Source organism: Stenella coeruleoalba (assembly GCF_951394435.1).
Source record: "Stenella coeruleoalba genome assembly, chromosome: 10".
NCBI classification, from domain to species: Eukaryota; Metazoa; Chordata; class Mammalia; order Artiodactyla; family Delphinidae; genus Stenella; species Stenella coeruleoalba.
In genome coordinates this window covers 73,259,609-73,818,802 of record NC_137156.1, presented here as the reverse complement: position 1 = coordinate 73,818,802, position 559,194 = coordinate 73,259,609, and the positions used below count along the sequence as shown (strand labels likewise).

General features: G+C 38.1%; 5 protein-coding genes and 1 pseudogene across 31 annotated transcripts; 3 read left to right on the top strand and 3 right to left on the bottom strand.

Annotated features, from left to right (window-relative positions):
• Window positions 1–34,343: 34,343 nt before the first annotated feature.
• SLMAP (sarcolemma associated protein) lies at window positions 34,344–185,690 on the bottom strand. Of its 24 annotated transcripts, none has more exons than XM_079935804.1 (24): window positions 184,888–185,690; window positions 122,210–122,363; window positions 105,429–105,501; window positions 101,144–101,180; window positions 99,427–99,489; window positions 94,953–95,048; window positions 94,622–94,693; window positions 93,137–93,277; window positions 91,709–91,846; window positions 89,981–90,149; window positions 89,844–89,894; window positions 89,303–89,353; window positions 84,006–84,068; window positions 70,267–70,392; window positions 64,909–64,989; window positions 64,567–64,626; window positions 52,649–52,771; window positions 51,143–51,217; window positions 48,570–48,890; window positions 48,053–48,170; window positions 44,705–44,876; window positions 40,738–40,872; window positions 38,571–38,660; window positions 34,344–37,194 (listed from the first exon to the last, which is right to left on the bottom strand). In XM_079935804.1, the coding sequence occupies exons 1-23, from the start codon at window positions 185,083–185,085 to the stop codon at window positions 38,577–38,579; spliced, it is 2,601 nt and encodes an 866-aa protein (XP_079791930.1). In that variant the 5' UTR covers window positions 185,086–185,690; the 3' UTR covers window positions 34,344–37,194; window positions 38,571–38,576. The 24 variants fall into 24 exon arrangements, with proteins under 24 accessions (XP_079791930.1, XP_079791913.1, XP_079791933.1 ...); XM_079935809.1 differs by having other exon boundaries at window positions 34,345–37,194; window positions 70,333–70,392; XM_079935810.1 differs by having other exon boundaries at window positions 34,345–37,194; window positions 70,333–70,392; window positions 122,216–122,363.
• Window positions 185,691–226,688: 40,998 nt separating this feature from the next.
• On the top strand, window positions 226,689–278,952 carry DENND6A (DENN domain containing 6A). 3 transcript variants are annotated; one of them, XM_079932814.1, is made up of 20 exons: window positions 226,689–227,349; window positions 241,770–241,808; window positions 241,907–241,949; window positions 249,830–249,942; window positions 252,021–252,101; window positions 253,605–253,710; window positions 254,315–254,394; window positions 255,492–255,554; window positions 256,349–256,404; window positions 262,120–262,215; window positions 262,701–262,796; window positions 264,846–264,940; window positions 270,842–270,907; window positions 270,996–271,060; window positions 271,645–271,734; window positions 273,529–273,582; window positions 273,689–273,798; window positions 274,363–274,465; window positions 275,689–275,763; window positions 276,236–278,952. In XM_079932814.1, the coding sequence occupies exons 1-20, from the start codon at window positions 226,783–226,785 to the stop codon at window positions 276,365–276,367; spliced, it is 2,130 nt and encodes a 709-aa protein (XP_079788940.1). In that variant the 5' UTR covers window positions 226,689–226,782; the 3' UTR covers window positions 276,368–278,952. The 3 variants fall into 3 exon arrangements, with proteins under 3 accessions (XP_079788940.1, XP_079788939.1, XP_079788941.1); XM_079932813.1 differs by having other exon boundaries at window positions 262,093–262,215; window positions 276,236–278,950; XM_079932815.1 differs by lacking the exon at window positions 241,770–241,808 and having other exon boundaries at window positions 227,275–227,306; window positions 262,093–262,215; window positions 276,236–278,907.
• Window positions 278,953–279,714: 762 nt separating this feature from the next.
• Window positions 279,715–299,793, bottom strand: LOC307192176 (ATP synthase F(0) complex subunit C2, mitochondrial-like; annotated as a pseudogene). Its single transcript has one exon. The product of its transcript is annotated as an ATP synthase F(0) complex subunit C2, mitochondrial-like (transcript).
• Window positions 299,794–301,324: 1,531 nt separating this feature from the next.
• On the top strand, window positions 301,325–322,094 carry ARF4 (ARF GTPase 4). The gene is made up of 6 exons (XM_079933155.1): window positions 301,325–301,673; window positions 309,236–309,316; window positions 309,768–309,877; window positions 316,031–316,102; window positions 317,626–317,751; window positions 319,577–322,094. The coding sequence occupies exons 1-6, from the start codon at window positions 301,607–301,609 to the stop codon at window positions 319,661–319,663; spliced, it is 543 nt and encodes a 180-aa protein (XP_079789281.1). The 5' UTR covers window positions 301,325–301,606; the 3' UTR covers window positions 319,664–322,094.
• A 1,790-nt stretch (window positions 322,095–323,884) lies between these two features.
• PDE12 (phosphodiesterase 12) lies at window positions 323,885–329,704 on the bottom strand. The gene is made up of 3 exons (XM_079934644.1): window positions 328,228–329,704; window positions 327,162–327,240; window positions 323,885–326,645 (listed from the first exon to the last, which is right to left on the bottom strand). Exons 1-3 carry the CDS (start codon window positions 329,533–329,535, stop codon window positions 326,203–326,205), a joined length of 1,830 nt encoding a protein of 609 aa, XP_079790770.1. The 5' UTR covers window positions 329,536–329,704; the 3' UTR covers window positions 323,885–326,202.
• Window positions 329,705–329,896: 192 nt separating this feature from the next.
• On the top strand, window positions 329,897–558,913 carry DNAH12 (dynein axonemal heavy chain 12; the record flags this gene model as incomplete). The annotated part of the gene is made up of 75 exons (XM_079935786.1): window positions 329,897–330,312; window positions 346,334–346,462; window positions 347,129–347,307; window positions 363,814–363,895; window positions 364,097–364,123; window positions 377,926–378,115; window positions 378,762–378,834; window positions 379,444–379,602; window positions 379,810–380,005; window positions 382,094–382,282; window positions 383,138–383,294; window positions 383,947–384,038; window positions 400,835–401,013; window positions 404,247–404,382; window positions 409,919–410,044; window positions 411,206–411,340; window positions 411,675–411,868; window positions 412,852–413,095; window positions 427,418–427,603; window positions 428,228–428,428; window positions 431,366–431,560; window positions 436,045–436,166; window positions 436,261–436,543; window positions 438,850–438,969; window positions 439,281–439,437; window positions 439,669–439,841; window positions 443,704–443,856; window positions 444,336–444,575; window positions 444,912–445,157; window positions 445,495–445,614; window positions 457,145–457,254; window positions 459,810–459,993; window positions 460,126–460,266; window positions 463,629–463,712; window positions 464,258–464,446; window positions 472,274–472,393; window positions 473,717–473,905; window positions 475,610–475,761; window positions 478,804–478,942; window positions 479,961–480,127; window positions 482,224–482,479; window positions 484,209–484,508; window positions 485,186–485,364; window positions 489,245–489,437; window positions 490,776–490,937; window positions 494,365–494,559; window positions 499,038–499,171; window positions 500,426–500,588; window positions 501,300–501,380; window positions 501,717–501,897; window positions 504,128–504,255; window positions 506,036–506,125; window positions 506,765–506,905; window positions 509,671–509,912; window positions 510,906–511,053; window positions 511,361–511,506; window positions 517,342–517,556; window positions 518,261–518,453; window positions 519,750–519,942; window positions 524,034–524,206; window positions 528,891–529,031; window positions 534,105–534,263; window positions 534,434–534,578; window positions 541,210–541,360; window positions 541,570–541,823; window positions 542,027–542,167; window positions 543,724–543,861; window positions 545,161–545,394; window positions 545,676–545,864; window positions 547,918–548,021; window positions 549,577–549,781; window positions 555,457–555,594; window positions 556,050–556,141; window positions 557,435–557,502; window positions 558,723–558,913. The coding sequence occupies exons 3-75, from the start codon at window positions 347,138–347,140 to the stop codon at window positions 558,911–558,913; spliced, it is 11,883 nt and encodes a 3,960-aa protein (XP_079791912.1). The 5' UTR covers window positions 329,897–330,312; window positions 346,334–346,462; window positions 347,129–347,137.
• Between the last annotated feature and the right edge of the window lie 281 nt (window positions 558,914–559,194).

Sequence of the window (559,194 nt, the reverse complement as noted above, 5' to 3'; positions counted from 1 at the left end):
CTGGGGGCTTTACCATCAGTTATTGGTGGAGGGCTACTGGGAGAGGGGGTGCTGTTCATCCGAGGCCCTTTTGGACTAAGATGTACAGGCAGAGTGTGGACTTACGATGACTAAATAAGTTAGTTTATGAAAAGCACTCACCCAGTGAGCAGGTGACCAGAAAGTCATCAGGCAGAAGGGCTTGGCTGCCAGCAGCTGGAAGTAACTGGTGTAAGCTGAAGGGGGTCTGGGTGTGTGCTGAGCGTGTGCTATAGTCGTACCAGAGACCATCCCGCCCGGGGGGCCTGGACTCTGGGGACTACACACACAGTGGCATCCCCCGAAGAGTGTGGCTCCCCCTGTCTTGGAAAGGGGCAGGGCCAGGACTGAGGTCCGAGCCTCTGGGCCCCTCAGAGCAGGTGGGAGAGGCTCTTACGCAATGTCATGTACTTTCTCCAGGACAGGCTGAAGTGGAAATGTTAGCAGATCCCCACAGGTACCTGACAGACCAGCTCGGCAGCCCAGGGCCCCAGAGGCCGATAGGAAGGTGGTGTCTGTGGTCAAAGTCCTGATGGGGGACGGAATGACAGGCATGCGCCTGTGCAGTGAAACAGTGAGGTGTGAAGGGCCCAGGGGTGAGGGGTCCATCGGTAAAGGCAGGGAGGAAGATGACCTTTTAAAGAACAGAGGCCATGAGGCTGTGTGGATTTGGGTGAAGGGCAGGGCTGTTGTGGCTTTCTGAGATATTTCAGGCATGAATAATGCTCAGATTGCTGGGGTGGACACGGAAAGAAAAGTGGGGAGTAGTCCTGAAAGATGGAGAAAGGCCAGCTACTCTGCAGTCACTGCAACTTGGGGCCTCAAAGGCACTTCCCCGCAGCAGTGAGGGATGAAGGCTGTTCCAATTTCAGGGCCCCGGCAGGTACCTCATGGCAAGGCCTGAAGCCCAAGGAACAAGGCTGGTTTGTACATCAGGCCAGAGCTCTGGGACGCTGCAACCCAACATCTTCCCAGTCCTCTCTCTGCTCTAAACCCTCGAGCAGTCCAGCTGACAGAATGTGGCCCGCTGCTCAGAACGTGGGATTCGGGACAGGCCTTGACCTCATTTGAGGTTCCAAAAATAGACCTTTTTTTTTTTTGAGGTACTACTCTAATCCTGGGGCCCCCTGGCTCCATGATCTGTAGATATGAACTTATCTATCTTCTGAGAGACAGAAGAGGAAAATTCAGTGTTACCTGCTAGTCTCCTTGATCCAGGAGAGTCTGTGGTCAAGGACCAGACAGCCTGGGCTCTGATTCCAGCTCTGCCATTCACCAGCTGTGTGACCTTGGGCAAGTTACCTGACCTCTCTGAGCCTCCACTAACTTCCTCTTAGTACATGTGTTGACCATAATCATACCGACCTGGTAGAATTGTAATGACTAAACAAGTTAGTTCATGTAAGACACTCAGCACAGTGCCAAGCACATAGGAAGCCACTAACTTCTCTAGTTAGTGTGTATTATCTCATTAATTCTGATAGCAACTCAAGCTGTGCTCACCCAGTGCCTGTAATGTCCCCCTCAGAGCAAATCATCTTGCTGTGGTGGATTATAACTTCCTGCTAACTTTTCAGCTCCTTCCACAGAAGTTCCTGGAGCCAGGAACTCTGCGTTGTTTACTGCTTTTCCCAGCACAGCACACAAGTGCTCTAAAGATGTTGATTTTGAAAGTATCCCTGCTTTACAGACCAGGAAGCTATGGGCAGAGGGTTTCAGGGACATATTCATGGTTCCCTAGTAATGGGGTCATCCAATATACAGTCTCCAGCCCATGCCATTCTGCCAATCTGCAATTCTTGAGCACATTTTGTATGTCAGGCCTTGGACTGGGCACCAGGGAGAGACACAGAAAAGAAGGTAAACCGCAGCCCCGTCCTTCAGCATCCTTATCTTTAAAAGGGAGATCATACACTTTTCAAAAAAAAGATATCCAAATGGCCAATAGGTACATGAAAAGATGCTCACCATCACTAATCATCAGAGAAATGCAAATCAAAACCACAATGAGATATCACCTCACACCTATTAGAATGGCTATCGTCAAAGAGATGACAAGTATTGGCAAAGATGTGGAGAAAAGGGAACTCTGGTGCACTGTTGGTGGGAAGGTAAACTGGTGCAGCCACTCTGGAGAAAAGTATGGACTCTCGTCAAAAAATTAAAATAAGAACTACCATATGATCCAGCAATCCCACTTCCGGGTATATGTCCTGAAGAAATGCAATCACTCTCTAGGAGAGATATCTGTACCCACATGTTCACTGCAGCATTATTCACAGTAGTCAAGACATGGAAACAATCTAAGTGCCATCAGTGGACGACTGGATTAAGATATTATTCAGCCATAAAACAAAAGGAAATCCTGCCTTTTGCAACAATATGGATGGACCTTGAAGGCATTATAATAAGTGAAATAAGGCAGACAGAGACAAATACTGTATGTTCTCACTTGCATGTGGAATGTAAAAAGCTGAACTCATTGAAATAGAAAGTAGATTGGTGGTTGCTAGGGCTGGAGAGTGAGGGAAATGGGGAGATGTTGGTCAAAGGGGACACGTTTCCAGCCTTATGGTGAGTAAGTTCTGGGGACCTAATGCACAGCATGGTGGCTGTAATTAACAATACTGTATTAGATACTTGAAAGTTAAGAGAGTAGATCTTAAATGTTATAACCACAAGAAAGTGGTAATTATGTGAGAGGATGGGGGTGTTAACTGACCTTCCTGTAGTAATCCTTCATTACACTGGACACCTTAAACTTACATGTTGTATGTCAATAACATCTCAATGAAGCTAGAAAAAATGGAGATCATACTATCTCCATCAAACGGCTCCTGTGGGCTGAAGTGAAGTTCTGACTGCTAAGAGCCTGGCACAGGGTCCAGACTGAGGCAAGGGCTTGGTTACTGGGTGCTAGTACCGGTCTGTGGGCCTTTTCTTGTTCCTTCATCTGAAATTTCCCTTTTCTCCCTTCAGGCCTCCCAAGCCTGACTAGCACCCACTGAGCCAAGTTGTCACCTCCTCCACGAAGCAGCTCTGCCCCACAGGCCGGCTTAGTTCCTTCTTCTGTGATTTTTTTTTTTTTTTTTTTTTGGCTGCACCACGCAGCAGGCAGGATCCTAGTTCTCCGACCAGGGATCGAACCAGTGCCCCCTGCAGCGGAAGTGCGGAGTCCCAACAACTGGAACCCCAGGGAAGTCCCCTGTGATCCTAAAATGCCCAAGATTTTGATGCACTCCCCAAACTGGGTTAGTTCTGGACCAGACTGTACACTCTACGAGAAGGGGCCTGGGTCCATCTCAGCCACAGCTGTATCCCTGTATCTGGCAAACGATCAGCCACATAATAAATGCTGAGTGAATAAAGGAAACAAACGAGTAGGAAGGAGAATGGATGAATGGATGGATGGATGAATGATAGATAGATGGATGGGTGGATGGGTGGATGGATGGGAGAATGGATAAATGATTGAATGGGTAAATGGATGAATGAATGAATGAATGAATGAACAGGCGCCAGGCTGAAAGGCAGCACTTCATCCTGCAGGCTGTGGATATTGCTGGGCTGTGGGGCATCCACACATGTGTGGCCTGGAGCCTGACAGTTCAGGCCTGAGGAATCTACATCCCGTCCCCACCCTGGGTGGGGTGTTTGCTCTACTCTTATTTCCACAAGGCAATTAACTGCAACCACCCTCCATCCAGGCAGACAGATTCTAGAAAGTCAAACAGCCCTTCCCTCCCTGACTAGGAAAAGAGTGACAAGGTCTTGCCATCCACCAGTGGCTGGCTTCGGGATCCTCGAGTTGGCATTCCCCCAAAGCTCACAGCCCCATCTTTTTATTTTCCTTTTATATAGAGCAAAACATTATACTCACTAGCCTTCTGTTTTATCTCAGGCATTTGGTCTCCTGTGACCTCTTCTGAAATTTATCCTCCTGAAAGATAGCATTCACCAATAGAAATCAGATGTACTCTGCGCTTGATTTTATTTTCATTTGACCTATTACCTTTTCATGAGAACAGATACTATTTACCTGTGTAACTGCTGGTAGCTGTGGCCAGGCCCTTGCTCTGCAGTAACGTAATTTATTTAATCATCCATCATGTCAGACAACTTGTGTGCTTTACAAGGTCTCACTATGCTTGGGTGTAGAATAGTGTGGCCAGCGTGTTACCTTTGTGTAAAAAGGGTGGAGCAAAGTACGTATATTTACCTGTCTGCATATAAAATACCTCTGGAATGATTCGTGAGGAAATGGTAACATTGCTCCTTTCAGGGATAGAGATGGGGAGAAAATTTTTGCCTTGGATCCTTTGGTATCTTTTGCACTTTAAACCAGGATTTTAAAAAAAAAGATAATTAAATTAACATGAAAAATATCAAGGTTTCCTGCCCTGTCCCACTTGAGGGTGGTTTAGACTTACAGACTCACTTCCAAAGAGTAGAGTTTGGAAAGTGAAAAAAATAGTAACTTCACAGTAGAGAAGCCTGACAGACACCACCTTAACCACAAGCTCAAGGTGAATCTCACCAGCGGCGTCATGTCGCTGCCATGGACTCCTGATAGGATGTGATGAGAAGGGCACTTCACCTCTATGGTGTTCTCTCTAAAAGCTTATAACCCAGGTCTACTGGGGAGAAAACCACACAGACTGGTGGGCATTGGACAGGAGACCTGCCATTCCTCCTCAAGACCATCCATGTCTTTTTTTGGCAGTGCAGCTTGCGGGATCTCAGTTCCCCAACCAGGGATTGAACCCGGGCCCTCAGCAGTGGAAGCGTGGAGTCCTAACCACTGGACCACCAGGGAATTCCCAAGACTGTCCATGTCTTGAAAAACAGGGAGAAACTGTCACAGACTAAAGGGGAGCCATGATAAGTAAATGCCATGTGCTTCCCTGGATTGAGTCTTGGAACAGAAAGAGGACATTAGTGGAAAACTCCAGGTGAAACCCAAATCAAGTCTGGAGTTTAGTTAATAGCTGAGTGCCAGCGTCCGTTTCTTGGCTGTGACAAATTCACACGGTAATAAAACGTTAATAATGGGGAACTGGATGAAGGAACTCTCCACATTATCATTACACCTTTTATGTAAATCTAAAATGATTCCAAAATTAAAAGTTCACTTAAAAAAATAAAGATTTCTCAAGTTTTAATGAGGAGTAAAACAAAACAAATAGCCCTACTATACCCTTTTGGAATAGGAGCTTGGGTCCCCGTTTTCCTTCTTCGGTCTGTGGTTGCAGGAGCACTGCGTGTTATGAGTCGGAAGGATGGGGCCATTTCCCACATTTCCATCAGCACTTCTGCTGATGGAGGTCTGATTCAGGCCTGGTGTTTGTCTGGGGTTGGCTGAGGCTGTTTCAACACGAGCAATTGCGGTTACCATATAAATAAAATTAATTCCCTTGGTGTTGAGGTTTGCATTTGTTCATTCACCTTAGATGGCGTCCAGATGTTTTCTCCGGGGGAAATGGCTTCAGGCTGAGGGGGTCTGGAGCCTATTGTTTTGGTGCCACATATGCTACTGGCCAGCAAGATGCCAGCTCTCGAGTGCAGAGTTTCTGAATCTCAGTTTGCCTAACCATAAAATGAGATGATAACTTCTCTCTCGTAAAGAACATATGAAAGCACTTTGCAAAAGGTATCATCAGTTCGAATATAAGACCTCAAACTTTTCTACTGGGGGAATAAACGCAGCCTGGAAAGTGAGCAGTTGAGAGTTGAGGGTGGGCTGGGTATAGCCCAGAGCAGCCGTCTTCGAAATATGATTTTCTTTTGGTGGGGGTGGTGGTGGTGGTGGAATCTCAGATTTTAGCTTTATTTTTACTTATTTATTTTTTAAAATAAATTCATTGGTTTAGTTCTGGCTGCATTGGGTCTTTGTTGCTGCGCCTGGGCTTCTCATTGCGGTGTCTTCTCTTGTTGCGGAGCACGGGCTCTAGGCGCGCAGTGTTTGGGAGTTGTGGCTCACTGGCTTCAGTAGTTGTGGCTCGCAGGCTTCAGAGTGCAGGCTCAGTAGTTGTGGTGCATGGGCTTAGTTGCTCTGTGGCATGTGGGATCTTCCCGGACCAGGGCTCGAACCTGTGTCCCCTGCATTGGCAGGCAGATTCTTAACCACAGTGCCACCAGGGAAGCCCCTGATTTTAGCTTTGAAATTCATGAAACTTGACGTTCTAGTCCATGCAGGGCACACACTAAAGGCCAGGGTCAGCTCCATGGGCGTGTTGCCCTTGCAGTCGACAGGGTTGTGTGCTTGGAAGGGCCAGGCACTTAATTTAATACTCTGCTGTCACCATCTTGAAATTCTCCATACTCTCTGAACCCTACATTTTCATTTTACACCAGGCCCTGCCAAACGATGTAGCCTGTCCTGCTAATGGCACTCGGTGTACATGTGCGAAGGCTACAGGCCAACTGGGATTTTGAGGGCAAGGAGAGGAGTGGCTGGAGTTGCAGAGGAGAGGAGATGTGAAGCTGTGGTCTCAGGAAAACAGCTCCTAGAGAAGGAGCTACAATGGGAGGTAGGATTTTCAGGAAGTCTTGCTCTACTAGGAAACTTGCCTTTTAAATTCCTAAGAAACTGCCAATAAATTCTTCGTTGCTGATGGTGGGTTGGATTTGTTTTTGGAGGGAGTCCTGTGTCAGGACTGGGTTCCACTCCATCTCCTGCGCCAGGGAGGAAGGCAGGGAGCATGCGCTGGGTGTGCCCTGGGTGCCAGTTGCCATGTTGGGTGTGTTCACGCCGAGAGAACAAACCCAGAAAGCAGGGCTGAGGCGCCCTGGCCATTCTCCTTGATCCCTGTTCTAGTCTGAGTCTGAGCAGGGCATCTGTTATGTCCTTGCGTCTCCAGTGCTGGGATTTTGAGGGGCAGGGACAGTAGGGCTTTTGAGGCTGCCCTGGGCCTCAGCCTTTTGCTTTGTGCTGGAACTCCACTTGGAGGCTGGCCAGCCCCCTCCCCTGCCTCTGACTTTATCCCCAGCCACGCCTCTTGCTGTGGCCCCACCTGTGCCCTGCCTGGCCCCTCCTCCACACCTTTGCTCCCACCTGAAACCACAGCCCTCCTAATGCTCCACTCCAAGTCCTACCTGGTCCTCGGGGCCAAGGCTACATCTGGACCCTCTCTCTAAACACTCACAGCACCCGGACAATAGTACAGTCAGTGTTTGCTGGGCCACTGCCTCAAGGTCTATTTGTTTATGAGGGTTGATGAGTTGGGTGTCCAGCCCCCTGCAGTTCCCATAAAAGTGCAGCTTAGTAAATGGCTAAGTGTGTGGGCTCTGGAGTCAGAGACCTGAGTTCAAATCCTGTCTCTACCAGTGTGATCTTGGGCACCTTACCCAGACTTCCTGAGCCTCACTGTGCCCACCTAGAAGGTGAGAATGGTGTCGTGGGTTTGTTGAGAGAATGTATAAACGAGAGGACAATTAACTGTGGCTGTTGAAGTTATTATTATGACTGGGGATGGATGAGGACGACTCTGGACAGACTCAAATAATATAGACAATAATGGTCAGACATAGTGTGTTCCAGGCAGTGTTCTAAGTGCTTTATGTAGGAGTTATTTAATTCTTATGATAACCTGGAAAGCTGGTATTATTTCCCCCATTTTACAGAGGGGGAAACTGAGATCCACAGAAGTGGTTATTAAGTGGTTGGCCCAACATTACAGTAACAGGTGGAGCTGGGATTTGAATCCAGACAGTCTGGCTACAAAGCCTGTACCCTCACCCACTGGCTCTGCTAGCCCTCAGACAGCACCATGCTGCTCCCTGTCTCCAGAGCCTGCGCTGGGCCACTACCTGCCTCTCCCGACTCTTCTGGTGCTGGGTGCCCCCACTGCCAAAGGAAGGAACCCTTGGTCTTTAAATACTTTAGCTTTCCGGGTAGCTAATATTTACTGAGCAAAAAGAATGCCCCAGGAACTATGCAAAAGATTAAAATATCTCATTTAATCCTCAAGGCAACCCTAGGAATTAGGTATCATTGTTATCTCCATTTCATAGATGGGAACTGAGCTCAGATAGCTTAGATAACAAGGCAGAGTGGGGACTTGAATTGAGGTTTGTGCTACTCTCCTTCCCAAATGGAAGCAGACAGTGGGTCCTTGGGGCCCTTCTCCTGTCTGGAAGCCCACCCGCAAGCCACAGCAGCAGACTCTGGGAGGCTGGAAGAGGGATGGCCCACCCCCTCCCTGGCTCCAAGAATGTGATGAGGTCAGGGCGCGCTGGTCCCATGCCAGCTCCTGTTACCACCACCCCTACCCACCACTCCCCTACCCACTCCTCCCACTCCACCCTCAGGCTAGAAGAGGCGAGCTCGGCCCGGGGTTCTGCGTTTCCTGGAAGGCAGGATGAGGAGGGAGCAGCTTAAAAATCCATATAATGGCCACAGATGATTTCAGTGCAAGCTGGGTACTTTAAGTGACAGTAGGAGCAGAATGGAGGGGCTTGGCCCATAGGACAGTCCAGGAGGGCTTCACAGAGGTGGTAACAAACCCATAAACCTCTTCCAGGGCTTCAACCAGGATCTAACGGCGCAGCTGCCTTCCAGAGACAGCAGGAGGCAGATTTCGCAGGGAGGTGGTGCCCTTGCCCACAGTCTGCTTTGCCCCTTCCTGGCTGGCCCAGCTGGCACTTCAGGTCAGACCTTGGCCCCAGCCTCTCTCCTGAGCCTGAGTCAGGGGAACACAAAGCCTGGAGCCTCCCGGAGTGCAGACACCCAGCCCAGCTGCTGGGTGTTCTCTGGGCAAGGACAGCCACCAAGTCTCAGATCCTGACAGAGAGGGTGTCTCCTCCATGCTGAGACCACTGGCTCCTCCTTAGCTGGCCTGGATCCAGGACTGGTCCATTCATGCTGCCTGATTACTTGTGTAGCACTGAGTTCAAGCCCTAGATCTGTCATTCACAAGCATGATGTCAGCTCACCCTGTTGAGCCTCAGTTTCCCCTTTTCTAGAATGGGGGTGTTAATAGTACTGACTCTGCAGTATTTCTGGGAGGATTCGGAGACAAGGCCTGCGGACTTGTCTGGGCTGTGAAGCTCCCATCACTCACATGTCTGTACACTGACAGGCTGGGCCAGCCGGGGAGGGACTATCTCTATGCATTGGATGTACACAAATTTTTCAGTCTATGAGACAACTTATGAAAGTTCAGTGACTAGTATTTAATGCTGACCTACTACTATAAAGTATTCTATATTTATATGACTTCAGAGACTCTTCTGCACTAGGACACCCTCCCTCCAGTGTCCAACAACCAGTGCTAGCCCCAGGGCGTGGGGCAGATTTGCGTATTTATTTGTCTGTTCCGTAGGCTTAGATGTCCAGGATCCAGTTTAAAGTTTTAGGATGCCTTCAATACATAAGTTTTTTTTTTTGAATTTTTATTTATTTATTTTTGGCTGCATTGGGTCTTTATTGCTGCACGCGGGCTTTCTCTAGTTGCGGTGAGCGGGGCTACTCTTTGTTGCGGTGCGCGGGCTTCTCATTGCAGTGGCTTCTCTTGTTGTGGCGCATGGGCTCTAGGCATGCGGGCTTCAGTAGTTGTGGCGCACAGGCTTAGTTGCTCCACGGCATGTCGGATCTTCCCGGACCAGGGCTCGAACCTGTGTCTCCTGCATTGGCAGGCGGATTCTTAACCACTGCGCCACCAGGGAAGCCAATACATAACTTTTTGAAATGAAAATATTTCATTAAAAAAAAAAAGTGCCTGACAGCTAGTGAGCACTCAGGAATGGGAGCTGGTTGATGGGACCAGGTACTGTGCTGGGCGGGGTGGGCGATGCCTCAGGGTACAGAGAGTGGACTCTCAAGTGCCTGGGAGGAGCCGGACAGTGTACCTCTTCTGAGCCTCGGTTGAGGCCTCTGCAGAATGGGGATAAGAGATTCATGATTCAGTCACATAAACATGCATACAGCAGGGACTTAATAAGTGTTAGATTTTGTGATGATCTCATTCAGCTTTGGCCATGTTATCTCCATTTTTCAGAAAGGAAAAAGCACAGAGAGGTGGAGGAGCTGTCCCAGGTCATACAGTGGGAAGCCTGACAAAGGGCCCTCAGGCTGCACCGTCAGCTTCCCCAGGGCTCAGATGAGGAATCAGTGGGTGCGGACCACAACACTCGGGCTGGGACAACTGCCTCAGGTGCTGTAATCAGCCAACAGCTATACACAGGGCTCCTGACTCCCTGTCTAGCATGTCCGCTGAATCAGTCTTCCTCTGAATGGCCACCCTGCCCTGAGCAGTGCTTGCCAGCCCTGCTTTCATTCAGTACCTTTGGGGAAGCTTACACCCAGATTCCTCATGGGAGGAGGGACAGTGATGTTAGCTGCGTGTCTATCACATTATTCTTTTCAGTTTCATAACCCTGAAAGCATGTATCAGATGTCATTAGCCCCATTTTATATGAGTAATCCAAGCCCAGAAAGCTTAAGAAATCTGCCTGAGGTCACACAGCTTGGACATAGCAGGATCAGGATTCTAACTGACCGATGGGGCTGGAGCAGTAGGAAAGACAATACTAAGCATGGGGACCTGGGCGTAAAGAAGCTCCCAGAAGAGGTCTGAAGGCATGGCCGGCCCACAGACCCTCCTCAGAAGCAGATCCTGGCCTGGTTATGTCAGCTAGAAGAGGAAAAACAAGGCAAGAAGGAACAGGAAACTCTGTCCAGGGTTACTGAGTGTGCTCCCATATCCGCTTGTCCCTCACCACTGCCCAACTTTCAACTGGCAGCACCTGCTTTCTCTGAGTTGTTAGGGGCCACCCTGTGTCACACAGCAGGCCTGACATGCCCTGGAACTAACACCTGCTCCATCCCAGTGTCCTCAAGGGCACTGACGGCAGATGCCTAAATACTCCAGCTCCCTGGTTCCTGAGTCGCCTGTTCCATACCATTTCCCAGTGTTCCCCTGTAGGGCTGTAACCAGACCACACTCAGGTCTGCTCACCCAACATGCAGCAAACAAAGGACCCGAACTCCCTGATGGCTTTCAGGGAAGGGTTTTTAAAGGCAACGTTAGGGGTGAGGGCTGCAGGGTGTGTGATCAGCTCACAGACTTTCTTCTATTTGGTGGTGAGGTAACAGGTGATGCTTCAGGAATCCCAATCGTCAAGCTTCTGGTTCCAACCTGTCTGGGGTCTGAGTGCTTGTGCTCAGCATGTAGTCACCATCCTCCACCTGCGAGGGGGGTCTTAGTTTCTGCAGAACAACTCAGATACGTGTCAGATTGCTATGTGTAGCCCCTGAGGAGGAACTAGGACTCTGTTTTATCACTGAGCTATCATTTAAGCTAGCATTACTTTTCTTTCTTTTTTTTTTTTTTTAACATTTATTTGGCTGCATCAGGTTTTTGTTGCAGCACGTGGGCTTCTTTCTAGTTGTGGCGTGTGGGTTTTCACTCTCTAGTTGTGGCATGTGGCTTTTCTCTCTCTAGTTGTGGCATGTGGACTCTGTAGTTTGTGGCGCGTGGGCTCTAGTTGACGTGCCTGAGCTCAGTAGTTGTGGCGCACAGGCTTAGTTGCTCCGTGGCATGTGGGATCTTAGTTCCCCGACCAGGGATCGAACCCGCATCCCCTGCATTGGAAGGCGGATTCTTAAGCACTGGACCACCAGGGAAGTCCCTAGCATTACTTTTGTTGATTGACTGTTTTTCCTTTGTTCCTCTAGTCCCTCACTTCCCTAATTGTTAACTTCTTGTGCCTGCCATTTGGAACTCAGGGAAGGTCTAGAGACTAAAGCTTTCTCTATAAACAAGAAACAGGGGACACGGAGGGGCTTGTGTATCTGGAAGGCCCTGCAGAGTCCTACTTGGTCTCAGTCCCCCCTTTTCTTTGATATGCCTCAATTCTGAGGAGAATGGGGGCAGGACAAATAAAGAGAATAAAGTTTTGGATAGAGAGGTTAATCATAAACTCAGCAGAGGAACTCCGTTTTAGGGGGACTCAGTTTCAGGACTAAGCCCCACAGTGATAACCTGCTCTTTAACACACTCAGCATCAACGTCTTCTCCCCGTCCACTTCCCAGCTTCCCGAGGTCCTCACCTCAAGATCTCCTTTGGGATCATCTAAGTCAGTAGTTCCCAACCAGGGGCAATTCCCCCAGGGACATTCGGCAAGGTCAGGAGGCGTTTTTGATTGTCCAAGTGACAGATGGGAAAGATGCTAATGATTCTAGCAGGTAGAGAGGCTGCTAAACATCCTAGAGTGCACAGAACAGTCCCCAGCAACAAAGAATTATCTGGCCTCAAATCTCAATAGTGGGACTTCCCTGGCCGCCCAGTGGTTAAGACTCCATGCTCCCAACATGCTCCCGATGCAGGAGGCATGGGTTTGATCTGTGGTCGGGGAACTAAGTTCCCGCATGCCACACAGTGAGGCAATAAAAAATAAAAAATAAAAAAGTCAGTGGTACTGAGGTTGAACATCTCTGACTTAACTAAGACACTCAGTGGCCCCTCCCTGTTGATAACCCTCTAGCATCCTTGGCCAGACAGGCATGGCCCGGAAGAGCCCCTGTGTGGAAAGGGTAGATGGGTGGGCAGCTAGCCGCTGGGGTCGCCTGGCTTTTGCCTGCCTCCATCTCCCCTTCTACCTCCCACCCACTCTGTATGGTTCTGCTGCTGTTGTGGCCCCACAGGAAGACCCAGGGTGAGGATGGGCATGGGAGACAAGGCTTGGCCAATCATAAAACCCCAGCCCAGACCACTGGGATGTTGTTCAGGGAGGCACGTGACTCCAGCTAAGCCAGTCAGAATTTGCTCTGGGACTTTTCCGCCAGAGACTCTCCTTCCACCAGGGCCAGAGAGCTGGCAGGACATGAGCCTGAGGCGTCCAGCACGCAAGCAGAGCTCAACGTCAAACCTGACTAAGAAATGCTGAGGGGCAGAGGCCTGACACATAGACAGTGACACAGATCAGAACCTTCCCTTTTTTGGAATTGCTTTTCTGTCTTGACTAATAGGGCCTTGTCTCTCCCACTGGGCTGGGAATTTCCTGTTCTTTTATCTCATCTCCAAGCACCCCGCCTCCTCCCACTTCTAAGAGTCTGGAAGACAGGCCTGCCCCACAGCAGAGTCACCCAACTGCTCATTTATGACCTAGGGCTGCTCACCTCCCCGTCTAGCTTGTGGCAAACACCTGAGCCAGTCTCTCACCACATCACACAGACGAACAGACTGGGCTGGGGAAGAACCCTGTCCACCTTGCTAGGAAGGACCCCCCGGGGCAGATGTCTTCTGTGGCTCCTTTGAGGACTGGATGTAAGCTATGGATGGCTCCCGGGGGTTCACAAAACTCCTGATGCCCATTCCCTGCCCGACCTATTTTGGTTTTTCAAGAGAGCTGTCTCTGAATTTTGGACCCAGCTTGAATCCCGAATCTGCGGCTTCCTGGCTGCATAAATCTGAGCAATTCACTTCCTCTCTCTGAACCTCAGTTTCCTCATCTGCAAAACGTGGAGAGTGGAAACACCAACCGCCCAGGGGTTTTATTGGAGTAAAGATTAAAGGAAACAGTACAGGCAAAGCCCTTAGTCTAGTGTCTGGCACTTAGCAAATAGTCAACACCTTGGGGGAATAATAATATTCTGGAAATATTTTCTGCTTGAAAAATAGAGGAGACGCCCTGGGCCACCCCTCCCATGCTAAGCTAGCAGGGCAAGGACTCCTCCGTCTGTGGCCAGCTGTCAGGAGGTGGGTGTGAAGGCCGGACCCTCTCCCACCAGGGAAGGGCCTGGCGTGTTCGCACCGGCCTCCCACCCCGTGGACCCGACACACCCAGACCCCCACCCTTGTGAGTCAGCCCCACTCCTTAAGGCGCAGCAAAACCCACAGGTCACTTCCTGGCCACCCCCAACAAAGGCCTAGAACCCGCAGTCCAGGAACTGGCCCCTTATCGCTCCTCAGGCCTGATAAGAAGGGCAGGAGGGTCTGAGTCAGCCAGGAGTAGCCGTTTCACAGCTCTCCCTTGGTCTACGGACTGTTCCCAGCCCCACCTGGGAGCTCAGAGCCCCTCCACTTCCCCTTCTCTTCATGCTGCCCCGAGGGTCTGCCATTCAGCCCTTCGGCATCATTTCCAGAAGGAACCAGCCCAAAACTCTGGTAGGAGCAGCAGGGCACTCAGTGGAGTACTCCCTGGAGTTTATCAGATAAGCATGCACTTCTGGGGCCCAGGGAATGGGACAGGGGACGGGAACAGGGTGAAGAAGGAGGACAAAGGTGAAGGGAGGGGCGGGGCCACGCCCTCCCACTGGAGCACGCCTCTGGGAGGGGCTCAGGCTGCAGCCTCCTCAGCGGCCCCCAGCCTCCCACCTGGCTCCACTCTGATCCAACTATCCTCCACCCAGCAGCTAGAACCACCCTCTTTTAAGCCACATCTGCTTGTCCCACCCCTGCTGTAGCTCCCACTGCCCTTTGGGGAGAGGCCAGGTTTTCTTCCGACTGCCAAGGCCTCGTTCTTGTCATGCTCCAGATGGAGCTACTCACAGTTTCTGGAAAGGAACTTGTCGTGCTTCTGGCTCTTGGCTGCTGGCACTCAGAGGAAGTGGGTATCATAACTTTCTGGGTGAGTGGGTAGAGGTTTGAGGGAAGGCTTCCTAGAGGAGGTGGCACTTGAGCCATCCTGGCATTCTGACGAGAATGATGGAGGCACAGGAGAGGGACACAGGCAATTACCAAACAAGCTGACAACACCAATTCATTCAGCTTCCACCTGAGCAAGCAGCCTGGACTCCTTCCAGGAAGTGGCTTCTAGTGGAAGGAGCAGAAAACTCAGCACTTAGCGGCTCTGTGACCTTAGGCAAGTGTCTCTGTATCTCTGATCTCATGTAAGGCCACCTGTCAGGACTGCCAGGAGAGAGGAAAGCCTGCAAAGTATATAAATGCCCAGTAGGTGCTTAAGCCATTCGATCTGTGAGGGGGTTTTCTCTGGGTTGCATCTCTGGTCCAAGTCAAGGGAAAGGGCCAGGCTTAGGGGGAAATGAGGCCAGCCTAACCCAGATTTTCCGATTGTTCCTGACCGCGTGTTTGCTCCTTGGGGCTGGAGGGAGGAAATTCCCTGCACAAAGACAGGAAGGCAGAGGTGCTCTGTGGCAAAGGCAAAGCTTACAGTGGCGCCTGGTACGATGGGAGAGCCCACAGCACCAAGAGAGCCAGGCAAGGGAGTCACAGCAGAGGCTCCAACACCCTGGCACCTCTCACCATCTAAGCACGTCAACTCAGGATGTCACGGGGGGGGACCGAGGCCCAGACAGACTGTGGACCTGCCCTAGGTCACATAAAGACCCGGCCTCCAATTCTGCTCCCCCTCCACTTGTTTTCAAATTCACAGCCATTGACTGAGGACATTCTGTACAGTTAACGAGAAGGTGGTAATCCCACACCAACTGTGGTTTTAAAAGAATTCATTATATACACACACACACACACACACATATATATGTATATATACTTTTTTTTTTCTTTTTGCGGTACACGGGCCTCTCACTGTCGTGGCCTCTCCCGTTGCGGAGCACAGGCTCTGGACACGCAGGCTCAGCGGCCATGGCTCACGGGCCCAGCCGCTCCGCGGCATGTGGGATCTTCCCAGACCGGGGCACAAACCCGTGTCCCCTGCATCGGCAGGCAGACTCTCAACCACTGCGCCACCAGGGAAGCCCTATACACATTTTAAACAGCTTTATCAAAGAGTAATTTATATGGCATACAATTCACCCATAGGAAGAATACTGTTTGATGAGTGAATTTATACAGGGGTTCAACCACCGACACAAGCCAGTTTTCAAACACTTCCATTACCCAATTTGCTCATCTGCAGTCAATTCCGCTCCCAGCCCCAGGCAATTACGGGTCTGCTTTCTGTCTCTATAATGTTGCCTTTTCTAGAAATCCCCAACCTCTTTAAAAAAAAAAAAGTTAGAAGCCCAGGAACGACCCTGCTCTTTCCCAGGCCTAAAAAGGGGAACACTTGCAAAAAGGTATGTCTGCGAGGGGACCTAGAGAGTGTGGGGCCTGATTCCTCTTGGTTGAACTCAGAGAACTCCCAGATGAACTTAGGGTCAGAGAGGCCTGGGTGGGGAGGGGCCTCTGTGGTCCTACCAGCCCATGCCTTCATCTCACAGACAATAATCAAAGTAGCAGCAGCGAGGGACTTCCCTGGTGGTCCAGTGGTTAAGAATCTGCCTTCCAGTGCAGGGAATGAAGGTTCGATCCCTGTTCAGGGAACTAAGATCCCACATGCCCCTGGGCAACTAAGCCCACGTGCTCTGGAGCCCACGTGCCACAAATGAAGAGAAGCCCGTGCACCGCAACGAAAGATCCTGCATGCCGCAACTAAGACCCAGTGCAGCCAAATAAATAAATTAATTAAAAAAAAACAAAAACAGAAACAAAAAAACAGGACTTCCCTGGTGGTGCAGTGGTTAAGAGGCTGCCTACCAATGCAGGGGACACGGGTTCGATCACTGGTTGGGGAAGATCCCACCTGCTGTGGAGCAACTAAGCCCGTGCGTCACAACTACTGAGCCTGCACTCTAGAGCCCGCGAGCCACAACCACTGAAGCCCGCGTGCCTAGAGCCCGTGCTCCGCAACAAGAGAAGCCACTGCAATGAGAAGCCTGCCCATTGCAACGAAGAGTAGCCCCTGCTCGCCATAACTAGAGAAAGCCTGCACGCAGCAACGAAGACCCAACGCAGACAAAAATAAATAGACTCATAAAAAAACCAAAAAACAACAACAAAAGAAACAAAGTAGCAGCAATGGCTACTACTCAGGGCCTGGAGTGGCCATGTGCTGGCTACCCCTGGGGGCCACCCGAGGAGGGAGTATGGATCTGGGTGCAGAGGGCAGGAGTTCCTCTCTTCCCAGGACCAGTGTGTGAGGTGCTCGCTAAATGCAGAGAGGTCTTCCCCCACCCACCGCAGCCTGGATAGCAAGGGCCAGGCCTCTAACCTGCTCTCTCAGGCCCAGCCAGTTCTAGTTCTAGCTGGAAAGGCTCTTGTTTCCAACCTCTTGGAAAGCTTCTGGGCCCCAAACCCCCCTGCTAAACTCACCGTGGTTCACCAGCATCTGAAAAGGAAATTGCCGCTGCACCAACTTAAAAGTGACCAGGGAAATCAGCTTCCACGCTAGACCCAGAGCAACCACCCAGAGAAGAGCTCAGTCCCAGAAGCAGGGCAAGTTTGGAAGCAAGGCTGGGGGCTGGGCTGGCCTTTGCCTACAAATCACCTGGGCAGGTGAAAAGCAGACAGGCCTCCTTCATTCTAATCAGCAACTTGCTGTGTTTTCTGGAGACTGGAGGCAGACCATAAATTTCTTTTTTCTGCAATGACCAGGCCTAGGAGGGAAGGGGAACTTTCCAGTATATTCAGTAGGACAGCCTTTCTCACCCCAAAAGGAGCAAAGTTGTGAGTCTGTGAGTGCGAGTGACTAGAATTAATAATAACAATAGTGAACATTTATTCAGAGCTTCATAAGTACCAAATACTATCTTATGAAGCAGGTACCATTATCACCCCCATTTCACAGATGAGAAAACTGAGGCCCAGAGAGGTGAGGAATGTTCAGAGCCCCACGCAGTGAGGCGTGGGGCTGGGAGCTGACCTCTGGAAGTTAGCTCCCCTTATGTCCCCTGCAGTACTGACTTCTGCCAAGGAGATGCCTTGCTCTCCCCTGAGGCTTGTTAATAGGCCTACACTCAATCCAGGAACACCTGAGACCAATCAAAGCTGACACCAAAGTTACCCATGCCTCTGCTCTTTCTAGCACCCCAAACTGCCCCAAGAAGCCAGGGGTCTGTGATGCTGAGTAATGGAAAATGAGTTAGGTAACTTTGTTGTTACAAGTTGAACTGTGTCCCCCAAAAGGAGATGTTCAAGTCCTAACATCTGGTACCTATGAATGTGACTTTATTTGGAAATATGTTCTCTGCAGTTGTAATCAAGTTAAAATGAGGTCATACTGGATTAGGATGGCTCTAAATCCAAAGACTGGTGTCCTTATAAGGAGAGGGAGATTTGTAAACTACAGATAAACACAGGAGGAGGCCATGAGATTACAGAGGCAGATATTGGAGTGATGTGTCTACAAGCCAAGGAACCCCAAGGATTGACAGCAACTACCAGCAGCTGGGAGAGAGGCATGGAAGAGAGTCTCCCTCAGAGCCTCCAGAAGAAACCAATCCTGCTAACAACCTTGATTTTGGACTTTTGGCCTCATGAGCTGTGAGAGAATAAATTTCTATTGTTTTAAACCACACAGCTGGTGGGAATTTGCTATGGCGGCCCCAGCAAACTAATACAGTCACTTTCTCAAATCTCTTCAACCAGCCCTGTCATTTTGCTGGTTCCCACATTAATGACTTAAGTAAATCTTTGACATGTGGTCACTACCTAGTAGTATGCAAACCTTTCTGAAAATGACACTTTGCCATGGCATAGACACAGAACTATTACTTCAGTTCACTCTGCCCATGGTCTGCTAAGCCACGGGCCCCCACTGCCCATCCCTCTGTCCCAGGCAACGGGATGCCAGGACACGGGGACCGCCCAGGCCGAGCACCCCTGTGGATGGCACTCCACCCAGATGGTGGCAGCAGGGAAACAGCCCTCTCAGTCTTGGTCTTTTTTAGCAGCTGGAGGGCAGAGGCAGCCTGGCAACAGAAAGCTGAGAGGTGGAGGGCTAGGGGAGAGGGGACCTTTCCAATCCTGGCCACATCTGAGGAGCTGGGCAAAGAAAATACTAGTAACCTCGTGCCAGAGGTGATGGGGGCTGGGGCTTCGTGACACGAAGCAGACGGCCAAACAGCCCACTGAGGACAGTGAGGTCATCTGGAGGCTGACTCACTGAGGCTGGCAGTGAAGAGTGTGCATGGCAGAAGTCAGCTCCCCCTGAACCCTGAGCAGGGTGCACAGGGTGGGCCTGGGAGTCGGGCGCCTTGTCCTTCATCCTGGGGCTTGGTACCAAGGCTCATCTCATTTCTCATGACACCTTCAGGGCTGAGGCAGGTGGTGAGATGCGAGCGGGGCAGCGGGCTGGGTTTGAGGTCATGTCCTTCATTTACTCACTGTGTGATCAGGAATAAGAATCTGACCATCAGCTTCCTTATTAGGAAAATTACCACCTTTCCCACTAGTTCCCAGGAAGCCTCGATGGACTCAGGGCCGAGAAAGCACCTCACAAAGGGCCTGGTGTAAAACTGGCACATAAATGCTAAAAAAAAAATTAAGTCATCCTCAAATGCAACTCCCTTGGCTTTTTTGAGGAAATCACTCTGAGCAAGGAGGGTGAGAGGTGAAAGCAATTAAGTAATTTTTTTCCCAAAAATGGAAAATATCTTTTAATTTACAAAACTTACTGCATTTCATGAATTCTAAGATGCACATTCCCCCCACCACCATATTTTAACATCTCAAAAACCCAGATATTGGTGATGTAATTTGGTAGTGGTTTTTCTTCATGGTAGTATATAAAATAATGGTGTCTTTCAAGCAATGGCATCTTAGACTTATGGAACTTGGTCTAAAATTGATACATGCTCATTGTATAAAGTTTAGACCACAGAAGTATACATAATAAAGGTTCCCCAAATTCCATCCCCCAGAGACCACCGCCACCCTGAAGACAGCCCACTTTGTGTGGAAGTGCACGTTTCTGTTTTTGTTCTCTTTAATCGCCCAGCAAATCTCCACAGACCAGTCACCCACACCTCCTCCAGTGCACCAGAACCAAATTAATGCTTACCTAAAGAGGGCAACACATTACATATTTGGATTTTGTGATCAGACACCTTCCCAAGCCCCACCCCACGGGGCTGGCGCCTCCCCGCTGCCCAGCCCTGTCTGGAGCGCAGTGCCCTGTGCCGACCAGAAGGTGTGGCGCTGAGGGACTCCATGACTTAAGCCTTTTAAAAAATGTACGTGCAGTGCAGTTTGTTGTTTTACCAGTTGCAAGTGACTAAAACAGGGAGGGACGGGGCCTGGTCTGGAAAGAGAGAAAGCGGTGGGAAATCAGAAATGTGTGTCTTACACAAGGACAGGCTTTTTAACCCATGATATGATTTCGCAGAGCCATCAGGAGCCCTCACGCGCAGCTCTGTGCCAACTTAACCAAACGGGGAAGAAGGAAGCACACGGCATCAACGTTCATGAACAGGTAGCGGCTGTCAGGAACACTGGACTGTGAAAGAGTCTGAGAACCACGTTTTTCAAAGGAGGGGAAAGTGACTTGTCCAAGGTCATTTCACTAGTGATCGGCGGAACCCGCCTGGAATCCGCTCCAGTCCATCGGCAAAAGCAAATCTGGGGCTTTTTCTACCATGTCACGTGGCCTCCAAGAGGATGATGCCTTCTGCTCCCATCAGGCTACATGCAGAATCTGCTCGGCCTGAGTCTGCCTGCATGGCCCTCTGTGGATCACAACTTCAACAGAAGACTGAAATGAGAGGCAAGGGGAAGGAGGCAGGGAACATAGCAGCCTGGGGGCCCGCTGGTTATGAATGAGACTTCTGTTTGCCTGCCCCGTGCGTCTGGAATTTTGTATGAAAACAATGAACTGAAAGGAGGTGAAAGTGTGCTCCCCAAAGCAAGGCCACCACACTCCCCTGCCCCACACTCCCACCTCGCCTTATAAAAGACCTGCTTTGTTTCAAGCAAAGCAAAGGAGAAGCTGGGGAATACGCTGAGATTTGGGGGAGTTCAGGTGTTTGGGGCTGACATTGCCAACGTCTGGGACGAGGCAGCCATCAGAAAAATTGGGAGCCAAACTAGAACCTGGGATTTCAAACAACAATCATCTTCATGACAGCCCTCATGTTTACGTCATGCTTTACACAAACTTGCAAAATGTTTCCTCAGGCCTTTTCTCAACAGAGCAAGAGCTTGGGGAGGGAGCATCAATTCCTTCAGCCTTCTCGCTTGCTGTCCGGGCGGCACTGCTTTGTCCGTGACCGTCCCCATCCCTGCAAGTTGGGCAGGCAAGTTGGGCAGGCTGGGCTTCCTCGCCTGCTGGTTTCAAGACCTTGTGCGGGTTAATGGGTCGTGATGCCAGCTGCGTGAGGGCATTTGAGAGTGGCTGCCCGGCAGGATGGCTGTGAGGGCTGAACAAGCTCCTAGGTAAGGGCCTGGCTCATGGCAAGACCTCAGTCGATGCTGGCCACTGGTTGTTCCAGCTAGTAAGAGGCTTACAGTAAGGCTGGGGGTATGGCCTAGCCTGGAAGCACCTGGGTAGGTCTCCGGATGTAACTCCTGCCCAGATCTGGGGTGTGTGGGGGTGTCTGGGTGGAGGGGGGAGCGTCATGTGAGGCAGGCTATGGATTGAGTGATGCTGCAGGGAGGGTGGGGTCCACAGGGTTGGGGTCACTAGTTGACAGAGTCTGGCTTTCACTAAAGTGTACAACTTTTCACTAAAGTGAAAAAAAAAAGTGACACACCAGTACTGAGATCTAATGAGGGCCAGATTACATCACTCCTCTTCCTCAACCCTCCCCGGGGTCCTCATCTCAGTCAGAGAAATAGTTACAATCCTTTCAGTGGCCCATAGGGCTTGGGTCCCCACTACCTGTCTGACCTCCCTTCCACACTTGCCTCCTCACTTGCACTCAGACATGACAAGCATGCTCCTGCCTCAGGGCTCTTGCACAAGCTGCTCTGTCTGCCAGATTATGTTCTTTCCCCTAGATATTCACGCAGCTCCCTCATTTCCTTCAGACCTCTGCTCAAACACCACTTTTTCAAAGAGGGCTTCTTTGACAACTTTTTTTTTTGGCTGTGCCGCTCAGCTTGTGGGATCTTAGTTCCCCAATGTGCGGAGTCCTAACCACAGGACCACCAGAGAATTCCCTGCAGATCGTTCATCAGATCATGACACATTTTATCACATAAACAAGTTTGCTCTTTCTCTCTCTCCACTAGAATCTAAGTTCCATGAAGATAAGGATTTTGTTTAGTTAACTTGCTAGTGCTTAGCAGTATGCCTAGCATGCAATTGGCGCTCAAAAAATATTTGTTGAAATGAACAAACCACCGTGGTCTGCCATGAGTCATTTTTCATTGCCTAGAACTGATATTTCTTGGCAATTGCTTTATGCCAGGCATTGGACTAAGCCCTTGCCATGCGTTAGGTTATTTAACCAAGTACTATTATTACCCCATTTTATAGATGAGAAAACTGTACCTCAAAGGTTGGTTTCCTTACCCAGGTAATAATGGCAGAGCCAGAACTATATCTAGTTCTGACGACCCCAGAGTGTGGGTTCCTAGCAACACGATACTCATTCCTGATGCACCAGGAGTCTGAAAAGATAAACACCAGAACTATAGTAGGCTTACAGCCGATCTGTATCCCTTCTTCATATTTTTCTAAATTTGTTTTCCCCAGTAAGCAGGTATTAATTTTATAATGAGAGAAAAAAAGAAGTTGATCTGCTTGTCCATCCGTCCACCAGGCCTGACCACAACGGTGGGACCCTAAAGAGGAAGGTTACCCACTGCTCTTCTGGGAGCCTCTGAATTCCAGAATCTCTGGGAACCTGATGAAGAGCAGGAGGGATCTAAGGACCCCTGCACAGATGATGGTGGCAGAAAGACAACTTTCAGGTCAGCTGTGAGGATTGCAACTATTACCAGAAGCAGCAAGTGCTAAGATGGAAGAGAAATTTCTCTACAAGTGCAACTGTGCAACTTCTTTTCCGATTCTGGCACCACACAGACAGGAAAAATGCTTCAAGGTCTGATACCAGCTTAAATCTATGCCACCTTCCCCAAGTTGTGCTTGGCTTTGAAGCTGTGACAAGGCTTGCATTTTTCACCCAGAACCAGCAGGTCAACTTTTCCAAGAAGGCAACCCAGTTCCCCGCCTTGGTGTGGGTTTCTGTCCCTGCAGGGTCTGGTCAGGAGGAAAAGGATGCTGTGACAACTCTGTGACTAAATCCTCCAATAGTCAGTGAGCACCGCGGTAGGGTCAAGAAACCAGCACTTCTGGTACAAAAGTTAAAAGCTAAGAGCATGTCCTGTTCTTAGGGAATACAAACTAAGGAAAAGGAACACAATGGAAGAGTTGACATTCTCCGACAGTTTAGGGAAAAAGTGTGTGTTAGTGTACACATACACAGAGAGTGATAAAGCAAATGGGGCAAAGTGTAAACAGTCAGTGAATCTGGGTGAACGGTAAATGTTGAGCTGCTTGTGCTATTCTTATGTCTTTATTATTTTTTTATTTTTTGTGGTACGCGGGCCTCTCACTGTTGTGGCCTCTCCCGTTGTAGAGCATAGGCTCCGGACACGCAGGCTCAGCGGCCATGGCTCACGGGCCTAGCTGCTCCGCGGCATGTGGGATCTTCCCGGACCGGGGCACGAACCCGTGTCCCCTGCATCGGCAGGCGGACTCTCAACCACTGCGCCACCAGGGAAGCCCTCCTTGTGCTATTCTTGCAATGTTTCTGAGTTTGAAATCACATCAGAATAAAAAGTTACAAAGAAAAAGAAGGGTATGTGTGCTGAATTAACTAACGCGTTCAGCTTAGTGTTTAGAGAAGCTGAACTAAGGGTCTAATTCCTTTTCTTGTGCTGAACTCACCCAGGAAATGGAGAAAGCTGTATTCATCTCATTCCTCCTCTTCCCATTGGTCACACTGGACCCTCGTAAGCTTCCTGGTATGGGAAACATCCTGCTTGGACAAGAGCTTTGATCATAAAAATGCAGTAAATGCCGGGAGCCTGAGATTGGAATCTTTGGAAGGGACTGTAGGAGGCGGAAGGGGAAACTTGGTACCTCCCCACAGGGAGGTCAAGGCGGGGTCAACATGGAGAAAAACTGAAAACTCACAGGGCAAAGTGTGATGGTGCTGGAGGGCGGCAAAGGCGAGTGAGGCACAGCCCTGCCATTAGGAGCTCACAGTTTAATGGGGGGTTGAAGCTACACACAGGTGACCCCTGGGGTGGAAAGTGCTGGGGGAGGAGAAAGGTCACAGAAAAAGTCCTCCAGGGGCTGAGGGCAGGGAGGCTGCTTGGGGTATTTTTGAAGGACACTGGGAGAGACGGAGAGAGAAACTCCCTGCATAGAATGCGGCCTCGTGATAACTTCCCTTTCTGCTGAAGCCAGTTCTGCACAACCAGAAGTGTGAATCCTCCCCTGCAATGGGGCAGCCTTTGCACACCCAGCTCCCTCTGTCTCAACCACTTCTGCCACCTTAAATCCCCTCTTCCTGGTGTCCCCCCAAACCCGGCTCTTCCTCCAGGCCTAGCTCCAGTGTGTGTGAAACCACTCACACACCTGCCACTTTCCTATCTTCCCCCTGCAATGCCTTCCTGTAATGTCCGCAATAAGTTCAAATCTTTCCTGCCCTTCAAGGCCTGTCTGAGCCTTGCCCCCTGCAAATTTCTCAAGCTGCTCCCTGGAGAAGTCATTTGATTCTGAAAGGAGAGGCATCGGTATGACTCAGTGGTTCAAACATTTAATGCTTCCTCAGGAGGCATGGGGGAAGCTCTTTTGAACTGACCAATCCTACCACACTCTTTGCTCTGCTGATCCTTCTGGGAGCAACTTTTGAAAATCCCGACAAAGCACTGCTGCACTCCGCCTTGTCACATGGCACGGACAGCTGGGGGAGTCAGCTCACTGGGCCTTAGGCCAGCCTGGGCAGGTGCATTCCTTAGCAGAAGAGAAGTCCTGAAAGGAGGAGGTGAGTTCTGGGTGGCAAAGAGATCAGAACTAGGACGGGTGCAGTTAGAGAAACAGGGACTTAGGACTCTGATGGCAAGGGACACTTTCTGTTATGAAATGCTGCCACATGTGGTCGTGTGCTCCCTGTTGCACAAGGGAGCCAAGTGAAAGTGGGGAAGCGTATAAAGATTTGTTTCGGCCCACAGCAGAAACTCCCAAATGTGCAACCCTCAGGGCAGTCTCCAGTGGTCTAGGGGGACCTGAGAAAAATAAGGGCAGCATGCAGAGGGCTTCATAAAGTTAGCCCATTGAAAGGACTGTTCCTTTGCAGGCCTCTCACTGTTGTGGCCTCTCCCGCTGCAGAGCACAGGCTCCGGACGTGCAGGCTCAGTGGTCATGGCTCACGGGCCCAGCCGCTCCGTGGCATGTGAGATCTTCCCGGACTGGGGCACGAACCCGCGTCCCCCGCATCGGCAGGCGCACTCTCAAGCACTGCGCCACCAGGGAAGCCCGGACTGTTCCTTTTTTGATACAGGTCCCAGAGTCCGAAAAGCTCTGAGAACCAAGTCTTTGGTTTGGCACCAAAACTCAACTGGCAGATAATCCTGTCCTGAACCGACACATGGTTATTTATAGCTTTTACTTATTCCACTTAGTTGAATATTCATGTGGTTCACTGCAGAAATTTTACATATTATGAAGTATTGTATGTACCACATTACCTTTTTTAAAAAATTATTTCATTTCTTTTATTGCACTGGGTCTTAGCTGTGGCCTGCATGTGGGATCTAATTCTCTGACCAGGGATCGAACCCGGGCCCCCTGCACTGGGAGCACAGAGTCTTAACCACTGTGCCACCAGGGAAATCCCCACATTACCTTTCAAAATGTAAAAACTTTCAATTCCAAAACAAATCTGGCTTCCAGGGTTTCATAAGGAACTGTGGAACACTACTATTACATGCATTCTATTTTTTAGAGTGAAAGTAAATAGTAGCTGTGGCTTGTTACGTTTTTAATAAAAATTGAAAATGTTATTGCTTGGCAAAAGAAAAAAGTTGGCAACCCTATGTCTAGTTCCAAATTTCTGGAACATTTTATTGTTCTAAGTCCAACCCTGGCATAAGGCATTTCTGATGCTTTACAAATCTAGGCTTGATTAGAACAGAGCTTGCCAGCTAGTTAGTCACACTGGCCAAAAAGAGCCTGCAGACATGTTTCATTTGCTTCACACACTGCATTCTCCCCTCCCATCTGGAAAATGAACATGAAGTCCAGTTTCCAGTTCCTCTTGAAAATTCAGAAGCTGTTAACAACAGTCCTGCATGGCATATAATCAGCTGGAGTCAAGCGGCAGGTGGCCTCCGCTGCTTTCTAGTCAATCCCTCTCTGCAGACTGTAACACCCAGTTTGTATTTTTTGTTGTGCTCTGTTTTTTAATATTTTATTTACTTATTTATTTGGTTGCGCCGGATCTTAATTGAGGCTGGCGGGCTCCTTAGTTGCAGCTCACCAGCTCATTAGTTGTGGCATACAAACTCTTAGTTGTGGCATGCATGTGGGATCTAGTTCTCTGACCAGGGATCGAACCCAGGCCCCCTGCATTGGGAGTGCGGATTCTTAACCACTGTGCCACCAGGGAAGTCCCTAGAACACCCAGTTTGGTCCACTGTCACTGGACAGACATACTAGAAGAGACTACGTTAAGACTGCTGGTCAGGCTTCCCTGGTGGCGCAGTGGTTAAGAATCTGCCTGCTAGGGCTTCCCTGGTGGCGCAGTGGTTGAGAGTTCGCCTGCTGATGCAGGGGACGCCGGTTCGCGCCCCGGTCCGGGAAGACACCACATGCCGCGGAGTGGCTGGCCCCGTGAGCCATGGCCGCTGAGCCTGTGCGTCCGGAGGCTGTGCTCCGCAACGGGAGAGGCTACAGCAGCGAGAGGCCCGCATACCGCAAAAAAAAAAAGAAAAAAAAAAAAAAGAATCTGCCTGCCAATGCAGGGGACAGGGGTTTGAGCCCTGGTCTGGGAAGATCCCACATGCCACAGAGCAACTAAGCCCGTGTGCCACAACTACCGAGCCTGTGCTCTAGAGCCCACGAGCCACAACTACTGAAGCCCGCGTGCCTAGAGCCCGCAACAAGAGAAGCCACCACAATGAGAAGCCTGCGCACCGCAACAACATGTAGCCCCCGCTAGCCGCAACTAGAGAAAAAGCCCGCATGCAGCAACGAAGACCCAACCCAGCCAAAAATTAAAAAAAAAAAAAAAAGACTGCTGGTCACCAGCTCCATATAGGAACTGCCCTAGCCAATACCTCCACAAAACTAGGAGGCTGCTGCTCTAGGGAAGGCCAGGAGCAGAGAATTCTGGGAGGCTAGGAGGCCAAGAGCAACTTGCTTGGCTCAATGATCTCCTTAGCTGATGACACAAAAGAACTTGCTTGATTAGGAATTCCTTCTCACTTTCACAGCAACTCCGGCCAAAGCTGCAATTATCAGGAATATTGTCAGCCTGCCTGAGGCTCAGCTGCTGAAAGCCTGTAACATGGTCCTTAGTCCACAAGAATGACAGCATTTCAAAATACGGTATTAATGAATTTAAAACATCTATTTTAAAAAAAGGCACAATACAAAGCAAAATAAAGATTGTGATTTTTGGTTACTCAACTGGTGATTTTTGGTTACTCAACTGACACCTGTCCAACCAGAGTCAACACTTTGGTCACAGTGGAGTTTGCATAGGTAAACTATGCCACTCTTATAGAGATGGTCTATTTAATCAGAACTCTTTTCTTCAAATACAAGGCATGGAAGACAACATATGAAACACCCATGTACCTGTCATCCCAAATGAACGCGTGCCTCTTAAAAAATTAATTAATTTGTGGCTGCGTTGGGTCTTCACTGCTGCGCATGGGCCTTTCTCTGGTGTGGCGAGCAGGAGCTACTCTTCCTTGCAGTGCGTGGGTTTCTCATTGCAGTGGCTTCTCTTGTTGCAGAGTATGGGCTCTAGGAGTTCAGGCTTCAGTAGTTGTGGCTCGCGGGCTCTGAGCGCAGGCTCAGTAGTTGTGGCACACGGGCTTAGCTGTTCCGTGGCATGTGGGATCTTCCCGGACCAGGGCTTGAACCAGTGTCCCCTGCATTGGCAGGCGGATTCTTAACCACTGCGCCACCAGGGAAGCCCTACCCTTCCCACTTTTGACAAATGATATTAATCTTTTTCATCTACTTTGAATACTTTTGAAAAGAAGATACGCAGGACTCCCTATATCATATAGAATGCATTAAAAAAAACTTTAGGGCAATTTTAGGTTCACAGAAAAACTGAGTGGAACACAGCATGTGTTTTTAAAAAAATTAATTAATTTATTTTTGGCTGCGTTGGGTCTTTGTTGCTGCGCACACACTTTCTCTTTAGTTGCGGCGAGCGGGGTCTATATTCTTCGTTGAGGTGTGCGGGCTTCTCATTGTGGTGGCTTCTCCTCCTGTGGAGCACGGGCTCTAGGCGCGTGGACTTCAGTAGTTGTGTCTTGCGGGCCCTAGAGCGCACGTTCTGTAATTGTGGCGCACGGGCTTAGTTGCTCTGCAGCATGTGGGATCTTCCCAGACCAGGGCTCGAACCCATGTCCCCTGCATTGGCAGGCGGATTCTCAACGAATAAGCCACCAGGGAAGCCCAGTATGCATTTTTTTAAAAAGCCCTGAGGGAAATTCCTATTTACTTTTCACACTTCGAAATAATTTATTATTAATATTATGGACACTGACCAGGAGTTTTGGTTTGGTTATTAGAAAGCTTAGAGCCACATGTGCTGGGTGGCATGAAGTAATCTTTTCCCCTCTCAGCCTTGGCTCAATTTTATATCCTCACTCTTCTCTTACTGTCTTCTTTCCTCTTCCCCTGCTCATTTTAAGCACGCTATTCCATGCTCTAGGTATCTGTGTAGATCACCATAGACCTTATTGAAACAGGCAGGGCATAAACAAATGCTTATTCAGTACCTTTCTACTTGGTAATTGGTAAAAACTAGGTGCAGCTCTTCTCACTGTTATTTAAGCGTATACCTTAAATAAGGCTTAAAGTCTGTACAAAACAAGGTCCTCCCAGTCAAATTTACATTCACGGTAATAGAATGTTCGCTGCCACTCATTGGTTTTATTCCAGACCAGCGGGAGCCACCATCATACGATCTACCAGTGGCTGCCACTAACAACCAGAAAGCAGTGATTCAAGTCCATCTTCAGACTTGGATTTGACTTCCTATATCCAAAAACTTTTTATTGAGTACCTAATATATGCTGTACACTATACTAGGCTCTAGCTATACCAAAACAAGTAAAGCCCCAGCTGCAGCCCTCAAGGAGTTTATAGTCTAGTGGGGAAGACAGAGAAGGAACTGGCAATTATAAACTATAGCCCAGGGAAAGAGGGGTAAGCTGTGAAGAGAGGTCCATCTGTCCAGAGTGTCCAGTAAAAACTGTCCCTGTAGCTTTTCATACAGTGGTGGAAGATAAAGGGCATAGTTTTAAGAGAACAATCTACTTTGGAAACTCTTGATAAAAACTTCTAAATTTAAATTGTAGGTATAACAGTTATCTTGAGGAAGCACAAGCTTGATTATTTGTCATCCAAAGAAATGAATTTCCTAAGTACTCTCTTGCTTTGGAATTTCTACAACTTGTCTGTCATACATCAATTATACAAGGGAAGAATGTAATCCTTACAGAAGTCTCTTTGTTTGCTTTGATACATTTTATAAAATCAAGTCTTCCAACAATTCAGAAGTCTCCCAATGGGAAATCAGGTGAGAAACCAGTCTCCAAACTGGCTCCCAACAATTCCTGCTGCCTCTTGGTGTCCATGCCCTTGACAACCCTGCCAAATTGTACCTGGGTTAATCTGTGTGAGCAACAGAATGTGGCACAGTGATGGTACATCCCTTCAGAGATTCAAAGACTTCCATCCTTTGTGCTCTTCTCTCTTCAATCCCTTGCTCTGGGGGAAGCCAGCTGCTGTTCGAAGCAGCCCTATGGAGAGGCCGCCTTGGTGAGAAAATGAATGGAGCCTTAAGCTAACAACCATCCGAATGAGCTTAGAAAGGCATCCTCTAGTCCCAGCCAACAGCTTGACTGCAACTTCAAGAGAGATCATGGTCTAGATCCACCCAGTTAAGCTGCTCTTGGATCCTTAGAAACTGTGTGAGATAATAAATGTTTGCTATTTTAAGCCGATAAATTTGGGGATAAATTGTTATATAGAAATGGATAACTAAAACAAATTTTGAGGACTTTGCTATAAAATGAGACCAGAAAAAGTATTCAAAGACAGATGATTTAAGCGGGTCGAAGGTTCTATTTACTCCAGGTACTATCACGGTACGTACTCATCTTCACTGATAACAAGGGCTTTATGTGGACACAGCACATATATGTAATTCACCACCTAATTTTTGGCTTAAGTATTTAAAATACAAAGCTTTTTTTTTTTTGGTCTAAAGTTACATAACTAAATAAACTCTTCTCATGGATTTTTGTGTGTCTGATTTTACTAGCTACATACATGAAGTACTAAATTAGAAAGTCCCACTTTAAAACTACCAAATTTCGTTTGTGGAAGAAAATGTGATTAGCTCTATATACACTGAGGAAAATAAAAATCTGGTTAAAAATACCCAAAACAGGGCTTCCCTGGTGGCGCAGTGGTTGAGAGTCCGACTGCCGATGCAGGGGACACCGGTTCGTGCCCCGGTCCGGGAGGATCCCACATGCCGCGGAGCAGCTGGGCCCGTGAGCCATGGCCGCTGAGACTGCGCGTCTGGAGCCTGTGCTCCGCAGCGGGAGAGGCCACAACGGTGAGAGGCCCGCGTACGGCAAAAAAAAAAAAAAAAAAAAAAGTTGTAAAAAAATATCCAAAACACATTAACTCTCTGAAAGTTAGTTATGGAGTATATGGGGTGGAGGGTATGGGGGAAGGTTAAATAAGCATAGGCTAATTATCTCAGAACAAGTTTTCAACCAAAACCAGAATGGCATAACTATGAAAAGATTTACGAACAGCGAAGTAATTTACAGTGGAAACCTGTGATTCCAGAAGTGGAAATGGTTGAGGTTTTTCAAGTGCCTTTGGTGCTCCTTCCTTATTGGTGTTCTTTCATCTGCTTAAACAGCCTGCCATGAGGAAGCGTTCTCAGCCCAGCAGGAATGGATCCCTGCCATTTAAGAGGGAAAAAAATGCTGTCCAAACACACATGCCTGCTTCAAATTCTACGTGGAACAAGATCAGACAAATAAATAAAAATTTAGGATTAAAAAACCCCTCTAGGATGTAATTTCATAGAAGTTTGAATCTCTGCTAAATGAAATCGGGCTACCTAGATGTACTCTGGCCAATTCAAGAGGTCAAAATGAAAAGATGAAGTGAACAGCAACTGTGGACAGGTGGGAGCATAACCAGAAAATGTTCCTTTACTCCTCCATCAACCACCCACCCCCCCAGTCCCTTTTGCTTTTATTCTCAATGCTCTTGTCTTTTTCACTTTTTCATAGGCTTTATCTCAGTGTCCTTGTAAAACAGGGTAACAAATCGTATAAGCTCTGGGTTGAAATCTTTAGGAAAATATATAGCTGCTTAATCTGCTGAATGAGCAGCACTGTAAACACACGCAACAAGATATGGTGAACACTTGCCTTCATGTGCCAGGAGTTATTGGCTCCATCCAATCCACACCCTGGTCTAAGACACTTTCCCCTGTTTAAGAAAAGAAATCCTCCACAAAAACAACAAAAAAAACCCCATATACCCCGATTAAAAAATGGGCAGAGGATCTGAACAGACATTTTTCCAAAGAAGATACACAGATGATCAACAGGAACATGAAAAGATGTTCAACATTACTAATTAGGGAAATGCAAATCAAAACCACGAGATACTTCACACCTGTTAGAATGGCTATTATTGAAAAGAAGAAATAACAAATGCTGGAGAGGATGCGGGTAAAAGGGACCCCTTGTACACTGTTGGTAGTACTGTAAATTGGTACAGCCACTATGAAAACCGTAATGGAGTGTCTTCAAAAAATTAAGACTAGGGCTTCCCTGGTGGCACAGTGGTTGAGAGTCCGCCTGCCGATGCAGGGGACACGGGTTCGTGCCCCGGTCTGGGAAGATCCCACATGCCGCGGAGCGGCTGGGCCCGTGAGCCATGGCCGCTGAGCCTGCGCGTCCGGAGCCTGTGCTCCGCAACGGGAGAGGCCACAGCAGTGAGAGGCCCGCGAACTGCAAAAAAAAAAACCCAAAAACAAACACTAATTCAAAAAGACATATGCACCCTTATGTTCACTGCAACACTGTTTACAACAGCCAAGATATGAAAACAACCTAAGTGTCCACTGATGGATGAATGGACAAAGAAGATATTGTGTATATACGCAACGGAATAATACTCAGCCGTAACAAAAAATGCTACAATGTGGAGCAGCACTTACAACAACATGGATGGACCTTTAAGGTATTATGCTAAAGTGAAATAAGTCAGACAAAGTATGATATCACTCATATGTGGAATCTAAAAAAATAAACAAATGAACAAACAAAATAAAACAAAAACAAACTTATAGATACAGAGAATAGATCAGTTGTTACCAGAGGGTAAGGCTGTTGGTGGATGGGCAAAATGGGTGAAGGGGGTTAAATGTATGGTGATGGATGGTAACTAGACTTGTGGTGGCGATCACTTTGTAGTGTATATAGATGTTGAATTATAATGCTGTACACCTGAAAATTATATCTCTGTATAAATCCTTCACTAGTTGCAAGGTGCAGTTCAAACCATTTTACAGGGCAAAACTCCAGGACAGTACATAAAACCTTAAAAATGTTTTCCAATTCTAGGAAAATCAATCTCAGATGTTAGTGGTTTGTAAATTCAGGTACTTCTAGAGAAACCAGTCCTGTTCCCCAGACTACCTAGAAGGAAAACTCACCTTTGGCTCTGCAGCCAGATGTCTCTGGGTAGGATGGTTGAAGGTGAGAGGAAATGCACTCCTTTTCTATGGTTCCACAGGTTGCTATGTCTTCCTCTAGTATCCTGTACTGTGACTGGCCCGCTTCCTTGCCTGTATTTCTCCTCTACACCAAAAGCTCTATGACAGCAGGAACTGAATATTGCCAGAACCTGGCACAATGTCTCACATCAGACACTCAAAAAGTATCTGTTAAATGAATGGATGTAAAGCCATCAAAGCCTGGAGACACAACATGGAGTAGCAAAAAAATAATCATCCTCATCCTCAACTTTATAACTTACTGTAATTCTGACCATGAGTCAAAAATTCTCTGGGTTTTCTCCCTGATAGGCAAATCGGTGAGAACGAATTGCTAAGACCTCTTCCAGTATTCTGATTCTACGTATGTATGTACAAAGCATGTTTAAAATTGTAAGACTGATGTTTAAATGAACACACCAGAATTCATAAGTGCAAATGAACATTAACTCCTTTAAACGTAGGTACTTCGACAAGGTATTCATTCAATTACGAAAAGCAACTTAGAATTCTGCTTGTTTCTAATTTAAAGCAAAACCAAATAGCTTTTTAATTTACAAAAGCAACATATATTTACCACTAAAAATAAATCAGAAATCATAAAAAGGGAACAGAATTGACCCTCAATCATACAGATAGAAGCACTAGTGTAGCCTGGATAAAAAATCGTTCTGAGTCCTCCTGCTATAAACATATCCTGTATGTCTACATTTTTTTCTTTATAAAACCAAGGTTATTCTACACTGGTAACCTCTTTCTTAATATAGTATGAATATATCCCCACATACTCTGCAAGCACAGCAATCTGTAGCGTGGCAATATTAATTTATTTAACCGATGACCCACTGCTGGATAGTTAGGTTGTTTACCCATCACTATTACAGAAAAATGCTACACTAAATGTCCTGGTAATTAAAATTTTGAACACACAATTATGCCCTCAGAATAAACTTTCAGACGTGAATTTTTTGGGAGGAAGGCTGTACAGTTTTAACACAGTTGACTTGTATGCAGTTTTTTCCTCTTTGGTAACAGATTTCCATCCTTTTGATAGTAGATGTAATCACTGGAAGCAGCCAAAAGTCACTGGGGGTCAAGTCTGGTGATTGAAGTGAGATCAAGCTAGGCAATACTATTTTTAGTTGAAAGCCTCTGATTATGCAGCAGTGTGACTGGTTTTCATATGTGACTCGGAATTGCTCTTGAAGGCAGTCACAACAGGAATTCCAAACTGTTGTAAGCAATTGGCTCATTTTCAAACTAAGCATATTACTTCCTAAAGACGCAACTATAAAAGGGATGAACAGAGCTGGATGCTTTCTTAGGAGTCATTCCCACTGCAGTTCTATCTCATTCACACAGAAAGTCTCAACAGTTGAGTCAATCAATTCACTTTAAATAGCTGTACTTGTTCACCTAAAACTTAAATATTTGCAGTATTTATTGACCACTTGACACTTCACATACATTATTTTTAAAATTTTCATACTACCACTAAAAATAGAGATATTATTCTCTCCATTTTATAAATGAGGAAGTAGAGACTCAGAGAAGACAAATGATTTGCCTAAGGCAGAGCCAGTATGCCAATACGGATGTTTTAGCTTTAAACACCACGTTCTCTTCATTTTCTGACCCAGCCACGTAGCACCTTAATATAATTTTTAAATGTGTTATAGGGTTGTTCAATTCTTTTTTTTTTTTTGCGGTACGCGGGCCTCTCACTGTTGTGGCCTCTCCCATTGCGGAGCATAGGCTCCGGACGCGCAGGCTCAGCGGCCATGGCTCACGGGGCCAGCCGCTCCGCGGCATGTGCGATCTTCCCAGATCGGGGCACAAACCCGTGTCCCCTGCATTGGCAGGCGGACCCTCAACCACTGCGCCACCAGGGAAGCCCGGGTTGTTCAATTCTTAACTGCTAGGATTAAAACTTCTTAATAACTATCACTACAAGTGAATAATCCTACTCTTTATTTTATTTATTTTTTATTTATTTTTTTTGGGGGGTACGCGGGCCTTTCACTGCTGTGGCCTCTCCCGTTGCGGAGCACGGGCTCTGGACGCGCAGGCTCAGTGGCCATGGCTCACCGGCATGTGGGATCTTCCCGGACCGGGGCACAAACCCATGTCCCCTGCATTGGCAGGCGGACTCTCAACCACTGCGCCACCAGGGAAGCCCCCTACTCTTTATTTAACCTGAAAGTAAACTGAACAAAACTGGGGGTACTGCTTATGAATAGGCTCGTTTATATTCTTAAGAAAAACTGGCAGTTCACTACAAAAACCCATTTATTCAATTTGAATAAAGTAAATATTGATGCTAGACTTTACATTTAAAGAGACTTGTCTGGCAAGTGAGTCACGTTTTAACAATAACCATAGTGAAAGGGAAAAAAATTAGAGCAGTAAGTTAAATAAAAGGCTAATAAAACCTGGAGGAAACAGCTCAGTGTTTTCTTTTAAACCCTGAAGAACACCCAACGTACATTATGTTGCATAAAGAGTCATTTCATGAAAAGACTATTAACAATACAATAGTAGACTCAGTACGAAGAATTTCAATGATATCCAACTCAAAAATGCATAGGGAGAGTAAAGTTATTTTATTAAATCATGCACATCACGTGTGTTAGTGCAAATAGTTTAATCTGTACTCCAGAAATTCTATTGTACTTTATATCTTTACAAAATAGATTTAAAACAATTATTTACTTTAAAAAATGTAATTCTGAAGTTAAGCATTTCAGAACAATATTTGCAATAACCTATATACAGGAGGTACTGGGTACCACTGGCATATTAGCATTCTGTGGTGGAGTGGCTTCCTGCAACAGAAAATGATGAAATGAACTATATGACAGTATTTTCTACAAGTCATTTGTGACTAATTCCTCCACAAATCTAGTGATCCTCCCAACAGCAAACCCCAAATGGCTTAAAATATAACCTTTAAAGTATAAACAATGACTGCCAAACATTACAAGGCAAATTATATCCTAAACTTCTATTTCAATATTCGGCTAGGCCTGTGGATTGCCACAGAACATTCAAGCCAATTCACTGACATTCCCTCTCAGTTTTCACTGACTGAAAAATTTAACTATGTGATACTTCAGGATATTCTATGACCTATATAAACTTCATTGACATAACTGTGGTGCCGCACAAAAACCATAGCTAAACCTTCACTTCCGTGTTTTAAATTTGTAACATCAAGCAGTGTTTAGGTGCTTTACTGTGCATGGAACACTATTAATCTTGGGAATAGTGCTTCTCATTAACAGAACGTCCCAATTAACAACAATAAAAAGAAAATAACCATTTGCCTCCCCAACCAGGAAATCTGTTGGTAGGTAACAACAGCTCACCTCGAACATGAATTAGCTTTGAAATATCATTAACCAAATTAAGTCAGTAAAAGCTTATCTAAAGAGATATTAATTCTTTCTTCAATTAAACATGCTTGGAGGAAGAGATGATAGGAAAAAAAAAGTCATGCTTCCTAAAATGCTGTATATGAGAAAGTAACTTGGCTTTTAAAGAAAATATCTCTTTAAATACATGAGGTTTAATAAATTACATTCCAATTGACTCAACAGTTTGGTTTACTGCACTGAAACTGTATAATTACTATGTTTTTGCTCCCAGAAATACTTCAGTTTGCTCAAGAAAATACACACTCTCATGGAAAGTTTTTCAAAGTTGATGTCCTCCACATCATCAAGTCACATTAAGGCTGAACAAACGTGCATATATTCCCCAAATTATCACTAGAACAGAGTATTTTCCAAGTGTATTTCTCCTTAAAAAAAAAAAAAAAAATCCACGCAAATAGTTGTCTCTAAGTCTTGTTCCCAATAGCTCAGTGGTTTTATAACAAGTAAAAATGGCGTAAATATGTAAAAAATATATATATATATGTGTATATATTCAAACTGATAGGCACTGAGCACACAGGGCCTCTCTTCCCATGTATGTATCAGTTGTTTGGTTTGGGTAGTTATCGAATCAAAAAAAATGAGTTATCTGGCCATTAGAATTCAGAGTAAAATACCCATAAATTTAATGTTATAAATAATTTGGTGTACCAAGAAGCCTACTTTAGGCCACCATAATATTCAGAATTTCAACATACTAATTTAAAAATTACATGAAAAATTGCAAGCAAATTATTGCTTACAGTAGAATAAAGTCACAATTTTATATCCTCTTTATAGACAGATACATTTTATATAATTTAAAGCAATGACCCTACAGCTGTATTCTTGCACTTCTGCTGTTTTAAGAGGTAAAAAGGAAGAAAATGGTTCTGGTTTGTCCCCAGCATGAGTGTGGTGCCAGCTTCTAGAGGGAGGACGGTGTACGGACTCAAGAAACGCTCTCATGGAGAAGCTCTGGCCAGACCTGGCACGTACAGCACGATGGCTGTCACCGCAACCAGGGCAGCCAACATGGGCATCCAGGGCCAGGGTTTCTGTGTGGAAAGAAACCAAGAGTCAAAATCACATTCTCCCTTCTTTTTTCATACCTATTAACCCCTTGGTTCCAGAGAGTCCTGAATACTTGACAGAATATTAGAAAAACCTTATCTTTGCATAAGAATACATTTTAAAAAAAGAAAAAAAGGTGAGGGAGTGCAGGTGTGAGGAGAGCCATAATAGCAGGAGCTGTTTTAGAGGACCATTGTGTGGAAGCCGAATACATTGCAGGAAACTCTTGGGCAGTTTTCAGTTTTCTTTGACGCCTAATAGTGACTTCTCTAAGAAACTCTTTGAGCTCAGCCTGTTTTATTTACTCGGGTATCCACATATTACAGCTAACTGATGTCCATAAAGGCCTGGAGTATGTTCCTGCCTAAAATGTTTATTTCTTGATAAAAACCAGACTCACATGTTGGCATAGTTTTATATAAGGGGCTGGTGGGCAAGGTGATAGAAAGAAAATGGTCTAAGCTTTGATCCTCTAATCTTAAACCACAGAAGACAAAATCAGAAGGGGTTCAAGATGGCAAAGTGATGTTAGGGACCCTGCTTATCTGATGCTTTTGGTAAAGACCATGTCCAGGGTAATAATGCCACGTGATTATCTCATATGCTCTACTAACCGGTATGCTTGTTGGAGGTGAGCATGGATGGGCTGTTCTCTGTTAACTATCAGAGGGCTTTAAAATATCAATTTGCTTTGTTTGAAAACTTTATTTTCACTAGTGTTCTGAGTTGTATTGAGAAAGCTAGCTTTTAAAGAAATATTGTGATGTTGTAGATCAGGGCTCAAAAAGACATGGGACAGGCTGATACTCTCACAAGTAAATGCATATTGAGGTTGAGATTGTGAGCCAATGGTCCATTATGCCACTCTCATCCTTTTTCATCTTCTTAGCCACAGTGTAATATAGGCAAAGGGTTGAAACAACGAAACTCTACACCATGGAAAAGAAGAGGGAAGGGAGGAGGGGGAAGAAAGCTTGCTGAAAACTTCAAAGAGGCAAACTCTTCATTTCTCATTCAGAGCTGATTAAACATAGAATTGGGAAGGGGGTACTAAGCTGCAGCAATTCACAGTTTACTCCGGTTTGCTAGAGACAAAGACTCAGTTAAAGGCAGCATATTAACATCTGGTTAGGTTGGAATTAATTCATGGTTAGCTTTACTACAAAAGAAACAAGACAATATGTTATATGATTAGTTGATCATTCATTTCATTTGTATGACACAATACATAGCATACTAAATGAAGGGTTTGCTTCAGGTAACAAAATACCTGTGTGGTTTTGCCATGCACTATATTACAAATATGGCACAAACAGGTGACGGGAACAAACAGACAAGGACTCAACAGTAGTGCTTGTACCTTTCTCTACCACAATGGACCGAAACACCAAAACAGGAAAGCCAGGAATAGGCCGATGAATACGGCTGGGACGGGTTGTAATATGGAAGGCTAAAGAAGGGAAGGGATATTAAAATCATTTTATGCTATAAAAAAATCATATAAGATGATTTAGAACCCAGGGGGGTGGGAGGGAGGGTAGAAAGACATTTTAAAGACATCTAATACAATCCAGAATGATGGACTGTGGTATGTAAGCTGGCAAACTACCAGTTTAAAAGGAACAGCTGGAGGCAATGTGGGTGTCCCCAACTCCCTAATGAAATGTAGCGCGTTAAGACAGAGCAATGAAAATACCTCACCAGCTGATGCTCTGCTTGACAGTACGTTATTTTTGTTCCATACTCAGAAACCATTATTTGACAATGTACTCCTTTGGAAATGGCTAAGGTTTATTTTATCCCTCTATCAAAAACTTTTTTTTTTTAAACCAAAACTCTTTTGCTTGAGATAGTATTGCTTTCAAGCTTAAAAATAAACGCCCTGTGATGCATGGCATTTATTTTTCTAAATCAAGCAAGAGATCTGACACAACATATGAGAAACATTTAGTATATAAAGACAGGCAGCTGAATCTCAGGGCTTTCAGTGATGTTACAAGAATATAAGTAATTTTTAATTTAATTTTATTATTATTATATTTTTGGCTGCACCACGTAGCATGTGGATATTACTTCCCCAGCCAGGGATCGAACCTGTGCCCCCTGCAGTGGAAGTGTGGAATCCTAACCACTGGACTGTCAGGGAATTCCCAGTAATTTTTTAAATTGGACGGGAATTACTACAATGAGTGTTATTACAGAGTAATACGTCATTACCATAAGTCTAATGTCATAAAAATAGGAAATCTACCCTTAAAGTAAATTATTTGTATAACTATAAATAATAATAGCAACGTTACTTTCAAATAGGCTCTAAATCATAAAGAGGGATCCATTCTGATTATCCTAGATGTCTTCATAGGTTAATTTAGTAGAAGGTAGACTGAAATTCCATCATCAGAGAGGTATGAATTAACACAAAAGAGAGAAGTAACCAAACCATTATGATCTGATTTCAGAAGAGTTCTGTAATTGACATTTTTGAAATAAATGCAATCCATTTTTGCTTATCATAAAGCCTCCATACCCAATTCATAAATTTCTGAACGGCTTCTACCTAAGCAACAAGTCTTTATTAAAAAAAAACAAACAAACTAGGACTTTCTTTAGCAAAGAACAGTTGGACACAACTCATAAGCATTCTGAGTGTGACTGTGTAACTGGATGGCCATGCAACATTACTCTTTTGTACTTGTGCTGCAAGTTAAGCAGAGTGCCTTTCTCCATAGGAAGTATGCGGCTCATGCCCACTGCAGTGTCCAAGCCATGACAGGGGTTTGGAATAAGTCAGAGCACAATCAACCACACTGAACATCCATCAATTAGGGCCCACAAAGGCAATGATCATTAAAACGTATAACACAACATTTATTTAGTATAACATCTTTTAAAAGACCATCTGCCTCTCTAGCAAATAAGATACAAATTAATATTATTAAACTCAATTTATACCAAAATGTTCCAATTTCACACACACACACCCCTAGAGAAACTCACCAAATACTTCCTAATATTTATAGGAGGCCCAGAAGACACTAAGCTTTTTAGAAATGCGCCTTAGTGAGAACATTATTAGTACAAAATGAAAACCATCAAGTCTCCATTTTCTGATACAGCCAAATGCTAAGGAATTGTCACGTATCACTCTTTCTTCAGTGGGTCCCTGGTGGTATAGTGCTTTGTTTCCCAGAGGGGGGAAAACAAGAGCCAGATGAAGGCTTGGTGACAGAACTTCAGATTCATTTGGGAAAAGCTGACAGTTCTTAGGTAAATTATCTTTTTGCAGACAAGGCTCTTCCTCCAGGTAGTCCTTAGGCTCTTCTAGGTGTACAGGTTAAAGGGGCAAATTCTTACTCAAAAATCTGACAGCCCAATGATTCCATCATGGAATTTCATAATGAAAAGCTTAGTTCACGTGTACTACAGGTCTTAGTTTCTCAAATCAGTAATAAAGTCCTCTGAAGAATCAGTTTCAGGGCTCTCACCTGCCTCTCAATCAAAGCTAAGCCAAGTTTGCAAAGACTTACATTATTTCCTTTCTCTCGGAGCAGCTTCAGGTTGTCTTTACATTGTTTGAGCTCATCTGTGATTGATTGTTTTTCCTGCTCAGTCATTTCAAACTTCAACTTCAGTTCTGAGAGTACAGTCTGTGTCTTTTCATACTAAAGGCAAAGAAAAAAGAGTGTGCAGACTCAACTTAAAATGGGTAGGAAGTTATGCGTCTAGTCAGGCTTATATACCAGACCCTGTTTAGTCACCTGCAACACCACAGTCAAGCTTTTTGTTATAAGGAGAATAAGAATCACTTGCACTAATAATAAGAAGCCTTTAATGTTTACTTGATTCTATGTAAGAATTTTGTGGCCCTGGTGTTAAAAAAAATTGAGAAGTCACCACTGTGTCATTTGTTTCTAATATAAGGGGTCGCTTTTTCCACTAAGAGAATTAGAGGAGAAAAGTAAAATTCCAAACTGAGCAAAAGAAAAGCAAGTGAAGAAAAACTCCATAGCCTAATTAAATGGCAAGGTTAGGAAGTCTGAGTTTATATCCTGGTAAGTAATGTCAGCCAAGCTATTTTAGTCTTGAAGTAAAAAGTATTAACTCTCATTAGGCCTCCCTTTACCCAGCATCATTGGGTATTAAACTGTTCTGGATAAGGAATTTCTAGGCAAATGAAGCAAAGAAATATATCTAAGGCACCAATCACTATGATTGGGACATATCTATCTCTCTATTTAAGACTTACAAGCATCAATTACAAATAATTTTTAAAAATCTGTTTCTGATATTTTTCCATAGTGACACATGCCACTTCCTGCTCTGGAAAACAGTTCACTATATATAATTATGACTTTCAGGCACACTACCTAGCCCTTGAACATAGGTCAGATTAATGCAAAACATGGTATGGTTTGCCCCTACTTTAAATGCCCCAGAAGGCAGGAATGCTAGACTGGTTTCACTTCTAGATATTGCATCTTACATGCAAGCTGGGCTCTCAGTCAAAGAGCAAAGACTGTTCTGCTGCTGGCTGTGCCTTTGTCTCGGCCTCCACTGCCCCACTTTGCCATTTCTGAAGGTTTTAGAAGGACGAAAGACAGACAAGGGCTGATTATAAAGTAAATATACCACAGGTCTGGCATACCAGAAAGATTCCTCCTCTTCCCTAAACACAGCCCACGAGGCTGGAAAGTCTATAGTTCCTTTCCGCCTGTATCCTAGAAATTTTTCAATAAAGGACACATTTATATGGTGCTTCTGAATAATCCAAACACCTTGGAGTGATTAATCAGGAGCTCATCATTATGCACTCCAAAGATAAATATTACAGATGCAAATGTATAAAAACATTAATCAGAAGTGGTGGAGGCAGGGGGTTAGGGTCAGCAGCGAGTTCACCATAAAGTGGGAAGAAAGACACGGGTACAGAGAGGGAGGTAAAATATGAAAGGAACTCTCTGTTACCTAACAACGTTCCCAGAACAAGTCTGGGTAGTATGCCAGAGAATGAACTAAGGAGTAAGATTCATGGACTTCATGACAGCTTTTTTTGTGGGGTCTGTGGACTTCCTTCCAGAGGCAAAAGGTTACTGGCAGGTTGCCAAAGCAAACTCAGTGTACCTAGACTAGTCTCTGCACTAAGTCTCTTAGAACACAATCAATTCTCAATGATATGATTCTTAACAGTAACTAATAAAGAATAAGTGAAATGTGATTTGCTGACCAAAATTTTCCCTTATTTTCCTTTTCCACCATTCTTACATCCAGCCTGCCCTTTATACCAAAGCACTTAATCGTTTCTCTGTTCCAGGAGTTGTGGAGAATGACAGGAAGGCAGCTTAGTCCTGAAGATCCTGCTGTTTACCTTCAGCTTGTGAGTGGGTGGGAAGGACTCTGGCCCCAGGGCAAGATGGTGAAGCCAAGCAACTTTCCTGAGTCAGTCTTTGCAGGGTGGACTTGTGTGCTCAATGTTTTATGAATTCTTAAATTACAGATATTCCTACTAAATCAAAATATATAGATGCTTTCTTAAGTCAAATATAAAGATGGTATACCATTATTTTTCTCTTAACACTGAGGATTAAATTTTACTTTTCTCAGGTACTTTTTCTTTTTTAAATGTTCAAACAAAAGCTGCCACATATATAAAATCTAATTGTCAGAACAAAGGTCACCTTCTGTAGCCTTAGTGTCACACCTCCCTTGGATATCATTTTGCTCCATCTTGCTTTCTATCTCAGAGATGAGAAATGCACTCAGTTCTGATTAAGAGGGAAATACCACACAATATTACCAGCACCTTTGATTCTTCTTCACAAAAATAATCATATCTGGGCTTGCTTAGTTTGTAATATTTTAACCTGTGACAGTGCTGAAGATACATAATCATTATATTGTGCGCATTATGATTCTATGAGAGAAAGGAGAAAAAGGGGAAATGTTGAAAGGGAATATATGTGCATTAATAAAAGGTAGTAATTCATTTGCAGTGGATTACACAGATATAAGAATCTCATTAAAGAAGGTTTTAGTTACAGACTAGTATCCAATAGTTGACATCAGGACAAACGGAAAGAAAAGCAATTTCACATCATAAAGGAGCATGGTATGGTGACTACACTTCATTTCACAATGAAAACATTGAACAAGAAAATAGAAAAGAAACATACTGACAAGATCAGACATATTTTTAAATGTGCTGCATTTAATGCAATCCAAAGGCTACCAACAATTTAGATGCTGTGACAACATGCCACTGCCATTTGTGGTAACAGTTAAAGCATTTCGCACTGATTGCTCAGTGACCAAAAACAGGCAAACAAATAATGCAACAAAATGGCTAACGCATTCAGAGTAACATACAACAGAATTATCTTCCAACCACAGCATTCTTCCCAGATTTTGAAAGAATTATGGCATGTGGACTGGAAGGACACAAAGTGCTTACAGTATTAAATACTAGTATATTTACTTTGGCACAAAATTTGTGTTCCAACCAAATAAAATGAGATTTCTCCCAAAATACATATCCTTAGCAAGAAGATAAAAAATGAACATATTACAAAATCAATATGGCCACATGTGAATAAAAACTGTTACAGTTTTTTTCTTTAGGAACAAACATGAAGACAGAAGAACAACAATCATTTCCAAGTTCCGGATACTACAGGGAAAGAAAAGTGCAAAGGAAAACTACATTGATTAAACAGATCTTCTAAAAACAACTTTGGGAAAATTTGTTATTTAAGACAAAGAGTTGTCTTCAACTTCCTTCTGTTTAAAACAAATCCTTCATTTAAGAGGGTCTACAACTGGGGTGAGCCCTGCCGGGTAGATGAAAATGCATCAGCCTTCTCCATCCCCTAAGCTGGCCAGAAGTCAATGCAGGGAATAGTATAAGGCCAGTAGGACTGATCGCAGCTCTTATTGCCCCACTCTCAACTTCAAGGCTCTGCTCAGGAAAAGCCTGGGTGGGGTCTCTGCTCCAACATCAACCCTCACCATTTTAAACATGGTTTTCTTTTTTAAAGCCACCAAAAAAACGGTCACAGAACATGTTTGGCTGGCTGGGTATGAGCTGAGTTTTCTCATCAGCAAACTTTTCAGGCCAGTGTCACCTGAGGGGTTTAGACAGCATTATGGTGTGGCCCCAGTTAGCTTTCCAAAAGTATTCTAAATTAAATATGATACTGTCTTTGAAAGATAAACAGTGAATTAAGTAATCTGGTACAAAGGACTTCTCATATAGATCAACTAACTGGTAGAGAAAAACTTTTAACGCAATTTTGTATATTTATATTTTTGAGACCAAACCTTACTGATGAATTCTCTACATACGGATCATGATACACAGCTAGAAATCACCAGAGATGCTCCCAGTATCAACTCTGTGACAGGTAATGCTTCCCTTTAGTTCTAACTAGCATGAATATCTGATTTGCTTTTGGCTTTAAGTCCAACCATAATTGGGCTCATAATGTCTTTTCGCTTTACCTCTTTCTGTACATCCTTTGCTTGGTTTTCAGCCTTACTGAGAAGAGTTTTTAAATCAGCTGAATCCCGAAGATGCTGTTCTTTCAAGGATCCCACTTGATTCTCAAGCTCTTTCCTAGTCATCTGCAGGATGCTGAGATCACTGGTAAGCTCTAAACTCTGCTTCTGAGAACTGCAACATAAATATTGACAGTTATTCATGTAGAAATCAGACACAGCAGGAAGTCCAATTTCTTATACATTTTACTAGGAGGGATGGAGTGGATTTCAGATGAGGAAAGAAAAGTGTAAAAAAGAATGATATTTTCAATAAGTAAAAGCATTAAAACACTAAAACTGTGAAAGTTTAAAGCTGTGTCCTATTTTCAGATAATCAAGTACACACAAAGTTTGAAATTGTAAAAATAGAAGGTGACTAATTGTATATTTTGTCATATCACATTATATTAACTGTATCATAAAAAGATTCAGTGTAGGTCTTCTACAGGAAAAGAAAGCACATATTCCAACTATTTTCTTTAAGTACTTGACAAATAGGATGGCAGACAGAAACTTAAACCTTAGGAGCCACTTCCAACTTAAGTAAAGATAAACCTACTGAAATGAGAAGACACCAAACTGGGGAGGAAAGCACAAGACAAAGAACCAGGAGTCTGGCTTCTAGACCCCAGATCTGCCACTATTTAGTTGTGGGATGTTGAGCAAGTCACTTAACTGGTGCCATTTCATTCTCTGAGTAAAGCATTTCCTGAGCTCTGAGATCTGTGCCAGGCACCATTCGCACAGACACAAACAACACAAGGAGAGTCTCAGTGCCCTCTACTGTCAAACAAGAAGACAGAACTCAATAATTTCTGAGGCTGTTTTCCAGCTTAAATTCTATGATTGCTGTTACAACCTGATGTAAAAAAAAAAAGTCCCATTTACACACTAGGAAAACACCTTGATAAGCAGGAATAGAAATTCTTTGTTCAATTCCTTCTACACCATGGACAACAAAGAACAAAAGACCCGTATATTGAAGCTGTGTTAAAGAATTTGGCTCCCATCTGCAACAGAAATAGCTAAAGGAGGGTAAGGTTTTCGAGACATCCTCTCAGGATGGATCGTAAGACTCAGACTCAATATTGTAACTGAAGTACTATAGAGTATAAATCCCATGCTGATTAGATGCTAGGCAGATCGTAGGGTGTACGTGTGATGTTGTCAGGGCAATATAGCTAGGAACTATATGGCATGTAAGACACTGTAAAGGGAGACTAGTTTCTAAATACTACTTACATGCTGGGGAGGCTTAACAAATTAACTTAGAGAACTATTAAATCAGAAAAGTTTAAAAAACAGAATTAATGTCTTAAATAGTTTTTGTGAGTTTAGACAGATAACTTGACCAGAATATATTCCACGCTTCTGGGGCCTAATATTATTAAACCATATGCTTCTAACTCATGAGGAGTTTGTAGGATTGCTTTTCAACATTTAAACAAAATTTGAAGTCATTAAAAAAAAAACATTTAACAATCGGCCAGATTCCAATTAATCATATCTCAAAAATAAGGGATCAAGTCTGAATCTTTAAAGTATCAAAAATTCCAAAACAAGAATAATTTAAGATAATCAGTACTGGAAACCAAATATCAGTATTTCTTGCTTGAGAGAATACGAAACTAAATGGATTCACCAAGATCCAAATGTATTCCAAATATGAAGAACTTGAGTGTCGGTATCATCTTACACACACTTTATACCAAACAATTTGCCCACATGTTCTGTTACACAGATGAGCAGTTGGTACATACATATACACAAACGTATGCGTGTGTGTCTGCGTGACAGCATCCATTTATTTATTTGTTTGTGTTTTGGGCCTTTATTTTGTCCTTTTCATATTTTGAAATTGTTTTCACAAACTTTTACATAAAAAACAAGCATTTGTTTTGTTCTTTATTATTAGTTATCTTTAAACATTCAGAAAGTAATACACATAGAAAAGACTATGGAAAGATATGACACTGGAAGAGAAAAAAATGCTTTAAAGATACTGATATTGACCATATGATGTTGTAAGGCGTTTTAGAGAATAAGTCAGCACATCTTGCTCCTTCAACTAGTTCTTGATTTTTAAAATGTAAAACCGATATTAAAGTTGCCTTTGTTTTTTTTTTAATTGAGGTCCTGTGAGGTTATATAACATTTTTTTTAAGATTTTTTTTTTTTTTGATGTGGACCATTTTTTAAAGTCTTTATTGAATTTGTTACAATATTGCTTCTGCGTTATGTTTTGGTTTTCTGGCCGAGAAGCATGTGGGATCCCTGATCAGGGATCAAACTCGCACCCCCTGCGTTGGAAGGTGAAGTCTTAACCACTGGACCACCAGGGAAGTCCCGCCTTTTTAAAATAAGAGATAACAAGGAATACTATTTTCTGATATCTCTAGTCCTTTCGTTATCATTTTTCCCTAAAGCTTGTTTTCTATGGGAACTGACCTTGGTCACTGAGTTTTTGTTAATCTTAATGCTTTTCAGGAGTATAAATACAAGGCTAACAAGAGAGCAATGACTCCCATTTTTGGTGTACTCTGGGGAGGGAGATGGATTAAAGAATGGCTTCAATAATAAACACGTACTACTTTCATATCTGAATTAGAATGTAAACATTGTATAAATAAAAAACATGGAATGGATCAAATTTTTAAGGAAGCAATAAATTTTAAACTATGCAACAAGTGTTGATGAGAAAATAGGACTCCACTAAATTTGCTGGAATAAATCTATTACATTCATTGGTTTGCCTGTAAGGTAATGGATGTTAGAAAGATTTAATTGTTTTTAGCAAATTTTTGATCTCACACATTGTTACTTTTTATATAACCCTGTTTGAAATTCAAAAGCTGGATTTGTATCTTTCAACAGTATCAATTCTTTATCATAGCCATCTCCTGATCACCCTTATAAACAGAAGGGATCATTGGCAAGAAAGAAAAACAAACTTGTATTTGAAATTTATTATGATTTAGTTTAAAGGGCAAGTTCAATCATAGATCTTTTGCTGTCTGTTTGTTTAGATCCGTTTGTTTAGATCTTTTGTCTATCTTTTGGTGCGGAGAAGGGGCATTTAGTGAATCTATATTCCATGAGTACACCAAAAGGAAAGGACATGCAAGTGATGGCAGGAAAAAAAGTGCTGAAGTACTCATTTAGCGTGGTTAACCTGCCAGATAGCCAAAAAGAGTCTGGATGAATATTTTGCTCCAAAAAGGTATTTAAGTATCAAAATTAAACTTAAAATTTAGATGAAAATCTAAAGATAAAGAAACATTTTGAACCTAAAAAAGAGTTCTTGCATACTTGTGCAATTCTTTTTCTTGCCGCTGCAGTTCTGATGATAGCAAAACGTTTTCCTTTTTTAGAGAACGGCATTCGGCTTCCAATACATTCCATTCCTTTCTCAACTTCTCTAGTTCACCTAAAACAGTCCCAAAACACATTTGTTAATATAGGAACATAACTATTTTTCCCCTTAAACACTTACATTTTACATGGCTATTCTTTGATTCCTGTTACTTCGCAGTGGCGCCTCAGGGAAGTTCCCATCACCCTGAACTTCAGTAATATTTTTTTCTCACTTCACTTTTATAAGACAAATAATTTTTAACAGTATTTAAATAAAATGTAAAATTGAAAAGATTTTCAATTTATTGTAGAGCTTACAGACCTGAAGAATGCTTATAGCCCCAATATAAAAACACTGCTTTATACAACCAATCGTTGTCAAAGACAAAACTAGCCTGAATGGTTATTTTCCACAAGTTATAAAGTTATCGTTATCAAGAGTTAAGAGCTTTATGTAAAATACATTTCTTACCTTGTAGCCTCGTTGCTTCTTCTCTCTGCTGGTCCTCACATTGCTGACATCGAAGCTGAAAAGTATTTTGCAAACTCATGATTTCTTTCTCATATTCAGATGCTGCTTTCCGCCACCGCTCAAGCTCGGCTCGCACTTTCTTAAGCTCTTCTTGTAGAGAAGCAATGTCAGTGTCCCGCTCAGAGGCAGCCTTTTCTGCTGCTTGATGAAGGAGTAAAATTTCATCTCGGGCACTAAGCAATTCATCTCGAGTGCCGGTGATTTCACTATCCTTCTCCTCCCGGAGATTCTCAATATTGATGTGTAACCTCTGCAGTTGGGCTACAAAAGTATATTTACTCATCATTTTCTTAGTCCATAGTAATCAGGAATAAAAGAACGGCCCATATGGGACTGTAGTTACTACATGGCCCAGGCTGTCAGAGCTGTTTGTTGCTTTTGATTAAACTGTACAAGCAATCCATGTTTAATGCAGAAAATGTCAAAATACAGAAATACAAAGAGAAAAAACCCCCAAAGCGACCTTTATTTCTCCCACACAGAGAAAACTGTTTCTAACATTTGGTACTTCCTCTCCTAGATTTTTTCTATGCATTTATACACATATAAAAACAAAAATAGGGAGGGATCATAATAAATACAATGTTCTCTATGCGGCTGCTGATGAATATTTTTCAATAACAAAAACCAGCTATACTAACTTTTTTGACTAATCCTTTATTTTAGACACTTGAGGCTGTTCAGATTTTAATTACTATAGACAATACACCTTATAAAGCAATCTTGATTTTTTTTTTCCTTAGGGTGAATTTGTAGACATAGAATTGCTTGGTCAAAGGGTAAGCATTAGTAAAACCTTTGATGCTCTTGACTCAATTTTCTGTTCAAATGTCAATTCCTTAAAGAAGCTTTTTCTGATGGCTTATCTAAAAATAGCCCTCTGTCATTCTCTAGCCCTTTACTCTGCCCTTATTGGACATCACACTATATACTTATTTGCTTATTCATCTTTTCCACTAGACTGTACATCTCATGTGTGCTATCCCCAATACTAGAAGAGTAAACAATCAAGAATTATTGGTTGAATTAATGAATTAATAAAGTTAATGAATATTGCCTAATGAAAGAGGTATATATTTTAAGGATCTGGTCTTGTCCTCAATAACTTGAACTGGAAACAATTTGTATAATATCATACTTGGTTCAGAACTAGAATACTGGTCTTGATTATAATAACACAAGAAAATTATAGGTATAAAAAGTTCCGTAGGTAGAAAAGAAGAATAATTAAAATAATTAAGAGGATTTAAGCCTTGTGTAGGAAGAAGTTGCCTAACAAATAAACATTAAAGAAAATATTAGACCTTTTAAGTCTGTGGGAAACGTTAAGAGGTAACAGGTTCAAAAATCTGAAAAGACACAATGGCCATGGATAACATGACCATGGACTTGTGGATAAAATCCTGAAATATACATGTTGGCACTAGAGAGCACTCAATGATGCCCACGTTAGACAGCTTTAAGACAAAAGGAAGCACTACATCATAGAACCTTCAGGGATAATTGCCCATACACAATACAGGATGGAAGTATAGATTCAAATCAGATTTATATAAACTAATGGATAATAGCATTAAACTATAAGAGTGTAAAGAGCTTTCAATTTAAAAAGATATACAATCTACCCTAGAAATTCTTGTTTGACCATAATACAATTTTTTAAAATAACTCACATGTCCCACTCAAAAATAAGAAAACCCAAAAGACTGGTTTTTCTTTGGGATATTTTAGGGCAAATATCATAGGCCTTATACAATGACTCCCCATTTCGTGTCAACAGAGATTACTTGTCTATTTAACTTCTTCTTACTGTACCTCTCAAACTAAAATTTTAAAATAACATTGGTTCCTTCTTTGACAATGAAGGCTAATTAATTTTACTTTAGGAATTTTACTGTGGCACAGGAAAGACATCTCCTGGAGTATCTCACAATTATAACCTCAAAGTACCAGGAGCTCTGGGTCGAAGAAAACCCTTGACAGGCAGGGGTCTTTCGGGTCATTTCTGTAATGACCCTGTGATAGCCCATACAAAGAGATAGCAAAATGGTGGATACGAAGAGCAGCCTTTACCAATGAAGGGAGTGCAGGGACCACTGTTCTATTCCATTTGGTAAATAATTTTTGTTGCAGTGCAAGTGTGCTATGAGCATTAGAAATAATATCACCAACAAGCTAAAAGTGCTGATGCACAGAGCTACTCAAACTGATTTCCTGTCTGAAGGTCTCCTTTGTAGTAAGTCACTACATAACCCAGAAAATGACAGTCTTACCAAATCCATATCTTCAATCTTCCTCTTCCCACTCCAAGTGGGAGGTACTACTGGAGTACTAGGGAATCTTCCCTTAAAAAAAAAAAGGGGCCACAAAGAGCCCAGTTACAGTCTCAGATTCTAGGGAAGAACCAAAGCCTTGAAAAATGGGAACCCTTTGCATTCTTACTTTCCATTTCTTTTGAATTGCTACAAACAAACAAACAGTAACAATCCCAAATAGCCTCCGGTGTTCCATACCTTGAAGAACCTGTATTTGTTTACTGGATTCCTCAACTTGATTTCGATAGGCTTTTCTTTCTTCTTCCAAAAGAGCTGAAAGTAAAGCACAGTATTTCTAATTTAATGAAAATATTCAGAATCGAGCAGCTGGAAAGTTCTAAGAAATTCTCTCCTAAACCTCACTGAAAGAAACAAAAGTTAGGCAGTGTTATCAGTGTTAGCAGTTAGGTAGTTTAAAGATTTTTTAAGGAGCACAAAACAGTAGTAAGTAATAAATGTATTCAACCTAGTAGTAGTTGTCTATACCTCGTATTGCCAAGATAACATGTGCTGTTCTTTACTTGAGAAGCATTCTTTTTTTTTTTCTTTTTTTTGCAGTACGCGGGCCTCTCACTGTTGTGGCCTCTCCTGTTGAGGAGCACAGGCTCTGGACGCGCAGGCTCAGTGGCTATGGCTCATGGGCCCAGCCGCTCCGCGGCCTGTGGGATCTTCCCAGACCGGGGCACGAGCCCATGTCCCCTGCATCGGCAGGCGGACTCTCAACCACTGCGCCACCAGGGAAGCCCCGAGAAGCATTCTTAATAGTTGTTAATCAGGATTTTGAGCTTAAATGTGAAAAACAGACTTAAAATCCTCATGTTCATTGCCAAGTACATAGTAAGTACTTACTGACAGGAAGTTCATAGTTCCCCGTGGGATGCAAATCTTCGTCCTGGTCAGGAAGGCCATTTTAGAGAACATGAGGATTCTAAGACTTTGTAAGGTACTAATTGACTGCAACTAGGTAACTGCTGTGAACGCTATAGAAATGTAAGCTCTAGGGAATAGCACAGACTCCAACTGGCCTATGACTCTTATCGGTTGGGACATTAGAAAATTCTATACCTTAACCTTGCCTGGTTCCTCTCACTTACTGAAGAATCCACTGTAAAACTGCAGGGAATATAAATTTCCCTTATCTTATACTGAGTAGCTAATATTAGGTATAACTAAAACGTAGAAATTTATATTTCTAAGTTTTTTCCTTTTGCTGTACTTAATGTGTAATTAACTTTTAAGATATTTCATTGGTACAGGCCTTTTTTTTTTTTTTTTTTTGCGGTACGCGGGCCTCTCACTGTTGTGGCCTCTCCCGTTGCGGAGCACAGGCTCCGGACGTGCAGGCTCAGTGGCCATGGCTCACGGGCCCAGCCGCTCCGCGGCATGTGGGATCTTCCCGGACCGGGGCACGAACCCGTGTCCCCTGCATCGGCAGGCGGACTCTCAACCACTGAGCCACCAGGGAAGCCCTCAGGCCTTTATTAAGGCCTGTACTGTATTATTAGTACAACTGTAATTCTCCTCACTTTACTGATCTGAAACATAAGCTCAGAGAGCATAAGTGATGTCCCAAGATCACATATCTAATAAAGTTGTAGATTTGGAAGAAGGTAACCATGCCTCTGGACTTGGAAGTTTGGGGCCATTCAGTTATATCTTGTTGCTTTCACATCCCCTAAAGAATCAAAGTAATCTTGATCTCACCTTGAAGTTCAAAGCATTTTTGTTTACTTGCTCTAGCTAGTTCCTGGGCTTCAATCAATTCCTTCCGAAGATGCTGAATTTCTTGTTTTGCCTCAATTTCTGACTGTGCACCCTGCAAGTCATCTGACAAAAATATGTTTATTTTAAAAGCAAGAGTTAGTATCATACCATAATCTCTATAACCAAAGATTAGCAATCTTTCTCATGTTTGAACATGCATAGTTAACAACAAAGCACAACTAAGTCTAATAAAATTTAGAAGCAAATTGTATTAAGCATTTTAGTCATTTTACCTTGGAGAAAGAACACAAATATGATTAAATTATTTTAGTAATTCATGGCAATGGTACTGTAACATACATACTAATATATACTAAATTATATATTTCACTTATATAAGGCTTATGTAGAGCTTATGCAAGGTTTGAAATTTAGTAGTATGATCATAATGCTATTCTTCTTTATCAATTTTGAAATTTCTTCATAACAAGTCAGAAAATTTTCACTTGGAACTTAACTGGAAATGCAAAAATAGAAAGAAACTTTTCTTCAAGAAAAAATATTTTAGTATGATTTCCCCAGCTGTGGAATACAAAATAAAAACTAAGCTGAAAGCTCCACTGTGCTCCCTTCATCATCACTGTTTCCTCAACACTACATACATAACAAGTAAATATTTGCTTAATTATCATTATTATTTACAATTAATTAATTTATTTATTTTTGGCTGTGTTGGGTCTTTGTTGCTGCACATGGGCTTTTCTCTAGTTGTGGCGAGCGGGGGCTACTCTTCGTTGCGGGGCACGGGCTTCTCGTTGCGGTGGCTTCTCTTGTGAAGCATGGGCTCTAGGCGCGCAGGCTCTAGAGTACAGGCTCAGTAGTTGTGGCTCACGGGCTCTAGAGTGTAGGCTCAGTAGTTGTGGTGCACGGGCTTAGCTGCTCCGTGGCATGTGGGATCTTCCCAGACCAGGGCTCGGACCCGTGTCCCCTGCATTGGCAGGCGGATTCTTAACCTCTGCGCCATCAGGGAAGCCAAGCCCTGCTTAATTAGTAAATGATGTAACCTAAGTGATTTTATCAAAATAAATTAGAGCCACCATTACACCTCAAATAAGCTCCCTCCCCTAATTCTTTTCTCTCTAGTCACTCTGCTCATCATCTTTCATTGTATTAGAACTTTCTACTACTGAACACTGCCTGAAATAAATGTATCATCAGGTAGGCCATATTCTTCTAGTACATTCTATTTGACTACTACTTTGGTTTACAAACAACTCAGGCATAACTTCAATCTATCAAAAAAGAATTAAGAATAAAATTTCACAGTGTAATCACTGCAGGTCTTAGATATTACACACACATGTTTTCATCCTCATACCTTACTTCTCCCTGTCAAAAATCTGACTCTAGGTTCATCTATTTTAGCCATTCTATCAACTCTTCCTTCAAACAGTCATGGTAAGGGTGGAGGCAAAGAGAGAGATTGAGAGAGATTTTCCAGTGGCAGGTGCATTGTCACAGCAACTACAAAACTTCTATTTCAATATCACACATTGGGGGCTGCAAAGGTTCTAGCTGCCCATCTCTGGAATTGTCATTATGTAGGACAACGTCCTTATTCTTAGGAGTATTAAAGCAGGAAGTATCATGATGCCTTTATCTTTTTTTTAAAAAAAAGTTGATTTACAATGTTGTGTTAATTTCTGCTGTACAGCAAAGTGACTCAGTTATACATACATTTATTCTTTTTCTTATTCTTTTCCATTATGGTTTATCACAGGATATTGATTATAGTTCCATGTGCTATATGGCAGGACCTTGTTGTTTATCCATCCTATATATAATAGCTTGCATCTGCTAATCCCAAACTCCCAGTCCTTCCCTCCTCAACCCCACCTCATCCATGGCAACCACAAGTCTGTTCTCCATGTCTCGTAGATATGTTCATTTATGTCATATTTTAGATTCCCACATACAAGTGATATCATATGGTATTTGTCTTTCTCTTTCTGACTTACTTTGCTTAGTATGATAATCTCTAGTTCCATCTATATTGTTGCAAATGGCATTATTTCATTCTTTTTTTATGGCTGAGTAATATTCCATTGTATATATATACCACATCTTCTTTATCCATTCATCTGTTGATGGACATTTAGATTGCTTCCATGTCTTGGCTATTGTAAACAGTGCTGCTATGAACACTAGGGTGCATGTCTCTTTTCGAACTGGGTATATGCCCAGGAGTGGGACTGCTGGATCACATGGCAGATCTATTTTTAGTTTTTTGAGAAACCTCCATACTGTTTTTCACTGTGGCTGCACCGATTTACATTCCCACCAACAGTGTAAGAGGGTTCTCTTTTCTCCACACCCTCTCCAGTATTTATTATTTGTAGACTTTTTAATGATGGCCATTCTGATGGGTGTGAGGTATAGTTTTGATTTGTATTTCTCTAATAATTAGTGATGATGAGCATCTTTTCATGTGTATGTCTTCTTTGGAGAAATGTCTATTTAAGTCTTCTGCCCATTTTTTGATTGGGTTGTTTGCTTTTCTGTTATTGAATTGTATGAGCTATTTGTATATTTTGGAAATTAAGCCCTTGTTGGTTGCATCATTTGCAAAGTATATGTAAATATCATTTGCAAGTATCATGATGCCTTTATCTTACTTTCAAGTGGTTTGGCAAAAAATATCTACATAATATCCTTCAGTAGATATTTTCCTACTTGTATGTTAGGGTTTTTTTCTAAGCACTTTTGACATTTGGGCTACATAATTCTTTGTTTTGGGGCTGACCTGTGGATCGCGGGGTGTTTAGTAGGTTCATTGGTTTCAACCCACTAGATGCTAATAGCACTGCCTCTCAGTTGTAACAACCAAAAATGTTTCCATATATTGCCCAATGTCCCTGGGGGTATAAAATTGCCCAACCTTGAGAACTACTGTTCCATGTTAATAACTTTATAACCAAGAGAAAACAAATCTACACATAGGCTTCTTTCCCACAGAAGCACTGGTTAGTAATTCTGAAACTATTTTCTGTATATTCTAAAAATGTTTTAAAAAATTCATAAATTGTAGATAATGGCATCCAGGTTTCTCACTATTGGGAAAGACAATGACAGATATGGAAATACGAAAGACAATTAATTCTGTGGTGTAAGGTATGAATTAGAAGATCTGAATGTATAAAATAGACTCTAATAGATCTGAATGCATAAAAATAAATAGATATAGAAATAAATATGGACATGTGAAGCAGTAAAGATAGACATACATGTATGTATGGATATGAATATACATACATCTATTTCTTAACTCTGTCCACTCAAGTGGGCCTAGAAGTAATGAACACACCATATACTCAGATCTTGGTTTGTAAATACCATTCTCTAGTTTAAAAAACTAGGGCTCTGTGGAGAAACGGCTGATTTCAGGACTAAATCTAAGTACAAGATGAATGTAGAACATCTTTTTTGTGTCAGAAAATAAGAAAGGACTCAAAGAATGATTGGGTCCAAAAAGACATAAGGGGCTCCCACTGGCCAAACATAAGACAATTTGAGTATCAAAATAAATAATGACAGTGACAGATGATAATCCACTGAATAAAACATGAATCCATAAATTCACACTGATACAGAAAAAGAAAGGAAGGAAGGAAAGAAGAAAGGGAAGGGAAGAGAAAACTCTTCCATGTTGTAGAAAGCTTGCTAATAAACGTAGAAGGATGACAGAATTATGAAATCACTACTTGGCAACTATGATTATAATAAATGATTCAGGCAATCATCATGAGGAGACATTAAAGCTAAGAAGATAAATGTTTGAGGAGTAACAGGATATTTAAAGTTAACATCACCAGCGATAGAACAATTCAACATCAGGTGCCTCCTGATACGATGCCCAAAATTATTTCTGTTATATTACTGCCAAAGATGCACAACTTTAATCTAATCATGAGGAAACATCAGATACAACCAAACTGAGGGACATTTTAGAAAATGACCATGGTTCTTCAAAAATGTCAATGTCATGGAACACAAAGAAAAACTGAGGAGCTCTTCCAGATTAAAGGAGACTAAAGAGACATGACAGATGAATGCAACGCATGACTCAGGATTTTCTGAGGACATTATTGAGACAACTGACAACATGTGAATAAGGTCTGTGTATTTGATAATAGTAATATATCAGCTTGTAGTTAATTTCCTGATTTTGAGAATTATACGGTAGTTATGGAAGAGAAACAGAAAACACACATGAAAATATTTAGGAGCAAGGTTATCACACCTGCAATTTACTCTCAATGGTTCAGGGAGACAGAGGGAGGAGGAAGGAAGAGGGAAAGGGAGATGGATAAATCAAATTTGGTAAAACGTTAACAGCAAATAGGGTGAAATGTTAACAGCTGGAAAATCTGGATGAAGAGTATATGAGGTTCTTTGTTCTATTCTTGCAACTTTTCTGTAAGTCTGAAATTATATCAAAATAAAAAGTCAAAAGAATAATTTCTACATATATACGTAAACAAATAAAGAAAATACGGCAAAATACTAACAATTGCTGAATCTAGGTGATGGGCACATATGGAAGTTTTTGGCATTCTTTAATTTTTCTTGTGTTTGAAAGTTTTCGTAGGTCTCTTGAAATTACCAATCCTAATGCTACAATCTTGGAGCAATCATTTCTCCCTATATTCTTATCCTTAACCTATCTTCCCCTTCTGCATTCTATATTGCATTGTGACACTAGAGCAATTTTCTTACTGAGATCAAGAACTTACACTGCCAGGGCTTCCCTGGTGGCGAAGTGGTTAAGAATCTGCCCGCCAATGCAGGGGACACGGGTTCGAGCCCTGGCCTGGGAAGATCCCACATGCCACGCAGCAACTAAGCCCGAGCACCACAACTACTGAGCCTGTGCTCTAGAGCCCGAGAGCCACAACTACTGAGCCCGCACGCCTAGAGCCTGTGCTCCACAACAAGAGAAGCCACTGCAATGAGAAGCCCATGCACCGTAACGAAGAGTAGCCCCCGCTCGCCACAACTAGAGAGGAAAGCCCGCGCGCAGCAACGAAGACCCAAGGCAGCCAAAAAATAAATAAATTATTTTTTAAAAAAGGAAGATAAATGAAAGCCTTACTGAGCTAAATAAAAACTCATTTTATTTAGATGTGCAAGTCAAATGGAAATAAATGTTTTTTAGAAACTATGATGAGGTGAAAAGATTAACGGAATCTGTTTTCCTTTTAACACAAATCATGTCTTTAGAAGTGCTTGGTGTATAGTCTGGGCCAGGAACCAGCTTTTCTCAGACTAAGGCTAAATCCTATAAAAAGGTCTACACCACAAATAACCCACCAAACAACCAGCTGTGGCACACAGAATACGTGATACTCTAGATTAAATTTGTTGTCACTATTTCTTCAGAAGAGTGACTGGAGATTTAACTTAAAACCTGACCTTTGCTTTAAATGTGGGTGAGATACTCTGAACCACGGGGTAAAGGGCCAAATCAAAACATTTCTGCCTGAGTTCTATTTTGCACGTGCATGTTTGTGGAAGGCTAATGTAGCCATAACATCTGTTACCTCAGCAACTGACAGAAGTGACCTAGCAGAAGCAGCTGGCCAGGTGGGTGCCACCCTCTTTCTACTACTATCACCCATTCCTTTGGAAAGTCTGGTAGTTTAGTTGCAGGCTTGGCTGGCGAGAACCTTCACAGTGGAGGAAGACCACTTTCTTGCTGGGTATGTGTAGTCGTGTGAGATAGCCCCAGGTGGTAGCCTATGAATTTAACTTTGGCAGCAGCCTCTTACTGTTGATTCTCACCCCTTTGCCATTCCTTCTGACCAGCCGGGTTCCTTCTTGACAACTGGATCTTTTGTTGGCTCCTTTGTCCTTCCCATTGTTCTTCTCTTTCTCTATAAATTCCCCCTGCTATCGCAGTCCATCCCTATGCAGAGAATTCCCAAACACTGTTACTGACTTCTTTCTGACCCAGTCTTATCTTTCTCCACATCTGCCCCACACAGCCTGTGTTGCACCACACTTTCCTACTGGTAAATGTTATTCCTACGTTAAACATTAATCCTATTTGTAAATGTCAGTACTATTTTAAGGAAAGGCATGGCTCCCTTTTCCCTCTTGGTGTACCCTGACTTATCTTTAACCAACACATTTGGGAAGCCCGTTCTGACTACTGCTCCACCCCTGCCCTGCCCCTAGCCAGGAAATTAGCTCTGCTCTCCAAAGTTTTCACCACACCTATTAAAACACTCATTACACTATCAACATGTCTCCTTACTCCATAGGACTGTAGCCTCCTCATGTGTCTTATCTCTGTATCTCCTGGGCCAATAAATGTCACAGAATTAAATGAAAATGGCTTTCCAGTCCTAGTTTCTGTATCACACTTCCAACTGCATTTCTGGTTCCGAGGGTGACAATACAAAACTTCTGAACGTGAAAGGAAGAACTTTTAATAATTATGCTGGGACAATGGGTATAAATGGTTTCAGGCAAAAAAAAAAAAAGGCAAACCAGAACCTATGGAAAACCTTCCTGTTCAACATGTGCCAAACTAAAAACATCACATTGTCTTTCCACCACATCATTTAGACTATGTCCCTAGTTATTTATATGTCCTGCAAGTTGGCAGTTGGATCTAGAATCTTGATCAGATTCAGGTTCAGTTTTTTTGTCACTGAAAAAATACATCACATGTGGTATGACACACTTTCAGGGTCATCTCAAATGATACTTCTTCCATGAATCGCCTTTCCTCCCCATCTTCTAAGATAAACAGAAAGGAACAAATATAAAATCTGGACATTCTTTCTCCTTTCTTTGACTCCTAATGGCAACAACCACCAAGAAACAGCTTATCATCTATACCTCTTCTATAGCCAATTTGTCTAGAAACTCCTCAAGTCCCAAAGAGAGTCTCATTAGACTTTGAAACCACTGGAGTCTCTGGCACAGTTCCCTAAATAGAGCAAACTTGCATTAGACACTGCTTGGACTGAATTCCAGTCTTCTTTTTGTCTTTTTTTTTGGGGAAATGATTTCAAGCATATAAAAACCTGTGGATCAAGCCACAGCTTTATTTCTCTCAAAAGTGGCATAAATTGGTTGAAAATAATATTTCAGGAAAAATTACTACTGCTATCATCATTTCATTAATATCTCATGGTGAATGTTTAATCTACTTTAGATTCTTCTCCTAACCCTAGATGACTAACATGACAGGTAGCACATTATAATTCTAAAAAAAGATTGGCTGTTTTTTAAAAAGGAAATAATAAAATTTGAAAATAATGGTTCAAGAAGCCAGGCATAGGGTTTCAATGAATAAAATAAAGGGGCTACTTTCTACAACTCTCAAGGTTAATAACACTGTGGTCTAATAATTTATATTCTTCATTTAAGAGAAAAATTGTGTCAGTCTAGCGAATCTAATTACACAGACAACAAAACATAACCACATACACTCAAGCATAACCCAAGTGTTTCTCATAAATGTCAGTAAATACATTATTTTAAAGAATTTAAGACTTCCCTGGTGGCACAGTGGTTAACAATCTCTGCCTGGTAATGCAGGGAACACGGGTTCGAGCCCTGGTCCAGGAAGATCTCACATGCCGTGGAGCAACTAAGCCCGAGTGCCACAACTACTGAGCCTGTGCTCTAGAGCCAGCAAGCCACAACTACTGAGCATGCAAGCTGCAACTACTGAAGCCTGCACGCCTAGAGCCCGTGTTCCACAAGAGAAGCCACCGCAATGAGAAGCCCGCACACCGCAACAAAGAGTAGCCCCTACTTGCGGCAACTAGAGAAAAATCCGCGCGCAGCAACGAAGACCCAATGCGGCCAAAAATAAATTTATTTTAAAAAAAAAGAATTTACACAACTCTTACAAAGAAAAACAACGGATGAAACAACCATTTAGGGCTATTATGACTGTTTCTTGGAGACTCTTCTAAAATTTCCCGCTTCTAATGGGTGATTTTTCTTTATCTAATTACTGATGGATTTAACAATTCTATTCTTTTTTTTTTTTTTTTTGCGGTACGCGGGCCTCTCACTGTTGTGGCCTGTCCCGCTGCGGAGCACAGGCTCTGGACGCACAGGCTCGGTGGCCATGGCTCATGGGCCCAGCCGCTCCGCGGCATGTGGGATCTTCCCGGACCGGGGCACGAACCTGTGTCCCCTGCATCGGCAGGCGGACTCTCAACCACTGCGCCACCAGGGAAGCCCAACAATTCTATTCTTAAAATCAAGCTGCAAAATCTTTCAAGAGGTGTTGATAAAAATACCACTTCATTAAACAAAAGTTGGCAATCATACAGAAATGTAAGGAAAGTTTTTGGGTTCTGTTTTTGTCACCTTAACTGAAAGCAAGGTTAGGGAAACTAACCCATTTTCATCAATGGCACTCCAAACAATTACCAGGAGCATTCGTACACCCACCCTCCTTCCACATACACCTTGTGTTTTCCAGTCTCTATCTCCTACAACTTCCCCTTTTATACCCTCTTCCTTGAGTCTGATTCTCTAGCCTATATCATGGGCACTTTTACAGATATAATTTAGCCTTCCCGTTGTACTCAAGGATTAAAAAAAATTTTGCCCTGACATCTGGCAAAGTAAACAAATTAATACATTATTAACTAGAAAAGATCCACAACCAACAACTGCTTTTCCCTAAAAGATAAAGTAGGAAATATTTTTTTAAATCCCACAATCTTATTTAATTAATGAAAAGTTACCCTTTAACTGATAGGTTTGCCTTTTTTTAAAGAATAAATTTATTTATTTAATTTATTTTTTTGGGTCTTTGTTGCTGCACATGGGCTTTCTCTAGTTGCGGTGAGCAGGGGCTACTCTTCGTTGCAATGTGCAGGCTTCTCATTGCGGTGGCTTCTCCTGTTGCAGAGCATGAGCTCTAGGCATGCGGGCTTCAGTAGTTGTGGCACACAGGCTCAGCAGTTGTGGCTCGCGGGCTCTAGAGGGCAGGCTCAGTAATTGTGGTGCATGGGCTTAGTTGCTCCACAGCATGTGGGATCTTCCCGGATCAGGGATTGAACCTGTGTCCCCTGCATTGGCAGGTGGATTCTTTTTTTTTTTTTTTTTTTTTTTTTGCTGTACGTGGGCCTCTCACTGTTGTAGCCTCTCCTGCTGCAAAGCACAGGTTCCGGACGTGCAGGCTCAGCAGCCATGGCTCACGGACCCAGCCACTCCGTGGCATGTGGGATCTTCCCGGACCAGGGCACGAACCCGTGTCCCCTGCATTGGCAGGCGGACTCTCAACCACTGCGCCACCAGGGAAGCCCAGCAGGTGGATTCTTAACGACTGCACCACGAGGGAAGTCCCCAGATAGGTTTGCCTTTCTTAATCACCATCATTATTATTATTATTATCAGTATCTTCATTATGGGGCTTAACATGTTATGTTCCCAACAACATATTAAGCGATCTACTTGTACTGTTTCATTTAATCCTCACAATAATCCTATGAAGTTGGTTTTCCCCAAACCAACAAACGAAAAAATACTGAAGCACAGAGGGGTTACGCAATTTGCCCAAGGATATATTACAAATAAACGGCAGGGGCTTCCCTCGTGGTGCAATAGATTCCACGCTCCCAATGCAGGGGGCCCAGGTTTGAATCCTGCTCAAGGAACTAGATCCCACATGCATGCTGCAACTAGGAGTTCACATGCCACAACTGAGACCCAGCACAACCAAATAAATAAATAAATAAGTGAATTAAAAAAAACAACCCACAAATCAATGGCAGAGCTGAGTCAGAACTCAGAGATCTTTGGCTCTTAGCCTCTTGGCTAGAGCCTGTCACTTTCCTAATGCTCTTGTGGTTTTATAACTTTGATGTAAGAGGTCTATTATTAATTCATTCAACAAACATCTGAGTTTTTCCAAATATCTGGCATTGTGGTAGGGAAGAGGATAAAAATAAAATCTAAAGCAGATGGACACATAAAATTACAAAAGCACTAAAGCAGTTGAATATAATTAACACAATCATAAACACTATTTACAGGAGTTACTCAGTTTTCCTGGGTATCTCCCTTGTATACAGGAGGTATACATGTTATTAAACTCCTGTTGATGTTGTTTTTTTCTAAAAAAAAAAAATTACTACTTATAAATCAATCTGGATTTGGCTGCTGAAAAGCTTTCTGGGGAATTTCTACAGTAAAAAAAGATCATAAGAACAGCTACTTCTTTACGACGGGTGTCCCTTCCTCATTCACCTCCTTTCTTGTTTCTGTGTGTCCCCCAAAGGCCCAAGGTTCCCAAACTTTTTCAGGATCAGCAAAAACATTCTATGCATTAATGGTCTTACGTTTCTGAGAAGAATCAGAAATGCTCCAAGATGAGATTTCTGGCCTGTACACACATTAACTTAGATTTATTATTACCACACTAGAAAAAAGGCATGTCTCGTAAACACCAAAGGTCACCTGAGAAGAGTGTGGATCGATAAGAATACTGGAAACTATTATCATACTTAAAAACAGGTTGGCAATTGGTTGCCCGGGCCAGTAATCCTCAGGGCTTCCCTTGGTACGGGAATTCAGTCAAAGGTGCCTCAAAGAGCCATGTCAGCTTCAGTGTCCATGGGGGAGAAAAGAGAAGGCCATGATGCCCAGACTAAGGAATTCGAGAGAATCTGGGTAATCTCTTGGTTAACCAACCCCAATCCCAATCATTATACAACTAGGAGAGCAGCAGGATCATGCAGGGTGAAACTAAGGCTTCCTTATATAATCCAAAACTTAGGGTCTGTACTGGGAGATCCCTTAATAGCCCAGCCAGAAGCAAAGGCATTTCTATACAAAGAAACCTCCACAGGCTGCTTTTGCTGCTAATTTCCGAGAGTTGCCTGGTATTGGTCCACTGCTACTAAAATGCGTAACCTAGTGAGCTGAACTTATATGTCAACTTTTCTTGTGTACAGTAAGGCAATTATAAAAGAGACTAAATGCTGGGTGGGAGAGGGAGGGGATATGGGGGTATATGTATACACATATAGCTGACTCACTTTGTTGTACAGCAGAAATTAACACAACATTGTAAAGCAATTATACTCCAATAAAGATGTAAAAAATAATAATTTTCTCTAAATGAGAAATGGATCAAAACACTTAAAAGTGAATCTTCGGTGTAGCAGCTCTTGTCATGATTGCAAAAAAAAAGGAAGATTAAATGCTGACAATCACAGATTTATCAATAAGCCACCCCCAGGCACTTTATTTTAAAAACACTTTTATAAATGCTAATTTAATTCCTACCCATTTCATTCTAAACAAGTAAATATCAAATAAATGTACTTCTTATTTAGAAGTGACACAAGTGAAAGAATTTATTATATGCACTGCTCATCTTAGCCCCACCCAAAATTTCTAGAAGAGTCCTAAGAACCTGGGGATATTTACTGGAGAATGAGGAGGGCCAGAAAATGAGGAAATTTACAACTGCTACCATATGATAACAGAGCAAACAGGTAGTTCTTTCAAGAAAGTTAATATTTTTAATCTATTTTTAGTTTACATTAAAAGTGGTAATGAGTTTCTATCAGAGACATCAAGGTAAACACAAAAAAACCACAGCTACATTTCACATTCTACCACTTATTGCCTTGCCTTCATATAACTTTGATTGATACAAACTATTTTACAACTTAAATGTTTTTCTTTAAAGCACTGGAACCAACATCAACATTTTAAATTTTAGTTCCTGATACTTTAGAGAATCTATCTTAATCTTTTAAGTTAAAACTTAGTTTTAACTAAAGCTTAAAACATCATATAATACATGATTTTATGGCAAAGGGTGAATCTGATGCCCTGGTTTAAAATGTCTTAAAAACAAGTTAAAATACCTTTTAATAGGGACACTTTAGCAAAGGGTTCATTTAGGTCTTGCTCATCCATTTGGGCGTCTACAGAGGGGGGAAAAAAGATAATTATAAACAGTAAACTCTATTAGCAAGCTATCATTACCAAAATAAAAAACTGAAATTTATACAGCTATTGTATTTGGATCATTGAAAGTAGTTTTTAAATTTATCCAAGATTCAAGGGAGTGACTTGATAAACAGAAGTATTGCTTTTTCCCCCAAACACAAACTTTGAGATCTCCACCCACACTAACCTGCATACCTGAACTGCTTGGTAGGTAACAATAACATCTACAGATTTATAAATATTAGGTTAAAACTCACCTGTAGTGTCGTCACTACTTTTCTCCTTGCTTGGACTCAGGGTATCTGATAAATCAGATTCCTTTGCTCTTGCCTGGTTCTCTAAGAAATAAATAAATAAATAAATAAATAAAAGTAGAATCTCTTTACAATTAAATAGCTTATATCAATAAAACTGCTTCAGGCTATGAGTGCTCTAAATCTACTGGTATGCGAAATACTTTTAAAATTAACTGAGGTCACTGAATCTCTTACTTCTTCACCACTCTAGTCCAAAATGGAATGCTGGTTATTACACGTAGCTCATATTAAATTATAATGTGGATCATGATTGCTGTGTAGAGGAGGGCTGGGGCTTTTGTTCAAGGCTGTCCACTGGCCAACTGGAAACAAAAATGAAGCAAGCTTTGCTAAAGTATTCAGAGACCTGCAACAAATATAGCAAAATTCCCAGGACAATGTGGATACTGTATGAAGATGATGAAAGAAAAGGATTCTATTATATAAAAACACTAGTTAGGTTGCCTTAGTAATATTTATACTCATGATAAAAACTCTTTTTAAAAAAATCACCATTGTCTTTTATAAAAGTAACATTTAAAACAAGAAAATTAACAGCCTTTTATATCTAAAGAAAGTATTACTGTCCCTGAACCACAGGCCTGAAATTCTTTGCTTGAGTTGATATTTCCTTAAACTCAAAGGACCATTCTCACTACTTGGCCTATTCAGGCTATATTAAGACATAGCTTAAGCTCCATTACCTCTAAGCAAGTCTTCATTTCTCCAGCATGTTGCTCCTTTTTATTATCTTCTCTGGGACATAGGGTTTTATAATTAATCATGTTCTATTTTATATCATTCTCTGTGTATACATATATCTTGTTTCCTCAGTGAGATTATAAATTCACTAAACATATAATTACTTTTTATAATGTTACGCACTTAACTATACTGTTTGCGGTAATCTGTATCAAAAATTTAAATGTGTACATCCACTTCTAGTACTTTTCCTAAGGAAATAATAGGCAACATATAGTATATATACATAAGGACGTTCATTGCAGCATTGTTCATTATGGAATGCAAAATGTCCAAGATATATTCACTACTACTAAGTAAAACTAAAGTCTGTTAAGCCATGTATAAGATGACCCCCTTTAGACTGAAAATGGCTATACACTTAGCTATGAATTTTTTGTTGTATATATTCATTCAAGTCTAGAAGGATCTACAACAGAGATACCATGGTCATTTCTGAAGGTAGGGATGAACATTTATTTTCTAACTTCACATTGTTTTATACATTGTTTGAAAAATTATAGCGAACATATAATTGTTTTCATAATCAACTTAATCAAGAGATATTTTTCATTTTAGAAACAGTCAGAAACATATCTAAAACCAATACTGTCAAAATAATTAATATTAAAATATAACTTGTTCCATTAAGAACTATTCCATATAAGAATAAGAACTAAGCTATTCCATATAAGAATACATTAGAACTTATGGCTTCATTTGTGAAATGAGTGATGGATTACAAGAAGCCTTTTGCTTCCTTTCTCACTGCCATTTCTAGTCAAAGGCCAACTGGGGAGAGACAGTGAGTTTTTTTTTTGGTTTGTTTTTTGTGGTTTTTTTGCGGTACGCGGGCCTCTCACTGCTGTGGCCTCTCCCGTTGCGGAGCACAGGCTCCGGATGCGCAGGCTCAGCGGCCATGGCTCATGGGCCCAGCCGCTCCGCGGCATGTGGGATCTTCCCGGACCGGGGCACGAACCCGTGTCCCCTGCATCGGCAGGCGGACTCTCAACCACTGCGCCATCAGGGAAGCCCCGACAGTGAGTTTAGATTACAAGTGAAGTCACTGATTACTGAGGTCCATGGGAATCTAATCTGTGACCTCTGGTGCATTCACAGTGTACTATAGTCAGACATTTCTGAATGTACTAGTTTTGATCACTAAGTTACAGTCTCAAATAAGGCAGGCTAACACATCTTGTCTATATATAGACAGAAAAGAAACCACTGTGGGAACAAAAAGGAAAAGACAAAAATGACTCTTTCCTAATTTTAATATTCTTGGCAATTTGATGATCAAGATACAGAGGTAAACCAAGAGGAACGCATTTTCAAAAGTATTCTTCTGTCTTAGAAGGAACTTTTATTTCCTATTTGGAGTAGTAGCCAGGAAGGTAAAATTGCCTTAGAGGTGGGACTATCTTCCATTAAGATCTTACTAGAATATAAGCTCCATGAGTGCAGGAATTTTTGTTTTGTTAACTGCTATAATCCCATTGCATAGAACAGTGCACGGTACATAGTAGGTGCGCTAAAAAGAGGACCATTAGAAACACAATTTTACTTTGAGTAAGAAGGCAAGCTTTTAGCAAGTCAAGTCATGGTTCACCATTGTTGTGTCCTGATACTAGAGTTATTATACGGAGAGGCAAACAAAATCTATTCAAGATGAAACACAGGACACAACAAATGAGTGGTAGAGTCTCTACTGTTCAAAACATCTACTTTTCAGCTATGAAGCAGCACCCAACTTTCCAGTATTAAAAGTCTTTACTAGCTGATTTTCTGTGCAGTATTTAATCATTAAAATGCATACCAATAGTATATAGAAGTAAATGGAGGAATGGCTACCAACATCAATACCAAAACTGTTCCCAAACTGGCAAGTCTAAAATAAGGTGAATATTTTCACTATCTTCAAGCAGACATAACGACGGATGGGCAAGACAAACACAGACCACTTCCTACACCACTGGAACCATTATTTGCAAAGAAAGCAAGGTCAAGGATCAAGGGGAAAAAAAAAGGAGAACTAACATTTGTTGGACAACGGACCAGTGCTTCCTGCTTTATAAGCAATATTTCATTAAATTCCCACAAAATCCTCTAAGTTATATACTGTCAATCCCATTTTACAAATGAGGAAACTGAGGTTTAAAGAGCTAAAGTAAGTTGCCTGAGGGCACATAGCTAGTTACTAGTAGAACCTGGAATTAAAAGCTACTGTTTGACCTACCCTGTATTCTTTCTACTTCCACCTTGAAATCTACTGTAAACTGCAAGTTGAGTTAGGACTTAAATAGAAGGCATACGCAACTTATGATTACATTTTTCATTAGGTGCAATACCTGAAGGAAATACTACCAAGACTTGTAACAGCTGGTAATTGGCAATTTCCAACAACTGATATTTAAAATCAGTTTTAAATATCATTCCATTAAAAACATCAGCAATGAAAGCATTTAAAAAATAAAACAATCCAGCCAAACCCAAAAGAAAATACTGTATAGCCAGATATAAAGCATTTAAAATGTAATTTATTTCAGCCAAGTAGTTTGTCACAAGGATTAGTGTACCTCTGCATGCTGTCTGTGGGAAGTACCAGTAAAATGTTGACTGCTGATAGAAATATCTCTGGGTATATAAAACATCTGTTTTATCATTCTTTTTTTGGCCACGCTGCACAGCTTGCAGGATCTTAGTTCCCTGCCCAGGGATTGAACCCGGGCCCGGTCAGTGAAAGCTCTGAGTCCTTACCACTGGACCACCAGGGAATTCCCTGTATTATCATTCTTTTTTGGGGGGCTGTGTTGGGTCTTCGTTGCTGTGTGCAGGCTTTCTCTAGTTGTGGCAAGTGGGGGCTACTCTTCCTTGAGGCGCGCAGGCTTCTCATTATGGTGGCTTCTCTTGTTGCGGCACGGGCTCTAGGCGCGCGGGCTTAGCAGTTGCAGCACGTGGGCTCAGTAGTTTCGGCATATGGGGCCTAGGGCACGCAGGCTTCAGTAGTTGTGGTGCACTGGCTTAGTTGCTCCGCAGCATGTGGGAATCTTGCCGGACAGGGCTCGAACCTGTGTCCCCTGCGTTAGCAGGCAGATTCCCAACCACTGCGCCACGAGGTAAGTCCCCGTATTATCATTCTTAAAGGATGTATTCTATTCACTTGCATGGAGTTAGTTGCCATAATTTATTTAATAAATGCCCTTTTTATTGGACACTTATGTTTTCCTTTCTTTGCCTTTAAAACAACACAAACAAATGCACTTGCACATTTGTCCAATTTGTTCCTTAAGATAAAAACTTGGAAGTGAAATTGCTAGGTCAAAAAGCATGTTCTTTAAAACTTTAAATACATATTTTATAGCCAGATTTCAAAAGGAAATCATAAGATTTTCTTTTTCAATAATGACATCACATAATTTGAAGGAAATATATTCTAATTCAGAATGCATTAAATAGAAGCACTTGGGTAGCAAGATACTTTTCTTTAATTATAAGAAGCACTGATTTTTTTCTAAGGCTCTACTTCTACATCAAAGTATTGGCTATTTAACCAACTAATCTGAATAGGTATTTAGGTGGTGAAGTAAAAGCTATTTTAAAATCTGTTCTCATCTCACTTTAATAAGATGAAATAAATTGCCATATGTACTAAAAATAGTTCACTGTTCTGAAACTCAATGCCTGTTTGCCAGAACAATATTAGTGATGCATATTTTATGCATTCTTTCTCCAAATATGGCATCTGCCATGCACAAAATTCCAAATGGAAGCCACCAGATATATGAAATAACACTATCCTTTTAAATATTTTTAAAAGCCAAATGGATCCAGTTACTTTCATAAAACAAAACATAATGAAGTGGAGTATTGCAAACTTTTATCACTCATTGTTTTAGCTAACCAAAATGATTGTCAATTTAGTTTTAAATTTTATACTGGTATGTTCTTCTGATGAAAGTCCTAGAATGAATAATGAGCATATCCCACTAAATTTATTTGCACAATTTCCCTATACATAAAAGTGACTTGACAATACGATGCTTTAAAACTCACTTTTCTTCTCTAAGCCTGACAATTGTAACAGAAAAGAATCAACAGAATAAATTACTTCAAGCAATTACAGGACTGTTCATTAAAAAATATAAGGTTCTACATAATCACTTTTGTTTAAGTCAAATTGAAATGCTAACAATTAAGATAATATTAAATATCATAAGGACTATTAAACGTATGATAACCAACAAAATGGAACTGCAAGCATTTTTCACCTGTTTCAAAAAAGATTTACATTGCGTTTGATTAAAATTTTGAGATCAAAGCTGAAAATAATGCTGGAAGTGAGACAGAGAGATTGCAACAAATCTTTAATACCTAACGAAACCTATTCTAAGCATTAAAAAAAAAACCCACACATATATACCCATTTAAAAAGAAACTTTCTGATGAACATATCCTTCTTAAAACAGAACTCCAACTATTTTATATTATTATCTGATATTGTTACTAGATTGCCATTTTGTGAGCTGTAAGACATAAATTGATGGTTAAAGTACTATGAACTTGGAAATGTGTACTAACCTTCATTATCCAAAAGAGTTGTCAAAACCCACAGAAAAATGCCACAGAAACCCACAGAAAACGAACCTTTTGAAAGCTTTGTTTCTTCTACCACTTTGGTTAGATGCCCCTCGACGATCAGCTTCTCTGCCAAAGAAAATAAACGTTACTATCGAAGCCCAAACTGAGTAGCATGCACTTCCCTGAGCTGGGCAGTGTAACACATTCCATGACCAAATTTAAAGATGATAACATTACTCCCATGACTAGGCTTGAACAAAAACTTGAACCTGGAAGGGGAACTAAGAGAACTGGAATGATACTAGATGAGTCAGGTTAATGCAGAAATCCGAGGGTAAGGGAACTGAACTGCTTTCAGTTTTCATTAGCTTTCACCTTATTTTAAAAGCCTTGAACTTTTAAAAAAGGACTCAGAACAAACAAAGCAACCTTCTTTAAATCAAGGATATTAAGTTGAAATAAAGGAATTCTGAGAAGGTATTTCATTTAAATAAAGAAGTAATACAAATTATATTATATCAACAGTTTACTTTTCCCTATTGACACAATTTAGCAGAGATGCCTGTATGACATGTTTCAGTAAAATGAATAATTTTAGAAGAGCTAATTACTGAAAGAAATTTAAAAAAACTTTTGCTTTTGTTTTATGGGGGAGTCTCTGCAAATGTATAATGTAGTTTCTTTATAATTTATTTAAGGTCAGGTTTTCATATTCTGCCTTTCAGTCAGGAGGATAATATATCTATTCTGTATACACCATTATCTGATTCTATATGTCAGTTGGTCTCCTTCATTTTACACTTTGAAGTATGTGAAATTTCTCTATTCTTCTATCCCTCAACTCACTGCAACTTGGTCTACACCCATTACTCAACCACTGATACGGCCCCAAGATCACTATAACCTATCTGCCAAAGCCCATGGTTCCTTTTCTTAATTTTCATTTAACATAGGCTCTTTGCAGCATGTGGCACTGTTTGCTCCTGCCTCCTTGAAAAATAGGAAGTCGAAGTAATAAATTTAGATAATTTTAAAAGGCATTAACCCTACAAGATATGTAACATAAGCTGTCTTACCCATCCTCTGTCCTACTCCATTCCATTCTTGAAAAATCACTTCCTACAAACAACAACTTTTAACTTTTAGCCATTTCTTCTGGTATTTACATTTATATTTCTAAATAATACATTGCTATTTCTTAATTTTTCCATTTTAGGCATTATTTACTGACAATCTCTTACAGATGATTATGCTCTCATATCCTATTATCATCCTCATAAGAGTTAGATTTTGTCCATCTGTCATCAGTATTTATATTATGACTATTATCTATACCTGAGTTATATAATATGCGATAATTATATTGCTTTCCTTGTACAACATTTACTATTTTGGGAACTTACAATGCCCTCTTTTGTTTTGCTAATTTTTAAAAATATATCTCAAACACAGCCCAAGTTCTTATAGAACCATAAAACTCTCAATATCCTCAAACATATCAGGCAGTCTATCACATTATATATCCCTGTCTCTCCCTTCTCCCGGCCCTTTAATCTTCCTGCTCCAGTCTGAGGTGTATCCTGTACAAGATCCCCTGCCCCCAGATCCCAAATTTTCCTCTTCCTGTTTTATTCCCTTGTTTTAGTGTAATATATCCTCTGATAATTTCCTGATAAGGGGTGGGTAGAAGGTAAATGTTTTGTAACTTTGTTCCTCTGAAAATGTTAGTGTTCTACCCTCACATTTGACTGGTTTGACAGATAACATAATTCTACACGACATAATTTTCCTTCAGAATTTTTTTTTTTTTTGCGGTACACAGGCCTCTCGCTGTTGTGGCCTCTCCCGTTGCGGAGCATAGGCTCCGGACGCGCAGGCTCAGCGTCCATGGCTCATGGGCCCAGCTGCTCCGTGGCATGTGGGATCTTCCCGGACTGGGGCACGAACCCGTGTCCCCTGCATCGGCAGGCGGACTCTCAACCACTGCGCCACCAGGGAAGCCCCCTTCAGAATTTTTAAAGCATTGTTCCACTATCTTCTAGCTTCATGCTGGAAGGTGAGTCTAATGCCAGTCTGACTCTTGTTCCTCATTATGCACTGTAGAAGCTTCTTGTGCTCAGCAATGCCTGGTTTGCCTGTCCTTTCTGGGCACCTGAGAAGACTGCACATTCCAAGTCCCTAGCACTCAGGAAGGTCCATGTGACTGGTTCTAGCCAGGGCCGAAGCATTTAAAAGAGTACAGTAGGATTTTTCTACACTTGTTCTCCCCCCACTCTAGAAACTATGTGTTCAGATTAGCCTAGATTCCTGAGTAACAATATAGAACAGAGTGTTCTCCTTCACCATGGACATGTAGCATAAATGAAAAGTAATGTCTGTTGAATTAAGCCATTATGATTTCAGGATTTATTTGTTGCTATATTATAATTTAGTTTATTATGATTAATAATACAGTATGAGATCCTTTGTTTCTCTCTGGCAATTTTCAGAATCTTTTCTTTATCCCTGGTGTTCTTAAATTTCATATACCTCAGTATATGGTCTTGTTTTTAAAAACTGAGGTTAAATTCACATAGTGTATTAATTTTAAAGTGAACAATTCAGTGGCATTTAGTATATTCACAATAATATGGAAGCACCAACTTCATCTAGCTCCAAAACATTTTCATTATCTCAAAAGAAAACCTCTTATTCATTAAGAATTTACTTCCCATCCTCCAAAATCTCTTACCACTCAATTGATCATTTTATATTTCTAAAATTAGTCTCTACTCTCATTCTCTTTGTCCTTGTGTCCTATGTGTTTTATAATATTTTACTATGAATGGATCCATTCACCATATTTAATCAAAAGTTTACTGCCTCCCTTTTAAAACTCTTTTCCTTTGACTTCTAGGATACTACTCATTCCTACTTCTTTTATGTGCCTGCTCATTCCTTCCTTCTCAGCTTTTCACTGACTTTCTTTTATTCTATGATCTAAATCTGTATATACAACTCAACAGCAAGAAAAAAAAAAAGACCAAAAAAATCTGATTAAAAATTGGGCAGAAGATCTGAACAGATATTTTTCCAAAGAAGAAATACAGATGGCCAATAGGTACATGAAAAGATGCTCAACATCACTAATCATCAGGGAAATGCAAAGCAAAACCACAATGAGATATCACCTCACACTTGTTAGAATGGCTATTATCAAAAAGACAAGAAATAACAAGAATGTGGAGAAAAGGGAACCCTGGTACACTGTTGGTAGGAATGTAAACTGATGCAGCCACTGTGGAAAACAGTATGCGGGTTCTTCAAAAAATTAAAAATAGAACTATATGATCCGGCAATTCCACTTTTAGGTATTTATCTGAAGAAAACAAAAACACTTACTTGAAAAGATACATGCACACCCATGTTCACTGCAGCATTGTTTACAACAGCCAAGGTAAAGAAACAACTGAAGTGTTCATCAATGGATGAATAAAGAAATTATGGTTGGTATATATAATGGAATATTATTCAGCCATAAAAAAGAATAAAATTTGTGACAATAAAATTTGTGACATCCATATTGCCATTTGTGACAATATGGATGGACCTCAAGAGCAATGTGCTAAGTGAATTATGTCAGACATAGAAAGACAAAGACCATATGACCTCTCTTATATGTGGAATCTTAAAAAAAAAAAAAAAAAACAAGCTCATAGATACAGACAGCAGACTGATGGCTGGCCAGAGGAAGAGAGTGGGAGGTGGGAGAAGTGAATGAAGGGAACACAGTGTTTAAAAAGGGGGAGGGGAGGTAGGCAAAATGTAGACTTCAAAAGCCTCATGTGAAAAAAGTGATAGACTTGACATCATATAAATTAAAACTTTCTATATGATCAAGCTCACCATAAACAAAGGAAAAGGGCAAGTGCAAACATGGAAAATATATTTGAAAAACAAATAACAGATAAAAGGTTATTACTCGGGCTTCCCTGGTGGTACAGTGGTTAAGAATCTGCCTGCCAGTGCAGAGAACACGGGTTCAAGCCCTGGCCCGGGAAGATCCCACATGCCATGGAGCAACTAAGCCCGTGCGCCACAACTATTGAGTCTGTGCTCTAGAGCCCATGCGCCACAACTACTGAAGCCTGCATGCCTAGAGCCCGTGCACCACAACGAAGAGTAGCCCCTGCTCACCGCAAATAAAGTCCACATGCAGCAACGAAGACCCAATGCAGCCAAAAATAAATAAATAATAAATAAATAAATTTATTAAAAAAAGGTTATTATTCACTCCATTAATTCATTCATTGAACAATTAATTAGGGAGTGCCTACTATATGCCAGACACTGTCCTAGGTGCTGGAAACACTAGAATAAACAAACGACAAAATCCCCGCCCTCCTGATTCTTACATTCTAATGGTGCGGGGAGGGACAGGCAATAAAAAAATAAACAAATAGTATGTCAGATGGCAGTTACAGAGAAAAATAAAACAAGAAATGAGGAAAGAGCCTGTGGAGAAGGCAAAGATATGACGCCTTCCAAAAGTGAGTAAGAAAAAATCAAACACAAGAGTAAAAAGGCCAAAGGACAAGAACACAGAATTCACAGGCCAAGAAATGCAAATGTCCAGTAAACATGAAAAATTCTTGGTCTAGCCACTAACGCAACGCCACGGCATTATTTGCCCATCAGGTTGGCAGACATTCAGTACTGGGAGGAGTGGGTAAATGAGTAATCTTGTGCCCCTTCACAGTGGAAGAGTAAATTAGTATCATTTTTTTTTTTTTTTGAGGGCAATTTGGCAGGAACTATCTAAATCTTGAAAGCACGTGCCCGTTGACCCCACAACCCCTCTTCTGTATATCACACTGGAAAGAGAGAGGCCTGTACAAAGATTTCCAATGCAGCACTTGTCTGTACTGGGGGAAAGCAGAATACAAATTTTTGAAGTTCTGCCAAGCAAGAAAAAATTAGTCTTTGAGATTTCAAAAATTCTTTTCTAATAGCATTAACTACCTGCTACACTTGAATAATTTCTAAATGTTGATGCCTAGTCTAGCTCTCTCTCTCTCACATCTCAGAACCCTAATGCCTAACTGCTTCTCAAACATCTTCACCCAGAAATCCCACAGGAACTTAATCTCACCCCTCAAAACTGAATTTATCTTCTCTTCCTTTCTCCTATATGGATTTGGTAACTCTCCTCTTCCATAGCTCTTCATTTGTATCTCTATTAAGCTATACTACAACTATTTATTTATGTCCACCTTTCCCAACATACTACAAACTCTTTGAGGAATATACTCATTCCTTCAAGTACTTACTATGCACCAGATACAGTACTAGGTACTCTTCATGGATTACCAAGATAAATGTGATAAATCTAGGAATTTAGGGTCTAGTGAAAGCAGGGAGGCATCTTATTAATAATTTAATTCTCAACACAATTATCTCACATAATACAGGTTCCACAAAAGCTTGCTATATGAATATAGCAAATAATGAAATAGTATAAACACAGGTTCTGAAAGCCATTCCAATCTTTCTCTAGGATGTTGAAGATTGAAGTACCACCTTTAAAAAATTATAAACACACATTAGGAGTAATTTATTGCTCAAAACTCTCACCTTTAGAACAAAATCTTAAGTCCCTACCATGATCTACAAGGTCTATAAGCCAACTATGGCCCCACAGAGCCAAATCCAGCCTTCTGCCGCCTCAGTAAATAAAGTTTTATAGGAACATAGACAGGTCCATTCATTTACATATTGTCCATGGCTGCTTTTCACAACAATGGCAGAGTCTGGTAGCTATAACAGAGACCTTTTAACACGCAAAGCCTAAAATATTTACTATCTGGCGTTTATTTATTTTTTAAAGGCATTTTTATTCTAAAACTCCAATTTCAGACCTGCCTTGGGTTTTCATATGGTTTCTCTCCATCTCACACACTCTTTCTGCAGACACATGTACAACTCACTCAGCTTAGTCCCAAATCTGTTCAAGTCCTACATAATACTTTTATCACTCCCTATTGTCTTATAACCTTCCATTTTTTCTTCAGCAGATTTATCACTACCTGACATATTATTAGTTTATTAGTTTTCATCTCCTCAAGAGAATGTAAATTCCATGAAGGCAAAGCTATCTTTGTCTTGTTCATTTCTATACCTCCCAAATAATGCCTGGTATATACATAGTAGATGCTTAATAAATATTTGCTGAATGAATGAATTAGGCATTTATGTTTAAAGAGTTCAAACTTGGAAAAATTATTTGAATATTTTCCTCATTGTAAAAAACTAAGGATTAAATACATATAAAAAGTTTTGAACAGTACCAGTATTAAGCTCTAGATAATAATTACCTGCTGTTATTATCACTATTGAAATTATTAAGGTTATATTACCAATCTAGTGAATCATTAGTGGCCTGTGATTAAAGTATTAAGGAAAAGAATATTGTTTTTAAAAAAGTTTCTAACCGCTAGTTCTCAAACTTGGGGTGGAGACCTCAACTCTTTTAAGAAGTACTGAAAATCAGAGACCCCTCAGAGACAAAAAAGAACTTCCATATAATAATAACTGCAGGTCTTGAAAGAACTATTTGCCTTGGCACAAATGAAAGATAGATTTTCTTTCTTTCTTTCTTTCTTTTTTTTTTTTTGATGTGGACCATTTTTAAAGTCTTTATTGAATTTGTTACAATACTGCTTCTGCTTCATGTTTTGCTTTTTTTGGCCGCAAGGCATGTGGGACCTTAATCCTCAACCAGGGATAGAACCCGCACCCCCTACATTGGAAGGCAAAGTCTTAACCACTGGACTGCCAGGGAAGTCCCCAAGATTTTCTTTCTTTTTTAAAACTCCCTCTTTTTGAGGGTTACTCTGGAGAGATTATTATTCATTTTCTCCTGTTTTAAAACCATATTTATTATGAAACAACACTTCGAAAGGGGCATAAAATACAAAGGTACGGGTTAATAACATTTTTTTTAAAGTTAATGTCTGTATGACTACTGCCCAAATTAAGAAACAGAACCTAACCACCACCTCCAAAGCCTTCCACATTGCCTTTTCCAATCAAAGTCCCATGAGGTAAGCATTATCCTGACTTCTGTGGTATTTAATTTCTTGCATTTCTTTATAGTCATACTACTCAAGTATGTGTGACTAAATAATGTAATTTTAGTGGTTTTGAACTTTATTCATCCTATATACCTCAGTGTTTTTTATCCATTTAACTACTGATGGTCTTTCAGGTTATTTCCAGTTTTGAATTACTGTGAATAATACTGCTGCTGCGAACATTCTTGAATTGCGCCTGATATACGTGTTTAGGCATTCTGTAGGGAACCTACCAAGGAAAAGAACTGATGGGTATAAGTTTGACAACATTTGAGAACCACCACCAAAGCACTTTGTTTAGTCAGAAAACATATCACAGAATTGCAAAAACTGCCTAATATTGTCAAAAGACTGAATAGAAGAGAACCAAATGTATTTCTTGGCTGATAAAAATATATTATATACTATCTGTATTACTGTGTGGTGCAAAATGAAAGTGAGAAACAAGGCAAACAAAAGAAGTTCAAAGGGAGCACAGGTGTGCCTAGTTCTTAGCCATTTTCCTCACATGACAGCTACAACCAATTGAAAGCAGAAAATAAACTCAAACAGTACTATCATATACGCATGTCAGCTCCCTAGGGATCTTAAACAGACAGAAAAGTAGAAGAATAAAAAAGAACTGCATAATTTGCTGTTGTAAATGCCAACCTGGAGAATATTTCTAAATCTCAAAGTTAGATTTCATTAAAAAGAAAATGTTATGACTAGGGCATCAAAATAATGTGCTTGAGACCAAATTTTTAAAATGGCATGCATATTGGTAATTTAAAAGTTAGACAATCCCTAGATTGTTGGAAACATATTACTTTAACAAGAGCAATAAAGCTAGATCAATTAGCTTTCACTGTCTTGAAAATGGGAATAAAAAGGAGGAAAACAAGTTACTTCAACATGAAAGCTCCCATTAACACCCTCTCCAAACTCTGCCCCACGTCCCTGCAAAAGTTTTCTACCTTCTAGTTAACACGTATTCCTGTGTGCCAGGAATTACTTAGAGCACTTAGTAAACATTATCTCATTTAATTCTCATAATCCTATAAAGTAGGTACTACCATCCCATTTTACAAATGAGGAAATTGAGGTTTGAAGAGATCATACCACCCAGAGTCATACTGCCAATGAGGGACCAAATCAGAATTCACATAAAGGTTCCTCTGATCCACCTCTAAACATCATAAATGAAAATGAGTTACTTAGAAGGTCATTAAGGGAAATACAGCTAAGAAACTGAGATTAGAATTAACATCAAGGGGCTGGTAGCGCAGTGGTTAAGAATCTGCCTGCCAATGCTGGGAACACGGGTTCCAGCCCTGGTCTGGGAAGATCCCACAAACCGTGGAGCAACTAAGCCCGCGAACCACAACTACTGAAGCCCGTGTACCACAACTACTGAAGCCCACACGCCTATAGCCCGTGCTCCGCAACAAGAGAAGCCACCGCGATGAGAAGCCCTTGCACTGCAACGAAGAGTAGCTGCCGCTTGCCCCAACTAGAGAAAGCCCGTGCACAGTAACGAAGACCCAACGCAGCCAAAAATACATAAATAAGATAAATAAGTTTATAAAAAAAAAAAGAATTAACATCAAGATACAACCAAAGTAAAAATTAACAATCAGCATTAACATCAAGCCAACAATTTATTTCCCTTCAGAGAACAGCAGCTCACATAGTAGAAAGAAAGCTTTAGAACTGCACAGGGTGACTCTTGAGAGGTTGCTAATGTGAATAATAGAGACTTTTTCACAAGGTTATTTGTTTCTGCAGCAAAATACTTAAAGCAATTCTTATTACAGAAGATAATCTGCCTTTCCCTAAAAACAGTTCCAGAGGCTGTTTGCCTTAAAATCTAAGAATAAGGAAGAACAAAAGAAAAACAAATTAGAACTCAATGACAGATTTAAAATTCAACGAAATGAACCAATTTCCAGAATACAGAAATGGATTTTTTTTTTTAAAGGAACAGTCTATATACCAAAACACTACTGGCATGAATTTAAGACTATCTTCTGTGCAATTATACTGGAAGAAAATCTGGCAGAAATATTGGAAAGCTAGCTGACTGGGGAGATGGTTGGTACAAATAAACAACAAACAAAACCCCTCCAATATATCTTACATTGGACAACTACTCTAAGAACAAAGAAATAAAAAATTAGCAACATCTAGTTAAAACTCAAGAGTTTTCCTGTAATGGGGACATTAACTACTAAGAGAAGGGAACCACACCAAGTGTTTTCTATTCTTTGGCATAAATAAACTGCTTTGGCTTAGAGAAATAAAAGTTTAAAAGATGAAAATTTAAAACTCTGTTTCAAGTACAATATGTAATCAGAATAAGTCTGAAATTGTTTAGAGAGGCTGATCTCATAGAGTGATGAAAAGTAAACAGTCACAAGAGCAACACTGATTCAATGCATTACTCCAAATAAGGCAATTTCTATGTGAGAGCAAAGCCCTAAGAGCACGGAGGATGGAATGAGAGAATCATACACAGATAGTGACTGTAATTTCAAAATGGGGGTGGGAGGCAGGGAGAGAATTTTTTTTTTTAATCAGGAAAAAAAATAAGACATGAAATATTAAGAGAATTAGACTTTTGCCTAATATGATAGTAAAAATGATTAAGTCGCATAGTAAGCATGGATTAAGAATACAAAGACATGAGGTTTATTTCATAGGACTCTTAACTCCATCATCAAAAGGCAGATGCCCTTGGGGGAGTGGGCAGTTTGTCTCTACAAAGCAGACCTCAGAGGAAAGTTTCTCTGGCACCCAGACACCTCGACAAACAGTAGCAAGAGAAATCAAAGGGGCAGGAAGCAGTCCAGAGAAGGCTGTTTTTCACTCCATGCCCACCAAGTGATGGCAGGTCTCTACATCCTTAGCTTCTCTACCTTTTACACCCTTCATCCTTTCACTCAGCATACAAGTTAATCAAGTGGCAGAATTCACAAAATATGTATGAAACAGATTCAGAGATGTACAACTTTTAACTCAGAAAGCATCTTTAGCAAGCATACAAAAGTCTCAATGTATTCATTAAAGTTTATATGGTAAACCTTGAGTGACTAAAATTTGCAGGGAACACGGTATGTGGAGTTCTGCTTAAACCAAACTTCATGCCTGAATCTCTGAAGAAGAAAATTTGTGAAAACTTTTTAGTAAGTTTTATTAAAGTTACTTGTTAATTCTAGATTTTATATGATGTATTTTTATATAGAAAATTTATTCACAGTTCTGGAATTATGCAAAAGGTTATATTTAAATCTGTTCAAAATCCAATCTCTATGCCAGAGAATAAAAGCTTTTCTCCTAGTGACTTCCCCGGCAGTCCAGTGGTTAAGAACCTGCCTTCCAATGCAGGGGACACGGGTTCCATCCCTGGTCGGGGAACTAAGATCCCACATGCTGTGGGGCGACTAAGACTGCGCGCCACAACTACTGAGCTCCGGTGCGTCAACTAGAGAGCCTGCGTGCTGCAAACTACAGAGCCCACATGCTCTGGAGCCTGAGCGCCACAACTAGAGAGAAGCCTGCCCGGTGCAGCAAGGAGCCCACGCGCGCAACGGAAGAGACCATGTGCCGCAACTAAGACTTGATGCTGCCATAAATGAATGAATGAATAAATAAATAAATATTTTTTAAAAAAAGCTTTTCTCCTAAAAGAGAATTAAAAGGAACAGTCTGTTTTACCATAAAAGGAAAACGAAATGTGTTCCGACCCATTTAATTTCTTCAAAATCACCTTATAAATGGAGAGAGCCAACAACCAAATTGTTCTCTTACGGAGTCATACACATAAACTGAAAAAAAAAATCTGTCAATATATTTAAAATAGGCATGATGAGACGTCCCTGGTGGTGCAGTGGTTAAGAATCCGCCTGCCAATGCAGAGGACACGGGTTTGAGCCATGGTCCAGGAAGATCGCACATGCTGCGGAGCAACTAAGCCCATGCGCCACAACTACTGAGTCTGTGCTCCAGAGCCCACATGCCTGGGGCCCATGCTCCGTAACAAGAGAAGCCACCGCAATGAGAAGCCCTCACACCACAATGAAGAAAGAGTAGCCCCCGCTCTCCACAACTAGAGAAAGCCCGTGCACAACAAGGGAGACCCAACGTGGCCAAAAATAAATAAATAAATTAAAAAAATAAAAATATAATAAAATAGGCATGATGACTCCTATGGAAGTGAACTACTTGCTATCTAATTTTTAAAACACCAAGTGAATTTACACTATACAAGCATAGTAAATAATGAGAACTAGATACTTAATATTTGCTTTTTAAAAGACGAAACAAAAATATGAAGTATTACTGCTCACAGAATATACACTTCATTGTCAAGATCATAAATCAGTTCAAGATGCCTATCAATGAAAATAATGGCAAAAAAGTTTATGTGTGCTTGTCAAAAAATAATCCAAAATTGTTTCAAAAGTTCACTTGAGTAAGATTTTTGCTGAATTTGCCTAGCTTGCCATAATACTTATTAAGCACGACAATTTCAATAATGGCACCTTGTCATCAAACAATAAAAATGTCATAAAATAATGAAAATGAGAACAAATCAAACCAGAGGTAACCCTTACGACGCCAGCTCCAGCTATCCAAATTTAAGGAGCCAAACAGATTTGGAAAATTTGAGATACAGCTCTTGCTACTTGCCACCAAAACCCAGGAACCAAACAGATTCAGATAACAAGCTATATCCCTAGCTACCTGAATTTACAACCCAAACTTCCACTATTTATACTTAAGAACCCAGTGGATTCAGACATCTAGGAATGCTTATACTTTATTTTTTCTGTTCTTTGGTTCACTCTTTGTCCAAGAAAACAGGGTTTTATATTCTCATTTCCCCTCTGTGTATCACATTTAGCATTTACCCGTGCCATTACATAGTCCTTGTAAACATTATTTTATTGGCTAATATCCTCACTGAGGGGATTGCTGTAATTTATATAACTTCTGCTCAATCTCTGAATGTTTATTTGCCCCCATAACTATGACCCAATAAAAATCTCCAAACATCTTTTTCTTTATTTAAACAAACATTGCTCTGTGTTAAAACTACAGCTAAATATTTTAAACATTTCATAATAATACTTTAAATGATTTTTGCAAACAGTAACTTAGTAAAACATTATTTTGATAGTTCTCTGTTCTTATTTCTTTAGGCTCAAAACATAAATCCCAAAAGCTCAAAATAAAAATAACTTATTTTAAAATGGTCACATAACTAAGCATAAAACCCTTCTCTTAAAGATATATATTTTAGGTTACACATCCTACTTTTAGTTGGTTTCAGTGGGTACCAATTATTTTGCCCCAATCCCTGTGTCTGCTGACTGTAAAAATGAGATTTAGTAACCAGAAGGTAACAAAAAGATGCACTAATCTTTGCTTTATGAAAAAACAAAGAACAAAGAAATGTGCCATATTTATTAAACAATTTGGCTCAAAGTAATATTAAACTTACATTCAACATTATAGTCTCTAAAATGGACAAAAACAGAAGTTCTTCCAAAACCACTAAATGAAATTCCATGTTTTCTTAAAGCATCTCTAAGGAGTATAACATGTGATCTGTTGAGTTTGTGCCTGCTATAACTACCAGGTGTGACCCTTACGATCCACGAATGCTCTTGAGATTGGCAGGGTGGGAGCAAAGGGTGGAACAGTAACCACACATGCATGCACACCCATAAAATGAATTCATGAGCATAAATACTTGGAAAACCACTCATTTCAAAGAGAGAGCAAACAGGAAGAAAAAAATGCCTGACAAAATGTGTGTCTGATAGGAAAAAGTATAGGTTTTATCAATGAATCTTTACTACACAGCGTGACCTTTAATTGTTACTAAGAAACTAAGAGAATAACACAACCTTGTGATTGTTACAGATTTAAGCAGTCACATGATTTTCAAGTAAGATGGAATACACAATTCTTTTGTTCAGAATTCAGCATTCAGAATTCTTTTGTTCTAAATCACCTCAAAAGCCAACCTGTCTATCTTTTAAATATTATTAAAATTAGCCTTGTACAACTCCCCCAGAGTAGGTAGTAGATGTCACACTGTAGGACAATCTATTACTACTTCTCCTCCAGAAAGCTCTTGCTACCCTAAGGGCTATCTCCAGAACTGAGTGTCCAAATGAAATCACTATTTTTGTGGCTTCATTTAATCATTTAAGATATTTATCTAAGAATCTCAAAATCCAAATCTGTGATAGAACTAGAACTTAAGTAAAACAGGTTAATGTTATTACTATCTCCTAAGTATCCAGACAGAGGTTTTGTTGCTTGCCATTCTATTTTATTCCCTACTCAGAAATGCTTTTTACTTAAAAAGCTTGAAACTGCCTCTTTTTCGTGGGCAATATGAAATGCTCACCTCCATCGTGAAGGCAAATACAAGAGAAACATTTTTCTCAAAACATACAAGAGAAACATTTTTCTCAAAAGAGAGAAACAGTATGAAAAGAACCACTGCTGTCTGAAGATGGCCTTTGTGCACTTCTACCATAACAAACACGTTGAGATGTTAATTATTCCTCTCATTTTTCAATTTAGACCCTGACTTCATTAAAATCAATGTGAAAAATACTCTGTACTCACTCTGGCATTCTATGAATTGATGAATAAAAGTGCAGTCCCCGCCACTCTTTGAAAGCAAGTGCTCTAATAAAGAAAGAAACACCTTTAAGGATACAGTTTTTGTTGCCGTTTTTGAAAACCAACAGCAAAGGTAGGAAAACCAAAATGTATTAACATGGGTAACTGAATAAGATTAATAAAAGTTTAATATATTTTAATACTAACAGCAGACATATTTTGGAGTTAAAGTTAAATGACTGAAAATTATAATTATATAATCTTAATCTGTACCCCAAATGGTTAGCTTTTAAAGGTGCAGTTTCTATCCAAATAGCTCAAGAAAACCATAGAAATATATTGCTTTAAAAAGCTTCTCCCACTTTTAAAATACATCTTTTTCTTGAGAGCTTAACAAACACCCTTAAATAATTTAAAAATTTTATATTTGTTCTTACTGAATTAATTTTCAAATGACTGTTCTCCAACAGTCGCCCTTCAAAGATATTCATCTTAGTTAAGAGGCAAACAGTAAATATTTTAAGAATACCATAAAATGCCTTAAAATTTTTAAGAAACTGATATAATATTTTAATTTTTACACTTTCATTTCACTAGTAGTCTTTCCCCTTGAGTCACTTAATCTATACTTCATACACTATCAAATCATTACATTGTTATCTCTGCCTAAATGATTAAAATCAATGCCCGTACATTTTAAAATAAGAGCTTGGTAAATGGTTTCGCTCAGGTCAAACAGATTTTTTTTTTCCAATAAGTAAAGAGAATCAAAACCTAACACAGTAGTTTAATAAATGTTTCATCCCTTTTCTTACAATAAGCTTTATTTACTTTGATTCAAAGAGTTAACTTCTAAATCTGGACAACATCCTTCAAGTACATATTTGTATCTTTCAAAACTACCAAACAGACATTGGAAGTTCAAGTGTTAAAAATATATTCCAACATGATGACTATCTAGAAGGTGTAAACACACAAAAACCTGTCAAAGAGGATGAGTCAGTACCACGCTGACTGTAAAAGCTTCTTTTATCTTCCACCTGGCCTCACCCCTAATCATTTCAACTTTGCTTAAGAGGCAGGCATCTCCTACTCTGATGGCTGGACAACCTCTCTTGACACCCTTACTGATGGCCTTCTTCTTTACCTTCATATTCAAATCCCTCATTATCCTTTATCTACTTACATGGTATGCCGATATATATTTCTATATAAACACACATACACAGTTATATACAGTTGTAACTACATATAACACACACATATATATAACTACATACAGTTATACAGAAATACAATGAAAAAGAGAAAAAAAGGCTAACTGCAATAGAAATTAGAAATTAAAAAAAAAATCTAATAAATAGCATTTGCCAATTGCAGCCAAGAAATCCAAAACAGGAGTCTTCAGTTGAATAGTAATTACCAAAATAAAAAGTTGTTTACATAAATCCTATGTAAGCTATAGAACATTTTCAAAACTCAAAACTGTACAATATCACTGTTAAATATGAAAACTCAGTAAAACCAAATTTTAGCCTAACTAAAGGACTTTATAAAACATACTTAAAAATATATATATTTGAAACCAAATTTCAGAGAAGCATCACAAGACTTCAGATGAAATTTATTAATGCAGGACATCCCACCAACACATACCAAGCCAAAAATCAAAATTTTACCTACTCTGATTTTACTATGGACTCTACATTAAAATATCTACTACACTAGTTTGGATAAAATGCAAGATTAATATAAAAATAAAAAAAAAAAAAGATAAATATACATGTGACTTTCACAAAGGTTATTTCCTAAGATACATGAGAGGAAAGTCTTTCAGGTAGTACATGTAAAGGATTTGGATCATGACACTGTTAACACTTCATTACTTGAATTCAGGACCTTGGGAATTTCACTTTGCAAAAAACTACAAAAGATGTCACTGATAATCCAAACCAAGAATCAAGAATCAGATACTGAAAGTGCTGGGGCAGGGGAGGGGGTGTGTCCTGTGCTACTAAATAGAGCTGTAGGAATGTAAAGAAAAAGCAGATACAGAAACATAATAGAGAATCATGACACTTAAAATGTGTTTTATTTATACATGAGTTACCTATGGGTTTTGATTTTTTATACCTGTGTTGTCCAGTACAGTAGCCATTAGCCACATGTGGTCACTGAGCCCTTAAAAAGTTGCTAGTTTGAACTGAAATGTGTTGTCAGTGTAAATTAAATATATACTGATTTCAAAGACTTACTAAGGAAAAAAGAATGTGAAATCCTCATTTGCAATCTTTTAATATTGATTACATATTGAAATAATATTTTGGATATAGTGGGTTAAAGTAAATATATTATTAAATACATTATTAAAAATTTACCTATTTCTTTTTATAATTTTAATGTGGCTACCAGAAAATTTTAAATTATGTATGTGGCTCTCAGAATAGTTCTATTAGACAGAGCTTTTCTATACCTTCTAAGATATATTTAAAATATGCTTATAACATTTTAAAAATTACAGTACAAAACTGTGCTTATAGCAGCTACTTTAGATTTAAGTAATCTCAAAAATGGGATTTAGTGGAGAAGTATTATTAATCTTAATTTCTCCAGACATTTTTGAAATATTCTCTTATAACCATACTTGGTTCTCGCTCTATTTAAAGAGTAATTTTAGTTAAAATCATATCTGATAGCACATTATGATTGTGGACTTGGGCAATATTTGAATACTTGATAATTGGTTTCTTACTATATCATAAATAATTCAGAATAGACCCATCTTATTCCAAAATCCACTTTGTAACTAAATCCAGTGTATGAATCTTTTGTGCATATCCAGATATTTACTACTGAGTTTCTTTAAAGACATTCTATTGTTCACTCTCATACTACTCAATTTAGCACTACCAGAAAAACAAATACCAGCAAGGGAAAAATAATCATAGCAAGGAGCACCCTAAAGTGTCCGAAATATCTTATTCAGTGTTTTTTTTTTTGGGGGGGGCTGCATTGGGTCTTTGTTGCTGCCCTCGGGTTTTCTCTAGTTGCAGTGAGCAGGAGCTACTCTTCATTGCAGTGCACGGGTTTCTCATCGCAGTGGCTTCTCTTGTGGAGCATGGGCTCTAGGCATGGCCTTCAGTAGTTGCAGCACGTGGGCTCAGTAGTTGTGGCGCACGTGTTTAGCTGCTCCGTGGCATGTGGGATCTTCCAGGACCAGGGATCTAATCCGTGTCCCCTGTATTGGCAGGCAGATTTTTAACCACTGCACCACCAGGGAAGTACCCTTATTCAGTTTTAAATCAAGGAGCTGTCTACAACTATTCTCCTCTAAATCAACTGGAATTGGCAAAAAATTTTAAGCAGTAATTTGACAATTCTAAATAGTATAAAGATGGTTCAATGTATATAAAAAGATTCTTTTTTAAAAAATAAATATAGTTATTATTCATTTTTGGCTGCACTGGGTCTTTGTTGCCGCGCAGGCTTTCTCTAGTTGCCACAAGCGGGGGCTACTCTTCATTGTGGTGCGCAGGCTTCTCATTGTGGTGCCTTCTCTTGTTGCGGAGCACAGGCTCTAGGAGCACGGGCTTAGTTGCTCCGCAGCATGTGGGATCTTCCTGGGTCAGGGCTCGAGCCCGTGTCTCCTGCATTGGCAGGCGGATTCTTAACCACTGCACCACCACGGAAGGCCCCTTATTCAGTTTTTTTTTTTTTTTTTTCCTTATTCAGTTTTAAATCAAGGAGCTGTCTACAACTATTCTCATCTAAATCAACTGGAATTGGCAAAAAATTTTAAGCAGTAATTTGACAATTCTAAATAGTATAAAGATGGGTCAGTGTATATAGAAAGATTCTTAACTGAAGGAATAGAATGTTCCCAGCTCGAGTTAACACTAACATTATCCATGAATACATGCTCAAGTCAAAAGGGTGATGGATTTGAATAAGAAGTGTACATGCCAGAAAGAGAAAAAAGGGCAAAATAACGACAACAGAAAATATAAATTCATTTAAGAATGAGAAGCTTTTAGAAGATGAGGATTAAGTCTTTTTACATGTTTGCTAAATATACTTTAGTAATAGTGGTGCAATGAATATAAACTACACCTTTAAAAAGTCTCAAAGTGAAACTCAAACTGAAATTTTTAAATGTCAATGTATTTTCACAAAACATACATAAAATAGTCAAATAACAATGATTAATGAAACATTTTTAAAATTTAGAGTTTCAAGATTTGTTATATACAGAGTATTTAGCTCTCGACCTTGCGGCTCACATATACATGATTACCTGAGCCTATTATGCCAGTTCTTGATTAAAATCCAACCAACCAAACCGAATCAAAACAAACCAAAAGAGCACCTCCTAACTTTAGCAGAGTTTGGTTGCTGCCCAAGAACTATAAAGATATCCCCGATACATGGAAAAAGTATTTAGTAAGAAATTCTTGGGTATCGACCTTGATGTCTTCCACCAACTTCTGTATAAAAACTGAGTTGAGAGGCACATAGATTTGTAAACACAGAAAACAGTTTTATTCATTTTGTACTCTAAGCAACCAATACAGGATTTGGCATACAGTTGGTGCTCAATTAATGTTGGGTGAATGGGGTGGGTAGGAGGAATCTTAATGACTGAAGGAATATAGAAACCATTGAGTAGAAACCCCATGTTGCACTAAGAAAACCAACAGAGGCTGTACATTTTTGGCAAGAGATAACCCAAGCTATCCAGAAAGAAGGGTCATGTATCAAGAACAAATAAAGAATTTTTCAGATGGCAGAAATGACTGACCCTGTTATCTCTGATTGATGAAACAGACGGATAAAGAGAGCAATTTCTATGACACGTTCAAAGGCTCACTGGCCTCTGAAGTAAACTCCTGGCCAGGAAGGGGGCAGGGGGCAGGGGGTGCACAAACATTAAAAACTGGTGGCCAATTATCCCCAGGAAGCGGTATTTGATGGAAGAAAATGGTAGTATCGTCTTTGAAAATATAGTGGGGGAAAAAAGCTATACTATGTTATATAAGCCAGTACTAAAGTTGAACATTATCATTTTCTTGTTATTTGAATAATTGAAATTTCCATATAACAAGGGATATCTAACCATAGATCACAGAATTAAGAATTACAAAATAAAGGGAAGCTTGATTTTTACAAGATGGGATTTAATAGTCAATGAGCAGCATGCTTTTCATTCCAAACACTTAAAACCTAAAAACCCTGACTTCTCTATCCTGCTTAAAAAGTAAAAGGATATCATGAAAGAAAAATATTTAAGTTTTTTACACTACCTTTTTCTGTGCTCCCATTTATTTTAGGTAAGAAGTCATCAACTTGTGTCCCTAGGATTAAGACAGTGTATCATTGCCTGATCAAAGAAAGTATTATTTAAAACTGGTCTCAAGTGTAACCATGGCATTTTGTATCCCTACTTACATTAAGACTGACAGAACACTTTAAATTTATTTTTACAAGAAGGATTCAACTTCCCATTTTCTATCATCTCAGAGAAAACCTACAACTGCTTAGTAAGCTGCCAGTGAACCTCAAAAGAAAAAGGATTCTGCTGTTGATGTGTTTTTCTTATTTAAATATCTCTAAGCAGACCGTCTCAGAGGCAGAAATTTCATTCATCTCGAGGACTAAACGATGGTGCCCACTGGTGGCAATCAAGCATATTTTTAAAGGAAATTTTCGGAAAGAGGGTAGATACTCTACACCTAATACGTAAAACATCCTTCTTAAAGAAATAAGTACCCAATGTGAGATAGTAAACATCAAAAATTTAATAATAAAAATTCAGCTTTAAATAAGAAATTTGGTGACACCTACCTAAGCTGCTGCATTCTTTAAGAGTTTTCTCTTGAAGATGTTCTAACCGTACTGTAAATAAAAGTCCAAGAAAAAGATATTTCACAGATAAAAAGAAAAAATCAAATCAAATCTATTTCTGGATTAGCTTAACTTACCTTGTAAAGCTGTTAGCCTTTCATTGGTGAAGTCATTATCAGCTTGCAAAGCTTCTATTTTTGCCTGAAGCTCCTGTTCTTTTTCTTCCATTTCATCTATTTTATGTTGTAATTCTTTTTTCTCAGCTTGTCCCTTCTGTTGGATTTCCTCTTGTTTTCCCTCTGCTACCTGTTGAAAAAGAGAAAGAAAATTCAGCTGTTTTAATAAAATCGAAGCTTGATTTAAGAGGTCCAAAGCAGGACTGCTTTTATTCACATAAACTTCTAAGGAGAATATTCTATATTATAGAACATATCTGTAAATGTCAAAATGATGTCAAAAGTGATATGCACTGTGTCATGCCTCCATATCACCTAGGAGAGAAAAACTTGTAGCAAGCAAGCAAACTCAATACATACGGAGATTATAGGGGTCAAAATGAAAAACACATTTTTCAAGAGGGAAATAACGGTTTCCCCTGAAATTACTATTGTTCCAATTAGTTTGTAAATTCTAAAATGTAACTTATTCTGAAATTTTAAACAAAATTACGTTTAGCTAAATGAATGATGATTACAAGAACTTTTTAAGATGACCTCTTTTTAACAAGTCCAATATTTAAAGCTATTATAGGTTAACCAATCACACAAAGGGGAGGTATGCTCTGGTCTTCTCTAACAAATGTGTATCTTCTAGCCACTCAGTCCATGGTTTGAATTATATAAAGATGCGTCTTCACAAACTCAGTTCTAACATTTTACAGCAGTGGTCCCCAACCGCTTTTTTAAAAAAAAAAACATTTTAAAACATTTATTTATTTTTATTATTAATTAATTTATTTATTTTTGGTTGCACCGGGTCTTAGTTGCAGCACGTGTGCTCCTTAGTTGCGGCCACGGGCTCCTTAGTTGTGGCATGCAAACTCTTAGTTGTGGCATGCATGTGGGATCTAGTTCCCTGACCAGGGATTGAACCTGCGTCCCCTGCATTGGAAGGTGGATTCTTAACCACTGTGCCACCAGGGAAGTCCCAGTCCCCAACCTTTTTGGCACCAGGGACCAGTTGTGTGGAAGACCATTTTTCAACAGATGGGGTGGGTAGGGATGGTTCAGGTGGTAATGTGAGCAATAGGGAGCGGCAGATGAAGTTTCGCTCGCTCGCTCGCCCACCGCTCATCTCCTGCTGTGCCGCCCAGTTCCTAACAGGCCGCAGATCATTAGTGGTCTGTGGTCCACGGGTTGGGGACCCCTGTTTTACAGGACCAACCTGGCATTACCTATGGTCTGGTCTGTCCTCAGCCTAAATGTCCTATAGCTACAAGGAGATGCAGCTGAAGTGAAGCCAATGGCCTCCCTGGAAGGAATCACTCCAAGGTTCCCTCTGGGCTTGTGCTAGCACTAAAATAGCTGGGCCCTGATTTTGGGACACCCGAAAGATAAGCAGATTCCAGTTTTTCAAAAGTCTAAATATCTTGGGTTTTGCTGACTCTCATCTATTTCCTGTTACATATTTTAAAATGCCTATTATGAAGTACTATTTGTTTCCACCCAAAGGAAATATGTCAGCTTTTACAAACTTTCAGTTATCTGTGGTAAGGGGGTTTGGGCTAAATGGCACCTGATTTTTACTATGAATTTAAACCATTACCAAATTTTACATCAACAACTATTCAGCAACAACTAACTCTTAAGCTATCCAGTGTATTAGGGACGATTAATTTACACACTTCTAGGTTGAGAAATACCTACCTTTAATTTATCAGATAAATCTTTAATCTCATTAACTGCTCCATTATATTTATTGGCTAATTCTCTTAATTCTTCCTGAGTCCGTTCATTCATTTCTTTCAGGTGGGTACATTCATCTTCAGTATTACTCAGACTTCGCTGTAATTCAAATTTACAGGCAATTGATTTAGCATAAATGCACATTCTAAATTCAATTTATAAAAAGTGTAACTCTATGGGCTGTTCTAAATCAGCATCTACCCTGGACTTTATATAAAGCTGAGTTAAGTAACATAAGAATTTCAATTTACTTTAGGTACATGCTAAAACAGAAAATACCAAGAATTTGGAAAAACAAAAAACAGGGGGAGGCAGAAAAGGACAATACTTTATATAATTACACTTTTTTTTTTTTTGTGGTACGCAGGCGTCTCACTGTTGTGGCCTCTCCTGTTACGGAGCACAGGCTCCGGACGCGCAGGCTCAGTGGCCATGGCTCACGGGCCCAGCCGCTCCACGGCATGTGGGATCCTCCTGGACCGGGGCACGAACCCGTGTCCCCCGCATCGGCAGGCGGACTCAACCAGTGCGCCACCAGGGAAGCCCATAATTACACTTTTTAAAGGCCATTGGTTATGAGTTTTAGCCTTGAAAATATTTTAAGCCTATCAATTCTTGAAAACAAGTTTAATAATGTGCACAGAATCAATTTAATAAAATTAGAAGACAATTAGCAATTTTCTTTCCTTGCATGTCATATTAATGACATGACAGTGAATCAGTCACTTTGGGATGGGGCTATTATAGAAACTATCCTTATATTAAAATATGTTTACTATTTAGTTTACAATGGACATTTTAACTAAATCCAGTAACACGTAACTTCTGTGGTAATTTTCCAGTAGTTCAAAAGAATAACCCATATTATCAATTATGTTGTTTTAAAGCAATGAGAATCACATTTTGATTATTCCTAAAAGACCTAGAAAGGACCTCAGAGATAATTTCCCCTGTGAACCTCCAAACAGGCACAATTTTCCTCTCTGGAGGATGGGTAAAGTAAGAATAGTGGTGTTGCTCTCTACCTTACACTGACTATCCTCACCTGGAAGAAAAACAAAACTATGTGAAATGAGATCAATTCCCTGGCACATATCGTGGTCCACTGTGTGGAGGCTGAATCCTAACCAAAGTGCAAATAGTAAAATTCCCTGGTTAGGCTTTTATTTCCTCAACCACTGACTAGAGACCATAAGCACCAGAACTCACAGGGTTATGTTGAGAATTCCTGACAATGAAAACAGCATACTGCTCCTTCCCACCAGATAGACAGGAAAAATTTTCTAGCTATATAATAATACCCAAGTTTGAAATGTCCTGAAAGGCTAGCACTTTTAGGCTAAAATTTTAAAATCATAGTCCTATTTAGTATTTGTTAAATTTAAATACCTCAACTTCTGAAAGTTTTCTAACCACTTCAATTTTCTCCTGAAGAACCCGCCTCAGGGACTCTTTGGCTGTCGTCTCATAGTTGTGTTTATCCTCCTGTAATGCTATAAGTTCCTTCCGTAAACTATCTTCTGTTTGATTCTAGGATTAAAAAATATTTATAATTATAGCCAAGTTATTTTTTTAAGTATTTTCCATTTAAAAAAACAACACATTGCAATGCTCTTTGAGTTCTATATTGAGGTATCTCCAAACACAAATTATGTTCACTCTGTATTAATTGAAGCTGTTATTTAAAAGCTGCATTAATAAATTATGCCTTCACAAATATATTAATTCACACTTCCAACAGAAAAAAAAGGTCGAAATAAACTGAAAATTTCTCTCAAGTATACAAAATGAATGAACTCTTCTACTTGCCATATTCTCTGAAAGCCACAACATTTACATTTATGGGCAAAAATAATCTCTTACCTCTAAAGGGGTCAAGCATTTTAAAATAATAACTAAACCAAATGGAATAACAGCACCCTGTGGAAAAAGCTGATTCCACGTCTAAGGCAGGAAATGTAAAAGATGAGTATGGACTATCTTGTCTGATATGACAGCAGGAAGCTATTAAAGTCTACCAGGGTTCTACCAAAAGAACTCAGGTGCCAACCTGAAGAAGTTCCTATAGACCAAAGGTGGGATAACTGGGAATCAATAAGGAAAACAAATGAAATAGGTTTATACACATGAAATATATTTAAATCTAAGTTGGGGGGAAAAAATACTTCATTGGTCATTCTTTGGTGGATGAAAAGGAACCAAACCATTATTTTGAAATCCAGTAAATAAAGGGAGAAAATCATTTATCCTGCCTTGCCTAAAGAAGATATATCTCAGGATAACAAAATGGTTTATACGGGGAAGTTTCTCTTTATAGAAGTAACTCAGCTAGTAAATGAAGGAAAGATAGAATTACAACATCACGATTTTTGCAACCCTTAATAAAAGAATGGATCTAGGAAAGGATAATCAAAGACTGCTAATATCTCAAAAAGAAAGACAACTAGACACTATGGTGCTTCCTGGTGAAAGTACACAATATTATCTACGAAGTGTTGAAAGAAAAAAAAAGTTGAGCCTACATCAGAGTTGATCTAAATCTGTAGATCAAACTACGAATTTACGGTGTGGAAGGAGGAGCTAGAAGAATGTTTAAATATCAATCCAGACTGAGGAAAATTATACAGAACAAATGACCCAGTTTCTCCAAAAATATCAACTATGATGGAACAAAGAGAGAGCTGTACATGGGTATTCACTATACAGTTCTTTCTATTTACATGTATGTTTGAAATTTCCCATAATGATAGAAGATTAAAAAGAATGGTGAACATGTATAAACGTTTTTGCATGTATTCAAAATGACAGTCAAAGACATGAAGCCACATAAAAAAACTATGCATTCTTCTTTATGTACTTGAGATTAATACTCACTTTGGAGCAAGCCTGTAATTGGTTTCCCATAACTTCTAACCGTGATAAGAGTCTATCTTCATCTATTAAAGCCTGTTGAAGAAAAATTAAATATCAGTAAAATCCCAGAGGAATAAAAAAAAATATATCAAAAAGGTTGCTACTGCCAGAAAAGATCTAAAATCATAATGCTGACCAACATCCACTGAAAAATGCTAAATTTTCATTATTTGTTCATTAGGAAATAACTTTGCCTTTGCTTGTCACAAAATTTTAGTTTTAGCTTAATCAACAGCTAAGGGATATTAAACTGTGCTTAAATGCTTCTTGAATATAAAGGCAACTGGAATACCTGCCAACTGGTATCTGAAGCCTCCTGGGTGATGGCTAGTAGCCGCTGAAGCGTGGCTAACTTCTGTTCCAACATCTGTTCCCGATGTAAGGCCTCCTAATATTATAAATCACAAAAGAAATTCTAATAAACTCAGCATGATACCTTTGAAGAGTAATCAATTTTTAGCACATTCTGAAAATATTCTCATATTACAACCCACAGTGTATCTCACTTTCAAATCTGATAAATCTACTTTGTAAAATATATTTAGGCCACATCATTATAGCCTCATTTGTTGAGCTGTGATTAGTGCTATTAGGGGTGCTCTAGTTGCAACTTCCCCTATAACAGAAAACAGGTCATCTGTTTTTGTTTTTTTACTTGTAATTAACAAGAGTCTAAAAAACCAAAAACCTAGGGCTTCCCTGGTGGCGCAGTGGTTGAGAGTCCGCCTGCCGATGCAGGGAACACGGGTTTGTGCCCCGGTCTGGGAAGATCCCACATGCCGCGGAGCGGCTGGGCTCGTGAGCCATGGCCGCTGAGCCTGCGCATCCGGAGGCTGTGCTCCGCAACGGGAGAGGCCACAACCGTGAGAGGCCCGCGTCCCGCAAAAAAAAAAACAAAAAACAAACCTAGAGTAGAAAATCTGACAAATTCTTTAACCCCTGCATTTTATATATACACATTTAAAAGGTGTGTGTGTGTGTGTGTGTGTGTGTATGGCGAGAGAGAGAGAGGGCGAGGTGAGAACAAACTCATTCCAAACTAAATCCAAACAATCTGGTTAGCAGCAAAGATACTTCATAATGGCTTAGCTACATCAGTAGACATCTACAAAAGAAATAACTTTTAATTTTTCCTTTTAAAAGTGTTATATAAACACAGTGTTTTATATATATATATAAAGAGAGAGACTGCTTTATTCTCACAGTCTACTCCATTTTCAGGTGTTCTAATTCTCTCTGTGACTGTAAAACGCTTAGCCATAGTCGAATATGCCAAATATAAGTAAGAGTCCACCAAGTGTTAGTTCAATGTAATTAAGGGGTCAAGGAGTTATATAACTATTTGGCAGCTCCAAAGGAATATTTTTACAGAGAAAGACACTGGCAAGCAAAGCCTTATTTCTAGGTCACTTGTTAACATTTGATAGCTGTTAAGAGGGTCTCCATCACTGGAAGTCAAGGTGAAAATGCTCACACAGCATTCAGTTGCGGTTTTGGCACATCTTTAAATTCACTTTCTTCTATTTCTGTCATTATCCCAAGAAGAACATTTACTACCATAATATCTCTGAGCCACCTCAACTGAGAAATATATACTTCAAACATAGTATTTGAGGTTTAAAGCATTCATTTGTTGCTCTCCACATCCTTGATAAATAATGATTAGGGAAAATTTGGTCTGATTAGAGTCAGAGGTACTGCTTTTTTTTAAAAAAAAATAAATTTATTTATTTTATTTATTATTTTTGGCACTGGGTCTTAGTTGCTGTGCACGGGCTTGCCATTCTTCGTTACGGTGTGCGGGCTTCTCAATGCGGTGGCTTCTCTTGTTGCGGAGCACAAGCTCTAGGCGCGCGGGCTTCAGTAGTTGTGGCTCGCGGGCTCTAGAGCGCAGGCTCAGTAGTTGTGGTGCACAGGTTTAGTTGCTCCATGGCATGTGGGATCTTCCTGGACCAGGGCTCGAACCCGTGTCCCCTGCATTGGCAGGCGGATTCTTAACCACTGTGCCACCAGGGAAGCCCCAGAGGTACTGCTTTTTAATATAACTCTAAAAGTACAGATTAAGGAATCTAATAAAAGTCATTCCGCCTCAGAACACACATTAAAACACAGCTTACACTTAAAAGGGACTAGGTGCCAAGTTTATTTTAAACTTCTAAAACATTCCTAATATCCAGGAAGTTACACTAATGCTGCAAAAAGTTTTACTTAAAAACAAAGCCACCAAACAACCACTACTTCCACTAGATGGTGTAATTTCTCCTTTTTTACTCAATTCCATTTAGAGTTTCATAACTCCATGAACCACATCCTAACAGAAACCTAACACTTCCAGGAACAGCTTTTAGTTCTAAGGCATGAAATGCATCTATTTCAGTTTTTATTCAAAAGGTTTACAACTTATATTAGAACTTCAGCAATTCAAAAAGCCGTATACAGAAAAGACAATCCAGTATAATTTTCCCTCAAAGAATCAGAAAAAGAACAGTGGAAGATTATGCCATTATGAATATTCAAAGAACTGACAAGAAAGATGGAAAGAGTACTGGAGTGAGTCAGAACATTAGATTCACAGTCCATGTTAACTAGTAACTGTAGTATATAGCCCTGGGAAATCATTTTACCATATTTCTCATATGAAAAGTGAAGGTTAGACCAGATTAATCTCAAAGTTTTCTTCTACCTCTAAAAATAAGAGAGATTGGGCTTCCCTGGTGGCGCAGTGGTTGAGAATCCACCTGCCAATGCAGGGGACACGGGTTCGAGCCCTGGTCCGGGAAGATCCCACATGCCACGGAGCAACTAAGCTTGTGTTCCACAACGACTGAGTCCACACGCCACAACTACTGAGCCTGCACGCCACAACTACTGAAGCCCGTGAGCCTAGAGCCTGTGCTCCGCAACAAGAGAAGCCACCGCAATGAGAAGCCTGCGCACCACAATGAAGAGCAGCCCCCGCTCACCGCAACCAGAGAAAGCCTGCGCGCAGCAATGAAGACTCAATGCGGCCAAAAATAAATAAATAAAATAAATAAATAAATAAAAAAATAAGAGCGATCTAGGTCAATTAATGTGACTTCCTACTGAATGGTAAACAACTACTAACATTTACAGCATACGTTCTATGTGCCAGGCACTGTTCTAAGTGCTTTACATGTATTAATTCTTTTTTGTTTGTTTGTTTTGTTTTGAATATTTATTTATTTTTCTGCGCTGGGTCTTAGTTGTGGCACACAGGATCTTCGTTGCGGCATGTGGGATCTAGTTCCCTGAACAGGGATCGAACCTGAGCCTCCTGCATTGGGAGCTCGGAGACTTAACCACTGGACCACCAGGGAAGTCCCTTGCAGCTTGTGGGATCTCAGTTCCCCAAGCAGGGATCAAACCCGGGCCCTCGGCAGTGAAATCACCGAGTGCTAACCACTGGATTGCCAGGGAATTCCCTGCATTAATTCATTTATTCTTTACAATTATGTGAAGTAAGTGCTATTATTATACACATATCATAGATGAGGAAAATGAGGCACAAACAACTTTCCCAACAGGTCAGAAGTTAAAGCCAAAGATCAAATCCAGGGAATTCTGGCTAGAGTCTACCTACGTTTGTAAATACTAAACTGCAAATGTGTAAAACCACTTTTCAATCCACCATTGCATTATGCCCAGTGGAAAGTAAGATCTGATTAATGATAATTGATAATTTGATAATTTTCATTGATAATTTTCACAGATGTGTACATTCTTAACTGAGGTAGAACTGCTCTTAGTGACTGACCTATAAAAGAATGTAGGGACACAGGATCACTGGTTTGGTCCTATCATTTTAAACAAAAGGCAACTGAAGACCCACATATGTAAACTGACTCACCCAAGGTCACAGAACTCATTGAGTAGGAGCCAAGATAAAAACCTCAATCTCTAAACTCCTGATTCAGGGTTTTCCTTAATCATGCTCCCTCACTAGAATAATAAGAACCATAATCCGGTCTAAATCTACCAAACTCAGAAAAAAAAAAAAAAAAGAAAGAAAGAACAACCACTTGTTTTCTTTTTAGAGATCTGTATGGCTCTTTAAATATGGCATTAACTTCTTCAGGAGCCCATTCTAAGTATCTGCCCTACCGAGAGATCTTTCTACAGATTGAGCAGCACAGAACAGTAGTTAAGAGAGAGACTCTGAGGTCTGACTTGTCTGGGTTCAAATCCCAGCTCAACCACAGAACTCGGTGTGTGATATTGTGCAAACTATTTAAACTTCCGTGTCCCTCAGTTACTCCATCTATAAAAATGGGAATAAAATATGTACCTTACAGGAATTTTGTGAGGATTAAATGAATTAATATAGGTAAAGTGCTAAAGTCTGCTAGAGTCTGGCATATAGTAAGTACTACATAATTATTTGCTATTAATAGTTAATATTTTAACAGTTCATATTATTTGCTATTATAGCTATTAATAACAACGAAAATCTGTCCGGATTTAATTTTATTTAAAAGTCACCTTTGGATAAAGAACAACTGTGGAACTTCTTCATATGTGAAGAAAAAAACTTCTCTTGTACAGAACCTTATCTTCTCTAGACTTAACAATCGGATTTTTTAAATCCTTTTTTTATAAGACCTATTTTTAATTTTTTTTGTACTTTAAAAAGGTATTTCTTTTGTACTTGTATCCAGCCAGTATTTCTTTAGCCTATATTTGTGAACTAGCAAAATCAAATCTAAGTTCTGCTTTTAAAGACTAAGAATTCTCAAGATATATTTTACCTGAAGATACTGAGAAAGCTGGAATAGTTCCTGAGAGTACATACTTGGAGTGTTAGCAGCAACCTAGAAACAAAATGATACACCATTGACAGTCACACAGAATATTTGCAGAAGACATTAAAGCCAAATCAAGTCCTTGCAATGCCTATTTACTGAAATATGCAAAATAAAAATTATTTTTCAAATGAACAATTTTCTTTAGTTTTCAAAATATTTCTGCTCCATGTCTAGAATTTATAAACGGTATTGTATTATGCTGATCAGTTTGGGATTTACAAGCAGGATGGTGCAACAAGTGCTACCCACGAAAACATTCCTTGATAAACCAAATCACAAACTTACGGCACAAAGGCAATACAGCCTTTTCTTTACCCAGAAATAATACCTGCTAAATCAACAGATCTACATTTTTCCCCTTTAAAATTCATTGTCAAATAGTTCTTCAACATGTCAACAAGTCACAATTCGTTCAGAAGTAGCCATCTTCAAAATGATATTTGTATGTGGGCACGTGGGGAGAAGCAGGGCACGAAATACAATACTTTGTCCAATGGCCAGAGGCAATGAAAAAAGGTCTTTTTTTTTTTTCCTTTAAACTGTAGGTAGGTTTTAAGAAGAAAAAGATGGGAAATAATAGTGTTTAAACATTAAAGTCACAGCCAAAATGCTTAGAACTCAAGAGTATTGGAAGAAATAACTTCTATAAGGGTTTCTCCTGGGTGTGGAATATAGAACCACAGAATTATTTTTTTTAAAAAAAGGCACTAACAGGTTGCTGTATCATTCATTTATCCATATTCTCAACACTACCCAAGCCTTATATGTTAACTTATTAGCGTTAACTTGTAAGTGTTAACTTATTAGTCTATTTTTACTAATATGCTAAGTAGAAGACAGAGAGGTGGCATTATTTTTTTAAAAGTTAGTCCTAAATCAGCAAGGCCATTATTTACTTCTGAAATGACTCTTGGTATTGCTGAAGTTGATGTTTAACCACTTTTACTTCTAAAAAAGGAATCTAACAGAGAACTTCAGTTTCAGGTAGGCTTTCATTCTTTATCCAAATGGAAGGAAAAAAAAAGTAAAATGTTTTTCCCAATCGTTTAGTTACTTTACTAAGAAAACTCAACATACACTTTAATGCCAAAAGATACAAGAGATCTTTTTTTTTTTTTGCTACTTAGCAGTAATATCTACAGTTTAATACACCATTATTTCTGAACAAAAGAAAAATATTTTCTAACAAGTAATTACTGCAAAGTTTCTGTCCAAATCAAGTTAAAACTGATCTTCAAGAACAATTAAAGAGAAATTTCTGTAAGCCCATATTTGTGTTATTTCCATGTGTAGGTATATTTTGAGTAAATTATCTGGGTGCAAAGCTTTAATAAATATTTCTAGACAGAAATGCATTATAGAATAAAAAGTAGTAACTAACACTTCTTACCTTTGGCTAGGCGCAAAACAAATGCTTCTAGTCTAGAGTCAGCCACTGACTTGAGATAACAAAGGCTTTGTCCTAAGAAACATCCATCCTAAATTCTCCAGTTTTTGAAGATCAGACTAGAATAACTATACAGCTATATGCATTCTTGTATTTTTGTTACAAAAGAGAAGTAAGTTTCTAGGTAAAGCATATTAAAAACGAACAAACAGAAACATTTTCAAAAGCAATATAGCTGAATCAGTTTGGAAAAAATAATCATTAGCAACTTACTTTGTCAACAGGACTTGGTAATGGAGCATGGATGACACTGAAAAGTAAAATTTAGAATTTTTATCTAATTTCCTGACAATAGAGGAAATAGAGTATGACAGTACAAGAATATCTTAAACCCCAAAGTTGGCACACTTGTTTTCATATAATTAAAAGAATGTGAATTATTTTTAATCCTTCATAAACATATAGAATTGTTAGAAAACAAGGTAATAAATACACAAACCTTTTACACATTAATGTATTTCTAAACACAAATTCAAAATCCAAAACGTATTAAATGCCCTTGCTGGATCTACTATTAATGAGGGCTATGGTGAATTCCTTGGTTATAAGAACTTCTAAACAGAAAGGAAGCACTCCTTAAATTATCCATTTAAAATTTTAGAATGTGTAAATTAAGTTCTCTTAAAATTAAATACTTCTATACAGAAAGCCTTAAAAAGCAAAGTTCTACTGTAAAGAAGGCTATAATTTGAAAATACATTCTAGTGGAGAACAACTTCAGCTAACCAAAACATTAGTACTACTCTTCTCTACCCAGCCACCTCACACACTGAAAGCTTCCATGTAGTTATGAATCTAACTCAATATATCGCTTTAAAACTAAACAGTAACACAGTATTAATTGGTATTAATTGCCTTTGGGGCCTTATAAAGTACATAAGAGGCAGTACAGTGTAGCAGTTAAGCATGCAGGCTCAGAAGCTATACTGACTGGGTCCAAATTTTGGCTCTACTTACCAGGTATATAATCTTGGGCAAGTTATCTAACCACTATAGGCCTCAGTTTCCTCATCCATAAAATGGGGATAATCATAAAACTAACCACATAGGGTTACTGTGAGTATTAAATGTGTGAATAGAAGTAAAGAGCTTAAAAAAGTACCTTGACATAGTAGCACTTGATCACTACTACCACTCCCATGAGAACAGAGCCGCTAAGGAAGCCAGGGTTCCTGTCTTAACAAGCACTGTAAGATACTGTAATGTGGGTTGGTAGGGTGAGTAGACGGAGCACAGAGCAAGACTGCCACCCATGGTCCCTACCAGTTGCTCCTCACTCCATATCCTAGAGGCCAATCTGGTAATGGTCTGCTTGATGGTTGATTAGGTAAAGTTCCTAGATTCAACAGGTTAATCACGTGTAAGTTGCTGACAAACTGATCTTGCAGGACTTAAAAATAGGGATGACAATTCTGATTCCATTGTAGTAACTGCAAACATCCTAAGAATATTTCAATTTAATTAGTCACAAATACACTAAGATGCTGAATAAAATGGAATATTAAGTATTAGCCCCACTTCCCTTCTGAGCTCCCATGATATCCTGTAGAGACTCCCACTGAGACCATATAATCCCCTGCTCTACTCCTTTGATTTCACATCTGTGTTCTCAGCACTTTGAACAATTCACCTCTGCATCCCCAGAACCTATACAAGGCCCTAACAAATCTGGTGCCTAATGAAGGTTTAAAAAATTACATACAGCTTTAGTGTTTTTTCCTCTGCCTCATAAAAATGCAATAGACGTTTTAAACATAAGTTTCTTTTTCTTGATTTTATACAAGTAATACATATTGACTAGGGAAAATGTGTGAAGTAAAGCATGAGGAAATAAATAAAAACTACCCAATGCCAGCACCCAGATATAGCCAAGGGGTATATACCTTTTCTCTGTAGATATGCACATACAGGGAAATGAATTTGAGAAAGTCTAAATAGAAGCAAATGGTATTAATGGAAGCTTTTTGTTTTTTATTTTGGCTGTGCTGGGTCTTCATCACAGTGCCTGGGCTCTTTGTTGTGGCGCACGAGCTTCTCTAGTTGCGGCACATGGGCTTAGCTGCAATATATGGGACCTTAGTTCCCTGACCAGGGATTGAACCTGGGCCCCCTGCACTGGGAGCACGGAATCTTAATCACTGGACCACCAGGGAAGTCCCAGGAGGTTTTGTTTTTGTTTTTTTTTAAACGAGTTTTCTCAGTGACCCAAGTACAAAATTTTCCGTTCTCATGAAAATCTGGTTGATAAACAAAAGGCTAAAAATCTAGCAAAACATTCCATAATTGATATATATTTGTACTTTACAGAAACTATTGTGGATACAGGTGTATTTTGTTTGAGTTATGGAAAAAAGTTCATACACAACAAGGAACTGTAGAAGGAAAACTTATTTAGTGTTAGGGTGGTGGGATTATAGGCAATTTTTCTATGTTTCTTATTATTTGAAAATTATTTGTGCAATAAAAATCAAGGAAGAAAAAAGAATCAGCTTTTTGAGAATGGTATACCTACTGAAGACCTTAAAAATATTAAATGGTATTCTGGCATACTTAAAAGCATCTTGATTGCTAGAAAATATTAGATTACAGTAAGAGAAACAGTATTCATCGTGTGCTCATTATGCACCAGGTACTACACTAAACTCTTTAAGTGTACAGTCTTGCTTAATCCTCCTCATAAAATTCCTGCTCAATAGGTACTATTATTAACTTCATTTTACAAATGAGAAAAGAGAGGCCTGATCAAGTCACAGAACAGGTGGAGTTGGGCTTTGAACCAGACTATCTACCTCTAAAGACCGTTCTGATCTTCCTCCAGCTTGAGGATTGCCTGTTCAAACTTCATCTTCTCCAGAAAGTCAACCAGATTACACACAGTGAAACTGGCAGCGAAATTTTAAATGATGCTAACATTTAACCACATAAGAAAAACCAAACAAAGAGAAGGAAAAAGGGACAAAGATGAAAAGCACTGGGGGAACAAGAGGGATAGGAACACAACTCACTGATGTAGACTTTGAAAAAATTCATATGCCCTATCGGATGGAAGCTGAGAACAGACATGACCCTTTATGCAGCTGCTCAAAACTTTTGAATCCATGAAAGAAAAATCTCATTATCAAATACAAACATCCAGGTCTTTAAGAAGCCATTTGTTATTAGTTGATTAATAGTTACTCTTATTTTTAAAACCTTAACTCTTGACTAACTCATATTAAAAGCTAAGTCACATTAATGTTCCCAAAGTTAACTATATTTTTAATAATTAAACTATAATTTAGAATAGGGAACAGTTTAACGTTTTAAATTTAAAATGTTTAAGGGCTTCCCTGGTGGCACAGTGGTTGAGAGTCCCCCTGCCGATGCAGGGGACACGGGTTCGTGCCCCAGTCCGGGAAGATCCCACATGCCGCGGAGCGGCTGGGCCCGTGAGCCATGGCCGCTGAGCCTGTGCGTTCGGAGCCTGTGCTCCGCAACAGGAAAGGCCACAACAGTGAGAGGCTCACGTACCGCAAAAAAAAACCCCAAAAACATAAAATGTTTAAAATTTTCTGTTTTATTCAGATATCCTGAAAGGTTTTAAAAAAAAACAAATTGGTAGCCTCCAACTGAAGCATAATATACAATAATTCTAATGAAAGCACTATCATAGTAATAAGAGGATCTCTCTCTGCTTCCTTTTTCCCTCTCTCTTTCCTACTCACTATTCTACTTCACCTTCAACTTACTGCTGCTCTCAACCTCCCACCCTCAGATATTTGTTTCTGCTTTTGTAGGACAGAAAATATTATGCTGGGTGTAGAAACAAGCCTCTACCATATCCAATATTCATATTTATTTATTCAAAATAAAAAATGCTTAAGTTTAAAGACTGTTTAGCTCCCTCTAACACTTCATAATAATAATCTGTGAAAAGTACAAGATCAAAATGTATTTATGCTTACATTTTAACATTTGCATTTTATGAGCAATTTTTCCCTCTCAAGTTTGTCCTCGTGTAAGTGACCTTTCCACTGCTTCATTTTAAAAAAGAAAAAACTACAGAATTGGAAAATTCCTCCAAAAACTCCCACCAATATAGACTACCAACTGTGTCAACATCCTTAAAGTCCTTTAAGATTATGACACTGGCATTAGCTTCAGAGGCAACCATAGTTTAAGAAGTCGTATATGAAATGCAGATCAAAATGAATACAATTATCACGCATCAATAACTTACATACTCCAAATATTCTAAAAAACTAATTTTCCAGCAAATATAAGTTATAAAGTCAATTTTGGAAACAAAATAACTGTGCCTCCTTACACATTATTATTTAGTACAATTGTAACTAATGTGAAAAGCAATTATACTGTAGTACATTATATTCCAAAAGTACTACATCAATTTTCTAACATTATTAGAATAATCCTGAAGTATAAACAGTATACTATCATCTAGAGTATTACTAACCAATGTAATTAATACAAAAAGTTCATAGCTCTATATTATACTCACTCTGAGCGGAGCCGGGCTTCCATACCATCTGGTAGAAAAAGTTTTATTGTGGAAACAATACACCCATGGGTAACTGGTTAAAACAAACAAATAAGATGGATAAAATAATTGTATAAAAATATATACCTTCATACCTCTCATGTCTAAACATATATTTTATTCTTAAATATAATAACTTCCAGGAACGAAAATAATTTTGGTGGTTTAACAATATTCATTCCCCTGGAGAAATGCATTCCTATCTATAATGAATCACAACTGCAAGGCAGAATCACAGATAAAATTGCTTTGAAAAGTGTCCTAACGTCCAATGCTATAGCAACAATGAACCAAAGGTCATTGGAGTATATGGAAATACAATTGAGGGTCGGGGTTGGGGTGAGGGGGAGACGCACTTTCTCCTCTATATGCTAGCATCAAAATCTAAGCACAACTAGTGGGGCTTCCCTGGTGGCGCAGTGGTTGAGAGTCCGCCTGCCGATGCAGGGCACATGGGTTCGTGCCCCGGTCCGGGAGGATCCCACATGCCGCGGAGCGGCTAGGCCCGTGAGCCATGGCCGGTGAGCCTGCGCGTCCGGAGCCTGTGCTCCGCAACGGGAGAGGCCACAGCAGTGAGAGGCCCACGTACCGCAAAAAAAAACAAAAAACAAAACAAAACAAAACCCTAAGCACAACTAGTACCCAGTTTAAAATTTAGCCCTTAGTCCTCAGTCTCTTGTCCCCAACCTATAACTCCTATCCATACCTCACAAAACTCTAAAGTTCCGTATAATAACAGCTTGGAATATGCCATTCAATACCCCATTTTATGAGCAAGAAAACCAAGACCTCAGACTAGTGAAACTGCTTCTACAACTCTCTGCTATTAAGTATCACAGCTGTTGGCTAGAACTCAAGTCTGAAGTTCCCAGTTCAGTATTTAAAATTATGGTTTTGTGGGGCTTCCCTGGTGGTGCAGTGGTTGAGAGTCCGCCTGCTGATGCAGGGAACGCGGGTTCGTGCCCCAGTCCGGGAGGATCCCACATGCCGCAGAGCGGCTGGACCCATGAGCCATGGCCTATGAGCCTGCGCGTCTGGAGCCTGTGCTCCGCAACGGGAGAGGCCACAACAGTGAGAGGCCCGCGTACCACAAAATAAATAAATAAATAAAATAAAATTATGGTTTTGTTTTTTCGGTGGTTGTTTCCTCCTCCACCTCCAAACATCTTTATATAACATTATATCAGTCACTTTGTAGATAGCTTCTTCTTCTTTTTTAAGGCTTTTTATTTATTTATTTACTTTTGGCTGCATTGGGTCTTCATTGCCACACACGGGCTTTCTCTGGTTGAGGCGAGCAGGGGCTACTCTTTGTTGCGGTGCGTGGGCTTCTCACTGTGGTGGCTTCTCTTATTACAGAGCATGGGCTCTAGGTTCACGGGCTTCCGTAGTTGCAACATACAGGCTCAGTAGCTGTGGCCTGCGGGCTCTAGAGCGCAGGCTCAGTAGTTGTGGCGCATGGGCTGAGTTGCTCTGCAGTATGTGGGATCTCCCCGGACCAGGGCTCGAACTCACGTCCCCTGCATTGGCAGGCGGATTCTTAACTACTGCGCCACCAGGGAAGTCCTAAAGATAGCTTCTTACCATTGCTTCTTACTTCCTCCTTCTTCTGAAGATTTCAAGAGACAAAACCTCTCAAAAGCAGTACTTGTACAGAGCTTCTCTTTCTTTTACAGAAAAAAATTATTTTCATAGTTTAAAAGTTGATGGTTTTGGGGAATTCCCTGGTGGTGCAATGTACCAATGTGAGATGAACCAAGGGCTAATACTACCTGGGCAGTTCGAGGTTGCTGTACTATTGAAAGCAGTTAAATATCAGTTAAAGATCATGTCTGACTAAGCTGATAATCTAGTCTAGTCATGCCTGCCTTTGGAAAGGTTCTTGTGACAACTAGGTAAACAGATGCATAGAAATGTTAGTAATCTTTTCAATTCGCAAAAGGCAAGTATTTAAAGCAACCTGACAAAAATGTTTCGTTCTAATACTTTTATTAATGACTCTACCTAGCAGCATTTCCTAAAATGGAGTGCTAGCAGGTATTAACAAAAAAGGATTTTGGGGTCAGAAGAGTTTGGAAAATACTTGGTTAAAAGACATTTAAAGAGTTTTTACTTATTTAAATCACAGGCTTTCTCAGAGCTTAATGGGCTTTTTGTCCATAATGAAACTCTAAAGGTTATATGTGTTTTCCAAACTTATTTGACCATTGAGAATCCCCGCTCCCCTTTTTAGGAACACTGGAACTGGCACTATGGTATAACATACACGGTATACATGGTATTATGAAGAAACTACTTTGGAAAATACTGCTCTAAAGCATTTTTTTTTTTTTTTTTTTTTTTTGCGGTACACAGGCCTCTCACTGCTGTGGCCTCTCCCGTTGCGGAGCACAGGCTCCGGACGCACAGGCTCAGTGGCCATGGTTCACGGGCCCAGCCGCTCCGCGGCACGTGGGATCCTCCCGGACCGGGGCACGAACCCGTGTCCCCCGCATCGGCAGGCGGACTCCCAACCACTGCGCCACCGGGGAAGCCCCTAAAGCATGTTTGAAGCACTTTTAAAACAAACTTTGCTCTAGAAATTCATCCAGAAACATTATTACTGTCATACTGCCAAGATTCAAAAACAAAATTAATTGTAAAACACAATTTTAAAGTTTTTTGGGTGGGGTAAGGAGGCTGTAGGAACACTGCCACGTTAAGTGTACACATGTATTGTAAGCTAAATGCAAATTTCAGAAACGTTAAAACATGAAAAACATGTGTCGAGGGAAAACAAGGTATATCTGCAGAGAAAAATCTGCAATTATCTGCTGTATTTATGGCACTTCATTAAAAATCAGAATTAAGACTATACACGCTGACTGCCATTTAAATGAGTTCTTTCCCTATTATCTTATACAGATTATTTATTTTGCTTTGGAGTTAATATATTTACTTTATGATATACAGTCAGCCTTTCCTATTACCTCTTTACACATACACCACTTAAAGAACCAATGTTCACTGTGATAAGTTTAAAAACTGTTTAAGACCCTGGACTGGGAGACTGAAACTACTAGAATGTTGGACTCTGGTTCTGTCTCCTTCCCTCCATTGAGTAGGAAGGTCAATACTACAATCTACTTGAGTAGGTTGAAGGGTCTCTTGAGATGACCGGCAGTAACGGGAAGTAAAACTCCAGAAATATTAAAAAAAAACAAGACCCAAATGAGAGGTTTTAACATTTCCAGGATGGGAAATTATTCATATGATTGCCTTTTTAAAAAATAATTAATTTGTTTATTTTTGGCTGCTTTGTGTCTCCATTGCTGTGCTCTGTCTTTTTCTAGCTGCAGAGAGTGGGGCCTACTCTTCGTTGCAGTGTGAGGGCTTCTCATTGCGGTGGCTTCTCTTGTTGCGGAGCACTGGCTCTAGGCGCATGGGCTTCAGAAGTTGTGGCTCGCGGGCTCTAGAGCGCAGGCTCAGTAGTTGCGGTGCATGGGCTTAGGTGCTCCGAGGCATGTGGGATCTTCCCAGACTGGGGCTCGAATGCTTGTCTCCTGCATTGGCAGGTGGATTCTTAACCACTTTGCCACCAGGGAAGTCCCTCTAATTGCCTTTTGACTGCAATCTAAAACGAAAGTTACCAAACCTTCATTCTGGTATTTTTTGCTACATAAAGCTTCTGATTCTAAGACTGCTTTTTTTTTTTAAGGTTAGAAAAGAGACAGGGCAAGTTAGCTGGATAGACAAGTACTCTTCAAATTAAGAAAAAAAATTTTTTTAACTTGAAGTATAGTCGATTTACAATGTTTTGTTAGTTTCTGGTATACAGCAAAGTGATTCAGTTATACATATACATACATATTCTTTTTCATATTCTTTTCCATTATGATTTATTTTAGGATATTGAATATAGTTCCCTGTGCTATACAGTAGGACTTTGTTGTCCATTTTATATATAGTAGTCTGTATCTGCTAATCCCAAACTCCTAATTTATCCCTCCCCCACCCCCTTTCCCCTTTGGTAACCATAAGTCTTTTTTCTATGTCTGTAAGTCTGTTTCTGTTTTGTAACAGAAAATTTGTGTCATATTTTAGATTCCCACATACAAGTGATATCATATGATATTTGTCTTTCTCTATCTGACTAACTTCACTTAGTATGATAATCTCTAGTCCATCCATGTTACTGCAAATGGCATGATTTCATTCTTTTTTATGGCTGAGTAGTATTCCATTGTGTATATATACTACATCTTCTTTATCCATTCATCTATTGATGGACGTTTATGTTGCTTCCGTTTACAGTACACGGGTTACTGTAAACAGTGCTACGATAAACACTGGGGTGCATGTATCTTTTCAAATTATGGGTTTTCTGGAGTTTTCTCCAGATACATGCCCAGGAGTGGGATTGCTAGATCCATATGGCAACTCGTTTTTTAAGGAACCTCCATACTGTTTTTCCATAGTAGCTGCACTAATTTATATTCCCAACAACAGTGTAGGAGAGTTCCCTTTTCTCCGTACCCTCTCCAGCATTTGTTACATGTAGGCTTTTTAATGATGGCCATTCTGACCAGTGTGAGGTGGTACCTCACTGTTGGTTTTGATTTGCATTTCTCTAATAATTTGCAATGCTGAGCAGCTTTTCATGTGCCCCTTGGCCATCTGTATGTCTTCTTTGAAGAAATGTGTATTTAGGTCTTCTACCCATTTTTTTTTTTTTTTTTTTTTCTACCCATTTTTTGATTGGGTTTTTTTTTGTTATTGAGTTGTATGAGCTGTTTGTATATTTTGGAAATTAAGCCCTGTTGGTGGCATCGTTTGTAAATATTTTCTCCCAGTCTGTAGGCGGTCTCTTCATTTTCTTTATGGTTTCCTTTGCTGTGCAAAAGCTTATAAGTTTGATTAGGTCCCATTTGTTTATTTTTGCTTTTGCTATTGCCTTAAGAGACTGACCTAAGAAAACGATGGTACGATTTATGTCAGAGAATGTTTTGCCTATGTTCTCTTCCAGGAGTTTTATGGTGTCACGTCTTATATTTAAGTCTTCAAGCCATTTTGAGTTTATTTTTGTGTATGGTGTGAAGGTGTGTTCTAACTTCATTATTTACATGTGGCTGTCCAGCTTTCCCAATACCACTTGCTGAAGAGACTGTCTTAGAAAAACTTTTTTTGAATTGATATTCTATCATCCTGTCTTCATTTGTGAGCTGGAGTTCAGTGATTAAAAGAAACATTTTCTTCAACTACTTGTTTATCTCAGGTATAATTCCTACAAGAAAGGCAACACAAATGCTTTATTCTTCTGTTTTCAGAATGAGAAATGGGTTTCCTAGGTTCTTCCAGAGGAGATCAAATCTTTTTTTCTTTTTTAGTTTCATTGTAACTTTATGGATTTGAACATATTTGATATATTTCAATCCAATGCTCTTATTATTGCTTGATACTCAAATTGTCTAACATTTAATCAGCCAAAATTCCACGTTAATTCCTGAGTTCTTCTAACAGAACCTCAGCAGTCTTAGATAATTCCATTGCTTCCTGATATAACAAAAATCTTATAAATTCAATTTATACATTTCCTGCCCTAGATTCAGAGTCAGCTATTTCCCAGAGAAGTCCTCTTTCGACCTATTTATTTGATGGGAGGAATCCTTTCTCTAGGTATGTGGATTAATTTGCTACTTTATTTCTCTTGGAGTGATATTGCTTGTTGGTTTATCTTTTGACTTGGTTGGTTCTTTGGCTTTACCTGTTGGCTCAATATTCACTGAAAACATGCTGGCTACAAAGGAGCATGCTGGGAATGACAGGAAAAACCAAGAGGACTACAACCAGCTCCTTGTCCTTGAGATTTCAATTCAGTTTGTAGACAGAACTAGAAATATCTAACATAACAACAAAGGGGGGAAAATGCTATAAAGCACTGTGGGAATTTGAAATGGACAAGGGCAGGGGCATTTATGAAGAGGGTAAAGAAAAAAAAAGAATAGGATTTCAAAAGCTATAAATGGAAAGGCAGAGAGAGTGGCATGAGCAAAGAGAAAGAAAACGAGAAGGATGTGAGAGAGCTGCACATCTAATGAGGGCAGCTGGAGGAGATTGGAGGGAGGGGGTAAAGAATATATTTCAAGGCCCTTTAGGTGCCAGTAGTTAACATGTATAGGTGCTAAGCACACTATACATGTTAACTACTTATGACAAACCACGTAAATAGTTATTTTTATGTTCTATTTTTACAGATGAGGCAACTAAAGTCAAAGAAGCTAAACTTGCTTCAGATCCCATTTTGGCAAGTGGCAGCGCTAGTATTCAAAACGAGTTTCTTCTCCTTCTTGCCTCTAAATAACGTTGCTTAACATACGTTAAGGGAAGTAATGGGAAATAAAATCAAAAGGTTGAATTGGATCCACATTTTTGAGGGTCTCAAGTGTACAGGTAAGCATTTCAGACTTTATTCTACAGTATGACACAGCAACTTAAGGCTTCTAAAAGCAGGAGAATGACATGAATAAAGCTGTAACAGAAGAATATTCTGGAGGCAGTGGGTTGGCAAAATATGGTGGCCAGAAGTGGAGAGCTACTGTAACATTCTAGGTTGGCATCAGGAAAAACAAGTAGTAGCAGGGAAGGGAGGCAAATGGTGTAGGTGACAACTGCTAAAGGTAAAGAAGAGACAGGATTCAGAAAAGATACCAATATTCTGAGCTAGAGTGTTTACAGAATGTTGGAGCAATAAATGAAATTGGTAAGTTAGTGGATTGCTCTAGTTTGAAGGTGGGAATTAGGCTTTGTACAGAGTAATTATAAGGTGAAAGTAGGACATTCAAGAGGAAACAATCAAGCAAGCAGCTGGAAATACAGGTACAGAGCCAGGAAGTAGGGATTCACAGCAGACAACATGAGAAGGGAAATTTGGGACTTGAGGATAAGGGAAAGCCCATAAAACAGTTGCCAGAAACTTAACAGAGCAGAGTTCTTAAACCTAGTTGTCCAAAAGAACAACCCAAGGCTTTTTAAAAATAGGTATGCCTAATAGAGGGAACCTACGTCAACATAATAAAGGCCATATATGACAAACCCACAGCCAACATCGCCCTCAATGGTGAAAAACTGAAACCATTTCCTCAAAGAACAGGAACAAGACAAGGTTGCCCACTCTCACCACTATTATTCAACATAGTTTTGGAAGTTTTAGCCACAGCAATCAAAGAAGAAAAAGAAATAAAAGGAATCCAAATCGGAAAAGAAGAAGTAAAACCGTCACTGCTTGCAGATGACATGATACTATACATAGAGAGTCCTAAAGATGTTACCAGAAAACTACTAGAGCTAATAAATGAATCTGGCAAAGTAGCAGGATACAAAATTAATGCAAAGAAATCTCTTGCATTCCTATATACGAATGACAAAAAATCTGAAAGAGAAATTAAAGAAACACTCCCATTTACCACTGCAACAAAGAGAATAAAATACCTAGGAATAAGCCTACCTAAGGAGACAAAAGACCTGTATGCAGAAAACTATAAGACACTGATGAAAGAAATTAAAGATGATACAAACAGATGGAGAGATATACCATGTTCTTGGATTAGAAGAATCAACATTGTGAAAAAGATTATACTACCCAAAGCAATCTACAGATTCAGTGTAATCCCTACCAAACTACCAATGGCATTTTTCACAGAACTAGAACAGGGCTTCCCTGGTGGCGCAGTGGTTAAAAATCCGCCTGTCAGTGCAGGGGACACGGGTTTGAGCCCTGGTCTGGGAAGATCCCCACATGCCACAGAGCAACTAAGCCCATGCACCACAACTACTGAGCCTGCGTGCCACAACTACTGAAGCCCACACACCTACAGCCTGTGCTCTGCAACAAGAAAAAGCACCAATGAGAAGCCCATGCACTGCAACAAAGAGTAGCACCTGCTCACCACAACTAGAGATAGAAAGCTTGCGTGCAGCAATGAAGACCCAACACAGCCAAAAATTTAAAAATAAATAAACAAAGAACTAGAACAAAAAAATTCACAATTTGCATGGAAACACAAAAGACCCCGAATAGCCAAAGCAATCTTGAGAAAAAAAAATAGAGCTGGAAGAATCAGGCTCCCTGACTTCAGACTATATTACAAAGCTACAGTAATCAAGACAGAATGGTACTGGCATAAAAACAGAAATATAGATCAATAGAACAGAATAGAAAGCCCAGAGAGAAACCCATGCACATATGGTCACCTTATCTTTGAAAAAGGAGATAAGAATATACAATGGAGAAAAGACAGCCTCTTCAATAAGTGGTGCTGGGAAAACTGGACAGTTACATGTAAAAGAATGAAATTAGAACACTCCCTAACGCCATACACAAAAATAAACTCAAAATGGATTAAAGACCTAAATGTAAGGTCAGACACTATAAAACAGAGAAAAACATAGGCAGAACACTCTATGAAATGAATCACAGCAAGATCCTTTTTGACCCACCTCCTAGAGAAATGGAAATAAAAACAAAAATAGGACTTCCCTGGTGGCGCAGTGGTTAAGAATCCACCTGCCAATGCAGGGGACACAGGTTTGAGCCCTGGTCCGGGAAGATCGCACATGCCGTGGAGCAACTAAGCCCATGCGCCACAACTACTGAGCCTGTACTCTAGATCCCACAAGCCACAACTAGTGAGCCCTGATGTCACAACTACTGAAGCCCGCACACCTAGAGCCCATGCTCTGCAACAAGAGAAGCCACCTCAATGAGGAGCCCGCGCACCACAACAGTAGACCCCACTCACCACAACTAGAGAAAGTCCGCATGCAGCAACAAAGACCCAACGCAGCCAAAATTAAATAAATTTGCATATTAATAAAATAAAAACAAAAATAAACAAATGGGACCTAATGAAACTTAAAAGCTTTTGCAAAGCAAAGGAAACCATAAACAAGACCAAAAGACAACCCTCAGAATGGGAGAAAATATTTGCAAACTGACAAAGATTAACCTCCAAAATCAACAAGCAGCTCATGCAGCTCAGTATCAAAAAAAACAAACAACCCAATCCAAAAATGGGCAGAAGACCTAAATAGACATTTCTCCAAAGAAGATACAGATTGCCAACAAACACATGAGAGGATGCTCAACATCACTAGTCATTAGAGAAATGCAAATCAAAACTACAGTGAGGTATCACCTCACACTGGTCAGGATGGCCATCATCAAAAAATCTACAAACAATAAATGCTGGAGAGGGTGTGGAGAAAAGGGAACCCTCTTGCACTGTTGATGGGAACGTAAATTTATAGAGCCACTACGGAGAACAGTATGGAGGTTCCTTAAAAAACTAAAAATAAAACTACCACATGACCCAGCAATCCCATTACTGGGCATACACCCAGAGAAAACCATAATTCAGAAAGAGTCAGGTACCACAATGTTCACTGCAGCACTATTTACAATAGCCGGGACATGGAAGCAACCTAAGTGTCCATCGACAGATGAATGGGTAAAGAAGATGTGGCACATATATACAATGGAATATTACTCAGCCATAAAAAGAAACGAAATTGAGTTATTTGTAGTGGGGTAGATGGACCTAGAGTCTGTCATACAGAGTGAAGGAAGTCAGAAAGAGAAAAACAAATACCGTATGCTAACACATATATATGGAATCTAAAAAAAAAAAAAAAAGGTTCTGATGAACCTAGGGGCAGGACAGAAATAAAGACGTAGACGTAGAGAATGGACTTGAGGACATGGGGAGGGGGAAGGGCAAGCTGGGACAAAGTGAGAGAGTAGCACTGACATGTATACACTACCAAATGTGAAATAGATAGCTAGTGGGAAGCAGCTGCATAGCACAGGGAGATCAGCTCAGTGCTTTGTGACCACCTAGAGGGGTGGGATAGGGAGGGTGGGAGGGAGACACAAGAAGGAGGGGATATGGGGATATATGTATACATATAGCTGATTCACGTTGTTATACAGCAGAAACTACCACAACATTGTGAAGCAATTATACTCCAATAAAGATGTAAATAAATAAATACATACATACATACATACAAAGGGAAACAAACAACAAGAAAAAAATAGGTATGCCTAGGTCCCACACCTAAGAAGTCTCCTTCTTAGGGCTGAAGGGTGGGATCCACACGTGTAGCTTTACAAAGCTCTGCAGGTTAATTCTGGTGCATATCCTGGGTTGAGAAGCCATCTTTTATTTATTTATTTTATATTTATTTATTTATTTATTTATTTTTGGCTGTGTTGCGTCTTCATTTCTGTGCGAGGGCTTTCTCCAGTTGCGGCAAGCGGGGGCCACTCTTTATCGCGTTGCGCGGGTCTCTCACTATCGCGGCCACTCTGGCTGCGGAGCACAGGCTCCAGACGCGCAGGCTCAGTAGTTGTGGCTCACGGGCCTAGTTGCTCCGCGGCATGTGGGATCTTCCCAGACCAGGGCTCAAACCCGTGTCCCCTGCATTGACAGGCAGATTCTCAACCACTGCGCCACCAGGGAAGCCCGAGAAGCCATCTTTTAAATGAACAAAAGAAGACTGCCATGCCATCAGACAGATTCTCTCAATCTGGCAAATTTGGCACATTCTGTGTTGAATCAGCTTTGTGATTTCCGTTAGTAGCAGGAAAGTGGAAGTATGTAAAGCTTATGGTGAAGGTTTCCAAGAGCTAGAAATAAGCAAAACAGCATGGCCAAAAATCACGGAGTAGTCAAGGAGTTGGTGAGAGTACCTCTGAAATGCGAATGATGGGTTCCAAAGGACAGATGGGTAAAGAATTCTGGGGCTGAAGCTACTGAGAAAGATGGGCAAACTTGATGGCAAAAAAAGATGGTGCAAATGACTGGCAAGGGTTTCAGTAATAATTAAAGCACCTGATCCTGAGCTAAGCACTTTATGTTCACTCTTTCAGTGTTCACATTGAACACTGTGCCACAATGTGAACACTCAATATTATACCACAAACCTTGAGATAGTTAGTAGTATCATGAGTCCCCTTTTACAAGATGAGGAAATTAAAGCTGAGACAGGTTAAGGAGAGGTAACTGAGTAGTCACAGCAGAATAAAAAGGGCAGTGGGTAACAAGAAGGTTGCCAATACCCAATCCTCATATAAGCCTCCAGATTAGGAGGAAGGTTGTCAAAATCTTAGTTGAGATGATGTGGTAGAAGGAACTTTTGTAAAATGGCAGATAAAGATTTATGAGACGTTTGAAAATGTATTCAACCAATATGTGCCAGGTTAAGTGTGGAGAGTCTACAATGAAGACAGACACACTGCCTGTTCTTGAACAGCTTACAGGTTAGTGAGGGAGGCAACCATACAAAGAGGACGAGTACAGTGTGCAACAGGGACATGGAAGGGCATTTTGTTCAGCCTAGAAAGCTTTCTAGGTGAAGGAAAGATCATGTGCAAGGGCTTGAAGGCCAGAAGGCGCAAGACCTACTGCAGGAAGTAAAAGCAATTCAGTGCAGTTGTAGCACAAAGCAAAAGGAAGATACCATTTGCCTTACTCATAACAGGCCCTTTGTTCATAGAGGCTTAACCTAGGAACAGAGTGGGTAAAGTGGGACCTGGACTGATCAGCTAATTGGAGTTATATGTGAAGTTTATAGAACTAAATGGTCCCAAGATTTGCAACAGAGGGTTACTGTAATTTATGACCCAGAAAACTCATGCCATCTGAGCAGTTTGTGGGTTTGTGAACAGAGGAGTGGCCAGCAATCGGGTTGTTAAGGCTCCCATTCCAGGAGGATCTGATAGGTTGGCTTTCTCTCTTTCTCCCTTCCTTTTTCGTTTTCTTTCTTTCTTTTTTTTTTTACTCTATTAGAGGGCTTCCCTGGGGGCGTAGTGGTTGAGAGTCCACCTGCCAATGCAGGGGACACGGGTTCGTGCCCCAGTCTGGGAAGATCCCACATGCTGCAGAGCGGCTAGGCCCGTGAGCCGTGGCCGCTGACCTGCGTGTCCGGAGCCTGTGCTCCGCAACGGGAGAGGCCACAGCAGGGAGAGGCCCGCATACCACAAAAAAAAAAAAAAAAAAAAAAAAAAAAAATATATATATATATATATATATATATATATATAAAAGACAGTCATCCTATTTGTTTACAATAACATTTTATATCTATAGGGCAGGGTATCACTAAAGTGCTAACCAATGAGTCTTTTCCCTGAAGCCACACTGTGTGGAAAGCCAAACATCAAAATCAGCTTGTTTTGGAGAGCTCGGAAAAGAAGACACACTAATATGAACTGATATGTTCAATGACCTCAGACTCATCACATTTTTAACAAAAATCCTGATTTATACATACATACACACAAATATAAAAACACTTTTATATATTATATATATATTTTTAAAATTTCCTTTTACACATATATTATCTTATACAAATACATAAATGTCATATATCCTAGAGGGGTTTTATTTCAGTTTTGCTACTCTTGCCCTTTTTAATTTGGCTCCCACTTCTCCTTTACTCCTCCTCTCCAATCAAACTCCAGGAAGACTCACATTAATGACTAGTATGTATGCATTCTTCCATGTTTTCCCATGTTCATAAAATCATACAAAAACACATGCATATAAATGTACATTTATAGAGATTGATGATACTTTTTAAAAATAATGAAATTACTAAAGTAATTCTTTCCTCACTCAACAATATATCTTACAGAAATCCCTGCAATTCATATAATACTAATGTATTCTTTTTAATACCTGCATGAAGGGAAACATAAAAATTATCCTTCCATTGTTTTTTGTACTATGCACAATGATGCAAAAAAATCCTTTCACAGATCCCGACAAACTAGTTTTTATCATTTCAAGTATCTAATTTGATATTCTTATTATAAATGTATTCAAAAGCACTATAGAGCATCTGTCTCCTAGAGTTATGGAAATATAAACAAAAATAAACAAATGAGGCCTAATTAAATTTATAAGCTTTTGCACAGCAAAGGAAACCATAAACAAAATGAAAAGACAACCTACTGACTGGGAGAAAATATTTGCTAATGATGCTACCAACAAGGGCTTAATTTCCAAAATATCCAAACAGCTCATACAATTCAATAACAGAAAAAAAACAACCCAATCAAAAAAATGGGCCCAAGACCTAAACAGACATTTCTCCAAAGAAGACATACAGATGGCCAATAGTCACATGAAAAGATCTCAACATCGCTAATTATTAGAGAAGTGCAAATCAAAACTACAATGAGATACCACCTCCCGTGGGTCAGAATGGTCATCATTATAAAGTCTACAAATAATAATTGGTGGAGAGGGTGTAGAGAAAAGGGAGCCCTCCTATACTGTTGGTGGGAATGTAAATTGGTGCAGCTACTATGGAGAACAGTACGGAGGTTCCTTAAAAAACTAAAAATGGAGTTACCATATGACCCTGCAATCCCACTCCTGAGCATGTATCCAGAGAAAAACATAATTCAAAAAGATACGTGCACCCCAGTGTTCATAGAAGCACTATTTACGACAGCTAACACATGGAAGCAACCTAAATGTCCACAGACAGATAGACATAGACAGATGAATGGATAAAGAAGATGTGTTTTATATAGATGATGTAATACTACTCAGCCATAAAAAAGAATGAAATCATGCTATTTGCAGCAACATGGATGGACCTAGAGATTATTATACTAAGTGAAGTAAGTCAGATAGAGAAAGACAAATATCATATGATATCACTTATTTGTGGAATCTTAAAAAAATGATGTAAATGAACGTATTTACAAAACAAAAATAGACTCACATAGTTTCATTTCTGAATTTAATTTATTAATACCCTAATCAGGATTTTTTTATCTACTGTCACAAATGAAATTAGTTACAATTTTCTTCTTTGTACTTTATCTGTATCAGACTTTGGCACTAATGACAGGCTGCTGGCTTCTTCAAAGGATTTTGAGAGCTTCCCACCTTCACCTATGTTGGAGTATTTAAACAACATTGGATTTATGTTCTTTAGTAAGACCAAATTCGGCTGTGAATGCCCATTTCTGGTCAATCTTTAATAACATTTTTTAGTCTCTTTTAAAGAAATCAACTTAAAAGTTTCCTACATCTTGGGATAATTTTGCCAGGAAAACATTAATTTACTCTAGTTTTTTTTTTTTTCTTTGCCATAGTTTGGCATGTAACAGTCTCTAATAATTCTTTTGGTATATCCCATATCTGTGTTTATATCTCCTTTTTCATTCCTTATATTTTTTAACCTAATAAAGGAATCAAGGCTTATTAATTACCTATTTTATTTTACTGTTTTGTTTTAAAGATCCAGCCTTTGGGTTTGTTTAATCCCTTTCAGAGTTTTTTGTTCACTTCATTAATTTCTGCTTTTTTATTTCTTCTTCCCAACTTCTTTTTCTTGTTGTTCTTTTTCTAATTTCTTCTAAGTGCCAAGTTCCTTCATTGTTTGTCTTTCTTCTTTAACACGGAAAATATTTAAGATTATAAATTTTTATCTGAGTAAAGGATTTACTGTATTTTGGTATGAAAGTCTCCTTTCCTTTCCACATAGTTTGAAATTCCCTTTTTGATGTCTTCTTTGATCCAGGGGTTATCCAGTAGTGTTGTACAATTTCAGTAGGATTTTCCAAGTGATATAAAGCTTATCATAATACTGTTTAGCATAGAGCATCTTTTTTTTATTTTTTAAAGCATATGTTTAAACAGTAACACTCAACTCGTGACACAGCTGTATCCCAAGAGGCCATGCATACTATAAGTCAACTTTTTGAAGGCAATAAATACCAAAAGAAACAACATTTTAAATGATGAAGAAATTTTTCTTTACTTTCCTTAAAGTTGGCATAAAAGATAAATTTTCAAAGAAGCCTGCAAGAATCTATGTTGTCAAAATAATATTGTACTAATAGTAACCCTGAATCTCAGAGTTGTCCTCTTAGCTTTCTACAGCATTTTCTAAAGTGGCCCCCACAGCTAGATGGGGAAGAAGAGAGGGAAGGAGTTTGGAACTTACCTACATCTTATAACAGTCACCCCCTTGAAGATCTGCATATATGTTAGCATGTTATAAGGTCGGAGAAGTCCTGACTATCTTTAGTTAACTAAGCATTCCTAAATGTATTTGATTACTTCATTCTTCTATCAATTAACACCTTTTAATTCTCTTTGAGAAATGCAAGCCAAGAAAATAGATATTCCTTGGAGAGAAAGACAGCGTAATCAAATTCTGTCTTCTCTGTGGGCTTCTCACAGCTGGGGTTCTGTAAATGTTTGCTGAATGACTTGCTAGCAGAGGAGGTGTGATGTGGCAACAGCAGATATCAGAGTGTCCACTGCAGCTGTTCTCAGTATGTTTATACATAAGTTGAGCTCCTAGTAAGGAGCACTCAATATTTTGCATCAAAATACAAACTGTCCCTTCTATTTTAAATTGTAAATGAAAATTCCTAAGACGTTGGCCCTACACACATCCAAATTTCAAAACCTAACACCTTAAAAAAACAAACAAGCAAACAAACAAAAAACCTAACACTCTGAGGAGGCCAACAAAACCCAGCAAAAACAATACTGCAGTTGCAGTATGTAAACGTATATGCACGTGTACACACACACACTATCATCACCAGTACCCCCTGGATTCCCATATCTACTGTGCAAAATGCCAGAGACTAATGACTTAGGGTATTATCAGATCAGAGTGTGCTCAGAGAAACAAAAGCAGAAACTTGCCAATCGGTTCCACTGTCTATACTAAACTGAGACAGTGGGACTGCATACTTTTGGTTCCTATTTATTTAGTTTTATGATTCAGCCATATAATTTTGGGGTCATAAAGTAAACAGTGAACTAGGTAGGGCCAAAAAGCCTCAGAATTGTAAAATTAATCTAAATTTATTTAGCTAGAGAAAGCCTAGTTTCAAATACTTGAGACATGAAATTTTATATTCGTGGTAGCTGCCTACAGAATTCTGATTTTGTTTGGGGCAACAATGAAGACACAACCAAAAGGGACAAATCATAATTGATCTATGCCAGTCACGGATCTCCTGCTTCCCTTTGCCAAGTAACTTCCTTCCCAGGCTCCTTTGTAGCTACAGTTAAAGGTATGTATGTGACCTACCCATGCAGCCAGTGACACAAAAGAAAGAATCTGCTGGAAGGAGTCTATGAAAGATTATTCTTTCAAACATGAAAAGAGAGCCACACAAAAAGGCATTTTGCCCCCACCTTATCTTTTTTGCCTAGGACACTGGTGTGAGGAAAATAAAGCCTAGGGCTGCAGCCATCACCCTTAGACCATGAGGCAACAAGCAAAAGCGTAAAAAACCAACACGTAAGGGATAACAGAATGGGAGGACGGTAAGACCCTCTGGATTCCTGATAACATCACTGAGCCAAGTGAACAGTCTGGACCTACCTACCTCCAGGCTTGTTGTTAATAAGTTAACAAGAAATATCCTTATGGTTTAAGCTCCTATTGGTTGAGTATAGCATCACCACAGCCAACTGTTTTCTAACTGACACAGCAGTGCCCTGTGTTTTCATACTGTGATAAAGAATATAAATTATATAACATTTTATAATTTAAAATTTTAGAAAAACGATAGGGAAAGTGAGACTCAACTTTTCACTGCATAAAATGTTGTACTTAAATTGCTTTTGCAAGCATGAAATGTTTTGTAACATTAAACAATAGAATAAAAAATTAAACAAACAAGACAAATAATAGGAAAAATCGATCCATACCCGTACCTTTCCGTGTGTTCTCCGTCACATCTACCCCAAACTGGATAATGTCACCGGAAAGGATTTCACATGGTGGACTTTCTTCAGAGCCTCGACTCAATCTCTGACTATTTATAAAGGTACCATTACTACTTTTAGTGTCTTGGAGATAAAACTGCAAAAATAAAATTTAAAAAAAGAGCCAAAGATTAGTAGTAATAATTCCAAACCTACTTTTAAAAAATAGTTATCAATACTTCCAACTTTGCAAACTACTGCAGGTAGATTTTTTTCCCCTATCAATTCAAACCACTTATTTCAGCTAAGATTCTCCTTCATTACATATGAAATTAGAACCCTGAAACTGGGTGATTTAAAATCCAGCTGGACAAAATGATATATCACTTCAGAAAACAGTTTACAAGGTCCTCAAAATGTTAAACAAAAAGTTAGCATATGACCCTGCAATTCTACTCTGAGGTATATACTGAAGAGAACTGAAAACATATGTCTTCACTAAAACTTGTACACGAATGTTCATAGCAGCATTATTCCTTATAGCCAAAAAATGGAAACAACCCAAATGCCCATCATCTGATGAACGGGTTAACAAAACATAGTATATCCACATGAATTATATTATTTTGCAATAAAAAGGAATGAAGTACTGATTCAAGCTATAACATGGATGAACTTTTAAAACCTGATGCTAAGTAAAAGAAGTCAGTCACAAAAGACATATATTATGTAATTCCATTTATATGAAATATCCAGAATAAGCAAATCCATAGAGATAAAAAGCACATTAGTGGTTGCAAGGGGCTGAGGTGCTGGGACAGACGGTGGGATGGGGTGAATAAGTGCTAATGGGTATAAGATTTCCTTTTGGGGTGATTAAAAGGTTCTAAAATTAGATAGTGGTGATGGTTGCATAACTCTGTGAATATACTAAAAACCAATGAATTGTTCATTTTAAAAGACTGAATTTTATGGTATAAATTATATCTCAATAAAGCTGTTATTTTCTTTTTTTTAAGCCAGCTACACAAAACTCTAATTTTATCTTTCCATCTCACTCTGACTTTGTAACTTTGCTCCTAGGATTTCTGGGTTAAGTCAAAGGAAGTGCTGTTTATTCCAAAGGCAAGGACAATTGGTATTAGGTAACACCTATATTAATTGCTATCAGTTAACTAACATACGTGGTACCAGGCCCAACACTTCAGTAAACTCTTTGTGATAAACATTTTGGAGACACTAGAAACTAAAATACTGGAATCAACTATGAAGGTACCACTTCCTGGCCCCCCCAAACTTGCCTTTCATCACTTGGGTAATCTTCCTTCTTTAACAAGGGAAGGGACAGCAGGAGGCACAGGAAGCCTACCTATTTATCACCTACCTATTCCAAGAGAAATTAGGAACAACTGGGATCACACACAATAGACTTACTAGGAAGGGAACAACCAATAAAAAAAGATGTACCTTTCTTTTTGCATCTTTCTACACTCTCCAGCCCTGCTTATTCTAGCAACACATTTTCACTGAATGCCTTCCTAAGGAAGAAAGGAAAGAAGAAAACTAATATTTATTAAAATACATGTTGCACCACCAGGCCCTTATTTAACCTTAACATTAAAGCTATGTTATAGATATTATTTCCATTTATAAGTGAGAAAAGTGGGGCACAGGCAAGTATCTTTCCAAAGTCACAGAGCTATGGAATACAGAAGCAGGGATTTATATCATAGAATTAAAAGGGACATTTTTCCCCCATTACTTCACACTGACCTTTATGTTTCATTTATCCTTCACTCCTTCCAAAAACCCTCTTCCAAAATGAAACACAACAGAAGAATAAGCAATTTGCAGAAGATACGAAAATGACATTTCTTTTCATTAATTCCTAGGTGACAATTTAAAGGCCACCAAGCTGTCTATAAATGACTTAGTCTCTGTTTATAATTCAAAAAGAGACCAACTGTTACTTTCGCTAGCAGTTTATATAGTTAATTACAGACCATTAATAAAGAAAATTGTGTTGATATTTTACAAGTCCATTTGAAACTTAGAGGCCTTAATATTTCACACCAGGGAGATAAGCACAGGCAATATGCTCAAGTAGGAACAATTATCCTCAAGATTTTTTCTACACTGGAACCTACTGTTGCACTGTATAAACGAGTTTGTTTTTTAATTTTAATATATTCTTGGGAAATGTGGCAATATCTGAATTCTGCTTTGGTCATTTTCAGTTATATGTGCCTTGGCAAGCCAAATAAAGGGATTATAGATTTACAGGGGTTTCCAAACTTCAAATTCTGATCCATTAGTGTGTTAGTAAGTCAATTTAGTGGGCTGTTACTAGTGGTTTAAAAAAAAAAAAATTAAGAGAACAAAAGTAAGAACATATGAAACGAGGTTCAGTACTGTTTAGAAAACTTTGTTTGAAAAACAAAAATGTGTGTGTGCTTTTCTATGTGTATACACACACACACACATATATCTCAACACCTCATGTTTGTAGCTCTTAACTCTAAAACCATATATTTTCAAATTAAAAAAATTTTTAATCAATATTAACCCATGTTCTTTTCATTCTAACATGTCTATATTATGTCCAAAGCACACCATGGTATCTTTGACCTTCATTTAGCTTGAACATACCATTTACGTTAGTTGCTGCTCATTGATCCTCTGCTCTCAACCAGCTAATGGCTTCCAAACACCTTGGAAGAAAGTCCAAAGTTCTTACCATTACAGCCAATAAAGCCCCACATGATATGGCTCCTGGTTCCCTCTCCAAACTCATTAACTCACACTATTTTCCTCCCTTATCCCTCTCAGCCACACTAACCTCCACTCATGCCCCTGAGCCGCCACACTTGAGTATAGCTAGACTGCAATTGTTTACTTCCCTGCAGAAATATTTTCACTGATTTAACCTTCTGCTCTTGGTGTTTTGAAAAACTGTTATTAAAAATAATGTTTCTGCACCTTCTATGAAACAATCTGCCACTATTCAGTCTACATTGTACAGAAGCTATTCTATTTACTATCAGGTTAGATAGGTATAATAAATAAGTCAACTTATTTGCAAGGCACTGGGAAGTGACTGTGCTTACAGTCCCTGGATGCATTTCCCGTAGCAGGTATGTCAGTTGGTCCTTTGTCACTTTCAAACCAGAAATATCTTTCTCCTCTATGCTGATACACCTTTTTCTATCAGGCTTATTTATTTATTTATTTATTTTTGGCTGCATTGGGTCTTCATTGCTGCGCGTGGGCTTTCTCTAGTTGCTGCGAGCGGGGGCTACTCTTCGTTGCGGTGCGTGGGATTCTCATTGCTGTGGTTTCTCTTGTTGTGAAGCATGGGCTCTAGGTGCATGGCTTCACTAGTTGTGGCACATGGGCTCAGTAGTTGTGGCTCTCGGGCTCTAGAGCGCAGGCTCAGTAGTTGTGGCGTACGGGCATAGTTGCTCCGTGGCATGTGGGATCTTCCCGGACCAGGGATCAAACCTGTGTCCCCTGCACTGGCTGGCGGATTCTTAACCACTGTGCCACCAGGGAAGTCCCAAAAGAGAAAATTTTTAACTACTCTAAAAAACAAATCTTGTTGAAGCTTTAACTATCTTTATTTCCTAGTAGCCTAAGGAATGCCCAAGCATCTCTGGTGTTTGTATTAGCCAATGGGCATTCACTTTGATGTTGAGCAGATGTGTAAGGAGCCCGGAATTTATAAAATCCCCTGGAGCTCGTGGCCAAAGTTCAACTTTCACTGTTTTCAGGCTTTATCTTCAATTAACTCCCTGCCTTCCCCTGACTGAAGGTTAAGCTCCCCCAAATCAAGCACTGATGGTGATCCTTGAACTGAAAGGTTGTCCTTACCCCATCAGTCACTTTTCCTTGTTTCTTGCTTATTACGATTACCTTCAAAGACGCAGGCACAGCACTTTACAGGTTGCATAATTTGCTCTTTGGCCTTCAGAAAGTTTTCTGCTCTTTCACTCCATAAACAAATACATTTTGCATCACTTTCAGCTTCGCTACAATTTGTAAATGCTTTCATTTCCACTATAATGATAGACTGCTTCTTTCTAGCTTTTCTACGTTGACACGTTTTTGCAATATCCAACCACCAATAGGGATTTCCCTGGTGGTCCAGTGGTAAAGAATCCGCCTCCCAATGCAGGGGACGCGGGTTCGATCCCTGGTCGGGGAACTAAGATCCCACATGCTGTGGGGCAACTAAGCCCGTGTGCCACAACTACTGAGCTTGCACCCTCAATGAGAGAGCCCGTGCTGCAAAGTACAGAGCCCACACACTCTGGAGCCTGTGCACCACAACTAGAGAGAGAAGAAAAAAAGAAACCCACACGTCACAACTAGAGGGAAGCCCGTGAGCCGCAACAAAAGATCCCACATGCCTCAGTGAAGATCCCACACGCCTCAACTAAGACCCGATGCAGCCAATAAATAAATACATACACACATACACACACACAAACACACAGATATGATGATAGTAATTATTAAAAAAATCCAACCACCAATAGATTAATAACATTTGAATTAAAGCTTCAGAACAAAACACAAACCCAGGACATGTGCCACAGGCCAGAGGCCAGAAATTCTAAGTCCATACAGGGGGGTTTTAAAAATGTGAATGCAGAGTAGATTCTGGATTCTAGATGGCAGATACTACATCATAGATTTTTTTTTTTTTTCTTTTTCTTGGCCTGCACCACACAGCATGCAGAATCTTAGTTCCCTGACCAGGGATCAAACCTCTGTCCCCTGCAGTGGAAGTGTGGAGTCTTAACCACTGGACCACCAGGCAAGACTCCATACATCATAGATTTTTAACTTACTTGAATCACCACCTAAAATCAAAAAAAGTGACTAAGACAGCAAAACCAAAATCCCATGGGCAACGTTTGCAACAAAAATTGGTGACAAATTATCCATGAACCTCAAAATCCAAGCAGGGAAAACCATCAACAGTCACAAGACCTTCATGAAATCAGCATCTGTGCAGGAGGATGTGTATATGGAAACAATGCAGGATTTGAGGGACTTGAGAACCTCAGAATAGTCACTAGATATTTACTGGACAATATGATAGCTAATTTGAGAAGAGAAGATGAAAATGGGAAAGGTTCAGCCCAATTCACTAACAAATGAGTATGAGGTAGATCCTGAAAAAGGCTGGAGCAGTCTGAGTCTTATAAATTCTTAAAACCAACCTACCAACCAAAGCTGCCTTCAAGGATAGGGCTCCACACTGTGGGAAAGCTGTTGGGTGTGGAACCAAAATTGATCAGGGCAGGGACAATAGAGACAAGGAAAGAAAAACACCCAGATAAAAGGAGAAAAGGGGAAAGGAAGCCATCGTATTTTTAAACATTTTACAAAAACAACAGAAGAGGGAGCTCTGTGACATCAGAAAATTTATCCTGAATCATGACCCCCTTCTGTAAGTTCAGGAAAACAAATTACACATAAAAATGAGCAACAGAAAAATATCAGTGTCCCATGCCATACAGTTATTTAAAAAAAAAAATAATAAAGAGCAAAATAACATTCCCTACACATAATGACAGACAAACCTCGGGAACAGATCAAAATTATACTATTTCAGAACAAGTTAAAAGACATTAAGAAAATAACTCAAGGCACGAAAAAGAAATATAAATCACAATTACAAAACTCAGGGAAAGGTGAAAGAACTCAAAAAGAAATAGAAAAAAAAGGGAAATCATTTCAGGAATGAGTATAAAATTAAAAGGACACAAGTAACTAAATATAACAAAAAATGTCTTAAGAGAAATAAGAAATAAAGAAGGAATTTTTTTTTGAATCAAAACAAATGAAGAAAGTGAAATTAGCAAAATGACAGAGTAGGCGGCTCCAAGCTCTTATCCCCACACAAAGGCTGAAAAAAACAAGCAGAAACTGTCAGAACCAACTTCATCAGAGCCTTGGAAAGCAAAGTTTTACAGCAACCATGTGAACACTGAATCAAGAATAAGGCAACTTATTCTGAGATAAGTTCCAAGATTTCTGGTAGGAAATCTTGGAACTTCCCTGGTAGCGTAGTGGTTAAGAATCAGCCTGCCAGTGCAGGGGACATGGGTTCAATCCCTGGGCCAGGAAGATCCCACATGCCACGGAGCAACTAAGCCCATGTGCCACAACTACTGAGCCTGTGCTCTAGAGCCCACGAGCCACAACTACTGAGCCCGCACACCACAACTACTGAAGCCCATGAGCCTAGAGCCCCTGCTCTGCAACAAGAAGCCACTGCAGTGAGAAGCCCGTGCACTGAACGAAGAGTAGCCCCTGCTTGCCGCAACCAGAGAAAGCCTGCGCACAGCAACGAAGACCCAACACAGCCAAAAAAAAAAACAAAAAAAAAGTGGGCAATCTTCGTGGCATTCCTCACCCTTGTCCCCTCCCTTCCCCCTGTAAAACAGAAGCCTTGAAGACATCAGCCTGAATTCCCACTGTGGGACCCTGTTACCTAGTTCCAGAGAGAGCAGACCTAAATTGCAAATTATTGTGTCCGTCTACTCTAACGTGTCTGGGGGCTACCTGAAGGTCTGACTAGAGGCTCTCACCTCTGTTTAGCCTAACTCAGAACTCACCCATGATGGAAAAGCAGTGGCTTGGCTTGCTGAAAAAGTGGGATTTATCCAAAGTGGTTCAACATAAGTCAATCAATATAATATACCACATTAAAAGAAAAAAGGAAAAAACCAAAATGAAACCACAAGATCATTTCAATTGATGTAGAAAAGGCATTTGACAAAATCCCATACCCTTTCATGATATTTAAAAACAAACAAACAAACAAACAAAAAACAACCCAGAAAGCTAGGACTGAAAGGAACTTCCTTAACATGATAGAGGACATTTATGAAAAACCCACAGCTAACATAATACTCAATGGTGAAAGACTGAAAGCTTTCTTCCTAAGATCAGGAACATGGCAAGAAAGCCTACTTTTCACCATTGCTACACAATACTGTACTGAAGTTCTAGCCAGACACAAGAAAAAGAAATAAAAGGCATCCATATTGGAAAGGAAGAAGTATACTATGTCTATTCACAGATGACAAGATTCTCTATATGGAAAATCCCATAGAACCCATAAAAAAGCTACTAGAGCTAACAAGCAAATTCAGCAAAGTTGCAGTTTACAAGAAAAACAGAAAAATCAGTCGTGTGTATACATCAGCAATGAACAATCCAAAATGGAAATTAAGAAAGCAATTCAATTTATAATAGCATCTAAATAAAATACCTAGGAATAAATTTAACCAAAGAAGTAAAAAACTCGTACAATGAAAACTACGAAATACTGCTGAAACAAATTAAAGACAAATACAGGCATAGCTCGTTTTATTGCACTTAACTTTACTGTGCTTCACAGACATTTCATTTCTTACAAATTGAAGGCTGTGGCAACCCTGGGTCAAACAAATCTATTGGCGCCATTTTTCCAACAGCATTTCTTTTAATTAAGGTATGTACATTGTTTTTTTTAGACATAATGCTATTGCACACTTAATAGACTACAGTATAGTGTAAACATAACTTTTATATGCACTGGGAAACCAAAAAATTCATGTGACTTGCTTTATTGCGATATTTGCTTTATTGTGGTGGTCTGGAACTGAACCCACAATATCTCTAAGGTACGCCTGTAAACAGGACATCCTGTGTTCATGGATTGGAAGACTAAATATTAAGGTGTCAATACTACCCAAACTGGTCCACAGAGTCAATGCAATCCCTACCAGAATCCTAATCGCCTTTTTTGTAGGAATGTAAAAATCAATCCGCAAAGGTATATGGAATTGCAAGGGACCCTGAATAGGCAAAACAATCTTGAAAAAGAAGAACAGGGTCCATCCAATAGGAAAAGAACAGTTTCCTCAACAAATGGTGACGGGACAACTGGATAACCACTTGCAAAAGTTGGACCCCTTCCTCCCCCTATATACAAAAATTAACTCAAAGTGGATCAGAGACGTAAATGTAAGAACTATAACTGTGAAGTTCTCCTCAGCCATTATTTCTTCAAATAATTTTTTTCTGCCCCTTTCTTACTCTCTTCTGGGATTTCCAAAATGCATATGTTGGTACACTTGATGGTGTCTCATAGGTCCCTTAGGTACTGTTCATTTTTCTTCATCTTTTTTCTTTCTAGTCCTCAGACAGAGTAATTTCAATTGCCCTAACTTCAAGTTTGACTCCTTCCTCCTGCTCAAATCTGTCACTGAATCTTCCACTGAATTTTTATTTCAGCTATTGTATTAATACTTTTACAATTTCTATCTCTCTACTGATCTTCCACACTTATTCACACATTGTTCTCCTGTTTTTCTTTAATTTGTCCATGGTTTCCTTCAGCATTATGAGCATATTAAAAATGGTTAATTTAAAAAGTCTTTTTCTAGTAAGTCCAATGTCTGGGCTTCCTCAGGGATGCCTTTTATCAATTTCTTTTTCTTTTCCTGTGAATGGGCCATAATTTTCTATTTCTTTATATGCTTTGGAATTTTTTTTGAGAATTGGACATCTTGAATATTGTAATGTGGTAACTACAGATATCAGGTTCTCTCCTCACCCTAGGAATTGCTGTTGTTACTTGATGAAGGCTGCAGTCACCAGTTTATTTACTGACTTTTCCAAACGATTTTTTGCAAAGACTATAATCTTTGTCGTGTATCATCACTGAAGTCTCTGTTTTGTCATCTCCATGGTCATCCAGTGACCTAACAGAGATTCCCTTAAATGTCAGGATCCAATAAGAAAAGGCAGGAAGGGTGTGTTTTGTCTCCTTAATCCCCTTGGCAGATGTCAGAGAAGCTGTTCTAGTCTGTGGGGCTTGAAACAATGGCCAGCCTCTGTGCCAGGCCCTCAGCAATGAAAAGCAGTGACAAAGGGCTTCCCTGGTGCCGCAGTGGTTGAGAGTCCGCCTGTCGATGTAGGGGATACGGGTTCGTGCCCCGGTCCGGGAAGATCCCACATGCCGCAGAGCGGCTGGGCCCGTGAGCCATGGCCGCTGAGCCTGCGCGTCCGGAGCCTGTGATCCGCAACGGGAGAGGCCACAACAGTGAGAGGCCCGTGTACCGCAAAAAAAAAAAAAAAGCAGTGACAAAAACATACAACCCCAATTTTTGAAAGACAAGCAAAGTCACACCAGGAATCATGGGCCACCATACCCACAGTTACCCACCACAGGGCTAGGGGATGGAAATGGTAGCCACTGTGCAAAACACTGAAATTCTCAGAAATTTATCACCCTCTGCTTCACTAAGCACTCCCCTGGATGCTGCAAGTGTTTGCTTAGACTCCAGAGTTCCAAAATAATTGCTTCAGACAGTTCATGCTAGCTTAACAGTCATCCTGGTGAAGAAAACCAATTTTTGGAGCTTCCTCCTCCATTATTTTTTATGGCATCACTCCACAAGTCCCTAATCTATAATAACAGCTACCATTTATTGACTGCCTGCTATGTGCAAGCACTTCTGATCTTCACAACAATCCTACCAAGTAGCTATTACCATGTCCATTTTCTAGATTAAGAAACTGAGGCTCAGGTATATTAAGTAGATTGCCATGGTCTCACAGATAGCATAGATTTGACACTGTTATTCCTTCAAAACCTCCACAACGCCTTCCTTCTCTCCTACTTAAACTAAACAGTCTCTGGTCTTTGAGTCCAAAGTTATGAAATCCCACTTTGTTTATGAAGTTTTCCTGAAGCAATCAGAATAGGAAGAGCCAATTTCAACTCTAACTCCACTATTACGGCAAATCATTTTAATCTATAACATTTACTTGGCACCTGTCTGGAGAGATTGCACATCCATAAAATCAAACACGGAGCAACTGTACACTGAGAATAAATTAAGAGAGTATGCATTAAGTACCAAAATCCTGAGAGGCAGGATTAGGATTAATAACGTTAGGCACAGTCAGTTGCTAACAAGACACTTAAGAATAAGAGAGGTGACCTGAATGAAAGGCAAGGAGAAGGAGGAGATGGAGGAGGAACAGGTATTACAGTATATTTATATACAGTTAAGGCCCAGCCCTAGAGGGTAACCAAAAACAAACAAGGGAAGAAGTGGGTAAATATAAAATAGAGTGAAGCTATAAAGAGAGGGCCTGAGCACTGCACTTAGGTGTTGAGATTTCTTAAGACAGAAGCTACTACTAAAGGATTTGATGAAAATACTGTTTTAGGGAGATTATTCCAACAGCTCTGATAATCTAGCAGCTGTGTGTAGGATGAATTACAGTGGGAGTCACTAGAAATAGGGAGATCCATAACTTGTACGTTTTTGCCACCAACAATTTAGTTATTTCTTAGACTACACAAACTTAGTTTATATGCATGTTCAATATGGATTTGTTTATATAACCTTCCTGGCTTCCTGACTAGCAAAGCACCACATATTTCAGAGGCTGGAATTTGTAAGTTGTGCCACTGAAGGGGGAAATAAAAGTTTTATTCACATGCCATAGGGAAACACATAGAAAAGTGGTAAAATATTCTCACCAAAATAAAATCTCACAAGTAAACTAGAATGAACTTGTCAATATACACCCAAAGGTCTTACAAATGTTATGAAATTGCCAGGACTTTTTCCATCTCCAAGTGACATCCCAGACACATTTGTTGTAAAGTAACTCTTTCTTGTGGAGCCAGTCCATAATAGAAAGAGAAAGCAAAAGTATTTCTATCTCTCTACATAGGAACAGAGATACGATTATGTAGAACAGAAGTAGAGAAGATGGGGAGGAGAAATTTTTTTAATTTAATGAAAACATTACAAAACATATAAAACACAGCTAGAATGATTACACCCTTCTAAAATATGCAAACAAAATTGTGACAACCCTTCACTGAGAACTCAAGACAAAGTAAATTAGATTTCTGAATCTTAGCAAGATGCAAAATAAACATATAATCAGAACACTACAGTTCTGAGAGGTGAGGCTACTGAAAGCCTGTACCAAATTCCAATTTGGAAGAGATTAACCTATTTCCTATAACCCAAAACTGATGGGTTGACAGGCAAATCCTGATTATTTTCTCCTCTCACAGTGTGTTAATCACAGCAAGATGCATTCTTCTTTGTCTTTGAAGCTCCTACTGAGGTAATTAAAGAACAGATACTGATCTCAAACTCAATCTTTTAGACCCCAAGAGGTCTTAACCTCAAACGTTAAAATTTTAACATCAATACCTAAAATAAACATGTCTTTATTAAAATACCACATATTTTAGCATATTAAGGATAGAGCAAAGGGATACTGTGATATTTTAAATACATAATACTCTGACAATAATTTATAGATCATTATTTTCCTCACAAAATGTTAGCTTAAACCATCCTGAGGTCAGCTGAAATAACAATAAAATAATTGCACCTCCATTCTTTATCTCTGATAGTTAAAAAACCTCACCCATAGAGTAACAGTCTTGTTTGCCACAAAAGGAAATCATTGTGATCACATTTGTGGGAAATACAGAACAAGGTCACTATATTTAAAGGATGTAGCCCTACATATTGTTTAATAATGCACACTATGGGCTAAATCTAAGGACAGTTGATATTGATTTATACAGTCACTAGGTGGTAGTGGAGAAGGAGAAATTAATTTTTTTCCATTAAAGATTAGCAAAATTGGCAAAACAGGAATCTAGATCTTATTTAGGAAAACAAAAACAAAAAACTGCCCACACATGAAACAGTCTATTTGGCAAACAAACCAAATGGAAATGTTAAAAGACACAAATAGTACATCTGCCCCCCAAAAGAACATTCATAGCTTTTTAAAATGCTTAATAAAGTAATCAAAATGATTATGATGGCCTTTTCTATTCTTTAAGCATAACCACTCAGGTTGGCATATAATTTTAATGTTGAAGACAACTTGTTCTTTACTCACGTCTCCCTGTTTTTAGTGACAGTTAATTCTTCAAGAGATTTATCTCCTCAAGGCTTTGACAATTCACACATCCATAGGGGAGTTCTTTAAAAATTATAATACTTCTACTTTGAAAGAGAAGAGAAAACAGTTACTGAGGACTATAAGTGAATATATAGAAATAATAATGATGAAATTTATGAAACAATGGGAAATGACTATTGGGACCAAAGAAAATAAACCCCTTACGGGGTTGAGTATAGTGCAGAGGCTCCCATTTTTCTGCCCCCTACATGATTCAGATATTCAAAACATAGTCTATTCCCAATATCTCTCATGACATTTCCCAATATCTCTCAGGACATCCACTGTTTCTCAGGATGAGTAGGTAATGCCCCCAATTAAGAGTCACTAATTCTTTTTTTACTTTTGAACTGAAATTTAGTAACAGAAAGTATCACATTCAAATTCCACCTCTACCTACGGCTTTAACACAAGGCCTTAAACATTTTCCCAAGGTTTTAAGGGCCAAAGGTGAAGCTGCTGGGAAGTTTTTCTTTTAGAAGGGTTGTTGATTTCTTTCACTACCATGAAAGGCAACATCACTTATATCCAGAATTCACCTATGTATACAGAAATTTTAAACACAGAGCAAAGCCAAAGAAGAGTTAATTGTTCAACAGTGTCAAAAAGATACCACATAATTTACAATAATCACAAGTTTTTTTGAGTTCTTACCATATGCTTGGATAAACTACTTTCCATGCAGTCTTCCACTTATTCTTTAAAACAGTCCTATGAGGTAGATGTTTTATTATCCCTATACCACAGATAAAGAAATTAGGACTAAAATAGGTTAACTAACCTGCCAAAGGTAGTAATGGGGAGAGATGTACATTTTAAAGTTTTTAATCTCAACTATTCTGCTATGCTACTCATGTTTGTCTGGTCATTTCACAACCACAATCTCTAATGTTTCTACCAACCATCACATGAATTAGGAATGATTTTGTTCATTTGATGGATCCGCAGGTTGAGGCTGAAACACAAGCAACCCATCTAAGTAACCTCTCTACGGTCACAATAAAATCATAAAACAGCAATCAGGCCTTATGATGCCAAATTATCAGGAAAAGTGAACTTTCAAAATTTCTTTCAGAAACGCATTCACTACCTTCTACCACCTATTTGACATACAATCCTAATAAATTTGAGTTTCCCAGCTTCCATGTCCACGGCAGATTAAAAGGGAACAAGCATATGCCAGGGACTATGCTAGGCACTTTATACACATAACCTTATCTAAACTTCAGAACACTATGAAATAAGTAGTATCCCACATGAACATACAGGGTAAGAAGTTAAATTATATGCCCAAAGATTACACAGAAAGTAAGAATGGCAAATAAGGTCTATTAGACACCTCATGACCATGGTAAATCCCTTGAAGATCAAGATAAGTGATATCCCTAGCCCTTAATAAAATGCCTGCTGAACAGGCAACAAACAAGTATTTTATTTTTTTTAATAAATTTATTTATTTATTTTTGGCTACGTTGAGTCTGCGTTGCTGCGCGTGGGCTTTCTCTAGTTGCAGTGAGCGGGGGCTACTCTTTGTTGCGGTGCGCAGGCTTCTCATTGTGGTGGCTTCTCTTGATGCAGCAGAGCACGGGCTCCAGGTGCACTGGCTTCAGTAGTTCTGGCGCACGGGTGTAGTTATTCCGCAGCATGTGGGATCTTCCCGGACCAGGGCTCGAACCCGTGTCCCCTGCATTAGCAGGTGGATTCTTAACCACTGCGCCACCAGGGAAGCCCCAAACAAGTATTTTAAATAAATATTTCGTGAGTGTGATATTTATAGCCCCGACTCATTCCATCATTTACCCACCATTTCCTGAGCATCTGTGAATAGGAATTCAGCCATCAGCTGCTAAAAATAGAATATGTGACTTTCCAAAGTCACTTAGAGCAAGTGCAAAACAGTAATAACAACAAATACTATCAGTAGTAATAATGTCAATAACCCCATAGGGCATTCAATATGTCACCAATTCCTAGGAATTCTGATTCAGAATAATCTCTCAATTCCACACTGCCTTTCCCTCCCCATTACTGTTCCTCTAACTCAGGCCCGTAACATTTGCAAAGACGATGGCTATGATTCCACACTCTTCACCCTCTACACTGATGCTAGATTTATTTCCTAAAATACAAACCTGACCATTTTGTTTCCCTTTGTAAAATGGCTGTTGACCCTTTGCCTTCAAAATTAAATCTGAGAGCTCTGATAACTTTCAAAATCTTTCATAATGACCTCAATCACCCTATCAAACTGGATTTTCCACTTTTCCTAAAAGTACCATCCATTCCATCCTTGCGTAACTACTAGCAATTCCCTACACAAGCCCCAGGTACGATGCTTGCTTATGTTGTGCTTGGACCCGAAAAGCCCTTGCTTCCACCCACCCACACTCTTTACTTGTTAAGAGCCTCCTTTTCTTTCTGAAGCCCCAGTTTAAATATCTTAACAAATAAGATTTCTTGTTCAAATAACATTTCTCACTAAATAATATTACACCTGAACCAGAGACTCAAGGCTTTATTTATTCCAGGTTAAGCCTCTAACTCCCAACCCTCTATGTCCAAATCATAGTCTGAACAGCATTACAATTCCATCTTTTTAAAATTATAACATTTATTCCCTGTCAGAAAGTTCCAATAGACACAAGTAACAAATGATGTTTTAAAATACATTTCAAATAAATGAAATAATTCATACTTTAGAATGGAAGCTATAAAGTTTTGATTTACCATAGGATAGGCCAAACTGTATTACATCCAAATAGCAATATGCTATATGGAACAGAACATACGTTAAAGGTTTGAATTCCAGCCCCATCACCTTCTAACATACTGTGTGACCTTGAGCATGTTATTTAACCTCTCTGAGCATCCCTTTAGTTATAAAGGGTTATTTATAAATCCCTATTTATAAATTGGGGATAATATCAGTATGTACCTCTGAGTGTTTGTTGTAAAGGTTAAATGATGTTAAGCATGTAAGGTATTTAGTACAGCATTTGTACACAGTAACTGCTAAACAAATGGCAGCTATTATTACTAAAGTCACAGAATATGCATAAACGTGTAATCACTGAAACTTTCTTCAGAGAACTGATGCAAGACTTTCCTTTATGCCTTTTCCTTATAACCTTTCTTAAGCTAAAGTTCTTAAAAATAATTTACCAGTTAATTACTTAAACAGTAAACAGCTGATAGAGATATAAATAAATCAGTAACAGCTGAACTCTAACAAATACAGATGTTAAAAATAGCATGTCATTGCCCCATTACACATGAATATTACCATAAATAACCACAACCTGTGCAAAGAAGCAGCTAAATCTCTGTCTCACAGCACAGACTGAAAACCATTTATAAAAAATATGAAACACATCACAATATGGATCAGGGAATTCCCTAATCATAGTTATATCAAAAGGAAATTACTACCCTCAGATATATGTAAATACACTCAGAATATATAGCACAGATTAGCAATCTACAGCTGACCTGACAGTGTGAACTAGCTTCTGAATAAATTAAGCAAGTGATATTTAACAGATGTCATATAATTCCATTTCTAAACCAGAGCCCTACTATACTCCTGGCCCTGAGTGAGTGACAGGGTTGGAAATCCAGTGAAGTCATGGAATAATGCTCCAGAAGCATTAACTCACTCAGTTCAAAACTAAAAATGCTCCTTAGGACACCTAAGTAGCATATAAATTACTAGGGCAGGGCAGAAGTTTTCCCATTACACCCTCCTATACTATTTGAATTTTCTGTTTAAAAAAAAAAGAGAGAGAGAAAGAGACATGTATGGGAAGGGGCAAACAAGCATCTAACTCCAAAACTTTCAAGAGACCAAAAAGCTCAGGAAGATGGGCAATTATCAAAGTGGTCAATATCAGTTTGGCAAAGATTAAGAATAGTGATACCTGGCTCTGGCAATATAAAAATGTGGAGAAACAGCTCTCTCACATACTGGGAAATATACTGGGCATATATACACTGGGCATAAGAGTGTAAACTGCTACAATCATTTTGGAAAATGATTCAGCAACACCTATTAAAATTTTAAATGCTTATATTCTTTGGCTGAGCAATTCCACATCCAGGAATCTAACCTATAGAAACAATGAAATGCACACATGTACAATGACAAATGCGTTAAGTATGTACCGAAGCCACGTTAATAGAAGTTAAAAACTGGAAACTACTAATGCCCAGCCAAACTGTCTGATTAAATATCAGACATCATAATCATCAAAAATAATATAACGGTATAGGTACTGAAATTAAAATATATCAAGACATACAGTGATCCCTTTTTTTTTTTTTTTTTCCGGTACACAGGCCTCTCACTGTCGTGGCCTCTCCCATTGTGGAGCACAGGCTCCGGACGCACAGGCTCAGCGGCCATGGCTCACAGGCCCAGCTGCCCCGCGGCATGTGGGATCCTCCCAGACCGGGCACGAACCTGTGTCCCCTGCATCAGCAGGCGGACTCTCAACCACTGCGCCACCAGGGAAGCCCCAGTGATCCCTTTTATAAAAAGAATGATAGGGACTTCCCTGGTGGTCCAGTGGTAAAGAATCCGCCTTACAATGCAGGGGATGCAGGTTCGATCCCTGGTTGGGGAACTAAGATCCCACATGCCACGGGGCAACTAAGCCCATGCGCCACAGCTACTGAGCTCGCGCACCTCAAGTAGAGAGCCCATGTGCTATAAACTACAGAGCCCAGGCGCCCTGGAGCCCGTGTGCCACAAGTAGAGAGAGAAAACCCGCACGCCACAACTAGAGAGAAGCCCAAGCAGTGCAACAACAGATCCCGCGTGCCTCGGCGAAGATCCCATGTGCCACAACTAAGACCCAACACAGCCAAAAAAATAAAATAATAAAATAAAATATCCTGAAATTGAGATTCATCTTAAAAAAAAAAAGATATACGCTTATACGCCATTAGAAAACAAAAATCTGAAAGAATGTATACAAACTATTCACAGTGCTTATCTCCACAAAAAAGAAATCTTAAAGAGTTAAACTTTCATAATATTAAAAGAGATATAAAACTTTATTCAATAAGGCTAACAAATCTTCAATTCTGCATTATCATCATTTGATGGAAGAAAGTGGAAAGAAGATGAAAAGAAACAAACAAAACAAACCCCCAAACAAATAGAAAAATATAACTATGCAAAGAGAGAAAAACACAGAAAAACAGAATTTGCCAGGAAAAAAAAAGAGTTAAACATCAAGGGAGATCAAAGTGCAATAAATTCAAAAGGGTTAATAAACTAGTCATCTCCTTGACACAAGAACACACTTCAGAAGTAAAATCACTGACTTATGAAAGGTACTTAAGAGGGTTAACAGCTCACTTGCTCTTTGTTCTTTCAGATTACAGGACTCAGTTCTGAATGGAAGAGCTTCAGCAACCCACCAGAGTTCTTTATGGGGCGGGGAGGGGGAGAGGGGGGAATCAAATTAAGGCATCTGGTATAAATATGGTCTTCAGGATCCCTGCCCTTAAAATAAAACAGTGCTATAAAACTGGAAAAGCATAACGTTAACCTTTTATACAACACACACACACAATGATAATATTTGTACAGCACAAGATTTCCTGACAGACTGGATGTAAAATATGAAAAAAAGGAGTCAAGAAGGATACCAAAGTTTTTGACCCAAGCAACTTAGAAGGATATACAAGTGACCCTTGAACAACACTGGGGTTAGGGACACCAATCCTCCATGCAGTTGAAAACTCCCATATAACTTTTGACTTATAGCTGGCCCTCTGTATCTGCAGTTCCATATCCAGGAATTCAACCAACCTCGGATCGTGTAGCACTGTAGTATTTACTACTGAAAATAATCTGCATATAACTGGACCCATGCAGTTCAAACCCATGTTGTTTAAGGGTCAACTGTAACTGCCCCTATGTGAACTGGAAGGGCTGAATGTGAGAAGGTTTTTTATTGAGGTTAGGGAGGTATCAGGAGTTCAGCTTTGGACATATTAAATTTGAGGTGTATGTTAGATATCAGGTGAAAATGTCAAAAAGGCAGCTGGATGTGAACCTAGAGTCCGGGGAAAAAGTCTGGGCTTGAGATAAAAATGTGGTTGTCATCAGCATAGACAAAGAACTGAAAGTTAAGAGACAGAATGAAATCATTAAGCAAGTACAGATAGACAAGAGGACCAAGGACAGAGTGCTGAAGCAGTCCAAAGTTTATAGGTCAGGGAGATGAAGACCAAGCAAAGGAAATTTCAAAGATGGCCAGTGAAGTAAAGTGTTGTGTCCTGGAAGCCATCGTGAATGATGTTTCCAAGAACATGGAAGAGATCAACTATGTCAAATGATGCTGAAAGATCAAGGAAGATTAGGAATAAGAACTGACCAAGGGAAATAGCAACCTGGAAGCCACTGATGACCCTGACAAGAACTGTGGATGTAGTGGACAATGAAAGCCTCACCAGAGTGATTCAAGAGAAAATGGATGGAGGGGAATGAGAAAGTGTACATATAGACAAATCTTTTAAGGAGTTCTGCCCTAAAGGGAAGCAAAGAAATGGGCAGTAGCTAGAAAGTAAAGTGGGGTCAAGATAATAATTTTTTAATATGAGAAAAATTACACTGTTTCATGTACTAACAAGAATAATCCAGGGCTTCCCTGGTGGCGCAGTGGTTGAGAGTCCGCCTGCCGATGCAGGGGACATGGGTTCGTGCCCTGGTCCGGGAAGATCCCACATGCCGCGGAGCAGCTGGGCCCGTGAGCCATGGCTGCTGAGCCTGCGCGTCCAGAGCCTGTGCTCCGCAACGGGAGAGGCCACAACAGTGAGAGGCCCGCGTACTGCAAAAAAAAAAAAAAAAAAAAGAATAATCCAGTAAAGAGCAAGGGTACTTGACCCAATCCTGAGGATTCAGAAAAGGCTTCTGATGGAACTGTCCCACACTGAGTCATGAAGGCTGATTAAGAGTGAATCAGGGGCTTCCCTGGTGGCGCAGTGGTTGAGAGTCCGCCTGCCAATGCAGGGGATAACGGGTTTGAGCCCTGGTCTGGGAAGATCCCACATGCTGCAGAGCAACTGGGCCCGTGAGCCACAACTACTGAGCCTGCGCGTCTGGAGCCTGTGTTCCGCAACAAGAGAGGCTACGACAGTGAGAGGCCTGCGCACCGCGATGAAGAGTGGCCCCCGCTTGCCACATCTAGAGAAAGCCCTCGCACAGAAACGAAGACCCAACACAGCCAAAAATAAATAAATAAATACATAAATTTATTAAAAAAAAAAGTGAATCAGGATGAGAAGGGAGGGGACTGAAACAGCATGAGCAAACAGAGGTGAGAAACAACATAGTGGGGGGGTGGCATGTGAAGCACAAGACTGAGAATGACAGGAAATCATGCTGGAGAGGTGAGCAGTCACCAAGCCTTTTAAGATGATTCAAGCAGTACAACCTTTATGATATAGATGATAGGGGACTTGCCACTATAGGGTTTAGATAGGTAAATACTAAGATGAAACTGATATTTCACTCAGGGAGGGAATAGCTTGAGGGGTACTAGACTGAAGCCAGGGAGACCAGTTATAGTTATTGAAATAAAGAAATAACAAGGTCCTAAACTGGACAGTGTTAGAAGCAGTGAACGGGCTTAGTGACAGATCTTAAGTGCTCAGTGTTGAAAAGCAGTAGTTTCTAGTATGAGCTACTGAGCAGATGATAAGGCCATTACCTGTATTTGGAAATATTGGGGAGGGGGTGGTGAATGATTCATTTCAATTTGGGGTATATTGTTTTTAGAGTCTCTATAGGACATTCAAGTGAATAAATGTAAGCAGGCAATGGGTAGAAAACTCAGACCTTAGAGCTCGATATCTGAGAGGCATCTGAGTGGTAATTAAAATTATTATAATATATGAGATGATCCAAAAATAACATTTACGAGGAAAACAATGATTGAACTTTTAGGAACACTAACACTTTATGGAAAGTTAGTGGAGAATATGCTTGAAGGAATTTCAGACAAAACAGTCAAAAAGCTACAGAAAAACTCAGGAAAAGAAATAACCAAGAGGCCAGGGAACCAGCCAAGGACTAACACCTTTACCAGTTTAAAAAGAGATAGTGTAGTGACCTGAATACACTGGTGGGGATCAGAAATCAAGTCAAATCACGTAACAGTCTAGACTTTCCAATTCTGTTGTATTAATTTTTCAAAAATTAGTAGAATCTACAGGTCAGCTCTTCCTGAGGTCCGTAAGTAGTCAAGCCAATCTGAGTGGAAAAGACTAAAGAACTAAATACAGTTGCACCACTACCTCCTGTAGAAGAGTATTTACAGTTTTACTAGAAGAGTATTTGTGGTTGCTCTATACAAAGAAAGTTGGTGATGTATTTCTTAATAAACCAAAAATTGTTGTCAAGTATAATAAAATGAATAGGAAGATTTTTACTTTTTATCATGCCTGACTTCCTGATTGTTACATAATACTTCACCCACGACTTTATATAAACTCAACTAACAATAAAACTCATAGCCTTATATAATAAGGAAAAGTATTTAAGTATGGATGATGTAAAAACCTATAATGCTAGTACTTAGGGAAAAATATTACCAATACAATAAAAATTTGTCAGGAATGGAAAGAATTTTTGACACTGGAAGAAAAGAGATAACTTGAAGATACAAGGGGAAATAAACAGGGCAAGGATCAATTTCCGTTTCTTGATTTTAGCTCTACTTTATAATTTTTTGGCAGACAATTTGTCACACTGAAAAATCACTTACTCTTGGATGGCTGTACTGTACTAACTGGGAGTGACTCATAAGTGTTTGGTCCCACCCATACAGAAGAACTCTGCAAAGAACTTTAAAAAAAAGAAAATCAACCGGAAGCGTATTTTCAAATGAGCACCTAACACAAAATCATTAAAGCATAGAAAAGATGTGACAGAATTATTACTCACTATGAGAAAGTTAAAAGCATTTTCTTGGAGTGGGGTGGAGGTGACTCTCAAGGTGTGAGTCATAGGATTAAAGGACAACTGGATCCAGGATTTAGTGAAAGCTGGAAAAGCAGGATTCAGATCACATGCAGCTCTCCAGGCCAGAGAGAAAAATAGCTGAGTTGGGTTAGCGCCTCCAGAGTTTAGGTGAGTCACAGAGAGAGCAGAGAGAGAAAAGCACAACCAGACTGGATTTCAGCACATGGGAGAAATCTGTAGCTGTTATCTTTTGGTTTACTTCTTCCCTTATTAATTTACTATTAAAACATGTTAATTACATTCAAAGAAGCTAAAACAGAGGTTACCCCAGAATCTTACTACTCCATAGATGTGGACAAGCTCTGCCACACTGCTTTGCACTTGGACTAGACCAAAACACAAAGCTAACGTCACTACCACAACCTTTCTAGCACTACATATTTTCATTTTGCTAATTTAATATAACAACCATTTTGTAAGATATTTATTTCTGTGGTTACTAGCAAGGATGTCTGTTTGTTTACTACATATATTCATCTTGAACAAACTGACTGCATAGTTCTTTGGTCCACCTACAAAAATCTTTTTGACCTTTTATATTGCAAAGGACATTTTGTGTGTTATATATACTCATTTTGCTGTCATAATGAATGCAAATGATGTTCTATTTCCATTGTTCTCATTTTTCACAGAACCAAAGTAGTTATCAATGTTTACTTAGATATTCATTAATTTTTTTTTTTTTTTTTTTTGCCTTCACTTGGTTTTAGGCTCTAGCAGTTGCTCATGTACCAATAAATCCTGAAGGGGTTTCCATTATTATACAGTCATACTGCATGTCTTAGAAATTTTCACTTGCCTGATCCAATCATTCCAGTTTAACTCTTTTATATCATTTATTTATGTTTCTTCTCAAATACAGTGCTATCATCCTTTCTTTAAAAGAAACATTTTTGGGCTTCCCTGGTGGCGCAGTGGTTGAGGGTCCGCCTGCCGATGCAGGGGAAGTGGGTTCGTACCCCGGTCCGGGAAGATCCCACATGCCACGGAGCGGCTGGGCCTGTGGGCCATGGCCACTGAGTCTGCGCGTCCGGAGCCTGTGATCCGCAGCGGGAGAGGCCGCAACAGTGAGAGGCCCGCATACCGCAAAAAGAACAAGAAACATTTTTTGGGGCTAAGTAATGATATAAAATGTAATGGGTTCCAAGCAATTCTACACCTAGGTATCTAGCCAAGAGAAATAAAAGACACAAAGTACTGTACACAAATGTTCCTAGCAGCGCTGTTCATAATAACCAAAAGTTGGAGGCAATCCAAATATCCATCAACCACTGAATAAATAAGATATATCTGCAATAAAGTGAATGAACTGTTGATACATTCTATAAAATAGATGAACCTCAAAAACATAATGCTAACGGAAAGAAGCCAGACACAAATGACTGCATATAGTATGATTTTGTTTATTTAAAATTTCTGGAATATGCAAATCTATAGAGACAGAAAACAGATCAGTGGTTGCCTAAGGCTGCATGTGGGAATCAAGGACTGAATGCAAATAGGCACAAGAGAACTTCTGGGGGTGATGAAAATGTTTTATAGCTAGATTATGGTGATGATTACAAAACTACAGATTTACTAAAAACCATTAACTTCAAGTAAACTAAACTTACTTTTACAATGGGTAAATTTTATGGAATGTAAATTCTACTTCAATAAAGCTGTTTTTAAAAGGCCAATGAACAGAGGAAGGATGAAAAGAATATATGAATATATACACGCACATAGGAAATAACTTTGTAATATAAAAATTTAAGGGATTCAGCTTGTTACTGATAAAAGTGGCAGAAAGTATTTTAAATAACACTCAGTGCGTTCAAGAGTGACATAAGAGAAACATTTTCACAAGCTGGTCATGGGAGTGTAAATTGGCACAACCTGTCTGGAAAGCAGTCTGGCAAAGTATACGAAGTAAGCTTTAAAACAATGTCCCCTTTGATTTACTTCTGAGAACTTAGCCTACAGAAGTAATAAAAAACATATATAAAGATCTAGGTATAAAGATATTCAGAAAGCAAAATTTACAATAGTTTTAAAAGATGAAACCTATGTAAATATTCAACAATGGAAGAACAGTTAAGAAAACTGCAGCCCATCCATGAATATTCTGCACTCTTTAAAAATATCTGTGTGCCTATGGCCCAGCATAGAGCATGTCATCACTGCTGCCACCACCACGACCTACACTCAGGAGGGAGATCCTCTAAGAGGAAGATTCTCACCATTTCCTGCAGGTCATGGCTAGCAGAACACTGGTGGTATCCCGTAACTGTGCAAATGATGGTACATTTGAAATGAAGAAATGTGACCTTCATGGGTAGTAAGAGGGCCCTCGTATCACAACAGTGCTCGGTAGTGAAGAGAGACTCAGACTCTACAGGATGATACAGACTGTTTGCCAATGGAATCAAACAGAAAGTTATTCGTGGTTTTTGTTACTTATGTAATGTCAAGAAGTTTGTGGGGGACTTGAGGTCGGGATAAAAATCATAGATCATCTCATCACAGCTTACTGGGCTCATGGCTTTAGCTTTACTTGTAGACTTTCTGTCCTAGAAATTTGTAGAGTTTACAGGACAAAGAGAAGGTTGTGCTAAAGGAAAAGTAGGATTAATACACATGTACACTAAGACCTTCTACGGGGATCAGGGCATTGTCAGAGCTCAGGTTCCCCTGAGCACTGGTCTGGCCTGTAAGTACAGTTACCACTCAGTATCCAAGGGGGATTGGTTCCAGGATACCAAGGGGGATTGGTTCCATGGATACCAAAATCCTCAGATGCTCAAGTCCCTTATATAAAATAGCATTGTATTTGCACATAACTCTATGCACATCCTCCCATATACTTTAAATCATCTCTAGATTACTCATAATACCTCATACAATATAAATGCTATGTAAATAGTTGCCTGTGCATGGAAAATTCAATTTTTGCTTTTTGGAACTTTCTGGAATTTTTTTCCCAAACATTTTCAATCTGCAGTTCGTTGAATCGGTGGATGCAGAACCCATGGATAGGGAGGGCCAATTGTATAATGGAAAAGATGAGGTCTGTTTGACTTTATATTTGAAGCATACAACATGGCAACTTTGTGGAAATGACCGTTTATTTTCATCTGTGAGAAAAACCACTGTGTAATGGGAACATCTGTTTAGAGAGCAGCAGCCATCACTGATTACTACAAGAAAGACAATTTTCTTCCTGGGCTTAGGTCAGATGAATGGATGCTCTATGTGTCCAGGAGGCAACAAAGATTGCAGCTGCCTATTATAGATCTGTATAGGGGATCATACTGATAGAGCTGCAGACTCAATATTATGAAGGACACAGTATGCATGATCTTGGAGCCGGTTACTATACACAAGAAGAAATACAAGAAGTAAGAAGAGTGACCGTATTATGCTTCTCCGAGATAGAATAGCACACAGCAATACTGCCAGTGTTGAAGAATGAAAGGAAATTGATGTTGAAGTGAAGAAAGAAATTGAGAGCACAGTCTAGTTTGCTACAGTTGATCCCAAACCACCTTTAGAAGAGCTAGGCCATCACTTCTATTACAGTGATCCATCTTTTGAAGTTTATGGATCAAGTGAATCACTTAAAGGAAGACTGCAGGGACTTCCCTGGTGGTCCAGTGGATAAGACTCCATGTTCCCAGTGCAGGGGGCCTGGGTTTGATCCCTGGTCAGGGAACTAGATCCCACATGCCACAACTAAGAGTCCACGTGCCACAACTAAGAGTCCGCATGCCACAACTAAGAGCCTGCATGCCACAGCGAAGATCCCGCGTGGTGCAACTATGACCCGGAGCAGAATGAATGAATGAATATTCGAATGAATAAATAAATAAAGGAGCACTGTAAACTTACTATTATGCCTTCAACAGAACATTCAATGGTCAACTTTAAGAAACTTTGTGTTCTCAACTTTAAAAGAAATAAAACCCATCAAACAAACAAACAGTTTGTAAACGTGTTTATGCTACTCTATAAAATTAAGTTTAAAAAGATGGGAGAAAAATTTAATGGGTTCCAAAAGTCCAGTGGTACAGTGAAAAGTACATCTTCTTTCCCATGCCCCACAGTTTCCGAATTTCCCTCCACAGAAGCAAATATGTTACTAGTCTCTTCTACAAGAAAAAATGAAATTTTTAAAAACTGAAACAAATCGACAAACCCAAAAGACAATTTAAAATGTTTAAAGGGGGCTTCCCTGGTGGCGCAGTGGTTAAGAATCTGCCTGCCAACGCAGGGGACGCATGTTCGAACCCTGGTCCGGGAAGATCCCACATGCCGTGGAGCAACTAAGCCCACGAGCCACAACTACGGAGCCCGCGAGCCACAACTACTGAAGCTCACGCGCCTAGAGCCTGTGCTCCACAACGAGAAGCTACTGCAATGAGAAACCTGCGCACTGCAATGAAGAGTAGCCCCTGCTTACTGCAACTAGAGAAAGCCTGCGCACGACAACGAAGACCCAACACAGCCAAAAATAAATAAATTAAAAAAAAAATTTTTTAAATGTTTAAAGGAAAAGTTCATAAATTCTTACATTCAGAAAGAAAAATATGGAGGGAGAAATAGAAACACTTTGTAATTAACGTGAACCAAGTGGCAGAAGATACAAAAAGTATAGGCTGGGGGAATTTGGAAGCACTGAGTTAAATCTATGGGGAGATAGAATAAGATATTAGACATGTAGGATAGGAACTCTCTCATATCTATACTTACAGAAACAACTCATCCTAAAATAAAATCCAATTCCGAAGTCAGGCAGAGATTTTTCCCTCTTGTGTCAGTGAGTCACAAAGCTGTCTCAAGCTTATTTTACCCATCAAGCCAAAAGACATACCACTCTCTTGTTATAAGGATTATAGCTAGGTATGTTTAATGAACAAGTTATTACAATTAAAGGAAAATACCTTATATCTGTTATAAGTAACAAATTGTATCCCTTAACTGTGGCAGTCAAACTACTGCCTTTTGCTTCCTGGCAATGTTAACTCTACTAATTTATTCTCTAACACAGAAATAATGCCCCCCATGGTGGGCTGCCTACTGCAGTTACTCCATGCAGAAAAGGAGAGAGCTTCTGAAGATCTAAGAATAAGTGCATTAAAATACAAATTTCATCTTCATTTTGACTGCCATTATAAACTGAGGTATCACAGAGTGACCTGTTCACAGACAAAAATTTCCCAAGCAATGGAATAGCTGAGTCACTATTCACCAAAGACTTAATTATCTCATATAGTCAGTGAAAGAAAATGATATAACATTACAAAAGTCATCTATTTTTGTAGTCTTTGTTCAGGGTTCCAAAAATGAATTTCAATATGGTTGCTGACTCTGAAAGTGATTTTCACACTCAGATTTACCTCTTAAAACATTTGGGTACATTCATTTTCTGGGATTAAATTAAATAACATCTATGCATCAATCGAGTTACACCAGAGGGAATGCTCCACCAACTTCTAGCTGAGTTTACAATATAACGTTAGCTTTTTCTAGAATGGGCAAGTCAACTGAGCTGTAACATTCCCCTGGGCTTTATGCCATTTCTCAAGTTTAAAATTGAAACATCAGTTGAAGAAAAATAGGTACAACCTAACAGCCTATGCAACTTAATTACAGGCAGATTAAGCTGCACACATCAGCTTCAGAACAAAAAGTTAGAAAAAAACTAAAAAAATCAAATATGAGATTTTTACTGCTGAAATGGTCTATAAAATACTCTCATGGATGAGATAACTTAGGACCTCAAAGAAGTTGCCTGTACAAGAACACAAAACAAATAAGGCAAGCTGGGAGTGGGGGCCAGGGCCTCTAAAACATTCTATTTCACAAATCAATAGCCTCCACAATCTCAAAAATATCTATATAGAAAACTGATTAAACTTTCTTTTTTGTTTGTTTGTTTTTGTTTTTGTTTTGTTTTGTTTTGTTTTGTTTTTTTGCGGTACGCGGGCCTCTCACTGTTGTGGCCTCTCCCATTGCAGAGCACAGGCTCTGGACGCGCAGGCTCAGCAGCCATGGCTCACGGGCTCAGCCGCTCCGCGGCATGTGGGATCTTCCCGGACCAGGGCACGAACCCGTGTCCCCTGCATCGGCAGGCGGACTCTCAACCACTGCGCCATCAGGGAAGCCCCCTGATTAAACTTTCAAATGACAAATTTAAGAATCACTCACTTGACTCAAAATATTCGCAATAAATAACCTCATTAGAAAGGATCTACATACCAGTAAAAATGGTTAACATTTACCGAATTCTTACTGTGTGCCAGGCTCTATATTAAGTCCTTTACATGTATTTAATTCACTTAATTCTCACCACTCCCCTGTGAGGTATTATTATTAACCCCACTTTAAAAACAAGAAAATTGAGGCAGAGTTTCTGGCAAATTACTTGCCAGAAGTCACCAAGCAAATAAGAACTAGGGTATGAACCCATGTAATGATCTCCTCAGCTGTAGTCCCTAACTCCCCACTTCTGACCTCGCAGCTCTTAACCATTCTACTATACTGCCTTTTAAATTTTAGTCCAATTTCTCATTTTACAGATAAGGAAACTATGTCCCCAAGGAAGAGATAAAATTCAATCAAGGTTGAAAATCATTTAATAACAGTACTAGTATTAGGATGCAGGTTTCCTATTCCCATTACGCTCTCCTATTTCACACTGGGCTTTTCCTATTTTTCTATCATCCTATTATCCTCTTTCACACAGGGCTTTTCCTATTTTCCTATCATTTTTCCTATTTCACACTGGGCTTTTCCCCTCTTCTGGTCGTTTTCAAAATTAATTTGTTTTTCTGAGCATAAAATACTTATCACTGAAGTCAAGAAAGTACAGTAAAGTATAGAAGAAAATTAAAATTATTCCTCCCAGCTTCCAAGGATAATCATTGTCAACAGTTTACTTATTTATTTATATGCATTACAAGACCAACACTCCATTGCCCTGCCCCATATGTTTAAAAAAGTTTAGAGACCTACTTTGTAAGTAGTTGTATATTAATTTGACTTTTTCACTTAAATCACTATTTTCCCAAGGCATTAAATATTTTTTGAATATGACTAAATGGCTACATGACATTTCATAAATTTCATTAAGATATTTAACCATAGGTCTTCTGACTATATATATAGAAGACTTCTTGCAATTAATGTCTTTGATGAAAGTGTTATACATATATCTTTATGCAACATATCTGTTAATATTCTGAGATTAAGTCCCTGAAAATGATATTACTGAGTTAAAGGGTATAACAATATATAACACACATGTGCTGCTTCCTATTGCCAAACTATTCTAAGTGCTTCACAGATATTAGCTTGTTTAATCCTTGCAACAACCCTGAGAGATGAAATGAATGCCCAGAGGCAACAAGTGACTGGCCCAAGATCATATGGCTAAGAAAGTGGCACAGCCAGGATTCACACCCAGCTAGTCAGAATCCAGGATCCAGGCTCTTCATCATTATGCTGGACTATCTTAATTCCACATTTTTCAACCACATGCTGCCAAGTCTCCTAGACGTTTACTACAAATGTACAAAAATCATCTGAGGAACCTGTTTTCAGTAAGCATCTCAAGAGATTCTAAAGTTTGAAACCACCATCCTGATCTAAAAATTTTTAAATAGTACAACATCTAATAAACCCTTCTCATAAAACCACTGACAGACCACTGACAGTTTATATTTGTTGATGTTTAATATACAAATGGGAGGGCCAAGTAAGAGAACACTCAAAAATGGTTAAAATACGTCTTCATGACCTGGGATTAGGAAAATGGCTTCTTAGACATGATACCAAAAGCACAAATAGTAATATAAATTTAAAATTTTAGGGTTGTTAGAATTATTTTTAAAATGAAGGATAAACTGAACTTCAAAATTTAAAACTTCTGTGCTATAAAAGACACCATAAAGGGGCTTCCCTGGTGGTGCAGTGGTTCAGAGTCCACCTGCCAATGCAGGGGACACAGATTCGTGCCCCTGTGCAGGAAGATCCCACATGCCGCGGAACGGCTAGGCCCGTGAGCCATGGCCGCTGAGCCTGAGCATCCGGAGCCTGTGCTCCGCAACGGGAGAGGCCACAACAGTGAGAGGCCCGCGTACCGCAAAAAAAAAAAGACACCATAAGGCCACATATTATGTGATTCCACTTACATAAGTCACCTAGAATAGGCAAATTCATAGAGGCACAAAGTAGAAATAGCAGTTATTAGAGCCTCGGGGAGAAGAGGAGAGTTATTATTTAATGGGTACAGAGTTTCTGTTCAGGATGACGTAAAAGTACTGAAAATGGAGACAGCAGAAGCAAGAAGAACTACAATCCTGCAGCCTGTGGAACAAAAACCACATTCACAGAAAGACAGACAAGATGAAAAGGCAGAGGGCTATGTACCAGATGAAGGAACAAGATAAAACCCCAGAAAAACAACAAAATGAAAGGGAGATAGGCAATCTTCCAAATCATTCAGAAGATGATCCAGGACCTCGGAAAAAGAATGGAGGCAAAGATCGAGAAGATGCAAGAAATGTTTAACAAAGATCTAGAAGAATTAAAGAACAAACAAACACAGATGAAAAATACACTAACTGAAATGAAAAATACACTAGAAGGAATCAATGGCAGAATAATTGAGGCAGAAGAATGGATGAGTGACCTGGAAGACAGAATGGTGGAATTCACTGCTGCGAAACACAATAAACAAAAAACAAAGAAATGAAATGAAGACAGCCTAAGAGACCTCTGGGACAACATTAAATGCAACAACATTCGCATTACAGGGGTCCCAGAAGGAGAAGAGAGAAAGGACCAGAGAAAATATTTGAAGAGATTATAGTCAAAAACTGCCCTAACATGGGAAAGGAAACAGCCATCCAAATCCAGGAAGCGCAGAGAGTGCCATACAGGATAAACCCACCAAGGAGAAACATGCCGAGACACATGGTAATCAAACTGGAAAAATTAAAGACAAAGAAAAATTACTGAAAGCAGAAAGGGAAAAACGACAAATAACATAAAAGGGAACTCCAATAAGGTTAACAGCTGATTTCTCAGCAGAAACTCTACAAGCCAGAAGGGAGTGGCATGATATACTTAAAGTGATGAAAGGGAAGAACCTACAACCAAGATTACTCTACCTGGCAAGGATCTCATTCAGATTCGATGGAGAAATCAAAAGCTTTACAGACAAGCAAAACCTAAGGGAATTCAGACCACCAAACCAGCTCTACAACAAATGCTAAAGGAACTTCTCTAAGTGGGAAACAGAAGAGAAGCAAAGAACCTACAAAAACAAACCCAAAACAATTAAGAAAATGGTAACAGATACATACATATCGATAATTACCTTAAACGTGAATGAACTAAATGCTCCAACCAAAAGACACAGGCTTGCGGAATGGATAGAAAAACAAGACCCATACATATGCTGCCTACAAGAGACCCACTTCAGACCCAGCAACACATTACAGACTGAAAGTGAGGCGAAGGAAAAAGATATTCCATGCAAATGGAAATCAAAAGAAAGCTAGAGTAGCAATACTCACATCAGATAAAATAGACTTTAAAATAAAGAATGTTACAAGAGACAAGGAAGGACACTACATAATGATCAAGGGATCAATCCAAGAAGAAGATATAACAGGTATAAATATATATGCACTCAACATAGGAGCACCTCAATACATAAGGCAACTGCTAACAGCTATAAAAAAGGATATCAACAATAACACAATAATAGTGGGGGACTTTAACACCTCACTTACACCAATAGACAGATCATCCAAAATGAAAATAAATAAGGAAACAGAAGCTTTAAATGATACAATAGATCAGACAGATTTAATTGATATTTATAGGACATCCATCCAAAAACAGCAGATTACACTTTCTTCTCAAGTGCGCACGGAACATTCTCCAGGATACATCACATCTTGGGTCACAAATCAAGCCCCAGTAAATTTAAGAAAATTGAAATCATATCAAGCATCTTTTCTGACCACAACGCTATGAGGTTAGAAATCAACTACAGGGAAAAACACGTAAAAAACACAAACACACGGAGGCTAAACAATACGTTACTAAATAACCAAGAGATCACTGAAGATATCAAAGAGGAAATCAGAAAATACCTAGAGACAAATGACAATGAAAACACGATAATCCAAAATCTATGGGATGCCGGAAAAGCAGTTCTAAGTGGGAAGTTTACAGCTATACAAGCCTACCTCAAGAAACAAGAAAAATCTCAAACAATCTAACGTTACATCTAAAGGAACGAGAGAAAGAAGAACAAACAAAACCCAAAGTTAGCAGAAGGAAAGAAATCATAAAGATCAGAGCAGAAATAAATGAAACAGAAACAAAGAAAACAACAGCAAAGATCAATAAACTAAAAGCTGGTTCTTTGAGAAGATAAACAAAATTGATAAACCATTAGCCAGACTCATCAAGAAAAAGACGGAGAGGACTCAAATCAATAAAATTAGAAATGAAAAAGGAGAAGTTACAACAGACACCACAGAAATACAAAGCATCCTAAGAGACTACTACAAGCAACTCTACGCCAATAAAATGGACAACCTGGAAGAAATGGACAAATTCTTAGAAAGGTATAACCCTCCAAAACTGAACCAGGAAGAAATAGAAAATATGAACAGACCAATCACAAGTAATGAAATTGAAACTGTAATTAAAAATCTTCCAACAAACAAAAGTCCAGGACCAGATGGCTTCACAGGTGAATTCTAACAAACATTTAGAGAAGAGCTAACACCCATCCTTCTCAAACTCTTCCAAAATATTGCAGAGGAAGGAAAACTCCCAAACTCCCAATTCTATGAGGCCACCATCACCCTGATACCAGAACTAGACAAAGATACTACAAAAAAAGGAAATTACAGACCAATATCACTGATGAATATAGATGCAAAGATCCTCAACAAAATACTAGCAAGCAGAATACAGCAACACATTAAAAGGATCATACACCATGACCAAATGGGGTTTATCCCAGAGATGCAAGGATTCTTCAATATATGCAAATCAATCAATGTGATACACCATATTAACAAATTGAAGAATAAAAACCATCTGATCATCTCAATAGATGCAGAAAAAGCTTTTGACAAAATTCAACACCCATTTATGACAAAAACCCTGCAGAGAGTGGGCATAGAAGGAACCTACTTCAACGTAATAAAGGCCATATATGACAAACCCACAGCAAACATCATTCTCAATAGTGAAAAACTGAAAGCACTTCCTCTAAGGTCAGAAACAAGACAAGGATGTCCACTCTCACTGCTATTATTCAACATAGTTTTGGAAGTCCTAGCCATGGCAATCAGAGAAGAAAAAGAAATAAAAGGAATACAAATTGGAAAAGAAGAAGTAAAACTGTCACTGTTTGCAGATGACATGATACTATACATAGAGAATCCTAAAGATGCCACCAGAAAACTACTAGAGTAAATCAATGAATTTGGTAAAGTTGCAGAATACAAAATTAATGCATAGAAATCTCTTGCATTCCTATACACTAATGATGAAAAATCTGAAAGAGAAATTAAGGAAACACTCCCATTTACCATTGCAACAAAAAGAATAAAATACCTAGGAATAAACCTACCTAGGGAGACAAAAGACCTGTATGCAGAAAACTATAAGACACTGATGAAAGAAATTAAAGATGACACCAAGAGATGGAGAGATATACCATGTTCTTGGATTGGAAGAATCAATACTGTGAAAATCACTATACTACCCAAAGCAATCTACAGATTCAATGCAACCCCTATCAAATTACCAATGGCATTTTTTACAGAACTAGAACAAAAAATCTTAAAATTTGTGTGGAGACACAAAAGACCCCGAATAGCCAAAGCAGTCTTGAGGGAAAAAAACGGAGCTGGAGGAATCAGATTCCCTGATTTCAGACTATACTAAAAAGCTACAGTAATCAAGACAATATGGTACTGGCACAAAAACAGAAATATACATCAATGGAATAGGACAGAAAGCCCAGAGATAAACCCACATACCTATGGACAACTAATCTATGACAAAGGAGGCAAGGATATACATTGGAGAAAGGACAGTCTCTTCAATAAGTGGTGCTGGGAAAACTGGACAGCTACATGTAAAAGAATGAAATTAGAACACTCCCTAACATCATTCACAAAAATAAACTCAAAATGGATTAGAGACCTAAATGTAAGACCGGGCACTATAAAACTCTTAAGAGGAAAACATAGGAAGAACACTCTTTGACATAAATCACAGCAAGATCTTTTCTGATCCACCTCCTAGAGTAATGGAAATAAAAACAAAAATAAACACATGGGGCCTAATGAAACTTAAAAGCTTTTGCACAGCAGAGGAAACCATAAACAAGACGAAAAGACAACCCTCAGAATGGTAGAAAACATTTGCAAATGAATCATCAGACAAAGGATTAATCTCCAAAATATATAAACAGCTCATGCAGCTCAATATTAAAAAAACAAACGACCCAATCCAAAAATGGGCAGAAGACCTTAATTGATATTTCTCCAAAGAAGACATACAGATGGCCAAGAAGCACATGAAAAGCTGCTCAACATCACTAATTATTAGAGAAATGCAACTCAGAACTACAATGAGGTATCACCTCACACCAATTAGAATGGGCATCATCAGAAAATCTACAAACAACAAATGCTGGAGAGGGTGTGGAGAAAAGGGAACCCTCTTGCACTGTTGGTCAGAATGTAAATTGATACAGCCACTATGGAGAACAGTATGGAGGTTCCTTAAAAAACTAAAAATAGAATTACCATATGACCCAGCAATCCCACTACTGGGCATATACCCAGAGAAAACCATAATTCAAAAAGACACATGCACCCCAATGTTCATTGTAGCACTATTTACAATAGCCAGGTCATGGAGGCAACCTAAATGCCCATCGACAGATGAATGGATAAAGAAGATGTGGTACATATATACAATGGAATATTACTCAGCCATAGAAAGGAACGAAATTGGGTCATTTGTTGAGACGTGGATGGATCTAGAGACTGTCATACAGAGTGAAGTAAGAAAGAGAAAAACAAATATCATATATTAACGCATATATGTGGAACCTAGAAAAATGGTACAGATGAACCGGTTTGCAGGGCAGAAACTGAGACACAGATGTAGAGAACAAATGTATGGACACCAAGCAGGGAAAGCAGCAGGGGGTTTGGGTGGTGGTGTGATGAATTGGGAGATTGGGATTGACATGTATACACTGATGTGTATAAAATGGATGACTGATAAGAAAAAAAAAGCACTTAAAATGGATGAAGGTGATGGTTGCAATACATTGTGAATGTATTGAATACCACTTAAAATGGTAAATTTTCTGTTATGTGTATCTTACAATAATACTTTTTTAAAGGCACCATTAAGACAATCTACAAAATGGGGAAAGATATTTGCAAATCATTCATCTGATAAAGGAATTGTATCCAGAATATACAACTCAATAATAAAAAGATAGCAATCCATTTTTTTAAACAGGGAAAGGACATTTCTCCAGAAACAGACATTTCTCCAGAAAAGTATACAAATGGCCCATAAGTACATGAAAAGATGCTCAATATTACTAGTTAGTAACTGGGGAAATACAAATGAAAAACACAGTGAGACACTTCATACTCACTGAATGGCTACAATAAAAGAGACAGATAATAACAAGTTTGAAGAGGAAGTAGAGACACTGAACCTTCATAAATTGCTGGTGAGAAGGTAAAATAGTACAGCCACTTTGGAAAACAGTTTGGCACTTCCTCTACACAAAAACTTGTACATATATGTTCACAGTGGCGTTTTTCTTTTTCTTTTTTTAATATTTATTTATTTGGTTGCATGGGGTCTTAGTTGCAGCAGGCGAGCTCCTTAGTTGTGGCACATGGGCTCCTTAGTTGCAGCCTGTGAACTCTTAGTTGTGGCACGTGAACTCTTAGTTGTGGCATGCATATGGGATCTAGTTCCCTGACCAGAGATCGAACCTGGGCCCCCTGCATTGGGAGCGCAGAGTCTTATCCACTGCGCCACCAGGAAAGTCCCGGCATATTTTAATAGCCAAAAAACAGACATGACCCAAATATCCATCAGCTGATAAATGGATAAATGAAATGTTATATATATATCCCTACAAAGGAATATTATTTGGCAATAAAAATGTATGAAGTACCAATACATGCTACAACGTGGACGAATCTCGAAAACTTATGCTGAATGAAAGAAACCAGGCACAAGAGGTCACATGTTGTATGACTCCATTTATATGAAATTTCCAGACAGGTAAATCTATAGAGACAAAAAGTAGATTAGTGGTCACCAGAAGCTGGGAGAAGAGGAAATGGGGAGTGACTGCTAATGGGTACAGAGTTTCTTTTGGGGGCAACGAAAATATTCTGGAATTAAATGTGGTAATCACTGCACAATTCTGTGAATATACTAAAAACAACTGAAGTGTATCGAAAAACTAAAAATAAACTAAAAAATATGGTTAAGAAATTCATGATAAGGACATAAATTTTGAAATTAAGTGCTTAGAAGTGGTAATTTAAGACTGTAAGTAGAGCTTCCCTGGTGGCGCAGTGGTTAGGAATCCGCCTGCTAATGCAGGGGACACGGGTTCGAGCACTGGTCTGGGAAGATCCCACGTGCCGCGGAGCAACTAAGCCTGTGCGCCACAACTACCAAGCCTGTGCTCCAGAGCCCGCGATCCACAACTACTAAGCCTCCATGCCACAATTACTGAAGCCCACGCACCTAGAGCCCATACTCAGAAACAAGAGAAGCCACCGCAGTGAGAAGCCTGTGTACCGCAACAAAGAGTAGCCCCCGCTCACCACAACTAGAGAAAGCCTGTGTGCAGCAACGAAGACCCAATGTGGCCCAAAAAAATTAATTAATTAATTAATTAATTTTTAAAAAAATGACTAAGTATATGAATTTAGAGAGAGAATGAGGCGTGGAATCTAAAGGTAAAGTCTTTATGGAAACCATAAGCAATGGAAACAAAGATGGAAATGTCAAAACTGTCAAAAAAAGTCAAAAAAATTAAGAACTAGGAAAGTATGTGTCACGCAAACAAAAGTTTGAAAAGTTCTATTAAAATTCACACTGAGGAAAATGGAAAAGTAAGTTTCAGAGTAGAGAGAAAACAAAAATAACAACCAAAACAAAATCATTCAATGACTCATCTAAGGAGATTCCCTGATGACTTTAAAAAAAACAATCTAACTTAGTACATAAAAAACAAGGTTAAGAAAATACACATACAGTCTAAATTTATAAAATTGAAGGCGATATGGACAGACTTCACCAAGTGTAGAGCACTAGCAATTTTGGGCAAAACTGAAATTTAACCAGAATACTTTGGATACATATTAACAATATTGCTTTTACACAGCAAATTTATAGGACAAGATGAACTGAACTATGCTGGATTCCCTGTCAGTAAATCAAGCACTCCCTTTTGTCCTAAATAGACTGAGGTGATGATGAAAAACGGATGATGGCACACTGCACTCCAGAATGTCAGCTCCATGGGGGCAGGGACTTTGTTTTGTTTAACTAGAACAATGCTTAGCACACAGGAAGAGCTCAATAATATTGGCTAAATGAATCAACAGCACTTTGAAATCTGTGTATATATTTTAGGAATTCCCATCTAGATTAGGGAATTCTTCACATCTAGAAACGGAATTTTAATGAAGAGCCAGAGATAACTGAGCTCTAAAACTAGAGCTTCAGGGAAGAAAAGAATTTTCCTTGAAATACCACACTGACTGGAGGCAGATAAGAAGCCTACATAACTTGCTTGTGTTGTTAAACACTTAAACATAATCATAAATTTCTTTTATTTTTTACATTGCCAGCATAATGAAAAACATAAATGAGTCTGTACAATTCTAAAGAGTTACCTTTTAAATGGTAAAAATAACTATATACGCTTAGAACTCATCATGGTCAAGTTATAGGAACACACAATACACAAGATAAAATCCCCTAAAGACAAAGATATGATTTAAGTAAAATACAATAGATAAAGCCACTATCTAAGAGATCTAAGCAGAAAATATAAACCCTAACTGTTAAAATCTATTCAATACTAACTAAACTTAGAACGATGAACACAGAAAGAAAACAAAATCCTCCAGCTTAAAGGAATTCAGTTCAGGATAATAGACAAGAAAAAACTACTAGACAGTGATAAACACCATAACAACGATAAGAACAATTTCTAACAATGCCTGATTCAGCTAATTTACTTATAAATTTACATGGAGGATCAAAAAAAGACACATCTTCAGATGGGAAAAGACACATACTATAATTTCACTCATATGTGGAATATAAAAAACAAAATAAATGAACAAACCAAACAAAAACAAACATGTAGATACAGAGAACAGAGTAGTGGTTACCGAAGAGGAAGGGGGGAGCGAAATGGATAAGGTCAACTGTATGCTGTATGGTGACAGAAGAAACTGAATTTTTGGTGGTGAGCACAATGTAGTATACACATAAGTAAAAATATAATGTTGTACACGCAAAATATATAATGTTATAAACCAAATTACCTCAATTGTTAAGAAGACACTTCTTATTTTAAAACATTACATGTATAAGAAGTTTCTATACCTGTCACATAAATAGTAAAATCAATACCAATTAAACAAATGGTGTTTTTTAATAAAAATATCACTAAGAAGGTTGCATTTAAATATTTAATCAACAGTTATTACAAAATTTTGTTCTTTAAATCAAAGTACTCTTGTTAGAATAATGACAAATATCATTAGTTAGTTCATTTCACCTCACCTCTCTTTTTAAAAAAGATACTTGTGGGCAATAGACATGCAATTAAAGCTGTAGTTCAAGTTCAAACAACTCCCTCTGAACACACTAAAAAGACAGCCCACTAAAACATCCTGTTATATTTCTCACATTTGAATACTGTCTTAGATTTACCTCTACTAAGAACTTTATTTGAATCTAAAATATCCAGCAAATTTTGGGACTTCCCTGGTGGTCCAGTGGTAAAGAATCCACCTTCCAATACAGGGGACACGGGCTTGATCTCTGGTAGGGGAACTAAGATCCCACATGCCGCAGGGCAAGTAAGCCCGAGCGCCACAACTACTGAGCTCACGCACCTCAACTAGAGAGCCCGCGTGCAGCAAACTACAGAGCCCAGGTTTTCTGGAACTGGCACGCCACAACTAGAGAAGAGAAAACTCGCACACCACAAGTAGAGAGAAGCCCATGCGCCGCAAAAAAAGATCCCACGAGCTGCAATGAAGATCCCATGTGCCGCAACTAAGACCCAACGCAGTCAAAAAATTAAAAAATAAGAAAAAAAGTTTTTAAATACCAAAAAAAAAAGAACAAGCAAATTTTGAGATGAAATGTTTCGCTTTCCATTAATAAATAGGTATGTCTTTAAATAGATCAGTTTCAACTCCAAAGTTTAGTAAAGAACATAAATTGGTTCAAGTATGAGAGATTTCTATTACTAAAACTAATTTTAGAGTATTTAATCTGAGCAAACTTGATGCTATGTAAAAAAGCTTAAGCAATTTTTGGCACTTTCTGTTGATACAGGAGTTCACTTGATAGTTTTCCAAAAATTATGCTGCAAATACTGAACTTTTAAATAGTCATAAACTAAAAAATTAATCATACCTTAACTTTTTTTTCATTCTCAAATTGTTTTTCAAGATCCTGAGATATTTACACTCTGTTTCAGGCATATTATCTTAGTAGCAAAGCCGGATTTACACTAAGGAAGTGACAGTGCAGATTTTGGGTTTTGACATGCATGCTTTACAATAGAGAACATTGTGCAAGTAAAAAAGTACTAATGTTGAGAACTACAACATATGCTAAATAAAATGGTACATTTTTTTAAAGTAAGACTGCTGCTATATACTTATACTGGGCCAAAATTCCTAAAAAGCCATTCCTCCAAAATCTCCTTCTTCCCCTATCCCCTGCTCAAAATAACTTTTTCCATCCTAGAACTCATAAAATGTATTTAAAATACATATTTCAGTACATCTTTATTATCTTTCCATTAATGGATATCTCTCTGAAAATGAAAATATTTTATTTGACCCCTTTGCTCCAAAGCAACTTAATTATGTTTTTCCATTAAATTTATTTATTTATTATTATTATTGGCTGCATTGGGTCTTCATTGCTACACACGGGCTTTCTCTAGTTGCAGAGAGCGGGGGCTACTCTTCGTTGCGGTGCGCGGGCTTCTCATTGTGGTGGCTTCTATTGTTGCGGAGCACGGGCTCTAGGCACGTGGGCTTCAGTAGTTGTGGCTCGCGGGCTCTGGCGCGCAGGCCCAGTAGTTGTGGCACGCGGGCTTAGCTGCTCCGAGGCATGTGGGATCTTCCTGGTCCAGGGCTCAAACCCATGTCCCCTGCACCGGCAGGCGGATTCTTAACCACTGCGCCACCAGGGAAGTCCCGTTAATTTTAAATATAAATGTTTAAAATTCACTCTAAATTTAATGGAGGGCCTTAATCCATTGCCAGTGAGCTTCCATACCCACCACTCCACTGAACAGCCCTCAAGTCACTGATGAGACTACTACCTGACAAATCCAAGGACTGCTTTCAGCTCTTAAAAGGTGACACGAGTATTTTCTCAAAAACTCTTCCCTGCCTTGTACCTCACAAATCTAATCTTTCCTGGTCCTCCTACTTCTCTGGTTGTCCCTTCCAACTCTCTTTTCTTTTTCCCTCACAGCAGTTCAAATGTTGATCATCCCCAGGGTTCTTTCCTAGCTTCTACTTTTCTAGGATGTACAAACCTCCCTGGGCGTGTATTTCCTACAGCCTTCACTATATCGGGTAGTGACTCCCAAATCTGTCTCACTCCATCCAGATGATCTGGTTGCACTCTGGGAATTTATCTCTAACTGATCTTTCTACTATATCACTCTACTGGGTCTCCTTGCCTCTGAGCACAATTCCAATGTCTTTCATATTGTCACTAAGACTGCTGCTCTAAAAACAAAGTTTTAACCGTGTAATTCTATTGCTTAAAATCTTTTGGCACCCCTCACCACTTGTCCTAAAGGAAAAAGGAGCATGACATTAAAATCCCTCACAGCCTCGTCCTGAACTGTCTTTTCTGCCTCATCTTCTATTCCTCACCTAAATGATATCACACAAAATCAGTTTCTCAAACAAGCCAACTATTTTTATTCCTATCAGTACCAATAAAACTATCACTCATGCTGCCTAAAATGTACTTCCCCCTCATTTGCATGCTAAAACCTGCTCTCCTTTTAAGATTTGTTTCAGATATCACCTCTGGAGAAGCCATTCCCTCCTTCATTGCCTTCTCAATTGGTCATTCCATCCTCAACATTTCTACTGCAGTCCATTTGAATAGTATCTCTCTAAGCAATTATTTCACTGAATTGTAATTTTTTGTAGACATGTCCACTTACACAGAATCCCTAAAAACAGGGGTTATATCTTTTCACCCCTTTATCCCTGTCAGCTAGCAAACATGCCATAGTAGATGCTTAATAAAAAGATGTCCAATAAGCAAATGTTATGTAATTATGTCGCTCTCTATTTTAAATACTCTGATGTTTTACAGATGGCCAACAGGCACATGACAAGATGCTCAACATCACTAATCATCAGAGAAACACAAATCAAAACCACAATGAGATATCACTTCATACCTGTCAGAATAGCTATCTTCAAAAGACCACAAATAGGGCTTCCCTGGTGGCGCAGTGGTTGAGAGTCCGCCTGCCGATGCAGGGGACACGGGTTCGTGCCCCGGTCTGGGAAGATCCCACATGCCGCGGAGCGGCTGGGCCCGTGAGCCATGGCCACTGAGCCTGCGCTCCGCAACGGGAGAGGCCACAACAGTGAGAGGCTCACAGACCGCAAAACAAACAAACAAAAAAAGACCACAAATAATAAATGTGGCAAGGATGCGGAGAAAAGGGAAACCTTGTATACTGTTGGTGGGAATGTAAATTGGTGGTCACTATGTAAAACAGTATGGAGGTTCCTCAAAAAACTAAAAATAGAACTACCATATGATCCAGCAATTCCACTCCTGGGTATATAGCCAAAGAAAATGAAAACACTAAATCAAAAAGATACTTGCACCCCAACGTTCACAACAGCATTATTTATAATAGCCAAAATATGGAAGCAACCTAAGTGTCCATCAAAAGACACACACACACACACACACACACACACACACACACACACTGGAATATCACTCAGTCATAAAAAAGAATGAAAAATTTTCCATTTGCAACAATATGAATGGACCTAGAGGTTATTACGCTTACAGAAATAAGTCAAAGAAAGACAAATACTATATGTTATCACTTACATATGGAATCTAAAAAATAAAACAAGCCAATTAATATAACAAACAGAAACAGACTCACAGATATACAGAACTAATGGTTACCAATGGGAAAGGTGAGGGGAGAAGGGCAAAATTGGGGTAGAGGATTAAGAGGTACAAACTATCAATATTACATATAAAATAAATAAGATTCGAGGACATTGTACAGCACAGGAAATACAGCCAATATTTTATAATAACTTTGAGTGGAGTTTAATCTATAAAGAATTTGAATCAATATATCATACACCTGAAACTAACATAATACTGTAAATCAACTATATCTCAATAATAAATAAATACTCTAATGTTTGACCCTATGAACTAATATATCCCAGTGTTTTATTTTAAAATATGATCAATATAGATTCAGTCCATGACAAGGCAGATAAACTGGCAAGATAAAGTTGATGAATAGATGTCTGGGAAAAAAACATCACTTATGACTAAACCCCATAACTCAATGTCAGAGTTATTCACAAAAGATACTAAGTACTATATCAACGATATAGACTTCTCTCATAAAAAGGAGATTGCTACTTCAAATTATAATTTCTTTAGTCCTTAATTTTCTCTTCTCTGAGAGAAATACAAACCATTTACCTTATGGATATTAGAATACTCATAAAAGACTAGAAAACTTTATTTTTGCTAAAATGCATTCTTCTTCTTTTTTTTTTAAATGCATTCTTCTTTGACAGCTCCCAAGGCTGTATAATTTTCACTGAGTTGGGAAGTAAGCTGAGTGTAGCAGAACAGATGACAGTACTCAATTATTCCACTGATTTTTCCTAAATGAATATTAATTACAATTCCCTGCCCAATTATGTCATGTTTGGCCATATAACTTGCTTTGACCAATGAAATGTGAGTGGAAGTGACATGTACCACTTCTGGGCAGAAACTTTAACTGTAATTCCATGGCTCTGAATAGCTCTTCGCCTTCTAATACCTACTACCAGAACATGTATGTCCCAGACAGGAGTTGCTTCTTCAGCCTGAATTCCAGAAAGGAGAACAACTGTGGATGGAGCTGCCATCTACCTAAGTATTTAACATGAGCAAGAAATAAATCTTTGTTGTTATAAGGCACTGAGCTCTTCGGGTTGTTTATTACCACAGTATAACTAGCGTAAACTAATCAACACACTGAATCAGTTGTTCTTCCTCTATAATATCATAATACACAGGCAGATGACACTATAAAATATTATACTAAAGGTTTTTTATTGTCTTATGCAAATAGACTTATGATTTTAAGAGGGCAGACTCTTCTTTTTTCATCTCTAGCACCTGGTAGTAGAAGACTGATATATTTGACTGATAGTTTGCTGAAAGAACTATGTAAGTTCTTTCTATTTAGTTCTTTCTAAACTATTATGTATTTTCCAACAAATGAAGTTACATAGTTACTGAAAATTTTTTAAATGTAATACAAAAATAACTTATATTGTTTAAAAAAAAAGCTGAAGAAATCAAAATACCTTATACTGTAAAGAAAAGTTGAGGAGATCTGATGACCATCTATTTTACCTGATCTTAGGTAAAATATCTTAACATTATTCTAAAGGTTTTGCCAATATATTTATCAAAGATTTCAATAATACCATTTTACTTACAACATATTCACTTGATAACCAGAAAGGAAAGAAGTGTGGGAGCAGATGTCCAAGCTGATGCACTGTAAAGTTCACATGCTTCCTTATCGGTTCATATTTACAAATGTTTAGTTATTGTTTCTAAACAGTTCCTATAGGAATGGCTGACCTAGAAAACTGACAAATAACAACTCAGATGAACCAACACATAAAAATGCATAATTCAGTAATTTTAAAACTGCTAATCTAAAAAGTCACTTAGCACTGGGATAAAAAACATATAACCTCTAATGGTATTAGTAAATTAGGTCATTAAGAAAAGGTTATGTCCAATACCACATGATACCACTTATATGAGGAATCTAAAACATGACACAAATGAACCTATCTACAAACAGAAACAGACTCACAGACATAGAGAACAGCCTTGTGGTTGCCGAGGGGGAGCTGGTGGATTGTGAGTTTGGGGTTAGTAGATACAAACTATTATATATAGAATGGATAAACAACAAGGTCCTACTGTTTAGCAAAGGGAGCTATTTCAATACCCTGCGATAAACCATAATGGAAAAGAATGCATATATGCACAACTGAATCACTTTTCTGTACAATGGAAACTAACATAACAGGAACTTCCCTGGTGGCACAGTAGTTAAGAATCCGCCTGCCAAAGCAGGGGACACGGGTTCGAGCCCTAGTCTGGGAAGATCCCACATGCTGCAGAGGAACTATGCCCATGAGCCACAACTATTGAGCCTGCGTGCCACAACTACTGAAGCCCGTGTGCCTAGAGCCCGTGCTTCACAACAAGAAGCCTGTGCACCGCAATGAACAGTAGCCCTGCTTGTTGCAACTAGAGAAAGCCTGCGCATAACAACGAAGACCCAACGCAGCCAAAAATAAATAAATAAATAAGTAAACAGATAAATAAATTTTTTAATTAAAAAAAAGGAAAAAAGGAACACTTTGGCCATCTAAACACTAACTTTTCCTTTTTTTTTTTTTTTTTTGGCGGTACGCGGGCCTCTCACTGTTGTGGCCTCTCCCGTCGCAGAGCACAGGCTCCGGACGCGCAGGCTAGGCGGCCATGGCTCACAGGCCCAGCTGCTCCGCGGCATGTGGGATCTTCCTGGACCGGGACACGAACCCGTGTCCCCTGCATCGGCAGACGGACTCTCAACCACTGCACCACCAGGGAAGCCCTAACTTTTCCTAGTTTTTAAGTTAAATGATGTCAGAAAGCTCAAAGTCACAGTACCAAAGCAGCTTATAAATTATAAAACTGTTTAAATATAAGGTATTATTTTTAAAAGCCTCCTCATTAAAAGGAAAGTTCTGCCTATAAATGTACCACATCCAAAAGAGACAGAAGATAATCAAAGAACTAACACTGGAAAAGGGGAGATTCTGGAAAGACTTTGAGAATCTAATTGAAAAAGTCCTCTTTGAACTTAAACCCTTATTAATTAATGGTATAGTGTTCCCAAAATTTCTACTATTTCAAGAGATTATAAAACCAAATCTCCTGGAAATGGAAGTATCCTATAGCCAACAAATAAATAAAAGGACATAAATCTGAATCTACCTAAAAGAGCCATAGTAAACATATTTTCTTTTTAAATGAATAAATTGATGTTGATTTATTTAGAATAGGTGGTATAGTTGCACAGTTCCAAAAGAACTAAAAAGGTACATACGCTGAAAAGTCTTCCTGCCACCTTATCTCAGATCAACTCAGTTTTCATCCCCGAACCCACTCTCAGGTAACCACAGTTACTAATTCCCTTGTATCCTTCCAGATCTCTTTATGCATAAGCAAATAAACAACAAATATAGATTCTTATTTTCCCTCCTTTGCATAAAAGCTAGATTACTATATACATTGTTCTGTGCCTCATCTATCATGTTGTTTTGTTACCTGACAATACATATCGTGGAGAATTCTCCGTATCAGTACAAAGACAGATTCCTCATTCTTTTTACAGACTTTACAATGAAGCAGAATCTCAAAAAGTCAGCCTTACTTTATAACTCATCTTATAATGCCCTTGTGATCATCTCAACAAAGACAAATATGTAATGTTGCTGCAATAAAAAATCTTTGGAATTTAAAAAATCTTATCTGATATTTTTATTATAAAGAATTTATTAAAGTATGGAACATCTATAGAGAAGTGAACAAATAAAAAGTGTATAAGCCTGATGAATCACCACTAAGCCAACACACTTGTGATTTTTTAATATTTCATGATCTATTAGTATCTAGGAAATATGTTAGAGAAAATTAAAAGTGTTGACTTCGTACACTTCCATTTGGGACACAGTTTGGGGGCTTATGTTTCTTATATTCCATTTCACATTCCATTGATCTTTGTTATTTTTCTTTCAAAATTTTAATTAAGTAGTTCGTACATATAAAAATAAACACAAACATATGAATAACAACTAAAAAATAATAAAAGAAGTATTCATGTACCTAACACCTATCTTGAGAACCCCCTCCCTACCCTTCCCATGAGGCAAGCTGTATGCTTAAGGGTTAAGAGTACAGATTCTAGAGGCAGACTGCCTGAGTTTGATTATAAGGTTTACCACTTATTAGCATTATGATTTGGGGAAGTTAAAGTTTTCTGCACTCTTATTTATAAGCTCCTATACTAATAAATGAGAATAATAATAGTGCCTGCTTCACAGCAGGTACTCATTTAATTATGAGAATTAAATAAGTATATATTCGTAAAGTATTTAACACTTTCCAGCATATACTACGTAAAATTTAGCTATTCTTGTATTCACTCTCTGCCACCCTCACAAGGAAATATGTTTACCACTCTATTACTATATATGTAGTAAAATGGATATATGGATGAGAATTGTGATTTTTAAATTTTATACTAACTGGCTACAGAGTCTAAGTATGCCTTTGCAACTTGCTTTTTTCATTCAAAATTTCTGAGATTCATCTACATTGATACATACAGCTATTGTTCATTCATGTTCATTCCTGTACAGTATTCTATGGTGTAAATTAAAAGAAGTATCTACATATTTCTGTCAATAGACATCTGGATTATTTCCAGTTTTTGCTATTATGAAAAATGCTACTACTAACATGCTTGAACATGTCTCCTGATACAGATTTGTAAAAAAGTTTTTCTAGAGTATATATCTAGGTGAAGAACTGCTGGGTCACTAGGTATATACAAGTTTAACATTATAACAATGTCAAATTGTTTACCAAAATGGTTATATTATAGCATCACATGCTTCATTAGGAAAGAAGCAGCATTAAATCAATGATCTAAGCCTCCAATTTAAGAAACTAAAAAACAGAAGAGGAAATTAAACCCGAAGAAGGCAGAAAAATGGATATAATAAAGGACAGAAATCCATGGAACAGATAACAGAAAAAAATAATAAAGAAAAATCTATTTAAAATAACTGATTCTTTAAGAAGATCAGTAAAGTTGATAACTCTCTAGCCAAAAAGATAAAGAAAAAAAGAGAAAAGATACAAATTATCAGTATTGGGAACAAGAGAGGTAAGTAACATCACTACTGATTCTATAGATATTAAAAGGATAATAAGGTAATGTTATAATTTTATGCCAATAAATCCAACAAATAAGATGAAACAGAGAAATTTCTTGAAAGACAAAAACTACCAAAGTCAATGCGAGAAGAAATAGACCTGAAAAGCCATACAGCTAACAGAGAAATTAAGCTTATAGTTTAAAACATTCCACACACACACACACAAAAAGACACAAACAGATCCAGATGACTTCACTGGTGAACTCTAACAAGCATTTAAGACTAATCTTTCATCAAGAAAGAAGCAAAAAGCCTGAACAAAATATAAGCCAATCAACCAGCAATGTATAAAAGGATAATACAGTACAATGAAGTGGATTCTATCCCAGTAATGCAAAGTTGGTTTAACATTCAAAACTCAATGTAACTGATCATATCAACAATAGAGTACGAGAGTTCCCAGTGCTCTACAGTGTCACCCACACTTGATGTTATCTTTTTTTAAATATGTATTTATTTGGCTGTGCTGGGTCTTAGCTGCGGCACACGGGATCTTCTTTGCAGCATGCAGGATCTTTAGTTGCAGCATGCAGGATCTTTAGTTGCAGCACGTGGGATCTAGTTCCCTGACCAGGGATCAAGCCCAGACCTCCTGCATCGGGAGTGCAGATTCTTAGCCACTGGACCACCAGGGAAGTCCCAATACTGTCCAACTTTTAAAATGAGTATAGGGACTTCCTGGTGGCGCAGTGGTTAAGAATCCACCTGCCAATGCAAAGGACATGCATTCGATCCCTGGTCCAGGAAGATCTCACCTGCCACGGAGCAACTAAGCCCGTGTGCCACAACTACTGAGCCTGTGCTCTAGAGCCCACATGCCATAACTACTGAAGCCCATGTGCCTGGAGCCCATACTCCGCAACAAGAGAAGTCACCACAATGAGAAGCCCGTGCACCGCAACAAAGAGTAGCCCCTGTTCGCCACAAGTAGAGAAAGCCTGCACACAGCAACAAAGACCCAACACAGCCAAAAATAAATAAATTTATAAAAATAAAATAAAATGAGTATAAATGGTATCTCGAGGTTTCCGTTTACAGTTCCCTAGTTACGCTGATCTTATTATCCATTCTTTCTTCCTCTTCTGTGAAATTCTTATTTGTCTCTTTTGACCATTGTTTCTGTTGGGTTGTATTCCTTATTAATTTGGACAAGTTCTTTCTATATTCTGGATACCAATATTTTACAAGTGTATGTACCATAACTATCTTCTGTTAGTTGTTTTTCTTCATTTTTTTCATTCTATTTTAACGAACAAAATTAATTTTAATGTATTTGAATTTATCAATATTTTACTTCAATGTGTTCTTTTTGTGAATTATTTATGGTATCCTTCCGTACGCCAAGCGCATAAAGATAGTCTATATTCTCTAACAAGAGACTTAAAAAAAAAAAAAAGACAAATTTTTTTTTTTGGCTGTGAGGGGTCTTAGTTGCAGCAAGCAGGATGTTTGTTGAGTCATATGGGACCTTTCGTTGCAGCGTGCAGGCTTCTCTCTCGTTGTGGCATGCAGGCTTCTCTCTAGTTGTGGTACATGGACTTCTCTCTAGCAGGCTTCTCCTAGTTGTGGCACATGGGCTTCTCTAGCAGGCATTTCTTTAGTTGTGGAACATAGGGTCCACAGCGTGTGGGCTCTGTAGTTTGTGGCACACGGGCTCTCTTGTTGAGGCGCGCAAGCTCAGTAGTAGTGGCGCACAGGCTTAGTTGCCCTGTGGCACGTGGGATCTTAGTTCCCCGACCAAGGATAGAACCCACATTCCCTGTGTTGGAAGGCAGATTCTTCACCACTGGACAACCAGGGAAGTAAAATTTCTTTCTTTTTTTGGCTGCACTGGGTCTTCACTGCTGCAAGTGGACTTTCTCTAGTTGAAGCGACCAGGGGCTACTCTTCGTTGCAGTGCACAGGCTTCTCATTGAGGTGCTTTCTCTTGTTGCAGAGCACAGGCTCTAGGCGCACAGGTTTCAGTAGTTGCAGTTCATGGGCTCAGTAGTTGTTGCACATGGGCCCTAGAGTGCATGAGCTTCAGTAGTTGTGGCGCATGGGCTCAGCAGTTGCGGTGTGCGGGCTCTAGGGTGCATGCGCTTCAGTAGTTTGGGCACGCAGGCTCAGTAGTTGTGGCTTGTGGGCTCTAGAGCACAGGCTCAGTAGATGTGGCACAGGGGCTTAGTTGCTCCGCAGCATGTGGGATCTTCCCGGACCAGGGCTCGAACCTGTGTCCCCTGCATTGGCAGGTGGATTCTTAACCACTGCGCCACCAGGGAAGCCCCCTGAAATGGTATTTAAATAAGTTTATTCCAGAACTTAAAGTGACGGACAAAAAAAGTCTACCTTAAAATGAGGCACACAAATGCAATCTTTTAACATGCCAAGAGAGAAACCATCTTGAAAATAAGAAATCATACTTTGGAAACTTCGAATTTTGTCTACTTACTATGAATCAAATCCTCACCACTTTCCAATCACTTTATTATAAAGTCAGCTTATTAAAGCAGATGGGTGTTTCATAACCCACTACAGAACATACCATTTTAGTCAGTAGGGTTATTTGGCTGGGTTAAGGGGAGGCACGGCTTTCCCCTAAACTACAAATCCAAGATTCTTAACCCCAGGGCTTGGACCTTGGTTTCCTAAAGATTTCTGCCCTATTGCCCCACCTCCACAGCCTTCCTGTAATGGAACCTGACAAGTTCACCTCTGTCATTTAACCTAAACTATCCGCTCAATCCAGTAGTAGAGCTCCTCAACACACAGCTGCCTCCGGATTATCCCTCTGGCTTTACGCCTTTTCATGCAGACCTTTATACACCAAGGACACCTGTTATCTTCTATCCTAAATCTTCAGGGTCCAATTCAAGCCTTCTCCACCTTAATCACATAGAGCTCTTAATTCCATTTAGAACTTAATTCTTCTCTAGTTGTTTATGAGGCTAGGTCTGGCTTCCCAATTAAACTATAAGCTCCTCAAAGACTGAAGTGATATCTTAATACTTTCATTATGCCTCATGTTGCCTAATATAGCATATACACTCTTACATGTTTCCTGATTGATTAACTACATTCTCATCATATAACTTACTCAACTCCTTTAACTCCGTATCTTCAAGTAAGGTAAGCCAAGTATGCTAATGATTTTTATTCCTTTTAACAGGGAAAGCATACAAACTTGGCAGTACTGGATAATGGATATTAATCAGAAGACTATTTGAACTGCTTTTACTCACAACACTTCTGATACCAAATGTGTGGCTGTCTTTTCTAACACTACTCCTCCAATTTTCTGAGACAAGCCGAGTGTCCTAAAATTCAATTCAACTGACACTATCTACCTGGAGTTAATGTCAGATCCCAAAGATTAAGGGCTCAGTCCCACAAGACTGCCCCCACTTCTACTGCCAGTCAAAAGTCCCAGGTTGTCACCGATACTTGCAACACGGATACAATTTAGGAATGGTCAAATGAAAGAATTGCAAAGGGCAAGATATGAGGAAAAGGGCTAGGAGCTTCCATGTCTTCTCCAGTGAGCCACCCTCCCAGCACCTCGATGTGATCACCAAACCAAAAGCTCCCTGAATCTCACTGTTCAAGAGTTTTTATATAACTCAATCTTCATCCTGCTACCCCTCCTCTTCCCAGAGATTGGTAAGCGGGCCCCAAAGTTCCAACCCTCTAATCACTTAGTCTTTCTGGTGACCAGTACCATCCTGAAGCTATCCAGGGGCTCCCAGCCACCAGTCATCTTATTAGCATATAAGAGACACACTTATCACTCAGGAGATTCCACGAGTTTTAGGCGTTGTGAGCCAGGAACCTGGGACAAAGACCAAATTTCTTTTTTACTGTATCACACTATTTCTTTAACACATTCAAAGAAGTTTCAAGGTATCAAATAACTTAGTTAAGGAGACTCGAAAGGCAGATATTCGAAGAAGAAAACCTTTTTAACAATTAAAAAAAATAAGCATACAGGTCTTACCGTGCAAACACACCAACTAAAAATATAAAGAAAAATTAAAATAGCCACAAGCTACTGAACACAGATCTTCCTAGACTTACGATGGTGTTATGTCCCAATAAACCCATTGTAAGTAAGTTGAAAATGCATTTCATTCACCTAACCTACCGAACATCATAGCTTAGTCTAGCCTACCTTAAACATGCTCAGACACTTATATTAGCCTACAGTTGGGAAAAACCATCTAACACAAAGCCTATTTTATAATAAAGTGTTGAATATCTCATGTAATTTATTGAGTATTATACTAAAAATGAAAAACAGAATGGTTGTATGGGCACAGATGGTTGTAAATGTACTGGCTGTTTACCCTTGGGATTGTAGAGCTGACTGGGAGCCGTGGCTTGCTGTCGCTGCCCGGCACCACAAGGGAGTATCATACCACATTTTGCAGGAAAAGATCAAAATCTTAAGTACTGTTTCTACTGAATGTATTATCACTTTCATACCATCATGAAGTCGAAAAATCCTAAATTGAACTACTGTAAATCAGGGACTGTTTGTACTCATTCTGTGCCAAACATTCTGCTTACTGCTTTACAAGAATTCCCATGATCTCTACAACAATCCTATGAGGTGAATCTCACTATTAGCCTCATTTTTAGATGAGGAAAACTGAGGCACAGAGACTCCTCAAGGTCACACACCTGGCAAGCAATGGAGCCAGGATTCCAACTCAGGTAGTCCAACCCTAAAACTTCTACCAGCAGTGTTCAATGACCCCAAAGATTTGATAGCAGCTCTATTTTCCCCTCCTCAATTCTGCTAACTTCTGGGTTTGCATTTCCCAGAATACATCATTCTCTTTAGGCTTTTCTGCCTTAGACACACACTACTCCCTGGGGCTGGAATGCCCTGCTCTGTTTTATACAGAGAGTAAACCCTCACTCTTCATACAGTAGCTTAAAAACAACTTTGTCTATGAAGCCCTCTTCATTCCTTCCATATTTGCTGCCCCCAATCCTAGGGAAGGAATACATCACTCCCTTAGCTCCTTGGAAACAATGATTCGTAGATACTTCTATTGTTGGACTTATTTGTATTGTAACTATATTTTTCAGTATTATCTGCTGGGCACTACACTGCACACATGAGACACTCAGATACTTGTTAAGGACTAGGAATGGTCCCAGTTTAAGTTCAACTATAATTTAAACGACTACTTCCTTCTAGTCAAGACAACATCATTCATTCTAACAATATTTTACCATGCTCTATAGGCCTGCATATGCAAAAGATGCACTGGTGAGAAAAATTAATATCTTAAGATTCCCAGGTTCAGACTGGGACTTATAAATTGCATCTTTCCAACCATTTCTCAACTCCCACATTAAGACTTTGGCACTAGAGCTTCTCAATAATACCAAAATTTTGTCTCTACCTCTTCAGTATTCATATCTTACTCTTGGTTAGACTTTTGTTTCAACAAATGTAGTTAAATTTCGAAACACCATCTACTAAATTCAATAAAACAAAAGTCTAACCAAGAGTAAGACATTCACACTAAGAAACTAGTGACAGAAATTAAGCCACACAGTACTTCAAAAGCTGCTCTGCTAGACTATCCACACTGAACTCTACATTCTTCCACTTCCTCCACACTAACCTGCTTTCACTAACCTATTATTTCATCTAACAGTCCTCTTTTTTTTTTGCGGTACCCAGGTCTCTCACTGCTGTGGCCTCTCCCGCTGCAGAGCACAGGCTCCGGACGCGCAGGCCCAGCGGCCATGGCTCACGGGCCCAGCCGCTCCGCGGCATGTGGGATCTTCCCGGACCGGGGCATGAACCCGTGTCCCCTGCATTGGCAGGCGGACTCTCAACCACTGCGCCACCAGGAAAGCCCAGTCCTCTTTTTTTATAAGAGTATTTTGAGATATAATTCACACACCATACAATTCACCAATCTAAAGTGTACAATTCAGAGCAACCATCACCACAATTTTAAAAAAATTTTTTAAATGCCACAATCATTTTTATAACATTTTGGTCATCCCAAAGAGAAACCTGTACCCATTCAGCAGTCACTCCATGTATTACATTATTCAGGGTTCTCCAGAGAAACAGAGCCAGTAGGATGTATATATATACAGAGAGAAAGACATTTATTTTAATTAGCTCACATAACATTCTGGGGGCTGTCAACTGAAATTTGCAGGGCAGGCCAGCCGGCTAGAGAAGGGAAGAAGCGCTGTTGCAGTCTTGAGTAAGATGACTCTCTGAAGGCAGAATTCCTTCTTTGGGGGAACCTCAGTCTTTTCTCTTAAGGACTTCAACTAATTGGATAAGACTCACATTCTAGAGGGTAATCTGCTTTATTCAAAGCCTACTGATTTAAACGTTAATCACATTTTTAAAATACCTTCACAGCAACATCTAGACTGGTATTTAACCAAAAACTGCACACCATGGCCTCACCAAGTTGACATATAAAATTAACCATCACACTCCCTGTTACCTCCTGCTCCTGGAAACCACTAATCTACTTTCTCTCTATGGATCTGCCTATCCTACATATTTCATATAAACAGAATTAAATAATATGTGGCCTTTCACTGAACATAGTGTTTTCAAGGTTCATCCATGTTGTTGTATGTATCAATATTTCATTCCTTTTAATTACCAAATAATATTCCTTTATATAGTATACCACATTTTACTTACCCACTCATCAGTGGAAGGACATTGGGTTGTTTTTTTCTTTTTTACAGTGAACATTTGTACAAGTTTTTGTGTGGACATGTTTTGATTTCTCTTGGGTATATACAAAGGAGTAGAATTGCTGGCTTGTATGATAACTCTGTATCATTCCTTTTTACTACGCAAAATTTTCCAAAAAATTCAGAGCTACAAATTTTGTTTATTCTACAAGCATAACTACCATTGCTATACTAGTAACATACAGCATGATCTTATCTTCTATCCCTGAACTTCTGAAGTGGAAGGAAACATAACTGGCATCTAATAATACAGTTAATATTTCTATATTTAAAGTTAAAAAACCAAATATATTCATTTTTTTCTAAATTAGATTTACTTATAGGGGGAGGTCACATATATAATTTAAAATACAACCTCCAAACATACTATACTTAGAAATTATCCAATGAAGGATGTGGAAAGAAGGGAACTCTCGTACACTGTTGGTGGGACTGTAAATTGGTGTAGCCACTGTGGAAAACAGTATGAAGAGTCTTCAAAAAACTGAAAAGAGAACTACCATATGATCCAGCAATTCCACTCCTGGGTGTATAGCCAAAAACAAAAAACAAAAAAACCCAAAAACACTAATTCAAAAAGATACATGCACCCCAATGTTCATAGCAGCAATGTTTACAACAGCCAAGACATGGAAGCAAAATAAGTGTCCATCAACAGATGAATGGATGAAGAAGGTGTACTATATATGTTCAACAGAATACTACTAAGCCATAAAAAAGAATGACATTTTTCCATCTGCAACAACATGAATGGACCTGGAGGGTATTATGCTTAGTGAAATAAGTCAGAAAGAGAAAGACAAATACTGTATATTATCACTTATATGTGGAATTTAAAAAATAAACCAATGAAAATAACAAACAGAAACAGACTCACAGATATAGAGAAGAAACTAGTGGTTACCAGTGTGGAGAGGGAAAAGATGGGGGTAGGGGATTAAGAAGTACAAACTACTATGAATAAAATACATAAGCTATAAGGATAAACTGTACAGCACAGGGAATATAGCCAATATTTTATAATAACTTTAAATGGAGTATAATCTTGAAAAATTGTGAACCACTATGTTGTACACCTGAAACTTATATTTTGTAAATCAACTATACCTCAATAAAAATAAAGCATACTAAAAAATTATCCAATGAAAGAGTATCTTTTTTAGTATATTATAGTATCTGAACAGTGATACTCTAATATCTTTACATGTAGAGGTTTTTTTTTCAAATTGTAAAATTTTAAGTAATAAATAAATATTGTTTGAGGAACTGATCTTCAATTGAAACTCTACACAGATTTACTACCAAAATATCTATGAGTTAATAGACAATAAGGTTATCTCAATATTTTTTTTTCTTTTGATCTATTGCTCACTAACTGGTTGGTGATGAGATTAACAATGACTAATTGTGCGGAGGTGCAGGGGTAGCAAGCAACAGAGCGATCGAGAGCATGCATTCTGCAATCAGATGACTGGGGTTCAAATCCTGACTTCACCACTCTCTGCGTTACCCTGAACAAATTCCTTCACCTTCCTGAAGCTCAGCTTTCTCATCCTGAGGATAATAATACTAACAAATTCAAAAGTCTCTTGTGAGGATTAAATGAGATAATGCATATAAAACTCAGTGTACCACCTGGTAAGTGCTCAATAAAATGATATTAATTTTACAGCAGTCTGGATGCTGGTCATAACCTAGAGCATATTAACACATTTCAGATAAGCTGAGCATAATTCACTTGATATCATCAGCTAAAAAGTACATTTAAAACTATGATCCAATTGCTTATGAAAAAAAGTAACAACAACAAAAAAACCTTACTTATCTACATACCCAAGTAGACAGATGCACAGAAAAAGCTCTGAAAATTACATACCAAACTAATAACAAAAGTTACTTTTAGAGGAAGGGAAGAGGATAAGAGGTACCTATGTGAAGGAGGACATATATATACTCCACATACATCCTTATTGCTTCAATTTTTATGAGAATGTATCCATTATTTTTGTAAGCGAAAAATAAAAAAAGGAAGAATAGCTTGAAGGTACATATTGGAAATTCATTTCTACTTGACTCAGCTAGAATAAGTCAGTAGTTATAAATGTAGATAAAATCATAAGCCTGAAAGTATTGATAAAACCTTAATGCAAATAAATAAGAAAACAAAGTTTCCTATGCCTTTAAATTAAAATCTAACCCAAATTACATATTTGACAAAGAATACAGCAGAATCACCAAAGGCTTCCATGTTTTCAAGTGCCTATATAAACTTTACTTCTTTTCTTTACACCTGTCAGCTATTCTCTTTAAAGAATTAAAAATGTACACGCCACACAAGTTTTTCCAAGGCTGTTTCATTCATTTGCATAAACACTCAAATCCAAATCAGTTGCATGAATGCAAACTTAAGAAAAAATATATTTATTGCTAGGAGTAGTAGGGGTATGTTTAAAAAGTGCTAGCTGACTCAGAGAAATAATTAACTCAGATTCTCTCAGTCTTTGAAAGTCTGTCATATGACAAGCTTTTTAGTTATACTTCCAGAAAATAATAGCTTAGATTACCCTTCAAGAGAGCAAAAGACAGATTTTCATTACAATAATTGTTCATTCCATAATAAGATAGTTCAGAATAAATGTCTAGCAGTTGGCTTTTATCTCAGAGGGAAACAATCTAGATTCTGGTTCCAACTCTCCACAGTTACTAAGAGATGACCTTGTGCAAATAACCTCTAAACAGCAAACTCTTTTTTCATAAAATGGAGCCAGTCTGCGGTCGCTCTACCTACCTCCTAAGTGTTATACAGATCAAGTGAAATAAGAAAGCATTCTGAATATCATCAAACCCTTAAAAGTATTATTTTGCATGAGAATGGATATATATGTAATGGCTCAAAATTCATAATATCACCAATCACAAGATTATCTAAGATACCAAACACTCGGCAAAGTGTCTTGCACACTGCAAATTCTCAATAAGTAATGATTTATACAAACACCATGTATTGGAAATTGAGTCCATGATGTCAAACTGAGAATTAACTCGAATGACCTTCTGCTCTTTGACCCTCCTCAGGGTCTGCAGAAACAGAAACTGCTCCATTGTTCACATTTCACTCATTCAAGCATTTATGTAGTGCCTATTCCCTTGTTCTCAAGAGCTCACATCTGGCAGAGCAATAGTGCATTTGCGTCATAATTATTTTGTTGTCTGTGTCTCATAACGAAATTATATACAAAGTTCTATGGGAGTATAGAGGAAGAAGCAATTAATTCCTCAGTGGGAGTCAGGGAAGGTGTCACATTGGAACTGGGATGAAGGGGAAAAGTCATTCTGGAAGTCAAAACAGCAAAAACGGCACTTTTTCTAGGAACAATGAGCACTGTCACATAGCTACTGCACAGAGCCTGGGGCAAAGGAAAAAAACAGTAATAGAAAATGAAGCTGGAAAAAAAAAGGAATGAGAGACGATTTTGAAGGTTTTGTATATCATGTTAAAAACTAATGGGGCAAAAAAAAAAATTAAAGGGGCAAACAACCTAGATTTTGAGCAGGCGTATAAACTGTTCATCTACTGGTAGTGGTAGTGAGAGAAGCATGGGCAGGAAAGAGTCCTTAGAACATTTCTGCAGCTAACAAATGCCACCATTTTTCTGGATTCAAGTAACTGATATACATTAAGAACCAATCTCACAATCTTTTCACTTAAAACTCTAAATGACAGACACCCTCCTCCCTATTTATAAAAGAGAATAGATACTAAGCTCTAACATAAATACCACTTGAGAAAACCAAACAGGAGCCTGAGAAGGTAAAGAATAAATTTAAGCCAAGGAGTAAAGTCAAATAACTAAGTAGAACAAAAATGTTTTAAGTGTATACACCAACCATATTTTTAACAACTTGAAATAATAGACAAAATATTTCATTAACTTTCCACTACTGCTAAAAGTAACAGAGAAGGAAATGATGATGTGCTGTGGATACATAACCAGGCCTTCTGAACACATTTACATTAATGCACATTAAATATAACATGTCAAATACATGTCTTTCTCACAAAAACTAGCTCTTAATGACCTTTGTAACTTCTGTAAAAAAAACAATAACAAACAAACAAAAAAAACAGATATCTGTTGAAACATAATACAGACAAAATCAATGAATGTATGATCTGCCACTCTCCCCAGAAGCTGAGGCCAGGATCTTTGCAGTCATATGGAAGGAAGAAGGAAGAAACAATCCTGGTTGTCAAATTGTGCAGATTTCTCCTTTGCAATGACTTTCTTGCAACGTCCTTGAAACGTGCCACATCATTCCTGCTTCTATGCCTTTACTTGAGCAATTCTTCCCACCCAAAACTCCTTTCCGACTGACTCTATCTACATTCTGCCCTATTCAAAAAGTCCTAAGGTCTAGCTCAAATTGCATCTCGTCCATGAAACCATCTATCCATGAAACCTTTCCTAAAATCTCCAGTCCATACAGACCTTCTCTCTTTGCTGAAGTCCTAACAGACAAGTTAACACATTTGTCTTTTTTCATTTTCTGGCATTTAGTCGTTTTCTTTCCTACTATTAACCTGGCCCACGCCCCTACAACATGACATCATATCTAAACTTTTACAAAGCCTTGGAATAGCAAAGCAGTTAAGAGCTTGGATTCAAGAGTCAGAAAACCTCAGTTCAAATCCCACCTCTACCATTTATTAGCTATATGAACTTGGGCAAGTTAACCTAATCTAATCACTCTGTGCCTTAATTTCCTCATATGTTAATATGGGAAAAATAAGCACCTATCTTAGATATTTAAGTATTAAATAAGTTAACACGTAAAGCATTTAGAACAGGGCATGGTACAATGTACACAATAAGTTTAGTTAAGCTAACAGTTACCCGTTTTTACTTGCTCCAGGCCTCTCTACACGTGGACGTTTTATCACTCTTAAATAATGGTTTTGGTATGTCAATGCTCGGCATAGAACTCTCCTGGGCCTTCCATAACCCATGGGTCCATGCCCTTAGTTTGGCAACAAAGGCATTCCACAACCTGGCACCAGGGTATCTACTCAGCTTCAGTTACTCAACATCTACTTAACAAGAAATAATAGGAAACAGACACATAAGGCAGAGACCCTCTCCTCCAAGGTCTGAAAACTAATTCCAAAAACAAGGCAGAAACATGAAAACACCACACACAACGAATGTTCACCCATAGCTACTATCCAAGACCTTCTATCCAACAAAATCAGTTTCTTCAGTGTTTGGAAGATGCCCAAATCATTCAAAATAACTTGCTTTTGTCTGTTTTATTCCACCCTCATCCCCTCACACACAAACACAACCCATAAAAGCACCCTTTCTTAACCTGTACCTGTCCACTCCTGTTTTGAAGTCTAATTCAAACACCATCACTCTCTAGCCATTTGAACTTATATAATACTGTCTTATCTCAAATCAACTGTTCTCAAGGTGTTTAGTCACCCTCTCTATCCAAATATAAGCCCCTAAAAAGGAGTAAAATTTCTTACCAATTCTCTTCATTTTCCCCCATGCCCCCACCCCACCACTATGCTCTCCACTGAAACAGATCATGATAGAACAGGTGCCCAAAAATATGTGCTGAATTTAAGTAAAAAAGTGAACCTGGAAGTAGACAACTACTACTACTACTTACTACTAGGTAAACTACAGTGAGACTGGAAATAAACTACTGTGTCGACCACTAGACTATCGCTGGTCCACAAAGCCTCAAATCAAATAGGGCCATCCAAATCAGAAGGAGGCAGTCCGCTTACTATCTCTTCTATGTAACCACCATATGGGTAGATTTGCTTGTTCAGTGGTACCTTGAGTCAATAGAAGGGTTAATGACCATCCTATAATCTGCCATCTAATTTGAAGAGTCTGACCTCCAAAAAGGAGTGAAGGATGATACACAGGGCCAGAAACCAGGCAGGGCAATATCCAACTGCTACATCCCTGAGTAGATGATTTGGGGAAGCTTATTAAATTCCACTCTCTGGCAAACCTGTCACCCCCCAGCATGCAGGTTTTAAGTACCATAACACATTCCATGAACTTAGCATTAAAAAATGTCACATAGATTTCCATCTGCCTACACTCCGTAAATTTCCTACAATAAACATGTATTACTTGAATAATCAGAAAGTTTTAAGTGTTTATAATTTCTTCCAGCTTTTAATGGTTCTCCCATAATGATGAATGCAGAATGCAACACTCACAAATTGAAAGTCAACCAAAGGGCATATTACCCCAATTTTCCACTTCCCAGGTAAGGTGCCAATTTGGGGCAAAGTTCTTCACGTTTCAATTTTAAAAATTACTTCCACCTATGCCATCACATGAAAGAAAAAAATGTCTCATTACCTTCCTGAGATTCCACAGCACTACAGCAAATTGCAAAGACCTGCCTAGATGGTTCCCTTTCCCCCTGACCCCCAAACACCCTCTTCTCTAAGGACTGAGCCCTTATTAAGGGCCAGGAACAGGGTGCTAAGTGATTTACATGATTATCTCAATGCTGGAAACAACAGTAGGTACTATTATTATCCCCAGAAGAGAAAACTGAAGTTTAAAGATGTTTGAGGAAAAAAACAAACAAACAAAAAGAACTTGCCTGAGGCAATGCTTAAAGAAGGAGGGGATTCTAGTGTTGTAGGAAGAAATTTGCTGGGAAAATATATTAGGCCCTAGGGACTTCTGTTAGGATAAAATTGTAACAAATCCTCATACTGGAAATTTATTACAGAGAAAACAATAAATGATATTTGGTCTAATTGTGGGTTTTCTTTGTAACTGTGTACCTCACGCTATCTGGCACATAACAGATGCTCAATCAAAACCTACTGTCTGGGGCTTCCCTGGTGGCACAGTGGTTAGGAATCTGCCTGCCAATGCAGGGGACAAGGGTTCAAGCCCTGGTCGGGGAAGATCCCACATGCCCGGAGCCACTAGGCCCGAGTGCCACAACTACTAAGCCTGCGCTCTAGAGCCCATGAGTCACAACTACTGAGCCCTCGTGCCACAACTACTGAAGCCTGCGCGCCTGGAGCCCGTATTCCCTAACAGGAGAAGCCACCACAATGAGAAGCCTGCACGCTGCAACGAAAAGTAGCCCCCGCTCACCGCAACTAGAGAAATCCAACGTGCAGCAAGGAAGACCCAACGCAGCCAAAAATAATAGAAAAATTTTTTTTAAAAATAATAGAAGAGGGACTTATGCTTCAGGAAAAGCTGAGTAGGTGTACTTTTCCTTATTTCTCCTGCTGAGAACAAATTAAAAGATTAAAAAAAAAACAACAACCTACTGTCTGTTCAAACCTAAACTTTAAATAGTTAATTCTTAAAACAATTTGATCACATGGCAATATCTGACAGGTTGTTTTAAATAGACTAAGTGGTAGGTGGTAAAATAATCAATAGCTATATCTACCCCTAAAGTAAAGGCCTCACATCCTGAGTATGTTTTGGAAAGAAAAAAAAGTTCAAATGGTAGAAATAAGCTGCATATCCTTTAAAGATAAGGTTTTCTAATAACAAATTTCATTCAAAATTTTAACATATTTCAATTTATACAATAAACACTCACCATTGATCTATCCTTAGTCATCTCAAAATAAATCAAAGTAGGTACATTTGCAATGTACTTTAAGAAACGTATTACCTGATTAAGTTTCACCTTAACTGTTGCCCAGGGACATAAAAGGACAAAAATGTAAAAGCTGATTAAGGCAACTATCTATGTTTGAATTTGACTGCCGGAAAGATGAGTTCTTTAAATTACTATAGGTAACCTATGAGGTCTTTCAGGCACCCAAACTTTACTTTCCAGGGAGAAAAAAGGATCTGTTCCGCAGGTAAATAAATGAGCATCTGGTGTTATACAGAAAAATTAACATACTTTTTAGTTTTTATCCTACATACAGAGTAGGATATAGATATTACACAAGCACACAGCACTTGGGCAATCTTTTCCTCCTTTCTTTGAAAAATGATTTATATAATAATTCCTTAATTCAGAAGTAACGCTTTCTCTCTTCCTTTTGAGGCTCAGGTTTCTTTCATTTCAAAACAGTACTTTTCTAAAAGACTTAAATTCTTCTTTTAAAAAAGACTTAATCATTTAACTCAGAAAGAGGGACCAAAAAGTCAGGAGGTGAAACCGGAGATATTCTTATTAGTCTTACATAACTTACTCTAAGTTGGAACTAATTCAGTAGCTTAACTAAAACTTGAGGTTTAAGCACAAACATGAGCTCTTTAGTATATTCTCCTCACACAGAGATAGTTTTAAAAATTGAAAGGGTCTTACTCAATTTTTTTCTTGTATTCTTAAAATATAAGCAACCACATGTATAGTTAATTAGGATGCCAACATAAAAATGCTAAAATAGTCAGTCACTTATAATGAAGAGCGCTAAATTCAAGCTATCACATCCAGGTAATGCAATAACTGATAGAGCTGGATATAATTTCAGAAAATAAATTAATTTTTAACACTGATTTTTAAATATCACCTCTGTAAGTATGCATTGTTTTTATTAAGTGCTGAAGGGAACATCAAAAAGTCATTTTCAAAAGCAATTGGTATACGTTCACCCAACCTGCAAACAAAACTCTGAAATCGTCAAGTTAGTTGTTCATGCTTAATTAAATTGGCTTTGATAACTGCAAATTATCCCTTCCTAGGTAAATATGTATCAAATCTTCCAAAATAAATTTACACAAACACTGTCCTTGCTAGAAAAGCCCTGATCTGAACTCAACTAAAAGCTACTGTGTTAACTATATCTCACCACTGAGTCATTTGAGCCCCAGAGTAATACCGGCCGCAGATTCCCTGCATTGCTTTGGGAACTGCTGCTTGCTTCATCAAGCACTGTACTGCAAATTCACCTTTCTAAAAAGACTGAACGCAAGAAGCCAAGTTTCGCTATCTAGTTTTCTAAAATGAATTAGGGTTTGGGATTTCACTGGGAATGACCACGTTATCAAGATGCCATCGCCCTCTCGAGGCATTTAATTAACAATACCTTCTCTGTTTTCCATTCAACCACCTCAATCAAATTTCCACTAGAACCAGACACACAAAAAGTTGGTTTCATGGCCTTGCTGAAAGTCTCCTCTGGGTGCAAGCCCTGGGATCCCACATTCATTATGCAGAAGGGGCAAAGGGAAACGAAAAGCAACAATTGTTAGACAACGTAGTGACATTACCTTGCCCGTCTTGTGATCAAACCAGACGAGAGCATGGTTCCTTGACAGCACTTTACAATCAAAGGTAGCATTATTCTGTGCTGGTCGACAGCGGGCCACCGAGCGGCCGATTTTAATAGGCTCGTCCAGGTAGACATGACGCTCCTGAAACGGGTGTGAGTTCGGGCGACAAGTGAAGATGGCCAAGGCTGACGGCATCGAGGACAGACTTGGGGTGTCTCTCCTACCAGGGACAAAGAGGAGTTCCACCGGATCCGGACTGCCCTTCACAAGCCTATACCCCTATCCCCCCCCAAATTTTAAATTAAAGCAAACTGCACATTGTCTAAGCATAACCAGTGAACATCAAAAACTCTTCACTGGGGTGGGAAGACAAGCCAGCGCAAGCCCCATCACCTCCTTTAAAACCCAGCAGGGCCCTGATCACAAAAAGTCCCCAACCGGCAGCTTTCAGTCCATCTTCTTCCCTGGGAAGAAAAGGCTCAAACATTGGACAGCTTCGGCCAAGAAAACTCCTGGAAGACAGTTTGAGGACTGGAGGTATACAACCAGATGAGTCACACACCAATTCTTGTGTTTTGTTTGGGATCGCGGCCGCTTTCCCCCCTCGGTGGCGGAAATGTTGCAGCACTGCAGCATGAAGAAAGGGTCGGTGCGGCCAGAAAGGTCCTTTCGGGCGGAAGAAAGGTGGTGTAGCTGAGCACCTCTGGGCAGCCACCGCCCGTCCTCGAGGGCCTCGGGAGTGGAGGGACGAGAGGCGATGGGGCGGCTAAGGGGTCTAGACGGCCAGCGGGACAGTCTGCATTGCCCCTGCTGCGCGGAGGCCGGCCGGGAGGTGGCACGGGGTCCCCGGACCGCCGTGGGCCGAGGCGGCGGTGGCTGAGGTCCTTGGCACGAGGAACGGGTACCGGCGGGGGCGCGGGCAGCGGCCGAGGCGGGACTCCGGGGCACCTGGCGGGCGTCCCCGCGACCAGGGCGGGGATCCGGCTCCGCAGGAGGGTGCGGACCGAGCGAGGCGCGACCCGGGGGAGGCTCCGGGGTCTCGACCCGCAGGAAGTTGGTCCCTGAACACCTGGGCTCCTGGCTGCTGCTCAGCACACCGGCCGCCTCCTTTTAGGGTCGCCCCCGCGAGGGTCGCATCTCAGGGGAGGCAGCCGAAGCTCCGGGCTGACGAGGAGGTGGGGGAGGGAGGCCGGCCCGGAGGTTGGGGGAGAGGCCTGGAGGCCCCGGGCTGGGTCCGCCGCAGCCTCCACCACTCGCGGCCGGTGGGACACCCTCAGGCTGTGCCCGACGAGGCAGAAAACTTTCCGATCTGGTGGGGCAAACATGAAAACAAACGGCCGTCAGCCGCCGGTGCCCGCCCGCCTCAGCCTTCGCCCCTCTCAACCCACCCGAGCCAGCCCCCGCGACTGGCCACGACCTCGGCCGACCTCTCTGCGGACGGGCTGCGGGGATTGGGCGCCCGGACGCCACGACGGGTCCAGCTTCCCTTGCCGCCGCCGCCTCAGCTTACCTTGCCAGCGCCAGCCGCCATAGTGACTCTGACTGAAACCTACCCGGTGCACCGCCACGGGAACGCGCACCCTTCAAGGGCCCTCCTACCCTCTCTCCCGCGCCGTAGTCCGGAAGTCACGTGATCGATGCCTCGGAAGCCATGATGGACAAGGGCAGAAAAAGAGGGCAAGCTAATTTTTAACAAGCCTCCGAACGCCATCTTAGTTAAGGGTTAGACGCTTCAGCACCGTGGGACAACCTGTACCATTTTGGTTAAGGGCAGGAAAAAAATTTGACCTGTTGAAGGTTTTCTAAACATAACTTGCCAAATTCCTACTTTAGCGTCTTGGTAGAAGGCGCCTACTTTTACTAAATTTTATTCACTATAGTCGTCGTTGAAAATACCACTGAGCAAGGCGAACAACCCCATCCAAAGGAGAGGTTATTAGCATCCATCTTAGCTGTGGGCAGCACAGTCCCCCACGGCCGCCTTAGGTGTGAGCAACTAAATTCCCACAAGCCTTGGGATTTGTGCATCTAAAACAAGGTCTATCCTCCCCTTGCTGAAGTCTTCACTGTGTTATCCTGCCCGGAGGAACACTCTTTCATAGTCCCTGTATTCCATTTCAAACAACCTTTCTTCTCACTGGGCCTGTCTTGTACCCCAGGGCTCCTAACTCAGATTCAACCCCGGAATGAACGTGACTTCATAAAGTTTAACATCACGTTGCTTCCAGAGAGTGGTCGAACAATTTCTAATATGAAGAAAGGGGAACTGCTTCCACTCAAAACTTTAAGGTAGATGAGGAGTCATTAGTCCGAAGAAGGAAAGATTTTGCAAAATCTAAACGAAAATTTCAAGAAAAGACAGTGGGAGTGAGTCTTACTCATTTAGAATCAGTGGTGGCTTCATTCTTCAGTTTCCTTTGACAACAGGCTCCACCACTTTGTGACCTTGCGCACGTTTCTAAACCTCTTCAAGCCTCGTTTTGTCATCTATTACATGGAGATAATACTTAACTCACTTCTTGTGAGAATTCAAGGTAGTAAATCCATTTGCTCCTAAAAGAGTAACTACTTTGCATTTCAATTCTTATATACAGGGTTTGGACCCTATCCTAAGCTCTGTGCTGGGCCCTGGGGACACATAGGTGAACAAAACCTCAATCCGTGCCCTCTGAGAGTACACCTGAGTATTGTGAGATAGGGATGGGGAGAGGAAGGTGACAAACAGAGATAACTTCACTTTGATGTAATTAAGGCTAAGATGGAAACAAGCACTGGGTGCTAAAGGGGTCAGAGATGGCCTTCTACAGGAGGTAACTGAACTGAAACAAGGCTGGTAGAAAAACGGCAATGAATATGGTATTTGATGAATGGCTTCAGAAGTTTCCAGGAAGAAGGTTTAGCAAGAAAAAGAAATAAGGCTATTTGAAATGGTGGACCAATGTGTCTGGCACATAACAGTAACTCAATAAATATTTGATACGTGATTGAAAATTACATACTGTTACTCATTACAGGATAAAGTAGGAGTGGCACAAAGTGAGTCTGGAGAGAATATGTGTTAGATTATAAGGACCTTGTATACTTTTCTAACACTCTTCACTATTTCAGCGGATATGTATTGAATTATTACCATGTTCCAGGTACTTTTTTTTTTCTTTCTTTCCAGGTACTTGATTCTGGAGAAAAATAAGGATATGTTGAAAAGTTTTAATATAAGAGGATGAAAATTTTTCACTTGTGGTAACTTTTAGGCTTCTGTGGAGTAAAGTAATATAGAACCCGCCACATCCCCTAATGAGTTCTGTGCATGAACTTATAAGTCACTTATGCATTCTTGTCATTCATTCACTCTATAAATATTTAATTTGAATGTGGGAAACAGCTACTGCGACAGGCTCTGGAAATACAACAATTAAAAAAGAAAGACTCCCTTGAGTTACTTACAATTTAGTTGATGACACAATAAGATTCTTGCTGTAATGAGTTTATCAAGAGGAATGGGAGCATGGCGGAATAGTTTAAACTGAGATGAAAAATGAGTAGGAGTAGGCCAGCTAGTCTGATAGTAATGGGATAATGAAATTTTAGGCCAAGGAAACATTACAAACACCCAGAGACTCGGGAGAAAAGGACTTCAAGGGAATTACAAGTAGGTCTGTATTACTGGAGCATAAGGAGAGGTGGTCAAGAAAGAAGGGCACAGAAAAGTGGTTTCAGTTGTTGAAGGACTTGCAGGCAATGCAGTGGTCTTCGGAGTATTTCCATCTGTCTCCTAGAGATCAAAGTAGAATAACGAAAATCAAGGTTTCAGAATCACACATTACATCACCATTTAAAAGCACTGTAAATTATAAATTATTAAGCTTCTCTAAGTTTCAATTTCCTCATTTGAAGAAAAGTAGATAGTACCCCCACGGAGTCTTGTTAGGATTAAATAAAATGATGTTAGGATTAAATACAATAATGATGCCTAGAAAATAATAGATGCTCAGAGAATGTTAGTTTCTATTATTATTACTAATATTAAGAATTCTTCCAGGGCTTCCCTGGTGGTGCAGTTGTTAAGAATCCACCTGCCAATGCAGGCGACATGGGTTTGAGCCCTGGTCCAGGAGGATCCCACATGCTGCGGAGCAACTAATCCCATGCGCCACAACTACTGAGCCTGTGAACCACAACTGCTGAGCCTGTGTGCCACAACTACTGAAGCCCACGTGCCTAGAGCCCGTGCTCTGCAACAAGAGGAGCCCCCACTCGCTGCAACTAGAGAAAGCCTGTGTGCAGCAATGAAGACCCAACACAGCCAAAAATAAATAAATTAAAAGAAAAAAAAAGAATTCTTCCAGCCTTCCACATACAGTAAGGAGCAAGTTGTAATGTCTCTAATTTGTATATGGAGAAGCTTGTTCATAAATGTGGAAACAAAAAAATGTCTCTTTATGTTGAGTTCTACTACAATCTCTTAAAATTAACGTTAAATAGAATATGCTTTTTCACACTTTTTTCAAAGAAAAGCTAGGACTGCTATAACCTGGAAGGGTAAAGAATCTCACCAAGCTACACAGGGTGCTGGAAATGCTAAAATGGCAATGAAGGCGTTCCTCACCCACTGGTATTTGGTAGGCACAGAAAAGGCTTAAATTAGACATCTCATACATGAGATATTTTGAATTCTAAGCCATGTGGGTGTTCCTCTCTACGATTCTGTATCCATACAATATTTTAATTAAATAAAAAGCATGTTATGTTTTGAGAAATTTGGAATGATAGTATTTCCCAATGTGGTAGCTTTCTCTTCCTTTATTGTTTTTACTTTTTTAATAAACTGATCATTATTACCACTGCTATGATCCATGCTACTTTTCAATCTAAGAAAAACAAAGAACGAATTGTAAAATTATTACCTTGGTACCATGAAAGATAGGCAATCATTAGCATTTGAGATGTGTAAGAGACAGCTCAACTTACAGAGTTTACTCTGTAAACTCATTCAGTATGCAACCTTCCCTAAGTGATACTCATCTAATTGGATTTTAACCAATGACATATGATATCATGAATTATGGAACACTTGCATAATTGCTTAAGTAGAGTATCTGGTTTGCAAATACGTATAAGTAAACTAACTAAAGAGGAGACCTGGAGTAGTCAAAGATTAAAATTGAGAGGATATAATATTTTTAATGGCACACACTAGCTTCTTGAAACTGAAGTTTAATCTTCTTCACAATAAGGAAAGCTCTCCTCATCAGGGAGAGTCTAATGAGTGGAAATACTCTGTCATTTCCCAGGTGCCCAGGGTGGAGTTGCCCAGACATTCCAGAGGTACTGCTCATTGGTTTTTGGCTTCCTGGTTCTTCAGGAAATAAAAGAAGAACAATTACCTGAAGACAAGTAAAGACATTTATTTTTCATTCAGCAGTCTTTTTCTGTGAAAATAAAAAGAGGGAATCAGAAGATTAACTCTCAAAAGGATCATGGACAACTAATCCAGCTCCCTCATTTTGCAGGCAAGGAATCTGAGGCTCAGAGAAGGTACATTTATTGAAAGTGTATTTTTTTTAACATCTTTATTGGAGTATAATTGCTTTACAATGGTGTGTTAGTTTCTGCTTTATAACAAAGTGAATCAGCTATACATATACACACATCCCCATATCTCTTCCCTCTTGCGTCTCCCTCCCTCCCACCCTCCCTATCCCACCCCTCTAGGTGGTCACAAATCACCGAGCTGATCACCCTGTGCTATGAAGCTGCTTCCCACCAGCTATCAGTTTTACATTTGGTAGTGTGTATATGTACATGCCACTCTCTCACTTTGTCCCAGCTTCCCCTTCCCCCTCCCTGTGTCCTCAAGTCCATTCTCTAGCAGGTCTGCGTCTTTATTCCCGTCCTGCCCCTAGGTTCTTCATGACCTTTTTTTTTTTTTTCAGATTCCATATATATATGTTAGCATATAGTATTTGCTTTTCGATTTCTGACTTACTTCACTCTGTATGACAGACTCTAGGTCCATCCACCTCACTACAAATAACTCAATTTCCTTTCTTAAAAGTATAGAACACTTCACGAATTTGCATGTCATCCTTGCACAGCGGCCATGCTAATCTTCTCTATCGTTCCAATTTTAGTATATGTGCTGCCGAAGCGAGCACTTGAGGGTGTATTTACCACACGTTTTCCTCATGACATCTCTGTGTGGTATTAACCCCATTTTATAGGTAAGGAAACTAAGGCTTAAAGAGATTGAGTGACTGATCCTAAATCCATGCTAGATCTAAAGTACGTGCTGGGTTGTTTGGGTTTTTTTCTTTTTAAAAATTTTCTTTAGTGTTTTGTTTTGTTTTGTTTTTTGATTGATAAAGCTAATACATATTCATTGCATATATTCATATAAGCAACAGTAAGGAAAGTAAAAATCCTCTCTATCCTCATCACAAATCCTCAGCCTAGGGCTAGCTACTATTAACAGTTTATTAGCTATATTCTTCCAGATGTTTTTCTAAGCCATATGAGGCATGCCCTTTAAAAAAATACCATATCATTTATCAGAAATGGGAAAATCAACACTAGGAGTCTTATTCCTAAAAGTGATAAATACTTTATATCAATAGCAAAAAGCCTGGACAAGGGGAGAAAGAAGAGGAAGAGAAGAAATTCTATTTATTTTTGTCACTCTTGTGTAAGTCCCTTTTTGATTACTGGAAGCGTTCTCTTGCTTTTTATAATCAATTTAAGAATGTTAGCTGGAATGCAGCAAATGCTTAAGAATAAAAGGGATGGGTCAGAAAGCCACATGAGGCATTTTCTTTCTGAATTTTTATTGGTACATTTGGGTTTGTTTTTAAATAACTTAGTTATCAATTAAAATATCAGAGACTTTCTATGTGGTGGTTTTGTTCATCTAGTGAGTTTTTTAAAAAATATTTTAAGTATATTCTTTATTCTAGGAAGACTATAACATTTTATTTTATTTTATTTATTTTTGGCCGTGCTAGGTCTTCGTTGCTGTGCGCGGGCTTTCTCTAGTTGTGGCGAGCGGGGGCTACTCTTCATTGCGGTGCGCGGGCTTCTCATTGCGGTGGCTTCTCTTGTTGCGGAGCACGGGCTCTAGGTGTGCGGGCTTCAGTAGCTGTGGCACGCGGGCTCAGTAGTTGTGGCTTACGGGCTTCATTGCTCCGTGGCATGTGGGATCTTCCCAGACCAGGGCTCGAACCCATGTGCCCTGCATTGGCAGGCAGATTCTTAACCACTGCGCCACCAGCGAAGTCCCAAGACTATAACATTTTAAATCATCGGGGTTTTTTTTTGTTTTTTGTCTTTTTTTTCAGTACGCGGGGCTCTCACTGTTGTGGCCTCTCCCATTGCGGAGCACAGGCTCCGGACGCGCAAGCTCAGCGGCCATGGCTCACGGGCCCAGCTGCTCCGCGGTATGTGGGATCTTTCTGGACCTGGGCACAAACCCGTGTCCCCTGCATCGGCAGGCGGACTCCCAACCACTGCGCCACCAGCGAAGCCCCAAATCATCGTTTTTTAATGTAATTATTTGTATTTCCTTTTGATAAGCTCCGTTAGAGCTTTTCTTTCACATAAATGCATTGTTCCTACAACTGTACAACACGGTCATAGATAATGGTCAAAAGCATTTCACTGAACGGTTATAATTTGGAGAATTCATAGATTTCTTAGGAATCTTTGATCTTAAGCATCCCTAAGACGACTGGTTGAAATGCAGTAAACAGACTGTGCAGTAAAATGAGTCTACAGTGCCTGCTCTTCCTCCACCCCCATTCCCACCGAGTATGCTCAGCATATGAGGCTTGGTGGGAGAAGACTGTTGCTGGAATCTGCTGGGCTTTCTGTAGGGCTGATTTCATGAATGTGTGACCTTACATGGGGCTTGAGGACTCTGCTGTCTTGAAATTCTTAATACTTTTTAAACGAAAGGTCCCTCAGTTTTACTTTGTACTGGGCTTGTCAAATTATAGAGCTGGTCCCACCTTGGGCATACTGCTTTGAGAACCCAGGCTCCTCTGTACAAGTCCAGCATGTTAACAAGCACAACACATGAAATGCTAGGAGAAATTAGTGGGCTACTGACAGCGAACAAGCATCCCTATAGAAATGAGACCTTTTCAAGTGAAACCAGTCAGGTCCATCTCTCTAGCTCTTGGAATCTAATTATATAATTTGGTATCAGTGGCAAAGATGGTTGCCGAAGAAAACGTGCCTTGATTTTGTGACTTATCTTCTTACTCTTAGACTCTGAAGTTATTCTTGAAAATGATAATTAGAATAATATGAAATCAACACAGAATCTCTGTCCATTAAAGTTTTGCTTTTTATTATAAAACATTTCAAATGTACAGGAAAACTACAATTGCAATGAACACACATATATACTCCTCTTTGAGTAAAAGTTGTTACCATTTCGCCATATTTGCCATATCTATGTATCTGTGTGTTTTCTGAACTTTGCCGCTCTGCAGCATGTGGGATCTTCCCGGGCCAGGGCACAAACCCGTGTCCCCTGCATCAGCAGGCGGATTCTCAACTGCTGCGCCACCAGGGAAGCCCTATGTTTTCTGAACTTTTGACAGTGAGTTGCAGACATCATGACACTACTCTGAAATAGTTCAACATGCCCTTCCTAACAATTCAGACATTCTCCTAAATAATGAAAATATAATGCTTTTTTTTTAAAAAAAAGTATTTTATTTGTAATGTAGAAAACTTGGAAAACAGAGATGTATAAAGAAAAATTACCCATAATTCCACTGTCCAGAGATAACCACCATAAGTAGAAAAATGGCGTCACGTTGTATCTATTTGTCCACACAGAATGAAGCATCTCTACTTATTTTCACCTTTACCAACATTTTCCATGCCTTCTGTAGTAGGCAGAATAATGGCCCCTCAAAGATGTCCATATTCTAATCTGCAGAACCTATGAGTATGTTATGTTACAAGGCACAGGAGACTTTGCAGGTACAATTAAGGGTACAGAATTTGAGCTGGGGATCTTATCTTGGATTATCTGGGTGGATCTGTTTTTAATCACATGAGTTCTTAAAAGTGGAAGAGGGAGGCAGCGAGTAAATCAGAGAAATGTGACATGAAGACTCAACCTGTTGCTGACTTCGAAGATAGAGGAAGCCTCCAAGAAATGAAGGGAGCCTTTAGACGATGGAAAAAGGCAAAGAAACTGATACTTTCCTAGAAACTTCAGAAAGGCCAGTGCCTTGATTTTAGCCTAGTGAGACCCAGTTGGACTTCTGACCTATAGAATTTTAAGGTAATAGATTTGCGTTGTCACTACATGTGTGGTAATTTATTATAGCAGCAATAGAAAATGAATATATCTCCCCATTTGTATTTGCCTTTGAAATGGAAGTCTTTTATTCTTTAGGACATTTTTTTAAAATTTATTTTTGGCTGCATTGGGTCTTCATTGTTGCACGCAGGCTTTCTCTAGTTGTGGCGAGCAAGGGCTACTCTTCGTTGCGGTGTGCAGGCTTCTCATTGCAGTGGCTTCTCTTGTTGTAGAGCATGGGCTCTAGGTGCATGGGCTTCAGTAGTTGCAGCACACGGGCTTCAGTAGTTGTGGCTCATGGGCTTCAGTAGTTGTGGCTCACAGGCTCTAGAGCGCAGGCTCAGTAGTTGTGGCGCACGGGCTCAGTTGCTCCATGGCATGCGGGATCTTCCTGGACCAGGGATCGAACCCGTGTCCCCTGCATTGGCAGGCGGACTCGTAACCACTGCACCACCAGGGAAGCCCTCTTTAGGACATTGTGACTGAATTATTTTCTTATTTTCTTCTTCTGTTTGGCTTTGAAAACAATAATGACTAACACAATGAGAAAATAAAGGCAGTACCCCTAGGTTTTGCTCTGAAAGGGGGACTAGATCTTCTATGGTTCTTTTGACCAGGGCTGGGCTGATATATTCACAGACCATTTACAGACTCATAGGGCAGGTGGAGGGATTGCTCTCTAGTCTTTTTAAGAAATTCACTTGGAATGATGGAAACTGTTTTGAGGAAAACCATTTATTCTCAATCTCTCACAGATCTTTGTACTTGTCTTTTATAGCACTTATAACACATTGTAATGGGGTACAAGTATAACATCTTGATTAATGTCTGTTGTCCCTCTGGACTCTAAGCACTGTAAGGGTAAGGACCCTGTTGGTTTGTTTTTGCTATGTGCCTAGCACATAGTTGACCCCAAAATATTTGTTAAATGATTGAATGTTTGGCAATGCAAAAATCTGGTTCTTGAGTGGCTAATGAGAAGCTAAACTGCTGTGTGTAATTATATTAACAATTATAATACTAAACTATATATAAGATTAATTATATGTAATTATATATATTATTTTAAAGAATATTAAAACAATAAAATTTTAAAGAAAGAAAAAGCTGTTTTCAACAAGTGCTTGGGAATCTCTTTGAAGATAATTTTGTTTTCTTGGAGACTTTTTTTTTCCTGGATGCAAATTCAGACTACACTGTCTGAATGTCATTCTGGAGATACCAATGTGTTCCTGCACATGTGTAAGTTCCTTCCAAACATCCTCACAGGAGGTCAGGAACACATTGTCAGGAAAGACAATGAGTAGTGTCTTCACTTCCTACTGGCAGCAAGCCCTAGAATCAATCAAGCAGGGAGCCCACTCTGGGCTATTGTGCTCAAGTCAGATTGCATTTCACCACTCTAACCACCCAGATGGACAGTTTGGGGGCAATGGAGTTAAAATCACCACTGACTAAGCGATGTCCCCTTGCTGGAGACATTTCTAAGAGCTACAAACTAACAGAAAGGTTGCTCTGTGAAGGAACAGTCACTTCAGGGAACGTGAAAGTGGAATGTCATCAGTTAGACTGAACAGCATAGTGATAAGCCTGAAAAGCACTTTCACACTAAGCTTTGAGGGAGGGTGTACCCAGGGCCAACTTTTTCCTACGGAACCTACGTTGCAGTTCTGTTTCGGCAAGTGTTACTGAAAGCAAAATTTTTTTCAAGTCAGCTGTTATTGGTTAGAGTCCTGTGCTTGCAAACAACAGAAACTACCCCTGGCCAACTTAAGCCTACGGAAAGTATTGGAAAGACATGAGGTAGCTCAGGGAATGGAAATAAACACTGAAGAAGCAAGTCTCAGGCAGGATGGGAAGCACAGCTGATGAGCAACAAAAGCCAATAAGCAGCCTCCTTATCAGCTTGACCTTTTTCAATCCTTGAGTCTCTCTCCTCAAGATTCAAATGCCCCAGAGAAGGTGATTGACCTAGGCTGGGTTACATGCCCATTTCATGGCCAGAAGGGTGCAGAACTTTGAAGGACAGTCCCACTAACTCTGTATCTAATGGAAGAAGGATGGTTTCCCAAAGCTGTTGCCAGGAGAAGGGGGAAGGATTGCTGGGCAGGCAAAAGCATTAGATGTCCATTCATCAGCTTATTCACTGAGTGCACATTCAGGAAAATTAGTCTTCTCCTTGAGCCCCATAGCAAAGAACTATAGCTACCTATGGAATCCAGGCAAGTAACTTCCTGTGTGACCTTAGACAAATCATAAACCCTCTCTGGGCCATAGTTTCCTCATTTATAAAATCTATTGAATGGTTTGGACCAGATGATCCCAAGTGGCTTGTTGAGAGAAAAGAGCCAGAAGAGAGGATCTCCTCCCAGATGTTGGCAATATGACCTTGGCTGACTCATTTGCCAATTCTGGTTTTCCCTCTGTGTAAAGGGGGTGAACTAGACACCTTCAGGTTACTTCTAGCTGTAAAAGTCCATGATTCTAAAAAAGAACAGATGGAAGCAGCCAGGTCAGTCTTTCCTCTCAGAATCAATGAAATATCCCTGTTTTTAGGAAATATACACTGAAGTATTAAGGAGTAAAAGGGCCTTATGTATACAACCTCCTCCCAAATAATCCAGAAAAAAAAACCCTCATGTATATACATATATACATACGTGTATGCGTCTCTGTGTAAAGAAAGGTTCTACAAATGTTAAAAAGTGTCCAAATGTTAAAAAGTAGTGAATTTGAATAAAAAGTGTGTGGGAGTTCTTTGAGCTATTCTTTTTTTGTTTTGTTTTGTTTTGTTTTTGTTTTTGTCTTTGAGCTATTCTTGAAACTGTTCTCTAAGTGTAATTATTTCAAAATGAACTCCAAAAAAAAAAGTCAATGGGAAGGGCAAAAGGAAATCTGTTCCTCTGCCTGCTTGTCCAAAGGCTTTTTGATGAATTATTTGTGTGACAAGTGAGTATTTGTATGTCTGTACTGCTAGATCCTAACTCTCTAGGGGAAGTTTTTAGTGCCAAAGCATGGACTCTACAATGCGTTCTCACTACTAGTGTGACAAAGCTCCACTGTGAACCTGGAAGATACTGGATAAGGCCTGTCTATTTACTGCTCCTGAGGAGTCTGACTAAGTGGGTGGAGATTTCCTGTTGGCTCTTATGCTTTTCTTTTGTTTTAACAGTGGTTTAGGGGAACATACTTCAGACACAGCATATATATTTAATGCTTTGTACTTTTAAGTATTCATCGATAACCCAACAAATGTCTGTACCAACTACTTACTAACTTGATTTGAAGCCAAACATTACTACCTTCACACAATCACTTCTTACTGAAAATTGATTTCAGTATCTAGAAGGGTATTCATTGCAGGATCATATTAGCAAAATATTGGGACCAACCTAGGGGTCCAACAATAGTGTACCGGTTAAATAAATACATTCACGCAATGGAATATTGCGTAGATGGTAAAAAAAGAATGAAGAAGCTCCCTAAGAGTGGCTGTGTAATGATCTCTAAGTTAAAAATAAATGAAGCACCCACATATGAGTAAATATGGAACAATCTCCAAGGTATACTTTTAGAGCAATGTGCACAATTATGTGTAGGTATCATACAATTGTATTTTAAAATTGCTTGAAGGAGTAAGCAATGAGTGGACAATTAATGTTTTTGCCTGCTCAGCATATGCCTGTGTATATATATATATGTATATGCAGAACATTTTCTGGGAAGAGATACAGGAAATCAGTAAGAGTGGAAAACTCTGGAGAGGGGAACAATGGGTGGGTGTAAGAATCTGGGGAAGAAGGACAGGAGGGTGACTTGATTTTCACTTACATCTTTTGAGTTTTGTACCAAATTTAATGGAGGACTCAGTGCCCCTTCAGCAGTAGATCCTTCTGATCCTCCCTCATCATGTAGGCTCAAGGGAGGATAAATCACTGTAGTCAAGGAAACTGTCCTGTTAGGGTATGAGTATTCTGCATATTGGGTTCATGACTTATCTTTCTGTTCCCAGCAGCTCTTCTTATCTTTGCTTAGTAATTGTTTATTGAATTGAGTTCAACTGGATTGATCTGCTGTGCTTTTAGGGGCACTTATTAGCCCTTCATGTGTTTCCCTCTTTTCTACCCTAAAAGAAAAAATATAAAACAAACATTTATTTTCCATTCTTAAGAATTTAAAACTTAGACAGTCAGTTGATGTAAATTGGTGCCTCCTTTTTGCAGGGCATTTTGGTATCATAAATCAGCATGTAAAATGTACTCATGTTGTAACCCAGTACAGCCTTTTGTTAAGATATAGAAACAGATCTTACATGTGTATGATCCCATTTTTATCGAATGTCATCCATATATCACTGTATGTATATATGCATAGATATCTAGGAGAAATGTCTTCAAAATATTTAAAATGTTTATTTCTCCATGATGGGTGGTTTTCCTCTCTGTATTTTTTCATATTATTCACATTTTTCGGAAGTACACATTGTCATCATTTTTACCCAAAAATGAAACTATTAAAAAGAAAAAGCTGGGAATTCCCTGGTGGTCTGGTGGTTAGGACTCAGAGCTTTCCCTGCCAAGAGCCCGAGCTGGATCCCTGGTTGGGGAACTAAGATCCCGCAAGCCTTGCAGCATGGTCTAAATAAATAAATAAATAAATAAATGATAAAGAAAAAGCATTCAAGTGATTTCACTAGTTTTACTCTTTGACTCATCAAGTATTTGTTGATTGTACCACATTATTCTAGAATTATCTTTCCTATTTTACAGTCTGCTGAATTTTCTATGCACCCATTTGAGAAAGCACTGAAGCTAAATACTTATCAAGTACTTTTGAAAAATTCAAGCTCCAGAAAAAAAAAATCAGAACAGTAGTTGTCTCTTGGGAAGTTGGGGATGGAGATAAACTGGGAAAAGGTATGAAGGAAACTTTTAGGGTGATGGATAATGTTTTAAAGGTTTGGGTCACAGAGGTATATGTATTTGTCAAAACTCAACAAATTTAGCCAAGATTTGTGCATTCCTCTGTATGTCAGTTTTACATCAGAAGGAAAAAAAACAAATTGGATTTTAGTAAGTGATACTGATATCTGGAATTTACTTTGAAATGCACTGAAAACAAGATAGATTAATGGATGGTTTGAGGAATGGATAGATGAATACAAAATAAAGCAAATATAATAAAATGTTAACTGTAGAATCTAGGTGATGTGTATATATATATATATGTGTTCATTATAAAATTCTTATAATTTTGCACTTTAACAATTTTCATAATAAAATGTTGAGGAAAATGCAATCACCGATCATCTATTGATATACTGATATGTTGAATATGCTTATATTTTATTCTTATAAACTAAATTCAACAGATTAAGTTCTAGAAGTTGCGTCCCCCACCCTCCCAATTCAAACTTCTTGGATAGTTAAGCTATTTAAATATATATATATGATATAATTAGTGACAGGGCTGTCTTCATGACCATGTTAACTATGCCGTCACACAGGGTCACGAAGTTGGTTCAATGCTCTTCTGTTGCTGTCTTGAAATTTTTATTACTTTTTAAACAAGGGGCCCTGTACTTTCATTTTACAATGGGCCCCGCAAATTATGTATCTGGCCCTGACTAATGAGCAGTAATAATAATTACTAACATATATTATCTTCTCTTTTTGCCAGGCACTATGTTAAACACTTTATATACACTATTTCATGAATCCTCAAAGACAGACTTAAGAGATAGTCTTAATATCCCCATTTTACAGATGAACATAATGAGGCTCAAAGAGGTTAAGATATTTGCTCAAATTCACACATTTAGTGTACCCTCAGTATGCATAGTAGCACAGTACACATGGTAGATACTCAATAAATATTTACTAAATTAATAATAGTAATTATTATAGCAGCTCCCATTTATTGAGCACCTTCCAGCAGCCTACAATGCTCTGACTGAAACCCAACATGTTCTCCCTAACCCAGACTCCCCACCTTTGGCATCACTACCTTAAGACCACGTTCCCTGCCAGCCTAAATTAGGTCAAGTCTTCTCTTATGTTACCCTGTGCTTCTTTGTCATAGCAGTCATCACAATTGTAATTAGGTAGTTCGTTGTTTAATGCCTGTCTTCCCTTCTGAACTGGAACCTCAGTGAAGACAGTGACTCATTTTTATCTGCTCACCACTCTATTCCTACCATCCAGTGCTGTAGCTGGAGTGTAGCCTGCTTGCCAGGGCTGGATTATATATTTTTTCATTTACTCCTCAACTCTGTGAGGTAGAGATTGTTACCATCATTTTACATCATTTACAAGGCTCAGAGAAGCTAAGTCTGAGTCACCTCACCATAAGGGAAGCATCCACCATAATGTGGACCTACATTTGCCAGGCTCCAAAATCTCTTGTCCTTTCACGGCAGCCCACTGTTTCTATATGACAATCTGCCTGACACTATTTTCTATCTCCAGGCACTACTTATTCCCTTCAGCTCCTATTTTTGCTGTCTGACCTCTGGGCTCTGTGATGAAGAGGAGACATGCTTTCCAGGAAGTAATTACGGCAAGTGATATAACCAGGCTGGCTGAAGCCAGGATTTTATTTTTTAACCTTGATGAGTAAAGCAGCTGGAAATACTACCTTCTAAAAGCAAAGGATCCAATTTCCCCATGGTACTAACTCTTCCTTAGTGCTAGGAAACACCCTGAAGTCATCTCTTGGGCTATGTAAATATAAAGCAATCTACCCAGGTCTAGTCTTGGGGAAGGCCTGAAATAATTAAGGTAAAGCAAACGTAGATGCTTCAGGCTGTTAACAAGATGTCTCAGTAGTTTTAGGCTTCGATAGATTAAGATTTCTATGCGAAAATGTTTTTCCCTAAGTGTGGATTTGGACTATCCTATGCTTATGCATTGCTGCATATCTTTGCAGAGTTGAGAGGACTATTCTTTGGATTATTCTTTGTTTGTGAGGATCATAGAAGTGGGATGGAAAGGAATGCTGGGAGAGTGCACAGGCTTATTCTCTTCAGCTAGTGCTGGAGGACAGGCTGTGAACAAGAAATGGAGAGTGCTTGGCCCAGCATGCCCTGGCGTGGATGGTTGAGTTCTACCTGTGGTATTAAAATCCCAGACTGAAAATCCCAGACCTTAGGAATTAAGACTGATGACAGATTGTGCTGTACTTTGTCTTTTGTAGGACATAGGGCATCTGGTGGTGGTAGAGTTTCCAGAGGACCTAGGTTTGTACCATTCTGAGGATGTTCAGACTGTGGACATCTCAGAGTAGCCACTACTAATAGCAGTGTAAGTTACCCTGTCTATTACACTTCTTTTCTGGTATTCCCAAGCCTTCTGAAAAGACTTGTTAACTGTCACACCCTGGCCTCAGTTGTGCTCTTGAGCTTGTTCTACTTTCTTGGAAGAATATCAAGCACTTCCTAAAGTTAATTATAGAAGCAATGGTGACAGTCATCTGTGCAAAACAGTGGTGCCCACTGTCCTCATAAAGGTGAGAGATAGTAAGGCTGCAGCAGGTCCAGAAAGTTGGGGCAGAAGTACAGGAGGGACTGTTTCTGAGAACACAAAAGCTATGTCAGAAATACAAGAAAAAAAAAGAAATATGGGAGAGAAGGAGGTTGCCTTTTGCAGGAAATAGGCCCTGAGGGCTTATGCCATCATAATTTGAACAATAAAAGTAAGAATGATCATATTTTGTAGTCACTGGTTAGTGAGATAGGATGTACTGTATCTGTTATTCTATATGCCATAGCAAGTCTCCAAGATGGTTCCCAGAGATCCTTGCTTTTTTGTATTTATGTCTTTATATAGTCGTCTTCTTCAATGAATCAGGGCTAGTCTATGTGAACAACAGTGTATGGCAGAGGTTACAGTGGTTGACTTCCAAGGGTAAGTTGTAAAAGACTTGCAACTTCTGCTCTGGTCCCTTGAATTGCTTGCTTTGGGGTAGGCCAGCAGTCATCTCATGAAGCCTCTTATTTATTTATTTTTGGCTATGCCACACAGCATGCGAGATCTGAGTTCCCCAACCAGGGATGGAACCCTTGCCCACCTGCATTGGAAGTGTGGAGTCTTAACCACTGGACAGCCAGAGAAGTCCTCATGAAGACTCTTAAGCTGCTCTGTGGAAAGGCCTACAAGAGGAGGAACTGAGGCCTCTACCACCATCCAGGACCAACTTGCCAGCCAAGTGAGTTACGTCATTGAACGTGGATCTTCCAGCCCCATTCAAGCCTTCAGGTGACTGCAGCCCCAGCTGACATTTGACTGAGCCTCATGAGAACACCCTATCCAGAACTTCCTAGCCAAGTGGCTCCCATATTCCCAGCCCATAGAAACTATAAGAGATAATAAGTGTTTATTATTGTTTTAAACTAGTAAGTCTTGGGATGACTTGTTATGCATCAATAAATAAAACACTATACTATAGATTCTATGGAATAAACGTCTATGTGAAACTCTGCCTAAATAGATCAGCCAAATCTTCAGAAAAAAAGAGGACATGGGTTGAGTCTTCAAAGATGAGTAGGAGCTTGCAGGTGGAGGTAAAGTGGAGAAAGGGGAATCATTTCAGGCTAAAGGAACAGCTTGACTATAGGGCCAGAAGTAAGAGGGCATGGCTTGTTTGAAAAAACAGCAATTAATTCAGCATGACTGGGGTGCAGTATGTTTAAAGAATGAGGTGGAGAAAGATTACAGGAGTAGACAGGAACAAGCTCAAAAAGGACCTTAAATGCCATGTTCATGTATTTGTTTTTTATCCTGAAGGCAATGAGGAGCCACTAAAGAATTTTTAAGCAGGCAACTGACATGATCAATTGTGCATTTTAGAATGATGGCCAAATGGAAGATGGATTGGAGGCAGAAAGACCATTTAGAAATAATTGCAAGTCCAGGTGAGAAATGATTAGTGCCTGAATTAAGGTCTTAGCAGTGTGAACAGGGGGCGGGGAATGGAGGGCTATTAGGAGGTATAATTTTCAGAATATGAGGGATGAGGAAAAGGGAATATGTGGGATCCAGGAGGAGGAGCAAGTTTTTTAAAAATATTTATTTATTTATTCGGTTGCGATGGGTCTTACCTGAGGCACGCGGGCTCTTTGTTGTGGTGCACGGGCTTCTCTCTAGTTGTGGCATGCAGGCTCAGTAGCTGTGACACATGGGCTTAGGGATCGAACCCGTGACCCTTGTGTTGGAAGGTGAATTCGCAACCACTGGACCACCAGGGAGGTCTTGAGGAGCAAGCTTTGAAGGGCTGAGTTTGAGTGGTGTGTAGGACACCAAGGTAAACATGTACAGGGGACAACTAGAAACACTGGTCTGGCTTGGAATCCAAGAGGGAATGAAGTCAGGCTGAAGATGCACAGAAGTTTTGAAGGCTTTTTCATACAAGCATCCCTTCTTAAAAGGTAAGTAACTCCATGGGTGAAATGAAATCAAACTACAGTTTAGAGTTTTAGATTTATCTTTCATTGATAGCAAAGCCATTTAGAAATAAGATTTACAGTAAAAACCTGGGATAGGATCAATGGCATGAAGTCAGAACCAGGTACAGGTGGAAGGCCATTTTGTAGTATCTTCCAGTTTTGCTGGGGATTCAACCATCAGCAGAATCTGGTGACTAATTAAGTATAGAGATTGAAGGAGAGGGAAGAGTCTAAAAAATTAGTTCCCTCCCCCAAAGTTTCCTTTCTTAGATCTACATTTTCCATCATGTATAACATCTTATGATCTATGCCCCATTTCAATATCACTGATTTTAAAATTTTCTGAAGTAAATTTTGCTTCCATTTTCTTCACCTATTTTCCAGTAAATTTATATGAGTTTCATGATCTTCTACTTCCTCCTTTTTTCCCCTTTCTCCTCTTCCTGCTTTTTGTGAACAAAAGAAAATAAAACCTCTTCCTTTACTGACTATATAACAGGTGTAGCAGAATTCTTGATTTTTTTAATTGAATATTTTACAGGCATTCATTCTTGATTCATTGTCAATAGCTCTCTAATTCTTTGAAATTGTTTTTCAACTAATACAGTGATTTTCATCTCTAACACCTAAGTATGGCCTAGTAGTCAACGCTCCAAGACTTGGAATTCAACCAATTCACCTGATTTGACCTGATCTACTTATCCAAGAGGTATATATTTAGAAAGATCACATAGATAAATGCAGTGTCCATAGCACTAGCACTTCAAGGATTAAAGAAAAAGTAACTTGCCAGGTCATATAGTTTTGTAATCAAGTTGAGAAGAAAGATCACTGTGATAAATGTGCTACAATCCCAGATTTTGAACAGGACTTTTTCTTTTGGTTGTTTCAAAACTATTTCTGCCTCAGTAAAAATTAATAGCAGTGGACTTCATGTCATCTTATTTGTGGAAATAACTGCGGTTAAAAAAAATAATTACCACTTAATTTTTGTTAGCAAGAAAGCCCAAGGAAAGTAATGTTAAAAATCAGGAAATGGAGCTGAGTGCTTAGTGGTTAGCATCTGGAGACACCACTTAATGTACTTAACTTTTTCAACATTTAATTGATGAAAATTGAGGCTCAATAAAAATTTTCTAAGGAGCAAAATGTCTAATGAATATTTTATATTTAGCTTTAGATAAAACAGTTTTACAGCATAATTAAAGGTAAATCTGCAAAATCCTAGGTAATAGGGCTTCACTGGTGGCACAGTGGGTAAGAATCCGCCTGCCAATTCAGGGAACGTGGGTTCAAGCCCTGGTCCGGGAAGTTCCCACATGCACTGGAGCAACTAAGCCCGCGAGCCACAACTACTGAGCCTGCGCTCTGGAGCCTGCGAGCCACAACTATGGAAGCCCGCGTGCCTAGAGCCCGTGCTCCTCAACAACAGAAGCCACCGCAATGAGAAGCCGGCGCACAGCAAGGAACAGTAGCCCCCGCTCGCCATAACGAGAGAAAGCCAGCGCGCAGCAACGAAGACCCAACGCAGCCAAAAATAAATAAATAAAATAAATTAATTAATTAAAAAAAATCTTAGGTAACAGATTTTTTCTAAGATGAAAAAGTTCTTTTGATTACATAATTGAGACATGCTCATTTAAAAAAAATTCAATTGATCCAGAAAAGCAGGAAATAAACTAAATTACATAAACCTCACCAGCCACAGATAAGCATTGTTAAAATTTTGTGAACTTGCTTCCAACCGTCTCTTCATACATATATTTGTGTATGCATATGTATGCCCGTAGCGTGACCTACACAGAATCATACCGTTCTGTAAATTGATCCTTTCATTTTGCAACACGTTGTGGACACCTTTCCATTTCCATAAATACAGATCTGGTTCCAGCTTTCTAAACAGATGCGTAGTATTGCGCTCTATATAAACACCGTAACTTAACCAACCATTCCCACACTGTTGAACATTTGGGTTGTTCCCAAGCCTTTTTTTTTTTTTTTTTTTTTTTTTTTGCGGTACGCCGGCCTCTCACTGTTGTGGCCTCTCCCGCCGCGGAGCACAGGCTCCGGACGCGCAGGCTCAGCGGCCACGGCTCACGGGCCCAGCCGCTCCGCGGCATGTGGGATCTTCCCAGGCCAGGGCACGAACCCGAGTCCCCTGCATCGGCAGGCGGACTCTCAACCCCTGCACCACCAGGGAAACCCCCAAGGCTTTCTTTTAATTAGCAATACCATGGTAAACATCCCTATCATATTTCTTTCTTTCATTATTATTATTTTTAAAGATTATTTGATGTGGACCATTTTTAAAGTCTTTACTAAATTTGTTACAAGATTGCTTCTGTTTCATGTTTTGTTCTTTTGGCCCTGAGACATATGGGATCCCAGCTCCCCGACCAGGGATCAAACCCACACCCCCTGCATTGGAAGGCAAAGTCCCAACCAATGGACTGCCAGGGAAGTCCCCTTATTATTTATTTATGTATTTATTTATTTGTTCATTCAAATAAAACATGGCTCGGGACTTCCCTGGCAGTCCAGTGGTTAAGACTCTGTGCTTCCACTGCAGGGGGAACAGGTTTGATCCCAGTTCAGGGAACTAAGATCCCACATGCCGCACAGTGCGGCCAAAAAAAAAAAAAAAAACAGAAACAGACAAAAAAAAATATATGACTCAGAGCCCCCACTCATCAAGGTGGACAAGAGTTATTTCTGGGATTCTTTTCCCCACTACAGTGAATTATATATGACCTCCAGGGTTTGAGTGGCCCTAGGAAACTGGATTATGCTATTGATTATGGTTATGCTATTGATCCTCCTTTGTCTGGCCAGAGACAGTCCTCTCCAGAGGTCTTCTCCATTCTAGGCAGGGAAGCAGCCCCGCAACACTTTTAAAGCTGCTTTCAGGATCTCAGTGCTTAGTGACCTGTCTCCCAGGCATCCTGCAGCCATCCCAACCTGGGTCTGTTATTTTCGAGGGAGATACTTGGAAATCCTAAAATTCCACAACCCCTCCCCAGCCTTAGTGTTGTCTTTATACTAGTAAAGGCTATTTTCTTGAGGAGATGGGGAAAAGGAACTACCACTCAACCTCTCCATATAAACCTATAACAGACAACTAGACAGTTGACCGTGGAGGAGTTACTTAACCTCCTGAAACCTCAAATTCTTTATCTATCTATAAGATAACAACAAATAGCAACTCCATCCTGCCAGTTGTAGAGACCAGAAAATTTATTTGTCTTTAGCTTCCCTCATTCTCTCACTGCCACTTATATTCTGCCTCCTGAACCTTCAGAACAGAACGAGAATCTGACCACTTCTCTCCACCTACCCTGCTTCTACCTTGGGCCAAGTCTCCACCATGTCTCACTTGGATCTTTGCAGTAGCCTCCTAATAGGTCTCCTTGATTCTACCCTTATTCCCATCATCAATTTTCTTTTGAAAAGGATGATGGCTTTCATCTAACTTTGAGGAAAAGGCAAAATTCTTAGACTAACCTAGAAAGCCCTCTTATATGACTTAGCACCACCTCCCCCACTTCTCTGACCTCAGTTCCAACCATCCTCTTCTTCAGTCACACTCCCCTTGCCAAAACATGTCAGGCGTGCCTTTTGCATTATCCTCAGGATAATAGTTTCTCCATGCAGGTATCTGCTCAATTACCTTTATCATTATCCCCAGAGCCTGCTTCATTTTTCTCCACAAAACTTATCACTGACATAGAGTATGTTTATTTCACTATCTCTTAAAACTGGAATATAAGCCTGTTGAAGGAAGGACTTGTCTATTTCTATTTAGGTTTTCAGTGCCTAGAGAGTACCTAGCACACATGAGGGGCTCAATAAATATTTGCTGAATAAATGAATGGACAATCATATCTTTCAGAACTGGAGTGAGGGTTCATTCTGATAATGTTAATGCCTATCGAATAGGAAGGACTATTTGAACACAGATTGTTGCTGTATCATCATTATTATTATATTTATACTAGTCTTTGAAGACTATATTAGAAAAAGGGTATTCCAGCAAAGAACTGACTGAAGCAGAGGCTTACAAGTAGGAAATACCCTGTAGGTAAGTGTAACCTGCACTGAAAACTAAATATTGGTAAGAGCTAGTGTTGGAAATGTAGGGATGAATATGGAGGGAACTGAATTCAAGGCTCAGAAGTACGGGTTTGTCCCTAACAGTGGGGAACCATCCAGGATTTTCAGCCAAGGAAGATATGATAAAATCTTGGTTTTTGAAACTTCTGTGGTGATAATCAGTTATCCTGTGTTGCAAAGTTGCATTTTGTGGTTTGTGGGAGGTGTGTTTGTTAATCAGAGAAAACGGTGTGTTTCTTTAAGAAACTTTGCTGGACCTTTTTGTCTGATAGGACCTGGCCTGTGACCTTATTTATGATCCCCTCTTTTCATGCAGACACCAAACATCCTCCATGTGGAGAAAAAGAAGGCTGAGAGCCAGAGCCTTGGTGATTCACTCTTAGTTATTTCCCCTTTCATGATTCTAATTTGCTCACCCTTTGGATTGTCTTCTTCAGACTGTGGCTGAATTTCATGTCTTGGTTTTCCACTTCACAGGCAATTTCTGACCATATCTTTCTCCATGACATAACCCCACTGTCATTTAAAATCTTGCCATCCAAAGTGCGGTCCTGGGACCAGTAGCACTGGCATCACCTGAGAGCTTGTTAGAAATACAGAATTTTCAGGACCCACCTGAATTAGAATCTGCATTTCAACAAGATCCCTGGTGATCTGTGTGTACATTAATGTTTAAGAAGCACTACACTTAAGTATCCCTTAACAAATGGATGCACCAGTGTCCCCCAGGAGCCCCTCATCACCTCAAATAAACATACAGAGAGGGCTTCCCTGGTGGTGCAGTGGTTAAGAATCTGCCTGCCAATGCAGGGGACACGGGTTCAAGCCCTGGTCCGGGAAGATCCCACGTGCCGCGGAGCAACTAAGCATGTGCACCACAACTACTGAGGCTGTGCTCTAGAGCCCGTGAGCCACAACTACTGAAGCCCACGCACCTAGAGCCTGTGCTCCGCAACAAAGAATAGCCCCCGCTTGCTGCAACTAAAGAAAGCCCACGCGCAGCAACGAAGACCCAGTGCAACCAAAAATAAATAAGTAAATAAACTTATTTTTAAAAAAACAAAACAAAAAAGCATACAGAGTGTTTGCTTTCTAAACAAACTTCCGGACAATTCCCCCTAGCCACCCGTTCCAACTGGAGAGCTTTCCACACTCTACCTTCTGTACAGAAAATCTGAAGCAGCAATGCTTTGAATGTTCGGTGTTTCTCAAGGTACAATCCTCAGATCACCTGCATCTGAATAACCTAGAGAGTTTGTTAAAAATGCAGATACCCCATCCTACCTACATTTACCGAATCTGGCTTTTTAGGGGAAGGGCACTGCAAACCACTTTTTCAACTAACGTATGATACATACCAACAATCAGAGAACCATCAGAAAACTCCTGGCTGCAAAAACAAATGCAGCTTTAATAGCTCCCCCTTCTTGGTATTGAAACCCTTTTCCAGCTTTGACTCCATTCCCTCATCCAGCCCTGCACTGGGTTATTTGAAATACAGTAATTTTAGTTATGATCCTATTGTTAGAGAGTGCTACTTTTGCAAGAGATCTCATCCAAGTGCTGCTCTGATACCTCTTTTAAAAAACTATGTAAATAGCATTCCAGAATTTCTTTTTACAGGTTATCAGTCTTAACATACAAATGAAATATAAATGTTTCTATCAAGTAATTTAATGTTTATTTTTCTGCTTCTTAGTATTTTCTTATGCAATAAAAGAAGATTTTTCCTGTGTCTGATGCTTCTTTAAAGTCACTGTGCTCCTCTTCATCAATGTCTCATATCAGGATGGTTAGTTTCATAGTCAGTCCTATTGGAAAAGTACCTAACATGACTTTATAATAACATTCTCTAGGGTCTGGGAGTTTGGGGGCAGGGATAAATGCTGAAACAGGTACTTGGTGCCTGTAGTTTGCTGGTCTATCTCTATTGCTACAGTCTACATCAAGGCCTTCTACCACTGACATGAAAGTTGAGCAGAATGGGTGAAAGAATGGCAGCACTAGTTGCATAACTATTATGAAATGAAATTACACAGTTTGAATCCACATTAATAGATATTAAATGTTAATATCTATTAACATTAGATGTTAATAGAAATGTTAATATCTATTATCATTTTATTACTAGATGATACCTCTTGCAAATAAAATTTAAACAAAGTCTGAATCTTAATGAAGAGGGATCAAGAGAGAATAAAATGTTTTCCAGACTTCTGCATCCCCCCCCAACAGTGCTGTTTTAGATCTTAAAATCCTTCTTTCAAAAAACTAGAAAATCAAAACGAAAAATCTCTTTTCTCTCTTAAAGGGGTTCAAGACTTCAAAGGCATTCTTTAATGAGTCTATCTTTATGTATCCTTTTCTGAACCCTCAGCAAGATCTAATCTTATTCTTTTAGAGTGCCTATAGTACTTCCTTTTCTCATTTCCAGCCCTATTACTCTTCCTTGATTCATGGTCATATCTGGGCCTCTCCTTCTCAGTTGTACTTCCTTGGCCAGTTGTAAATTTCTTTAGGCAGAAACTGTGTATTCTCCTTTTTGTACCTATCAACAATATTTATTGCATTCGTGGTTTTTTTTTTTTTTTAAAGCAACGCTAGGGGTTGAGCTATTCTTATTTATTTATTTATTTATTTATTTATTTATTGGGTCTTCCGTTGCTGCGTGCGGGCTTTCTCTAGTTGCAGCGAGCGGGGGCTACTCTTCATTGCGGTGCGAGGGCTTCTCATTGCAGTGGCTTCTCTTGTTGCGGAGCACAGGCTCTAGGCAAGCAGGCTTCAGTAGTTGTGGCACATGGGCTTCAGTAGTTGTGGCTCACGGGCTCAAGAGCACAGGCTCAGTAGTTGTGGCATGCGGGCTTAGTTGCTCTGTGGCATGTGGGATCTTCCCGGACCAGGGCTCGAACCCATGTCCCCTGCATTGGCAGGCGGATTCTTAACCACTGTGCCACTAGGAAAGCCCTATTGCATTCTTTATGCTCAGCAAAGTGAGGCCTACAAAAGTATAAATTATAAAACAAACAGTTTAGCTTGGAAGAAAAATCTTACCCATGTAAAACTGTAGCAATTACTGTAAGAGAATATATAAGTATATAACTAATAGAGACGTGAGTCTCGATCCCATACAGTTCCATCATGGGAGGTGCAAAACCACTGAAGAAGGTGAGTACGGAAGCCCGGGCTCTCAACACTAAGCACATTTAGCCTTAGGATATACACTTAAAATCCTAGTGGTCTAGAGAGGGTAGATGCCCTCAGTAAGAGCTGCTGAGATTCAAATGGAAAATGAGGGCTGCGACTGAATATCTCCAAGCTACCATGATGAACCAAGGCCAAAGCTCTTGGTTCAATTTTTCTGGATTCCATAATTGCCAGCATTTCTGTATGCCGCAAGGGGCAAGGAGCACCTGAAGATTGATCATTAACATTAGCCAGGCAGGTGCCATTCTAGTCAAGTCATTATTATCTCTCACTTGGATGGATGATTGAAATTGCTTCTTAAATGTTTTTTCCACTTCATTGTTATCTCCTCCTCCTCTGTGTCAGGGGTCCCCACAACCACCTCTCGTGTTCAATGATTTGCTAGGAAGACTTTAATAGGACTCAGAAAACATATAATCATACTCATGGCTATGAAGTATTACAGAAAAAGTGTTCAAAACAAAGTCAGCAAAGGGAAAAGGCACAGGGGGCAAAGTCTAGGGAAAACCAGGCCCAAGCTTCCAAGAGTCTTCTCCCACTAGAATCACACAGGATGTGCTTAATTCCCCTGGCAATAAGTTGTGACAGCACATGTAAAATGTTGCCAACCAGGGAAGTTTGTTTAAAACTCAGCATCCAGGGACTTCCCTGGTGGTCCAGTGGTAAAGAATCTGCCTTCCAATGTAGAGGACATGGGTTCGATCCCTGGTTGGGGAACTAAGATCCCACATGCCATGGGGCAACTAAGCCCGTGTGCCACAACTACTGAGCCCATGGGCCTCAATGAGAGAGTCCACGTGCTGCAGACTACAGAGCCCATACGCCACAACGAGAGAGAAGCCTGTGGGCCACAACAAAAGGTCCGCATGCCTCAACGAAGAATCTTGTGTGCCGCAACTAAGACCCAACACTAAAAAACTAAAGTTTTTTTCTTTAGCCCAAAAAACTAAAGAAAATAAGTAAATATAAAATTTTAAAAAAGAAAAAAAGAAAAAAGAAAACCTCAGCATCCACAGATTGGGGGCAAATCACATAGACATGTTCTGCCTAACAGGTACCAAAATCCCAGATTCCTCAAAGAAAAGCAGGTGTTCAACATACAGCACATTGTTTATACAAACAGTTCAGGCAAAGTGAGCCAATCTTATCAACGGGGTGATGGGAACCCTCCCAAAACCCGAGTTTCCGGACACCTGCCAAGGACCAATCCTGTAAGCCAGACTTTCAAAAGACAGCACTCAGGCCTACTATGTTAACTCATTTCTGCACATCTTCTAACCCATTCTCCAGTCAATAACCAAAGGAATCTTCTTGAAATATAAACCAAATTATGTGTATTGTATTTGGACTAAAATCCAAACTCTTTACCATGGTCCACAAGTCCCTGCATGATGTCAATAACTCCTTCCCCTCAAATTCATCTCTTGTCACTCTCCTCAGCAACACCCTGCAGCCACTTTGGCTTCCTCTAAGTTTTGAAAACATCACTGCCCAACAGAACTTTCCTTGCTAACGGAAATGTTCTTCTGCACTCTCCAGTCATCTCTTGGTGTCCACCAACCACACACAGTTATTGAGCACCTGAAATATGGCTAGTGCAATTGAAGAAATGAATTTTTAATTTTATCTAATTCTAATTAATTTAAATTTAAATAGCCAAACGTAGGTAGTTTGGCTACCATACTGGGCAATGCAGCTCTAGAACACATTGAGTTTTTCCCATTTTAAGGCCTTTTGCTGTATGGGAACTTACAGATCAAACTAAAATGCTTGAATCACATAGTTTATTAAATTAATTTAAAACACAGCACAGAGCAAGGGAAAAGAGAAAGGGTAAGTTAACACACTATTAGGAAAGGTTGCATGAATGGTGGAAGGATCACACTGCTCAAATCCTGGGTTATGTAATGCTTGTATATCCTCCCTTTCTTTGCTGTGTCAGCCTTCTCTGCTGACAGACCAGAGTTGAGGTCCAATCAAGAGGGCCCACAGACAGAAGGTGCCCTGGGCCAGTGGTACACACTTGTTCTACCAGAAAGATGCAGGGACAAGTACACCTGGCCAATAGCTGTAGCTTGCCAATTACCCTGCTGAACAGCTATGAGTTTTTATGTTTTGGGCAGAAGACACATACACCAGAACAGTTATTACCAGTGCGTGGCTGGATTAAGAGCTCATAAATATTAAGTGCTCATGTATATTTACTGTATCCTGGACATTAAATATCTCGTATATATTTAATTTGTCATGAATATTTATTTAGTGCTTATGTGCCTTATGTATACTTAGTGCCTCTCAACTATTACTCTTGGTCTTTTAATTCCTTTCTATTTACATTTAACACACATGCTCTACCCACTAACTACTTATCTAAACTTAACATATGTTATGAGTTTCATTTATCCCATTTGCTTTTTCTTTTCTTCTGCATCATAACTCAGTATTCTCAAACAGTATAACTAATGCACCTTATACCTCTGCACATATTTCTTCTCTGCATGGTGACCGTCCTCTGGCTCATCCCCAAGCTCCAAGAGCCTTTAGGTCTCAGTGGAAATGTCACCTCCTCTGAAAGGCCTTCTCTGATCACCCATCTGCTATGGACTGAATTGTGTCCCTTCCCAAACTCACAGTTGAAGCCCTAACCCTAATATGACTGTGTTTGGAGATAGGGCCTTTAGGGAGGTTAAATGAGGTAATAATCTGATAGGATTTGTGTTCTTATAAGAAAAGGAAGAGACACCAGAGATTTCTCTCTCTCCTTGTACACAGTAAGGAAAGGCCATGTGAAAACACAGCAAAAAGGCAGCTATCTACAAGCCAGGAAGAGAGGCTTCACCAGAAACGAATCCTGATGGCCCCTTGATCTTGGGCTTCTGGTCTCCAGAACTGTGAGAAAATAAATTTCTGTTGTTCAAGCCACTCAGTCTATAGTATTTTGTTATGGCAGCCTCTGAATTTTTTTTACTCATGATACTTCTAACACCAAATGTATGGATATTTTCCTCACACTAACCAATTCTCCAACTCTTCGGACACCAAGTGGGTGTTCAACAATTCAATTCAATTCTAACACTATATACCTAGGGTTAGCATCAGATCCCTCAGGTGAAAGGGTTCAGTTCCACAAAACTGCCCCCACTTCGGACACCAGTCACGAGTCCCAGGTACTTCTGACCAACTGGCTATTAATCAGGAGTTCCCACAATTCCCTCCTCAGGTTTGATAATTTGCTAGGACAGCTCACAGAACTCAGGGAAACACTTTACTTACTATTACTAGTTTATTATAAAAGATACAACTCATGAACAGCCAGATGGAAGAGATGCATAGGGCAAGGTATGGGGAAGAAGTGCAGAGTTTCCATGGTCTCTCCTAGCACCTCCATGTGTTCACCAACCCAGGAACTTCCTGAACCCCATCATTCAGGGGTTTTTATGGAGGTTTCATTATGTAGGCACAATTGATTAAATCACCAGCAACTGGTGATTAGCTCAATCTCCAGCACCTCTCCCCTCCCCTTCTGTGGGGCTGAAAGTTCCAACCCTCTAATTATGCCTTTCTGGCAACCAGCCACCAGTCTGAAGCTATCTAGGGGGCCCCAGTCACCAGTCATCTCATTAGCATACAAAAGTCCCTCTTATCACTCCAGAGACTCCAACGGTTTCAGGTGCTGTATGCCTGGGACACAAATCAAATATTTATTTTTATCATATCATTCAGCCCTAGCAGACTAATACACCATCTATCAAATCCTTCTAAAGTAGGTCTTTCCCACCCCCATTAATCTGTATCTTACCACAATATTTACTTCTTTACACATAATTCGTCATTATTTTTAGTTATTTGCTTGCTTACTTTTAAAAAAAATTTTTGGCTGTGCTGGGTCTTAGTTGTGGCAAGTGGGATCTTCGTTGAGGCACGTGGGATCTTTAGGTGCAGCATGTGGACTTCTTAATTGCAGCACACAGACTCTTAGTTGCGACATGCATGCGGGATCTAGTTCCCCAAAAAGGGATCACACCCAGGCCCCCTGCATTGGGAGCACAGAGTCTTACCCACTGGACCACCAGGGAAGTCCCTTGTTTACTTTCTTTTTACCTGTTTCCCACAACAAACTGTAAGCTCTGCTATGGCTGCAACTATGTCTGTTTTGCTCATTTTTGTAACCTCAGCTAGTTGTCAATAAATATTTATGAATGAAACTTCAAAGCACTTATTAAAAAATGAGTGAATGAAACTCTGAAGTACATATTATTTTTTGACAACAAACAAACCTATAATTCAGCAAACCTGGCTCTTGAAAATAATTGAAAATTATTTTCAATGTATGATTGTGCCTGAAGCCAACATTTTATTTTATCGTGGTAAAATATACATAACATAAAATTTACCATTTTAACCATTTTATGTATACAGTTCAGTGACATTAAGTCCATGCAGATTGTTGTTCAACCACCAAAGCTATCCATCTCTAGAACTTTTTCATCATTTCAAACTGAGACTCTGTACCCATTAAACAATATCTTCCCATTCCCTCCTCCTCCTAGCCCCTGGCAACCACCATTCTACTTTCTGTCTCTGTGTCTTATATGAGTCTCTAGGCACCTCATATTAAGTGGAATCATATAATATTTGACTTTTTGTGTCTATCTTATTTCACTTAGCATCATGTCTTCAAGGTTCATCTATGTTGCAGCATGTGTCAGAATTTTAATCCTTTTTCAGGCTGAATAATATTCCATTGTATGTATATACCACATTTTGTTTATCCATTCTCCTGTAGGTGGACATTTGGGTTGTTTCCTCCTTTTGGCTATTGTGAATAATGTTGCTATGAACACTGATGTACAAATAATTGTTTGAGTCCCTGCTTTTAATTCTTTGGGGTATATACCCAGAAGTGGGATTGCTGTATTATGTGACAATTCTTTTTTTTTTTTTAATGTGACAATTCTATGTTTAATTTTTTTGAGGAACTTCTATACTGTTTTCCACAGTGGCTGCATCATTTTACGTTCCGACTGGCAATGTGCAAGGATTCCAATTTCTTCACATCCTCACTAACATGTGTTATTTTCTTTTGGTTTTGATTGTTTGTTTTTGATAGTAGCCTACTTAATGGGCGTGAAGTGGTTTCTCATGGATTTGATTTGCATTTCCCTAATGATTAGTGATGTTGAGCATCTTTTCATGTGCTTATTGACCATCTGTATATCTTCTTTGAGAAATGCCTTTTTAAGTCCTTTGCCCATTTTTGAATTGGGTTGTTTTTTGTTGTCTTTCAAGTTGTAGGAGTTCTTTATATATTTTGGATATTAATCCCTTAACAGATTAATGATTTGCAAATATTTTCTCCCATTCTGTAGGCTGTCTTTTCACTCTGCTGATGGCATCCTTCGATGCACAAAAAATTTTAATTTTGAGGAAATCCAATTTACCTATTTTTTCTTTTGTTGCCTGTGCTTTTGCTGTCATACCCAAGAAATCGTTGCCAAATCCAATGTCATGAAGCTTTTTTTCTATGTTTTCTTCTAAGAGCTTTATAGGTTTAGCCCTTATATTTAGGTCTTTGATCCATTTTGAGTTATTTTTGTATAGGGTTTAAGGTAAGGGTCCAACTTCATTCTGTTTTCATTCTTCTTCTATCTTACGGATATCCAGTTTTCCCAGCACTGTTTGTTGAAAAGTGTATCCTTTCCCCATTGAATGGTTTTGGTACCCTTGTCAAAAATCATTTGACCATACATGCAATGGGTTATTTTGGGGCTCTCTATCCTATTCCATTGATCTATATGTCTGTCTTTATGCCAGTGCCACAGTATTTTGATAACTGTAGCTTTGTAGTAAGATTTGTAATCAGGGTGTGTGAGTCCTCTGACTTTGTTTTTCTTTGAAACCAAATTTTTAATCCTACAAATAATTTCCAAAATTATTTGTAGGGGTTGCCATCTCAGCAACAGTGCAAAAATACACATTTCACAGCAATTATTTCCAATAAGAACTGGTCTTCTAAGTAAATTCTTCACAAGAAGGTGTCTAGGAATAGCAGTCCTAGTTTGGAGTCACTGTATTTCTTTTATTTTCCTTAGACAAAACTCTTACTCACACTTGAATTAGAATTTGCAGTATCTTAGCCTTTTGTTCAGGCTGGCACTGCCCAGCTGGGATATCAGCCAAAAAAGACTTCCTGGATTAAGTTTAACTTAGGTAACTCTTTCAGTTTGGGCTATCAGACTCCACTAGTTTGCCCAGAATACAGAAGAGAACAAACATGTTCAAAACAAGCTGGTTGGGATTTTATCAGGCAGGGTTGCTGCACATTCAAGGTTAGACTAAAAAAAAAAAAAAAAAAAAAAGTCAATGAGAGAAAAATCATAACTGAAAGTTAAAGGCAAACTCTCAAAACTAGGCAGAGCCTTTCCGGATTGCCTCTGTATATGACAAAAAGAGAATCAAGCTTATTTTAGTGGGGTCTTTGAGATTTTCTCTCCATTTCAGGTTGTGCAGAAGAAAAAGTATAGTTTGAGAAACTTGCCTGGTATTTTGCTTTTCTCCTAACAGAGGTAGGGTGGGGTACTAAGAAAGAATGTTGGACTGTGTCTAAGGAGCTCTGGCTTCCAACAGGATTTTGCCACTGACTTGCAATGGGAAATAAGTCACTGGCTCTGTAAGCTACAATTTCCTCAACCATGTGCTGAAAGAACTGTTGGATTTTTAAGAACTCTAACAGCTCTAATAATATGACAGAATCATGGTTTTTTGTGGGTTTTTTTAACCTCCTCTAGATACTTCTCTTATTATTCTCCAATTCTTAGAAAATGGTGTAAAACGGTTATTAGCATTCATGTTTTGTCTGCTCTGCTAAATTGTACAGTCCTAGAAAACATCACATTCAGTTTGCTATCCCTCACAATTTAAGACTATAGCTTTTATAAGTTAAATATTTGAAGGAAGGAAGGGAGAATCAGTTGAGCTATCTTTTTTTGTGTGTGTGTGGCACGTGGGCCTCTCACTGCTGCAGCCTGTCCCATTGCGGAGCACAGGCTCCGGAAGCACAGGCCCAGCGACCATCGCTCACGGGCCCAGCTGCTCCACAGCATGTGGGATCCTCCCGGACCGGGGCACGAACCCACGTCCCCCGCATCGGCAGGCGGACTCTCAATCACTGTGCCACCAGGGAAGCCCTGAGCTATCTTTTTTTGAAGATTATTTTTCAGTGATAGTTGCTTCATAATTTTGTAGAGATAAATATCCTTTAGCTAGGTGATAATGATTATATTATAGTAATAGTATTTCTCCCTGTTTTGTCCAATTAAAAATAAATTGTGGATTATTTTATAATATAAAAACCCAGAAGCAATGCATTATGTGAGTTAGTATACTATTATACTGCTTTTTTGGTAAATAAATTCTCAGGGAAGATTTCCTATGAGCAACTCGATGTGATAAAAGGCTAATGTAATGAATCAGGATTATTTACCATGTGCTGCAAATGTTAGAAGAGCTAGCTCAAACAAGTTCAACCAAAAAGGAAAATTTGTTTGACTCATATATCTGAAAAGTTCAGGCTTGGCTAAATCTAGGGTTAAATGGATCTCTAGGGCCATTTCTTCATTTATGGTGGTAAGGCTGCTAACAGCTCCAAGCTATCCTCTCAGTAATCCTGGTGTTAGGACAGTGCCTCTTTCAGAGAAGTTCTAATGCCTCCCAGAGTTGAGCTGCATCATTTAAATGAGTCACACATGGAGATGTGCCTGCATTCATCATTGTTCTAGGTCTATGGAATACACTGATTAGCTAGGATTGGGTTGTATGCCCACACTGCAGTTCAGGGGTAACATTTACCTCCTCCTGAACCTCATGGACTGAGAATGATCATGGGGTGGCTTCCTGTTGGGAAACTGGGGACTCTTTTTGCGTTTTTTTTGGCCGTGCCACGCGGCTTGCAGGATCTTAGTTCCCCGACCAGGGATCGAACCCGCAGTGAAAAGCACGGAGTCCTAACCACCAGGGGATTCCCAGAAAACTGGGGACTCTTCAGCAGAAGATGCAATGAGTGATAGCCAAGTAGGAGCAGTGGGAATTCACAACAAAAAACAAATCCTAGGGCTTCCCTGGTGGCGCAGTGGTTGAGAGTCGGCCTGCTGATTCAGGGGACACGGGTTCGTGCCCCTGTCTGGGAAGATCCCACATGCCGCGGAGCGGCTGGGCCTGTGAGCCATGGCCACTGAGCCTGCGCGTCCGGAGCCTGTGCTCCACAATGGGAGAGGCCACAACAGTGAGAGGCCCGTGTACTGCAAAAAAAAAAAAAAAAAAAAACACAAATCCTAGCTCTGCAAAACAAATTATGTTTAGTTCTGTTTTTATATAAAAGTAATGAACTGAGAATCAACTCTATACACAAACTTGTTTCTAGCATTTAACTTCTAAAGCTTTCTGATGTAGCTTTGTACACTGTAAAAGCTTTAATGCAAAAGCTGACTCATGTCAGTTATGAATCACATCTGGCTGCAAATGACAGATCTAACTATAGTGCCTTGAACAGATAAGGGTTAATTTTGACGTTCAGAGGTAGGTTGTTACTGGTATTGGTTTGGTGACTTATGGATATGAGTCTCTTGATATTTTCTTCATGGTCCCAGAATGGCTGCTGCAATTTTGGGCTTCATGCCCAGGGTGGCAGTAGGAGGAAGCAGAGGAGTACAAAAGGGCAAGAACTGCCTGCTATATAAACATATATTTTTCTTTTTTCCTGTGTACTTTTTTTTTTTTTTTTTTTTGCGGTATGCGGGCCCTCACTGCTGTGGCCTCTCCCATTGCGGAGCACAGGCTCCGGACGCGCAGGCTCAGCGGCCATGGCTCACAGGCCCAGCTGCTCCGTGGCATGTGGGATCTTCCTGGACCGGGGCATGAACCCATGTCCTCTGCATCGGCAGGCGGGCTCTCAACCACTGTGCCACCAGGGAAGCCCTTCCTGTGTACTTTTTAAAGAGTATAACCAGATGTTCTAATCAATACTCTTGCATACATCACATGGTCACATATATCTTCTGTGAAGCTTGAGAAATGTAGTCTTTTAGTTGGGCTCAGTGCCACTCCAAATCAAACTAGCCTGCATTACTAAGGAAAAGGGGGATAATGGATATTGGGGGGCTGTCTCAGTCAGCGGGAGCTGCTATAACAAAGCAACACAAACTGGGTGACTTAAACAATAGATATTTCCTTCTCATAGTTCTGGTGCTGGCTAACTCAGTTCCCTGAAGAGGGCACTCCTCCAAATGGCCCTCTTCTTGCTGTGTCCTCACATGGCAGAGAGAGAGGTCTAGTTTCTTCTTACAAGGACATTAATCATATCAAGGGGCCCCACTATCATGACCTCATATAAACCTAATTATCTTCCAGCTCCAAATACCATCACATAGGGGGTTAGAGCTTCAACATATGAATATTCAGCCCATAACATTCCACCCCTGACAACCCCCCCCAAAAATTTACATCCCTCTTGCATACAAAATACATTCATTTAATCCTAATGGCCCCCAAAGTCTTAACTCATTCTAGTATCAACTTTAAAGTCTACAGTTCAAAATCTCATTTAAACCAGATATGGGTGAGACACGAGGTATGATTCATCCTGAGGCAAAATTCCTCTCTAGCTGTGAACCTGTGAGACCAGGTAAGTTATGTGCTCCAGAATACAATGGTGAGACAGGTACAGGGTAGGCTTTACTGTTCCAAAAGGGAGAAATTGGAAGGAAGAAGAGGGTATCAGATCCCAAGTAATTCCAAAACCTCATAAGGTAAATAATATTAGATCTTGAGGCCTGAGAATAATCCTCTTTGGTTCGATGCTCTGCTTTCCAGACCCAATGGGGTGATCCCACCTCTGTAGCTATGCCAGGTGGGGGGCCCCACCCCCCAAGCTCCAGGTGGCTGCAGTCTGGCCCAGCGAATCGGAAGCAATAGATCACCCCAACCCTTGAAACTGAGGAGGCAGCCCCGATGATCTCTGAATCACCTTTGTGGTCATTCCTCCTTTGCCTTGAAGAACAGCACACGTTTGCAGCTGCCTAGCTCCACAGTCCAGTTCTGTGGGGTCTAAGAAGTCTGACAGCCTTCCTTCTGTGCTGGGGTGGCTGATTAGGGCTGTGGCTCACACCCACTATAAACAGGGTGAGAATTTTCCGAATTTTAAAGTTCTAGTTCATTTTTTGTCAACAATTCATTGTTTTGACTCATTTCTCTCTTTTGCGTTTAATGCTAAGTGGCCAGAAGGAACCAAACTGCTTCTTCATCACTTTGCTTAGAAATTTCCTCGGTTAACTATCCAGTTTCATAGCTTGCAAGTTTTTCCTTCCACAAAACACTAGAATATAGTTCAGCCAAGTTCTTTTGCCACTTTATAACAAGGAGCACCTTTTCTCCATTGTCCAATAACATGTTCCTCATTTCCATCTGAGATCTCACCAGAATAGCCTTTACCACCCATATATATACTAACATTCTACTGATGATTTACATATTCTCTAAAAAGAGGGAAGCTCTCTCTCCAGTTCTCCCCTTTTCTTTGTGAGTCCTCACCAAAATCATTGCCCTTAATGGCCATATTTCTAGCAGGCACCTCCAAACTCCTCCAGCCTCAACCCCTTGTCCAATTCAAAGCCACTTCAATATTTTCAGGTATTTGTTACGGTAGCACCTCACTCTCAGTACCAAAATCTGTATTAATTAGCTTCCAGAGAAAAAGAACCAGTAGGACTGAGATACATATACAGAGAGAGAGGGAGAGGGAGAGACTTATTATATGGAATTGGCTCATGCGGTTGTGTAGGCTGAGAAATCCCATGATCGGCAAAGGCAAGCTGGAGACCCAGGAGAGGCAATGGTATAGTTCCTGTCTGTGTTCAAAGGTCTGAGAACAAGGAGAGGGGATGGTGTAAGTTCCAGTTTGAGTCTGAGTCTTACCTAAGGCAAGAGAAGACTGTTGTCCCAGCTCTAAGACAGTCAGGCAGAGAGGGAATTCTCCTTTATTCAGCCTTTCTTGTTCTATTATGTCTCCAATGGATTGGATGAGGCCCACCTACACTGGGGAGGACAAACTGCCTTACTCAAGTCCAGCAATTTAAATGTTAATCTCATCTAGAATCACCCTCATATACACACCAGAATAATATTTAACCAAATATCTGGGCAGTCCATGGCCCAGTCACGTTGACACATAAAATTAATCATCACAGTGGCATAGCAATTTCTGCCACAAAGATATTAGTGAAAACATTGTGATTTAATTCCTTTCCTTTCTGTTTCAGTTGTTTTCTTATTATATAAATATATATATAAAGAAAGCTTTTAGTTAAATAGATATTACACAGATGAAAAAAAAGAAATGTTTAATTCTAAGCAAAAAATTTCTCCTAAGTCAGGATATTTTTTTATTAACTCCAGTGTCTTTTTTTTTTTAGATAGTCTATACAAACAGGATCATTCATTATATTTTGTGACCTACCTTTTTCTACTTAAAATATATAATTTGAACATTTCTTTGCTACAAAATATTCTTTTATGACTTTTTTTAACATCTTTATATGACATTTTTAATGACTGCTGAATAGTCTATTGAATGGCATTTTTCAGTCAATCTCCCCTTGTTAGACATTTAGTAGTTTCCAATTCTTCACTATTATAAGCAACTCTATCACACTCTTGGACAGTAGGACTCTCTCTTTTTTAAAAATTTATTTATTTTATTTATTTTTGGCTGCTTTGGGTCTTTGGTGTTGTGCGCGGCAAGCGGGGGCTACTCTTCATTGCGGTGCACAGGCTTCTCATTGTGGTGGCTTCTCCTGTTGCGGAGCATAGGCTCTAGGCGCGCGGGCTCAGTAGTTGTGGCTCGTGGGCTCTAGAGTGCAGGAGCAGTAGTTGTGGCGCACAGGCTTAGTTGCTCCGCGGCAGGTGGGATCTTCCCCGGCCCGTGCTCGAACCCGTATCCCTTGCAGTGGGAGGTGGATTCTTAACCACTGCGCCACCAGGGAAGCCCTCTCTTGTTATCTCTCAGTGTTTAGTTACAAAAGCAATACATGCCCTCTCCAAATAACTAAAACAATACAGAATTGTGTAAGATAAAAAGCAAAGCTCCTATTTCTATTCATCAGCACTTCTTTTCCCCAGCGCTTCTATTCCCCATGGGGCAGCCACCATTAATAGTTTACTGTGTGTCTTTCTGAATTTGTTTTCTGACTTCTTTCTTCCTTTTCCTTCCATTCTGTTAACTGTAGGTTTTTGCTTCCTGCTCTTCTCATCCTCAGCCTCAAGCAGCCTCTTCACTCTTATTTGCTGCTTAGTCTGGGAAACCAGACTAGCACATCTACTAGAATTATGTGTAGATTTAGTCAAAATAATTTATGAGTAAAAGCCTCACATCTCTCTGATTAAAGAGCATGAACTTCACTGGTTATCCTTTCTGTTTGGCATTTCGTAGTGAGCCTTTTAAACCTACCTCCTGGTACTAACTGGGTCAAACAGTTGGTAAAGTAACCTTCAAATAAAGTGAGGTGTTACTATGTTTACTTTTCATAAGCTAAGAGTGAACTACATTTAAGAAACATTTTTATGTTGACTTTTCATGTATTCATACAACTGACCATGAAAGGAAATTTTTGTAAAATAGGAGAAGAGCAATTAAAGATTTTTTTAGTGTTTTCATTCATTCAGTAAATATTTACTGAGTACCTGTCACATGTATAGATATTAGGAATGTAAAAATGAAAAACCAAAGCTCTTCATCTTCTTTTTTTAAAGCTTTCACAAGTACTATTTAGGAAACGCCTAACAGTATATTTTGTCTTCTTTGCCTGGATCCTCCCTTCAAAACGTGCATTTGAGCATCTTGTCTCTGAGTCATGTGGCAGTAAACTCAGTTCTCTACTGGTAACACATTGGCACTTGAACCCCTATATTCTCTCTATTTTCTTGCCCGAGCAGCTGCAGCAGCATTTAGCTCAGGAGCAAGAGGAAGTCCTCTGGCTGCCCAAGTAGGTGGATATCCAGGACATTTGGATTCCCTTCAGGTCCTTTTGGTAAAACTAAGTCCAGAGACCTTGGCATTGCAATTCACACCATTATCTACAGCTCACCCTTTCTTTTTATCTTTCTTCTTCTTCAACTATGAAAATTGCTGAAATGCCAGGAGTTTGGTTACGGGTGAATAGGGAAGTATGGAATGTGTTTAATCCTGCTCTCAGTATTGCTGGTAATATTAGAAGATCAGCAGAGCCGTGAATCCAGTCACGCTCTCGGCTATAGCAGCCTACCCTGACTTAAGTGCTCCTCACATGAAAAAAGACCCAGGGCTTTAGTTGACAGTAAAAGCAACCTGAGCCAGTGATGTGACCTAGCTGCCAAAACTAGCCAATGTGATCTGAACCAGCATTAATCGAAGGCTGTGGCTGGGACAAGTAAGGTAATAGTCCCAGAGTACACTCTGCAGTGGTCAGACCACACCTGGAGGATGGTGTTTCCTCCTGGGCACAGCATTTTAAAAGTGATGTTGACAAGTTGGAGTACACCCAAGTTGGGCAACAGGATGATGAATGGCCTAGAAACTACATCCTTTGAGGAACAGTTAGAGGAACTGGGGTAGTTCACCCTGGAAACTAGAGGCATAAGGATGTGGGATAACCACTTCCAAATACTCGCAGGGCTATCATGTAGAAGAGTTGAACTCTTCCGTATAATCTCAGCAAGCACAACTTAGACCAATGGGTGTACATTACAAAGTGGTTGATCTTGTCTCCATAAAAGGAAGAATTTTCTAGCCCTTACGAACATCCAGAAAATAGGAGCTTTGCAAGGTAGTGACTTTACCTTAACAAGGGGTGTTAGAATGGTGACTGGCTGACCAAACACCAGAAGATTCACGAATAGGATGGGAGGTTTGGAGAGACAAACTGATCTAAGATCCTTACAGATTCAAAGATTCTAATGACAGAACCTCAAGAAGGAAAGAAGTGTTAGTACCTTTTTGCCTCAGATCTCATACAAGTATTAACAATAGAAACTATGCTAAAATTGACTCTAAGGTCAAATATCAAAGTTATGAGGATGGAAGGAAAAAAAGTCATGGGAACTTTCTCTTTTCCCTCGTGGTTGTCGTGTTTTGTGTATAAAGATTTGTGTAGTAGTGTTTGTTTGTATTTTCGAAGCAGATGGAATGATTTTGTTTTTCTCTTTTAAGATTCTTTAAAGCCCTGGTTTGCTTTCTTTCTCATCAAACTTATGGTCCTCTTAATAGTTTTCAGGATATTACATTTTGAAAAGATTACTCTTAATCCAAAATTATAAAGCAGCATTTCAGGGAATGGCAGTCTGTCCACATGTCAAAGAAGCAGTCCTGTGGAACAACTGGTGTTTAAAGCTCATTAATCATTAATAATGAGGTAGTGTCCAGTAAAACGTGTATGTTGCAATAGCTTGGCTCTTCCCCATAATCAGTTATGTAAGTAGACCAGAATGATCATTCCTATTTTACCAATGCAGAAATGGGGTCTTTGAGCAGCCTGCCTACCATGATTGTGGATGGAGCAGGTGCTAAAATCCAAAATCCACTAGCACTTGTCTAGTGCTCTTTCTAATACTGTTTTCAATACTAAAAACTGTTACTGTTCTTTCCTAAGAACAGGTCTAGAGACTTACTTAAATGCAGAATATATTTTTTCTCTCTAACTACAGTGGTTCTCTGGAGTAGGAGGGCAGATAGCTTCGGGCAAAGAATTGGCCTCTTAACTTTAATGCTGTCTCTAGTTCATCTTACGTCCTAAAGAAAGACTCTTGCAAACATCACTACTGATGTCTGAGAATGCTTGACCCTCTCCTTGAAAAGAGAGATGCTAACACTTACTTCAAATAAAAATCCTATGGATGTGGACAGAACAATGCTTGTCAGACAGGGTAGATTTGACTGGGTGGTGCAGCAAAATGCTTAGGAGCTCAGGTTCAGTGAGAGAGATGTGGGCTTAAGTCTTTGTTTTGCCACCTACTGGCTGTGACATTATCATCATCTCATGGAGCCTCAGGGCCCTTATCTGTAAAATGGGAAGAATAGGACCTACCTTTTTGGCTGTTGGGAGGATTAGGTAAGATAATGTGTGTAAAAGCATGAATACTGTGCTGTTTTTTAAAAACACGTTTATTGTGAGTTATTATTCATTGTCTTTTACTCACTTTTCTATTGGGGCATTATTGTGTGTTTCTGATTTACTTCCACTTTGCAGTTTATGCTCAGCACAGTAGGTGCTAAATAAATCCTAGTCTGTAGCACCACGCTGGACCCATAATCAGTAACAATTCAATAGACTAAGTGCCTCCTGGGTGCCCAGCCCAACGTCGATCTCCAAGAATACTAAGCTGCCTGAGACTAGACCTCTGCTGAGAGAAAGTGATCCTCAGGTTGTTGTAGAGGTGTTCCAGAAAGGTCTGGCGATGGATGAGTGCTGAGTGAGTCACAGGCAACCAGGCCAAGAAAGGTGGGAGGGGGCTTGGTGGAGAGGGGGCTGCTGAATGAAGGCACAGATCTCTGTCAACAGATTGCCTGAGTGAACTGTAAGCCTGCATCAGAGTTTTAATACTTGCTTGGCTAGTCACATAACCTCTCAGAACCTCAGTTTACCTGAAAAGAAATATACAATGATGACTACCTACTAGATTCAATGAAGTAATATTTGCAAATACTTACTTGGCACATCATCTGGCACAAAGTAAGTGCTCAATAAATGTTAGCCACCGTTACCATTATGTTCTAACAATTTGATAATACCTTATAATTATGAACGGTGTCATTCCAAGAATAATTCATTCCTTGGTCGTTGGACTGCGAAGGAGGATTCCAGGATTCACTGCTTCAGTCTTGAAGAGCTTTAAAGCAAGGAGGCTTCACAAGCCCAGTCAAGGGCCTGCGCGACGTATTTTATTCCGGGAGGCCGGTACAGGAGGACCCATGCAGAGCCGGGCTCCCAGGGTCACATGGGCCGCGGCCCCGCCCCGGCTGAGCCCGTCCCCCGCGGCTGCGGCAGCTGTGGCTGCGTCTGCGCGGAGCCGAGCGCGCTCTGTAGCGCGGTCCGCAGTGGAGGCGGCGCAAACAGCCAGGGGGCGGCGGATGGCTCTGCGGGGCCTGGCAGGCTCGGGGCCCGGCTCCCGCGGGCCGCTGGGTCAGGCGGGGGCAGCGGACGAGGAACGCGAGGCGCCGGCCGTGGTGGCGGCGGGAGACGCGCCAGAGGACGTTGAAGAGGACGAGGGCCGCAGCCGGGGCCTGCTGCGCTGGGACGGCTTCTCAGCCTGGCTGCATTGCGTGTGTGTGGTGGGCTTCGACCTGGAGCTGGGCCAAGCCGTGGAGGTGAGGCCCGGCCGCACCTGGCCCCTGCGCCCCGTCCCGGTCCCCGCGCTGGGGCAGCCCCAGCAGAGCTTGTGGCCCGCGGGCCGACCGGCCTGGACCCTTCCCGCTGCGCATCCGGGCGTGGCCGGCAGCCCCTCCGCCGTCTGCCGGGCTGCGGTCCAGAGGCAGTTCCCGTGGGAGGATCGTGGGCTGTGGCTTAGGGTGAAAAGTTCTCTCTAGCCCCCTCCTAAATACTTGTTGATGGCCCTGTTTTCTTTTCTTTCTTTTTTTTTTTTTTAACCCGGTGTCACAGGAATAACTAGAATGGTTAGCGGCACCCGGAGAAGACGGCAGGCAGGATGTTTGGGACTTTTTCAAGAAGCAAACAATGCCCCTGACATATGGTGAACTAGCCAGACCTCACACAGCCAACTTTTTTTAGACTCATGGATTGTTTTGGTCGTTTGCAGCGACTTTCAGAACATTCCACTTAGCCTGAGCCGAAATGCTTGTCTCAGCAGGGGTTTTCTCCTTTTCCTCCTTTTGTTTCTCATCTCTCTTATATCTTGATGTTGCTTATGAGACGGCCTGAAAGCTAATAGCAAGATGAACGTAAGGAAAATCGTTCGCTTGTGAATTTGTCAAGTTTTCCATTTTTATAGCGCCTTGTTGAAAGGCCTTGTAATCTTGACATTATTTAGGGTTCCTTTTGTAGCATAAGAGATTGCTTGTCTTTATGTAGCCAAGAAAAACGTAGAGTCAGAAGGACCTACGTTTAGAAGATTTTTTTGTTTGTTTTGGTGGCAATGACAGATTTTAATGAATCATCTCATTCTGACTTTAGTGGCATGAGTGGGCTATGAAAATTGGCCAGGGAGGTGTTTCTTAATGTGGAGTGTGTATTCAGCCTGTCTTCTCTGTGTTTCATCATTACACAGCTCAATACACTTTGTTTCCACTAAGATTTAGGCATTATCTTGGTTGCTGAGCAGACGTATATGAAAGATATACTCTAACCTATATTTATAGAGTAAGACTACAGTTTAGAGGAGAACCAAGAATTAATCACACCAGCAGATAGGGCTAAATGCAGTGCCTGGCACGTGACAGTGTTCAATAAAAAATTGATAGAGTGAGTGAATACATGAACAGTACTTTGAGATGGAAACAACTGTTCCCAAAGACTGTGAAGAAGAGATTTATGTCATCTATCATTTACACTAACATATTAACCTGAAGCTATATGTATAGCAAAATACGATTTAATCAGAAAGCATAGGATTGAGTTGTTGTCGATTATATTTTTGAATAGTTAAAGGAGATCCTTTTGGACTCTGACCCTTTGGGCATGCTTTATAACGTGTATGTTTTTTTCTGACCTAATAAACAATACTTAGCAAGTATTGAGGTGCTACAGAAATGTGAATCACTGAGACTATTTTGAATTTCATTTCCCATAGTATATGATATTGCACAGAGTTTTCTTTAGGTCTTTGGTTCTTCACATTTTTAAAAGGTCCAGAATGCAGATAAGTTATGAACTTCATGAACTCTCTCCCTAAGGAAAATGGTAATACAAAATCATGTATATGCTTCCATTGACTATCTGGGGGTCATTTATGGAGATTCTGTTGCATTGTCCTCAGGTTAAGAATCACTGATTTTAGAAAGTGTAGGGTGAGGGTGGGGAAGATTCCCTAATAAAGGATCCCGAGAAAGATAAACACATTGAGAGGCAACACAATTTAATTTTGTTTTGTTTTCCTGAGGAATGTAGAATATTCCCACTTTTAAAATGAAGAAAAAGGAATACAAATTATAATTAATATAACAAAATAGTTGAAAATATATTTCACTTTTGTAATATGGCCATATCCAGGCCAAAAATGGACAGGAGGGGTGGCTGTAATGGGGCAAGAAGGTAAATATAGAATTGTTTTGGAGAAATGACGTAATAGCCCCACCCTACTTCCTATAATGCACAACCATAGGGATTCAGAAGGGAAGTGAAATAGGTTAAAAACTAGGTTTGGACAGTATATCCTCCAACGCAGTTGTGTTATCAGAAATGCAGTCATTTAGTCTTAGGCTTGCGAGAGACTTAAGAAGTCAGTTCTGCTATGATAGAAAGTACCAGTTGCAAATTTTAAATGCATAAACAATGCCACTTATTTAAGCTTAAATCCCTACTAAAGAGATAATGTAGAATATTGACCAAGAACTCAGACCCTAGAGCTAGACTGCCTAGGCTTGAATCTGTGTGACTTGGGGTACGTTACTTAGCTCATCTGAGCCTCACACTCCTCTGTGACAGGATAACAGTGCCTATATCATGGCACTGTTGTGAGGGTTAGGTAAGTTAATGTTGATGAAGCATTTGGAACAGTGCCTTGGACTCAGTAAGACCTAGGTAAGTCTGTATTTGGGAAGCACTGAAATTCTTTTTCATTTTCAATGAAGAGAACCCCTAACTTTTGCTTTGTGAAGATGAGGCCTTCGGACCTTAGTTTTCTCACTAGAAAAATGAAGTTGAAGTACTAGAATCAGCATTCTTTTTTTTTTTGCGGTACGCGGGCCTCTCACTGCTGTGGCCTCTCACTGCTGTGACCTCTCCCGTTGCGGAGCACAGGCTCTGGACGCGCAAACTCAGTGGCCATGGCTCACGGGCCCAGCCGCTCCGCAGCATGTGGGATCTTCCCGGACTGGGGCACAAACCCGTGCCCCCTGCATTGGCAGGCAGACTCTCAACCACTGTGCCACCAGGGAAGCCCGAATTAGTATTCTTTTTAAAGTAGGGGAACTTTTTTTCTGGGTAGATGAAAATCAGATGTACCTCAGTGGCTAATCTGGTTGAAACGGGGCCTGTGTGTATATATTTGGTTGTGGACGACAGAAACTAAGCTATAGCTGAAGGAGAAAAGGCACATTTGCTGTAAGGCCACAGAGGTGTTTCAAGATGTCCAAGGTACAAACCTAGAAGGACTTCCAGGAAATGGCTAGAGCCCAGAACCAGGGAAGTCTCTTGTTTATGCTCTTGTTTTATGGATTTTGTTCATGCCTCATGCTCTCCTTTAAACTAACTTCTCTGCTTCTGTGATCTTTATGGCGAAGTTGCCCTTTTCGGCCACTTCAACGAAGAGAGTGAACGTCATTCTCATTCCAAACACCGAAGGAAGGTACTCAGGCCTTGTTTGGAGCAGTTTCTCACTCTGCTATAATCAGCTGAAGACCTGAGTGGTTGGAGGAGTGGTCTGTGTTGCATAAAATGTCCGTTGGGAACCCTGTCCTAGAAGAAGAGGACAGTAAAGGGGGTCTTTTGAGCTGGGAAGAGACTGCAAAAGGTGTTGACTACAGGAGGTGTGCTCAGCTTCTTTCTTTTCCCCTGAGATGGCTCTGGCATCACCACAGTGACACTAAGGGTCCTCTGGAACAAGGTTTGAAATCCTCTGAATTTTATATACTCTTTGTCACTTCCAGCTCTGTGAAATTACTTGATTTTATAATAAAGCCTTAATTAATTATCTGAATCCAGAATTGCCTCATTCCAGTTTTTTTTTTCCTCATTGAGTAATAATATGTTCATTGTTGAAAACTTGGCAAGAAAGGGAATTATAAACACTAGAAAACATCACTCATAATTATATTAAGAGATTAATACTTGGCATTTTTGTTAATGCTTTTTTTCTTTATATAATTTTGTATCTGTCAAGGATTAGTTTGATTGTTAAGAACAGAAATCCTCTCAAATAAATTTAAGTGAAGAGAAATTGATTGTAAGGAATCTTTTGGAACCAGTTGCAGGAAGCAGGGTTGAACCTCATGGGATTTGGAAAGCCCCAGGCTTTTGCCTTTGTCTCTGTGGAGCTGTGTGGAATTTTGTCTTTGCTTCTCTTTGCATGTCTGTTCTTTTCTCTGTGCTGAGGCTGATTTCCTCTGCAAGGGTCTGAATATCTGCTCCCCCATTTCACTTGACTTTGGATTTCCACGGTACTGATATTAGCCAAACTTATACTTTTGTATTCTGGAACCAGGCAGAAGCTTAATTCGAATACTAGAGTATCTGACTGGTTCAGCATGGGTCAGGTGCTCCCTTTTGTTCAGTCAGTTGCGGTAAGGAGACAGTGTTTCAGTAACTGTAGTGGCCACTTAGGCTCACCCCTGCAAAAGGAGGGGACACTTGAAAGCATGGTCTGGGCAGCAGTCCCCCAAATAGGTCTGCTGTAAGAGTCTGCCATTACTGATAAGCATTCTCACAATTTGCCATATCGTTAAAGAGTCCTCATAAATATTTTTTTATGGACCACAATTTATTTAACCATTTTCCCTAATTTGGATATTTAGTAGTTTCTTTTTTTCTTCATAGTGTGAAGAGTTGTTTGCCACCTGTACACACTTCCTTAGAGATGGTCTTCATTTTTTGAGGGCCTTTAAATCATGTGAATTTATGGAACTCACAGAACATCATGGGAGGTGACACATCTGTAATTTGAGATTACCTCTTGAACCTCTCCAGCCCCCACCCCAATTTTATAAGAATCGAGAAATCATTGGTGGCTTTCCCCCTGTTGAAGGCTATGACCTATCAACTTTTTGGACAGAATATCAATCTAGTGAAAAGAGTACAAGCTTTGGGGTGTTGAACATATGCTAATTGTCCGAGTTTTGACCAGTTTCTTCAGTTCTCTGTGTCTCATTTTCCTCAATTATAAAATGGCAAAATAATATCCTGAGCGTTGTTGGAGGTACTAAGTGAGATAAAGCATGTAAAAATTAATTTCTCTCATTTAATGCATACCCAATATGTTAGCTACCCTTTTTAAAAATATTTTAAAAATTTTGTTTTATTTTTTTATTTTTGGCTGCATTGGGTCTTCGTTGCTGCACGCGGGATTTCTCTAGTTGCGGCGAGCGGGGGCTACTCTTTGTTGCGGTGCGCGGGCTTCTCATTGCAGTGGCTTCTCTTGTTGCGGAGCACTGGCTCTAGGAGTTCGGGCTTCAGTAGTTGTGACACGCGGGCTCAGTAGTTGTGGCACGTGGGCTCTAGAGCACAGGCTCAGTAGTTGTGGCCCACAGGCTTAATTGCTCCGTGGCATGTGAAAGCTTACTGGACCAGGGATCGAACCCGTGTCCCCTGAATTGACAGGTGGATTCTTTTTTTTTTTTTTTTGCTGTACGCGGGCCTCTTACTATTGTGGCCTATCCCGTTGCGGAGCACAGGCTCCGGACACGCAGGCTCAGCGACCATGGCTCGGGTCCAGCCGCTCTGCGGCATGTGGTATCTTCCCGGACCGGGGCACGAACCCGTGTCCCCTGCATCGGCAGGCGGACTCTCAACCACTGCGCCACCAGGGAAGCCCGGCAGGTGGATTCTTAACCACTGCGTCACCAGGGAAGTCCCTAGCCCCTTTTTTATAATTAGTGTCCTTGCACATTCAATAATCAGTGTGGGCCTATCTTGGCTATTCCCTCACTCCTATTATTTTGCCTTAAATTTATTTATAAAAACACACAGCTTTGGATGTGAATCATCCAAGCTAAACTTGTGTCAGTCACAAGTACTTAAAGCACTTTCTGGGAATCAAGTTTATTAGGTTTCACTTTGCTGATAATCTATGACATAGCCTATTTGTATGTACATATATGTGTACATACATATATGTATATGTACATAGTTTGTATTTCACCTCTTTGGTGAAAAGAATTTCAGGCCAGTTAAATTATCTATAAAAAGCAGGACAATTTATAATCATTTCATTACTGATCCCCCCCTACTTTTTTTCTAACAAATTGAAGATAAATTCCTGCTTTGGGGTGAAGGCAAACTTACGCCGTTTTTAAAAGAGCAGGTAGCAGAATTGACTCCCCTTTTTTTCCCACTTCTGTTTTTTGTTGAGCCAATGCCTATTTATTCCCCCTTAACCCCTAACAGGGTGGAACCTGGAGTAGTCAGCACAGTTTTCTTTATCTTAGCAAAGTTTCTGTTTATTTTTCTGAGAAGGATAAAGGCAGTTGTGTGAAAGGTTTTCGTGTTTCTTCCTCTCTTCTGGGTGACCCATAGCCTCAGTATTTGATCCTCAGCATGTTCACTGTTTTAATTGAAATGGGTGTGTATAATTGCATGCTGCTATACTGTCTCATTGAGCCATCTATTCAGATATTTACTGGACAACTACCATATCCAGACAATGGTATGTTCTGGAGATAAAGCCTTGATTATCCCTTCCTCATTGAGTTTGCAGTCTAGCATGGAAGGTAGACCATTCAACAGTGAATGATAGGATAGGATTTGCAGGGTACTAATAATGGCCTTTAAATTTCCTTGTGAAATAGTAGCACTTCGTGGTAGCTTGATGTAGTTCTATGATTTGAGGTTTAAAACCTTAGTGACCTCTTGAGCTTCTTAGGCTCCCAGATTCTACAATCTAATTGGTGTTACTAATCTCTGACTCAGTTATGAAATTATATAATCTGGAGATAATCTGGGACATTACTAATCTCTGATTCAGTTATGAAATTATATAATCTGGAGATAATCTGGGATGTTCTCCTGTCTAGTTAGTTCTTTCACAAGTACTTTATGTTTTTGTACTTACTGTGATGAATGATGTGAAACATGGAAAACTGTACCTAAACTTTACTTTTTTTTGAGAAATGCTTTACCGTCCATTCCATTTTCAAACTGATCAAGTTTTCTAGTAGAGTAATTTAACTTCAATCTTGAGAAAGTGGGAATCTTAGACTTGAGGATACTGTGATTTCAGGCCATTTTTTCCACTTTTTAAAGTAAGTAACATTCTCATTGAAGTGTAACACACATGTAGAAAAGTGCACAAATCCTAAATCTGTATTTTGGTGAATTTTCAAAAAGTGAGTATACCATGTCACGACCCTAGAGATCAAGAAGCAATATTATTACTGCCCCCAAATTTCCCTTACATTCTCTTTCAGTCATGACCCATTCTCCTTTCCCCTCCAGCTCCTGGCAACCACTTATCTACTTTGTCTCTATGGATTCTCCTTTTCTGTATATTTCATATGAATGGAATCATACAACATGTGGCCTTTTGTGTCTGGCTTCTTTCACTTAGTATGTTTTCAAGATTCATCCATGTTGTAGTATGTATTGGTACTTCATTCTTTTATATGGTTGAGTTTTATATCATTATATGGATACATCACTTTTTTTTATAAGTATTTATTTATTTATTTATTTTTGGCTGTGTTGGTCTTTGTTGCTTTGCGCGGGCTTTCTCTAGTTGCGGTGAGTGGGGGCTACTCTTTGTTGCGGTGCGCGGGCTTCTCATTGCGGTGGCTTCTCTTGTGGAGCACAGGCTCTAGGCGGGTGGGCTTCAGTAGTTGCGGCACGTGGGCTCAGTAGTTGTGGTGCACGGGCTTAGTTGCTCTGCAGCATGTGGGATCTTCCCAGACCAGGGTTCGAACCCGTGTCCCCTACTTTAGCAGGTGCATTCTTAACCACTGCGCCACCAGGGAAGTCCAGATACATCACATTTTGTATATCCATTCATCATTTGATGGAAATTTGGATTGTTTCCACTTTTTGGCTATGATGAATAATGCTGTTATGAACGTTCGTGTACAGGTTTTTGTGTGGATGTATGCTTTTCACTTCTCTTGGTTGAATACCTAGGAGTGAAATTGCTGGGTCATATGGTAACTCCATGTTTAATTTTTTTGGCTGCTGTGGGTCGTCGTTGCTGTGCACGGGCTTTCTCTAGTTGCGGCGAGCCGGGGATACCCTTTGTTGCGGTGCGTGGGCTTCTTATTGCAGTGGCTTCTCTTATTGTGGAGCACGGGCTCTAGGCTCGCAGGCTTCTGTAGTTGCAGCATGGGGGCTCAGTAGTTGTGGTGCATGGGCTCTAGAAAGCAGGGTCAGTAGTTGTGGCACACGGGCTTAGTTGTTCCGTAGTATGTGGGACCTTCCTGGACCAGGGATTGAACCCATGTCCCCTGCATTGGCAGGCGGATTCTTAACCACTTTGCCACCAGGGAAGTCCTCCATGTTTAATTTTATGAGAAGCTACTAAATGGTTTTCCAATGTGACTTCATTTTCACATTTTCATCAGTAATGTATGAGGCTCCTAATTTCTCCATATCCTTGCTACCACTTTGTCCTTTTGATTACAGCCATCCTAGAGGTATGAGGTGGTATCTTACTGTAATTTTATTTGTTTTTCCCTAATAACTAATGACATTGAGCGTCTTTTCATGTGCTTATTGACCTCTTGTATATCTTTTTTGGAGAAATTTCAAATCAGATCCTTTGCCCATTTAAACATTGGGTTATTTGACTTTTTATTGTTGAATTATAAGAGTTCTTTATAGATCCTGTACTCTAGACCCTTATCAGATATATGATTTGCAGATACTTTCTCCCATTCTGCAGTTCGTCTTCACTTTCTTGGCAGTGTTCTTAGAAGTGCAAAAGCTTTAAATTTTGATGAAGTCCAATTTATTTATGGTTGCTTGTGTTTTTGGTATCATAGCTTAGAAACCATTGTCTAATCCAGGGTCATAAAGATTTATTCCTATATTTTCTTCTAAGAGTTTTGTAGTTTTAGCTTTTACACTTAGGTCTTTGATCCACTTTGGGTTACTTTTTGAATATGATGTGAAGTAGAGGTGTTACTTTTTTAACAACCTTATTTTGAGATAATTTTAGAGTTATGAAAATAATTCATTCAGCTTCCTTTAATGTTAACATTTTATATAAACATAGTACAATTATCAAATCTAAGAATATAACATTGGCATGATACTGTGTACTGAGCAACAGAGTTTATTCAGTTTCACTAGTTTTTCTATTAATGTCCTTTTTTTTCAGGATCCAATCCAGGTTCCTGCATTGCATACAGGTGTCATAACTCCCTCTCCAATCTGTGGAAGTTCCTCAGTCTTTTCTTATATTTCATGACTTTGACACTTTGGAAGAATATTGGTCAGATATTTTGTAGTATGTTTCTCAATTTAGGTTTTTCTGGTGTGTTCCTATGATTAGTCTGGGGTTATACATTATTGGGAAGAATACCCCAGACGTGATGTGCCCTTCTTGGTGCATCATATCAAAGAGTACCTGGTGTTAAAATGTCTTATTATTGGTGATTTTAACCTTGATCACTTGGTTAAAATGATGTCTGTCAGATTTATCCACTGTGAATTTACTGTTTTTCTCTTCATAATTAGTAAATATTTATTTTGTGGGAGATACTTTGAGACTGTGCAGTATCTTGTTTCTCAAATTTGCTTGCAAATTTCAGCATCCAAAAGTGGATCTTTCCTGTAGTAACTATTATTACTCTGGTGTTCTAATAGTGATTTGCTATTTTCCTTATTCCTTCTGCATTTATTAGTTGGAATTCTTTTTTTTTAATACAGTATTTCAGTTTCATTTTTATTATTTTATTATTTTTATTTTAAAATATTTATTTATTTTTGGCTGCATAGGGTCTTCGTTGCTTTGTGCAGGCTTTCTCTAGTTGCAGTGAGCAGGGGCTACTCTTCGTTGCGCGGGCTTCTCATTGCGGTGGCTTCTCTTACTGTGGAGCACGGGCTCTCCAAGTGCGTGGGCTTCAGTAGTTGTGGCACGCAGGCCCAGTAGTTGTGGCTCACGGGATTAGTTGCTCTGCAGCACGTTGGATCTTCCTTGACCAGGGCTCGAACCCACGTCCCTTGCATTGGCAGGCAGATTCTTAACCACCGCACCAACAGGGAAGTCCCCAAGGTTATGATGATGTTTGTTTGTAAGTTAATGTTTCTGTAGGAGATCAAGGCAAGGTTTCTTGGGAAATGTAGTCTCTGTCAGGCCTGGGACACCAGGCAGGGTCATGCAGTAGAGACAGATACCCAGTCACATGGCATCAGGTAGACACCCATTCACACACAACTTGGGTGCATGGCAGGCATGAATTTTTCCCATGTCCAAATGATACTGGCAGTAAGTTAGCTGGTATTTCTAATTTTCCTCCTCCTGGGACCATGATTATTTTCATACTGAGTTGGGAATGCTAGAGAGATGTAGATGTATGCAGAGAGATGTACCTTTGAATAGACCCATTTAAAACATTTTGTAATACTCTTTTCTAATATATATATTAATATTTTTCTGAGACATTTTTTCTATTGTAACATGATGTGAAATATGTCATCATTTTTAAGCCTTAATAATTATATCAAATAAAACTCACTTTTCTCTTCGGTTATTACCTGGCCACCTCTCCCTTATTTGCTGTAACATGGGAGATCTTAACATAGGTAACAAAACCAGAGTGACATTAGTTGATGCTCTCTGTCCCCCTTTAATGCCACCCAGAATGCCAGTGGTTGGGGGAGTAGAGATGCCTTTACTTGAGCTATGGAGAGAGGAAGCTTCAAGTGAGAGGCATCTCCAGGTACTGGAGCTAACCCACAGTTGATTATTTCCCATATAGCTATCAGGAGCTAACTGACTAAAACTAAACTAACAGTGATTGCCCAAACTTATATTTAAACTTTTTTTTTTTAACAACATAAAGTATGTACACAGGTAATAATTCTAGTAACTGTGGAAATTTGTGCAGTTCTAGATACTTGGTAGTGGTTACTTTTCTTTCTTTTGTTTTTTAAATAGGGAGTTGATGTTTTTAAAGTGAAGTATGAATTTTTCTTTTTTCTTTTTTAAAAATCTATTTTCACTTGTTTATTTTTTTCTTTTGCCTGTGCAGCAATCAGGATCTTAGTTCCCTAACCAGGGATCGAGCCTGTGCCCCTGCAGTGGAAACGTGGAGTCTTAACCACTGGACCATCAGGGAAGTCCCTGAATTTTTCTGATTTTTCTGATCTTAGGTACAGTGTGGCCATTTCAGTAGCTGTAGCATATAAATATGCATTGTTTCTTTTTGAATATCATATTTGTTCCGAAATAAAACACTGAGTAGTTCTAACAGAGTACATTAAAATGAAATTCTAGATACTATTTGACAGTCTAGTACAATCAGAGTTTTTACTTTACTTTTTTTTTTAATTTAAATTTTATTTTTGGCTGCGTTGGGTCTTCATTGCTGCGCACGGGCTTTTCTCTAGTTGTGGTGAGCAGGGGCTACTCTTCGTTGTGGTGTGTGGGCTTCTCATTGCGGTGGCTTCTCTTGTTGCAGAGCACGGGCTCTAGGCGTGTGGCTTCAGTAGTTGCAGCTCGTGGGCTTAGTAGTTGCGGCGTGTGGGCCCTAGAGCGCATGGGCTTCAGTAGTTGTGGCGCGTGGACTCAGTACTTGTGGCTCACGGGCTCTAGAGTGGAGAATCAGTAGTTGTGGTGCATGGGCTTTGTTGCTCCGTGGCATGTGGAGTCTTCCTGGATCAGGGATTGAACCTGTGTCCCCTGCATTGGCAAGTGGATTCTTGTGCCACCAGGGAAGTCCCACAGTCAGAGTTTTTAAAAGGCAGACTGTTTTTTTGTGGGTTTTTTTTTTGAGCTGCGCTGTGCGGCTGTGGGATCCTAGTTCCCTGTCCAGGGATCGAACCTGGGCCCCTTGCATTGGAAGTGTGGAGTCCAAACCACTGGGCCACCAGGGGATTCCCTGAAAGACAAATTTGATAGGTTCTGTAGTTTTTATATCCTTTTAACTTACTTAAATATATAGAGCATATATAAGCCCCTTAAATACATGCATATACACACATATATATACACACACATGTTATATATATATATTTAAGGTACTCATATATATGGGTAAAACATACCAACATTTTTCTTCTATACTGTCTTGCTAATATTTTAAACCTTAGGAAACCAATGTCCAGATGAACCATGGTTGATATCTTTATGTAATAAAAAATGGAATTTTGTATATTTGCTTTTGAGTTGGTATTTTAATTTGAGGAAATAAAAATTTGAAGGGCATTCACATAAAAGTGAATTTAGAGTCTAAGATTAAGCTGTTACAGGCCACTAAACTTCTCAATATGTTTTAGACCAGCAAACTCCAGGTTAACTTAGATGTAAAGAGATTTTCATGAATATGGCCAAATAGGTTATAAGTTTGCCATTTCTCCTTTATTTTTATTTATTTATTAAATATTTATTTATTTACTTGGCTGTGCTGGGTCTTAGTTGCGGCACGCAGCATCTTTGCCATTTCTCCTTTAAAGTTAACAAAGTAAAATGGTCTCAAGGTGAAGCAAGGAAGATCTACGTACACTTAAAGAAGAATTACATATTACTAAATACTGAGTTGTTTAACAGAGCTAATCTGAGAGTATATCCACTGATGGAAGAAATATTTTTTTAGTGTCTACTATGCACCAGAAACTGTTCTAGGTGTGAGATAGACTGTTGAACAAAACAGACCAGGTTCTTGCCTTCATGAATTGTGGAGACAGAGGTTAAGTCAGGTCGGTCAGAACATGGGATACAAAGCAAAGTAGAGCGAATATTGGCTTTGGTGTCATTTTCTATTCCAGGAATGCTGGGTGGTTTTCATGTAACAATACCAGCTCTGTAGACCCTCCTCATACTCCTGAATTGAGAAGGATTATATGCCACATCCTGGCTAGGGGAGGAAGAGGGCTGTGATTGTGAGTTAATGATTGCTACTATGGGTGGAGTGAGGAATGGTGGCTTGTGTACTTTGGAATCAGGCAGACCTAAGTTCAAGTCCTGGTTGTGGCACTTACTAGGTGCTAAATTTTGGGCGAGTTATTTAACTACTGTGAACTTGTCCCCTCTTCTGTAAAGATGTGAAGAATTGACAGAGTTGTGAAAATTAAAAACTCTAGAAGATGGTCAGTAATGTGAATTCTCCCCATCTTTTTTCTTACCTTAGTTTTCTTATATGTAAAGTGGGGATACCATTACTAGCCTTGTCTATTATTGTGAGAACTAAATAAATGAAATAAATATGTGAAACCACCTTAATACAGTTTATAATGTGCTATTACTGTATGTTATTTCTGGAAATCTAAGCTTTTCAGGCACCTGGGCAACTCTGGGGAATAGAAGAACGCATGGATTCTGGAAGAGCAACCTAGTATTAATGCAGTTCCGCTACACTTTGTGTTGTTTCCTCTCTTTTTGGTTACCAGCCACTAGCTAACCTGCTGCTCCGAATCCCATCTCTTCTTCACATTCCCGAGAGAATCTGTACTGGCCCACTTGAGCACTGGTATTCTCTTGGGCAGAATTTTCATACCCAGCCCCATCTGGGCACTTGGTTGATTGGCCTGTAGAGTGGGTGCCCTTGGGTCTGGTGTTTACTAGTGCTTGTTCTGACAGGAGCTGTGCTGGCCTAGTCTTGCTTCCTTCGTGGGGCTGTGGGGCAGGAATTTCCCTCAGAAGGTGGCTGGGTCACTGCAGGCACTAAATTGACCTATCTAGGGAAGTGCTATGACTATTTAAAGGGATTGGAGGAAAATAGGATAGGCTTTATGGTGGGAAGATGGCCTTTGAGGTTTCTTAAATTGCAGATGATCATTTTTTCCTTTTCATTTTTCTTTTAATAAGTAGTTAGTAATTTGTATTACTTCTTGTAATCAATTGAAAATTATTATTTCTTGAAGTAGCTGCAAGCTTATAGATCAAGTTCTCTTTAGATTTTAGGCTTCCAAAGAAAAGACTCAAAAAACTTTGAGTTATTAGCAATTCAATTAGTAAATTATTCTTTTTTAAAAAATATTTATTTATTTATTTATTTGGTTGCCCTGGGTCTAAGTTGCAGCACATGGGTTCCTTACTTGTGGCAGGCAGGCTCCTTTAGTTGCAGCTCGAGGGCTCCTTAGTTGTGGCTCACCGGCTCCCTAGTTGCGGCACATGGGCTTCCTAGTTGAGGCACGCAGGCTCCTTAGTTGCGGCTCACGGACTCCCTAGTTGTGGCATGCAAACTCTTAGTTGCAGCATGCCTCTGGGATCTAGTTCCCTGACTAGGGATCGAACCTGGGCCCCCTGCATTGGGAGTGCAGAGACCTAAGCACTGCACTACCAAGGAAGTCTCAACTTATTCTTTTTTTTTTTTTTTGCGGTACGCGGGCCTCTCACTGCTGTGGCCTCTCCCGTTGCGGGGCACAGGCTCCGGACGCGCAGGCTCAACGGCCACGGCTCACGGGCCCAGCCGCTCCGCGGCATGTGGGATCCTCCCGGACCGGGGCACGAACCCACGTCCCCTGCATCGGCAGGCGGACTCTCAACCACTGCGCCACCAGGGAAGCCCTCAACTTATTCTTGATAACTCAAAATTTCACCAATTTTTAGAGATAACTTTGAGTCAAAACTTTTTTTGCCAAATGTAAATCCTCCTCAATTCTCCCAGCTTCTCCTGTGTTTCATTGTTAAATTTGTGAACTGTTTCTTAAACCAATTTGATCATAGCCGACTAGTATTTTAGAAGTACCTGCTAATGTTTACAATATATACTCCATATATTTGTCTAACAAAATTTAACTCTTCTTCTCCCAGGTAATTTATCCTCAACATTCCAAACTTACTGATAAAGAAGTAAGTAAAAATATTGCCCTATATAGTTTACTGTTTTATTTGTTTGTTTTTATTGGTGTATATATGTCAGCATATATAGTTTTTGTTTTCTTTTTCAGAAAACCAATATTTGCTATTTGTCTTTTCCAGATTCAAATTCAGGTAACTATTTTTCATGTGGTGTTTCTGTTGAATTTTATACGGAGAATACTGATTATACCCTTAATATATGAAAATTAATTGAAATAACATAGTAGAATGCAAACTCAATTTCATCCTAACAGATTAGTGATTTTGATTCCTACTTTTATGATCCTAGTCGTGTCTTACTTATTTTCTTTGGTTCAACTTTGAAAATAACTGTTATCTTGTAATGAGGTAAAACGTCATGGAGCCATAAACTGTTGAAATAATGAAGAGATTGAAAATCATCAACGCTGGTATGTTTGAGGATTTATATTAAGCAGTGTTCTTTTAGTTTAGGATTTGGGAGCTTGCCAAGAACTCTGTAAAAGCAGGGATTTAAAAAAAAATCAGGGTAAACATGGTTATAAAGCATGGCCATCAATTATTTGCAATAGTTTATGTGAGTTAGTATATATAAAGCATTTGAAATAGTGCTTGGGTATAGAAAGTACTTTATAAGTGTTTGCTGTTATTATTAAGCTTGGTTTTGCTGGTCTCCTTCAAGTTCTTCCTTTGTGTGGTCCTATAAGTTGATATCTTTCAGGTTACCTTTTGTGTTTCACTTTGAAAATAATTTTTCAGGCTTACAGTGACCAGAACACTTAAGTTCTTAGACCACACACTTAGAATCCCATGAAGCAAAGGCACTACAGTTCCCTTTCCTTTTGTGGTTACTTCTAATATACTGTTAATTTAGTTTAGATAATCTGATTTGGGAGACTTGACATTTTAGCTTTTTAAAGCATTTTCTCTTTTCCTTATAAATGCTTCCAGAATTTTTTCCTATAGTTTTGGAACTCAACTTTCATGAAATATGTTTTAAAAAAAAAAAGTTAAAAGGATGGCTTTGAGCGATCCCGGGACGGCTTTTGTTTTGACCTGGAATTATTGGAATCTTTTCACATGTTTTGCCTGTTAACGAGATAATGATACAGCAGTCTTATAGGATCTCGCCTTATTTCGGATAACATTTGCCTTACAAAGTGCACACATGTAGTTCTGATTGTAGTGAGTATTGGATTGGACTTCCATGACTCAAGGTCAGGTGAGTTTTGTGGATTACAGGATAATCTGACTTCATGTGATTATACTGCACACTCTTCTTTTTCAGGTCATGGCTGGTTTTCATGGCTCTCTCCCTTTCACCTCTCTACATGAGCATCAAGACTAAGAAGTTAAAAAAAAAAAAAAGACTAAGAAGTTAATTGTATGATGTCTGATAGTCTTTTTTATTTCTAGTTTTGCAGTTAGTCTCTGTATGAGTCATTTTCTTATTGGAAGTTAAACTCAAGTGTAAATCTGTGTAAATGAGCATTTGTTCAGGGAATTCCCTGGCAGTCTAGGGGTTAGGACTCCGTGGGGCCAAAAAAAAAAAAAAACCAATTTGTTCAGTATTTTAGGCATTTGAATGACCTACAGATGTTTTGTAATGCCTTTTTTATAAGCTGCATATCAAAGGAAGTGTGGTTCATTTTATTCAAAATATGCTTGGTACTTAGAAGTAAAGTCAACAGAAGATCTTAAAAATAGACACCTTGCCATCTTAACAGAAGAATATTAATCTAGCCAGCAAGAGACTATGCATTTACATATATTTGAGATCACTGTTCTGAATTGTGATTATCCAAATAGTTTGTTTCATTTATGTGTTCATTAAATGGAAGTTGGAATTAGTACTATGCCAACTTTGAAATGGATTTAATTTTTCCCAAGATAGCTTTATTGTTACAGAAGGTGCAGTAGAGCAGTCTTTAGGAAAGAATCATAACCTAGCTTTTGTTTCCACGGTGCACACTTAAAAAAAGTAAAACAACATTTAGACTCTATGGTAAGTTATACAGATAAAGAAGAATACTTTTGGGATTCCCAATGGGAGGATTTGCCAGTCCTCCACTTCCTCCACCCACTACCCACACACAACTTAGATACTGTGACTTTAGAAAAAAGTTTTGTTTTGTTTGTTTTTAGCTTTCAGCTTTTTGTTCCATTTGAATGGCTTTTATCTTTAGGAGCCTAAGTTTAAAGAATGTTTTCTCTCTAATAAATATTTGTCAGATATTTTTCTCGTTATTTACCATTAATATCATCTGGATATATGCATTCCTGAGTCTTAAGCTGTGATGGGTACCCAAGGACTGTAATCACTATGCTCTAAACAAGGCCAGAGAGAAAACTTAGCATTAGTAGAGAGAGTTTCACGTGATGATGAATCCGAGGGAAATATCAATCCTTGTTCTGGATGGATTAGATGTGCAGATAATATTTGTCTCAACAGATTTTCTTCTATGTAAAGAGTTGGGACGTCGTCATGTACTTTACACTTCCCGGTGGTGAAAGGAGTGCTTCTCACACTCATCTGTGTTGAAGGGCCATTTGGGTGTTTTAAGAATTTCCAGTCTGTTGTGGACCGGTGCTTTTATAAAATGCTGTATACATGAATTATTAGAAAAAAGAAAGGGAGAAAAACCAAAGAATACAAAATATAAGTCCAAATTTGTCATGGCAATATCAAATCGCTATAAGGGTTTCTAAATGTGTCTTCTCAGTTTGGGTATTTATTTTGTCATGTATTGTAACAAGGGTTTGTGGACTCGCATCATTCTATGGACTACACTTTGAGAAGTGTAGTCCCTGGTCTAAACTCCTGCTTCTCAGCGTTTCCAACTCTAATCACAGAGAGGGTGACTACATAGAGCTGAAGGCCAGGGATGGGGCTAGCTCTTAAGGTCTCATGTTTTATTTTAGTCTTACTCTGAACTGTTCTATAGCTGTTTTCCGCTAATATAAAAATACTCTGGGACTTCCCTGGTGGCGCAGTGGTTAAGAATCTACCTGCCAATGCAGGAGACACGGGTTTGAGCCCTGGTCCAGGAAGATCTCACATGCTGTGGAGCAACTAAGCCCATGCGCCACAAATACTGAACCTGCACTCTAGAGCCCATGAGCCACAACTACTGAGCCCAGGAGCCACAACTACTGAGCCCATGTGCCATAACTACTAAAGCCTATGCGCCTAGAGCCCATGCTCTGCAGCAAAGACAAGCCACCGCAATGAGAAGCCTGTGCACCGGAACAAAGAGCAGCTCCCGCTTGCTGCAACTAGAGAAAGCTCACGTGCAGCAACGAAGACCCAACGCAGCCATAAATAAATAAATAAATTTATTAAAAAAACAAAAACAAAACTGATCAAGGGTCTTCCCTGGTGGTGCAGTGGTTAAGACTCTGTGTTCCCAATGCAGGGGGCCCAGGCTCTATCCCTGGTCCAGGAACTAGATCCCACGTGCATGCCAAAACTAAGAGTTCTCATGCTGCAACTAAGGAGCTCGTGAGCTGCAACTAAGGAGCCCGTGAGCTGCAACTAAGGAGCCCACCTGCCAGAACTAAGACCTGACGCAACCAAATAACTAAATTAATTTAAAAAAATAGTCTGAAGTTGTCTTTTCCCTTTAGAAGAAATAGTTAAGCTTTTTTCCCTCAAATCTCAAGTAGTTTTTTTTAAATAAATTTATTTGTTTTTATTTTTGGCTGTGTTGGGCCGTTGTTGCTGCGCGTGGGCTTTCTCTAGTTGTGGCGAGCGGGGGCTACTCTTCATTGCAGCGCGTGAGCTTCTCATTGTCATGGCTTCTCTTGTTGCAGAGCACGGGCTCTAGGCGCGTGGGCTTCAGTAGTTGTGGCACACGGGCTCAGTAGTTGTGGCACATAGGCTTAGGTGCTCTGCGGCATATGAGATCTTCCCGGACCAGGGCTTGAACCTGTGTCCCCTGCATTGGCAGGTGGATTCTTAACCACTGAGCCACCAGGGAAGCCGCTCAAGTAATATTTTTGATACAGGAAAGCGTCTTCCCTTTATCTATAGCTTTGCAGTCTTGGTTTGATTGGCAGATGTAAAGGATAAAATCATCTGTGCCCTTGATAATTTTAAAATGGGAGGAGAGCAGTTTGTGGCTTACCACATGGCATTCGCATAGGAGGAGCCATGAAACCAGTGAGTGTCCCAGAAACCAGTGAGTTCAGCAACTCCTCAGTTGGAGGGGTGCTTTTCAGGACTTCGTTTTCTAAGTGAAGAATAGGAGCTTTTGATCTGCTCCAGTTGGCAGTGATGTAGCATTTAAAAAAAAAAAGCAAAACAGTTTTATTGAGATATAATTCACCCATGTAAAATGTACAATTCAGTGATTTTTAGTACATTCAGAGTTGTGCAACTATTACCGAAGTCAATTTTAGAAAATTTTCATCACCGAAAAAGAAACTTCCTGCTCCAGTTTCCTCCTACCCACCTCTCCCCCTCAGCAACCACCTGTCTACTTTCTGTCTCTACGGATTTACCTATTCTGGATATTTCATATTAGTGGAAGTGGTGTTTTTGAAGTCCATTTTGACTTGAAAGAGCCAGTATGATGTCATGGTCCAGAGCACCAGCTCCAGAGTCAGATGTCGTGGCCTCAAATTCTTGCTCTGCCATTTAGCAGATTTATTTCTTTGGAGGATTACATAACTTTTCTGTGCCTTGGTTTCCTCCTCACAAAGAGGACTAATAATGGGACCTACGTGAGAAGCATGAAGACCAAATGAGTTAATGTATCTAAAGTGTTTAGGACAGTGCCTGCCACAGAGTGAGCATTCAGTGAAATGGGTGCTCAATTCATGTATTGAAAGGGTGGAAAATCACTTCTGAAAGCAGACAAAATAATGAAAATAATTTTGACCTGGGATTCTGTTTGATTTCTGTTGTAAGAACTTAGTTGTTTGGAAAAGGATGTTGGGGGAAGGTTACAGGAATTTTCTTGGTTTAAAAAGTGTTGGGTTATTAGTTCTGTTTTCTGGGCTCGTAAAGATTATCTTAGATTAATTAAAGTGGAACTTTTCCTCAAGCTGTGGGGGTTTGCTGAGGAAATTTGCTGTTTCCTTAATCCCTGCTGCTTTATCAGGGAAAGAGTTTATGTGGTTCTTAGTCAAGAAGCCACGTGAAGGTGTATTTTCTTTGGAGAGCTGTCATTTAATCTTAAAATTTGTATAAATTCATCTTTATTCCTTGATTTATGTGAAGAAAAAATACTTTCCATTAAAGCTTTTTACCTTTTTTTTTGTTTGTTTTTGTTAATAATCAGAAAGCTATGGTGCGCATAGCATAACTTTTAGGTCTTTTTGGATCTTTATATAGGTCTTTAGTTTTCTTAGTGAATACGGTGGGTAAGATGCTTGGAATTCAGTACAATTGTAGGTCAGTTGTGGAGATTTACTTTAGAATTATTGCATATTACTGCTGGAAGTGACTTTAGAGATTATCTTATGATGCCCCTTAACTTTTGTTTACAAGGAAATTGAGAACCTTGGGCGAAGTGACTTCTAGAAGGCTAATTATTGATGGACCTGGAACTAGATCCCATTGATTGTGGTTCCTTTTTCCTCAGATTATAACCTTTCCCTCATGTGCACAGTCATTTAACCATCTTTCATATGTAATCATTATACTGCTTATGTAGAGGTGCACTCTCCTGTTAAATAGGCAAATTGGATGGGTCATACTAACAAGGTAGATTTATTTTTGATGAGGTTGTAGGTTATCAGGATTGCCCCGCCCTCCACAGGTATCCTTTTCTGAAAGACAAATGTAAATAACCTGGTTGCCAATCTGTAACACCTCTTTTCCTGTCCCGTTAATAGTGAGGTCAGGATGGAGAACAAAGGTCTACCCAGATAAAGAGTTGGTTTTTCTTTAGTAACCTTTTGTGTATGAGGGAACAGACTTCTGAAACATAAAATGGGAACCATTTACCTCACTTCACAAAGACACTATGGTTAAAGCCTTTTTGACCTGGTAAACTAGCTTCCTGACCAGTTCTGTACAGCTTGCAGGTACAGCTGGTCATCGGAAAGTTCTTGCAGCATGCCCATGGTTTGGGAGTGGAGCCAGGGGTGGGTTGGGGTTGAAGGCTGTGGGAGCTTCATTACTTTCTTTCCACAAAGCTCAGCATTCCTTACATTTTCCAGAGACCATACATCTTTCTTAAAATCCATTGCATTTTTTCTGCTACATCTTGCTATGTGTCTCAGAGAAATTAGTGTATACTTCTCAGTGGATCTTTCTGTCTTCTGAAGAGAAAAACTGAACCATCTGTATATAAATCTGTTGAACTAAAACAATGCTAGGAGTATTTTCCATTATCTCAGGTCTCATGTATTTTCCTTATTTTGAACCATCTGCTATGACAAGTAGAGAAACTGAACTGACTCACCCTCCAGTCCCCTTTGTTTCTTCCCTCCTCCACCAAAGAAATACTAGTTTCTATAAGTGCATTTGGGTATATGTACTGAGTCGCTTTTTAAAAAACTTAAACATAATACCAAGTTTCTGCTTCCTTTTTGAGAACTTGATGTGCTAAAGAAATATAAGTACTTCTGTGTGTAATAAAATCTTGAGCACATTTTTAATATAATCTCATTAGTTTTAAATACAGTAACTGGGAAGAATTTGAGTGACAGGCTACTTCTTGTGTCTTTCACTTTTTAGAGTATTTACATTTTTTCGTAATTATTGCCTGACAGTTTAGGTAATATTTTAAGAGGTTTGCTAAAATGATTGAAGTTTAAAAACTTTATAATTAACATGATTAAAATAGTAAGTCTATTACTTGGGCTCTTCCTGAGTCTGCTATGTTTTTGTTTTTTTTTTAAATTCTCATTGTGAAATATAAAACACATATAAGGTCAAGAAATAGAACTTTGCCAACACCACAAAAACCCCCTCATGTCTCTTCCCAAACAGTATTTCCCTCCCCCGCACCTAAGGTAACCACTATCTTGATTCTTTTTTCTTTTCAATTTTTTACTTTTTATTAAAATTTTTTAAATATAATTTTTAAAGTTTGCCTTCCATTTACAGTTATTGCAAAATAATGGTTATATTCCTTGTGTTGTACAATAATCCTTGTAGCCTATCTCACACCCAGTAGTTTGTACCCCCCACTCCTCCACCCCTATATTCCCTGCCCCTCTGCCACTGGTAACCAACCATTAGTTCTGTATATCTGTGAATCTGCTTTTTTTTTGTTAGTTTTGCTTAGTTTGTTGTATTTTTTAGATTCCACATGTAAGTGATATCATACATATGTCTTTCTCTGACTTATTTCACTTAGCATAATGCTCTCCAGGTCCATCCATGTTGCTGCAAATGGCAAAATTTTGTTCTTTTTTATGGCTGAGTAGTATTCCATTTGTGTGTGTGTGTGTGTGTGTGTGTGTGTGTGTGTGTGTGTGTGTGTGTATCATATCATCTTTATCCATTCATCTGTTGATGGACACTTAGGTTGCTTCCATACCTTGGTAATTGTAAATAAATAAGGCTGCTATGAACATTGGGGTGCCTGTATCTTTTCAAATCACTCTACTGATTCTTATAGTAATAAGATTCTTGCTTTTCTTTATAGTTTTATCACCCAACCATGTATTCCTAAACACTATTGTTTAGTTTGCCTGCTTTATTAAAAAAAAAAACTAAATGGATTTGAACAATTTGTGTTCTTTTATATTTGGCTTCTTTTGCTCATAATTATGTCTGTGAATCAACATGACATGCACACAGTTTTCAAAAAGTTTTAATTGGAGAAAATGGAATAGGAAAAACAGTAGAGGGACATAGGAGTTAAGATGCATAGTTTACTAATGGCTTTGCCTTTAACCAGCAAAGATGGCTTAGAGCAAGTCGAACTGTCAGGATCTCTTTTTTCTTCTCTAAAGCATGATAGAATGTGTTTCAGTAATTGATAGGACCCCTTTAGCTCTAAGATGTGATGAAACTGGATAAATAAATGTTATACTGTGCTGCCCTTAATTTCTTTCATTTTTGTTTTCATTAGGTTGTCTTGGAGATACCCAGTTTTGTTTTAGATTTCGACAGTCTTCTGGGAGGAGGGTGTCACTGCATTGTCTCCTGGATCAATTTGAGAAAGATTTACCAGTTTACTTAAAGGTTGGAAAAGTAGTAATAGAATAATGTCTATGTGAGAGGAAACTTTAGAACACAGTCACTCAGTTACCTCTTATAGCATTCAGAAATATTGTGCTTTTGTTTTGTTACTGTATTATACTGCTGAATTTCCTGAGTCTAATTCATAAGGATTTAGCATGTGAGTGAAAGAGACTTTATTAAGTTACTATTCTTAAAACATAATGCCATTGTGAATTATAGAAATTAGAATGTTGAATTAATTTTCTTTCACGTGTTAAAACTCTTTGTTTAGATGTGGAAGTGGGGTGGTAGTATACCAGTAAATATCACCCAGAGTTGAAGATTCCCTGTGGTAATCCCTACCTGCTTTATAGTAGAATTATTGTTGTCTCTTTTTGATTTTTGAATAAACTTTGGTTTATAGTTGTTGTTTATTAAAAACAGTTTTAATAATTCAGATGATTCCTGAGTGTAGAATTTCTGTTTGGTACTTCATACTTTTATCTCTAACTACATGAAGAACATTTCCATCTGGATGTCCTCTTAGCACATCCAATAAGAACTTGACATCTTTTGCCTAAAATAAGTATTTACAGCTTACCTTCCTGGTTCCACTAATGACAGGAATCCTCTTCCAGTTAGCAAAGATGTTACCTTTTGAAATGTCTCTTATAGCCATCTTGTCCTTTTCATGACCATTTGCTATCACTAATAACATATTCTGTCAACTGCTGATAATAATAGCTACTACTTATTAGAGCTTTTTATGTTCTTGGCATTGTATCAATAAGCACATATTATCTTATTAATCCTCCCTATATTGTTCCAAAAGAGTTCCTTTTGCAAATGAAGGAATTGAGGGCTATTGAGGATAAAAATATTTGCCCAAAGACGTCCATCTTCTGTCTTTTTCAGTGCAATATATCTTACACAGTGTTCCCAGCTAAAGTGTACATATATATTACATAAAATAAATAAAATCTAAAATGATTACTTATTGCTTAATGAATAAAGAGCTAATGATAGTAATATTTCCTGGTTCTCACTTTTTGGGCCTTCCAAAATAAAACCTTTGCCTTTCAAATTTCCAGCTTAATCTCCTTTCTATACATGTGCCCTATATTAGCTAAACTGAACTGTATGCTTTTTCCTGAGGTAGCTTGTATTTTTCTATCTCTGCGTGGTTTTGCTCAAACTCTTGGCTGTCTAAACTTGAAATGCCTTTGTCTTTGTTTAAATCATATCCATCCTTCAATGCCCAACTCAAAACCAGCTGCCTCCGCAAAATACTGATCACCATAGACAGAAGTAACCTCTTCCCCCTTGGCCTCTTTGTAACACTTTGTGCTTTTTTGCATGGTACCTGCCCTCCTATCACATACTAGTCATTTTTGTACTTTTCTTATCACTCTTAGTTTGTGATCTCCTTAAGGAACTGTGTCTTACACATCTTTTTATCTTTTCTAACACAATGTCTTGTTCAAAGTAGGTAGTCAATAAATATTTGCTTAAAGAATAACAATCAAATAAGGAACTGGACCAGAGTTTATTCCAATAGGATATAAAAACTTGTAAGTTTTTTGGACCTTTCAAATTGTATGTTGATAAATATTCCAGTGTTTCATTATTGTTGGGTAAAAATATAACTGTCTATGTAAGATTCATATTGGCATTTAACTCCTTTTATTTTCTCTCTTGAAATTTTGCATTAGTATACCTCATAAGACTGATGCCTAACTCAGAATTGTAGGCAGAATTTTTTCAAAACTAAGTATAGCATTGGGGAAAACAGAACTTGATTGTTTTCCTAACTTCCATTAACTACCACAGATATGAATAAAGAACATAAACAGAGTAAGTTATAGGGGGTAAAATCTGACCTTAGTACTTTAGTTATGATTATTTCATCTGTGGGCAAGTTAGCAGGTTTTTATCTGCCAGTTACTGTCATGATTGTTGTTTGCATTGGTGGAAAAGCGTAACTAGCTGTTTGTGTGTACCTCATATCTCAGTTCAAGTTTATAAAGGAACCTGCTTTTAATAAGAAAGGATGGCTATATATATATATATTTTTTTTTAATTTGTCACTTCTTTTATAGAAGGATCCTGCCTATTTTTATGGATATGTGTATTTTCGACAAGTTCGAGACAAAACTCTAAAAAGAGGCTACTTTCAGAAGGTAATTTTCATATACATTAACAGAAAAATATTTTTACATTGTGGTTAGAAGAATAGAAATTATTAGAATGAACAGTCTTTAAAGTGTTTGATATTTTATCTTTAAACATACTAGAATTTATATTTTATCTTTTTTTTTTTAGATTGTAAACACCTGTCCTTAGTTTTTTTTGGCTGCATTGGGTCATTGTCGCTGCATGCGGGCTTTCTCTAGTTGGGGCGAGTGGGGACTATTCTTTGTTGCGGTGCATGGGCTTCTCATTTTGGTGGCTTCTCTTGGAGCACAGTCTCTAGGCACGCGGGCTCAGTAGTTGCAGCACGCAGACCCTAGAGCGCACGGGCTTCAGTAGTTGTGGTGTGTGAGCTCAGTAGTTGTGGCGTGTGGACTCAAGGGTGTGTGGGCTTCGTTATTGTAGTGTGCGGGCTCAGTAGTTGTGGCTCGCAGGCTCTAGAGCGCAGGCTCAGTAGTTGTGGCACATGGGCTTAGTTGCTCCGCAGCATGTGGGATCTTCCCGGACCAGGGATTGAACCCGTGTTCCCTGCGTTGGCAGGCAGATTCTTAACCACTGCGCCACAAGGGAAGTCCCTAGATTTTTAACTGCTATTGAATTTTGCCTTCCTGCTATCTCTGTACTAGATTCCTGACAGTAAGTTACAGTTATTGTATGAAACTGTCAAAACTCAGAAGAATCTGTTGAATTTTCACATTTTAGAATAAGGGAAAGAGTAAACAGATTGTAACATAGTTACAGCTAATAAAAGCCTGCAATATCTTTTTTTTGAAGAGCTAGTGAATATACTTGATCAACGTCTTAGTCATTATTGTTCCCACTCTAAATGTACAATCTTTTTGTTTCTAAAGATATATATATATATAAATATCAATTAATTCCAATTTAATCCCAGCTAACAGGGACACACCTTTACCTTTTGTAACCAGAACATGCCCTGACCACTAATTGATGCTTAATGGAAAGATAAAAAGTAGTTTTCAAGAAAATAGATTTTTAAAAAGTCAGCATAATCTATATCTGAAGTGGTCACAAACTATAAAGTCACAATTTCTAAGAATGTGGCTAAAACCATTGAACTCTAAAATATAACAGTCATAGCTCTTAGTCAGAAAAAGCATCACAATTTGCGCTTTCCTTTTTAGGAAGAGTTTACCTAGCTAATTCCTAATATTGCTTTGCTGACAGCAATAGTAGCCAGGCTTTGGAATTATCCATGACATTAGTTTGTTTATAGGAAATTCTTTTTCCTGCACAGCAGGAAAATCTGTGAATGTGTCTTTATGCTCTTAAAACGTAGTAATAAGGTTAAACTTCTGGTGTTCTGCCACTATAGTTTTATGTTTCTTTTAACCATCTACTGTAAAAGCCTTTTTATTTTAAAATCCACACTTTTCGCTGAATTTGGCTTGTTAATAATTGATTATATAAGAAATGGCAAACTAAAATTATAATCATTAAGAAATTAAACATTGTTTCTTTTTTCCCTCCAGTCCTTGGTTTTGATCAGCAAACTACCTTATATTCATTTTTTTCACACTGTGCTCAAACAGATAGCACCAGAGTATTTTGAAAAGAATGAACCTTATTTGGAAGCAGGTAAGTTAAACATTGTGTGAGTTAGGTACCTTTATGAAGGAGTTTTAAATTTTTTACTGGAAATGAATGAAAAAAAATTAGTTAAGAATTTTAAGGACTATAAGGTAGGAGAGAGAGGTAAAACAATTCTTCTGGCATATTTACCTACAAACACCAAAGATCCTATCTTTTATTTCTCCTTTTGCAGCACGGATGATGCCTATTTTTTAGGATAATAATAAACAAATACTGAGTTGCCAATTCTGATACTCAAAGTACTGTTAAACAGAAATCCTTATGTCACTCAATACAGAGAGAAGACATCTGCTAGGTGGTGTGCTTTTGTAGCTAATTTTAGTAGTAATAAATGAGTAGGAAAACTCCCTTTAAACCTAGTCTGTTGCTTTCAAAACATGTATTAACCAATTTATATCCTAGAACATAGATGTATATCTGGTGAAATATAAGATATTTTCAGTACTTTTGCCTTTTATCTTCCATCCTTCCCAGTGTATTTTTTCTGCTATATAGAAAGCATAAAGTGGAGTTCTAACTTCTAATGTTCCATTTTTAATATTTTAGTATTTCCACTTATACTAAAGAAATATTTTACTATATTTTTCAGCTTGTAATGATGTTGATCGATGGCCTGCACCAATGCCAGGGAAAACATTACATCTGCCTATTATGGGGGTAGTAATGAAGGTAATAATAGCTTATATTTCATTTGTCTCCTTTTTTAGGAAGCTCACACATGAATTTTGCTTTTTAACTTCCTAATAACATTCAGTCCTGTTGTTGCTTTCACTTGTCATTGATGTGAGGAGTTACAAAGGTACCACAATTTATCCTGCTGCACAGAACCATTAGTCACACAACTCCAGGGGTCACCAGTCCCATTTTCATCCTGTAGAGTTTACATGATGCTGTCATTCTTATACAATGCATGTGAATGTAAATGCCACCTCCTAGAATTGTGCAACTTCATGGCCCTCCAGAAATGGATGGTATTGCAGAACACTTGTAGAATTGAGTATGAGTTAGTAAAATTTAAAAGAAATTAGGAAAGCCATTGGTTCTTAGTCTTTTTTTTTTTTTTTTTTTTTTTAATACAGCAGGTCATTGGTTCTTAGTCTTAAGTGATCTTTTTAATGTGTATTTTCAGACCAACATGTCCATCCCAGGGTATTGTTCTCTACTAAGGTTTTTTTTTAATACAATGAATTAGCATTTTGTTCTCAGGCTTTGTATGAATGTGCTGTAAGTGCTTTTGCAATTCATTTTCAAGTTGAACTTATTTTTGGCAATGTTCTCTCTTTAGATGTGCTCATTTCTGTAGGACCTCTGTTCTGTTTTTTCCATGGGAAATCATCAAAAGTAGGTCTGGGTTGAGAGTTCTCATGGTTCCCTGTGAGATTTATCCCATAGTTTGGCAAGCTTGAGAGGGTGTGTTTGGGTGTGTGTATATTAATGAAGCAAAGATTGGAACAATAAACAGGAAGTGGTATGTAGTTGATGTCCTTTTCTGTTTTTCAGCACGTTTGCTTCTCGGTGGGTTAGTGATTTCTGTGTGTATGGGAATGTGGAGACCTTGGTTCACTTACCTTCTGTTGTGACTAAAAATAAATATGACTTTAGTTTTTAATCTGACATAAGTATTTTGTTTTTATGGCTTTTTAGGCATTGTTGAGTGTACCTTTTTAGCATCAGGATAGAGTGCTTCTGATCCCTCATTGTAGCAGGACTCGCAAGTTACAGAAAGGTCATTCTTTTGTAGCCAAAGTTAATTTCTTCTCTTTTAGGTACGGATTCCCACATGTCATGACAAGCCTGGGACAACTCAAATAGTGCAGTTAACTCAGCAGGTAGTGTGCTACTGTGGTAGAATAATCCAGCATATATAGTCTCTTTAACAGAAATTTTAAACTAGCAAATGTAGAGTTTCTTGGGTTTATGATACATTTCTGAATATCACTGAAATATCCTATTAAATAATTTTTAATGAATTGATAATAAGCTTCCTATTTTCCGATTTTTTTTTTCTTGTTCTTTCTCTAGTAGACACTGGAGAACTCAGAATTTATACTGTAATTGTGAGGACAAGGAGAAAATTATCTTTTGAAAAATTAAACAAGGTTTAATTCTAACAAAACCTCTTACCTTAGAAGAGTGGTCAACAGACTTCTGTTTTTAGGAAACTTAATCAAAAGGATTCTGTAGTTATAATTGCCCTTCATTTTCCCCAAAGTTACATTTGTTCATGGGTGGGGATGAATTTTTCATTTGAAGTGATTTAACTGTATATTAGCACTCCCATTGTCCTTTGAACTAAATAAAAATGGAGAGCAATAGGAAAACAAATTTTGCCTGTTATATATGTCAACTGGTATTATGGTAGTATTCATACAGTTGAGAATTAATCTAACATCTGACCACCGGATTAATGTTTTATCGGTGGAATCTATGTTGTCCTTGACCTGCTGTGTTAGGGGAGACTGTTAAGACCCATTCTCTTTGTAGCTGCTTCTGGAGGAAGAGACTCTTAGAAGACAGGGCAACATGGCTGATTGATTATGAGATAGATAGGCATATTATAAAAGTCAGTTTCTGGCAATTTGGGTGACATCTTGTCTATTTTTTTTTCTTTTTTATCTCTTAGGGAGACACACATATATCTGTTATTTTACCTACTGTTCATGAGGTGGATCTTTTCAGGTAAAGACTAAAAAATTTTGTTAACTGCCTTGTCTCATTGCTTTATGATATTGTTGTTAATTTCTTTAGAAAGTGAATATTCCCATATAAAATGTGGAAAAAACTGGAAGAAAATAGTCATGTTTCACATGTTGTAAATCAGTGGTTCATCCCTGACTGCATGTCAGTTGCTTTGACTACTAGGGAAATTTGGATATGGATTGGGTATTACATGGTAGACACAGATTATTTTTGTTTGGTTGGGTGTGAGAATGGTAAATAAATAATTTTTTTTCTAGGGATGGCCTTTTTTGGGGAGTTGGGGGGAGTGGGTTGAGAGCATAAAGCATGATACTCCAGAATGGGAATATAAAAGTGGTGCTAAAAGAAGAGTGTGATTTCCCTACAAACCCCTCATTTTAGTAATTCTACACTGCCGTTAATTTGATGTATAACACCAATATCTATTAAAGGTTTCCTCTCTTGAATATTTAATACTTACCTCCCCCCAATAAAAACTACTTTGTGTAACAGATATTACTAGTGTAATACAGAGGTTTCAGAGAATGCTTCATCTTGTAATTGTACTTCCTATCTGTTTGTGCCCTTGCTGATAGATAACATTACTATACTTCAGAGAAAAACTGATTTGCAACTTTGATGCCTTAAGGGCATCCCACTATTAAAGTCAGTTGGTCAGATGTTTCCATATAGGTCTTTTCCATTTTTCCTTTGCTTATTTTAAAATTATAAATATACATATATAATATATATAAATTATATATTTTAAAAATTATACATATATACTGTACTGATCACTTTTCTGTAAATTTGTGATTATTTCAAAATTTTACATATATAAATATTTATATAAAATTTATGTATCTGTATAAAATTTTGAAACAATCACAGATTTTACAGAAAAGTGGTCAGTATAGTAAACTTTTTTTTCCTAGAACCATTTGATGGTAAGTTGGAGACCTGATGCCCCATCTTCCCTTAATACTTTAGTGTCTGTTTCCTACAAGGAAGGACTCAATGCAACCAAAAAAATTGGGAAATTAACATTGATAAATTAATACCATCTAATACTAAGACCACATTCAAATGTGTCCAGTTGTCACAATAATATCTAGTTCAGAACCATCTGTTGCATTTAGATGTCATGTCTGTTTAGTCTCAGTGTGGAACAGCTCCTCAGTCTTCCTTTCATGGCCCTGACATTCTTGTGGATTACAGGACAGTTATTTTACAGGAAATTCCTCAGCTTGGGTTTGTCTGGGATTTACTCATAATAAGATTCAGGCCAGGAGGTAGCACATAAGGTTGGCTTGCCTCATTGCTGATAATGTTCACTTTGATCTCTTTATTAGTGTGGTGTTCTCCAAGCTTCTCCATTGATAAATTATTCTTTTTCCTTTTGTAGTTAAATATTTTGTGAGGAGATACGTTGTGAGGAGATACGTTGAAGCTATACGTTGAAACTATGAAACTATTTATTTATTGTTGTGTAATAAGTTACCCCAATACTTAGAAGTTTGAAAGAACAAACATTATTTCACACAGTTTCTGAGAGTTAGGAATCTGGGGACTGCTCAGTTGGATGGTTCTAGTTCTAGATCTCTTGTGAGGTTGCAGTTAAGATGTCAGCTGAGGTTTTAGTCAGTTGGACAAGTGGGGCTGGAGGGTCTGCTTCCCTAGAAAGCTACTTTAGCTGTTGGCTGGTGGTCGCAGTTCCTTGTGACTGTTGGCAGGAGACCTTCATTTCCAGCCATGTGGACGTTTCCAAAGGGCTGCTTAAATTTTCTCACAACATTCAGCAGGTGATCTGAGAGAAAGCTGAAGTCACAATGTCTTTTATGACTCAGGCTTCAAAGTTGTATATTATTGGGACTTACCTGGAAGTCGAGTGGTTAGGACTCTGCGCTTCCACTGTATGGGGCGCGGGTTTGATCCTTGGTCGGGGAACTAAGATCCCACATGCCACACGGTTGGGGTGACCTCAGAGCACAAAAAAACCTCTGAGTGATTAAAGCTTAGGCCCACTAGCCAAAGCATAATATCACTTATTGATCCAAAAATTGATCAACGGAACAAGTTACCCTAGGGATAACAGCACAATCCTATTCTAGAGTCCATATTGACAATAGGGTTTATGACCTCGATGTTGGATCAGGACACCTCAATGGTGTAACTGCTATTAAAGGTTCATTTGTTCAACGATTATTGAAAAAAAAGTTGTATATTATTGCTTTAATTTACTCTGTTCATTAAGTGCAAGCCACTAACCCAGCCCACCTAAGATGGTGAGAAATAGGCTCAGCGCTTTAAAAGGAGTGTCAAAGAATTTGTAGAAATATTTTAAAACATTGCACCATGTATGTATATCTGTATGGATTTTTGGTTTCTTGTTTTATTCAACAGGTTATTAAAATCCATTATTCTCATCAGTTTTTGATGTTCAAATTGTCCCCAGTTTGGCCAGTGAGAATCCATTTCAAGCTGGCCTCTGTTTTTCTTTTTTTGTCATATCCTTTTCATTCTTGAAACACTAACTTGTTTGTTCCAGGCTTATCTTTTTTTTTCTAACTAAAAAAATTGATATATAGTTCACATACATAATATTCACTCTTTCAAAGTATACAGTTCAATTGTTTTTAGTATATTCACAGAGTTGTGCAACCATTACTACTGTCTAGTTCCAGAATATTTTCATCACTCAAAAAGTAACCCTGTACCCCATTAGCAGTTAGTCCCCATGGCCTCTTCCCTGCAGCCCCTAGTAACCACTAATCCACTTTGTCTCTTTGGATTTGTCTATTCTGGACATATCATATAGATAGAATCATACAATATGTGACCTTTTATGTCTACCTTCTTTCACTGAGCATATTATTTTCATGGTTTATCCATGCAGTAGCATGAATCATTACTTCATTCTTTTTATGGCTGAATAGTATTCCATTGTATGGATATACCACATCCATTAATCCATTGAAGGACATTTGGATGGTTTCCCCTTTTTGGCTGTTATGTATAATGCTGTTGTGAACATTTGTATGTAAGCCTTTGTGTGGACATATGTTTTCAGTTCTGTTGAGTTCCAAGATTATCTTGTATTTTCTCTTCCCCAGCCCTGGAATCAGCTACTTAGTAGAGAATAGGATTTAGAAGTCAAGATCTGGGCATTAGTTGTGCTCCTTGCTAAGGGAATATCCCTGTCAGTGGACAGAGCTAAGGAAAATATGTATCTGTAAATGCATGTATACATACACACTCATATATAGTATTTAAACACTTTTACATACATATTTATTTCTATATCCATATATATTGAAAACTATAAAGTCACACCAATACCCCTAATTCCACTCTACTTTTTTCCCTTTTCATATTTGTGTTTCTTTTCTCTGACAGAGGAGCTACATCCTATTATCCTTGATTCATTTACTTATTTGATCGGCCCATGTTAGTAACCAATCTCTCGTCTCTGCTGCAACCTTCTTCTCTGAGCAAATGCCTTTCTTATCCTTCTTGGCCTCTGAAACTGCCCACCTGGCTGCTCTTCTTCATGGACACCCTCCTTACCCTGCTTAGGCCCTGCTCCATGCCTGATTGACCCCCCACGTGGTTCCCCTCTTGCCCCAGTCCGGTTTCCATACCCCACGTTAGGCCACCTCTCTTTGTGGATGCCATCCTCACCCTGTCGTGCTCTGACTCCCAGTGCCAAGCCAGCCCCCACGTGGATCCCTTCTTTCCCTACTTGTGCTTCTACACCTTACTGCAGGCCACCCCTCCATATGTTCACCCTCATTCCCCTGCTCTGACACCCCACCATGGACAGCCTCCTCAGCCCACTCTGGCTCTGACCCTCTGCACCTGCTGCCCCTCCACGCCCCTCACAATTCCTGGGCTCTGTCACCCCAAATCAGATCACCTCCACACATGCACACCTTTCTCACTACATTAGGGTTCCAACACCCCCACGACAAGCCACCTCCTCCACATAGATGTCTGCCTTATCTCACACAGGTCCTGATACGCTCTTCAGGCCAGCAGGGCTCTCTTTCCCTCTTGGCAGAGATGCCTACCATGCAGTGTGTTTTGCTGTAGGATTGAATTGTTTAGGAAGGAAGGAGGAAGAGCTCCTTTGCCTTATCCTTGAACTGTTTATTGTTTTTATTTTTGGTTTTTTGCCCTTCCTTCACATTTCTCTTCTTGCCTTTGAATAGTTAAAATGAACTTTCCCTAATTTCCATCTCACAAATTTGTTTCATATTTTTACACTTAAAAGTTACTTGTATTTTTTTCCTTTTCTTTCTTGTGTGTGTATGTTTTCAGGTAGGTAGATTGGTTACTTTTTTTTTTTTTAACATTTACTTTATTTATTTGGTTGCACCGGATCTTAGTTGCAGCAGGCGGCATCCTTAGCTGCAGCACGTGTGCTCCTTAGTTGCGGCTAGCAGGCTCCTTAATTGTGGCTTGCCAGCTCCTTAGTTGTGGCATGTGAACTCTTAGTTGAAGCACGCATGTGGGATCAAGTTCCCTGACCAGGGATTGAACCCGGGCCCCCTGCTTTGGGAGCGTGAAGTCTTAACCACTGTGCCACCAGGAAAGTCCTTTGGTTATGATTTTTATAAATAGATAATGTAGTTTTTTTTCCCTCTAATATACTAGGAAAAATTTTGACCCTACTAGGAGGAAATTACTAAATAAGTAAAAGTTATCAAATTAACTTAGGCTAGATAATGTACCAGAGTTTTGTCCTATAGGCTTCTGCCTAATTCCAGGGCTACTGTAAAAATATGCAACATTTCTGTAGGGGGAGGATCTGCTTAGGAAAGCATTCTGTCGTTTGGTGTTAGAACACCTCCTTGTGATTTGTTTTCCTCATTCTTTAATATTGAAAGCATTGACTTTGAAATTAAGTACATCCAGTAAACATCCTTTGGAAAATTAATTTTTCTTGTTTCCTTCAAAATAGAGTAGAAATTCAAATGTAACAGCAATATTGATAAACTAGATATACTATATGGTACAATAATTGAATAATTATTTTATACGCTTTTATCATTTGTTAGCCATTCTATGTGTCAATATATTACATTTAATTTTGTAAAACTTGGAACAAGTAAAATTGCTATATATTTTTGTGTGGATAAAAGAAACTTATATCTATGTGCATCACCATATTATTATTATTATTATTTTTTGCCTGCGTTGGTTCTTCATTGCTGTACGTGGGCTTTGTCTAGTTGCAGTGAGCGGGGCCTACTCTTCGTTGCAGTGCACGGGCTTCTCATTGCGGTGGCTTCTCTTGTTGCGGAGCTCGGGCTGTAGGCGCGTGGGCTTACAGTAGTTGTGGCTCACGGGCTCTAGAGTGCAGGCTCAGTAGTTGTGGAGCACGGGCTTAGTTGCTCCGCGGCATGTGGGATCTTCCCGGACCAGGGCTCGAACCCGTGTTCCCTGCATTGGGAGGCGGATTCTTAACCACTGCGCCACCAGGGAAGCCTGGCAGGTGGATTCTTAACCACTGCACCACCAGGGAAGTCCGCATCACCATATTCTAAATGAATTTGTATATCAGGTCAAGGTACACATAGCTGGAAGAATTGTATCAATGTGAAGTTTTTAGAATGATTATATGGGAACTTAAAAAAAACAGGGATGGATAAATAACAGTGTCTCTGCTGCGTAAACACCTTTCAGGTGTTTCTGCCCAGTTTTCCTTCATAGTCAGATGCTTTGGGAGCTGGTGCTGTTGGGTGAGCCCCTCGTGGTCATGGCACCGTCACCATCAGAGTCGTCAGAGACTGTATTGGCACTTGTTAAGTGAGTATATTTGGTTCCTCATGGTGATAGTTGCAACAGTTTACCACCTGTGATATGTTTGCACACTCATTGCATTATCTACACAATAATCCTGTAAGAAGGTAGTGCTCATTATAGCACCATTTATTGATGAGAAAATTACTTCAGATTCCATGTTTTTGTTTTTCTGGGCAATAAGCACATTCATTCACTTACATAAAGTTAGCACCTGATAAAAATCAGTTGTGTGAATGGTCAGTGTCTAGAAAAAGGTATGTAGCTAATGAATGATAGAGCCAGAATTTCACCCCGTCTTCTGCCCCAAATCCAGTGTGTTTTTGGTATGCCATCTACATTACATTTTTCCATTTGTCTTTCTAGTTTCCTGAAATGAGTTATAGATAGATGATCCCACTGGGGTAAACTCTGTGTTTAGATATTTCATAGTTATTGAGTAGGGCCTTTAATTTCTGTCCTTTGTTTTACATGTTATTCTTGCTCTGCAGCTGTATTTCTCCATTAAAGTACTTCAGTGATTTCCGACCTTATTTCACTATTCATGATAGTGAATTCAAAGAATATACCACCCGTACTCAAGCCCCGTGAGTAAACAAAATAACTTTTATTGACCAAGTATTACCTTTATAACCAAATTATGTAGAATTATTTTTGGTAATAATTGAAAAGTTTAAATTTTGAACTTTTGGCAGATTGATTTTATAAAGGAAGCTTTGAGGAGCTGCTGGTAATAATTTCACATTTCAAGAGTCATTATCCTATTTTCTTTGAATGATCTTATTTGTTAGTGGAAGCTATATTGTCTTCCGCTAATTAATAGCTAATTCCTCTAATTTAATAGCTATCTGACTACTTTTACTTCTATCTTTGTTCTTTACTTCAGGACCCCTTATAGCATCAGTTATCTCTTCTTGCTCTGTAACTTCCTTTTCCTTCTCCCTCTTCACTGAATCAGCATATAAACATATAAAAATTCTTCCCAATCTGTAAAAGGGGAAGAAATATCTTACCTTTCCCCTTTAGTTCCTGCTCTGTTGTTCACCTTCTTTTCATAGCTGTTTCTAGAATAACAACAAAAATTTCCATTTACCCTCTCCACTTCTTGGTTTCCTGGTTGCTTCTCAGTTCGTTGCAGGTTGATTTCTTCATCTCTGCTGAAGTTCTTGCCAAAGTCATCAAGACCTTTCTCACTGCCTTGAACCTGTGAGCACATTATTGCCCTGTTTTTCCTGCCTTCCCTTTCTTGTAACACTTACTCTATTGACGTTGAAAACATTTTAATCTTTGGTACCGTCTCACCTGGCTGGTGCATCTCAGTCTCCTGTGCAGACTTCTTTTTCTCTGCCAACCGCTTAAATGTTGGTGTTCTCCAGTATTGTGTTCTGGGTTCTGATTTCAGACTGATATTTCTTTCTGTACAGTCTTATCTGTACCCACAGTCTCTGTTAACACCTATATACTGATGACTGAAATTTATCTCCCTAGTTCAAATCTTTGCAAGGTCTCGACCTCTGTCCAGGTTTTTGTTGTTGTTTTTTTATCGTATTTGCCACCTGGACATCTTAATGGCACCCAAAATTAAACGTGTTCAAACTGAATTCTTTTTGTCTCCTTCTTTTCTTCCCTAGTTCCATGCCTCTTCCTACTTCATGAATGGTGCTTCTTTTCACTTAGTTATCAAAAACCTAAATTGTCGTAAGTTTCTCGTTCTTAATGTGCTCCACGTGAAGTTTTACCAAATTCTGTCAATTCAACATCCTAAAATATCTCTCATAACATTTGTTATCTTCTTTCCAGAGCTCTCTTCCTAGTCTTACTACCTCCAGTCTTTCTTGTATTTGCTGTTGCTTTTCCCAAACCTCTTCCCCTTTTTGCACAGCATCTTCCAAATTTCCCCCAGAGTGATCTTTCTAATAAGTACATTTTTGTTCATGTAGCATTCTTCCACTCATTCTCTAGTAGCTTCTGTTTGCCTACAAGATAACATCTGAATTTCTTAGCATATTAAGTTGGTACTGAATCATCTGGCCAGCATCTGCCCATCTGCTTTCTTTTCTGACTATTCATTCTTCCTGCTTTGTGCTCTAGGAATGCTGAACTATATGTAGTTTTACAAACAGACCGTGATCTCACTTCATTGCTTTGCACATACTATTCATTCTCCTGCATCACATTTTCTTCCGTTATCCACCTGGCAAAAGACTCCTGTTCATAACTTATATCATGTTATATATCAACTATCCTTCAAAAAAAACCTCCTGTTCATCTTTCATAGCTTTGTGCAAATGTCATCTCTTTGGTGAGGCTGTCCCTTAATCCCCTGGTAGACATAGTTTCTCCTTTGTAATAATTGTACATTTTATACCACCTTCACTGTATTCTAATTTCTGGTATCATAATTGGTTATGTATACCGCTTTTCCTGTGTGCTTTTAGAAAGACTGTGTCTTTTCATCTTTATATACCTAGTGCTAAAAATGGTGCCTGGAATGTAGTTGATATGTGGTACCAATGAAGGAAAAGATTATCTTAGTAATCTTTGAGTAAACAGTAGTTCACTCAAAATAAATTGTAAACTGATGGAACATTCATTTTTTCCTCACTTTGGTTTTGTTTTGTTTTGTTTTAATGTAGGCCCTCAGTCATATTAGGAGTAACCAACCCTTTTTTTGCAAAAACACTCCAGCACTGGCCACACATTATTCGGATAGGAGACCTTAAACCTGCAGGTAAAGTATAAACTTGGTGTTCTCGTTTTAGTATGTAAGGTGGATGAGCAGGTTTATTTCTTCTTTTGTTTTCACTGCTTCGTTACTTTTTAATTATGTTGATGGCAACCTTCTTTTAGGCAACTTGAATAAAAGCCTTTGGAGAAGAGCATAGCTTCCAGCTAAAATATACAGATTCTTATATGTATAACCCATCGTGTCCACCTACCAAAAAAAATGCATAGAGGAAAAAAAAAATGCATAGAGGACATCCATAGATGTCCTTTATCAAGTTGAGGAAGTAGCCCTCTGTTCCTAGTTTGTTGAAAAAGATTATAATGAATTGGTGTTGAATTTTGTTAAATGCTTTTTCTGTATCTGTGGAGATCATCGTGTACTTTTTGTCCTTTATTAATACAGTATACTAAATTAATTGATTTTTTATGTTAAACCAACCTTATATTCCTTAAATAAATCCCTTTTGGTTATGGTGTATAGTCCTTTATTATTATTATTATTAGTTTGCTAGGTTTTTTTTGAGGATTTTTACATCTTTATCCATGAGGGATATCCTTTTCTTGTGATGTCTTGATAGCTAATATTTTTGCTGCTCTGAGAATCCTCTTCAGACAGGTGAAGTTACCATTTAAAAGTAGGACCTAGGACCAAGGGAGGGAAGGGGACACTTCTTGAGTTTATTTTTCAAAATGGGCATAAGGGCATATATGGAATATTAATTACACTTTATTTCTTTTGTTTTTGTGGTGGGCGGGCCTCTCATCGCTGCGGCCTCTCCCGTTGCGGAGCACAGGCTCCGGACGCGCAGGCCCAGCGGCCATGGCCCACGGGCCCAGCCGCTCCGCGGCATGCGGGATCCCCCCAGACCGGGGCACGAACCCGTGTCCCCTGCATCGGCAGGCGGACCCCCAACCACTGCGCCACCAGGGAAACCCTACACTTTATTTTAAGCAGCCTATTTTAGGGATGAGATGCTGTGTTCCCTCTGATTATTTCTGTCACCAGAGTATTTGGACCATATCATATAGAAAAAGGTATCACTTTTTCTATAGGAGAGTGATGATGTTGTATGGAAACATTATGTTTTATAGATCCTTAGTGGTCATTGAGGAGTTGATGGTAGAGAGTGTCAGTGTCCTCAGTTTGGTCCTTGTTCAATTAGTAGAGGTGATACGTTGTGAGCAATGACACCAGGGGTGTTTAAATGATTTTGAGCAAGACTGTAGTACCTATTTCTGGGACTGGATTGTGTCGTTTGAGCACAGGTCTTAATAGATGTGCAAAATTTCATTAAGTTTAGTATGTTTATGATACTTTTTCCCACTTACCTTAAAATTTTTTTATTATAGCAAAATATATATAACATAAAATTTACCATTCTAACAATTTTGAAGTGTACGATTCAGTGGCATTAAGTACATTGACAGTGTTGTGCAACTGTCAGCCCTATCCATTTACAGAACTTTGCATCATCTCAAACAGAAGATCTGTAGCCATGAAACAATAACTCTTCATTCCTCTCATCTCCCAGCCCCTAGTGAACTCTATTCTAATTTCTGTTTCTATGAATCATACAGTATTTCTCCTCTAGTGTCTGGCTTATTTCACTTAGCATAACATTTTCAAGATTCATCCATGCTGTAGCATGTGTTAGAATTTTATTCCTTTTTTTAAAAAGCTGTGGTAAAATATACATAACATAAAATTTACCATCTTAATCATTTTTTAAGTGTACAGTTCAGTGGCAGTAAGTACATTGACATGGTTGTGCTGCCATCACCACCATCTACCCACAGAACTCTTTTCATTTTGCAGAACTGAAACTATTGCACAGTAGCTCCCTATTCATTCCACATCGCCCCACCCCCCACCCTTGGCAACTACCATTCCACTTTCTGTCTCTGTGAATCTGACTACTCTGGGTATCTCATGTAAGTGGAATTCTACCTACTTGTCCTTTTGTGACTGGCTTATTTCACTGAGCATAATGTCCTCAGAGTTCATCCATGTTGTAGTATGTGTTAAAATTTCCTTCCTTTTTAAGGCTGAAAAATATTCCATCATATGTATATACCACATTTTGCTTATCCGTTCATCTGTTGATGGATACTTGGCTTGTTTCCATCTTTTAGCTATGTGAATAATACTGTGAACATGGGTGTACAAATATCTCCAGTCTCTGCTTTCACTTCTTTTGGGTATATAGTCATCCCTTGGTATCAACAGAGGATTGGGTCCAAGACCTGCCACAGATACCAAAATCCGAGGATGTTCAACTCCCATAGTTGGCCCTTTGTATCCACAGTTCCACATCTGTGGATTCAGCCAACTGCAAATCTTGTACTGTATATATTCATCAAAAAAAGAAAATAATCCATGTATAAGTGGACCTGGGCAGTTCAAACCCATGTTGTTCAAGGGTCAACTGTATACCTAAAAGTGGAATTGCTGGACCATATAGTCATCATGTTTAATTTTTTGAGGAACTGCTATACTGTTTTCACTTTTCATTCTCACCAGTGGTGCACAGGATATCAACTTCTCCACATCCTCACCAACACTTGTTATTTTCTGTTTTCTTGATAGTAGCCTAATGGGTGTGAGGTGGTATCTTATTGTAGTTTTGATTTACATTTCCCTAATGATTAGTAATATTGAGCATCTTTTCATGTTCTCATTGGCCATTTCTATGTCTCCTTTGGGGAAATGTCTTTACAAGTCCTTTTCCCTTTTTTTTTTTAAAAAATTAATTAATTTATTTTTGGCTTTGTTGGGTCTTCATTGCTGCACACGGGCTTTCTCTAGTTGTGGTGAGTGGGGGCTACTCTTCGTTGCAGTACGCAGGCTTCTCATTGCGGTGGTTTCTCTTGTGGAGCACGGGCTCTGGGCGCGTGGGTTTCGGTAGTTGTGGCACGTGGCTCAGTAGTTGTGGCTCGTGGGCTCCAGAGCGCAGGCTCAGCCGGTTGTGGCGTACAGGCTTAGTTGCTCTGCAGCATGTGGGATCTTCCCGGACCAGGGATCGAACCCGTGTACGCTGGCAGTGGTTAAGGCAGATTCTTAACCACTGCACCACCAGGGAAGTCCACTTTGCCTGTTTTTTAATTGGGTTGGTTTTTTCGTTGAGTTGTAGTTCTTTATATTCTGGATACTAATGCCTTATTAGATGTATGCTTTGTAAATGTATTCTCCTGTGGGTTGTCTTTTCACTCTCTTGATAGTATCCTTTGATGCGCGGAAGTTTTTAATTTTGATGAAGTCCAGTTTATCAATATTTTCTTTTATTGTCTCTGTTTTTGGTATCACATTCATGAAAATCCATTTGTCTTTTAATTTATGAGTACTGGGCATATATCTTGGGATATATTTCTTTTCTACCATTGATCTCAAGACTAGGACCACTGCATATGCTACACAAGTTAGGAAACACAACAGCTCTGCCTAGGATCCTGGCTTTGAAAATTCAAGACTATCTGAGAGGGTCAGTAAAACTGCAGATAAAGTATGTTCTGTAGGACCAGCAGGGAAGGCATAGCAGAACTGAGATTTTGCTCTCCTGGGCCCAGAAGTTTGTAGCTTTATTAGAAACATATATATAGTTTTAACCCTGCAGAGGGATCATTCCTCGTGCTATAAAGGGATTACTTCTTATGGGTTATACCTAGTTTTAGTTCATCCAAATCCTATTAAATGAAGAAATGTAATGCTAGGATAATGGTACTGAACAAGTATTCCTCAAAGAGAAAGTAATTCTACTAGTGTATATTGGATCACATTATAAACTGAATTTCTAACCAGAAATTGGGTTTGATGATTTAATCAAAGGTAAAACATTTGACCTAAATGTAGAAGATTGTTATGCAAATGTGCAGAACATTATTAATTTAATAATGTTAAACCCCTCTCTTATGCGCATGTACATAACAGACATTGAATAAGTATTTTTTAATTAAAATAAACATCTGTAATTGTAGGACTTCAGTTCATTTCCTGGCATTCTTATTTTATTTTCCAGATGTATTTGACAAATACCATTTAACTTTTTTTGGCAATAAACAATGTATCTTTATGACTAGTTTTCTTTATGTCTATTATGTACTACAGTGTAAGAATTATAGTGGCTAGGGTTAGAGTTCGGTATGCATCTTACACCTGATGAGGTCCCTTGAATCAGAGGGGAATCGTGTGAGTGAAGATTGCTGCGCAGGTAGTATTCTTGTCTTTGCCTTTTAAAAAAAGCTGATATGGATCACTATATATCTTCATTATTACCTAGAACTTACTGAATGTAAAGAATATATGAAACCTACTGCTGAATTATTCTCTTCCCTGATATTTGGTTCCTCTGAACAGTGAATTTCAGGAAATAATATATAATAAACGGCATTGGTGGATACAGGAGTTGCAAGTCCTTTGTGATCTAGACAAAAGGAAACAGAAAGTAGGCACAGAAATATTTAGACTTATTCAAAGCGTTGTAGTTTTGACATGTGATGTTCTTTGGGTTCTCAGAGTCAGAGGCAGATAGTGATTTGAATTTAGTTATCTGTATAGTTAAATATGTATTAATTCCGCACTTTAAGAAAAAAAAGTTTTACAAATCTTCTGACGAAAAGCTACTCTGAACTCTGGAAAGCAAAACCGTGAGATAACATTCAAGATGAGAGATATTCTCATAAGAATTAGTATGTGGGGACTTCCCTGGTGGCGCAGTGGTTAAGAATCCGCCTGCCAATGCAGGGGGCCCGTGTTTGATACCTGGTCTGGGAAGATCCCACATGCCATGGAGCAACTAAGCCCGTGTGCCACAACTACTGAGCCTGTGCTCTAGAGCCCGTGAGCCACAACTACTGAGCCCGTGCGCCACAACTACTGAAGCCCGCGCGCCTAGAGCCCCTGCTCCTCAAGGAGAGAAGCCACTGCAATAAGAAGCCCATGCACCACAACAAAGAGCAGCCCCCTCTCACCGCAACTAGAGAAAGCCCGCGTGCAGCAACGATGACCCAATGCAGCCAAAAAATAAATAAATAAATGAGAATTAGTATGTGGGAATATATAGAATAAGTTGACAAAGCAAAAACTGTGAGCTAATAAATCAGAAACATTCCAGAAACCTGAGTGTTTCTGGACTCTTTCCTATTGTTTCTCAGTCTGTCCCCAAAGCCTCTTGTTTTTAAATCTCCTCCACAGAGCTACAGTAGCTCACTTTCTTCTCTTTCCTTGCTGCACATGTCTTCAGATTTTCTTTCTACCCAGGAGCAGTATTCAACAAAGCATACATTTCATCCTGTAATCTTTTCTCTCTTTTACTTCATACTCCTTTTTGCAACACAGCACCCCTGCTTAGGAGTCCAGAGTCCAGTCCACCTGTGGCTCAGGCCTGTGGTTGTGGCTTCCACTATCACCACCTGGTGGCAGTGTTTCTACACTGCAAAAGCAGAATTTGGGGCGGTACCAGAAAAAAAATCTTTGAATACTACATCTTCATACTAACTTAGGAGTTGCTTTCAATTCTCTTTACTCTTAAATGGTATTATATTTGGCATCATATTCAAAATGGTATCTTATTCATGTTTCATATATTTAGCACAAAGATTTTAAATTTTAAGTTGAGTGACAAAAGGAAATTTTAAAGTAGTGATAGATATTAATGAAAGATCAAATATCCATTTTATATAATTTACACAATTGTTTCTGTAATGCTGTTATATAGCCCAGTGTTCCCGTTATCCAGTTTTAAAGTACTAGGAATAAACTCTTAAATATTCACTGATGTTAAGAATACCTTAGCTACAGCATCCCTGACTAAGTACATAACAGTTAGTGGATTATCAGTCTTAGAAAATTCCAGTTTTGTGATATGTGAAATTCAAATAACTATAAGAATCTTTATGATGTTTCCTTCAGGTGAAATTCCTAAGCAGGTTAAAGTGAAAAAATTGAAGAACCTAAAGACTCTGGATTCTAAACCTGGTATTGACTTTTATTAATTTTTAAAACACATACTATATGGGTAAATGGGTCATACTGCTTACCTCATTTTCTTTTCTTTACTTCTTAGGAGTTTATACTTCTTATAAGCCATATCTAAATAGAGATGAAGAAATCATGAAACAATTGCAGAAGGTGATTACTTGCTCATATTATTAATTTAAATTTCCTTACTCAGGTATGCAGTATCCAGTAAAGCAACATGTGCTTTATGTACAATAATATGAAAAGAGGTCTTTCTGGACTCTGGACTTTGATCCAAAGCTTCATGAAAATCAGGAGACTAATGTAGCAGCAATTATGGGCTAGAAATATGGGACTGCAGCTACCAACCTAGTGCCAATCTTCCTGAAAACTTAGGAGTTATAGTGAGAAAGTCGTGGACTGTACTATGAGGTAGCTTAACACCTAATAGGATAGTTAGCATTTTTTTGGAAAATGTAAATATTGTTAATACAACAAGTATGAAATAAATATAGTCTTTGTTGTGAGCTAATATTTTAAAGTATGGGATGAATGTCTTATATTTTTCTCTAAGGATTTTTTTACAGGATATTGCACAGTGAACTTCACATTAAATTACTTCAAGATGAAGTTCTAGGGTTTTTTTCCTATCAAGTAAAATACATATTTACATATCAGCTAAACTTCTATAAGCATTCATTGTTTTGTATTCTCTGACACTAGAGTATAGGTTCTCATTCTTTTCCTCTTTTAAGGGTGTACAACAGAAGCGTCCTTCTGAGGCTCAAAGCGTTATTCTCCGACGTTATTTTTTGGAACTGACACAAAGCTTCATCATTCCATTAGTAAGTTAGCATATGTATTTGCTTAATTTAATGCTTTGTTGAAGGGCACATGAATGTTTTTTTCATCCACCAAAACTTTATCTTAAATTGTTTTGCTTGCTCGTGTGTGTAGTGATTAAAATAGAGCCCTTTGCAAGACACCTGAATTCTTTGTTCTGGTATTAGCTGTGTAATTTGGTAAGTCACTTCCTTTCTTTGACCCTCAATTTGTTTATCTGTAAAATGTGGCTGATTACACTTTCCCTAAAGACTTTTCAGGGTTGTTGTGAATCTTAAATGAGATAATTTTTATGAAATATTATATAATTATTGAATTTTGCACCTTAAAAGGTTCTACTGGAGCTTCTTTCTCTGATGTTATTTATTTATTTATTTATTTTTTGATCGGTACTTTTTATTTCATGCTAAGAGAGTCAGATTGTGCTCCCCAAGCAGTTGGGGAGGTTTTAAGCAGTGATGTTGTATGCTCATATTTCCATTTCGTCTGAGGTATCAGGACAAAGCTTGAACTGGTTGAAGGAGGCATTGGGGTAGAGATGAGGTTGAACATTTTAGGATTCTATTATTAGTCCAAGATCCTACAATAGTACCTATTCCTTGCAGAGCATACCCAAGACTTCCAATATTTCATTCCCAGGATACTGTGCAGGTGAAAAAACATGTTTACTGATTATACTTTCTAAAGAATTAAATAGCAACTCCCTAGGATCATGGTCTGGGCTAAATAGATTTCACTGGGAAGAAGAACTTCACTATGCAGAGCTAAGCAGGTGCTTTCTTAAGACTGCCAAGCACTGGCGCTAGAGAGCAACAATTTGTTTAATTCTCCTAACAACTCTATGAGGTAGCTGCCATTATCATCTGCATTTACTGTAATGGAAAGAGCAGAAGTTTTCAAATCTGCTACTATTTTCTTGAGCACAATTTGATATGATACCTGTGAGAATGTAGTTCCGTGATGAAGTTCCTTATCTGTCTTGTTCATTACCTTTCCTCAGTCTGTCACATGATAGCACTCAATAAATATTTATGAAATAAATGACTAGATGATATAATTATTTTTTGAAGTTCAGTGGAACATCATGTTAAATTACTAAAAGTTATGCCTCACAGTATAAGGCAGTACCATGATGTGGTCCTAGTCTGGAGACTGCATCAGAGAGAGACTCGTGTAGTTGTTAATGTAATCTATCTAAGAATATTATAGGAGGGCAGTCTGGAAATCTTTGCTATTATACTTTGGGAAGAAATATTTTTTCTTAGTCTATAGATGTCAATTTATTTTGTTCCATTTAAATCAACTTGCTTAAGTTGATTAAGTGAACTTTACTGTAATGCTTAATTAAGAGCATGGGCTGAAGTCAAGTAGACCTGAATTCAAGTTCAAGCTGTGTGAACTTGGGCAGGTTACTTAGCCTTTCGAAGCCTCAGTTTCCCAGTAATACCTGCCACAAAGGATAGTTGCAAGAGTTAAAAGAGATCACACATGTAAAATGTTGAGTACATTTTCTGGCACACAGTTACTCAATAAGGTTAATTATTATCATTAAAAATAGGTAGTTCTTTGGATTATCTGAGATTTAGTTAAATTTTTATTGGAAGTCTGACTTCTCAATTCAATCTAAATTTAGTGTATCTATTGAGACTGGTGATGGTGTTGTTGATGTCCATTGAAAGAGCATATGATGAAAAACTTGGAAGCCCACTTTTTTTAAGTAGGTCAGTTTAAACATTTTTGAAGACTCTCTCGGTAAGAACACCTGACTTTGACTAACTTTTTTTTCTTGGACTTAGGAAAGATATGTGGCAAGCTTGATGCCTTTGCAGAAAAGCATTTCTCCATGGAAGGTATAAATATATTCAGTTAAATTCCTATTTGAGTTGTCTAACTGCAGTTAACTTCTGTGAATATATCCATTTTTAATTTTAAAATACAGTATGTCATGTTTTCTAGAGTCCACCCCAATTAAGACAGTTCCTTCCAGAAGAATTTATGAAAACACTTGAGAAAACAGGACCTCAGCTGACCTCTAGAATAAAAGGCGATTGGATTGGACTTTACCGGTTGGTCCTTTTTTTTCTATTTCATCCATCTATAGAGCTTTATTTAAAAATGAAACAAAAAACTGGGCTTAAACATATCCTTTTTTTTTTTTTTTTTAATTTTTTGGCTGCGTCGCGTCTTAGTTGCAGCATGCAGGATCTTCATTGCAGTGTGCGGGCTTCTCTCTAGTTGTGTTGTGTGGATTTTCGCTTCTCTAGCTGTGGCACAGGGTCTCCAGAGCACGTGGGCTCTGTAGTTGCAGCACACGGGCTCCAGAGCTTGTGGGATCTGTAGTTGTGGCGTGTGGGCTCTCTAGTTGAGGCACGTGAGCTCAGTAGTTGTGGCGCACAGGCTTAGTTGCCCCACTGCACGTGGGATCTTAGTTTCCTAACCAGGGATTGAACCCTCGTCCCCTGCATTGGAAGGCAGATTCTTTACCACTGGACCACCAGGGAAATCCAACATATTCTTTTTTTAAAAAAATTACATTGTTTCACATGGTTCTCCTAGCTATCGGTAGAAAAAGTATTGAGAGGAAGTTAAGTCATAATCAAACTTTGCTTTTTAAAAATTTATTTTTATAGGCATTTTCTAAAATCTCCAAATTTTGATGGTTGGTTCAAGACCCGGAGGAAGGAAATGACCCAGAAACTGGAGGCACTCCATCTGGAAGCTCTTTGTGAAGAGGTTAGAAAACAGCACGTTTGTGTGATGATTAACAACTATTGAAAATAAAGTTATTCATAGAGGCTGAAAGGTTATATCCATATCCTCTACTTTATAAATAGTAATAGCTAACTTTTCCAGATCATGTGCCATGTGCCAAGGACTGTGCAGGTGCTTTAAATGGACAGTCTTTTAATCTTCATAGTTCATTGAAGTAGGTGTGTTATGATCTGCGTTATGAGACACTTGAGTGATTAATTGAGACAATTGAGTGATCCATTAATCAATTAAGTGATTTGCTTCAGATCACATCACTGCTAAGTAGTGGAACCAGCAGTGTGCTCGAGCCCACTTGCACTGGCTCACAAGAGCCAGCCGTGTGCATCTCTTCCCAGCTCTGTATTCAGTGATCTCAGGTTGGTAGCTTGAAATCAGCTACAGAGGGAGAATTACACCACAGCAACTGGCAAATGGTATAAACCAGGAACTTTTCCTGAGAGCCAGTTGTTAAATATTTACTAGCATACCACTGGATGGAGTTAGAATTCAGATCCGAGCAGTCTAACTCAACACCTTTTCCACCATGCGTTATTCACCTTTCCCAGTTATTAATATATTTTTCCTGTATTTGGACTTTTTCGTATTCTATAATTTGTCAGCAGACTATTTTAAATTAAGCTACTTTTAAAAATATAAAGGATAGTCTCAATTTGTGTTTAGCTTGAGGTGGGCTAGCCTCAGTGTTAACTTTCTAATCATAAACTCTCAGTGACCGGTTTTCAGAGAAAGAATACCATGAAGGCAACCACAAATAAGCCCAGGAAGAGCTTATTTGAAGATGCAAAGTTTGTATACAGTAATATATTCATGTTCGCAATTATCTTGATTTGTTAGTTGATGTACCTTATAAATTACTCAATACTTAGTGGAGTTAGGGGTTAGTATCGTACCTTAAGTTCCAATTTTGTTTCTCTTGATTGATCTAAAAGGGCCAGAAAGGAATTTCTTCCATTGTGTTTTACTTCTGAATATTAGACAGTCATTCTGGCTAATGTCAAAAAGTATCTGATTCACATTATCAGAATATTATGTACAGAATTATACTATAATGCTATGTCTGGGTTAAATACCCTGTTCTCCTTTTCCTTCCTGTCCTTTCTTCCCAGTAGCCTTGCCTATTGAAATAGAACGATTTGAATATTATTTTGAGTATTTACTGATTTGAGATTTGTTTATTCTTCTAGGACTTACTTCACTGGACCCAGAAACACACAGAAGTAGAAACAGTAGACCTTGTATTGAAGCTAAAAAACAAGCTGGTATGTAGCCAAAGCAGCCAAAGATCTGTGAAGTTGTTTTGCTCTTATTTGAGGTGATAGCTTTGATGTATCGCAGAAGTAAATTTTTAAATGAGAGGACTTATGATTGGTCAATTGATGGTAGATCTGACTGAAAATACTTGGTCACTCAAGCAGATCATAATGAAGCCATATATTTTTTTTAGTTATTTACATGGAGTCTAATGAGCTTTACAAAAAACATTGTGACTTATATTTAATACCACATGGTCTGCGTTGATATTATCTATTAATTTACATGAAGTCTTTTTTCGAGCTCAGCAATTGTATTGTTAAAGTGTCATGTTCTTTGCTTTTTTATAGATTCTGTAAATTCTGGTCTCAGTCTGAAGTTTCCAAATCTTTGACCATTAAAACTGTTTATTTAGAGAATATACTGTATTAATACAGCCTCAAAAGGTAATTTAAATGCTTCCAAATGTTCCTTATATAGTTGCAGGCTGATCGAGAGCATTTACCTGTGAAACCTGACACTATGGAAAAGTTACGGACACATATAGATGCAATTATTTTAGCATTGCCAGAGGACCTACAAGGCATACTGCTCAAAACGGGCATGACATGATATTTGCCAGGATTTTCCAGCCAAAAGGATTGTACATCATGAAGCATACTGACACTTCAACCAGACGCCCAAGATCTCTCGGAGCGGAAAATAGCCGTGAATGCTAGCTACAGGGTTGAAAGACTATACTGTATAAACAGACCTTTTTAGTGCATTAGTTTTAAAAAAATGGATATCTGTGGTGGTTCCACTTTAATACTGAAACACCAAAAGGCATTTCTATATTTTTAATCATGTTCTAAAGTGCTCTTATGAGAGACCTGTGGGGCCATCAGTTTAAGCGATTCCAAACTGCAGTGCTGGCATTGCAGATATTTTTTTAAATTGGTGCTTCTCTGCCCAATCATGATAAAACTCAGGGGGATATAAAAATGACATTCACACTGGCTATCTTCTTAAGAAGAAGGAAAAGACTGAACTGTCAGACTGTAGTTAGGAGTGATTAATGCTTTTGTAGTGCCTTCCGTTGTCCTACGTGTTTCACAAAGCCCAGCTGCTAGTCTTGAAGCTTTTTCTTAACGTGATTATATGTAGTTTTTTATAAGGCATTCTTTTGAGTAATCATTGCTTAAAAATATGTTTTTTGCCTCCCATTGTGTTCATTATTAGTGGCATTGGTGTTTTTTTTTTCAATTGTCATAGAGGTTTCATTTCATTATTTTCTATACCAGTTTCAAATTTAATCTGTTTCACCAAAGGGAAGAAGACATCTAGTATTAATTATGGAAGAGTTTATTTCCTCTTCCCTTTGCTAATTGGGCCCAAGTTAATTAGCTTGTCTGTTTTTCAAAGACATTCTAATTATAAACCTCATAATCAGCTACTTTTTAAAACAACTATTCTTATTTTAAAGGCATTTGTAAAACTTTTTTTTTTTTTTTTTGCGGTACGCACTGCTGTGGCCTCTCCCGCCGTGGAGCACAGGCTCTGGACGCGCAGGCCCAGTGACCACGGCCCACGGGCCCAGCCGCCCCGCGGCACGCAGGACCTTCCCGGACCGGGGCACGAACCCTTGTCCCCTGCATCGGCAGGCGGACTCCCAATCACCAGGGAAGCCCTAAAACTTTTATGTGATAGTCATTTGAGCGATTATAAGATTGATTTCTAGCATTATTTGTTTGGTAGGGTTTTTTCCCCCAAAATTAATATTTCTCAGAATACTTTCCCTACTGTTGTTTGACATGGAACTTTTGCCTCAATCACTGTTATAGCTAGTTTTTTGTCATTGTTGTTTTTGTTTGTTTCTGTTTTGTTTTGTTTACACTATACTACCTTGCCAAAAATAGAAGATTGTGGTTTGGTAGAATAAGGTTTTTTCGTTAGTGTTTGAATAGGAGTGTCCTGAAGAAGCCACTGTTTAAAATAGGCACACATGACATAGCACATATGTAAATAGCTGTGTCTTGAATTACCCTTTACATATCCAAATTTAGTTGTAGGTTGTAAAAGAAATGGCTTCAGGAGCTATCTCTTATTCTCTGTTAATGTAACTCTTAAGGGCACTCCTGACCTAAGAAAGGGTCCTAGGTGTTTGTAACTGTGGTCTTCTATCCAAATGTGCCCTTTTCTCATGGATACAAGTCTCTTGAAGCATACCTCAAAGTCATGGAGAGAATGTGGCATTTGAAAGGAATCACATGAGTTATTTTGTGAAACAACAGTTGTCCTCATGGAAAAGGGGCAACTACTTTTATATGCTAAAGTATTTCATATCTTCCTGGGAAACCTTATTTAGGTATAAATGGTCATCTTATTATTTTTCAAAAAGGTGTATTTTAATAATCTAACAATTTATATGTAGTTTGTGACCAGAGTTTGAAAGTTGTTAGTGTCATATCAAGGATTTTTTAAATTATACCACTACAGGATGTATCATTTCAACTTTATTTTGCACAGCTAAAGAGAAGCAAACGATGCCAATTAGCGTAATAACGGTATCTTCATATTTACTGTACTTAACAAAAAGCCTAACACATGTTGAAAACCATATCATACTTACCGGGTTTATCTATTAATTTCAAATTATGTACTTGTAAAAATAACTTAAAATTGCATTGGGAACCTGAGAAAGACTGGTAACTTTAATTTTGGGGGTGATTTTCAGAGCTGTCTTTTTTTTTTTTTCCCGGAGGAGACATTAAGATCTAAAACCTGCCATTTAATGTGTATCTTCACCAGCATCAGAAGGAATCACTGCTTTCAGGGTGTTATGTAATGCCTAGTGCCTTCTGTTTTCAGTGAAAGGGGTTTTGAGAAGGCATTTATGGTCATTACTGAAAACTAATTAAAGGCCTTAGATTTTAAAGCCCTTGGATATCTTGTATTATTTCTGAGTAAGATTGGAATGCTTGAAAAAATGCAGAGTAAATGAAACCTTTGCATTATGGGATTCCTTTTAGTTTCTAACTTATTTTTTTTATTTAAATGAAAACCTTCCTCTGTTTACTTCATTATGAACAGATGAATAGTCCATTTTATTAACAGACAGAATTAAGTGATTTCATATCCTTCCTACCAGTGTCTTGATTTTTGTGAAATGTTCTGATGAAAAATTTTTAGCTTAATAATCTAGGTATTGTTAGATTCTCCGCTTGCTACCTTTTCTTTTCTAACCTTAAATCTCAAATTACTTTTATTTCTTCCTCTTCTTTTTTGAAAGTAGCTAGTATATAATACCGTTCTTTAGATTTTAATTAATTTATTAAAAAAAATTTTTTTTTTTTTTTGCGGTACGCGGGCCTCTCACTGTTGTGGCCTCTCTCGTTGCGGAGCACAGGCTCCGGACGCACAGGCTCAGCGGCCATGGCTCACGGGCCCAGCCGCTCCGCGGCACGTGGGATTTTCCCGGACCGGGGCACAAACCCGTGTCACCTGTATCGGCAGGCGGACTCTCAACCACTGCGCCACCAGGGAAGCCCTTAATTTATTTTTTAATAATAAAATATATTGGATGTTACTCCTTTTTGAAGTTACTGGGTAATATCCTTCAAAGTATACTGTAAAATATATTGGTACATTTAGGAGAGATGCCTTTAAAATTTGTCCTTTTGTTTTCACTTGCCCATAACTTAACTCACTTGTTTTTATATACCTGAATTTTACTTTCTTCTTTTAGCATAACTTGGGGGAAAAATTTTAACTACCAACTTTCTAATATTAGTCCTTTAAAAACAGATAGTTGAAGAAGGCAAAAACCTTCTCTAATTATGGATAAATGTCATTTAAATAACAAAATATGTTAACTCATAATAATGACTAAATTATCACTAATAACTTGATATCCCTTCTATATTGAAGATACAGTACTTATATGCCATCTACAACTTGGTTGAATTATGGTATTTATTATTATATCAATAGAAATTAGTATTTGTTAATAGAGCTCCGAGAATTTTCCTTGTTTCTTTGAAATAGATAAAGCATTTGATACAAGCTACAAAATCATGATTCCTAACATATATCCCACATCTAACCAATTTTTAGAAAAGCAAGTTTAAGGTTGATGGTTAATGAAATAGGTTTATGACATTTATTTTGCAGTTATAACATTGCCTATCTTATGATGCACAAATGTTGAGGAAAAAGAAGATGGCAGTAGAATTCTGCTATATCCTAGTCTCCAGTGTTATTTCTGGACTTTTGAACACCAGCCTTTCTCTGTTACCCATTACTTGAATACCATGCTATGCCTTTCTTCAAATTAAGATTATTGTTGTCTAATTATCATAGGTTTCATCCGTTTTACTAGTGTTAACACTAGGCTTGGGTTCTGTTTAAATTTTTTTTTTAAGTTTTATTGGAATATAGTTGATTTACAATGTTGTGTTAGTTTCTGCTGTACAGCAAAGTGAATCAGTTGTACATTATACATATATCTGGTCTTTTTTAGATTGTATTCCTATATAGGTCATTACAGAATATTGAGTAGAGCTCCCTGTGCTATACAGTAAGTTCTTATTAGTTACCTATTCGATATATAGTAGTGTGTATGTCAATCCCAATCTCCCAGTTTATCCCTCCCCCTTTTTCCCCCTTGGTAACCGTAAGTTTGTTTTCTACATCTGTGACTCTTTCTGTTTTGTAAATAAGTTCATTTGTACCATTTTTTAGATTCCAATTTTAATTTTAGATTAGGTCCATTCATGTTGCTGCAAGTGACATTATTTCATTCTTTTTTATGGATGAGTTATATTTCAGTAATCTTCCAAAGACGGTATGTACCACATCTTCTTTATCCATTCATCCATCAATGGACATTTAGGTTGCTTCCATGTCCTGGCTATTGTAAGTAGTGCTGCAGTGAACATTGGAGTGCATGTATCTTTTTGAATTACGGTTTTCTCCAGATATGTGTCTGGGAGTAGGATTGCTGGATCATATGGTAGCTCTGTTTTTAGTTTTTTTGTTTGTTTGTTTTGTTTTGTTTTGTTTTGTTTTGTTTTTAGTTTTTTAAGGAACCTCCATACTGTTCTCCATAGTGGCTGTATCAATTTACATTCCCGCCAACAGTGCAAGAGGGTTCCCTTTTCTCCACACCCTCTCCAGCATTTATTGTTTGTAGATTTTTTGGTGATGGCCATTCTGACCTGTGTGAGGTGATACCTCATTGTGGTTTTGATTTGCATTTCTCTAATGATTAGTGATGTTTAGCATCCTTTCATGTGTTTGTTGGCAATCTGTATATGTTCTTTGGAGAAATGTCTGTTTAGGTCTTCTGCCCATTTTTGGATTGGGTTGTTTGTTTTTCTGATATTGAGCTGTATGAGCTGCTTGTATATTTTGGAGATTAATCCTTTGTCAGTTACTTCGTTTGCAAATATTTTCTCCTATTCTGAGGGTTGTCTTTTCATCTTGTTTATGGCTTCCTTTGCTGTGCAAAAGCTTTGAAGTTTCATTAGGTCCCATTTGTTTATTTTTGTTTTTATTTCCATTACTCTAAGAGGTGGATCAAAAAAGATCTTGCTGTGATTTATGTCAAAGAGTGTTCTTCCTATGTTTTCCTCTACGAGTTTGATAGTGTCTGGCCTTACATTTAGGTCTTTAATCCATTTTGAGTTTATTTTTATGTATGGTGTTAGAGAATGTTCTATTTCGTTCTTTTACATGTAGTTGTCCAGTTTTCCCAACACCACTTATTGAAGAGAATGTCTTTTCTCCATTGTATATTCTTGCCTCCTTTGTCATAGATTAGATGACCATAGGTGCGTCGGCTTTTCTGTTTATTTTTGCCTCCCCATTTTCTTTGTCATCATACTATTTCTGCTTAGCCATTAGAAAGCTAAACTTCATAAATCCTTTATTTATTTTTTTTACTATCCCTCATATTTTTCTGTATCCACCAGGACGAATACTTTGTAGTATAAGTTGCTTCTATATTGAGATAATTTTGAAAAATAGTAACTTTATGTTCCCAAGTTATCATACTTGCTATTAAGTGAGTGGATATTTAGACCTCAGTAGGAAGCTATCAAAATGATTGATTTTGATCGAATGAAATGGGTAAATATTTTTACAGCCAAAGGCTCTGGTGATAGAATCCAGAAATTTGTGTTTTTAAAAAACAGCTTTACTGAGGTGTAATTGACATACAATAAACTGAACACAAAGTGTACAATTTGATAAGTTTGGACGTTTGAATACACTCATAGACCCATCAGCACAGTCAAGATAGGTATATGTCTTGTCACGCCCCCAAAATCTTCTTATGTTCCTTTGCACTCCATCCTGCCTCCCCTTTCCAAACAGCCACTGATCTGTGTTCTGTCACTGTAGATTAGTTTGTATTTTCTAGGTTTTACACACAGTATGTACTTCTTTTTTTGATCTGGCTTTTTTCTTTTCTTTTTTTTTTAATCATCTTAACATAGTATTTATTTGTCTTCCCTCTGTCAAACCCTGAGCCAACCACTTTCCCCAGGCTGCCTGGGGATGTGTAGGAAAAGGAACATACAGGGCCAATTAGACACGGTAGAAAGAACTATGGGAGTTAGAGAGGGCTCCTTAACATGGCAAAGAGAATGGAAAAGACTACCATCAGGGAAAAGAGTCCCATGGCCTCCAAGAGGGCAAAGCCCAGAATGGCATAGGAGGAGAGCTGTTGCATCAGAGAAGAGTTCCTGGCATAACCAAGGATGAGGCTCCCAAACACAGTGCCAATCCCAGCCACCCCAACTGTGGCAGCCCCAGCTCCAGTGAACGTGGCTGCTGTGTCAGTGTCCCTTCAGTGGCACTGGTTTGGAAGCTATGCCTAGGGATAAGTGAGGTCAAGAACCCTGAGGCTGCCAAGCTGCTGAGGCTCTCATCTGTCAGCATCTGCAGTTGTTTCATCACTACTGCAGACAGTGGTCGGCCCAGCAGCTCAGAGGTACTCCTCACCAGGGAGGGGAGTAAGGGGCTGTGGCAGGAAAGTGGCTCCCAGTGCAGAGAGTGATCTGACTTCTTTCACTCAGCATAATGATTTTGAGATTCATTCATACTGCATGTTTAAATAGTTGATTCTTTTTATTGCTCAGTGGTATTCCATTATATGGCTATAACACAAATTTCTTATCCAGTCACCTGTTGATGGACGTTTGGGTCATTTCTAGTTTTTGTCTATTACAAATAAAGCTGCTATGAACACTCATGTACAAGTCTTTGTATGGACATATATATCCTTTTATCTTGGGTAAATACTAGGAGTGATAGTGCGTGTGATAGCTGAATCATATGGTAGGTGAATGTTTAACTTTTTAAGAAATTGCCAGACTTTTTCAGAGTGGTTATACTAATTTGTTTCCACCAACTGTGTATGAGAGTTTCAGTTTCTGCACATCCTACTCAACACTTGGTATGCTCAGCCTTTTTTTTTTTTTTTTTGCCATGCCGTGTAGTTTGCAGGATCTTAGTTCTCCGACCAGGGATCAAACCTGTGCCCCTTGCAGTGGAAGCATGGAGCCCTAACCACTGGACCACCAGAGAATTCCCTGCCCAGCCTTTTTAAATTTAGCCATTGTAATATGCTTGTATTGTTGTATCACTGGGATTGTAAGTTGCATTTCCCTAATGACCTGTGATGTTGAACATCTTTCCATGTGCTTTCCATTAGTCTTCTGTATATGTTCTTTGGTAAAGTGTCTGTTAAAATCTTTGCTCTTTTTAAAGACTGAGTTGTTTAAATTCTAGTGGTTGAATTTTGAGAGTTCTCTATACTTTTTTCTTTTTTAAAATTATTTATTTATTTTTTGGCTGCATTGGGTCTTCGTTGCTGTGTGCAGGCTTTCCCTAGTTGCGGTGAGTGGGGGCTACTCTTTGTTGCGGTGCGTGGGCTTCTCATTGCAGTGGCTTCTCCCATTGTGGAGCACGGGCTCTAGGTGCGCAGGCTTCAGTAGTTGTGGCACACGGGCTCAGTAGTTGTAGCTCGAGGGCTCTAGAGTTCAGGCTCAGTAGTTGTGGCGCATGGGCTTAGTTGCTCCGCAACATGTGGGATCTTCCCAGGCCAGAGCTCGAACCCGTGTCCCCTGCATTGGCAGGCAGATTCATAACCAATACGCCACCAGGGAAGCTCGCTATATATTCTTGATGCAAATTCTTTTTCAGATATACGGTCTACAAAATTTTTCTCCAAAGTTTATATACCTTTTTTCATAACAGGTCTTTTGAAGAAGCAGAAATTTATGAATTTCTACACAAATTACTGCTAGTGATTGGGACTGTAAATTGGGGGAGAAGTGACATCTTAAAATTGTCTCTGATCTATGAACAAAATATATCTCTCCATTTATTTGTGTCTTCTCTAATTTCTTAGCAGTATTTTATAGTTTTCAAGGTACAAATCTTTCACATCTTCTGTCAGATTTACCCATATGCCTATCATATGTTTGATATTGTTGTAAATGATATCACTTTATAAAATTCAGTTTTCAATTTTCATTAAAAAGTCCAGTTCAAAATTCTAATATATAGTTGATTTTTGTATATTGATGTTGTATCCCACTACCTTACTAAATTCATTTATTAGATCTAGTAGCTTTATTTTGGCATATTCCATCATATTTTTTTACATAGAAGATCATGCCATCTATGAATAAAGATTGTTTTACTTCTCCTTTCCAATATGGATGACTTTTGTTTATTTTTGTTGCCTGATTTCACTGGCTGGAACCTCCAATGGAATGTTGAATAACATGTATGAGACTAGACATCTGTCTTATTCCTGATCTTAAAGGAAAGCATTCAGACTTTTATCATTAGGTCTGATATTAGCTATAGGTTTTTTGTAGATGTCCTTTATCAAGTTTATGAAGTTCTCTTCTAGTCCTAGTTTGCTGAGTTTTTATCAGGAATGGACTCTGGATTTTGTTAAATGCTTTTTCTGAATCTATCAAGATGATTATATGGTTTTGTTTTGTTTTCATTTTATGAATATAATTGGTTTGTTAACACTGATCAACTTTTGAATGATAAACCAACTGTATTCCTGGGATTAAACACCACTTAGCCTTGATATGTTATCCTTTTCATATAGTTTTGGATTTGATTTGCTCAATTTTTGTTTAGAATTTTTGCATCTGTGTTCATGAGCAGTATTGGGTTGTAGTCTTTTTGTAATGACTGTCTGGTTTTGGTATCAAGCCTCATGGACTGAGTTGGAAGAGTTTGTGTCAAAATGGTATTATTTCTTTCTTAAATGATGGTTGGTGGGAAGGTGTTTACATTTTCAACTTTTAAAAAGATACAAGGCTGTTAGGGTTATCTATTTCTTCTTGAGTGAGCTTTGGTATTTTGTGTTTTTCAAGAACTGTGTCCATTTCATCTAAGTGGTGGCATTTAAGGGAATAAAATTGTTCATAATATTCCCTTGTTATTCTTTTATTATCTGTAGAGACTATAGTGATGTAACTTTTCTCATTCCTGATACTGGAGGCTTATGAATTTTATTCATCTTCTAAAAGAACCAGATTTTGGTTATATTGATTTTCTGTTTTTCCATTTTCCATTTCATTGATTCTTACTTTTGGCTTTCCTTTGTTCTGCTTACTTTGGTTTTAATTTGGTCTTTTTTTTTTAGTTTCTCAAGGTAGAAGCTGAGGTCATTGATTTGAGACCTTTTCTCTTCTCTAATATAGGTTTTTAGTGCTATACAGTTTCCCCTAAGTACTGCTTTAGTGGCATCCCATAAATTCTGATACGTTCTATATTTATGTTCATTCAGTTCAAAATACCTTATAATTTCCTTTAGGATTTCTTTGATCCATGGGTTATTTAGAAGTGTTATTTCCTTTTCAAATATTTATAGATTTTCTAAAAATCTTTTTGTTCTTGATTTCAAATTTCATTTAATGTGGTCTGAGAACATACTTGGTATGATCTGAGTCCTTTTAAATTTTTAAGATTCGTTTTATGGTCCAGAATATGGTTTATCTTTGTAAATGTTCTGGGTACACTTGAGAACAACGTGTATTTTGCTGTTGTTGGGTAGAGTGTTATATAAATGTCAGGTCAAGTTTGTTGATAGTGTTGTTCACGTCCTTGCTGATTTTCTGCCTTCTTGTTCCGTCAGTTATTAAGAGAGGGCTATTGAAATCTCTTGACCATAATTGTAGATTTGTGTATACTTTGCTCAGAAATCTAGTCTGATATTAATAGAATTCCAGGTTTCTTATGACTATTGTTAGCATGATATATCTTTTCCATACTTTTACCTACTTGTATTTTTACATTTGAAATACTTTCGTAGGGTCTTCCCTGGTGGTCCAGGGAGTAAGACTCTGCACTCCCAATGCAGAGGGCCTGGATTCGATCCCTGGTCGGGGAACTAGATCCTGCATGCATGCCACAACTAAGAGTTTGCATGCCGCAACTAAGAAGTCCACATGCTGCAACTAAGAGTCTGCATGCCGCAACTAAGAAGTCCTCATGGGGGCTTCCCTGGTGGCACAGTGGTTGGGAATCTGCCCACCAATGCAGGGGACGTGCGTTCGAGCCCTGGTCCAGGAGGATCCCACATGCTGCGGAGCAACTAAACCCGTGTGCCTCAACTACTGAGCCTGGACTCTAGAGCCCGCAAGCCACAACTACTGAGCCCACATGCCACAACTACTGAAGCCTACACACCTAGAGCCCATGCTCTGCAACAGGAGAGACCACCACAATAAGAAGCCCACGCAGCGCAACGAAGAGTAGCCCCCGCTCACTACAACTTGAGAAAGCCTGCACGCAGCAATGAAGACCCAATGCAACCAAAAAGAAATAAATAAATTTATAAAAAAATAAAAATTAAAAAAAAAGAAGCCTGCATGCCTCAACTAAGGAGTCTGCGTGCCACAACTAAGACCTGGTGCAGCCAAGATAAATAAATATTTTTTAAAAGAGCCAGCTCTTCAATAAAATAAAATAAAATACTTTTGTAGGTAATGTAGTTCTTGCTTTTTTTTCCTTTTTCTGGCCACGCTGAATGCCTTGTGGGGTCTTATAGTTCCCTGACCAGGGATCAAACTCAGGCCCACTGCAGTGAAAGTGTCAAGTCCTAAACACTAGACTGCCAGGGAATTCCCTAGTTCTTGCTTTTTTATCCAATTTCACAAATTTTGCCTTTTAATTGGTATAATTATATCATTTACAATTACTGTGATTATTGCTATGGTTACAAAAAAACTACATTTGAATCTATTATCTTGCTATTTGTTTTCTGTTTGTATTATCTGCTCTTGTTCCCCTTTTCTTTTTTTTCTGACTTCTTTTGAATTAATGGAATATTTATGATCTTGTTTTATCTCCTTTGTGGGATTATTAAGTATAACTCTTTGTTTTATTATTTTAGTATAGCTGCTTTAAGATTTACAGCACACATTTTTAACTTATCAGTTTCCCCTCAAGTGATATTATGCCACTTGATGTATAGAATATTATAATAGTGTACTTCTGTTTGGCTCCTTCCAGCCTTTGTAATATTATTGTTCATGGATTTTACTTTTACATAAGTTATAAATACCACAATACATTATTGTTAGTTTTTTGTTTTTTGTTTTTTTTGCGGTATGCGGGCCTCTCCTGTTGCGGAGCACAGGCTCCGGACGCACAGGCTCAGCACCCATGGCTCACGGGCCCAGCTGCTCCGCGGCATGCGGGATCCTCCCAGACCAGGGCACGAGCCCATGTCCCCTGCATCGGCAAGCAGACTCTCAACCACTGCGCCACCAGGGAAGCCCTATTGTTAGTTTTGTTTAAATAGTTCATTATTTTTTTTTTTAAGTTTTAAATAGTAAGAAAACAAATTCTTACATGTATACTCTTATACCTAACCTTTTCTGGTGCTCTTTATTCCTTTGTGTAGCTCTTTATGGTATAATTATCCTTCTGCCTGAAGAACTTCCTTTAACGTTTCTTGTAGTGCAGATTTGCTGTTGATGAATTTTCAACTTTTGTATGTCTGGGAATATCTTTATTTTACCTTCTTTTTAAATGATGTTTTTTGCTGCATATAGATTTCTAGGCTGTTATTTTGCCTTCTAGTATTTTAAAATGCTGCTCCACTGTCTTCCTGCTTGCATTATTTCCAGTGAGAAATATGTCATCTTTATCTTTGTCCCTAGATAGCTAATAAGTCTCTTTTTCTCTTGCTACTTTTAAGATTTTCTCTTTGTCACTGGTTTTGAGTTATTTGATAATGATAGGCTTTGATGTAGTTTTATTCAGGTTTCTTGTATGGGGTCAGTTGAGCTTCTTGAATATGTGGTTTTATAGTTGTAATCAAATTTGGAAAACTTTTGGTCATTATTTCTTCCAGTATTTTTTCTGTCCCCCTTCCCTTCTTTCAGGGACATCAGTTACCTCACGTGTTAGGCTGCTTGAGGTTGTCCTACAGCTCACTGATGCTTTTCATGTTTTTGTTTTACTCCTCTATCTGTATTTCATTTTGGATACTTTTGTATTGCTATGCCTTTAAGTTAGTCTTCTCTTTTGTATTGTCTAATTTGCTGTTAACTATCTAGTGTATTTTTCTTCTCAGACGTGGTAGTTTTTATTTCTAGAAGCTTGATTTATGTCTTTTGTCTTTCATGTCTGTACTTTTTTTAAAAATTTATTTATGTTTGGCTGTGTTGGGTCTTTGTTGCTGTGCACGGGCTTTCTCTAGTTGCGGTGAGTGGGGACTACTCTTTGTTGCGGCACGCGGGCTTCTCATTGCGTTGGCTTCTCTTGTTGCAGAGCATGGGCTCTAGGCGCGCGGGCTTCAGAGCGCAGGCTCAGTAGTTGTGGCGCACAGGCTTAGTTGCCCCATGGCATGTGGGGTCTTCCCGGACCAGGGCTCGAACCCGTGTCCCCTGCATTGGGAGGCGGATTCTTAACCATTGCGCCACCAGGGGAGTCCTGTACTTATTTAAGATAACATCTCTCTCAGTTCTGAGTTCATTTCGATGGACTACCTCATTATTATGGGTCATGTGTTTCTGCTTCTTTGTGTACTCAATAATCTTAGGTTAGGGACTTCCCCAGTGGGCCAGTGGTAAAGAATCCGCCTTCCAATGCAGGGGACGTGGGTTCAGTCCCTGGTCAGGGAACTAAGATCCCACATGCCACAGGGCAACTAAACCCTCACGCGCCACAACTACTGAGCTCACGTGCCTCAATGAGAGAGCCTGCGTGCTGCAAACTACAGAGCCCACGCACTCTGGAGCCCACGCACTGCAACGAAGGAGAAGTCCATGTGCCGCAACGAAAAGCTCCCACATGCCTCAATGAAGATCCTGAGTGCCGCAGCTAAGACCTGATGCAGCCAAAATAATAAGATAAATAATAAAATAAAATAAATAAATATTAAAAAATAATAATCTTAGGTTAGATGCCAGAATTTTACCTTGTTAGACGTTGGATATTTTTGTATTCTTAAAAATTTCTTGAGCTTTGTTCTAGGGTGCAGTTAAGCTATTTGCAAACATTTGGTCCTTTCAGGTGTTTTATGACTTGTTAGGTAGGTTCGAAGTAGTCCTCAATATAGAACTAATTATTCTTCACTACTGAGGGGAGACCTTCTTGAGTATCCTACTCACTATCCCATGAATTATGAGTTTTTTCAGTCTTGCTGATGGGAACAGGCACTGTTCTCTTTAATCCTTTGATGAGTCTTTGGCTTTTCGGTCGTTTCTGCACATGCATGTACTTATTGGTACTCTGCTGAATATTCTAGGGGAAGCCTTCTGTAGATCTCTTTCTATACAAGGTGTTTTTCTTTCTTTGCTCGCTCTCTCTCTGGCATTCTGCCCTAAAGTTTGGTTTCCTCGGACTTTCAGCTCAAGGAGTTCACCAGCCTACCCCTCTGTTCCCCTTTCTGTGCTATGGGCTGGAAACACTCTCAAGGCAGTAAGCAGGGGCAGTCTCAGATTCAGACCTTACTGCATTTGTTTTCTGTCTTTCAGGAATCATTGTTTTTCATTGCCTGGTGTCCAGGGTCTTGAAAACCATTGTTTAATAAATTTTGTCTGTTTTTTAAAAAATTATTTTAGGTGAGGGGGTAAATCTGGTCTTTGTACTTTATCTGACTAGAAGTGAGAGTCCCAGCAATCTGGTTTTAACAATCCCTCTAAGGAATTCTGATGTATGTTAAAATCTGAGAAACATACAGATATTTGAATTTAATGTTAGATGATTGTTTCACTATCAACCGTCATTTACCATGAAGACATGAGTCAGTAAATCTAATTTTTGGAGGAAAAAATTTTTTGAGTAAATTCATTTCTGTTTTGTAGCATGGAAGATATGTGAGTAATTATGAGACATTTGAAATATTTATACAGTCAGGATAGATGGAGATTTGGGTAAGGAGAAGAAGGTTTTCTGAAATAAAAAATGATGTTGATGTTGTTATGGTACATAGCAGTCTTAGACATTCAGCTTCATGCTACCTAGTAATTTCTTTAACCATTGTTAAACACAAGGTCATTTCTGGGAGGAGTTGGAACAGCAGTTAAGTTCTGGTTTGCTGTAGTGGGTAAGGGGAAGCAAATGACTCCATTTTGGGTCTGCTGCTTCTTTAACAATTCCCTCCTTCTGATCAAACTCTCAGCATAAATGAGATGTGATAAAAAAAATTAAGGCATTAGTGCCACTCTCAGCTGCCATAGGTCACTCTCTGCATCCATAGGTCATGACATTTTTCTTTAAGCCCTGTGACATTCACAGGTCATGGTTCATAATCCTTAAATTGGTTACTCTCTTTGTTTCTTTTCTGTTCTAGTCTTAGGGTGATCATTTGCATGGTGGTTAGTGGCTGCAAACACGCATTTAAAGCTTTTGAGAGGATACAAAGCACCAGGGGGATTACTATGATTATAATAAGCAGGATAATTTCCAGTGTTTGGAGTGGACTTTGAAGCTATGGTCTCCAAGACCCAAACCAATCAAAGAAAGACCCCATTCAGAGTCATCTTCTTAAGCCAAGTGGCTTGCTTAATATGTAACTGAATTTCAACCCCCCCAGAAAGTCCAAGGATCTTTGCTGGGAGGCTGTTGATTAGCAGTGGATCCTGCTGTACTTTCAAGAGTTAAGGAAAGGTTCCTGATCATAGCATCATTTGTATTTATTCCTAACCAGGGAAGTAGGGACCTGCCAAGGGAAGCAAATCCTGAATCATAAATGCCTCCTGGTAGGCCCTTTCGAGAACAGTTAGGGTCACAGTTAGGTAACTTAGGAGGCATTGCCCAGCTGTGCACCAGCCATCTAGGCATTCATATGCCCAAGGAGAATGATAACCACCAAAAAATAAATCCTTTCCACTAAGGTGGCATTGTTAATGGATTCATCTGCAAGAATTGTTGCATTTGCCCATTTAAGGCCGGGGTCGGTTAGATTTTTTTCCTAGCTTGCCATAAAAAATTGTTCTAAATTCTAGAGATTACCTTCCTTAGCAATGGCCTGGAAGATATGGCTGATGGCATTATCTTTCCAAGTCAGTGCCAGAATAAAGGAAAGAGAAGAAAAGATTTTGTGTTTAGCTGAAATGGGAAGTCTTGATCTGGTGTCTTGGATGGAAGCAGTCTACATCGATGTCCACTACTTCTCATCCTTGTCAACTTGATTTGGAGGTCTCCAGTGTTTGTACAGGACCAGATGTCAGTTGGAGCCTCCTTTAGCTATAATATATGTATACAAGGCTTATTGCCTTTTAGTTTTGCAGCAGTGCAAGTGGCCAGAAGCACTTGGTAAGTTTCCTTCCAGTGGGGCTTTGAGGGTGGTTTTTTTCTGATAATGCCTCCAGAATATCCAGTCACCAGGCTTCAGACTCTGACCAACAAGTTTTCCCTAAATGGGAATATGGGAAAGCTTCTTTAACCTGTTGGTAATAGGCTTGAAAATAAGATATTAAAGACTTACAGTAGCTGATCATACTAGCATGGGGCTACAAAGGATCAGCAGAAGGTTGTATACCAATAGACATTGGTCTGCCCATGATTATCTCATGTGGAGTGAGTTTATGTTTCCCAAAAGTGGTATTATGAACAGGCAGCAAGACCACAGGCAATACCTTAGGCCAGGGGAGTCCAGTATAGAGGTGTGACAGTTAATAGCAGTAAAATCTAATATCTACAAAGGTAAAAACTTAATTTTTCTCCTATAATTACTCCCATTTTTTTTACTATAGATAATCACAGTAAAACTAAATTTGTTTGTATTAAACTTGGCCTGATTATTGATATACATGCAGCAAGAACAGTGATTGACCATATAAGTATTTTTGTAAGATTGCTTTGCTAGAACCTTGTAAGCAAAATAACAGCTTGATTTTTCCAAGCAGTTCCTTGAAGCTGTCTGGTCATATGAGGCTATGTACGTTTCTCTCAAACATTACATTCCAGTGAAAGCCTTGGTAATTGTGTCGTTTTACAAGGAGAACAGGTTCTTTTTCTTTATTTCTTTTTTTTTAACTTTCCTTTGCTATTAAATAAAACAAAAGCTGTTATTTTCCTCCATCTTCCATAGATTCCGTGAATTCTAACATGTAACCATAAAAGCAGTAGATTTTAGAAAATATACTTCATAACATTACCTATGTTGACAGGATACAATCCAGAATGGTAATCTCCAACTCTAGATTTTATTGTCCTATCACAGGTCCCCCTTGTTAATGCAAAATCTGTTATTCATATCCCAATTAGAAGTAATGACAAAGAACAAAAGGCAGAAGATGAAAAGAATACTTCACATGTGACGATATAACAACCTTTGTATACTTAACAAATTTATGTCAACTATTTACTAGCAAGGAAAATGGAAAAAGGCTCTTCTGGCCAACAAAATATAATTTTTCTTATAGGAAAGGTGAAATATATATAATGGGTAAGATATCCAGAACCTCCCACAGGAGGCCAGTTGGAAAAGTCCAACAAATGTCAGAGTGTCATTTCTCAATGACCCCTTACTTAGAAAACAGTTTTTTAATTATATAAAAATTGAAGCTCCTTGCATATTCAAAGTACACTTCAATTTACCCATGGATCCAGCAAACTTCATAATGGAAAGGCAAAAATGTTATTAACTGATTTAATGAAAAAACATGACTTATTAAACTTATGTACTAAGGCTAAGAGTACTTACAGAATCATCTCAATTCAGTGTACATTGGTAAAAGTAACAAGCAGAATCCATGCTCCACAGAATTACTTTATGAATGAGGGACTGATTAAAAAATATATATATATTTATAACTGATAACTTTCATATTGTAAATTTTCAGGAGCATAATATGTGAATTAATTTGCATCAGGCTTTCCAGTACTACTTGTATTCGTGGGATTTCTCTCCAGTGGGAGTTTACATATGACTTTGATGGTATTTGTTGAAATTGAAAAATTTCCCATGTTTTTCACATTTATCTCGTTTCTGCTTGGTGTTCATTCTCACGTGATTTTGTAAGGATTTGGGCAAATTGAAGACCTTCTCACTTTGCTTACATTCAAGAGATTTCTCTCCATTCTGAGTTCTTTCATGGCTTCAAAATGTACTGCAGTAACTGAAGGCTTTCCCACATTCCTTGCATTCATAGGGTTTCTCTCCAGTATGAGATCTCTCATTTATCTTAACATAATTGGAACAATTGAAGGCTTTACCCATTGTTCCATTCATAGGGTTTCTCCCCAGTGTGACTGTTTTCATGTCTTTGAACAGACTGGTATTAACTGAAGGCTTTTCCACATTGCTTACATTCACAGAGTGTTCTTCTGGGGTGAGTTCTTTCATAGGAACAGATTTGTGGTAACTGAAGACTCTCCCACATGCCTTACATTTATATGACTTTTCTCTGTAGTCCTCATATTCGTATGGTTTGGGTGCAGTGTGAGAAGGAGAACAGATTCTTATTGAACTTATGCAGATAAATATATTGTCATGAAAATAAGAATATTCACTGAGAGATTCTGAATTCTGGAGGGACCAGGTAGGGAGAAAAGTAAATGTTTCATCTTTGTTCACAAAGGTATACTTTGCCAAACCTCCATTAAGTCCTAGATAGCTTCAGAGAAAAGGTTTCCTTAAATCTGGAAATCCAAAATGTTAGAGCATCCTCCTGAGTTTATGCAGTCCCATGTAATTAATACTTGCTCTGCTTGAAACCAGTATTTCCATTAGTTCACTTGACCTTACCCGATGATTGAGGGTGATATAGGGACAGTGGTAATTCCGAGTAGTTTGTCAGTTTTTCATTAAGGCTCATATGATTTGCCCAATGAAGTGGGTACCTTGATCAGTGGAGATTGTGAAAGGTCTACCCAAAGTGGGAAACCCATTGTCTAACCATTTCCTTGCCACTGTGAGGGCATCACACCTTATGGCAGAGGAAGGCTTCAGGCCATCTGAAAAACATGCATACAATAACAAAAGCGTATTGATAGCCCATACTAAGTGGCAGTTGAATGAAGTCCAGCTGCAGGTGTTCAAAGGGTCCAGAGGGAAGAGATGAGGCCTGTGCAGAAGGAATGCAAAAAATGAAAACTGGGGTTTGCCAGAGAGCCTGGAAAATCCAAGTGGCTGTCTTGGGTTTCCTATAGCCATGATTGTTTAAATTACAGCCATTGTTTACCCATCTTAATTTCTCTGTTTCTGGAACAGACCATTGCCATGTTGGAAGGATATCAGAATGGCAAAGGTCTGGCAATGAGGAGTCTTTTTTTTTTTTTTCCAGAAGTAGAATAGACGTCATCCACAGGTACCACAATCTTTACGGATTCTGTTGCTACTGCCTTTGCATAAAAGCTAGGGCATTTCCCTGATATTCAAGTTCAGTCCTTTTAGTGTGAGCCTCAATTTTGATGACAGACATTATGCCAGGACATATCAGACTTCCAGGAATTTCATACAATTTCTGGAACACTTATTAACACATACCTATACAGATACAATATAAAGAAGGCTTAATGTTACTTATTTGACAATGCTTCCCATGTAATTTAACATGTCAAATAAGCCTAAATTGGTTTAACATCTCCCTTTTTATGAGATGAGAGAATAAATTCTTTGAGATATTTCAGGGGCCCCCTGAATCCCAAAGTTAACTAGAGATCAAAAGGACTCCATATAGCATTTGATTTGTGGAAGCTATCAAAGAATATCAAAAGTTTGGACACTTGACTAAATAGGATCACAGATCATGAAACAATACTTAATTATCTATTTGGCCAAAATGATAAAAAAAAACACTGTCCTTTTAACAGATGAAAGGTAATCAAGTTTTAGTTTCACGTAAGTACACTACTAATTTTAAAGTGTAATTAAAAAACCCTTATAATTCAGTTTTATCCAGCTTGATTACACAAGGTAAAATTCTCTCTCACTGTCTTCTGAAATAACCAGAAGTTCTAGTTTAGACAAAATTACTCTCATTTCCTTCAACAAATTTGCATCTTTATTCCTCAAACCTCTTCTTAACCAAAAAACACATCATGCTGTCCTTACATACAGAGCTGTCTCCTCTACTATTTCCAGTAGTCTTAATTATAATACATGCATTAATTATAACTTTTAACCCTTGGAAACTTTTATTTCTACAAGCATGTTCTCCTTTTTCTTTAGTTTCTCTATAGTAGGAAGCCAAAAGTAGATGAACCTATATTTAGCAATTAATGTATCAGTATTTTATCCCATTTGGAAATGATCCAGATATTCAATAAACCCTATTATTTAATTTAACTTGCAAAATCTTTAAAGTTTCAAGTTACCAGAGAGATTTGAGAAATTTTTTTAAGTACACATAAAATATAGTTATTGCTAAAGAGTTCACCTAAAAACGTTTTATCTTATATCTATTACTTGCTCCTAACAATCATACTTTGATTACATTCATGCTGACACATTTTTTAAAAGAGGCAACATGAGCCTACCTGACCAGTTAACCCAGGTAAAATAAAAAATTTTATACTTGATGCTGATAATTCTAGAAACATGCCTGTTTTTACACCAGTGAAGTTAAACTAGCTTTAATTTATCCTAGACCACACAAACTTGAAAAACATCTGGGTTAGTTTCTATATTTCTGAGTTTTAGAATACCCAATCCTTAATTTTTATATATATATATATATATATATATATATATATATATATGCACTTGTTTGTTTTTAAGCCAATCAAAGAGAGCACTTTACAAATTTTTTTATAAGGGTTTCTTTTTTTCCACAGTTTTTAAAATTTTTATTTTATTTATTTTTTTGGTTGTGTTGGGTCTTTGTTGCTGCCTGTGGGTTTTCTCTAGTTGCAGTGAGCTTATTACTCTTCGTTGCAGTGCGCGGGCTTCTCTTTGCGGTGGCTTCTCTTGTTGCAGCACACAGGCTCTAGGCGCGTGGGCCCAGTAGTTGTGGTGCCCAGGCTCTAGGGTGCACGGGCTTCAGTGGTTATGGCTCAAGGGCTCAGAACTTGTGGCTCCCGGGCCCTAGAGTGCAGGCTCAGTAGTTGTGGTGCACGGGCTCGGTTGCTCTGCAGCATGTGGGATCTTCCCAGGCCAGGGATTGAACCCTTGTTCCCTGCATTGGCGGGCGGATTCTTAACCACTGAGCCACCAGGGAAGTCCCTACAAATTAGTTTTGATAATACCATCCAGAGGTGGAGAATATCACACATTTACAACATGTATAAATATAGATGCACAGAGACACAGAGACCTTATAGTTACTACTATTTGTGTAAAAGTCACAAAAGTTTTTTTTTTTTTTAATGATTTTTACCCCTTTTGATAAGAATTACCTCCCTGGTGTTTGCATGTCCAAGAATGGCTTTTAGGTCCTAGAGAGAATGGGGGTATAAAATCTATATCACAAAGGCACAAAGTATCCAAGTTTTTTACAAGATGGATTTTTGGGGTATATCTGCAGGACAATTCTGTTTCTAATGTCACAATGTCTACAAGTATTTTAAGATGAATGGGGAGGTTTAGGATTAAAAGGACTGACACACCGATTCACCTATTGTTTGAATGCCTCTTTCCCTTTTAGTATATTTAACTTAGGAGAGAAGGCCTAAAAAAATTCCTAAGAGGCCCTGAATATCAGCTTCTCGTATTTGGCCAAATTTCTAATCCTAAAGTTATCAAATCCTTTCAAATATATTGTCAGGTTTCATCCAGGACAAACAACAAATATTTCTGGTGGTATTCAGTAACCTCATCAATTTTAATTTTTGTTTCCCCTTGGCTGTTTAAGGAAATACATAGCAGTTTGCCAGAAAATCCCTCAGAGAGTCATCAAATCTGGGAGGGACCCATATGAGGCCATTTAAGTTGATGCTGAAGAGTTTACATAGGGTTTTTGAGGATAGTTTTTTCCAGTGTCTCAGTTGATTGAAATTGAGACATCATTCTGGGGGCCAATGTTTTGATGAGGAAGCCTAGGAGGGTATAATGGGTTAGACCTAGTTATTGTTTTAGATACCTTTTGTGCCTGATTTTTCATTAGCCTTTTACGACAAGTATTTCAAAGAGGCTATCTGGGAATTTCGAAATCTTTTGGAGGCTTCTTCACACTAATTAAAATAGGTATTCCATTCTGTTTGTTCCATATGGGAACCCTTGCTTTTAAGTGTACTTAAAAGAAAAAAAAAAAGGCAGTAGTACCATGGTTAAGGGTGTTGACATGAGAATAAATGGGTTCTTATCCCAGTTCTTACTAGCTGTGATACCTTGGGCAGGTTACTTAACCTCTCTGACTCTGATTATCCTTATCTTTACAATGGAGACATTTCAGTGGGCCATTATCCTGTTTTGTAACCTCCATTAGCTTCTTGATGCGTAGAAAATCTTAAAGGGAAATCTGAAAAATCTATTCCTGACATCTTCATTTGATTTTTTGGTTTAGGTTTTAGAGGCTAATGATGGAGATCAGGATTCTTTCCAACTGTTTTGCTTAACTAAGAAGAACATATGGATTATATTTTGGAAGAAGTTATGAGGAAGGGGACCCATTTCATTTGTCTCAAGAAATTTAGAAAATCAATTTAAGAAGACCCTTAGATCAGGTGAACATTGTTTTAAGGAATTCTATAAAAACTCAAAGCAGACATAAAAACTTAAAGGATACAAGAATGTTTTATCTAGCAAGCTTCCAAAATGCAATTTTAAGTTATTCAACTGCTAAGCAACTCTTTATACGTATTTCCAGTGAAAAGGAAGTTTTCTTCTCAAAAAGGGAGATATAGTCTATAATTCCGTTTAAGTCAAAATTCTGGGAAAATATGTGGATCTCTCAGGTAATTGCATAGACTTTGTTATTACAAAATCAAATAGCATTTTGTTGCACACCAGAAATTAATAAACATGTCTATTAAGCTGCTTTTAAAAATCTGAGTGCAAAAATCAGTTGCTTACCCTTTGCATTTCCCTGTTCTTCAAATGTTGTATATTTAATTGAAATTTAATTTCACTTTGCTTAAGAATATTATTGGAACATTTGGAAATTTTAAAAAAGGGGGGCAGGGCAGAATAAACCGACTGGAATCTGTGAGTGGCTTTACCTTATCCACCTGAGTAAAGAAGGTTTTGGTTTTGATTGCTCAGGGTCACTCCTGAGAAATGACAGTTTCTGAAGGGTAGTTCTACGAAACGTAGTTTTACTCAGTAGGACTTCAACAATATAAAGCTTACTCTTTTTGAAACTTCGCAGGTTTTTCTTATCTTATTCAACCCCATCCTGCAGAATGCACCAGCTGGAATAAGCAACTACAGAATCGCCTAGGATAGCACTATTAGGAAAAGATATTAAATCTTTATCCTGGCAATGGGTCTAATAACTGTCTTCGTTTATTACTGGCGTAAACTCATAAAATTGCAGCAAAGCAAAAGCAAAATTGGAATGTCTGGACTAGTGACCAGTGAGGAAAAGAAACAAAGGAGTATTTAAATATTTGTTTTGGGAATTCCCTGGCCATCCAGTGGTTAGGACTCCACGCTTTCACTGCTGAGGGCATGGATTCAATCCCTGGTCGGGGAACTAAGATCACACAAGCTGCACGGCCAAAAAAATATATTTATTTATTTTAAATAATGTTTCCAGTTTTCTCCATTACAGTGCTTTAATGAACATTGAACATCTTAAAAGTATTACGTAGGAAACTTGAGGGAAATTTTGGTACCATAGATTATTGAAAGTGGAATTTTGATCAAAGAAATTCATGTTTTACAATTTGATAGATCAGTTAAATAAGTTATCTTACATGTATACAATGAAATGCAACCCTTAAAAAGAATGAGTTAAATCTGTAAGTACTTATATTTTAAAATGGCCACAGTATATTTGTAAATTGAAAAAGGAGTTGCTTAGCAGTATAAAATCCCATTAATATTTATAAAGGGATGTTAATATTTCAGAGAGTAAAATCTGGAAGAATAAACGTCAAACAGTGGTGAACTTATTCGTTGAATTAAAAGATTATTTTTTAAATTACATATGTGCATGAATAAATTCATCTTGTAAAAATAAGTTAATACAGATTCACAGACACTTGTACTCAAATGTTCAGTTTTATTCATAAAAGTCCAAAACTTCAAACAACCCAAATGGGCCATCAACTGATGAATGGATAAAGAAATTGTAGTATATCCATACAATGGAATACTACTCAGCAATAAAAAAGAACAAAGTATTGGTACATGCTATAACATGGATGAATCTCAAAATCATTTGGCTAGGAGAAAGAGGCCACACACAGAAGACTGACTACATACTGCAGTATTCCATTTACATGAAATTTGGAAACGGCAAGTCTATAGTGACAGCACATCAGTGGTTGGCCAGCGGCTTGAAGTGAGGGAAGAGAACGACTACAAAGGAGTATGAGAGAACTTTTGGGGGTAATATAAATGATTAATATCATGATTATGGTGTTGGCTACACTACTGTATACATTTGTTAAAATTCATAGAATTGTACACTTAGAATTGGTGAATTTTGTTGCATGTAAATTATATCTCAATAAAGCGGATTTTTAAAAGTATAGATAAAGCTCTTTTGACTACCACCCCCAAACTAGGTTCCCTCACTCTGGGGAAGGTGCCCTCCTCGCTCCACACAGGTTAGACAGGTAACCAGTAACTATCATTACTGCAGATTCTACTTGAAAGTTATTGTTCTGCATTCACACACACACACACACCCCCCACCCCGGGTGAAATCTACATTTTTATATTCCTTCACGGTACTTAGTCATTATTTGGTGTTTTTTCAGTAACTGTATCTCGGAGAGCTTTTCATTAGAATTTATAGTTCTACATTCCTTTAACTCCTGAGAGTATTCTCAGGAGCAGTAATGGATACACCATAGTTTATTCAGCTATCTCTCTATCATTCAACCATATGTGAGTTTCGCGGTGTGCCAAGCCCAGCGAAAACAACGTAATATAAAAACGGGCTAGAGGCCGGCCTTACAGAGTTTTCAGACAAGTGGGAGAGGGGAAGAGGGTTGTCAATAGTAATATTAAATGTGAAATCATAACTGTGAAGAGCAGTTATGATTTTTTTGAGCCTGAGTAATTTAGGAGGTGAAGAATGTATTTTCCCAGGGAGTTAAACTCTAAAGAGATCTGAAAGGTGGGTGAGCATGACTTAACCAGCATAAGGGTGCTGGTCGGGGGTGCTACTAATCCTAAACTGCACCAACAGTATGGAGGAAGTATGTAGGAGGCGAAGACTGTGGGGAACTTACGGATATATGTGTAGACATGTATTTTAAACAAGATGTATACTTTATTTTGTAGTCAGGAAAACACTAAGATCGTAAATATTTTTTAAGTGAGGAGGCTTTCCACTTTCTTAACATCGGGAATAAATCTTCCATGCTTCTTCTGGGAGAGAAGAGATACAAGAAAAGCCTTCCCCGTTGGCTTCTCTTAAAAAGCTTCAATAGTCGACGAAAATGTCTCGGAGTTCTCTTGTTCTGACAAAGGATTAGGGATCTTCAGTATAACCTGGCGTGGGGACCGAGGTGTTTAGGCCTAGCTTCATATGGGGTTGCTACAGCCTCTGCCCCTGCACGTCAGCTTTTAACAAGTTATCTCTTGGGAAAGCAGGGCCCGTTTTCACCCCTCCATTAGGGCAAGTGTGTGGTCCCGTGCGTGAACCGCGTACCTTCGTAGAGCAGGAAATCCCCTACGCGCGTTCCCTTGAAGAGGCGGAAAGAACGGAGGTTCACTACCGAACCCATAATGCACAGCCCGCCTTTCCGGAAGCAAGGAATACAACCGCCAGGATGCATTTCTCTGCGCAGAAACGTCCCTCCTTGAGTCTGATTGGACGTGATGAAGCGAGGCAGTGTGGGACCGTGTCCGTCGCCCTTTACACAGGGGCTGACTGGCCTCGCCCAACTCCAGGAGCCACGTCCGGGGGGGTGACGCCGGCCAGCGGCGCAAGTCAGCGAAGATGGCCAATTCCCCTGGTGCGCAGGCGCACTGGTTCGGGCAGCGCCGGAAGCGCAGGGGGATGGGGCGACGGTGACGCGATTCTGTCCGCGTTGGAGGGGCCGGGCCGCTGCCGGAGTCGCCGCGGCTGCCGCGTGACGTGGCATAGCCGAAGATTTAACGCCAGAGCCGGAGCAGCCCCGCCAGTCGTCAAGCAGGTCATCACCCCGCTAATTCCTTCCCGGAGGGGAGCTCCGTCCTACACATCGGCTGGCGAGCCGTCCCTGCGGCCCTCAGCTCCTCTTTCCTCCCTGAGTTTGCCGGGAGCGTGAAAGAAGGCTCGGGGTCGCGCCAAACCCCTTCTGCTTCTGCCCATCGCAAGTGCCACTACCGCCATGGGCCTCACCATCTCCTCTCTCTTCTCCCGTCTCTTCGGCAAGAAGCAGATGCGCATTTTGATGGGTGAGTCAGGGCCTGAGGGAAGAGGCCAGGCCCTGGTGGGGCGGCCGAGTCTCTATGCTTGGGGCGGCCTCGGGGCCTGTTTTTTTACCCCCCGTCAGCTGTGGTGGGGGAGGGGCGGCGGGCTGGGGGTCGGGAGGAATTCTTAAGGGGGAACAATGGGGCGAAGGGTGGGCGGTCGCCCGAGATCTGTCGAAGAGGCTGGAACGGGGCCGCGGGCAAGGTTTCCTCCTTCTGGGTTTGGCTTTCTCTTCGTGGTCTTATTGAAAGCCCGACACAGTTTCGCGGAGATGTGAGAGTAGCGAACTGTCGGATCTTGCCGAACCCGAAAGACACTGGCGAGGCCCATTCTGTGAGTGCGATCTGGCTCCCTTCTTCCCCGGGTGTGGGCAACGGTCGGGAGGGAGGCCGAGCGATTCCAGCCTTCCTCCTCCCCTTTTCTGCCCCGTGTACACACTCTGCACACTCCAATGGTGTGTGAGCGAGCGGTCGCCGAGAGCCCGGAGCCGGCCGGGGCAGGAAGTGACCGGGCCCAGTGCGGTGGCAGGGGAGCACCCACGGTTTCAGTAGAGTCCGGAGTCCTCAGCGCTCACTTCGCTAAACTTTCCTTCGCTCAGGATTCCGCCTCATATTTTTTTTCTTTTCCTTATTAATGTTCCTGAAAACTGAGTTTATCATGAATGTTTCGTTTGGCCACTCTCAAGGGCTAAATATATTTGGTTTACTCCCTTTGCTTTTAAAACTATGCAGTTTTTATACAGCTGGCTAAAGTTTAATGAAAAAAAAAAGGCTTAGAAACTAATTCTTTTAAGCCGGTGACAGATTTTCAGTAAGTGAACATCTTGACGCATAACTTTAGGGAGGCCTTGTTAAGCAGTAATTACAAGGGTGTTTTTTAAAAATTCTTATGGAAAATGGGCTTTTTAAAAATTGCTTTTTAGGGTCGGTTTTTCGCTCTGCTGAGGGAGAAGGGGCTTGTCACTTGAGTGATGTAAGCAATGCCTCCCTCATAGTACTGTGAGTAGTCTTTACATCACAGCTAAGCTCCATGGACCTAAATAATGCTATAATTAGCCTCGCTAACTTTAAACATTGAATTTTGTTGGTTCATTAGCTTGTTTTCTAGAGAAGTGCAGTGGGGGAGGTTTTATTTGAAAGTTTCCCAAAGCAAGGTTCAGTAGTATTTCAAGGTATGTGAAGATAAAGGGTGTGCACATTTGGTTCTTTTTTCACTTTCCTCTTATTGCAGCTTATTCACAATCCATGAAACAATTGTTGATAATTCATTCACAAAGATAAATGAAAATGTTTTCTCTTTCAAAGTTTGTCAGGTTTCAATTATGAAAAAGAATTATTTTAGCAGGGTAAACATATTATTTAGTCTTTAAAAGTGCCTGAAAATCGACCGTCTAAAAAAGGATCTGAAGTCACTGGGAGAACTTTGGACTGTGCTAAATGATTTCCAGCCTGTTCCTTAAAGAGATTAGCTAGTACGTGGTTCTGTTCCTGGAAGTGTAGTGTGTTATATTTGAAATGTAATGTGTAGTATTTTACTAAAGATTTTTTGTAAATTGTTGTTTCTCATTTCACTAGTTTTTTGTGACGGCTGACAGTTTCAGAGGGAGAAGAAAGGTAGAATTATATATGCTATAAGCACTTTCATATATTTACTATATTAGGGGAGCATTTCTCTCCTTTACTCCCCAGAAATGATTGATAGAAAATGGAAGAAGAAAAGTAACTTTGTGCATTTGTGCAGGGAATAGAAGTCATGATTTGAAATTATTCATTCATGTTAAATGTTTTATTACTCAGGTTTGCTGTTCTTGTTTTGCACTTTAACTTAGGATAATTAGGTTTCCTTGATTAAAAACAGGTTAGTCACAAGGTCACCTTTTATGGTAGCTCATCAAAGGAAGTATAACCTTATGGAGAATATGTGTATGGATAGTGAAATAGGTGATTTGGGGGTTTGATCATTCTTAGATTTTTATATCTAGCTTTATGAGTGATAGCATATATAATAGATCACTTTTAATGTGTCTGCCCCTATCCTAGTTTAGAATTACCAATTAATGATTGTTTTTTCCATATTAATTTTCTTTGACAGGCATGTGTTCTTCCTTTTCCTTTATATGGCTTAGTAAAATTCATGCTTTCTTGAGTCAGTGACCATTTTAAAATGTTGTTGAAAGATAGCAGTTAACTATTGAATCTGGTTTGCCAAATTACTGTTGGAGAAGTTTTAAATTTTATTTGTACACACTTTCCTAAAAGTTAAAGTAATTTTAAAAGGTGTTTGAAGTTGCAGCTTATGTTAACTAATTAAAATTTTTTTTTCTTTTTGACCGTGCTGTGAGGCATGCGGGATCTTAGTTCCCCGACCAGGGGTGGAACCCACGTCCCTTGTGTTGGAAGCATGGAGTCTTAACCACTGGACCGCCAGGGAATTCCCTAATTAAAAAATTTAAAATCGGGCTTCCCTGGTGGCGCAGTGGTTGAGAGTCCGCCTGCCGATGCAGGGGACACGGGTTCGTGACCCGGTCCTGGAAGATCCCACATGCCGCGGAGAGGCTAGGCCCCTGAGCCATGGCCGCTGAGCCTGCGCGTCCGGAGCCTGTGCTCCTTAACCGGAGAGGACACAACAGTGAGAGGCCCGCGTACCGCAAAAAAAAAAAAAAAATTTAAAATCAACACAAGGTATCAAATGTAACATCACTTAAACTATAGATTGACAGAAATTTTGTAGTTTTACAGAAAAAAATCTTGTAAATGATATTATTGAGCTTAAATTCAAAGATGACCAGTTTTCACCTTAGATTTCTCATGTAGTCCGTCATTATCCTGTTTTAAGTCTGATCTCCATATCTGTGGTGAGATGTAATTTTGGTAAATGACTGCCGAAATTTTGTTTATATTTGAAACAATATGTTCTGTAGAGGAAATACTAATTCTCCTCTCTTTGAACTTGCAAGTTCTTGCCCGTTGAAAAGCTGAGAAAGTATTGCTTTCGAAAAGATTGCTAATACATACCAATGTAGTTTTGTGTTGTCTTTCATGTGACAGTGGCTTTTTGGGACCAGAGAGGTTTTGGAGGAAAGGATCTTTTCCCAATTTGAAAAATACTAACAATATTTTAAAGTGAGTGGTGTCTCATACTTTTTTCCTAGCATATTTTATAAATACATTTACTATTTAATTTTAAATTTTTGGTCCTGATTCTAAAAATAATGTCCTTATTGTTAAATTTAGAAAACATGAAAAACAATAAAGTGATAATTTCTTATCATTCCACCATTCCACTTTTAATATTTGTTATATTTACTCTCAGCCTTTAAGAGGAGGTTTTTGTTTCTCCAAAATTGTAGTCCTTTTGACTTAGTTTATTATGACCATCTTCTTAGGTCATTAGTTGAAAACATAATTGCCAGCCTTTAAAAAAGGGGGGGGCGTGTCTTCTGATTAGTTATGTGATATAGGTAAACAGTAGAAAAGGCAAAAATCCTTAGCTTCATGCCATTAGAAGTTGATACAACCACCCTTAGGTGTACCCTCCTGCATTATTATAAAGTATGACTATCAGAGGCTGATAATTTGCTGTTAATTAACACATTGATGAAAGTGCTGATACTCCTGACCTGTTAGGTAGAAGCAAAACTCAAGGTCATTATAGTTTTTCTGTACATCTGGTAGCCTCAATTTCAGTTTTGATGGTCAAACCTCTGAGGAATTAGATAAAATATTAAGATAGTGTGTGTCCACCAAAACACCCTAAGGGCAGGATGGCAATATATGAATACTATTTGAGAGCTCTGGCATCAGACTTAGGATTGTTTCTTTTTAATTAAAAAAAAAATTGAGATGTAATTCACATACTATTCCTTAAAAGTGTACAGTTCAGTGGTTTTTAGTATATTCATAAAGTTGTGTAACCATTACCACTGTCCCCCTCCCCGGTACCGCACAGCTTGCGGGACTGGGGATCTACCTGGACCACGGGGCAGTGAAAGCCCGTAATCCTAACCACTAGGCTACCAGGGAACTCCCACCACTGTCTTAATTCTAGAACATTTTCATCAGCCCAGAAAGAAACCCCACACAAGATAGCAGTCACTCCCCTCCTCACCCCTCCCTCTTGCAACCACTCTTCTGCTTTCTGTTTCTATGGGCTTGTTTATTCAGGATATTTCATATAACAGAATCATACAATATGTGGCCTTTAGTGTCTGGCTTCTTTCACTTAGCGTGTTTTCACGATTCATCCATATTATAACATGTATCAGTACTTCATTCCTTTTTACGGCTGAATAGTAATTCTGTTGTATGGATATATTCCACATTTTGTTTATCATTCATCAGTTGATGGAAATGTAGTTGTTTCCACTTTTTGGTTCTTATGAATTATGCTGCTGTGAACATTCATGAAAAGTTTTTGTGTGGGCATATGTTTTTAATTTTCTTGGGTAGATAAGCTAGGAATAGGGTTGTTGGGTCGTTGTTAACTATGTTTAACATATTGAGGAACTGACAAACTTTTTCAAAGCAGCTACACCATTTTCCATTCCCACAGCTATATATGTATCTAATTTCTCCAAAAGACCTAGGGTTTTAAAATCTGTTTCACTACTCCTGTGATTCTGGGGATGTTTCTGAATCTCAGATTTTGCATCTGAAAAATGGAGAGTTATTGTGAGAATTAAATTACAAAATGTATGGAATCACCTAGTATTGTGTTTGGAACACAATAAGCACTCAATTTTTAATTATTGAAAAATTATGAAGTTTTTTTCAAGCTTCCTTGTAGAAAATTTGAGAGATAAAACATGAAGAAAAATATCCTAACTGAAACTTAACTGAAAATATACTTTTTTATTCTCAGTCGTTTTCTTTTCTGCGTTTGGTGGTTTCTCCAAGTTGAGATAATTGGAATCTAATTTTAAAACTTAAAATATAAGTATTTCTTGCTGCCTTAATTTGGTAGACATACTTTTTAATGATTGGCAAAGATTTTGGGGAAAGTTTTGCTGCTTTTAACACTCTGGTTAAAGTGCAGGTCCAGTCAAGGAGAACAAGTAATTCCAGTATATCTTTCAAAACAGTGACTTGTTTATGAGGGTGAGAGGGAGGGGAGGACGTTACTGGACTGTACAGATTAGAGTCTTATCTTGGCTAGTTGAGAATTGGTTATAGTTTCATTTTGTGGAGAAATTTCATTGCCAAATATTGCAACAGTAAGGAAATACATACTTAAGAAATCACTAAATGGGCACAGAATTGTTAGACCAACATATTTTTGAGTGAGGAACTATATAATGAGTGATGATATACATTAATTTGTGCATCTTAAATCTCACAATAGAAATACCTTTAAAAAAACCTTCTGGTTTGCATTTATACAACACTAATTTATTTATTTATATATTTATGGCTACGTTGGGTCTTCGTTGCTGCTCACGGGCTTTCTCTAGTTGCGGCGAGCGGGGGCTGCTCTTTGTTGCGGTGCGCTGGCTTCTCATGGTGGTGGCTTCTCTTGTGGAATGCGGGCTTCAATGGTTGTGACTCGCAGGCTAAGTAGTTGTGGTGCAGGGGCTCAGTTGCTCCGCGGCATGTGGGCTCTTCCTAGACCAGGACTCAAACCTCTGTCCCCTGCATTGGCAGGCGGATTCTTAACCACTGCGCCACCAGGGAAGCCCTACGTTTTTTTTAAACTAAGGTCTGAGGTCAAGTTGGACCACCAGTGAGGACTGGTGTGTACCTTAGTTCTCAAAACTTAACACAAGTGTTTTTTGTAATCATTATTTCAGTTTCAGTTCTTCCTACCTGGGCTAATGGCATTTGGACTTAGCTAAAGGTGAATTTTGCTTTATTTTAAAATTTGATCAAAATCTCCTGAGGAGGACTTAGGCTCTAAGGGACTTAGCTTTTTCTAACAATGAAAATATCCTGTTGTTCACCTCCTCATTTTCTATATTTTTATTAAAGATGCCAAACTCTAAGGTAGCTGCTTTTGTTTCTTTGTATATTTTTAGAATTATGTTTTCTGATATGTTTGCTCTTCTGTTCTGTAGTTAAAACATAAAACAGTTCCTGTTAACAGTTGGTTTTTCTTATGCCCGTGAGTGAGGGGGCTACTCGTTCTGACTAGGAAGTGTCATAGTATTTTGGACAGAATAAACAATCTCAGTATGAAGAAGTGGGGAACAGAGTTTGATCAGAGGATAGAGGAGTAAGAAAGCATAAAATGCCTGAGTCTCCAGGGAGATCTTTTTTTTTTTTAAGCAAGGGTTTCCTGTGCTAAGTCATGCTCTGATATAAATACTAAACAACAACAACAAAACTATCCTTAAAAAACAAACAAAGAAACACGAAAAACTATCCTTGCTTAAATCAATACTCGGTTGAATTGATTTCAAAATCTGTGATAGTGTTAATCTAGGTGGCCAAATGTGATATCCTTAGACCAATAATATTCAGTGAGGTTTTTAGATATTGACCTTCCATTTATGAAGGCTTTAACAAACAATGTAGAATATGCAGCTTTTCAGAGATTCATACTTAAACATTTAATTTGCTTTTCACCCTCTTCTATACCTTCTTGTTGTAGTATGGATTTTTTTTGTTTTGGAAACAAGTACATTCCTCCCTACTTATATCTGCCTGCCTCAAAGGAATTATTTTAAGAATTTAGACATCATATTGGAGATGAATATGACAAGGCCTTCTTTACAACCCAAATTAACCAGTCTTTTGTTATCATTTCTGCACATGTGATGTTGAAATGGATTTAGGTAGGGGTAAAATTGGCCTCATCTTCCTTTCTTACATATATATTTTTTCCCCTAGCATCAAGACCTTTTACCTAAAATTTGCTTGTTATATTAAAGGAAATTGAGTTTTTGAATCTTAAAGATAGTTCTTAATTTGTTTTTATGTGTTCTCTGATTCAACTTATAATTTGTGGTTTTTTTTTGTTTTTTTTGCGGTACGCGGGCCTCTCACTGTTGTGGCCTCTCCCGTTGCGGAGCACAGGCTCCGGACACGCAGGCTCAGCGGCCATGGCTCACAGGCCCAGCCGCTCCGCAGCATGTGGGATCTTCCCGGACCAGGGCACGAACCCGTGTCCCCTGCATCGGCAGGCGGACTCTCAACCACTGCGCCACCAGGGAAGCCCTATAATTTGTGTTATTAAAAATGGTAGTAGTTCATAGAATTAATGAGGACTTGAATTGGAAGAGATCTTAGATTACTTGATCTAGTCCCCTTATTTTATAGCTGATTTCTCTGACCTCTTTCCCAAAGTGATTTGTTTAAAGCCATTCAACTATTGTGTGGCAAAGCAGATCTTGAGATTAGACCTTGTGCTGTCTCTCTAGGTCTAGAAAGAAAAATGGAAAGGCTTTTGTAGGAGGTGTTGCCTTTGGGAATCAGAAATGAGGCGATTTCATTTCTAACTCATTTGTGCCTTGACCAGTCAGCTTTTGCTTTCAAAATAAAAATTTGTTGTAAAATTGTTTCTTAATGTGTGCTTTTGGTCTAGATTTAAAATCTGAAATGTCTTTTTCTAGTTGGGTTGGATGCTGCTGGCAAGACCACCATTCTGTATAAACTGAAGTTAGGAGAGATAGTCACCACCATTCCTACCATTGGTAAGAAAGTTTACAGTGATTTTAATTTATATCATAATAATGTATTATAAAGTAAAATAGAATATAGTTTAATTCTGACTATTTTTTTTTTTCAGAGTAGTTTTTGGTTCACAGAAAAATTGAAAGGAAACTGCAGAGATTTCCCATATATCCACTCCCCCAACACGTGCATAGCCTCCTCCATTGTCAGCATCACTCAGTAGATGAACCTACATTGACACATCGTAATCACCCCAAGTCCATATACCTTAGGGTTGTCCTACATTCTTTGGGTTTGGACAAATATACAATGACATATAGCCATCATTGTAACTGTCTTGGGCTTTTACGTTTGTTGATTATCTATTAGGACTTTAAAAAAAAGCAATTCTGGGAGAATTCCACAATAAAGGGATTTATTTTCTGAATGACATTGTGCGCAGCAAACTTTTTTTTTCTTTTTTCTCTATAGGTTTTAATGTGGAAACAGTAGAATATAAGAACATTTGTTTCACAGTATGGGATGTTGGTGGTCAAGATAAAATTAGGCCTCTCTGGAGGCATTACTTCCAAAATACCCAGGTAAGTTAGGAATGCTATACATTTTTATAACTTTTATTTATATGTTTCATGTTCCAAAGTTTATGTTAATATATACTGTTTACTTGGATATTGGTGTTTACTCCATGAGTTGGCATTCTTCTTATCACTATTTCCATGTTCTTCAGTGGACTCTCTCATTCATGCCTTTGTAGGCTAAATAACTTAGGGTGGAAGAGTTACATAATTATCGTAGTAATATTTTGGAAGATGAAGTGGGGTGGTTCTCAGGTTTGAATTAGATGTTTCTTCAGTAGTTCTATTGGTTTCATTCTTAGTTTAGGAAGTAAGATCTGTATAACTTTCTGTCATTGTAGTTTTAAATGAATGTAATACAATTAATAGCCCTTCATTTAACCCAGTTAAGTGTTTACTTTATTAAAATACATTAAGAAAAAATATATTAAGGTAAATCTTCTCTGTTGATTTGTACATGATTTTTATATTATCATGTAGTATGTATAATGCTGGCATGGTAGAGACCTTAGTGATTCTGTAGAGCAGGAATTCTCAAATTTGACTGCACATTAAAATTACCTGGGGAGTTTTAAAAATCCCAAAGCCCTGATCATAACACCTGACCACTTGAATCAGAATCTCTGGGGAAACACAAAAGACCCCGAATAGCCAAAGCAATCTTGAGAACGAAAAACGGAGCTGGAGGAATCAGGCTCCCTGACTTCAGACTATACTACAAAGCTACAGTAATCAAGACAGTATGGTACTGGCACAAAAACAGAAAGATAGATCAATGGAACAGGATAGAAAGCCCAGAGATAAACCCACGCACATATGGTCACCTTATCTTTGATAAAGGAGGCAGGAATGTACAGTGGAGAAAGGACAGCCTCTTCAATAAGTGGTGCTGGGAAAACTGGACAGGTACATGTAAAAGTATGAGATTAGATCACTCCCTAACACCATACACAAAAATAAGTTCAAAATGGATTAAAGACCTAAATGTAAGGCCAGACACTATCAAACTCTTAGAGGAAAACATAGGCAGAACACTCTATGACATAAATCACAGCAAGATCCTTTTTGACCCACCTCCTAGAGAAATGGAAATAAAAACAAAAATAAACAAATGGGACCTAATGAAACTTCAAAGCTTTTGCACAGCAAAGGAAGCCATAAACAAGACCAAAAGACAACCCTCAGAATGGGAGAAAATATTTGCAAATGAAGCAACTTACAAAGGATTAATTTCCAAAATTTACAAGCAGCTCATGCAGCTCAATAACAAAGAAACAAACAACCCAATCCAAAAATGGGCAGAAGACCTAAATAGGCATTTCTCCAAAGAAGATATACAGACTGCCAACAAACACATGAAAGAATGCTCAACATCATTAATCATTAGGGAAATGCAAATCAAAACTACAATGAGATATCATCTCACACCAGTCAGAATGGCCATCATCAAAAATTCGACAAACAATAAATGCTGGAGAGGGTGTGGAGAAAAGGGAACACTCCTGAACTCCTGGTGGGAATGTGAATTGGTACAGCCCCCATGGAGAACAGTATGGAGGTTCCTTAAAAAACTACAAATAGAACTACCATATGACCCAGCAATCCCACTACTGGGCATACACCCTGAGAAAACCATAATTCAAAAAGAGTCATGTACCAAAATGTTCATTGCAGCTCTATTTACAATAGCCCTGAGATGGAAACAATCTAAGTGCCCATCATCGGATGAATGGATAAAGATGTGGCATATATATACAATGGAATATTACTCAGCCATAAAAAGAAATGAAATTGAGCTATTTGTAATGAGGTGGATAGACCTAGAGTCTGTCATACAGAGTGAAGTAAGTCAGAAAGAGAAAGACAAATACCGTATGCTAACACATATTTATGGAATTTAAGGAAAAAAAATGTCATGAAGAACCTAGGGGTAAGACAGGAATAAAGACACAGACCTACTGGAGAACGGACTTGAGGATATGCGAGGGGGAAGAGTGAGCTGTGACAAAGCGAGAGAGAGGCATGGACGTATATACACATGGACATATATACATAAGGTAGATAGCTAGTGGGAAGCAGCTGCATAGCACAGGGATATCAGCTAGGTGCTTTGTGACTGCCTGGAGGGGTGGGATAGGGAGGGTGGGAGGGAGGGAGAGGCAAGAGGGAAGAGATATGGGAACATATGTATAACATTCACTTTGTTATAAAGCAGAAACTAACACACCATTGTAAAGCAATTATACTCCAATAAAGATGTTAAAAAAAAAAAGAATCTCTGGGGATATAAACTAGACATCAGTAGTGTTTCTCAGATGTTAATCTGCATATGAATCACCTGGGTATTTGTTAAAATACAGATCAATTCAGTGGGACCTGGCTGAGTAAGGCCTGAGATTCTTCATGTCTAGCAAGTTCTCAGGTGGTGGTGCTGATGTTGCTGGTTTGGAACCTTACTTTGAATAGCAAGGCTCTATCTAGTACAGGGTTTTTCAACAGCAGCAGTGTTGACATTTCAGACTGGTTAATTCTTTGTCATTGAGTGAGGGGAGGGCTCTCCTTTGCATTGTAGGATGCTTAGCAGCATTCTTGGCCTTTACACACTAGTTGCCAGCAGTAGTCTCCCCCACCCAATCCAGTTGCAACAACCAAAAATATCTCCACATATTGCAAAATATTTCCTGGGGACAAAATTGCTCCCTCTTGAGAACTACTGTGGTTGTCTAACTCTTATATAAGAGGAAACTGAAGCTTGGAATGACTTAATTAAGAGTGGAGAGCTGGTTCTTGTTTTACATTTTTTATTCAAGTAGTTCCCACCTCCGGTGTTTTCTACCACGAGAGGTTTCTTATCATTTTTTGTTTACTACTGGAATTGATAAAATTTTTTTAAAATAATGTATGAGGTTAGAAGCACTTCATATGTTTAAGATGTACAGATGTCTTTCTTGATCTCCAGCTCTTATAACATTGTAGACAAGTGACGTTTATTGCCACCGGGTGGCAGTGAATACCCTAGGTGAGTGGCGGGAACAACCAGGTTTAAGTAGCATGTCATGTTAAGTAAGAGGCATACTTTTTTATTTAAAAATTAAAATGTTTCTGTTCATTAACAAAGCTGTGGTTAGGAAAGATGTTTTGATATGAGTTACATGCTTTTAAAAACTTTACTATGGAAATATTTGAATGTATACAAATGTAGAGAATAGCATAATAAGTGCCCACATATCTATGATATTACCCAACTTCAATTATTAGGATATGGCCAGTATTCTTTAATCAGTACTCCTTTATAATGTATTTCACCATTTGGATTATTTTAAAGTAAGTCATAGGCATTTCACTTAGGGAACACGCTTTTTAAATACATTTAGGTATGAAGTAAAACTGCTAATCCTAAGCCTGTAATTCTTTTTATTTTATTTTTAAAAATTTTATTGAAGTATAGTTGATTTACAGTGTGTTAATTTCTGCTGTACAGCACAGTGACTCAGTTATACATACATGTATTGTTTTTCATATTCTTTTCCATTATGGTTTATCACAGGACATTGAGTATAGTTCCCTGTGCTATACAGTAGGACCTTGTTGTTTATCCATCCTATGTATACTAGTTTACATCTGCTAATCCCAACTCCCAATCCTTCCCTCCCCCATTCCTCCTCCCTCTTGGCAACCACAAGTCTGTTCTCTATGTCTGTGAGTCTGTTTCTGTTTTGTAGATATGTTCATTTGTGTTGTATTTTAGATTCCACATATAAGTGATATCATATGTTATTTGTTTTAGTCTTTCTGACTTCGCTTAGTATGATAATCTCTAGGTCTGTCCATGTTGCTGCAGATGGCATTATTTCATTCTTTTTTATGGCTGAGTAGTATTCCATCGTATATATGCACTGCATCTTTATCCATTCATCTGTCGGTGGGCATATAGGTTGTTTCCATGTTTTTATTTTTAAGCCTTTAATTCTTGACCAAGGGTAACACTGCTCTTATCCCTAGACTTGTTTAGAATGCTTTTTAATTTACTTTAACTTGCAATTAGACCCATTCCTGGCCTCTGTGGACCACCTTAGAATCAAAAGTCCAAGTACTTCTGGGACTTCCCTGGCGGTCCAGTGGTTAAGACTTTGCCTTCCAGTACAGGGGGTGTGGGTTCATTCCCTGGTCAGGGAGCTAAGATCCCATATGCCTCATGGCCAAGGAACCAAAACGTAAAACAGAAGCAATATTGTAACAAATTCAATAAAGGCTTTAAAAATGGTCCAAATTAAAAAAAATCTTAAAACCCCACAGAAATCCAAGTACTTCCTAGGGACTTCAAGGCTGCCGGAGAAAGCTTTACATCAAGGTTGCCGGATGTAATCACAGCTAAGCTATTAAAGCTGTCTTTTGCAGCACTCATGATCAGTTCTTTTAGCTGTAAAATTTAAAAGAAACTAATTATTCCATTTAACCATGCTTCTAACTTTTATTAGCAATTCAGGACACAGTGTTTATTGTAGTAAATTCCTCTTACCTCATTATATAATTCAAATTATTTTCCTGTTCTAAATATTTGGCCTTTTAAGTAATCTTTTCTTAGAGTAGCTATCTTTAGAATCCTAGCTTTTCTACGTAGACTCTTGATTTTGCTGTCCCAGGAAGTGAATAACTTAGAATTTCTCAAATAATCCTCCCTCTCAGTAATGTTACTTTGGGACTGACAGTGTTATTTGCATCTTAAAACGATAAAAACGGATTGTTAGTAGTCTAGATAAAATTAGATCCCTTTTAGAGGCATTACCTCTTCTAGAGAAGTAGGTTCTAAATAAGAGTGGTTTTGGGGATGCGAGGAAAAGGAGGAGACATTTACTAAATGCCCGTGATATGCCAAGGACAATGCTTCATTCTTTCATACCTCTATGATTATGTTTAAAAATAGGCTTAAAAAATTGGTGGTATTTTATTTTATAGAAGAGGAGGCATGTTCAAGGATTAGGTAATTTATATAACTAATAAGCATTGAATTTGGTATCTTCCCACTATGCCATACTAGCTCTGAGAGCACCAAAATTTTTTTCAAAGGGTAGGATGTTTAAAAATTAAGATTTCCTGCAGAGATAAAGGAAATGGGTTTCAAGCTTTTTAGACCAAAAAAAATTATGTCATTTAATGACCGTAGCCTAAAATAATTATTAAGTACCCTGGCAAGCTCAGTACTATGGTAATACTGAGGGGATTAATCCCTCAGTGGATTTAATCTGGTGACTTACACAAATCAGTAGTGGTACAACACAGTTTATGATAAAGTGACAAATGATTAAAAATACTTTAGGGGTCAGGGTTGTGGGGAAAATAATACTTTAGTGTATATACTAAAGAATATACTTTAGTGTAATAGGAATAGATTTTAACAAAGCTATAAAATTCATCTGCCCTGTCTCTCTCTAACTGAAAATTTTATACTTTCCCATTTGAAAGTTTTTGGAAGAGTCTTAATTCAATTAATTCCTTCCCAATTCCACTTCTTTTGTAGTATGAAATTCTAATATTTGAATATCTTTAAGAATGGTTACTGCCTTCCTTTTTGTTAAGAATTTCTTATTCGATCAAGTCAGCCTTGAATTTTTCTTGATATATTTTGCTGAAGACTTTCTTCTCCTGATTCTAGAGCTGGCAGGCAGCATTCTAGAGCAAGACTCTCTTTTCCTGATGAACTATATAAAAGCTACTGTAGTGCACTCCTTCCGCTTCTTTTTTTAGTTTCATTTTGTGCATGCTTTTGAATAAGGTAATTCAATTAGTAAATTCATGAATCCTTAGGATCTGTGGATTGTTGTTTTTCCTTTTGTGCCCACTTTGTGGCCATTTTGTTACTTCTACTTACCTGCATTTAAATGTGCAAAGGTAGGGGAAAGGTATAGAATTTATTCTTCTTAGCATAGTTGAAAAAAGTGATCAGTTGTTAAGAGGTAGATTTTCTTTTGGAAATAACATTGATAAGTTAAAATAACAAATAGTGCTCAAATCTGTAATACCCTGTCTTTTCCTTTTTTTTTTTTTTGTAAGGAGACTTTCTTCCTAACATGTTATTAACTCTTGATGTGGTTTTGCTGCCTGTGTACTTAGGTTTCATATTTAGTGTGTGCTTTAAATTTAACTTTTAATTTATTTCAGGGTCTTATTTTTGTGGTAGATAGCAATGATCGTGAAAGAATTCAGGAAGGAGCAGAAGAGCTGCAGAAAATGGTGAGAATAGTTTTTAAATTTATCATTTCCAAGATATGTTTTTCTGGGTGATAGTGGTGGTGTTAGTGGTCGGTACATTTTAACTGTAATTTGATTACATAAATCAACTTTTTAGAGCTAGAAAGAACCTTGAAAAACTATATATTATCACAAGTTCTTAAGACTGCAAATAAAAATCTCCTGTAGAGCTTTTAAAACAACTCATGGATGAGCAGTTACTTCAGTAAGTTGGGAGGAAGGCCCAGTTTGTTTGTAGAATGCTCCATGGGTGATTTTGATTCATATCTCTGGTTGAGGATTTTTACTTTAGTCCGGTCTTTTATTTTCTAGTTATAAAATCTCCAGTTTTGAAGCTTTTGTGACCTAGGAATCCTGGTTCAAATCCCTTGTTCCCAAGGTCATTGGGTTCAGTTTTCTCTATACTATACCTATAAAATATACTTCAAAATGTTACATAATAGCAACCATGGTAAAAGAATTCCACCTAAGGCATGTGGCATTTTGGTTGATGGTGGCATTTTGGCCTTGCCAAATATTGGATAAATGTTTTCATATGTTCATACTGTTAAAAATCCTGAGGGGGAAAATTGTTGAGGAACTTTGCTAGAGGAGCGTTGTCATGGTTTCAGACTTGTAGGTGTAAAATATTTACTGAAATATTCTCATTCAGTGCTCCTAAGACTGGAGTGCAGTTTGTAAAACCATTGTGCCAGTATGTGTGTAACTGGTGCTTTTTTTGTCTCAGTTAACTATTACCCCTTCTACTCTTTTTTTTATTTTGTAAACCGCTTTATTGAGATATAGTTCACATACCATAACTTCACTCATTTGAAATGTACAAGTCAGTGGTTTCTGGTATACAAAATTGTACAATCATTACCACAATTGAATTTTAGAACATTTTCATCACCTCCAAAAAGAAATCCTATAACTATTAGCATTTGTTCCCCATTCCTTCCCCCATTCTACCCTACCTGCATAAAATATGTGGTCTTTTGTTACCTTTTTAAACTTTTTGTTTCTTTTCACTTAGCATAAGTTTCCAAGTGTTGTGTCATATATCAGTATTTCATTCCCACCGGCTTCTGCTCTTGGTATAATTCTTGTATTTTACATGATACTACTAATGCCCTAATCACTGTATTGTTTTCCCACTGTCGTTGGATCCAACTGGCTGGAAAGGATAAAAGTCCAAAAAGAATCATCGTCTAAGTATGTTTACTACTGAGTACCATAAGATCCTGCCATAAATGTTTATTCCCGTGTGTGTTTCTGGTCCTTGCCAATCCTGACCCTCCATGGATTATCATCAAGACTGAATGAATGATTTACCTTAACGGAGTATAGGATGATTGACTTGGAAAATAGTTTTGCTTTACTTGAAGGTGTATGATTATTGATTTGATGTTTGATAATGTATTTAATGTTGAATAAATGATGTACATACGTAGGAAGCCTGTTTTACTTAGTTTGTTACAATAATTGGATTCCAGTTTGGTAGTTGTTAATGTCTTTATTTTCAGCTTCAGGAAGATGAGCTGCGAGATGCTGTGTTGCTGCTTTTTGCAAACAAACAGGATTTGCCGAATGCTATGGCCATTAGTGAAATGACAGATAAATTAGGTCTTCAGTCTCTTCGTAACAGAACAGTAAGTTTTTGGAGTTTCATGTTAATCTCCTGACTATTAGATTATTAGCATAATTGTTTAAGCTGATATTTAGTTTAAACATTTATTAGTTAATTGTCCCCTTTGAAATAGATGATGAGCACATCATTTAAAAAACTACAGGAGGGCTTCCCTGGTGGCGCAGTGGTTTAGAGTCCGCCTGCCAATGCAGGGGACACAGGTTCGATCCCTGGTTGGGGAACTAAGATCCCGCATGCCTGGCAGCACAGCCAAAAGCAAAAAACAGAAAACACTACAGTAAGAGACTCTTGCTTATATAAAAATGAGCCCTTTCAGGCTTTATTGCAAACCTTTGTAAATGTTGTATTCAACTTTAAAGTACGTTGATATCTTCTCCATTCTTAAACTTTTTAATATATATCCTTTAAGGATCCAAAGGTTTTAAATATCTTTATTTCGTTTGACTTTTGTTAACATTTTTTATTTTTTATTTTTTTGTGGTACGCGGGCCCCTCACTGTTGTGGCCTCTCCCGTTGCGGAGCACAGGCTCCGGACGCGCAGGCTCAGTGGCCATGGCTCACGGTCCCAGCCACTCCGTGGCACGTGGGATCTTCCCGGACCGGGGCACGAACCCATGTCCCCTGCATCGGCGGGTGGACTCTCAACCACTGCACCACCAGGGAAGCCATAGCAGCCATATTTTAGATAATATTTTGTACTGTGTGTGTGGTAGCACTAAGAGCTTGTGGAGGGACCTGTAATTATGATGTTAAACAAGTTTTGAGTTTAAAATTATAAAAAATATCTACTTGCTCTCCAATAGCTTTACCATTTGAGATCAGTGGTTTAAATATTGGCGAAATACAATATATTGTTTTATTTATAAAGATGATATCACAAACTATTATTACGGTTTGTGCCTTACAGTAGTTTTTCATTAACTTGTCAACAAGGTGAAACTGTGGTGTGGCAATAACTGTATACACTGTTTAAGATGTCCCAGCCCAATTTAAATAAGACAGACTGTAAATGATGCAATTTTCCATGCTGTGAGGATATGAATTCATGCCTTTTTCCCAGCCTTCTAGGTTATTGGGGTCCTTGGTATTAAAGTAATAATTGGCAGCATATGGTAGACTTGAAGTGACTTTGCAACATTAAAGCAAGGTCTTTATTTTAAGGCAAAATAAAACTGGTCAGTAAAGAAAATTAATAAACCATCCCTAAAAGGTAATTAAATTGCTTTCTAGGTCTTTTTCTTGGTATTTGAAACTTTTCATGGCATTTCATACAGTTACTGAAGATAATATTCATAAACATTTTAAAGATTGGAACTTGTGGGGGTACATGAGACTAAAGATAGTGAAACTCCCGAAAAAGCTTGCCTCTAAAATATCAATAATCCCTACTCTTTCAAAATTTTGCCTCTTCTACTCTGAACTTAGTTTTGTGGGAAACAAGAGCATCATAAGGACCAGGTGGGTAGTTTATTAGTTACTAATCTTCCCATGAATTTTCTTTTCAGATTAAGTAGTAGTTGGTTAAATGTAATGAATGGGTAGTAGTAGCTTTAGATATGAGAGGAGTTTTGTGAGAAGCAAGAGGTGGGAGAACAGTTCTAATCTATACAGTTACTGAGATCATTAAATACAAAATTAATCATTTGTGAAATATACTTTTAACACATTTACAACTTTAGTTCCTATGGCTTTATGTATTTTTCCTTTTTCTCTATACATTTATGGCACCTGCTCACTAATACCCCTGGAAAATAATTTTCTGAGTAAGGAATTTTAAACACTGGTTATATTAATCAAGTGTTTTCTTATTGTCCTTTCTTTACAGTGGTATGTTCAAGCCACTTGTGCTACACAAGGAACCGGTCTGTATGAGGGACTTGACTGGCTGTCAAATGAGCTTTCAAAACGTTAAATGAAACTGGATATCTAACCAAGGACATGTTTGATAGAATTGGTCTAGGCTTGTTACAACAAAATTAGTTTGCATCTTGGTTTTTAAACAATATGTGGGACTGGTTTGGGCAGAATATTACAGCGTTTAAACTTATTTTGTTGCCAATTATTGTTTACCAAGTATAATGTTGCCATTTAGCAATATGCTTGGTTTTAAAGAGATTCTCTTAACTTGGGGAAAAAAACTGTCCTCTTTTAATTTTACTTCCCTTAAGCCTAAATGCCTGGACATAGCTAATGTGACACCTTTAAATAAATCCATTTTGAATGTTTTTTTGAGCCCACAACAAATAATGTTTTAAAGTTATCCCCTTGCTACTTTACTGATACGTTTATCATTCCTGGGACAGTCTGCTGATTTAAAAAATGTAGCATTCCATTTGTATTTATTTTTCTCCCTTGCCAAAAAAGATTTTTTAATACTGCTTGTACCAGCCAGGGAAATGCTCCAAAACACTATTCAGGTCTTTTGCACTGAGGAACTTATATTTCCCTCCCATTATTAACTCCTGGCTTCCATCAGCCAAGCTTACCTTGGTGTGGTTTGGATTTGATAGCTAATTAGTTCTGTGCTAGTTGCAAAGAGTTCATATTGAGATGATTTTTAATACTCAGCAGATTGTCTTCCTTTATATTGTATCTTTTTTATGTTGCATGTTGCTTTTGGTATCAGCCTGACTCTTGGCCCAGTATATGATAGTTCTGCTGATGTTTTATTGTTTGTTGGTGAACATGTCTTCATTAAGAGTTTTGGAAAACTCATCAGACTCAATAAGTTTTCTTCATAACCCATTTGGAATTATTCCTAATAAAATGATAAAACATGTAATGGTGTTTGTTTTTCTTGAGTCTTGAAGATGTTTGAAATAGATTTTTCTTAGTTGATTTGCATATATTACATACTGTGAACAATAATAAAGATCCCAGTGAGTTTATTTATTGTTTGAATTGGAAATAAAATGTGGGTTGCTATTGTGTGTAACAGAGTGAGGAGCAATTTCAAGAATTTAGTCGTCTTTGATAAAATACCATTTTGATGCTGTACATTTCTAAAGTCAGATCAAGAGTAAAAAGCTGTAATAAAATGAACTGCTCCCAAAGTATGTATGCATGTGTTTGTTTCACAGCTAACATTCGTTTAAAAAAAAATTCAAGTGTTTTTTGTATCTCGTAATACATAGACGGTTAGTGATGCTGCTCTCCTGTGTAGGAGAACAAAGTTCACAAACACTTTTCTTTTTTAGCTTCACAAATTTCAGAACTTCTGCAGAAAGTGACTAAATCTTTGTCATAGGGTAGTACCTCATGAATTACGTCTGTTAATTTCTTAAGAACTCAACTTGGTAACCTTATGAGTAACTTAGTTTTTGTCTGTAATCTAACGTTTTATGTATTTCATAAACCTTGCATTTTTATGATTATTAATGGCTTAGATTTAGATAAATTTATGGATTGGAATCTTGGTTTCAAAGCCAATACATGCTTGTAAAATAATGTGTATATTTGAATTGTAAAAAAAACAAAAACAAAAAAACTACTGGACAAAGCAAAAGGAATTTAGAATTAAGTAGTTGGTGATTGTGAAACAGGTTACTGGGAGAAAGTGTATGCTAAACTTGTGTTATTTCATGTAAGTGCATCTTCTCTAGCCCACTGGATGAATTCTTCCTTCTTCCCTCCAAATAAGAAAGGTCTCATTTCTTGGATAAAACTAAGATAAGGGTATATAGTATGTGTGGTTTTTATGGGGTTCAACTAGGGGATACAAAACTTCAGAGGTTCAATGATAGGATCATAGTTAAATTACCACTGTTGTATTAATTTTTAAAAGACTAAACCAAGTAAGTCAAAGATGCTTTCATGAACTCTGAAGATAGAATAAAGAGAATCCATATAATCTTACTTTCAAGATATGGCAGCTCTTACTACTACCATTGTTGGAAATGACTGCATTAGGAATCTAAAATTGCCTAATTTTTGCTAAATGGGTTAAATAAAGATTTGCAAGATTGCTTGTTCTTTTTTATGTTTTAAAGAAAACATTAACTTGGTGATTTGGCTTTTTTTTTGTTTGTTTGTTTGTTTTTTGTGGTACGCGGGCCTCTCACTGTTGTGGCCTCTCCTGTTGCGGAGCACAGGCTCCGGGTGTGCAGGCTCAGCGGCCATGGCTCACGGGCCCAGCCGCTCCACGGCATGTGGGATCTTCCCGGACCGGGGCACGAACCCGTGTCCCCTGCATCGGCAGGCGGACTCTCAACCACTGCGCCACCAGGGAAGCCCGATTTGGCATGTTTTTACCCCAAGGAGTTATTCTTTTTCTTCAGTCCTGGTGGTAGTTCTTTGTTTTTGTTTTTAAATTAAATTGAGAAGTTCTATTTTTTTCCAAGTAGAAGTGAGTAAATGCTTTGGGGAAAAGTGTAAATTGAGAGATATTCCCTAGAATGCCTTTCACTGTGTTTTAACATTCTTTGAAAACAATGCAAACTTATAAAATCACTATCACTGTCCTAATTTATTGACATGATCAGTACTCTTTTATGAAATACTTGACATTATATTCATTGCTTACTGTTTACACAAATGTTAAATGTAGTGTTGATCAATCAAAAAGAGGTCTCTGTGACCCTCCTGTATTATACAGAACAGTTGATTATACCCACAGATTAAAAAATACTCTGTCAAATAATTGTTAAGTATGTTAACAGAGAAGCTGAAGAGGGATTGTGGTTCCCTTAAAGGCTGACTAGCAGCATCAGAGTTGAGGATAGAACCATTTTCTGTTTTCTGTCCCTCTGTTAATAGGCTTTTTTGTTGTTGTTGTCCATAATATTCCCCATTGTCTTTTTTCTCAAATCATTCAGTTGCTTTTCTGTGGTGGTATTTTGTTACATGTTTGCTTCCATGGATTCCCCCCTTTACCTTATATATTCTTCAATGAAAATAAAACGTAAGTGAAATGTTTATCTTAATCTTCCAGAGTATCAGTGTCTCATTTACTGAGACTTCATTTTCATTAGTGTATACACAGAATTATCTCACATGTAGTAATAATTATTTCCAGATATTTACTGGGATCAAACTGCATGTTTTTTTTTTTTTTTTTTTTGGCCATGCTGCACAGCATGTTGGATCTTAGCTCCCCAACCAGGGATCAAACCCAAGCCCCCTACATTGGAAGGGTGGAGTGTTAACCACCGGACCACCAGGGAAGTCCCCAAACTGACTTTTAAAGTCCATGCGATGTGTAGTGATGTCCTCACTTTCATTTCTGATAATGGTAATCTGTATCCTCAGTCTGGCTAGAGGCTTATCAATTTTATTCATCTTTTCAAAGAACCAGCTTTTGGTTTAGTTGGTGTTCTCTATTGATTTCTTGTTTTTAATGTCATTGATTTCTGTTTTGTTTTTTTTTTTCTTGGCTGCACTGCGTGTCATTCAGGATCTTAGTTCCCTGACCAGGGATTGAACCTGCCCCCTGCAGTGGAAGCACGGAGTCCTAACCACTGGACTGCCAGGGAATTCCCACATTTAAATGTTTTTGAATCATGTTTGGAAAACTGGTTGGCTATTAGGAAAGATCTTCCCTCTTGAGTTGCCATGTGGGTCTTATGATAAACCAGTAGTGCAAACTTTTATCTTTCATTATATATGGGTTTTGGTTTTGTCTCAGACTAGTTTGTAGGGAATTTCTGCCTGTATTTCATAGCTGGAGAATGTGAGATCTAAAGGTGTCAATTTCCACCAGGGAGATTTTCCCACAGTAGTGTTCTTTGGACTTATCCCCCTTATATTATGTTGCTCAGAGATCTACCTTTGGACTGAAACCACCACATTTTGATGACAAAAACGTCACCAACCAGTAAAATTCTTGAAAATTTGAAACAACTGATTTTAGTTTCTAGAATTTTAAAGAACATCACATAGCCAGAAATGATTTGTTCACTAATGAATTATGAACTACCAGTGTGTATGTCTGTAGTGGCAACTGTATAAGAATTCATTTAGGGCTTCCCTGGTGGCACAGTGGTTGAGAGTCCGCCTGCCGATGCAGGGGACGCGGGTTCGTGCCCCGGTCCGGGAAGATCCCACATGCCACGGAGCGGCTGGGCCCGTGAGCCATGGCCGCTGAGCCTGCGTGTCCAGAGCCTGTGCTCCGCAACGGGAGAGGCCACAGCAGTGAGAGGCTCGCATACCGCAAAAAAAAAAATAAAAAAATAAAATTAAAAAAAAAAGCATTTAACAGGATAATATGTTCTGTAATAGTAGTTTGTCATTGATAACAAAATTTTCAGGATGTTAATTCCTATAGCAAGAACTTGTAACATCGTAAAATGTGGTTCACCGGAGTTACTACTTTCCATATTTTATAATTAAATGTACTAAAAAAATCTAAATGTAATAGAAAAATTCAATCACAGAGATGGCTTTAAACACTTAAACATTTCTGAATAACACTTTATTCTAGCTCATATACAAGGACATTTTGGTATGCTATTTATACAGTTTTCTTAGTGTTCCCTACATTTGGACTAACCATACTAACATCTATATGCTAGAGATTTGACCAAAGCATATGCACTTCAAAATAATATTCTATATTCTAATATTCTGAAATGCCTGTGTACAATCTGATCATTGTTTAGTCAGCAAATATCAAATTTAAAGTGTCAGGATGTGGAATGTTTGATAAGTGTTTAGAATTTTTCTGAGCAGAGTTCCATCTAGCTAGCTGTGGTGTTAATACAGGACCTGTATGTTTTTCTCATGGGCATGAGGATGTCATGTTACACTTTTTTCTTTTATGTTTCTCAACTTTTTTGCTTAAACTTTTTCTCTCAACTTACTGTAGTAAGTCCTGTCAACATGTTTGTTTGAAAGCAAACCAAAACCAAATATTAAAACGGAAAAAAAAATTTCAAAAGAATCAGATTCTGGCTTCAATATATTATTTCTATATTTGTAAACTGATGTTAAAAAATGCTTTCAAGATGCTTTTTAGGAAGGCACAATTTGGTAGCATCAATTTTTCACTTACAGCCTTTTCTAAACAAGATCCCAGGAAACTGCCACCCTAATTTTTCCGGCACGTACTTTTAAGCACTTCAAGGTTCAATCTGAAGTGCAAGTAAAACCCTCTCATTCTCAAAATTACTAAGAGTAAACAATACATTGGCTAGTGAGCAGAATATGAAAATACAGGTTACTTTGTCAAAAGATGAAAGTTCTTATGGTATCGGGTTAGAGACTAAACGTGGAACAAAGGCCTTCATGACTGGAAAATCAGAGCTCTTGAAGTGAGCTCTACCTATCTAAGCTTAGAAGTTAAATGCAGAAAAACGAGAACATTTTGGTTCTTTTGAACAAGAGCGCAACAGCTAAAACATTAAAAATAAGGTATGGTGATAATTGAGTTAGAAAAGCTCAGTTACTACTCTAGGCTAGACTCTAATCAGTAAAACTATACTTTGTAATTTTCAAGAGTTTGGCTTCATATTTAAAATTTTTTTTACAGTATGTAATTACATATACAGTGTTCTGTAACTCAAACTATAATGCTCAAGTCTGTAAGAAGTTTATTCGAGAGATGCTCAAAAGCCCCACTACTACTCTCCCTTTCTATTTAGAAAAAAAACAATTTTGAAAATACTTGTAGCACAGAAATGCTCCATGGTTCATCCACAACTGCAAGTCCGTATCAATAGGCAGTTTCTCATATCTAATGTATTGTGTTATAGTCTAATATATGTCAAATACCCTGTTGATTTATGAACATTTTCCATGGGCAAAGGCGTTAAAGACAACAGGATCAAGTTGACGATGTTATTGTTCACTTTAAATAGTAAATTGTGCTTGCATACTGAAAGTTAAAATGAGCTGCAAGTAAGAATGGGAATATAAATATGTCCATTTGTACCATACACTAAAAATTAAAATCCTAAGAGAATGAAGATGCCTTATGATAACTGAAAAATGAAAGATGAGAAGCAATAGGAATTGGTAATGGTATATTTTAATTTTTTGTTAAAGCTCTGAAGTTGTATTAAATTGCTAACCAAATTGAGGTAGAGGTAGACCCTAATGTTATTCCTTCCATGTGTCAGAATAAGCCTCTCACTTTAACTTGTATGCGCTTTCCCCCTAATTATATATACATGATTTAATTTGAAATGTGTTATGATAGAAAAATTACAGGATCATTCAAATGGTTATTTTTTTTACAAAATTCTTAATTACTAGTAAAAAAAAGTATAAAAAGTACCAGTGTTCTTCTTGCTAGTCATAAATATATTTGTTTTCCTCCAAGTGTAGAAAAAAAAGGGTAGAGAAACTATGTTATGCAACCATTATGATAGTCATGTAATGAAGACACTAGAACATAACTCGCATGGTAAGAATATTTTACCTTAGTGCCTAGTTTTCCTCTTTGAAGGTTACACATAGCTTTGATTCATATTAAATTTCCTACTAAAGCAGATTTAAATTCCATCAGACACAAATCTATTTCCATTTTAAATCACATACAAGTGCTAAGTGATCAGAGGGATGGGAAACACTAGGTAAGGCCTGGTGGGTGGTAACTTCTTCATGAGTAGGTAATGGAATCACCTGTTCAACCTCTAAAGCATTTAAGTCAATGAAAATGTAATCCAGACATCCATGAAAGCCACCAACGTAATTTGTGTAAGCAGGTTCACCACAAGCACTTTTCAGTTTGAAGAAATGGGTAAGAGACATGTTGCATCGTTCCTCTTCCCCATTGGAAGTCCAGTCTTCATGATCCTCTGGAATATTGCCACTGATGACAAAGTGATACATTCCTGTTGATGGGGTACTATTAAAGTCCCCACAAAATATAACTGGTATGCTGGGATACAGATCACAAGAGACGTGTCTAATGTGAGCCAAGGCTACTGCCATTTGAATGAGACGAATGTACCCACCTATGAATATAAAAAACATTAATGTTAAGTACTTTCTAAAGTTGCCTTTAAGTTAAAAAAAACAAAGAAAAAACAAACCACAGTATCTGGGTGACATTCCAGATATGTATTTGTATGTGTGGGGAGGAAGTGGATGAAGGTGGTCAAAAGGTAAAACTTCCAGTTATAAGATTAATGGTATTGGGGATGTAATATACAACACAATGGCTATAGTTAACACTGCTGGGTGGTATATTTGAAAGGTGCTAAGAGAGTAAACCCCAGAAGTTCTCATCACAAGGAAAAAAACCTTTTGGGGGATATTTATATGAGGTAATAGATTTTAACTAAACTTATTGTGATAATCATTTTGCAATATGTATAAGTCATTATGCCATACACCTTAAATTGTATAGCGCTGTATGTCAACTATATCTCAATAAAACTCAAAAAAAAAAAGATGTATTTGTGTAAAACAGCTTTTACCGACGTTACATTACCACGTTCAAGCCACTTGAGAAAACCAATAAAACTTACCTTTGGGGTGCCAGTAGAGATGGGTATTAGCAACACATATCTTTTGAGAAGAGTCCTTTGTAGACTGAAGAACAGAAACCTAAAATAAACAGAAAATGCCAAGTTCAGATGCTATTTCCCAATCTGAATTTTTAAAAAATCTAAAACTATATGATGAACTGACACTTTATTCCATATGCCTCCCTGCTGATGAAGTATGATTGAAATTATGAAATTTAATTTTAAGTTTTGGAATATAAATGAACGGGATTCAGCATAACATTTTAGTAACAGTCCAATACACAGAGGTAGCATGAATACATTTTAGATGACAACACTAAGGTTGGAGCCCGTGTTTTTCTGTGGGTAAGCGTGGGCTTTGTAGTCAGGCAGAACTCGCTTTGAATACCCACTCTACCATTTACAGCAGTGAGACCTGGAGAGGGACACTTCTTTTTCCTAAACCAGCTTCATCATGAGTAAAAAAGAGACAATATCATCCACCTCAAGGAGGACATTTAATTGTGTGGATTCAATTAAATAAGCTTACTCAGAGGTGCATGAGACACAGTAGGTGCTCAAAAAATGGCAGCTGCTCTTCTTACTATGAACAAAACCAACTACCTAAAAACTCTGGACAACAGAGTTTTAGAATAACATCTATAAAATGGGAACATTAGGATTACTATGAGCCAAAATTAAAATAACAGCTAATATTTACGGAGCACTTTGTACAACATACCAGAGACTTAAAATTTAAATTCTTTAAAATGTGTCAAAACAGTGTTTGGCAAGTAGTAAGAAAATATTAGCTATTAAATTATTGTATTTAGCTAAACACTAAATCATAAGCACTATGAAAAGTTCCTGTTTGTCTTGTTCAAGGCAACCTGTAGTGTGCCTGGCGCATTACAGGTACTCAATAAGTATCTGCTCGATGAAGGAAGGAAGGAAGGCTAAATTACGTGCTTAAGATACAAGAGCAAACACCTTTCAGTAAAATCTGGACTGTTTCTTCTCTATAAGCACCCCCGGCCCCGGCGCCCCTTCCAGAACGAGTATGTCGAGACTGGCGGAGTTACTCTACCTGAAGTACAGAAGATCTCTGGAGCACCCTCTCCTGCGCTGATGGGTACAAGGCCAGTTTCTCCAGCAGTTCTTTGTGAAGTGGGTCAGACTGCAGGGCTTCATGGAAAACAATGTCATGCTGGCTAAGGAGGCTGAACTTGGACTTCCGGTAGAAAGTGGCCAGGCCTTCGTGCTGCTTGATTCGAAACACGCCCTCCAGCCCAAAGGCCTCCAGGGCCGGCACCAAGCTGTCTGTAAACACGTTGCGGTCAACTTCCTGCAAACAGATGAGGTCGGCGTTGTAGCCCGTGAGTTCTTTTTGGATAAGGTTCTGGCGGTAGTCGAGTTCCAGGGCGTAAGGGGCACAGTACGGGTACAGGACCGTCCGCGAAAACTCAGTCTGGGCATATGTGTCGGCCAGGATGTTGTAGGAGACAGTGCGGATGAGAGCGTCGTCCGTCACCTTCTTGGTGTACAGATGCCGGTGGTCAAAGGTGCAGGTGCCGGGCCCGGCCTCCACTGGACACACACTTTCCAACTCCCGGCTTGGCCCGAAGCGCTGCCCATTGCCTGGGGTGCAATGAAGTTTGAGCCGTAGCCCGATGTCGGCATTGGACGGGGTGTAGACGCGCTCGTCCACACCCGTCTCAGTCCAACCAGGAGAGGGCGAAGAGGGAGACAACGATGAGGGGCCTCCGCCCTCAGGTTCTGTCGCGCCGGGTTTGGTTTCCTTGTACCAGCGGAAGAGGGAGCCGGCGGGATCCCCAAATTCGACGCCGAGCTTGGGGCACACCGGGAAGCCGGCCATGATGTAGCGCGGCAACTGCAGCTCGGTGAAGGCGGGAGGGTTGCGCTCCACCTTGTACTTGACATCGCCGATCTGCAGCACCGCACCGTCCTGCCAGGCGTCCACATTGAGCACGTCTTCAGCCACTGCCTCCTCCCGGTAGTACAGCTTCACCACGGGTTCGCAGGCTGCAGCCGGCTCGGGCCCAGGCCCCGCACAGGACACGCCGCCGCTTGCGTTTGGCCGGTTCTTCCTGCTCTTCTTGGCGGCGGCCGCCTTCGCGTGGCCTTTGAGGGCATTGGTAGCGATCCGGCTGAGGGCCCGACCCAGCGGCTCGCTCTGGTCGCGCTGCATGTTCTTGTGGCTGCCGTCGGCCAGCGCGAACGACAGACTTAGCTTAGGCTCCGAGGGCACACAGCGCACCACAGCGCGCTCCATCGCGCCTGCCACGGTCTCAGTCGCCGCCTCGGCCCGACTGTGCCGCTCCACTGCCGTACGGACCCCACGAAGCGCGGAGCGGGCGCCTGGGAGCCTCCACATGAACCTGGCGGCCCAGAGGCTGACGAGCTCTGAGCCTGGGCGACCGTTAAGCGTCAGGTAGAAACAGAAGAGCCGCAGCCGCCGGTTCCGGAACCCATTCAGTCCCTCAACTTCCGGCCGGCGAAGAGAGGGCGTACTGTGCTCCCGCCACGCACTTTCGCCAGGCCCGCTCACCAGCTCCTTTTTTCCATAGCCACTCGTGTCTCTAATCCATCACAGCTTAATTTTTATCTACAACCAGAGTCATAAGGCTGGAAAAATGAAGAAAATATAGAAGTTCCAGAGGGAAATATTAGACTCCATGGTTTTATCGAAAGTGCAGTTAGCGGGCGGAAGCGAAGGCGCGCCCAAAACGGAACTGGCTGGGGTGGTGTCACGGGTTTCGCTTCCCCGGCGGAGGCTGGCGCAGTTCCTGGTTGTTAACCCCGTGTCTGCTGGTGGTTCCTGGGGCTTCCTCGCGCGAGGGCGTAGGGAACTCCACCCGGTTTGCCAGCCTGGCTTCGGGTGTGGAAAGTGTTGCTCACTTTTCCACAGCATTCCCGAGGCTGCTCACCCTCTTCCGAGGTGTGGTGGGTTCACCTCAGGCCTAGCCAGCGCCGACGCGCGGAGCAGGGCTTTTGTGGTAGTAACTACGAACGATATATAGTAGCTCCCAGTCAGTGAGCGGTGACTGTGCTAAAAACGTCTTTTACGGATGTGAGGACCAGAGAGATTAAGTTACCTGCTCAAGACCAAACAGACATTGCTGAATGAATGGCAGGAGACTGAGAATAGCCAGTAAGTAAGAGGATATGAGAAATGTAGCTTCTTTGAAAGCCAAATGAAGAAAGTATTTAAAGAAACAGATTTTGTGTTAAATATAATTAATACTCTGATTAACTGAAGAAAAAAACAACTCTTGAAGATTCAGAGAACAAATTGAGAATTCCCTTCTCTCGACAAGTGTTATGTTTGTATGTATTTTCCCGTCTCCTACAACTGGAATGTTTATTTATTGGGTATCTAATAATAAGCCATACCCTTTCCCCTGGCTTACAATAAGGAAAATAAGCCTTTTCTAAAAGAAGGATGCATTTTGCAGTCATTTGAAATGTATATTCCTGTCCTCCCCTCTCCCCACGCAGCAAGTATTTGACAAGGTAACTGGTTGCCTGGTGGTATGTATGTAATCTGGGGCTGCAGTGTAGGGTAAAAGTCATTACATTGTATCAGTTGGCTTAAGAAAATAAGTCTCAGTACTCCAGTTCATAGTATCATAGTACCCACATTAGCAAATATAAATTTTGAAATGGCACTTCTCTTCATGCATCTTTGCAGAACTCAATCTTAAATAAGCTAAAAGATAAAAGCCCTATTAGGAAATGTGGGAATTCCCTGGCGGTCCAGTGGTTACACCTCGAGGCTTTCACTGCTGAGGCCCAGAGTTCAGTCCCTGGTCTGGGAACTAAGATCCTGCAACCTGCTCCGGGAAGCTAAAAAAAAAAACAAACCCTATTAGAAAATGACTCTCCTTCGAGCAAGCTGATCTAATTTAACTCTGTAGCACTGTAGCAGTCTTAATCCGAGTTTGAGACACATGCCTTGAAGTGTCATACTTTCTTTTAGGGTTTTTTTTTTTTGATATTTAAATTACTTCAAAGAGTAAAAACATATTTGTAGTGAAAAAAAGGTAATCTTCCCGCCTCTGACTTCTATGCATGCACAAACGTTTATGAATTTATACCCTTCCCCCCACTTTTTGCACAGATAGGAATGTAGTATACCCATGGTTCAGTACCTTCCTCTTTTCATTATCTTACATTATCTTTTGTCAGTTCTTTCAGGAGAAAGTATCTGCAAGTGTTCTGGAAGTTTCACAACTTCCCAAAGAAAGTTTAATCTGAACTCTACAGACTTAAAAATAATAAATGGTGTGTTTATGAGGCTAAACTGTAGCACAATTATGTATATAAATTATATAATTAAAATTTGAGATTACAAGACTGAACCAATACTATGCTTTTCCTCATGCCAAAAGGAGAAGCATCTAATAGAAATCATTTTATTCATCCATTCTCAATTCATACCAAGAAACACAAGCTAACTTTCACTAATCAAAAGTTACGGTTGTTGGAGTTATTTTTATTACTTATACGTATATCTGCAGGAATTAGTGTGTGAAGACAAGTTTCTTGTAATTACCCTCAGTTAATAACATTGGCATAGATCATTAATATACTTTTATCTTTTTTAACTTAAGGTCAACATGAAACTAATTTTGAGGGATAGCACTCAGAAATTTTGAGTAATTTGTTGATATCACTTCAGGGTAATCTATTTTCTCATATATTCAAAATTTAATATATATATTTTTGGCTGCATTGGGTCTTCATTGCGTGTGGGCTTTCTCTAGTTGCGGTGAGCAGGGGCTACTCTTCGTTGCGGTGAGTGGGCTTCTCATTGTGGTGGCTTCTCTTGTCACGGAGCACAGGCTCTAGGGCACGTGGGCTTCAGTAGTTGTGGCATGTGGGCTCAGTAGTTGTGGCACACAGGCTTAGTTGCTCCAAAGCATGTGGGATCTTCCCAGACCAGGGATTGAACCCATGTCCCCTGCATTAGCAGGCGGATTCTTAAGCACTGCGCCACCAGGAAAGTCCCCAAAATTTAATAATTTCTATTTGCTTTCTGTTTAAGGGAATCAATCTCTTCTATTTATTTGTTTCTTTTTAAATTATTTTTTCCAGTTTCACTGAGATATAATTGATATATAACATTGTATTAGTCCAAGGTGTACAGCATAATGATTTGATATAGGTATATATTGCCAAATGATTACCACAATAAGTTTAATTAACATCCATTATATCAATAGTTACAGTTCTTTTTCTTGTGATGAGAACTTCTAAGATCTATTGTTTGCAACTTTCACATATACTGTAGTCACCATGTTGTACATTATATACCCAGAACTTGTTTATCTTATAACTGGAAGTTTTTACCTTTTTGATCACCTTCATCCACTTCCTTCATCCATCCCTCCCCCCACACCAATCTGTTGTCCGTATCTATGAATTTTTTTTTGATTCCACATATAATCGAAATCATACAGTATTTGTCTTTGTCTGACTTATTTCACTTAGCATAATGCCCTTGAGGTCCATCCATGTTGTCACAATGGCAGGATCTCCTTTTTTATTGTTGAATAATATTCCATTATATATCTGTATCTATATATCTATATCATTTCTATGTCTATATATCTTACATTTTCTTTACCCATTTATCCATCTGTGGACACTTAACATTTAGGTTGTTTCCATGTCTTGCTATTGTAAATAATGCTGCACAGAACATGGGGGTGCAGAGACGTTTTTGGGATATTGATTTCGTTTCCTTTGTGTGTATATATAACCAGAAATGGGATGCTGAATCATACGGTAGTTCTACTTCTAATTTTTTGAGGAACTTCTGTTTTTATACTGTTTTCCATAGTGACTACATCAATTTACAGTCCCACCAACAGTGCTATTTGTTTCTTATATTTTAAAATATTTATCATAATTTATGATTACATTATATATTAATATACTATATAGCATAGTATGTATATGATACAGCTATATCATTTTTTTCATTTTTAAAATTGAGATACAACTATATCACTTAATATAAGTATAATTAATGTTACTATAACAGCAATCATAAACTTAGTTCGAAGAAAAGAAATTCAGTCAAAGAACTTATGTAAAACAACACAGTTTAGCTCCATAAAGAACTCTTAAGCATATGGACTCATTTCTTTTTCCTGCACTCCCATTCTTAATTTTGAAATAACAATACATAGTTTAAAGCATAGTAAGTTTGTTTCATAAGTTCTCTTAGGATTTTCATCATTTCTATTAAGAAATAGAAAAATCTTTTTGTATAGTATTGGAGAATCATTTTGGTGTCGTTATCCATAAGTGTTTTTATATAATCAAGCCTGGGCTTCCCTGGTGGTGCAGTGGTTAAGAATCCGCCTGCCAATGCAAGGGACATGGGTTTGAGCCCTGGTGCAGGAAGATCCCACAGGCTGCGGAGCAACTAAGCCCATGAACCACAACTACTGAGCCTGTGTTCTAGAGCCTGTGAGCCACAACCACTGAAACCCGTGCGCCTAGAGCCTGCGCTCGGAAATAAAGAGAAGCCACCGCAGTGAGAAGCCCACACACTGCAAAAAAGAGTAGCCCACACACACTGCAACTACAGAAAGCCTGCATGCAGCAACGAAGACTCAACATAGCCAAAAATAAAATAAATAAATTTATATTAAAAAAAACCCTTACCATTGAGGACGATGTTGGCTGTGGGTTTGTCGTATATGGCCTTTATTATGTTGAGGAAAGTTCCCTCTATGCCTACTTTCTGCAGGGTGTTTATCATAAATGGGTGTTGAATTTTGTGGAAAGCTTTCTCTGCATCTATTGAGATGATCATATGGTTTTTCTCCTTCAGTTTGTTAATATGGTTTATCACATTGATTGATTTGCGTATATTGAAGAATCCTTGCATTCCTGGGATAAACCCCACTTGATCATGGTGTATGATCCTTTTAATGTGCTGTTGGATTCTGTTTGCTAGTATTTTGTTGAGGATATTTGCATCTACGTTCATCAGTGATATTGGCCAGTAGTTTTCTTTCTTTGTGACATCCTTCTCTGGTTTTGGTATCAAGGTTATGGTGGCCTCGTAGAATGAGTTTGGGAGTGTTCCTCCCTCTGCTATATTTTGGAAGAGTTTGAGAAGGATAGGTGTTAGCTCTTCTCTAAATGTTTGATAGAATTTGCCTGTGAAGCCATCTGGTCCTGGGGTTTTGTTTGTTGGAAGATTTTTAATCACAGTTTCAATTTCAGGGCTTGTGATTGGTCTGTTTATATTTTCTATTTCTTCCTGATTCAGTCTTGGCACGTTGTGCATTTCTAAGAATTTGTCCATTTCTTCCAGTTTGTCCATTTTATTGGCATAGAGCTGCTTGTAGTAATCTCTCATGATCTTTTGTATTTCTGCAGTGTCAGTTGTTACTTCTCCTTTTTCATTTCTAATTCTATTGAGTCTTCTCCCTTTTTTTCTTGATGAGTCTGGCTAATGGTTTATCAATTTTGTTTATCTTCTCAAAGAAACAGCTTTTAGTTTTATTGATCTTTGCTATCGTTTCCTTCATTTCTTTTTCATTTATTTCTGATCTGATTTTTATGATTTCTTTCCTTCTGCTAACTTTGGGTTTTCTTTGTTCTTCTTTCTCTAATTGCTTTAGGTGCAAGGTTAGGTTGTTTATTTGAGATATTTCCTATTTCTTAAGGTAGGATTGTATTGCTATAAACTTCCCTCTTTGAACTGCTTTTGCTGCATCCCATAGGTTTTGGGTCGTCATGTCTCCATTATCATTTGTTTCTAAGTATTTTTTTATTTCCTCTTTGATTTCTTCACTGATCACTTCATTATTAAGTAGTGTATTGCTTACCTCCATGTGCTTGTATTTTTTACAGATCTTTTCCTGTAATCGATATCTAGTCTCATAGCATTGTGGTCAGAAAAGATACTTGATACAATTTCAATTTTCTTAAATTTACCAAGGCTTGATTTGTGACCCAAGATATGATCTATCCTGGAGAATGTTCCATGAGCACTTGAGAAGAATGTGTATTCTGTTGTTTTTGGATGGAATGTCCTATAAATATCAATTAAGTCCATCTTGTTTAATGTTTCATTTAAAGCTTGTGTTTCCTTATTTATTTTCATTTTGGATGATCTGTCCATTGGTGAAAGTGGAGTGTTAAAGTCCCCTACTATGAATGTGCTACTTCCGATTTCCCCTTTCATGGCTGTTAGTATTTGCCTTATGTATTGAGGTGGTTCTATGTTGGGTGCATAAGTATTTACAATTGTTATATTTTCCTCTTGAATCAATCCCTTGATCATTATGTAGTGTCCTTCTTTGTCTCTTCTAATAGTCTTTATTTTAAAGTCTATTTTGTCTGATATGAGAATTGCTACTCCAGCTTTCTTTTGGTTTCCATTTGCATGGAATATCTTTTTCCATCCCCTTACTTTCAGTCTGTATGTGTCTCTAGGTCTGAAGTGGGTCACTTGTAGACAGCATATATATGGGTCTTGTTTTTGTATCCATTCAGCCAATCTGTGTCTTTTGGTGGGAGCATTTAGTCCATTTACATTTAAGGTAATTATCGATATGTATGTTCCTAATCCCATTTTCTTAATGTTTTGGGTTCATTATTGTAGATCTTTTCCTTCACTTGTGTTTTGCCTAGAGAAGTTCCTTTAGCATTTGTTGTAAAGCTGGTTTGGTGGTGCTGAACTCTCTCAGCTTTTGCTTGTCTGCAAAGGTTTTAATTTCTGCATCAAATCTGAAAGAGATCCTTGCTGGGTAGAGTAATCTTGGTTGCAGGTTTTTCTCCTTCATCACTTTAAATATGTCCTGCCAGTCCCTTCTGGCTTGCAGAGTTTCTGCTGAAAGATCAGCTGTTAACCTTATGGGGATTCCCTTGTGTGTTATTTGTTGTTTTTCCCTTGCTGCTTTTAATATGTTTTCTTTGTATTTAATTTTTAACAGTTTGATTAATATGTGTCTTGGCGTATTTCTCCTTGGATTTATCCTGTATGGGACTCTCTGTGCTTCCTGGACTTGATTAACTATTTTCTTTCCCATATCAGGGAAGTTTTCAACTATAATCTCTTCAAATATTTTCTCAGTCCCTTTCTTTTTCTCTTCTTCTTCTGGAACCCCTATAATTCGAATGTTGGTGCGTTTAATGTTGTCCCAGAAGTCTCTGAGACTGTCCTCAGTTCTTTTCATTCTTTTTTCTTTATTCTGCTCTGCAGTAGTTATTTCCACTATTTTATCTTCCAGGTCACTTATCCGTTCTTCTGCCTCAGTTATTCTGCTATTGATCCCATCTAGAGTATTTTTAATTTCAGATTGTGTTGTTCATCGTTGTTTGTTTCATCTTTAGTTCTTCTAGGTCCTTGTTAAATGTTTCTTGCATTTTTTCTATTCTATTTCCAAGATTTTGGATCATCTTTACTATCATTATTCTGAATTCTCTTTCAGATAGACTGCCTTTTTCCTCCTCATTTGTTAGGTCTGGTGGGTTTTTATCTTGCTCCTTCATCTGCTGTGTGTTTTTCTGTCTTCTCATTTTGCTTATCTTACTGTTTTTGGGGTCTGCTTTTTGCAGGCTGCAGGTACGTAGTTCCTGTTGTTTTTTGTGTCTGTCCCCAGTGCCTAAGGTTGGTTCAGTGGGTTGTGTAGGCTTCCTGGTGGAGGGGACTAGTGCCTGTGTTCTGGTGGATGAGGCTGGATCTTGTCTTTCTGTTGGGCAGGTTCACGTCTGGTGGTGTGTTTTTGGGTGTCTGTGGACTTATTAAGATTTTAGGCAGCCTCTCTGTTAATGGTTGGGGTTGTGTTCATGTTGTGCTAGTTGTTTGGCATAGGGTGTCCAGCACTGTAGCTTGCTGGTCGTTGAGTGAAGCTGGGTGCTGGTGTTGAGATGGAGATCTATGGGAGATTTTCACCATTTGATATTATGTGGAGCTGGGAGGTCTCTTGTAGACCAGTGTCCTAAAGTTGGCTCTCCCACCTCAGGGGCACAGCACTGACTCCTGGCTGCAGCACCAAGAGCCTTTCATCCACACGGCTCAGAATAAAAGGGAGAAAAAGTAGAAAGAAAGAAAGAAGGAAGGAAAGAAAGAAAGGAGGGAGGGAGAGCAGGAGGAAGGAAGGACAGGAAGGAAGATAAAGTAAAATAAAATAAAATAAGATAAAATATAATAAAATAAAGTAAGATAAAATATAATAAAGTTATTAAAATAGAAAACTATTAAGAAAAAATTTTTAAAAAACCCAACCACAACAACATAAAAATGGACAGATAGAACCCTAGGACAAATGGTGGAAGCAAAGGTATACAGACAAAATCTCACACAGAAGGACACACATACTCACAAAAAGAGGAAAAGTGGAAAAAATCATAAATCTTGCTCTCGAAGTCCACCTCCTCATTTTGGGATGATTTGTTGTCTAAAGAAGGGAAGGAAGGAAAGAAAGAAAGAAAGAAGATAAAATAAAATAAAATAAAGTTATGAAAATAAAAAATAATTATTAAGAAAAAAAATAAAACAACACAAAACGGACGGATAGAACCCTAGGACAAATGGTCAGAGCAAAGCTATACAAACAAAATCTCACAAAGAAGCATACACATACACACTCACAGAAAGAGGAAAAGGGGAAAAAATCATAAATCTTGCTCTCAAAGTCCACCTCCTCAATTTGGGATGATTCGTTGTCTATTCATGTATTCCACAGATGCAGGGTACATCAAGTTGATTGTGGAGATTTAATCCACTGCTTCTTAGGCTGCTGGGAGAGATTTCCCTTTCTCTTCTTTGTTCACACAGCTCCTGGGGTTCAGCTTTGGATTTGGCCCCGCCTCTGCGTGTAGGTCGCCTGAAAGCGTCTGTTCTTCTCTCAGACAGGACGGGGTCAAAGGAGCAGCTGATACGGGAACTCTGGCTCACTCAGGCTGGGGAGAGGGAGGGGTACGGACTGCGGGGCGGGCCTGCGGCGGCAGAGGCCAGCGTGACATTCCACCAGCCTGAGGTGCGCCGTGTGTTCCCTCGGGGAAGTAGTCCCTGGATTCCGGGATCCTGGCAGTGGCGGGCTGCACGGGCTCCCTGGAAGGGGGGTGTGGATAGTGACCTGTGCTCACACACAGGCTTCTTGGTGGCGGCAGCAGCAGACTTAGCGTCTCATGCACGTCTTTGGGGTACGCGCTTTTAGCCGCGGCTCGCACCTGTCTCTGGAGCTCCTTTAAGCAGCGCTCTTACTCCCCTCTCCTCACGCACCAGGAAACAAAGAGGCAAGAAAAGTCTCTTGCCTCTTTGGTAGGTCCAGACTTTTCCCCCGACTCCCTCCAGGCTAGCCGTGGTGCACTAACCCCCTGCAGGCTGTGTTCACACCGCCAACCCCAGTCCTCTCCCTGTGCTCTGACCGAAGCCTGAGCCTCAGCTCCCAGCCCCGCCCGCCCCGGTGGGTGAGCAGACAAGGCTCTCGGGCTGGTGAGTGCAGGTTGGCACCGATCCTCTGTGCGGGAATCTCTCTGCTTTGCCCTCTGCTCTCCTGTTGCTGTGCTCTTCTCCGCGGCTCCGAAGCCTCCCCCCTCTGCCACCCACAGTCTCCCCCCGCGAAGGAGCTTCCTAGTGTGTGGAAACCTTTCCTCCTTCACGGCTCCCTCCCACTGGTACACATCCCGTCCGTATCCTTTTGTCTCTGCTTATTCCTTTTTCTTTTGCACTACCCAGGTACGTGGGGAGTTTCTTGCCTTTTGGGAGATCTGAGGTCTTCTGCCAGCGTTCAGTAGGTGTGCTGTAGGGGTTGTTCAACGTGTAGTTGTATTTCTGGTGTATCTGTGGGGAGGAAGGTGATCTCCGCATCTTACTATTCCGCCATCTTCCCCTCGTCCCCCGGAACATACATTTTGATAATTACCTTAAATGTAAATGGATTAAATTCTCCAACCAAAAGATATAGACTGGCTGAATGGATACCCAAAAAAAAGACCTGTATATATGCTGTCTACAAGAGATCCACTTCAGATCTAGGGACACATACAGACTGAAAGTGAGGGGTTGGAAAAAGATATTCTATGGAAATGGAAATTAAAGGAAAGCTGGAGGGCTTCCCTGGTGGTGCAGTGGTTGAGAGTCCGCCTGCCGATGCAGGGAACACGGGTTCATGCCCCAGTTCAGGAAGATCCCACATGCCGCGGAGCGGCTAGGCCCGTGAGCCATGGCTGCTGAGCCTGCACGTCCGGAGCCTGTGCTCCGCAGCGGGAGAGGCCACAACAGTGAGAGGTCTGCGTACCGGGAAAAAAAAAATGCTGGAGTAGCAATACTCATATCAGACAAAATAGACTTTAAAATAAAGACTGTTACACGAGACAAAGAAGGTCACTATATAATGATCAACGGATCAATCCAAGAAGAAGATACAACAATTGTAAATATTTATGCACCCAGCCTAGGAGCACTTCAGTACATAAGGCAAATGCTAACATCCATAAAAGGGGAAGTTGACAGTAACACAATCATAGTAGGGGACTTTAACACCCCACTTTCACCAATGGACAGATCAACCAAAATGAAAATAAATAAGGAAACACAAGCTTTAAATGATACATTCAACAGGATGGACTTAATTCATATTTATAGGACATTACATCCAAAAACAACAGAATACACTTTTTTCTCAAGTGCTCATGGAACATTCTCCAGGATAGATCATATCTTGGGTCACAAATCAAGCCTTGGTAACCTTAACAAAATTGAAATCGTATCAGTTATCTTTTCCGAGCACAACTCTAATGAGAAAGATATCAATTACAGGAAAAAGACTGTAAAAAAATACAAACACATGGAGGCTAAACAATACACTACTAAACAAGAGATCACTGAAGAAATCAAAGAGGAAATCAAAAAATACCTAGGAACAAATGACATTGAAAACACGACGACCCAAAAACTATGGGCTGCAGCAAAAGCAGTTCCAAGAGGGAAGTTTATAGCAATACAATCCTACCTCAAGAAACAAAAATCTCAAATAAACAACCTAACCTTACACCTAAAGCAATTAGAGAAAGAAGAAGAAAAATAACCCAAAGTTAGCAGAAGGAAAGAAATCATAAAGATCCGATCAGAAATAAATGAAAAAGAAATGAAGGAAATAACAGCAAAGATCAATACAACTAACAGCTGGTTCTTTGAGAAGATAAACAGAATTGATAAACCATTAGCCAGACTCATCAAGAAAAAAAGAGAGAGGACTCAGATCCATAAAATTAGAAATGAAAAAGGAGAAGTAACAACTGACACTGCAGAAATACAAAGGATCATGAGTGGTTACTACAAGCAAATATATGCCAATAAAATGGACAACCTGGAAGAAATGGACAAATTCTTAGAAATGCACAACCTTCCGAGACTGAACCAGGAAGAAATAGAAAATGTAAACAGACCAATCAGAAGCACTGAAATTGAAACTGTGATAAAAAATCTTCCAACAATAAAAGCCCAGGACCAGATGGCTTCACAGGTGAATTTTATCAATCATTTAGAGAAGAGCTAAGACCTGTCCTCAAACTCTTCCAAAATATAGCAGAGGGAGGAACACTCTCAATCTCATTCTACGAAACCACCCTGTTACCAAAACCAGACAAAGATGTCACAAGAAAAGAAAACTACAGGCCTATATCACTGATGAACATCGATGCAAAAATCTCAACAGAGTACTAGCAAACAATCCAGAAGCACATTAAAAGGACCATACACCATGATAAAGTGGAGTTTATCCCAGGAATGCAAGGATTCTTCAATATACACAAATCAATCAATGTGATACACCATATTAATACACTGAAGGATAAAAACCATGTGATAATCTCAACAGATGCAGAGAAAGCTTTCAACAAAATTCAACAAACACCCATTTATTATAAAAACTCTCCAGAAAGTAGGCATAGAGAGAACTTACCTCAACATAATAAAGGCCATATATGACAAACACACAGCAAACATCATTCTCAATGGTGAAAAATTGAAACCATTTCCTCTGAGATCAGGAACAATACAAAGTTTCCCACTCTCACCATTATTATATAACATAGTTTTGGAAGTTTTAGCCACAGCAGTCAGAGACGAAAAAGAAATAAAAGGAATACAGGGCTTCCCTGGTGGCGCAGTGGTTGAGAGTCTGCCGGCCGATGCAGGGAATGCGGGTTAGTGCCCCAGTCCGGGAGGATCCCACGTGCCACGGAGCGGCTGGGCCTGTGAGCTGTGACCGCTGAGACTGCGTGTCCGGAGCCTGTGCTCCGCAATGGGAGAGCCCACAACAGTGAGAGGTCCGCATACCGCAAAAAAAAAAAGGAATCCAAGTTGGAAAAGAAGAGTTAAAACTGTCACTGTTTGCAGATGACACGATACTATACATACAGAATCCTAAAGATGCTACCAGAAAACTACGAGAGCTAATCAATGGATTTGCTAAAGTTGCAGGATACAAAATTAATGAACAGAAATCTCTTGCATTCCTATACACTAATGATGAACAATCTGAAAGAGAAATTAAGGAAACACTCCCATTTACCATTGCAGCAAAAAGAATAAAATACCTAGGAATAAACCTACCTAAGGAGACAAAAGACCTGTATGCAGAAAACTATAAGACACTGATGAAAGAAATTAAAGATAATACCAACTGATGGAGAGATATACTATGTTCTTGGTTTGGAAGAATCAACATTGTGAAAATGACCCTACTACCCAAAGCAATCTGCAGATTCAATGCAATCCCTATCAAACTACCACTGGCATTTTGCAAAGAACTAGAACCAAAAATTTCACAATATGTATGGTAACACAAAAGACCCTGAATAACCAAAGCAATCTTGAGAAAGAAAAAGGGAGCTGGAGGAATCAGGCTCCCTGACTTCAGACTATACTACAAAGCTACAGTAATCAAGATAGTATGGAAGTGGCACAAAAACAGAAATATAGATCAGTGGAAAGGATGGAAAGCCCAGAGATAAACCCACACACATATGGTCACCTTATATTTGATAAGGGAGGCAAGAATATACAGTGGAGAAAAGACAGCCTTCAATAAGTGGTGCTGGAAAGCCTGGACAGCTACATGTAAAAGAATAAAATTAGAACACTCCCTAACACCATACACAAAAATAAACTCCAGATGGATTAAAGACTTAAATGTAAGACCAAACACTATAAAACTCTTCAAGGAAAACATAGGCAGAACACTCTATGATGTAAATCACAGAAAAGTCCTTTTTGACCCACCTCCTAGAGAAATGGAAATAAAAACAAAAATAAACAAATGGGACCTAATGAAACTTAAAAGTTTTTGCACAGCAAAGGAAACCATGAAGAAGACGAAAAGATAACCATCAGAATGGGAGAAAATATTTGGAAATGAAGCAACTGACAAAGGATTAATCTCCAAAACATACAAGCAGCTCATGCAGCTCAATATCAAAGAAACAATCCAATCCAAAAATGGGCAGAAGACCTAAATAGACATTTCTTCAAAGAAGATATACAGATTGCCAACAAACACATGAAAGGATGCTCAACATCACTAATGATTAGAGAAATTCAAATCAAAACTACAATGAGGTATCACCTCACTTCGGTCAGAATGGTCATCATCAAAAAATCTACAAACAATAAATGCTGGAGAGGATGTTGAGAAAAGGGAACCCTCTTGCACTGTTGGCGGCAATGTAAATTGATACAGCCACTATGGAGAACAGTACGGAGGTTCCTTAAAAAACTAAAAATAGGTCCACCATGTGACTCAGCAATCCCACTACTGGGCATATACCCTGAGAAAACCATAATTCAAAGAGTTATGTACCATAATGTTCATTGCAGCTCTATTTACAATAGCCAGGACATGGAAGCAACCTACGTGTCCATCGACAGATGAATGGATAAAGAAGATGTGGCATATACATACAATGAAATATTACTCAACCATAAAAAGAAATGAAATTGAGTTGTTTGTAGTGAGGTGGATGGAACGAGAGTCTGTCATACAGAGTGAAGTAAGTCAGAAAGAGAAAAACAAATACCATATGCTAACACATATATATGGAATCTAAAAAATAAAATTAAATTGTTCTGAAGATCCTAGGGGCAGGACAGGAATAATGATGCACATGTAGAGAATGGGCTTGAGGACACAGGGAGAGGGAAGGATAAGCTGGAACGAAGTGAGAGAGTGGCATGGACATGTATACTCTACCAAATATAAAGTATATAGCTAGTGGGAAGCAGCTGCATAGCACAGGGAGATCAGCTCAGTGCTTTGTGACCACCAGAGGGGTGGGATAGGGAGGGTGGGATGGAGACTTAAGAGGAAGGGGATATGGGGATATATATATACGTATAGCTGATTCACTTTGTTATAAAGCGGAAATGAACACAACAATGTAAAGCAATTATACTCCAATAAAGATGTTAAAAAAAAGAGATACCATTAAGAAAATGAAAAGGCAAGCTACAGGCCAAGAGAATATATTTGCAAATTATCTGATAAACGATTTGTATCCAGAATGTAAAGAACTCTTACCCCTTAATGATAAAAATGGAAATATTCCAATTTAAAAATGGATAAAAGATCTAAATAAACATTTCATCAAAAAAGAAGATATGTTAATGGATAATAAGCACATGAAAAGATATTTAACATATTTGCATTTAGGGAAATGCAAATTAAAACCACAATGAGATACCACTGTATGCCCATTCAAATACCTCGAATAAAAAAGATAGACAATACCAAGTGTTGGCAAGGATGTGGAAAAATTGGAATGCTTATATTTTTCTGGTAGAAATGTATAATCTTTCAGCCACTTTGGAAAACAGTTTGACAGTTTCTTAAAAGGTCAAACATACACTTATCATTTATCCCAGCAATTCCTACCAATGAGAAATGAAAATGTATGTTCATCCAAAGATTTGCACACAAATGTTCATGGAAGGATTATTCACAATAGCCCCGAACTGAAAGCAATCCAAATGTCCATCAACTTGTGAATGAATAAACCAAATATGATATATCCATATAATGGAAGACTATCCATCAGTAAAAAGGAATGAACTTCTCTCACATACTACATATAGATGAACCTCAAACACATTATTAAGTGAAAGAAGCCAGACACAAAAGACCACATAATACATGATTCCATGTACATGACATTTTCAGAAGTTGTAAACCTATAGAGACCAAAAGTAAATCAGTGGTTGCCTAGGACTGGAGGTGGGAGTGAGGATTGGCTGTTTATGACGTCAAGGGAACTTTTTGCAGTGATGGAAATTTTTTAGAACTGGATCTTGGTAGTGGTTGCACAACTGTATAAATTTACTGAAAAACCCATTGAATTGTATACTTTAAAATGGTGAATTCTATAGTATGTAAATTATACCTATTAAAACCTGTTTGACAAAAGATGTACATTGTATTAGTTAGGATCTAATGAGGGAAGCAGAAGATTAAGATTATAACCAGTAGATTATATATATACCCTATATGTATCCATTGTATGTTTATATATAGGGTTTCTTACAGGGAACTGGGTTATGTAACTGTAGGGGATCATGAAGCAAGTCCACAATCTGTAGGGGCAGGCTGTCAGGAAGGAAAGAGCCAGAAAGGGGAGAGCACCTGTACACCTAGCTGCTGTTTGGAGTCTAACTCAGGGCATGTCTAAAACTTTTTAAAAGGACTTCCACTGACTGAGTGAGACCCACACAGATAATCTCCCTAGATTAACATCAATTTACAGGGGACTTGAATTACATCTGCAAAATCTCTTCACAGCAGCCCTAGATTAGTATTTGATTGAGTAACTGGGAGAAGGTGAGTGCATGATATAATACTGTCCTCCGTTCAGTTCTGTAGTTTAGCCTAACCAAATTGACATGTCAAAAAACCATCACAGAAAGACAAATATCATATGATATTGCTTATATGTGGAATCTGAAAAAATGATACAAATGAATTTATTAACAAAACAGAAATTGACTCACAGACATAGAAAATAAACTTACGGTTACCAAAGGGGAAAGGTGGGGGAGGGATAAATTAGGAGTTTTTGATTAAAATATACACACTACTATATATAAAATAGATAACAAATAAGGAGCTACTGTATAGCATGGGAAACTATACTCAATATCTTGTAATAACCCATAATGGAAAAGTATCTTAAAAAAGAATATATATATATATATCTCACTTTGCTGTACACCTGAAACTAACACAACATTGTAAATCAACTATATTTCAATAAAATTTTTTAAAAAGACACTGTGACAAAAAAATCACAAGTGTTTTGTTTTCCACAGAAAATAGTTTGTTTTTACAAGCTGGGAGGAATTTCAATTTGTTCATTCACTGACTCAAATGAAATTTCTAGAGGAACAACTGTTTGCTAGACACAATAGTGTAGGCTGTACTCTCATTAAAAAAAAATTCTTTACATGCCGACTGGCACATAGAAGATGCTCAAATATTTGTTGAATGAATATGCCATTAATACACCACCAGGATTTATTTATCTACCAATTTTATTTATGCACATGGTATTTGTGTAGGCTATTATCATTTAGATGGAGTATCCATTGTGCAGCCTCAAATAGCAAAGTTTCACATTTCTCTCTTCATGCATACTCAAAAAATTTACACAGCTTAATCTTCTCTGCCAAAAATTTTCTGAAAGAAGTGCTGTCTAAACAAATACTGGATAGAGAAAAAAGATAAATTAAAATCTTGATTAGTTATAATATTTACAGGGAAGTCGCTATGGGGACACTTGAAGACTTGATCTTCCTTGAGAGTGTTTATATAAATCTATTTTCCAACGGATCCGAATTTCCAGTCTTGCAGTTTTCCACAATTTGAAGATCCTGATTCTGTGCCCTTTCTAAGGGAAGAGAGTTAGGTAAAAAAGTCTCATTCACTGACCCTCCATTTACTCGAGTAATGAATTATTGTTGTGACAGGTAATCCTAATCTGTGGCACTCAGCAACTGCCTCTCCAGGCAACATTTGCCCAGTCTCTCTAGTTGCGATGGCGACAGTTTCTATGGCGACAACTTTGTTTCTACGCGGCAGGCGACTGCCCAGCTCGGCAGGGCGTTCCGGAGGATTCAACCCTGTTTTCTCTCTTCCTTTCACCAGCTCGGCAGGACCCCGTAGGGCGTTCCGGAGGATTCAACCCTGTTTTCTCTCCCGTTCACCATTAGAGAAGTTCATTGAACGTACCCCTCTTATCTGAGCAGCCGGGAAGTAGTGAAAACAATCAGAGAGGTACTTTCTTGTCCTCAGCTTTTCTCTTCACCCCTCTCCCAGGGGAGGAGATTTTGAACTGGGCGCCAGCAGAAACTGTCTTTTTCAAGGCAGGAATCTCCAAATTGTGTGGGCATCTGCAGCAAATGCAGTTGATATCACAGTTAATTATTCAGCATTTATATGACATTTTAGATTTCTTATGCACTTAGCATGCCTATTTTTGTTTGGTCATAGTATGGCTTTCTAGGAAGGTAGCAAAACTAAGATACAATAGTGATGTTTAAAAATATTAATGATGTTAAAGTAGCAGCTTTTTGGGGAGAGAGATTATACCTCAACAACTGGATTTTGTTGTTGTTGTGATTTGCTTCTTAGGGAAAATTTGAACTCAAAATTTTAGAACTGTACAGGTATTTAGAGAGCATCTAATCCAGTTCCTTAATTTCAGCCATGAGGAAACTGAAGCCCTCACTCACCGGGAAGTGACTGGCTTCATTTGTTCATAGCAATGAATGGTAGAGCTGTAACAGGAATCCCTGCCCATTTATCTCAACTGCCATCCTTGGGAAAAAGATATAAAGAGGCCTAGAATTTTTGGTATTGATATGTAATGAATATATCGAGGCTAGCTTTTACAATAATGGCTTTACGGACTTTTTCTCCTCAGTATATTTTAATCTTTAGGGGACCAAGATGTCAGATACAAACAAAACTGCCATTGCAGCAGAAAAAGAGGCTCTGAACTTGAAGTTACCTCCCATTGTTCGTCCCCTGGAAGACATAGGTGTTGACACACCAGCACAAAGTAAGCTGCTGAGTTACAGAAGATCCAAGGAGCAGCAGAAGACAATTAATCAGTTAGTGTAAGTAGCATATTAGTAAATAATCCTTGTTTGGAATTTGAGTGAAATAATTAGTGTTTGTATTCTCATAAAAAGTTTAACTATTTAGGTTGTTCATGGTCAAAATATCATCTTCAAATTCAAGTAGGAAAACAATTGAAAAAGTAATTGTAATGATAGTAAATGTTATATAGTGCTTATAGTGTTTATTCTAAGCATTGTTTTTATTGTTTTACCTATACTTCTCACAACAACCCTATACGATGGGTACTATTGTTATTTCTATATATAGATGAGTAAACTGAGGTGCAGAGAAGTTAAGTAACTTGCCGAAGGTCTCACAGCTTGAGTTTAGGCCCTGACAGTCTGGTCCTAGAGTTCACATACTTTGAACACCACGCTATTCCTCCTTGTGATATATTATAACCATACTGGTCCCTGAAAGTAAGACCAAGTAACTGGGCCTCTACAAATAGCATTACACTGGAGCAAATACTTAATAAAATACCTTGAAACTACTTGTACTTAAAATTTTTTTCTATACAAAAGAAAATATAGTCTGACATCCTACCCTTTCTGCTCCAATTTAGTGGAAATTAAAACTAATTTAGGTACCAGCTACCAAAGGCACTGATAAGGATGGTTCAGTCAATTCAGCAGTTACTGAGAATTTCCTAGGTACCTGATTCTGCTGGGCTCTAGGGATAAATAAGAAGAAAAAGATACTGAGCTCTGTACGCTTTGAACCTAACACTGAACTATAAAACAGGGAATTTCTCTCTGGTGGATTTCTGCTTCTCTTTCTGCATTCTCTTTCCCTCTTTGGTCTGCCTCCTTTATAGCTATTTTTGCAACTGACTAAGTTTTATTCTCTGTTACATTGTTGATGATCATATTGTTGCTAGTTAAAATAATTTAAGTTTTTGCTGATTTTACTTTCCTTAAAATAAACAGGTCTGTTAATCATATAACTTCTTTAAATTTACATTACTATTAGTCTGTCAATCTTCTAATCATATTTAAATCCAAACTTATAAGGTATATTAACTAATGGCAGTATATGTATTGTCAGATACCCTTTACCCCTTTAATTTCTAAGACTAACCAATGTTTCAGTAGATTTAGAGAATAGAAAAAGGGGTTCCTTAGGAGTTACGTATTGTTCTTGCTCCAAAACCTTTTATAATCTCAGAATGTTGAACTACTTGCAGTTCCATATTTTTACATTTAGTGAAAAATAAATTTCACAATTGCTCCCTGCAGTTTCCTTCACTGAAAAGTCTATCTGAATACTTATACAGTTTATTCAAGGCTTAGTTTATGAATCACCTCCTCTGGAAAGCTTTCTCCTAATCCCCTTTGTGCAGCTTTAACCCTGTCTACATATTCTCTTACATCTATTTAACGGATATTAAATATCTACTGTTATCCAAACACTGTGCTTGTTACTAGAAAGACCACAGAGAACACAACAGAAAGGACTTTAGTCTTTCAGAAGCTTATATTCTGGTGGGAGGAGGCAGATAGTAAACACATTAAAAAAAATTATGCTAGGGGCTTCCCTGGTGGCGCAGTGGTTGAGAGTCTGCCTGCCAATGCAGGGGAAACGGGTTCGAGCCCTGGTCTGGGAGGATCCCACATGCCGCGGAGCAACTGGGCCCGTGAGCCACAACTACTGAGCCTGCGCGTCTGGAGCCTGTGCTCCACGACAAGAGAGGCCGCGACAATGAGAGGCCCGCGCACCGCGATGAAGAGTGACGCCCGCTCGCTACAACTAGAGAAAGCCCGCGCACAGAAACGAAGACCCAACACAGCCATAAATAAATAAATAAATTAAAAAAAAAATTATGTTAACCCTTTAGATGGTGATAAATACTATGAAGAAATAAAATAGTGGGATAGAGAGTGACAGGGAAGATGTTTCTAGGAACATTGCAGGAAAGTCCCGTGGAGGTGATATATAGAGATCTAAAGAATAAGAAGTTTGTCATTTAAATAAACATGAGAACACCACTGTAGCAAAGGGGATAGCAAGCATGAAAGCCCTGCAATGTGAATGCTTTCAGTGTGTTCTGGGAATTGACAAAGGTCTATGTCACTAGAGTATCAGGGACCTGGGGAAGAGTATTATCAGGTGAGGTCTGTGGATAGAGAGTTCCAGGAGTAAGGTGGGATGTAAGGAGTCCTGGGCAGAACAGAGCCCTCTGCTGGGACCAGTTCCTCGGAACACTTGGCTGAGCAAAGATCGAAAATTGTTTTGTAGCTTTCCAGATTCCCATGAATGAGCCACTTCTTCCTTGGCCACTAGGAATCCCTCTTGATTCAGACCAGCCTTTCTCTCCTTCACCATATGTAGTCTCTTAAACAGTCCTTTGAAATTATCCAATTTTGTTTATTTATCTGTTTTTTGATTGTTAACACAGAAAGCAAAAACAGGGAGTGAAAACACTAGCTCTTACATTCTTCTCAGCTCTTTTTATTTATATCAGTAGAGAAAACACACTCCAGGAAATTATTGCTATATTAAAGGGTGACATTTATATATAAAGAGCTCAAGGTAGTTACGCATATTTATGTTGGGATCATTGCAGTGCAAGGTAGCTAGTGCCAACTAGCATACCAAAGTATAATCCTTGAAAGTATTGATCACTGAGAGCTAGGCTGCTCACAGAGAAAATGATGGATGAAGGGGAGTCTGGCCTGGGCCTTGACAATTAACAAAGAAAAGAGGAAGGAGGATATTCCAGGCACATTTTCTACTCCATGTGAGAAAGCCTTAGGAATTTTATTTTTAATAGATCTTTATTGGAGTATAATTGCTTCACAATACTGTGTTAGTTTCTGTTGCACAACAAAGCAATTCAACCATATGCATAGATATGTCCCCATATCCCCTCCCTCTTGAGCCTCCCTCCCATGCTCCCTATCGCACCCCTCTAGGTCATCGCAAAGCACCGAGCCGATCTCCCTGTGCTATTTTCCACCAGCCAACTATTTTACATTCAGTAGTATATGTATGTCGATGCTACCCTCACTTAGCCCCAGCTTCGCCCTCCCACCCCAGGTCCTCAAGTCCATTTTCTATATCTATCTCTTTATTCCTGCCCTGCAACTAGGTTCATCAATACCTTTTATTTTTTTAGATTCCATATATATGTGTTAGCATATGGTATTTGTTTTTCTCTTTCTGACTGACTTCACTTTGTATGACAGACTCTAGGTCCATCCACCCCCCTACAAATAACTTAATTTCGTTTCTTTTTATGGCCGAGTAATATTCCATTGTATATATATGCCACATCTTCTTTATCCATTCATCTGTCGATGGACACTTAGGTTGGTTCCGTGTCCTGGCTATTGCAAATGGTGCTGCACTGAACATTGTGGTACATGTCTCTTTGAATTGTGATTTTCTCAGGGTATATGCCCAGTAGTGGGATTGGTGTGTCATATGGTAGTTCTATTTTTAGTTTTTTAAAGAACCTCCATACTGTTTTCCATAGTGGTTGTATCAATTTACATTCCCACCAACAGTGCAAGAGGGTTCCCTTTTCACCACACATTTTTCCAGCATTTATTTTTTCTAGATTTTTTGATAATTGCCATTCTGACCGACGTGAGTTAATACCTCATTGTAAGGAGCTTCAAGGTGGTGGAAGAGTAAGACACAGAGTTCACCTTCCTCCCCACAAATACATCAGAAATGCATCTACATGTGGAATAACTCCTACAGAACACCTACTGAACGCTGACAGAAGACCTTAGACCTCCCAAAAGGCAAGAAACTCCCCACGTACCTGGGTAGGGCAAAAGAAGAAAGAAAAAACAGAGACGAAAGAATAGGGACGGGAACTGCACCAGTGGGAGGGAGCTGTGAGGGAGGAAAGGTTTCCACAAGCTAGGAAGACCCTTCATGGGTGGAGACTGCGGGTGGCAGAGGGGGGAAGCTTCGGAGCCACGGAGGAGAGCGCAGCAACAGGGGTCCGGAGGGCAAAGTGCAGAGATTCCCGCACAGAGGATCGGTGCCGACCACCACTCACCAGCCCGAGAGGCTTGTCTGCTCACCTGCCGGGGTGAGCGTGGGCTGGGAGCTGAGGCTTGGGCTTCGGTCGGATCCCAGGGAGAGGACTGGGGTTGGCTGCGTGAACACAGCCTGAAGGGGGCTAGTGCACCACAGCTAGCTGGGAGGGAGTCTGGGAAAAAGTCTGGAGCTGCCAAAGAGGCAAGAGACTTTTCTTGCCTCTTTGTTTCCTGTTGCGCGAGGAGAGGGGATTAAGAGCACAGCTTAAAGGAGCTCCAGAGACGGGCATGAGCCGCGGCTATCAGCGCGGACCCCAGAGATGGGCATGAGACACTAAGGCTCCTGCTGCAGCCACCAAGAAGCCTGTGTGCGAGCACAGGTCACTATCCACACCTCCCCTCCTGGGAGCCTGTGCAGCCCGCCACTGCCAGGGTCCCGAGATCCAGGGACAACTTCCCCGGGAGAATGCACGGCGTGCCTCAGGCTGGGGCAACGTCACTCTGGCCTCTGCCACTGCAGGCTTGCCCCGCATCCATACCCATCCCTCCCCCCAGCCTGTGTGAGCCAGAGTCCCTGAATCAGCTGCTCCTTTGACCCCGTCCTGTCTGAGTGAAGAACAGATGCTGTCTGGTGACCTACATGCAGAGGTGGGGCCAAATCCAAAGCTGAATCCCGGGAGCTGTGTGAACAAAGAAGAAAAAGGGAAATCTCTCCCAGCAGCCTCAGGAGCAGCAGATTAAATATCCACAATCAACTTGATGTACCTTGCATCTGTGGAATACCTGAATAGAACACGAATCATCCCAAGTTGAAGAGGTGGACTTTGGGAGCAACGATATGTATATATTTATCCCTTTTTCTCTTTTTGTGACTGTGTATGTGTATGCTTCTGCGTGTGATTTTGTCTGTATAGCTTTGCTTTCACCATTTGTCCTAGGGTTCTGTCTGTCCGTTTTTTTTACTTAAAAATTTTTTTTCTTAATTATTTTTTATTTTAATAACTATATTTTATTTTACATTATTTTATTTTGTCTTCTTTCCTTCCTTCCTACCTTCCTTCCTTCCTTCCTTTCTTTCTTTCTTTCTTCTTTCTTTCTTTCTTTTCTCCCTTTTATTAGGAGCCATGTGGATGACAGGCTCTTGCTACTCCAGCCAGGCATCAGGGCTGCGCCTCTGGGGTGGGACGGTGAAGTTCAGGACACTGGTCCACAAGAGACCTCCCAGCTCCACGTAATATCAAATGGCGAAAAGCTCCCAGAGATTTCCATCTCAACGCCAAGACCCAGCTCCACTGAATGACCAGCAAGCTACAGTGCTGGACACCCTATGCCAAAAAACTAGCACAACATGAACACAACCCATCCATAAGCAGGGAGGCTGCCTAAAATCATAATAACGCCACAGACACCCAAAAACACACCACCAGACGTGGACCTGCCCACCAGAAAGGCAAGATCCACCTTCATCCACCAGAACACGGGCAGTAGTCCCCTCCACCAGGAAGCCTACACAACTCACTGAACCAACCTTAGCCACTGGGGACAGACAACAAAAGCAATGGGAACTACGAACCTGCAGCCTGCAAAAAGGAGACCCCAAACATAGTAAGTTAAGCAAAATGAGAAGAGAGAGAAACACACAGCAGATGAAGGAGCAAGATAAAAACCCACCAGATCTAACAAATGAAGAGGAAATAGGCAGTCTACCTGAAAAAAGAATTCAGAATAATGATAGTAAAGATGATCCAAAATCTTGGAAATAGAATGGAGAAAATACAACAAACATTTAACAAGGACCTAAAAGAACTAAAGAGCAAACAAACAGTGATGAGCAACACACTATGTGAAATTAAAAATTCTCTAGAAGGGATCAATAGCAGAATAACTGAGGCAGAAGAACGGATAAGTGACCTGGAAGGTAAAATAGTGGAAATAACTACTGCAGAGCAGAATAAAGAAAAAAGAATGGAAAGAATTGAGGAGAGTCTCAGACCCTCTGCGACAACAAGAAATATACCAACATTCGAATTATAGGGGTCCCAGAAGAAGAAGAGAAAAACAAAGGGATTGAGAAAATATCTGAAGAGATTATAGTTGAAAACTTCCCTGATATGGGAAAGGAAATAATTAATCAAGTCCAGGAAGCACAGAGAGTCCCATACAGGATAAATCCAAGGAGAAACATGCCAAGACACATATTATTCAAACTATCAAAAATTAAATACAAAGAAAAAATATTAAAAGCAGCAAGGGAAAAACAACAAGTAACACACAGGGGAATACCCATAAGGTTAACAGCTGATCTTTCAGCAGAAACTTCACAAGCCAGAAGTGAATGGCAGGACATATTTAAAGTGATGAAGGAGAAAAACCTACAACCAAGATTACTCTACCCTGCAAGAATCTCATTCAGATTTGACAGAGAAATTAAAACCTTTAGAGACAAGCAAATTCTAAGAGAATCCAGCACCACCAAACCACTTTACAACAAATACTAAAGGAAATTCTCTAGGCAGGAAACACAAGAGAAGGAAAAGAGCTACAATAACAAGCCCAAAACAATCAAGGAAATGGTAATAGGAACATACATATAGATAAGTACCTTAAACGTAAATGGATTAAATGTTCCAACCAAAAGGCATAGACTGGCTGAATGGATACAAAGACAAGACCCATATATATGCTGTCTACAAGTGACCCACTTCAGACCTAGGGACACATACAGACTGAAAGTGAGGGGATGGAAAAAGGTATTCCATGCAAATGGAAATTAAAAGAAAGCTGGAGGGCCTTCCCTGGTGGCGCAGTGATTGAGAGTCCGCCTGCCGATGCAGGGGACATGGGTTTGTGCCCCAGTCCGGGACGATCCCGCATGCCGCGGAGCAGCTGGGCCCGTGAGCCATGGCCACTGATCCTGCATGTCCAGAGCCTGTGCTCCACAAGGGGAGAGGCCACAACAGTGAGAGGCCCACGTACCGCAAAAAAAAAAAAAGAAAGCTGGAGTAGCAATTCTCATATCAGACAAAACAGACTTTAAACAAAGACTATTACAAGAAACAAAGAAGGACACTACATAATGATCAAGGGATCAATCCATGAAGAAGATATAAACATTGTAAATATTTATGCACCCAACATAGGAGCATCTCAATACATAAGGCAAATACTAAGAGCCATGAAAGGGGAAATCGGAAGTAGCACATTCATAGTAGGGGACTTTATCACCCCACTTTCACCAATGGACAGATCATCCAAAATGAAAATAAATAAGGAAACACAAGCTTTAAATGATACATTAAACAAGATGGAATTAACTGGTATTTATAGGACATTCCATCCAAAAACAACAGAATACACATTCTTCTCAAGTGCTCATGGAACATTCTCCAGGATAGATCATATCTTGGGTCACAAATCAAGCCTTGGTAAATTTAAGAAAATTGAAATTGTATCAAGTATCTTTTCTGACCACAATGCTATGAGACTAGATATCAATTACAGGAAAAAATCTGTAAAAAATACAAACACATGCAGGCTAAACAATACACTACTTAATAACCAAGAGATCAGTGAAGAAATCAAAGAGGAAATGAAAAAAATACCTAGAAACAAATGACAAGGAAAACACGACGACCCAAAAACTATGGGATGCAGCAAAAAAAGTTCTAAGAGGGAGTTTATAGCAATACAGCCCTACCTTAAGAAACAAGAAACATCTCAAATAAACAACCTAACTTTACACCTAAAGCAATTTGAGAAAGAAGAACAAAAATAACCCCAAAGTTAGCAGAAGGAAAGAAATCATAAAGATCAGATCAGAAGTAAATGAAAAACAAATGAAAGAAATGATAGCAAAGATCAATAAAACTAAAGGCTGGTTCTTTGAGAAGATAAACGAAATTGATAAACCATTAGGCTCAATCAAAAAAAAAGGGAGAAGACTCAAATCAATAGAATAGAATTAGAAATGAAAAAGGAGAAGTAACAACTGACACTGCAGAAATACAAAGGATCATGAGAGATTACTACAAGCAACTATATGCCAATAAAATGGACAACCTGGAAGAAATGGACAAATTCTTAGAAATTCACAACCTTCCATGACTGAACCAGGAAGAAACAGAAAATATGAACAGACCAATCACAAGCACTGAAATTGAAACTGTGATTAAAAATCTTCCAACAGGGCTTCACTGGTGGCGCAGTGGTTGAGAGTCCACCTGCCGATGCAGGGGACACGGGTTTGTGCCCCGGTCCATAAGATCCTGCATGCCGTGGAGCGGCTGGGCCCGTGAGCCATGACCGCTAAGCCTGCATGTCTGGAGCCTGTGCTCTGCAAATGGAGAGGCCACAACAGTGAGAGGCCCACGTACCGCAAAGAAAAAAAAAGAAATCTTCCAACAAACAAAAGCCCAGGACCAGATGGCTTCACAGGCAAATTCTGTCATACATTTAGAGAAGAGCTAACACATATCCTTCTCAAACTCTTCCAAAATATAGCAGAGGTAGGAACACTCCCAAACTCATTCTGCGAGGCCACCATCACCCTGATACCAAAAGCAGACAAAGATGTCACAAAGAAAGAAAACTACAGGCCAATATCACTGATCAACATAGATACAAAAATCCTGAACAAAATACTTAGCAAACAGAATCCAACAGCGCATTAAAAGGATCATACACCACGATAAACTGGGGTTTATCCCAAGAATGCAAAGATTTTTCAGTATACACAAATCAATCAATGTAATACACCATATTAACAAATTGAAGGAGAAAAACCATATGATCATCTCAATATATGCAGAGAAAGCTTTTGACAAAATTCAACACCCATTTATGAAAAAAACCCTCCAAAAAGTAGGCATAGAGGGAACTTTCCTCAACATAATAAAGGCCATATATGACAAACCCACAGCCAACATCATCCTCAATGGTGAAAAACTGAAAGCATTTCCTCTAAGATCAGGAACAAGACAGGGATGTCCACTCTCACTGCTGTTATTCAACATAGCTTTGGAAGTCCTAGCCATGGCAATCAGAGAAGAAAAAAATAAAAGGAATACAAATTGAATAAAAAGAAGTAAAACTGTCACTGTTCGCAGATGACATGATGCTATACATAGAGAATCCTAAAGATACCACCAGAAAACTACTAGAGCTAATCAATGAATTTGGTAAAGTTGCAGGATACAAAATTAATGCACAGAAATCTCTTGCATTCCTATACACTAATGATGAAAAATCTGAAAGTGAAATTAAGAAAACACTCCCATTTACCATTGCAACAAAAAGAATAAAATATCTAGGAATAAACCTACCTAAGGAGACAAATGACCTGTGTGAAGAAAACTATAAGACACTGATGAAAGAAATTAAAAATGATACAAATAGATGGAGAGATATACCATGTTGTTGGATTGGAAGAATCAACATTGTGAAAATGACCCTACTACCCAAAGCAATCTGCAGATTCAATACAATCCCTATCAAACTACCACTGGCATTTTTCACAGAACTAGAACAAAAAAATTCACAATTTGTATGGAAACACAAAAGACCCTGAATAGCCAAAGCAATCTTGAGACAGAAAAATGGAGCTAGAGGAATCAGGCTCCCTGACTTCAGACTATATACTACAAAGCTACAGTAATCAAGACAGTATGGTACTGGCACAAAAACAGAAATATAGATCAATGGAACAGGATAGAAAGCCCAGAGATAAACCCACGCACATATGGTCACCTTATATTTGATAAAGGAGGCAAGAATATACAGGGGATAAAAGACAGCCTCTTCAATAAGTGGTGCTGGGAAAACTGGACAGCTACATACAAAAGAATGAAATTAGAACACTCCATAACACCATACACAGAAATAAACTCCAAATGGATTAAAGATCTAAATGTAAGGCCAGAAACTATCAAACTCTTAGAGGAAAACATAGGCAGAACACTCTATGACATAAATCACAGCAAGATCCTTTTTGACCCACCTCCTAGAGAAATGGAAATAAAAACAAAAATAAACAAATGGGACCTAATGAAACTTCAAAGGTTTTTCACAGCAAAGGAAACCATAAACAAGTCCAAAAGACAACCCTCAGAATGGGAGAAAATATTTGCAAATGAAGCAACTGACAAATGATTAATCTCCAAAATATACAAGCAGCTCATGCAGCTGAATATCAAAAAAACAAACAATCCAATCCAAAAATGGGCAGAAGACCTAAATAGACATTTCTCCAATGAAGATATACAGATTACCAACAAACACTTGAAAGAATGCTCAACATCATTAATCATTAGAGAAATGCAAATCAAAAGTACAATGAGATATCATCTCACTTCGTTCAGAATGGCCATCATCAAAAGATCTACAAACTATAAATGCTGTGGATTGTGTGGAGAAAAGGGAACCCTCTTGCACTGTTGGTGGGAATGTAAATTGATACAGCCGCTATGGAGAACAGTATGGAGGTTCTTTAAAAATCTAACAGTAGAACCGCCAGCAATATGACCCAGCAATCCCACTACTGGGCATATACCCTGAGATAACCATAATTCAAAATAAGTCATGTACCACAATGTTCATTGCAGCTCTGTTTACAATACCCATCCACTTGGAAGCAACCTAAGTGTCCATCAACAGATGAATGGATAAAGAAGATGTGGCACATATATACAATGAAATATTACTCAGTCATGAAAAGAAATGAAATTGAGTTATTTGTAGTGAGGTGGATGGACCTAGAGTCTGTCATACAGAGTGAAGTAAGTCAGAAAGAGAAAAACAAATACCATATGCTAACACATATATGTGGAATCTAAACAAGAAAAAAAAGGTCATGAAGAACCTAGGGGTAAGACGGGAATAAAGATGCAGACCTACTAGAGAATGGTCTTGAGGATAAGGGGAGGGTGAAGGGTAAGATGGGACAAAGTGAGAGAGTAGCATGGACATATATACACTACCAAATGTAAAATAGATAGCTAGTGAGAAGTAGCCGTGTAGCCCAGCAAGATCAGCTCGGTGCTTTGTGACCACCTAGAGGGGTGGGAAAGGGAGAGTGGGAGGGAGGGAGACGCAAGAGGGAAGAGATATGGGGACATATGTATATGTATAACAGATTCACTTTGTTTTAAAGCAGAAACTAACACGCCATTGTAAAGCAATTATAGTCCAATAAAGATGTTAAAAAAAGAAAAAGGTACAGATGTAAAAAACAAAAAAAAACCTCATTGTAGTTTTGATTTGCGTTTCTGTGATAATTAGTGATGTTGAACATCTTTTCATGTGCTTCTTGGCCATCTGTATGTCTTCCTTGGTGAAATGTCTATTTAGGTCTTCCACCCATTTTTCAATTGGCTTGTTTGTTTTTTTGGTATTGAGCTCCATGAGCTGTTTGTATATTTTGGAGTTTAATCCTTTGTCTGTTGTTTCATTTGAAAATATTTTCTCCCAGTCTGAGGGTTGTCTTTTGGTCTTGTTGATGGTTTCCTTTGTTCTGCAAAAGCTTTTAAGTCCCCTTTGTTTATTTTTGTTTTTATTTCTGTTACTCTAGAAGGTGGGTCAAAAAAGATCTTGCTGTGGTTTGTGTCAAAGAGTGTTTTTCCTATATTTTCCTCTAAGAGTTTCATAGCGTCTGGTCTTATTAAGTCTTTAATCCATTTGGAGTTTATTTCTGTGTATGGTGTTAGGGAGTGTTCTAATTTCATTCTTTTATATGTAGCTGTCCAGTTTTCCCAGCACCACTTATCGAAGAGGCTGCCTTTTCTCCGTTGTATGTTCTTGCCTCCTGTGTCATAAATTAGGTGCCCATATGTGCATGGGTTTATCTCTGGGCATTCTATCTTGTACCATTGACCTATATTGACCTATATTTCTGTTTTGTGCCAGTACCATACTGTCTTAATTATTGTAGCTTTTTGGTATAGTTTGAAGTCAGATTCCAACTCTGTTTTTCTTTCTCAAGATTGCTTTGGCTATTCGGGGTATTTTGTGTTTCCATACAAAATGTAAATTTTTTTGTTCTACTTCTGTGAAGAATGCCATTGGTAGTTTGATAGGGATTGCATTGAATCTGTAGATTGCTTTGGGTAGTATAGTCATTTTCACAATATTGATTCTTCCAATCCAAGAACATGATATATTCTCCGTCTGTTTATGTCATCTTTGTTTTCTTTCATCCGTGTGTTATAGTTTTCTGAGTACAAGTGTTTTGCCACCTTAGGCAGGTTTACTCTTAGGTATTTTATTCTTTTGTTGCAGTGGTAAATGGGAGTGTTTCCTTCTCTTCCTGATTTTTCATTGTTGGTTTATAGGAATGCCAGAGATTTCTGTGACTTAATTTTGTATCCTGCAACCTTACCAAATTCATTGATTAGTTGTAGTAGTTTTCTGGTGGCATCTTTAGGATTATCTATGTATAGTATCACGTCATCAGCAAACAGTGACAGTTTTACTTCTTCTTTTCCAATTTGGATTCCCTTTGTTTCCTTTTCTTCTCTGATTGCTGTGGCTAGGACTTCCAAAGCTATGTTGAATAGAGTGGCGATAGTGGACATCCTTGTCTTGTTCCTGATCTTAGAGGAAATGCTTTCAGTTTTTCACCATTGAGAATCATGCTCTCTGTGGGTTTGTCATATATGGCCTTTATTATGTTGAGGTAGGTTCCCCCATGCCCATTTTCTGGAGAATTTTTATCACAAATGGGTGTTGAATTTTGTTGAAAGCTTTTTCTGCATCTATTGAGATGATCATATGGTTTTTATTCCTTAATTTGTTAATGTGGTGTATCACATTGACTTATTTGCATATATTGAAAAATCCTTGCATCCCTGGAATAAATCCCACTTGATCACGGTGTATGATCCATTTAATGTGTTGTTGGATTCTGTTTGCTAGTAATTTGTTCAGGATTTTTACATCTATGTTCATCAGTGATATTGGTCTTTAATCTTGTTTTTTTTGATATCTTTTTCTGGGTGATGGTTGCTTTGTAGAACGAATTTGGGAGTGTTTCTCCTGCTGCAATTTTTTAGAAGAGATTGAGAAGGATCTGTATTAGCTCTTCTCTAAATGTTTGATAGAATTCGCCTGTGAAGCCATCTGGTCCTGGACTTTTGTTTTTTGGAATATTTTAAATTATGGTTTCAATTTCATTACTTGTGATATGTCTGTTTATATTTTCTAATTTTTCCTGGTCAGTCTTGTAAAATTGTACCTTTCCAAGAGTTTGTCTATTTCTTCATGGTTGTCCATTTTATTGGCATATAGTTTTTTGTAGTAGTGTCTTATAATCCTTTGTATTTCTGCAGTGTCAGTTGTGATTTCTCCTTTTTCATTTCCAATTTTATTGATTTGCATCCTTTACCTTTTTTTCTTGATGAGTCTGTCTAAGGGTTTATCAATTTTATTTATCTTCTCAAAGAACTAGCTTTTAGTTTTATTGATCTTTGCTATTGTTTTCTTCATTTCTATTTCATTTATTTCTGCTGTGATATTTATGGTTTCTTTCCTTCTACTGACTTTGGGTTTTCTTTGTTCTTCTTTCTCTAGTTGTTTTAAGTGTAGGGTTAGATTGTTTATTTGAGATTTTTCTTGTTTCCTGCGGTGAGATTGTATTGCTATAAACTTCCCTCTTAAAACAGCTTTTGCTGCATCCCATAGGTTTTGTGTCATCGTGTTTTAATTTTGATTTAGTCAAGCTCAGTAAGGCACAACAGGGAAATGAGGCTACTCATAAAAGCTAATTCAGTCTTAGTCTCTTTTAATAAATGAAGAATGTCTAGAATGTGGGAGAGAAAATTTTCACCCTCCATTGGTCAAGCAACATCTGGAATTCTGGGGTCACACTATAAGATGGATGTTGCTAAACCATTATAGCTACCAATGAGAGTGAGGAATTTTGAAACTACCTAATTTGAAGGGAACTGATTTGCTTAATGGGGAGGAGTTTAGACAGGCCTGAGTTCATATCCCATCTCTACAGCTTATTAATATGAATTTGGCAAGTCAAGTAACTTTGCTTATCCTCATCTTCCCATCTGTAAGATGGGGATAATATTATAATAATGGTTACCTCTTAGGATTTCTGTGAGAGTTAAATGAGATCCATGCATATAAAGATCTTATGCCAATGCCTAGAACGTCAGAAACTCACCATAAATGGTAACTTTTATTGACAGGAATGGTCAAAGGAACTGGATAGGTATTACTAAGTTTTGGAAGGGTAACAAAGAAGAGGAATGTGACTTTTTTATATAGCTCCAGAGAATATAATTTAAAAGGATACAACTCTAGAAATTTATTTCGAAGAATATGAGCTAGCTGACAATAAATTTAGCTACCTCAGAAAGTGATGAATGTCATCTCCCCTCACCCATCCTGGGGTACAACTTGAAATTTTTGAGAGTATTCATGCATTAAAGAAAGTACTGAACTAGATATGCAGAATCTTTTCCACATCCACTATTCTGATCATTCATTCTACAGATATTTATTGACCTTGATGGACACTATCTAAGTGCTATGGATAGATCGGTGAGCAAAACAGACATGATCTTTTTCTTTATGGCATTTACTAGTTTATGCCTTTATTGTTCTGGGGGCCATCCTTCCCTTCAAATTCCTTTTAGTTCTCCTTTTGCCTCTGACCATGTCTCCTTTGCCTCCTTCAGTTGTTCTTCCTCATTCCTGTCACGCTTGACATCCTTCAATCTTCTTTCTTAAGTCTCTTTTCTTTCCCTTGTATACTTTCTGCTTTGGCCATCTCTTCTAGCGTATTTAGACTTTACCAACTGGTAGATTTGTCTTTCTAAAAATGTTCTCATGCTTAAAAACTCTTAGTGACTCCCCATTGTCTACTAATAAAAAAGCTTGCTATTTGAGACCCTTAGCTAGATATTCCAGTCCACTTCTCCAAACTTATCTCCATCTCGTTCCATAACTTCTGAGCAGATTGGACAACTCCTTATTTTCAATTTTTGCCTTTGATTGTTCCCTTGTCTCTCTGTTTCTTAGGGCCTTTATCTTTTCAGATCCATCTGCCCAGGAAAGCCACATCTCCAACTGAGATCCTCTTCTTCATTTCAAGCTTATTGCAAATGCTAACTTGTTCACATAACCTTCAAATATACCTTCAGGTGGAAGTGAACTTGTCCCTCCTCTGAACCATCAGGGTCCCATACGTTTTTTTTTTTTCTTTTTTGCGGTACATGGGCCTCTCACTGTCGTGGCCTCTCCCATTGCAGAGCACAGGTTCTGGATGTACAGGCTCAGCAGCCATGGCTCACGGGCCCAGCTGCTCCACGGTATGTGGGATCTTCCCGGACCGGGGCACGAACCCGTGTCCCCTGCATCGGCAGGCGGACTCTCAACCACTGCGCCACCAGAGAAGCCCTCCCATACTTTTTATATGGCACTCTGATCTTATCTTCCTACACTTTCAGTTTATAAATTCCTTGAAACTTGTTGCTGCTATGTTTTAATAAAACCTAGTAGGGACTTCCCTGGTGGCGCAGTGGTTAAGAATCCGCCTGCCAATGCAGGGGACATGGGTTCGATCCCTGGTCCGGGAAGATCCCACATGCCACGGAGCAACTAAGCCCGTTTGCCAGAACTACTGAGCCTGCGCTCTAGAGCCCACGGGCCACAACTACTGAGCCTGCGTGTCGCAACTACTGAAGCCTGCGTGCCTAGAGCCCAGGCTTTGCAACAAAAGAAGCCACTACAATGAGAAGCCCGTGCACTGCAATGAAGAGTAGCGCCCATGAGCAGCAACGAAGACCCAACGCAGCCACAAATAAATAAAAATAATTAAATTTAAAAAAAGAAAAGGTACTTTCCAAAAAAAAAAACCTAGTAGGGTATCTTGCAGAATATAAACATTCAGTAAGTATTTGGTGACAGATGAACAGATTATATGATGATATAATTTTATTTAAAGAAGAAATTATATTTTATGGATGATAAATTCCTACATTCACAACTTTTTATTGAGCACCTACTATGTAGCAGGTACTATTCTGAGCATTGGGATAAGGCAATGAATAAAACGGTCTACAACATATAGTATGTCAAATGGTGGTAAGTACTATGAAGCAAGGTAAGTGAGGATAAAAGGGATGGATAGTGAAGGAAGTGCTACTTAATGTAAGGGGTAAGGGTAGTCTTCTCTGACAGTGTGGCATTTGAACAGAGATAACACATACATAAGGGCCCACATGCATCAGGATTAACTTAAAAATTGTCATGTTATAATTGAACATTATTGATTATTATTTTTAGTCTCCTTTTATATTACACATGAATAATTTGAATATTAGGACTCATTGATAATGGCAATTGAGATTTATTTCTTACAGAAAATTCAGTAAGGTAAAGAACTCTTGAATATCTCTTCTTCAAGTATAGTTGAAAAAATGTTCAAATTGTTATGTTTTAATAATATATCTTAATGTTATATTCAAGAAAGTCATACATTGTTCTAACTATAAATTTCAGAATTGAAGGAGCCAAACGAAATTTAGCCAGAACATTGGATAAAAGAACACCTTCATCACCAGAGCCAGATTATCCTCCAACTGTAGGTTTATATTTTCTCTTTAAAAAGTGTATCTTTATACTATTTTAACTCTTATTTTAAATCAGTCTCAATATAACTAGTATTTTTTAAAGAATAATACATATATTTAAAACTATTTATATTTTTGATTTAAAAAATTTAAAATTACTTTAAAAACTTTCTTCTTGATTTAATTATGTCTTGTTTGTTTGCTTTTGACAGATGACCAGTGAAATTAAAAAGAAAGGAGTGAGTTCAATTTTTTATATTTCTTGCTTTGAAAATGTTCAAACAAATTGTTACAGAGTAGCTCCTTCTAAGACCACCTGCTAAATTCCATCCTAGAGAAGAAAGAAATTTAGAAACATTATTTTCTCTGCCAAAGGTACATGCGTGCCATGATGACAATGCAGGTTTTATTTATTTATTTTTGGCTGCATTGGGTCTTCATTGCTGCACACGGGTTTTATCTAGTTGCAGAGAGCAGGGGCTACTCTTCGTTGCAGTGCGTGGCTTCTTATTGCGGTGGCTTCTCTTGTTGCAGAGTACGGACTCTAGGCAAACAGGCTTCAGTAGTTGTGGCACGCGGGCTCCGTAGTTGTGGCTCATGGGCTCTAGAGCGCAGGCTCAGTAGTTGTGGCGCATGGGCTTAGTTGCTCCACGGCATGTAGGATCTTCCTGGACCAGGGTTCGAACCCGTGTCCCCTGCATTGGCAGGCGGATTCTTAACCACTGCGCCACCAGGGAAGGCCCGACAATACAGGTTTTTTTTTTGTTTGTTTGTTTTTGTGGTACGCGGGCCTCTCACTGTTGTGGCCTCTCCCGTTGTGGAGCACAGGCTCCGGATGCTCAGGCTCAGCGGCCATGGCTCACGGGCCCAGCCGCTCCATGGCATGTGGGATCTTCCCAGACCAGGGCACGAACCCGTGTCCCCTGCATTGGCAGGCAGACGCTCAGCCACTGCACCACCAAGGAAGCCCCTATACAGGTTTTAAGAGTTACATTTTTGTTGCTATTCATTATTTGAGGATTAATTGTAAATATTTTTGTTGTTATTCCAAAGAACTGAAAAAAAATATCCAAAGTGGTAGTTATAAAGGAAAATACATCTCCCTTTTCATTGTCTTGATGTTGATATAATGATGACTGCTTATTTTGAATCCATTGTGTGCCACCCACATGCTAGATGATAGAGATTAAAAAAAAAAAGACACTGACTGCATGGGTGACAACATGGGACTGTGATGTGATTGTTGGAAAGATGAAAACATGTAAAATCTCCTTAACAGCAAAGGATATGGAAAGTTATGGAGCTGGTTACACAAAAGAAGAATTTATGCAGCATATTACCAGATGGTGGGGGTACAGGCTTTCCAGAACCCTTGAAGTTCCCTCTTGGGATAGAGGGCTAAGGATACCTTCCTACTGACTGAGGCTCTTTGGAAGAATCTCATTTTAGCTAATCCAAGTTTTTTGTCTTTTTAAAATACTCCTCCTCCTCCTCCCTCTGCCTCCCAACTTTTCCGGAGACTTGGGCTGTGGATTTGCCTCTTTACTAGATGTAAGAACTGATATAAAACAACCCCCAAACATTTATAAATATTTAATGTGAGGCTGGGTGAACTGCAAGATATTTTTGTGTGTATGTGTTTAGCATCCTCATCCTTCCTCCATAGTTTTTGCCTTTAGTGTCTTACAATCTAAAATAGGTAGCTGGGTATGAAACAGTAATTCACTCTTAAACCCACTGCCTTGGCAATCTGGCTTCTAGGAACTCCACCACTTCATCATAAATGTCACCAATGACCAGTAGTTTCCAAACCCAAAGGATATTTTTTCAATATTTCTCTCGCTAGACCTTCAGCTGACTTTTAAAAACTTTTTACTTTTAAATAATTGAACAAAACTTTTTACTTTTAAATAATTGAACACATGTATCAGTAGAACAGAATAGATGACTCAGAAATAGACACACTGAGCTACAGCCAACTGATTTTTGACAAAGGTGCAAAAGTCAGTTCAATGGAAAAAGGATAATCTTTTCAACAAATGGGGTAGAGCAAGAGGACAACCATAAATAACAAAAGAAATAAACAACAAAAACCCCAAACCTCAGCCTAAACTTTGCCTATTGTACAAAAATTAACTAAAAATTGATCATAGATTTAAATGTAAAACAAAATTATTTTAAAACTTTTAGAAGAAAATCTAGGACTTGGCCAAGAATTCTTAGACGTGACATCAAAAGCACAATCCATATTAAGGACCTAAATGTAAGATTGGAAACCATAAAACTCCTAGAAGGTAACATAGGCAGAATACTTTTTGACATAAATTGTAGCAATATTTTTTTTGGATTGGTTTCCTAAGGCAAAGAAAACAAAAGCAAAAATAAATGAATTGGACCTAATTAAACTTGAAAGCTTTTGCACAGCAGAACCATCAACAAAATGAAAAGGCAACCTACTGAATGGGAGAAAATATTTGCAAATCATATGACTGATAAAGGGTTAGTATCCAAGGTATATAAACAGCTCATACAACTAACTTAATGTCAAAAAAACAAATAACCCAATTAAAAAATGGGCAGAAGACCTGAATAGACATTTTTCTAAAGAAGACATACAGATGGCTAACAAGCACATGAAAAGATGCTCAACATTCATTTATCATTCATTCATCAGAGAAATGAAATCAAAAACCACAATGAGATATCACCTCACACCTGTCAAAATGACTACCATCAAAAAGACCACAGAGGCAGCCACTCCCATGGGCAAACGCCCAGGGGCTGCTCCTGTCCTGTGCTCCCTCCCTCTGCCTTTCACTTCCCAGCTCCCAATATCTTGGAAGCTTTGAAGCTCAGCAAAGAAGGGAAATCTATTAAGAACAGTCTGTAAAGTGTCAAGCAATATCCAGATATCACCTGCACTGTGCCTGTCCCCTGCCTGAACCCAGAATTCTTCCACCAAGTGAATGGTACTGGGTCCCACATTGGCATTGCTCATATGGTTGATGAAGACATATTGACAGAGTTGTTGTTGCCATGTGGCTGACAGGGTCTTGGTGCTCCAGCTGGGTGTCAGGCCTATGCCTCTGAGGTGGGAGAGCTGAGCTCAGGACATTGGTCCACCAGAGATCTCCCGGCTCCATGTAATATCAAATGGTGAAAGCTCTCCCAGTGATCTCCATCTAAACGCTAAGACCCAGCTCCACTCAATGACCAGCAAGCTACAGTGCTGGAAACACTATGCCAAACAACTAGCAAGACAGAAACACAACACCACCCATTAGCAGAGTGGCTGCCTAAAATCATAATAATGCCACAGACACCCCAAAACACACCACTGGACTCGGCCCTGCCCACCACAAAGACAAGATCCAGACTCATCCACCAGAACACAGATACCAGTCCCCTCCACCAGGAAGCCTACACAACCCACTGAACCAAGCTTACCCACTGGGGGCAGACACAAAAAACAACAGGAACTACGAACCTGCAGCCTGTGAAAAGGAGACCCCAAACACAATAAGTTAAGCAAAATGAGAAAAGAGAGAAACACACAGCAGATGAAGGAGCAAGGTAAAAACCCACCAGACCAAAGAAATGAAGAGGAAATAGGCAGTCTACCTGAAAAAGAATTCAGAGTAATGATAGTAAAAATGATCCAAAATCTTGGAAATAGAATGGAGAAAATACAAGAAACATTTAACAAGGACCTAGAAGAACTAAAGAGCAAACCAACAATGATGAACAACACAATATATGAAATTAAAAATTCTCTAGAAGGGACCAATAGCAGAATAATTGAGGCAGAAGAACGGATAAGTGACCTGGAAAATAAAATGGTGGAAATAACTACTGTAGAGCAGAATAAAGAAAAAGAATGAAGAGAATTGAGGAGAGACTCAGAGACCTCTGGGACAACATTAAACCCACCAACATTCAAATTATAGGGGTCCCAGAAGAAGAAGAGACAAAGAAAGGGACTGAGAAAATATTTGAAGAGATTATAGTTGAAAACTTCCCTAATATGAGAAAGGAAACAGTCAATCAAGTCCAGGAAGCACAGAGAGTCCCATACAGGATAAATCCAAGGAGAAACACACCAAGACAGATATTAATCAAACTATCAAAAATTAAATACAAAGAAAAAATATTAAAAGCAGCAAGGGAAAAACAACAAGTAACATACAAGGGAATCCCCATAAGGTTAACAGCTGATCTTTCAGCAGAAACTCTGCAAGCCAGAAGGGAGTGGCAGGACATATTTAAAGTGATGAAAGGGAAAAACTTACAACCAAGATTACTCTACCCAGTAAGGATCTCATTCGGATTCGACAGAGAAAGTAAAACCTTTACAGACAAGCAAAGGCTAAAAGAATTCAGCACCACCAAACCAGCTTTACAACAAATGCTAAAGGAATGTATCTAGGCAGGAAACAAAAGAGAAGGAAAAGACCTACAATAACAAACCCAAAACAATTAAGAAAATGGTAATAGGAACATACATATCAGTAACTACCTTAAATGTAAATGGATTAAATGCTCCAACCAAAAGACATAGACTGGCTGAATGGATACAAAAACAAGACCCATATATATGCTGTCTACAAGAGACACACTTCAGACCTAGGAACACATACAGACTGAAAGTGAGGGGATGGAAAAAGAAATTCCATGCAAATGGAAATCAAAAGAAAGCTGGGGTAGCAATTCTCATATCAGACTAAAGAGACTTAAAATAAAGACTACTTCAAGACACAAAGAAGGACACTACGTAATGATCAAGGGGTCAATCCAAGAAGAAGATGTAGCAATTGTAAATATTTATGCACCCAACATAGGAGCACCTCAATACATAAGGCAAATGCTTACAGCCATAAAGGGGGAAATTGACAGTAACACAATCATAGTAGGGGACTTTAACAGCCCACTTTCACCAATGAAAAGATCAACCAAAATGAAAATAAGTAAGGAAACACAAGCTTTAAATGATACATTAAACAAGATGGACTTAATTGACATTTATTGGACATTTCATCCAAAAACAACAGAATACACTTTCTTCTCAAGTGCTCATGGCACAATCTCCAGGATAGAGCATATCTTGGGTAACAAATCAAGCCTTGGTAAATTTAAGAAAATTGAAATCGTATCAAGTATCTTCCAACCACAACACTATGAGACTAGATATTAATTACAGGAAAAAATCTGTAAAAAATACAAACACATGGAGGCTAAACAGTACACAACTAAATAAGCAAGAGATCACTGAAGAAATCAAAGAGGAAATCAAAAAGTAGCTAGAAACAAATGACAATGAAAACACAATGACCAAAACCTATGGGATGCAGCAAAAGCAGTTCTACGAGGGAAGTTTATAGCAATACAATCCTACCTCAAGAAACAAGAAACATCTCTAATAAACAACCCACCCTTGCACCTAAAGCAATTAGAGAAAGAAGAAGAAAAATAACCCAAAGTTAGCAGAAGGAAAGAAATCATAAAGATCCGATCAGAAATAAATGAAAAAGAAATGAAGGAAATAACAGCAAAGATCAATACAACTAACAGCTGGTTCTTTGAGAAGATAAACAAAATTGATAAACCATTAGCCAGACTCATCAAGAAAAAAAGAGAGAGGACTCAGATCCATAAAATTAGAAATGAAAAAGGAGAAGTAACAACTGACACTGCAGAAATACAAAGGATCATGAGTGGTTACTACAAGCAAATATATGCCAATAAAATGGACAACCTGGAAGAAATGGACAAATTCTTAGAAATGCACAACCTTCCGAGACTGAACCAGGAAGAAATAGAAAACATAAACAGACCAATCAGAAGCTCTGACTGTGATTAAAAATCTTCCAACAAACAAAAGCCCAGGACCAGATGACTTCACAGGCAAATTCTATGAAACATTTAGAGAAGAGCTAACACCTATCCTTCTCAAACTCTTCCAAAATATAGCAGAGGGAGGAACACTCCCAAACTCATTCTATGAGGCCACCATCACCCTGTTACCAAAACCAGAGAAGGATGTCACAAAGAAGGAAAACTACAGGCCAATATCACTGATGAACATAGATGCAAAAGTCCTCAACCAAATACTAGCAAATGGAATCCAACAGCACATTCAAAGGATCATTCACCACGATCAAGTAGGGTTTATCCCAGGAATGCAAAGATTTTTCAGTATATGCATATCAATCAATGTGATACACCATATTAACAAACTGAAGGAGAAAAACCATATGATAATCTCAATAGATGCAGAAAAAGCTTTTGACAAAATTTAACACCATTTATCATAAAAACCCCCCAGAGTGCAGGCATAGAGGGAACTTTCCTCAACATAATAAAGGCCATATATGACAAACCCACAGCCAACATCGTTCTTAATGGTGAAAAACTGAAACTATTTCCTCTGAGATCAGGAACAAGACAAGGTTGTCCACTCTAACCACTATTCTTCAACATAGTTTTGGAAGTTTTAGCCACAGCAATCCGAGATGAAGAAGAAATAAAAGGAATCCAAACTGGCAAAGAAGAAGTAAAGCTGTCACTGTTTGCAGATGACCTGATACTATACATAGAGAATCCTAAAGATGCTACCCGAAAACTACTAGAGCTAATGAATGAATTTGGTAAAGTAGCTGGATACCAAATTAATGCACAGAAATCTCTTGCATTCCTATACACTAATGATGAAAAATCTGAAAGAGAAATTAAGGAAACACTCCCTTTTACCATTGCAACAAAAAGAATAAAATACCTAGGAATAAACCTACCTAGGGAGACAAAAGACCTGTATGCAGAAAAGTATAAGACACTGATGAAAGAAATTAAAGATGATACAAACAGATGGAGAGATATACCATGTTCTTGGATTGGAAGAATCAACATGTGAAAATGACTATACTACCCAAAGCAATCTAGATTCAGTGCAATCCCTATCAAACTACCACTGGCATTTTTCACAGAACTAGAACAAAAAATTTCACAATTTGTATGGAAACACAAAAGAGGCCCAAATAGCCAAAGCAATCTCTTTTTTTCCCCCTTAGGTTAATTTTTATATTACTTATCATTGTACTGCTATAGCTAAATCAACTAAATATAATTTTACATAGTGTTGCTCAAAAGATCTACAAACAACAAGGCTGATATTTACCTTAAAAAGGAGCATTTTTAAAATAAAAGAAGAAAACACTTATGTTCCAAATGAATGGCACTGGGCAAAATACATATTACCAGTAACATATTTAGACAGTGAGTATCAGGTGCCGATTGGTTTCTCTTAATACGCATAAGAGGCTTGAAGAAGATCTTGAAAATAATGTTACTCCCTCTAAATTTTTAGCTTCTACATAGTGTCAGATGTTATAATTGATATGAAGTATAAATGCGTTTAGGCAAAAGTAAAAATCCACATACAAAGTAAAATAGCAAAATCTGTAGAGACTTTCTGTAGAAGGCTCTCTTCTCTTGTGGTAACATCCTTTAGTACATATCCAGAATAGATTAAATTGAAACAATATATTTTGATACAGTAGCAATACTTTCATATACTCTTACTAAATATTATAAAATTCCAAAAATACATAAATATTCCTTCTACCATGCATTGTGCTCCATTTTGGGCCTGATGAGGTTGTGGTTACTATTTTAACAGTTAAACAGTGCACCTCAAAAGTTCTGCCATCTATAAACAGTGAATGGAGACAGTGGTGAGGGCTCTAGAGAGATGGCAAAGTACCTTTAAAGTGAAAATTTTTTATGGAGTGTCTCCAAATTAGAGGAGAGGAGGATACAGGGTAGGGGAGGTAAGCAGGGTAAAACAATTTTAAAATGACACTGCTTAGGAGTATATATTTAATGATAACTACTATATCTTGTCTATCCTTTATACTAATCTGGAATAACTGCATGTTTGTGCAAAATAAAGTTTCTACTTTATAGGAAGAGGAGCAGTGTGTTAGGAAAAGCATGTTCTTAGTCAGGGGACGATGTGAAGACATCTCTCTCGTAAGTGCTATTTTACTTGGTAAATCTTTTGGCTACATCACTATATGCTATTTCAACCTCCTTATCACTGGGGCTGGTAGCCAAAACAATGTTAAGAAAGAAAAACAGAGGTGGAGGAATCAGGCTCCCTGCCTTCAGACGATACTACAAAGCTACAGTAATCAAGACAGTATGGTACTGGCACTAAAACAGAAATATAGATCAATGGAATAGGATAGAAAGCCCATAGATAAACCCACACACATATGGTCACCTTATTTTTGATAAAGGAGGCAAGAATATGCAATGGAGAAAAGACAGCCTCTTCAATGATTGGTGCTGGGAAAAGTGGACAGCTACATGTAAAAGAATGAAATTAGAACACTCTGTAACACCATACACAAAAATAAACTCCAAATGGATTAAAGACCTAAATGTAAGGCCAGACATTATCAAACTCTTAGAGGAAAACATAGGCAGAGCACTCTATGACATAAATCACAGCAAGATTCTTTTTGACCCACCTCCTAGAGAAATGGAAATAAAAACAAAAATAAACAAATGGGACCTAATGAAACTTAAGAGCTTTTGCATAGCAAAGGAAACCATAAACAAAATGAAAAGAAACCCTCAGAATGGGAGAAAATATTTGTAAATGAAGCAACTGACAAAGGATTAATCTCCAAAATTTATAAGCAGCTCATGCAGCTCAATATCAAAAACACAAACAACCCAATCCAAAAATGGGCAGAAGACCTAAATAGACATTTCTCCAAAGAAGATATACAGATTGCCAACAAACACATGAAAGGATGCTCAACATCACTAATCATTAGAGAAATGCAAATCAAAACTACAATGAGATATCACCTCACACCAGTCAGAATGGCCATCATCAAAAAATCTACAAACAATAAATGCTGGAGAGCGTGTGGAGAAGAGGGAACCCTCTTGCACTCTTGGTTGGAATGTAAATTGATACAGCCACTATGGAGAACAGTATGGAGTTTCCTTAAAAAACTACAAATAGAACTACCGTATGACCCAGCAATCCCACTATTGGGCATATACCCTGAGAAAACCATAATTCAAAAAGAGTCTTGTACCATAGTGTTCATTGCAGCTCTATTTACAATAGCCAGGACATGGAAGCAACCTAAGTGTCCATCGACAGATGAATGGATAAAGAAGATGTGGCACATATATACAATGGAATATAACTCAACCATAAAAAGAAATGAAATTGAGTTATTTGTAGGGGGGTGGATGGACCTAGAGTCTGTCATACAGAGTGAAGTAAGTCAGAAAGAGAAAAACAAATACCATATGCTAACACATATACATGGAATCAAAAAAAAATAAAAAGGTTCTGAAGAGCCTAGGGGCAGGACAGGAATAAAAACACAGATGCAGAGAATGGACTTGAGGACACGGGGAGTGGGAAGGGTAAGCTGGGACGAAGTGAGAGAGTGGCATGGACATATATACACTACCAAATGTAAAATAGATAGCTAGTGGGAAGCAGCTGCATTGCACAGGGAGATCAGCTCAGTGCTGTGTGACCGCCTAGAGGGGTGGGAGGGAGATGCAAGAGGGAGGGAATATGTATATGCATAGCTGATTCCCTTTGTTATAAAGCAGAAACTAACACACCATTGTAAAGCAATTATACTCCAATGAAGATGTTAAAAAAAAATGACCACAAATAACTAATGTTGGTGAGGATGTAGAGAGAAGGGAGCCCTTGTACACTGTTGGTGGGAACATAAATTGGTGCAGCCACTATGGGAAACAGTGTGGAGGTCCCTCTAAAAACTAAAAATAGAACTACATATGACCCCACCATTCCATTTCTGGGTATATATCCAAAGAAAACAAAAACACTAATCAAAAAGATAAATGCACCCTAATGTTCACAACAGCATTATTTACAAAAGCCAAGACGTGGATAAGGAAGATGTGAATTTATATACATATATATAATTTATATACATATATATATAATATATATATATATATATATGTAATGGAATAACTCAGCCATAAAAAAGAATGAAAATTTTCCATTTGCAACAACAAAGATAAACCTGGAGAGTTTTATGCATAGAGAAATGAGTCAGACAGAGAAAGGTAAATACTGTATGTTATCATTTATATGTGGAATCTAAAAAATAAAACAAATGAAGTAATATAACAAAAGAGAAACAGACTCACACATACAGAGAAAAAACTAGTGGTTACCAGTGGGGAGAGGAAAGGGAGGAGGGGCAAGATAGGGGTAGGTGATTAAGAGGTACAAACTACTATGTATAAAATAAATAAGCTATAATGATACATGGTATAGCACAGGGAATATAGCCTATATTTTATAACTTTAAATGGAGTATAATCTATAAAAATTTTGAATCACTATGTTGTACATCTAAAACTAATATATATTGTAAATCAACTGTACCCAATTTAAAAAAGCAGTCTGGGACTTCCCTGGCTGTTCAGTGGTTAAGACTCTGCACTTCCATTGCAGTGGGCATGAGTTCAATCCATGTTCGGGGAACTAAGATCCTGCGTGCTGCGCAGCACGGCCAAAAAATAAAAAAATAAAAAGCACAATCCATAAAAAAACCAATAAATTTTATTTCATAAAAATTAAAAACTATAGCTAGGTGAAAGATTCTGTTAAGAGGATGAAAAAACATGCTACATACTGCAAGAAAATATTCACAAATCACATATCCAACAAAGGACTTGTATCTAGAATATTTAAGAACTCTCAAAACTAACAGGATAAAAACAAAAACTCCAATTAGAAAATGAGTAAAAGACATGACTAGACATTTTACCAAAGAGGATATATGGATGGCAAATAAGCACATCAAAGATGCTCAACATTATTAACTGTTAGGGAAATGTAAATTAAAACTGTGATGAGTTATCACTACATACCCATTAGTACGGCTAAAATAAAAAATAGTGACAATTCCAGCTGATTTTTGACACTGCTGAATATTCATTTCCTTTTAAATGCCCTTATACTTATTTTTCTAGTTCTCTAAATATTATTTCTCTGTCATCTTCATGGGTTTCGCTTCCCTGCCTGACTGTGGCCCAGTGTTCTCTTTCCTTGAATCTTCCTGGATGATTCTCTTCTGATTTCAAGTACCTTCCATATTTTGATGACTCCCATAGATTTTGATGCACAAATACCTCAAATTCAACATGTCAGAAGAAATGAACTTATCAGCTTCTTCCATAAGACGTCTCTTCCTCCTTATTCTCTCTTCTAGTTATCGCTATTTACCCAATCACTCATGCTTAATACACCTGAGTCTTAACTTCTTTTTCCCCCTCTCTCTGCCATACAATTAGTCCCCAAATGCTACGAATATTTCTCCAATCAGTCCTCTTTTTGTCCTAGCCTTAGATCAGGTCTTCCTCTTTCCCCTTGACTACAATAGCCATCAGTGGCTTCCCATAACATACAGAATTAAATCTTAATGTGTATGCAAGGCTTTCTGTAATATGACTCCTACCTATTCTCCTGCCTCTCCTCTCACCACGCTCTGTATCATATTTTATGCTTCACCAACGTGGACTTTCTTATTCATCCTTGAGGAAACATAATTTATCTATCTATCCATCCATCCTTCCTTCTATCATCTGTCTATCTATCTTAAAAACCACGAGTTTACACTTATGCCTCCTATTCCAATTTAATATCACTGGGTTCATTCTAGTCTTCCCTCTTTCCTTATTTGTTGCTCCCTTCTCTCCCAGTCAGAAACCTAGCTTTTATGAACCACAGTATATTTACTTATTTTGTTAAATTCTAGAATACACATAAACTGTTTTTAAATTGCTAACCCATAACATGTGAGAAACCTACTCTGCACCACCAGGGAAGTCCCACCATCTTCACTATTTTAAAATGTACTGTTCAGGACTTCCCTGGTGGCACAGTGGTTAAGAATTCACCTGGCAATGCAGGGGACACAGGTTTGAGCCCTGGTCCCGGAAGATCCCACATGCCGTGGAGCAACTAAGACTGTGCTGCCACAACTGCTGAGCCCATGTGCCACAGCTACTGAAACCTGCATGCCTAGAGCCCGTGCTCCGCAACAAGAGGAGCCACCGCAATGAGAAGCCCGCACACCGCAATGAAGAGTAGCCCCCGGCAACTAGAGAAAGCCTGTGCCCAGCAATGAAGACCCATTGCAGCCAAAAATATATAAATAAATTAAGTAAAAAGAAATAACTAGGGGCTTCCCTGGTGGTGCAGTGGTTGAGAATCTGCCTGCCAATGCAGGGGACATGGGTTCGAGCCCTGGTCTGGGAAGATCCCACATGCTGCTGAGCAAATAGGCCCGTGAGCCACAACTACTGAGCATGCGCGTCTGGAGCCTGTGCTCCGCAACAAGAGAGGCTGCGATAGTGAGAGGCCCGCGCACCGCGATGAAGGGTGGCCCCTGCTTGCCGCAACTAGAAAAAGCCCTCACACAGAAACAAAGACCCAACACAGCCAAAAATAAATAAATAAATAAATATTTTTTTAAAAAAAATAAATAAAGTGTACTGTTCAGTGGTGTTAAGTATTTTCACATTGTGCAACTAATCTCCAGAATATTCTCATATTGTAAAACTGAAACTCTACACTCATGAAACAACTCTCCATTTCCTTTTCCCCCTAGTCTCTGGCAAGTGGCATTCTATTTTCTGTTTTATTAATTTGACTACTGTAGATACCTCATATAAGTGGAATCATAAGGTGTTTATCTTTTTGTCATTGGCCTATTTCATTTAGCATAATGTCCTCAAGTTTCACCCATCTCCTAAATTTTTAAGCATTCTTTCCCCTTTATTTGAGATATACTTTGCAAATATTTTCTCCCAGATTGTCAGTAGTCTTTTGACCTTTTTTATTATGATATTTTTAAAACATGCAAACATTTAAATTTTATGTAGTCAGAATTTGTCAATCTTTTTTTCCTTTTTTGTACCTGGAATTTGAATCATAGTTATAAAGTCTTTCCCTATGCTTAATTATAGAAGAATTTTATCAGGTTTTTTCTGGCCTTGTATAGTTTTATTATTTAGTTTAATTAAATTTCTGATCTATTTGGAATTTATTCTTGTGTATGTTGGAAGATATGTGTTAAATTTATCTTTTCCCAAATGGCTAACCAGTTGTCCCAGAAATATTTACTAAAATCTTTATCTTTGCTTCAGTGATTTGGGGTGCCACATTTATCATATGCTACATTTTCCTATGGACTGAAGCTATACCTGGACTTTCTATTTTTTTTTTTCCCCAGTGGTGTGTCTATTCATGTACCTGTACCACACTATTTCATCAGGGAGACTTTATAGTATGTTTTAATGTCTCCTAGGAATAGTTCTTCCTTACAAATATTCTTTCTCAGGGATTTCTTGGCTATTTATTTTTCCACTTGAACTTTAGTCTCTACTTGTCTAGTTTCTTAAAAATGTGTGTAGATATTTTTATTGGTATTGCATTAACTTGATTTTGGGACAACTTTAAATTTTCATGATGTTAAAATATCTTTACCAAGATCAAGTACTGTCTTTCCATTTGTTCATGTCTATTTTTGTCAGACTACTCATTGTTATGGGAGAATTTATGAAATTATATTATGATGCTAGTATACCAGAATAGTATCTCCAAGAGAGTGGGGCTTTGTCTGTTTTGTTTATTACTATATCCTCAGCATTTGGAAAAATACCTGAATATTTGTTGAATTAATGAATATTTGTTAAATGAAGGAATAGTAAGTTAGATTAAGGATGTTTGTTTTGCCTTGAGAAAGTGAAGAGTATACTAAGAACATTAATTTGGAGAGAACGCATCATAAATAAAAATGTAAAATAGTTTCTTTGTAGGTTGTACTTTTGGATAAAATATTTTTATTCTGAAAACATGTTATTTTTCATAATATTTTTACTCTGGAATGCTACATTTCACATGTATCATTGAAATGCTACACCATTTAGAACATTTAATTTTTTCTTATTACATTCTCAGTTCAACTATATTTATTTGAAACAATGTGTAGAGAGTAGTCCCATAGTACCTATTCAGCAGGAATGGCTGGATCACATGTTAATGCTGATACCTGAGTCTTTAAAGGAAGGGAAAGAAAGAGAAGAACTCATTCAAAGTCTCATAAATGAGGTGTCAAGTGATTTTGAAAAAAGCATGAAGAGATATTTGGGTAAGTGGTATTTAACACACACCAAGCTTGCTTGTTCCCCCACCTCTCCCAATCGAAAGTAGAAATATGAATAATGAACATTATATGTTTAGCTATATATATTTCTTAGATATTTTTAAAGTTTTAACTTTGAGCCTATAACCTAGTCAAATCTTTGTAATTTAAGGACACTGTTTTTAAGGGTACTTTTTGTAATTTTTATGTGCTTAATAGCTTTTTAATTTTTTACTTTGTCTTTATGGTTATACTATTTACAGGATTGTAAGAAAATATTAATGTGTTTGGGGATATTTATTAGGGATTTAACCTTCGCAATTTTTAATTGGATTAATTGTTTTAAGTGACCATGCCAGTGACCTTTGAATAGATAGGATGAGAAAAACTGAGAACTTATTAAAGCTTTACTGTATCTGAATTCACCTCCAAAGCAGGGCTGAAATTGTACCAAGAGCATGATTTTGTTTCACATAAGGGATTTTTTTCTTATACTCATTTTGATTCATATTAAACTATACTATCCATTATCAAAAGTTAGAAACTTTGATTTCAGTTAAGTCTTGCAAGGATTGTCAAGAAGCATTAACCTATCTATCTATCTATCTATCTATAAAATATATGTGTATATATACTTTTTTTTTTTTTTGAGTGAGGAGTGTTCTTGTGAGACCTCCAGTTAAATGGCTTGAAGATGAAGGAGGCCGTTTACCTGAATCCCCTGTGTAAGTAAAATTTTTATAAAATAGTACTGTATCTAGGTTTTGATAACAGATTGAAAATAAACAGATCTTTCATTCAAGGCTACAGCTGTGAAGCTCAAAAGTGTTTTGAAAACATGTAAAAGAAAAAATAGTACTACTGTTTTTGTTTTTCCCCAAAGGTATCCTCTACATTGAACTTATCTAGTTGTTGCTTATGCAATTTGTGGGAACATTTATGGATGTATAACTCAACTCGGCCTTAAGTAAGCTTTGGAGTTTGCCAGACAGATTTCTCTGTCTCTTCTTCCCAATCCTAAGGACTGAGTTTGTTTATCTCTACCCAGGGTAACTGAACCAGAGTACAGTGGAAGTTAGGGAACTCATGCCTGGCCCATCAGCCTGCCTTACACACAAATGATCTCTGATGTCTCTGAAGATAATGAACTCTCAAGATCTTGATGTATTTTTATTACATGCTTATCTCCTAAGTTTCCCATTGCTGAGTACATTTCTCCCTTCTCAATCCCCAGTCTTCTCACTTTGATACTAATTCCATGTCATAAATATTATTTCCTAAAATTTAGAATGTATCATTTGAATCCTGTTTGATACCGTGTTTTGCTTTTCCAGAGGCCTGGATTATTCTAAGCGTTGGCATTCTAACTATCTGCAGACAAGAAATCAAATATTAGCTAGTTTGTACATTGTTCATCCAACTATGAAAATGTTATTGGACCTTGGTTATACAACATTTGCCAATACAGTTTTGCTAGACTTAACTGGAATTAGGTAAAATCCCATATTTATTAATTAACATTTAAAATTTTAATGTCTCCTGCTTGAGTCTATATTTTGACTATATAATTTTAAAAAGTGATTGATAAATACTCAGGACTTTTCTTAGGTTAAAAAATTTTTTAATTTATCTTGTTTCAATAATTTTGTATCATGACCAATATCTATTGTTTGCTTTAAATCATTTTTTTTCATAAATAGAGGTAAAGGCCCAATTGATTGTGAATCACTGAAAAATGATTTATCAATACAAGCTAGAAAGGCAGAAGAGAAGATAATGAACACTTGGTATCCAAAGGTTATAAGTCTCTTTACCAAGAAGGAGTCACTAGAAGGCATTAAACCTGAGAAACTGGATGCATTTTATAACTGTGTTTCCACACTTATGTCAAATCAGGTAAATAGGTTTTGTATATTTTAAATGATAATGTTATTGAATTTACTTTAGTATTTTAAATAAATCTTTAGATATAGTGCTGTATAATTATTTTGAAATAAATTAAGAAAGACTTTTACTATAATTTTGTTTAAATAACTTTAGCAGAAAAGTGCTTCATTTCTGGAAGCAGTCTAAAAATGAGAGGTAAGGGCTTCCCTGGTGGCGCAGCAGTTAAGAATCTGCCTGCCAATGAAGGGGACATGGGTTCGAGCCCTGGTCTGGGAAGATCCCACATGCCACGGAGCAACTAAGCCCGTGTGCCACAACTACTGAGCCTGTGCTCTAGAGCCGGTGAGTCACAACTACTGAGCCTGTGTGCCTAGAGCCCTGCTCTGCAACAAGAGAAGCCACCGCAGTGAGAAGCCCGCGCGCCACAATGAGGAGTAGCCCCCACTTGCTGCGACTAGAGAAAGCCTGTGCGCAGCAATGAAGACCCAACACAGCCAATAAATAAATAAAATCTAAAAATAATAAAAATAAAAAATAAAATGAGAGGTAAGTCTAGAAATATGTGTCAATATTATGATTGATTACTGGATTCATGCTTAAAGGCTATAAACTAATTATCTATAGCTTTATTGGAGTAAATTAACAAAAGTACTATCCTAGTGAACATATTTTTGAACTTACGAAATTACAAGTTAATTGATTCTTGTTTTGTTCTCAATAAAATCTTGGTTCGAAATGTTATTGATCGTCTTTAAATGACAAACAGAAAGAGAATATGAATTTTATACAATTATTTTATGGGCTCCTTGAATTTTTACTATTGTAGAAATGTAATCCTAGAAAAATAGTTTTGAATAAAAACTTTTCCTTTTGGTAAAGACCTTCAAAGATTCCATGAATTTTGCCTTTTTTTTTTTAAACACAGGTAGAAGGACTTCCAAGCCTGCTGTATTTTTTAAATTAATTAATTTATTTTTATATTTATTTTTGGCTGTGTTGGGTCTTCGTCTCTGTGCGAGGGCTTTCTCTAGTTGTGGCAAGCGGGGGCCACTCTTCATCGCGGTGCGTGGGCCTCTTACTATCGCGGCCTCTCTTGTTGTGGAGCACAGGCTCCAGACACGCAGACTCAGTAGTTGTGGCTCACAGGCCTAGTTGCTCAGCAGCATGTGGGATCTTCCCAGACCAGGGCCCGAACCCGTGTCTCCTGCACTGGCAGGCAGATTCTCAACGACTGCGCCACCAGGGAAGCCTCAATTTTGCCATTTTTAAAGGGAATTTTTTTATATATATATATATCTGGTATGTAATACTGTAATGAATATACATGATTTCCTTTTACCTTTATGCTCTTAAGAGGACTATGATTATATGATAAGAAGTAAAGAGATGAGGAATGTTTTGAAGATTATTTAGATATAAGTTTGTGTACCTTGCTTAAATTTCTAATAGTTGGTTCTGCATAAGAAAGCATTATTCATACTTTGGTAACTTATAGTGCACGTTTCTAAGTTCCAGTGGCTTCACTCTCACCTAGTGATGTGCTGGAAATCTGACCCCAGGAGAAAAAGCACTGGTTTGTAGTGTTTGCCAATTTCCATGGGGTAAATATTCCCACCATAGTGATTTTCAAGCATCCAAGAGTTTCGTATCTGGCTCACAAAATTCTTGAATGTTTAACAATTGGCTCTTATAATTGTAGGAGCTAGCTCTAGTACACTACTGTCCCTTGCCCTGTATACATGTCGCCTCATGACACCCCCAAACTTAGGTTTCAGGCCTCTCCTCCCCTCAGTCTTTAACATATTGTTGGGTCTTCTGGAACTTTTTCTGTACCCGGGACAGAATTACTAAAGGATGTAGAAGATTCTGAGTTGCCATTTTAAGATTGTTGATATTCCATAGAAAAATTAAAGTTTGTATATTTTGTCCTATTTATTTTAGACTATATTTATTAAGAACATATTTTGCTGAATGAAGATAATTTTCAGGACTAAATGGATTGGTAGAGTGAATTAATTATAGGCAATAGGTTACTGATTTTAGTTAAAGGTTCAGTTTGTACTTTCTAAAGTAATAATAACTTATGGCATCATGCAGCTAAAAGAGCTCTTAAAGAGAACTGTAGAAGGATTTGTAAAACTCTTTGACCAAGAAGATCAACGAGGGCTGCCGATATTTAAGATGGAATTGACGTTTGATGATGATAAAATGGAATTTTATCCTACTTTTCAAGATTTGGAAGATGTTGTTTTGGGTTTGGTTGAGCGAATAGCTGAAGCTCTGCAGGTATTTCTTTATTCTTATCCATTGGGTTTCTTTTTTAAAAAATTTTTATTAGAGTATAGTTGGTTTATGATGTTGCATTAGTTTCAGGTGTACAGCAAAGTGAATTGGTTATACATATACACATACCCAGTCTTTTTTTTTAGATTCTTTTCCCATATAGGTCATTACAGAGTATTGAGTAGAATTCCCTGTAGATCCTTATTAGTTATCTATTTTATATATAGTAGTGTGTATATATCAATCCCAATCTCTCAATTTATCCCTCCTTCCTCCTTACCCCCTGGTAACCATAAGTTTGTTTTCTACATCTGTGACTCTGCCCATTGGGTTTCTTTTTATGGCCCTTTTTTGAACTTTTAAATTGACTTGAAGATCTATAAAGTGTATATGTACATTAAATGTTATAACTCGTTGTTTTCTTTCCATCCTCCAGGTTATTTTAAGTTAAAAGTGCTTTCTCTTTGAGAAAGTTTCCTGGCTTGAAATGACTTTTTTCTTCTTATAACTTTTATTGCAGTTATGAATTGATATTTTTGTGTATGTCTCATGTTCCCTACTGAGTTGTGAACTTCTTAAGAACAAGATCCAAGTCATGTTTGTTCTTTCTAGAGCTTTCTAGTATAATCACTTCAACATTATAGTTCCTCAATAAATATTTGTTGAATGATAGAAAGCTAACCCAACTAAGGTTTTATATTAGACTACAGACAATTTTAAATCATTATTTTGCATCAGGTTATCTTTTCTTGGACCGCTGAAATCTGAAATGAATTTTTAAAAGTATAGTATAAGATCTACATATAGATCAATTGCACAGATATTTATTTCATGAATTGTCATTTTTATTTATGTTAGAATGTCCAAACAGTACCCTCTTGGCTATCAGGAACTTCAACAACTGTGAATCTTGACACAGAACTTCCTGAACATGTGTTAAAATGGGCTCTTGAAACACTGAAGGTGGCAGTACATCGTAACTTAGAAGGTGCAAGAAAACATTATGAGACATATGGTATATATGACACATAATATTATATCTCTTTTTTTGCCATAAAATAATGCCATTTTATTTCACTAGAATTTGGTCAGTTATTTGGTTGTCTGGATCTGTCATGAAAGAGCAGAGAGCCAGAAGTGAGCATAGGCACAGCTTTTGGCAGAGTCATGGATCAAACCCAAGAAACTTGAATTCTGTTGTTCAGTCCAAAGGGTGAATGTTAATTGGAGCAGGGTCACAAAGCCAAAATGTAGAGAGAAGAGTTGTTGGCATAAGGAGAAAGTTAAATCAAGGGCAAAAGCAAGGTAATTTCTAAGAATAGTTTTGAAGAGTCTGCAGCTCAGTAGCCTCCTCAAGTGTGTTATGGGGTCAGGATAGATAGTTGTTATTTGACATTCCATTAACCAAAACCTTTTATTGACTGGCTTATCTGTACCTCTAAGTTATTTTACATACCCTATTATCTTTATTTTAAAAGTTTGCATTTAACCTGGTTTGCTTATTAAGTCTATTTTATGTTATTCTGTCTGTTCCTATTAGTGTATGTTAATAGTCTATTAATAATATTTAATTGAATAGGCTACTCCATTCTATGACTATATAAAACAAGCCCTTTACCTTTTTAAGGGGGTGTTACTGAGATTTAAGTTAGATTATTAATTTTCAGTTGAAAAATACAATTGGCTCCTTGATGGGACTGCAGTTAAGCTGATAGAGACTTTTCAGGCAGAAGATCATACTTTTGATGAATACACAGAGGTAAGTGTTAATTCTTTTTCATTAATGTCTTTGAATTTCTTTTTAAAATTAAGATCTTTTTATTCTAAAAAACAAATGCTTCAGTCTAAGTTAACAGAATTTCTTATTCAAAACGTCATTTTAGTAAACTCATATGTTCATCTAATAATTTCCCTAGTCATTCATTTAACTCATTCATTGATTCAACAAAAATATCTTTCATCACATTCAGAGACATAGCAAGATTTTGGTGATGCAAAAATAAATAATACATAAGCATTATCCTCAAGAGCTTGTATTTGGCATGGAAGCCAGACATCGAAATAACAACTGTAATATATGAGATTAGTACTAGAATGGAGATAAGGACAAAGTGTTGTGGAAGCTCACAAGAAGCAATGATTACTTTTGCTTTTGGAAATTGGTGGAGGTTTCTAGAAAAAGTGAAAAGTGGGCTGGACTTTGAAGTAGATGTTTATAGGTGGAGAAGAGAGGAAATGTAACGTTAAGAAAAGGCCAAAAGTATTTAGAGGTGTTCAGAGAACGTCAAATAAACCCCAAATGGCTGAAGAGTAGGTAATTAGGGAAACAATATATGGGGTATTTTGTGTTTCCATACAAATTTTAGAATTAATTGTTCTAGTTCTATGAAAAATGCCATTGATGCTTTGGTAGGCTTGCACTGAATATGTAGATTGCCTTGGGAAGTATGGTCATTTTAACAGTATTAATTCTTTTACTTCATGAGCCTGGTATATCTTTCCATTTGTTTGTGTTGATTCAATGTCTTTCATCAATGTCTTATAGTTTTCAGAGTACAGGTCTTTTACATCCTTGGCTAGATTTATTACTAGGTATTTTATTCTTTTTGATGCAGTTGTAAATGGGACTGTTTTCTTAACTTCTTCTGATAGTTCATTATTAACATGTAGAAACAGAACAGATTTCTGTATATTAATTTTGCATCCTACAACTTCCCTGAATTTATTTATTACTTCTTACACTATTTTGGTGGTGTCTTTAGGATTTTCTATATGGGTTATCATGTCATCTGCAAACAGTGACAGTTTTACTTCTTCCTTTCCAATTTGGATGCCCTTTATTTCTTTTTCTTGTCTGTTTGCTGTGGCTAGGACTTCCAATACTACGTTGAATAAAAGTGGTGAGAGTGGGCATCCTTGTCTTACTCCTGATCTTAGAGGAAATGCTTTCAGCTTTTCACCATTGAGTATGACGTTGGCTGTGTAATATAGCCTTTATTATGTTGAAGTATGTTTCTTCTATGCACATTTTTTGACAGTTGCTATCATAAACGGAATTTGCATTGTGCCAAAAGATTTTTCTGCACCTATTGAGATGATCAGATGGTTTTTATTCTTCATTCCGTTAATATGGTGTATCACATTGATTGATTTACAGTTATTAAATCATCCTTGCATCCTTGGGATAAATCCCACTTGATCATGGTATATGATCCTTTTAATGTATTGTTGAAGTCAGTTTGATAATATTTTGTTGAGGATTTTTGCATCTATGTTCATCAGTGATACTTGCCCGTAATTTTCTTTTTTTCTGTTGTCTTTTTCTGGTTTTGGTATCAGGGTGATGCTGGCCTCATGTAATGAATTTGGAAGCATTCCTTCCTCTGCAATTTTTTGCAATAGTTTGAGGATAGGTGTTAACTCTTAAGTGTTTTGTAGAATTTACCTACAAATCTGTCTGGTCCTGGACTTTTGTTTGTTGGGAGTTTTTAAATTATTGATTCAATTACTTTACTGGTAATCGGTCTGTTCATACTTTATATTTACCCTATTCAGTGTTGGCAGATTGTACATTTCTCAAAATTTGTCCGTTTCTTCTAGGTTGTCCATTTTATTGTCTTATAATTGTTGTTAACAATGCCATGTGATCCTTTGTATTTCTATGAGTCAGTTGTAACTTCTCTTTCATTTCTGATTTTATTTATTTGGGCCCTCTCTCTTTTTTTCTTAATGAGTTTGGCTAAAGGTTTATCAATTTTGTTTATCTTTTCAAAGAACCAACTCTTGTTTTCACTGATCTTTTCTATTAATTTTTAAATCTCTATTTCCACTCTGATATTTATTTCTTTCCTTTTACTAATTTGAGATTTTGTTTTTCTTTTTATATTTCCTTTAGCTGTAAGGTTAAATTGCTTATTTGAGGATTTCCTTGTTTCCTGAGGTAGGCTTGTATCACTATAATTTATCTCTTAGAACTGCTTTTGCTGTATCTCATATATATATATGTATATATATATATTATTGAAGTATAGTTGATTTACAATGTTGTGTTAGTTTCTGGTGTACAGCAAAGTGATTCAGTTATACATATACATAAATATTATTTTTCATATTCTTTTCCATTATTGTTTATTGCAGGATATTGAATATAGTTCCCTGTGCTCTACAGTAGGACCTTGTTGTTTATCTAATTTATATATAGTAGTTTGCATCTGCTAATCTCAAACTCCCGATTTATCCCCCAACCCCCTTTCCCCTTTGGTAACCATAAGTTTGTTTTCCCTATATATTTTGGATCATTGTGTTTCATTTGTCTCCAGATATTTTTTTATTTCCTCTTTGATTTCTTCAGTGACCCATTGGTTGTTTCATTGTGGATTTAATTTGTATTTCACTGATGACTAATGATGCTGAATATCTTCTAATATATTACTTTCCACCCATGTATCTTCTTAAAAATAAAATTTCTGTTCTAGTAATTTTTATATTTTAAATTGTGTTTTTTATTCTTACTGTTTAATTATAATGGATTTATTTTATTGGGCTATATTATTATAAAATTCTTATTATTGAGTTTTAAGCTGTCTTTATATATTTTGGCTAAAAGTCTTTTATCTGCAAAATATTTTGCAATGGGCTTCCCTGGTGGCGCAGTGGTTGAGAGTCCACCTGCCGATTCAGGGGACACGGGTTCATGCCCCGATCCGGGAAGATCCCACATTCCGCGGAGCGGCTGGGCCCGTGAGCCATGGCCGCTGAGCCTGTGTGTCCGGAGCCTGTGCTCCTCAACGGGAGAGGCCACAACAGTGAGAGGCCTGCGTACAGGAAAAAAAAAAAAAGTTTTGCAATATTTTCTCCCAGTATATGCCTTGACTGTTCACTTTTTGTAACCATGTCTTTCAAGGAGCAGGCATTTTAAATTCTATTGAATTCCAGTCTATCAATTTTTTCTTTTAAGGTTCGTTCTTTTTAAGGTCCTATCTATCTTTTTGTTTGCCTACTCCATGGTCACAAATATTTGTGCCTATATTTTCTTCTAGACTTTTTATAGTTTCAGCTTTTACATTTAGGTCCGTTACCCATCATACATAATTTTAACATATGGTGTGGAATATGAGTCATGGTTCGATTTTTTCCATGTGGATGTCAAGCTGTACCAACATCATTGATTGAAAATACCATCATTGGGACTTCCCTGGTTGTGCAGTGGTTAAGAATCCACCCGCCAATGCAGGGGACATGGGTTTGATCCCTGCTCTGGGAGAATCCCACATGCTGAGGAGCATCTAAGCCCATGTGCCACAACTACTGAAGCCCATGCACCTGGAGCCCATGAGCCACAACTTCTGATCCCACCCGCTGCAACTACTGAAGCCTGCGCTCTCTAGTGCCCACATGCCACAACTACTGAGCCCGTGTGCCACAACTACTGAAGTCCATGCACCTAGAGCCTGTGCTCCACAACAAGAGAAGCCGCCGCACTGAGAAGCCCGTGTATCTCAGTGAAGAGTAGCCTCTGCTCGCCACAACTAGAGAAAGCCTGTGTGCAGCAACGAAGACCCAACACAGCCAAAAACAAAAAAAAGAAAAAAAGAAAATACTGTCTTTTCCCCATTAAATTATCTTGACATCTTTATTGAAATTCAATTGACTCTATGTTTGTGGGTCTATTTCTGGATTTTATATTCTTTTCCATTGATTTATAGATCTATTCTGATGCCAATACCATAATCTTGATTTCTGCAGTTTTACAGTAAGTTTTAAAATTAGGTATTAATTATAAGTTCTCTACTTTTTTCTTCTTTTTCAAAATTATTTTGAATACTCTATGGTTTCTGTATTTCCATGTACATTTCAAAATCAATTTCTGTAAAGAAGCCAGCTGGGATTTTGATTAGGATTAAACTGAATTTCTTTTTTTTTTCTGGCTGCACTGCACGGCATGCAGAATCTTAGTTACCCAACCAGGGATCGAAGCCTTGTGCCCTGCAGTGGAAGTGTGGAGTCCTAACCACTGGACTGCCAGGGAAGTCCTGGTCATTTATTCACTTCTAGTATTATTAATATAGTTTTATTTCTGTCTGCTATTTTACTTTTTGTTTTCTATATGTCTCATGTCTTTTTTGTTCTTCTATTCTTCCTCTTTTACTGCTTTCTTTTACACTAAATGAATATTTTCTAATGAAGCAATTACATTTCTTTAATGATTTTTTTCAATTTTTAAAAAAGTTTTTTTTAGTGTTTATTCTAGGGCTTATGAGAGAAGCCTAACTTAAATATCTTCAGATTTATGCTAACTTAATTCCAGTGAGATATAGAAACATTATTCCTATATAGTTCTATACACTTTCCCCCTTTTTGTGGTATTATTGTTATACATATTACATATATTAATGTTACAAGCCCAACAATACATTGTTATAATTATTACTTTACCATCTGTAGTCATTTCCTTAGCCCAGTACAGCTTTGCCTCCACCTTTCTTCTTTGTACTCTTACGTTTATGTTTAAAATATATTTACATTTCTGTATGTTAGATGCCCAACAATACATTATTGTACATGTTATTTTATGCATTATATATAATATAGATATAATATATATGATATGTATTATACATATTATTTTATACATCTCTTTTTAATATTGGTTAAGAGAAAGAGGGAGAAAAATATGTACTTATACTATCTTTTATACTTTCGTAATTTGTTTTACTGGTACTCTTTGTTTTTCCTTATGGATTTGAATCATCATCTGGGGTTACTTGCTTTCAACCTGAGGAAGTCCCATTAGTATTTCTTTTTTTTTTTTTTTTCCATTAGTATTTCTTATAGGACAGGTCTGCTTAAAAAATTCTCTCAGTTTTTGTATATCTGGAAATATCTTTATTTTATCTTGATTTTTGAAAGATAGCTTTTCTGGATTTAGAATTCTTGGTTGACAGTTTTTAACTCTTGCTGATTCAAGATTTTCTCCTTGTCGTTGGCTTTCTGTATTTTTACTATCATGTGTCTGTTTCTGAATCTCTTTGCATTTATCTTAAAGTGCTTTGAACTACTCGATGTGTAGATTGGTGTTTTTCAATCAGTTTGGGAATCTTTCAGCTATTGTGGTCTTGAATATTTTTTGTGCTTCTTTCTCTCTCTCTTGTGCTTCCTTCTTCATTACACATGCATTGGTCCACTTAATCATGTCCCATATTTAACAGAGGCTCTGGTTTTTTCTTCATTTTTTTTTCCATTTGTTTTTTGGATTGCATAAATTCTATCAATCTACCTTCAAGTTTGCTAATTCTTTCTTCTGTCAGTTCAAATCTACTGTTGAGCCTCTCTAGAGAATTTTCCATTTCAGTTTTTGTACTTTTCAACTCCAAAATTTCCATTTAGTTCTTTCTTTTATATATATAATTTCTAAACCTTTCATCTATCTGATGAGACATGGTCATTGTACCTTCCTTTACTTCTTTAAGCATGATTTCCTTTAATTCTTTGAACGTATTTGTAATGGCAACTTTCAAGTTTTTTTCTGTTAAATTCGATTGTTTTTGGTTGTGCTGACAGGCAGTTTCTGTTGCCTGCGTTTTTTAAAACCAGTGTATGGGTCCTACTTTCTTGTTTCTTTGTATGTCTCATAATTTTCTGTTGGAATCTGAACATTTTAGATAATATATTGTAGCAACTCTAGGCCCTGTTCCCCTTTCCAGTTTGTTATTTTTATTTGCTTGTTTATTTGTTTAATGACTGGGTAGATTATTTTAGTGAAGCCTGTTTCTCTCCCCCACCCTCTGAAGTATTAAGCTTTTGATGTTGCTCCTCCAGGAGCCACAGCTTTTGGTGTGCCCAAAGTCTTCCTGGGAGGCCATGCTTTCAAATGGCTTTCTTCTCTCTTTCTCTGGCCACACATAGCTGTTAGTTTTCACTTTTTGTTGGCTAATTGCTGTATTGTTTTCAACAATGCCATGGAAGTATAAATTGCTCTACTGATTAATCAAATTCAGACTCCCTTGAAAGAGCAGTTCCCAGGGTCAGTGTTTGATAGTTATTCGACCCTAGGAGGGCTTCTACCAGCAGTCTCCTTCCCTGGCTCTCTCCCTCAAACTAGCCGGTCTGTGATTTAGCCCAAATCTTCACCAAATCCCTGAATCTTCCTCACAGTTGCTCCCTACCACAACCTCCAATGTTTTTGAGGGCACACTTAGGCTTGAACTTTTCCATGCTCTATTGCAAATGAAGTCAATTCCTTTGGGAAAAGATTAGGAGGTATCTATTTTATGACCTGCTTCCCCTTCACTTCCAGGCAAAATCTCTGAGCCATGGCCCTGGAGCTGGGAATGGGGATAATGACATGCTTCTCTCAGTGACAATCCCACTGAAGGGGTTGAACCCTCAGTGGAGTGAAGAGCCGTAACCTGAGGTTTTCCTGTCTTTCTTCTGATACGGAACCACCACCTTACCAGCCAGGGAAAGTGTGATTGATGTCGCAGTATTCTCAGTGGTACCATGACCAAGGTAGACCCTCCCTTCCATGAGTGGTATCTGGGTGGAACAAGGGAGTCCCCACCTTCTAATTGTACTCACCAAGAACGTAGCTTTATCAACAGCTATTTAAGCTCTCCAGCTGGAACCTGTGTGGAAAGATAGCCCTGTGTTCTTGAGTACACTTATCTGGAGTGGAGTATCAACCTTGCTGAGCTGGGAACACGGAGGGAGGGAGCAATCCAGGTTCAAATACCACAGATTCTCACTTTTCTTACCAAATATTCATAGATTTTCATGAATAGATGTTTCTTCATTTTCTGTATACTCTTATGACCATTTTCAGAGGCTTTAAATTAAATGCTGTTTTTAAAATAATTTTCACCAGTTTCACTGGGGAGCAGGTCCACAGAACTCCTCATGTTGTCATGCTGGAAGTGTTTTCTGGGTTTCTTTCTGTAATTTTAAAAATCTGGCTTCTTTTAAGATTTTCTCTTTTTTGATGCTTCTCAGCTATTTGATTGTGAAGTGCTTTTATATTGTTTCTTTTTTCTTTCTTTTGTTTGAGAAGAAATACTGTTGAGATTCTTAGGTCTGTTTAGTTCTTATCAAACTTGGAAAATATTCAGACATTATTACGTCAAATTTTTTTGTTTGTCTCCTTCCCCCAATTCTGGAATTCCAATTTCATGTATATTAGACTGTTTGATATTATTCCAGAGGTTACTGAAGTTCTGTTCAGAGTTTTCAGTTTCTTCTCTCTATAGTTCATTTTGGATAGTTCTTTTCCATCATTTTAAGTACACTAAGGGCTTTCCTGGTGGCGCAGTGGTTAAGAATCCGCCTGCCAATGCAGGGGACACAGGTTCAAGCCCTGGTCCAGGAAGACCCCACATGCCGTGGAGCAACTCATTCTGTGTGCCATAACTACTGAGCCTGTGCTCTAGAGCCTGTGAGCCACAACTACTGAGCCCTCGAGCCACAACTACTGAAGCCTGCACGCCTACAGCCTGTGCTCCGCAACAAGAGAAGCCACTACAATGAGAAGCCCACTCACCGCAACGAAAAGTAGCCCCCGCTCGCCGCAACTAGAGAAAGCCCGTGCACAGCAATGAAGACCCAACGCAGCCAAAAATAATAAATCAAAATAAATAAATAAATAAATACATTTATCCTTTCTTCTCTGGTGTTAAACTGCTGTTACTCATATTAAGTAACATTTTTGTTTCAGATGTTTTCCAAATTGTTTTGTAAATATTATTTTTGCTTTACTATGTTCATATTTTATTTTACATTCTTGAACATAATAGAGCATATTTCTAATAGGTTACAGGGAGGCTGGTCTGTATCATTTCAGTCCATCATATAGTGCTTTTCCATTTTCCCCCAACATTTTTGTGTTCTATAAGTCTTGTACTTGTTTCATAAAATATAATTGCTAAGTATTCTATTTTTTGAAGATGTTATACATGGAATTGTTTTCTTAATTTCATTTTTGTATTGTTGATCATTAATGTCTAGAAATACAATTGATTTTTGTATATTGGTCTTATATCCTGCAAACTTGTTGAACTTTATTAATCTTCATAGTTTTATGTATATGTGTGTATATTGTTTAGGGTTTTCTATATATAATATGTCATTTGCAAGTAGAGATTGTCTTATTTCTTCCTTTTTAATATGGGTGCCTCATTTTTTTTTTCTGCTTAATTACCCTGGCTAGTACCCCTGGTATAATGTTGAGTTGAAGTAGTGGGAGTAGATACCCTTTTTGTTCTTGATCTTAGAGGGAAAACATTATTTTTTAAACCATTAAATATAATATTAGTTGTAGATTTTCCCTAGATACTCTTTAACAAGCTGAGGACGTTGACTACTATTCCTGGTTTGTTAAGTGCTATTACCACAAAAGAGTGATAGATTTTGTTAAATGCTTTTTTAAAAAAAATTAATTTTATTTACTTTTTTATACAGCAGGTTGTTATTAGTCATCCATTTTATACACATCAGTGTGAACATGTCAATCCCAGTCTCCCAATTCATCATACCACCACCACCACCTCCTGCCGCTTTCTCCCCTTGATGTCCATACATTTGTTCTCTACTTCTGTGTCTCAATTTCTGCCCTGCAAACCAGTTCATATGTACCATTTTTCTACGTTCCACATACATGCGTTAATATACGATACTTGTTTTTCTCTTTATGACTTACTTCACTCTGTATGACAGTCTCTAGGTCCATCCACGTCTCTACAAATGACTGAATTTCATTCCTTTTTATGGCTAAGTAATATTCCATTGTATATATGTACCACATCTTCTTTATCCATTCGTCTATCGATGGGCATTTAGGGTGCTTCCATGACCTGGCTATTGTAAATAGTGCTGCAATGAACATTGGGATGCATGTGACTTTTTGAATTATGGTTTTCTCAGGGTATATGCCCAGTAGTGGGGTTGCTGGGTCATATGGTAATTCTATTTTTAGTTTTTTAAGGAACCTCCATACTGTTCTCCATAGTGGCTATATCAATTTACATTCCCACCAACAGTGTAAGAGGGTTCCCTTTTCTCCACACCCTCTCCAGCATTTGTTGTTTGTAGATTTTCTGATTATGCCCATTCTAACTGGTGTGAGGTGATACCTCATTGTAGTTGTGATTTGCATTTCTCTAATAATTAGTGATGTTGAGCATCTTTTCATGTGCCTCTTGGCCATCTGTATGTCTTCTTTGGAGAAATGTCTATTTAGGTCTTCTGCCCATTTTTTGATTGGGGTGTTTGTTTTTTTAATATTGAGCTGCATGAGCTCTTTATATATTTTGGAGATTAATACTTTGTCTGTTGATTTGTTTGCAAATATTTTCTCCCATTCTGAAGGTTGTCTTTTCGTCTTGTTTATGGTTTCCTTTGCTGTGCAAAAGCTTTGAAGTTTCATTAGGTCCCATTTGTTTATTTTTGTTTTTATTTCCATTACTCTAAGAGGTGGATCAAAAAAGATCTTGCTGTGATTTATGTCAAAGAGTGTTCTTCCTATGTTTTCCTCTAAGAGTTTTATAGTGTCCAGTCTTACATTTAGGTCTCGAATCCATTTTGAGTTTATTTTGGTATATGGTGTTAGGGAGTGTTCTATTCCATTCTTTTACATGTAGCTGTCCAGTTTTCCCAGCACCACTTATTGAAGAGACTGTCTTTTCTCCATTGTATATCCTTGCCTCCTTTGTCATAGATTAGTTGACCATAGGTGCATAGGTTTATCTCTGGGCTTTCTATCCTGTTCCATTGATCTATATTTCTGTTTTTGTGCCAGTACCATATTGTCTTGATTACTGTAGCTTTTTTTTTATAGTCTGAAGTCAGGGAGTCTGATTCCTCCAGCTCGATTTTCTTCCCTCAAGACTGCTTTGGCTATTCGGGGTCGTTTGTGTCTCCATACAGATTTTAAGATTTTTTTGTTCTAGTTCTGTAAAAAATGCCATTGGTAATTTAATAGGGCTTGCATTGAATCTGTAGATTGCTTTGGTTAGTATAGTCATTTTCACAATATTGATTCTTCCAATCCAAGAACATGGTATATCTCTCCATCTGTTGGTATCATCTTTAATTCCTTTCATCAGTGTCTTATAGTTTTCTGCATACAGGACTTTTGTCTCCCTAGGTAGGTTTATTCCTAGGTATTTTATTCTTTTTGTTGCAATGGTAAATGGGAGTGTTTCCTTAATTTCTCTTTCAGATTTTTCATCATTAGTGTATAGGAACGCAAGAGATTTCTGAGCATTAATTTTGTATCGTGCAACTTTACCAAATCCATTGATTAGCTCTAGTACTTTTCTGGTGGCATCTTTAGGATCCTCTATGTATAGTATCATGTCATCTGCAAACAGTGACAGTTTTAACTCTTCTTTTCCAATTTGTCTTCGTTTTATTTCTTTTTCTTCTCTGATTGCCATTGTTCCTGATCTTAGAGGAAATGCTTTCTGTTTTTCACCATTGAGAATGATGTTTGTTGTGGGTTTGTCATATATGGCCTTTATTATGTTGAGGTAAGTTCCCTCTATGCCCACTTTCTGGAAGGTTTTTATCATAAATTGAGTTGATTTTTGTCAGAAGCTTTTTCTGCCTCTATTGAGATGATCAGATGCTTTTTATTCTTCAATTTGTTAATATGGTGTATCACATTGATTGATTTGCATATATTGAAGAATCTTTGCATCTCTGGGATAAACCCCACTTGATCATGGTGTATGATCCTTTTAATGTGTTGCTGGATTCTGTTTGCTAGTATTTTGTTGAGGATTTTTGCATCTATATTCATCAGTGATATTGGTCTGTAATTTTCTTTTTTTGTAGTATCTTTGTCTGGTTTTGGTATCAGGTTGATGGTGGCCTCATAGAATGAGATTGGGGTGATCCTTCCTCTGCAGTTTTTTGGAAGAGTTTGAGAAGGATAGGTGTTAGCTCTTCTCTAAATGTTCGATAGAATTCACCTGTGAAGCCATCTGGTCCTGGACTTTTGTTTGTTGGAAGATTTTTAATCACAGTTTCAATTTCATTACTTGTGATTGGTCTGTTCATATTTTCTGTTTATTCCTGGTTCAGTCTTGGAGGGTTATACCTTTCTAGGAATTTGTCCATTTCTTCCAGGTTGTCCATTTTATTAGCATAGAGTTGCTTGTAGTAATCTCTTAGGATGCTTTGTATTTCTGTGGTGTCTATTGTAACTTCTCCTTTTTCATTTCTAATTTTATTGATTTGAGTCCTCTGCCTCTTTTTCTTGATGAGTCTGGCTAAAGGTTTATCAATTTTGTTTATCTTCTCAAATACCCAGTTTTTTGTTTTATTGATCTTTGCTATTGTTTTCTTTGTTTCTATTTCATTTATTTCTGCTCTGATCTTTATGATTTCTTTCCTTCTGCTAACTTTGGGTTTTATTTGTTCTTCTTTTTCTAGTTCTTCTAGGTGTAAGGTTACATTGCTTGTTTGAGATTTTTCTTGTTTCTTGAGGTAGGGTGTATAGCTATAAACTTCCCTCTTAGAACTGCTTTTGCTGCATCCCATAGGTTTTGGATCGTTGTATTTTCATTGTCATTGTCTCTAGGTATTTTTTGGTTTCCTCTTTGATTTCTTCAGTGATCGCTGGGTTATTTAGTAATGTATTATTTGGCCTCCATGTGTCTGTGCTTTTACGTTTTTTTCCCTGTAATTGATTTCTAATTTCATAGCCTTGTGGTCAGAAAAGATGCTTGGTATGATTTCAATTTTCTTAAATTTACTGAAGCTTGATTTGTGACCCAAGATGTGATATATCCTGGAGAATGTTTCATGTGCACTTGAGAAGAAAGTGTAATCTGCTGTTTTTGGATAGAATGTCCTATAAATATCAACTAAATCTATCTGGTCTATTGTGTCATTTAAAAGCTTGTGTTTCCTTATTAATTTTCTGTCTGGATTATCTCTATTGTTGTAAGTGAGGTGTTAAAGTCCCCCACTCTTACTGTGTTACTGTTGATTTCCTCTTTTATAGTTCTTAGCAGTTGCCTTATGTATTGAGGTGCTCCTATATTGGGTGCATATATATTTATAATTGTTATATCTCCTTCTTAGATTGATCCCTTGATCATTATGTAGGGTCCTTCCTTGTCTCTTGTAACATTCTTTATTTTAAAGTCTATTTTATCTGATATGAGTATTGCTACTCCAGCATTCTTTTGATTTCCATTTTCTTGGAATACCTTTTTCCATTCCCTCACTTTCAGTCTGTATGTGTCCCTAGGTCTGAAGTGGGTCTCTTGTAGACAGCATATATATGGGTCTTGTTTTTGTTTCCATCAGCAAGCCTGTGTGTTTTGGTTGGAGCATTTAATCCATTCACATTTAAGGTAATTATCGACATGTATGTTACTATTACCATTTTCTTAAGTGTTTTGGGTATGTTTTTGTAGGTCATTTTCTTCTTTTGTGTTTTCCACTTAGAGACGTTCCTTTAGCATTTGTTGTAGAGCTGTTGGTGGTGCTGAATTCTCTTAGCTTTTGCTTGTCTGTAAAGCTTTTGATTTCTCTGTTGAATCTGAATGAGATCCTTGCTGGGTACAGCAATCTTGGTTGTAGGTTCTTCCCTTTTATCACTTTAAATATGTCCTGCCACTCCTTTCTGGCCTGTAGAATTTCTGCTGCGAAATCAGCTGTTAAACTTATGGGAGTTCCCTTGTATATTATTTGTCATCTTTCCCTTGCTGCTTTCAATGATTTTTCTTTGTCTTTAATTTTTCCAATTTGATTACTATGTGTCTTGGCATGTTTCTCTTTAGGTTTATCCTGTGTGGGACTCTCTGCCCTTGCTGGACTTGGGTGGCTATTTTCTTTCCCATGTTAGGGAAGTTTTTGACTATAACCTCTTCAAATATTTTCTGGGGTCCTTTGTCTTCTTCTGGGACCCCTATAGTGCGAATGTTGTTGTGTTTATTGTTGTCCCAGAGGTCTCTTAAGCTGTCTTCATTTCTTTTCATTCTTTTTTCTTTATTCTGTTCCGCAGCAGTGAATTCCACCATTCTGTCTTCCTGGTCACTTATCCGTTCTTCTGCCTCAGTTATTCTGCTATTGATTCCTTCTAGTGTAGTTTTTATTTCAGTTATTGTATTGTTTATCCCTGTTTGCTTATTCTTTAATTTTTCTAGATCTTTGTTAAACATTTCTTGCATCTTCTCGATCTTTGCCTCCATTCTTTTTCCGAGGTCCTGGATCCTCTTCACTATCATTATTCTGAATTCTTTTTCTGGAAGGTTGCCTATCTCCACTTCATTTAGTTGTTTTTCTGGGCTTTTATCTTGTTCCTTCATCTGGTACATAGCCCTCTGCCTTTTCATCTTGTCTATCTTTCTGTGAATGTGGCTTCTGTTCCACAGCCTGCAGGATTGTAGTTCTTCTTGCTTCTGCTGTCTGCCTTCTGGTGGATGAGGCTGTCTAAGAGGCTTGTGCAAGTTTTCTGATGGGAGGGACTGGTGGTGGGTAGAGCTGGCTGTTGGTCTGGTGGACAGAGCTCAGTAAAACTTTAATCTGCTTGTCTGCTGATGGGTGGGGCTGGCTTCCCTCCCTGTTGGTTGTTTGGCCTGAGGTGACCCAACACTGGAGCCTACCCAGGCTCTTTTGTGGGGCTAATGGCAGACTCTGGGAGGGCTCTTGCTAAGGAGTGCTTCCCAGAACTTTTGCTGCCAGTGTCCTTGTCCTCATGGTGAGACACAGCCACCCCCCGCCTCTGCAGGAGACCCTCCAACACTAGCAGGTAGGTCTTGTTCAGTCTCCTATGGGGTCACTGATCCTTCCCCGGGGTCCTGATGCACACAGTACTTTGTGTGTTCACTCCAAGAGTGGAGTCTCTGTTTCCCCCAGTCCTGTCAAAGTCCTGCAATCAAATCCCACTAGCCTTCAAAGCCTGATTCTCTAGGAATTCCTCCTCCCATTGCCAGACCCCTAGGTTGGGAAGCCTGATGTGGGGCTCAGAACCTCCATTCCAGTGGGTGGACTTCTGTGGTATAATTGTTCTCCAGTTTGTGAGTCACCCACCCAGAGGTTATGGGATTTGATTTTATTGTGATTGCGCCCCTCCTACCTTCTTACTGTGGCTTCTCCTTTGTCTTTGGATGTGGGGTATCTTTTTTGGTGAGTTCCAGTGTTTTCCTATTGATGATTGTTCAGCAGTTAGTTGTGATTCTGGTGTTCTTGCAAGAGGGAGTGAGAGCATGTCCTTCTACTTCGCCATCTTGAACCAATCTCATTAAATGCTTTTTCTGTATCTACGAGATGATTGTATGTTTTTTCTAATTTGCATACTTTATACCTTATTTGGTTTTTGTGTGTTTATAAAAGTACATAATGGATTCATAAATGCATTATTACTTTCATAAAATCAGTGATGGTATATTCTCTTTCATTTGTATTTTACCATATATCTCAATACAATGCTCTTCAGAGAATAGGCACAATAAATATTCTATGAGATAACAGCTAAATTTTTTGATCCTGGCCATAACTTTTAGCATCTGGAAACCCTAAATCTCTGGGCTGGGAACATGTTTCATTGGGTTTCACAGTGACTCTCTTCTTAGGCCTAGTATTTTGCTGTGAAATTTTATAGAATTTCATAATTTCTGGATGGTTTACATAACTATATAAAAATTTACTTTTAGGTTTAGTGATCTACCCCTGGACTTTTTGTCAATTATGACATACTATAGTTGTGAATAGTATGCCTATTTGGGAGAAATAAAAAATTATGAACTACACATATATGTAGAGAAAATGATATGATGCTTGGGATTTTTGTAAAAATAAAACAGAAGGGGAATGGTTAGAGGTATAGAGAAAACAAGATTGGCCATGAGTTCATAATGGTTGAAGCTGGAAAATGGGTACATTTTACCTACTTTTGTACGTTTAAAATATTCCATTAAAAAGTGTAATATAATACAAAAATCATGTAAAGCAGATATGTACAGATTTATAGGTAATTATAACTTAATAACTACCTAGATTAAGAGTTAGAATTTTGCAGTATTCCAGAAGCCACCCATGTGCCTCTTTCCAACCATAAACTTCCCCCTTCTTTATTGGAAACTATTATCCTGACATTTCTTGCTGCTCTTTATAGTTACCACCTATGTATGCATTCTTAAATAATATAGTTTAGTTTTGCCCATGGTAAGTTTATATGAAAGATATCATATTACATGTATTTTTTGTGTTTTTATTCTTTCATCATTATGAAATTCATCCATATTTTGCATATAGTCCTAGTTTATTATAACATAGCACTCCAATATATGAATATGCCATCAATTCTACTGTAAATGGACATTTGTGTTGTTTCCAGTTGCCATGTTTTCTTTGATTCAGCCCATTTTATTTTCCATATCTGTTAATTACATCCCTGAAAAACTGGATGATGGCCTTTGAGAATGAGAAAACATCTTTTCTCCCTTCTCAGGTGCCATCAGCTCTATCAACTCTCTATTTGGTATATTTTTAACAAAAACCCAAGACTACTGAGTATGGTCTTTAAACTAACTAATTAATATCCTCATTTCCTTTAAACATTGAAAATTTTAAGCCCAATCCACTAAATACTGGAGACTATAAAAATAGGGCAGATTTGAGAGAGAGGGAAATGAAGAAAAAGTCTCCTTAAGGAAGAATAAAAGGAATGTGAGGCCTTTTGGTGGAGGGTGGAGATGAGGTGAGGAGGAAGGTAGAGGCAACATTAAAGATGGATTGTGAGGGACTTCCCTGATGGTCCAGTGGTTAAGACTCCTGCTTCCAGTGCAGGGCGTGTGGGTTCAATCCCTGGTCAGGGAACTAAGATCCCACATGCCATGCGACATGGCCAAAAAATTTTAAAAAACGAATTAAAAAAAATGGATTGTGAAATTAAGTCAAAGTTACCCAAAGTTGGTAGATATGTTTCACTTTCCATAAAACTTATCACAACATAGCTTGCCAGGTTTTATTCCATACTACTTTGCTCAATTTTAAAAAATTATCCCAGTGTCTGGGTATTAGGAATTTGTATAAATTCCAATATCTTGGAATGTTAGTAACAGCAGGGTACAATGTTTCTCTCCTGGATTATTTTGACCCAAACCAAAAAATTTCTTTTATTTATTTTCCTGAAGATTGAATTAGAATTTTCAGTGAGGCATCAGTAATGGCACAAGCAAGTATTGATATTAGTCAGCTACACAAATTGTCACATGATACAGGTTTGTTTTTAAACCAAGAGATGAGTTGGCTTTGATGATAATTTTTTTAATAGTTACTGAGGGAAATTTCACCTTGTGTCATGTCCAGATATTGATACTATAAATGTCATCGTATTGGATATTTACTGGTAGATTTGTCAATTCTTTAATGAAAGGACAGGTGAAAAAAGATTTGTGCGATAATGGGAAAAATATTAGTCACTTAGCAAAAAGAAATGAATTTATATTTATATCATATAATTAAGAATTTCACCATAATACTGTACTATAAAATCACAGCTGAATTTAAAAATTCTAAGCATTTTTGTTTTAAATCCTTGTTTTTAAGTTTGTAGGAAAATTTTTCAGTCTTGCTTCAGAAATAATGCTTTTGCCTCAGTGGGCTCATTTTCCTATGGTCCGTTTGGATTGTGAAGATTTGAAGACAGGCCTAACAAACAAAGCAAAAGCGTTTGCAAACATATTACTAAATGACATAGCTTCAAAACATAGGAAAGAAAATGAAAGGTAAGTAGAATTAGTTGCCAAACTCAGAATTATGGGGCTAAAAGAAATAGTTTGCTAGTAACAATTCTTGTTTAAAAATAAAAGATTAAAATATAAGTACTTGCAAGTTTTTCTCCATAGCTACTTCCTAAGAGGGTTTCGTTATAGTCTTGTTGGTTTGGTTTCTTTTCGTTTGATACTGTTTGAGACTAGTTTTGAGGCAACCCAGGATTTTTTTTCTAAAAGAAATTGACGTACATCAGCTTTTGGATACAGGTTGCATGGTAATGAAAAAACCATAGACTTTCAGTGATATTGGGAAGATCTGGGATCATTCCTGACCACGATATTGACTTATTGTGTCACCTAGTTTATTTTTTGCATCTGTAAAATGGAGACAGTAATACCTAGTTGGCAGGATGGCTATAGATTGGATTCATGAACTAGTGGCCTACTAGCTGAATGTGTCATGCAAATGTGTTTTATTTGTCTCACATTGTTTTTTATTTTGTTTAAACTAATTTTGAATTTGCTATCAACATTTCAAAATTAGGAGTTTTCACACACACACACACACACACACACACACTCTCTCTCTCTCTCTCTCTCTCTCTCTCTCTCTCTCTCTCCAGATCTCTTACTTTTCTTGAAAAAGTGGGAAGACCATGCCACATTAGGCCTATAGTGGTAAATGGAGTTGAGATGAAACTTTCCCATTGACAGGGAGAATGGCCTCTGGTTTGTTCATCCAGTGCTCAAGCAACTGATCCTCTAAATAATTTAACTTATTTGTTACCTGTCTGGCCCCAGAGGACTTTCAGTTTGCAACTTCTAGAAGGATTAAAACTAATATTTATATAAATCACCTAGCACAGTGCCTGGAACATAGTATAGTACTCAAGAAATGTTAGCCATTATGTTTATTTTCCCAGAAGCAATGTAAGAGAATTATGTGCCTTGGAATCAGAGAGACCTGGATTTGAATCCTGTGTCTGCCATGAACTAGTTCCGTGACTCTAGGCAAATCACTTAATTTCTCTAAGCCTCAATTTCCTGCGGTGCCAACTATGAAAAATAATACCTTCCTTGCAGGACTAATGTTAGGATCACAGATAACATTTGTAAAGTATCTAGCACCATGCTTGCCATAGAATAGGCACCCAATAAAGGGAGCTATCACATCAATAAATATTTTTAAATGAATAAAAAATACATGACTCTCAGAAAGTTAAGTATTGGTCAGCTGTACTTTGTACAAAATTATACTACAAAAAGATGTTGAAGATGGTAAAGTGTTAGACTCTTCATTTCTAACAATCCCGTTGAGTAAGAGCAGTGACAATACCATAGTTAATTTAAAAAATTTTTATGTTTGACATGACTTTTTTGGTATTTATTTTTGTAATATCTGTCACTTTTCTGGAAAATTCTTTCAACAAAATAACTGTCTTATTATAAACCTAGGACATAAGAGCAGCTGAAAAGTCCATTTTCCTCTGCCTCTTTCATTCTTTGATTCTTTCCGGTTTAAGTTCCATACTTGAGATAGGTAACATCAAAAGGAGGAAATATGTGCCACTATGTTAAGCACAATTTATTAAATAAATTAATAATTATTAAAGAACAATTTTCTTCATAGTTTGGTTTAGTATCTGCTTGGGCCACCTTGCCCTCAGTAATCTTGTTTGCCTCCTTTTCTTTTCTTTCTTTTTTTTTTTGTTTTTGGCCATGCCACGCGGCATGTGGTATCTTAGTTCCCCGACCAGGGATCGAACCCATGCCCCCGCAGTCGAAGCACGGAGTCCTAACTACTGGACCGCCAGGGAATTCCAGCCTCTTTTTCTTTTGCTGTAATGTCACTCCCCAAGGGACTCAGATTCTGCTCTAGTAAGAAGAAAGCACCCACAGTAGAATCATCTGTCTTTTTTGCATTATCGACATTAATGCATCCTCCTAAAATTTTGATAATCAAGAATTAACTGCCAAGCCCTACATTATCTGATTCCTGCTCATCTCTACAATTTCATGTTACGTCCTCTCCTTTGTATTCACATTGCCCTGCTTGCCATTCCTAAACTATGCGAAGCTTATTGCTACCTCAGGCTTTAATCCTTGCTATTTTTTCTTCCTTGGAAGCTTTTTTCCTGATATTTGAATGACTCATTTTTTCCTTCTCTCATCTTGAATATCACCTCTCTAGAGAGATATTTCCTGGCCACTTTATATAAAATACTGACCCCTTCTCTATACTCCATCATTCTTTATCCCTTTACTTTGCTTTTTTTTTTTCTTCATAGCACTTTTTACCACTTAACATTGTGTTATATATTTATGTGCTCTTGTCTCTCTCATCAACTTGAATGTAAGCTTTATGATGATAGGGACTTATCTATTTGCTGTTATATCTCCAGTGCTTAGAACTTTGCTTAGCACATTGTAGGTACTCAATTATTTATTAGATGAATGAATAAGTATAATTACTCACATAATATAAATGAAATACCTGCATGAACTAAAATTTATTTTTAAAATCACTTACCTCTTTTGTACTTTGTTTTTGCAAGGGTTTTTTCTGATATTTCTAATAATGGCATGACAGTACTGATACTGCCAAGTACAAAGAAAAAAATTCTATGAAATATACCTTTAGTTGAATAATGGCTATAGGGTATCTAGGTTCATACTTACATACATATATATTCTGAAAGAATCATAGATTTTTAAATGTATACAGAGGTTTGATCTTTTTACTTACCACATTTCACAAGGGACACTAATAATAATAATAATTAAGCTGAGGATTATACTAAAAATTATAGTTATAGTTACCAGTAATTGAGAGTGTACTGTGTGCTAGGCTCTTTTACATTCATTATTCATTATTGTATTACAACAATCCTGCAAGATGAATGTTAATAACTTCATTTTACAAATATGAAAGCTAAACCTATGAGATTTACATAAGTTCTCAAAGCTAGTAGCAGCTGAGGCAGGATTTAGACATAGGGCTGCTTGATCCAAAGCATGCTCTATGTCACACAGAAAATGTTACCTTAATTTTATAGATTTTATAGATGTATGATGTATCCTGAGTTATATCAGATAAGTTATGCTTAAATATTTTAAGATATATTAGTGAATTAACCAATTTTCTTAGGATCACAGTTCCTATTTTATAGTAATCATAATAAAATTTATTTAGTGTGATAGAGCATTAATTACTTTAACTATAATAAAGCAGGGTATTATGTCAGTATTTGCAGTGAATTTGAAGCAATCAAAGAGCATGCATTAAAAGTCCCTGAGACAACAGAAGAGATGATGGAGCTCATATCTTACGTAGAAAAAGCCCGGACTGTAAGAATTAATGAGTTGGTTTCACGGATCAAGGTAAGAATTTTTAAATTTACATATTTTAAAATATTTTTTTCATTGTGAAATATGATAAACATATTGGAAGTGTATAAAACGTATAGTTAAACAAAGTTATAAAAAAAACACAAAGTTATAAAGTGAACACCTATGTTGCCACCACCAAGGTCAAGAAATAGGATATTGCCAGCACCCTAGAAACCCTCTGCGTATGACTATCTGACCATAACTACTTCCCTTCCTTTACCTCCTAGAGGTGTCGACTTGGTTTCTACAGTAATCTTTTTTATTTTTCTTTAGTTCCACCTTAACAAAGGTTTAAAAAAATATTTTCTTTTATAGTTTCTACATTTAGTAGTACATATGCTTATACTTTCCCCACCACAAGGTTATATACCTATTCACCTATATTGTACTCTAATTTTTGTTTAAAAATGTGAAATATAGGGACTTCCCTGGCGATCCAGTGGTTAAGATGCCGTGCTTCCACCGCAGGGGGCATGGGTTTGATCCCTGGTCGGGGAACTAAGATGTCACATGCCGCACGGCATGGCTGAAAGGAAAAAAAAAAAAATTAAAATACAATACACACCAAAAATTGCATAAAAAATAAATTGTACAATTTAAAATGTTATAAAGTAAACATCCAGTAATTATCATCCAGGGAAAGAAATAGAAGCTTGTCAACACTCTAGAAGCCCATTACAATCTCCTGTCTTTTTCTGGATGTGAACACTATCCTGACTTTTATAGTAGTCATTTCCTGCTCTTCTTTGTAGTTTTACCATCTAAATATGCATTCCTAATCAATATAGCTACTTTTTGTTTCATTTTGATCTTTATATAAATAGAATCATACTATTTCTATTCTTTTGTGTCTTGTCAACTTTATGTTAGTAATGTCATTGTTCCTTAACTTTCATTTATTTTCATTGATGTCTGGTACTCATATTATATAACCATAGAATAATTTATTATTTTAATTTTACTGTTCTGGATAGTTGAGTTGTTTCTACTTTTGCTACTAAAAGCAATGCTTCTGGGAACATTTCTGTATGTGTACGCTGGTGCGTATATTCATGCATTTCTTCCAGGTGTTATAAGATATACTTATTTTCACCTTTACTAGCTAAGGCAAAACTCTTTTCTAAAGTAGTTCCAATTTTATACTCCTATCAGCAGTGTTTAAGAGTCCTGTTGTTTTATATCCTTACCCATACCTGCTATTGTGAGATATTTAAAATTTTGCCAGTCTGTTGGGTGGAGGTTACTGAATTTTTAATTTGCATTTTCCTGAAAAAAAAATTTTTCGTATGCTTATTGACCGTTTGGAGCTCCTCTTTTGTGAAATACTAGTATTTTTTTTTAATTAAAAGAAAATTTTATTTTTAAATTTTTATTTATTTATCTATATTTAAAATTGAAGTATACTTGATGTACAATATTATATAAGTTACAGGTGTACAATATAGTGATGTGCAATTTTTAAAGGTTATGTTCCATTTATAGTTATTATAAAATATTGGCTCTATTTCCTGTGTTGTACAATGTATCCTTGTGGCTTATTTTATGCATAATAGTTTGTACCTCTTAATCCCATAGCCCTATAATGCCTCTCCCCCTTCCCCCTCCCCATTGGTAACCACTGGTTTGTTCTCTAAATCTGTGAATCTGTTCCTTTTTTTGTTATATTCACTGGTTTGTTGTATTTTTTAGATTCCACATATAAGTGATATCATTCAGTATTTTTCTTTCTCTATCTGGCTTTCTTTCTCTCTATTTCACTTAGCATAATACCCTCCAAGTCCATCCATATTGTTACAAATGGGAAAATTTCATTCTTTTTTATGGCTGTGTAGTATTTCACTCCAGTACATGTCTTTTACCTATTTTTCTTTTGGGTTGTGTGTCCTTTTCTAATTGATTTATAGTAGTTTTTAAAAAAATTGTGATAATATATACATAACATAAAGTTTACCATCTTTACCTTTTTTTTGGGGGGTGGTTACACGGGCCTCTCACTGTTGTGGCCTCTCCTGCTGCGGAGCACAGGCTCCGGACGCGCAGGCTCACCGACCATGGCTCACGAGCCCAGCCACTCCGCGGCATGTGGGATCTTCCCAGACCGGGGCACGAACCCGTGTCCCCTGCATTGGCAGGCGGACTCTCAACCACTGCGCCACCAGAGAAGCCCCATCTTAACCATTTTTAAGTGTATAGTTCAGTGTAGTAGTTTTGAATATATTATTGATTTATTTATTTCAGTTTTTAATGGTGTTTTGATGAATGGAAGTTCTTAATTTTAATGTATTTCACTCTGTATTTATTTCAGTTTTTAATGGTGTTTTGATGAATGGAAGTTCTTAATTTTAATGTATTTCACTCTGTATTTATTTCAGTTTTTAATGGTGTTTTGATGAATGGAAGTTCTTAATTTTAATGTAGTCAAGTGGAGCAAAATTTTTTTTTTTCTTTTTATAGCTAGTGCTTTCTGTATCTTGTTTAAGAAATCCTTTTCTACCCAGGGTCATCAAGATTTTTTTCTTGTGTCCTTTTCTGGAAGCTGTTTAGTTTTGCCTTTCAGGTTTAGATTTTCAGTCTTCCTGGATTTTATTTCTGTGAATGATGTGAGGTCCTATTTAATTACTTTTTCATATGCATGAGCAGTTACATATTTATTAAAGAGACTATACTTTCCCCACTGCTCTGCAGTGCCATCTCTATTATATATCAAGTGTCCCTATATGTGCAGATCTGTTTTAAGACATTCTATTCTGTTTTATTGGCCTTTTGTCTATCCTTGTATCAATACCACACTGACTTAATTACAACAGCTTAATTGTAATAGCAATAATAATTCTTGATTCCCGGTAGAGCATGTCCTCCCACTCTATTCTTCATCAAGTTTCTTGTTTGTTCTTGGCTATTAGTATTTCATATAAATTTTAGAATTAGATGATCACAACCCATAAAATAACGTTTTGGGATTTTCATTGAGATTGCATAAAATTGATAATAAACGTAGAGAATTAGCATCTTTCCAATATAAATTTTAGAATCAGTTTTTCACATTCTGCAAAAATCTGTTGGAATTTTGATTAGAAATGCATTAAATAGATGGAGAGAATCAGTACATACACTGTGGAGTCTTCCAGTTCATGATATATCATTTATTCATTTACCTCTTCTTTAACATCTCTTAATATTTTATAATTTTCTCTGTAGAGGTTGTGCACATCTTTTGTTAGTTATATTTTCAGGTACTTGATATCTTTTAATGTTATATTAAATTATATCTTAAATTTTTCATCTTATCTTAGTTACTTGAATACAAAAATACAATTAACTTATATTAATAGACTTTAAAAAAATAGTTTTAGATTTACAAAAAAAACCTAGTAGATAGTACAGAGAGTTCCCATATTACACACACATCCTCACACAGTCAATTTTCTCATTATTAACATCTTACACTAATATGGTACATTTGTTATAATTATTAAACCAATACTGATATATTATTAACTAAAGTCCATAGTTTATTCAGATTTCCTTAGTTTTTACTGAAAGCCCTTTTTCTATCTCAGGAACTCATCTGAGATACCACATTGTATCTAGTTGTCATGTATCCTTAGGCTCCTCTTGGCTCTGAGAGTTTCTTAGGTTTTCCTTGCTTTTGATGTTCTTGATAGTTTTGAGAAGTAGGAATTTGTCTGCTATTTTTCTCATGATTAGAACGGGGTAGTCGGTTTTTTGGAGGAGAATCACAAAGGAAAAGTGCCATTTTCATCACGTCATTTCAAGGATACATATTATCAACATGGCATTTGATGTTGAGCTTGATCACCGGCAGAAGTAGTGTTTATCATGTCTCTCCACTCTTTTCTCCCCCTTTCCATACTGTCTCCTTTGGAAGGAAGTCACTGTATGCATCCACACTTAAGAACTGGGAGTTGTGCTTTCCTCCTTTACAGTAGGGTAGCTACATTATTTATTTGGAATTATTCTGCATAGGAGACTTGTTTCTTCTCCGCTGCTTTTTAATTTATTCAATGATTTATTTATATGAACTTATGTATATTTATTTTATACTTTGACTATAATATAATATAAAATTTATTTTTATATGCAAAGTAATAGCTATCACTAAATTTTTTCTTAATTAAAAAATTTTTATTTAAATATCCTAACTTTAAAATTTATATATTTTTTTCTCTTTTTAATTTTAACAGTTTATCTGAAGATTCTTTTGGAATGTCTACATATACTATTTTATAACTAGTAGTTAATGACAGTTTTGGTTTTGTCCTTATCAAACATTACACATTTCTAAAACTTTATTTTCTTTGCTATTATGGACTGGTTAGGATCTTTAGTAATGTTGAATAGAAGTCATCTTGATCCCAATCTCAAAGGGAAAGGCTTCAAGATTTCACTATTAAGTATGAAATTTGCTATAGGTTTTTTATAGGTTCCCTTATGAGATTAGTAAATTCTCTTCTATGGGAGGGTGGGGAGGATGCATTGGGAGATTGGGATTGACATATGCACACTACTGTATATAAAATAGATAACTAGTAAGAACCTACTGTATAGCACAGGGAACTCTACTCAGTACTCTGTAATGACCTATATGGGAATGGGATCTAAACAAGAGTGGATATATGTATATGTATAACTGATTCACTTTGCTGTACAGCAGAAACTAACAAAATATTATAAATCAACTATACTCCAATAAAAATTAAGTGAAAAACATTACTGTGAATGCATGTTGAATTTTATCTTTTTTTTTTTTGCATCTATTGGGGTGACCTTATGCTTTTTCTCCTTTAATCTATTAATATAATTGATTACATGAATCAGATTTTATTAGGTTAATTTCTACATGCAACATAATACATATATGATGCATTCTGCATATTATATATATTATATACATATACAGCAAATATGTAAGCTATAGAGGGTAAAGATATTCAACTTCTCTATTCAGGTAAATCTGTTGGTTTTAAAGGTTTTTGTTTTGTTTTGGTTTGGTTTTGCCATTCACCCCTAAACTCTTTCTAGACAATTGCTGTATGCTAATGGTAGGCAAAAAAAGTAGTACTGTCACTGAAGATGCAAAACAAAATAAAAGATGCTAAAATCTTTGTCAACAAAGATTCAAAATTAAATACATAAGAATAAAAAATGTAAAATCTTTTAAAAGAAAAAAATTTAAAGGGTTGCTGAACAAAAGCTGCATATTTCATCATCATTTTCAGTCATCTACATGGAGACTCAAGAGTACCTTTCTGTTAAGTCAACTGCAAGTGAAAACTTTTAAAAAGCTTTATTTCTGGTATAAAAATCTGCAATTGTGTGGTATGAAGCCAAATAAATAACCCTACAGTTATTGAAATACCCATATGGTTTGGGTAATATGAAATATCAGTTAACAATGTGAGTCAGATTGAAATTTGAGAGAGTATTAGAAATTGTTATTGGTTCTCTTTTTCATAATGCTTTAGATTTTGTATATGGTTTAATACACCTGGAGTTTCTTCTGTAGGAATCCAAACGCCGGATGAGTTACTTTTTAGATGTATTTCTATTTCCTCCAGAAGACTTAGCTTTAAATTCAGCTGTCCTTATGTGGCCTTGGAAAATTAATCCCATCTTTGATGAAAATGATGAGGTGAATATATTTTTCAATATGTAGTTTTGTATTATGATATTTTAAGCACAATGTTCGTTTAATTTTCATACATACATGCCATCTACCTTTAAAAAGTATCTTCATGTGTCCGTATGATTTTGGGGTTAGCCACATTTATGGCCCTGCAGGCTTAGGCTTAACCCACAAAGTTGTAAAGAGTGGGACTGACAGGGCTTCCCTGGTGGCACAGTGGTTGAGAGTCCGCCTGCCGATGCAGGGGACACGAGTTTGTGCCCCAGTCCGGGAAGATCCCACATGCCGCGGTGCGGCTGGGCCCGTGAGCCAGGGCCGCTGGGCCTGCGCGTCCGGAGCCTGTGCTCCGCAACGAGAGAGGCCACAACAGTGAGAGGCCCGCGTACCACAAAAAAAAAAAACAAAAAAAAGTGGGACTGACATTAAAAAAGTCAGAACTATTTACAAATTAATAATAATAATTGTAAGCTCTGTGCTATTAAATCATTTAATACTCACAAAAATCCCAGGTGCTCCTATTTTCCCCATTTCATAGATGAGAAAAATGAGTTTCAGAGAAGTTAAGTAACTTTCCCAGGAAGAAGTAGCAGATTCAGGATTTTATATAAGACTGAATATAGTTCAGATTTTGAAAAAGTCCTAATGTAAACTAGTTTCTCCTAAACTGGGAAGTGAGATGGTATAGTAGTAATGAAAAGCATGGACTTCAGTTAGATAAGCCAGAGTTCTAATCCAGATTTTGACTTTTATGATTTTGTGACATTGGACATGCCTCTTAACCTCTATATGCTTAAATTTCTTTACCTCTGAAATGAGGATACTAATACTTGTGGTAATATAGGTAGAGTGTTTAATCAATCTTGACATAACAAGTGCTCAATATATGGTAGCTTTTACTATTTTCCCAGAATCTGTTAAATAGTTAAAGTATCTATTTAATAAATAAGAATTGTTACAGTCACTTCAGAGATATAGGAAAGTTTTTCTGTGTGGTTTTGTGGTTTATTATTCTTTTCATTTTTATATCAGTCAATGTTTTATTTTTGTACAATGTTTTATTTTTACTTCGCTGATGTTTTTTGTTACTGTATAAAGCATTCGGATTTCTGATTTGATAATTCTTTGCTTTGTAACAAAATAGTTAACATGAATAATTTTCTTTTAAAGCTCCTTGAGAATGCTAAACATAAAAAAGAAAGTGAGCTAATAGAAAAGAGAGAGAAACTGATTTTGGAAATAGAAAAGGAATCACGCCGCATGGAAGAGTTTGCAGAATTTGCAGAACTGGACCGCATGCAGCAGGTCTGATAAATATAGACAGTAGCTATGGCAGCCTGGTAGATTAATACAGGACATGTTTCTATAATATAGAAAAACCTGTGCTTACTAAGGCAAACAGAGGCCTGACTCTTAGGCCTGGGACTGCTGCTAATTATGTAATCTTTTTTTGTGATTTAGTTTTCTATTTGTAAGATAGACATAACCATACCTTTTGCTCTGTGTCATGGTGATGTTGTGAAGTTGATGTTTAAAGTTGCTATATAAATGCAAGGACATAGCCTATGCAGTATTATATAATTTTATTTTTATAACATTTCTTGGGTATTTCTTGAAATAAAAAATTATTTGCTTTCAGTATGTGACAGATGTAAGACAACTACAAAAACGTATTCAGGAATCTGAAGAAGCAGTTCAATTTATTAATAAAGAAGAGGAACTTTTCAGATGGGAACTGACAAAATATCCTGAACTGGATAAATTAAAAGTTAACATTGAGCCCTATCAGAAGTTTTTTAATTTAGTTTTGAAGTGGCAACGAACAGAAAAACGGTAATTTCTGGTAATAAAAAATTAAGTAAAGTTATACAAAGATTTATAAAATGTACATTGATTGTTGTTGTTGGCTAGGTGTTTAAAAGTAGGATTTATCTGTCCATTTGAAAGAGAAACCAAATATTATATAGAAGCATCAAATATTGCTAAGGCGCCACCTAGCCTTACTAATATAATATCTAAAGTCTCACCTGGGTTTTCCAGAGTTGATTCATTTTTTAATGCAATTAATTCATTTGACTCATTCATTTGACACTAAGAATTAGAAGTATGGAGTCAAATCAGCATTTCATCTGGATACTGTTAGTTGTCCGTTTACAGTCTGATTCATATTTTTGCACATGCAGCATAGCTGAAATTGTGGTTTTAGTATTGTCTGTCATCATTCTATCTGTGTGACTGAGAAAAACTGTTAATTGCTCTTGTTCTCAGTTATTTCTACTATAAAATGAAGGGCCTAGCCTAAAGAATCTGTAAGGCCTTTTCACACACCAGAAGTCTCTGAGTTTAATATTTTTTAAATTAAAATATCCTATTTTTTTCACTTAATTCTGTTTTTAATCATTCTTCCTTAGTCTTTTTTCTTTAATAAATTTATTTGTTTATTTTTGACTGTGTTGCTTATTCATTGCTGCATGCAGGCTTTTTCTAGTTGCGGCGAACGGGGGCTACTCTTCGTTGTGATGTGCGGGCTTCTCGTTGCAGCAGCTTCTCTTGTTGTGGGGCACGGGCTCTAGGCGCACAGGCTTCAGTAGTTGTGGCTCGTGGGCTCTAGAGCACAGACTCAGTAATTGTGGCTTGCGGGCTCTAGAGCACAGACTCAGTAGTTGTGGCGCAGAGGCTTATTTGCTCCACGGCATGTGGGATCTTCCTGGACCAGGGGTCAAACCCGTGTCCCCTGCATTGGCAGGCAGATTCCTAACCACTGTGCCACGAGGGAAGCCCTTCTGAGTTTAATATTACTTTTTCTTTCAATTCAGGTGGATGGATGGAGGGCTTTTGGACCTTAATGGGGAAAGCATGGAAGCTGATGTAGATGAATTTTCCCGAGAAATTTTTAAGACTCTGAAATTTTTCCAAACAAAGCAAAGGAAGGAATTACAAGAAAAAAGAAAGGCAGCAAAAAGACGATCTCTGGGAGAAGAGAAACTTGAAGAAGAACCAAAAGAGAATCCTACTATTACTATGTGCACTGCAGTAATGGAGCAGATAAAAGTTATTAAGGTATAAACACATTTAATGACATTTTTAAAAGCCCTGGTAGAGTTGTTTGCATCAAGTGCTAGTGAAGAGAAATGGAAAAACTGGAAAGCAAAACCAAAGCTGAATCCAGAAAACTTGACCTATTAATACATGCTTCATTCTTTCCTGATGATGTCATCGAAATCAATCCCTTCATAGAACAATACTTAACAAATAGAAGACTGTAATGACCAGTTACAATGATTGGAAGAGGGTAAAAAATTACTAGACTAAACAAGTTAGCCTATACTATGGGCAGCAACCCAGGGTACCAATTAGCTGAGAAAGGTTTGGAGTCACACTACCTAGGTTTATATCACAATTCTGCGCTTGGTAATGGCAATATGCCACTTGTGCAAGATATTTAACTTCTCATGCCTCAGTCACCTCATTTATAAATAGAGGATAATAACAGTTTTTGTGACAGTAAATAATACATCTACGTTCCCAAGGCAGTACTGGCAGTGGTTCTAGTGGTAGTGCCAAGTTTCCACTGTCGGCATGCTCAGAGTGCAAACTCTGCTTTTCAACATTGTTCCTGTCTGTGTCTAGCACTCTCAGATATACTATGAGCTGCCTGAAAATTTTTTTAAAGTAACTACTTAAAATTTTTTTCAATATTTAATAAATTTGCATGGTTTAAAAATATAAAAAGATATACCTGAACGGTCTCCTTGCTGTGTTTCTCACCTGTTATTAGGTTATCAATGTTACTAGTTTCTATTGTATACTTCAGGGTATTTTTACATGTATAACAATGTGAATGTATATTCTAATCCTTCCATCTTTTTACATAAAAATAGAATACTGAAAAAAAATAGCATACCGTTTATATTATTTCCCCCCTTTGTTTTAATTTATCTTGGAGACCTTTTCTTATTGTATATAGAGTGTTTTCATTCTTTTTTACACCTATAAATATTATATATTGGTGTAAAATTTCTGTGTGTGAAGGTGTGACTGTAAGGTAAATTGCCAAAGAGTAAATTCCAGGTTAAAATATTACAGTTGAATTACCTTCTGTATGGGTTTTACCAGTATGTACTCTCACCAACCTTGACAACAGAATATCATCAAACTTGGGTGTTTGTTAATCTGCTAGAAGAATTTCATTTTTCTTATTACATAAAATGTTAAGCCTAAATTAATATATTTAAGAATATTTTGTATTTCTTTGCCTGTGAGCTATTTGGTCTTCTTGTCTATTGTTTTAATTGAATTTATGGTCTTTTTCTTACTGATTTCTAGTCCTAGAAACAGGACTAGGGAGATTAGGCTTTGTATGTTAATATTAATAGTATGTTAATATTTTATTGAAGATTTTTGAGATTATGTTCAGAAGCAATGTTGGTCTTAATTTTCTTTTCTTGTAATATCTTTGTCAGATTTTGCTATCAGGATTATGTTGGCCTTATGAAACAAATGGGAAATTTTATCTCTATTTTCCAAAAGAGTTTTGTATAAAATTGTTATTATCTCTTTCTTAAATATTTTAGAGAAACGTTTGCTAGTGAAACCATTGACCTGGAGCTTCATGGGAAGGATTTTGAAAACAGTTTTAATTTTTAAAATAGATATAGGAATATTCAGATTTGTGTTAATTTTGTGTCAATTTTGGTAAATTGTATTTTTCAAGGAATTTTTCCATTTTCTAAAGTTGTTAAATTTATTGCCATAAAGTTGCTCATAATATTTATTTATTATCTTTTAATGTCGGTGGAATCTATAGGGATAACTCCTTTTTCATTCCAAATATCAATAATTTAAATTTTCTCTCTTTTTTCTTAATCAGCCTAGTTAGGGATTTAGTTATAGTTTATTGTTAACATTTAAGCCTTCGGTCTTTTTTTTTTTTTTTTTTCGGTACGCGGGCCTCTCACTGTTGTGGCCTCTCCTGTTGCGGAGCACAGGCTCCGGATGCGCAGGCCTAGCAACAATGGCTCACGCGCCCAGCCGCTCTGCGGCACGTGGGATCTTCCCGGACCGGGGCATGAACCCGTGTCCCCTGCATCGGCAGGCGGACTCTCAACCACTGTGCCACCAGGGAAGCCCGATCATATATGGTTTTTATTCTTCAATTTGTTAATATGGTGTATCACATTCATTGATTTGTGTATGTTGAAGAATCCTTGCATCCCTGGGATAAATCCCACTTGATCATGGTGTATGATCCTTTTTTTAAACATCGTTATTGGAGTATAATTGCTTTACAATGGTGTGTTAGTTTCTGCTTTATAACAAAGTGAATCAGCTATATATATGCATATATTCCCATATCTCTTCCCTCTTGTGTCTCCCTCCCACCCTCCCTATCCCACCCCTCTAGGTGGTCACAAAGTACAGAGGAGCTGATCTCCCTGTGCTATGCGGCTGCTTCCCACTAGCTATCTGTTTTACATTTGGTAGTATATATAAGTCCATGCCACTCTCTCACTTCATCCCTGCTTACCCTTCCCCCTCCCCGAGTCTTCAAGTCCATTCTCTACGTCTGCATCTTTATTCCTGTCCTGCCCCTAGGTTCTTCAGAACCTTTTTTCCCCCCTAGATTCCATATATATGTTTTAGCATATGGTATTTGTTTTTCTCTTTCTGACTTAATCACTCTGTATGACAGACTCTAGGTCCATCCACCTCACTACAAATAACTCAGTTTCATTTCTTTTTATGGCTGAGTAATATTCCATTGTATATATGTGCCACATCTTCTTTACCCATTCATCTGTTGATAGACACTTAGGTTGCTTCCATGTCGATGGCTATTGTAAATTGAGCTGCAGTGAACATTTTGGTACATGACTCTTTTTGAATTATGGTTTTCTCAGGGTATATGCCCAGTAGTGGGATTGCTGGGTCGTATGGTAGTTCTATTTTGAGTTTTTTAAGGAACCTCCATACTATTCTCAATAGTGGCTGTATCAATTTACATTCCTACCAAGAGTGCAAGAGGGTTCCCTTTTCTCCACACCCTCTTCAGCATTTATTGTTTGTCGAATTTTTGATGATGGCCATTCTGACTGGTGTGAGGTGATACCTCATTGTAGTTTTGATTTGCATTTCTCTAATGATTAGTGATGTTGAGCGTTCTTTCATGTGTTTGTTGGCAATCTGTATATCTTCTTTGGAGAAATGTCTATTTAGGTCTTCTGCCCATTTTTGTATTGGGTTGTTTGTTTTTTTGATATTGAGCTGCATGAGCTGCTTGTAAATTTTGGAGATTAATCCTCTGTAATTTGCTTCATTTGCAAATATTTTCTCCCATTCTGAGGGTTGTCTTTTCATCTTGTTTATGGTTTCCTTTGCTGTGCAAAAGCTTTGAAGTTTCATGAGGTCCCATTTGTTTATTTTTGTTTTTATTTCCATTTCTCTAGGAGGTGGTCTAAAAGGATCTTGCTATGATTTATGTCATAGAGTGCTCTGCCTATGTTTTCCTCTAAAAGTTTGATAGTGTCTGGCCTTACATTTAGGTCTTTAATCCATTTGGAGTTTATTTTTGTGTATGGTGTTAGGGAGTGTTCTAGTTTCATTCTTTTACATGTAGCTGTCCCGTTTTCCCAGCACCACTTATTGAAGAGACTGTCTTTCCTCCATTGTATACTCTTGCCTGCTTTATCAAAGGTAAGGTGACCTTATGTGTGTGGGTTTATCTCTGGGCTTTCTATCGTGTTCCACTGATCTATATTTCTCTTTTTGTGCCAGTACCATACTGTCTTGTTTACTGTAGCTTTGTAGTATAATCTGAAGTCAGGGAGCCTGATTTCTCCAGCTCCATTTTTCTGTCTCAAGATTGCTTTGGCTATTTGAGGTCTTCTGTGTTTCCATACAAATTGTGAAATTTTTTGTTCCAGTTCTGTGAACAATGCCATTGGTAGTTTGATAGGGATTGCATTGAATCTGTAGATTGCTTTGGGTAGTATAGTCATTTTCACAATGTTGATTTTTCCAGTCCAAGAACACAGTATATCTCTCCATCCATTTGTAGCATCTTTAATTTCTTTCATCAGTGTCATAGTTTTCTGTATACAGGTCTTTTTTCTCCATAGGTAGGTTTATTCCTAGGTATTTTATTCTTTTTCTTGTAGTGGTAAATGGGAGTGTTTCCTGAACTTCTCTTTCAGATTTTTCATCATTAGTGTATAGGAATGCAAGAGGTTTCTGTGCATTAATTTTGTATCCTGCTACTTACCAAATACATTGATTTGCTCTAGTAGTTTTCTGGTAGCATCTTTAGGATTCTCTATGTATAGTATCATGTCATCTGCAAACAGTGGCAGATTTAAATCATCTTTTCCGATTTGGATTCCTTTTATTTATTTTTGTTATCTGATTGCTGTGGCTAAAACTTCCAAAACTATTTTGAAGAATACTGGTGAGAGTGGACAACCTTGTCCTGTTCCTGATCTTAAAGGAAATGGTTTCTTCAGATTTTCACCATTGAGAATGATGTTGGCTGTGGGTTTGTCATATATGGCCTTTATTATGTTGAGGTAAGGTCCCTCTATGCCTATTTTCAGGGGGGTTTTATTATAAATGGGTGTTGAATTTTGTCAAAAGCTTTTTCTGCATCTATTGAAATGATCATATTGTTTTTCTCCTTTAATTTGTTAAGATGGTTTATCACATAGATTGATTTGCATATACTGAAGAATCCTTGCATCCCTGGGATAAACCCCACTTGATCATGGTGTATGATCCTTTTAATGTGTTGTTGGATTCTGTTTGCTAGTGTTTTGTTCAGGATTTTTGCATGTATATTCATCAGTGATATTGGTCTGTAATTTTCTTTTTTTGTAGTATCTTTGTCTGGTTTTGGTATCAGAGTGATGGTGGCCTCGTAGAATGAGTTTGGGAGTGTTCCTTCCTCAGCAATTTTTTGGAAGACTTTGAGAAGGATGGGTGTTAGCTCTTTTCTAAATGTTCGATAGAATTCACCTGGGAAGCCATCTGGTCCTGGACTTCTTTTTGTTGGAAGATTTTTAATCACAGTTTCAATTTCATTACTTGTGATTGGTCTGTTCATATTTTCTATTTCTTCCTGGTTCAGTCTTGGAGGGTTATATCTTTCTAAGAATTTGTCCATTTTTTCCAGGTTGTCCATTTTATTGGCATAGAATTGCTTGTAGTAGATGCTTAGGATGCTTTGTATTTCTGCGGTGTCTGTTGTAACTTCTCTTTTTTCATTTCTAATTTTATTGATTTGAGTCCTCTGCCTCTTTTTCTTGATGAGTCTGGCTAAAGGTTTATCAATTTTGTTTATCTTCTCAAATACCCAGTTTTTAGTTTTGTTGATCTTTGCTATTGTTTTCTTTGTTTCTATTTCATTTATTTCTTCTCTTATCTTTATGATTTCTTTCATTCAACTTACTTTGGGTTGGTTTGTTCTTCTTTCTCTAGTTCCTTTAGGTGTAAGGTTACATTGCTTATTTGAGATTTTTCTTGTTTCTTCCCTCTTAGAACTGCTTTTTACTTCCCTCTTAGAACTGCTTTTGCTGCATCCCATAGGTTTTAGATGGTCATGTTTTCATTGTCATTTGTCTCTAGGTATTTTGATTTCCTCTTTGATTTCTTCAGTGATCTCTTGGTTATTTAGTAACGTATTGTTTAACCTCCACGTGTTTGTGTTTTTTACATTTTTTCCCCTGCAATTGATTTCTAATTTCATAGTATTGTGGTCAGAAAAGATGCTTGATATGATTTCAGTTTTCTTAGATTTATCAAGGCTTGATATGTGACCCAAGATGTGATCTATCTTGGGGAATGATCCATGTGCACTTGAGAAGAAAGCGTAATCTGCCATTTTTGGATGGAATGTCCTATAAATATCAATTCAATCTATCTGGTCTGTTGTGTCATTTAAAGCTTGTGTTTCCTTATTAATTGTCTGTCTGGATGATCTGTCCATTGGTGTAAGTGAGGTGTTAAAATCCCCCACTATTATCGTGTTACTGTCAATTTCCTCTTTATAGCTATTAGCATTTGCCTTATGTATTGAGGTGCTCCTGTGTTGGGTGCATATATATTTATAATTGCTATGTCTTCTTTGATTGTTCCCTTGATCATTATGTAGTGTCCTTCTTTGTCTCTTGTAACGTTCTTTATTTTAAAGTCTATTTTATCTGATATGAGTATTGCTACTCCACCTTTCTTTTGATTTCCATTTGCATGGAATTTCTTTTTCCATTCCCTCACTTTCAGTCTGTATGTGTCCCTAGGTCTGAAGGGGGTCTCGTAGAGAGCATATATATACGGGTCTTTTTTTTTGTATCCATTCAGCGAGCCTGTGTCTTTTGGTTGGAACATTTAATCCATTCACATTTAAGTTATTGATATGTATGTTCCTATTACCATTTTCTTAGTTGTTTTGGGTTTGTTTTTGTAGGTCCTTTGCTTCTCTTGTGTTTCCCACTTAGAGAAGTTCCTTAAACATTTGTTATAGAGGTGGTTTGGTGGTGCTGAATTCCCTTAGCTTTTGCTTGTCTGTAAAGCTTTTGATTTCTCTGTTGAATCTGAATGAGATCCTTGCTGGGTATAGTAATCTTGGTTGTAGGTTCTTCCCTTTCATCACTTTAAATATATCATGCCACTCCCTTCTGGCTTGTAGGGTTTCTGCTGAGATATCAGGTTTTAACCTCATGGGAGTTCCCTTGTATGTTATTTGTTGTTTTTCCCTTTTTGTTTTTAATAATTTTTCTTTGTCTTTCATTTTGGTCAGTTTGATTACTATGTGTCTCAGCATGTTTCTCCTGGGTTTATCCTGCCTGGGACTCTCTGCACTTCCTGGAATTGGGTGTTTATTTCCTTTACCATATTAGGGAAGTTTTCAACTATAATCTCTTCAAATATTTTCTCAGGTCCTTTCTCTCTCTCTTCTCCTTCTGGTACCCCTATAATGCAAATGTTGGTGCATTTAATGTTGTCCCAGAGGTCTCTTAGACTGTCTTCATTTCTTTTCATTCTTTTTTCTTTATTCTGTTCCTAGGCACTGAATTTACTATTCTGTCTTCCAGGTCATTTATCCATTCTTCTGCATCAATTATTCTGCTATTCATTCCTTCTAGTGCATTTAAAAAAATATATTTATTTTATTTATTTATTTTTGTCTGAGTTGGGTCTTCATTGCTGCACGGGCCTTCTCCAGTTGTGGCGAGCGGGGGCTACTCTTCATTGCAGTGCACGGCCTTCTCATTGCGGTGGCTTCTTTTTTTGCGGAGCATGGGCTCTATGCGTGAGGGCTTTAGTAGTTTTGGCACGTGAGCTCTAGAGTGCAGACTCAGTAGTTGTGGTTCATGGGCTTAGTTGCTCCATGGCATGTGGGATCTTCCCAGACCAGGGCTCGAACCCATGTCCCCTGCATTGGCAGGCGGATTCTTAACCACTGTGCCAAACAGGGAAGCCCCTTTCTAGTGCATTTTTCATTTCGGTTATTGTATTGTTCATCTCTGTTTGTTCTTTAATTCTTGTAGGTGTTTGTTCTTTAATTCTTCTAGATCTTTGTTAAACATTTCTTTCATCTTTTCGATCTTTGCCTCCATTCATTTTCCGAGGTCCTTGATCATCTTCACTATCATTATTCTGAATTCTTTTTCTGGAAGGTGGCTTATCTCCACTTCATTTAGTTGTTTTTCTGGGGTTTTATCTTTTCCTTCATCTGGTAAATGGTCCTCTGCCTTTACATTTTGTCTATCTTTCTGTGAATGTGGTTTTCATTCCACAGGCTACAGGATTGTAGTTCTTGCTTCTGCTGTCTGCCCTCTGGTGGACAAGGCTATCCGGTTGATTGCTTTCACATCTGAATAAAAATTGTTATGTACTTATTATTTTATCATTAGTTTACTGTTTTTTCTTTGTTATTGGCTTGAATTTTTAATGATAGATTTATTGAGATATAATTCACATATAAAAGTTCACCTTTTAAATTATGTAGTTCAGTGGTTTCTTAGAATATTCACAGAGTTGTGTGATCATCACCACTATCTAATTTTAGAATAACTTCCTTACTCCAAAAAGTAAGCCCATGACCATTAGTAGTCACTGTCCATTCCCTCCTCCTCCCAGGCCCTGGTGTCCTATGAATCTACTTTCTGTCTCTATGGATTTATCGATTCTAGACATTTCATATAAATGGAATCATGTTGTTATATGGTCTTGGTGAATGACTTCTTTCTCCCTAGCATGTTTTCAAGGTTAACCCATGTGGTAATATGCCTCATACTCCATTCTTTTTTTTTTTTTTTAATATTTATTTGGCTGCACCAGGTCTTAGTTGCGGCATGTGGGATCTAGTTCCCTGATCAGGGATTGAGCCTGGGCTTTCTGCATTGGGAGTGCGGAATCTGAACCACTGGACTGCCAGGGAAGTCCCCATTCGTCTTTATTGATAAATAATATTCCATTATATGGATATACCACATTTTGTTTATCCATTCATCACTTAATGGACATTTGTGTTGTTTCTACTTTTTAGCCATTATGAGTAATGTTGCTATGAGTACTTATGTAAAAATTTTTGTGTTTCACTTGATTTGGGTGTATATGTAGAAGTGGCATTGCAGGGTCTCATGGTAATTCTATGTTTAACTTTTTGAGGAACTGCAGACTGTCTTCCAAAGTGGCTGCACTGTTCCCACTTGCAATGCATGGGGGTTTCAGTTTGTCCACATCCTTGCCAAATTGTTATTGTCCATCTTTTTTTTTTTTTTTTTTTTTGCGGTACGCGGGCCTCTCACTGTTGTGGCCTCTACCGTTGCGGAGCACAGGCTCTGGATGCGCAGGCTCAGCGGCCCTGGCTCATAGGACCAGCCACTCTGTGGCATGTGGGATCCCTCTGGACCGGGGCACGAACCCTTGTCCCCTGCATTGGCAGGCAGACTCTCAACCACTGCACCACCAGGGAAGCCCTGTCCGTCTTTTTGATTATGGCCATCCCAATGTGTGTGAAGAGGTGTCTCATTGTGGTTTTGATTTGCATTTACCTGATAACTAATGATGCTGAGCATCTTTTCATATGCATATTGGCCATTTCTATGTTTTCTATGGAGAAGTGTGTGTTCAGATCCTTTGCCCATTTTTAAATTGGGTTATTTACCTCTTTTTATTCAGTTGTACAAATTCTTTATATATTCTAGATACAAGTCGCTTATTAAATATAGATTAATTGATCAGAAGTGTGTGGGTTTATTTTTCTGGGCTCTCTATCCTGATCCGTTGATCTATGTGTCTGTTTTTGTGCCAGTATAATATTGTTTTGATTACTGTATCATTGTAGTATAGTTTGAAATCAGGGAACTTTTTTTTTTTTTTTTGTATTTTTGGCTGCGTTTTTTTTTTTGGTCGCCGTTACTGCATGCAGGCTTTCTCTAGTTGTGGCAAGCAGGGGTTACTCTTCATTGCGGTGTGTGGGCTTCTCATTGCCGTGGCTTCTCTTGTTGGGGAACACAGGCTCTAGGCATGCGGGCTTCAGGAGTTGTGGCACATGGGCTTAGTTGCTCCATGGCATGTGGGATTTTCCTAGACCAGGGCTTGAACTCATGTCCTCTGCATTGGCAGGCAGACTCTTAACCACTGTGCCACCAGGGAAACGCTGATACCTTCACCTTTGTTCTTCCTTCTCAAGATTGTTTTAGCTCTTCAAGATCTTTTGTATCTTCATACAAATTTTAGAATTATTTGTTCTAGTTCTGTGAAAAATGATGTTGGTATTTTGATAGGGATTGCATTAAATCTAGATTGCCTTGGAGGGTATAGTTATTTAAACAATATTAATTCTTCAAATCTGTGAGCATGGTATATCTTTCCACCTGTTTGTGTTGTCTTCAATTTCTTTTCTCAGTGTCTTGTAGTTTTATGAATCCAGGTCTTTTACCTCCTTAATTAGATTTATTCTCAGGGATTTTATTCTTTTTTATATGATCATAAGTGGGGTTATTTTCTTAAATTCTCTTCCTGATAGTTCATTGTTAGTGTATAGAAATGCAACCTATTTCTGTTAATTTGGTATCCTGTAACTTTACTGAATTCATTGATGAGTTCTAGTAGTTTATTGGTGGCATGTTTAGGATTTTCTATGTCATTATCATGTCATCTGCAAATAGTGACAGTTTTATCCCTTCTGTTTCAATTTAGATTCCTTTTATTTCTTTTTCTTGTCTGATTGCTGAGGCTAGGACTTCCAATACTATATTGAATAAAAGCAGTGAGAATGAGCAGCCTTGTCTTGTTCCTGAACTTAGAGGAAATGTTTTCAGCTCTTCACCATTGAGTATGATGTTATCTGTGGGCCTGTCATATGACCTTTAATATGTTGAGGTATGATCCCTCTGTACCCACTTTGTTGAGACTTTTTATTATAAAAAGATGTCGAATTTTGTCAAAAGCTTTTTCTGCATCTATTGAGATAATCATATGATTTGTATTCTTTAATATGGTATATCACATTGATTGATTTGCAGATATTGAACCATCTATGCATCCTTGGGATAAATCCCACTTGATCATGATGTATGATTCTTTTAATTAATTGCTGAATTCAGTTTGCTAATATTTTGTTGAGGATTTTTGCATCTATGTTTATCAGTGATGTTTGCCTATAATTTTCTTTTTTTGTGTTGTCTTTGATTTTGGTATCCAGGTGGTGCTGATCTTGTAGTATGAATTTGGAAGCATTCCTTTCTCAGCAAATTTTTTGGAATAGTTTCAGCAAAGGCAGTCCTTCTTTAACTGTTTGATAGAATTCACCTGTGAAGCCATCTGGCCTGGACTTTTGTTTTTTAGGCATTTTTTATTATTAATTCAATTTCATTCCTGGTAATCAGTCTATTTGTATTTTCTGTTTTTTCCTGATTCAGTCTTGGAAGATTTTACATTTCTAGGAATTTATTAATTTTTTTCTAGGTTGTTTATTTTAGTGGTGTATAATTTTTTGTGTCGTCTCTTATGATCCTTTGTATTTCAATGGTGTCAGTTGTAACTTCTCTTTCTGATTTTATTTATTTGGCCCTCTTTTTTATTTTTCTTAATGAGTCTGGTTAAAGGTTTATCAATTTTGTATATCTTTTAAAAGTACCAGCTCCTAGTTTCACTGATCTTTTCTTTTTAGTTTCTATTTTATTTATTTCCACTCTGGTCTTTATTATTTCCTTCCTTCTACTATCTTTGGGTTTTGTTTGTTTTTCTTCTCCTAGTTCCTTCAGGGTAAGGTTAGATTGTTTGAGAATTTTCTTATTTCCTGAGGTGGGCTTGTTTGCTATAACCTTTCCTCTTAGAACTGCTTTTACTGTGTCCCATAGATTTTGGAATGTTATGTTTTCATTTGTCTCAAGGTATTTTTAAATTTTCTACTTGAGTTTTTTGGTGACCCAATGATTCTCTCTTTTTGTGTGTATCTGTTATATGTTTTTGGTTTGTGGTTACCAGGAAGTTCATATATAACAACAAATAGGTGTCTATTTTAAGTTGATTTCTTAAGTTTGAACACCTTACATTTTTACTAACCCTCCAAATGTTTTATGCTTTTGATATCATATTTTACATCTTTTAATTTTTGCCATAACTACTATTGTGGATATAGATGATTTTTACTACTTTTGTCTTTTAACATTCCTACTAGATTTATAAGTGGTTGATCCACTATTTTTACTCTATGTTTGCCTTTACCAGTGAGATTTTTCCTTTCATATTTTTTAATTTCTGGTTTTGGTCTCTTCCTTTTCCTTTAAGAAGTCCCTTTAACACTTCTTGTAAGGTCTGTTTGATGGTGATAAACTCTTTTTGCTTTTTGCTTATCTGTAAAACTCTTTGTCTCTCCTTCAGAGATAAAGATAAATCTGAAAGATAACCTTGCCAGGTAAAGTATTCTTGGTTGTAGTTTTTTCCTTTCATCATTTTGAATATATTGTTCCACTTCCTTCTGGCCTGCAAAGTTCCTGCTGAAAAGTCTGCTGATAGTTTTATGGGAGTTCCCTTATACAGTACATAACTAGTTGCTTTTCTCTTGCTGCTTTTCAGGTTCTCTCTTTATCTTTAATTTTTGTCATTTTAATTATAATGTGTCTCAGTGGGTACCTGTTTAGGTTCATCTTGTTTGGGATTCTCTGTGCTTCCTAGAGCAGGATGTTTGTTTCCTTCTCTAGGTTAGGGAAGTTTTCAGCTAATGTTTCCTCAGGTAGGTTCTCTGCTCCTTTCTCTCAATTTTCCCCTTCTGGGACCCCTATAACATGAAAGTGAGTACACCTGATATTGTCTCAGAAGTCTCTTAAACTATCCTCATTTTTTAAAATTCTTTTTTCTTTTTTTCTGTTCAGCTTGGATTATGTCTACCACTCTGTCCTCCAGATCACTGATCCTTTCTTCTATATTATTCTATCTGCTGTAGATTCCTTCTAGTGTATTTTTCATTTCAGTTAATGTATTATTCAGCTCTGATTTGTTCTTCTTTATATTTTCTAACTCTTAGTTAAAATTCTGTGTTCATCCATTCTTCTGAGTTCAGTGAGCATCTTTATGATTATTACCTTGAACTCTTTATTGAGTAGATTGCTTATTTACATTTAATTTAGTTATTTTTCTGAGCTTTTGTCTTGTTCCTTTGTTTGGAACATATTCCTCTTGCCTCCTCATTTTACCTAATTCCCTATGTTTATTTCTATATATTGGATAGGACTGTTATGTCTCTTGATCTTGGAGAAGTGACATTATATAGGAGACATCCTATGAGCTCAGCAGCGCACTCCCTCCTGGCTACTAGACTTTATGCTCCAGGGGTGTCCTCTATTCATGCTGCATGCTCCCTGTGTTGTGGAAGAGCTAACTGTTGAGGGCATATTGGTTGGTGGGGCTGGCCCTTGGCCTGTCTGGCTGTGATGCTCTGACTCATGCAGTTGTTGTGGGTGCCCTGGTGGGCAGGGCAGTCTCCTGGTGAGGCTGACTGTGTAGCTGGGCAGTGCACCCTCTTTGGGACCACAGGTGGGTGGGGCAGGATCCCTGTGCATTTGACTATGTGGCCTGGTGGTGCAGAATTGCTGTGGGCCCTCTGGTGCACAGGGCAAACCCCCAGCACTAATAGGCTAGAGGGAGGATTTCTAAGTGGTGCTTGCCAGTGCTGGAGTCAGTCAAATAGAACAAGATCCCCAAGATGGCTGCCACCAGCATCTCCATCCACAGGGGGAATCCCAGAGACCTCCTGCCTCTCTGGTAGTCTCTCCAAGATCAGCAAGTGGGTCTGACACAGGTGACTTTCAAACTACTGCCTTTTTGCTGGGACTTGGACCGTGTGAGATTTTGCCTGTGCCCTTTAAGAGTGGAGTCTTTTTCCTACAGCCCTCCATCTCTCCTGAATGGAATCCCCACTGTTTTTCAAAGCCAGACGTTCTGGGGGCTTGTCTTCCCAGTGCAAGACCTCCAGGATGGGAAGGCCAACATGGGTCTCAGACCCCTTGCTCCTCGGAGAGGACCTCTGCAGTGGTGATGTCCTTTTCATTTGTGTGTCACCAACCTTAGAGTTTGGCTCCTGACAAGATTGCATCTCCATTCCCCTACCCATCTTATTGTCACTCCTTCTTTATATCTGTCATTGTGGAAAATCTTTTCTGCTACTCTTCAGGTCATTCTCATACATAGTTGCTGTATAAAGTAGTTGTAATTTGGTGCTGTGCTCATAGGAGGAGGTGAATTCAGGGTCTTGCAACTGGCATCTTGATCCCCCTCCTCCCCCATATCTTTTATTTATTTATATTATCTCAGTGGCTGAGACACTCAATATAGTGTTGATTAGAAGTATTAATAATGGGTATGCTTATCTTGTTCCTGATTTTAAAGGAAGTGTTCTAATGTCAGTATCAAAAGTGATGAACTAAGTGTTTTTGCTGAATATTTAATTTTTATTTCCAAACAGTTACATTTTGGCATTTTGTTGCAGGCTTTTTCCCATTTATGTTTTGTGTGTGTATTTATAACTATATATTGTATTATGTTGTGTTATACTGTATTTTTCTCCATATAATATATAGAATAAACTTAACTTTGTATTTCCATAATAATAATATGACAGTTTTAATTACTGTAGTTTTATCATGTACTTTAATATCTTATAGAACATTTATATCCCCCCTTTTTCTTACTCTCATAGTTTTCCTGGCTATTTCTACATGTTTATTTGTGCAGATGAACTTTAGAATAATTTTGTTACTTTTTCTCCCCTTCCAAATCTAATTGGGATTTTGATTGGACTCATTAAGTATATTACCTAATTTCAAGTGTATGTGTATGGAATTCAAATGAGTGACTCATTATTGTTTCTATTTTCACCATTAGGAATACATCCCTACTGTCTCCATCCTATGCAATCCAGGAATGAGAACACGTCACTGGAAGCAGTTATCAGAAATTGTAGGCTATGATTTAACTCCAGACTCTGGAACTACAATGAGGAAAGTTTTAAAATTAAACCTTACACCATACTTGGAAAAATTTGAAGTTATAAGTGCGGGTGCAAGCAAGGTAAATATGAAGATCAACTGAAATACTTTATTTGATGAGTTTGTTAATCATATAATCATAGTTTTTGTTGTGGTTGAATGTATAGTACTGGCTAGCAGTGGGAGGAGATGGGGTAAAGTGGTGGAAGACCACTCTTATTTTTCCCCACAAAGTGTCTGCTTCTCTATGATTTCCTTGTCCTGAATCCAGAGTAGAAATGGTTCCTTTGACCTCTTGTTAATTCTGCCACATTCTGATATGCATGGGTGATATGCTAGTCTTGATATATAATTGTTCCATTAAGAATGGAAATAGATGCATGTGTGTGTGGCATGTGATGTGTGTGTATTCTAGCAGAGTAAGTGAGGCCATCTAGTGTTCTCAGAATACACTGAAAACATCTTCAGACTATAGACTGCAGAAAAGCCACTTCAGGGAAAATCCATCAGGTCTTTCATTCTGCTGTCTGTTTTAATACTGACAGCAGTAGTTTTCAGAGCAAGTGAATTTTTAAAAACTACATTGTCATTTTCCATAGGAATTTTTTAATTGTTTTAAAACTTTTCTAACTTACAGACAGTTGCAGATTACCTTACAAAAATTGCTGTGTAATGCACCAAATTCTTTCTTCTTTTTCTCATTTAGGAATTTTCATTAGAGAAATCCATGCATACAATGATGCGAACTTGGGATGATATTGCTTTTCATATAAGTCTATATCGTGATACCGGAGTCTGTATTCTTTCTTCAGTAGACGAGATTCAGGCTCTCCTTGATGATCAAATTATAAAAACACAGACAATGAGAAGCTCACCTTTCATCAAACCATTTGAAAAGGAGATCAAGGTATGTTAAATATGATAGTCAACTCCTGGTCATTTATAAAAACTGCAATCTTATTACATATATGCTCTTGTGAAAATAAGTCAGTTTGTTGGATGGCTTTGGTGAAATATAGAAATAGATAACTTAAAATTAATGTGAAAATATATAGAACAGATGAGCCATTAACTGTAATGATTTTTAAAAGAACAAATTATATTTTTATTAAGAAAAATCTTCTCCAATGACAGTGATAGATTTGGAAGGAAAACTGTATCATTTAATCTAACTGTAGACAGCCTAGACCCTGTTTCATGCTATATTCTTTTTTTTTTCACTTTATTGAGTATTTTATTGACATAAGCTTTGACCGAGAAGCATAAAGTTTTCAAAATATCTTTTCTTATAGGCAGAAAATCAATCTGGTTATTTTAATAAATATAATTGTTCAGAATGGTTGGCTGAGCAGTTAAAGAATATCTGCTGTCATTATTTAGTGGATGTGGGGCAGGAAAATGGTGTTGAACATGGAGGAGAAAAGAAGAAATAAATTTTCAACACGGTGGTGCTATAAGGAAATGGTATTAAAGTGAAAGAACGAATATAATAATTTTGAGTTTATGCAGGAGTGTTATATTATAAAACAAAATAGACTTTGGACACTTCTTATTTTCTTTATACAATTCAATAGCTGATAAGACAAAACATGAATTTTACACTCTGAATTAAAAGAAATATTTTCTTCAAAGGGCAATGAATAAATTCTCATTTAAAGATTGTTTCAAGTTGATGCTAATCTTCTTTCTTTTTTTTAAACATCTTTATTGGATTATAATTGCTTTACAATGGTGTGTTAGTTTCTGCTTTACAACAAAATGAATCAGTTATATATATACATATGTTCCCATATCTCCTCCCTCTTGCATCTCCTTCCCACCCTCCCTATTCCATCCCTCTAGGTGGACACAAAGCACAAAACTCCCTGTGCTATGTGGCTGTTTCCCACTAGCTACCTGTTTTACATTTAATAGTGTATATATGTCCATGCCACTCTCTCACTTCATCCCAGCTTACCGTTCCCCCTCCCTGTGTCCTCAAGTCCATTCTCTACCTCTGTGTCTTTATTCCTGTCCTGCCCCTGGGTTCTTCAGAATCATTTTTTCTTTTCTTTTTTTTTTTTTGATTCCATATATATGTGTTAGCATATGGTATTTGTTTTTCTCTTTCTGACTTACTTCACTCTGTATGACAGTCTCTAGGTCCATCCACCTCACTACAAAAAACTCAGTTTCATTTCTTTTTATGGCTGAGTAATATTCCATTGTATATATGTGCCACATCTTCTTTACACATTCATTTGTCAGTGGACACTGAGGTTGCTTCCATGTCCTGGCTATTGTAAATAGAGCTGCAATGAATACTGTGGTACATGACTCTTTTTGAATTGTGGTTTTCTCAGGGTATATGCCCAGTAGTGGGATTTCTGGGTCGTATGGTAGTTCTACTTTTAGTTTTTTAAGGAACCTCCATACTCTTCTGTATCAATTTACATTCCTACCAACAGTTCATGCTATATTCTCATAACTTGTAGTGAAGTTCTGTATACTATACTTTATATTTGGGAACAAATAACTTGAGGGTCTTTTAGAATAATTAATGAAATATTGTCCACTTGACAAAAACAAATGATATTTGAGACTGTAAGATTATTTAATGTCCTTATAGTTGATGTGGGTAAGTACACAAAGCAAATAAATTATAATAACTAATAGTTTTATAGGTAGTATCAAAATTCAAACTGGAGACTATATAAAATGGGGAAAAGATCAACAACAAGTGGATTTTTCCCCTGATATTTATTGACTTCTAAATGTGTGCCAGATACTACTCTAGGGGTTTTACATTTATTAACCCATTTAATCCCCATAGCAGACCCTCAAGGTAGGCACTGTTATTATCAGTAGTCATAGTTAAGGGAACCAAGGCATAGAGGGATAGGTAAGTTACCCAAGTTCACACAGCTAATAAATGACAAACCTGGAATTCATAAAAGGCAGTTTGATTTTAATTTAAGCATAAAGAGTGTATTTATAGGACACCTTGGCTTTCAATATTTGGAGAAGACAAACAGTTGTGTTCTTCCAAAAAGACATGAAGCTGCACATTTTCCCTTGAATCAGGCTGACCTACCCTTTCCTGGTAAGAAGTTATGCTTTTGCAGATATTTCTTGTTTAACAAAGGAGAATTTACAATACAAGTTTGAAACCTCTCTTAGAGCTTTTAAAACAAAAATATGAGGCCAATCTCTTGATATATAGGACCTTAGGCCATATATTTAAGAAACAAAGAGCTTATATGAATGATCTTTGGCTAATGAAATACCTTATGGATTCTAGGAGATCTGTGACAATAAGGAAGACTTTTTCCCCCAAATGCATTGATGTACAGCACGGTTTCTCAACCTGGTTCTAATGACATTTGGGGCTAGATAATTCTTTGTTGTGGGGGCTGTCCTGTGTATTGTAGGAAGTTTAGCAGTGTCCACGGCCTCTATCCACTAGATATTAGTAGAAATCTCACCCCACCAGTTGTGACAAATGAAAATGCCTCCAGACATTGTCAAATGTCCTTTGGGGTGGGGGCAAAATAGCCCCTAGGTTGATAGCTACTGGTGTAGAGCAGGATGTATTCCTGTATGCTTTTTGGACATGGGACAGTTCACCTAGAGATTAGGAAATTGGTCTAAATAACTACAGTCATTTGCAATTGTGAGTTCCAATGATTTAGGAAAACTTCAGACCTCCTAGAGCTTTTCAAAGCCCATGTGAGACACTATAAGTGACTATGAGCTGTTTTGCATTGATTCAAAAATAATAATAAATTTAAAATACATATTCCTTGCTATAATTTATGGGTTTTCTTTAATAACTGGAACTTAGAATACTATGCTTTTCATTAAGGCCTGGGAGGACCGTTTGATTCGAATACAAGAAACAATTGATGAATGGTTAAAAGTACAAGCTCATTGGCTGTACTTGGAGCCCATTTTTTGTTCTGAGGATATCATGCAACAGATGCCAGAAGAAGGGCGTCAGTTTCAGACAGTAGACAGACATTGGAGAGATATCATGAAGTTTTGTGCAAAAGATCCAAAGGTGAAGTGTTTCTTTTCTCTGTTTCAAATAAAGGGGAATCTTTATTTTTGGCTATTACAGAAAGCATTTGGCTTTTTTTCCAAGTACAAAAATAAAACCTGCTCATTGTATACAAACTGGAGAGCTCAGAAAAATATAAGAAAGCATAGATAATTTTACTTTTCAATTCATAAGCTACACTACTCATAACTCTTTAATATGTATAGTGGAGCTGCTTCAAACATTCATTTAACTCACTTGGCTTCTACTATGTATACTCAGTGATCCCTCTTATAAAAATAAATAGTAAAATAAAATAAAATGAAGAAAGCAAGAGGGTGGGAGAGAGAGACAGACAGAGACAGACAGAGAGAGAATGAATACAAACGAATGAGTAGTGCATGTGATTCACCTGAGTTTCTACTCAATGACTCTATATGCTTGGGGGTGATGGGAAAAAGAGTCAGCAATTCTCTCAGTTGGTTTCACTTGCTATGTCTCTCTCCTAGTGAGTATAGCACCTTGTTGAGTGCGATTTTAATGTTGAAAGACAGACCATGTATTTTTCATACACATAGTATACAAAGTTCATAGATATATATATCCACTTTTTAATCTGGTATTCAACTTAAGAAATAACGATTTGTTTCAATGCTGGATGAAAAAGTAGCTGTGCTGGGGACTTCCCTGGTGGCACAGTGGTTAAGAATCTGCCTGCCAATGTAGGGGACATGGGTTGGATCCCTGGTCCAGGAAGATCCTATATGCTGCAGAGCAGTTAAGCCCGTGCACCACAACTACTGAGCCTGCACTATAGAGCCTGCGAGCCACAACTACTGAAGCCCACGCACCTAGAGCCTGAGTTCCACAACAAGAGGATCTCCTGCTCACCACCCACACACAACAATGAAGACCCAATGCAGCCAAAAAGAAAAGAAAAAAAAAAAAGAAAAACTAGCTGTGCTGAACTGTTGAGAGTCAATAGTACTGAAATTTATGAGTTGCAAGGATTTCCCTTACATGTTGACTTTAGAACCTTTGTAAGACATTATTTCTTATAGAACAGAAGTCAGCAGTTTTTTCCTGCAAAGGGCGACATGGTAAATATTTTAGGCTTTGTGAGAGGTACAGTGCTTTTCGTAACTACTCAATTCTGCTGTTGTTGTAGTAAGAAGGCAGCCAAAGACAATATGTAACTGAATGGATATGTCCATGCTACATCAAAACTGTTTATGGACAACTGACATTTTCATGTACCATGAAATGTTATTCTTCTTTTAATTTTTGAACCTTTTAAGAGTGTAAAAATAATTCTTAGCTTGATGGCCATGTAAAAACTGGCAGCACGCAGAAGCAAGAAGAGCTACAATCCTGCAGCCTGTGGAACAAAAACCACATTCACAGAAAGATAGACAAGATGAAAAGGCAGAAGGGCTATGTAACAGATGAAGGAACAAGATAAAACCCCAGAAAAACAACTAAATGAAAATGGAGATAGGCAACCTTCCAGAAAAAGAATTCAGAATAATGATAGTGAAGATGATCCAGGACCTCAGAAAAAGAATGGAGGCAAAGATCGAGAAGATGCAAGAAATGTATAACAAAGATCTAGAAGAATTAAAGAACAAAGAAACAGAGATGAACAATACATAACTGAAATGAAAAATACACTAGAAGGAATCAATAACAGAATAACTGAGGCAGAAGAATGGATAAGTGACCTGGAAGACAGAATGGTGGAATTCACTGCTGCAGAACAGAATAAAGAAAAAAGAATGAAAAGCAATGAAGACAGCCTAAGAGACTTCTGGGACAACATTAAATGCAACAACATTCACATTATAGGGGTCCCAGAGGGAGAAGAGAGAAAGGACCCCAGAAAATATTTGAAGAGATTATAGTCGTAAACTTCCTTAACATGGAAAAGGAAATAGCCACCCAAGTCCAGGAAGCACAGAGAGTCCCATACAGGATAAACCTAAGGAGAAACACACTGAGACACATAGTAATCAAATTGGCAAAAAATAAAGACAAAGAAAAATTATTGAAAGCAGCAAGGGAAAAATGACAAATAACATACAAGGGAACTCCCATAAGGTTAACAGCTGACTTCTCAGCAGAAACTCTACAAGCCAGAAGGGAGTGGCATGATATACTTAAAGTGATGAAAGGGAAGAACCTACAACCAAGATTACTGTTCCCAGCAAGGATCTCATTCAGATTCGACAGAGAAATCAATAGCTTTAAAGACAAGCAAAAGCTAAGGGAATTCAGCACCATCAAACCAGCTCTACAACAAATGCTAAAGGAACTTCTCTAAGTGGGAAACACAAGAGAAGGAAAGGACCTACAAAAACAAACCCCCAAAATTAAGAAAATGGTAATAGGAACATACATATCAATAATTATCTTAAATGTGAATGGATTAAATGCTCCAACCAAAACACACATGCTTGCTGAATGGATAAAAAACAAGACCCATATATATGCTGTCTACAAGAGACCAACTTCAGGCCTAGGGACACATACAGACTGAAAGTGAGGGGATGGAAAAAGATATTCCATGCAAGTGGAAATCAAAAGAAAGCTAGAGTAGCAATACTCATATCGGATAAAATAGACTTTAAAATAAAGAATGTTACAAGAGACAAGGAAGAACACTACATAATGATCAAGGGATCAATCCAAGAAGAAGATATAACAATTATAAATATATATGCACCCAACACAGGAGCACCTCAATACATAAGGCAACTGCCTAGAGCTCTAAAAGAGGAAATCAACAGTAACACAACAATAGTGGGGGACTTTAAAAAAAATAGTGGGGGACTTTAATACCTCACTTAGACCAATGGACAGATCATCCAAACAGAAAATTAAAAAGGAAACACAAGCTTTAAATGACACAGTAGACCAGATAGATTGAATTGATATTTATAGGACATTCCATCCAAAAACAGCAGATTACACTTTCTTCTCAAGTGCGAATGGAACATTCTCCAGGATAGATCACATCTTGGGTCACAAGTCAAGCCTCAGTAAATTTAAGAAAATTGAAATCATATCAAGCATCTTTTCTGACCACAACGCTATGAGATTAGAAATCAATGACAGGGAAAAAAATGAAAAAAACACAGACACATGGAGGCTAAACAATATGTTACTAAATAACCAAGAGATCACTAAAGAAATCAAAGAGGAAATCAGAAAATACCTAGTGGGCTTCCCTGGTGATACAGTGGTTGAGAGTCCACCTGCCATTGCAGGGGACACAGGTTCATGCCCCGGTCCGGGAGGATCCCACATGCCGTGGAGTGGCTGGGCCCGTGAGCCATGGCCACTGAGCCTGCACGACCAGAGCTCCTCAACGGGAGAGGCTGCAACAGTGAGAGGCCCACGTACCAAAAAACAAAACAAAACCTAGAGACAAATGACAATGAAAACACGATGATCCAAAACCTATGGGATGCAGCAAAAGCAGTTCTAACAGGGAAGTTTATAGCTATACAAGCCTATCACAAGAAACAAGAAGAATCTCAAATAAGCAATCTAACCTTACACCTAAAGGGACTAGAGAAAGAAGACCAAACAAAACCCAAAGTTAGCGGAAGGAAAGAAATCATAAAGATCAGAGCAGACATAAATGAAACAGAAACAAAGAAAACAATAGCAAAGATCAATAAAACTAAAAGCTGGTTCTTTGAGAAGATAAACAAAATTGATAAACCATTAGCCAGGCTCATCAAGAAAAAGAGGGAGGGCTTCCCTGGTGGCGCAGTGGTTGAGAGTCCGCCTGCCGATGCAGGGGATGCGGGTTCGTGCCCCGGTCCGGGAAGATCCCACATGCCGTGAAGCAGCTGGGCCCGTGAGCCATAGCCGCTGAGCCTGCGCGTCCAGAGCCTGTGCTCCACAACGGGAGAGGCCACAACAGTGAGAGGCCCGCGTATAGCAAAATAATAATAATAATAAATAAATAAAATGGATGACTGATAAGAAATAAATAAATAAACATTAAAAAAACAGTGGCAGCACAGTGTATACAAATATCAAAGCATCAAGTTATATGTCTTAAATATATACAATTTTTATTTGTCAATTATACCTCATAAAAGCTGAAAAACAACAGCAACAAAAAAGAAACTGGTAGCAGACTGGACTTAGCTCATGGGATGTAGTTTGCCAACTCATACCATAGATTGTTTATAGTTCACAGTTGTGAATGCAAAAATTAAATCACACACCAACCTAGCAGACTTTTTCCACATCATATAGGAGAAATGAAAATATGCATGACAATCATAATTTCTCATTTATAACTAGCATCTTTGGATAAGAATATTTGTGATTTATTGAATTCTAATAGTTTTACATTATAAAAAAATTTCCTGACAATTTTCATAAACCTTTTTTGACACCTTAACATTTTTGACATATAAGTTAATGTTTAAGTCTTATCATAATATCTGATATATAAGTGCTGACCGGAACGAATTGGTCTCTTTTAGGTTCTTGTTGTTACTTCTTTAACAGGTTTACTGGAAAAACTGCAGAACTGCAATGAACTTTTGGAGAAAATTATGAAAGGCCTTAATGCATATCTTGAAAAAAAACGACTTTTCTTCCCTCGGTATGATGGATAATCAATTGTGGTATAATTTAAGCTTTTTCTGATGTGTGATGAATTATAACTAAAACTTTTGTATTTGCATGTTTTTCCCTAGTTTTTTCTTCTTATCTAATGATGAAATGTTAGAGATTTTGTCAGAGACCAAAGATCCACTTAGAGTTCAGCCTCATTTAAAAAAATGCTTTGAGGGCATCACTAAATTGGAGTTCCTTCCCAATTTGGACATTAAAGCCATGTATAGCTCTGAAGGTGAGCGAGTGGAGCTGATTGCACCTATTTCCACGTCTGCAGCGCGAGGTGCTGTGGAAAAGTGGCTCATTCAAGTAGAAGATTTGATGCTCCGGAGTATTCATGATGTGATTGCTGCAGCCAGGCTGGTATGTTTCCTAGGATTTAATGTATATCCTATATTCTGTAAGTGCTTTCTTTTAGGAGGTTTTGAATGGGTACCAGTAAATGAACACCTCAGGTCTTACTATTTTAAGGCTTTTATTTTCTTTACTCTTTGTTCCTAACATTATTATTAAAATAATAATAGTAGTAAGAATTGATAATAATACGTGATTAAGTGCTACAAAAGAAAAAAGTGTTATGAGAAAGAATAATAAGGTGTATATAATTTAGAATGGGGGTGGTGGGTTGCTAATGATAGGCTCTTAGAGAAAGTAAAATTGAAACTGAAACCCAAAGGATAAGTAGGAATTAACCAGATAAATAGCGAATGGGAGAGCACCTAAGTATCCTGTGTTAAGAAAGAACCCTGAGATAAGAAAGAACCTCAGACATGGGTGTTAAATGCATGATCTAGTTTACTTATTGCTATTTACACTCAAACAGTTACTTAAAAACTCAAAATGAGATGAACCAACATTAACGGAGGATCTATAATATTTGAGAGAAATATAACACGTAGGCACTACATGTACCTCACTTTTGCTAATTCAATTAACCTAATCTTGAATGATAAACTTCAGTATATTTCTTCCTTTAGGATCACAAAGGAACAGTTGTGTAGTAAAAATGTCATTTAAAAAGGCTTTGCAGCCTTATATCCAGCAACTCACGTTATATGAATGAGGAATCCTTTTCCTTCACCAAGAGCCCTATGAGAATCATCTTCTTGCAGTGACTATTCTGTTCAGCTTCAATGTTCCTGCAGATAAATCTTGACTTTTTCTCTCCTTTTTTCTATTTATGATTCCAAACAAACTAAAACACATAGGAAAGAATCAACATTGTCCATGAAAGTATTTCCTTAATCCATATAGAAATTTACCTTCTATGTACCTAGCAATGGCTCATCAATTATATGAAACTCAGCCTTCTTTGAAACTTAGGTTAATTTGTCATTTGCATTTATCTATAAATATTGCTAATAAAATGCATTTTAATAATAGATATTTATATCCTTATGTTTAATATTCTTTTATCTAAGGTGGTGTCATTGTATTAAAAATATAGTTTCCAGGGAACTCCCTGGCAGTCCAGTGGTTAGGACTCGGCGCTTTCACTGCTGTGGCCCGGGTTCAGTCCTTGGTTGGGGAACTAAGATCCCGCAAGCCGTGCCACATGGCCAATTAAAAAATATATATATATATAAAGTTTCCTTTAGTATCGACTCTTCATACTTTGTCCTGCGGTTGTTTTTTTTCAGTTTTTAATTTGGATCTGCTATTATCATTTACTGTTGAAACAAGTTATTTTTTAAAAGACTACCCCCCCAATAAATCTATTTAAATGCATTTTGAACATAAAAATGTTAGAAGAAATGAAAGTATACTTTGAACTCAAAAGCATAGATTGTTCAATTGTATATAAATGAACAAATATACTATTGTTTAAACTATATATGCTGGTCATACAAGTTTGGTTTTTTTTTTAATTAATTAATTAATTTATTTATTTTTGGCTGTGTTGGGTCTTCGTTTCTGTGCGAGGGCTTTCTCTATTTGCGGCAAGCGGGGGCCACTCTTCATTGCGGTGCGCAGGCCTCTCACTATCGTGGCCTCTCTTGTTGCGGAGCACACGCTCCAGATGCGCGGGCTCAGTAGTTGTGGCTCATGGGCCTAGTTGCTCTGCGGCATATGAGATCTTCCCAGACCAGGGCTCGAACCCGTGTCCCCTGCATTGGCAGGCAGATTCTCAACCACTGTGCCACTAGGGAAGCCCCATACAAGTTTTTAGAAAAGCTATGGATAAATAATACAAGGGTTCTAGCTACTAGGTCAGTTTTCTACTAGATGGCATAGTCTTCTTTTCAATTAAATCTTGGTATCAGTATATGTAATCTATTAGACTGATTTATTTTATACTTTAATAAACCCTCATAGTTCATTATAATAGAAGTAATGTGTATTCTATGTAGAAAATTGACAACTCCCCACAGCAAGGAAACCTAAAATTCCTATGGAAAATAATTTCCAGAAGAATCAATAATCAAATCCTTCCAAAGATAACTGATTATTAACATATTGGTGCTCATCTTTCCATCCTTTTATAAATAAATATTTCAAAAATATGATTTGTAAAAAATTTTCCGGTCTTTTAAATAGTCATCTAAAATTTTTCATGACTACATTCTAGCCTACAAGTGTATCAAATATTGCACTTCTTTATTGTTAAACATTAAGCTTTTTTCCCCTTTGTAAACTTTTAAAGTTAGAAATGCATTTTAATTACTCAGGCTTATCCAGAATGTGCAAGAAAAGACTGGGTTCGAGAGTGGCCTGGCCAAGTTGTACTTTGTGTTTCTCAAATCTTCTGGACCTCTGAGACACAGGAAGTTATAAGTAGTGGGACAGAGGTAAATCATTACCTTAAATAACATTCTTTTTAAATAACTTTCTTTTTTACATGCTATGTTTTTTTAGTTAGCTTATCTATTATTTGCAAAGGTAACCTTCCCCCCAATTTCTACATGTAGCATTAAAATTGTACAATTATTTTAAAACTTGTTCTTAATTTTTCTTATGCTTAGACAAAAATCACTCTATTCGAGAACTCATTTCTATATTGAGCTAAATTATGATGTCAGAATTGTTAAAGAGTAAATGCATGAAATACATGTTTTAGCTACTATATAACATTAGTTTAATTGCTTTTTTTATTTTGTAGGGATTAAAGAAGTACTATAAGGAACTTCAGAATCAACTAAATGATATTGTAGAGCTGGTAAGAGGAAAACTGTCGAAGCAGACCAGGATTACTCTGGGGGCTTTGGTTACTATTGATGTCCATGCTAGAGATGTGGTTATGGACATGATTGATATGGGTATGTGACTCTTTTTTATCTTAAAAATAAGATATATATAGCTTTTAGAAACAAGGACTTACACTGTATGTCTTTTTCTCTCTCAACAGAATTTATTTTATATGATCTTTTCCATAAGTTAGAAAACATGAATTATTTTAATATTTGCTGTTTTAAAGATGATAAAATACTTATTTTTCAAATTATTTCCATTTCAGGATTATCTGTCTTGTTTTACTTTATTCCTTTTAGGTGTCTCACATGATACAGATTTCCAGTGGCTTGCTCAGCTTAGGTATTATTGGGAATATGACAACGCTCATGTTAGTATCATTAATTGCAACGTAAAATATGCTTATGAATACCTTGGTAACTCACCTCGACTTGTCATTACTCCTCTAACTGACAGATGTTACAGAACATTGGTATGTGTTTAAATTATTTTAATTCACACATTAAAGATTCCTTTTTGGTTTGGTGTCATATTTCCTTGTCTAAATTTAACATGGCTATCCTCATTTTATTCTCTTATCTGTATAGCTGAATACAGCTATCCCTTCCTAATCCCAAATTCCCTTTATGTGAAGTTATAGTAGTGAATATTTACTTCTGCGTGCTTTTGTAGAATACAAGAGTGTGTGAATTCTAATGTTTGAAAATCGTGAGTCACTCCCGTTGGAGATAATTAGAAAAAGGAAGGTACTGGAGATTTAAAGAAGAAACCAGAGCTTCGGAAAATGGTATCAGTTTTTGCAGTGGAGTTCTGGGAGAGATGCCAAGAAGATGAAGGAAGCACATTTGGGCCTTAGAACTCCAAGTTAGTTTTGTTGAATAGTAGAGGGAGAGCTGAAATGTAGGCAGGTAGTACTGAGGGCTGTGCTTGTTGGGAAGCTATGGAAGATAAAGCCATGACTACAGAAAACAACAGCAACAACAAAGTGAAACCCTGGGAATTGCGTTGTCAGATAAAATACAGGACTTTCAGGTAAATTTGAATTTCAAATAAACAATGAATAATTTGTTAGTAGAAACATGTCCTAATTATTACATGGGGCATACTTATACCAGCAAATTATTCATTGTTTATCTGATTTTCAAATTTAACTGGGCATCCTGTATTTTTATTTGCTAAATCTGGCAATCCTACCTGGGAATTGAGGAGATGCATCAAGAAACACCAATCCACCTGTGCTGAGTAAGTAAATTAAAGTGTCTGAGTTTTCTGGAAGCAGAAATGAAATGGGGATTATTGGGCAAATGATTTTCTAGGGAATGCTCTCAGTAAAAACCCATAAGGAAATGAGGAAAGCAGGTGGGAAAGCTAAACAAAGATGTGGTTTTGATGGATGTATGGCCTTAGCCTGATCTCATGGGGAGCATTAGAGCATGAATGGCATCTCAGGGGTACTTCACTTTAAGGCAAAGGGGTCTAGCTTTTCTATCCCTTTATTATCATTGGCTACGGTTCACTCCTGTGGCTGGGTGGGGGGTGGGGGGTGAGTAAGCTTTCAGGTGTTTGTGGATAAGGGAGCTCCTATTAATTGAGGGCAGATCTCAGGAGAAAAGGACAGTTGTGAGCTATTTGTAGATGACTGACAGCAATTGGAAGGATGGATGCAATGACCAGTAAAAGAATCTGAGTAAGGTTCTAGTGCATCTATGATAAAAAGTTTCACCAAATCCTCTTTCTCAGGAAGCTACCTGAAGGCCAGACCACATCTGTCTTGTTCTCTACTCTAGTGATTGACAAGTACATAAGTTACTCCCTAAATGTTTGTTGAGTAAATGAATCTCAAGCTTCTGTGTCCTCAGACCTCACTGAAATCAGCTGTGAATATTTGTAAGGTGGACTCTAAGGACTTTGAGTTATATAATCAAAATCACATTAAACACTTGTATACAACACTAAACATTGAAAGTCTCCTATTATATTTACTATCCATAATAAAGGGAACACATTTGTAAGCATTTTTTGGAAATTATAAAGAAGGGAAAGACTGAGGTTTCCAGCAATCAAGTTAATGGACATTAACAGTATAGCGTTTACTATAAATTTAAGATGGGTAAAATATCATTGATATTGCCTTTATTTAATGAGCTCTCTCTATTGTTTTATTTTAGTAAATGTGAAAATATTTAAGATTTTCATAGGTCTATCTATTAATTTTTTAAATACTTAATTTTTTTAGAGCAGTTTTAGGTTCACAGCAAAATTAAGCAGAAGGAACAGAGCATTCCCATATACCCCTTGCCTCCCCAAATGTACAGTCTTGGTCCTTTAACCCTATTTTATCTAAAAGGAGTTAAGTTTCACAAACTCTCATAGCAGTTTTCATGAAACAAACTTCATGGAAAGAGTTGACTGTAACTTGTATGCATATAAAAATTTCCAGCCATTTTTCTAGTCACTGTGGGGACCCAGAAAGAATTCAGATACTGCTAATGTTACTCTAAAGGAGCTTAAGGACTGGGACTTCCCTGGTGGTCCAGTGGCTAAGACTCTGTGCTCCCAATGCAGGGGGCCTGGGTTCAATCCTTGGCCAGGGAACTAGATTCCACATGCATGCAGCAACTAACAGTTCTCATGCCACAACTAAGGAGCCCACATGCAGCACCTAAGACCCAGCACAAACAAATAAATAAATAAATATTTTTAAAAATTATTAAAAAAATAAAGGAGCTTAAGTACTAATTGAGAGGGGAAAAAATGTTAACTGTTAACTGTAGTTACATTACAGTTAACATAGTTAACTGTAATGTGAGCATTGCTGAACCAAATGAACCAGGTTCATTTGTCTGACTCTCTGCAGTAAGCCAAATGCTGAAACGCTGAGGTTTGCAGCAGAGAAAGTGCTTATTCACAAAGCAGCCAAGCAAGGAGATAGGAAAACAACTCAAATATGCCTCTCTGAAGGCGAAGGGCTCAGGATATCTATGGGATAAAGCTGAGGTGTGGGGAGCGTGGGGAAATGTAATTGAAAACAAGAAAAAGGTGAGACAATCGTTGCTCTGCGCATATGCACCCAAGCCATAGGCTTTTTCATGGGAGGAAAGCTCAGAAAGTAGCCTAGTTAGCATGCTCTGAGGGTCGAGTTTTTGGCCTCTGACATCAAAATGTCACCGAGTGGACCCTTGCCCATGCCCAAGTGGAGAGCTGATGGTCTTAACCATCTTAATCAGCTCAAGCTTGATTTGACACAGTAGACTCCAAATATGTAAAAAGCAACTTGGGCAAACATCCAAATGCCGAGGCTACAGGACGCTTGGAGGATACGCCAGCTTTCGTAAAAACAATACAAGTGAGTCCAACCAGCGAAGGTAGGTCACAGTTTACCATTTATCGGTGGGTAACTGATAACTACTCTGGGTTTCACAAGGTTGAAAGTGACACTACTGGTTAGAGAAGTACAGAACAATGCTATGGGGATGGATAAAATAAAGAACATACCAAGAGTGGAATGCAACAGCGAAGGTGAATCATAGACAAAATTATATAGTAGGTCATCTGTTTATTTTCCCACTGATGGGCCCCCACTTATGACCCTCACTTTTAGGTGTTTTCTCTCTTCGCAGCTAGCTGTAGAGGTTGTCATCATTGATCTCTACAACCATAACCACTTCTTTTTTTTATTTTATATTACTTTATTTTACAGGAGATGGAGCAATCTGCTCTCTTTTTTTTTTAAAATTAGTTGGTTTATTCATTCATCTCTGGGTGCATTAGGTCCTTGTTGCTGCGTGCGGGCTCTCTCCAGCTGCAGCGAGCAGGGTCCACTCCCCGCCACGGTGTGCAGGCTCCTCACTGCAGTGGCCCCTCCGGGGGCTCTAGTTGTGGCACACAGGTCTAGGCACTCCGCGGCATGTGGGATCTTCCCGGACCAGGGCTCGAACCCGTGTCCCCCGCATTGGCAGGCAGATTCTTAACCATTGCACCACCAGGGAAGCCCCTCCATAAACACTTCTAATTAAACTTTTCTGACCAAATGTTAACACTTCAAGGCTGGATTCTCTTTGTTTTTAAAGGCAAATGGGATACACATGAAGTATTAGAAAATAAGGAGACTTTGATACAGTTTCACTTTTTTTTTAGATCCTTTAAACTGCTTTTTCTTTGTGCAGCTAGAAAATTGAGTGCTAAAAATTAACTGAATGATGTAATTGTATTACTGCCTCTCTGAAGCTACAAATAAGACTAAATCCACTTTATAAGCAATTGTCCTATTATGGGGTATTTTGTTTGTTTTCAGTTAAGCATGGATTTCTCTTCACGTTTATTTTTCTTTTCAGATAGGTGCCTTCTATTTAAACCTTGGAGGTGCTCCAGAAGGGCCAGCAGGCACAGGAAAAACTGAAACCACCAAGGACTTGGCTAAAGCTCTTGCTGTACAGTGTGTGGTATTCAACTGTTCAGACGGGCTAGATTATCTAGCAATGGGAAAGGTAAAGTTACATATTACATGTTACAAATTTACAGCTAGGTCAACCTGGATAAACTGAAGCAACTCGTTTAAAACACTGAATGCGGTTTAAGCATTACTTGACCTTTTTTTTTTTTAGGGGTAAAGACGTTTTTATCCTTGGGGCTTTTATTAACTGTCACTTTTGACTTAAAAAGGTTAAATTTTTGTTTTATGGGCTTCCCTGGTGGCGCAGTGGTTGAGAGTCCGCCTGCCGATGCAGGGGACACAGGTTCGTGCCCCGGTCCGGGAAGATCCCACATGCCGCGGAGCGGCTGGGCCCGTGAGCCATGGCCGCTGAGCCTGCGCGTCCGGAGCCTGTTCTCGGCAACGGGAGAGGCCACAACAGTGAGAGGCCCGTGTACCGCAAAAACAAAACAAAAACCCAAAAAAGGTTAAATTTTTGTTTTAACAAATGATGCCCTTTCCTACGAAAATCATCTCCTTTTTTCTTGTCCTCAGTTTTTTAAAGGATTGGCTTCTTCTGGTGCTTGGGCTTGCTTTGATGAATTTAATCGAATTGAATTGGAAGTGCTGTCAGTGGTAGCTCAACAGATCCTTTGCATTCAGAGAGCCATTCAACAGAAGCTAGAAGTGTTTAATTTTGAAGGGACAGAACTTAAGCTCAATACAAACTGTTTTGTAGCTATTACTATGAATCCTGGCTATGCAGGACGTTCTGAATTACCGGATAATCTTAAGGTAATATTTTTTTAAAGAGTGTAAATTTGGTAATCAAAAGTAACAGCATAATCTACTTAAAATGGTATAATTTTCTCACGTGTATTTGTAATCTCCCTTTTACCTTTTCCATTTGCTATAAGGTAAACCTCTAAAAACTTTTTTAGATGTCTAAAAAAAATATTAGAGTACATGAAACTGTTAAAGTGCTCCTGAAAAAATTACAAAGTTAATGAAAAGGTGCTTCACTGGGGGAGTAAACTTGGATATCAACACATTATCTTTGGGTGCTTATGCTCAGCTTTAAAAATGGTTTCCTTTATGTAAATAATATATTTCCTTTATTATATACTTCAGGTTCTTTTTAGAACAGTGGCTATGATGGTTCCAAACTATGCCCTCATAGCAGAAATCTCCCTCTACTCCTATGGATTTTTGAATGCAAAACCTCTGTCTGTGAAGATAGTAATGACCTACAGGCTGTGCTCAGAGCAGCTCTCATCACAATTTCATTATGACTATGGAATGCGAGCAGTAAAAGCAGTTTTAGTGGCTGCTGGAAACCTAAAACTAAAATTTCCAAATGAAAATGAAGATATACTTGTAAGTATTAAATATACACGTTGTGAAAGTGTAGAAAGTGTATCTGTAGAAAGATAACTTTTTCAGCAAGGTTGATCATGAACTATAGATAGGCAGATAAGAGAGTTGTTGCTTTGAGCCTTTTTACATGGGGTTGAAATGATAGTTTTGAGGTTCTGTTTTTCATTATACTTTGTATGAATCCAAGGACCATTAGGTTTGATAAGTGTAGTATTGGCTTTTTAGTATGGGGATTCCATGGAACCATGTAAAAGAAACTTTGACTTTGGTGGGGTGGGGGTGAAAGAAGGGCAAATACCGGCACTTAACTTACCTTGCACTTTTTGGATGGTTTTAGCTTCTTCGATCAATTAAAGATGTAAATGAACCAAAGTTTTTATCACATGATATACCCTTATTTAATGGAATAACTAGTGACTTATTTCCTGGTGTTAAACTTCCTGAAGCTGACTATCATGTAAGTAAACCTGTGAGAATGACTTGTTCTGCAAATAAATTCATCTGGTGACTCAGTAGTTTTCCAAGTTTTATTAAATGAGCGACTTATTCTGTTTGGAGGATAAACCCCTATTTTGGCCACTTTAATTAATGAGGAAGAGTAAATTTTAGTACCTTATGTTATATGATAGTAGGGTTAACGAGATTCAGGTCAAAGATAATGTTTATTGTAAGAGAATACATATTTTATTTCCTATCTTGTGATTTATAATATTTACTACTATGTATACAATAATACTATCATATTACCTCCGCAGGTAGAAAAGTTGATAAACTGAAAGTGGTAAAACATCCTATAGTTTTTTTGTACAGCAAAGTGATTCAGTTATATATATATATATTTCGGATTATTTTCCATTGTAGGTTATTATAAGATATTGAATATAGTTCCCTGTGTTATACAGTAAATACTTGTGCTTATCTATTTTATGTATAGGAATTTGTATCTGTTAATCCCAAATTCCTAATTTATCCCTTCCTCATCACTTTCCCCCTTGGTAACCATAAGTTTGTTTTCTGTGTCTGTGAGTCTGTTTCTGTTGTGCATATAGATTCATTTGTATTATTTTTTAGATTACATATGTGAACGTTATCATATAATATTTGTATTTCTCTGTCTGATTTACTTCACTTAGTATGATATTTCTAGGTCCATCCATCTTGCTGTGAATGTTAGCCTTCTTTTTTTTTTTTAATCTTCAAATTCAAATACTACTATACATCCTATGGCAGGATCAGAATAAGGTGATTCTAGGCTGTTTTCCAATACCAATAACTAATTCTCTGATTCTCTAGACACCCACTGGGTGTTCAAAACTTCAATTCAATTCTGACACTAACTGCCTAGAGTTAGTGTCAGTCCTACAAGACTGCCTCTCATTTCATACAGAAGTCTCAAGTCCTGGCCACCTGTACTTCTGACTGACGGGCTATAAACCAGGGGTTTCCCTGACCCCTCCCCTCCCAGGTTTAATAATTTGCTAGAACAGCCCACAGAACTCAGGAACACAATTTACTTCTGCTTACCAGTTTATTATAAAGGATACAACTCAGGAACAACCAAATGGAAGAAATGTATAGAGCGTGGTATGGGCAGGTGGCAGCGTGGAACTTCTGTGCCCTTTCAGGGAGAGTCACCCTCCCTGTACCGGAAGCTCTTGAATCTCATTGTTCAAGAATTTTTATAGAGTTCAATCATCAGCCCCTTCTTCCCCAAAGGCTGGTAGGGCTGAAAGTTCCAACCCTCTAATCACTGCGTCTTTTTGGTGACCAGCCCAATCTTGAAGCTATCTAGGTTCCCACAACAAGTCACCTCATTAGCATAAACTCAGGTGTTATTGAAAAGGACTCTTTATGAATAAGAAAAGATACTCCTATCACTCAGAAAATTCCAAGAGTTTTAGGAGCTCTGTGCCTGGAACCGGGTACAAAGACTTTATATATTTTAGTATTATACCACAGGTGATTATCAAGATGATTCAAAATACGCTAATATGATTTTTTAAATCAAAATGAAAATACATAATTTTAATATTCTCTTGGAGAACTCTTGTACTCCTATGAATATAGCAAATAGTTTCATGGATTCATAGAATCCAGTTTGAAAAACACTACTAGGAGTCAATGCTGGGAGGTGTGTGGCTGAGCAACTGCGTATGCCTGCAACTGAGCTGCAGGGGAGCCAGGGTCATAGAAAAAAAAATACTACAAGCATACCTCATTTTATCGCGCTTTGCAGATGCTGTATTTTTTACAAATTGAAGGTTTTTGGCAAGTCTATCAGTCAAGTCAAGCAAGTCTATCAGTGCCATTTTCCCAATATTTGCTCACTTCTTGTCTCTGTGTCACATTTTGGTAATTTTTGAAATTTTGAAAAAATTTCGTTATTATTATATCTGTTATGGTGATCTGTGATCAGTGATCTTTGATGTTACTGCTATGACTCACTGAAGGCTCAGATGATGGTTAGTATTTTTTTAGCAAAAAAGTATTTTTAATTAAGGTATGTGCATTGTTATTTAGACAGAATGCTATTGCACACCTAATGGACTCAGCAGGGGTCCCCAACCCCTGGGCCTCAGACTGGTATTGGTCCACGGCCTCTGGGCTGCACAGCAGGAGGTGAGCAAGCCAGGGAAACTTCATCTACCACTCCTATCGCTCCCCGGCGCTCACATTACCACATTACCGCCTGAACTATCCCCTCCACAACCCCACGCCCGTCTGTGGAAAAATTGTCTTCCACAAAACCAGTCTCTGGTGCCAAAAAGGTTGGGGACCACTGGACTACAGGATAGTGTAAACATAACTTTTATATGCACTGGGAAACCAAAAAATTTGTGTGACTTGCTTTATTGAAATATTTACTTTATTGCAGTGATCTGAACCAAATCCACAGTATCTCTGAGGTATGCCCATACTAAATATAATATCTTGCTTTTTAATATGTACCGTATTACTTTGTTTTTCATCTACTGACTTCTTTTGGGTTTCAGGTAATGTTTATTACTTCATTAATTTTCTCTGTTGGCTTTTTAATTTTACCTCAGTGGTCACTCACAGATTGCAATACACATCCTTGATTTATGACAGTTTACCTCATTTGTATTCTAAACCATTTCAGACACAATATAAGAATTTTAAATGGTATAATTCCATTATCCACTCATCTCTGCCCATTGTACTGTTGTCACGTATTTTACTTTTACATATGTTATAAACTCCACATTTTTTCCTTTAGGTATTAGTATTTGAAAAAAAAAATTCTTTTATATTTACCCTTTCTAGTGTTTTTAAATTCCTTCCAGCAGATATGTGCTTTAAACTGGGATCTTTTCCCTTCAACTTTAAGAACTTTCTTCAGTATTTATTGTGTACATGTTGAGTCTTGTGGCAACAAATTCTCTCAGTTTTTCTTTTGAAATATCTTTATTTAGACTTCATTATTTGAAGAATATTTTCACTAGGTATAGAAGTCTAGATTGGCAGGAGTCTCCCCCGCCCCATCTTTTTAAAGATGTTTTTCCATTAATTCTTGGCTTTTATTGTTATGCTTAGAAGTCAGGAATTTTTCTTATGTATATTTCCCTGAATGTAATATGTTTTTTCCCCTCTGGCTGTTTGAAATATTTTCTTTCTTTCCTTGCTTGACTATGTGCCTAGTGTTGTTTGCTTTTTACATATCCTACGTGGGATTTGCTGCACTTCTTGAATCTGTGTATTGCTTTCTCCAGAAAATTCTCAGTAATTATGTTTTAAAATATTTCTTCTACCCTATTTTCTCTCCCCTGTCCTTCTGGGGCTCCAGTTACATGAATGTTAGAACATTTTATGTCATCTCACATGTCTCTTATGCTCTGTTTTTGCTTTCTGTTTTTTATTATCTGTACTTTAGTTTGGATAATTTTATTGACCTGTCCTTAAGATTAATGATCCTTTCCTTGGCTTTGTTCATTTCTGCTGATAAGCCTATCCAATGAATTCTTTTCTTTTTTTGGGGGGGGGGAGTACTGCACCGTGCGGCATGTGGGATCTTAGTTCCCTGACAATGGATTGAACCCTTGCCCCCTGCAGTGGAAGCACAGAGTCTTAACCATTGGACCACCAGGGAAGTCCCTATACAATGATTTATTTATTTATTTAAATAGATCTGTATTGGAGTATAATTGCTTCACAATACCGTGTTAGTTTCTGTTGCACAACAAAGCGAATCAGCCCTATGCATACACATGTCCCCATATCCCCTCCCTCCTGAGCCTCCCTCCCAACCTCCCTATCCCACCCCTCTAGGTTATCTCAAAGCACCTAGCCGATCTCCCTGTGCTATGCTGCTGCTTCCCACCAGCCAACTATTTTACATTCGGTAGTGTATATATGTTGATGCTACTCTCATTTCGCCCCAGCTTCCCCCTCCCACCCCACGTCCTCAAGTCCATTCTCTATGTCTACCTCTTCATTCCTACCCTACAACTGGGTTCATCAGTACCTTTTTTTTTTTTAGCGTCCATATATATGCGTTAGCATATGGTATTTGTTTTTTACTTTCTGACTTCACTCTGTATGACAGACTCTAGGTCCATCCACCTCACTACAAATAACTCAATTTCGTTTATTTTTATGGCTGAGTAATATTCCATTGTATATATGTGCCACATCCTCTTTATCCATTCATCTGTCAATGGATATTTAGGTTGGTTCCATGTCCTGGCTATTGTAAAAAGTGCTGCACTGAACATTGTGGTATATTCACTTCAGCACATAATTCTTTTTGAATTATGGTTTTCTCAGGGTATATGCCCAGTAGTGGGATAGCTGGGTCATATGGTAGTTCTATTTTTAGTGTTTTGTGGAACCTCCATACTGTTTTCCATAGTGGTTGTATCAATTTACATTCCCACCAACAGTGCAAGAGGGTTCCCTTTTCCCACACCCTTTCCAGATTTTTTTGACAATGGCCATTCTGACTGGCATGAGGTGATACCTCATTGTAGTTTTGATTTGCATTTCTCTAATAATTAGTGATGTTGAGCATCTTTTCATGTGCCTCTTGGCTTCTGTATGTCTTCCTTGGCAAAATGTCTATTTAGGTCTTCTGCCCAATTTTTACGTGGATTGTTTGTTTTATTGATATTGAGCTCCATGAGCTGTTTGTATATTTTGGACATTAATCCTTTGTCTGTTGTTTCATTTGCAAATATTTTCTCCCAGTCTGAGGGTTGTCTTTTGGTCTTGTTGATGGTTTCCTTTGCTGTGCAAAAGCTTTTAAGTCCATTTGTTTATTTTTGTTTTTATTTCTGTTACTCTAGAAGGTGGGTCAAAAAAGATCTTGCTGTGGTTTATGTCAAAAAGGGTTTTTCCTATGTTTTCCTCTAAGAGTTTTATAGTGTCTGATCTTACATTTAAGTCTTTAATCCATTTGGAGTTTATTTTTGTGTATGGGGTTAGGCAGTGTTCTAATTTCGTTCTTTTACATGTAGCTGTCCAGTTTTCCCAGCACCACTTATCGAAGAGGCTGTCTTTTCTCCGTTGTATGTTCTTGCCTCCTTTGTCATAAATTAGGTGCCCATATGTGTGTGGGTTTATCTCTGGGCTTTCTATCTTGTACCATTGACCTATATTTCTGTTTTTGTGCCAGTACTATACTGTCTTGATTACGGTAGCTTTGTGGTATAGTTTGAAGTCGGGGAGACTGATTCTTCCAACTCTATTTTTCTTTCTCAAGATTGCTTTGGCTATTCGGGGTCTTTTGTGTTTCCATACGAAATGTAAAATTTTTTGTTCTAATTCTGTGAAGAATGCCATTGGTAGTTTGATAGGGATTGCATTGAATCTGTAGATTACTTTGGGTAGTATAGTCATTTTCACAATATTGATTCTTCCAATCCAAGAACATGTGTATTTCTCCATCTGTTTATGTCATCTTTGATTTCTTTCATCAGTGTTTTATAGTTTTCTGAGTACAGGTCTTTTGCCTCCTTAGGCAGGTTTATTCCTAGGTATTTTATTCTTTCTTGTTGCAATGGTCAATGGGAATGTTTCCTTAATTTCTCTTTCTGATTTTTCGTTGTTGGTGTATAGGAATGCCAGAGATTTCTGTGCATTAATTTCGTATCTTGCAACCTTACCAAATTCATTTATTAGTTGTAGTAGTTTTCTGGTGGCATCTTTAGGTTTATCTATGTGTAGTATCACGTCATCATCAAACAGTGACAGTCTTACTTCTTCTTTTCTAATTTGTATTCCTTTTGTTTCTTTTTCTTCTCTAATTGCTGTGGGTAGAACTTCCAAAACTATGTTGAGTAAGAGTGGCAAGAGTGGACATCCTTGTCTAGTTCCTGATCTTAGAGGAAATGCTTTCAGTTTTTCACCATTGAGTATGATGCTTGCTGTGGGTTTGTCATATATGGCATTTATTATGTTGAGGTAGGTTCCCTCTATGCCCATTTGCTGGAGAGTTTTTACCATAAATGGGTGTTGAATTTTGTCAAAAGCTTTTTCTGCATCTATTGAGATGATCATATGGCTTTATTCCTTCATTTGTTAATGTGGTGTATCACATTGACTGATTTGCATATATTGAAAAATCCTTGCATCCCTGGGATAAATCCCACTTGATCATGGTGTATGATCCTTTTAATGTGATGTTGTATTTTGTTTGCTAGTATTTTGTTGAGGATTTTTGCATCTATGTTCATCAGTGATATTGGTCTATAATTTTCTTTTTTTGTGATATCTTTTTCTGGTTTTGGTATCAGGGTGATGGTGGCTTCGTAGAATGAATTTGGGAGTGTTTCTCCCCCTGCAATTTTTTGGAAGAGTTTGAGAAGGATCAAATATTCTCTAAATATTTGATAGAATTCACCTGTGAAGACATCTGGTCCTGGACTTTTGTTTGTTGTAAGATTTTTAATTATGGTTTCAATTTCATTACTTGTGATTGGTCTGTTTATATTTTCTAATTCTTCCTGGTTCTTGGAAAATTGTAGCTTTCCAAGAGTTTGTCCATTCCTTAGTGGTTGTCCATTTTACTGGCATATAGTTGTTTGTAGTAGTCTTTTATAATCCTTTGTATTTCTGCAGTGTCAATTGTGATTTCTCCTTTTTCATTTCTAATTTTATTGATTTGCGTCCTCTCCCTTTTTTTCTTAATGAGTCTGGCTAAGGGTTTATCAATTTTGTTTATCTTCTCAAAGAACCAGCTTTTAGTTTTATTGATGTTTGCTATTGTTTTCTATGTTTCTATTTCATTTATTTACGCTCTGATCTTTATGATGTCTTTCCTTCTACTGACTTTGGGTTTTCTTTTTTCTTCTTTCTCTTGTTGTTTTAAGTGTAGGGTTAAATTGTTTATTTGAGATTTTTCTTGTTTCTTGAGATGAGATTGAATTGCTGTAAACTTCCCTCTTAGAACTGCTTTTGCTGCATCCCATAGATTTTGGGTCGTCATGTTTTTGTTGTTATTTGTCTCTAGGTATTTTTTGATTTCCTCTTTGATTTCTTCTGTGATCTCTTGGTTATTTAGTAGCGCAATGTTTAGCCTCCATGTATTTGTGTTTTTTACAGTTTTTTTCCTGTAATTGATTTACAATCTCATAGCATTGTGGTCAGAAAAGATGCTTGATACAATTTCAATTTTTTTTAATTTTCTGAGGCTTGATTTCTGACCTAAGATGTGATCTGTCCTGGAGAATGTTCCGTTTGTACTTGAGAAGAAAGTGTATTCTGCCAATTTTAGGTGGAATGTTCTATAAATATAAATTATATCTATCTGGTCTATTGTGTCATTTAAAGCTTGTGTTACCTTATTTATTTTCTGTTAGGATGATCTGTCCATTGGGGTAAGTGGGGTGTTAAAGTCGCCTACTATTATTGCATTACTGTCAATTTGTCCTTTAATGGTTGTTAGCATTTGCCTTATGTACTGAGGTGCTCCTATGTTGGATACATAAACACTTATAATTGTTGTATCTTCTTCTTGGATAAATCCTTTGATCATTATGTAGTGTCCCTCTTTATCATTTGTAACAGTCTTTATTTTAAATTCTATTTTATCTGATACAAGTATTGCTACTCCAGCTTTCTTTTGATTTCCATTTGCATAGAATATCTTTTTCCATCCCTTCACTTTCAGTCTGTATGTGTCCCTAGGTCTGAAGTGGGTTTCTTGTAGACAGCATATATATGGGTTTGTTTTTGTATCCATTCAGCCAGTCTGTGTCTTTTGTTTGGGGCGTTTAATCCATTTACATTCAAGGTTATTATCAATATGTATGTTCCTATTATCATTTTCTTAATTGTTTTGGGTTTGTTTTTCTGGGTCTTTTTCTTCACTTGTGTTTCCTGCCTAAAGAAGTTTCTTTAGCCTTTGCTGTAAAGCTGGTTTGGTGGTGCTGAATTCTCTTATCTTTTGCTTGTCTGAAAAGCTTTTGACTTCTCCATCGAATCTGAATGAGATCCTTGATGGGTAGAGTAATCTTGGTTATAGGTTTTTCTCTTTCATCACTTTAAGTATATCCTGCCACTCCCTTCTGACCTGCAGAGTTTCCTCTGAAAAATCAGCTGATAACCTTATGTGGATTCCTTTGTATGTTATTTTTTGTTTTTCCCGTGTTGCTTTTAATATTTTTTCTTTGAATTTAATTTTTGTTAGTTTGATTAATATGTGTCTTGGTGTGTTTTCCCTAGGGTTTATCCTGTATAGGATTCTCTGTGCTTCCTGGACTTGGGTGACTCTTTCCATTCCCATGTTAGGGAAGTTTTCAACTATAATCTCTTCAAATATTTTCTTAGACCCTTTCTTTTTCTCTTCTTCTTCTGGGACCCCTATAATTTGAATGTTTGTGTGTTTAGTGTTGTCCCAGAAGTCTCTGAGATTGTCTTCAATTCTTTTCATTCTTTTTTCTTTATTCTGCTCCTCAGCAGTTATTTCTACCATTTTGTCTCCCAGGTCACTTATCTGTTCTTCTGCCTCAGTTATTCTGTTATTGATTCCTTCTACTGTATTTTTCATTTTAGTTATTGTGTTGTTCATCTCTGTTTGTTTGTTCTTCTGTTCTTCTAGATCTAGATCTTTCTCAATCTGTGCCTCCATTCTATTTCCAAGATTCTGGATCGTCTTTACTATCATTACTCTGAATTCTTTTTCAGGTAGATTGCCTCCTATTTCCTCTTCATTTTTTTGGTCTTATAGGTTTTTACCTTGCTCCTTCATCTGTGACATGTATTTTTTGCCTTCTCTTTTTTTTTTTTTTTTTAAAATGAGTGGAATTGTGTTCCTGTCTTACTGGCTGCTTGGCCTGAGGCTTCCAGCACTGGAGTTTGTAGGCTATTGGGTAGAGCTGGGTCTTGGTGCTGAGATGAGGAACTCTGTGAGACCTCACTCTGATGAATATTCCCTGGGGTCTGAGGTTCTCTGTTACTCCAGTGGTTCGGACTTGGAACTCCTACCACAGGAGCTTCCGCCCAGTCCCCGGTTCATGACCCAAGATCCTGCAAGCCATGTGGGGTGGCCAAAAAAAAAAAAAAAAAAAGAGAACAATAGCAAAGTAAAAAATAAAATTAGACTAGGAAACTTAACAGATATGTTAGAAAGAATATAAAAATGAAAATATAGATGAATCAACAACTGGAAGGTACATCAGTAGCACAATAATAAAAAAGAGGAAGAGGGAAAAGAAAAAAAAAGGTGAGGGGGAAGGCCCTGGCTGTGGAGGGTGGGGCCTAAGCAAGGGCAGGATTTGGGTGGTGGGTTGGGCCTATGCTTAGTACCCACAGGGCTGGAAAAGGCCCTGGGGCTGTGGAGGGTGGGGCTTAGGTTCAAGGAACAGAAGGGGCCCAGGCATGCCCCCCACCCCTGGTCTCAGAGGGTAGGGGACCTCATCTGGGAGCCCAGCAGGCTTCCTGGGCTCGAGTGGGCAGGGAAAACACCCTCCTCTCCTCTCCTGCTCCTCCAGTGTGGAAGGACCCCTCCTACCTGCCTCTCCTGATCTCCCTGACCTCCCTCCTATGCTCCCAGGACCCACACGGGGCTTTGGAGCTCAGCAGACTCCCCAGCCCGAGTAGGCCAAGCGATCACCCTCCACTCCTGTCCTGCTCTTCCCGGAGAGTCCCTCCCACCTGCCTCTCCTGATCTTCCCTGCCTCAGGGGTGCCAATCCTGTCTGGCCTCCACTTCTCCTCCCCTGTCAGTCCCCCTATGTCCTACTGGTTCACTTTGGGGTTCCTCCCATCTTCTTGGGCATTGGAGTCCCCCACCAGCTGAGGGAAGGTGCCCTAGTTGTGGGGAGAAGCTAACTCCACGTCTTCCCACACTGCCATCTTGACTCCAGCTCCCCAATGAATTCTTAATTTCACATATTTTATTGTTTTCAGTTTTAGTGTATCCAATTTGGTTTTATTAAGAGATTCCATATCTTTGCTTAAATTCTTCATTTTTCATCTATTTTTTGTCATATTGTCCATTTTTTAATATACTTATAAAATTTATTTATTTGCCTGTGCCAGGTCTTAGTTGTGGCACACGGGATCTTCATTGCCGTGTGCGGGATCTTTGTTGCAGCATGTGGGCTGCTTTAGTTGTGGCATGCAGGATCTAGTTCCCTGACAGGGATCAAACCCATGCCCCCTGTATTGGGAGCACAGAGTCTTAACCACTGGACCACCAGGGAAGTCCCAAAAGTTATTTTAATGTTTTGTCTGCTAATTATAACATCTAGGTCAACTGTGATTTTGTTTTATTTAATTTTTTTTTCTACTGATTATCAGCTTTTTTTTTCTCATGACTTGTATTAAAAATTGTGGGGCTTCCCTGGTGGTGCAGTGGTTGAGAGTCCACCTGCTGATGCAGGGGACACGGGTTCGTGCCCCGGTCCGGGAGGATCCCACATGCCACAGAGCGGCTGGGCCCGTGAACCATGGCCACTGAGCCTGCGCGTCTGGAGCCTGTGCTCCTCAACAGGAGAAGCCACAGCAGTGAGAGGCTCGCGTACCGCAAAAAAAAAAGAAAAAAAAATTGTATAGAAAATAATTGTAGAGGCTGAACTGGTATTATTTTCCTACAGAAAAACCATGTTCTTCCTTTTGTCAGATAGCTAGATTGAGCTGTTGATCAGTTCAATCAGGAGTTGACCTAAGCCAGAGTTTTGTTGCAGAATTATTGAGCTTTAGTTTACCTCTGGTTTCAAATGTCTTTATAGTGAAAATTGTCGTATTGTATAATAAGGGCCTTCCTATAGCAGCATTCTGGGATATAAGCATCTGAAGACTAAGAAAATCTCTATGTGCCTTTCTAGCTAAGCCTTTGATTTCTTATGTCACTTCAGACTCAGCAAAAGCATAGGCCATGGGAAAACCAGCTTTGCATTTGAGGCTCCTCCAGTTTTATGAGGTTCACATAAGTCCACATGACCATTAAAGTATCTGTTATTTTCTCCTTACTTCAGCAAAGTCCCTCTGCCTATAGCAGGCTCAATCCAATGCCCACCTATGTCTATACTTGCTCCCAGAGGCAAAATTAGCTGTTGATCTGTGTTCACCTAGGAAAGGCTCATCCCTTTCTGAAGTTTAATTCCTTTAGACTTATTTGCATCCAAAGTGCTCCTGTATCTTTAAAAGCTTTATAATTTTTGTAACCTCTGTTTATTTCTCTTTACTATAGTGTGAAGGATTGTTTGGCATGTCCTTCTATATCCTAACCAAAAGTGAAATTCTGGAAAAACTATTAAGAGGAGTTGTTTTCATGCAGTGTACACCCAATGCTATGGTGCCATGATCATTGATAACTTATAATGGGGAATACTAATATTTTTTAAGTATTTTAATTTTATTTGTTCTTCCTTTTAATTAAAAAATAAAGTTTCAAGAAATAATTTATAAATATAAGAAGATACAATTTTCTTATTTCTAAATGAAAAGTCTATATTTATAAGACATGAATGACATGATTTATAATACGATTTTGTAGAAATGCATTCCATTTTTCTTTTATTTTAGGAATTTTTGGAATGTGCTCATGAAGCCTGCAAAGTACATAATCTTCAGCCTGTTAAATTTTTTCTTGAAAAAATGATTCAGACATATGAGATGATGATTGTTAGACATGGGTAAGATTATAGATAGTGTACCAAAGTTAGATGTTGTTTTTTAAGTTAAACTATTAAAACAACTAAAATTTGTGAACTAAAAGACTAAGCAAACTTTGTATGCGAGGTAGGCTAGGGAACAACGCCCCCCAACCCCCATCTCCATTCCAGTAGCTTAAAAAACAAAGGTTTATTTCTCTCTCATGTTACCTATCCAAAAAGGAGTGGTAAGGAGTACTCATTCAGTGATGTAGCACTAATGACCACCACAATTTGCCCTTTTGATCATCAAATATGTTATTTGCTCTACTTCATGCACGTAGAACACACTTTTCCTTTCCCAGGGAGACAACCTAAAAGATCTGATCAATCAATGAACCAGACTGAAAGTATAGGATCTCTAGGTGATGCATGATAGTTTGTGTATCAGATTCGGAAGCTGTTCTTCTTGTTCCAAAGACCTAAAACTACAAAGACAAGTTATCTGCCCTGCATACATCCAGTATTATAATAGTGAGTTTACCAGAGCAGGATTATCAGAGCAAATACTCCCATTTAGAAACTGAAGAATGGGAGACAAAGCCAACACTTGTCAGTAGCAGTTCTGAAACCCAGCTGTGCGTGTGGGAGCCCAGTTCCAGAGATAGATTGTGAAACTACTGGAGTTTAAACTTCAGGACCTCTTATTTGTAGAGGCCCCTCCAGGGAGTCATAATCATTTTATATATAATTTATTGGAAAGGGTGTCATTAAAGTGGCAGTGGACATTTTTGTATTTGTAATTACATATATATTTTTTTCCTTAGAGAGCTTTCCCCACCAATTGTATAAACTGAAATCCCCGTAAAACCTGGATCTATTTCTGCTTGATTTTGCTCCCTGAGAGAGTCTTTCCAGTAACCTCTGCTCTGTGGACTTCGGTTCAACCTTTTGAGAGGTCTTTCTATCTCCATTTTCTTCCCTGGTCACATGTGAGGTGGACAATAGAGAAAACATCCTTGGGAGCTGAGAAATGTTTTCAGCCCACTTACTGCCTATAGAAAGTTGAAGTCTCAAAGGTCATGATTTTTTTAAAGGCAAAATTTTTAAAAAACCCAAACCTTTGTATTATATAAATTTTCAAACATATATAATAATAGAGGGAATTAGTACAGTCAACCCCCGTGCATTCAGCACCTAGGAGTCTTCTTTACATCTTAAACATTCACATGTGTTTTAGCCTAGACTCATGGTTTCTTTGTCAGTAAACTCTCTCAAAAACTATATTTAATAAGTTTTTTTTCTATTTGATTCCAGGTAGTTCCATGTGCCAGTAGCCACAACTATAGTCCTTATTAAGTCATACCTTTCTAAACTTCCTTGTAGTATCCTTGAACATATTAGGCTTATTGATTTGATCCTTGATACTAGGCTGAGTTGATCTTTGTTGTTCAAAGATTTTCTCAGTTTATGTTTTACCAATTGCAGGTGAGAATAAGTTACCTCATTCAATCCCTCAAGTCTCTGAATTTCTCAACTCCCTCTACTTTCATTCCTGCTTGCAAACTGACCATATTTTCTTAAGTTTATTTCTTTTTGTAGTTCCTTGTTAAATACAGCCATCAGCTGCCAATATATACTAATAATATTCTGTTCACTATCCTTTTCCCCTAAAACTACAATTTCATTAGATATATTATCTATCTTCCAGGTTATCTCAGGGATAAATTTACCAAATGTTTGATCATTGCATAATATTAATTGCCAATCCTTTAGCCGCCACCCACAACCTAGCCTCTAAGCCAGTGCCACTTATTTTAGTCTTTTTTATTATGGCAAGAATACCTTTTGCCCTTCTAGTTACCAATTTCTATCAATAAGGATGGGCTAGGTTATTCCATAGAAACAATCAGCACCCAAATCTTAGTGACTTCAAAACAAATATGTATTTCTCATTTGTACTGTTTACATTATAGTTTAACAGGGAGGTTCTGCTCATCATAATCACTCAGGTCCCAGGCTGTTAGAGCAGCCACCATCTCAGCATTGTGGGTCCCAGGTGTGCTAGAGGGAAAGGAGAGCTCTGTAAGGTCCCTCGCTGGCAATTATCTATCCCCTAAGAAGTAACACTCATCATTTGCACTTATTATTCCTTAGTTACCTAGTATTCATTCCCACAAGAGAGTGCGGAATCCTATGCGCCAGGAGAGAGGAGATTCAGAAATATTTGGCAAGGAGCACTATAGCAAGTGAAATCTTGAGGAAAAGTGAATCGTCTCCTCTCCTCTGCTTAGGAAACCCCAAGTCATTAAAAAAATTTTTTTGAGTATGCAGTTACTAAGTTTCCATTTTCATTTGGAAATTTTTTATTCTCTTTTGTAGATAATGGTATTAATGTCGAGAATTTGATTTAGAGATCAGTCAATTAAGAAGTTAAATGTATTTCCCTTATATCTGAGAAAAATTAATATAATTTCAAAAATTATATGTAGTAATTATCATACGGTAAAATTTCATATACCCATATATAGGGAAATAATTTAATTTACCATTATTTTTTAGAATCTTATTGTATAATGACTTCTTTTCCTTAATAGTTTTATGTTAGTAGGAGAGCCTTTTGCTGCTAAAACAAAAGTTCTGCATATGCTGGCTGATACTCTAACTCTTATGAATGAACGTGGCTATGGAGAGGAAGAAAAGGTCATTTATAGGACTGTAAACCCCAAATCCATTACTATGGGCCAACTTTTTGGACAATTTGACCCCGTGTCCCATGAGGTAATCTACAGTATAAACATTCTCCACTCTCATTGACAATGCACATTAAGCCAAGAAATTTGAAGTGTTTTTGTATTATCACTTTATAGTTTTTTAAGGACACTTTCCAACTCTTCCTTTTTGCCTCCTCAGTGGACTGATGGTATTGTGGCTAACACTTTTAGAGAATTTGCCTCATTAGAAACACCTGACCGGAAATGGGTTGTATTTGATGGTCCCATTGACACTTTGTGGATAGAGAGCATGAACACAGTATTGGATGATAATAAAAAGGTAACTCATCATGATTAAAAATAAAACAGATGCACAAGATGAATATACTTAACACTACTGAACTGTAAAGTTAAAAATGGTTAATATGGTAAATTTATTTATTTTTTTTTACCACAAGTAAAAAAAGCAAAGCAGATGCAGATAGGCTTAAACAATGTTATGTGTTCAACAACTAACCATCTCAGACTATATATATTTAAAATAAGGGATGCAGCAAATTGAATAAGTTTATAAATTATCTTTTCAATGAAAACTATGCTGTAGTAAATTCTTTGCTTAATTTTTTAATTAGAATGCAAGTATATTAAAATTACTGTATTAGCAGGAAGGCATAGTAATGTAATGGGTGGCAATAAGTTAAGCGACTACAGTGTTAAGGTTTCTTATAGAACTTTAATATTTTAGAAGAAAATAAAAAGCCCTCATTCTTTTTTGAAAACATCAGTTGCTTCAGTGCTTATATGTGGTACATTACCTTAAACCTATGAGATATACAAAAAAAGAGAAAATGGAAGTCTTCTAGTATTTATTTTAATTGAGAGAGAACAGTATAAAATGTGCACTAACTTTAAGTTTAGAGTCTAAGATTTTTTTACATATGTGTACACTCACATAACCATCACCTAAATAAAAGTGCATAAAATTTATTGTGCCCTACAAAGTTCACTCATGTCCCTACCCAATCAGTGTATCCTCCCCAAGGGGCAATCACTATTCTGACTTCTACTGTGATAAACTAGTTTTGCCAGTTCTTGAACTTCATATAAATAGAATCATACTCTTTAGTGTTTTCTTTCATTTGGTCAATATAGTGCTCTGTGATATTTATATTGTAGATCCATTTTATTTGTTTATTATTCTTTTTGTGTCTGTATTAGTATTCTGTGTTAGTATATCAATTTATTTTTTTGCTTTTATGAAATAATTATAATACTAAATAAGCAAACTAATTTAATTAGCATTCAAACATATACTCCAGTACTTTATCATAGGTGGTTAGTCATTTGTTCATATTCTTTTTTTCATTCATTCAGTCAGTCATATTGATTGAACTAAAGGGGAAAGTAAACAGAGGAGAAATAGTGATGATTCAGAAGAGAGGGGTTAATCAGTCCAGTCAAGTCTAAGGATTCAGAGCCAAATGGAAGGATTGTTTCATATTGGATGAGAGGAGAGCCAGAAAGGTGAATGTATGGCTTTCATAGTGGAAATTTGAAGGCAAATCCTTTTGATGGTTTATTTTTTATTTGTGCAGTGGCAGGCCCTGGTTCTTTGTATACTCAAGGAGAAAGGGGAAGATTTAAATTAGCCATCATGGAAAATGGGAAAGACAGCTGCCTGGGAAAACATAGAAGCATATCTGAGTGTTATAGAGAACCTGATGGAGTTAAAGACCATGAGTTATAAACTATAGTGCCAAGGTCTGCCTTTGTGAGATTTTCTCTACCAATTTAAGCACCTTGGATGTGGGTGTAGATAATGTTGCCAGACTGGAAATACAGAAAAACTTTAAAGATATTGGCATGAGAACGATAGAAGTGCTCGACCATAGAACAGAAGCTACCTAAAGAAAGAAGTAAAAACAACAGGGATATGAAAATCTCTATGAAAATGAAGAGCAAATATAGTAGGAGTCAATGAGTGAGAGAGCTGGATGGAGCAGAGACTTGAATGCTCAGAACTGTGTAGTGTTCCAGGAGAGAAGGTCTCAGGTAGATAAGGTGGATGGCTGGAGTGGAGTAGGGGAGAAGTAAGTGAAGACAAGGTAGTTAAATACCGGAGGCGGGGGGTGGGGGTGCTGTAATGAGATGTTTCCCCTTATGAACATTGGATCAGGCCAGAGTTATAGTAGAGAGAAAGAGACTGAGCCAGATGCCAAAGGCTTTAGCCAAGCACGGGTTGTCAAAGGAGCAAGGGCTGTAATAGAGGATGGAATAGAAGTAGTTGGGAAATAGCATGGGGGAGCGAGGAAAATGTTGACTCTCCCTCCCAAATTTGTAGCAAGAAGGAGAATGTTTGCTGAAACAGCCTGGTAGAAACTTAAAAGTATTCTAGACAAGCATTGTCCAATAGAACTTTCTGTAGTGATGGACATATCTGCACTGTCCAATAAGGTAGCTACTAGTCACATGTAGCTATTGAGCATTTAAAATGTGGCTAAGTGCAATAGAAGAACTGAATTTTAAATTTTATCCAATTAAAATGAAATATAAATAGCCACGTATGATTACTGACTGTCTTATTGGACAATCCAGCACTAGACCGTTCATTCATTTTACAGATAAGAAACAGATCCAGAAATGTTAAATGCTGCATTGTTGACGAACTAGATAGGGGCAAAATTGGGATTAGAGTAATGAATCAGAGATGAAGCACTGAAAAATAAATGTAGAGGAAGAATTTTAAAGACTTAATAATGCAATTAATTTGGGGTATCAACAGTTTATAATTATTACCAACATTAAAAGTTAATGATAATTCCAAGGGTGGAAGCCAAGGAGATTGAGAGGATACAATGGCTTTAATAATAATGGACAAGATAGGAATTTGGCAGGAAGGACACAGTTGATAAATTCAGTTTTTCACATATTTGATTAAAGAGGAATGTTTTAGATTAAGAGAGACCAAGAAGACATGGCAAGCCTAATGCATAGTCCTTGATTGAATTTTGGTTTGAATCAATCAGTTGAAAAGACATTTCTTGTACAACTGAGATTATTTGAGTATTGGCTGAGTATTAGATGATATTAAGGAATTATTGGTAATTTTGTTAGGTGTGATAATGTTCTTGTGGTTATATAGAAAAGTCCTTATTTTTAAAGATGAATATTGACATATTTGGATGTGAAATGCCGTGGTTTGTAATGATCTTTAAAATACTTTTAAAAAAGACTAAGTAAATATGGCAAAATGTTAACATAGGTTAAATCTACAAGATGGGTATGTGAGTATTCATAGTATTCTCTATTTTTTCTATTTCTCTTTTTTTATTAATAAAAAAGGTCTTATGACAACTTTATAAAATCAGGAGTATTTCATGTAATTTTTTAATAACAAAAACTGATGTTTGTATAGGATTTTATATTTTTTTCAATATATCTTGTAGTTCCCCTCTCCCATAATTCTATGAGAGGAAAATTATCCCTTTTTATAGATGAAGAGACTGAGTGTCAGAGATATTATATATTTGCTTACATAGTAAGTAATGGACAGAACTAGACCTCGAATTAAGATTTTTCTGGCTTCCATTCTAATATTTATTCCATTATATCATAGGAGATACTTTAATAAATAGAATAAATTTTTACCTGAGAAGGTTGAGATTTTTTAAAAATAAACATTTGAAAAATTATTGTCTTCAGCTCTGCCTTATGAGTGGAGAAATCATTCAAATGTCCCCTCAAATGAGTCTCATCTTTGAAGCAATGGATCTTTCCCAGGCCTCAGTAAGTTCATAATTTAATATAACAGTAGTTTTTGTTTGTTCATTTATTCATTTGTTCACTTTGTCAATAAGTACTTTTGACTATGTGTCAGAAAGCGAGTTAGGCACAAGGAATACAAAGATGAATAAGACACAGTGTATGCTCATTTAGGGAGGATGAGAACCATGCTAATAAATATATATATATCCCAGTACAGAGCTACATGTTAAGTGCTCTAAGAATATGGAGGGGGTGAGCACCCAAGAGAGGAATGGGTAGAGGAGGACGACAATGGAAAAAGTTTGAGTGTTTGATCTGGTTTTGAGGGGTAAGACTTCTCCACAGAGACTGGTTGGGGCTGGGCATTCCAAATCATGACAAGATAACTTATAGAGACATGGAGCCATGCCATATCTGGGGAACTGTAACTGCAAATGGTTTCATCTAGTGTATGTGAATGCTGTAGAGGAAGATAGGAGCCAGATCATGAAGGACCTTATAAGTCATGCAAAGAATTAGTTAATAACTACCAGATTAGAAAAGGAAAACTTGTCTTTTTTCTGTAGCCTGCCACTGTAAGCCGCTGTGGCATGATTTATTTGGAGCCCTCACAGTTGGGATGGGAACCACTTGTGTCTTCTTGGTTGAATTCGCTGAAAGGACCTCTACAGGAACCAGATCATCAAGCTCTTCTGAGAGGACTTTTTGACTGGTTAATACAGCCCACTTTAAGTCTTCGTAAGAAAAAATGCAAGGTAACACTATAATTCTCTTATACACTCAAATTTCTTTACTTTCCATTCAGTTTGACTAAGTCTAAAGTCAGAATGGTAGGATAAATAACTAAAATCATTTTCTCCTTAGACATGTAGTATCCACTTTTTTAAAAAATTGAAATACTTATTATGACAATCCATGATTCACATGCAGTTGTAAGAAATAATACAGAGAGATCCCACATACACTTCACCTAATGTCTCCCCATGGTAACATTTTGCATGACTGTATTATAATATCACAACAAGGATATTGACATTGATAATATCTATTGATCTTATCTACATTTCCCTAGTTATACTTCTACTTGGGGTGTGTGTGTGTGTGTGTGTGTGTGTGTGTGTGTGTGTGTGTATGTGTGTGCATGCGTTTAATTTTTTAATTTTAAAAATAAAAGTTATAATACTTAAAGTGTACATGTTGATTTGATATACATATATGTAGTGAAATGATTACCACAGTCAAGCTTATTAACATATCTCCTCAAATAGTTAACATACTTTTGTGTGTGTGTGATGAGAGCACTTGAAATCTACTCTCTTAGCAAATTTCCAGTACTGATACATATTGTATCAGTATTATTAACTAAAGTCATCATGTTGTACATTAGATCTCTAGACTTATTCATCCTGCATAGATGTAACTTTGTACTATTTGCCCAGTATCTCCCCATTTCTCTCACCTCCCCACCACTGGTAACCTGTTTTACTCTCTGCTTCTTTTTATGTGTTCAACTTTTAGATTTTGCATACAAGTGAGATCATGCAGCTTTTTCCTTTCTATGTCTGGCTTATTTCACTTAGCATAAAGTCCTCAAGTTTTGTTTATGTTGTTGAAAATGGCAGGATTTTCTTTTTTAAGAATGAATATAATTCCATTATATATATACCACAGTATCTTTATCCATTCATCCACCAGGGGACACTTAGGTGTTTCCATATCTAGGCTATTGTGAATAATGCTTCAATGAACATGGGAGCACAGATATCTCTTTGAGGTACTTATTTCATTTCCTTTGGGTGCTGTATCTAGAGGAGGCATTGCTGGATCATATGGTAGTTCTATTTTTAGTTTTTTGAGGATCCTCCACACTGTTTTCCATAATGGCTGGACCAATTTACACTCCCACCACCAGTGCATGAGGGTTCTCTTTTCTCCACATTCTCACCAACACTTATTATCTTTTATCTTTTTGATAATACCCATCCTAACAGGTGTGAGGTGATATTTCATTGTGGTTTTGATTTGCATTTCCTTGATGATTAGTGAGGCTGAGTGGCTTTTCATATATGTGTTGGCCATTTGTATGTTGTCTCCAGAAAAAAATGTCTATTCAGGTCCTACGCCCATTTAAAAAATTGGGTTGTTTGTGTTTTTGCTGTTTAGTTGTATGAGTTCCTTATATATTTAGGATATTAATTCCTTATTATATATATGATTTGCAGATATTTTTCTCCCATTCAGTAGGTTGCCTTTTCATTTTTTGATGGTTTCCTTTGCTGTGCAGAAAAGCTTATTAGTTTGATGTAGTCCCACTTGTCTATTTTTGTATTTTTGCCTGAGCTTTTGATGTCGTATCCAAAAAAACATTGCCAAGCCAATGTCAAGGAGCTTCCCCACCCCCACCACCGTGTTTTCTTCTAGGAGTTTTATGGTTTCAGGTTTTACATTTAAGTCTAATCCATCTCAAGCTGATTTTTATGTCTAGTGCAAGGTAAGGGTCCCATTTCATTCATTTACATGTGGACATCCAGTTTTTTCAACACCAGTTATTAAGGAGACTATCCTTTCCTCATTGTATATTCTTGGCACCATTGCCAAAGATCAGCTGACCATATATGGTTGGGTTTATTTCTACTCGGTTCCACTGGTTTATATGTCCGTTTTTATGCCTCTACCATTCTGTTTTGTACTAAAGCTTTGTAATATAATTTGAAATCAGGAAGTGTGATGTCTCCAACTTTACTCTTCTCTCTTAAGATTACTTTGGCTATTTGAGGTCTTTTGTGGTTCCATACAAATTTTAGAATTGGTTTTTCTATTTTTGTAAAAAATATCATTAGAATATTGATAGTGATTGCATTGAATCTGTAGTTCACTTGGGTAGTATGGACATTCTTCCAATCCTTGAGCACAGAATATCTTTCCATATATTTGTGTCTTCAGTTTCTTTCATTACTGTTTTATAGTTTTCAGTGTACAGATACTCCACTTCCTTGGTTAAATTTATTCTTAAGTATTTTATTCTTTTTGATGCTATCATAAATGGGATTGTTTTCTTGATTTCCTTTCTAAATAGGTCATTGTTGATGAAAAGAAATGCAACTGATTTTTGTGAGTTGGTTTTGTATCCTGCAGCTTTATTGAATTTATTAGTTCTAAAATGTTGTGTCCCCCTTCCCTCCCATCTCCGTGGAGTCTTTAGGGTTTCTACAAATAGGATTATGTCATCTGCAAAGAGAGATAAATTTACTTCTTCTTTTCTGATTTGCATGTCTTTTATTTCTTTTTCTTGTCTCATTGTTCTTGTCTCATTGTGCTAGTACTTCTGGCGCTGTATTGAATAAAAGTGGTGAGAGGGGGCATCCTTGCCTTGTACCAGATCTTAGAGGAAAAGCTTTCAGTTTTACCCAATTACGATTTTAACTCTGAGATTTTCATAAGTGGCCTTTATTTTGTTGCAGGGATTTTTATCATGAATGGATATTGAACTCTGTCAAATGTTTTTTCTGAATCTCTTCAGATGATTATGTGGTTTTATGTTTCATTCTGTTAATGTGTTGTATCACATTGATTTGCATATGTTAAACCAACCTTGGATCCCAGGGATAAATCCCACTTGGTTATGGTGTATTCTCTTTTTGATGAGTTGTTGAATTCAGTTTGCTAGTATTTTGTTGAGGATTTTTGCATCTACATTCATCAGAGATACTGACCTATAGTTTTTTGTTTTTTTGTTTTTTTCTTGTGGTGGCTTTCTCTGGCTGCTGGCTTCAGAGAATGAGTTCAGAAGTATTCCCTCTACTTCTATTTTTTGAAGAGTTTGAGAAGGATTTTTATTAATTCTTCTTTGAATGTTTGGTAGAATTGTGAAGCTGTGAAGTCATCTGGCCCTGGAAGTTTTTGTTGGGAAGTATTTGATTACGACTTCAATCTCCTTATCTGTTATTGGTCTATTCAGGCTTTCTGTTTCTTCTCTATTCAGTTGTGGTAGGTTGTATGTTTCTAGGAATTTATCCATTTCTTCTAGATTATCCAATTTGTTTGCATATAATTGTTCATAATAGTTCCTTATTATTTCTTTTTATTTCTGAGTCATCCATTGCAATGTCTCCTCTTTCATATCTGATTTTATTTATTTGAGTCTTCTCTCTTTTTTCTTGGTTAGTCTAGCTAAGGGTTTGTTTATTTAGTATATTTTTTTAAGAAACCAACTCTTAGTTTCGTTGATTTTTTTTCTATTGTTTTTCTAGTCTCTATTTGATTTATTCCTACTCTGATCTTTATTATTTCCTTCCTTCTGCCAACTGTGAAATTAGTTTGCTCTTGTTTTTCTAGTTCTTTGAGGTATAAAATTAGGTTGTTTATTTGAGATCATTTTTCTTTTTTAATGAAAGTGTTCATTGCTATAAACTTCCTCTTAGTACTGCTTTTGGTGTACCTCATAAGTTTTGGTATATATTGTTTCCATTTTCATTTGTCTCAGGATATTTTTTGATTTCCTCTTTGACCCAGTGGTTGTACAAGAGTATGTTATTTAGTTTCCACATATTTGTGAATTTTCTCTCTCTTTTTTTTTTTCTGATTTCTAGTTTTAATCCATTGTGGTCAGAAAAGGTACTTGGTATAATTTCAATCTTCTTAAGTTCCTTAAGACTTGTTTTGTGATCTAACATGGGGTCTATCCTAAAGAATATTCTTTGTGCACTGGAAAAGCATGTATATTCTTCTGCTTTTGGGTGAAAAGTTGTGTATATATCTGTTAAGTATATTTGGTCTATGGTGTTCAAGTTCACTCTTTCTTTACTGATTTTCCGTCTGGGTATTCTATCCCTTATTGAAAATGGGATAGTGAAGTCTCCTAATATTATTGTATTGCTATCAGTCTCTCCTTTCATATCAGTTAGTATTTGTTTTATATACTTAGGTGCTCTGATGTTGGGTGCATATGTATTTACAGTTGCTTTATCTTCCTATGCAATTGATCATCTTATCATTATGTAATAATAACCTTCTTTGTCTCTAGAGATAGTTTTTGACTTAAAGTCTACTTCATATTATTTAAGTATAACCATTTCTGCTTTCCTTTGGTTACGATTTGCATGGAATATCTTTTTCCATCCCTTCATATTCAGCCTATGTGTGTCCTTGAATCTAAAGTGAGTTTCTTATAGATACCATACAGTTGGATCTTTGTTTTTTTATCTATTCAGCTGCTCTGTATCTTTTTACTGGGGAGTTTAACCTATTTACATTTAAACTATCTATTGATAGGAAAGAATTCACTATTGCTATTTTAAAAACTATTCTCTGTTTATCTTGTAGTTCTTTTGTCCCTCTTTTCTCTCTTGCTGTCTTCCTTTGTGTTTTGTTTTTTTTATATTGATAGGATTTGATTCCTCTTTTTCTTTTGTGTAACTTCTATAAGTATTTTCTTTGTTGTTACCAAGGAGCTTACATATATTATCTTAAAACAGGGTACTTTAAGCTGATAACAACTTAATTCATTTATATGTAAGAACTCTCCACTTTTATCCCTCCTTTCCCCACATTGTAGGCTATTGATGTCACAATTAACATTTATTTATAGTATGTATCCATTAACATAATTTAGTTATAGTTGTTTTTAATACTTTTGTCCTTTAGCTTTTTTTTTTTTTTCGGTACGTGGGCCTCTCACTGTTGTGGCCTCTCCCATTGCGGAGCACAAGCTCCGGACGCGCAAGCTCAGCGGCCGTGGCTCACGGGCCCAGCCGCTCCGCGGCATGTGGGATCTTCCCAGACCAGGACACGAACCCGTGTCCCCTGCATTGTCAGGCGGACTCTCAACCACTGCGCCACCAGGGAAGCCCTGTCGTTTAGCTTTTATAATTGAATTAAAAGTGATTTACACAGCACCATTATAGCAATATCCACCTTTGGTTTTTATTTTATTTTAGTTAGTTAGTTATTTTTGTCTGTGTTGGGTCTTCATTGCTGTTTGCGGGCTTTCTCTAGTTGCGATGTGGGGACTACTCTTCGTTGTGGTGCACAGGCTTCCCATTGTGGTGGCTTCTCTTGTTGCAGAGCACTGGCTCTAGGCGCATGGGCTTCAGTACTTGTGGCACATGGGCTCAGTAGTTGTGGCTTGTGGGCTCTAGAGCACAGGCTCAGTAGTTGTGGCACATGGGCTTAGTTGCTCCACGGCATGTGGGATCTTCCCAGACCAGGGCTCAAACCCATGTCCCCTGCATTGGCAGGTGGATTCTTAACCACTGCACCACCAGAGAAGTCCCCACCACCCTGTGGTTTTATATTGCTGAAGTTACATCCGAATAACCCAGAGGTAAAATTTATTCCAGCTATACTCTTTGGATTAAAACTACTGTAACTAAAGATTTAAAAATTCCATATTTTAAAATTATTTTAGGGAATTCCCTGGCAGTCTAGTGGCTAGGACTTGGCTCTTTCACTGCCAGGGCCTGGCTTCAGTCCCTGGTCAGGGAACTAAGATTCCACAAGCCAAGTGCCCCCCCGCCAAAAAAATAAATAAATAATAAAAGGATTTAAATATGTACCTTTAAAAACTCACATATACATATAGTATTTTGTGAGAAAACTTTACGTATTGTGTTAGTTTCCTGGGGCTGTTGTAACAAATTACTACACACTTGGTGACTTAAAGCAACAGAAATTTATCCTGTCACAGTTCTGGGGCCAGAAGTCTGAAATCAAGGTGTTGGCAAGAATGTGTTTCCTCTGGTAGCACTAAGGGAGACTCTTTCCTTATCTCTTCCAGCTTCTTTTGGCTCCAGCCTTTTTTTGACTTGTGCCTGCATAACTCTAGTCTTTTTCTTCATGTTCACATGGCCTTCTACTCTGTGTGTCTCTCCACCATGTGACTTTTATAAGGATTTATGACTTTGAATTTAGGGCCCACCAGATAATCCAGAATGATCTCCTCATCTTGAGACTTTAACTTAATTACATCTTCAAAGACCCTTTTTCCAAGTAAGATCACCTTTGTGGCTTCCTGGGATTAGGATGGGGATATATCTTTTTGGGGACCACCACATAATAGAGAAGGGAAAAGAGTATTCAGTAGATTTTCATCCTAAAATACTATTTTGGAGATAGGAAAAATACCCTGCATAAAATAAAAGACAATTTCACTTTATGAAGATTCTGTACAACGTCTTATAGAAAAAATATACAAATAATCATTTTTCAGTTTTTAAAATTTTAAAGCTAATACTATACGTTGTAAAAAAATACAAAATAGGGGCCTCCCTGGTGGCGCAATGGTTGAGAGTCCGCCTGCTGATGCAGGGGACGTGGGTTTGTGCCCCGGTCCGGGAGGATCCCACGTGCTGTGGAGTGGCTGGGCCCGTGGGCCATGGCCGTTGGGCCTGCACGTTCGGAGCCTGTGCTCCGCAGCGGTGAGAGGCCCGCGTACTGCAAAAAAATAAATAAAATAAACTTCATCTTTCTGATAATGAGTGATAGATTTTCTTTTCATAATTCATTCCCATATTTTCCATAGCCAGTTAGTCCCCAGCACCTATTGGTTTTTCCCTCATTGCTAACTTTCGTATCTGTCTTCTCCTCTCCATCGCAGTTCCTCTGACCAACCCCCATAATAGCTTCAGTTTTGACTTTCATCATTTCCTACCTGAATCAATACAATAGAGCTACTCTGGTCCAGTCTACATCCTGCTACCAGAATGAGGATTCCAAAACACAAATTCATTCCATTTACTCCCCTACTTAAAACCCTCCATTGGAACCCTCTTCGTCTTAGCATGACATCCTTAACATAGCTTATAAAGCCTTTCAGGATCTGACCCCGGTTTGCTTCTCAGGTTTTATTTCTTGCCATTCCTCTCTCACACCCTCTTTTCACATCCTACAGAATCCCTTTGATACTCTGTGTCCACTCACATCTCCATGTCTGTATATATGTTGTTTCCCCTGCCTTGAACATTATTCCCTTCTGCACCTGGTTAACTCACACTTCCCTTCCAAATTCATCTCAGCTATTCCTTCATCTGGGAAATCTTCCTTGATTATTCCTCTCCTATTTCCCTCCTTGTCTTCCTACCTGGGTCTGGGCTAATTGTTTATCCCAAGTATTCTAGTAGCCTCCCACTACCTTGGGACTTACTCTGTCATGTCATTATTATACCATATTATTTTAGTCTATTTAATTTCAATATCAGTTCTTTTCAGAGATCATGTGTTTTATTTTCATATCTCCTAGCTTGGTATATAGGTATACTGTATTTTTGATAAATGTTTGTTGAATAAACAGATGAATAAATGGGTGTTATAAACGTCATTTCTACTATCTCTAGAGCATTGTTTATTCTCTTACTAGTTTTCATTTCTCAAAGAATTCAGAATAAGAATATGTTTTGCACAACTGTGTAATGTAATATGCTAGACTAAAATATTTGAGAGATTTTTATCATGCCTACAATTTAAATTCCTTAAGTTTAAATTTTATAAAGACCTTAGGAAAACTACATTTTTAAAATGAAATGTTTATTTTCTTTTATTATGTAAATAAGATGAAAGTAAAGTATCTTATTCTTTTCACTTTGAAGGAACTGATTCCTACAAGCGATAGCAATGTAGTTGTATCTCTCACACGCCTCTTTGAAGTACTCCTCTGTAACGTGGTAGAAAACGATCCTACCAGCAAGCACATTCGTGTTTGGATTATGGTTGGTTTTATACTTATTGTGTTTTTTAACTATGGAATAAAATATGCCTCTGGCAAACTTGTGTTGAGAAAGACATTACAAGACCTAGAGCTGTTTTTTGGTGAGAACCAAAAGAATACCTGAAGACATTAAAGTTGCCCTGACCTGGTATTCTGATTTAAAAAACGATTTAGAGAAAGTAAAATATGTCAGAATGAATCAAGACACCCTATTACTTATGAAAGATCATAATTTGATAAACAATAAGGTGACAATATTAAACCAATATAGACTTCAGGTGAATTGATCTTGTCTAAATGTTAAGCTAGAGTGTAGGCTACAACAAACTGGCTACAAAAGACTAGGAGCAGGCATCCAACCAGCTGGGTGGAGCATTGCAGGCAGAATTCATAGAGGATATATGTAGGAAGGAGTCAGTGGTCCAGGTTAGTTAATGTCTAGAGATCAGAGAATAGCAGAGAATAAGGCTCTCAGGGAGCCAAAGGAAAGAGGTGTTCTGTACTCTTCCCTGGTCTATGCTACTTTCCTATCCACCACCTTATTCTCAAATGCCTCGATCTCTTTCAATCTATCTTCTCTTCTACTCTGTGATAATAGCAGTTCCCTCCCACGGTTTTCCCTTCACTTTGTTGCCACAGAAAATTTTCTCTTAAAATATTTTTGATAGATTTTTCTAACTAGATAAGGCATGTACCTAGAGCAAAAGACAAAAGTAAGTTTTCTACCCATACCAGTTCCCCAGCCACCCTCAAGGCAACCACTATTACCAGTGCCTCATGTAGCCTGCTAGAGATATTTGATGCATATCCTCTTCTATATGTATACATATTTTATACATGTTAGCATACTATACATACTGATTTGCATCTTTTCTCACAATATATTTTGGAGATCTTTCCATATCAGTATTGGGTTACCTTTTTTTTTTTTTTTTAATAGCTACATGTATTCCAGTGTATGTAGCATATTCCAATTAAGCTGACTTCTATTGAAGAACATTTGGGTTGCTTCAGATATTTTGCTACCACAAACAGTGTTGCAGTAAATATTCTTGTACATATATCGTTTTGTCCAGTGGGAATATATTTGAAGATAAACTCCTAAAAGAGAAATTCCTAGGTCATTTGGCATGAGAATTTTAATTTAGATATATAGTGCCAGAGGAATGATTTGTTACGTGACTTAGATGTGCTCCATTCTACTTTATTTGTAAATCTGACCTTTTCCAAGTAGATTAATCAGAACTTAATGTACTATATTTTAGTTAATCTGTTAAAATTTCCTTTTAAATAGTTTAAATTAATTTTTCTTTTTAACCAACAGGCTTGCTTTATATTTTCTTTGATTTGGTCCATTGGAGGAAGTTGTGATACAGATGGTCGCATTGCTTTTGACAATTACATACGATTAGTCATATTGGGAAAAGATGAAAGCAACCCAATACCTGACTCTGTGGGTAAATGGGAATGCCACTTTGATGAAAAAGGCCTAGTCTATGACTACATGTATGAGGTATGATATAAAATGCTTGTTATGATAAGCTGTAAAACACAAAGTCTTAGATCAGCAGTCAAAAGTGGGTTCCCATCCTAGAGTTACTTTGACTCCTGTGGTTAGCATTTTAGTCCCTTCTCTTCAGTTTCTCCTCCTATAACTTGTGGACAGTATAGATAAACTTATTTTGAGAATATTTTATAATTTCAGATTTAAATTAAATCTATTTTCTCCAATTTAAAAAAGAATTCACAAGAAGATTCTTTAAAACAGTAAGCATTTGCATAATTATATGATTCATGAAAATTTTACTTCACAGAGCCATAAGATCTGGATAGAGACTTATTACAATTTTACCTAAACCTAGAAACACAACTGACTAGCACAGCCAGGACTTGTACCCAGCTCTCCTGATTGCCAGTGCAGAAATCTTTCCCTAAAACCATGTTAACACAGAATTTTAAGAATATGACCAGAAAGAGAGTTTCATCCTCATTAGTCACAGTGGGAAGTGAATAGAATAACCTCTAAAACTAAAAAATCAAGAAGTGATAACACAAGCATATTCTTTAAGAATTGAAGGTAAATATCAAAATATCCAGCTTAAAGAGGCAAAGGTAGTTGCTGTTAGGAGAAAAGAGTAGGAAACTGCTGTTTTTCCTTAACTGTGTAAACTTTTGACTCTAAAATAGTGCATAAATAACTTTGATAAAAATAAAAGCTAAAACCTAAGAAATTAAGAATATGAATTACTGAAGAAACACTCACCCAAACTTGCAAAATTACCGTCACCCAGACACAAACCATATACATATACAACTTGCCAGAAAATATTTAAAGATTCTTAGATGCCAGCCATAGGACTGGAGTCCAAGAGACCGCCCTCTTTGCCAGGTGCTAACTCTTTTGTTGATTGATGGTGAGAGGCTTTAGGATCTCCAGGGAAGGGCAGGACAACTTGGAGAGGAAGATATCTGTGTGGGGGAGGGTGGATTCCCTAATCAGGATCACTTAGGGTATCAAGACAGCAGCTATTTAGCCCCTGGTTCAGAAGAACTTCAATAATGTAACAATCAGTCCAGCCATTCCAATATGTCCTGGCTGAATATCAGCCTGGATCAATATGCCAAAGAGAATAATTTTAGAGAAACAAATATGAGTTTATTTGATATTTTATTTCTAGTTAGATTATTACCCATTTACTTTAAAATATGAAAACATTAAGCCAAAGTCCTGTCAATTGTAACTTCAGCCACATCAGAGTGGCTCTCAGATAAATTCTTGATATATGCACAAGGACATCTTGAAGGCAGCCTGGAAAGATTAGAGTGTTAAGAGGACAGGGACTTCCCTGGTGGCACAGTGGTTAAGAATGCACCTGCCAATGTAAGGGACACGAGTTAGATCCCTGGTCTGGGAAGATCCCACAGGCCGCGGAGCAACTAAGCCCATGTGCCACAACTACTGTGCCTGCACTCTAGAGCCCGCAAGCCACAACTACTGAGCGTGCGAGCCACAACTACTGAGCCCATGCACCGCAACTATTGAAGCCCGCGTGCCTAGAGCCCATGCTCCACAACAAGAGAAGCCACTGTATTTCACAATAAAAAGGAGGAAAAGGCTGTAAAGTTTTTAAAAGCAAATATGATAACTGTGCTAAAAAGAGCCTTTTAGATAGCAAGTGCATGGTTATAATACTTTAAAATTTATGTTCTCTTATAGTTGAAAAACCGAGGTCGCTGGATCCACTGGAATGAATTAATTAAAAGTACTAATTTAGGAGATAAATGTGTCAAGATTCAAGATATCATAGTCCCTACAATGGATACAATTAGATATACATTTCTAATGGATTTGAGTATTACCTATGCAAAGTAAGAAACTCTATTATAAACATGCATTTTAAATATTATAGTACCTTTCTAATAGGATCATAGGATTTTAAAAATAATTTTTTTATTTTTATTTATTTTTGGCTGTGTAGGGTCTTTGTTGCTGCACACGGGCTTTCTCTAGTTGCGGCGAGTGGGGGCTACTCTTTGTTGTGATGTGCGGGCTTCTCATTGCAGTGGCTTCTCTTGTTGCGGAGCACGGGCTCTAGGTGCACGGGCTTCAGTAGTTGTGGCACGCAGGCTCAGTCGTTGTGGCTTGCGGTGTCTAGAGAGCAGGCTCAGTAGTTGTGGTGCACGGGCTTAGTTGCTCCATGGCAAGTGGGATCTTCCCAGACCAGGGCTCGAACCCGTGTCCCCTGAATTGGCAGGCAGATTCTTAATCACTGTGCCACCAGGGAAGCCCAGGATCATAGGATTTTTGAAGTGAACTTTGAGGTCATCCATTTTCAGATAACTAGGACCCTGAGGGACTAATTGACATTTCCATAGTGACATCTGTTACTAGTGGTAAACCTGAAATCCAGGTTTCCTATTGCCCACTTCAAAGTCTTTACCATCATACTTTGTTGCCTCATAAGCCATCTTTTATTTCTTTTATTTGTAATAGCAGATTAAAAGTCAGTTACAGTGTTACTGTTAAAAAGGTATGCATTCTACTCACAGGTTCATTGTACTCCTGAGGGATAAGACTAACCATGATCCACATTTTCCCGTTTGGCATTTTTGAGATCTGTCCTATGCTAGTTCTTCATAACTTAAGATGAACATAAAAGACTCAGACTTAAATAAGAAGAGCACATCAAAAAAGATGAAAAGCCTAGCACGTACCATAGACATATCCATACCAATTTTCTTAATAACACTTTTATAGTTATTTTTCTTTGAAACACTAGCCATAATTTATCATTAATATTATTTAAACTGGGGCTTCCCTGGTGGTGCAGTGGTTAAGAATCCGCCTGCCAATGCAGGGGACATGGGTTCAAGCCCTGGTCTGGGAAGATCCCATATGCCACGGAGCAACTAAGCCCATGTGCCCCAATTACTGAGCCTGCGCTCTAGAGCCTGTCAGCCACAACTACTGAGCCTGTGGGCCACAAGTACTGAAGCCCACGCACCTAGAGCCCGTGCTCCACAACAGGAGAAGCCATGGCAATGAGAAGCCCACGCACCACAACGAAGAGTAGCCCCCGCTCGCCACACCTAGAGAAAGCCTGCACACAGCAATGAAGACCCAATGCAGCCAAAAGTAAAAAAATAAATAAATAAAATTATTAAAAAAATATTATTTAAACTGGACAAGCTTACATTATATGCATGAATGTCATGGTTTATTGTTTTTGATGAAGAACCTGTTTCTGCGTGAATTTTGTGACAGTTTTATCCTGTTTATTAAAAAAAAAAGAAAAATAGCTTATGAGGGAACATTATTTTATCCCTATTTTGTACCCATAGTTGCATTTTTGCATTTAGAGGCTAATATTAAAAACTTCATTAAGCAAGGAGAGTACTTGTCAATGCTGGGGAATTCCTGGTACAGGAATTCTCTTGTTCCATGAACCATTTGTCAGAATAATGCTTTTGAATGAATAAGTACAAACATAGGATTATAAAGCAAACCACATATTAAAATATATTTATTAAAATATTGAACAAATTTGAGCTATAGTAGTAATAATGTGCTTTTTATTAACACATTAAATAATAAGATCCAGCAGTGAGTCTGATGATGATCATAATTTTGAAGAAGCAATGGGCATAAGTGATATTTTTGAGATATCTCTAACAATTGTAATATTTAGTATAATATCTGTGATTTCTATTGATGACAAATATTAACAATATTATTATTGATAATAAAGTACACAGGTACTATATTATAAATTGCTCCATTTTAGTTAAGGGTAGTGAAAGTAAAGGTATAAACTCTATGTCATCTAAGTTCACAAACTCTCAATATTGTCTAAGAATTTCTTCAGTTTGATCCATGGACCTCAAGTTAAGAACAGTGTTTATTTAGTAAAATTATTTTAATAAATAGTTTTCCATAACGTGTTACTCAGACTGGAAAGCGTAGATGAATTCTCAGGCATCACTGTAGTTCTAAATGATCTTTTTTTGTTTATAGTATTAATTTTATGTTTCTACTTCAATGATAATTTTAAAAATTAATATTATCATTATTTGGGTCATATAGATGACTCTTTATACCTGATTACTGCTGCTCAGTTTTAGTGCCAGCCTTTGTGTTTGTCTTTATGTAGCATGTGATGCCAAGTTGTCAATTGAAGTGACAGTATTTAATTTTTAATTCAGTATGTCTCAAACTGGGATTCTCCAGGGTTCTGTGAACATAAACTCTTAGGATTTTTTTTTTCCCTTTAAAATTAGTTCAGACCACTCAAAAATGAGAAACCCTGCTTTTGAAGCCCTTGGAATAGGGAATTCCTTAGAGTTTGCTTTTAGACAAGTATTTTCAGTTAGTAACACTGACTTGATTCAAAAATGCTATTAATGGGCATATATAACCGTTACCTTTAGAATTCATTGTTATTTAGTTTCTCACAAAAACTTTGTGCTGTTGAGATAACTGCGAAACACTTTCAACCTCTCTTATTGTCATCATCCTATTAGTCTATTCCACACAGCACCCTCTTGCCTGTATCTCTAACTAAAAAGTACAAATACATCACTTTTCTGAGGAGACAAACTTTGGCTTTTTTTTTTTTTTTCTGAAAAGTTAAGCATGTTACTACTCGTTTTATGAGTGTTTTTACATATAGCAATGTTACATTTGTTCAAATAATAGTTTGTTACTATTTAAATTTCAGTAAGTAAGCAAAACGGTGCCAATTGTTACTTTCACCGGTCTTTTATGAAATTACAATGATAAATTGAAATGTGAGTTTTTGGATGAAGTTGATTTGATTACTATTTAGGTTTTCAACTAAATCCACCCTCCTCTAATTGAAATGTATTCTGACTTTTTCTCCTTTTGAACGATATGTTCACTGTTTCATTAAGGCCGCTACTTTTTGTGGGTCCAACGGGTACAGGAAAATCAGTGTATGTGAAGAATAAGCTGATGAATCACTTGGAAAAGGACCTGTACTTTCCTTTTTATGTTAATTTCTCCGCACGGACCAGTGCCAATCAGGTTCAGGTTAGTTAAAAGCCAGAAACATGGGTCTATAGTTATTAATTTTTTTGCCTTTTTGATTAGCATTTAAAACTGTATTTTAAATGAGCAGCTGTGTAAATCCTCTATGAATTTAAATAAAACTTCAAATTTTCTTTTTGGCATTACAAGTAAGTTTTAAGGACAAAAGTTCAAGAGAACATTTTTGCATTAATACTGAATTGTTGAGCTTTGTCATCATTTTTTTCAAGCCCAAGAAGCAACAATTGATTTCTTAACTGGAGAAGTAAAGGAGAAGGGAGGGAGGGTGGAAGAGAGAGAGGGAAGGAGAGAGAGAAGGAGACAAGGGGAGAGAGAGAGAGAGAGAAAACTTGTTCTTTCGAGACTCTCCTAGATGGTCCCCTAGGGGTATTTGCTGCCTACTGAAGTTCTGTCAGTGAAAGATCTTTCAAACCATATACTGTTTATTGTATGACCTTCTGTGACAGGAAACTGTGCATCCCACCCTTTACCCCCAGAGGTACCAAGATGAAAGTACTGCATGAGATCTTTTCTAATCACCATTTTTATCATCCATTCCTAAATTTATATCTGTCCATTCTCTCCTGATCTATGGCGCTCATTTTCGTTGTTTTAAGCCAGTAGAATTCCCTAATTTCAAAATACTACAGATTTAGATTAGTGCTTTTAGATATTAAGTTAAAGTTAATAGATATGTTGGGGTATCCAATATAGAAAATATTTTTTGTGTGTGTGTGCATATGTGTGTATACAATATAAATATATAAATAGGTGTAACAATTGGTTACATATAAACATGTAACAATTCTGAGCACATAGAAGGATTTCAATATATGCTCTTTGAATGATGTTGAATATGAAGTTTGGTATAACCCTAAAATGAATAAATATAAATGAATAAACATGCACATAGTGTTGCTTGGCATTATTTCCTTACATAATTAGACTGTTAAATTTCTTTTTTTTTTTCTGGTGTTAAGTATGGCTTTAAATATACTACTATTTCTTTTTTATATTTTAGAACATTATCATGGCTAGGCTGGATAAAAGACGCAAAGGAGTTTTTGGACCACCTATGGGAAAGAAGTGCATAATTTTTATAGATGACATGAATATGCCTGCATTGGAGAAATATGGAGCTCAACCTCCTATTGAATTATTACGACAGTTTTTTGACTGTGGGAATTGGTAACTATTTAATTAAAGTCTTAAGTAGCCATGCTGAAGTTATTTCTTGTTCTCTTTTTCTATTTTAATTTCTCACATCAAAATAATACATTTTCTCAAATTACTTATGGAAGAAAATGGTTGCTCAGATTTTCCTATAAAGAAAATTTTAGAAGACTTTTCTATACCTTTTTATACCATGGAAGAATAATCCAGTATTAATTTTTGTCCTTTTTATCTACTACTTTCAATTATTAAATATAATTTACAAATTACATCTTTTACCATCAACCAGCACTGAGAATTTGTGGGTAGTCTCCAACCTAAGTAACCGTAATCAGCACCCTATGTTTCTACCATTTTAAAATTCTTTATATTATCTATAACTATTTGGGACTACTGTATCCTTGGGATGGCTTGGTTTTGACAGCAATTTCGTAGATAACTCTTCCATTCCTCCCACCCTATTTTATGATGACATGGTTAGTTTCCAACAAATAAGACATTGTATCTTTTAGTTCGGATTAATAATTCTTCATTTCCTCCTGTTAAAATACTTTCCTAATCCCTAATATGCCATGATTTTTATGTCAAGGCAAGGGTAACCTAACTGTGAAGCTAAGTCATATTTTGGGATTATATTTTTGTTGTTGTTATTGCATGCCCTTGGAATCCTGCCTCCAGGAGATAACCACTGTTAATAGTTTATTCCCTATTCTTCCAAGGTTTTTTTCTATATAAATATATTTTTATTAAAAAAAGACCCATATTACATATAATGTTTTTGCAACTTATTTGCACTTAAATATTTATCGATATTATTTGTCTGTCTCATTCATTTTGTTCCCTTTTAGTACTGTTTAGTTTTGTGGATCTTGCTATAATTTACTTAACCAGTTCCTTATTGACAGTTACTAGAGTTGTTGCCAAAAATCAAGTCATATTTTCATACTTTCTATGGTACTTTTAGACTAAGAACTGGCTATATAGATTTCTTCCATAACCACCCCCCTTTTTTGCAAGAACTTCAATATTAAAGGACTTTATGACCTGTTGGAAATAAGCAGCTTTTCACTTTGAGTGGTTCCAGCTAAACTGAGTCATTTGTATACCCCTTCTGATTAAAACTTCTTTGAAGCTTTGTTATTCCCTAATGGGTCTCTTTTTATATAACAAAATTGTGTATAGGTTCTATTTATACATTCTTTTGTGCTCCAAAGATAAGATTTGAGATGAGAAAAAGAAATCAGGACTTAGCTGTAAGTAGAATAAGTGTATAGTTTATTGTTCAAACCAGAACATTTCTGAGAGAAAAAGGGGAGTGTTAATAGTTACTACAGGACAGGCACAAACAACAATTGTCCTAGGCAAAGTGGGACATATTGTCATTTACCTGTAACCATTCACAAAAAAGATTGATCTCTCATCCATACTTCTGGATTTGGAGTGTGAAGAGGCAAAGGAGAGTCAAATTGGAAAGAACTGAAAAAAAGAAAGGCAAGAGCAAGAGGAAGGGGACCTTCTAGATACTCAGAATCTGGGCAACAGAATCAGTGTCACTGAAAGGAGAAATAGAGTGCTGCTTTAAAACAAGTTTTCTCTGCAGATTGGTGGTTGCCTGAGGTGGGGGATAGGGGGAGCAAAATAGGTGAAGAGGGTCAAAAGATACAAATTACCAGTTATAAAATGAGTAAGTCAGGGGCTGTAATGTACATCATGGTGACTATAGTTAATAATACTGTATCGCATATTTGAAAGTAGCTAGGAGGGTGAATCTTAAAAGTTATCACAAGAAAAAAAATTTTGTAACTATGTATGGTGACAAATGTTAACTGGACTTATTGTGGTGATCATTTTACAATTTGGACAAATATCAAATCATTACGGTGTACACGGACACTAATATAATGTTATGTCAGTTATACCTCAATTTAAAAAAAAAGAAATAAAAATTATAGAAATCCTTAAAAAAAAACTTCTCTCTTACTCCAAGCATTATCTAATCTTCCTCCATTTAAAGAAGCTAAAATCAGATTAATTTTCTAAGGAGATCTACTTTTCAATCCATCTTGTTGGCTTTATAACTGATCGTTTTGGAATTTTTATGTGCTTTCAAGGTATGACCTTAAGGACACAAGTAAAATCACGTTGGTTGACATAGAACTGATTGCTGCCATGGGCCCTCCAGGTGGTGGAAGAAATCCAGTCACTCCCCGTTTTATTAGACATTTCAACATCTGCACTATTAATACTTTTAGTGATGAAACCATGGTCCGAATCTTCTCATCAATTGTAGCATTCTACCTTAGGACTCGAGAATTTCCTCCAGAGTACTTTTTAGTTGGGAACCAAATTGTCAATGGGACTATGGAGGTGAGCAAAGAATGCAATAGAGTGTTTTAGTACTACATATATCCTTATTTGATCCTTCCTTTTTGTTTTTTTTAACTTTTTTCCCTTAGCCACTTTAGTCTTCAGTGTCAGAGAAGCTGTTAGGAAGGCTTGAGAACAGGAAGATCATAGGCTTTGAAATTGGGGAATCTAACTGCGTTTGAGTCTTGACTGCTATTTCCTAGCTATCTGGCCTTGAGCAAGTAACTTGACCTTCCAGAAACTTACTTTTTAATCACTAAAATGGGAGATAATACCTATTTCACAAGGTTATTATAAGGAAATCATCCAGAACCAATATCTGCCATACTGTGGGTGTTTCCCTAATTGTTGGGTCCCTACTCTAGTATTTACTAATTTTCCCTTCTCTCTCTTCGTTCCCATTCTTCATGTTGCATCAAAAAAAAAAAAAAAAAGAAACTTAAGAAGCTTATGAATACATTATTTTTGCCAGACCACATAACTTAGGAGTAGCAGTGAAAAAAAAAAAAAAAGAGAATACAAGGGTGGGACTAGAAAACAAGATTGCCCATATGGCCAAAGAGCAGCCCTTAACTTATTCAGGGTGTGTTACCTGCTTCTGCTCAGAGGCCAGAGCCAGCCTCATCGGTGATGGTAAAAGGGAAAAAAATGTATCTAAGGTAATTTAGTGATAATCTCATTGAACTAAGCTTTCTGGATCCTTGATACAGTGGGGTTCACTTTGGCATCACTGCAACCAGAAGCAAAAAGCTCCCTAGAGTCATTCCATCAGTTTCCAAGAGCACTGTATCTTTCTAAAGTTCTTCTGCCCCTGTTCTGGTGGAAAATTGGGTTGTTAAAATAGAGAAACTATGAGCAAAGAGATAGTACATTATTATAATTTCTGTACTTATACAGAAAAGTTCTTCTATTTATAAAATATGGTAGTTATATTTCAGGCATCTCCTGGAAAGAGAGGGGAGTTGGTTAGGCAAAAGAGGATACAGAAAGGATCCTCTTTTTTTTCTGTCTTTGATGTATTGTAGACCTACCATGTGTGGAGATTAGGGGAGATGAATTAGAGAACATATATAAATAAAAAATAATTTCATTTGGATTTTTTTTCAGGCTATATTATAAAAGGTTTAATTTACCTTTCTTAAAGAGGATGTTAAACTTCATTTGGTGAATTCAGCATGTAGTAAAAATATACTTCATTTTGATATTATAGCCAATTAAGATAGGAGGAGGAGAGGGGAGAGAGAAAACAAGAGAGAGAAGGGAAGGGAGAGAACACGTTGATTTGTTTTGAAGTCAGTGGTGGTCAAAGAAAATTGTTTCATCATCCTCTTCATTTCGAACGCTTCAGAATGAGTTATCTGATTTCACTTTCTACTAAAGTTTTTGTTAACTATTTAATCCCAGGTCATTCGCCTTTAAATGGAACAACCATAATTACTGGGAAATAAAAGCATTGTCACTTCTTGAGCTTGGATGGAATCAGATAATAATAAGTTCCCTCAACTTTGTAATGCCTGGTTGAGTGCTATAAACCAAAAGAAATAGATATATGCTATATTAGACTCAGTACTATACAATTTTCCAAGTCAATATGATCTGATAGGATAAATAAAATATTTTATATAATATACTGTCTTTTACAGTATATTACATTGTTGTTGGCTTTGTATTATTGACTTTGCTGATTATAAGCATTTTATTTTTGCTTTGTTGCTTTTTTCATATTCAGATATATAAACAATCCATGGAAAATCTTTTGCCCACTCCCACAAAATCTCATTACACTTTCAACTTGCGGGATTTTTCACGTGTCATCCGGGGCTGCTTGCTCATTGAAAGAGATGCCGTGCAGAACAAGCACACTATGATCCGTCTGTTTGTGCATGAGGTTCTCCGAGTGTTTTATGATCGTCTCATTAATGATAATGACCGATGCTGGCTGTTCACTTTAACCAAAAATGTTATAAGAGACCATTTTAAAGAATCATTTGATAGTATCTTTTCACATTTGAGGAAAGGGAATGCACCAGTGAGTATATTTAGTGATTAAAAATATATTAAGTTAAAACAATCCAATAGCATGAATTATTACAATCAACTTATCTTTGAAAGAATACTATTACTTCTTTTTTTTTTTAACATCTTTATTGGAGTATAATTGCTTTACAATGGTGTGTTAGTTTCTGCTTTATAACAAACTATTATTTCTTAATGATCATATTCTTTTAACTTTCCTCATAGATAGGTATTTATATTGAGAAGATTTGCTTTCAGAGGAATTATGTGTATAACATAGAAGTTATATGATAGGGATTGAATGATATAATAGATATAAGGTGCTTAATATGGTGACCATCCCTTAGTAATGACTCACAAAAATGGGAGTTGCTCAGAATGACTTTTCCTGCCCCTGGGGGCAAAAAGCTTATATGATAGAAAAAACTGTTTTCTTTTTACTTCCTAAGGATATAATATAATTTCAGGTGTTAATTTTACAAGTATATTATTTACTATCCTAATATTTAAAAGAATTATCTAATTGATAATCATCCCATAACATAGATAAAACAAAATTTTGTGTAACATTTTCTTAAATTTATTTTAGAAAAAAATTTTAAACTTTCTTAAATTTATTTCAGAAAAATTTTTGTTTTCAAATTATTTTAGAAAAAATTTTAATATAATTTGTTGATTTCCATTTTATAGGTAACTGAAGAGGACTTAAGAAATCTCATGTTTGGTGACTATATGAATCCTGACTTTGAAGGAGATGACAGAGTTTATATTGAAATTCCAAATATTCATGATTTTAGTGACATCGTGGAGCAATGCTTAGATGAGTATAATCAAACTCACAAAACAAGAATGAATCTTGTCATTTTTAGGTACCTATATTTGGTATTGATGATTAAAATTACTGTTTATAAAATTTTATTGTGAAATATTTAAAATGTACAAAAAGATAAAACTATGATGAACAACCTTGTACCCATCACCCAGCTTGAGACATAAAATACTAAACACAATATTGTAAATCAAATATACTTTGATTTAAAAAAAAAGGGCATAAAATACTAGCAATTTATTTGAAGTCCCTTGTGTAGCCAGCCCTCCCTCACTGCATCCCTATTGTACCTTACGGGGATAAAAAGAAACTCATGTGTTTCTTTGTGTGTGTTCCTAAACATATATGCAATCTTATTTTGCATGTCGCATACTGTGCACATTCCTCTGCAAGTTGGTTTATTCTAGATTGTTTGTGAAATTCACAGAAGATGAATTATTACTCCTGTATTGCACTGCATTGTATAATTTTAACAGAATGTAGTCATTCTTCTGAGATAGACTTCTAGGTAATTTCTAGTTTATGTAATTAAAAAAATGGTTTGAACATTCATGTCTCCTTAGTTACATGTGTAAGAACTTCTCTAGGCTATATTCTTAGAAATGGAATTATTGTGTCATGGTATGTAAGCATCTTCTACTTTACTAAGTTTTGCCAAAGTATCTTCAAAAATAATTATTGTTTTTAAGAGCTTCCATTGTTTCTCACCCTTCACAACACTTAGGATAGCCAGACTTGGTAAGTTTTGTCAGTCGAAGGAGAGTAGAATGGTATCTGACTGTGACTTTAGTTTTTTTGTTGTTTTTTTTTTAACATCTTTATTGGAGTATAACTGCTTTACAATGGTATGTTAGTTTCTGCTTTATAACAAAGTGGATCAGTTTATATCCCTGTATCTCATCCCTCTTGCGTCTCCCTCCCTCCCACCCTCCCTATCCCACCCCTCTAGGTGGTCACAAAGCACCGAGCTGATCTCCCTGTGCTATGCAGCTGCTTCCCACTAGCTATCTATTTTACATTTGATAGTGTATATATGTCCATGCCACTCTCTCACTTTGTCCCATCTTACCCTTCCCCCTCCCCATATCCTCAAGTCCGTTCTCTAGTAGGTCTGCGTCTTTATTCCTGTCTTGCCGCTAGGTTCTTCATGACCATTTTTTTGTTTGTTTTTTAGATTCCATGTATATGTGTTAGCATACGGTATTTGTTTTTCTCTTTCTGACTTACTTCACTCTGTATGACAGACTCTGGGTTCATCCACCTCACTACAAATAACTCAATTTCATTTCTTTTTATGGCTGAGTAATATTCCATTGTATATATGTGCCACATATTCTGTATCCATTCATCTGTTGATGGACACTTAGGTTGCTTCTATATCCTGGCTATCGTAAATAGAGCTGCAATGAATGTTGTAGTACATGACACTTCTTGAATTATGGTTTTCTCAGGGTATATGCCCAGTAGTGGGATTGCTGGGTTGTATGGTAGTTCTATTTTGAGTTTTTTAAGGAACCTCCGTACTGTTCTCCATAGTAGCTGTATCAATTTACATTCCCACCAACAGTGCAAGAGGGTTCCCTTTTCTCAACGCCCTCTCCAGCATTTATTGTTTGTAGATTTTTTTTTTTTTTTTTTTTTTTTTTGCGGTACGCGGGTCTCTCACTGCTGTGGCCTCTCCCGTTGTGGAGCACAGGCTCCGGACGCGCAGGCCCAGCGGCCATGGCCCACGGGCCCAGCCGCTCCGCGGCATGTGGGATCCTCCCAGACCGGGGCACGAACCCGCATCCCCTGCATCGGCAGGCGGACTCTCAACCACTGCGCCACCAGGGAAGCCCTGTTTGTAGATTTTTTGATGATGACCATTCTGACCAGTGTGAGATGATATCTCCTTGCAGTTTTGATTTGCATTTCTCTAATGATTAATGATGTTGAGCATTCTTTCATGTGTTTGTTGGCAATCTGTATATCTTCTTTGGAGAAATGTCTATTTAGGTCTTCTGCCCATTTTTGGATTGGGTTGTTTGTTTTTTTGATATTGAGCTGCATGTGCTGCTTGTAAATTTTGGAGATTAATCCTTTGTCAGTTGCTTCATTTGCAAATATTTTCTCCCATTCTGAGGGTTCGTCTTGTTCATGTTTTCCTTTGCTGTGCAAAAGCTTTGAAGTTTCATTAGGTCCCATTTTTTTATTTTTGTTTTTATTTCCATTTCTCTAGGAGGTGGGTCAAAAATAATCTTGCTGTGATTTATGTCATAGAGTGTTCTGCCTATGTTTTCCTCTAAGAGTTTGATAGTTTCTGGCCTTACATTTAGGTCTTTAATCCATTTTGAGCTTATTTTTGTGTATGGTGTTAGGGAGTGATCTAATCTCATTCTTTTACATGTAGCTGTCCAGTTTTCCCAGCACCATTTATTGAAGAGACTGTCTTTTCTCCACTGTATATTTTTGCCTCCTTTATCAAAGATAAGGTGACCATACATGCATGGGTTTATCTCTGGGCTTTCTATCCTGTTCCATTGATCTATATTTCTGTTTTTGTGCCAGTACCATACTGTCTTGATTACTGTAGCTTTGTAGTATAGTCTGAAGTCCAGGAGCCTGTTTCCTCCAGCTCCATTTTTCTGTCTCAAGATTGCTTTGGCTATTCCAGATCTTTTGTGTTTCCATGCAAATTGTGAAATTTTTTGTTCTAGTTCTGTGAAAAATGTCAGTGGTAGTTTGATAGGGATTGCATGGAATCTGTAGATTGCTTTGGGTAGTATAGTCATTTTCACAATGTTAATTCTTCCAATCCAAGAACATGGTATATCTCTCCATCTATTTGTATCTTCTTTAATTTCTTTCATCAGTGTCTTATAATTTTCTGCATACAGGTCTTTTGTCTCCTTATGTAGGTTTATTCCTAGATATTTTATTCTTTTTGTTGCAATGGTAAATGGGAGTGTTTTCTTGATTTCACTTTCAGATTTTTCATCATTAGTGTATAGGAATGCAAGAGATTTCTGTGCATTAATTTTGTATCCTGCTACTTTACCAAATACATTGATTAGCTCTAGTAGTTTTCTGGTAGCATCTTTTGGATTCTCTATGTATAGTATCATGTCATCTGCAAATAGTGACAGCTTTACTTCTTCTTTTCCAATTTGGATTCCTTTTATTTCTCTTTTTCTCTGATTGCTGTGGCTAAAACTTCCAAAACTATGTTGAGTAATAGTGGTGAGAGTGGGCAACCTTGTCTTGTTCCTGATCTTAGTGGAAATGGTTTCAGTTTTTCATCATTGAGAACGATGTTGGCTGTGGGTTTGTCATATATGGCCTTTATTATGTTGAGGTAAGTTCCCTCTATGCCTACTTTGTGACTTTAGTTTTAATTCCCCTAATTACTAGTGAGGCTACGTTTCCTGAATTTACTATTTTGTATATAACTGATTTTCTATTTCTCACATAGAAATCCCAGTATTAAAAGATTGAATAAATTTTGGGGGTTTTTTGTTTTGTTTTGTTATTAGCCAAACTGTGTGGCTTGTGGGATCTTAGTTCCCCAACGAGGGATTGAACCTGGGCCCTTGTGAAAGCCCAGAGTCCTAAACGCTGGACCACCAGGGAATTCCCAAAGAAATGTTTTTAATAAAAGCAATAATATACTCCCAGTGTAAATGATTACCATTACATTTTATTTTTATAATTTGTATAGTACCTTTCCTGAATTTGTACCTCAAATAGTTTTCCTTTACATCAAATGATCCAATTGCAACTGCCTTTGAAAAATCATGCTTTTTGATGATTACCTCTTTAAAATTGGGATAGTAATATATGGGGCAGCAAGGTCCATTTTTCTAGGAAAGCAAAATGATACTTATGTGTAAATATACATTTATATTCATATTTTCAAGTATAATAATATCAATATTTCATAGGTATGTATTGGAACATTTATCACGAATATGTCGAATTCTAAAGCAGTCTGGTGGAAATGCTTTGCTTGTTGGACTTGGAGGAAGTGGTCGTCAATCTTTAACTCGTCTGGCTACATCCATGGCAAAAATGCAAATTTTCCAACCAGAAATTTCTAAGAGCTATGGTATGAATGAATGGAGAGAGGACCTGAAGGTAAAATTGTGAGCAAATCTAGTGTCTAAAATAATATCAGTGCATTATTTTTTTAACATCTTTATTGGAGTATAATTGCTTTACAGTGGTGTGTTAGTTTCTGCTGTATAACAAAGTGAATCAGCTATACATATACATATATCCCCATATCCCCTCCTTCTTGCATCTCCCTTCCACCCTCCTTATCCCACCCCTCTAGGTCATCGCAAAACACTGAGCTGATCTCCCTGTGCTATGTGGCTGCTTCCCACTAGCTGTTTATTTTACATTTGGTAGTGTATATATGTCCATGCCACTCTCTCACTTCGTCCCAGCTTACCCTTCCCCCACCCTGTGTCCTCAAGTCCATTCTCTACGTCTGCGTCTTTATTCCTGTCCTGCCCCTAGGTTCTTCAGAACCATTTTTTTTTTTAGATTCTACATATATGTGTTACAATGCATTATTTTATCTGTAAAGAGAGAGCCAACCTGTATAGCTGTGTGCTAAATACACTGGTGATGATGATAATAATATTATCCCTAGAGCAGTTACTGTGTGTGCTGAGCACTGTTTTAAGTTCTTTATATACATGCTGTCACTCTATAGGTATGACAGTTCAATGCAGCAGGTATGGTTGTCTCTGTGTTTTACTGATGAGGAAACTGAAGTTGAGAGAAGGTATGCACAGCAGAGCAGGATTTATGACTTAAGTCTTATCCACTGCTGTTACCATGGCTGCTGCTGATTTTACCTTTATTCTAGTTCAGAGAGGCCTTATTTCAGGTAAATGTATGTTTTCCAGTAGACTTAAATATGAACCTCAATGAGGATGATGATGTCATTAATGTTGTCAAATCTTAATAGTTTCTTTGGAGCTGTGTTGCTGTTCCAGTAACAAATAGAATAGTGGAGTGCATACTTGGGGCTTCATCCTCATGTGCCTAGGGCTCTGCAGGCCCCAGAAGAGAGATGACCTAAAGTGGAAAAAAATAAGAGAGACATTACTGGACTTTTTAAACTTTCTCTGACCCTGACATACTAAAATTCTACATCCGAAAAGTTAGTGTAGAGAACTGGTCTTTATATCTTCGATCTTAGATGGACAGAGATTCTTTCTGTTTTCAAATCCATCTCAGTCCCTGAAGTAAGACTCTGAATCAATGAGTATGTCTAAGGGGTGGGCAAACTGGCCAGTTGGAGTCTCCCACCAAAAGGGTGGGAGAAATGGAGGCCCAGATTGAGAGCCCCACCAAAATGGAAGAGGTACTACTCTAAATTTGAGATGTTATCAAAAGAAAGGAAAGCAAAACCAACAGATTTCCACCAGATTCTGGTTATAAGTACATTTTTATTTTAAGGTTCTATTAAGGAATGTGGGCATGAGGGGCCAGAAGACAGTCTTTCTAATCACGGACACTCAGATTAAAGAGGAAGCTTTTCTAGAGGATATCGACAGTGTGCTCAATACTGGAGAAGTACCTAATATTTTTGCAGCAGATGAAAAACAAGAAGTGATGGAGGTAAGTGCTTTTTAGGGAGTGCTGCTCCTAACATGTCTTGAAGCTTTTCTGCTCTTCAGGATAAATATATCTTGTGCAGAGGATTTTGGTGATTGAAAAATTAATGTATATTATTTTAATACTTTTTTGGTGAATTTTAAACAGCTTCGATAGTTAGACAGAGTTTTAATTCATTTTTTCCATAATGATGACAGTGTGTTTCATCCATTTGATCTTATTTAGCATGTTTTCTGAGTGATTAGAGATTTAAAATCATATCTTAGGGTTACAGTGATATGAGAAAATATAGCTTTAAAACACTACTTGATTAGCTTTTATGGTTTACCACTGGTTAGTAAAATTTTCAAATTTTAACAAAACTACTTGTATTAATTCTGATGTATCTGAGAGTCATGCTTTGTGATTTAATTGACAAAAAAATACATTTTTGAAGCACCCACTACTTCAGATGTCCTGACCTTTGACCCCCATTTCTAAGATCTTCCCATAGAAGAGTTCAGCTAGTAATTTCCCCTTTCATGTACCGTAAATACTTTTACCCACAGATTTTATCACTCACACCAGGATGCTTCATTCCAGCCTCTAGTGATAGCATGTGGAGTAAAATGGTTTCACCCTGGTTGTTCAAGCACCCTGCTTTGTTTGTCTATGGAATGAAACTGTTATATACACAAAACAGTTCCTCCTACACAGCGTTGTTGTGAGTTCTGAGGATCAAGTGAAATAAGGCACTTATGGAATGTAAGGCACTTATGGAATGTCAGGCGCTTAGAAAGCCCTCAGTAAATCTGATACATTACCAGTTCATGGCCTGGCGTGGCTAAGGCTGCTAAAGAATCGTAATTCTCCTAATTTATAGGATAAATTCATCCCCCACACTCCTACCCAAGGAATAGGACACCTTGGGGAGTGGGATTTTCTAAGCTTTGCAAGGCTTTTCTGCTCACTGTAGCTATTGTTTACCTTTTCTTCTCATCACTTTGCTACAAAACTTTTCCATTGCTTCACTCTTTTATGGTATGACCCAACAGTAGCCTTAAGAACTTCTTTCCTTCATATTCCACCCTAGGAACACCGTATCAGTTTTTCCACAAGGAAATAGTCATGGTCAGAACTCAGGGGTACCAAAATGCATTCCTGTTTTTGCTTGCTTTATACTAATTTTTAAAAATATAAAAGGTAATTAAAAGAAGTTATATTAATTTCTTTACATACCCTGCATCCCACTTTGAAGACCACTTTGCTTATTTCATCCATCTGGCAAACATTTTACTGTAAACCTCACTTCCTATAACTGACCTGTGTAGCTTGGCCCTGGTACTGCCTAGAGGGCACCTCTTATAGACTCAGCACATCTCTCTGACGTCAACATCAGCGTTCTAGACTCAGAACCTCTGAGTTCTAGAAACCTCTGTTTCCTGACTACCTTTTCCAGTGTTCCATTTGCACTCCTTGCAGAATTAAATTATTGCAGTATTTTTCTCAGTATAGCAGTGACTTATTTACCACATTTAGTGATATTTTCTCAGTTCCCTTTTAAAATTGTGATTCATCTTTGAAATAATTCATCATTCTTTCTTTTAAACTCTGCTTTCTCTGGACTGCTATGAAATTTCATTCAGTTTGTTTCCTATCTCCCTAATTATTCCTTCAGTAACTAGTCTTTTTCTTGCTCCCCAGAATCAGTTGTGCTCCCAAAGTGTGTGTGTGTGTGTGTGTGTGTGTGTGGGTGCGTGTGCGTGTGGATATTACTCCCTACTTCTACTCTAGAAGCATTAACCAATATTTCTGTGTAAATAACCCCTATATTTATATCACCATCCTGGCCCTTTCATGAACTCTTGTTCTACAGTTACAACCATGTATTACCTTTCTCTCTCTGAATGTCCCCCTGTTAACTCAGAGTTAATGCAGGTAGACCACCTGAACATAATTTCATAGATTGACACTGATCATAATAGTCGTAATTTGAGAATTACTGTCAGAATGAATATACAGAGTTGACTTACCGTTTCCCATAGATATAGCTATCATATATCTATAGTAGAGAATTCTTTTAGAAATAAATTCATTGTTATAACATTGGAAATTGTATGATCATTGTGACCACTCCCTAAATTTGCTATTGAAAAAATTTTAAATCTATTTATAAGATAATTTATTGACTATGAAACCTTTTCTGCTTTGAACAAGGAGAAAGGTAGGATATAAAAAGCTGAAAGGTACTTACCTGTGTGGAAAGAACTATTTTAAGTATTCACATGTAATGGCTTTTTGATTCCTCAACAATCCTTTGATATAGGTACTCTTTTCCTCATTTTACAGATGAGGAAACTAAGGTACAGAGAGGTTAAGTAACTTGCCTTCAGGTCACATAGGTAATCAGCTGCAAGCGGGGATTTGAATTCAAGAAGTCTGGTTCTAGAGCCATTATTCCTAACCACATGTAAGATGCCTTTCTCATATAGAGATATACAAGGGAAGAAAATTAAAAGTGACCTATAATCTCATTACCAAACAACTCTATTAACATTTCAAAAAATACAAATATTATAAGAATAAAATTAGATAATTCAAACAGCATAAGAACGTCCAAAATGGAAAAAAAAATGATATAAACCAAGAAGAATGTCCAAGATAAAATATAAAGGCCTCTCTCTCACTCTCCCTTAAGTCCATCTCACCCAAAGTAACCACTATTAATAGTTCTTTGTGATTGCTTCCATAAAAAAGTGTGTATGTGCTCACACATATGCACCTATATATTTTTTAATTTAACAAAAAGGATCATATTATACATACTGTTGCACAGTTTGTTCTTGCATTTATTTTATCTTGCTGATCTTGCCATAGCACATGTTGATGCATCTCATTATTTTTAACAGTTGTATAAAATTACAATATATGGATGTTTAATAATGTTTTTATTTTTTATTATTTTTAAAATATTTATTTATTTATTTGGCTGTACCGGGTCTTAGTTGCGGCACACAGGATCTCAGTTGTGGCATCAGGCTCTAGTTCCCTGACCAGGGATCGAACCCAGGCCCTCTGAGTTGGGAGCATGGAGTCTTAACCAGTGGACCACCAGGGAAGTCCCTATAATGTTTTTAACTGGACACTTTAGTTGTTTATATTTTTTCCTCCTAAAAACAATGTTGAATTATAGTCCCACACATATATCTTGGTGAACTTTTGTATTTTTATAAGTTAAATTTTTGTCAGATATTTGTTTTTAAATTATAGAATTACGGAATTGAAAGTAGTCTTCTAAGTGCAAGCTATGACAAAACCATTATTTTGATACAAAAGCAAAAATTTAAAGATATTTATAAGGGGAGTAATAAAAATTCTTAATATTCCAATATCTAGTAATCTTATCAGCACACCTGTTTTTATTTATGAGGTTTTTTCTGGTATTCCCTAGGGTGTTCATCCTGTGGCTCAGGCTGGCAATAAACACGATGAATTCAGTCCCTTAGCGCTGTTTGCTTTCTTTGTGAATCGCTGCAAGGATAATCTTCATGTTGTAGTGGCCTTTAGTCCCATTGGAGATGCCTTTCGAAATTACTTGAGGCAGTTCCCATCCCTCATCAATTGCTGTACCATTGACTGGTTTCAGGTTTGTAATTTGGGGGGGAAGGACAACTAAATCTTTTGGAATTTTGCTGAAATCTTACTCAACCTCTATTAATTTACATTCATCAAGTGTTTCTTGATCACTTACTCTAATGGCAGCACCAGGGACTGGTAAGACTACATGATCCCCAAAAGGAGCTCACACTCTAGACTGGAAGACAAAAAAGGCAGTCAGCAAATGAGCAGTCAGCAATTATATAAAAGAGCCATAGTCTTGGTGTGGGAAATGTGTACTTATTAAGGCAGTGACTCTCTGAAATAGGAAAATGAATTCGTTACATAGAGGAGGGGGTGTATAAGGAACCAGCAGAATGTATTTTATATATACATATATATATATATACACACACACACGTATATGTGTAAAGATATATATATAGAGAGAGATATATTTATCTATCTGTACATATATTTACTATAAGGAATTGGCTCACATGATTATGGAGGCTGACATGTTCCAAGATTTGCAGCTGGCAAGCTGGAGACCCACAAGAGCTGACGGTATGTAGTTCCAGTGTGAAGGCCAGCAAGCTTGAGACCTAGGAAGAAATGATATTTCCATCTGAGTCCAAAGGCAGGAAAAAACTGGTGTTCCCGCTTGAAGGCCATCAGGCAGGAGGAAGTCCCCCTTACCTGAGGGAGCGTCAGCCTTTTTGTTCTATTCAGGCCTTCAACTGATTGGATGAGGCTCACTCACATTAGGGAGAGTAGCCTGCTTTACTCAGTCTGTTCATTTAAATATTGAACCCATCCAAAAATGCACCTCACAGAAACACCCAGAATAATGTTTGACCAAATATATGGGCACCCTTTGGCCCATAGCAAGTTGACACATAAAATTAACTATCACAAGATGTTAGTACGTGCAAAGGTGGAACAGTGGGGAGAGCATGGCTCATTTGGGCAAATAGTTTGGTATGGCTGACTGGCAATGAGGGCAGCAGAAGTTAAGTTGGAGCTTTAAGTGGGTGCCAGGCTATAAAGGAATTTGTAAATGTGCCTAGGAATTTGGTTTTATCCCAAAGACATTGTGGAGGCATTAACATATGTTTAGCTAATCAATGTTTTAGGAATAACCCAAAACACTTGGAGGCTATATGGTGGATGATTTGGAGTGGGGCAAAACAAGAAACAGGAAGACCAACTTGGTGGCAATTTCAGTCATGCCAGCAGCAAATGATGCAGGCCACCACCTCATTTAAACAAGGCAAATCGTCACTGCCTGTGTAAAACCGTTAAGTATTTATGCTCTTGAGAAGGGTAGCTCCTGGTGCCTTCTATTTGTTTGTTTTATGCCTAATAGAATGTGGACTATAGATTGACCCTGGAAAATTTCTTTTAAAGATAAATTTCTGATACTAATTTGTTTTATTCTCTCTTGCCTATTTATCAATTGCATGTTTGAAAAACTAATTCTACCCTTTTGAGGATTGCAATATGTTTCAGCTAGTGGATGTTTTAGTGTTTATACAACAATAAAAGCTGTGTGAAACAGTTTTGCTTTATGCAAACTATATCTTAATATTGCTTCCATTAAGTAGCCCCAAACCAGAACCAAACAAACAAATGAACAAAGCCTGTCCAACCATAAGTTTTTCTTTTGTGAAATCTTATAAATACAATTCTACGACTTCTGGATTTTTTTTTTATAACCATGAGGCTTTCTGTTCTGTTATATGTGATTCATACTTGTTGGGGGAAATTTTTTAAAAGGTGGAACTAGGAGTTGCAAATAGATAAGGGAGATTAAGTGGATAACAGAGAGGAACAGAGATTTTATAGTCGAACATTGGGGTTATAGAACCTGTGTCAGGGGCGCTGATGGCATTGTTTGGGGCCTGGCTCTTTTAAACTGAGGAAGTGAGTGTAAACCACTGTGTCACATAGTCAGGAAGTCATTGACTTTTTGGATAGATCTCTGTTCTCCCAAGTAGGGTGTACTCTCACCAGAGGTGCCAAAACAACTCAGAGGATAACGGAAGGATTTACTGGAATATTCGCTTTTGTATGAAATATTTCACGTGGATTAACATTGACACCCTTGCTCAGTTTGTACGTCAAGTGGCCATGTGTCACAGATGGTATGCAAGGTACCCTGAGGGATTCCTGCAATGAACTAAAAATTGAAGATACATAATGCAGTTGTATGTGGATAGTAAGAGAATGTCATAAACCAGTAGCAGCTAGCTCAAGCTCTGTGTCAGCTACATTATAAGGCAAAAACAATGACTACTTAACAAGATCTGGTAAGACATTGGTAAAAACAAATTTAAGCAGGCTATTTGGAATATGGATTTATATCAACTGTTTAAATAATAAAGGTTATCCCCAGGGTGTGTCGTGACTTGCAGTATTAGCTTATGATAGCGTGGTTACCTATCAACAGCCATTTTCTACTGACTCCATCTTTGCTGACAGAATTCTGATTTTGTTTGGGAAATCACTACCCATATAGCCATGTATAATAGGGATTCATTCCTGGTCGGTCTAAGTCAGCATTGGTGCTCTCACTCCTCTTACTGTTGACCATTTTACACATGAGCCTGTTCATGACCCATTGCTTGCCAATGGATCTGGATTTAAAGTCTACCAGGGAGCTTTTGGGAGAAGCTTTCTCAGTATAAAAAGAGTTACATGATCGGAAAAGTCATATGACACTTATTTTGGCATTTTACAAAAATTCATTTATCTTAATAATCTTTAGATACCTCTTTTGAGGTTTAAAAAATATATATTAGTACAGTAATACCATATGCATATAATCTGTTAATAAGTATGTGCACACTGGTAGTATGTGCTTAAAACTTTTTTTTACTAATAGGGTGCTTGATCAAAAAAGTTTGACTTTTACCAGGATAGAGGGCCAGACACTGAAAAAATTGATCTTAAAATGCATATGGTCTACTATAAAGAAAAAAATTACAAGCATCTTGTTGAATCTAAATGAAATGAAGTTTGGAAAATACTCTAATGAGAAAATGGAGATTAATTACTCATTTAACATAAATTATTTCATTGAATAAATATTTCAAGTATTTATTTGACAAGAACTCTTTTAGGCACTGAAGATACCAGCAGTGAGGAAGAAGTCCTTGCTTTTGTGGACTTTACATTTTAGTGGTGAGTCAGGGAGACAGACAAAAACAAATAAATATATATGTCAGATATTGGTAAGTGCTAAGAAAAAATTCAGGATAATGGAAAGAGTAATGAGGGAAGGAATGCTGTTTTAGAAAGAGTGCATTGGGAAGACCTTCCTGGTAAATTGGCATTTGCACAGAGATGTGAAAGAGTGAACCACATGGAGGTCTAGGTGGGGAGGGTTCTAGTCAGAGGGACAGCAAATCCAATGGTCCAGAGGCAGAAGCACACTTGGTATATTCTAGGAAAAGCAAAGGAACCATTTCACTGAGATGGGGAATACTGGAAGAAAAGTGAATTTGCGAGGAAGAAAATCAAATGTTCAACTTTGGATGTTATAACAGGTAGGAATTATAATGGGCTGCTAGTAACAGAAACCCAAACTAAACACATAGGCTTTTTTTTCTTTTCCTCTCTCATATAGAAAAAAAATTGAAGGTAAGCAGGCTGGGACGTTTGTGACTTAACAAAGTCATCAGAATCCCATGTTCTTCTTTTTTTTTTTTTTTTTTTTTTTTTTTTTTGCTGTACGCAGGCCTCTCCGGAGCACAGGCTCCGGACGCACAGGCCCAGCGGCCACGGCCCACGGGCCCAGCCGCTCCGCGGCACGCGGGATCCTCCCGGACCGGACACGAACCCGCGTCCCCTGCATTGGCAGGCGGACTCTCAACCACTGCGCCACCAGGGAAGCCCCCCATGTTATTCTTTACTATCCTTAGCATGTGGTTTCCATCTTCAGAGTCATCATATGGTCTAATGTGGCTGCTACATCTCCAGCTTTCACATCTGTGCTACGGAAACAAAGTAGAATAATGGAAAGTAGGGCAAAAAGGACCCATGCCAGCTCTATGTCATTCTCTAGAGAGCTTGCTTATATGTCATTATTTACTCTGAATTGCAAAGGAGTCTAGGAAATGTGGTATTATAACTGGGCATATTGCTATCTAGAATAAAATTGGAGTCCTAAGGAAAGGGGGCTGATAGGTATTAGGAGAGCAACTAAGCAGCCTGTGCCGTTGTCCTACTAAATTTGGGGTGCCTACTAGATGTCCAAGTGGAAGAGTTAGGGAAGCAGTGTAGTATATCTTTGATATGTAAATTATTATCTGCCTTTCCTTTATATTGCGTTATCTTTAATTTTACTGTATAAAATATTTATTAGATCTTTCATTGTGCCCTTAGTCCCCCTAATTCTATTTTCCCTATTAAGGTTTTAATTTTCTCAACCCCAAATTCTTCTCACACAGGAAGACAATTTATATAACTGAAGTGTGACTAATCGTCTTAACTTTTATTTGCTTTTCGTTTTCTTATTTTTAGCCATGGCCCGAAGACGCTCTTGAACTTGTAGCTGTGAAATTCTTAGAAACACTGGAGCTTACTGAAGTTGAACGACGAGAGATAGTTCCAATCTGCAAACACTTTCACACTTCCATTATGCATCTTTCAGAAAGGTTAATATTAATAAATTTTACAATAATGCCTTGTATTTTAAAGCATCTTTTTTTGTGAAAGCCCAAAATTTTAATAAGATTTCTATGGCTTCTAAGTCTCTCCAATCATTTAATTAGTTAAGACTTGTAAGTAATAGAAAGCTACTTGATCTAGGTTTCACAAAGAGAGGAATTTATTACAAAGATACAGGGATACCTTACAAAGTTTAAGGGAAAGAATACAGCTGTATCTTAGAAGTGACTGGAAGCAGGAGTTAAAAAGCCACCACAAACCCAGAAATGCTTTTTCTCTGTTTCTCATCCCTGTTTCTCTTGGGGCATCTGCTTTCTTCTTTCTCTTTACAGACTGAACTTTTTACTTCCCAGTATATATGGAGGAAACTGTGTGCCTCTCGATTCTCAATTTTACTTCTTGCAATTCCAGCTGTAGCAGAGATTGATTGGCTGTTTCCAGCTCTCTATTCCCAATTTATTCCAAAATATGATTAGCCTTGTTTGTGTCCAGTGCCCAATCCTGCTCTGATCTGCTGTGGTTATGGTGGCAGGTTTCACAGAACAAACATTGCTCTTGGGGCACTGGTTGGAAGTTCTCAGACAAGGAGGGAGATGGTTGGTGGGCTGTGGATGCCTTAAAAGTATAAGTTTTACCTCTGTTCATCTCTGAGATCCTCATTTCAAAGATGCTCATAGTATATTGCCAGAGTTTTACAGCCAGCTAGCATGTTTGGCTTGGACAGTTAACACCAATCAGTGGGCTCTAGTCTACATACTTGCTGTGAAACATCATTGCATCCATTGTTTTTATGTGTATGGGTAGTAGTCTCATATTTCTGGCCAAACCCTGTTCAACCAACATGTGACACGTGTGTAAGGAATGATGACTCATTCTTGCTATGCTATCTGCAGTCCCCTTTCCTACTATACTTTTGTACAGTATCTTGGGTCTCTTAGATCCTCCTGGCATATGAAACATGTAAAAAGACCTACCTATATCTTTCTTGCTATAGTTCTCTTTTGAGACATATCTTTGTTGATTTGTGCTTTTTAACTACACCATTGATATTTTGTAGACAAGAAATTAGGAAATGGTTCTGTGTAAAATTCTAGGATTTTGTAAACTTCAAGTATTCAGCAGCCTCTGAATAAAATTAACCTTTATTCTTAAATGTTTGTTGTTAATGCTATGTCGAATTTACTTCTTACTCTGTAAAACCCATTACTTATAGTAAGATATGCTATCTGCCTCTCTTTTAGGTTCTTGCACACATTAGGACGACATAACTATGTTACTGCTACTTCTTACCTTGAACTTATTGCCTCATTTCGACAGCTTTTGACTAAGAGGCAACAAGCTGTAATGGAAGCAAAACAGCGATATGTGAATGGACTTGACAAATTAGCTTTTGCTGAGTCTCAGGTAAATTTGAGGAGCTGCTCAAATGGTAATACATAATGGGAAATAGAAGAGCTATAATTTATTGAGAATATATTATGTGCCAGGTACTGTGTTATGTGCTTCATGTGCATCCCTTCAATTATTCCTCATAACAACTCCATGAGGTAGACACTTTTATGATCCTTATTTTACAGATGAGTAAAGTGAATTTTACAGAAGTTCACTGAGTTTCCCAGACCACACAGACTCAAATACACCCAGTTTTATTCTTAATTTTTTGGCATTTGGAGAGAATATAATGTCAGGGTTGACTTTTTATTGTAATAGCTGGTTAAATATAAGATTGGGTTTTTTTTTAAATGAGTCAAGTGCTAGTAATACTTATTAGTATTATTTCAACATAGGCAACAGAGTGTTGGGGTGGTCTGGACGCACTGTATACCAGGCACGTAGTATAATAAGGATAGCCCGAGCTGCCACCTTTTTTCTACCTGATTTTCTTCCTCAACAACTGCATTCTTCCACTGTCCTGTCATACTCAAGGAAGATAAAGTCTTTTGTGAAGAAAACTAGCCACACTCTCATGGTTTTGTTTATCATGTAAAGAACTGGAAAAAAAAAGTTAAGGTTTACTGTCCCCAGTACCTTATGATACATTTAAGTTTCAATTTTCTCTGTTTGGCTTCCATAGCTATTGTAGTTATGAAAACTAATGACAAATTGTTTACTTAGGTTGGTGAAATGAAAATAGAGCTTGTTCAGTTACAGCCCAAATTGGAGGAAGCTAAAATTGAAAACGCACATATGATGCAGGTAAAGTATCCTGAATTTTTAAAAACTGATGTCAGAGGACAATTGAAATATGTAAAATCAGCCTTGAAAATAAGCCTTAATTTTTTTGCCACTAGATCTTAGGGATGTTACCCTTTTCAGTTGACTCATTGGGTTCCGTGTGGTTTCTGTTGTTTTTGAAGAGAGATGGGGAGCCCATTACCAAATTAGGTCACGTGTATTTACATTTCTCCTCATTTTATCCTTCAAAATGATATGTCGGATTCCCTAATCTTCAAATGTTCTTTTGTCTCTAGGATAGAGAAAGCATTAGGATGTTTAAGGAAATGTCTTTATTTCTTTCTTTCTTTTCTTTAGATTATTGAGAAAGAATCTGCACAAGTGGAAGCAAAAAGAGAGTTTGTGAAATTTGATGAAGAGATAGCCAGCGGAAAGGCTGAAGAAGCCCAAGCTCTGAAAAATGAGTGTGAAAGTGATCTAGCTGAGGCGATTCCAGCTTTGGAAGCAGCTCTGTCTGCACTGGATACACTAAAGGCGAGTGTTTGAATTAGCTTGTGTTTCATCAACAAAGTAAAACTGCGTAGAGACACTTGGTTAATTCGGTGTAGTTCACTTTCAGTGGGTGGTATTATATTTTTTTTGTCCAGTCAAATGAAACTTGACTCTTAACAATTCCTTTTTGCTATACTGTTATCTTATATTTTTTGCTTTTCATATATTATTTATAATTTTCATTCAGGATATTCCAGTGGGAATGGAATAATCTCCAAGAGGCCACAGTGGTTCTGTACATGGACCAGGAGGCATATGTTAAATAGAATGTTGAGCTACCTTTCTGCAGCCTTCTGGACATGCATGTACAGCAAAACCTAAAGATCATTTCCAATATAGATGTGGGTCACACCTGTCTGCATTACACTATGTTGTGTATGACTCTACAGGGTCTTTAGGCAAAACCAGAATAACCTCACCAAACAGAGCAGAGAGACCAGCTTCTGTTGACTAGGGAGGCCCAGTGTAGTATGGAAGTTCAGGATATTCAGACCCCATTCTTTGCCTTTTTTCCTAATCAATGCCCTAACTCAGGGGTCCCCAGCCCCCAGGCCGTAGACCGCTACTGGTCCGCAGCCTGTTAGGAATGTGGCCGCACAGCAGAAGGTGAGCGGCGGGCAGGCGAAGCTTCATCTGCCAATCTGCGTCGGTCGCATTACCGCCTGAACCATGGCTTGCAGTATCAACTGAACCATCCCCCGGCCACCCTCCACCCCCCATCTGTGGAAAAATAGTCTTCCATGAAACTGGTCTCCGGTGCCAGAAAGTTTAGGGACCGCTACAACTTTCACATAAGATACCTGACAAGATGGTGAGCTCAACCTATCAGTAATTCAGCATCTTCAGGATCAAACTCTATATCTGATTTTCAGTTATATCAGACTTGTAGTTGTAAGACTTAAGATTGTGTTAGGTCATTTATATTTAGAAACTGTCACTGTGCTGTGAACCAGGAATTTAACCAGAATTTTAATATTAAAATTCTGAGCTTATTATTTTCTTCATGTCTGCTCTCTGTCACATTTAAAAGCCACATTCTACCCAGTAGTCTTTCTTCATTCTCTCCTTAGACATTTATCACAGGAGCCAATCATTTTGACAAAGTTTGTTTTTAATAGACACTCCATTCTAGACGACCATGAGCATGAATTTAGGTAACTGTTATCACTGTGTACCATGCACTTTCAGTACTGTATCCTCTAATACTCACAGGATTCTTGATGCCTTTAAACACCACCAGTTCAAGTTATCAGTATCAGGTTTCCCTTTCAGTTGTTTGTACCCTTCCTAGTATCAAGTACTGTATTATAGAAAAGAGTTAGGGTTCAGTTGCAGAGAAGTGAATTGACTATTTAGTGTTAGCAGAGATTCTTTAGGGAATTTTATAAATAAATTACAGAATTCTTGGAAGAGCTAAGTAAATAGGTTCTAGGCTGAGCTGCCAGGAATGACTCACAAAGCCAAACTGAGGCACTAATCTACCAGAGGAATGATCCCTCTGAGTTGGAAGCCTGCAGAGCCTTCTTACAGAGCCATATTGCCTCCACCATAATCCATATCAGCAAAACAGATGCCTCGTGCCCTGCAAGTCTCCTCACTTATTCATTCTGAATTCTAGTATCACTCAAGTGATCTGATGGTAGGACCTAACGACCTCCCACAACTCTAGCTGCATGGGAAACTAAGATAAATTTTTAGCTTTCCAGCAATTGCAAGGGAAGTCAGAAGGATACTGGAGTGGATAATAACTAACTGAATCAGTTGTGTCTGTCGTAATAATATATACCTTTTTAGAAAATAAGTTTGGAATTGGAACTTACCTCTTCTTTCATTTTTGGCGGGTAAAGCTAACATGTAAGCAAATATAGAATTAAGTCTTTATTTAACTTAGGGTTATTAACGTGGATTCCATGTGTGGGCTTGGCATGTGACTATATAAAAATTTTGTGCATGTGCGCAAAAATATTTTCTCTGGAAGATTCTTAGCTGTCACCATATTCTCATAAGGACCTATGAACTCTCAAACACTTGGGAACCATTGGTTTACTGTACTTAAGTTCTCTTTTGTTAATTCTTTCATAACCATGCAAAGCAAAAAACAATTAGTTTCAAATGAAAATTTATGCTTTTATTATTCTCCAACATTATTTTTGAAACTCTTATTATTTAAAAGTAGGCTATTCTGAAGATACCCTGTTTTCTTTTTATTTAGCCAGCTGACATTACAATTGTGAAGTCAATGAAGAATCCTCCATCTGGTGTTAAACTAGTTATGGCAGCTGTTTGTGTTATGAAAGATATAAAACCAGAAAAAGTTTCGGATCCTTCAGGAACTGGAGGCAAGGTAATAACTAGACACAGATTTATATCATATTCATGAATGTACAGAACACTGTACAGCAACTATTATCAAATTAAATGTCAACAGTACCCAGTTCAGGGAAGACATATTGTTTTTCAGATTATATGTATCCTAGATAAAGCTAAGGCAGTATAGCATCAGAAAAATGTAGTTCCGGTTGTTTCCATCTCCTTTTCTGTCTATGCAGAATTCCCCACTGTCATGGGGTGGGGTTGAATGAACAGTGAGGCACCTGTGCTTTTCCAGCTAAGAGTCTCAAGAACGTGATATGGTTATATAGGTGTTTCTGAGCATTCCAAAAATTCTACTGTTAAGCAGTAGAGTGACGCTGTTAAAAGCATTTGCTCTGGAGCCAGAATGTCTATATTCAGAAATTCTGACCCTCCTAGCAATGTGACCCCGGGGACGATGCTTAACCTCTGTGGAACTCTGTAAAAAGAGGATTGTCATAGTACCTGCCTCACAAAGTTAATGCAAGGATTAGATTAGTTAATACATATAAAGCTCTTACGTATAAGGCCTTATAAACAGTAACCTGTTTATAATAATAAATATTACACATTTATTACTAAATGTTAGTTGTTGTTATTACAATTATTATTCAAAGGTATCTCCCTTAAAAAAGATGGTGTAACATCTATCCTAAACTAAATTTATAGACTTATTTTCTTTTCAGGTTTTTACAATACCTAGGTTTGAATTCCTGAATTGGAGAATTGGGATTTTTTTTTTTGGCCATTCTATCCTTCGTTGACATAATAAAGATAAAGAAAATAAATAGGCTCTTACCTTAACAAGTTATTCTCACGCACACACAGATAGACATACACATACACCCCATCAGGCTTCTGAAATTAATAAAAAGAATGTTCAGCTACTTATTTAACACCTTTTATTAGCACAAGTACCATGTGCTTTATCTTATAACTGACAGAGCAGTGTATAATCTTTGTCTTTCTGCTTTCTCTTCTCTATTCCACTTGGGAAGTCTAGGTAGGTGAGGAGATTTTCTATAAGAAAAATATTTGCTACCTGTTTTAGTCCATTTGGGCTACTATAACAAGTTACCACAGATAGGGGTGGCTTATATACAACAAAAATTTATTTCTCACACTTCTGGAGGCTGGGAAGTCCAAAATCAAGACTACAGTAGATTCAGTGTCTGGTGAGGGTTCACTTCCCGATTTATAGACTACCATCTCTTTGTTGTGTCCTCACATAGTGGATGGGTGAGGGACCTCTCTGAGGTCTATTTCTCACACCAAAGACCACCTCCCAAAGACCCCACCTCCAAATACTATTACACTGGGGAGTAGGCTTCAGCATACGAATTTGGGGAAAGGACACAAACTTTCAGTCTATGGCACTACCTTTCTGGTTTGAAAGTCAAGATTAATGGAAAATAAAAGTTGAAATTAAAAAAATATATTTTCTTATATGAAAATTGTGATGGTGTTTATACCAGCTGCTTTTCTTAAGTTTTCTAAAGAGAAATAATCATATCTTTTGCCTTCTAATGTTTAATTTTTAATAATAAAGTCAATATATAAGTTCATATACATATTTTAAATATTTGATATGTTTAACATGTTCTCAGGGAGAGAAGTCTCTTTATTTCATTTCCAAGGAGATGTAGGTTTATATTTTGAAAGTACAGTGTATAGTTTCTCTGGATTAATGTATCTTAAACCTCAAGAAGAAAGTTTTATATCAAGCATATTTAATTGCACATCTAATAAGTTTCCATAAATTTTATTTATAGATATTGGATTACTGGGGACCTAGCAAAAAACTTCTGGGAGATATGAATTTCCTAAGAGATTTGAGAGAATATGACAAGGACAACATTCCGGTGAGTTTCATTGGATTTTTTCTACAAATGTAATTTTGCCAAGATGTATAAAATCTTTAACATTTTGCAATATTATATAAAACATAAGAAGATAGTCTGTCTTTAGAATTAAGATAATAAATAAATGAATATTATTTATTAATGACTATTATGAATTCTCATAATACATAAAACCTCTCCTCTTTCAGACCATCAAAAGTCATTGAATAAATTACTGTTTTAGTGTATTATTGACATGAAAGAGTTCTTCAAGTGCCTTATAATAGTTTATTTCTTAATAAATTGGATATACAAATTTGTGAGGTAAAAAAGTATAGTTGTTTTTCATCCAAACTTCTATTTATTTATGTTTAATTGTTCTTCCTTATTTCCATATGTTTTCCCAAACTACACAAGTCTTTTAATTTTTTTGGAAGAAATACCTTGTTTCACTATCTGTAATAAGTTTGCATATTTTGCTCACAAATATGACTGCTACAATTATGCTTATTTTAAAAATATCTCAAAGTACTCACCTTGGTTTTTAAAGGCAACATAACTTTTTTATATACTTTTTTTTTTTACTGTGTATGATTAATTTTTCATCTATGGTTGCGTGATATATGTTGAAATCTTAAGATCTAAATCTTTGTTTTATAGGTGACTGTTATGCAGAAGATTCGTGGTGAATACTTAACAAACCCTGAATTTGATCCCCCTAAGGTTGCTAAAGCTTCCTCTGCAGCTGAGGGTCTGTGTAAGTGGATCATGGCTATGGAAGTGTATGACCGAGTTGCAAAGGTATTTTGAGGATCAGCGCATCCATTTTGTATTGAAATATTCCCATAAGTTAAAATTTATGCCGATATTTACTAGTTAAGAAGTTCCTAAAAGTGATACCACAAAGAATTTGTCCTGCTGCAGCATAATCATCAGACATTAACTGAGTATCTAGTACATGAAGAGAATACTTATGTGTGACATAACCTGTTTGGGACTAGTGTAAGTGAGAGCAGGGATGATCACTGGAGTTGGCCAGACTGACCTATAGCTACAGGGACCTGGGGCAAAAGAGAATTAAGTTTTATGAGGGGACTGCAGAAACAAAGAAAAATCCAAAACACCAAGGGCAAAGTGGCAGATTAAAATCTTGATGCAAAGGTCAGAAGTAAGAAATTCCAGTAGGGTTAAGAGGCAGAGCGTGGAATCAAGCCATGGCATGCAGTGATAGGGAGTCTTTTTTGGAGTACCCACTGAGGCCAAATTCCTGGGAGAGCAGAGAATGGTTAAGAGCATTTTGTAAATTTGACTAGCAAAGGACCAAGGAAACACTGGCCTTGTCCTCAGGAGCTTGCAGAATTCTATCAAGGGGAGCAGGAAATATAAATAAAAATACCCATGGAAATACATGATAGCATGTGTTTAGAACAACCTCAGAGTGTAGGATGAGTGATCAGGCTGTAATGATTGAGAAGATATTCTTAATAAGGTATATGTACCTGTAGAGAGGTACAGACTGTGACTGTAAATTTCAGGGGAGTAGACCTTTATACACCTGTTAAAGAAATAAAATTAATTTTTTTAATAAATTCACTTTATTTTTATTTATTTTTGGCTGCGTGCAGGCTCTCTGTAGTTGCGGCGAGTGGGGGCTACTCTTTGTTGCGGTGCGCAGGCTTCTCACTGCGGTGGCTTCTCTTGTTGTGGCACATGGGCTCAGTAGTTGTGGCTCATGGGCTCTAGAGTGCAGGCTCAGCAGCTGTGGCGCACAGGCCTAGTTGCTCCGTGGCATGTGGGATCTTCCTGGACCAGGGCTCGAACCCATGTACCCTGCATTGGCAGGCAGATTCTTAACCACAGCGCCACCAGGGAAGCCCTAAAATTAATTTTAATGGATGTTCTTCCATTTGAACATCTCGTCCCTCCCCATAGTAATCTCAGCAGGTCGGCAAGCTCTCAACTCAGCTAATTAACACATGTGGAATCTTCTGGATCCTTTCTATAAAGCTGAGAATCTAAGGTATTCAGGTTGTTTTCTGACTTTCCACTCTACACCTCCACACTGCTATTTTAATTCTGATGCACCTGTCTCATGTTTTTATGGAGGGGTTGAAGGGAGATATCCAGCAAGGTCTTCTCCAAAGTCCAAAGTAGAAAGTGGAGCTTCCTAATTCAATATCTGATCCTTTTATTATTGTTATTTTTTTGTCTGCACTGGGTCTTGGTTGCTGTGTGCAGGCTTTCTCTAATTGCAGTGAGCGGGGGCTACTATTCGTTGCAGTTCACAGGCTTCTCATTGCAGTGGCTTCTCTTGTTGCGGGGCCGGGGCTCTAGGCACACAGGCTTCAGTACTTGTGGTTCCTGAGCTCTAGAGCGCAGACTCAGTAGTTGTGGTGCGGCTTAGTTGCTCTGTGGCATTTGGGATCTTTCCAGACCAGGGCTCGAACCTGTGTCCCCTACATTGGCAGGAAGATTCTTTTTTTTTTTTTTTGCAGTACGCGGGCCTGTCACTGCTGTGGCCTCTCCCGTTGCGGAGCGCAGGCTCAGCGGCCATGGCTCACGGGCCTAGCCGCTCCGCGGCATGTGGGATCTTCCTGGTCTGGGGCACGAACCCGTGTCCCCTGCATCGGCAGGCGGACTCTCAACCACTGCGCCACCAGGGGAGCCTGGCAGGAGGATTCTTAACCACTGCACTACCAGGGGAGCCCCAATATCCGATTCTTTGCCTCACTCTTCCTCTTACCCTTCAGCTCATTCACGGCAATGTACCAGAAGACTTAGGTCTCCCTTCTTTCAAATGGACATATACTCTCTTTGGTCATCTTGTAAATTCCTTCTACTGGTGGCTTAGAGTACACTCTGATCAAGTTGGCCAAACCCATTCTTGATATATTAATACTAATGAGCATAATAAAATAAGAAATTTAGAAAATTCTTTTTCTCTCAACAAAGTGTCACTTTTCAAGATTTGTTGAGGAAAATTCAGTTTTGATAGTGAAGCTGAACACCGAGACTTTATTTCTCTTTGTATTACTGCTACTGTCTTAATCCCCTCAAAGCAAATGTAAGCCTCACCTGACTGGGAAGACATTGAGAATTTCCAAGCTGACTTGGAAATGGCAAAAAAAAAAAAAAAAAAAAAAAAGCACTTTCATGTATTTTTAAGCATTTGTAACTTCTGTTACTTGTTTTTCTATTTTTTTTGCAGCAGTTGAATGACAGCTTCTCATTATTTTGAGATATTTTGCTATATATTATGCTATTCTTGCTACATATTATGACATTTTATTAGTCCAGAATAACTTGCCTATTTTATAGATAACTGTTTGCTAGTCCAGAATGATTTTATATATTTTATAAGACATAGAAATATATTTTACTTTTCTGCATATAAAAATATGATGTAAGATTTAAGGCATTTAAAATTTGTATAATTCATTGTTATAAGTGATAAATGTATTTATAATCATAAATAAACATTTAAAATTCATAATATCTATAAGGATTATGTCGATTGTCAGTTTTATATAGTACACATTATAGCTGCATATATTGTTCCCAAACAGGTAGTGGCTCCTAAGAAAGCCCGCTTAACAGAAGCTCAGAAGTCCTTAGCTGAGACAATGGAGCTTTTGAATCAGAAGAGAGCAGAACTAGCAGAAGTAGAACATCATCTGGAAAATTTACAAGCAACATTTCTTGAGAAAACTGAGGAAAAGGCTCGTTTAGAAGACCAGGTGGAACTCTGTGCTAAGAAACTTGAAAGAGCCTCAAAACTAATTGGAGGATTAGGTGGAGAAAAATCAAGGTCAGATTTCTACTCCTTTTAACAATATTTTACAAGGTCGGGCTTGAATATGTGACTTTCTTTGGGTATTTATTATGATTACTGATTTTTAAATGGCTGGTTGAGATTGTGGGACTTTCTATAAAGCACCTGGCTAAGCTTCTTCTAACAGAATATCAATGTCAAGGATGGTGTTTGCAACTTGCTTTCAAATGTTAAAAAAGAGAGAGAGAGAGAGAGAAAGAAGCAAATAAAACAAATGATAATTTTTAAGTGGTGAGTATGTGGGTGATCATTGTGCAATTCTTTCCAATTTTATGTATGTTAAAATTTTTAATAATAAAATGGGAGGGAGTAGTGGATATATGGTTCATTTTGTTAAATTTATTTCGGATAACTGACTTGATATAACAAAGCCAGTTAGCTTTATTTTAATCTACTTATTTGTACTGGCCAGCCAACTATCATAGTTATTAACTACATTTGTTGAATGAATAGCATGATAAAGTTACATACTTTTGACAATACTTTGTAAGGTAGATTGGATGGTTTTGTAATGCACTTTTTATTGTAAAGGTTTCATTAAATGCAAAAAAATATCAACCTTAGTATGTCAGCTGCTATACAACTTAAATGTAATTTTTGGTAATGAATTGCAAATGTTCCTATGTTTTTCAGGAACAAATAGCAGGGCCACCAGACCAAATCATCCTGATTAAAATTATTAGACAAAATGCTGGTGGTTTTTTTGTTTTGCTTATTCTGAAAGAACAAGTCGTGTAAGAAATGCCTAATATTCTAATCAAAGGTAGATTATCATTTGTATAACATAGATATATATTATAGCATGTTAGAGCTAGAAGGGACCCAACCTCCTTGCTTATAGGTAAGCAAGTGCCCGACATTTCATGGCATTTTGTTATAGAGTTTGGACTAGAAGCCCCTAGCCCTTTCAATTACTATCATAGATCATTCTCTTTGATGAGGCTATTTTGCCTTTGATTAATCTCCCAGATGGTCTCAAGCTGCAGATGACCTTCAGATAGTATATGAAAATTTGACTGGTGATGTCTTAGTATCAGCAGGAGTAATAGCCTACCTTGGTGCTTTCACTGCTGGCTTTCGACAAACATGTACAGAAGATTGGAGCATGTTGTGCAAGGTAATAGTTTTATATTTCATAAGTTTCTTTATATAGAACACTTAAAGTATGTGTTGGGGTATCTGGGGGGAAAAGATGATAATAAAAACAGAGAAGGGAAGAAATGACTGAAAATATGGGGTTTTTCTTTTTTTCTTCTTGTTTGATCAGTAAAATACTTAGATAGTCCAACTTTCCTTTCAGTTTTCTTTTTGTTCTTTAGAATTATTAAACAATATCTAATAACAAATCAGTATTTTAATGTTAACAATATTTCAATCAACAAGACAAGAGAAAACCTCAAAAGAAATTTGTTTATTTCTTACAGCAAAAAAAAATCCCATGTTCAGAGGAGTTCTCATTGAGTAAGACCCTGGGTGATCCAGTAAAAATTAGAGCTTGGAATATTGCTGGATTGCCTACAGATACTTTCTCCATAGACAATGGAGTGATTGTTAATAACTCCAGGCGTTGGTAAGGAACATAAAGTATTTATTTTTCAATTATTTTATTTTAAGGTTTTCAAATATAGAGAAAAGTTGAAAGGATTTTAAAGTGCCTGTATAGCTACTACTTCCTAGATCCTACAATTAACATTTTATTATTCTTATCTATCCCTCTATCCATCCATCAACTCATCTTTTTTCATGTATTTCAACGTATGTTGCAGACATGGATCTACTTCCTTCCAAATACTTCAGCATGCATATCATTAACTAAAGTTCAATATTTGTTTTTTTTTTCTTTTGAGGTAAAATTTACATACAATGAAATACACAAAACTTAAAACTATACCATTCAATGAGTTCTAACAAAAGTATGCACTTGTGCAACCCAAACCTCTGTCAAGGTATAAAACATTCTCTTTTGTCCCTTCCCAGTAAATCCCCACCCTCATCCCATAGGAGATTATTATTCTGATTATTTTCCATCACAGGTTAGTTTTGCCTATTCTAGAACTTCATATAAATGGAATCATACTGTATGTAGTCTTTTGTATAAGGCTTTTTCCACACAGCATAATCTTACTAATTTTTGTGCTGAGTAGTATTCCATTACATGACTATATAACTTTATGCATTTTCCTGTTGACGGACACTTGGGCCGTTGGCAGGTTTTGGCTATTCAATGTATTTATTTTAACTAGGTATTTCTACCCATTTTCATGATACTATAACAATAATTTATGCAATTTCATGTATATTTTTCAACACTATCACTGATAGTGTGATAACTATATGAGTTTTCCAAATGGTTTTTATTGTTATCCTTTTATTTATATCACTTTCAAAAACTTGGGAAATTACTCTCATCTGAGAAATAGTTTCTTATAAATGGTTATTTAGTCATGTTGTCATCTAATTTAAGTCTTTTCTTGGGATCTTATGTCAAATATACTATGATAGATACTATTGAGTTCTTATATTCATGAGGTACTTTGTAAGTGCCTTATATCCTCACAAATTCCTATGAGTTAGTTCTTATTATTCCATTTTACAGATGAGACGACTGAGGCCCACAGTGATTTACTAATTTGAAATGTAGTGAGATAACTGAGCTAGTAAATGGTGGAGTAAGAATTTGAACCCAGGCAATTTAACTTCCAAATCCTTGTTCTTATTTATTATGTTAAGTGAAATGTGGAATAGGGTATCCCATTTGCTACCTTTATAACTGTAATGGAAATTTCAGTCTTCTTTTGGGATATAAGATACATTAAAGATACAAGGAAATCTTACATTCTAAAAGTTTGAGGTATTGTTTATTATATTCTTTGGAAAACTTACTAGATACTTCAAAACGTCTGAGTCTCCTTTATATTGATAGTATCATTTTACTGAAATACTGATGTATGTGTTTTGAGTGCTTATCCACTCAAAATTTTACTTGAGAGTGAACATCCTTAGGTTGAAACTTCTAGGCAATTAGTAAAATTTATTACAATCTGAGGAAGTGTAATTAGCTATTCCAGAAAATGTGTTCTCTTGTAAAGCAGGGCAAGTTCTATTTAACAGAATATTTGACCCTGAGTATTCTGTTTTAGAACTCTTTTCTATGCATTTGGTGGCCATTCAGATTTTTTAAATTGCAGTTCAAAAATGCTATTAGGATATCTATAAGGCTTAACTGAAATCCAGGGAAACCAGAGGTTTCAGGATTGTATGTAAATTGAAGAAAACAATCTGTCATTTTCTGGCAGAAAGATGACTCTTCTAATACAGTAATATTTCAATGGTGTTACTCCTTTCTACCTGTTATTTTTGGACTGTCTGGTCAATAAGTCATGGACTGGGTCAGTTCTGAGGGATGAGTCTCCATCCTTATAGACCAGACTTCACTTCTTGCCAGTTGGGACCAATGTGTTCATCTATGGCTATCATCCTTCTGGACACTGTAAGTGACCACAGAGGCTTAATCTCTTCTCTCTGCCTCCTAACAGCAGAACCCAGTAATGTAACTAATGTTCACTCTTTTGGCTACTCACTTTAGAGTATCTTAAGTGTACCTCAGAGAAAAGTTGAGCCAGTAGGCTTTTGTAATGAAAATACCAATGAAAATTGGTATCTCTCCCAATCAGTCTCAATCTCTCCCTCTGTCTCTCTTTCTCTCCCTCACTGTAGGACCTATTTTCTGTGTTTTTCTCTGTGCAGCTGCTTCATTGGTCTGTCTCTGATTATATGCTGATTCTGTTCTTCTGTACACATGACCATTCCCTAATGAAGCCTTAGTTCCTAAGTTCACAAAACACATCAGTTGAATAATATACATTAACCAGAACCATTAAGTACAAGTTCAAATTCCCATGAGAGAAAAATCTGATTAGTTTAGTGTGGGACAAATATCCATACTAGGTCTTGTCACCTATGGCTGGGGGCCAAGCCATTGTAGTAACACACATGAGTAGGTCAAGAATATAGTTCTCAGAAACAGAGTCGTGAACTGGGAAAGCAGTTCACAGTTAGAACCCTGTTGCTTGCTTCTTTTTCCATCTTTGGATGTGATGAAAGGTAAGGATCTAATTTTATTTATTTATTTTATAATGATAACCATTTACCCCAGCAGCATTTATTGAGTTATTCTTCCTTTCCTCACTGATTTGTAATGCTATCTTTGTCCCTTCAGTCTTTCGTTTAGTAAGGACTTGTGAATTGGTCTGAAAATGTCTTTGTTTTTCTCCTCACTTTATTTTTTCTTTAATTTTATGTCAGGTTTATTGAGATATGATATATACAATAAAATTCACCCTTTTTAGGTGCAGTGTTTTATGAATTTTGATTAAGGCCTATGGTCATATGATCCCTGCCACAATCAAGATGCAGAACATTACCAACCATTTGAAGCTTTTAAATGGGAGGGATTACATGACTTTTTTTCTGTTTTTTAAAATAGAGATATAATTGATATAATTCTCACTTGTAATCAGAGTATTTAGATCAGTTATACTTAATGGAATTATTGATACATTTAGATTTAACTCTACTGTCTTACAAGTTCTTTTCTGTTTGTCTCATCTGTTCTTTGTTCCTTTTATCTTCTTTTTCCACCTGGCTTTGGATTAATTGAATTTTTTTATGATTCCATCTTATCTCCACTATTTGCTTGTTGGTTATATATTCCCTATTTTAAGTGTTTGCTCTAGAGTTTACAATACACATCTTTAGTTTCTGAATACTTTCAGATAGCAGTATACTGCTACACATATAGTATAAGAATCTTTCAACAGTATAGTTCCAATGTCTCTCTCCTATTTATTGTGCTGTTATTGTATATTTTATTTTTCATATGCCATAAATCCCACAATACATTGTTACTATTTTTGCTTTAGACAGTAATTATGTTAGGGTGCTTAAATATAAGAAAAATGTCTTTTATGTTTATGTTCATTTTTTCCCCATTTTTGTACTTTTTGATTGTTTTTTTTTTTTTGGCCTTGTGGTGGCACGGCTTACAAGATCTTAGTTCCCTAACCAGGGATGGAACCTGGGTCACAGCAGTGAAAGAACCAAGCCCTAACCACTGGGATGCCAGGGAATGCCCTTAGACTTCTTCATTTCTTTATGTTTCTATCTATTTTCATATTTCTTCTGCCTGACAAATATTTTTCAGCACTTCCTGAGTACAGGTCTATTGGCAATTAATTCATTTAGCTTTTTTTCTTTATTTCATCTTCATTTTGAAAGATATTGTTTGCTGGGTTTAGAATTCTGAGTTGACAGTTTTTTGGATTCTTTTGGTTTTCCTTTTTTCCTTTAAAGATGTCACTCCATACCATGGAGTGCCACCAGGGAAGCCCCTTGCTTACTTTTTTTTTTTTTTTTTTTTTTTTTTGCGGTACATGGGCCTCTCACTGTTGTGGACTCTCCGGTTGTGGAGCACAGGCTCCAGACGCGAAGGCTTAGCGGCCCTGGCTCACAGGCCTAGCTGCTCCGCGGCATATAGGATCTTCCCGTACCGGGGCACAAACCCGTGTCCTCTGCATCGGCAGGCGGACTCTCAACCACTGCGCCACCAGGGAAGCCCCCCCTTGCTTACTTTTTAACCACAATGAAAATACTTACTCTTCTGCTTTATTATCGTTTACTAATACAACACTGGCTACTGGCTACTTAACAGCAAAGCTTTGTTTTCCCCAAAATTACTACCTCTGTCAGAAGCATAGATTGATAATGCTTTTTTCTTCAGACTGCCCAAAGATCTCAAATGTAGATGAGCATTACTTTCATACCTACAGTCATGTACATACAGAATACAAATAACTTGGCGTGGTGTTATTTCTGTGATGGACACAACTCAATTTTCCAGTTGTATTTGTAATACAGAAAGTTGTATTAAGTAGAAGTTGGATTTCTTTTAGAATAAACAGGATCTCTAATTATTGCATTACTGAGAACATTGATTTAGGTTTTACCAAGAATATTGATAGGCATTAAAAATCTTAATTGACAGAAATAGTTACTTTTTGCAGGGGAATGAACAAATACCATATTTTTCCAATAATAAGGATATGTAAGGAAGAAAAAAATGTCCCTTTAAACAGGGCCTTGAAATGTACTAAAAGCATCTAGTCTAATTACTAGACAACTTTTAAGCAATTGTGTGCAAAATAACTTTCTCATTTCCGGAACACTTTTCCTCTGTTTGCTATGATAGCAAAAGTAAATTTCAACTAGTGTCTGTACTTTTTTGTGCTTTCAATAGGATTTCAGCACAGTTTGAGCAGAGAAAGAAAACAACCAGTCAGCTAGTATTGGATTGTTTTGTTTTTTGGAAAGGAAAGAAAATAAAAGAACAAAGTTATCTGGGAGTAGTTGATTAAAGAGCTTATTTTTAGGCAAAGGGAAAGGGGACTTTTATCCCTAGAAACTGTTGAAACAGAAGGAGAATGGGAAAGGCAAAGTGACATGGAATGAAAACTCCCCTTTCTGTGCTTATATTTTTAAAAGATAATTTAATGCACTGTACTGAATATAAAAGGAACCTAAGACAGCATCATCACTGAAGAAGAGGAAAGCACATCATATTTTGATTCTCTGAAACCATGAATCATATGTTCTTAAACATAAAGTCTGTACCATACTTACATAGAAAAAATTCCTAAATAGATCTCAAATATATACTAAACTAAACTTGGAAACTTAGTTTATGGTTCTACTCATAACCTAAGGAAATCTGTTATAGGCTAGTGGATCTCTTATTTTAAGTTTTTATCAAATACGTAGGATTATTTTTTATATTATGTTAACAGATGACATGTATTAAAATTACCATGAAAACAGTATGTTATGTTGGAAAAAACACAGCTCTTTGTCCTACTTCTGACATTGAACTAGTTTTTTAACCTTAGAACCTTGGGCAAAGTACTCCCTGAGACTGAATTTCTTCACTTCAAAGATAAATGAGGGGGGGCTTCCCTGGTGGCACAGTGGTTGAGAGTCCGCCTGCCGATGCAGGGGACACGGGTTCGTGCCCCGGTCCAGGAAGATCCCACATGCCGCAGAGCGGCTGGGCCCGTGAGCCATGGCCCCTGAGCCTGCGTGTCCGGAGCCTGTGCTCCGCAACAGGAGAGGCCACAACAGTGGGAGGCCTGCGTACCGCAAAAACAAATAAATAAATAAATAAATAAATGAGAATAAAACTCCTTTTCACTTTTTTCGCACAGGAATTTTGTGAAGCTTAATCCTGGTAATGTACGTGAAACACTTTGTATTTGTACAGATTGATGGTGATGTTTATTATGTAAATTATATAATTTTAAAGAAATCTCAACATCTATTTATTCCCCTCAGAATATTTCTTATTATATTCTAGGCCTTTAATGATTGACCCCCAGGGTCAAGCCAATAAATGGATCAAAAACTCTGAGAAAGAAAATCAGCTTAGTGTTATTAAGCTATCAGATTCAGACTATATGAGAACACTGGAAAACTGTATTCAGTTTGGAACTCCACTTCTATTAGAAAATGTTGGTGAAGAACTGGATCCATCTTTGGAGCCTTTACTACTTAGACAAACTTTTAAACAAGGTAGAAATCAATTGATATTAGTTGGTAGAACTGAAAGGTGATTGGATTATCTCTGAGGCAAGAAAAGCACTACATATTTTAATAATAATGTTAACGCAGAACTTCTGTGTCGTTGTTATGCATGAAAGGAAATTTGGAACAAGTATCAGATATTCTAAAGTAAATACCTTCATTGCCTTAATCACTGTTACCTAGACTGTTGTTCAGTAGAGAACATGAAGTTGAAGCCAGCCTGAAATTCCTTCATCTTGTGACCAAGGACCCCACAAAGTCCATTACTATGAATAGTAGTGGTTAATGTGGACCAGAGTTGACTTTAGGTAGACGTTGCCCACCATATATCTTTCTGCTTATAAAAATTTTATCTCTGTCAAGCTCTAGTACTTTTAAGAGCTTTAGCAATATATAAATAATTTTGGAATCATTATTGAAAAGTAATGGAAGAAGTAAGATCTAAAGGAATCTTGATTTAGAAGACTCCATGACAACCAGAGAAAATGTCTTATAGTACCCCAGAATTAATGAGTCCTGCTGTATAATTGCTTACTTGCCTCTGTGTTATATGTGACTTTTGCAACACCTTTTTGTATTCTATTTGAAATTACTTTATGACTTTTTACTTGTAACCTAGGAAGGGCTTTAACAGGGGGGATGGGCTATGTAACTTTGGCTTATTTATTCTGCATTTTTTTTCTGAAATACAGGTGGCATTGATTGCATCAGACTTGGTGAGGTCATTATTGAGTATTCCTTTGATTTCAAGTTTTATATCACCACAAAGCTGAGGAATCCACACTATATGCCAGAGCTGGCTACAAAGCTATCTTTGCTCAATTTCATGATAACTCCAGAAGGACTTGAAGATCAATTACTAGGTATTGTTGTTGCAAAGGAGAGGTACGTGTTTTTTTAGATACTTCCAGGGGGTATAGAGAGGAATATTTGTAGGCCATTAATACTTTTGTTATGTGATTATTTTGAAACCTTGTCAAAATTTTATATTTTGTCATTATAAATTAAATAAGTATTTAATTCTTTAAAATAGCCATTCTGTAACAAGCAAGTTATAAACCAACCATGTTATATTGGGCTTTTAGTATGGGTAGCAGGATTCAGGTGATATGCCATGACTTCTGACTTGTATCTGACTGTTTGAGCCAAAAAATTTCATCCCTAGGAATGTATGCTACAGACAAAATCAGAAATGTGTTCAAAGACATATACAGGATATTAATGAAATAAGAAAATACTTAGGACAAGAATGAAAAAGCAGGATACAAACCTATATATGGTAGGGGTAATATTTGTTTTTAAAAAGTTAATGCATGAATGGATATCCATATATACCAAAAAAAGATTGAGAAAGAATATTGACAGTGATAATCCTTAGGATTGGTAAGATTATGGATAATTCTTATTATTTTCTTTATACTTTATGTATTTTTCCATTGCTAGCATGTATTATTTTTTAAATGAGAAAAAATATTATGATACCTAGAAGGGCTACTAGTAAAGAATTGCTTCCTGAAGGAAACCTTTGATTCCACTTGAAGCTTAATATAACACTATCAAGTAGTCTATTACATGAAATCAACTTATAAGTGAAAATATGTACCATGAAGTTCTTTTGTTATTTTCAGTGTTTATCCCACTTGCGCAGTATCCAAGACAGAACTATGTCATAAAATATTCTATAACATGGTGAATTATGTTATTTTGAAGTTTCATACCTTCATTGTTAAGATATAAGTGCGAGTTTTGTCTTTTACTTGAAGAGCCATTTGTAGGATGAGTCATCTTTTCTGTCTCCTGTTGTAGAAGAGATGATGAAAATGGGACTGAATATGATTAAGCCAAGGAATAGATAAGAAGTCTCATATTCTGAGTTTCTTTTCCAGTTCTTATTCTCACACAATGAGCTAAGCCATATGGATAAATTTAACATATTCTTAGACTTACTGTAGTATATGTTATTGCCACATTTTACATATATGTAATTAATGCTTTTTTTTGCTTGAGTTTCTCAAATTATTATTTTCATGGGAGCATTTTTTTCTTAGGTTAGGATAAAGAGATTACTCATCTTAATTTGTATTATATGTCTACAAAATTATTTAACTGTCTACAAAATTGGGATATCTAATATTTGGATAAAATACTACAAATTTAGACTAAATGTTTTTATCTTTTTAGACCAGAATTAGAAGAGGAACGAAATGCTCTTATTCTTCAGTCTGCAGCTAATAAGAAACAGCTAAAAGATATAGAGAAAAAAATTTTAGAAACATTATCATCTTCAGAAGGGAACATTTTAGAAGATGAAAGTGCAATTAAAGTCTTAGACTCTGCTAAATTGATGTCCAATGAGATAACAAAGAAACAACAGGTAAAAAAAGAATCCTAGAAATTTTTAGATTCTTAAGAGTCCAGTGTGCTCCCACTCCCTAAGGAAAGTGCTATACTAGGCTTATGGGAAGAGGAAAAGAATTCATAAAATACCAAAAGATAGAAACTAATTTTAAACTCATAAGAGAATATCTTATACTGTTGAATCATTCAAAACCTGGTGTCATCTCTGTGGCACCTATACACAGAAGAAATAAATTTGGAATGAAAAAAATTTTAAGCATACTTTTTATTATTGTGTAGGTAGGGTAAGCTAGTCAGGTTCATTCAAATTTTAGTTGACTCTTCACCTAAAACTTAAGTTTGAGAATATGGCTTGCCTCTGTTCCTGGTTGGAACTTAAGATGTGTGAAGGTAATTGCTGGTTAATTGGACAGTAAGTGGTTCTAGGAACTAATAAGGATGATCTTCTGACATTGCCTTGTCTTTTGTCTGGGAGAGAGGTATGAGAGTTGGGAGTGGCAGGTAGAGGAAGGAAGACACATACAATAATGTACTTATTGCAAATTCATCTAACACAGCTAAATGGTATTTTTATATTGCATCTTTTAAAAAATATAATCCTACAGTGTTATGGGTGGAAGAAGCCTTAGCTATTTGTCATCTTTATCATTTCATAGTTGAGAAAAGTAGGGCCCAGAAAAAGTAGTTAAGGCCCAAGTTCATACAATGAAATGATAATACAGAATGACTTTAGTAGGCTAACTTTACTGATTTTCAGACCTTTCAATCCTCCTTGGCCCACCCAATGAATTAAACACACCTTAATATTGGCGTAATTAAAAAATAAAAAGAAACCTAATAGAAATTTCACTAGTTGCTCAGCATCCTCCTGTTTGCACCCTACCCCATGCACCCCAGTTTTGGGGTAGAGGATTTCCAAAAGGTCTAGGCACCTTTCCCCTTGGGATGGGTTTAGTTTTATATGAATGTGATGGTAATGACTCTCTCTAGCCAGGTGTACTGTTTTGTTTTGTGTTTGTGCTTTTCATTTCAGGAGAGCCAAAAGGAGTAGTGTCTTAGAGTAATATGCTGTGGTAGCCTCCCATCTGGGGACCATGGCTGAGATATTCTATAATGTCTGCCTTACCAATTAATGTTCGTCAGAGCAGAACCCATTCCTCATTTTCCTCTCACCACAGTGTTTTTTCAAAGGGAAGAAAAGACAGGAAGCATTTATCAGCTTAATTCCTATTAGACTCAAAGAGGAAAGTAGATATCAATATTTATTGGTTCAAATACTTCATCTTACAAAAAGAGAGAAATTTAATCATAATATCTTTTTGACTGGGTCTCATTAATCATTACAAACATAATTTAGAATTCACTATATATTTTGATTTAAAACATGCTCTGTATCTGGCCCTGACTTTTATCCACCCACCTACCCAGATGTAAGATAAACCATCTTCAGAGCAAAGTGTTCCCACATAGTCTAAAACCTGCTTTTCCCTTTTATCCCAACCCATAAGATTAAATAAACACAAACAAAACTTTAAGAATTTGTTCTGGACTTCCCTGGTGGCGCAGTGGATAAGACTGCACACTCCCAATGCAGGGGGCCTGGGTTCGATCCCTGGTCAGGGAACTAGATCCCACATGCATGCCGCAACTAAGAGTTCACATGCCACAACTAAGACCCTGTGCAATTAAATAAATAAATATTTTTTTTAAAAAAAAGAATTTGTTCTATAAGTTTCAAAGCTTTCCCTCCCTGCAAAAGTTGTCTTTATTGAAGTTTAGTCTTGTGGATTCTTGGAAAGTATAATATATATAAATAGCACAGCCCCGGAAATTTTTACAAATAATAAATTCTCCTCTTTTAACATCGTGTGCTCACAATGTTTATTTGTTAGAAAATGTCTTGTCCTTTGATTTTAGGCCATTAATGGTAATTAATCAAAACTCTATATGTCTTGAGTTTAGTGTTTCATACTAAGCAGCCAAGTATATATAAATATAACACTATTTATAAATACACTGCAGATTAAGCCTTGGAACCTGAGTTAAATTATTATTTACTCTTTAAAAATAATAATATTTGCTCAATGTTTTTGCTTACTGTTGCTGTTAATGGTAAATGGCATTTAGCTGAAAAAATTAAGGGCTAAATAACAGGAGGTTAAAATGAGAATACCAAGATTATGCTTTCTTTTGTAAAAATGTCATTAATTTCCATTGTTGATAACTTTGTTTCACTTATAGTCAAGTTTGAGGTTCAAACCTTACTTTTAATTGTAGCTACACTGTAATTTGGGGGAAAGTTTGCTTGCAAGGAACAGAAACCTACTCAAATTAGCTTAAATAAAAAATATACAAGGGGATATTTTATTTTCCCAATTATAGGAAGTACATACAGGCCTCAGGAATTAATGGAAAACATTAAGTTTCTATGCTCTTTGTCTCTCCCTTTCTCTAAGGTTGTGTCGTTCTCATATGTGCTTCTTTCTGCTCCATCCGGAGACCAATTTTTTCTGTAAAACTTTTATACTGTTCCTTCGTACGTTTATCTTGCACATAGAAACCAACTCCGATACCATTACCTTTTAGCACTAAGGCCAAGTACCACCTGATTTCAGTTTTTGATGCTCCTAAAGTTCTCATTCTCTGGCGGGAAAATTAATTAGCTTATTTTGGGTCTGGTTCTATCCCTCCCACCTGATTTAATCAGCTATAAACAGGATCATTCAAAATAAACATGGCTACATAGGCACATTTATTCAAGAGAGTCTGTGGCTAGCATTTCCAAAGAAGGGAGAGAGGGTTGGAAAAATGCTCTACATGTTTTTCCTGTAGAATATCAACCTATCAGATTGAGTTGTCATTGGAAGGGCTGTTATCTTGGAGAAATTTTTTCATTTGGGGTTAAATATCTATACCCTTATTCAGCCCAGAAAAGTTAAAAATTTGAGAATTTCACGGTAAAAAGGTATTCTTAATGTATCAAACCATCAGCCAACAAATATTTCTGAATTCCTACTTTGTCAGACTTTGTGCTGGGTTCTGGTACACATGTTGACACCTTAAGCCATACACACATGCACACTTGCTGTCTCTCTCTCCATCTCCCTCTCTATCTCTGACCTATTAAAATAAAAGAGGGTGAGTGACAATAATAGATACATGTCAGATGAAGGCAAAGAATAAGGAAAGATTGACAGTTTTGTATTCCTCAAATAAGAAAGAGATGATTGGTGGGTAGTTACACCTTCAATCTGTAAAGCGATTTTTCTTTCTTTTACCTCCCTTCTTTCCACCCTCTCTTCTTCTTCCCTCTCTCTCTAGTTCTTTCCTTCCTTCCTTTTCCTTTCTTCCTTTTTTAGACTCTTTTTTTTGGCTGCGTTGGGTCTTAGTTGCAGCATGCAGGAGCTTCGCTGAGGCACGTGGGAGCTTTAGTTGCAATGCGTGGACTCTTCATTGCGGCACATGGGCGTCTCTCTAGTTGTGTCATGCAGGGTTTCTTTTCTCTTCTCTAGTTGTGGCCTGCGGGCTCCAGAGCACATGGGCTCTGTAGTTTGCGGCATGCAGGTGCTCTAGTTGAGGCGCGCAGGCTCAGTAGTTGTGGTGCACGGGCTTAGTTGCCCTACGGCATGTGGGACCTTAGTTCCCGGACCAGGGATCGAACCAGTGTTCCCTGCAGTGGAAGGCAGATTCTTTACCACTGGTCCACCAGGGTAGTCCCTCCCTTTCTTTTTTTTTTTTTTTTGCGGTACCGGGGCCTCTCACTGTTATGGCCTCTCCCATTGCGGAGCACAGGCTCTGGATGCGCAGGCTCAGCGGCCATGGCTCACGGGCCCAGCTGCTCCGCGGCATGTGGGATCTTCCCGGACCAGGGCATGAACCCGTGTCCCCTGCATCGGCAGGCGGACTCTCAACCACTGCGCCACCAAGGAAGCCCCCTCCCTTTCTTTTTTTAATAGATTTTAGCATAGTAAAGCCCTTTGATGTAAACTATGCCTGTATAATTTTGTCATTAAGTTAGGGGATATTTTTAATATAAATTTCATTATATGAAAAATATATAATTAAAACATCTCCTATTTCTTAATCTTGATTTTTCTCTTCTTCTAGATTGCAGAAAAAACAGAACTCAAAATAGCAGAGTCTCGAGAAGGCTATAGACCTATTGCTAAACATTCATCAGTATTATTCTTTAGCATTGCAGACCTGGCTAACATTGATCCCATGTACCAGTACTCTCTCATCTGGTTTGTGAACCTTTATATCAACTCTATTCATGACAGGTAAACATTCTCTAGCTTCATTCATGCTCCCTAGGTTGGATTTTCACCATCCTTCCATTTAAAATATATAATTTTTTTCTTACTGTTTATATAATACATATTCACTATAGAACATTACAAAATATGGGGAAAGTGAAGGAAGGAAGGAAGAAGGGAGGGAAGGAAGGGGAAGAGGGAAGGAAAGAAGGATGGGAGGAAGGGAGGAAGGAAGGAAAGAAAGAAGGAAAGAGCAAGCAAGCAGGCCTCATTTCTATTTTAAGTTTTGTTTCACTTCTACTCAAGATTTAGGCATAGAGGGATTAGCTTTAGGTCTTTTTGCCCCTCTCTTTTGAATATTTTGATAAAGCACATGACCTATCTTTGCTAGCAATTCCAATATATCTTTCTCCAGCCTTGAGGTCTCTAAAAAATTTCAGCCCCGCATTTCTAATCATTTGCTAGATATTTTCACTTTAACCAATTACTGAATGTACACAGATTTTGGAGTTAGACCAGAGTAAGCGATTAAATTTCAGTTCTGCCACATAATAGCTGCATGAATACAGGCAAGTCAGCTAACTTTTCTGTAATTGCCTCAATTTTTCTTATCTATAAAATAGGGATAATAATAATACCTACCTTTAAGAGTTGTTATGAGAATTAAAAAGATAATATTTATAGAGTATTTTTTAACAATATCTGGTATTTAGTAACTGTTAAGTAGAATAAAAATATGATTTGAGCCTAGCATATGTGTTCTACATGGGCTCTTGGTAGAACAATCTTTCCTGAGTGATTGAAATCCCTAAACTTTCCCAGTTGGGATTTGGAATTTGAATTAACATACCCTACATGATGTAGGATGTTCAAGTTGAAGAATTGACATAAATGTCAATAATAGGTGTCGAGGATGTGAAGTCATCAGAACCCTCATACACTGCTGGTGGGATTGTAAAATAATGCATCCACTTTGGAAACATTTTTAGAAGTTCCTCAAAATATTAAACATAGATTTGCCGTATGATCTAGTATTTCCAGCAAATCTAGCAATTCTTGGGTATATACTAAAGAGAATTGGATGCATGTATTCACACAGAAACTTACAGTCTTTTTGTTTTTATATGAAAAAAACTATATTCAAAAGTTACTTGGGTTAGTTTTTCCTCCTTTAGTATGATGATGTTTGTTATTCACGTGAAATACAGTTAGGGTAATTTGTTTATTTTTATATTTCATTTTAGAGTTTCCCCCTTTTCCTTGTTGATTTTAATTATATTTTTGAGTACGTAAGCCATCAATATGACTCCAAAAGTAAATCCCATACAGAAGGTCTGCTCAGAGAAGTGTCACTACCCCCTCCCCTTCCATCCCATTCCCATGGATCCAAGTATTACTTTTTAAAAATTAAACTTTTAATTTTGAGATAATTGTAGATTCACATGCAATTATAAGAAAAAATGCAGCAATCCCATGTACTCTTTATGCAGTTTCCTCAATGGTGATGTTTTGAGAAACTGTAGTACAATATCACAACCAGAATATTGACGTTGACACAGTCAAGATACAGAGTACTTTCATCACCACAAGGATACCCATGTTGCCCTTTTATAGCCATACTCATCTTCCTCCCATTCTCATGCTGACCGTAACCCTTGGCAACCACTAATCTGTTCTCCATTTCTATAATTTTGTCACTTCAACAATGTTATATAAATGGAATCATACACTATGTAACTTTTGGGAATTGGCTTTTTTTCACCCAATATAATTCTCTGGGGATTCATTTAGATCGTTTACTCCTTTTTATTGCTGAGAGGATTTAATGATATTGATGTACTACAGTTTGTTTAATCATTCACTTATTACAGGACATCTGGGTTATTTCCAGGTTTTGGCTTTTACAAATAAAATTGCTATAAAATGCATGGACAGGTTTTTGTGTGAACATAAGTTTTCATTTCTCCAAGATAACTGCCCAGGAGTGCAGTTGCTGGGTCATGTGGTAGTTGCTTGTTTATTTTTTTTTAAGTAACTGCTAAACTTTCCTAGAATGGGTGTATCGTCTTAGATTCCCATAAGTATTACTGAAAAAATTGAACTAAAAAAATGAAAGCAACGTATTCTTATTGCAAAAGTTTTAAGCATGTAAGAGTATAAAGAAGAAAATAATTATTAGTCATAACCCATCCAGAAGTAATCACTTTTGTCCATATGTTTTCTTACTTTTCTTTTTTTTTTTTAACATATGGATCTTGATCTAGATTTTATGCTTCTTTGAGGCAGGTAAATGTTTCATAATTCTTTATCTCTTACAGTTCCCTCCCCAGCTTAGATTCTCACACTCATAGATATTCAGTAGGTGCTTTTTAATTAACTGATTGTTTTCAGTCATTTGGGAGTACAATAAGAAATTTAGAATTTTGAAAATAGAGAGATGGTGTAAACCATATTTCATTTTCTCATAGAATTATACCCCATTTTTAACATATAGCTTCATACGAAGTTGCACACACACAAAACTGTACAGGGAGGTCCCACGTACCCTTTACCCAGTTTCTCCAGTTCTTACATCTTTTTTTTTTCAGCTGAAGTGTAGTTAATGTACAATATTATGTTAGTCTCAGGTGTACAACATAGTGAGTCAACATTTAAATACATTAAGAAATAATCACGACAATAAGTCTAGTAACCATCTGTCACCATGCAAAAGTATTACAATATTATTGACTATATTCCTTATGCTATGTTGCATCCCATGTCTGATTTATTTTCTGACTGGAAATTTGTACCTCTTAATCCCCTTCACCTATATGGCCCCCACCCCATCCCCTCTGGCAACCACCAGTTTGCTCTCTGTATCTATAAATCTGTTTCTGTGTTGTTTTGTTTGTTCATTTGTTTTGTTTTTTAGATTCTACATATAAGAGAGATCATATGATATTTTTCTCTGACTTATTTCACTTAGCATATACACTCTAGTTCCTTCCATGTTGTTGCAAATGGCAAATTTTCTTTTTTTATGGCTAAGTATATGTTGTGTATATATACCACATCTTCTTTATTCAGTCATCTATTGATGGACACTTAAATTCCAATCAAAAAATGGGCAGAAGACCTAAATAGACATTTCTCCAAAGAAGACACACAGATGGCCAAAAGGCACATGAAAAGATGCTCAGCATCGCTAATTATAAGAGAAATGCAAATCAAAACTACAATGAGGTATCATCTCACACCAGTCAGAATGGCCATCATCAAAAAGTCTACAAATAATAAATGCTAGAGAGGGTGTGGAGAAAAAGGAACCCTCTTACACTGTTGGTGAGAATGTAAACTGGTACAGCCACTATGGAGAACAGTATGGAGGTTCCTTAAAAATCTTAAAATAGAACTACCATATGATCCTGCAATCCCACTCCTGGGCATATATCCAGAGAAAACCATAATTTGAAAAGATAATCAGCTCAGTACTTTGTGACCACCTAGAGGGGTGGGATAGGGAGGGTGGGAGGGAGACACAAGAGGGAGGAGATATGGGGATATATGTATATGTATAGCTGATTCACTTTGTTATAAAGCAGAAACTAACACACCATTGTAAAGCAATTATACTCCAATAAAGATGTTTAAAAAATCAATCAATATGATATACTACATTAATAAAAAGAAGAGAGAGAAAAAAAAAAGATGCGGTATATATGTACAGTGGAATATTACTCAGCCATAAAAAAAGAATGAAATAATGCCATTTGCAGCAACATGGATGGACCTAGAGATTCTCATACTAAGTGAAGTATTCTAGACTGAGAAAGACAAATATGGCATCGCTTGTATCTGGAATCTAAAAGAAAAAGACACAAATGAACTTATTTCCAAAACAGAGAGAGACAGACACAGAAAACAAATTTATGGTTACCAAAGGGGAAAACAGGAGTCAGGGGAGGGATACATTAGGAGACTGGGATTAACATATACACACTACTATGTATAAAATAGATAACCAACAAGGACATACTATATAACACAGGGAACTATACTCAATATTATATAATAACCTATAAGGGAAAAGAATCTGAAAAAGAATATATAGATTTATATGTATATATATAAATGTATAACTGAATCGCAGTGCTGTATACCTGAAATGTACACAATATTGTAAATCAACTATACTTCAATTAAAAAAAAATAATGTTGCAGTAAACATAGGGTGCATATATCTTTTTGAATTAGTGTTTTTGGAGTTTTGTGGTGGGTACATACCCAGCAGTAGCATTGCTGGATTGTATAGTAGTTCTATTTTTATTTTTTTGAGAAACCCCCATACTGTTTTTCATAGTGGGACTATGTACCAATTTACAATCCCACCAATAGTGCATGAGGGTTCCCTTCCAATGATAATATCTTATATAACTATAGTACAGTATCACAACCAGGAAGTTCACACTGGTACAATCCAGAGCGCTTACTCAGATGTCACCATTTTTATTGGGCTGACCAAAAAGTTCTTTCGGGTATTTTCCTGAATAAACTTTTTGGTGAACCCAATATATGCGTGTGTGTGTGTGTGTGTGTGTAGTTTCATATTTTTAACAGTGGTTATTTCGATAAAATAAAAACAACTTGTATGTTAATTCATATGTTACTTATTTTTTCTTAGTTTTACTTGACTCAATATATTTTCCTTTTTTTTTTAACCTTTCAGTAACAAATCCAAAATTTTGGAAAAGCGCCTACGATATTTAAATGACCACTTCACATACAACTTATATTGTAATATATGCCGATCACTGTTTGAGAAGGACAAGCTATTGTTTTCTTTTTTATTATGTGCCAATCTTCTTTTGTAAGTTACTTGCTTTTTCTTTCTTTTAAAAACTTGCCTGGGGCTTCCCTGGTGGTGCAGTGGTTGAGAGTCCGCCTGCCAATGCAGGGGACATGGGTTCGTGCCCCGGTCCGGGAAGATCCCACATGCCGCGGAGCGGCTGGGCCCGTGAGCCATGGCCACTGGGCCTGCGCGTCCGGAGGCTGTGCTCCGCAACGGGAGAGGCCACAACAGTGAGAGGCCCGTGTACTGCAAAAAAAAAAAAAACTTGCCTGGAAAACCTAATCAATGGCTTCTCACAGAAGGATATCATGTTTTAGCTCTGCATAATTCATGATTTTACTTGTACATGTCTCTATAGTAGTATTGGTGTTTTGATGTTTGATTTTTAAAATTTGGATCATACAGAAAAGCTCACAAAATGTTCAGGTACAGTTTGGTAAATTCGTACAAAGCAAAAATCTGCATAACTACCACTCAGATCAAGAAATAGAGTTTTCAGGGAATTCCCTGGCAGTCCAGCGCTTAGGACTCGGTGCTTTCACTGCTGGCCTGGTCAGGGAACTAAGATCCTGCAAGCCGTGTGGCGTGGCCAAAAAAAAAAAAAGAAAGAGAGTTTTTAGATTGGCTTCTTTCACTTAATAACACGTATTTAAGATTCTTCTATGTCTTTTCATGGCTTGATTGTTCATTTCTTTTTAGCACTGAGTAATATTTCATTGTCTGGATGTACTGTAGTTTATCTATTCACCTACTGGAGGACATCTTGGTTGCTTGCAAGTTTTGAAAAGTATGAATAAAACTTCAGGTTTTTGTGTGCACATAAGTTTTTAACTTATTTGGTTAAATACTAAGAAGTGTGATTGCTGGATCATGGGTAAGAGTATGTTTAGTTTTATAAGAAACTGTATTCCAAGAGATTCCATGCAGCATCTCAGCATTTTTAGGAATCTTGGCTTGTGGTCCTTGATGTCTTGAATGTTGAAACTGACCCACACTCTGGAAAAAGCAAAAACTCGGGCCAGAACATATTGGGCAGGGGAAGGTGCTGAAGGAGCACCTTTATTTTCTCACTCATGGGACCATTAAAATATTAAAAGAGTTTTCTTCTTGACTAATATTTTCTCTGTGAAAATTACTTTGAAAATGGGTCCTAAGTGAAAGTCTAAATCCATTCTGCATCACAGATCCCAGAAGAGGCTCAACAAGCATATAGGTTACATTCCTTAATCCATTGCATTCTACCAGCAATGAATGAGAGTTCCTGTTGCTTCACAACCTTGCCAGCATTTGGTCTTGTCAGTGTTCTGGATTTCACCATTCTAATAGATGCGTAGTGTAATCTTGTTTTAATTTGCAATTCACTAATGATATATAATATTGAAAATATTTTCATTTGCTTATTTGGTATCTTTATATCATTTTTGGTGAAGCATCTGTTAGGTCTTTTGTCCATTTATTAATCAGTTTGGTTGTTCATCTTTTGTTGTTGAGTTGGATGACAGTCCTTTATCAGATACATCTTTGGGAAATATTTTCTCCTAGTGTGTAGCTTGCCTTCTTATTCTCTGTCTTTTGCAGAGCAAATGTTTTAAATTTTAATGAAGTCCACTTCATCAATTCTTTTTTTCATGGATTGTGCCTTTGGTGTTGTATCTAAAAAGTTATTGCCATACCTAAAACCTCCTAGATTTTTTCCTATGTTATCTTCTAGGAATTTTATAGTTTTGCATTTTACATTTAGGTCTATGATCCATTTTGAGTAAATTTTTGTGAAGTGTGTGCGTGTGTGTTTATATATATTTGTTTATGTTTTTCTTATTTTCCTTTCTTACACAAAGGGAATACACTGTAAATGTTCTTGTGCACCTTTTTCTATTAATATAAATGTAAGTCACTCGATAGAGATATCCTCTTTTTTTCAGCTTTATTAGGTGTAATTGCCACATTATGCAATTCCCCCATTGTAAGAATACAGTTAGATGATTTTTAGTACATTTATATAATTGTGCAACCATCACCAAAATCCAGTTTTAGAACACTTCCATCATCCCCAGAAGTTTCCTTTTGCCAGTTTAGTCAATTCCTGCTCTTACTTCCAGCCCCAGGTAATACTGATCTGCTTTCTGTCTCTATAGTTATTCCTGTTCCAGAAATTTTATGAGTGAGACATTAGATGGCCCAGAATATGATCCATCTTTGTAAATGTTCTATGTGCTCTTGGAAAGAATGTATATTTTGCTGTTCTTGGGTGGAATGTTCTAAAATGTCAAGGAGGTCAAGATGGTCCATATATCATCTATATCTTTATTGATTTTCTATCTACTTGTTCAGTTATAGAGAGAGAGTTGGAATCTCTAACTATAGAGACTTTTCCTTGCAGTTCTATCAATATTGCTTTGTGTTTTGATGCTGTTATTAGATGTATAAATGTTTAGGACTGTTATGTCCTCTTAATAAATTGACTTGACTTTTTAAAATCCCTGGTAATATTTATTGCTCTGAAATCTACTTTGTATGATATTATTGTAGCCCCTCCAGCTTTCTTTTGAATAGTGTTAGCATGGTATATATTTTTCCATACTTTTACTTTTAACCTATTTGTTTTATATTTAAACTGTGTCTATAGACAGCATGTAATTAGGTCTTACTTGTTTTATCCAATCTGATAATCACTACCTTTAATGAAATTGTTGACTATTTCCATTTAATGAGATAATAGAGTTATGTTTAAATCGACCATCTTATGATTTATTTTGTTTTGCCCATCTTTTCTTTGTTGCATGTTTCCTCATTTTCTATATTTCTTTTTTTTGGGGAACTTAGTGTCTGTTTTATTTATTTTTTTAACCTGTGGGCTTTATTTTTATTTATTTACATAACAGGTTCTCATTAGTTATCTGTTTTACACATATTAATGTATACATGTCAATCCCAATCTCCCAATTCATCCCACCCCCCTTCCCCCCTTGGTGTCCATACATGTGTTCTCTACGCCTGTGTGTCTATTTCTGCCTTGCAAACTGGTGCATCTGTACCATTTTTCTAGATTCTACATATATATGTTAATATACGATATTTCTTTTTCTCTTTCTGACTTACTTCACTCTGTATGACAGTCTCTAGGCTCATCCACGTCTCTATAAATCTATTTTTCTTTAAATTGAGTATTTTTATGATTCCATTTTATCTCCTTTGTTGGTTTATTAGCTATAATTTTATGTTTTATTATTTTAGTGATTTGTTTAGGGTTATAGTATACCTTTGAACTTATAGTCTATCTTCAGGTAAAATTATACTACTTCATATATATATAAGAACTGAAAACAATATACTTTTATCTTTCCCCTCATAGCTTTTGTTTTATTGTCATACATTTTACTTGTATATATGTTATAAAGCCCACAGCATGTTGTTATTTTGCTATAGTCAATTACTTTTAAAAGAGACATAAGTAACAGAAAAATGTCTTTTATGTTTATCTACTAGTTACCATTTCTGATGCTCTTTATTCTTTTTTGTTGATTCAAATTTCCATCTACCTGAAATTTCCTTGAACATTTCTTATAGTGTAGGTCTACTGGTAATGCATACTTTCAATTTCTGTAAATCTGAGAAAAAGTCAGTGAATTTTTCTTTCAGATTTTAATTTTTTATCCTAGAAGTTTCATTTGGTTATTTTTTATTTTGCCCACTTCTCTCTTCATTATGTTCATGTTTCACTTTCACTCCTTCAGCATGTTTATAATAGCTCTTTTAGCATTCTTATCTGCTTGTTATATCATCTCTATCACTTCTACATCACATCTATGTACTGACTTTTCTCCTGGTTATGGATGTTGTGAATTTTACATTGGTAAGTGCTGGGTCTTTTTTTTTTTTTTTTTAACATCTTTATTGGAGTATAATTGCTTTACAATGGTGTGTTAGTTTCTGCTTTATAACAAAGTGAATCAGTTATACATATACATATGTTCCCATATCTCTTCCCTCTTGCGTCTCCCTCCCTCCCACCCTCCCTATCCCATCCCTCTAGGTGGTCACAAACCACCTAGCTGATCTCCCTGTGTTATATGGCTACTTCCCACTAGCTATCTATTTTACCTTTGGTAGTGTATATGTGTCCATTGCCACTCTCACTTTCACAGCTTACCCTTCCCCCTCCCCATATGTTCAAGTCCATGCTCTAGTAGGTTTGTGTCTTTATTCCTGTCTTACCCCTAGGTTCTTCATGACCTTTTTTTTTTTTTTCTTAGATTCCATATATGATTATAGATTTCTTAGATTCCATATGTTAGCATACGCTATTTGTTTTTCTCTCTTCTCTTAATTGCTTTAAAGAGCACTAGACTTTACTTTTGCAGGTACTTAAATTATACTGAATTCATTTGACCTCTTCAAGTCTTATTTTTAAGATTTCTTATGACAGTTTTAGAGTAGACTTTATTCTACAGCTAGGTTAGCTTCACTATTAAAGTATCTCCAGTGTCACCACTGAACTCCTCTGGTGTTCAATAAAGATTCAACTCTAGTTGGCAATAACTCATATATTTACTCCTGTGTGAGCTCTGGTAGCTACTTAGTTTGCAGCTCCCCAGATATTCTTTGCCTGTCCTCCTGGGGTTTTACCCTACTCATACATAACTCAGCATTTAGCAATAGAATAAAAAGGATTTCTATGCAGATTTCTGGAGCTCCTCATCCATGTATCTGCCTCCCTTCTGGTACTCTGCCCACAAATTACAGCCACCTTAGCCTTCCTTAACTCTGATCTCTGTCTCTTCAACTCAGCAGTACTCTTAGATTCTGATTTGATTACGCTCATGCTTTGTAGTCTGAAAAGTGCCTCCTGGCGGTTAGCTGAGGCAATCATGGGGATCACCTTGTCTCCCTTTTTTTCATGGCCCACAGTCCTGCACTAGCTATTATAATTTCTAAAAACAATTGTTTCTTTTATTTTTTTTCCAGTTCCTAGTTGTTTATAGCAGTAGGGTAGGTCAGTTCTGATTGTTTTATCCAGGCTATATAAGCAGAAATTGACTTCATTCAATTTTAAAACAACAATTTACAGCAGTCCTTATTTTGGGAACACAGGGCAAAGAAAGAGATTGAATACCAGGAACTGATGTTTCTTTTAACTGGAGGTGTGAGTCTTAAGAGTTCTGAGAAAAATCCTGATCCAACTTGGCTACAGGATAAAAGCTGGGAGGAAATCTGTCGTGCAAGTGAATTTCCTGCGTTCAAAGGACTCAGGTAATTGTTTAAACACAATGACTTAGCATTGAATAGTAATGGGTAAATTTGTAATCTAGTGATTTTTAAAAAATATTTCTATAGCTGTCTTGATTCATCTCCTCATCCAACAATCTCTTTTTAAAATTTTCCCAATGAAAGGATAATCATTAAGCTTTTCTTTCCATTAGGAATCATTTTTGTGACAATATAGCTGAATGGCGGGAGATCTACGATAGTAAAGAGCCACACAATGCTAAATTTCCAGCACCAATGGATACAAGGCTAAATGAACTACAGAAAATCATAATTCTTCGGTGCTTAAGACCTGATAAGGTAAAAGACAAATGTGTTCTATTTGGAACCCAGATAATTTGCCATTTATGAAGTACTAGGTTTAAAGTTATTGTTATTTGGTACTTTAACCTTTATTTCAGATGCTCACGTGGGTTCATTGAGTTCCTTGGATCTGTAGGTTTATAGTTTTCCTCAACTTGAGAAAAACTTTGGCCATTATTTCTTCAAATACTTTTTTCCCATGATTCCAATTAAATATACGTTAGACTGCTTGATATTATACCATAGGTGACTGATACGCTGTTAATTATTTTAAAATCCTTTGTATCACTGTACTTCAGTTTGGACAGTTTCTATTGCTATCTTTAAATTTGGTGATTTCTTCTTTTGTAGTGTCTAATCTGCTATTAATTCCATCCAATTAATTTTTGTTTCAGCAACTGTATATTTCATTTACAGAATGTTCATTTTGTTCTTTTTTATATATTCTATTTCTCCTTTCATTCTGTTTATACTTTTCTTTAAATACTTGAAAACAGTTATAATAACTGTTTTTAAATCCTTGACTGCTAATTCCATCATTTCTGGATCTGTTTCTATTGACTGACTTTACTCTTGGTTATAGATTATATTTTCCCACATCCTGGCATGCCCAGTAATGTTTGATTGGATGCTCAACATTGTTTATGATTTTGATTTTGTCATCTTCCTTTAAAGATTGTTGACTTTTGTTCTGCTGGTTCAGGATTAGCAAACAACACCTCTGGGCCAAATCTAGCCAGTGACCTATTTTTGTTCAGCCCATGAACTGTAAATGATTTTTGCATTTTAAAGGGTTATTTTAAAGAAAAATAATAGGGCTTCCATGGTGGCACAGTGGTTAAGAGTCTGCCTACCAATGCAGGGGACATGGGTTCGAGCCTTGGTCTGGGAAGATCCCACATGCCGCAGAGCAGCTAAGTCCGTGCACCACAACTACTGAGCCTGCACTCTAGAGCCCATAAGCCACAACTACTGAGCCCACATGCCACAACTCCTGAAGCCTGCATGCCTAGAGCCCATGCTCCACAACAAGAGAAGCCACCGCAATGAGAAGCCCATGTGCAGCAATGAAGATCCAATGCAGCCAAAAATAAATAAAATAAGTAAATTTAAAAAAGAAAAGAAAAAGAATAAGCAGCAGAAATTGTATGTGGCCCACAACACCTAAAATATTTACTATCTAGCTCTCTATAGAAAAGGTTTACCTACCCCTTTGACTATACAGTTAAATTCAGATTGCTCCTTTCAAAGATTGTTTTAAGATTTGTTAGCGCAGGTATAGAATAGCCTTTACTCCATGGATAGTTTAGTTCCATGGCTAAAGTGTGGTCCTTCTAGGGCCTTTACTGAATGCCCCAAGTGATCACCAAGGACTCTCCATTGTGGCTACTGGGAACTTGAATGATTCCTTTCATGAACTCTGGTAGCTCCTCATATCCCAAGTTCACAGCTCCCCAGTCACTCTTTGCTTGGCCTATGTATACATACCATGGTGTTCAGCAAAGATAGAAGGACAATATTATGCAGATTTCTGAGCTCTTTCTCTGGATACTTCCCTTCAGATTTGAACTCTGAAACTTCCAGCAGCCTGAGCCTCCTTGAACTCTGATGCCTGTCTTCCCAATTCAGCAACACTGTGTTGTACCACTTTCAGTTGCTCTCCTTGTTCCACAGTCTGGAATGTATCTCCCAGAGGAAAGTCAAGGGGATAATAGGTCTCACCTTGTTTGTTTCTTTTTTTTATCAGGAATCACTATCCTGTACCACCTATTGTCTGAACAGCCTTATGTCTGAAAATGGCTGTTTCATTAATATTGCCCATTTTTTAGTTCTTTATGGCAAGAAGGTAAATCTGGTCCATTTCCTCAATATTGACTAGAAGCAGAAGACAGTAGAAAATCTTGAATGTGTCATAATTTTATTAGTTCAAACAAGCACAAAAATCTTTCTTTAGGTGAAATAAATAGGCTGATACCAATTTTCATACACTCGAGAAAAGTGTTATAGTGTTACGAAAGGAAAAATTTTAAACAAAAAACTAAAAGCTAACTTATAAATACTACCAAATGTAAAGTAGATAGCTAGTGGGAAGCAGCTGCATAGCACAGCGAGATCAGCTCTGTGCTTTGTGACCACCTAGAGGGGTGGGATAGGGAGGGGGTGAGGGAGACGCAAGAGGGAAGAGATATGGGGATATATGTATATGTATAGCTGATTCACTTCGTTATAAAGCAGAAACTAAGACACCATTGTAAAGCAATTATACTCCAATAAAGATGTTTAAAAAAACCCAAAAAAACTAAAAGCTATGCTTATATATGTAGCTTAAAACTTTGAGTAAGTCACTTCACCTTTCTGAGTTCCAGTTACAACCACATATAAAATGAAGATATTGAAAGTGATTGCAATGGTCCTGTCTTTTCTTTTTCCTTTTTTTTTTTACATTTTTTTCACAAGGAGCATTATCTAATGCTTCATTCAGTCTCTGAGTAGGTTCAAACAGAGGCCTATATAATTACGTGACTTCTGAGTCTTTCTCCTTACTCTAACTCCCAAAGACCTTTGTACATTATTAAAATGTACCTCATTCTTTCCTACCTTATAGTTGTATGTATATATATATATGTTCCTTTCACTAGAAAATAAGTCCCTTGAAGGCCAAAACAGTGTTTTATTCATTATTTCATCACAAATAGCTTCCCTTGTTCATGGTAAACTTAGGAATGAGTAGCTCTGCATCTGGGAAACCCCTGCCTATTTGCATTCCACAGAATGGCTCTCTGATGACCAGTGGAGATGTTGTTTCAGTACCACGTGTGGAGTTACTGGTTTGTCTGCCATGCTTGGGATCCTGTGCTTAAACACCACACTGACCACACTGGAATACAAAATAATTGTCTGTCTACTTGGTAGGGTCTCCCACTGGACTCTGAGCTTCTTGAGGTCAGGATGCATGTCTTATTTTGTTCAATATCTCCAGGACTTAAAGCAGTACCTGGCAGATGGTTGGACATCTCAGTAAATATCTGTGAGTTGAGTTGAATTTAATTGCATTAAACCAAATTCAGTTAAAGTCTGTGTTGGTCAGGATTCTCCAGAGAAACAGAATCAGTAGGATTCTGATGATTTTAAGGAATTGGCTCAATGATTGTGAGAAGCTGGCAAGTCCAAAATCCGCAGGCTGCAGACCCAGGGAAGAGCTGATGTTGCAGCTTGAGTCCAAAGGTGGTCTACTGACAGAATTCCCTCTTCCTCGGTAGAAATTGGTCTTTTTTTCTCTTAAGGCCTTCAACTGATTGAATGAGGCCGAATCACATTATGGAGAGTAATCTACTTTACTCAAAGTCTACTGATTTAAATGTTAATCTTATTTTAAAAATACCTTAACAGGTATTTAGATACTGTGCCCTAGCCAAGCTGGCACATAAAATTAATCCTCACAAAGCCCATATCCAGGTCTGTTTAAGTCTCCATAATTTCTAGAGTATCTTACATGAAGGATTAAAATATATATTTTAATATTATAGAAAAGTCTTATGACTTCTTCTCATGTTAAATTACTGGAACAAGATACTTTTTCTATAGAAAACTATCATACTCGATTGCAGTTGCATCATGTCAGGGAGCATTGCCCCTGGCCAGTGCGTAGGGTAATGCGGAGCAAGGTCTCTGTGTCCTCAGCATCTCCCTTTCCTTAAAAATGTATACTGAAGATCTCCTGTGCTAGGTGGAAACTCTACATGGTGTTAATGGTAAAAGGATGAAAAAGATTTCATCATTGCTCATGTGTAGTTATTAAAGAAAGAAATAAAAAGCTGCTATGTCATTGTGAGCTCTTTATTAAAAAAAACCTTCAGGAGCCTGTCAATACCTGTAGAATAATGACAAAAGTACAGCTTTGCAGTCTATTACCTTGGCTAATCAGACCTCTTTTCAGCTTGAAACTTCTATTTAAAACTACAGAATTGCTCACAACTACACAAAATTCCCCATATAGAAGCTCCTTGAAACTTCTAGTATGCTTCTCCTTGAAACTTCTACTATTTAAAACTACAGAATTGCTCACAACTACAGTAAATTACCCATATAGAAGCCCCTATCCTTCCTCCCCATGTATTCCACAAGCCTTCCAGGACCAAAGAAGCCTGTGATGATCACTCCTCTCTCCATCAAATTCCTACACATTCCCTTTAGAAAGTCCTTTGGCATTTAGAAGATAATGTCTGATACCTCTTTGTACTGATTTTTCTGCTGCTAATATTGATGAACAGCATTCTTTTATTTTTAATTAATTTTAATATAATTTACAAGTAAGTCACATCTTCCTGTGTTTCAAAACTGATGCACTGTTTTGAATCACATGAATATATGAATACGATGAAAAGTGTGCCTCCAGACTCCATCTCTCAGTCATTCATCATCCTTCCTCTCAAGCAGTTAATGTTATCTGCTTCTTGTTGTCCTTTTATACACATATAAATGTACATACATATAAATTCTTTTTCCATTTATTTTCAACAGAAATGGTAGCATCCACTGTTTTGCATATTGCTTTTTTCTCTACTAATTCACAAATAGTGTTCTCTTTCTTTTTTTTTTACAATTGCATGGTATTCCATTGTATGAGTGTACAATAATTTCTTTAGCCAGTTCCTACTGATGGATCTTTATAATATTTATATATTATTTATTATAAAAATGCTGCAATGAATAACCTTATTCAAAAGTCATTTCTCACATGTGCAACTATATATCAGAATAAATTCCTAGGAACAAAATTGCTATGTCAGTGGATTTGCCCTCTGTAATTTTATGGATACTTTCAAATTGTCCTCCATGAAAGTTATACCAGATTGCTCTTCCTCAGCAGTATATGAAAATATCTGTTTACCTGTACTTTTGCCCACCCAGTATGTTGCCAAACTTTAAAAAAATATATTTATTTATTTATTTATTTATTTTTGGCAGTGTTGGGTCTTCGTTGCTGCGTGCAGACTTTCTCTAGTTGCGGCAGGCGGGGGCTACTCTTCATTGCAGTGCACGGGCTTCTCATTATGGTGGCTTCTCTTGTTGTGGAGCAGGGGCTCTAGGCATGTGGGCTTCTGTAGTCGTGGCACATGGGCTCAGTAGTTGTGGCTCATGGGCTCTAGAGCGCAGGCTCAGTAGTTGTTGTGCGTGGGCTTAGTTGCTCCACGGCATGTGGGATCTTTCCAGACCAGGGCTCAAACCCGTGTTCCCTCCATTGGCAGGCGGATTCTTAACCACTGCACCACCAGGGAAGCCCTGTTGCCAAACTTTTGGATCTTTGCCAATCTGTGCAGAGGGGTTGAGGATTCTGGGGCTGATCGAGGTGGCAGTAACGCACATGAGTTTCATTAGATGTTACTTTGACAGGTTTGTTTGTTGGGGAGGAAGAAATCCCTCATAGCAGGTGTCTGTCCAGAGGCTGGGAGTGAGGGGAGGTCCACAACTCCAAAGGAGAGGGGAAGGCAAGGGAATTCCTAATGGAGAGGGGACTTGTGTGGTGTCTGGACAACATTATTCATCAGCATGGCGGCTGAGAGTCTCTGTGTCAGAGCTCTGAAGGGCAGCAGTGGCTTGGGGTCTTTATATCCTGGGGCTTATCTTTTTATGGCTAGCAGACATTGGGTGAAAAGTAGGCAGACTCTAAATGGTTAAAAATCTGCTTATTTGGGCTATGTTTAAAACAGTTGAATATGTAACATTTTGAGTTTGGTGCCAGTGGCCTTTTGAGCTAACAGGTTTTAGCCTACTGTGAAAAATAAACAATCCAGCGGTAAATACACACAGGCTATCTTTGTCCCATTTATATAACAAGCTGATGGTGAAAAATGGTATCTAAGTAAAATTATAATTTGTATTTTTCTTATTTATAAGTATTAGGGTATAGACAAAGCTGCTGTAACAAAGGGACCTAAAATACAGTAGCTGAAATAAAATAGAAGTTATTTTCTCTATCTCTCCTAACAGCCCAGAGTATTTGCTTGAGGGCTGGCAGGGCACCTCTGTTCTTGAGATCATCCATAGATTCAAGTTCCTTCTCTCATGCTAGAGAAGACTCCTAAAGTGTGTTCCTTGTCAGTGAGATTGAAGCTGGGTCATGAACACCACATCTGTTGAACAGGAAAAGAGAGTGTTGAAGGCAAACAGTTTCCTTATAAAAAATAGGATCTGGAAGCTCCATATATAATGTCCATTTGTATTTCTCTGGCCAAGACTTAGTCACATAGCCACATCTAGCTGCATGAAAGGTTGGGAAAACTTGGAGTTCTGTTACCAAAAGGAGACACAGAATGGGGACAGTTTGCAGTCTCTGCTATACTAAATGAGGTTGAGCATCTTTTCCTATGTTTAAGATCCATTTCTATTTCATTTTCTATAAACTGTTTATCTTCTTTGCCCATTTTCTTTTGGATTGTTAGTCTTGTCCCATCAATTTATAGATACCTTTTATATATTAGGAAAATTAGCGCTTTGCCTATGATATGCTGCATGCTTTTCTTATCCATTAGACTCATAGTTTACTCTGTCGGTTTTCAGTAATAATCAAAGTTGTTATGTGAAATAAAAGTTACTCTAAAGATCATATTTTTTCTCTCTTCAACAGATAAGTCCAGCCATAACTAACTATGTAACTGACAAACTAGGGAAAAAGTTTGTAGAGCCTCCACCATTTGATTTGGCAAAGAGTTATTTGGATTCAAATTGCACCATTCCCTTAATTTTTGTGTTATCTCCAGGAGCAGATCCCATGGCCAGTAAGTGCATAATGTCAACTAATAAATTATAAATAAATCATCTTGTTCAATATCTATTTCTTAGATGAGTGTAAATCAGTAAATTCGGTATTTATAAGGAAAGGTAACTAGAATTATTCACAATTAAATACTTATACACTGAAACATAAGGCACATTTTATAATTTTAGAGTAAGCAGTGAAACCATTTATTTTTTTGTGCCCTCTTAGGCCTACTGAAATTTGCAAATGATAAAGCTATGTCTGGAAATAAATTTCAAGCTATTTCACTGGGACAGGGACAAGGACCAATTGCAACAAAAATGATTAACGCAGCAATAGAGGAAGGAACTTGGGTTTGCCTACAGAACTGTCACCTCGCTGTCTCCTGGATGCCCATGTTGGAAAAAATATGTGAAGATTTTTCTCCCGAAGGCTGTAATTCATCCTTTAGGCTTTGGCTCACAAGTTACCCATCTCCAAAAGTATATTTATTTCCTATGGAGTTTAGTACATTTATTTGGTTATGTGTTATTGATATATTGTATATCTTAAATGCTTAACCTTAAGAGGTTTTAAAAATATTTCTGGAGTCCTCCCTTATACCTATTTTTAATCCACTAGTGTATGTATTTTTAGGACTTGAGTTGGTTATCTAGAGTAATGCTCTTTGTTTATTTTGTCTTAGTTCCCAGTAACAATTCTACAAAATGGAGTAAAAATGACTAATGAGCCTCCTACGGGTCTTCGGCTAAATCTCCTCCAATCATATCTCACTCATCCAGTTTCTGATCCTCAGTTTTTCAATGGATGCGAGGGAAAGGAACTGGTAATACTCAGCCCCTGGAACTTTTAAAATGTGTTTTTATAGTGAAAAAATATGAAAACATAAATATTTTATTTAATATTAAACTTTAGGCATTTCCTAAGAAGATAGAAATTCTACCTATGTTATTTTATTCCCAGTTGTTTGTGTTCTGCTTCCCATGTAGTAGATACTCAAATAAATATTTGTTGAATGAATGAACATTTCTTAGTTTGTACAAAAGTCCAACAGTGCATTTGATTAAGACAATTAAGACCCAAGAGTAGCAATCTATTTTAACATTATTTATTTATTCTTTCAACAAATATGTTTGTTAGGTACGATATAATGCAGTGAGAGTAAAATAGACACTGCCATCACCAAAAATATCTGCCTTCATGGAAATTCTAGTGATAATGTTTTGACACATTAATAACACTCTTCAGTGTATCCGTATGTAAAAAAGTTTTGCACATGGTATTGAGGACGTTAGGAGTTCCAATAAATAGCACTCCTTTTCTCTGCCCAAATTCTTACCAGTTAAGAAACAGGAAAAAGTACAAACATATGGGAACCAAATTATAACCTTAATTACTGATATAGACTAGGTTGGAAGATGTAGTTTATATCTGTGAACAAGTGGGCTTAGTATTACTGAACCCAGAATTAAGTACATTTATCTACCCAGAGGAACAGAGGAAAACTTCCTTCCCTGCCGGAAGCTCACTTCTAAGAGAGAAAAGGGAAAAGCTGAGCAAAGCATATTTGCTTGACTTTCCCCAAATTTACCCGTCAGATAGGTACTCCTCCCTCCACCAGTGAGTATAAGGATGGAGAAAATCCAGGAGTGTTACATTAATTGAAGTTTCCCTGCATGGAAGGAAACATCAGTACTAAGGAGATTTTGCACACGCCCTTTAAGAGTGGAGTCTCTGTTTTCTATAGCCTACCAGCTCTCCTGAACATAAGCCCTGCTGGCTTTCAAAGCCTGACGTTCTGGAGGCTTGTCTTCTTAGTGCAGGGCCCCTACACTGGGGAGCCCAATGTGGGGCTCAGACCCTTCACTCCTTGGGGAGGACCTCTATAATTGTGATTTTCCTCTCATTTGTGGGTCAGCAAACCTGGGTCCTGACTACAGTATGTCTCTGATCCTCCTACCCATCTTGTGGTTCTCTCTTTATGTCTTTCGTTGTGGAAAATCTTTTCTTCTACCTTCAGTTTGTTCTCATAGATAGTTGCTCTGTAAGTAGTTGTAATTTTGGTGTATCAAGGAAGGAGGTGAGTTCAAGGTCTTCCTATTCTGCCATCTTGGCATGTCTCTCTAGCACTATTGCATTTTAATAAAGTATAATGTTATTGTAGTTTGCCTAGCTTGGAGGTTTTGGATAAGTCATAAGATTAATACTTTTTATAGTATTAATTATTAATACTATTTATAGTATTTTGGATAGTCTTTCTAAATAAAAGTTTGTAGAGATATATGATCATAGAACCTTATAATGAAAGATCATCAGTTCCCCTCATTTTAGTAATGGAAATCTGATCAGATTTTTTTCTTGTTGCATATTTTTATCTTAAAGGCATGGGAGAAGTTACTCTTTGGAGTTTGTTTTTTTCATGCCCTTGTGCAAGAGAGAAAGAAATTTGGTCCTCTTGGTTGGAATATTCCATATGGATTTAATGAATCAGATTTACGCATCAGTATTCGACAACTACAGGTAAAATTAGAAAGGAACTAACATTGATGGAGGATCACTGTGTACCAGGCCCTAGGCAATTCCGTTTGCTTAGAATGACTTATTCAGTTCTCCCAACACCACTAATAGTTGGCTAGATGGTATTAATAATTATAATTTTGGCTTATAAAGCATAATCTCCATCTGCATTTTTCTGCTGCAAATAATGGGAAACCTGATTCAAACTGGCTTAAACCATAATGAAACTTTTTATCTCACATAAAAAAGAGTTGCAGAGGAAGGACAGACTCTGGAGTTGGTTGATTCAACAAAAGTGTTGCCATCAAGGACCCTAGTTCTTTCTTTTTGCAGTGCCCTCCTCAGTGTTGGCTTTATATAGGTCCTCACTATACTCTACTCTTAGCCTCCACTCAGTCAGATCTACAATTTAGCTCTATCAGTCAACAAAAACAGTAGAAAAGGAATTTATTGAAAGAATATTGGGTAGGTCACAGAATCACCAAGATGGCTGGAGAGCCAAGGCATCCACAGTCATATCCAGAATCATATCATGTCTGGTAACAGCATTCCTTCTACTCTTATTAAATATCAGACACCACAGCTCATAGCTGCCACACAGACACTAGTCTACTACATACTCTCTGATGTCATCAAAAAAATTCTTTGCTGTTCCTGCTTCTTTGCACCCTAAACCCCAGTTCGGTCTAGGATGGCTACATCTGAGTTTCCAAGCCCAGGTCACAAGCCTAGGCTTTAGCCATAATGGAGGCTGAGGAAGTGAGTGGTCGGCTTTTTCAGTTTCTGTAGACTTACAATGAAACATGAGATGCATGAGATGGTCAGCAGCCCCCCACCAAAGGAAAAAGATCAAATGTCCGCTATAAATTACTACTCACTCAGACTTTGAACTAGGCACATTACTTACATGAATTTTAATTCTCACAGCAACCCTGTAAGGTGGGTATTATCCCTATTTTGGAGAAAACCAAAGCTAAGAAGTAAATTTACCCATTGAGGTAAGATTTGAACTCGGGTCTGTCCAACTCCAATACTTTCCCATTATTTCTGTCATGTTTTACCAAATATATTAATCCAACTAGACAACCACAGAATATTGTATTTTTCTGCTTCTGTGCTGTGATAAGGGCCTTTATGACATGGGGCTTCAAAACAACCATGATGATAATTCTTCCAACCCCACTTCCATGTGTATAGATTGATGGATGATTGATTGATTGATAGATATTTAAGGCCATCTTAAAATGGAAATGAAGTGAAATACTTTAAGGTTTTTCTCATTTCATTTTTCCTTTGTTTCAGTTGTTTATAAATGAATATGATACAATTCCATTTGAAGCTATCTCTTACCTGACTGGAGAGTGTAACTATGGAGGAAGAGTGACAGATGATTGGGACAGACGTCTCCTCTTAACCATGCTGGCTGACTTTTATAACGCAAACATAATTGAAAACTCTCATTATAAGTTTTCTCCCAGTGGAAACTATTTTGCACCTCCCAAAGGCACTTATAATGAGTACATTGAATTCATTAAGGTAACTGATATCACTGAAAATAGGGTAAGATTCAAGTGTGATTTTTCTAAAAAGCAAATAGTGAAGTAGTCCCCCATAATGTATAGGATTAGACAAGTACTATGGTTCAATCAGCTTTCAATATATTTTGTTTCTAGTAGTTACTGAAAACTGGAAAAGTTTGATTCCTCTGTTGTTTGATGTTTAGTTGATTTTTAACTCTTTTTGGTCTGCACATGTCTACCTTATGAATTAACGTATCCAGTGAAAATGTGATGCTTGTTGAATCTATTTTCTGGTAGAAACTTCCATTTACTCAACACCCTGAGATATTTGGATTACATGAAAATGTTGATATCTCCAAAGATCTTCAACAAACAAAAATCCTCTTTGAGTCCTTGCTCCTCACCCAAGGAGGCTCCAAACAGACAGGATCCTCAGGAAGTGCTGACCAGATTCTACTAGAGATTACCAAAGATATTCTCAACAAGGTAGTGTTTAGCTTAAGATATGTTACTTGTAATATAACATAAATCAAAATGGCACTGAAATGCCAACTTGAAAACTCCATTTAGCAGCATTATGACCTTGAGTGAGATACTTTGCCTTTCTGAACATTAGTTTTCAAATCTGTAAAGTGGTGATAATAGTACCAGCTGTATAATGTTCTTGTGAACATTAAGGAGATCATTAAGTTAAAGTGCTTTGCATAATGCCTGGCAAATAGTAAGTTCTTAGTAACTACAGTTGTGGATAAGCTACTGAATATATGATTTATTATCATTTCTAAATAAAGATGGTGGGCCTACTTTTTTTTTTTTTTTTGCGGTATGCGGGCCTCTCACTGTTGTGGCCTCTCCCGTCGCGGAGCACAGGCTCCAGATGCGCAGGCTCAGCTGCCATGGCTCACGGGCCCAGCCGCTCCGCGGCATGTAGGATCTTCCCGGACTGGGGCACGAACCCGTGTCCCCTGCACCGGCAGGTGGATTCTCAACCACTGCGCCACCAGGGAAGCCCGGGCCTACTTTTTTTAAATGGAGGAAATGGTCTGAACTTGCTTGTTCAAGGAGGGAATGTTTTTTTTTTTTCTTTTTTTTTTTTTTTTTTTTGAGGGAATGGTTTTTAATCTATACCTTCAGAAGTGAGGAGGCACAGGGAAATAAGATCAGCACTAAATTAACAGCTACAGCCTTTTTTCCCCCCCATACTACAGCCCAATGTACTTATCCCTCTTGGTAAAGTGGGATGATAATCTCTTTTCTCACTTTTTTCTGTGTCTTAAATTCAGTAAAGAACTACTAAGAGGACTTCATGGTGCTAAGCACAGATCTTCACAACTCCCCTCCAGGATAAATACTATAATTATCCCCATATTTCAGTGTCAGGCACTCTGACAGAGCAGAACCTGACCCCTACCCCATCTGCCTTGAAAAACCACGGATGGCACCTACTCTACTCTCACAGTTGGTACCCTTGCCTTACACCAGTCCTTAAGGAGAGCCTACTCACCTTAAGCCTGGCTGTGGCCACTGGAGAGGAGAAGGGAGCAACACTGCCTTCTACCCCTGGGTAAAATCAAGCTAGTCTCCTCCAACCTCCACCCTGGGACTTCTGCTTCTGCCATTTGCCTCTTCTCACCCTCAGCCCCTTCTTCTTGTGTGGTTTATCTCTTCGGGGCAAGGTTCTTGCCCTCCCAAAATGGTGGCTCTTACAAGATCCCTAGCAGGAAGTTACCTGGAAGTGGCATATAGGACTTAATTGGGGTAGAATGTTTGTGCTGAGCCAAATGTGCCTTGAGTGACACCACCTAATATGACTTAGAATTCTTTTGTACCACCCAAGGACCATTGCCTGGGGACAGTCTGGGCAGCTCAACTTTCTTAGTTTGGGAGTTCCCCCATAGGGAAATTCCTTTGCCCCTTTAAGAGTGTGAATTCCATTGTCTTGGGGCTTGATCACCAACCCCAAAGTCCCCTTTATCGCTTCTCCTCAAGTGTCTCTGAGATGCCTCATTGAAATCAGACACTCAATGGCCTTCTCTTTCCCTATGCCCTGGAACCTTGCTACATTTATACATTAATTATTTGATAGTGATGTAAGCAAATCCATTTTGAGCCAGTTGATAATTTATTGGAAATAAATTAAAAAGAGTTATGAAGTGGTACATCAGTTTTATTAATGGAAAATAAAATTCAATTTACAAAAGAAAATTACAGAACTTTTCAGAAATGTATATCTTCTTCATAGTACTCTATCCTGTAGTAAAGAGCATGGGCCTTAGTGTTAGAGATCTATGGATTTAAGCAGACCACTTTTGGACTCTGTACCCTTGGGCATTTACTTAACCTATCCGTACTTAACTGATAATGATGGCCACCTAATAGTGAATGGTAAAGATTACATGAGATAATGTTTGGAAAGCAGTTAGCATAATACTTGGCACATAGTAATTGCCTAATGTTAGCTATAATTGATATTATAGCTGAATGAAACTAATTATTTATTCTGAGAGTAATATGCGATCTTCAAAATCTATTCTCTTAGCTACCAAATGACTTTGACATTGAATCAGCACTACTCAAGTATCCCGTGAGATATGAAGAGAGCATGAATACTGTTTTAGTACAAGAAATGGAAAGATTTAACAAGTAAGGAGCTCTATACCCAGTTATTCAGAAGGCTACCAACCAAAGTTGATAAAAAGTTACACTGGTATTGAATTAAAAGTTTAAGAAAATATTATCAAAACTTGCCATTTCATTAGAGTTTTTCTCCTTTTTTAAAGTTGCATAATCTTCTGCCCCAGAAGGGAAGGTATCTTTTATAATGTAAAAATGGTGATGAAATAGAGATCTGCTTTTACTGGTTAAAAATTTTCATTAATCATAATTTCTCATCCACCTATTGCTCTTCTCCTCAGGAAGTGAAGATGGAATGAGCCTTATCTTGGTCTATGTGTAAATACATCTCTTGTCATTTTTCTGCCATTGACACATATACACCCCCCCATTTTCTTCCTGAGTCTATCTGGATTGACTAGGTACCCTAAAATAGCAAACAAATTATTTGCTTTGAATTTTTTTAAATAAATATATTTATTTATTTATTTATTTTTGGCTCTGTTGGGTCTTTGTTGCTGCACATGGGCTTTCCTCTAGTTGCCGCGAGCAGGGGCTACTCTTTGTTGTGGCGCGGGCCTCTCATTGTGGTGGCCTCTCTTTTTGAGAAGAACGGGCTGTAGGCTCATGGGCTTCAGTAGTTGTGGCAAGTGGGCTCAGTAGTTGTGGCACATGGGCTCAGTAGTTGTGGCTCGTGGGCCCTAAAGTTCAGGCTCACTAGTTGCGCTGCATGGGCTTAGTTGCTCCGCGGCATGTGAGATCTTCCCAGACCAGGGCTTGAACCTGTGATCCTTGCATTGGCAGGCAGATTCTTAACCACTCTACCACCAGGGAAGCCCCTGCTTTGAATTTTCAAATTGAATTTTCTACAGTTAAATACTGGCTTAAGGAATGGAGAATTGTTTTGGTTATGAATTTTCTAGTGTTTCCAAGTTTGTTTCAGTTTCCAGACTTTTTGAAATTTTAAAATGAAGCATATTAAAACACTATGATGCCTTAATTAATTTAGTAATTCTTATACAAATACCATATGTATTTACATATCATAACATACTCTCTCTCAGTTGCTTAGGCTTCTAGGCTAAAACCCTCACTTCAGGTATATTTATGGTGTTCTTAGCAGTTTGGGCCTCAGTGGGAAACAAAGTACTTGCAAGGGTATAAATGAATATACACTGTATGTTTTAATTCAGTGTTTCCAAAGTTTCAGCCATTGTATCGTACCTTTATAACTTTCTTCATATTTGCATGTCACCTATAACATTATTTACCTGATATTTTTTCTTAAATCATTCTCTGTTTAAATTTGCCTGGTCTTAAGCAATAATACCTTGAAAGCACCAATTTTGATATACAAGTTATATTATTTTCTATATTTAAAAATACATATGTAATAAATAAGATGAAAAATGTGCATCCAAGTATCACGTAAAATTACTTTATATTATCAAGTGGGAGGTGACCACACTTTGGGAATACACTCCCATAAAGCTGTGAATGGTATCCTGCTATTTCTTCTACTGGAAAGACTGTATGTTGGTATTTAGTATCATATATGTTGATGACACAATTTCTTTCCTTGCAGTTTAATTAAAACTATACGCAACACTCTACAGGACCTTGAAAAAGCTATTAAGGGCGTGGTTGTCATGGATTCTGCTTTGGAGGCACTCTCTGGCAGTCTGCTTGTTGGAAAGGTTCCAGAAATATGGGCCCGACGATCATACCCAAGTCTTAAACCCCTAGGAAGTTACATCACAGACTTTCTAGCCCGGCTGAACTTTTTACAGGTTAAAAATTATATATAATATATATATATTATAATGTATACATTATTTCATTTTTGGGGAGATACTAGAAGAGATACTAGAAATTGGCTGTGGTCACTTGAATGTCTCTGAGTTAGATGAAATGGATTAGTAGTTTCATGGTAATCTAATCAAAATTTTAGAATATTGAAAATTATACACATTTCAAAGTACTAGTAGAAAATTAAAATTTTATTTTACCCAAACCCAAGTAATATGTGACATTTATATTTTTGAAGATTCACAACTTGGTCTTGTGATTTTCCTACTGATGGTAAATCACAAAAAGAGCCTGAGGCTTGGATTTATCAATAATTGTCCATTATCTAGAAATCAGTGCTTCTTATCTCTTATCTCATAAAACCAGGGAAAAGATGGAGTGCTTTGAAATCTCCGAACGCTTCACCCTGCAATCTCACACATAAAGGATGTGTAAGGCAGCACACTCTTTTTCCTCCCCAACTCCTCTGCTTGCCCCGATCCTATGGTTGATGCTTATGTGAGGATAGTGGGTGGGGAGAGCCCCCAAAATACATTTTGGAAATTCACATAGGTATATGACCTCTCAGTGTTCAGTTGACCTTTTATTATACAAACGCTTTATCTGTTTCACTATAGAAGCTAATAATAAAATAACCCTACTTGTGAAGATGTGGAGAGATATGCTTTCTCATACATTGCTTTTTAATTTTTGCCAATCTGATAGGTCAAGCATATCTTTGTTTCAATTTGAGTTTCTTTGATTATTAGTGAGTCTGTGCTTCTTTTGGTATGTGTGTTTGCTGTTTGTGTTCTCTCCTGTGAATTGCCTATCCATCTCCTAGGCCAGTTTTTCATGGGACTATTTTTGTTTGTTTTAATCTTTTTATAAAATTTTTAAAGGTTACTTTCCATTTACAGTTATTACAAGATATTGGTTTTATTCCTCACATTGTACAATACATCCTTGAGCCTATCTTACACACAGTAGTTTGTGCTTCCCACTCCTCCACCCCTACATTGCACTCCCACACTGGTAACCACTAATTTTTTCTCTATATCTGTGAGTCTGCTTCTTTTTGCTGTATATACTAGTTTGTTGTATTTATTAGATTCCACATATAAGTGACATCATAAAGTATTTGTCTTTCTCTGTCTGACTTATTTCTCTTAGCATAACTTCCTCCAAGTCCACCCATGTTTCTTCAAATGGCAAAATTTCATTCTTTTTAATGGCCAAGTAGTATTCCATTGTATATATATACCACATCTACTTTATCCATTCATCTGCTGATGGACTCTTAGGCTGCTTCCATATATTACAATTGTAAATAAGGCTACTATGAACATTGGGGTGCATGTACCTTTTCAAATTAGTGTTTTTTTTTCCCAATATATATCTGAGACTGGAATTGCTGGGTAATATGTTAGTTCTATTTTTAGTTATTTGAGAAACCTCCATATTCCACAGTGCCTGCAACAAGTTAAATTCCCACCAACAGTGTACAAGTGTTCTTTTTTGTCCACATCCTTGCCAGCATTTGTTATTTGTGTTAATTTTGATGATAGCCATTCTGAGAGATGCAGGGCGATATCTCGTGTGTGTGTGTGTGTGTGTTTTAACATCTTTATTTGAGTATAATTGCTTTACAATCGTGTGTTAGTTTCTGCTTTATAACAAAGTGAATCAGCTATACATATACATATATCCTCATATCTCCTCCCTCTTGTGTCTCCCTCCCACCCTCCCTATCCCACCCCTCTAGATGGTCATAAAGCACCAAACTGATCTCCCTGTGCTCTATGGCTGCTTCCCACTAGCTATCTATTTTACATTTGGTAGAGTATATTGGTTGTACCTTCTCCCTTTTCATTTCTGATTTTATTGATTTGGGCCCACTCCCTTTTTTCCTTGATGAGTCTGGCTAAAGGTTTATCAATTTTGTTTATCTTTTCAAAAAAACAGCTTTTAATTTCATTGATTTTTTTCTATTTTATTTATTTATTGATTTTTTTCTATTTTAATTTCATTGATTTTTTTCTATTTTATTTCTATTTATTTATTTTTAGTCTCTATTTCATTTATTTTTGCTCTGACCTTTGTGATTTCTTTTCTTCTATTAACTCTGGGTTTTGTTTGTTCTTCTTTCTCTAGTTCCTTTAGGTGTAAGGTTAGGTTGTTTATTTGAGATTTTTCTTGTTTCCTGAGGTAAGCTTGTATCTCTATAAACTTCCCTCTTAGAACTCCTTTTGCTGCATCCCATAAATTTGGGATTGTTGTGTTTTCATTTGTCTCTAGGTGTTTTTTTATTTCCTCTTTGATTTGAATTGCCTCTTCATCTCCTAGGCCCATATTTCTTTGAAAATTTTTTTAAAAATTAATTTATAGGAGCTTTTTATGTAGATTATACATTTAACAAAAGAATCAGAATATAAGGGCTTTTTTTACATTTTTTTAAAAAATTTATTTATTTTTTGGCTGTGTTGGGTCTTCATTGCTGTGTGTGGGCTTTCTCTAGTTGGGCGAACAGGGGCTACTCTTCATTGCAGTGTGCAGGCTTCTTGTTGCAGTGGCTTCTCTTTTTGCAGATTACAGCCTCTAGGCACGCGGGCTTCAGTAGTTTCTGTCCCTTATCAAAAGTATCTGACATATAGTTAATTCCATCCTCCCCTTGACATAATCTTGCTTTTTTTCATTTCCTAAACTTTTCTGAAATTTTAATCGGAAGTGCTTACATTTCTCGTATACTGCTTTGTTCCTGAAGGGCCTTGAAGAGTCTTTAGCTTGGTCCCCTAGAGGGGTCCTGGTATGGTGCCAGCTGGAATAATATCCAGGACAAATTTCCTTTGTTGTTATTGTTAATATAAAGTTCATATCAAACTCTACTTTCCGAAATTGGCTTTCCCCTTGGAATCATTCTGTTTGAATGAGAAAGGAAAATCTCACTCATTATTGGGCATGTTTATCATCCTTCACCACAAATCTCTTCCCCTGAATGGATCTTCCCTATTGTTTTCTTACCCTTACAGAAGCTGCACAGTTTTCCCATCATCTTTCTCTCCCCTAGACTCTTGACTTTACCTCCTAATGATTCTTAGAGTTAACAAATTAAACAAATTGAGTCATCTGGAGTTTTTTCTTTTCTCATTTCTCTCTCACTGTTCACCCTACTTACCTTCCCTTCCTCCTGCCTGTGCCTTTTTTTTTTTTAAGCTTTTTGCACACTGGCTGGAATCTCAGATTAAATCTGGGATCCGACACTTAGTATCTGTGTGACTTTGAGCAAGATACTCATCTTTCTACACCCCAGTTTCCTCATCAGTAAAATGGGAGGAATAATTCCTAACTCACTGAATTATTTCGTGGACTAAATGAGATGATGCATGTAAATTACTTAGCGCCTACGGTGTGCACTAAGCGCTCAGTAAATGGTAGCTAATTCAGAGATTGTATGTAAGTAGCTGACCCAGACACTCATGACATTCTTGGCTAAATGAAGCCCTGGAGTGAGCAAGGGAACGTTCTATACACTTGCCTCTGGGTTTTTATAGCTTTCTTGTGCATGATACTAGTTCTGCTTGGTTTGTACCCTTGTCAAGCTCCATCTCTTTCTCTTCTTCTTCTTTATCTGACAGCTTGTACTGTTGCAACATCTCCAGCAGTGGTTTGTTCTCTTCTTCCCAGGGAGCAAAGCTGGCTTCTTCCCATAGTGTGCTGCTCACTCAGAGACAAAGTTCGTTTTGTTAATTCATCTGTTCATTCAAATGTGAATTGAGACCCACTTTGTCTAAAGCGCTTTGTTGCTGGATAAAGTTGCCAGGTTACCTTCAAGTTGCCAATAGTCTACAGGAAGATAATCTATGTATCTAAGAAAAAGCTAAGAGCAACATATAAGATGCTCTGGGAATTCAAAGAAGGGAGAGAGTTCTTTTACTTCGGAAAGCAGAGTTTGTTTATTGGATGAGGTAGCATTTGAGCTGGTCTAAATGATGAATGGTTTTGGACACTACAAATAAAGGAAGAGGACTTAAGAGACAGCTGTAGGATGAAAGGCACTATATCATTTAGGATTGATTCTGTTGTAAAAATTTTGACATAAGCAAAAATTAAGTTTGTTCCCTCATGTAATTGAAAAAGCCAGGGAGTAAAGTGACTCCAGGCAGCATTTGGCCTAGGGTGTAAATGTGGTTGCCTGATCCTGGCTTCTTGCACTTCTCTCGGCTCCAGTCTCTGTGGGTTAACTCCATTCTCAGTTAGGTTCTTGTCTGACGGTAGCAGGATAGCAACAGCAACTCTGGCCTTACATCCACAAAACTTCAAAGAGTTTAGAGTGAATCTTTTCCCCAAAAGTCCCAGCAAAAGTCTCTACATCTCTGGCTTTGATTGGGTCACATGTCCATTCCTGAATCAGTCACTATGACTGCAGGTATGATCAGCTAGGCATGAATGACATGCCCACTTCCAGAAGGTGCATTTCCACCACCAGAAGTGTTTCGATTGAAAGTGTAGGAGGGTTCATCCTCCAGAGAGATATAAGAGTAGTGCCACTTTAAGATAAGCAGAAAAAACAACAGATGTCCACCCAGTGCAGAGAAGAGACCACCAAAAGTACATTCTGATTAGAATGTAAGATTTTTAAAGGGGAACTAAAAGGGATGGATCTTTAAATACAATCTGGGGCCAGGTTGTGAAGTATCTTGAATAGGAGCCTAAGATGTTTTAGACTTTAATTTGGTAGGGTAGTAGTAGATTGCTGAAGAATTAAAGATGCTAAAACTTGATCTAAACCATGCATGGAGAAGTGTACTCTGGCAGCATCGTTATAGATGTACTGAGCAGACAGAGGGAAGAAACAAGAAGAGGTACACATGATACAGAAAGAAGGCCAGGATATCTAAACTGGAACAGGGATAGTGGATGTGGAGGCAGGGAGTTTAAGAGGATTAAGGAACTGGAACCAACACATGAAGGCTATAGTTATACAATGCATAAGATATCTAAAGATGTTTGCTTTTTTTTTTTTAATAAATTTATTTATTTTATTTATTTATTTTTGGCTGAGGCGGGTTTTCGTTGCTGCTTGCGGGCTTTCTCTAGTTGCATTGTGCGTGGGCTCCTCATTGCGGTGGCTTCTCTTGTTGAGGAACACGGGCTCTAGGTGTGCAGGCTTCAGTAGTTGTGGCTTGCAGGCTTTAGAGCGCAGGCTCAGTAGTTGTGGCACACGGGCTTAGTTGCTCTGCAGCATGTGAGATCTTCCCGGACCAGGGCTCGAACCCGTGTCCCCTGCATTGGCAGGCGGATTCTTAACCACTGCGCCACCAGGGAAGCCCCAAGATGGTTGCTTTTGAGTGGTATTTTTTTTTCTCTCTTTGGTTGAGTGGTATTAAGTAATGTAATAAACCCTCAAATAATTTACATTTGCCTTTTTGCAGAAGATTTGAATCTTTCAAATTTTGTTTTATTCAGGTTAATGTTAAGGTTAGTTTGAATTTTCCAAGAAGAGTAACTAGAAGGGATAAAAGGTAGCAGGGCCAAGATAGGTTGTGTGTTTGGTGTCAGGAAAGCGTCCTGTGATGGAAAGTGTGGGCAACATACACAAAAACCAGAATCAGGAATTGTATGTCAGGTGATTCTTAAGTTGAAAAATGAACATAATGCATTTTTTTTTCCTTTATAGAACTGGTATAATTCAGGAAAACCTCGTGTGTTTTGGCTCTCAGGTTTCTTTTTCACGCAAGCCTTTTTAACTGGAGCGATGCAGAATTATGCCAGAAAATATACCATCCCTATTGATTTACTAGGATATGAATTTGAGGTACAGTAAACTCCTTAAACTCCAGAGTATATCATTACATCAAAGGCATGTATTTAAGCAAGGAGGATATGGGGAATTCATATTTTTATAGCCCATTACAAACAATTCTACTTCTTTCCATTCTTTGTGTTCATGAAGAAAGTATATAATATTTGTCTTGCTATCTTTATGAGAGAATTTTTATATATCTCAATATTCAATTCAAATAATCTAATGCTGTTTTTCTATCTTAGCAAAAAATTAATATGAGGTACAGTAAAACCATATAAATATGTCAAAAGGAATCGTATTATATATTTTTAGATTTACATTTTACTGAAAAAGTCTTACAGTTTAAGAAGCTATTATATGGTGGAGTTTCCCTGAATATGTTCTGAAGATTTAGCTACTGCTTTCTTTATGAGACAGAGTTGTCTAGGGAGGAAATCATTGCTAGTGTGTGCTTCTGCCTTCAGGTTATTTCTTCTGATACATCTGAGGGAACACCAGAAAATGGCGTTTATATCCACGGATTATATCTGGATGGAGCACGCTGGGACAGAACAAGGTCAGTAGTTTCAACTGCAAAGACCTATTCATTTGTAGTTGAATCATAGGTGAGATAAGCTGTCTGCTACCTTTCCCCCCTGCCATCCCCATCAACCAAAAGACTTCTTCTAGAGAATACGACAAGTAATAAATAATATCAGAATTCTTGCCATAAGTCATTACTCAGGCTCGGACAGTTAATGAGTGAGTAATTTCAGGTTCTGAACAATTTTGAGTTAATATTTCAATGGTCTTACTAGTAGAAAAGTTAGTTGAAATTATTTTCCTTCTTCTGTTTTATAACAGTTACGTTCTGTTTGGTAATGTGTAGGAGCACCTCAGTTTCAAACAGTTTACAGTAAAGTTCCCATTTCTCCTGGTGAATGGAAAACTGTTTCTTGCATTTTGATGACATAATAAGTACATATTTTAAATAAATACTGAATTTCCAGCTTAGGAAACTAAACAGTGCATATGTGTGTATATATATATTTATATACACACAGAGAGACATATGAGAAAGGGAAAGATTATTTCCCTTGAAGCCCTGCTCTTTAACAATCCATTACTAAGCATAATCTTCTATTTCCAGAGTCAGGGTTACACTTTGCTCTCAAGGGAGGGTTAAAGCCCAAGGCAGGGGAAGTCACTTAAGGAGCATGAAGGTGGTTTTACAGAGATGGTTCTAAGACAGTGATATGAGGGGACTTAGCTGCACATAGTTCATTTGATTATCTCTCTTTTCATTTTCATCATTCTGCTGACATTTCTCTTAACTTACGTTTCCTTATATATGTATTCATCTTTTCATCCCTTTCTTCCCTCCTCTTGCAAGCAAACAAGCAAGCAAAGAAACAAACAATGTAGCATAGGGAAAATAAACCACATTTTCTAGATAGATCTGTGTTTGAATCCTCATGCTGGCATTTAAGAGCTGTGTTACTGTGAGAAAAGTACTCAATCTCTCTGAGCTTCCTTCCACTCTTCATCTCTGAAATAGGATTAGAAATGGGGACAAGACTATTGGGAAGGTTAAATGTGACAGCATAGTGTGTGCCTCATGGACAGTGCTTTTAAAATGGCAGGAATTGATATTTGTCCACTGTTTGACACATTGCCTTTCCATATTTTTCTTCTGTTTCTCTCGATTCTTCATTGCCTCTTCCTTGGTTTTGTTTGGTTTTGTTTTTACATTTCTTTTCCTGCATATCTCTGGTCCTCTCTTGTATTAAAAGCCAATAGCTAAGTAGCAATTTCTAAGATGCAAATTTTATTTTATTTCTAATAAACATCTGTCAATTTCTCTTCACAGCGGATTGCTTGCCGAACAATACCCCAAACTTCTGTTTGACCTGATGCCCATAATATGGATAAAACCAAGTAAATATATTTCTAACAGAACTTTGTAGAGTTTTAGGAAAGATAATGATAGATATTATAACTGCTTCCCCAAATAAGTCTCTGTTCAAACCTATTAAGATTTTGTTCAATTATAGTAAATAGTGACTTAATGTTTACAATGGAAATATATTGTTCCGCCTTTTTGGGTTGCACTTATATTATTTTAGGAATATTATTCTGCCTCTTTTTGCTCTTATCCCATGGGATATAATGTTTCCTTTGCCCCTCCGCTACACTTCTCCTTTTTCAGTCTAGAGCTTCCCATCAATATTTTGATTCTGAAGTGCCTTTGCATACCTCTCAGAGACACAAATAGGCTTGACACAGTCTCCAGCTAATGACTAGAGTTTTCTGGCTATAAGAAACTCCTAGGCCTAGGAGCCAGCCAGGTACCCCAAGGTACAGATGTTGCAAGCCACACGGGGTGGAGGCCAATTTTGCCCCCTTGGGTAACCTACTTGTTCCTTCCCTCCTTCTGCAATCATCATTTCCCCACCAAATCTGAACAATTGAAGCTCATTCTTTTGTTTTTTCTTTCTTCTCTATTTTTTAATTCTCAAATAACTATAAATGAAAAATTTATAAATTACCCAATCACCACTCAACCCATTAAGCATTTTTTATTATTAAAGCAGTTCATTTATAACTATGACAAATGTGGCCTCAGTTTAGAAAGATTCCTAATATCTCATATCTGGCTTTTCAAGGATTGTGTATAGATTCTTTCTGTGAGTAGGTAAGAGTTGGTATATTTTTCTTAGTAATAACCTGCTGAAAAAAAATAGTAACTTCAGCTTCTAATTTATGGATTTCTTGTATTAGAGCTCTAAGCAGCTGTGTTTCTCTTTCTGCATCTCCTCCATTACCTATGCTGTATTTTATTCCTTCTTCCCTAATTTCTCCTTCTCTCCCAAGTCCTCTTGAGTGTTGTCATACCTGCTAAGTGATCAGGTCTTTAAAATCAATTCCTGTCCTCCAGACCTAGAATCATGCACCATATGAAATCATTTACCTTGTTTCACAACCATAATTATATGCCAGCTGTAAAAACACAACAATAATAACTTTAAAATGTTCAATATCATAATCATGATCTTAGATTTAGTACTGGTCATTTTATTACAAGATAAATAGTTGTTCTTTTAGTACCAGTGGCTGTTTTCCTTTTATCAAATGAATATATTTCCTTTTTCTTCAAGCTAAAAAGTCTGAGATTGTGAAGTCGAATGCTTATGTCTGTCCTCTTTACAAGACAAGTGAACGTAAAGGAACTCTTTCCACCACAGGACATTCGACTAATTTTGTCATTGCAATGCTGTTGAAAACAGACCAACCCACTCAACACTGGATCAAACGTGGGGTTGCTCTGCTTTGTCAGTTGGATGACTAAATTGGACAAATTAAGAAAACATCTGAAAGAAGTTAAAAAAAATTGCCTTCACTTACTTGAAAATATATATATTATAAAACCCAAGTATCTTGGTGTAATTCTTTTAAATGATCTTTGTGAGTGGTCTTTGCATTGTTTTCCTCCCTGATGTACCAGTCTCACTTGGAGCACAGCCTTCCACACGGACTCTCAAGATCACAGACATCTGTGGAAGAAAAATGTGAAAAGAAATGTGGAAAATCTTTGAAACTTTTATTTAGTTCCTCTTTTTAGTTTGATAT

What these genes read in the sequence shown, in the direction of transcription:
- SLMAP (XM_079935787.1), bottom strand. Translation starts at nt 185,085, where the DNA reads ATGCCGTCAGCCTTGGCCATCTTCACTTGTCGCCCGAACTCACACCCG. An exon ending in GAAGCCCGGCTCCGCTCAGA is followed by an intron (nt 101,181 to 105,428) that starts GTGAGTATAATA and finishes TTTACTTTTCAG; the next exon opens with TGTCATCCATGCTCCATTAC. An exon ending in AAATGGGAGCACAGAAAAAG is followed by an intron (nt 84,069 to 89,302) that starts GTAGTGTAAAAA and finishes TTTCTTTATTAG; the next exon opens with AGCACTTGCTTTCAAAGAGT.
- DENND6A (XM_079932813.1), top strand. Translation starts at nt 226,783, where the DNA reads ATGAACGGTGTCATTCCAAGAATAATTCATTCCTTGGTCGTTGGACTG. An exon ending in TTATGGGGGTAGTAATGAAG is followed by an intron (nt 254,395 to 255,491) that starts GTAATAATAGCT and finishes CTTCTCTTTTAG; the next exon opens with GTACGGATTCCCACATGTCA. An exon ending in TCATGAAACAATTGCAGAAG is followed by an intron (nt 271,061 to 271,644) that starts GTGATTACTTGC and finishes TCCTCTTTTAAG; the next exon opens with GGTGTACAACAGAAGCGTCC.
- ARF4 (XM_079933155.1), top strand. Translation starts at nt 301,607, where the DNA reads ATGGGCCTCACCATCTCCTCTCTCTTCTCCCGTCTCTTCGGCAAGAAG. An exon ending in ATTACTTCCAAAATACCCAG is followed by an intron (nt 309,878 to 316,030) that starts GTAAGTTAGGAA and finishes AATTTATTTCAG; the next exon opens with GGTCTTATTTTTGTGGTAGA. An exon ending in CAGAAGAGCTGCAGAAAATG is followed by an intron (nt 316,103 to 317,625) that starts GTGAGAATAGTT and finishes CTTTATTTTCAG; the next exon opens with CTTCAGGAAGATGAGCTGCG.
- PDE12 (XM_079934644.1), bottom strand. Translation starts at nt 329,535, where the DNA reads ATGTGGAGGCTCCCAGGCGCCCGCTCCGCGCTTCGTGGGGTCCGTACG. An exon ending in AGAGATCTTCTGTACTTCAG is followed by an intron (nt 327,241 to 328,227) that starts GTAGAGTAACTC and finishes TGTTTATTTTAG; the next exon opens with GTTTCTGTTCTTCAGTCTAC. An exon ending in TCTCTACTGGCACCCCAAAG is followed by an intron (nt 326,646 to 327,161) that starts GTAAGTTTTATT and finishes TTATATTCATAG; the next exon opens with GTGGGTACATTCGTCTCATT.